Here is a 540,611-nt window from a genome sequence, read left to right as displayed (position 1 = left end):
GTCTGCAGTGTTGATTAATACGTTTAGCGGTGACTCTCCGTAATCAAATGTCTTCCAGCTGTTTGAGCTCTGATGACAAATTCAGGTTTTCCGAGTTTGCTGAGCTTCCTTGAGAGACAAAGAAGGGATTTCCTCTGAAACAGACAGGCAGTGGCAGCACCAACAAATGGCTTGGTACTGTTATCAAATAGAAAGTCAGACTAAATATAAACGTGTCTTCTGCAGCCTGAGCCGGCACCGCAAGAAAAGAGAAAGCAAGAGTTTAAATTAAGAATCCTGGGACAACGAGAGTAAAGTATCCTTTTGGTCACATTTTAGTCATATTTTCGTCAAAGGGAAATATATTTGTGACGTTATCTTGGTACTTTTGTTACAGCTGAGACACACACACACACACACACACACACACACACACACACACACACACACACACACACACACACACACACACACACACACACACACACACACACACACACACTCACACACTCACACACACACACCATCTCTTCAGCAGTTTTGAATAAAGCTGTTGCTGCTGAGGTATTTAAGCAGCCACCTGTTGTATGAGGGGGTTTTAATGTGCAGAGGTGTGTGGTAAGTGTCTGTAATTGTGTGTGTGAACGTAAGTGACTGGGACATGGGGGGGCTGTCCATCCTGCTGCACAATAAACAGTTTGTTTCCCAGGAGCACCCCTCGTGTTCCTGTTGTTGGCTCCATCGCTGCTCACTGGGAAACGTCCTGGCCTCTATTGTCCAGGGGGTCGGGGGTCACAGGATGCTCCTAAAGGCCCAAAAGGGGAGGTAAGAGGGTTGGATAGCGAGGCATGATAAAGAACCACCCCCCCTCTCTCTATGCACGCAACCCTTAAAAAACAAAACATTAAAATTGCTTCTTTTTTCTCCTCTCTTGTCACAAAGTCTTTCATTCGAACTCCCAGTCATTATTAAGAGTTTCAGGAAATGGAATCAGGACAATGCTCGGACTGACTATTTCATTTTAAACATCCTGAGGACGTTTTTCATAGAGCTCTGTCACTTGCGTTCTTTGCATATCTTTCATAGAGTCCACAAGCTTTCCCACACACAAATGGGAAATTCAATCTAAGTAGCTAACACATGTAAGAGTAAGGCATATCATTAAAGAAAGAAAAAACAGCCAAGAAAGGAGTGGTTGTATTGTACCGTTGTCACCACACACATGTTATTCTCTAACACAGACGGAGCTTAAACACTGACTCTGGAGCAGACATGCTTCTGACTGCTGTGACATTTTAAACAGATAAATGGACTGTACTTATATCGCGCTCTATCCAGTCTCAAAGCGCTTTACATACTACATGGCATTCACCCATTCACACCCAGAGAGCAGTGTATGTTACTCTAGGAACTAACACGCATACACATTCACACATCGTTGGCCATGCCATCGGGAGCAACTCAGGGTTAAGTATCTCGCCCAAGGATACATCGACATGTTGACTGCATGGGCTGGGATCGAACCCACAACCTTCTGGTTGAAAGACCGCACCGCCTCGCAGCCACAGTCGCCCTGTAAACAGCCACATAAATGCTGTTGTTGCAGCCTGATTAAATATGTCGCCTCATAACAGTGGCTAATTATGATAGTTAAGCAGTGTTGCCACAATGGAAACTTTGTGCGCCTCTCTTGAGAATACAAACAAACGGACAGCACACTTTGAGGTATGTATCTGTATGTGCTCTTTTGTGAAACTGCATCCAAGCAATGTTTCCCCATGAATGTAATTAATTAAAGCTTTTGAGCAATACTCTCATTTTTGTTATTGAACCTAAACCAAAAGCTTAGGGCCTGCGGGCTGTCCTGTGCCTCAGTGTACCGGAGGAAAGGGATGATAGACATTCAGGAGGACACGCTGAGTTAACTGGATCTTTGAACAATATTCCAGATGCTTGTTGCATTTTAAAAAATGCTGTGTTTCTTCCTGTCTGTATTTGTCTCTTATATGCACTATATCACATTTAATTTATAGGGCAATCAAAGGATATGATAAACATACTGACATTTCTACTGTTTTGACCATTCAAAGGTTATAACTGTTTCCAGAAACTATTGCAAACAACATTACTGCTTTGAGTTCACTGTCATCACTCTAATTTAGGGTTGGTTCTGGCCACAGCACTCAGTTCTTTTCAGAGAAAAAGCTCTTAAACCTCACTGTTCATTAACCTCTCTGCACCAACAGCCGAAACATACAGTTAGCGATGACCTGGTAAATGTATTAGAACATGTTGTAGCTAAAAGCATTTTCCTCAGGAGTTGGTAGAGACCAAACACAGAGCTTAAAGAGAGAAAACATTGATATCTATTGGAGTAGCATTCACTCTTTTGCTTTTCTGTAATGTAGTGTTGGGTAGGGACATACTTGAACTTGTGTTGTATATGTTAATTGCATCTAAGACAGTTTTTTCCCAATTGCTAAAACACGTTTCTTTTAAGCAATTTTAAAAAAAACGTAGAGAACCGTGTGCAGTGTTGTTGAATTGAAAACTGGGTGCAGAGCTGAAAATGTGTTTAGAGTTTTGGAGATGTGAGCTGAGGTTTTGCTCTTTGAGTGTGAGTTTAAATAATTATGCTTTATGTGAGGTGTTGTGTGTTAGCGACACTCATTGAGCAACATGCATCTCAGCACATGTTACTATGCTTCGGATCTCTTTAAGGGTGATGCATTGTTTGCCAAAACCCAGTTTGTAACTGCTGCTTCCTGTGCCTCATTGGACACCCTTAGCCTTCCACCTCTTTGTTTCTCAGTCCTTCAGATAAACAACAAATATATAGTGCTTGGTCAGTGTGTGTGTTGCATAAAAGTGAGTTTACCACAGTACATTGTGCAGGATTGTTGTACAGTTATAGTCTGCAACATGCCAACAATTCAATTACAGTAATGAAGTAAATACGTTTCACACAACAGATATAAGCACTGATATATCATGAGAGTATTCTTCTTTGTCCACGTCCTCTCCCTCCAGCTCTACCTCTACCTCTCATTCTTCCTCCTCTCACTCTCAACCCAGCTCTTCCTCTTCCTCTTCCTCTTGCTTCCATGTTGGCTTCCATTGTTGCTGTAAGAAAGTCCTCACCTGTGGTCTTTTTATAGTGCCAACATCCTGATTGATGCGCCAACAATTATGCTACCAGGTGTTTGGTCAGGTGGAACGTGTTTCTTGATCATTGGTCCATGTGTGAGGCATTTTCAATATCAGTGTTTTAAACCTGCTCACACGTGACTTTATGTCAGATTCCTGTGTCTTACGTGGAGAAACGTGTGCAGTGGTTTGCAGAAAGTGCCGTGTTGATTTGCAAATTGTGTGAAAAGCTGAAAACGTGTTTAGAGTTTTTGAGATTTGAGCCGATGTTTTGCTCTTTGAGTGTCAGTTAAAATAATTGTGCTTTATGTAGAATTTTAGTGTGTTAGCAATCGAGAAAAACTGTAAATAATCTTTACCAAGTAAACAAAAATACTCAGGCTGCTGCTTCCACCTATCTGGGTCTGGCCACAGCGCCTCATCTGTGTGTGTGTGTGTGTGTGTGTGTGTGTGTGTGTGTGCGTGCGTGCGTGCGTGCGTGCGTGCGTTCGTTCGTGGTCGTTGTTTAAGTATTGATATATTGATCCTCTGACTTACAGTTTTTCTCGATTGCTAACACACTAAAATTCTACATAAAGCGCAATTATTTTAACTGACATTCAAAGAGCAAAACATCGGCTCAAATCTCAAAAACTCTAAACATGTTTTCAGCTTTCCACACAATTTGCAAATCAACACGGCACTTTCTGCAAACCACTGCACACGTTTCTCTATGTAAGACACAGGAATCTGACATAAAGTCACGTGTGAGCAGGTTGAAAACACAGATATTCAAAATGCCTCACACTCAATCAATCAATCAATCAATCAATCAATCAATCAATGTTTATTTATATAGCCCAATATCACAAATGTTACATTTGTCTCAGTGGTCTTCACAGTGTGTACAGAATATCAGTATGACAATACGACACCCTCTGTCCTTAGACCCTCACATCGTACAAGGAAAAACTTCCGAAGAAAACCCAGTTTCAAGGGAAAAATGGGAGAAACCTCAGGGAGAGCAACAGAGGAGGGATCCCTCTCCCAGGATGGACAGACGTGCAATAGATGCCGTGTGTAAATTGAAAAGATAATACATTTGCAACATAGGTAGTCCAGATGTTTGGAAATGCATGTGTGTATAATAGGAAGATGAATCCACGAGGATATCCATCCAGGACCGATGATCCAGGACCACAGCCACGACTCAAGATCCAGCGCTCGCGATCCAGGACACAGGACCGCAGGATCATCCATGACTCCGCATCCCGGCGTATATATACACCAAAAAGAAAGAAATGTGGGGAAGCTGGGTTAATCGGAACATGAGAGTACACAGGTATAGACAGAGAGAAGGAAGAAGTAAGATGTCCCCCGACAAACTAAGCCTATATCAGCAAAACTAGGGGCTGAATCTAATCAGCCCTAACTATAAGCTTTATCAAAAAGGAAGGTCTTAAGCGCACTCTTAAAAACGGATAGGGTGTCTGCCGCCCGAACACAAACTGGAAGCTGATTCCACAAATGTGGAGCTTGATAAGAAAAGGCTCTGGCTCCCACTGTACTTTTAGAGATTCTAGGAACAACCAACAACCCTGCATTCTTGGAACGCAATGACCTAGTAGGACAATAGGGTATAATGAGTTCTTTAAGGTAAGATGGCGCCTGCCCATTAAGGGCTTTGTAGGCGAGAAGAAGAATTTTAAATTCTATCCTGTGTTCTATAGGGAGCCAGTGTAAGGCAGCCAGAACAGGAGTAATGTGGTCCCTTTTCCTAATTCTGGTTAGTACACAAGCCGCAGCATTTTGAATCAGCTGAAGCGACTTGACTGACTTCTTGGTACTCCCTGATAATAAAGAGTTACAATAATCCAGCCTAGAAGTAACAAATGCATGGACTAGTTTCTCTGCATCGTTTTGAGGCAAGATATGCCTGATTTTTGCAATGTTACGTAGATGGAAGTAGGCGGTCCTTGAAATTGATTTTATGTGGGCGTTAAAGGATAAATCCTGATCAAATATAACACCAAGATTCCTTACAGTCTCACTGGAGGCCAAATTAATGCCATCCATAGTTAGTATATCTTTAGATAATTTGTTTCGTAGATTCTTCGGGCCAAGTACAATAACTTCAGTTTTGGTCGTGTTTAACATCAAAAAGTTTAAGGTCATCCACGTTTTTAAGTCCTTAAGGCAGTCTTGAATTTTATTTAGATGATTAATTTCATCAGGCTTGATTGATAAATATAGTTGAGTATCATCCGCATAACAATGAAAGTTTACAGAATGATTCCTTATAATATTGCCTAACGGAAGCATATATAATGTGAACAAAATAGGTCCGAGCACTGAGCCCTGTGGCACTCCATGGCTAACTTTGGTTTGCGTGGAAGATTCATCGTTGACACGTACAAACTGAGAGCGTTCAGATAGATAGGACCTAAACCAGCCTAAAGCAGTTCCCTGTATGCCAACTAAGTGCTCTAGTCTTTGCAATAGGATATCATGGTCGATAGTATCAAATGCAGCACTGAGATCGAGCAAAACAAGAATAGAGACAAGTCCCTTGTCTGAGGCTATTAGAATATCATTTGTGACTTTAACCAGAGCTGTCTCTGTGCTATGATGTGTTCTAAAGCCAGACTGAAAATCTTCAAATAAATCATTGTTTTTTAAGTAATCACACAACTGTTTTGCGACCGCTTTCTCAAGAATTTTTGAGAGGAACGGAAGATTAGAAATAGGTCTATAGTTGGCTAAAATCTCTGGATCGAGGTTGTGCTTTTTAAGAAGCGGTTTTATCACTGCTACTTTGAATGATTGTGGAACATAGCCTGATAATAAAGACATATTCATAATATTTAATAAAGAAGTGCTAATTAATGGAAAAACTTCCTTCAACAGCTTAGTTGGAATTGGGTCTAACATGCACGTTGATGGTTTAGAAGAGAGAATCATTGAATGTAATTGTTCAAGGTTTATGGCTAAAAAGCATTCTAGTTTACTATCTAGTGTAATATTAGAACTTACGTTTCCGGGAGCTGTTGATAACACTATACTGGTCAAAGGCAAGAGGTCATTAATTTTGTTTCTAAGAGTAACAATTGTATCGTTAAAAAAAGCACATCAAATCATTACTACTGAGTGCTATGGGAATAGAAGGCTCAATCGAGCTGTGGCTCTCTGTCAGCCTGGCTACAGTGCTGAAGAGAAATCTTGCATTCTTCTTATTCTCATCTATTAATGAAGAGTAGTAGGCTGCTCTCGCTTTACGCAGTGCTTTCTTATATTCATTGAGAGTAATATGCCAAATTAAACGAGATTCTTCAAGTTTAGTGGAACGCCATATCCTTTCAAGTTGTCTAGATTTTTGCTTTATTTTGCGGGTTTCGGCATTATGCCATGGAGCTAATCTATGTTGTTTTATTTTCTTCTTTTTCAAAGGAGCAACCGAGTCTAATTTTATTCGCAGCGCATCTATAGCACTATCAACAATTTGGGGTGGTGTACATTTTGTATAAGTTTCCTCCCCTACATGCAGACATGCTATCGAGTTAAGTATTGGTGGAATCTCTTCCTTAAATGTGGCTATAGCACTAACAGATAGGTTTCTGCTGCAAGAGCTTTTGACTGATGCTTTGTAGTCTCGTAATAATACTTCAAAAGTTACTAAGAAATGGTCGGATAAAGCAGGATTATGCGGTTCGACTAATAGTTGCTCAATTTCAGTACCATAAGTCAGAACAAGGTCGAGAGTGTGATTATAGCAGTGGGTTGGTTTATTTACACTCTGACAGAAACCAACAGAATCTAATATAGAGTTAAATGCAACAGTAAGGCTATTTTTATCATCGTCAACATGAATATTAAAGTCACCTACGATATTACTATTACTTTGTCTGTTTTAAGAACCAAAGTTGATAAAAACTCAGAGAATTCTGATAAGAATTCTGAATAAGGACCTGGTCACACATGGACCAATGATCAAGAAACACGTTCCACCTGACCAAACACCTGGTAGCATAATTGTTGGCGCATCAATCAGGATGTTGACACTATAAAAAGACCACAGGTGAGGACTTTCTTACAGCAACAATGGAAGCCAACATGGAAGCAAGAGGAAGAGGAAGAGGAGGAGGAAGAGCTGGGTTGAGAGTGAGAGGAGGAAGAAGAGTACTCTAATGAAATGTTATCAACCATCGTTTGACGATGAGAGGCTGGATAGAGGGTTCAGCCTAATCTAAGCCGATATACTGTTGCCTCTGTAATCCGGACACTTAGACTTGAAAACAGGTTACCAGTTTGTAGCTCTGCATAGTTCATGATATATCAGTGTTTATATCTGTTGTGTGAGACGTATTTACTTCATTACTGTAATTGAATTGTTAGCATGTTGCAGACTATAACTGTACAACAATCCTGCACAATGTACTGTGGTAAACTCACTTTTATGCAACACACACACACTGACCAAGCACTATATCTTTGTTGTTTATCTGAAGGACTGAGAAAAGAAGAGGTGCAGGTGGAAGGATAAGGATGAGGCACAGGAAGCAGCAGCTACAAACTGGGTTTTGGAAAACAATGCCATCACACTTAGAGAGATCCGAAGCATAGTAACATGTGCTGAGATGCATGTTGCTCAATGTTATCTTTGAATAACATGTGATTTTAACTCATTTGTATTTCTTCCTTTACTGTATTTCTGTAAACTTAAGCAACTTTCTCTGCAGAAACCTCTATGGACAGAGCACAGCCCATAACAGATGGAAGTGCTTTAGATGATGCTCAGCAGTGTGTAGCTGGGTGGTCAAACAATCCAGTATTATGAATGAAGTATGTTATATTTGGTCCAAAAGTAAGTGTTTATGTAGTTTTGAGTGCAGTTCTTCATTTAGCAGGAGAAATGAGGTGTTTTGCACTTTGGGTGTGTGGTTTTGTGAATTGTGTTTAGCGTTCTGAGAAACTGAGCAATTAAAAAAAAAAAGTGTGTTAGCAATCGAGAGAAACTGTAAATAATCTTTACCAAGTAAAGAAAAATACTCAGGCTGCTGCTTCCACCTATCTGGGTCTGGCCACAGCGCCTCATCTGTGTGTGTGTGTGTGTGTGTGTGTGTGTGTGTGTGTGTGTGTGTGTGTGTGTGTGTGTGTGTGTGTGTGTGTGTGTGTGTGTGTGTTGTGTGTGTGTGTGTGTGTGTGTGTGTGTGGTGTGTGTGTGTGTGTGTGTGTGTGTGTGTGTGTGTGTGTGTGTGTGTGTGTGTGTGTGTGTGTGTGTGTGTGTGTGTGTGTGTGTGTGTGTGTGTGTGTGTGGGGCTAGCATTACTATACTTGTGGGGACCTACATCTGTTTACATAGTCACGTGTGGGGACTCGCCTCCCTTATGGGGACAAATTGGAGGTCCCCATGAGGGGGATCATTAATTTTAGGGTGAAGATTTGGTTAGGGTAAGGGTTAGGGTAAGGGTTAGGCATGTGTTGGTTATGGTTAAGGTTAGGATAAGTCTCTAGGAAATGCATGTAAGTTAATGTAATGTCCCCTGAAGTGATGTATACATGGTATGTGTGTGTGTGTGTGTGTGTGTGTGTGTGTGTGTGTGTGTGTGCGCGTGCGCGTGCGTGTGCGTGGTCGTTGTTTAAGTATTGATATATTGATCCTCTGACTTAAATGTATCAGTCAATTATAATCTATATAATCAGTTAATTAGATCACTCTTTTCTTAATTTTTTTCTCTGTTTGATTATTATTGTGTTATTGTATTCTTTCGTGTGCCCTGTCCCATACATTTTTTAACATAAAAAGGAAAGAAAGAAAAGTAAAATGTTATTCAGCAACATGTCAAAGGAATGAGTACAGTACTTAGTCAAAAAAAGTTGGTAAAGTTCCCACTATTGTAAAAGTATTTGAGTCAACACTCCCACACAGTCTGACTGTTGTTTCATTGTTCTTGTATGTATGAAGACATGTGCCTGACGTAAAATGAGAAGATAATAAAAGTAACATGAGCGGCAAAAGGTGCAGCACTTGGCCATCTTCATTTTTCAACCACAGCAATCATGAAGATAATGCTCGTAGCTTGGGTTACATGTTATGAGTCTTCCTCGAGGCCTGACCCTCACCTCGCCGTGCCCTGTCATATCAGGTTAAGAGTCGTACTGTAGAGGACGTGACAGCTGGAAATGATTTGAGGCTTTCCCCATAGTTTGTTTTCAGACCACGCTGCTGGGAATGGATGAGAGACATGTGTAGGTTAGCCTTTAGCTGCATGTGCCTCGTGGTGATTAAACAATGAATGATATCACGGCACCAATCTGCACTGCAGCATATGTAGTCTGTATGTAAGTATAACTGGCTAATCCAAGCTGTCCAGGTTTATCTCAGAAAATGTGTCGCTATCAGACTTAATTGGACTCCTCTGCGCTTTGAGCACTTTGACCTATTGGGGATTCATTTCCTGGCCTGTTGTGTTTCTAAGTCTGCAACTGGGGTTCTGGCATAATTTGCGTTCTCACTTCCCAATGCTTCTCAGATGGCGGGGTGCTTTCCTTTTCTTTATGACCAAATAAATCTAACTGGTGCCAAAGAGGGAAAAAAATGGGATTAAAATTCCCCTTTCGCAGTCTAGAGGAGCCCAGCTGCAGTACACTGTTTGTTTTCCACAGCTGCAGAGTCCAGCATTACTGAGAGGTGGGCCGAAGCAAAACAGAAATGACTTGTTTTCGTTAGCATGTATCTTTCCATTCCCTGAGCGATAATTGCATTGTTGAATTAGAAAGCAGGAGTGTCCGTCTGGTTAAGATTATCTTAATGTGGTCCAACATGCTTTCTGTTTACATGTAATATCTTCAAGGTGGTTTTATTCACTCGGGTGATTTTGTTTTACAGTAGCTCTTTTCCGGTATATTCTCTGTTCTCACCAAAGTCTATTTGAAAAGACACACTGTACTCACAACGCCTACTGTATGATGTCGTAGCGCTCAAGTGACAACACAAATAGAGGCTGTCGCCAGAGCACGGAGAATGATAATAAACTAGGGGGTTAAAAGACAATGTAAACTCTACAGTACAATATGTACAGTGGTTTAAAAAAAGGCTACAGTTTTTAAACAAACATCTATTTTAACAACCGCACATGAGCAGCAAGTTATTCCCACAAGAACGAATGCGATGCAGAGAAGAAAACTAGAGGTGTTGATGCACGTAGACTAGAGATAAGACTGGAAGAAATGTGGTGCAGCAGGTAAACATGTCTGTGCGTAATATTTCCTGGGCTTTGGCGCAGTTCATGTGTTTCTCTGTAATGTCTGCATGTAAATCAACACAACTGCTCTGCCCTAACCTTGGAGGGAAGAAGAGAATGAGCTGCACATAATCCGAGCCATCTGTCTGTTGCATTTATTTGCTACAGTTATCTACAATCATTTCCATTTTCAGTGCTTAGAGTCTGGATGTGTCTGATCAACAGATCCGTTCCCTGTCAAGAGTACACTCCCAGCAGATCATTTTACCAACAGCAAAACACGCCACCTATTTTACACTCTGAAATATCTCTACTTTTTAAAGAAAGCCTTTACTAAGAGCCCATCTGTGTCCCATATTTACACAAACATTACAAGTTATCTGATCTGATATTTGAACCCATATCACCCCAGATGTGTCACACGGCAGATTTCAGTGTCCTTATTAGTTCTTGTTTTAGAAAATGTTGTATACAGTTTGGTAGCTTTGAGAAATGTAATACACACAAGCTTTATTTTACTCCACAGCAACCCCGCCTTTTGTGATTGTGCACACCCTACACTGTACACTGTACACTTACACTGTAAGGCAACATCCAGCAGGGACTGTGCCGGAATACTATGGAAGAAAGATGTACGCACCAACACATAAGGTTGAGGGTTTCCAGACCCTGCATTATTCTGACTGTGTGCTGGACATGGTCATTCTGTAACTTGATAGAGTGTAAAAAAACAAAGAAGCCACAAAGACAAACACTAATAATAAGTATTCCATGTGAAAAACAAAAGTCCTCATGGACTGGAAATAACTTTATCTTCTCCTGTGGAGACAAACAGACAAAAACCATGCAAGGACGCTAAAAATATGCAGAAGACTTGTGGTGCAGTTCCCAAGGCCAGCGAAAGGAAATAGACTGACAGTTTCTCCCTGACCTCTTTACTACCCCCCTGTAACCTCCTAACAACCCCCACGGGGGATCCTGTCTCTATGTGTAAAACAGACAGTCAAAAAGCATCCTGGAAACTTTAGAGCCAAAAAAACAAGGGGACATGAGGAAGTCCAATAAGCTTGTATGTAGAGGGCTCAGTCGGGAGATAATCTGGAGGCCACACAGACCAGGCGCCAAGCCTATAGAGCCTAAAAGCTCCGTGGCGCAGCAGAGCAGCGTGGTCATTGTTGTCTTTGGAAAGTAAGCAGCTTCAGTGAGGCCAGTGGTGTGAAAGCCACCTCTCTTCTTGAGTGTCTGCTCCAGACCCTGTTGTTGACATACAGGGCAGGTGCAGCTGCTCTCTGCAACCGACACACACACTCACACACACACACATGAAGCTGGGATGTCACAAGACAGGGGTATATGGACAAAGACAAATCTACCATTTTCTTTAATATCTCTGCAACAATCAGCGAGGCACTGCTGAGTTAACACAGGGCCCACAGAGATGAAAACAATGGCTGGATTCTCTGGCCTGAAGATGTCTATGGGAAATGGCAGGGATGCCAGCGCTGATAAGTGACCGAGGGGCTCGAGTTACTTCCAGCTGTCTGCAGCCGTGCATGCCTCTCCGGAACGTATGGTTCACGCATAATGCAAACCATTTCATTTGCGTATTGCTCATAAAAAAAAAATCTGGCGAACATATTAAATAAAGTCAACAGCCTCTCATTTGTGCAGGGTTTTACATCACAGGAAAGAATGTCCAATCCTCCGAGGAGCGTTGCAATGCGTCCTCAGCTGAGAAAACACAGACAGTTGAACACCCTGACCCTACCAGAGATAACGTTAACAGGATCAATAAAACCAGGCGATAGTAGATAGCCTGAATGCAGCATCTGGATAGAGTGTGACTCAGGCTTTATGGATGATTATTGCAACCACAGAGCTGTGCATAGTAAATACGGTGGACCTGTTGGCTATGTTTGTTTTTCCCTTAAACCATAAAAGACAGATTTCCATATAGACAAATATATAAAACAAAAGTATTTTTGTCCCCTTGTATTCTGAAATGATGGTAAATTAAAGTGTGAACAAATTAGCGCTTGTAAAAGACTAATAGTACCTTAATACGGGCTGTATTTTTCGGCTGTAAACCGAATTACATTGAAAAACTAGCGCCACAATGAATTAGCATCACCTCAATACCAGTGAGGGCCTCTTCCTGTCCATTTGGGAAATATAAGTACATATTCAAGCTACTGCACACTCCAAAAGGAGAGTGCTTTTGGCAGGCTTTGAAGTTCTCAGAAATAATGCTCCTTAAAAGCATCCTCTGCAATACAGAAAAACATGAACATGTATTTCAGTCGAGGCATGAGTGAGCACTTCTTAGTAACCATGTAAATCCGTGCTGTAGGACTCGGAGCTGTTTGATGTCTGTTAGGTTCTATAATGTCGCACACTATGCACCAGTCACATTGATTCGTTTTGGTAAGGGAATATTAATGTATTCACTTATTAATTTTCTTTTCTTCAGTTCAGGTTTAGGACAGAAATGTGTTAATTCAGTCTGCAAGCCATCACTTTCAGGAGCCTTTTGGAAAAGATGCAACAAAATTCCAGAAAGAATGAGAAAGGCAAGGAATACAAGTTTGCGATAAAGTCTTTTATTTTCTCTTCTGGACACAGTTTAGTGTTTCAGTTTACACCCTCCAGGCAGTAAAACCTGTCATCTAATCATATCCTCACACAGTCTTAAATGCCATATACGCCCATACCAGCCTGGAAGGGAGACCTTACTGTGGATTCAAACGGATATGAGGTTATTTTTGTGAGATCCATGATTGCATGAGGCACTCCCATCCAGACTTAGTGTGATGACTGAGGAGGTGAGCTAATATGGCACAGTGGTGATGCAAAAGACATGTGCAAATACAGTTCTTGGTCTTTTAAATCTGTTGATCCTTTCTGAGATTTCTGAAAGAAAGTTTGGCCAAAGGTCAATGTTTGGAATTGTTTAAGGAGGCTCTATTCTGCTAATTTTCATGCTCGTATTTGTATTATGTGCCTCTACTGGGACATGTCTCCATGCTTTAATGTTCAAAAAGCTCTTTATTTTTCTCATACTGCACCTCTTTTCACCCTCTGTCTGAAACCAGAGCCCAGTCTGCTCTGATTGGTTAGCTGGCCGGCCAATTGTGTTGTGTTGTGACTGCCTAGAGATATCCCGCCCCTTAGCCATGTAAAATATGTTAGAGCGCTAGCCAATAGAATTCCGAGTGTTACAGTGATGTCACTATGTTACAGACCATTTAAATGCACACAAAAAATAGGGCCTGGTTTAAAACATATAGCTTTTAGGGGATGATACAACGTCAATGGCAATGGTTTGAAAACATTTAAAACCGTCATTAAAAAAAACACGTGGTAAATGAAGCATCTTATCAATAGACATGCAAAGACATGAGGCCACATCTCGTATTATTGTGACCATTTTTACTCCATCTCCTGAAATTCAAGCTGTACAAAAGCACACATGGAGAGGTTGTGGAGGGCTCTTTGGATTAATGAAAGAACATGACTTGGGTACGCTTCAAAGATAATCTAGTGAGACCTAAATCTCCTGAAGTGAGATGGATGGAAGCAGCAGCAGCACATTGTGTGATCTGACTTGTCCGCGGCACACTTTAACTGGTATTATTAGAGAGCTTGACAGGGCGGGTTTGGCCCTGGAAGACACGTTGGACACACTGCAGCAGATCAGAGGGGAGACAAGGGAAATACTTCGACGCCCCTGGAACAGTGAGGCAAAAAAACCGTGATGAGGAGATGGGAATTACTGCTGATTTAAGCACCACTTTGATTGGAAACTGATTGACCGATGGTTGGCAACACATGAAAGAATGACCTTGAATTCTCCAAAGCGAGTATGGATTGGCACACAGCATCTCTCTCTCCTCTCTCTTCCACTCTCACTGTCTCTCCAACACACACATTCATGCACATAACACCACACTAACGCACACACCGCACGTGGAAACACATACATGGGTATCGACACACACACGAGTGCTTTTTTTGCACTCTCTTTAGTGAGGAGGGGGTTGAACACACTGTCACGTACGACAAGCCAGAGTTGAGAGAGCAACTTCAAAGTAAGGCAGATGCAGGGACAGCACCCACTGAATATATTTTCTGGCCACCAGTCGATCTGCCCCCAGGCTAAGATTGTGGCTGTTCGCATCTCTCCTGACCCCTCATCAACTATCCGTTAAAACGAATCCCTCTTCAACAAGCCAGTCGTTGAGAGAAAGGAGCGATACTAGGAACATTTAAAGGAGATGAAAGAGGAGATGACATCCTGTGTTGCTGGTATGAAGAAATTCATTTTCATTAAATACTTAATTGTCAGAATTTCTTAAAATTGAAGCTGCTTTGATGAATAAATCAACACAAAAGACACCTGGAACGTATAATTCAATCAAATGTAATTATGTTTTCTAAGCACAACTACAAGCAAATAATTAATGGGCTTTATTTTCACGCCTGAATCCATTTTGTAACAATAGGCATCCTTTTGTTTTTGAAAATGGTGACTTTCTCACTTTGGAATTTCAGATACACTGGATTTTTTTTTTTTACGTTTATCACAGAAGTGTTATATCTCAGTGTGCTGTTACAGCTTACTGAGAACAACAGTCTACTTACTGCATGCCAATGGTGCTTAATAGCACACTGCTGAAACTTGTGCGTGTGTGAGAAGTGTCAGTTTTTAAGAGATATTTCTGTTCAGCGACTGCTGTTGCATGTCATTATTATTTTTTTTCTGTGTTGACTTGTTTTAATATTTGATTTATATATTAATCATTCATAAGGCTATGCTGCAGGAGAACTGCATAAATGTAATTATACCTGCTGGGACACGCACAGTCCATTACATCTCTGACATGTGATACGTTTCGGGGGGAAATAAAAAGTATTTTCTCTATTTTGTGCAGAGAAAATGCACAATATGTTGTGGCTCAGTACAAAAGGGTTGCATCATGAATTTGGATGAACATCTTGTCTGATCATCATTTGGAGAATGTATTCTCTCACATTCTCTGCATACTGTAGCCCGGAAAAACAAAGATATGTAGCCCTGAGGGCAAATATTCACCTGTGTGTGCTGGCAAGTGCAAACCTGTCTATCAGTGTGTACAATAAACCCACCATCCATAACCACCCCGCATGAAATACATAGAAGATGCAGTATGCAACTACAGTATGTTTCTTTTAGCTGAATACAAATACACACACTGACGTGCACGCACACACCATCACCCAGTAGGAGTGTGGATCTAATGAGGCCCGTGGAGACACTGCTGAATTGTCAGTCAACCCTCAGCTTGCTGACACGCAGTCGACAACATCAATGACTTCTTTTCTCAAATGGGGTAAGCCTGTCGGATTGCATCAGAAGTGAAGAGAAGTCTGAGGTCTGTTGGATTCGGACTGAGACAGGTGAGGTAAGGATGGGGTAAGAAAATGTTCTAGAAGAGCTTCAGGGACACAAAAGTTGCTGCTAATGTATGTCCAACACCCAACTTTAAAACTTTGCGAGAAAACAGTCGTGATTAACATTTATGTGTCTCCACTGAAACGAAGAAAAGTTGCAACCACTTCCCCTCCTCCTTCTTCCATGACGGCTGCCTGCACACCGGGCCTCCAATCCTCTTCCTTAAATCAACAATGGGGCCATGTATTCAGTGTAGAGAAAGAGAGAGAGAAGTGAGGCTGGTCTTGTACTCTTGTCACAGGAGGCCTGCATGTTGCCTCACTCTGTCATGCCTACAGTTGTGTACCATAATACGCCCAGCTTATCCCAGGTGTTACTGTGCTTTGTCATTCCCAGCCTATTGTTTCAGGACATGCAGACGTGCAATTTACATGGCAGTGTGTAATTATGACTTTCTCACTAAATCCAGGTCTGTCATTTTCACACAGATGGAGGCAGTGTGGTCTCTCGCCCGACAATACTGGAGGTATCAGCTGGTCAGCCCACATGATAGACTTCGCTCAAGATACTTTAACTATAGTGGCTTTTATTCTGGCAACAATGGCTGATTAAAAATAAAACACAACAACACACATCCCCTGCTGCTCTGTACTGTCTTGTTCTTCTCTGATAAAATGCGACAATTTAAAGGAGCATGTCATATTCTGTAAATCCTGCAGTAGAACAGGATATCTGAATGGATTTTAATCTAAATCTGTCCCCTCTTTTGTGTTATATTGAAAGAAAAATGTATAACATAAATAAATAATATGTTCTAACGAAAATCTCAATTGTATTACGTATACAATAATAAAGTATTTCAAATAAATATTATGTATAATATGTTTAATTAATGTATTATTATTATTCAAGTTATATCATTATTATTATTATTATTATTATTATTATTGCTGCCTAACAATTTATATTATTATGATTAAAAAAAATAACAACAAAAAACGTGCATACATTTATTTGATTGCGCTTCCTCTATATTTTTTCCCTCCATTATTTTGTTAAAATACCCTAATTTCTCTGCTGTGTGCGGCTGTGCGTTGGTGTGCAGGCTGAAGAATAGCGGATCCACACGGAGCTGAATGAAGTGTCGGTTTTCATAGCTAACTCCTCCCCTACGGACGGGCTGCGCTTTTTCTTCCACTTGAACAACCAAGTAGTTTTCAGGGCGCATTCCCCGGCAGCAATGTGGAGGGAAAGGGCGACTACGTCCAGCTGAACATTTTTCGTTACACACTTTTATCATCGGGTTTTATTCCTCTTTTTGCCAACTTTGTTAGACACACCAGCGAATCGTGGAGAGAAACAAGCGAGAGAGAAGTGAAGAAAACTGCAGCCTGACGGTCGTGTTTTTTCTGTTGTTTTTTTTGTTTTACTCCAGCCATTGTTTTCTCACACATGGATATTAGGAGATGAAATCGGACGTGTTTCTTGCTCTTGTGTAAGCCTTCTCGGTCGGACTGTAGTTTATGTTGTCCCCGGGCTCTGTAGGAGGAGAGAGTCCCATTCCTCTGCAGCACAACACGGAGACACTCAGGGGCCACAAGTTGTCCACAAGCTGCGAAGGAGACCAAACTTTGCCAAGTTGCTGCGCATCCGGCCGTTGACGCCAAACGCGCATCGATATTTGTTTCATCCCCGTCGTAACTTTTACTGTGGATTATTATCGCCAGGCTCGTCATGGACCACGGGAGCACGTTCAGTGGTTGAGAAGGGGCGTTTGAAACATGAACAGTTTCTTGTAGTTAGTTTACTACTCCAGTTTGGACTGATCCGATACACATAAACAGTCAATTGTTATTGTTTCCCCCCCTATCCTCGATACAATCTATTCTGCAAAAATGCCACAGCTAAACGGAGGTGGTGGGGATGATTTGGGGGCCAATGATGAGATGATTTCTTTTAAAGACGAAGGGGAGCAGGAGGAAAAGATATCCGAAAATGTGTCAGCGGAAAGGGATTTGGATGATCTGAAATCCTCCTTAGTGAACGAATCGGAAAACAACAGCAGCTCGTCAGACTCAGAGGTAAGGAAACTGCACATGTAATACTTCTCATCTGCTCAGCATGACGAGAAATAAGAGTTTATGCTGTTGAAAGTTTCAATACTTTCTTTCCCTCAGTGTGTTTTTGTTTCCCCTTGTCAGCAAGCAGAGAGGCGCCCCCAAACCAGACCCGACTTAGAAAGTTATGAGAAAGCAAGAGACTACTTCAGTGAAGGTAAAAAATGAAACACACTCATTGTTTTGCTATATCTTATCAGTTGTGTAGTCGTTTTATTTAATAACTAACACTTCTCTCCCCCTGCAGCACTGAGGAGGCAGCAAGATGGTGGCTTTTTTAAGAGTCCTCACTATCCTGGCTACCCGTTTCTCATGATCCCAGACCTCTCCAACCCATACCTATCCAACGGTGCACTGTCTCCGAGTGCAAGAACAGTAAGTGTCCCCGTGGATAATTCACTCTTTCCTCGCTCAAATAGCACTCTGCTAAAACTTCTGGCCGTGCGTAAAAGTTCCTTGTGCACTGCCAGACCGCCATATTCCCTCCGAGTGGCCTCTCAAGGAGTACTAACTACTTCTTTGTTCTTTTTTTGGGGATATACATTTCTCCCTGCCACCCAGCCCTCGCATTTGACAACTTCTCATTCGTCTCAAAGTTCAGACACATGACTCATTCTTTTTTATTTATATAAAATGTATGGCTACTCATTGTCGAAAATACCCTGAAACACCCATGCAGCATCTTGATTATATTCTCAAAAGTGACCTTGCTTTGCTTGAGCTATGTTTTGTGCTACCATCTCTTACATTTTGTAGTGAAAAGCCAAAATATTTTTTATATTTTAGAATAACAGGATATTATTGAGTTAGCCACTATATTGTTTTGCCTTTTTCCTGTTTTGTTCCTGGGTTGCTTAAGTTTGCAGGAAAGTGAGTGATAGTCCTTTTTAACCATACATTTTTGCACACCTTCTTGTGCAAGAATACAAAAAGTGGTTCCTGGAGACATATTGTACTGTCACAACAGTGTAATACTATGCTTTGACACACATGTCGGTGCAGTGTCTGTGACAGCAGTTCTCTGGAGACTTTTAAAAGTCTAGATAAGGTTGACAGTCTCTTAAGTACGTGTTGTTGATGCACTTGTTGCATCACATCAGTTGTACACAAATCTCTAAAGGGGCTTTTAACGACTACACGGATTATTCTCGCACCTTTTTTTGTATAGCCATAAAAATCACATATTAAACATTCCTTAACAACAGGTTAGTGAAGCATGACGACGTCACAATAAGCCTTCACCAGTTGGTAACACTACACATGTGATTAATGAAGTCACATTAGAAAGTTCATAATTAGAAATCCCGCATTAGATTAAAAAGCGTGTTATAGTATTCACAATGAATACTGATTACCAACAAACATGCATGATTTAAAGCATTTTAACCAACAATATTTGGATTGCTAACGCACTAAATACAATTTAACTATGCAAACTTCCTTGTAATAATCCCTGCTGGAGAGCTGTGTTCCTCCGAGCTTGTCCATCCCCCAATCCATGTCACATCCCCCCAAAAAACAAGTACTTTCGTTAAAGCCTGGCAGGCATCTGATTGAAAAGACGACCCCCACCCCACAACCCCCCTTTTTTCTGTCTCCTTTTCACTGTTTCTGGCCCTCTCCCCTCGCCTCCCTCTACCTTCCATTCAATTAGAAAGGCGTTAGTTGACCATTGTTATTCTGAGCAGTCTTGATGGCTTCATTGGAGGTCCCCATTGGGGCTCATTAACTAAATGGCTACTATGCTCACACTAGGTGATACATACCACTGTGGAGATTGCATATCTCGTTGCTTTTGGATGCCAGACTTTGTAAATGTAATCATATTTGGCACATTATAATATATAGTGCCTTTTCTTAGCAGGAAGCTTTGCTAGATGTCTTTATAGAATCAAGGAAAGAGCCTCACAGAATTTTTAGCAGCCTATTATCTAGCCTCTTCTTTGTTTTGTCACATGTGAGTCTCTCGTATGAAAGCATTTTCACCCCCTTGTGTTTTTGTCCAGCAAAGCAAAGTTGAAAATTAAAAACCGTTGTTCTTGTTACTTGAGGCAAAGTAGCGAATAATTGGAGACGATTTAAAATTCAGAGGTATAATCCCCCATATTAGGAAAAGAATAGAATGAGGTCAATGGGACAGGGTGAGCTGACTGTGTCAATCATCAGCGTGGCAGAAAACATGCTTGCAGACAATGGCTGGCATACTTAGCAGACGTCTTAAGGTCCTCCATGTTGCTCATGGCTTAGTGGGAACGCAGTGAGTTTGATGGATGAGGGGTTTGACACAGCACTTATTTAGGCTCGCATTCTGGGTTTCGGCTTATTTACACCTGTGGATGAGGTTCAATACAGTCAGAGGATATTTACCCGTGGATCGCAGCAATGTCTGGCAAACAACTTAGTTTAACTACTGAACTGGACATTTATCACGCATCATCGCCCTGTGGGAAAGGGCTGATTGGGCTGTGAGATTAAATTGTGTCTGCAGTGTAAGCACATTTTTGTTGTCACCTCTCAAAAATATTCCAAGTTTATTATAGCTTATGTGTCTTGGAAAGCCCGGTAGGCACTGATGGATTAGTTTTATAAGTGTAGTGTGCAATGTGGTCGTCCTGCACGAGACACCATAAAGTTATGGCTTTCAAACAGATCATGTGATTAATGCCATTCTGATGAAATCCACTGCTTTCATATCCGGGGTCAAGTTTCATAGCTTTGTAATTATTCTCTGGAATAACTGATCGAAGCCTTCTTTTTTTTTACATTTCCTGCATGTATCCATTTACAATTCCCCTTTCTGGTCTGGCATCTTAGTGATTTTGTGTAATAATAAAGCCATCTGAAGCAACTTATATATATACTCCACACATATCAGCACTTAGAAGACACACGGCTCAATTATAGTTACGAGGTGTTGCTCAAGAGTCCTCATGCTGGGATTTCAGCCTGAAATGTGCAACGTGATGAAGGATTTGAGGCCCAGGCTTTTACATTTGGATGTGGCAACCCTAGCATGAGCAATGAGAGACAGGCCTACATGGGATCAGCACAGAGTTCCCCTGAGGACCAACATAACTGATTTAAAGCCTGCTCGGAGCTGACATTCTGCTGTAATCCACTGAGAGCTGAGGAGGAGGTTTTATGTTTGCAGAGATGTTCCTCCAGACTTCTCCCTGCTGTGCTGTGCGGGGCTAGACCAAGTTTTATCTTCCCTGACAAATCAAGCGTATTGTTTGTCAATTAATTTACGTGATTATCGCCTCATTGTTCCCGTAGTGACAGACTAGTGCCAGATTTAATTGGTGAGCACACACTCGGCTTGACGCCACCTCTTGCCCGCTTCATCAGCACTTATAGATAACTCAGCGAGTACATCATCATCATCATCACTAAAAAGTGAAATGCCTCTTGTGTGTGAGAGGTTTGCACGTATGCGAGAGCGAGGTTAGCCACTCGAATATATCTTCATCAAATATACGCAGTGGGACTCCAGAGCATGATTGTGGAGTAGAAAATGTTTTGAGATTGACATATGAATGGAGAGCTTGTATAAGTCTGAACATGTCGCTGGCCGCGATTGCATGCCTCTCTGACTTCTTTTTTCCCATTCTTTCTGCTGCTTTTTGGTGCTTAAAAATGTGCAGACAAAGAAAAGTCAACACAGACATTGTCCCACTGAATAAAAGGGCCTCTCCCTGCATAAGCAAACGCTGTTGGTGTGGAGGTGTCTTTTCATCAGGTGGCTCACTTGGCATTTCGCTCACCATGTGTTTGTGTGTGTGAGAGTCTGCACACATGCAACCATGCGTGCTGCCCGTCTGTGTGTTTGAGTGTCGGGGGTGGAGGGGGGGTGCAGGTGAGGCTGTGTGGATACTTTGCAACAGAGGGAACAGTGTGCAGGGCTCACAGTCTGACAACCCTCAGAGTTGTATTCCTGAACGTTAGGGCGCAAATATTTTTTTAGCCAAGCACTGTGTCAACAGAGCTAAACATTTTGACTAGGTCTATAGTTTTTAGAAGAGTTTTCCTTCAAAGGCAAACACATCTACATCAATTTAGTGGCACTGTTCAATTAAAAACAGATCCCGAGCAACCGCAGAAATGCCATCGCTGGCTGGGAGCCCTCGTCTGGAGGATTCATTTCGATGATGAACTCAGTATTGGGGTTAAGGAAATTAAATTAGGGGGAAAAACGGTTTTGAAATATTATATTAATCACGATTTAGTTTGAGAGGAAGGGCGTTGTTTGGATTGATATTTGCACTTTAAAAAAAATAGAAGCGTTTTAATTGATAACAGTTGCGTATTTCAACAACTGTGTCTCAGCAAATTACTTGTTGTGTTACGTAAGGGTAATCAAGGTCAGGTGTAATTAGTGCGACACAAAGCGACGCTGTTTAAAGTGGGGATTAGAAAGGAGCCTCTTTACCTGCCGCTACGTGGACAAATCACCCAAAGACAATTCAAGTCAATGGATGTCACATCCTAATATGATGTTATTAGCTTCAGTAGCTTCACACACACTTTCTCATGCAGTCTTACAGGAACATGCCGTTCATTTTCAGAGCGTGCTCACGTTGACTTCCTAGCATCATTTGTGTCGAAGTGTATGAAATGGTGTCAGTCCTGGTCTGTATCCTTCCCTCTTTGGTCTCTGTGGAAAGCCTGGCGTCAATTCCTCCCTTTACCCCGTTCTCTGCTAGTTCACTACCTAAACCCACCCACCCGCCCGCCCGCCTGACATTAGAAATTCTGTTTATAGCGCTCTCTGGCTTCTCGCGCGCGTGGCCCATCAGGAGCATCTCAGCACCCTTTGAGGAAAGGATAACCAACATCTCCCCTCTCCAGCCGCAGACTCCCCCATGTTCAGTGACATCAATGAATCCCTTTGATGTGCCAAGACGAATATGTGTGCAAATGTGTTTTTATCAATTAATGTGTTTTTCTCATCCGCTGTGTTTGGCCAGAGTTTCCGCGCTGTTTGGTACATTGCTTTTGCCTGGGAAAATGTAAACTTGTGTTTGTTGAGATACATTTGGCCAAAGGTGAAGATCACTAATGCACCTGAGCTCACTCCAAAAACTCTGCTTTTCCCTCTGGCATTGAAGGAGTTTAAGAGATGTTGTACGAACAACAACAAAACTCTTCTTTCAATAAACCAAAGCATGTCCACATCAGGCGTGTAAATCTTTCGGTAGGACAAGCCTTGAATTTAGATTCTCGAGGTCACAAGACAAAACAGATCTTAAATTAAAAACGTATTTCTCGATTGAAAACATATTGCCTCTTCAGCATGGGATTCTAATGTCAGGATATTATCCAGTCCGCCCTTACTGTCACTGCGGGGTTGAACCGTTATGAGAGATGACAGATGAGTGGAAGCGATGGAAAGACAACGCTTGCTATCTCCAGTCCTCCACATCTGCTCATTATCAGAAAGGTATATTTTTTTGGCACGAATTGAAGCTCTGCGAGAGTGAGGTGTGGGCGGTGGAGACACGTATCATGTGTCATGTGAATACCAGCTTAGTCATGTCTGTTCTGAGGTCTTAACCTGGAGCAGGGGGGGGGGCTGGATTTACCAGGAGGTTAGTCAGACTCACTCCCAAAGACTGGCAGTCTGTTGGTCCTGAAACCATTTCTGATAATCAGTCATTTGTATCCATAAATGAGATCTTTGCAGCTTCTTCTTGCTTTATGGTTACTCTTACTCTTGTTTGACATTGTTAGTTGATTAATTATGTAATAGTTTGAGCTGCAAATTCCAGATAATATTGCACAACGGCCATTAGAAAAACAAATTCTCAAAATAAAGAGGATTAAAGTAGTGATTTGGGGACATTGCTGTCAAAAATAATGCTACAATTGATTAATAAGCAAATAGTTTTCGACCAAAAATCAACTTATGTGCATAATAAACCATTTAAGATGAAGTGATAACAGGCCATTTGGTTTTTATATGAAACTATCCTCTGTTGTTGGACTGTCCCAAATGTCTCATACCCATATATCCCCACGACTGTTTAGCTCACATAAAGAAATGTTTTCCCTCTTTAATTGTACCTTAAACGCTTCAATCCATTCTAATAAAACGTGATTGTACAGCAGGAAGAGAAAGAAAAAGCCCATAACAGGATTTCATCAGTCTGGTATTCCAAGCAGCTGTTTTGAGTTTAGGCTCTGCAGGCATCAGGAGAGAGGGAGCGAGAGATTGTTGATGAGATGTGGTGGTGGTGGTGGTGGGAGCGTAAACTGAGGCAGATACGGATCCTGCATTTCTTCTTGCCTGTTATCCCGAGGTGGGCCGGCTTCCAGACCCAGAGGCACTCACTTATCTGAGGGATTCTGTCTCCCACAGAGTTTCTTCACCATGGGCCACAATGCTCTACCTTTCACTTACAGTCACAGACCAATCAGCAAACAGCAGGAGAAGTATCACATCAGGCACATGTTGCATCAGTAATACTAAGATCTGTATCAGGCTTTGCTTCAGTTCACATTGAGCATGTTCTCCCTGGTAAAGGCCATGTCTTGCGTAGTATCTGGGAGGTTGCCGTGGTCATACTAAATTAAGAAGTGGATGGATATCCGTCCAGACTGAGGTTAGTTGACAGCGAGCTGAGCAGCTGTTCTCCTGGTTGAAGTTATAAATCAGTTTGGCTGCTTCCCTCTGAGGTTGTCCTGTAATGGTGGAGCGAGTTAGGATAACCGCTGCGGCTCACATCCCCTGACGAACGCATGTCAACCCATTGCACCTGCGTACGCATGCGACATACTTAACTATAACCAGTTTATGGTTATTCTGGGAAACCCCAAAGTTAGTCAGATGATAACTTCCCTGACACGTTCCTCCGTTATTTCTTTTATGGGGCAGTATCTATCTTATACTTGATACCCATGGAGAAATCAAAACGTACCTTATGCTATAAATTCACAGCTGTAACTGGTGATGTAACCGATGAGGCCTAAGTGCCATCTGTAATCTGAATTTAGCTCCGGCTCTAAAAACACAAGCAGAGTATGTAATGGATCGTATGTTTAACTACATAAATCTTAAACAGAGCCACGGGGATTTTTTTTCCATGTTTAATACATTTATATGCCCTGACACATGCTACTATGCAGTTACCTTAGCTTTCTTTGTCTTAAATGCAACGGGGAAATATTAACTTTTTAAATAGCTAAAAGATGTTTATAGTACATAACTAATTTTGTCTTTGTCTAGTGTGTAAATGTTTACTCTCCACGTGAAAGCATACGAGCATACATAAAGTATAGATTTTAACTACATTTTCTACTAAACAGCCATATTGGTGGCAACATTATGATTCAATTCAAAACCTTTATTTATCCAGGTGAAATCCCATTGAGATCAATGATCTCTTTTTCAAGGGCGACCTGCAGCAGTAGGTTCCACAAGAAGACATGAAAGCATAAACAACAGAACAACAAAAGGACAGCACAATGTACAGGGATTACAATTTACATATCTAACCACATGTACAGGTACCAACAGCATCTGATTGTGTAGCATCCAACCGAGCTTTAAAAACATGTAGTGGTACTAGCTTGGTACTTTTCCATTCTTTTTGCAGACTGTTCCAAGTTAGTGGAGCTGCACATCTAAACGCTTTCTTCCCTAAGACAGTCCTAGCACTTGGCACATTTAATAAAACCACATTTAATAAAACCACTGATGAGTTTGTTTATTCGTAAAATAACTGGCATTGCCATGACCTATTTGATTTAGTCACGAGTCTGTTTTTTTATCCGTTTAACTTAAGGTTACGGGTAATTGCCTGTAATTGTTTGTGAAATATCATAAGCACAATCTCCCCATTAGATCAGCCTGCTCCTCGTCCTAATATTGATAAGAACGTGACCTTCGGGTGCCCCTTGCTTCCCCCAGTTACCCTCATAAACCAATTGTACTTGTTAAGAAGTCACAATGTTCTGCGGAGCAATAAATTCAATTAAAGCCGAAGTCAAAGGCACTTTCATTTAAAATGTGTAGCCTCCTTATCTGAAACCAGACTTGTGGATCCTGTTAGAATAAGCAGCAGAAGCTTCTGATAAGTTTGACTTTGGCCACAGAATAGCACTTTCTCCTGACCGTATCTGCTCAATTTCAATTTATGAGGTAATGAAATGTTGATTAGTTATGAGTAATGGCTGTTGTCGAGGACCTTGTGCTTCTCAGACACAAGACCCTGTGTCGAGTTGAGGGATTCCCCCTGCTTCAGATCAGCATGATTAGATGTCTTTGTTCTGAGATTTTATCACTTGACATACTCAAGTTTTCCCATTAAAATGCGTATGAGCAGGAGGTGAATATAGATGGGATGATGGACGTAGAAGCGCTGGACGGCATCGGCTGACATAATCCCTCATCCATTAACATGGCTGTGCACCAAATCCCTACAAATGTGACGGACTTATTTGCTTCTAACGTAGAGTAGCTACATTAGGAAAAAAAGATCTAATCAGCCCTATATGACATGGAGTAGGCCAAGGAGCCCTTTTGTTTGATTTGTACATGGGTTGGAGGGGCTGGCTATTGGAAATCCCTGAAGCAGGCTTTAGGGGCAGGTCTGATTCTCGTGTGAAATGGGAAGGCTCTATAGCTCTCGGGCTGACTTGACTGGGGCTGTATGGGTGTGTTGGCAGGGGGAGCGCCGGCCATGAATAGGGTCTTTGACTACCTCAGACTTGCCCTGAAAGGCAGGACAAAGACCCTAGGGCAACGGCTTAGAGCCTCACAGCTGAGCTACAGAATGCTTGGCCCAGTCTTCCTCCCTCCTCGCCTGATTTAAATACTACAGTGGCTTTCAGCATTCTGGCGACGGAGGTTCGCGTTCACCTCTGCGCATTTTTACCATCAACTTTCCTCTCTTCTGTTTTTGTTTACAGTACACTAATGCCAGAGCTGTTTGCGTAATCCATTACATGGAATCCATCGGAGCTGCTGGTGAATATGCATCAGTGACTCTCTTAAACCCGCAGGAAGATTAGCCTCATGATGTTCGTATTAAGCAGAATTTATTTGGATACAGACTTAACTGCTGGCATATGTGTGTATCACCGCTAATCGCAACTCCACTCGTTCATTATGGAACTTTGTCTGCTTATCTTCGTGCAAGATGGTGACGTTGGCGAGTAAACAAGACGAGACTCGGTGCCCACTTCTAATTGCTTGATTATTTTTGACGGATCTGCACAACTCGTCGTAATTTCTTTGCAGGGGCAGAATAAAAAGTCATAAATCTTTTCTGCGGAGTTAATGGGGTTATTTGAGTCCTGTCCAGACACTCTCTCCCCACAGAGTGTCTAGTTTCAGATGTCACTCAGAGCTTTGTTTGCCCCCCAGGGTGAAGGGTTAGAGGTCAAGGTTCAGGGCCAGTTGGCTGAGTGGCCACAAAAGCCCAGGTTTCCCCTCCACACATCCGATCCCTTCTTCCACACCAGCCTACAGCCACAATGACGGGATCAGCTTGCAACATTTGTCTTTTCCTATTATAACCTAACATTAATTTTAACTTATGTTGAAAGTCTAATTACAGGGTTATAGTTCAGTTTCACAATGAAGTCTTAAAACTGTCCTAAATGTACGGCTTGACTTTAATTGTTTCTCGTGGAAACTTGTGTAATTATTCACTTTTGGAATACTTGTGTACCATTTAGTGTACAGCTACTGTGTAAGCACATTATAACCATCATTAAATTGTTGTTTTTTGCACAACTTGAGAATGGATTTTTCTGGGATTCCAGCTCCTATTCGCGCTTTCTCTGTCAAAAATGCACCTCAGCAAAATCTCACTTGGAAAAAAAAGTTTCTTTGTTCCAAACACCTTAGAAAGTTTGCAAGCCCACGTCTCCGCCTGCATCAGCCCCCACCCACAAACTCAACTTTCCTCCCGGCCCCACCACCCAAACATGTCCTCCAGCCAGGTTTATTATGCCGTTTCACGCAGACCAAAATTGCAGCTGCATGGAGAACAATCTGGAGCACATTAGCTCAGGCGCTGTGATTTATAAATTGTTTCTCAGGCCATAAATCCCTGCTGTAATTGTGCACAAGCACCCCTCTCTTTCTCCAGTCACTCCCCCTTCGTTCTCTTTCTCTTTTTCCCTTTCTGAGCAACGTACAGTTCTTGGGTTAACGCTAATTGTTTGCAGAAGTGTGCAGTTTGGATTGAGTGGAGGTTTGTTGCATTGTGGCATAGATGTGGGGGTCGCAGAAACAGCTCTTCGTGAAAGATAAACTTTACTACTTTTTTTTTAACACCGTTCGCAAACCTCTTCTGTCACGTGGTGTGAGCTAAACGTCCAAATCTGGATGTGAGCATTTTGTCTTCAGCTCCATGTTGCTGTGGTTCATGCGCTGCATTCCTGAATACTGTGTAATTGTAAGGGGCCTCTCCTAAAGTCTGTCCCAGGGAATTTGATATTTACAGCAGCCCCTGATCGTAATCACCTTGCCGTTTTCATTAGATTCTATAGAAACTGAAAGATAGCAGCAGCTGTATATATTGTTTTTAAATAGCATGTCCAGCCTTGAGTTCACAGTGGTCTGGTTAATGTTATGAAGACATTGTTCTGCAACTTATACAACTGGAACAGCTCATATTTAAATGTTAGCTTCTATAAAACATCTGTCTTCAAGGATGTAAGAAAGTTATTTATTCCATATAGACAATGCCAAAAGAAATTACATATCTTGGGTTTCCCTTGTTTCTACTCCATTGTTTTGCTTTCTAGAGACCTGATGAACCCTGAAGAGGTGGGGGACCTTGTGACCCAACCTCTTCCCGCCTTGTGACTCCTCTAAAGGCTTTTCTTAAACTCTGTAAACCTATACATACAGAAGATATATTATTGGCTACGTTTCAGACATGTAAGAACATTTCTAAAATTGAATGTGAATTAAATGGACAGACAAACAAATGGCTGGATCGTGATTTATCACTCAATATCACGACGCTCAGTGTGCCAGTAGATTGCAGACGAATGACTTTTACGAATGTTTTAAGGTATACAAATGTGTTGGCGACGTGCCAGACCTCCGTGCTGACTGCTGACAATACGCATAACTAATCCTGGGGAATGTCACGGTAGTATGTTCTGCGATTTGTGGCACACTGGAAGCTCAAAACTACTTTTGCGAATATTTTCTCATTCAATTAGATGCTGTGTTGCAGACCATGGCTCACATTCGATATGAGATTATTATTCCCCAAATAGAACATTTAAACTGTATTTAGTCTCTTAGAAATAGCAGAGTAGAGACATTTGTAGCTTATAACCCAGTTGAATCAATTTAAACGTATTCATTTCTCAAAATGCACAGGAATTTAGTTTTAACTCCCAACAGTAAGTCTCTGTTTCCCTGCGACAGGGCCGAGTGTCGAAACATACCTGAGGCATGTGAGTGTGTGTTTGAGTAAGACAGAGCGGGGGTTGGTGGTGGTGGTGGTGGGGGGGGGGGGGGGGGTTTGGTGTCGGGGCGGGTGGAGAGGAGACGGAGAGTGGAGTGAGTGGAGTTAGCGGTGGGGTGATAGGGATGTCAGATAGTAAAAAGTGAGATGAGGCAGGGCCCAGGAGTCTGGAGAATCGCGCCCGGCACTCGGAGAGCAAACACAGGAGGCATCTGCAGGCAGCTGTGTGTGGGGGGGAGGGGAGGCTGCTGCAGGGGGGGGGTGTTGGGTGGTGGTGAAGAGAGGGAGAGGGAGAGGAGGAGGTGGGGGGTGGACTAGCAGAGCGAACACAATCAGCCCTCTGTTTTCATAAGACTTGTGGTATGTGAGAGCAGAAACAAATGTGTTTAATTTAGGCCCTTTTCCCTCCCTCTTGCCTTCTCCACTACACCCACTTATGCCCACCTCAGTCTTACAAAACTGACTTTTCCCCTTCAAGATGCCTCTCCGCTGCTCTTAAGAGTAAAAAAAGAAACACTCACCCTCTGTACCCTTGTCATTAAAAGAAAAAAAAACTTCTCGACACACTTTTAGCAGACTTACACATATTTACTATTTCGACGGTGTCAATATTTATCCGCAGTTTCTGGAAAAAGAAGAGAAAAAGATTATTTCTATGCCTGAGCAGAGAGTTAGGAGTGATTACCGCGCTGTGGTATTTCCCCTGTTCAGTGTGAGGGGTACATGCTGCCTCCTAAATGCCTTGGCAGGAAACACTGTATTATATTGGTAACCCATGCTGTCTCCAGTCAATTTGTGTTCGGTCATAAACTAAAAATGCAGGTCTCACTTGTGTGTCATTGGCGTAGACTTCGATGCACACACACACACACACACACACACACACACACACACACACACACACACACACACACACACACACACACACACACACACACACACACACACACACACACACATTTGATTTCTAAGTCGAGCTTTACTGTAAACATCCAGCAAACCACTAGTAACCACCTCGTGTTCTGGAGTTAATTATATGGACGTTTACTGCTGTGAAATTCAATGAAACGAGGCTACTCCCCAAACAATAAAAGAAGTTGTGTTCCTGTGCGACTGGACGAACAATGCCACAGGAGACGGAAAAGGACGGCATCTATGACATTTGAGGTGTAGTCCGCCCTGACACCAGATCACACTGACATTATAAGCGGAGCAGTGTGTGACAATTGGAAGCAGATCTCCCAGGTATACGGAAACCACATAACTGACTGCACATAATTGACTTGAATATCCCCTCTCCCTGCTCTGTCTTTATGAGACGGCCTTGCTCTTACCAGATGCATAATTATTTTCTTGTGTGTCTAATTATACAGTGGGTTTTATGTGACCTGCAGTAGTGCTCTAACAGAATTACTCACTTATTCCTAAATGTAACCTGAGTCAGACTGAGCTGCATCCGTACCTGAGTGTCAATGGGACAGAATAAGAACAATAGCAGCTTTATTTGACGGACTCGTACTGTATGAGCTCTAAAGCTGTGGATATAGAGAAAGCAATAACTCAGGATCATGTCATGCAAAGGGAAGAACAAAATAAACCCTGACAGAAATAATTGCTTGAGTTGCAAAAATGCAAAGTCCTGCTGAAGTCGCAGCTCACTCACAGGGACAGAATGTTAAAGACACTCTTTAAGGGGGTTTGTCTTGGCCTTGTATTTTGTTAATGCCGGTTTATTACTGAAACAGCAGTAAAGTCACTCCCAGGACTTTTCAAATAAACCAAGTTTTCTGGCCAGCTTGGCCTTGTACGCACAGGGAAGTCACGTGACACCATTGGCTTTATCCATGCTGCATTTTGGGAATTATTTTCCGGATTTAAACAACTTTATTTAAAGCTTGTTTTTCTGATTACATTTCCCACATCGACATTTATTTCTCAGACGGTCCTCTAAACTTATTACATGCTGAAATTCAATTTGTGTTACAGACGTAAACGGAGCGGCAGTCAGAGTGTAACCATCTTGAAATCTTGGAAAAAGCTTGTGGCCGTGCTTTCAGGACCTCCCCTGAGCGGCCTCCCCTCTCCTCTCTCCCTCTTTGCACTAATAGTTCTTTTGTGTACAAGAGCATGTTAAGAGGCCAATGAGCCTGGCCTTAATAGGCCACGTTGCCATAGAAACCACGGCACTCTGGACGTCTGACCTTTGACCCAGTTTTTTTTGCTGGCTGTGAATAAGAGTGCAGGACGACCAACCGGGTCACAATGGAAGCCCGGCAAACTGAGGGAGTGCCCCTGTCATAGTCACTTAACTTCATTCCTCTAAGGGCTAATGGACACTTCAAATGTGGTAGCCATTAGCCGTGCTATCTCCACTGCAGCCTTCTCACGGTTAATATAACCTAAAGAGACTGGCTGTGTATGTAACTCAAGTGGTGAGCAGAAACATGGACAAAATGTGCTTCTTAGGTTTTATTTTTGTACAGCCTCTAGTTGCAGCACGAGGCAAGGATGTTTTTTTTAAAGAAAAATACACATTTCTTCACATATTCCACTATCTCCAAAATATATTTCTTGTTTCCGTCTCTTGCTATGTTCTTTTGAGATAGCTTTAATTAATAACTTCCTCCCTGACTAATCTGCTTACTTCATAGCGGACCAGATAATAGGACATGGTCCCCATTCAGAAACATTTGCAGTGGCCCAGTAGTGCATTGTGGGTCTGACCAGCTAAACTGCTTGTCGTTTCCCCATCAATTACACAGTAATTAGCACAAAGGCTGCCGAGGTTTGCTTAAGAATTGTCACTGTAATTGCCTCTAATGTTGGTAAACAAAGAGCCTTAATGCAAACTCTGAGACAAGGCGGGGGCTACTTATCACATTGTCTTTGTTGCAAAGGCTTTAATTGTGTTTCATGCATAGATCAAGTTGAGGTGTCAATGGCCCCGCATGAGCAGGTGATCTCAGCAGAGCAAACCAGGGAGGGCCTGGGTGTAGGGGGCCTGACAGGGCCATTGTCTGAAGTCGCTGTTCATATGGGCAGGGGACGGTAATTAACACCTCAGCCAAACAGCAAGCTGTGCGGCCCATTTGTTTTCTGTTGGGGGGTAAAAGAAAACAATGGGGAGGGGTTCTCCACACAGTAGGTGATTGACATTATCTGCTGGAGCGATCCACGGTGGCATTCCTGCTGCTCTGCTATTCAACACAAGGCTGAGCCATTTCACAAGCGTATGAGCTGCCACTTTATACATATTTACTCTTTTGTTTGTTGTTTGACTTGCTCTGATTGTTTGCTCTTGCATTGTTGAGTTAATGCGATTCAGCATAAGATATAATAACATATAATCTGTTTTAGATAGTAAATTATTACACATATAATCAGCTGTTTTTGCACTTAATAAATGTTGTATGTGTAATTGTTCACATTTTGTCCTCGTTTATATTATTTTGTACTTTACTTTTTGACTGTCACGGCGACTTCTCAATGCGGCCCTGAAGTCGCCAGACAGTAGCTAGAAAAGTTGGGATTTTTTTTCAGGGTTTTTGGCAAAGTGTGTGACTTAGTTTGACAGCAAATGTCCAGACATCTGTCTCTTCTCCATGCTCTGATATTGGCCTACAGAATGGCACCACACACTTCAGAGATGACAAAGACTCTTGGCTGTGTTTTCCTTCGCTCTGTGAGAGCGATGTAACAATTAGAACCCAGCTCTGGCAGGCCACATGCCCCTGAGCATATGTTGCGTTCTCTCTGTTCAGAAAACCAAAGGGCTCCACTGTAGCTTTTTGGAACATTTCAGTGGCATCACTGCCACCTTTGTCACATCTGGGTCCTGTAAAAGTAGCACATTCTACTGAAGTCTATTCTGAGTGTTGGAGGCAACGGGGAAGGCTGGAAGACAATTAGAGAGTTATGAAAATGGATCATCTAAACTTCTCTTTCGATACACATTTCCTTCAGTAGTCTGTCCGAGTCGATTTACCAGGCTTCCAGGTCCCATGCTGAAACAGGCATTGCTATGGGCCCCGACCATATGTCTGTATTTGTTTCTAGTAAAATAAGGGCATGTGTAAAGAGTCTCTAAATATCCTGCAGTAACATTGATATTAACTTTTTCAAACTTTTCAAACATTAAATACCACTTAAGACATACCATAACTATTTTAAATAATTGTTAGTGCTGTCTCTCATTCAGCTGTCCTAACTTTTTTCTTACACTTCCCTTTTTTTCTCTTCTCACTAAAACACTGAGAAAGTTTTTGCTGAGCAGCACGACCCACAATTCCTCGCCTTTTGTTTCCTGAAACAACTCAAACACCCTCCCTCCTCCTCCCTCTCTCCTCTTCCTCTCTGCCTCTCATGTGTTAGTGAGTGCTGCTGCAGTCTGGACTGGAGCTAATGTGACAGTGTGCGACTGGCATTACCTGACTGGATGTTTCAGGGACTGTGTGAACAGTTGCTCCATAGGGCCACGCTGGCAATTAAAAGAAAAGTAGGCGCTCGGAGAAAACGTGCCTGGGGGCATGTTCCTCAGTCCTGGCAGAAGCTGTCAAATAAGGGATGGATTGGGTGGGAGAGCCGGGGTGGGCACGGCTGGGCAAGACCAAACGCTCACAATAGCGCTCGTTTCATTTGTGGAAGGACTCATGATTGACATAGATTAGACAGAGAAAACTGCATTGTTTTGGATTTTCTCTCCAGAGAGCAGCATTCATTAGGCGCCATGCACACAGCAGAGTAAAGTTTCAATAGGGAGCTAGCAGCCTCTAAAAGCAACTGCCTCCTGACAGTTGTATGGGCTTGGGCCCATTAGTTGGAACCTACGATTCAGCCCTGAGCAGTATAGTGAAAATGAAGAGAGCTGATGTCAACTCCAAGAATTCCCCCCTTTTGGAAGGGAAAAAGGGTCCCCTCCCCCCTGCCTCGGTGCTCTGTTGGACCCCAGCTGTCAGGAAACAATACCCTCTGCCTGCTCCGACAAACTCATTCCTGAAACATTTTTTCTCCTCCTCTCCCTTTCCCCCTCCTGCTATAATGTCTTTTCCATTTTTAACCCACAGCCATCCAAGCTTCCTTCCTCCTTACAAACCCTGAGTGATGAATGAAGTTTTTAAATCAGAACCTGAATGCATGACTCCTCCAGTTTGCCTGTTTGTCATCATTCATCCCGCAGCACGGCGACAACGCTTTGCATATATTCTTCAACTGCTGTTGTCAGTCATTATTTGAAAGTGTCAGACACTATTTCTTGTCTTATCCATTTGTCACATGTTTGCTATGGGTGGACGTCAAACTGTTTGTGCATAGGAATTCACGAGCGCAACGCTTTGTCAATAAAAATAACAGCATACATTGTAAATGAATAACAGCTGCATGGGGCTATTGTGAAACCACCGCTTAATGATAGAGTTTATAACCCATTATATGCTACTAGCCATCCCGATTAATGAACTATGATTCATTTATGTCTCACACAACATGGCAAAACATAACCTGTCCTATAAAACCATTATAATTAATTTGAAATTGTACCGGAGAGAAAAATCCACATGCATGACAAGCCTCTGCGTCCGGTATTTAAACTGATCCATAAACCAGATGTTTGAGCCGTGCTTTTGGAGCTCTGGCTTCATGCTATCTCCATAGCTGGAGGAAAAAAAAAATGTACAGCTTGTTGCATGAAGCCGTAAATCACACAAACCTCTCTGAGTACACACAGCATTCTGTGGCAGAGCAGCGAGGGGACGGGCAGCGATTAAATAGTGCAGGAAATCTTTAAGACATGTGAGACCAAACGAGGGAGAGCAAAGACACACAGACCCTTTATGATAACTTTGATACATGTGTGAAAGATAATGAGGGCGGGACTATGTCTGGGGTCAAAAGGCCAAACCAATGGAGTTAGCTCCGAGTCCGCAGCTCAACCTCTTTGCTGCTCTGTAAACGGGGCTTCCTTCCAGCTGTCTGTTCCCACCCGCTCAGCGATGGGCGCCCACAGCTGGCCTCTTGTTTTTCCATGACAAACGGCAATTTCACAGTCCTCCACCAGTCTGTTGTGTTCACATCGCTCTCCCTGCTCTCCCCCGTGCCAGAACTCCCTGTCTGACTCCAGCCACCATGTGGGTCTGCTACAGGTGTCTGAGGGATATCTCACATCATTCATCCCACTTGTGCACGCTTCATTCCCTACAGTCTAGTAACAGTAAATATTAGAGTTGTTGTTTTTGTGCAAAACAGAGCCTTAGATTTTGCTCACTTGGTCTCTTTATCAAGTGTATTTTAATGCATTTGGTTTAATCTTCTGTATTTAATATTTTGGTGGCTGTTTTAACCTGCAGTGTGTCAAGTTTCTGTTGCCTAATTCTTCTTTATTTCTCTCGCCCACAGTACCTGCAGATGAAATGGCCTATTTTGGACGTCCCTGGCTCAGGACTAAAAGATTCCCGTTCTCCAACACCAGGGCATCTTGTAAGTAGTTACACTTCCATTAAAAACTAAACTAAACTAAACTATGACTTCATCAAGTCAAAAAATGATTGTTTTGAAATTGTGAAAACATGTATTTGACAAATGAGCAACATGGCTGGTTAAAAGAAGAATTTCAAATCACAAATGCACACACCGAACGACAGTGTGGACACCAGTTTCCCAACAAGTCCTCTGCCTTGTTTTGTGGCACTAACACGTTGTTTCCTCCGGGCTTTAGGACATTAATCTAATCATAAGAACTTGTGTGTGGAACTAGTTTGCTGCCAGCCATATAAATGCTTTAATCAATCTATAACCATAATGTGGTTATTCCCAATAATTAAGTTGTGTAAATCCACTGGTTCCCATCCATCCATGCACAGTGCCCCCCCCCCAAAAAGCCCCTACAGTACCCGCAGGCAAACTGCTGATCAGCCTGTCTGTCTTTACCACAATAACTCCGTCTCCGCCATAAATCTCTCAAGTTCGAACCTCCTTGCCATTCTTGATCTTTCCCACTCAGGTGTGAACTAGTCATCACGGTGTCTCACCCGGGTTAGACAATGCGGGGCCTCAGCAGACCTGTTTGCTTTGTGGCTTCGCTGAGGGATGTGTGTGTGGGATTGAAAACATTAGATAACATGGACATCTATCTGGCATCTCACCTGCTTGATTGTATCGGGGCGTTTTTCTGGTTCGGGGAGTCATGTTAATCCGAGCATGGAGCAAGAACACGCCGTCACACAGCTTCAGCAAATACAGCCGTTGTGACTCAGCCTCCTGGCCTGACATATCCCGGCTAGACGCGCTCGCTGACTTTGTGGTTGATTCGCTGGATCCCATAATCGCAGCGATGCACATGACAAAGTCCTCATTGAGCGCAGTCAATGGGAAATTGTTGTGAAAGGGACAAAGTTTGCTCATGGGAATCCAGGACTAACTTGAGTCTCAATAGAAACCAATTAAATGTATTTTATTAGAATAAATACTGACCTCTCTGTGACCCTTTGGCTTCTTCTGTGGGAAAATAAACCGTGTGCTTTGTTGCAGCACAAGTTGTTAAGACAATGTGTATCATAATGAAATCTTTGAATCTACAAAGTAGGAACACAAGAGAGAAAGTCATAACAATAAGTAGGATAAAAGCAGTTGGAAAAAAAGGAAATGAAAGCAGATCCACAGAGGTCGAGTTCCCTGCTTGGATGTTTCTGTTCTGTCCTTCGGTGGTTCCTGCTACTTTTCATGTGGCTCAGTGTTTGTGCTTTTCTTTCCTCTTTCTTATTCTGTTTGGCCTTCATCTCTTCAAACGTCATTACACCAGAAGAGCCTATACAGAGAGAAACATTGTAGAAGAAATCCAACTGTGTTCTGGCAGAAATCTTACTCACATTTTCAGAATAATAAGTAGCCTTAACTTTAGTGTGCTTAAATATGTACTTCCCTTAAGCTTGGTATGTTTGTTCATCTACCCTTTGTAATTAAACGTTATTTAAATGCTTTTATAGCTGCACAAAAAACGTCTACGTTGCATGCTTAGAGGTTGCTTTGTATTTTAGTTTTACGTCATTACTTTAATGCTGTTTATTTTGAGTATTGAGTGCAATTGAATAGCACAGTTCTCATAACTAGGCCGTTCGAGGGCAACCATCTTATATAAAACACTTACATTGGCAGAAAAAGATTATACAATAGTATTATTGACTTAACATGCAGAAGGCTTGAAATAAAAGGTTGGGAAATGTATTGAAAGTGTAACCAACTCCGATTAAACACTTAAATTGGCAGACAAATAATAATCAATAGCCTTATTGTATTAGAAATCATAAGATGTTTTGAAAGGGGTATAAATGGTGGGGAAGTTCACTGAAAGTGTAACGACTTTCAGTGTGTGAACTAAAAGAGGAAGTCGCTTGATCTGCTGACCTGAGACTCCAGGGTCACTTGATTAGTGGGAATCTGTAACACCGGGCGCGCTGTACTCCGGGCGCAGGGCACAGAGGAGAACCGCCCCGCTGTGGCCGTGCCCCCCACTCTGGGCCAGGAGCCCATTGCCCCTCTGCTGCGCTGCTGCTGACAGGGAGCCAGGCTGATTATGTGCTCATTACTCCAGCGGGGGAGAGAGGGAGGCAGAGTGGGAGGGGAGAAGCAGGCTGGCTCCCCAGGCCTGCAGGCTCCCCAGGCCCCAACACTGCACTAATGAGAGTAGGGGGAGCGGATGGGCACTCGCGGGGGGCCAGGGATTACTGCCCAGGGCCAAGAGGAGCCAGAGAGAGGAGACACCAGCAGGGACTCCTGAAGCAGACCTGTGCTCCTGCAGTCATTCTGCAAGCATGTGTTAAATCTCACATCGTTGTTTTGCTTTTTTGACGGACTGGCACGGTTTGGAGTATCTGTCCAAATCTGCTTGTAAGCACATCTTATATGCGTGTCAAATATGCATAATGTTGGTGTACTGATAAGGCTACAGTGTGTTAGTGTTCAGTCAAGAGCCTCTGCAGATTAATAAATAATCCACCGGCAAGCCTGCGCATGAACACAATATTGATATTTAGACTTTTGAATCACATCACTCCCACATGTCTTCACAGTGATCAAAGTCATTGTGTTCGGTGAATGGGGATCGCTTTCTTCTAATTCTGGTCAGTTGGAACGAGATAAGAAGATGATTAATAGAAATCGGTTGGATCCCAAAGTCCAGGGAAAGAGCATCCTGTCACTGCGCAGATTGGGTCCATGAGGCCTGTATGCTAATCAGAGCCTGCTCTGGCCTGAGATCCTCAATTATTCAACAGACAGGTTTGTTTAGCATTCAGTTGGTATTGCTTTTGGTAGTAATAGGGGTGGTGGTGGTGGGGTGGGAGGACTGCGAAGTGAACGCACCACACCCATCATACATACACACACGCATTCACACACACATGAGCACCCCAAAACCCCCAGATAGACCCCTGTGTTCAGAGGGCTGCCTCATCATGAATAATACATCAAAGGCGCTGCAGGGCCAGGTGATGCAGTATGGGGAACATGTCAGCCCATCAGTAGTGACCGAGTAGAGGAGAGGAAGAGGAAAGGGAAGAAGAGGAGAGGAAAGGAGATAATAGGAAAAGGAGGGGAAGCAGGAGGAGGGGCTGCTGTCTGAATCATGTGTGACTCATACTCCACAACGCACCAGTTCAGAGTCATTAACACTCTGCTAATAATGATGTCAAGGCTGCATACTGCTCTCATTGAGGTTATCCAGTCACTTGCAGTCATTTGTCCATAATACCTATTCTCTGTGTCATTACAGAGTACACTGACGTGTACTGTTATTCTGAGTTAGGAGGAGCTGTGACTCTGTAATGGGGTGGAACTGACCAGGGTTATCTGGCATCACATTTGGGCTAATCCTCACTTGACAGAGACACAAGAATCCCTCTCTTTGTCTCAATATGGTATTAGCATCCAGCATAATCAAGGTATCGAGGGACACGTCCTTTCAGCTAGTTAGTCCGCGAATAGTTTAAGTGAATTGAAGTGGTAAGGTCTCGAGCAACAGCATTCCTGAGATGCCTTTTGTCTTGCTGCATGTGTCTGCGGCAATCCAACACTCTCAGGGCGATGTGACACTTTAAGTAGAGATATTAACTGGGAATGTGCCGGGGTTTTCTCTCCCCCAAAGATATACATACACTTGCTTTTCGACCCTTATTCCTTCAGCAGACCTTTGACTGGGAGTCCGGTGAGAGTCTCTCGTTTTGCATTAGGCAGTGAACAACCGGGATCCATCATGAAATCAAAGGCTTTGGGAGGACTGCACTGAATACTGATCTGAGGTCTGCAGCCCTGCTGGGCCACTGCAGAGACGAGATCCTCATCAGAAAGGAAATAAGGAACCAGTGCTTTGATTTCTAGTCAAACTCTAAAGCGGAGAGATTTAGCATCGCAGAGTGAATTCATTACATTTCACAAGATGCCGTTTATTAGTGGCAGGTTTACCAGAGGATCAAATTGATGTACTGAATGTCGGTTAACAAATATTTATCCCGGTCCATGCTTGTGTCCATTATGTCTGTGCTGATTTTAAGAGCCTTCTGAATTTATTTAATTACCTCTGGGGATATTCCCTGCAGTAACATGACGCCGCCCCGCCCTCTATTATTTTAAGCAAGAATATAAATCCCATTGACCCTTTCAGAGGCGACGACCAGACGCAAAGCACACGTTGTCTGTGATGAATGGCATAGTTTTGGAGTGGTTGATTTTAAAGACATACGACACGGTCAGTCCCCTCTCACGTCCGCTTCCTGTTGGCGTTGACAAACAAGGCTTGGATTTCTCAGCATGCCAGGCATTCTTTTCACCCTGTCTTTCCTGGAGTTTTGAAAGGCCTCTGAGCCTCCCACCCAGAATCACCGAGCATAAAGACACACAAAGCTGCGGGGTTATTCAGTTTGTTCTAAGCTCTCTTCCCCATCGGCTGTTTGCCTAGTAATTCAATTCAGATGTGCAGGATCCAAAAACATGTTTGCTTGAATGAAATCCACCCCTCCACCCACATTGACCAAGGACTGTGCTTTTCTTAGCGCCGTTCCAAGTTGGACAACCAGGCGAGGTACTGCCACCTCGGTCTTTTTAGTCTCAAACCCTCTTAAGAGACAGACATCTTTTCTCTCAGCAACTTTACGCTGTTTTCTTTTCCTTTTAAACCGCCCTGTTACTATTTCCAATCTGCTCCTAGACCAGTCTGGGGTGTTTTTACTTGCTATCTGAGAGGTATGCTCCACTGCAGGCCTGTTTGTAACAAGCACGTCTATGTAAAGAGCATGATTTCTGTCTGTTGATGTAGATACCATCTGGTTCCAGGTTGCCCTTTATCTGTCCTATCACGTAGATGTTGTTTATATTTAAAACATGGCTCAGGTTCCTTGTGGTTTCCCTATTACACTTTGCTCATGGATCATGAAACCAGACATATGAAGCTCTTATGGTCTAGAGGAATATAACCTCTACACATAGAGCAAGTGAAAGAAGGCATTGATATTTAAGTGTTTAGTTTAATTTATGTTTGCACGACTAGTGTTGTTTTTACATTTAAAAAAAACGCATCTCAGGGCTCTGGAGAACGTGATAAACTAATACAGTTTAAAAACCGATGCTGATTTTGATTGATCACATTTACAAATGTTCCTATATAGAAAGAGGAATTTGCTTGATGAAGTAGCCACCTTTATTCCTTGGAGAGACAGTCTGGCAGGTAGTATACGGGTCGGAATAGTTTTGCATATGTGCAACCTGCATACTTCATTTTCCTCCACATTTCTGTCGGCCGTGCTTAACAGAAAGACAGCCTGGAGTTGAAACTAGTGCCTTCAAACTTAGAAATGATGTGTAGAGCACACGATTGGTGTATTCCAGGATATGAATAATTAATATGCATCATTTCAAATTCTCACTGAAGTGCTTCCCAAAATGTGTTGGCACCCAGGTCTAGAGGTCTCAAACAGCCCTCACAATATAGGGAAAATGCAGGCGTATTGTACATTAAGTAGAACAACAAAGCACAACTCAAATATACATGACATGTGGGACTTGGGATTTCAACCCAGCAGGTCAACGCTACTTCTGCCATGAAGCTTCATCAAAGCCTTTGACTTATGCAATTGTGTTCACTGCGCATCATCATATGCATTCACCTTGTGTGATCTTAAGTCTGGAAGAACCAACAAAAAAGAAGCAAATTGATCTTGATATAGACATGTTTAACACCGGTACATATTGTTTCACCCCGTCTGGCATTACCAGAATCAAAGCCCGCTTTACACATTGCAGAAACCAATTTGCTTAAGATTTAAAAGGAGGAAAAGGTTGGACCGTACATAGAAAAAAGTGGCTGTAAAAAAAGCAAAGATTTGGAACAATTCTGAGCAGCGTGAAGCAAGAGAGTGTACAGAAGTCTCAATGCAAACCTTGTTCCCCAGCAGACCACGTTGGAGAGGTTGAGAGGGGGGTGGGGAGGGATATTGAAGAAAGGTTAGCCAGGAGGAACAAGACTCCTTTCTCCCCCCTTTCCCCCCTCCACCCCTTGACCCTCCCATGTGACAAGTTGAGCCAACAAGTGCTCTATTCAGCCAGGCAGCCAGGGGAAATGACTGTGGTGCTGCGCGCTGCCTAATGAAAGTAGAGACGCTGGTTATTATTATTGTCTTCATCCGACTCGTCGTAGCTGTTTTCGCTCCCATCTCTGAGAGTGTTGCTGAAATCTCTCCGCACTGCATGTGAAAAGCCTTCTGTTCTTCGCTAGTTATCTTACAGAACTTCAAATGTTTTTCTTATACCCACCCATGGGCGTCTGCTTCTTCCCATCATCTGTCAGACAGAGAGTATGTCCCCACTTGTTTATGGGTATTCAGTTTGCCTCACACTGATTGTTTTTGTTTGTGGCTGTTTTGACTTTTGGAACCAGTAGCACCGTTGTTGTTCTTGTTGGACCGAACAAGCAGTTCTCTCCTCGGCTAAACAACCGTAATGGTCTTGGCATGCGCCTGCAGGGCTTTTTAGTGTTCCTTGGTGCTGGTCCAGATTGCATCACAGGGCCGCCGGTCACACGCTCAGACTGATGTGATGTTTACCGTAGACGGCATGAACACATGATGGCCTATTTTCACCGTGCATTTCCTTCCAACAATGGGCAACAGAAATAATGTGCGGTTCACACTTTAGGATAGTTGAATGCTTGTTACAGCCACAAGAAGAGAATCTTTTATTTGACTGTTTTGGGTTGGACACTTGAACATTGGCTACTTCTTGCTTATAACTTCTACGTGTCTGTTTTTTCTTTCTCCATCAACAGTCCAATAAAGTCCCAGTGGTGCAGCACGCCCACCATGTCCACCCCCTGACGCCCCTCATCACCTACAGCAATGAACACTTCTCCCCCGGCACGCCGCCCTCACACCTCTCCCCAGAGATCCTCGACCCAAAGACAGGTAAGGTCTCAATGATAGGCATTGATTTACTTCACTGTGTATCTAAAAGTGATATTACATTAAACAAAATGGTCAGCGATCTCGACAGCTGGGTGTAAAAAAAGATTTTTGTTGTCATATGCTTTAGTTGGTTTCAATCCGTGACAGTTATGATCAATATTATAAGTGACAGTTTTCACTAAATATTGCAACATCCACAGAAACCAGGAAGCAGACATGCTCATGTGTTTAAATGAACACAGCAGGGTCAAGAAGTTTCAAAACGGAAACATTTTGGGAAAGAAACATCTGGAAATGACTTTTTTTCCGATTTGGAAATGTTGCAACTATTAGACCATAGCTACTGTACTCTGAATATCTTGTGTGGAGTATCAACAGTTTAGTGGCAATCATAGGCAATGCACGTTTATTTAGATAGAAAATATGACAGAGATGTTAAATCTTGTTATACATACTTGCCTTATGTAAATGTCATGTCACCTCAGCAGGTATGGGCTACATTTTAAAAGTGTCTTTCTTCCGTTTTTGGCAGGTATTCCTCGGACACCTCACCCGTCAGAGCTCTCCCCGTACTACCCCCTTTCTCCTGGGGCGGTGGGGACCATCGCACACCCTCTGGGCTGGCTCATGCCACAGTAAGTCACTTTTATTATTGTCAGCCGTCCACTCTGCTAAATTATTTTTTTATTAATTAGAAATCACAGCAGATATTAGGTCTTAATAAGGTCTTTATTGTCATAAGCACAGTAGCTACAGTGTCGTCATGGCAATGCAACGTTTTAGTCCCAGGCTCCTCCAACAATGCCACAACATATACTTAAGACCATAAACAATTTAAAAAACAATAAAATAGTGCAAGAAGAAATGTGCAAGTAATGCAGATAAATACAACTATATATATGTCATTAAATAAATACAGTCTATTTGGGGGACAGTAAAAATAACAGTATAGCTTTTCAACAATAAAAACTCACGTTAGATACCGTTATTAATCAGCTGTAAGTTTTAGTTTGTTCGAACTTATTCATTATAATTATTATACACAATTGTATAAGAATGCAAACATTAAGATCTGTTCTGTTTAAATTGATTATAGTCTATTATCAATTCAGGTTAAGAAGCGAGTGTTGCTTGCATCCTATTTTAAAGGCATTTATTTTTATACTAAAATGCAACAAAAAAAGGGTTTGATTCTATTAATCTTGTCTTTTTTATTGCACTTTGGCAGCAGATTCCTGAGTAGCTTCAGATCTCAGTTGTCTTATTAAGCCTAATTTATACTTTTGTAGCAACACTATTTTTATATAATGGCAAAGAAAGGGTTCAGAGTCTTTTCTTTTTTCCCTGTGTCATATGTGGCAGCACTGTTCAATGTTTCTTGAAAACATTACCCACTGTAGTATGTGACGTGTGAATAAACTCCAACTCTGTATCAACATCACTGTTGTGTAGCTTCAGTTAAATACTTGTATGTGTGTAGATTAGAAAGAGGTAAAATAAAGGATCTGCAGTATTTTATGAAGTATTAATCGTACAAAGGTCAGTTTTATACAAGTAGAAGTGTGTATTTACCTGGCTGTCAGTAGGCTACGCCTCTCTATTTGGACTGGTAGATCTCGGCAGACTGGCAACTTTAAAAGTAGCTCTCGGTTAAAAAAAGGTTGGGCACCCCTGGCATAGAGTGTTGATGTTAGCTAATTCACTGTGTGGCTGACTGCTTGTGGGGAGTTAAGTAAAACAAGTTTTAAAACATTTCTTGAAATCTTTGTTTAAGTGGATGTCCAGTTGTTATGCCTGTGCAGGTGCATCACACCAGAACAATAATACTTTTCAACATGAGGAATCTATGAATATGTATGGGTTTTGTCACGGCTCTCGTAATCAATTGCAACGGCGCTGTTCCACAAGCAGGAGCTTTGAGTTGATGAGTAGAGGATTCGTGCTGCTTAGTTCGAACCACCTCACACACTCTCTATCTTTCTCTCCCTCTGTCTCCCTCTGTCTCTCAGGCAGGGCCAGCCCATGTACTCCATCCCTCCGGGGGGATTCCGTCACCCCTACCCAGCGCTAGCAATGAATGCATCCATGTCCAGGTGAGCAGATCATGTTCGGCAACACCCCCACCCTCCCTAAGGGGGACATCTAATATCTGCTGCTTCTGTGACATGTTGTAATCACATTTACCCTGGCAGCCATTTCAAAGGTTAGGTGAAAGAAATGGCTGGTGTGCACTTTTATACTTCCATTTTTAGACTTTTTGTAAGCAGGGGTATAGTTTTGAAAAAGGCTTTTTCGCACAGGCAATGGTGTCAACTGCAGCTTCTGAAACAGTGTGAAGGCACTATTGGCATTCAGCACTCCTCCTCCTGTCTTTTCTCTCCGAGGTAAACTTCTGTGGTCAGGCCAATGTTCTGAAAACACACACACACACACACACACACACACACACACACACACACACACACACACACACACACACACACACACACACACACACACACACACACACTCACACACACACACACACACACACACACACACTCTCACACACACACACACACACTCACACACACACTGCCGAGATAAAAGGGCTGAGAATCGATAACGACAAATCAAAGCTGATCTGAACCTACGTGTCCAATCAGACTACACTCTCTGACCCTTTTTTTAAATTGGGAAGATTTGTAGTGAGCCTTCCGGTGTGAGTATGAGATGAAATATTCAGCAGGGTCTCTGTGATCAATAGGATGTGTAGCTCGTCCTGAGACGGACTCACAACAATCACAACACACGTTATAAGAGTTTTTACTCCACTCTAGGCGTAATATTTCGTACCTGCAGAATATTGCACTAATCCATCAAATGTTAACATAAACATGATTTCAAAAAGGTTTTATTTTTGGCACTACGGTGGAAATACCTTATTCATGTCTGTCAGGGTAAAATTGATAACTGTTGATTTTACAAACACATTTTCTGAATAATTAGAAAAAAGCCTATTAACTGAATTTGACTGATAGATTTTTCTAACAACTCTTCAATTGTATCTACCGCGTTGTTTAATTACATTACATTACATTACATTGCATTTAATATTAGAAACACAATGATACAATACAGAACTGTATATATAATCTAGTTCACTGTAGATCAAATTATAATAAGCCTAAAACAGTATTGTGCTGTTTACAAAAGAATGGCTGTTTAGGCCTAATATTTAGAAATGCACTGAGAATGCCCTAAAAACAAAATGTAGAATGCATTTTCCATATATTTTAAGGTAACTGAACATTGAAGCATAGCACTTAAATACTATAAGCAAATGTTTTTTTAACATGATTTGTAATTAAAAGCTGTTTTATCTATACAGCAGTTTGTTGATACAGTAGATCCAAGCGGTTTATTGCCATAACTAGAAGGACTATAAGCTGTTTGTTCAAGAAGATATCACCTTTAAACTGTGAGTATGGAGTAAAAGAACAGCCAGTAAGAATAAAATATTGGCAACAACAAAGCGCAGTACATTAATGCTAATAGGAGCATTATGTTCAAATGTGGATCTTGACTGCATGCCATCACTGGGAGCCGTATGGAGAAGCTCATCGGGGACTAAGTGGATGTTTACAGATTTAGCCGGTATTGGTTTATTAACTGGGGAATGATTTGGCCCCTCCTTGTTTATACAACATCAATTATTAAACAGTTAAAAAAAGATGGAAAATAAAGCAAAATATAATTTCTTGATATATAAGTCGACTTCATATATGTACACACATTTTTTTTTTTACCTAAGGTGAGATTTTAGATTCAGTCAGATCAGATAAATATTAAATAAGCAGCCAAAACAAGCTTTGAACCCTGTTTCTGTGTGAGCAACCTCGCCTCAAATGTTGTTGTACGGTTGTTGACGGTTAGAAAAACCTCTGAGTAAAAGTTATCCCTGGGTTAGTCCATACTGAGAGTATCAGGAGGTAAAAATGTACGGACAAGGCAGTACAAGGCCACACTGTGCTTTGTTTCTCATGACAGCCTGTGTGCCACGTTAAAAGAATTACAACAGAGGAATTTTACAATCTTGCAGAACCTCGAATGTGTGATAGAAGGATATGGAGCTTAATTCCCCCCTGTTCATTACAATGCTCCATTGTATTAACAATTGGAAATAAAAGAGAGACACTTTTGTTAAGGTGTTCTGTGTGAATGGCTGTCAGAGGAAAGTGGTTTCAGGTGTCACAGCCATGCAGTCACCATGGTTACAACACACTCCACATTTCTCCAGCCATCGCTGAATAAATGGGGCTTTTGAAGAAGTCTTTATCTGAACAAAAAGGAAGCATGTAACTCATTGTGTGTATGGATTTAGTCTAGACGCACACAGAAGTTGAATTTCCCCCCAGAGGGTAAAGCAGGGTGGTTACGTGCCAAGTTAGGGTTACCCTTTGCCGTCAGGTTAACAGAGGTTAGCTGTTAAACTCGACTGTTAAAATGTCTCCTCCTGTCGCCCTCACAGCTTGGTGTCCAGCCGGTTCTCGCCTCACATGGTGTCTCCGCCTCCACACGGCCTCCATCAGACCGGCATCCCCCATCCGGCCATCGTCTCCTCGGGAATCAAACAGGAGCCCCATGACATGAGTCCCTCGATGCATGCGTAAGAACACTTAAAATAATCTTTTAACTGCATCAAAACTTGCTTTCATTACAGCCTCCCCTGTCTTCTCTAATTGACCAGCACATCTGCATCATTTACAGTTTATGAACGGCATGTTTTTTTTATGTTTCGTATTAGCAGGAAATCCCCCGTTCCTTCCAAGAAAGAAGAGGACAAGAGGCCTCATATCAAGAAACCTCTGAATGCTTTCATGCTGTATATGAAGGAGATGAGAGCCAAAGTGGTGGCCGAGTGCACTCTGAAAGAGAGCGCTGCCATCAACCAGATCCTCGGAAGACGGGTAAGTAGCGCGGACACAGATGTGCACGTGAGTTCATAACAGTGCGTGTGGATGTTTAGCAGTCCTTTGATGTCTTTTTTCTTTGTCCACAGTGGCATTCCCTGTCAAGAGAGGAGCAAGCCAAATACTACGAGCTGGCCAGGAAAGAGAGGCAGCTTCACTCCCAGCTCTACCCCGGGTGGTCAGCGCGAGACAATTACGTGAGTAGCTTATTTCCATGACAAGATATTCAATTAATGAGTAAAGGACGTTGTTCAATGTTGTACCATGTTCAATCTGAATTTTCTTTAAAATAAAAAACATCTATATTGAATCTGACTTTTCTACATCCAACTCACTTTGAGAAAAAAGATTATTAATGTAACCCTTTTAGAAGGGAAGGTATGGTCATTTGTTCTGGGAATGTCATTTCGAGCCTGAAACCTGACAAACAGGCTCAGGGTTTAACAGGTTAAACATGATTTTCCAAAGTCACATTTGTCTATATTAGTTAATTACACACTTGATGTTATAAATTAATGTTGTTTAGATGGTTTTACTTTCACTATGAAAAACAGCTTTTTCACGGCATTGTTTTATATGTGCAGGGAAAGCGGAAAAAGAGGAAGAGAGACAACAAACCCGACTCGAAACCAGAAGGTAAGAGGCCTTTCTTCCTGATTGCCTTTATTTGGTTTGTGTCGTCACCGACTGGAATGAGTATTAATAACTGTAGAAACAGCAAGGGCAACATGCGACTATACTACGATATTATATTATTTATGATCTTCCTTTTTCTGCATGGATTCCTTCTTCACTAACACTTACTAACTTCTCTCCCTGCCTCTATACTTCGACAAGCAGCTTATGAGGTTCAGTGCTAGTAGCGGCAGGTATGTCTGCTGTTGTGCAACCAAAACAAGAAAGCTTTATACTTTTGGGTGCACATTTTGTGTGTCACATTCCTTCTTTTTTTTTGCATAACTAATGCATACCATCTGAATATCTTTAACATCATGTTCCACTCTCCCTGTTGCAATGTGTTTTGGAGTTGATTCGCCATGTTTCACAACTTCCACTGCCATCGTCGTCACTGTTTGGATGATCAATTCTGTCACGGGCGGCATTGAGGGACATGAACCAGATTCTGAAGCCAGCAGCAGATCCATAATTCAGCTTCTTCCTCCTTTGTTTCCCCCCTCAGACTTCTCCATTAGAAGCAAGAAGCAGTGCGTGCAGTACCTGCCGTCGGAGAAGATGTGTGACAGCCCGGCCTCGTCCCACAGCAGCATGCTGGACTCCCCCGCCACGCCCTCCGCGTCCCTCGCCTCCCCCGCGGCCCCCGCTGCCACTCACTCCGAGCAGGCCCAGCCGCTATCGCTCACCACCAAACCAGAAGGACGCATGCACCACCACTACTCTCTCGCCGGGAAAGCTTCTGGATCTTCTTCCTCCTCCTCCTCCTCTTCCTCCTCCTCCTCTTCCTCCTCCTCCTCTTCCCATTCTCACCTCTCCATCCATGGTAGCCATTCGACACCCATCCTGAGTCGGCCAATCCCCTTCGCCTCCCTGCACCACTCCATGCTTTCCCCTCCTTCCCCTTACCATCAGGCGGCCCTTCACTCCCATCATGCCTTGTTCCAATCGCAGCCCCTCTCCCTGGTTACCAAACACAATAATTAAATCTGCACAAACGCCATTTTTACCCCATTTATTGTGCTGTATATTGCTTTTCTTTAAAAAATAGTTATTAGAACCGCTTTTTTTCTAAATAATGAAAAGGAAGAAATATTATTGGTCAATATTTGACCGGCTCCTTTTCTACATCTCTCAATGAAAAATGAAATGTATTTTTTGTAAAGTTTACTGCAGAACTGGTTTCTTTTTTGATGCATTTATCCAATGAACCTCTTGTATAAAAGAACCAATGTACATAATGTTTCTTTATAAAAAGAAAAAAAAGAAACAAAAACATGTTTGCTTTTTAGCCAAAACCTGATTAATGTTAGTATTGAGTTTAAGACATAGTACTGGCCAATAATTGCAGCCCCCCCTTTTTCAATTCACGAGTGTGTGCCCCTTCTTTGACATGTGTTAAATAAACATTTGAAATTGTTTCTTAAATGAAATGTCTCTTTTTGCCTTTTCACGTTCCATCAGCCCGTGTTTTTGTCATTTAATAAGGTTATGTGGTTTGGATTAATATTCCCACATGAGTGACCACAGTGCATAACAAGTCGATAACTGTGTTTTGTAGGTGTTACAAATGTACATTTAATGAGCAGTATAATTGTATTACAGCCACGCCTAATTGAATAGAAATCCATAACACACCTGCCATTTCGTAGTCTTCTGCGTTCTGCTTTAGTTGTACATCTTCATAAAATCCTTGCTGATGGTGGCAGTGAGTTTAATGTTTAATAAAGCAGAATTAGGCTAACCACACTGGAAAATAAGTGCCTGAACCAGGGTAACAAAATGTGATGCCGAAAATAAATACAAATAAAAAAATAATAGACATCTGCTCCTTCTTGGAATATAACGTCCCACAACAATGACAGAAAAGCAGGTCAGCCCCATCCCATCCCAGAGAACCCTCTTGCACTTTCACTGCATCTTTATTCACCGTTTGGCATACTGCTTAGGCTTTAATTAACTCAGAGGTAATGGCATGGAGCCCTGGGGACCTCATTAGGCGATTCAATTAGTGAAAAATACACAAGGTAGGTTACAGTTTTTGGTGGCTTTAGAGATGAGGAGGAGTGCCAGGGATGGACCAATTATGGCAGAGCCTGGAGGAGGGGAGGCAGGCATGGACAAGCCCAACTGATACAACCCCCCGCACCTTTCCTTTTCTACAAACTTAGAAACGTAACCAAGAACTTACGCACAGGGAGATCTACAGTACAGGGGAACTTTACTTTTTAACAATGCATTTCCAGATATTAGACAGCACTATGAGGCAAACTGTACCAAAAGAGCACTCTGGGTTCATTAATAAACTTAAATGCCACAGTTATTATCTTAGTATTGACAAATTAAATGAAGTATTTTACTGATATGCATTTATTAGATAGTATTTAAATTGTGTGTCAGAATGAATCGTGAGTGTCATTAGACAGAGTTATCTCTCTAATAAACACTGGAAGTACAGAAAGGTGAAATAAGGATGTGTTTTCGTTTCTGCCCCAACTCCACCACTCTTGGTAAAGTGGCACCAAACTGTCAAGTCTCCTCGGTTTTTAAGCAATCATTAGCCATAATAAATCTTTGCTTATTTGCCGTTGTATCTTACATCATTCCAGGCACAACCCACACAGCTTCTCTGGTGCCACGGATGCCTAGTCTGAGCCACTCCACCGATCCGTCACTGAAATTACAGGTAATGAGTTGTCAAAACAGTCAGCAAATCTGTCTCCTCAAGGCTATACTATCCCATGCTATTCCCCTAAGACAGTAGCCTTATTATGAAACTCAGCCCCCAAGTGAATGACTTCAAATGTGCTGGATATACGAGGAATCTTTTCTCTATGGAATACAATTCCCTCCTCTTAAAATCTTCTTTATTGAAATAAATATCATGACATTTGTTAAAACATGATGATCTTAGCACAATTTGATATATGAAATATGTAATATATGTTTTGTTGAAAGCATAGGCAGTTCCCGGGCTCCCCTCAAAATGTAACACGCCTATTAACGTATCTGGTTGCTGCTCCACTCAACATCTGCCATGTAAGCACGAGGTCAAATTTAATACATGTTAATTTTTGCTCATTAAATTCTTCCAATCTCCTGCCAAGGTTCTTTTTTTGGGCCTTCCTTTGATCTTGAATTTATTCCAGGTTAACCCTTTGATAGTTCACGTGCGTAGTAATAATGCACAGAGAACTTTCATTTGAGAAAAATCTACAAAATGTTTTGAACACTTTTGATAATGAAAACCTAGAAACACACACTCGATTGCCCCGTTTAGTCTGATTCACACAATAAAAACTAGCTGAGAGTGATAGACTTGATCAAACTAATTAGAGAAGACTGTTCCTATAGCTTCCATTGAATCATGACCTTATATTCCCATTAATGCCAGGATGCTTTGATTGCCTCACATGTGGTTTCCCAAAGTGGTATTAATTGATTGTTTCTGTAGCATTCACTGAGCTTAGCAACACTCAGCTGGTGCCTTTGTGGAGGTAGGTATAGCTGGCTGTGAGCTTAAGAACCTCCTTAATGTATTATTCATACCCATTTGACCTTAAAGATGGAATTGCAAATGTGTGTCAAGAATGAGAGGGATCATCGGACTTTTCAAATGTCAAGCAGCCTGCCACAATTAAGACATATTCATTACAAGAACCCACAGGTCCTCCACGCCCAGCTGAGATGTAAAACACCTCCAATTAACATGTTGATCATTATCTCGTCCCTAAAGCATACCATCAATTGTAATCCATATTATATTTTTATATTATTCTCATGGTGCCTGTCTGTACAGTTGAGTGACTTTATGTTAATAGGAAATGGGGTTTTTTCTTCCTCGAGAAGAAATGCAATTGTATATGCTTAAACGTGTTGTATAATTGTACAATAGGTTGATTATAGTTCTTGCAAACCCCTCACAATCACATGCACATAAAGTAGTCTGGTCTCATGATGTGCTTTTGTCAGGTTTTCTTCAATTGCACTGAATATCAATACTGCCATCTGCTGATCAGGTCAAACACTGACACCACCAGTAAAATAAAATCATATCAGCAACCAACCTGGAGGTGGCAATAATCACACAAATGTTATGTGGTGGAGCATTAGTGAATCATTTCTGTATTAGTGCTCGCTTTACCTGTATGACTTCAGGTCAACTCAGCACAATAGGTTGTAAATACAATAGGAAAATATCAGCCATCTTACAGCGATACATCTCGATTTGGATATTGTCACCGGGCATACACAACACAAAAACTACTACCATTATTAGATCAATATATATTTGGATAAGTAATTGCCATATCCAAACGGAGAATCATGAGTAATGTTGTGGGTTGCATCATTTCCCCTCTTTTATCAAAGATATATATTCCAGATTTCTAATGTATGTTTTTCTAAGCCATATATCCACTTCCAATTAAATGTACTATATCCTTACAGTTCAACTTCATTAAGTTAACATCTCTTAATAAAATCCTTGTAATCAGTTGAATTATTGCTGCTTTTATAACTAGGAATAGGTACTTGTTCTTTTGTGGTGTTTTGGTGCTATTAGAATAAACCTAAATAATGCAGCCATTAATGTCACATGTCAGCCATGTGTCAAACTCAAGTTAGTCCATGTGGACCGAAATCAGGCCCTTGGTGGATTTAATTTCGGCCCGCAGGATGATTTCTAATTACTATTAGATTTGGCCCGCCGGTATATTGCACGCACACCTTCACTCAACCCTGAGGGTTTCCTCAGCTCAGAGCCTGAGCCCAAACATTGATGACCTTGCCCCCAAGATGAGATGCCAAGTATCTGCTTGAGCTAGCATCACAGAGCAGCACACTGAGTTTAATGGATGTTTCCTTCTGCACTTTTTTTCTGGAGACAACAGGGAGTGTTTGGTTTTCTCTTTGAGGGAAATAGTTTTTTTGAAGCTGTTGTTGGCCTGTGGAGAAATGTAATCATAAGAAATGACTCTGGAAAAGCTGCAGATAGAGCCATAAGAAATTAATGCAACTGATTATTTAATGTTTAATGTTGTTTTTATAGGCAATCATTTAAGCTTTGTTAGTTCCAGGTTTAATATGTGCAATAAATTAATTTCAATAAGTTTTGCAATAAACATTGAACCAGTCTGTCCCTCGACTAGTACCCATTTTTTAATTTTGGCCCACTGTGTAATTGAGTTTGACACCCCTGCATTAAGTTAAGTCTAATTCACAAAAAGAAGATTCACAAACACAAATACAAGTCAATTGGCTTCAATCAGCAAACATACATTGTTGTGAAATATTAATACAGAGATACATGTTGGTATATAAAGTAAATATGAAATATACATGTACAAAAAGGATCATTTCACTTCCTACCAGTTGTCATAATAATAATAATCTTGAGGAGATGTGTTCAAATCAAATACAAAATTAGTCACAAGGCATGAAAAGATGTAGCTGTAACCAGATTACTTGTAGCCTGAATTTTTTTGACCCAGTGGAATAATCTGAAGGTTGTTCAAAAGGAATCAGGAGAGGAACTGGATCCAGAGTTTCAGGTTTCCTTGGCTCAACCAGATTATGATGTGAGCTCCCAGTGGTGGAAAGTAACTCAGTACATATACTCAAGTATTGTACTTAAAGGTGGGGTAGGTACGTTCAGAAACCGGCTCGAGTGTGCTAGAATTTGAAAATACACAACCGGAACAAATCTGCCACTTCCTTACAGAGCCCCTCCTCCAACACACACAAACGCCCACATGACCAATGAGGGCACGAGATAAATGTGTACACAGATGGAAGGCTGACAGGCAGGTAGGCCATCCAGTTATTTTAGCCGGGCCGGCTAAAATGATTGGTCTGCTTTTTACAGCTTTTTACAGTACTACGGCTTCCACAGATGACATTTTTTTAATGTATTTTTTTGTCAAAGCACTTAACCCTTGTGTGGTGTTCGGGTCAAATTGACCCGATTTCCATTTTCAATGAATACAAAAAAATTAGGGCCGGGACTTTAACGCGTTAATTAAGATTAATTAATTACACAACAATTAACGCGTTAAAAAAATTAACGCATTTTAATCGCACTTATTTTTGCACAGCGGAACGTTTCTCACTGGATGAGTTTCAGGCGTACCGATTATACTGGAGCACCAACTAACGTTCATGACTTCAGCATGGGACTTCAAACAACAACAAACCACGGTGAACAATAGTCAAACATGAACGAACAAGCTGATGAGACCGCTTTGGTCGGCCCCGTGGATGGGACATTTTGTTTTAAAAAACGGACGGATGGAAGCGTCGACAAGAGCACGGTTGTGTGCAAATTATGCAAAAAAGAATTTGCATATCACCGCAGCACATCAAGCCTAAAGTATCACCTAAATGCAAAGCATGTAGCAGCTAGCATGCATGTAGCAGTTAGCCCGACTCCGAGTGCAAGGAACCACACCCTAACCCAACCCACACTCAACCAGATGACTGGTTTCAGGGCCAGGATAAGTAAGTCCACGTCTGAGAAAATAACCAACTCCCTGGCTCACTGGATTGCACTCGACTGTAGACCACTTGGAGTAAGATCCATGTGAAAATTGCTTCTCACTGTTCTCAGGTCAAATATGTATATTTGATTAAAAATGCGATTAATTTCGATTAATTAATTACAAAGCCTCTAATTAATTAGATTAATTTTTTTAATCGAGTCCCGGCTCTAAAAAAAATATAAGGATATTTTCGTTCAACCTGAAACTTAATGGCCGGGGCTTATTTATTGTGAAGGACATGTGGAATTGTTTTTATTTTTTTCCACTTCTGAAAAAATGCCCACCCGCATTTATGTCATTCATAAAAGGTTCGGGTCAATCTGACCCGGATACAATACCAGGACAGACAGACAGAGAAAAACACACATAAACTGTTAGGGCTGTACAAGGGCGTGGAATCAAATGCACGATGCAGAGACAAACAAAGTATCAAAATAAAGTGTTTTAATGTAGACAGGTCATAACACACTGAATACATAAAGCAACAAAACAAAAACTACTAATACACTAATCTAACTCTATGGATGATAACTCTATGGACAATGACAAAAGGATCTTACGCTGGAAGGCTTGGAACACACAAGACAATCTGGCAACGAGACAGGGGAAGACGAGAACTATATATACTAGAGTCTCGACAGACAACACCAGGTGAAGACAATTAGACAATCACAACCGTGGGAAAACAGACAAGGCAGGAAACGTACTTTAGACACATGAGGGTAGACAAGACTATCAAAATAAAACAGGAACCTATCTAAACACATAACATGAAACCTAAACTAGGGAACAATCTTAGCAGAGCCGTCTACGCACAACAGTACCCTCCCCTCTAGGGACGACACCTGACGGCCCTGGGACCTCCGGATGACACCTGTAGTAGTCCTCGATTAAGTCTTTGCCCACGATAAAACTGGATGGGACCCAGGACCGTTCTTCAGGACCGTAGCCCTCCCAATCAACCAGAAATTGACAACCTCGGCCTCAATTTCTCACTGACAGGAGACGTTTGACAGAGTACACCGGACCGCCATCAACAACATGGGGGGGTATGGAGGGTGGAACCAGGGGACTGTCCAGAACCGGCTTGATTCGGCTGACGTGGAACGTTGGATGAACCCGTAGTGACCTGGGCAGACGGAGACGGACAGATACAGGATTGATTATTTTAGTGACAGGAAATGGACCCACAAACCTTGGAGCGAGCTTCTTTGACAAGACCCTGAGTGTCAGATCTTTTGTGGACAACCACACCCGCTGCCCCGGTCTGTATGTAGGTGCCGCCCGCCGCCGTTGATCTGCCACCGTCTTCATCCGAGCCGAATTCCTCAGGAGGACCAGACGAGCTGCAGCCCAGACACGGTGGCATCTTCTGACTAAGGCGTGAGCAGATGGCACCACCACCTCCTTCTCAGTTTCTGAGAATAGAGGAGGCTGATAGCCAAAGACACAGTGAAAGGGAGACAGACCGGTACCAGAGGTGGGCAAAGAGTTGTGTGCATACTCCACCCATATCAGATGCTCACTCCAGGTTGCAGGGTTCTGAGAAACCAGGCAGCGCAGGCACGTCTCCAGCTCCTGATTCAGCCGTTCCGTCTGTCCGTTGGACTGGGGATGATAACCTGAGGTGAGGCTGACGGACGCTCCCAGGAGGGTGCAAAACTCCTTCCAGAACCTGGAGGAAAACTGAGGACCTCGAGCCGACACAATGTCTCTGGGAATACCATGAATACGGACAACATGAGTCAATAACGCCTGAGCAGTGTCTTTAGCTGACGGCAACTTTGGCATGGCAATAAAATGGACCATCTTAGAGAACCTGTCCACTACAGTGAGGACAGTGGTGTTACCCTTGGATGGAGGAAGACCCGTGACAAAATCCAACAAAATGTCAGACCAGGGCCTGCTGGAAACGGGGAGAGGCTGCAGCAGTCCCATCTGTGATTTTGATGACGTCTTGTTCCTGGCACAAACTACACAGGCAGCCACATATTCTGAGACATCCTTAACCAAGGAAGGCCACCAAAACCTCTGTCGAACGACGAATACGGTCCGCTTGAACCCTGGATGACAAGTGAGCAGTAATGTGTGAGACCAATGAATAACCTGTGACCGCATGGATTCAGGCACGAATAGCCTGTCCAATGGACAGCCACTAGGTTTCGACCCCTCACCATTGACACGTTTCACCTGATCTACTATAGGCCATGTCACCACCCCAACCACATGGGAGAGTGGAAGGATTGGCTCTGGATCCTTGGCCATGGGCTCTGAGTCATGGAGGCGTGAGAGGACGTCAGGTTTGCCATTCTTGGACCCAGGTCTGAAAGACAATGTAAAGTTGAAACGGTTAAAAAAAAGTTGCAACCGGGCCTGGCGTGAGTTCAACCTCTTAGCTTTGCGGATGTATTGAAGGTTCTTGTGGTCAGTCCAAACCAAGAACGGCCGTGGCGCCCCCTCAAGCCAGTGCCTCCACTCCTCCAGAGCCATCTTGACTGCCAACAGCTCTCGGTTTCCGACGTCGTAGTTTCTCTCTGCGGGAGATAGTTTGCGAGACAAAAAGTCACAAGGATGCATCTTATGATCCCCAGCCGCTCTCTGTGAGAGAATGGCCCCCACCCCATCATCACCCCATCACCTCCACAACAAACTGTCGTTGAGGATCAGGAACAGTCAGTATGGGAGCTGTGGTAAACCTTCTTTTTAACTCATTAAAAGCCTCCTCGGCCCTGAGGCCCCACACAAAGTTAACCCCTGGTGAGGTCAGTGCATGAAGGGGAGCAGCAACAGAGCTAAAGTTCCTAATAAATTGTCTGTAGAAGTTAGCAAACCCCAAAAACTGCTGTACCTTCTTCCTATTGGTGGGGGTGGCCCAGTCTGCCACTGCACTGACCTTTGCAGGGTCCATCAGGATTTGTCCAGGAGAAATGATGAACCTCAGGAATGAGACAATTTAAAAAACATTTTTTTACAGGTGTGGTGCAATGAGTCACTGTGAATAGTAGGCGCCCATCTAACGCGTTCGCTTTTAACGGCGAAGGTAATGGCGTCAACGTCAGGTTAAGCCTAAGAGCTAGCTCTTTATCCAAAAAACTCTCATCGGCTCCAGAATCTACAAGTGCCCCCTGTTCAATAACCTGATTACCTTCACATAGCATAACTTAAGTTAATGTGCGTGGAGGGAAGTCAAAAAAGTCAGATTGGCTCACCAGTGTCTTCCCTTTCACCGGCGAGCCTGTTCTTTTACTGGACACATGGCTTGGTGATGACCCTGTTGACCGCAGTAGAAACATCTTGCCTCCACTAGGCGGCGAAGTCGTTCCTCCAGTGAGATTCTGGCCCTGCCGAGCTGCAATCGGCTCCTCCGAGTCAATGGGGGGCGCTGTGGCCTCTGAAGCAGGTGGTCTTCTTTCTTTCTCTATCTCTCTCACAGATGCGATTGTAAATCTTAATAGCAGCCGCTACCATACTTTCTAAGTCTGTGGGAGGATCCATAAGCAATAAATGATCCTTAATTTTCTATGATAGTCCGTTCCGAAATATGTCCATTAACGCTGAATCATTCCAATCGCAATCAATAGCCATATTGCGGAACTCAATTGCATAATCCGCCACTCGGCGTTGATTTTGCTGAATGTATGTCATATTCTGTGCGCTCTCTACAGCTGGTGTGTGATGTGCAAACACACTTTTAAACGAGTGGATGAACTGAGAGACAGAGTTGCAAATTGCAGAATTGTTCTCCCACTCCGCCGTAGCCCATGCAGCCGCACGGCCAGACAGATGAGAAATGATAAATGCAATCTGAGCATAATCAGAGCTATAGGGCATTAACTTAAAGTGTAGATGACACTGAGTCAGAAAGGATCTACAGTCATTGGAATCTCCGGAAAACTTATCTGGAGGGGCCAAGCGAGGCAACGGGACAGCATGAGATCCAGGAAGCGGCGCCGCTGTAGTAGGAGGGGCTGCCAGCTGTTGAGGATGAGCCGCAGCATCAGGTAATGCCGGAGCAGTGGCACCAGACCCGGCGTCATGGGCGGGCCCCGGGAAATGTACGTTTCGGGTGGGCCCGCCCTGGTAAATCAAATGCCCGCCCAGAGACGTGTGTCTGCCGCCGGGTCTGAGTGGCACCGGCGTCCAGGCTTGCCAGCACACGATGCACCGCCTCCGCCATGTCGCTGATTTGGGTGTTGACCGAGGCTTGGAGTCCATGTTGCTGCTCCGCCAGGTCCCTCACTGCCTGGTGTATGACAGAGAACTTCTCCTCATGATGGTGTAGTAGACGTTCGCCCTGAAGTCGTATCGTTGTTTTAACTGGTTCTGCATCTGCTAATTCCATGTTTTGGCCAGATTGTACTGTTAGGGCTGTACAAGGGCGTGGAATCAAATGCACGATGCAGAGACAAACAAAGTATCAAGATACGTTGTTTAGTTTCTAAAGACTTTAGTTATTTAGTTTAAGTTTAGTTACTTCGTTTTGTGTCTGGTTTTATTTATAGAAGCAGCCTTTCAGCTAGTTAATTCAGATCATCTGTTGTTTCTCAAGCTAACAAAAGCTAACAGGCTCAATCTTGTAGGATTTGTTGAGCTTGTTTTGGGAAAAGTTGAAAAGGTGACGTCTGTTTAAAACAGTCTTAAAAAGTTATAAAATTAAATTAAATATGGCAATATAAAATAGAAGTTGACATAGGCCTATACCATAATGAATAGAAAAACAGAACTTGGAAATATAGCATTTTGCAAAAAATTAAATAAAATGTTTTTTTAAATAAATCCAGTTATTATTGAAATTGAATTATAAAATAAAATGTTAATAATTTCTTTAACTTTTGGTTCATTTATATAATAAAAATGTATTAATGTGATTATTACATTTCATAATGTCTATTTACAGATAATTAACTCATTATTTCACTACATGAAGCTGACATTTTTAATTATCTTATGTATAAGTTAATACATTTTTTTTCAGATTGTTTCAGATTTTTAGAATTGCATTGTTGTTGTTTACATACATATAGGTATATGTATATATATCCATAAATAAGCTGCTTTTACCAGGAGTAGCCCAAAGACTGACAAAGCAGAGACATTTAACATGAATGGTTGTCAGTAAAGTATTTTGTTATTCCTAATGCTTCCCTAAGATGTAACTCTAACTGTAACATCTGCAAACACTTTAATCTTGGGCACACCTTTATTTTGAATGTTGCCTCAAAACTGTTTTACATTTCTTCTAGGAACAAGGAAGCGTAGCCTATTTTACGGTAAAACCCATTTCAAGTTCATTCAGAGTTTGTTTGTGGGGCCGTTCATTGGTCCAATCTTACTGCTCTATTAATAGTTGAAGGTACTTGTTTGTTGTAACTTGGTTTCTATATAAAGATTGTTCAACTCCTCCCTGTTGTTTTTGGACAAGTAAAGCACTCTCAGTGTTGTTGTTGTTGGATTATCTCACCGTGAAGGACTTCTTGTATTTGCCAAGTAAAGACAACAATAACCTGCTGACAGTCAAATCTTTGTCCAAGTCTTAGCATTGGGTGTCAATCAGGATGAGGTCCAAGCTATGCATGTCCCCCAAATAACTCATGCAGCAATAATGAAGCAACAGGTCTCCAAAATGTTGGAAATGGACCTCAGCTCCTATAATATTTCTATAGTAAATACAAATAAATGAAAACAGAGCCTTAATTTGCCCATTGAATCAACACACATACACACACTGATTTAATGTATTATAAACAGAGTTGGGTTTAATGTAATAATATTACTTTGTCGGTAACGGAGTAGTGTAACGCGCTACTTTTATAATACAGTAATCACACTACAGTTACTAACATTGCCCCGACACGCGTTACTTTGTTACTTTCTAAAATCAGTCATAATCAAACCTCAACAAACACCTGCAAAGAACACATGCTAAGGTGAAGCTAACGCACAGCGATTTGTTGTTTGTTTATATCACGTATTCTGTTCTTCTTCTCTGTTTTCCGGTTGTTGCCTGTTTTGAATGACGAATACACACTATCGCCGCCTGCTGGTAAGGAGAGTTATTGCCACTCACGCATGTGCAGTTCGTACGTGCTCGGCTGAAGTCTTTGCGGTGTCTGGTTCCAGTGCGACACATGGCCAACACGCAGGAGAACATGCCGACGCAACAGCGTGAGCAGAGATAGACTGCACAAAATATACAGATAGCAGGAGACAGAGGACAGCCACGGTCAGATAGCAGGAGATAGAGGACAGCCACGGTCAGATAGCAGGAGACAGAGGACAGCCACGGTCAGATAGCAGGAGACGGAGGACAGCCACTGTTACGTGCCGTAGTGTGTGTGGTGGTGTGTGTGTGTGTTTTCCTCTCTCCCTCTGATTGTCCCCAGGTGCAGCCTCTCCCCAGGTGATCCTAATCGACAATCAGGACTTCCATATAGGACCGGAGGAGGGCGGCAGTGAGGCCCCTTCTTCCTCTCCTTCTCGTCTGGCTGCATGTGTGCAGCGTGTCTCTGTGTGAGACCCAGCCTAGTGGTGTGCTGTCTATTGTAAACTTGTGTTGTAATTTGGCTGGTGAGCCGCCTTACTTATGTTATTATTAAAACCTCACTTAAACTCCTTCAGCATTGAGTTTCCTCTCCTTTTTCTCTTGTCCAGCTATCTTATGTGTCGCTACTTCCCTTGGTACCCCTATATCTACCAGGGAACGTAACATGGGGGCTCGTCCAATCTTTGAGACAAAGAGTGAGTATTTGGTTGTTGGTTAGTGTTGATATTGTGTGTGGTGGTGAGCAGTAGTGTATATAGGTGTAAGAGTGGCTGTGAAGTGTCTTCCTGTTGAACAGCTTCCTCAGTTTAGACAGGGGAGTGTCTAGCTGGACTGAATCAGTCCTTCCTTCAGGCACTCATTTTTTATTTTGCCTTTTTTATTTTCGGGGTAATCCTGGGTGGGGATTCATTCCCTGTTGGGGGCAGGCGATTCAGGGTTTTGGCCGCTGATGTTTGCCTTTAAAGTCGCCTCGAGCCCGGCACGCTCCAGAAGATAGTTAGGTAAAGGTTGGTGGGCAGGATCTGGGGAAGTTTGTAAATAAATAAATAATAATATTTGTAAGTAGCCGTTACTATGGGGTCTAAATTAGATGCCAGGGTAAAAGTGCGTATGGCTCGTCGAGTGTGAGCGAGAGTTTCAGCTCAGGCAGGAGCTGGAGATCAGGAAGTTGGAGGCAGACACTGCTGTCCGGATGCGTCGGCTAGAGCTCCAAGCAGCTGTGGTGGGTGATTCTGCCGTTACACCTTCAGGTTCTGCTGCTGCTTTTGATGCTGGTAGCAACATTCAGCTAGTCCCTGTCTTTCTGGAGTCGGAAGTGGAGATGTTCTTTAGTGCATTTGAGCGCATTGCTGCTGCTCTGCTCTGGCCAGAAGACGTGTGGGCCATACTCGTACAGTGCAAGCTAGTCGGCAAGGCTCAAGCGGCTTGCTCTTCTCTTTCTGTCGAGGATAGTTTGGAGTATGACAAGGTGAAAGGTGCTATTCTCAGGGCATATGAGCTTGTGCCTGAGGCCTACAGGCAGGGTTTTCGCGGCATGAAGAAAGCTGCTGGCCAAACATACGTGGACTTCGCGAGGGAGAAGAAAGTCCTCTTTGACAGGTGGTGTAGAGCATGTAAAGCGGATGACATCGCTTCAGTATGTGAGCTGATGCTGGTAGAGGAGTTCAAAAACTGTGTACCGGAGCGTACGGTAGTCTACCTCAATGAGCAGAGAGTGACTACCCTTCAGCAGGCTGCCACTCTGGCAGACGAGAGTGCGCTGATACACAGGAGCGTTTTGTTTCAGCGGGACCCTCCTCAGCGGGACACTTATCGGAGAGCTCCTAATAATGATGTTCCCTGTGCCAGTGTTCCATTGTTAGGTCCCAGGATAGACAGAGCTTGTTTTTTTTGTCTTGACAGAGTGGTGTGGTGCAGTTAAGTTCTGCATCCGTCTGTGACAGTGCTGTGGGTGTTTCCGTCTCTGAAGCGGTGGGTGTGGACCTAGCTCAGAGCGATGTGGATCTGTGTTCAGTGAGTGGTGTGTGTGTTCCATGTATTCCATGTGTTGCTCCGGTGTTGGCTGCTGGTGAGCAGTATAAGGTGTGTTTTATGGGGGGAAGTGTTACGTGCCGTAGTGTGTGTGGTGGTGTGTGTGTGTGTTTTCCTCTCTCCCTCTGATTGTCCCCAGGTGCAGCCTCTCCCCAGGTGATCCTAATCGACAATCAGGACTTCCATATAGGACCGGAGGAGGGCGGCAGTGAGGCCCCTTCTTCCTCTCCTTCTCGTCTGGCTGCATGTGTGCAGCGTGTCTCTGTGTGAGACCCAGCCTAGTGGTGTGCTGTCTATTGTAAACTTGTGTTGTAATTTGGCTGGTGAGCCGCCTTACTTATGTTATTATTAAAACCTCACTTAAACTCCTTCAGCATTGAGTTTCCTCTCCTTTTTCTCTTGTCCAGCTATCTTATGTGTCGCTACTTCCCTTGGTACCCCTATATCTACCAGGGAACGTAACAGCCACGGTCAGATAGCAGGAGACAGAGGACAGCCACGGTCAGATAGCAGGAGACAGAGGACAGCCACGGTCAGATAGCAGGAGACAGAGGACAGCCATGGTCAGATAGGAAAACATTCAGGATCTGGATCAGTCTTATGCGACAATGGAAACTGAACTAAAGAGAACATTTGAAACTTTAGCAGTCTGCGTGATCTGCCTGTAGGGAGGGGCGGGCCGGCCCTGCGAGTAAAGTAACGAGTTACTTTATGTAGAGAGTAACGAAGTAGTGCCTATGTTTGCCTATAGGTCAACTGTGAACCCAAAACACATATTTGAAAGGCTTTCAAATACTTGGATTGGGAGGGAAAGAGAAAAAGGCTTTTTTGCTGAAACTCTCTGAGGCTCTTAACACACATGGGGACACCTATGTATGTATTAAAGACGTTAAAAGTGCATTTTGCATAATAGGGAACCTTTAAATGATTGTGTTGTTCAAATAAGATCACATCACATATGTCGTTGTCTCTATTTTGAACTATGTTTCTGTTGATAAAATTAAATGTCCATCTTTTAAGCTCAATGTTTTGAGGAGTAGAGTCCAATAATATTTGACCAGCTTGTATGAAATAAACACATTTGATAAAAACAACAATAATGGGATTGAACGTGTACAATAAGACAAATATAAAAACACTGAGAAGTATAAATACATACATCTTCTATTTCATACCATGGGTTATTTTATTTAAGAAATGCAGTGTTGATTAAAACATCAAATGAACAGATACCAGTTATTTAATAACCAACATGTCATACAGTAATGAATATATACTGTATATGTTTACAGTGATCGAACCCAACACGATTTAATTCATATATACATTAAATAAACCCTGATAAACACATTTGAATACTTGAACAGCTCTTATGAAATCACCATATTTTTGAAAAACAACAAAACAATGTAATTGAACCCAAAAGTAGAAACACCCAGAACAATCTGCACAAACATCTTCTATTGTTGTTGTATTTATTAAATTCAAAGTTGTTTAAATCACAAATAGAACAGATACCGGTACTTTAGTAACCAACATGTCATACAGTAATGAATATATACTGTATGCGTTTACACAGTGAGGCACACACAGAATACATTTAATTAACATTTTATTATAAAATCAAGTCTAAACACAACTAAAAAACACTAAATATGAAAAGGGAAATGGGGGGGGGGGGGGGTGATGTAGGAAGAAAGAGGTGAGGGAAATGGAGGAGGGAGGTAAAGTAAACAAAGGATGGAGTAAGGGGAGAGAGGGTGAGGTAGCAGGAAGTACAGTAAAAGGGGGAGGGACTTAATCGTGAGTTTTTTTCCATCTATTATACAGATTGTGGGAAAACCTGAGCTCCAGGAGAAAACCCTGAGTATGAAAAGGGGAAGGCAGTAAGGGGTGAGGTAGGAGGAAGGAGGTGAGGGGAAAGGGAGGAGGGAAAGAGGAGAGGAAAAGACAGCCACTGACGTCCATCCTCCTCCCCCTTTGCTTCCTTTCTCATCTCCTTCTCTTGCATCTTGCGCAGCATCTTCTGCAAAATGGCGTACCTTTCCTCAGTCGCCCTCCTGCGAGCGAAGAATCCTCTGCTCTTACTCTTCATGTGAAGACACAGGTCCTCCAGAAGTGTCTTCTCGTCCTCCATCTTCTTCTCTTTAGCCTCCCAGCTCAGTCGCGTCTGAGCGAGGTCCTCCTTCACTTCAGCACTTCAGATATTCATTGCTATCGGGATGTTGAGAGCACTCCATGAAATATAACAAAAAGTGTATCTCGAGCCGGTTTCTCAAACTTACCGACCCCACCTTTAAGTGTTCATATATATATATCAAGACTGAATCTAACTAGATGTTGTTCTTCTCTAGAGGGCAATACTGCACAATCACTGTGAGTTTAAGTCTCTACTGGATTTATTTGTATGCGTAATGGATCAGGGTTTTTTTTTAACTGTAATGGCTTGAAATCGCCTACAGTATGTTCTGGGTGACCTTTTAAATTTAACCAGATCTTTATTTCGCTACCCTTTTCCTGTTTTTTAGGAGTGCTCGAAGCGAAGGAATTTTAAAATGAAGGTAATTGTTTTGCCCCTAGAGGCTAAAAAAAAAATACTACTACTACCACTACCACTACCACTACTACCACTACCACTACTACCACTACCACTACCACTACTACCACTACCACTACTACCACTACCACTACTACCACTACCACTACCACTACTACTACTACCACTACCACTACCACTACTACCACTACCACTACTACCACTACCACTACTACCACTACCACTACCACTACCACTACTACCACTACCACTACCACTACCACTACCGCTTAAGGAATTTTAAAATGGAGGTAATTGGCCTAAAAAAATGTCAAGGCTGCCTTCTCTGTAGTCGTCGGGGACATCTGGGACGATACGAGGAAAGGAAATTCATGAATTTTCTCCACCGTGATGTATTCAAGGTGGCTATCTCCTGAACACAACGCTCTTTCAGTTGTTGGAGTTCACGGATTCTCTCAAGCAAAGTGACTATCTCTGCATCCTTCTCCTCAACACAACTTTCCTTCTGTTGTTCCAGTTCGTGGTTTCTCTCATGCAAAACTACTATCTCTGCATCCTTCACCTCAACAAAACGTTCCTTCGGTTCTTCCAGTTGTTTGTTTGTTCTTGTTCACCTTCTCCTCGACAGAACGTTCCTTCTCTTGTTTCAGTGTCTGGTTTTCCTTCAGCAAGGCGGCCACCTCCTCAACACAATGCTCCTGTATAGACAGTAACACACCAAACAGTAACACACCAAACAATAGTGGAAACAATCTTACATGAATGAGTGGATGAACGTCTCAACTCGAGGCGGAGTGAATGAACAATGTTTGAACTAAAATGGCCGCTCGGCACTACCGGGTCAGAGCACGGCATATCCGGACAGCGACAGCAGTGACGCGCTGCACTCTAGTGGCCGGCGATAAACTCTTCACCCCCCCCCAGACCGGAAAACTATGGGCCGGAATAGCTTAACGGTCTAAATCCAGCTGCCGGACTCGGGCTCGTAACGTGCAGGCGGTCTCCTCACGCGGCCTGGCCGAGTAGGCTGGGGCAGCATCGGCGACTGCGGCACCCGTAGGAACGGTGAGGTCAGAGGACGCCTCACCAGCAGGCGCCGGTGGGGAAGCGCCCATAGCAGAGTCGCGGGGTCCAACAGCCGGCCACTGAGCAATCCCCTGGGGTGTCGCCCAGCCCGGGTGGATAGGTGGGGGCTGATGGCCCAGGGCAGCAGGCGGCAGCAGGCGGCAGCAGGCGGCAGCAACGGCGCAGCCGACTGCTCACGGGCGCAGGGTGTGGCCAGCGTGTAGGCACGGAGGAACCGCCGGTTGCGCAGTGTCAGACATCCCGAACCGTCAACCCTGACCCGATCGTGGCCCGGTGACTCCACCACGATCCCTGACCTGTCCCATTTGTGGGGGCTCGGTCCTTGCTGGTTCTGGAGGAATACCCTTTCGCCGAGTGCCAATGGGCAGAGCGGTCTTGAGTGAGTCCCCAGAGACTTGGTGGTACGGGACATACGGGTCCGAAGGGCGTCCTCCTTCGCTGCCCATGCCTCGCGCCATAGCAGTCGGATATGCGGGTTCGAGACCTTCTCGAGGCGGTTCACAAAGGAGAGCGAGCCACGAAGGGGGCGGCCGAAGATGATCTGCGCTGGCGAGAGGTTGCAGTCAGGGTGAGGCATGTTTCGCAACTGCAGCATAGCACGCAGGAAGCGGTCCTGATCAAGGCCGCCCGAGGGTCCGGTGTTGGACATCAGGAGGCGCTTAGCAGTCTTAACCGCAACTTCCGCCCTCCCGTGCCATAAGCGGAGGAAGTCCTCAGTGTGGCTCGCCTTGAATTCTGGACCACCGTCGCTCGAGAGCTCCTCAGGTACGCCGAAGGTGGCGAAGAACGAACGGAGGTGTTGGACCAGGCCAGCTGAGCCCGCCAGGGCAGTACCCGCCGTAGAGCCAGTCCCCGACAACTAGGTAGTGGCAGCCCCCATAGTCGAAGAAGTCAGCAAACACCGCCTCGAATGGCGTGGACGGGGGTGAGGACGGCCGGGGGGGTGTAGCCGCCTGTGACGGAGCATTGCGGTTGCAGTCTGCACACCCGTCCCTGGTGGCCTGAATGCCCCCGGACATCCGGGGCCAGTAAACTATGGCTCGGGCATGCTGCCCCATCGCTGAGGTCCCCTGGTGAGCGGCATGGAGATGCCGAAGGACTCTCCCACGGAGGGATGGGGGGACCACGACGCGGTCCCGATAGAGCAGGACGCCGTCCTGTGCGTAGACGGACTCACAGACCGATGACAGACTCGCCAGGGCAGGGTCATTTACGTCAATCCCACCTCCTGCTCGATGAGTTGGAGGAGGTGGCCGAGGCATCCGTCAGCCGCTGTCTCCCGTGCGAGGAGGGGCCAAGAGACGGCTCCGAGCTCCCGTGCGTCGTCGTGGATGGAGGCCATGAGTGCTGACTCCATGGCGTCAGGCCCGCTCGGCAGCCCCAATGAGAGGCCGTTCGCTGAGCCCGAGGGGGAAGGATGCCTCGACGTGGCATCAGCGGCATAGTTGCTCTTGCCAGGCAGATGCACAATGTCAAAGCGCCATGGGAGGGTGCGCTGCTTGAGTCTAAACAGACGCGAGTTTGTTATCTCATCCAGCATACGGTCGCCAAAGATCTTCACCAACGGCTTATGGTCGGTGACCACGACGAGGTTGTCGGACCCCTGCGTGAAGTACCGCGTCTGTTCCAGACCCCAGGCCACAGCTAGGGCCTCTCCCTCGACGGCCGCATAGCGCTGCTCAGCAGGGGACAGGAAACGCGAACCCGCGAGGGTGATCCTCCATCCACCGGTATGCCCGAGGCACAGTGACAATGTTGCTGGAGCAGGAAGTAGCCAATGCCACGCATAGACCAGTCAGGGCGGAGGCAGGTACACTTCTGCATGTCGTAGATCTCCACGTCCTTGCGGATGGCCTCCATTATGGCTTGCTTGGACGCCTGGAAGGCCTCCTCCAGAACGGGGGACCATAGGAACACACAGCGTGGGCTGAGGAACGGCTTAAATGGAGCCATCGTGTCACGCAACTGGGCGTAGTTAGCCACCTGGTTGACAAGGCCGAACCAACTCCTGATGTCCGTCGTGGAGCCTGGGGTGGGGAAGTCCCGGATGGCGTCCAAGTATTTCGGGAGCGGTTCGATGGTAGATTCCGACACCCTGAAGCCAGCGAAATCGACGCACCTCTCCGCGAACTGAAGCTTGTCCAGGTTCAACACGATGCCCGACCAGCCGACACGCGTCAGGAAGTCAATGGTCCTCCACCAGTGTTGCTCCAGGTCGGTGTCATAGTGGATGGTGTCATCCACACAACGTTCCCTGCGTTCCTTGCGTCCAAAAGGACGGCGTCAAACCGACGGTTGTGGCCATCCCCTGATGACAGGAAACCCTGTGGTGCCCTGGTGTAGCGCCAACGGCCGAAGGGTGTGATGAAGGTAGTGAGGTGGCGATCCGACTCACGCAGGGGGACACTGTGGTAGCCGTTCCAGGCCGTTCCAGGTGCCCTTCGGGACGCGGCGTGCAAGGTGGAACGGGGACTCAGTGGCGAAGGTCTCACATTGGCAGAACTTATTGAGGTGGGAGAGGTCCACGGTCCTGCGGGGGGAACCGTCGTGCTTCTGAGTGCCTACCATACGATGGCACCACGCCACTGGCTCACCGTATGGCACGCGTTCAATGACTCCAAGGGCTTCGTCCCACAGGAGGTCATCGTGGACCCTCCGCTGCCAGTGTAGAGGCACTGTAGCCGCGGTGTGACATGCTCTAGGCGTAGCTGCGGGGTCCACGTCAGGGTCCTGCACAGGTCTGATTTTCAAGACCCGCTTCCACCCCGCACCCGCGACGTGCAATACCCAACCCGCCCCGCTACCCGCAGATATTGCCAATTAGTTCCACAACCCGACCCGACCCGTCGGCACAATATCCGCAACCCGACCCGCACCCGCATATATATGAGCAGTGAAAACGTGCAATTATTAACACACGCAGTTCAGGGTTTCTGTTAGCCGGTAATTACCGGTTTTTAGCTGGTAAAATTTATAAAAAACCAGTGAATTCAAAACCTGACGGTCAAAATGTCTGGTAATAATTAGGGAGGCTCTGATCGATCGGCCGCGGTCATTATCGGCCGATATTCACTCTTAATAGTTTGATCGGTGCTCTCTATAAAGGCCGATCAGGAGAGCTGGATCTGATCCATATGGACATAAACGCAAGTGAAGTGTAACCGGAGCGAGAGAGAGATCAGATCAGCTGCTGAGTCTGACCGAAACACGCAGCTCTGCAGGATCACCTGAAGCCCCGCCCTCTGTTTAGCGAGCTGCAGGAGCTGCATGAGAAACTGACGGGCTGTCAGGAGAGAGAGGGGGAGGGAGAGGATCCGTTTCTCCCGTGTTATTATTCAAAGTTGATGTAAACTTCTGAATAATGTACGTTATCTACTACAAGTAGTTTGTTTGAATGTAATAATTATGTTGTTTGTTGTTTGTGGAATCATTTATTGAAAAATGAATCAGAATTTTTCGATCTGTTACGATTATAAACTGAAGCAATATAAAAATGAGCCCCGTGAACTGAGTTTTAAACTGAAGCATATCTGCTCATAGTCCGGTAATTACCTGCTAACGGAAACTCTGCTACACAACTATTATTATTATTATTGAAATATGACCGGTAAGTTTCAAATTAGTCCGGTAAAATGAATTCTGCCCGGACATTTGACCGGCGAGAAAAAATCCTAGCGGAAACCCTGACGCAGTTGCATATTTGTCTTAAAAAGCGTGGGATGTTGGTTATTTTCTCCATCTAGGATGACACCAAAAGCCTCCCAGACGTTGGATTTCGCTCTTGAGGAAGTGTTATTGAAATGCTGTATTCTCCGCTAGAGAGCTTCACCTCAGCCATTTCGAATGTGGCGCGCACAGCAGCAGATTGATGCGCTACAGAGGTTATGATTATGCGCGGTCCCGCGGGGGAGAGGTCTGAGGATTTAAACTGCGTCAGGCCGTTGTGTCCTTGGGCAAGACACTTCACCAGGATTTGCTCCTGTGGGTATTGTCCACAGTACATGTATAATACCAATGTGTACTTGTAAAAGCGCCTCGATGACTTTGAGGCGTGAAGATGGACGGTGTGGCGCAGTGCGCTGTGCAATGATCATCAGATCAAGGGGTGAAACCCGCCGCTGCTGCGTCTGTAAAGCCGGTGTGTCCTTGGGCAAGACACTTCACCTGAACTGGCTCCTGTGGGTATTGTCCACAGTATCTGACCATTGCATGTATGATATATGTGTGTATATGTAAAGCGCTTTGAGTAATTGAAAAAGCGCTATAATAAATGTAAGGAATTATTATTATTATGGACAAACTACAATACCTAAATGCATGTTTAAAAACAAGACGACAAAATAACCTAAACAATACAATACTGCTGTTCTTAGTATTATTCTTAGATGGGCCATTGTGAATAGGCTAATGAGTACTTTTTTTTGCCCTAGGTAAAGGATCTGGGTATAGCCTACTTCTTCCAACACTTGAATGGCTCATGATTGTGATACATAACATTGAATATTGCCATTTGAACATGAAGGTCTCTTGAAAAATATAACTTGCATTTGTTAGATGTAAATGCATGTCAATTGAAATCAGTTAAAAATAAGTACAAAAATACAATCCATTTCACAAATAAACCACATTTAAAATGTCCTTATACTGTGGGAGACGTTTCATTTTCACAGAGTTGTACGTACTCATCACTTTGTTCTCAATGACACGTCACACTTGTTTACAGAAAGAAGGGATTGGTGTAAAGAATAGACAGTCCTGCCTTAAGCAAGCAACTGTATATCCTGTATGAATGCATGCCAAGAAAACTGATAGTCCCCGTGTGTTGTGTAAAGCACCTGAAGTTCCAATATGGGAATAATTAAGAATAAAGTCTGATAGTAATACCGGACAAAGAAGCGTGTTTTGATTGCATTCCAGCTTTCCTTGCTGGAAAACACAGCCCTGTAGTGTCAGTACTCTACCTGTAGGTGGCGGTAGAGCAGTCTGCTGTATTTCCCCCTGCAGAAGAAGAACATGCTGGTTCTTACCATTACCATTACCAGCATCAAACTTTAGATGTATCAAGATTGTGATTGATAACATGGCATTTGAACATTAATGAGACAAAATGTAACTTGTTAATTTGAAATGCAGGTTGGCTTTAATAAAAAAGCAGTTAAAATAAGCAGAAAAGTACAATCTATTTCACAAACAAGAACACTTGTTTACAGAAAAAGGAAGAATATGAACTCGTGCCTTAAGAAAGCAACTGCATATCCTGTATGAATGGATGCCAAGAAAGCTTAAGAAATAACAGTCTGAAAATGATACAGGACAAAGAAGCTTCTTTTTATTGTATTCTAGCTTTCCTTACTGGAAAACACAGCCCTGTAGTGTCAGTACTCTACCTCTAGGTGGCGGTAGAGCAGTCTGCTGTGTTTCCCCTGCAGAAGAAGAACAGGCTTGTTACACGGAAGCAGAATTAGTCGAAAGCTCCAACCTGTCAATCTGTCTACGCGGATAGAGTCGAAAACTGAAAGGTGACAGAATAAACACACTTGTTTTCGGTTTTTAGTCCTTTTCAAGACACGATGCGGACTGATTTCCTGCTGCTCACAACATGTCTGTGTGTCTGCTTGGTCAGAGGTGAGTTTTGTGTCGTTTTGCTATGTATTCTTCTCCTTATAGGCTATTCAAATAGATTACAGATACCTGTTCCTCCATAATCCCTGATAGCTAATTAAGCTAAGTGTCCATGTTGCTGAATAATAAGTATCACTTGTTTTAAACTCAGAGAAAATGAGCCAATCAACGAACGAGTGTCTACTAAATAATATCTTACTTTTCAATTGTGTTAGCTGTAATTTGGCCATCATAGTGTTTTTTATTTTGAGATGTTTATACTTCATGTTTGTTTGTTTCCTACTCTTTTTATTTTCCCATTACGTGCAATGCCTTGTTTTAAAATGCTGCTGACGGAAACATGTCCAAATTCGGGATCAATAAGGTCAATCTTATCTTACATTGTTTGAAGAATTACCTCATCCATTTTATCCTATAAATAATAATGAGTGTTATTTACATTTATTTCAGTTCAGTCTGTACACCAAACTAGTTCTCATCTTTCGTCTTTTAGTGCGGGCGGTTTTTTCTTCCACCTCGAGCCCTTTTACTTTGTGCTATTAACATCATATCATCATATCATCTCATTAAATCTTCTTGGCCTATATAAAAACAAAGGACCTTACCAAAAAGGTGACACAGAACATACTAGTAGTGGAAATGGATACTGGTCTGGATCATTGAACCCTGCGTAAGATCCTCTAAATCAGGGGTCTCAAACTCAAGGCACGGGGGCCAAATCCGGCCCCGCAAGAGCTTGCTAAGAATATAATACGTTTATTATATGGTTACATGCCACTTTACAGAAGCAGGTTGCCCATAAACTACATGTCCCACAATGCATCTCGTTTTGTGACATGCGCACTGAAAAGACTTGCAATTATTTGCCCTGGACTTCTGCTTTCAGAGTAGTTAATTACTAAGTTATTATCCTATCCGATAATAATCAAATTCAGAGGCAATAATGTAATATAATACATTATTTATTTTATATATATATATTATATATTTATATATGTATATTTATATAGTTACAACTGGCCCTTTGAGTGCAACCTTTATGCGAATGTGTTATAGTACATTGTTTGACACCCCTGCTCCAAGTGGTGCCTCAGCAGCGGTTTTATTTGAGTTAGATTTCTGGTTTATTTCTTTATGATTTTGGCCGCTATAACCCCAAAGGGAAACAAAGCTCTAAGGTAATGGAGAAAAGAGCAGATGTATCGAGGTCTAATTGAGGGATAAACAATGGCAGCATTTCTAGCATTTATTAATAGATGGCAATTTCATTTCTGATATTTCTGTTATTGTCCCCATCCTGTGTGTTCTTCTGCTTGAATCTCTGATTGTGTTTTGTTTTGTGCTTATTTACAGGTGCACCAGAAACCAAGAACGATGCAGTAGCAGAACCCACTTCAGTAGAGACAACTCCAAACGTAGCTGCTTCTACTGTAGCTGAAGATAAAGATGGGGAAAAAGGTATTGGCGTCCCAGGAGCAAACAAAACAGAAGAACATAAAGCAGATGAAAAACCCACAGTAAAGCCAGAAGGGGGAAAAGCGTCAGATGTGGCCAAACCGTCTAACGAAACCAAACAGGCTGACGGGGACTCTGGCAAGAAAGGACAAGACAACAACGAGAAGAAACCAGTAGACACGAAGCAAACCACAAATACAACAAGTGAGGAAAGCCACAATGATATAAACGGCAAGAAAGGGACAGATGGGAATAACCAGGACCCTGGAGAAGGGAAGACAACACCCACTGTTAAGCCTGCAACCACAACGACATCCGTGAAAGGAGAACCTGTCCCTGAAGCTGAAGACCTGTTATTGACGGGAGAAGTAGATAACACCAAGCCAGAAGACAAAGGCAATGAGAATAAATCACAATTAGACGGCGCAAATAAGGAACAAATGGAAGAGGATGTGGCGGAGAGCAGTCATTTCTTTGCCTACCTTGTCTGTACAGCAGTGCTCGTGGCAGGGCTTTACATCACCTACCACAACAAACGGAAGGTACCTGGGTTTAAGCTCACACTCGCACATATTTGAAGCAAACTTCCTGTTTCCACTGGCCCAGATTTCAGATGAAAATGTTGTGTGTGTGGCAACCATTTCAGTCTGTGTAACGTAGACAGAAGGGGAATTCTTTGAAACACAGAAGCGGCTTAGCTATATCTTTTGCATTTGTTTCACTCTCAGGTCAGGTCTCCATTTTATGCAATGGATTAAGTGGGTCATCGTTTAACGCGGGGGAAATATTTGCTGGTGTATTTTAAAAGTACATTTGGATTAGACTAACAGTCTTGTATTATTTTGTGACTAAATATGTGGTACACGTGGTCAGCTTGTGACTTGCAGATTCATTTCTGGGCCCAAACAAGCACTACAGCTGAGAGCAGCAATCTTAAAGGGATAGTTTGATATTTTAGGAGAAATGCTTAATTTCTTTTGATACAGAGAGCGATTTCTCCTCTGCGATGCCTCGGTTAATCATATCAAGGTTTGTCTTGTATGTAAAGCTTCAACCATTCAGTGGAAAACTTGCCAATATCTCTTTTCTTTCCCGTAGATCTTTGCCTTTCTTTTGGAAGGAAAGAAATACAGATCTGCTCGTCGACCTAAATCCGGAGACTACCAGAAGCTGGACCAGAATGTAAGTTGTTGATATGAAGATACACTCCGTCTCTTTTTAAATGTGAAAATACCATATCAATGAATTCTCTCCATTTCCTTTCAGATGTAATCTTAAGTAATGATCTGGAAGCCATTGCCTTGAGCTGCTGTAAAAAAATGGGGGTGTGTAAGAAGAGGGTGAATGGATACTGGCGTTATATATTTTCCTGGTTCTCTCTGCGTCGACTCCACCTTTGGATAAATTGACATTATTTTATTCTATACCAATAGATGCTTATCACGTGACTATGCAGATGAAACTGTTGCCTTATCGAGGGAATTAGTGAGATGCAGTGAAGGTAAAATAAGCATGCTGTTATTGCACTTGTGTCATTATTCCACTTTAAAGGCGATGTTGTCATTTGAACTGACTAAGGTTCGGACTCAGGATATTTAGGTAGCAGAGGAAATTATCTGTTTGGATTCCAGATTTGTATGTACAGTACATTATTGCACTGTGCACTAAATAAGCCATTTGTAAATTACTGTCCGTGTACAATTTATTTGAGGTTAAATGTCTCTGAGAAAATATAACAAGAGTTTTAGTTGAATGTAACCTTTACTTTCCAAGCGAGATGTTTGGACAATAACAATGCTCTCCCACTTGAACTGCCTAACGTTTGATACTCATTCAGTCTGAGCTTGAAGCGGTCCATTTTGGAAAGGCTGTACTTTGCTTTCGTGCTAAGAGTTATGTAAGAAGATCAATACCACTCTAACACATTTCCAGTAAACATGGCAAAAGGTTAGATTAGCATAGCTACGTACTGGAAACAGAAAAGCAGACAGCATGGCTCTGTCAAAAGTAATACAATACCACTTTTTAGTAGCTTTTTAAAGCTCACTTTTACTCTTTTCATCCGACTTTTAGCTAGAAAGGGAATATCTCCCCAAAAGGTTGAACCAGCTCCTAAGATAAAGGAATATTGTGTTGACTGCTGTCAGGGTTGGGCTTGTTAACGCAGCTTAATTGATCCGCAATGATAACATGCATAACTTGCATTGCTGTAAACTGTCTGTCTGGTTCTGTAGTTTCCTCTTTTGATGAATATGTCTTACCCGTTACACTCGTTGCTTTGCATGAAACTAGCCTGATATGTTGTAACCTTTAAAACGGTTTTCAAAGAGGAACGTTGGACAGGTGATTTATTGCTTCGAGTGTGCTATTGGAATAAACGTGACTGAGGATAGTAGACCACTATTGCATTAGATACAATTGTTCTGTTAGGGTGTGTGTGTGTGTCTTGTGCCAAATTGTGAAGAAATGTACTGTGATTCAATGTGGGGTTCTTTTTCTGTGCCTGTTTCCTAATTTGTGACTTTATTTGTACCGGTTGAGGGTTATCATTTATTTAAGAAAAAGGAAGATAAATCTAATCTAATTGTTTCTTGGAAGAATCAAAGTCCATATGATGTCCCAAAATATATATTTTTTATTGTTACATTTTGCAAAGAAAAACGCAACATCTTTTAATTAATTTGCTCTTTTCGTGAGTAAAAATGTGTTAGAAAAAACAATCGAGTCATCCTAGTCTGGCAGTAAGCATGAAACGGCATGTTTTCAAGATGTTTAATGAACATATTAGCTACATGAATAGGTATTTATTTCAGTTTGTTAGGCCTTGCTGTCCATATGAAAACATCCTGTTGTCAATCAAGTGTTTATTGCAACATTTTGCGTCCAATTAATCGATTGAGATGTGTTTTGATTCGAAAATAAAAGCTTTTTGTACATTCTAGCCTCAATGAATTGGATTCCTTGACTGCTTTTACTGTCACCTGCTTTCGTGATTCAGTGCCTGTCGAATCACGTCCAGCCAGTGCTGAAAAACAATCAGATCCTTTAGTAAAATGTTAAAAAACATACAAAGCATTATTAAAAAATACAAACACAATAGCACTTATGTAGTAATGTCAACTGTAGCTGATCAACATAGGAAATACATATTTATATTACAATTAATACTATAATAGTTTATAATGACACAATTCTTAAGAAGCATTTCACTTTCGTTAAATAGTTTATTTCCGGAGTTCCCAACCTGGGGGTCAGAGGACACATCTGGGGTCACAATAAATATAACTGGTCATCAGACGTTTAACAGGAAAAAGGAAACAAACTATCAAATGTTTGATAGTTTTACCCCTGTGAAATTATCTGGAAAATGTAGTTGAAATCCCTATTTGGTGGAACTTTTAACTCAACAATGTGACAAGGGGCCCAAACTAAATACTGGCCAAACCTGAAAAGCATGGGATGCATGTATTTCATAATATATTAAACCTTTTATGTGGAGATACATCTTCATCTCAAATAAGTTACTATAGCTGCTGAATAACTAGTAAAGAGTACAATATTTACCCTTGGAATGTATTGTACTCCATAATAAAAGGAGTACATTGTAAGCCTTTATACAAACAGCAGTTCATTGTATATGCGAAACACGATACGGAATATTATTTCTCATGCATTCCTTCGTTGTTACAATAAAGAGGCTTCATCATCGCAGTGGCATCATGTTCCTGGCCTCCTCTTCATAAATGTCTGGTACCTCTCCCATGGAGGTGCAGATCATCCGGACAGAGGCGCACCCACGGAGCTCCATCTCATAGCGGATGAGCTGTTTCCAGAAGCCGTTGTTGGGCCTCACCACCGGGCGGCAGCTCCTCACCCAGCTGTGGGCCGCCCGCAGAGACTCCCCGCGGTGCTTCATCAGATAGGCCATGCACAGCGAGGCGGAGCGGCTCACCCCGGCGTTGCAGTGCACCAGAGTCCGGCCACCGAGCTCCGCAGTCAGCTGGATCTTATCCGACACATCGTCGAAGTGTTCCCCCAGAGCAGAGGCCGGGGAATCGGGCAGTGGGATGTGGATGTACTCCACCCCGCGGTGCAGAGGACAGCGGCTCTTCGTCTCCGTCACGTTCACGATGCAGGTGATGTTGCACCGAATCACCTGGGAGGAGTCGTTGGCGGCTCGGCCATTACTGAGGTACAGGTGGTCGGTGACTCGGCACAGGCCGGAGAGACCTGCGAGACCCGACTGATGCATAAAACGAGGGGAATTCAGCACTGTCAGAAAAATGGTTCCGGAAATTTTGTAAACAACGTAGCAAGCTGTAGTAACAAGTAACCCGGGGTACGGCAACTCAGCAAGGACAAAACTGTGAGAGCGCGTAACCTGTCGCCCTCTGCTGGAAGGGGTGTTCATCAGTCACAACGTGGACGGTCTCTTTCAGCTTCTCAACTTTAAAGCTGTCCATCCATCATCTATGTTTCTTAGGTCTGTTTTAGCCATGGTCACGGGTTTTTGCTTGTTTTATAGAAGCAAAACACACACACAGTAATCCACTCAGAACTCTTAAACCAAATCAATGAGGCTATTTATACCTGGATTTTTTTTACTAGCATTGGGAAGTTACACGACATCTATTGCACGTCTGTCTGTCTGTCCTGGGAGAAGGATCCCTCCTCGGTTTTTTTGCCAAGTGAATTTTCCCTTTATTATTTGCCCCGTTTGTTTGTTCACCTTGAAAGGCGCTATACAAATGTAATTTATAATTATTATTATTAAGGGTTTTCTCCATTTTGACCCATTAACTGTGAGGTTTCTCTGGGAGTTTTTCCGATGTGAGCGCCTAAGGACAGAGGGTGTTGTATTCATATTCATATTCTGTAATACCTAAAGCCCCGTGAGAAAAATGTAAAATGTGTGATATTGGGCTATATATATATATATATAAATGTTGATTGATCATAAAGTGAGCAATGCAACACACTGATAGATCTGTACTTGAAGTGCAATCTGAAACTGTGTGAAGTCGTAAACAGTGACTGCGCTTTCAATGTAACAATCAAAACAAAAGTTCAATATTTAATTTATACATACATTTATTTTTAATACAGATATTCAAAACATTTGAAAAGAAATACCAAAGTATTTGTTTCGTAGAGAAATGCTCTTAATTGCAAAGAAACCTTTTGGAAAGGGCATTTCACGGGAACTGACTTTGAAGTGCTTTCACTGCTTCTTTTCAAGCAATCGTCCATCAGTTCCTTCGTGAAGACCATACAAAACGTTCCCATTAAAGCCATCAGCACTGGGTTTCTCCGCTGCTCTCCAGGAAGAGAGAGAAAGTTCCTCCCTGTGATCACCTTTCACAAAACTACACACATACTATTTAACCTTTAAAAAGAGTACATCATATTTCCAGGCATAAAAAAATAAACTATAGCTCACCAATTTTTTTGCGCAAACTGATATTTTTTCAATCAAGTAATTTACAGTTTCAAATAAACACCTCTTATGATACTATATTATCTTGTAGCCCCAACAAGCTGTGCAAACAATGTTAGGATATTGATAAATTAAATGATGAGAAGATCATCGCTTCTCCCACCATGAAACATCCCCCGCAGCATCTTCTCGCTCACACACGCCCAGGATACCAAAAGGTTTTACAGATACAAACCGTTAACCGCTGTAAATGATTATCTCTGAAGGTTTTTTTGTATGAAGGGATTCTGAGGAGGACGTTCTCCCATAAGAGCGCTTAAGGACGACAGATATGCTTTGCAAAATCAAGCACACAAATGCACACGTACAAACCCAAACCCATAAAGCACAGCGTAAATTTAACATGATGTGCAAATGTACTGATTGTGCGAAACGAGGGTGGAAAAAGGCTTAAAAGGTCTGGTCATCGTTACAGGATTCGGTCCAGTGGCCAAAGACCTCGCAGATGTTGCAGTATGACCGATCCTCGCCCTTAGCGCCGTGGTAGGTGGTGTGTGGAGGAGAGTCGGGCATCTGCATCTGTGTGGGACAGTCCTCGGTGTCGTGGAGGTCAAAGCAGTCGCAGATGTCACAGAAGAGTCTTGGAGGAAGCTTCTTCTTTGTGGGTTGATTATCGTGGCTGCAACAAAACAAGTTGAAAATGAGTTACAGAATGAGTTGTATTGCCGCTACATATACGAGTCGGACACATCTTTGGCCATCCGGAGCAAGGTCGTTTTTATTTTGGGTTGACCACTCAACCTCACAGCTACACACTTACTCATCATAGTTATCCAGCTCACTTGGATTATTTCCATTCAGAGCAGCAGCAGCCATTGTCTCCAAGTCTGCCTTCTGTTCCTTATTTTTCTTCTGGAGGTCAACGATGACTGAATTCAGGAACTCGATCTGAAAAGGGGAAACGCAGCATTAGCATCAGTGCTGCTGCTGAAGGATCATCTATGATCTATTACAGTGTGTATAACACCCTGTGACATTTACACTTTGATTTATGTGCAAAATGTTGCCTTGATTCTATTAAAACACTATTTAGATTATACAACTGTAACTATGCCCTGCCATATTCCAAAACAATTAATCTTATCTAAGTTATAATAGTGAATTGTGACTGAGTCGTCAGCCGAAGAAGAAACTCAAGCTTGGAATGAGGAAAGTTAGTAAAACACCCGCTTATGAGAAGTGTATTACTAAGTAAGAGTCGACCTTTATTTAGTTAACCCTAAAAATAAAAAATAGCATTTGAAATGTCTCTTTTGAGAAAGCTTGACCCTTTAACGCAAAATCATCAACAGCTGATCCTGGCTCTCGTCCAGGAGTAGTGCTGTGATGCAGTGGGCAGCGTAGTTTAAGAGAAAGAAAATAGTCCCTCTGTAAAACTGCACAAGGACCCGTGGATTATCTTAAAGTAATGGGTCATGCTTTCTGTTGAGTTTTTCTTTAGGGCTTCGAGTGTTCCATTTCATCGAGATATCAGATGCTATTCGCTATCTCTCAAACACTCAGCGAAATGTCTAAATTGATGACTAGCTCTCAAGGGGTTTATCCTAATAAATTCATTTCTATATACAAGCACTACAGGTGAAAGGGGTGAGCTGTCCCTTTAACAGATCCTATCCGCTATGATGGCTGTCGTTGTCTATATAGGAATTTAAGCAGCGCATTTATTGAACGCTAAAGGTTTTAGTTCACCAAGCTTGAATTATCTTCGTACGACCGCTTGTAGTTTTAACACAGACTAAGGTGTGATCCACCGGACGCCACGGTGACAGAGACAGACATGCACAAGTGAAGCTGATGAAAACATGAACAAACCGCTGCCTGATGGTGTTGTAGCATTGCCAACATCAGAGACAGAGCAGAGGAGAGGAATCGGAGTTTAAGAAAGAAAAGGAGAATAAAAAAATGTTGAGATTCAAATTAGGACCAATCTTCTGCCAGACAACACACTCAAGTCATCACTGACACAGAAATACAGTATAACATTTAAGTAAACAGAGGCAGGAAATGAGAAGTGATCGAGGAGGCGAGAGACAGGCTGTCATCAGTATGCTTTGAATCTCCATTCACCTCTGTAAAACATTATACTGCAACGAGTAAACAACACACTGTAGAGTCTAGGGCTACATCAGACGTCCTTTTTGTTAGTACATGTCTGAGAAAGCAGCACAGAGACTGTGTCCGTACGACTGCCCCAAATGTGATGGGAAATGTAAACGAGGTTGAATATTTGCCACATTTTTTTTGGGGCCAGAAGCATCTTCACACTGAATGTATGAATGCAAAAAGCGTCACTCCATCCAGACCTCGGGTTAGTATTATCCAAGAGGAGATCAAAAGGACACACACCTCTGCGCTCTGCTTGTCGTCCCTTAGTTGCTCCAAAACTTCATCACCTGGAAGACAGAAGAAAAACATGAGTAGAATATTCTCTTTCATTGGGGTCCCTTCACACAGAACTGACCTCTAAGGCAGGGGTGTCCAAACTTTTTTCACCGAGGGCCACATACAGAAAAATATACGAAGGCCTGGGCCGCTCACTCGAGGTATATCGCCTCATTAGTTCAGTTATAAGTCAGCAAAATCAATCAAGTGTAGGTAAATGATGCTTGTGAGTGTTAGCAGCTCATCGCTTCAAACAGACGCTCAGATTGATGATAATAAGGAGAAATAGGAAGGGTGTATTTCAAGCTTGTTATGTAAATAAGTTATTAGGCTTTTTTCTTAACTAAGATATGTTAGAAAATGTTTCCAACTTGAGTTGACTGAATTTATTTGAAAGGTGGTTTTATTAACACATGAATACTACGGGGTACATGCAGGAGTCCTGAAGTCAGATGTAAGACCTTTTTTAAAGACCCTTTCCATACATTTTAAGACCTCATCGCCACTTTGAGTTTTAACCGGTTACATTGGCGCAACATTGACTATATACAGTATTGATGGTCCTTCCTCCTTATCTTCCAACCATTTGGACGCAGACTTGCATTTCCCCATAACGATGTTGCTTAACAACCGGCGTAAACGGACCTTCGCGTAGTTTGGACACCCCGGCTCTAAAGTATTAGAGTGGTGGATTAAATCCCTTCTTACCTGAGGACCTGTTGATGCTTTCAGGACCTGCCGCCCGGTCCTTCTCCAGTCTTTGAACTCGATCCTGTAACTTAGTCTTGTCCCGCTCCAAGGCCTCAATCGTCCCCTGGAGAGTCTTAACCGAGGCACTTTCCCCACGCAGTGCACCCAGCTGTGAAGAAAACAATCAACACTTTTATTCAATATTGAAATAATTAAATAAAGCTGCCATGTTTAACTAAACATGGCAGCTCTATTTAATTATTTCAATCAAGATAGTTGCCAATTATACTCCAGCTGTTTAACTAAACAGCTGGAGAATAATTGGCAACTATCTTGATAACGGATCATTCATTAAAGAAAATGTGATCAATTTAAGAACATAATCATTCAATTCATTGATAATGAAAAATGTTAATTGCAGGGCTTCTATTAAAACATAATTTGAAGATAAAAGTGATTTGAATCACAACACTAATACAAGCAAAAGTTCAATTTGAGCAATTCATCCGCTATTCGAGATCTTAGACACAAAACCCATAAGTTCAAGTGTTTTGAACCGGCAAGACGAAATGCGTCGGCTACTGTGCCTTTTTCTCACTAAGTCGCCGTTCTTTCAGCGCACTCTCACATCTGGACTTGCTTGAATACATTTTGTGCAAACTCAACAGTTACATCAATGTTCTGCTAAACCAAAAATGCATTAGATTCTCACCTCGCTCTTCAGGGTTTCCACCTGCTGGTCCTTTTCCGAAATTAAGGCACTGTTTTTATTGATGGACTTTTGGAGGGTAGCCTTCTCCTTTTCATGCTGCTCCTTCGAGGTGCTCTCACTATCAGCGACACAATACCAACATATATCTCAGAGGTGCGGTACACAATCCCTCAAGGTAGAGAAAAACTTGCCCCAACAGATTTTTAACAATAAAGCTCAGTTTTTTGCAACTTTCAGATATTTGAGAAGACATACAGGGAACTAAAACAACGACAATTGGCAGTTTGGTTAAAATATTTGGTAAACTTAGGTTGGAGTTTCAGAGGACAACGGCAAAAAATTATAATATGTTCCTGTTGTAGCGTGATTTCAAGCCCACTCCTCCTCCTTCGTCAACTTTTTTGTTTCACACAAAAAACAAGAATGTTGTCATAAGAACATCTGTGTGTGTGTGTGTGTGTGTGTGTGTGTGTGTGTGTGTGTGTGTGTGTGTGTGTGTGTGTGTGTGTGTGTGTGTGTGTGTGTGTGGGCTGCTCGATTATGGCAAAAATCATAATCACGATTATTTTGGTCAATAATTGATATCACGATTATTAAATACGATTATTCATTGACTTTGAAAATATCCATTTATTTAACTTTTTAACAAATACAAATAATAATTTGAACAGTATCTTTTTAACTGTCGATTACCCTGAACGTATAATTCAACTGAAAAACCAATACAAAAATAAATAAAAGAAATGATAAATTTAAATAAATAAGCTACTAAACATATATAAATAAAAATAAATTAGACCAAAAATAATTGTTTCTTTCAATGATGTTGTTTTTGTAATTGTGGCAGGCCAAAATCGTAATTGTGATTAAAATATGATTAATTGCACAGCCCTAGTGTGTGTGTGTGTGTGTGTGTGTGTGTGTGTGTGTGTGTGTGTGTGTGTATGTGTGTTCCCTCCATTCCAGCTTAAAGCAGATATCACATCATTTTTGGGGAAAAGCCATTGAACGGAAACGTAACCATGGCTTGCTTGTTGCTTATTTCTAATGATGTGGCTTCATATGTGGATGATATATACGGTATGTAATACACGAGGATGATCAACATTACAACATAATTAAGGCTTTAAATACCTGTAAGCATTATTCGGCAGGCTTTGAAGAAGAAAAAAACAGCATGATAGCTTTTGCTTAATAATTCATGTACATTCATACAAGTGTTTATTGGAACAACATGCTTATCAATTATTTGTGAATTTGCAAAGATCTGTGCAACTGCTGGAATAAGAAGAAATGACTTACCTTTGCTTCAACTGCTTTTTGAGTTTAGAGTTGTGATCCTTGAGCTAAGAGAAAGAACAAATGTGTTAAATCGAATCATGGTCAACAGATAATATCTAAAACATGATGTTTAATGCTTGAAGGTTTGTGAGAGTATTTTTTTAAATTGTTTCACCTTCTCAAGATCACTCTGGTGATTCTGATTGTTCTCGAGCTCCAGATTCAGCTTGTTCTTCTCATCTTGCAGCTTCTGCGTCTTTGCAGAATCTGCTTCTTTGAGCTCCTCTCTAAATGATAACAAATGTTAAGTTCATCTTACAACGTCAATAAAACACGTACAACATATTAAACATTAGTTTGTAGGAAGTTCTTCTCCATATCTATTTACTGTAGCCCACCAATGATATCATACAATTCATATTGAAATGGAAACTGAGCAATCTGGTGCCACTACATGTTTTTAAAGCTCGGTTGGATGCTACTCAATCGGAAGCTGTTGGTACCTGCTCATGTGGATAGTTATGTACATTGTAATCCCTGTAATGATGCTGTAAGATGTCCTTTTTGTTGTTCTGTTTATGTTTCATGTGGAACCTACTTGAGCAGGTCTCCCTTGAACAAGAGATCAATGATCTCAATGGGATACACCTGGGTAAATAAAGGTTTGAAATGAAATTAAATGAAGTCTAACAGATATCTGTTACAAGCAGCCAAGACTGGCAAACACCTGAACTAAGAACATCCATAACATTCACCTGTTAGCAACTTACAAATGATGTATCACTTGTATTTAGACTCTTATTGCACTACTTCTATTCCATTTGATTGTATTTACTTGCACTATTTTATCTGTGTTATTGTGTTGCTCTGTTGGAGGAGCCTGGGACCCAAGATGTTCATGTCCTAACTACACTGTCGCTACGTACGAATGACAATGACAGCCTTGAATTTAAATATACTCACATTTCCTTACACAGACTCTCAGTCCTCTGAGTTTCTATGCAAAGCTGCTCTTTGGATACATTCAGGTCATCTTGATACTTGGAATTGTTTTTCTTCAATGTTTTCAGCTGAAACAAAAATGAACAATCCACACATTTGTAGAAAACACAGAGGTCAACAGGATAAGACCTGAGAGTTTACGTTAGCATCCCTCACCTGTGTCTCCGTCTTCTGCGTGGAGCCTCGGAGCTCCTCCAGCAAAGATTGGGCTTCGTTCTTCTCCTGCATCAAAGTGGCTTTCTCTTTTGTCAGCTGTTCCAGAGCCTCGGCGGTCGAGCCAGAGACCTCTGTAGCCTAAGTAGTGCATGAGCAGGATATTTGCTTAGAAAGGTTTCAAATTAGAAGCAGCAAATGGCTGGCTGAGATCAACATCTGATTACCTCAACCAACCCAAATCAAATCATTTGATTAAGCTATCCATAATGCATTGCTAGACATCAACCAATCACTTTTATATTACTTCATAAATTAATCGCATGCCTAATGAGTTACTCATCTTAATGACATTTAGAATCAGTTCAAAATCTCAGTTCATTGCAATTTCGCAGTACATTCGAGAATTAACAACATAAATACTACACTAAGGAGTCAAATAATTAGTAGATACTCTAAAGCTCAACAGCCTGTGGGCTCAGAACAGATACTGACAATTATTTAAGAAGGCAAGCTGTCCTTCCGAAACCTGCTTTATATTCAGATATTTCATTATTTCTGTCCAAAAATATGTTGCAAGCCCAAATACTTAAACGTAGGGTAGGTAAGAATGGAGAAACCAGCTCGAGTGCGCTAGAATTTGAAAGTACGCAGCTGGAAAAAATCTGCCCCTTCCTTCAGACTTCCTCACAGAGCCCCTCCTCCAACACACACGAACGCGCACATGACCAATGAGGGCACGAGATAAGTTTGTGCCCAGATGGAAGGCTGACAGGCAGGTAGGCCATCCAGTTACTTTAGCCGGGCCGGCTCAGATGATTGGTCGTGCTTTTTACAGCGCCACGGCTTCCACAGATGAATTTTTTTAATGTATTTATTGTCAAAGCATTTAATGTATTCATTGCCATCGGGATGTTTAGAGCATTCCATGGAATTTAACAAAAAGTGTTTCTGAAGTGAATTACCTACCCCACCTTTAACTGAAGGGCATTGTAAATCAGATTATTGTGGCTATAATTATTAAAAAACTATGTTCGGAAAGTAGGTAAGTTAGTCTATTTACATCTGTTCCAAAATCAAATTGAATATGAAACACCACCATATGATGTGTGACAAAGATCAGCTTTATATGGTCAGTTGATTTTAACATTATAATTGCCTCACATCACGTTCTAAGCCCACAGGCAAAGGCTGGGAGCCGAGGGTAGTTCACAGCCGTTAGTGCATGGAAGGTGAAAGTTAGACATGAAGATAAAAGGGAAGTGGAAAGGCAGACAAACCAGCAAGCATGCAGTGAGAGGTGCCCCAGCCACTCTAATCTACACACGTCAGTGATTACTACTGGAGGAGGAATACCTCAAGCTGCTTAGAAATGGCATTTTTTAGTTGGGATTCCAGCTGCCTGACTTGCTGCTGGGCTTCATCTCTCTCCACCTGCAGGGCCTCCTTCTGAGAGGCTAGATTTGAGATGCTGGAGGAAATCTCTTCTTTAACAACAGCGGAAGCAGACACCTCTGCGACAGCACTCTGGTATTGTTTATCCAAAAGGTCTTTATTGATTTGTAGGTCCTTGACATCAATCTCTAGTTGTCTCTGGCTATTGTGCATCTTCTCCATCTCCCCGAGGAGTTTAGACCGTTCTGCATGCAAGGTTCCTTGACTTGTGTTGAGAGAAGAATTGTTCTGCTCCAATTGACACTTTGCAGCTAGAAGGTCTTCCTTCTCTGTGGTCAGCGAGGTCATCCGTTTGCCTATATCCTCAAGCTTAGATGATAGCTGTTCTTTATCTGTTGTCACCCGACTAATTTCTTGCTCTCGCTGCTTCAATTGCGTTTGTAATGCCTTCGTGTCCATGATAAAAGACTTGTTTTGCTCATCAGTGTTCCTAAGGTTAGAAGACATCTCTTTATTTTCATCTGTGACCTTAGACAACGTTTGCTTCAGCTCCTCAATTTGTTTGGAGAGACCCTCCTTGTCAGATTTAGTTGCATTGCGTTCACTAGACTCAGTCTGTAGCTGGGCCTCGAGAAGTAGCTTGGCCCCTGATATCGAATCAATCTTACTTTTTAACTCTTGGATCTCTTGAAGCAGAGCCCGATTCTCATTCTGCAAGGACTGCACTTTGTTGTCGGTGTCAGCCTGCAACGACTTCAGACCCCGACTATCTTTAGAAAGGTTATCAACCTGTTTAACAAGTTCACAATTAGCCTTCTCAAAATCTGTTTTTAGTTTACTGTGCTCTTGAATAAGTTCAGCTTTGCCGTTTTCAAGAGTTTCTATATCAGAGTTGTGTTTCTGAAGCTCATTTTGAAAGTCAGCCTTTTCTCGTTTCAATGAGTTCATCTCTGCTTCAATTTGGTCTTTTTGTCGTTTGCTTTCCTCTAGCATTGTTGTTAGATGAGACTTCTCTTGAACAACGGCATCATTAGTTTTGGAGTTGCTATCCAACTGGTCTCTATTTGTTCGGATTTCACTAGCTAGCTTATCACGCTCTAGAGAAAGAGCATTACTCTCAGATAGGGTTTTCGTGTGCATCTCTTCCAACTCTCCCTTCTCCCCCGCTAAACGCTCATAATCCATTTTCTGCTGCTCTAATGCTGAATCCAGGCTCATGTTTTCTTTTCGTACAACATGTAGAGACATCTCAATTTCAGAACTCTGAAGGCGAAACGTTTGCTTCTCTTGCTCAAACGATGATAATGCTTCTTTAAGTTTCTCGTTGGACTTTGACAGTCGTTCTGTAGCGACTTGAAGCGTCTCCTTTAATTCTTCTATCTCTTTGAGGAGCCCTTCCTTTTCATTACAGACTTTCCTTTGGTTTGCAACCAGTTCTTCTTTCTCCTGCAGAAGGTGAAGCCTCTCAGAATCCGTCACCTGACTGTTGGTCTTGAACTCTTCCAGCATCTGGGCCAGGCTGCTTTTGGAGGCTTTATGTTCATCACATTCACGGACAGAGCTCTCCAAGTCTTTCTTGGTAACATGGAGCTTACTCTGGAGTTCCTCCTTTAGCGTCGCAAGGCTCTGTTTTTCCAAAACGGCAGCACTGAATTCAGAAGACATCTCTACTTTGTCTTTTTCAAGTGTTTCTGTGAGGGCCTGCAGCTGAGTGTTCTTCATGGTAAGATCTTCTTTTTCTAAGTTCAAGGACTTGAGTTTTTCCTGCAACTTAGCATTCTTAGCATCAAGAGACTTTTTGGCATTTCTAGCAGAATCTCTTTCTAAAATGAGATTGTCCTTTTCACTTGTGAGCTTTGACCTGCTTTCATTGAGGTCATCTTCGAGTCGGTTCTTCTCTTTGCAGACTTTTTCGTAATCTTCATTTAGTTGCTTATTTTTAGCCTCAATTTGCTGGAAGTCCAGCTGATACTTTAGGAGCAAGTCATTCTTCTCTTCCCGTTGTCTTTGAAGCTCCTCGACTTGGGCCTGGTGTTCACCTTTAGCATGCTCCAGTTTTTTGTTTTCAACCTGAAGAAGATCTTTGAGCTTCTTCAATTCCGTGTTCAATGAATTCCTTTCTTCAGCTGAGGATTTGTTGTTGGCAAGTAGTTCCTCTTGATGTTTTGAGAGCTTTTTCTCGGTTAATAGCAGTTCTTCAGTCTGGACTGAAAGCTCCTGGTGACTAATCTCAAGGGCAGAGAGTTTGGTCTGAACATCTGAAAGCTGTTTCTCCAGTTTGCTTTTCTCCGCCTTAACATCTTCACTTTCCTTACATCTATTTTCCAGATCTAGATTTTGCTTTTCCATATTTTTGGACAACTGTTCAACATCATGCTTGTGGGAGTCAAGCTCAGCAGAAAGACACTGGGGGAAAAAAGTTGAAAGAAAAAAAGGAGGGGAATATATATATAGGGGAAAGTAAGATGAATCCAAAATAAACCAAGCTGAAATGGACATAAGTGAATTGGAAAGGTTAAGCTGCACAAGCATCAAAATGGAGATAACACCACAGCTTACACCACAATGACTTTCATCCATATGAAGGTGGAACATTTTCACTTCAGCCCTTACTTTTAAGAATGTATTAATGAAATGGATGTAATCAAATAAACTGGCATGTAAACATTGTGCCTGCTGTGTATACTACCATCACCTGCAGCATCTTTCATAGAGAGGCGAAGTCCCTCCCTTTCCGGGGAGCTCCATGGGACCTTACTTCGAAAAAGTTATGTATTGAAGTCAATGGAGAGAGAAAGATTATCTTTCGATCCCGTTTGAATTGTGCCACAAATTACACATATGATGTTTGTCAGGTAACACTTTTTTTTGTGTGAAACCGCTCAATGAACTACATCTCCCGTCTCGCACCTCACACCAAGACGGCCGTCACGTTGCACATTTCACTTCTTTCTTTCAGAATGAGGCGAAAAGTATTAAACGAGGTGAAAATCACTCCAAGTCCGGGCACGTTGAGGGCTGTGCATACACACAAGGGGAGTTAGTCGGTTCGTAAGAGCCAGCATGCGGGACCGGGATTCTGGGATTTGTAGTCTTTCCAGTTGCGTATTTTTCATAGTATTATATTTCAACAGTTTTACGACAAACTGACTTTTTTGACACGGAAATTATTTTTTAAGATTGACAAACATCATATGTGTAATTCGTGGCACAATTCAAACGGGATCGAAAGATAATCTTTCTCTCCCCATTGACTTCAATACATACTTTTTCCGAAATAAGGTCCCATGGGGCGGAAGTAGATGGGCAATACACATTGCCACAAGTATTTATGTTTTTTATAAATGAAATAAGGGTAAAACAGTTAAATAGTGTAAGCCAAAAAAGTAGAAGGCATAAAAAAACTAACTTCTTGTAAGGCAGTGAAAATGTTCAACCCAAATGAAATATCAGGTAATAAAAAATGCTAGCAGGGGTACAAAGCTAAATCGGTAATCACTTATTGTAATTTGAAAGAGAAAATGTAAATCAATAGCTTAAGTATGTAAATAGTAAGTAGTGATTAAACGTGAACATTTAGCACACAATCCGTGTAACACTTTCTTTGGCTTTTCCAATCACTTTAAAATGACTTAAACTTCACGTAATCTTAATCCGCGTACCCCTGCAAGCATAAAGCACAAGACACCATCAAATATAAAGCTGGGATGAGTATGCAACAATATGTTATTAGCCTTCATGTTGGGGAGATAAGCAACTCATCACAAATTAACTGTATGACGTTACTTAAGAGTGAAAATGCTGGGGATAATATACATTCATGATTGATGTTAAAGCAAGGACAAATAATCTGACAGTTAAATGTTGTCTCCCATAAATGAACACTTAGTTTAATTAGTTTTAGTGTTTAAACTGAATTTTAGGGCATCAACTTTTCATTCACAAAGAGGATAGGTTTTATGTCATGATCTTTAAATATCATCATGGGTAGAATCAATAATGCATCAAATACATTTTAACATGTTACTGATAGAACATTGAAAACATCTTGTTTCAAGTATCTGTAGCTTCGAAGGTTTCTGCTTACCTTAGCCTGTTCTTTGTAAGTCTGCAACTCAGAAACCAAATTCTCCAGCTCTTTGGTTTTGTCCTTGGATGAGGAGAGCTCCTGCTTCAACGTGTCTACCTGACTCTGAAGAACCCCAAGGTCCTTCGCATGAAGCTCTGAAGCCTGAGAGGAGGATTTCTCTTGCGCCTCCTTTAGCTCCTCAACTAAGGTCTCACTCTGTTTTACAGTCTTCTCCTAGAAATCAAGACACCAGAAAGACAATAACTTGTATATACTTGGTTTGTATCAGCCAGTGACTAAAATATATACTTTTGGAGTAAACTAAATATACACTCTTATATTAGGGCTGTAGTCAATCATCTACTTTACTCTAACAATCTGAATTTCATCGATACATACTAAATCTCCAGTGCACTCCATATGATGGACTAAATGAACTATAAATAAACAAAAAAAGCTATTTGTAGTATATTAAAGTATATTTACCCACTTTTTGATTTACAACGTGACATTTAATTCTCCAAATCAAAACACATTTTGTGTGACTGTCCCGCAATACTAACCAGGTTAGTGATGTTGTCCTGAAGGCTACTCCTTTGAGCCTGATGTGCGTCTCTGGTCTCTTTCAGCTCCTGCTCTTTGCCGGTCTGTTCTTGCTGCAGTTGTTCATTTGAGTGTGCCGCCTTCTCCTTCTCCTCCGTCAGTTGACTCTGTAACTCCTCCAGCCTCCTGAGTGATGGCAGAAACAGAGGACATTAGACGAAGCATGGAATGACACAAAAGCAAGACATGTTATTTATGTTTTTACATACGATTGGTTTATGTTTTTGTAGTAATCACGTAATACAGGAGAAGGTAATAATGAAGTGTCGTACCTTTCTTTGAGCATCAGATCTTCATTCATTTTTGTCAGCTGTACTGAACTATCGCCAGATGTCTTCATCATGTCTGAAATATCATTTTCCAGCTTGCATTTGTCCTTTGAAAGCTGCTCAAGCTTTTCATCTGCAGTCTTCAGCTTTCTCTCCAGGCCTGAATAGGACAACATTTTTCATAGATTATAAAGTTACTTTCAACCAGAAAGGAGAAAAAACATACTACATAGTTGTTGGGGAATATTTTCCCATAACTTTGACCCAGTGTATCAGTTCAAACTGTCCTGACTGAGCACACGCACCTCGTAACCTAGGCTGCTATGCTCTCAGTGTTATGATTCTATGTTCCTGCCTGTTGGCGTCAGCTGATAGAGGTGTTATGATTCTATCTTGTTATGCAGCATGTTGATGATTCTCTCTGAACTAGCTAAATACACGGGTCTGAGGTAGAGTTCTTCAGAATTGACGTGGCAACTCTACCGTGCAGTCAGATCGTGGCTGCTGTGACTTGTGATGTGAATTCTCCGGCCGAAGCTCCAAATAAACCATCAGTGTTTGACATCAAAGCTCCTGCTCTTCCCGTGTCTCTTCCCTGAGTCGGTGACTCCCACTGCATTGCTGCTACACAGAAGTTTCCCTTACAATAGTAACCGTTTAACGTGCATGCAGTTTAAACGTTCTCACCGGAAAGCTGACTTCTTAAAGACTCTGACTCGGTGGTCAGAGAAGTGCACTGCTCTTCCTTCTGACTGAGCTTCTCGAGTGTTTCTGCAAGAGGAAAATGGTTGCATGTTAGATCCTAGAATCCTTAAGGAATAGGAAGAGGCAAGTTACCAACAGAAAAGGTAGGAGGAAAAACAGTTTACTATCTGAAATATAGCAATTGCTTATTTCATTTTACCTTGCATAGTATTTGATGATTTAGTCTGATCCTCTGTGCTGTCAGCCATCTTTTGTTTCTATGGGGGTGAAATACATTCTGCATCACATTTGTGTGTTTGATGTTTCAGGAATATCCTCATTTATACATTTTCAGGAATGTTAAAGGTTTTGTGGTTTGTCCAGCATTATAATTATTATATTATTAGTTTAATGATGAGAACAGGTGATGTATTGAACCAGATGATATGATAGCTCATTGCATAATGTATAATAATGTAATGTATATGTAGTAATGTATAATGTATATTTGTTGGGTGACTAACAAGGATTTGCACTAGTGGATTTAGACAAATTAAACAAATGTACATAGTTTGTTCATCAAAAGGACACTAAACACGAACAGGCCCGGTATCCACAATAGCTGCGACCATGCATTCACACACAACACTCGACCTCCAATCTCAATTTCACCCTTCTAGAGTGGGGTAGTATTTTATGGACTGGCCAACCAAGCTATACAGCTGCTGGTTTAGCTAATAAGACAAGTGAGACAAGACAAGGTACTCTACCATAACTAAGCTACAAGACTCACCATGCCTCCAAGCTCCTGTGCCAGGGCGTCCTTCTCCTGCTGTACAGTGGTCAGAGTCTGCTTTAAAGAGAGGACTTCCTGCTGTCGGCACTCCACCTGTGAGCTCAATTCACTAACCTATAGCACATGTCAAGTAAATATTACAGTTGGTAATGGAGAAAAAGCAAACCGCAACGAAATATGCACACCAAACACAAATGAGTGACAAAGGACATGCAGAGATTGCTTCGCTCACATAACACACACTGAACATGGAGTATTAAAATGGAGATGAATTAGAACCCACCTTTGAATCCTGGCTGTTCCCTTGGTTCTGAACCAGCTCCATTCGACTCTTCAGGGTGACAAGTTCCCGGTTACCTTGTGCTACTTGGCTGCGCAGAGCCACTATTTCTGACATCTGCTCTTTGGTTTCTCTATCCTTGTCTTGGGCCTGTTGTGCCAACATGGTTTCTTTATCCTCAAGCTCCTTCACCCTAAGTTCGCCAGCATGAAGTTTTCCAAGAACATCCTCCATCTCCACCAGGTGCTGCTCCTCTACTCTTTCAACGCTGGACCGTAGAGAATCCTCCAGTCGCTCCTTATCATCGATCAAAGACGACAGCTTTGTCTTCAGCGCATGCTTCTCCCGAGTCCAAGCTGCAGCATCGGCCTCATGTTTGGCACCAGCCTCCTCTAGAGCCAACGGGTGCTCTACCTTCAGCCTTTCAAGTGCACTTTTAGTTTCAATAAGTTCTTCTGCCTGGGCCCCTGCACCTTTGCTAAAAGATACCTTTAGCTCGTCCATGGCTTGCTGATGAGAGGCGATGGAAGACTCCAACTTGGAACGCCACAGATCAATTTTGTCAGCGTTCTCTTTCTCAGCCCGGCTTAAGCGCATCTGGAGCTGCTCGTGTTCACCAGACAGCCGGACAGACGCAGCCTGAAGCTGGGCGGCTGCCTCACTGTGGCTCTTTTCTTGGGCTTCTAACTTCTCCTTGTACTTTGCTAGTTCTTCTTTCTGCTTTGTTTCTTGGGAAGTCAGCTGATCCCTCAGAGAGTTTATCTCTTCCAGAAGGGGAGACAGGGTAGAGTTTGAGTCTTCAGAGCCCTGTTGGGACCCGAGACGCAGCCGCAGGTCCGCTACCTCTCGGCTTCGTAGTGAAAGGTCCCTCTCAAGGTCCATAATACGGGATCTTTCTGACACAGTAGCAACCTTAAAGAACAAAACAATCTTACTTTCAAAGATGTATCTTACATAGTTTAGTACGGTATTCAAACACAAATCGGTCTTAGACTTTATCAGACTTAACTATTACTAAACAAATGAAAACTGACTGGTTAACTGCAATTATAGCCACACTTAGTAATAATAAAATGTGTCTGACAGAGAATTTAATTTGCTTGCTAAATGAGGAGGGCATGAAAAACATAGATCCTGTAAACAAGGTGTTACACTGACCTCTTGTGGCCATAAAGGGCATGGTCCAAATAATGAAAGTGAACACTGAAAGCATGTATGGCGCTATAACTGTGTGTAAGACTATTCCCCCCCATCCATTACACTAACACTATATCACTGATTAATGCTAATGTTAACCTCGTGATTTACATGAATTAAGAATAACATTTTGGGAACATTGACATGTTCCACTTTATTCCAGCTATGTTCCAAATCTGCATTTCATTATGTTCCCGAATATGCATCAATTCTGCTGCTTAAGCTTAATATGTAATAGCTTGGTTAATAATTGGCCCTGAAACTAGAAAGATATTGTTCTCGACATCCCTTATGACTATAAGACAAGGATGCAAAGTCTGGGAGTAGGAACAGGTTTCTGACTATCAAAACGCAGAGACACCAATAAGCAGGACAGATGGATGCTGGGAAGGACTGGGGAACTATTTTATAGGATAACTTAGACAAGGACAAGGGACAAGTTTGTCTGTCTGGTTGAGCAGTGATAGCAGTAGCGAGAGTGAGTTCAGGTTGGGTTGGGTTACGTATCGGAACAAGGTTCAAGTAGAAGTGGGCTGAAAGTTACATCTGGTAATTTCTTGACAGTTGTCATTTTATACCTTAAAAACGTAAAATAATTTTGCGGGGATCAATTTAAATGCGAGGTATAATACTTAAAAAAGGGTAAATAATCCTGTAGCTAATGCCACACTGTAATGCCAGACTGGATAGACCAATTTGAGCATTTATATAAACTTTTAAACTTATTTTTCTGATTATTTGGGTATCATTTTGCTTATATATAAAGCCTGAAAAATGCATTTGTGGGGTTCACCACAAGCTTATACAAAGCAAAGCTCCAGTTGCTGCCCAGCACCTCTCGGTATCCCTTGAAAATGTTTTGGCCACTATCCCCGGCACTTTGTTCCAACGCAGCACACTGCAGAGCGGCTTTCATTACCCTATTGTCTTCTAACTCTCTTTGGAGTTTCTCAGCTTTGGTCTTTTCAAAGAGTAGGCTCTGTTCAAGCTCCTTAATGTGGGCATGCTCCAGTCTGGTCTGCGTCTGTTAGTAAACAAGGGGGAGAGGAAGAGAACACACCAGTGCCACCATCACATGCCAGCCCAACGCAGACAGAGAGGGAGGGAGACAGGAAAGAGGATGGAGGGGTTTGGACAATGATAATGGTGGGGGGGGTTGTGTGTGTGTGTGTGTGTGTGTGTATTTTGTGTATGAGTATGTGGGGGATTGGGGAAAGGGTATTGGGAGGGAAGTGATGGATGAGTGAAAATGAGACACCCCATGCAGAGCTTTCAGGCTGTGCGATAAACAGCTGCACACAGGGAGTGTTGAGCAAAAAAATGTGTGAGATACAAAACAAGCGACAAAAGAGGGAGCCATGTGTTATGGATGCGCAGGATGAGTATGTTTATGGAGGCAGTTTATAAGTAACCATGCAAAATTGACACCTGGTGAACAAAGCACATTGATTGTTACGATACACAGAAAACTGGATAATTTGTGTCAAGCCACCGTAAAAATGACTTCACCACATCATGGGGAGAAAGCAGGGCAGGTTGTTTCCTGTACAGACATGATCTAATGTTGTAGAATTATCATATTGATTTATTAATACAAAATCAATATAAAGATGTGTTTCTGCATATAAAGCTAACCCCATAGCATCTGTATCTTCTACTCGTCATCTTGTGACGCATGAAGCCTTTTCAATAACCACACTGCTTTCTCTCTTTGGTGATAAGGCCATTGTTCACAATGCATATTGTAAGTAGTGTATAAGAAACCACCAGTTATCAGACCCCCATGTGCTGGATTTGAGACCAAAATAAATAAATAAATCAGTATTGAAGAGCTCAGGCTGTTGGACTCAAGAAACAGAAATGATTCGCATTTGACCTTTGTTTCCTATGAATAACAGTTTTTAAGGAACTTAAGGAAGCATTTCTTGATGAAGGCTTATTGTATTACATCAGGGGTCGGCAACCTTTTTGATATGAAGTGCCATAAAAAAAGAAAACATGTATCAGCGTGCCGAACGATCGTGAATTATCAACGGGAGGGCGGGGGGAGCCTCGATGCGGGGAAGCAGTGCGTGGATCTGTCAGCGCTTGGTTTAAACGGCATAATAATAAGGACGGTCGTCCGATCTGTGATTCTCCAGAACACACAGATGGCTAGTGCACTCGTCTATTCTTTCGATGAGAGATGAGCAGGTCACCACTGGGCTTTCAACTAAAGACACAGCCAGGCAAAAACTGCGGCATTTGTACTGCTTCTTATGGGTACTGCAATTTGTGCTTTCCTCCGTGGTGAAACGATCAGCACCACGGAGGAAAGTGGCAGAAAGTCGCCTGGAGTTAAAGAGAGCGGGGCTGCGCTGCGTCCATGGCTTCCTTCTGCAGGTAACGGTCTCGTTCAGGATCCGAAAATACAATTTGAATATTTTGCACACTTATTCCCGCGTGCCACTGGTTACGGTGCCGCGTGCCACTGGTTACGGTGCCGCGTGCCACTGGTTGCCGACCCCTGTATTATATGTTCCCCAATGCACTTAAACTTAAAAGTTTCATTTAAAAAAAGGGAATAGACTCAATTTTAAATGTTGTGTCAACAGCATATCCCAGGTCACACATTAGGTTTTCAATGGACACAATCTGGCAAAAGACGCCTGCCTGGCTAAATTACCGATATACCTAACTCAGAGGTAATGAATAAAGCAACAAGGATTCGATTTGGAAACAAGAAAATACATTTGAGGGCTCACTGTACGTCTTTTGAGTAATTTGAATGTAAATTGTCGTTAGCATAGGTAAGACCTTCAATGTAGCCTGACACATCTAAGTTTATATGCAAATTACATTTAAATTCTTAAGCTGAGTGCATTTCCCATCAAATTGCAGTGGGCAAACAGAGTTCAGGTCTGTGACTGGGGAGTGGAATGACAAGGGAGCATCTCCAGTGGTTCCATGCTGAGCACTGGACCAACATGAAAGACGGGGAAGAGAAGGAAGAAGAAGCAATAACATCAAATCACTGAACAGGGAGGCACCGAGGGTTATAGCACAACATTAGTACACCTTTAACAGCTTGAAGTCAACAAAGCATTTGGGAGTTTTTGTTTACGTCTGTCAAGCTTCATGCACATTTGTAATGTTTCCACAGCTGTGAGTAAGTAATAAACTGTTAGTATACACGTTTAAAAAGAAGATATTCTAACCCTGTAGCCCTCAATTTAAAAACATCTATTTTGAGCTTGATGCCGTCAGGGTAAATGAGATGGTCCCCTGTGTAGCTCTGTGGAATAAATAACAAATCCTTTGATCAGATATGAACACGGGTAGCACTGAGCCCCAATACCTGCCGGACATAACTTGGGATGAAAACATGACTCGAATATTAGGATAATGGTTTACCAGAGCCTTATGTTTTAAATAATACTACTAACATCACAGGCTCTTTTGGAACAATCACACTAGATTTGATAATTACCTGGAACAATATAATAATAATGTCATTTATTACATTTCCACGCAAACACGCCTACCGAGACTGCAGAGTAGGAGTATGACTGCTAACATAAAGAAATGCAAATGCTCCGTCAGGACTCAACTGGAGTTCTGTGATCAGAGGTACCGTAGGGTGCTTTCACACAGTCATTAGGGCTGCTCGATTATTGCAAAAATCCTAATCTCGATTATTTGGGTCAATAATTGATATCACGATTATTAAAAACAATTATCCATTTACTTTGAAAACATACATTCATTGAAAAAAAAAATGTGAACAGTGTGTTTTTAACAGTTGATTACCCTGAACGTTAAGTATAACTCAACTGAAAAAACAATAGAAAAAACAATTTAAAAAATAAAATAGTTTTATTTCGTTTATGTTGTTTTCGTAATCGTTGAAAGCCAAAATCGTAATTGCGATTAAAATACGATTAATTGAGCAGCCATAACAGTCATTAGGTCTGAATCCTTACACTCTTTAAATGTGATATATTTATAAAATGTTGCCGATTTGCACTTTAATTATATGCTCCAAAAATCCCTTTAGTCAGTTATTTTTTCTGGAGATCTTTAATCTATACAACAGAAGCAATAAAGTTCTGATTTCCCCATGTTGGTGCGGATACTGCAGGACGACGATTGCCAAACCTGTCTAATCAAGGATTCTGTATAACTCCCTGTTTACCCCTATTGGCTGACCTGTGAAAGGGTGTGTGAACGGGACAGGAGCTAAAATGCAGCAAGGTATCTGTTTCTTTTGTCCTTGGTTCGAACCAAATGAAACTACAGATGTGAAAGCACCCTTTAGTCGCATCCATGGAGACACACTGATATACACAATGATCACTTTATTGTAATGGCTATAGAGCAAGTTTTATGTGAACTGATATCCTGAGTTTGAACCAGGATGCAGGGTGATAAGAGCACCTGCTCAATTGTTCTCAATATAACATTTAAAATCAGTAGGAAAATGTTGAGTTCGTATTTAATTAACATACCAATAATTTCATTACAGTCCTGTTTTAATATTATTACATTGAATTCGATAAAAAGTGTTAGTTGCCATGGTGTCGTGCAATTACCTCCAGGTCTCCTTTGGTGATGCACGCTTCCTCCACGCGGAACTGAAGGTCCTCCACTTTTCTATTGGACAGAAAAATAAAGACAAGCAATGATTACGAAAAGGGTGAATCAAACTCGGCACATATCTTTCCTCAGGACATGATCAGACTAATAATATAACTGCATTATGATGCCATTTTATCTCTCAACAAACTACATTTATAAAATGAATGATTGAGTGATAGTAAGACTTCTGGCAACCCTTACCTTCGCTCCTCTTCCAGCTGATTCAGCAGATCCACTTTCTCTTTATCTGCAGCTTCTACCAAGACTCTCAACTGATCCATCTTGGTCTCCATCTTGAACAGACAAACCAAAATGAATACAGGTGATGAGGCAACTCTTTTTCTCAGTCATTAGGGGTCAACAGTAGGGCCCAATCCCAAACCACGCCCTACACCCTACCCCTCCGTTCGCATGGAGGGTCCGCCACATTAAGTGCTGTTCCAAACCAACGAGTGTGGAGCGGTGTGGAGGGGGAGTGGGCTATCAAGCCATCAAAAAGCGAGTCTGCAGCGGTGCTGACTGGAGACCGGTCTCTACCTGACCGGTCTCAACGCTGTGTGTGTCCGTCAGGAAACACGCTGTTCACGCTGTAGTTCCAGCAAACATCCACTGATAAACTGCGATGTTAACAACCTCATATGTTTTTAACTTAGGATCATACCTGTGTTTAGTCTAGAAAAAGGTAAATGTGTGCATGTTAATATAAAGTTGTGTATATTTACAGACTGTTGCAAAAACTAAGAAGCTTATAAAAATCAGGTTTAATACTTTGGAGTTTTATTTTAGTTATTCATTTTTATTTTTTGTCTAAGAGATGCTGATTTGAAACCGTTGTTACATACAGTTACGGCACTTCCTGTTTCTGCGGAGAGAGGGGAGGCCGTCCCAAAGCTTGCCGCTGTATTTACTCCCTCCATCTGACAGGAGGGAGCCTCGTTGAGCTGCGAGTGTGGCTACAGACGGAGTTTACTCCGTCACAGAGGGGTAGGGTGTAGGGCGTGGTTTGGGATTGGGCCAAAGTTAATGCAGGTAGTTATTACTGAGCCACTGGGGTAACTGACCTGCTCCTGATCGTCTCTGAGCAGGCCAATTTCTTGAGCCATCTCTCCAACGTGGCCTGTTGCCTTGGCGACTTCAGCTCTCTCCGTGTCCCTTTCATTCATAAGCTGCTCAATGTGCTGCTGCTTCTCCTTCAGCGCCTCCTGCAGGGCGGTGGTGCCGGAAATCTTACGATTATACCGTGATGAAGTCTCAGTTAGCTATGGAGGGACATAACACAAGCAACGTCAGACTGGGAAAACACAGCATTATAAAAACTGATGAAACGATGATGAGTATGTCCGTGTCTCACCAGGCCTGTGCGGCTGGGCTTGGCGCTGACAGAGGACGCCACAGAGCTCATGCTACTGATAGAGGAGGCACTCGGGCTGCGCTTCAGCCCAGTTGGTGTGGCCACTACTTTCCGAACCGTTGTTTTTGCTTTGGCTGGCGTGGTGGAAGGGAAGCCGATGCGTGTGACTTTGTGCACTGGAGCAAATAAGCCATACTTCGGTTGGCACTGAAAATATCTAGGGACACACATTGGAATACAATCATGCTGATGGAAGTCTTAGTAAACATGTGGTTAACTAGTACAACAACTTTTCTTTAAGTTAGTTAAAGATCCAGTGGTTTTTGTACCTTGTGCCTGCCACGGCCCCGTCGTTCTTTCCTAAGGGCTCATCCAATTCCACACCGCACCACTCGCCTTTGGCAAAATCGGTTTCTCCAAGGAAACGTACCACCCCTGCCTTTGTACCACCGACCTGAGAAGAAAAACACTAAACATTAGCCTACATTTAATCTCACACATGAGAGAAGCCTAAAGAGCAAGCAGCTTCGCTGGGTAACACATCCTGAGTGAGATCAACCTATCAAAGCGACAGAAACAAGCATTTACCAGCTTTGAACTGCATGAGGCCAACATGTCAACATGTGAATGGTAATGTACATCATTACAATCAGTGTTAGTACCAGTACTTCTTTTGACTCAGGAGGTGGAATAGACCACTGATTTGAAGTGGAATAGACGATGTGTTGTGAAGTGGAAGGGACCATGTGTTTTTTTACTACATTGTAGAAAATGAAAGATCAGGAAAACAGGAAATAGTTAAAACTTTACCAATACTCTGTCGCCCATCTTCAGTTCCCTTTCCCCTTTCTTGACGGATCCAGTCTCAGAGAGGTTGGAGACAGATTCACTGTTTGTGCGCGTGAGGTTAGATGGTGTCACCGGTGTCGCTGGTGTCGCTGGCGTAGTGGAGGAGGTCTTCTTGGTTGATGTGGTAGTTGAGGGTAATGTTGATTTTGTGACGGGTGTATGTGAGGCGACGCTACTAACTGAAGGAGTGGGTGAAGAGGCGCGGGAGGGGGGTTCTGTCAGAGTTCCATTAGCCTCCCCCTCTGTGCGAGACAACTTGGATGGGCGGGTAAATATCCCTCGCAGGGCATCACACTGGAAGTAGCGCACCCCTGCCACTGAGCCATCATTCTTCCCAATTGCCTCATCCAGAACGATCCCGGCCCACTGCCCTGGTGCAAACTGAGCCTCTCCCAAAAATTGTATGTGGCCTGACTTATTGCCATTAACCCAGACTCGCTCTCCAACCTGGAAGCTCTCCCCGGCACCATCTTCTGCACTGGCGTCTGGAGCCGGTTTGTTGGTTGCAGAAACTTTAGATCCTGCTAAAGAATAATGAGAGAGAAAGAGAACAAATGACTTGTGAGACTAATGTAAAAAATGGAGTGCAAAACATGCAATATCATTGCAAAAGGTATTTTGCGTAAATGACAACAGGTGTATACAAACGCAGCGAAGGTACGTTATGGTTGTTATGCTCTCACATTTGTTTTGATTGAATGTAACCTGGAAACATTTGATCAAAAACACTAAATTGGATTCCCTGCTGTATGTCTGTTAGGATACAGGTGAAAATAAACTGAGTGTGTCTAATGGCGCGTTTCCACTGCAGGCCTCGCTCGGTTTGGTTAGGCCTTATTAGGCCCAGCTCACTTTAATGCTGCGCTTCCATTACAGTTTAGGAGCTGGGGTAGTTACTATAGTAACGCAGTGTAGGCGGAGCCGTGACGTCATCTTCAATGAGCGCCCCAGAGAAACAACACAGCCGTTAGCTCTTAGCACTCAGAGCTCACAGCTCCTCATATCTGTTCAGAAACTAGACAAAAGTTAAACAAGTACAAACCACAGACTGCCTGTGTCATGGCGAATACAGTCGCTGCTTTATTTATGTCTGTATGCCGTTGTTGTGAGTGTGGACGGTCGGAGCATATATAACGTTAGCTTAGCCAAGCTCCATTTAGAAAACACGCATTTTAAAAGGGTTTTTCGCCTGCCGTCTGTCTGCAGACTTGTCAAAGCATTAATTCATGGTTTTTACTAACCGGTATCAGTATGTTGTTACTTCGGCATCATTTTGAAACGTGTATTACAATTAAATCACGGTCAAATATGTTCATCTTGTTGTAGTTGTAGCCCCCTTGCCAGCGATTCTCTCTCTAGTTTAGCATACTCAGCCCGACTCAGCCTGGTTGTTCCTGGCCAGAGAACCACGATTTAGTCGGGTCAGAAAAAAGGTGAAAAAGTAGCCCCGGGCCAAAACTAAGCCAAGTGGAAACGCAACCAAAAACGGGCCCCGCACGGCTCGGCACGCTTAAAGCGAGCTACCCGCTGCAGTGGAAACGCGCCATAATATGCAGTTCCATTCATTCAATCAAATTGACCACCTTCTTTGCCGGTTTCTAGCAAAAATACTGCATGAACCCATAAAAAAAAATCTGTAGCTACAAGATAATACAATCAGTGTATCATGAGCTAAAACAGGTCTGCCAACAATGGCCCAGGTGAAGACTCTTACCTGAGCTGGGGTTGGTCTTAGGGGCCGCTGTCCCAGGCGGTCTCCCTATCTTGCTGGGCCCTTTTATCCCACTGGCCTTACTCATGTTTCTTCCTGTGATCTGCTCAACCTACAAGGCTTGTGTCCGACGGTGGGTACAGACTGACCACAGACCATGAAAAAACTGGTTGCCGCTTCGGGATGGCAACTTTTGAACGCTTCACCAAAATTATATATATAAAAAAAAAAAAAACGGTTAAACTAAAAGCAAAACCAGGAAAAGGGAGTTGGGAGGAAAAGTGATGATCACAAGATGGACCCTGTTTGGAAGAAAAAAAAGAAACATTACTTGACATCAAGTTAAATAATCATTAAGACAGATGTATTATTTGCTGACTGTTCCTGCTTCTACGATGGGTGGCACTGTGAGCAATCTTTTCCTTTGGAGATATGCATGTTAATACAACAGATACACCTTCAAGTCATGATCCTTGACTTTGTTTTTCGTGCAGTGTTAATGGTGGCATTTTGTTTCTGCTATGACAACAAGCTGCTCAGCACACACTGTCACAGGCAAGACCTAAAAATACCCTGTCAAAGGCCGGCCAGTCGATGTTATGCAATCATGAACTTCTGAATAGCTATTCATCTGTGACCTTAACCTTAATATACAGGCAGAGCCCCAAGCAGGCTCTCACTCAATCCATCATTCTGGCATCTAAACTCATGTAAGTCTGGTTAGCAGCTTTTCATAAAAACAGGATTACTGTAGTAACAAGACCACCATCAGCTGCAGATTATCCTGTTTGTCAGATTACCTCACCACGAAAACTGTCTGAATGTGGGATTAAAGCATGGTGCCCCTGTCGCCGGCAGATTGGCAATATGCTTTATTGTAACATTGTGATGAAATGGCCTTAATGAAATCAAACAACTGCTGATTATATTATTGACAGGTTTTGAGTTTCAGGCAAATTTAATTGACTGTCAGATCTGTAGCATCTCAAGCTCTCTCAGTGGAGGTGATTGAACATAATCTCTGCAGGACCAGGTGCACAGAAGGTCTAGCACACCGAGTGTCATGCTTGACTGTGTGTGTGACCACAGTCAATAAAAGCAAACTACACACAAGCAATCTAAAGCGAGGATGAGCCTGTTTGTCAACAACATGACCTGACAATTACTGGAATGTGTATGTGTTTTAACTTGCCTCGATAATGATGGCATCATAATTAAACCTTACAATTGGTAGAAAACATGAAAACAAATGTTGATATGTTAGGAAAATATGTATAAGTAAAGGTACCAAAGAGTTTTCCGAATGACTGTATTTAGTAATTAGATTCAATGTGCTGTGCACCTGCCTGTTATCCAAAAGCATCCCTTTAGATAGATTGAGAGATCAGTGTTTGTGGAACAAACGAAGCTTTTTCAGACCAATTTGTGCCAGTTACTTTATTTTTAACCGAGCCATTTTCTGTTACACATTGAATGCCATTCAAGCTTTAACAGTCATTTCACTTATCTTCCTGAATTGTGCTTCAGCCATGCAAGTAAAGTGTATAAACAGCTTGGATAATATCAGGCTAAATGGTTTCACTATTCTCTATCAGTAGCATAATCATTGATTTCAAACCCTTGAAGGATCCCGGGGCAGAGTAACAAACATGTCTTGATATGGGTGCCTGTTCGGAAGTCCCTTTCATAAATAAAAAGGTCAGCTAAGACATTTGATCTCACAAAGGGTAAAAATCTAATGAAGAGCTTGTTCCATGGTGTCACACAAACATACCTGTCATTCCTGTAAGGGCCTAAGAGCTCAAGTATGTAGGTTTACCGAAGACACGATTTCACACAGCCTAATCATTATTTCTCAATAGCTGTGGCTATCAGAAGGCAGTGAAGGCAGTGACCTAGTTCAAATGCAGCGTTCCAGTTTTCTCCCACAGTGCCTTTGAGTGATACTGATTAAGCCCTCAGGTCAATGGGAGGCCAAATAGAGAGAGCCTTTCTATTGCTGGAGACTACGTGGTTCATTCTAAAGTGTATGCATAATAATTATACAGCACAAATGATAAAAAGGGAAACTCCTACAAGCCTTTGGAATATTGCAAGAACGATTTTTCTGAAGCCAATAAAAGCATAATGATGTCTTATTAGAACATCACCAGGCCTGCTTACAACTTGTGAGCAGCAACAGAAGATGGGACAGCTCTGTCTGAACGAAAGCAGCCCACTTAGTCTGGAGAATTTCCCAGTGCAGTAATGTTAATCTTGTGGCACTGACTCACGTAAATCTGGTGGACAAAGCCAAATACTAATGTTTGAGAAAAAGTTCATTATTATAATGAACCTTTTTAACTTTCTTAGCTATACCCAATTCAATGTAGTCTGGTAGAAAATCAGTTATCAATACACAAATAGAAATGGGTATATATGGTAGTCAGTCAAACAGAACTGAGATCATCTCCACTTCTCAAAATGACTGAATAGACATAAACAACTTCCATGCTGGTAATAACAGAAGTGTATGTGCTCACAGGATATGAACAGTAGACCGTTTGTGAGGATTTCACTATTAATCATTTTCAAAAGCATGTTTGGAAAAGCAGAACAAAAATAAATCTGCAGATCAATATCTACATAACTTTGCTACCTAGTTAATAAACTGGCTTTATAGGATACAGTACTCTCACCCACATTCTTCAGTCAAGCATATCTTGCCGACTGCAGGAGTGCAAAACCATTTATGATACAGATGTGAACTGAATCTGTTTGCATGTGTTGTTATAACAACTCTCTATCCAGTTCAGCCTCCCAAGTATTTGTTAACAGGCGGGAGGGTGTACTTGTTACACAAGACAGCAGGCTTTCATTCCATCATGTTTTTCAGCAGGCTAATAATAACCATTGACATCAAGAATATTAAAGTACAAAGAATGTTTTTGCAGCAGGTCCAGCTTTTCCTGACTGGACTAAGTCTACAAACACGGCTACCTATTACACCTTTATACAACCGCAGATGTTTGTATTCACCGGTATAAGTCTCACTGCTACACTCCTGCTGTTGTCATCACAAGCCAAAGAGAGCTCTGGTTCTTCCTTTTTGAGGAAACATCTGCTGGGATGATTGTGTAGTCCCCTGCTAGCACTGACAGAGGAAGGTGTGGAAAAACACCAACAGGACATGAGCACAGAATGAGAGCTTGAAGCATCCTACGTCTTCTGTGTCTGTGAAACAGATTCACCTGTTTTCAAGGAGCCTCATTGCCAACAGGCGGACATTAAACCTACATTACAGCTACTATATGTCAACTATAGCCAGTCTCAACACAAATCCTGGCACTTACAATTGTGGTTAGACATAAAGGAGACTGAAATATATGGTTGGGTATCCAAAGTTTCCACTACGACACCAATGTTATATTCAGACTTTCCAGAACGTATAAAGCCTCTTCCATTAGAACAGCTAGAGATATTTGTATAACATTAAGTTTACGTAAAATCGTACATAATGTTTTTTTAGGTGTACCAATTATTACACTTTTTTGAATCACACTTCCTCACCAATGTTAGCCGTTCTATCATATAGCCTGAGATTAAATTTAACATGGAGAAGATTAAGACTAGTAGAAATACCGGAATTTCAAAGTGTTATTGACTCAAATTCCCCAGCCTGTAACCCGACATAAAAAAAACGTAATTCTTATTAATCAGTTAAACTGTTTTTTGTCCGAAACAGAAAGGCTTAAAATAAATAGTATCACCTTTCAACTGCAAAACTGTCAAATGCATTTACTCTACTTATGCGCGGTTGCTTCACTGATAGTGTACCTGTGCAGTCAAATCAATTATCCTGAGGCAGAGGTAGAAGAAGTACTCAGATCTTGTACTTAAGTCAAAGTAGAAGTACGAGAGTGTGGGAATACTCAGTTACAACTTACAATTAAACGTCCAGCAATCAAAATGTTACATATGTAAGAATAGAAAGGTGTTGGCATCAAAATATACTTAAAGTGCCAAAAGTAAAAGTACTCATTATGCCGATTGGTCCATTTCAGAATAATACATACCATATGTATTGATCATAATTATTGATGCATTAGTGTGATCAAAGCTGGAAAAGGTGCAGCTCATTTTATTTACTTTGTATACTGTAAGGTAGCTTGTGAATTTACTCCAGGTGTAACTCAATTCTTATTTGATTTTATTTCACATTATTAATCCAAATTTGCAAAGTAACTAAAGGTATTAAATAAATGCAGGGGAGTAAAAGTACATGATTGACCTCTGAATTGTACAAATAAGCATAAAATGGATATACTCAAGTAAAGTACAAGTACCCCACAATTGTACAGTGCTTAACTAAAAGTCCTAAGGTCTTGGCAGTGGTATAGCAGCCTGTGAAAGTGCCTCGCCTTGTACCCTCTCAGTAGCTAGCGGATTGAGAGCTGTCGATGAGGTGGCACATCTGGTAAGAGAAATCTGAGAATATACAACAACCACTATAACCGCTAGCTTACTTACCTTACTAGCTTAGTTGACAAACCTGGTGAGGCATATATCCTGTTTTCTGATGAGTTATAGAGGTAACATTCAAAACACCGGAATAGCCCGACCAGTGTGGCAAGCAAAACGACTAAAGCAAATTCCTTGAGTCCAAAAGTGTCCGCAATGTCACCAGAGCTCCAGTAGGGCACACTGCTGCTACAAGTTGAGAGTCAGCGTAACAATTTCTAACAGATTAACGTGAAGTCACCTGTTAAGACACCTTTCCTTATAATGTTGTTAATATTAGTTGTTTTCACTGTACACTCACATATTCGGCTAAAATGAATCCCAGTCTGTTATTAAGATTGGAATACTGATAATTAGTTGCTAAGTAACGTTAGCTGCGAGGCCCGACCCAGAGAAACAGGGTTTGTTAAGCTAGGTTAGCTAGCTAAAACTACCACCTTAAGTATCACTAACCTGGACACGTTTCATTTAGCGTGGAGTTTCATGGTTTATCGGTAGGGGAAAGTCAAACAAGTTTATGTGAACACATGACCTCGTCGGAGTTAGCTAATACTGACCTGATATGTTGCTGTGCAGCCTACGTCTTCTCAGGAAATACACCGCTAAGCTAAGTAGAGAAGCACGTCGACGGATCAGAGCCCAGTGCTGTCTGACCAACGGGAGGAACGTCAACGGTAGGACGGGGCCGCCCAAAGATGTTATGTTCAGTAAGATGAAACACTGCCTCTTTCTGAGACAGCAGAATACATTTCCAGAAGTTCAACTTTACTGTTAATACTTGTAAAGCACATTTCCACTTGTAGAAGGAAAATAGATGAAAACTTTGCCTTGTGGTGAAAAAAACCCCCAACATTTTAGTCATTATTACAAACTTTCTGAAAAATAATGACTGAGACTCCAAAAATTGCCACTTAGTTTCTCAAAGAATAATACTTCCAGACAAACTTTACTGTTGATACTATATAAGCAGATGCCCACCAGTAGAAGAACAATTTAAGAAAAACGTTGCCTTGTGATAAAATAAAACAATATTTCAGTCAGTATTATTACAAACTTTCTGAAAATAACTTCTCAAAAAAGCCAGGAACGTATTTTAAGATTTTATATTATTAGTTATTTTGAGATTGTTATTATTTATTTAAAGTTATAACTTGTTTGTATCTACAGTTACAACTTTAAACTAATAACTTGCTTAAGTATGCTTTCCCCGAACGCATTGGCAGAAAATGGATTTCAATCTAAGACCTAATTCATTAGTTTGATCTTCTTGAAAATAATCAAGTGAAAACAAATATATTCATTAATGACATTTTAAGTGACCATTAAGGAAATTACCACTGGAAATAAAACAAACATTGAGAAGTAAAATAAGTGTACTGTAGATAAACAGTTTCAGATTACTTTGGAAGGGTTTAGAAACGACATATCATATAGACACACACAAGCTTGTGTATGAGTGTGTATTTGCACAAGTATGTACTGTATGTAGGTGTATGTGGGTATTTAGTATGCATATATGTTCAACTCATTTCATATGCATGTATGTGCAAGTCTCCATCTACACAGTTTAGAATATTGACTTAACACTCAGAAAGAAACAATTGACATAACATTTACTTGTAAAAATCTATAAACATCCTCAACTATATGAAATAATATGTGGCGGACAGTAACAGTAGCTATATTGAATCAAGTACTTGTCTTGAGAGGCAACGTTTAAGCTTCTTTTCATCCCTACCACATTTGAGTTACTTTGAATATTCAGATTAATATTACAAAATATAATCAACAAATAATGTATCATGTATTATTCTTGGTTAAAAGCTTATCCACCTGATGAATCCCTTTCTGAAAGCTGTAAAAAAACTGGAGAAAATGCTAATTGTTGGTATGCAGTTCCAAATAAAGCAATGACGCAATTGAAAGCATGTTTACTGAATGTTTCAGAGCAATTTCAGTGGGACAAAAATAGAAAACCCCATTAAACAGCATAATATTAAAATGAATACAGTTCAGGAAAGGACCATTTTATAATTATACAATAAAATTAACAGCATGAGTAACACAACTGCTAGAAAAAAATGAGACCAATTGGTCAAAACCTACAAACGTTTTCCGTTGCAGCATCCCTTAATGCCCCCCCCCCTCGTATCTTAACAGAGCGCAAATGTGTATACACAGCATAGACATTCAACTTGGTAAAAAACAATTAACAGCTAAACACATGCTTTATAAGATGGTCAAGTTTGTGTTAAAAAAATATTGATCCCTGCTATGATCCAAATGAAGGTGGTCCATCATTATTTTTTCTTCTTCGCGATACTTCGAGGGGAGCTTTTGAGCAAGTCTCTGATCTTAAGGTATGTCCCTGTGGCTTCAGCGACTTCAGTGTACTCTGGTGTATCTTCAAACTGAACGATGCCAGCTGCAAACCTGCTTCTATGAGGAACAGCGGATATCTTGTCGTCATGCTGAGGAGAAGCACAATCTCCAGCATTAGAGGGATCTAGATCTGGAATCTGCCGGCTGTCATCCTGGCATTTGATTGGAGCAGGGCTCTGCCGGCTGTCATCCTGGCATTTGATTGGTTCTGGGCTCTGCCGGCTGTCATCCTGGCATTTGATTGGTTCGGGGCTCTGCCGGCTGTCATCCTGGCATTTGATTGGTTCGGGGCTCTGCCGGCTGTCATCCTGGCATTTGATTGGTTCGGGGCTCTGCGGGCTGTCATCCTGGGATTTGATTGGAACTGGACTCTGCAGGATTTCTTCTTGTGCTTTGACTGGTTCGGGGCTCTGAGCTTTAATCTCTTGAACCACGGGCTTCTTTTGAATTTCACTGCTAGGGCAAGTTTCTGCGGGTGTCGTTGTGTCCATCGTTTCTTCCACCTCCTCCGTTTCTGTGTCAACATGCGGTATGGACACACTTGGTGAACTAGGTACAGGTGTTCCCACTACAGGTGTCTCAGAGTCACTGTTAGTGGCAGTGTCAGCATTTTCTAGGGCGGCCCAAATCAGCCTCTGCTGCTCCTCCAGTTCCTCCAATGACAACTCATCCTCTGTTGCCGGTACAGTCTCATCCACTACTACCCAGCTACGCCTCCGCAGAGCTGGGGATCCGTTGGTTGGTGTGGGAGGAGGTGTACCTTTAGGGAGAGGTGGGGGAGTGGGTGTTGAAGGAGGAGTGCCTAGAGGTAAAGGAGGAGGAGAATCGTAGCAAGGGGAGCCAGGGGGGAGTGGTGTTTGGAACTGGAAGTCACCTGGGCCTTGATAATAAGGAGTTCCTGGATCTGAGGGGAGACGGGGGAAGATTAGAAGAATAAGCTGATTCAAGTGTTAGGGTACATTGTTCTGAATTTTCGCTTTGAAATGAAAACACAAGACTTGCTTTTTACAACGTGGCAACATTGTTAAAAGCACAATATTGCTTGTGCAGTTTTTGACTTATATCTAGCTTTTAAAACATAAAGCACTACAACCCAAAAAACTATGATCAACAGTTTCTAAAATACTCAAACCAGTAAGTCTGACAGCAACACCATGCCATCTTTAAAGTCAATATACCCCCTTTTTTCCCACTTTCTGAGGCTTGGTTTTACCTCCAGAAGATCTATTTCTGTCATGTGATTAGATATGTGCTTTAAAAGAGCCATGTAATCCTAATAAAGCCAGACAGACACATCTTCCATTTTAGTTTGATAACTTTGTGTTCATGTAATTTGTGAAGCCCATTTTTAGGTGAGAGAGATGAACATTTACCAGACTCGATATCCATGTCGGAGCTCCTGTCAGAGTTCTGATCAGGACTGGGCCTCGTCCTCTTCTTTTGGTGCGGAGATGACTCTGATTCATGGTGCCTCTTGTTGCTGGTGGCTCCAGGCTGTTCGTAAGCAAGAAAGACAAGTGGAATTAAAATATTTAAGGACTCTTCCCAAATACCCAGTGGTCATCATCCTCTCTTTATCAGTGCCAGTTCATTCACAAAAAGTTAATACAGAGGCAGGCATGACTGACTGGTGTATAGAGCAGGTTGGTTTCTGTTGGAAGTAGGCAGGCACCTATTTTGTGTTATTTATCTTTGATGGTTCTTTTATAATTGTTTTTATTTATAATATTTCCTGTTGGTATTTATATATGATATCTTCTCATTTGCATTGAATGATTTGGAAGCAAACAGTGACATTGATTGATTTTATAAATAAACCCCGTGAGGATAGTGGAAAGAAAAGTGGTGTCACTTCATAGGATGTTGTTCAATATTAGCTTACCTTACAAAAATGTAATGCATCTACCTAAACCCTACCCTCAACATCAAGAACCAAGGTTGAGAGAAGATGAAGTAATGGTTTAAAAAAACAAAAAGGGACAAAAATCTGTCCATGTTTTGAGAGTAAGAAAAACAAGTTTGAGGGACTTTAGGATATTTACCATAGGGAAGTTGCTGGACAGGTAAGCTGCATAGTTTTGCTTCATGTGGTTGGTCTGCATTGGAATTGAACCATACTGCATGAACTCCTGGAGGTAAAAAGACATTTAAAAAAGTGTTAGATTAGCACATTTTGACTTGATCAATAGAAAGAGCATTGTACACACGCATAAATCTCAAAGTGACTTCATAATAAAGAATTCACGTAGATAATATATCAATTTAGTGAAAATGATAATACGAATTATATGGATCAAATGTAGGTCCTTAAGTAGATACTGATGCTGAAAACACTATTCCATTATTTTCCTTTTTTCTGATTTAAGATACAACTGGAGAGAATAACGTAAAAATCTATAGAATCAAGATATCAATATCATTTAGATACCTGAACTTGAATGTAACTAGTGATACATCAAAAATAAAAAGTTATATGGTAGGACTTACATCTTTCATTGCGTGTGGTGCAGAAACATTGAAACCGGGGAAGTCCACCAGTTTGGAAACATCATAAGAGATGTTTTGGGAATTGTCTTTTGTGTTACCTTCATTTGAAACTAGAAAACAGAAGAAAATAGTCACAGATTCAGTCAAACCTTTCTACATCTCAATTAAATTATTATGTTTTGATATCTGAAAGAAAAATCTGTTTCAATGTAATTGTAAACATACCATTCCCATCATACATCGTCAAGCCAGAATCTTCCATCTCTGCCTCTTTGAGCCAGCCTGGGGGATATCCCATCTGCCTCATTCGATAAATGAGAGGAGGCAGGGTGTTTCCTTCAATTCCCAGAGCTGTCAACAGCTCCTCACTGTTCAAAAGCACAACAGTGGAAAACATTTAGGTTCAAGACTTACTTTAACATGAACAATATACTCAACATGTGTACAAATAATGTTTGTAGATCTGCAACGATAAATGTATCAGCAGAAAAATAACTATTTTGATAATCCATCAATCATTAAAGGATTTTTTTTTATTGCAAAATGGCAGAACATGCTGTTTTGAGGATCTAACATATAGGTTTTTTTCTAAATCATTAATTGAATACTATTTGGTAGGAAGACATTATCTTAGATTTTAAGAATGGATGGACACTTTAACTAGGTCCTGACACTTAATATACCAAATATTAACCTAGAAAGCAATATGCAGATTCACCAAAAAAGAATAAATAATACAAATAGAAATCACTGGTTGCAGCCCTAGTTGTGTCTATTGGGCATGAACTAAAAAGCCTACCTCATGACTCCAGGCTTGTATTTCGCAAAGCGTTCCTCCACTTCATCAGCGTGGTACCGCTGGTTGCTCTGCATGGACTGGTTGCTGTTCTGATTGAACTCCTTTCTTCGCTCATTAATTGCAGCCATGTCTTTGGGCTATGGAGGTTAACATGTATAAATAGAGTTAATCAAGTTCTGACTCATGTTTACATTCAAATCGTAATAATGCTAACTTGTTCTTACCTTGGGACAGTCTCTCAGCTGATGACCACTCGAAGCACAGTTGAAACACATTGACTTGGGTCTACGATGAACAGATGAGTGATGGACTCGTTATACAGGTATATGCCACACAAAAACAAAAGAAGAATCAAAGGACAGAAACTAAATACATTTTTATTACATACCTTTTTTCTTTCATTTCAATATCTGTGCCAACGACTTGGTTGAAAACCTGTTGATAGCTTTACAAAAATTCAGGAAATGTTATCGTGTTTGTTTAAAAGTATAAGCTACAAGTTTCCTTTTTCGGAAAACTAAAGAGAATTGTCACTTTGATATTTATTCTACCAGTGGTAGAAATCAGGACATCTTCACTTCAAAGAGAATATTCTGATCCCTTGTTGAAGACAAGTGAACGGACTACACTGTTAATTTATCATTCTTAAAGATACGTTGGAACATCCCATCCATCTGTCAGCTGGGGGTTTTCATTTAACAGAGGCTGTCCAAGTCTGTCAACACTAAAGGTAGTGAAATATAACACACTTCCCACCACCTAGAAAAGAAACATAATGTATGTTAACTTAGCAGGAAATCTATTTCAAACATCCAATTCTCTTTCCCGTGTTGCAAGGGTTATACATTATGCAATATTCAAACTGCTGTAAATTACAGTAAATACTCACTTTAAAGGCTTCGGTTGTTTTTTTTACAGCGCTGGAAGAAGACTTCTGCAGATCTTCATCCATAGCAAAGGCTGAATTCTTCATATAGGACAGAACATGTTTTAACATAGGTTCATAACGCTATTGATATTAATGACAATAAAACACATTCTTGTTTAATACCTGAGGTTTCATTTGAATGATGGATGTTCTCTTTTCATTGCTCGGGTTCTGGTGCTTCAAAATCAAATTGCAGATGCAATCTTCAATTTCTTGACGACATTGCCTAAAAAAGGGAAGATGTGTATAGTTTAAGTTTTTTAACGATGAGGTACACACACACAGCAAAGTAATAGAAATTCTGTACTTTTATCTTATAACCCAATGTGTGAAAACCAAACAAAAGAAACGTAAAACAAATGTGTTTTAGCAATAGTGTTAACATGGTTAAACAGAATTGTTGTACCATCACACCAACTTGACAGCAGTGTTGAACAGTACCTAAGTAAATACATGCAAGCACTACACTAAAGTACAATTTTGAGTTACTTGAGTAATTACATTTGATGTAACTTTATAATTCTACTCAGAGGGATAAATTCTTCTTATTGTTCTTATTTTATCAATTGAGTGACTAGTTATGGAAAATATGATCAACGATGAAGTATTTATAAAACAATCAAACAACACACTATTATAAAGCAATTGAAATTACCCCCAACTTTAATATTAAAATTATAGATGCATCAACACATAAAAAGACAGACATTGTTCTGAAATGTTATATTCTTTAACCATTGATGGACATACTAGGACAGACGTGATAAAACATACCATGCAAACCAGAAGTGAAACAATGAACACATTTGACTGCTTACTTTGAAATAATGTTGTTTGCATAAAGGACTTGAAGAGCTGGCCCGTCCATGTTGGCATCTTCAATATGCATGCCGCTGTAAAGAGAAAGAACAATTATTGTTATTATTATATATATGTTTATTGCACAAGGACCATGCATAAAAATGGATGAATCTCAAAAAGAGAAGAGATGCTATATGCCAGATTATAGTTTAAATCTCATTTCCATCTGCAGTCGCTGGGCAGTGACACACATAACAATCATCAAACATCTCATAATGCCTATCACACTTACAGATGTATAACATATAAATACTATTGGTCAATATAAATATAATTCTACAATTAATTTATAATTCAATCTGAAATTAAATTCCAATCAATGTTCCATTTAATGTTGGCAAGACAAAGAATTGTGTGCACTATGGGAAACACCATGACATGATTGTTATGTTGAGTTTCGTTTCATTTGTTTGTTTGGCGCATTAACTATTCAGCTCACAATTACCTTGGTCGCGCCATGATGTTCAGTTTCCTTCTCAAACCTTTATGTGATCAATGAGTTAAGGAATTAGACAGACATTCTAAAAAAAAATAGCCATCAGCGTACATGTATGGGTTGTGCGTTTTCTGTTTTGGTTATTGACAGTAGGCTAGCGACGTTAGCCGACGTTAGCCGCCGTTAGCTTGTGCTACATCCACAGAGCTAACACACACACTGGTACAAGGATATTCTCCTCGGTGAGTCTCTGGATGTGGTCATCACACTCCTCAAGCCGACTCGAGAGCTGGCTCGTCTCCTCCTGTTCTTCCTCATCGTTACATGTGAAGCGAATATGCGTGGGGACGGTCGGCGGTGCAGATTCATCGAGCTGCTCAAAGAGCTCACTGTCGCCGAAATCAACTTCAGCCATTTTTTACAACACTGTGGTGCAGGCAGGACGGATCCAGGTTCAGAGGTGAAAGCAGTTATTAATCGTTTTTCATTGGTTATCTTCATGTCACGTGATACGCAGACGACAAATGGTGTTGTTCTAAGCCCAGAATACTATATCAGGCTACATCACTCCAACACAAGGAGAATAAACTCTGGTTGCTTCTAAGGTCTCTTCACATTACAGATCATTAATGTGTAATTATATTTGAAAGTACAAGTCCACACTTCGTACTTTTCAGAACATTTCAGTGCACAGTGTGTGCAATCGCCGCTGCTTTCGCCTTTAAGACAAAGTTATGGGCGTGAAATAACCCTTTAATTCCTGTTCCGGCAGTCATCTCGGTTTGTTGCTGCCTGTTGCCTGTTAACGCCGCTTGAATGTCGTTACTTTACTGTAGTGTGCAGTATAATGGTGAAACAATCAGTCTTTCTACGGGACAAGAGACATTTGTGAGTGATTGAGAAGCTTCCCTTGCTTCCAGCAATGTCGAGCCCCTCTACTACCCACTTAGCTTTACCGCATTGGGACGGGGGCTCTCGAAAAATTCGCTTTATTCAGCTGGTGAATCTGACATCGTTCAGACTGACAGACTGCTCCAACAAGGTGAGTGTTACTGCAGTGCAGGCTTCTGTCTGTCAGTGGTGTAAGTAACTAAGTAGATTTACTGTAAGTACTGTACTTAAGTACATGTTTGAGGAGTTTGTTCTTTACTCTAGTATTTCAATTTTGGCTACGTTGAGGTAAATTGTGTACTTTTACTCCACTACATTTATATAATACCTTTAGTCAATTAATGTTTTATTAATGGTTTGAATTATATTCAACACTTAAATAAGACTTTACTTACACCTCGAGTAAAACAAGCTACCCTGCAACATACAAGTAATTCAAATTAGCTGCACCTTTTCCAGCTTTGATAACAGATGAATGCATCAATATTGATAATCAAAATATACAATATATAGTATTCTGAAATGGCCTCATTTGCATAATGAGGACTTTTACTTTTGGTACTTGAAGTTTATTTTGATGCTAGTACTTTTGTAATTTTAAATGAGTAATGTTTGCAATGCAGGACTTTTACTTGTCACAGAGTATGTTTACACTGTGGTATTTCTACTTTTACTACAGTAAAAAAGTTACATCTTCCACCCCTGGTTTTTGTAAAGCAACTTGACAGTTATCTGTAATCTTGTCTGTTTTTGAAATGCATTTTATTAGTAGGATTACTTCTCAATTGATGTTAATATCACACCAAACGACATCATTTGTATCATCTCTGTATCTGTTTCAGAGTCCAGTGGTTCCTCTCTTTTTAGGCGCTGATCTGTTTTCCAACACAGACATTCGCACAGAGAACCATCCCAGATACCATGCCAAGTTTGCCAAGAAAGGCTTTGCAACGAAAATACATTTTTCCTCAGGTAAACAAAGGAGAAATTAGCAGCACAAATGTGTTGCAATGACTTCCCCTACACCAATACACAACACTGTTGTCTTCCTGTTGCAGCGTTCAGGTTCCATGGGCTGAAGGTATCGACTGCAAACAACAGCCTCTGGTTCTACAGCGTTCAGGGACTTTTCCGAGTAGCATTCGAGATGTACAGTAAGCAGGAGCAGCTTCATGTGCTTGAGAACTTCCAGGTGCAGTACAGTAAGCATTTTGAATGTCTTTACATAATATTTTTGCTTTTTTCAATGCATCTTTTTATTTCTTACTGTTTAACATTGCAGGATGTTTGGAAATCCCAGATAAATGACAGCCCTCTGAAAACGAGTTACAGCCTCAGTGTGCAGCTGGACAACGCTCCGCCCAGCAGCCTGCAGGATACAGAATCCAGGAGGGAAATGTCACAACCTCAGCATCGCCAGGTTGGTAGGGAATCGATGGATGCATATAGCAGTGAAACAGTCGATGCATCAGCAGATCACGACTACTGTTCTTCTCCTAAACAGACATTGCAAACAGAGCACAGCCAACTTGTTGTTTCGACAGTGAGAGAGAAATTACAGAGCTTGGATGACAAACTCTCCTCTGTGACTCACAGCTACACAGAGCAGCTGGAGACTATCTTGCTGCTTTTGGAGAACATTGAGCGGTACATGAATGGGAATCTAGAAGAAAAGGATGTAACAGACACGGTCATAGCCCTACTAAAGGCCAAAGACTGGGGCAGTGTGTATTCAAGTTCCCTGCTCTGTGGTGTAGGACGGTGGCTAGGCCAGCAGTTTCACGCAGCCAACGGCAGCATCAGCCAGAGAGTGGAGGACTTTAAAGTTCAGCACATTGAGCGGATTAGTGACTTGCCACCTGCTGAGGAACTAGTGACAGAGCTTTTCCCAGAAGCCATGCAGACTCTGCTGCTACATTGGATGGGTTTAAGTGAGGAGTCCACTGTGGAGAAGAGACACAGCGAGTTCCCCATCCTGCTCCTCATCCTCGAGTTCGCCAACCACAACCTCATCACCGGTGTTGCTCATGTGCTGTACTCCAGTCTTATATGTAAATAGGAGATTTTCATTTAGGCGTAAACACCAAGAATTTAACTGGACCTTTTTTACCAGTATTTTAATGAATATCTATGTTTGTATATACAACTGTCCTTTATTTGCTTTGGCAAAAACGAGACTGTACAAACGGGCCTTCTATCAGGTTGCGTAACAACTAGGGCTGCAGGAAAACTCTAGTGTCGACCTTCAGGGGAGTCCTTTTGCTAGGGTCTAATCATTTGTTTATTTTAAATTATGATTGCACACAAATTGTGTTTTACAAAACATGTAACATTTTGTGAAGATAATGCATGGTTCTAAAACATAATTAATGAATAAAACACAATTCATTGAACTTAACAATAGCTTTTCTCCATATGATTTTGCCTTTTCATTGTTTACAAATTGGTTTGGAAAAATGTCATCAGTGTTGAAATGAATAAAAATAACCACATTCAACACAAAACTAATTTATTTCAGGAGCATATGAAATGTGATTTCTGCTGTCAAGCCCATCTTTACCCATGGCAATACCGAGTACAATATGTAATCAAATCCAATGCTGTGTTTTTCACTATCAGGAAAATTAAATCTGAGATTTTGATAATGCTGCACTGACTTCAGGCGCCTTTTTGCTAAATGGGGGTAAACTGTTAACTTGAGCCATATCATATTCTGTTTATGTTCAAACAATCACAAATATGAGTTAAAAAAAAACTACCACATTTTCAAACAAATAACATATCTAATCTTAACCAGTATCAACCAGTCAAGCTGATGCATCCTTTTGCAAAGATTACAATACAGATTAATACACAGTGAGACATACTCAGCATCTGCCTATTTACATTATAATGTTCCAATATGCGAGATGTTTGTCTATAAATAAATTACAGATTCATAGCGACATCCATGCAAGCTTGAGGGCTAGCGATGAATTGGTGGTCCTGTGTGATCAGATGCGGGGCAAATGTCTGGCACTAGATGGAGTCCATCCCACGGGAGAATGAGGAGCCGAAGCCGAGGCCCATCCCCCTCTGAGTGTGCGTCTGAGAGCGAGCCATCTCGTACTGAACGTCCAGGTTCCTGAACATCTCCTCCTGCTTCTGAAGAGTCTTCAAGCCTTCTTCGTTGAGCGGTTGGGCGACTTCGGGTTCCACTTCATCCTCTCCCTGTAAACACACCAAATGGATTTTAGCGTGAAAAGAAAACCATTCAGAAAGCATCAAGTGGCGTATTGAACATTTTACGGCAACTTTTTTATATTGCTGTGTTCATATGTCTTTTCTGAAATGTCAATCTCTATCAAATGTAGTGACCAGATATCTGATCTTAAGCATGCATCCATGAGTAAGCTACGAAAAGCATTCACAGGGCTGAAAAACGTATAAAATCCAGACGAAATGCAAGCAGGCAATCACTGTAACCCTCATTGAGCCGGAGAGGGGGGGCAACTTTGAATGCTGTTAACAACTTATTTTGTCTTCAAGTAAAATGACAATTACTTACTTTTATTCCCATTAGTTTGCGGAATTTAACGTTTTGGTTCTTGTTTCCAAAGTTGAGCTTTTCCCACAACTCCGCTGTCTGGGATTTGTCCTTAAAAGAAAACAGAAATGATAAGACTCATGTAATGTTATTCAAATATGGAATTGGTGGATAAATTAGAAGTAACAGCAAAATCTTATCTTACCCCCTCCTTCTTTCCCTGCCATAGCATCTTCCTCTTTTTCTCCTGCTCTGCAAACTTCATGGGGTTTACAGCGGATGGGTTATAGAAGCTGGGCACCGCGATGCCCGTCTCTGCCAGTGTTTTCGCTTGAAGGGCTGCCATCTGTGCCGCCATGGCTATCTGTGGCGTGACCTGGGTCCCAGAGGCTAGCAGGGCGGCCACATTGAGCGCAGGGTTCGATGTGACCACTGCAGCAGCAGCAGCCGTCGCCGCGATAGGGCCGGTCACTGGAAATAGAACAGACAGCATGAGTAAGTTACTGAATCTTGACTCAAAGGATTTGAAAACTTGGCACATTAAGCTCTTCTCACCTGCAGTTATCTCCTGCTGTTGCTGCTCCAGCATGTCCTTCTCCTTCTGCTCCTGCAGTTTCTTTGCTCTCTCCAGCCTGGAAGGAAAACAAGAGATCATCACGTTACTTTTTTCATCTAAAAGCCTATTCCGTCACCTTCTGTGTATCTAGAAGTGATCATAGATTTTGTACGCAAAAATAATCATTGCAACATGTTGGAGACATAAGCCACATTTTACACTTGCATTTTTGTAGCATTATTGCATTCATTAAAGGCAGGGTAGGTAAGAATGGAGAAACCAGCTCGAGTGCGCTAGAATTTGAAAGTGCACAACCGAAATAAATCTGCCTCTTCCTTCAGACTTCCTTCCAGAGCCCCTCCTCCAACACACAGGAACGCGCACATGACCAATGAGGGCACGAGATAAGTTTGTGCCCAGATGGAAGGCTGACAGGCAGGTAGGCCATCCAGTTACTTTAGCCGGGCCGGCTCAGATGATTGGTCGTGCTTTTTACAGCGCCACGGCTTCCACAGATGAATTTTTTTAATGTATTTATTGTCAAAGCATTTAATGTATTCATTGCTATCGGGATGTTGAGAGCATTCCATGGAATATAACAAAAAGTGTTTCTGAAGTGAATTACATACCCCACCTTTAAACAGGGGACAGTAGAGATTTGAAAGGAAGGCAGATAAAGAAGGTGCAACATGCAACAAAGGTCCCCGGCCAGACTAAATGTGGATATTTAAAATCACATGTTCACCAAGACAACCAGTGTACCCCATCTATCTGAATTCAATGTGTCCTTGATTTCTTACCAATATGCTCTCTGGCAAGTACAACACGGTGGAGAAGTCAGATTAAACTAAACCCAGTGATCAACAACTTTAAAATCTGAATAACTTCAGGAGTGAGCCAGGAGTGATGGAGGGGTTTAGATGTCTGTATGGTCTAAAGCTTCATACTCTGTCATTTCACTGCTACCCATTTCATCTTCATAACATGTCAGGCATTAGTAGAGCAGTAGAGGTTGACAAGGTTAGGGTAATAACTGAAAAAGAGCGCTTTGTAGCCGCTTTTACACAGATGCAGAAAGCACCCCTAGCATTGCTTGGATTTGGCGAGAACAGGACGCCCGACCATCTACATTGTAAAAGCCCTGGAAGCTGTTGTCTTGCCTTCTGGCCAGGGCCTCTTGTGCATCCATAGCTGGGTTTCGGCCCCGGAAGGCAGGTGGATTAACAGACCTGCTTCGACTCTTTCTTAGCACTTTCTCACTCCTTTTCTTTCGCTCCCTGGGGGAACAACAACAGAAAAAGAAACTTAGCAAGTAGAACAAAAGATCAAAAACACTTGATCTAAACAGTAGGACCACTCTCACCTGCTTTTACTGCGACTTTTGCTGTGATGGCGGTGTTTGGTCCTTGAACCCGAGCGAGACTTCGCCTTCTTCTTCTTCCTGTCGCGGCTACGTGATCGTGATCGCCGTTTGTCCTTACTTTTACTGTGAGGCCGCCTGAAAGTAACAAAATCCATCAACGTGAATCAAGGAAATGACTGTCGTGAAGCATCGGTTTACCATTGATCCTAGATTCCCTTTAAGGATATCCAATCTACTGGATATGGAAAAGTGCCACCTATTCATTAGGACCAGAGCTTCTACAATAAAAATGATCTGTTGCAGGGTATATGCAGGAATCCTGAAGTCAAATGTAATACCTTTTTAAGACCCTTTTCATACATTCAAGACCTCATCATTAATCCAGAAAACATACCAGACCCTAAATAACAATGAATGTAGGAAGACCAGCTGAACATATTGATTGTATTGATCAGACTCACCTCTCTCGTGAGTGTGACCTGGAGGCGCTGCTGCGGCCCTTGGAGGGTTTCCTGTCTTTGCGTCTGGATCGCTCGTCTCCATCCTCTGCTGAAAGCCTCTCTGCCTCTTGCTGCTCGTCTGTTTTTCTGTGCGATTTTGATGGTTTCTCCGAGTCCCTCTTTCGAGCCTGTTTTAAGAAGAAGTTGTCTCTTTCAGGAAAATAGTGCAACAAAAAGAGTTAGTACCATGGCTTAAGGCAGACGGTATGTAATCAATTTGGTTTGTAAAAACAAAAGTCCTTCTCATTTCAAATCTACTTTCGTAACATACACAGAATGTCATGTTGTGAACAGGATTGCAAGAATGGAATTTATTTCTAATATAGACTCATTTGACTACACTACATTCAGTGACTCGAAATACATCAGCGCTTATATACATGCCAAATTATTGCACTGTATACTTTCTGAATTAAAGTGTCAGCTAATTAAATGTAATAATGTACTGTAATCAATAAAAATAAAACACAGTTGGAAGCTCTCAGACGATGTCATCCATTGCATGCAAACACTAGGATCTAATTCTTATAAACATATATTTGAGTCGTCAGTTCTGCAAAAAACCCAATTCAATGTCTCCAGAATGCTTTGGCCTTGAAACCACTGAAAGGTGAAAGTAGGGATGGGCATCGACTTACTTCTTACAGCTTCTTTACTTACTCCATCCAAATCAAACAACACTGGTGGTATAATTAACATAAAAGCACAGATTACCCTTTTGAAATTAAACGAATGATGCATTTCTACACGATTTAATATCCTATGACCATCGTATGTGTGATTCTTATAACAACATATGTATGAGACGGTAACGCTGTTTGGAACGAGTCTTCATTAGTATGATGTGGCAAATCACTTAAGAGGGCTCAAACGTTTTTACTCTTTATACAAACAAATTAGTCGTACAATTCCAGATTTATTGAAAAGAGAACATTTGGATTAAATGAGATTAATTTAATGAATTATGCCCATCCCTAGCTGAAAAAGATTCTTCTTCTAATAGTGTGAGATAAGTAGGAGTTTGAATGGCAGATAGTTACCTGTCCCAGTAGTAGACATATTATTTTGCTATGTCAGCAGGGTCTTCTGTTCAGTCTCTTCGTGCATTAGCACGCTGAGTATGATTTGTTATAGAAATGTTATCATGTGATCTACACACAGGATTTAACAAAAAAAGCTACTCTTCACCTTTTATTATGGACACAAACAATGACAGATATCGAAGGATGAAAGCTTCCTTTGACACATGTCAACCATTCCACCAGCGAGCCCAATGTCATCTATTTCTTTTGTTCTTAACTTTAGGTATTGTAACAAATGTAACCTTATAAAAACATACTCACCTTTACCTAAAACTAACAAGAAAAACTACTTAAGGACTTCAAAATCACATCAAATGTGTTTTTAGTCATAGAAAGAAATTTATTAATCACCTCTTTACTCCTGGTACGACTCCGTTTGTTTTTTCTGTCTCCTGAAAATAGCAGAAAGCAAAGATATGACAACATTTATTTCTGATCGTTTCGATTTGATTTTAAAATCAAAACAAGGTTGAGTAGTTATATGTTATCATACAGGCACATGCTCATGTAACTACATCTTGGCAAATAGACCTCAGTCACCTCACAAATATATAACGATGAATTGATATATGTCGCTAAATGAGATGGTGGATTTTTTCTTTCCACAAACTGATGGAGTGTATCTGCTGAGAACAAAACTCATACCATGGCCATCATTTTTTCAGCTACTTCAGCAGTGGATTTGTATATTATATATATATATATATATATATATATATATATATTGAATACTCACGTTTTCGTTCCCTGGAGCGTGACCTTGAATGGTGATGCTTGGAGCTCCGGGGAGACCTGGATGACTCCATGTTGTGTTTTTTTCTGTGATGAACTGGGGAGCCTGGTCTGGTCATGTCAACCGAATCATTGTCACTTCCCTGGAAAATATGGATATGAGATCAAAACATGTCAGCAGCAAATCAGTGTGGTTCGATAAGCTAAAGCACTGATGTACTTTTCTATTACAATTATTTAGAGTGGCAGGGTATGAGACAGTTTTTAACATAACATATTGTGTTACATAAGGATATATAGGACATATGTTTTGATGACACAAAATTATTTACTTTAATACTACTATCCTTGTTTCACTTTGCTCAATCTTCACAACACACACACACAATCAAAAATATGCATATAAACATCAATCTCACTGTATCCTGAATGGATACATACAAATATAAATAATTACTAGTTCTGAAATAGCACTCCCGTAAAGTAAAAGACTAATTTATTATTGATAATACCATCTGTTTCCTAAATGGATTATGGTTACAGACAGGAAACGTATTCACAAGTCTCCTAATACGTGTGTAATACATTTTTTCCTTTCTTAAAGGTCCCATGTCATGGCCATTTCCACTGATCATAATTCCATTGTTGAGGTCTACTAGAATAGATTTATATTGTGCAATTTTCCAAACTCACATTGGTTTCTCAAACAGCATCTCTGTAAACTACGTGTATTCACTGAATTTCACTCTCTGCCTTTAACGGCTCGTTGTAGCTCCAATAGCTCCAGCCCCCACCCTCCCTGTGAGCACAGTGTGCTCTGATTGGTCGGGACGTTGTGAATCGTGCTAAGCTCCGTGGAGGTGTTGTTTCCTTGTTTAGCGATACACAGCCAAACTCATCCTGAGCACACACAAAGTCACAGCCGAAGTAAAAACAATAAGTGTGGCTTGATATTGAGTAAGAAAAAGGTTGATAAACGCTGTGAGAATGGGTCTGCAGAGAGAATTTCGCCGCGATCCCAACTGTCTGTTATCAGCCTGCAGCCAGGGAGGAGAGATCAGCAGAGCTGCCTGCACTGAGTGTGTGAGGAAGTCCGTGGATTGGTCAATTTGGACCAATCAGCGGGGGCTTAACGTAACGGCTCCGCAGACGTAACGTAACGGCTCCACAGATTGGTCCATTTCGTTCCGGACTACCCGGAAGAATCAAATGGACAATGACATATCTCCAACGAGGCGTTTTGGGGAGGTATTTTCTGTTTTAGAGTTTTACTCGCTACAGGGTGTACTTTGAGGGTTTTGACTCTGCACACCGTTTACATGCATACAAACCTTCATAACACACAAGGGGACGGGTACTAACCAGAAAAGCATGACATGGGACCTTTAACATCTCCTTTTGCACATAATTTAAGTCACATAGTCACCAGACAGGATTTAAATGAAAAATACTTTTAAATTAACAGTGTTATAGAAGATGGCCTGTAGCGCTATAAATAGGCTGTCTTCTTTAACGGTGTAAAGCCCTATTTCATGCATTTTCTCAGTTTGTACTGTGCATGAGATGTTTACTTGACTATGAACGATTCCACTCAGCCCTTTTTATGATTCACTGATCATCCAGCAGTTTAAATGTGATAGTACTTTATACTAGTTTAACTTAATTCAGTCAGATGGTAAGAAATCACTTTAAAAGTAACATTAATCTAGTATAGTTAAGTTAGTGGGCCTGTGGTTATCAGCCATACAGACCAAAACAGAACTTTATCATTAGCACTACCATAGTGCCCTAAATACAAATTCATCTCGCAAGTCTTCACACTTTTAAATAGCAGCTGCTGTTGTTAAATTCGGCAAATGTACGACGTCCGGTGGTTTTTATATGGTCATGACGATGATTATGTTTTAACCAAATGCATATCACGATTGTTACGGGGCATTACATCAAAAACAAACCAGTTAGCCAACATGCTATCTGAATAAGCTAAACTCTATTACGGTCGCCATTCATTCTTCCATTAGAAGGATTTTTTTTGTTACATTAGCTTGGTCGCTAAGCTAACAAACGGTAGCCGCCATCTTTACCAATAACATATTTGCTAAATAGAATCGTTAACCTACACTTACGTTATTTATATGTCCCTGCATCTATTTGTGTACTGATCATCGTTGTGTATTGGTACTTACCGACATATTCCAACAGCACAATGTTTATGTAACACGTCTGTTTTGTTGACTGCAAACACGGAGGACCTTAAACTGCTCCAGTCGAGCTAAGCTAATTTGATCTGGGTTGCCAGGTTTTACCTCTTGTATCCTTTGCATTCCTGCCAATGCAAACAGAGTTAACCAAGCGGACAAAACACAGGGATGGTTTTTCTATTTATGGAGACGTATAATGGAAAAAGGCCTTGATAATATGAGGCAAATATTGTAAATAATGACATGAAAGAGATTTAGTGTCAAATTTTACAAATAATATATAAAGTGAAGCAGGTTTAAACCGAACATGATTTGTGTTAGTACATTATGTGGTCAGGTCTGGTTCTTACAAAATGTTAAATACTTTATTGATAAGGTTAAAACAACTGAAGAAAATCTGATTTGTGAACACTAAAAACTGTGTTATTACTGGTAAAGGATTTCATCTTATAACGTATAAAGTAGCAGTAGAACCATCAGTAGAACATGAAATCAACGGAAACGTATCCAAACTGGCAACGCAACAAGGCTCTCCGGATGTTCCTCTATTGCCCCGCCCTCATGTGTGAGAGATCGTGGTCTGAACCCCCTGAATTCAGTCTGTCAGGCAGCACTCAATCTTAGACTGTGTGCAAACGAAATCATCTTTGTCTATTAAAACATTATATTTGGATTCACGGTTTATTTTATTAACATATTGGGTGTGGCTTTTGGTTTACCTATACCAATCATAAAAAATGTGGCATGCTGTATGCGTAGCCTGAATAAACTCAGATGGAATTAGTATCTGGTAGACAAAACCCAGGGAAAGTTACCCATGAAATACCGTCAGCAACCCGCCAATTTATAAAGTTACGGTGAAGTGATGTTATGGTTGCTGTCTGATTATTTTTCGTGAGTTGGTAATTAATTATCAACTGTATCAGCGGTGTCTGTAATCTACTAACTAATAGGTAACCTTACATGTTGTTTGTCTTGTATCTCTTGGCTGAATGAACAGCGTTATCATAACATTGCGGTGTAATGTGTTACAGAGTTGTCAGAAATTGCTAGCTAGCCTGGCTAAAATCAAGTTAACGTCTTATGTTGACTCATGTTGAGATGAAAATCATGTCATATCTTTCCCATGTAGTTAACTTAGCTGCATGACATGGCGATGTGGAGCGACGTTGAGCTTCTGACCAACGAGGACACAAACACGGTCCGCCTCGGCAGTGAGGAGAATGGTAGTGGCTTGTATCAGGTGGACACATTGGTCAAAATCTCCACTGCCAATGAGGTAATTAATATATTATAATGTTTCAATCTCGAATATGCTCTTGTACCCTTGCTACTCCAATTTGTAACGACACACACACACACACACACACACACACACACACACACACACACACACACACACACACACACACACACACACACACACACACACACACACACACACACACACACACACAGTGTAAATAAAAGTCCTGAATTCAAAATGTTACTCAAGTAAAATAATAAAGTATTCGCACAATATCCTCAAAGTACCAAAAGTACCACAAGTAAAAGTACTTTAGTACATTAGTTTCAAGGCTTTCATTGTCATGCGTTCATAGCTACAGTGTAGTTATGACAATGAACATCTTAGGTCACAGGCTCCTCCAACAGAGCAACACAATAAAACAGATAATAGTGCAATAAAATAGAATATAATTGAAACGGAATATGATAAAAAAAAACTGTGCAGAATAGTCTATATACTGTAATTGGAATATTGATATATGTGAGTTGCAAACAGATGAATGTTATGTATGTTCTTTCAAAAGTTCAGGTGTTAAACATTCTTATGGCCTGTGGGATGAAACTGTCTCTGAGTGGTGGTTTTTTCAGCAGACTTTAGAGTGATTTGATGGTAATGCTGGGTGTTGCAGGTGCAGAGAGATCCCCCTCTCTCCTCCTCCAGTGGGTCCAACTGGAGCATTGTTGTGGCGGACAAGACGGTTATCCTGTTTGACCAGAGCTATCAAACCATCCTGCTGCTTCTGCATTTTGGTATGTTTCTACCATCATCTTTATTCAAGTATTTAAATCGTATGAAATTGGGGGTGGTGGTGGCTCAGTGGTGTAGTGCGTTGATCAGGGGAGCACTCGTTTCATTCCAATCCAATCCACTTTATTTGTATAGCACATAATAAAAACAGAGGGTCTACCAAAGTGCTTCACACCAAACATAACATTATAATAAAATATAATAATACATTAATAGATAAAAGGCACACATACTAATTAATACATGGTACATAAAGGCTATGGACAGACAATAAAAGCATAAAAATCAATAAAACAGCTCAGACTGACTCGAAAGCGAGGGAAAAGAGGTGGGTCTTTAGGCGAGACTTAAAAGTTTGGAGGGTGGGTGACAATTTGACATGGGGGGGCAGGTCGTTCCAGAGCCTGGGGGCTACCGCTGAGAAGGCTCGATCTCCCCATGTCTTTTTCTTGGTTTTAGGGACTACCAGGTGCAGCTGATCAGCTGACCTCAAAGCCCTTGAGGGGGTGCACCTGTAGGAGGTCGGAGATGTACTGAGGGGCCAGCCCATTAAGCGATTTAAAAACAATAAAATCTTAAAATTAACTCTAAAATGGACAGGAAGCCAGTGGAGGGAAGCCAGAATTGGTGTAATATACTCATGCTTGCGTGTTCCTGTAAGCAGCCGAGCCGCAGCATTTTGTACCAGCTGCAGTCAGCATGTCGTTGTGTCCCTGAGTCCCTGAGACACTTCACCCCAGATTGCTCCTGTGGGGATTGCACACAGTATTGAGTATGTAAGTCGCTTTGGATAAAAGCGTCTAACAAGTGACATGTAATGTAATGTAATAAGTAGTTGTAGTCACTGTGACTTCACCCAATAGTTTTTGGACTATAAGTGAATATCTGATTTCTGTAAATGGGCAAGTCAAGAGTTAGATGTACATGTATACATTACATACACAAGTCTGGTATATTGCCACCTTAAACATTGATATAAGTTATATTTTCTGAAGAAGGATAGATTAGTTTTCTCAAAGCAAAGCCAGTCACTCATAAATGTCTTTTAGATTAGGACAATGTTTTTGAGATAAGTTAGACGTGCAGTATTACAACCCATGAAATAAGGTTAAATTCAGCAGAGCCATGATTTATCAATGAACACATTCTTCTCAAGATACCAATTGAGTTCTGTGTTTCCACTCTTTACTTCCTGTAATGTCCTTTGTAATCCTCTGAGATGGCCTGCATGGCTGCACCTAAATCAGAAGTGTCAATGTGTTAAGATGAGTGATGAGCTTTGCCTACATTATCATCCAAACTATCATTTAGAAAATACTGGAAAGGTTCAGTCACATGCCAGACTTCATCATGCCCTTTTGTACCAATGCAGTTTGACTTCCTGAGTAACAACTGTATGTTAATACTGCAACTTGTTTTTTCAGAAACTGGTGTGGATGCCACTGATGTCTGCCTGGAAGGACAGTTTTTGGTTGTCTGTGAAAGAAATGGAAACCTTCATTTGATCTATGTTCCACACAAGAGAATCCTTCTCACCCAGGTTTGTTCCTGCATGATTTCTATAGAGCCTACTAGTCTAGGATTTATGGAAGCATGATATAATTTGTTCTGCAGTGGATACTGAGTGAGAACCGTACATAACCTACTTCTCGTGGCAGATACCAATACTTTTTTGATTAGATTAGATTTATTTTGAATGTGTAAAACAATAATACAAAATGTTTACATGAGAATTATTATACAATACAAAATTAATCGGTGTCAAATTGATATACAAAAATATAACTGATTCTAAATTATATATAAACAAATAATCTACTTAATTACACATCCGAAAAGGGGTGGGAAGAAGAAGATAATCTAATTTCAATTTTGTAAAGATGATAACCTGTAGTTTATGCCCACCTGCAGGTAAGATTTGTTAGTAAATATTTATTTTTTATTCAACAACACTGACATAACATGATCTAACCTCGATTGTTTACTACAAAAACTACGAACAGTTTTGTTTATTCAAATTATCTTTTTCAAGTAGAGCACATAAAACAAAACTTAGTGCATAATGGTGCATCCCTAGTAGGATTACATGAGATATGATCCCTCTATGTCTAGCCTCAAACTGTCACCCGTCTGATTTCACCTACAGCAAAGAAAAGTACTCAACTATAGATGAAGGCCCCGCCAAAATAATCCACATACCTTTGTGTCTTTGTCTTAAATGAGCTGCTGCACAGTGTGTATTTCACTAATGTACATTAACATGTTGGGTATGTTGTAGGCGCTGGTAGAGAAACCATCCAGTGAAGATAAGAAAACGTTCCGCTATCTCACCATAGAGGAGGACAAAGCATCCTTGGGTACGTTTTCTATTTGAATATGATAAATGAGGGTTTGATATGCAATGGAAATCTGAAAGAATTCCTAACTTGATGTTTTGTATGTGTTTTGTCTTCACAGGGATATACCATGTGTTCCTCCTTATAGAGGATGGGTTCTTCCACATTTCAAACCTTGCATTGGCAAAGATCGAGACAGGTATCAAAACATCAAGTGCAGAAGGGTTACATTTATGATGGAGACGGATGTTAACTAAATTAAACTTCTTTTGTTTACACAGCTATTGAAAAAATGGATATGGGACCTTTGAAAGAGGTAATCAGAATACAGAGCTCAATGTTATGAAGAAGCAGAAAAAAGTATTAAAGTAAAAAAAAGTTATAATAGTGATAAATAGAATAAAATTAAAAGTTACACAATTTACAAAATATACATTGTGTGTGTGTGTGTGTGTGTGTGTGTGTGTGTGTGTGTGTGTGTGTGTGTGTGTGTGTGTGTGTGTGTGTGTGTGTGTGTGTGTGTGTGTGTGTGTGTGTGTGTGTGTGTGTGTGTGTGTGTGTGTGTGTGTGTGTGTGTGTGTGTGTGTGTGTGTGTGTGTGTGTGTGTGTGTGTGTGTGTGTGTGTGTGTGTGTGTGTGTGTGTGTGTGTGTGTGTGTGTGTGTGTGTGTGTGTGTGTGTGTGTGTGTGTGTGTGTGTGTGTGTGTGTGTGTGTGTGTGTGTGTGTGTGTGTGTGTTTTACAGCAGAACTTTAAATAATCTTGTGTTCCACTCAGCTCCAGTCGCTCATGAAGATAGACTTCTGCGCCACCAGCGAACACCACGAGGAGGGCTGCAGCACAGCAGTCGTGTTCAACCTGGGCCTCGAAATCCACTTAATGATCGGGGTCAGTGAGAAAAGAAGTGTATTTACCAAAGGCAGTTTTGATACATTGGTTGCGTGTGAATAAAAGCATATTATAGAACAACATCAAATACAATCTTTACTTTTGGACAATTTACTTAACTTTTAGTTCAATCCTTTTCATACTTTGCTGTTGCAGGTCTCCTTTCTCTGCAAATGAAATGTGTTTTCAAGATAACATTTAAACTAAGCTTTACCAGGATATTTACACAAACTCTAAATTAAGTTTTATGATATATACATAAAAGAACCTTACCAGAAATGATAGTTCTACCTTATATAAAGCAGTAAAACCACATGTTTTTCTCTATGTAAATTGTCACATTATTTCCCTAACAGGGGGATAACGAAAATGTTTTGACTCACTGGACGATGGACCCTCGTCAGGCCAAGATGTGTCTTACTCACTCTGTGGACAACAGCTTAATTCCAGGTAAGGTCTTTCTTTGTCAATGTGCCTTTTTTAAGACACTTAACATTTTAGTGATGAATCAAAAATGCAGGCTCTTGGACACATTGTATATGTATTATTATTATTATTATTATTATTATTATAAGTATTGGGTAAAAGAGAAAAGATACAAAGTAAAAACACAACATGGTGATGGTTTTATCACATTTGGTCTCCTCATGTTTACTCCAAAGGTGTGAGGAAGATGGTGGTGGCAGACAACCTCTTGTATGTTCTTGACACCGAGGTGAGTTTTGTTGGCATCACGTGTATCTATTGTGTATTCCATTGTATGAGTTTCCATTTGCACAGTGGCAAAGCCCCGGGGGTGGATGAGATCCGCCCAGAAATGCAGAAGGCTCTGGGTGTTGAGGGACTGTCATGGTTGACACGTCTCATCAACGTTGCGTGGAAGTCTGAAACAGTACCGAAGGAGTGGCAGACCGGGGTGGTGGTTCCCCTTTTTAAAAAGGGGGATCAGAGGGTGGTCGATGTCGCCAGGGAAAGGAAAGTTTGGGGCTCTCTGCTGGAACTGCTACCCCCGCGACCCGACCACAGATAAGCGGGAGAAGATGGATGGAGTTTCCATTAAAAGTGTGTGAATTTTACAAATAGATGACTTTGTGTTTTTGCAGGATTCCCTGAGTCTTTGGGACCTACACTTTCTGGTCATGGTTCACTGCTGGCAGGATCTTGCTATTCATGACTTTGAACTCACTACAGAATGCGGCTCTGCCTCCATGGTGGCGTGAGTATCAATGTTTCTTCACATACTGTAGCTATAGAATATACAAAGGAATTTGCCTTAATTCATCTATTTGTAATTAATTAAATATGTGTATTTCAGCCAAGACACGGGCAGCATGAAGATGATCACACTGACTAAGCAAGACAACAGTCAGGTAGCAGTACTACTCCTTTTGAAGACATTTCAATAGATGATTATTATTATTGTAAATCCCAGACTTCTGATCTTAATACACTGTTTTTTTGTTTTTCAGATCAACTCAATGCAAATAAGATGTCTGCCCTCCATGACGGTCTGCTACACTCTGGATGTCTCCTCAGTCTCTTGTCTTGTCCAGACAAAAATAAACATGGTAAACAATCAACACTTACTAAATAAAGTTGTATGTATGCATCTCTTGACATGTGCTCGTTCTAGATGGTAATATTCCTGCACATTTAAATGACCTGTGTTATCCTTTGATTTCAGGATACGATCTATTTAGCGGAGGGGATTTTTGAGGACCAAGAAAGGTGGGATATGTTCTTTAAGACGTTGAGACGGTACTTTAGAGATATGGTAAATGTTTTGAAATAATAAGTGGAGATTTTTTCTTGTTCCTTAAGTAGTCGTGGAGAGCCGATATCTTCTGTTGTTGTCAGATGCTTCACGGAGGCTTTGCCGGAGAACAGGTATTTCATTTTGATTATATGCTGTATGTTCTCTCTGATTATTGCAGATTATTCAGCCCTGGTCCACAGGATGTCAGTATAACTCTTATGATCACTCCTCTATTTTTCAGACTAAGCAGACTTCTTCACAAACACATGTTTGAGGACGCTGAAAAGTTTGCCATCACATTTGATCTAGATTTAGAGGTAAGTGTGGAGCAGAAAAGTAACATCTATTGGACTTTTGAGGGCTAGATATTTTTTATTTATGTAAATGTAGACAATTGAATTAAAGACAAGAGATTTGTGTTCTCAGAGTAGAAAACAACATTAGTTGTGTTACTATACTGATGGTGTAGCTGGTGTATTTTTACTACTAGTACCGGGGCGATTCACATTTATCCATCCTGTGTTTGTTCAGCTCGTGTACAAGGTGAAGCTGGACTTTGTGCTGGAGCAGCTGGCCTCGGCCTCTGTGGGCGGATATGGAGAGGGAGTGTGGTCTGAACTTGTGGAGGAGGCCAAGACCAACCTGATGAAGATCACAGTCAGTGTTTACGCCTCATCTCAATCTACAATCCTAAAAATGACGATAAATGATGGAGTTAGTCGTAGCATATTACACTTGTTATGAAGTATTAACTCCTCACGTTTGTTTTGTTGCCCAGGATGAGCAGTATGTGGTGGAGTACTGCCTGAAGGCTCCGTGGCCGACCTTTGAGACGGCAGAGAAGATGCTGAACCACGCGGCCACGCGATACTCCTCTCTACAGATCCAGGAGGCTCTGGCCAGGCTGGCTACGTTCTGCAGCCTGCACGGCCTGGACAACTTCAAGTAAATTCAAATTCTTGGTGGTCTCCTGTGTTCTACAGTACATTTAGCAATATATGGTCTGTTGTAGACCTCCAACTACTGCCAATTACTTAAACCAATATTTATTTCATTGATAAAATGTCAGAAAATAGTTAATGTGCATCCCAGATTCTCAAAGTCTGAGCTGATGTCCTTAAATGTCTTGTTTTATGAGTAAATATGATTTTAAAAAAGCAGCACAACTCTATATTTGAGAGGCTGAAATTGCCCGTTTTGCATAGTTTATTCATTTTGAACAATAATCGATTATTTTTGTATCTATTGTCTATGCGTTGCAGCTTGTTTTTGAATTACACATATGTACAATTTGTTCATTTATGTTATCCTGTCATCCATAGTGGCATCGCATGGATTGAGTTTCTGAACAGCATGGACAACTTGGGAGATATTCTCTCCCACCTGAGAGAGGGAGACTTGAAGGGTGCACAACTCATTTGGCTCAGATATGAGGTAAAGAACAGCTCTGTGCACTCCGTTGTTAAAACAAATCTGTAATAAATATCCCGGTGTTCCCCAGGTCTGTTGTGTATTGTGTTATTTCTGTGTTTTGTGACAGGGACACATTGCAGCGGAGTTCGATGAGAGGAATCTTAAAGCGGTGCTCGATGTTATCCCAGAGGACCTGCCATCCCAAGACCTCTGTCCTTGGTTCAGGACCGTTTTTGTACCTTTTGTGAGGAGAGTGCTTCCATCAGGACAGGTGGGATACCTTCTCTCAATGGTTAAGTACTCAATTTCCCCATATGGTGCTGTGTTTCAGTAGTAAAAGTTATTTCTTGATGTGTCCATAGAAAATCCTGGCGAGATGGCTGGAGCAGAGGGCAAGGAATCTGGAGTTGACAGAAAAGGTATAAACAAAAACTAATTTGAAGCTAAAAGTTTAGTAAAACTGGGCTTTATAATTATGCACCTTCGATGATCAATGATTTTAATGACTTAAGGAAAGTATTGCAAGCTGAAATGACATCAATGGATTGTCCATCACTTCCTCAGTACTTTTTATATACATCTTTTTTAATTGTTGTTTTTCAATTGGTTGTGTTAAAAACTAAAAGGATCACTCACAATGATTACAATTGAAATATGTTGTTCCAGGGTGCTTGGCCCCAGAACGGGTTGGACTTGGCCGTGCTTGGACTGCCTTCGCTACAGATGAAGTCTGTAAGTACAACAAAATGGTGCCTCCACAATTATGATCTATTTGTTCTTTTTAAATACTCTTTATTGAGTTTCACACATTTAACACAAAACAATGCACAACACCCCCCACAGACAGCCACACAGCACATCTACAATTTGACAACAATTGAATAATAATAATCCTCATTTACATAATCACAATAATATAGATAGACCACAAAGGATAAATAAAATATGTGTATACACATCATGCTGATATCAACCAAACATACAAAACTATGAGGAATATTATTTTCATTACGCAATATGTGAGTTCAGGGTAATCAGTCAGCAGAGCCTTGTCACCCATAGTTGATGCTACTTAGCTTTCCATTCAGAAAAACGCCCCCCCCCAAGAAGTAAGGCTTTCAGGTCAGTAGGCAAATAATCCAGAAAAAGTGATACGAGGACATTTTAACCTGTTGTTTAATTAATGATTTATTCCCATCCTTTCTTTCCCAGGATGATGATTGTGGTGCAGAAGAGGTGGAGAGCCTGAAGTCCCTGGTGTCGAACCTCCGGCAGCTCCTGGACCTCCACAGGAAATACAGCTGCAGACTTTCACTTTCAGTCTTTGAGAAGGTTTGTTTTCTTTTGTGACTGATTACATTTTAAAACAAGCTTCCGATATCCTACATGAAACAAATGTTTTATGTAAGGGATAATGTGCAGTGACGCTTCGCGTCGGGCTCCTGATCAGCCTGTCGGCGTTCTTTTCCCCATAATGACCAAGTCGCTGCACATTATCCCGCTTATTACATGGCCACATTCTCAACAAAGTAACGACATGACTCCTCATATTAATTGAAATGCTTTTATGGAATTAGAAAATGATTTTATTGATTTAAAAAATAGTTGTATTGATTTAAATTGACATGCATCCGCTAAGAAAAATAGTCCGTTGTTACCGTTTGAACTAACGTAGCAACGGCAGGAACTGCTTCGATAGCGTTTTTGAGGAGCTTTTTGAGTACAGATTTGAAAACATCGCTGCTTGCTTTAACAGTAGCACAATTCATGATGCCAAACCTTGGGAAGTATCTAGATATCCCTGCCCTAATGCCAAAGTAACTGGCAACTCAATATGTGTCGCCGTTTGATGTCTATGTCTGGACCGCTGCGTAAAAAGGAGGGTTTCTGCCCGTTACTTCTCCGCTGTTTTCTTGTCCCTCTTGTCTTTTTCTTTTCTTCACTGGGGACTCATCAGCCACTAACCATTCCTCCAAATTACTGTGCTCTCCAAATATATTAAAATGAATGTTAAAATCCTCCATGTTGCTATCACACGACAGCGGAAAACTAAAGACAATCAGACAGTTTGCTTGCTTTTCAAACTGTTACATTTGAAAAACAGTTGGAGTGTCTCTTGTCTTGTCAGTTTGAAAAGCCAACGGTAGGAACTGCTTGCGTTTTTGAGGCGCTTTTTGATTACAGATTTGAAAACATCGCTCCTTGCTTTAAAAGTAGCACAATTCATTATGCCAGACCTTGGAATGTATCTAGATATCCCTGCCCTAATGCCAAAGTAACTGCACACTGAATATGTGTCGCCGTTTGATGTAAAAAGGAGGGTTTCTGCCCCGTTACTTCTGCGCTGTTTTTCTTGTCCCAGTTGGAAAAGCAAACTGTATACGGTTTGCTTTTCGGCCCAACTGTATACAGTTAAATCGACCGGACTTCTTTCTGAAGATGTGAGCGTCCTTAACAACGGTCAATAAGTCCTTGACAGCGGTCTGTCTGTTCGGTATTAACAACGTGTCACGTGTTCTGAATTGACCAATCAGAATCGAGTATTCAACTAAGCCATGTAATAATATCTTATAAATACTGATAAAAGTTTGCTTTCACAATGCATAACGTACTTAACATATTCCATTTCCTAATTGTATATATTTAGATTTGAATCCAATACTGTCACTTGAAGTAAGTTTACTCTAAGGTACTCGAAAGGAGGGTCAGGCCGATTGTCGAACCTCAGATTGAGGAGTAACAATGCGGATTCCGTCCTGGTCGTGGAACGACGGATCAGCTTTTTACTCTCGCAAGGATCCTGGAGGGGGCTTGAGAGTACGCTTATCCGGTCTACATGTGTTTTGTAGACTTGGAGAAGGCGTATGACCGAGTTCCCAGGGAGTTACTGTGGGAGGTGCTGCGGGAGTATGGGGTGAGGGGGTCTCTACTCAGGGCCATCCAATCTCTGTACTCCCAAAGCGAGAGCTGTGTCCGGGTCCTCGGCAGTAAGTCGGACCCATTTCCGGTGAGGGTTGGCCTCCGCCAGGGCTGCGCTTTGTCACCAATCCTGTTTGTAATATACATGGATCGGATTTCGAGGCGTAGTCGAGGGGGTCTGCAGTTCGGTGGACTAAGGATTGCACCACTGCTTTTTGCAGATGATGTGGTTCTGATGGCTTCATCGGTCTGCGACCTTCAGCACTCACTGGATCGGTTCGCAACCGAGTGTGAAGCGGCTGGGATGAGGATCAGCACCTCCAAATCTGAGGCCATGGTTCTCAGCAGGAAACCGATGGACTGTCCACTCCAAGTAGAGAATGAGTCCTTACCCCAAGTGAAGGAGTTCAAGTATCTCTGGGTCTTGTTCTCGAGTGAGGGAACAATGGAGCGTGAGATGGGCCGGAGCAGCGGGAGCGGTACTGCAGTCGCTTTACCGCACCGTTGGGACAAAGGGAGCTGAGCCAGAAGGCAAAGCTCTCTGTCTACCGGGCCATTTTCGTTCCTACCCTCACCTATGGTCATGAAGGATGGGTCATGACCGAAAGAACGAGATCGCGGCCGAGATGGGTTTTCTCCGCAGGGTAGCTGGTGTCTCCCTTAGGGATAAGGTGAGAAGTTCGGTCATCAGGGAGGGACTCGGAGTTGAGCCGCTCCTCCTTCGCGTCGAAAGGAGCCAGTTGAGGTGGTTCGGGCACCTAGTTAGGATGCCACCTGGGCGCCTCCCTAGGGAGGTGTTCCAGGCACGTCCAGCTGGGAAGAGACCAAGGGGTAGACCTAGGACCAGGTGGAGGGATTATATCTCTTCGCTGGCCTGGGAGCACCTTGGGACCCCCCAGTCAGAGCTGGTTGATGTCGCCAGGGAGAGGAACGTTTGGGGCTCTCTGCTGGAACTGCTACCCCCGCGACCCGACCACGGATAAGCGGGAGAAGATGGATGGATGTATTCTAACTCTCTAGTATCCTGTGTTTTTATCTTGTTACTGTTGCTGCTAAAACACCTAAATTTGATACTTGAAAATGCTGGAAGAAAAAAAACAGCCTACACAGCTTTCCATAAGGTTTCATTTACTTTGTGAGCAGCTCATTCCTTAAAACAGAAGCTTCAGATTGCTCATAATATGAGGAAATATGAAGGGTGTATTTCCAGATTGTTATGTAAATGTGTTATTGGGCTTTTTTCTTATCAACTTAGATTTGTTAGAACATGTTTTCAACTTTAATTTTATTAGAAAATTGGGCGTATTAACACATGAATACTGTGTAATTTATTTGAACATATATATTTAAGAAGTACAATATAAGACAAGCAGAAGTTTATTGTACTTTTTGAATTTGCTGAGGGCCGATTCAAAATGGTCCACGAGCCATATTTGGGCCCCGGGCCGTAGTTTGAACACCCCTGTTCTAAGTACTCTATGGAGTTGTGTTTGTGAGACATTCTGAGTAGGTCTTGTGTTGATGTTCCTATATTTATATTTTAAAGGGAAGTGTAAGGAGCATGGCGTTCTACATGCTGGACAAAGTGCCGGCTCCTGAGCTGATCGCCGCCACGGTGGAGAGCAGAATCCTGCCGTACGCCCAAGAGCACAAGACTCCTTTTGATGAGCTGCTCCTACAGTACATCAAGGTAACACTTCACCACCGCCATGCCTACTGGCGGAAAAACACATTTCATATTCCAAATGGGTCAACGATTCTCCTCTTGTTCACTAGGATCTGCTGGAGCGCTGCAGCTCTCAGACCACAACACTCTTCACAGAATGGGAAGCCAAAGTGGTGGCGGTGCTCGATTGCATAAATGATACTGATGTAAGTTTCTGTAATAACCCACTTCATTAAAAATCTGGAAAGAAACAAAACCAAATTCCTGCAATAACTGACTCATTTATAGAGTTATGAAAATATGCTGATTCGACATGAAAGCTAATGATTGGCGTGAGGAGCTGTGGACAAAAAGCGTCACACACACACACACACACACACACACACACACACACTGCCTTACACAATATCTCCCTGGCAGAGATAATGATACGCTAGTAAAAACATTACGTTTGTTCTAAGGTTTATTAAATCTCACGGTATTGTATTTTCTTCCAGATGAAGGTGGATGCTGTGCTGGAGATCATGCAGAAAGCTGTGGTGCCCTGGAGTAAAGTGGTAGAACAGCTGGTTCAGCAGTACCTCGAGATGGATGGACCAAAGTATGTTTACATAACCCTCACTATCATTGGTTCACACAAGTAGTCACGTCGCCAGCACTGTGAACACGGAAATGTTGAGTGGCCCAAAGTTTTATGTTAGAAATGTATAGTACGGGTCTATAACAAACTGCCTGATGCTAACTCGCATATGTTGGGCAATTTGCATCATTAGAATAAGTTGTGTTAATTAGCATTATAGCCTATATATGCAGACAAAAAATGGCTTGGCCAATTTGAACAATTTTGAAGTGGTTTTGGAGGTTATTGAGGATGTTGAATCCATTTCACAATATGACTATGAGCTGGCAAACAAACTAAATTAAAGCTAAATTAATTTTCTTCTGGTATCTTTCCCAGACAAGAGCTTTTAAAGGAGAGCTACCGTCTGATGGAGATCAGGAAACTTGTCCGGGGCTACGGGATCCGCAACGTCAACCTCTCCAACAGCACTAAAATTATGGTAAGTTTGATTGAATATGTGAAATGATGATCTGCCTATGAACCCTCTGTAATGTTGTGCATATCTTCCCCAGACGCTGATTAGATACATCCTAAAGCAAGACTTGCCAATGTCCTTAGATGACTCCCTGACCTTAGCTGAAGCGTACAAACTTCCCACCTCGCAGATTAATTACTTGTTTCTCACTCAGCTGATCGGCCAAGGCAGGGTAAGCTCATCCACGTGAAGATATGAAATCCCCTAGATGAACTGTTACCTTGATGTATTGATAGGAAGTCTTGTATGCTGCTTTCAGACTGAGGAGTGCATGACTGTCCTGAAGAAGCTGTCCTGTGCCGAGGCACAGTGTGTGATCGAGCGCCTCACCGCCTGGGCCAGGCTGCAGCTGGAGGACAAAGACCACATTTCTGATGAGGTGAGGAGAGGAAAAGAAGTCTGAAATGAAATGAAATTTGCATTTTACAATCTTTTATTTACGGCTTAATTTTCTGAAAGTAATTTCCAGACTACTGAGTTCATGTTGTCCCATTTCAAGACGGTTTTAAGCAGCTTTTTATTGCTGAGCAGTAAATGTAATTACAACATTGCATCTGTGCAATGCATAGATGCAATATGTGCACTCATAGATAATATTTGATATACCAAGGTTTCTCCCTGGGAGCATTTCCGCTTGCAGACTTTTCATTATTCACTGATCTTCTACTCTTACTTGTTTCAGATGTGCAATGTTTACTAAATGTCTTTGTCTTTAATAGCACAAGAAGAACCAGATGGTCGTGGCTCAGGGGATGGTGGAGGCTCTAAAATACATGCATATAATCCAAAAGCGTGAGTACTAACTTTACACCATTTTGAAGCATTTTCCTTGAGGAAGTCAAAGTATTCCTCTCTGTTCCAACTCTTAAGATAACTCAAGGCTCTGACCTCCATGTGTTGGAGCACTGAAGGATGCTTTAGATCAGTGGTTCTCAAACTGTTTTCAATAATGTACCCCCTTTGAAAAAATAATTCAGCCAAGTACCCCCTGATCAGCGCAAAAAAAATTGTTAGGGAAAAAATGCCTATATAAAGAGGTGCAGCGCTGCACCATGTCTGATTTATTAAAACAACAACATTGTTAAACAGCATTAACATATGCATAATGCTATACTTTGCGGCCACACGCCGTTGCCAAGCAACGCTTATTGTTTAGGTCCTTTGATAAGCAGGCAGTCATATCATTAACTAGAACTAGCTAGATCTGATAGATTTGGACATACACGCGAGTCAAGTATAACCGGACACGAGAGAGAGATCAGATCAGCCGCTGCTGACGGAGAACATGCAGCTCTGCATGATCACAGCTCCGTCCGCTGTGACGGACCGTTGAGTGGAGCAAAATACACTAAGAGTTAGACCTAACACACTTAGCTAGTTCATCTACTCTGGAACTAGCTAAACTAGTTATAAATATATTTATTATTTACTGTCGGGTCACTTATTACAGGTTCAGCGAGCTGCACGAGACTGACGGGGAGAGGGAGAGGAAAAGAGAGCACACCGTTTATTGTTATCATTTTATTATCCAGAATTACTGTAAACCTTTGAATAAAGTAGTTAAACTACTATTAGTAGTTTGTTTAAATGCATGATTTTTTTTTTTCATTAACAGAAAATAAATCTCACGTACCCCCTGCAGTACTCCAACGTACCCCTAGGGGTCCGCGTACCCCCATTTGAGAACCACTGCTTTAGATCACATGTGTCAAACTCAAGGCCCGGGGGCCAAATCAGGCCCGTGGTGGATTTAATTTTGGCCCGCAGGATAATCTCTAAATACTATATACCGCCGGTATATTGCATGCACACCTTCACTCCCTCCTGAGGGTTTCCTCCGCTCAGAGCCTGAGCCCAAACATTGATGAACTTGCACCCGAGATGAGATGCCAAGTATCTGCTTGAGCTAGCATCACAGAGCAGCACGCTGAGTTCAATGGATGTTTCCTTCTGCACTTTGTTTCTTGAGACAACAGGGAGTGTTTGTTTTTTTCTTTGAGGGAAATTTGTTTTTTTGAAGCTGTTGTTGGCCTGTGGGGGGGGGAGCCATAAGAAATTAAAGGTGGGGTAGGTAAGTTTGAGAAACCGGCTCGAGATCGCTAGAATTTGAAAATACACAACCGGAGAAAATCTGCCACTTCCTTACAGAGCCCCTCCTCCAACACACACGAACGCGCACATGACCAATGAGGGCACGAGATAAGTTTGTACCCCGATGGAAGGCTGACAGGCAGGTAGGCCATCCAGTTATTTTAGCCGGGCCGGCTCAGATGATTGGTCATGCTTTTTACAGCGCTACGGCTTCCACAGATGACATTTTTTTTATGGATTTTTTGTCAAAGCACTTAAGATATTCATTACTATCGGGATGTTAAGAGCATTCCATGGAATATAACACAAAGTGTATCTCGAGCCGTTTTCTGAAACTTACCTACCCCACCTTTAATGCAACTGATTATTTAATGTTGTTTTATAGGCAATCATTTAAGCTTTGTTAGTTCCAGGTTTAATATGTGCAATAAGTTCATTTCAATAAGTTCTGCAATAAACATTGAACCAGTCCGGCCCTCGACAGTACCCATTTTTTTTATTTTGGCCCACTGTGTATTTCAGTTTGACACCCCTGCTTTAGAAGCATGAATACTTCACATTTTCCAATCACCTTCAAATATATAAAGACACTAGACATCGATTGTCTTAACGCAGCTTACAATTTAAGGTTAGGGTAAACACTGTCCAAGAGTGTCACAGTGTTTCTTGTCCTCTGCAGATGATGCTCTTAAAAGCATGGAGTGTGAAAACAACCTCATCATGTTCAAGGCCATCGCCCACCTGCAGGTGAGTCTCATTTAAGGTATTGATGTCATGTTATTTATACAAATATAATGATATTGCATATATCCGTCAGTGGCTCAGTCAGTTGGGGATTGGACTGGGAGCCGTAGGGATGACGGTTCAAGTCCCCGACCAGACCTACAAATAAGGAGTGTGGACTGCTACTTGGCGAGGTCCCAGTTCACCTCCTGCCCTGCCATGGTACCCTTGAGCAAGGCACCGGACACACCCCCCTTCCCCCCCACTCCCATTGCTCCCCGGGCGCTGTACAATAGCTGCCCTCTGCTCCTAGTACTAGACTCCTGGTACTAGGATGGGTTAAATGCAGAGGCCTGCATGTGTGACCATTAAAGAGGGTTTCATCTCCCTCCCATTCTATTCTATCTTAAGACAATAAACAATATGTACATATTTATTTGTATTCGTAATCGTGCTGCATGACTTTATCTGAAAAAAAAAAGCACATCTCGTCAATCTCGTTTTACATAATTAATTCTCACCAATGATCGTGTGGTGAGTGATATAAGAATCTGAAAGCTTAAGTATATTTGAAATGTTATTCCATCTGTTCTTTTATTTTTTAAACATGTATTTTTGATTTTTTTACATTTATCACATTACACAAACACAATTCCCCAACATCAGATATATAGCAGATTACAAAATGATGCTAACAAATAAAATAAAAAGTGTGCAGTTACTAGAAATCAGTTTAAAGTACAGACCAAGAATATAATTACATTTGCTAATTAACAAATTCAACAAAAATACAATAAAAGCACATCCAGAGTTCTATCTGTTCTTTAATCTTCTCTGGTGCTGAAACCTCTCTTTTTTCTCAGGAGGACTTTGATATTTTCTTCACCCCTTCCGACTATGAGGATCCAAGCATCAGAAAGCAGATCCAGGAGCATCACATCACGGCCTATGAGAACACGCGTGGCCGCCCTTCATCCAAAGCCAAGGCTACGACCCCTCCGGTTGTGGCGAATGATCCCGATGGAAAGACCAAGACCATTTCCACAGAGGCCGGTCTGCGTCGCCTGGGCCGGCAGCTGCAGCGCACCGAGCAGGAGCTGTGGTCCGACCTCGCCCTGCGCGCGCTGGGGGTCGGGAAGGTGCACAAGGCCCTCAAGATCCTCAGGTGTGTGTGTGTGTGTGTGTGTGTGTGTGTGTGTGTGTGTGTGTGTGTGTGTGTGTGTGTGTGTGTGTGTGTGTGTGTGTGTGTGTGTGTGTGTGTGTGTGTGTGTGTGTGTGTGTGTGTGTGTGTGTGTGTGTGTGTGTGTGTGTGTGTGTGTGTGTGTGTGTGTGTGTGTGTGTGTGTGTGTGTGTGTGTGTGTGTGTGTGTGTGTGTGTGTGTGTGTGTGTGTGTGTGTGTGTGTGTGTGTGTGTGTGTGTGTGTGTGTGTGTGTGTGTGTGTGTGTGTGTGTGTCCTTCCCTGTAACATTTAGCTTATTGTATTTATTTATTTTTGACATGTACATAGTTTACGTCATCTGCATTACTTGCACATTGGCAGGTTAATCTTGCACTATTTTATTGTTTTAAAGTTGTATGTCTTATATACATTATGTTGCATTGTTGGAGGATTCAGAATTCCTTTATTAGTCCCGCAGTGGGGATAAGTGACCTAGCAGATAAAAGGCAAGCAATAAAAAAGTTGCTAACAACAGAAAAATATATAATAATAATAATAATAAAGATAAATAACTACTAATTCCCGGCTAAGCAATATGTCGCAGCATTAAATAGGTTACAGGGTGTCCGCGGGGTCTTAAAAAGTATTACAAGTTGATAAATCAATTAAGCGAAATGAAGGCTATTAAAAAGTATTAAACGGCATTTTTCAAGGTATTACATTTGGTAGCTTGTTTTCAATAAGTGTATAAATAGTCCAAAGAGGTTGTGTTCTACAGTGTGCCTGAATGTAATCATGGCGTAGGTGTGTAGTGTGATTCTGTGGAGTTTAGTTATGGCATCCCGTTGGGTTTGACGTCATCTGAACAGGACTTCGCACGCTCACTGCTTGATAGCTCGTGAAGGTCCATTTACGCCGGTCGTTAAGCAACATCGTTATGGGGAAATGCAAGTCTGCGTCCAAATGGTTGGAAGATAAGGAGGAAGGACAATCAACACTGTATATAGTCAATGTGAGGTAAAGTGTGTCGCCAAGGTAACCGGTTAAAACTCCAAGTGGCGATGAGGTCTTAAAATGTAGGAAAGGGTCTTAAAAGGTCTTCCATCTGACTTCAGGATTCCTGGGTAAACATAGGTGAACATATTAAGGTTTGAGATACTATCAAAATTATGTTTTGCACATACAAATTATTGTGGTTATTTCACAGTAGAATTACAAAATAAATATATATATATTACAGGTGTGTTGCACAAGATCTCAAAGGTCTGTATTGTGTTAGGAGCGTGGGACTAAAGATTGTTGTTGCCATATCTACACTGTAGCTGCATATAACAGAATTATTTAATTGAATCATGAATTTAGACAAAACCCTCTTCTGTCATGTGTTCAGTGAGCTGTATGAGCACCACTATAACACCAACACAGGGAAGGTTCTGTTCACCGCTGCCAGGACGTTATGCCAGATGCTGGAGGCGGACGTGCCCATGGTGCTCCCTGACGACTCGGACCTGCCAGCGGTCATCCATGATCTGGCCTGTCAGGCGATCACTCTGTGCCACTCAGGTGAATCACGTGGAAAACACCAATGATGCTTGTAACAGCCAAAATGCTTTTTTAGCTGTTGTTTATTATTTTCATTATTTGTTTATAATCGGTGTCTTCCGGCCGTCATCCCATGGGTGTGACACGTGCACTTCTGCTAAACCTTACTTTTTAAAACACTCGTCTGTATGAGAATCTGTTTATGCAGAATAGTTTTACTTAGTAAGCTTGTTCTGAACATGTTTTTGAGCCCCTTGTGAATGTCACGGTTTGTGGACATACGTAGAGGGGGAGCTACGTTCAGACATTTTCTTTTTACCTTGTGGTCCTGCTTTTGGTTATTGTTTGTTTTACTTTGTTCATTTAACACCTTAAAGGTCCCATGTCATGGCCATTTCTACTCATCATAATTCCATTGTTGAGGTCTACTAAAATAAATCTATATTGTGCAATTTTCCAAACTCACATTGGTTTCTCATACAGCATCTCTGTATAGTATCTGTATTCACTCTCTGTCCTGAACGGCTTGTTGGAGCTCCTGCCCCCCCCCTGTGAGCCCAATGGCCGTCTGCGAGACAGCGAAACCCAGCCTGAAACACACCCGCAGCCTGGCTGTGAGTTCGTGTGTGTGCCCAGGCTGAGTTCCGCGGTGTCTCGCCGACCCCACACCAGTGAGCCAGCTCACAGTGTCCCGAAATACGTCACTATACCCAAGAAGTAAACAATGGAAAAAGATAAATCTCCAACGAGGCGTTCTGGGGCAGCACAGACAGGTATTTTCTGTGTTAGAGTTTTACTCGCTACAGGGTGTACTTTGAGGGTTTGTGACTCTGCAGACCGTTTACATGCAGACAAACCTTCATAACACACTAGGGGACAGGTAATAACCGGAAAAGCATGACATGGGCCCTTTAAACTTAACTTTAAAACAGACTGTTATCCTTTAAACGTGTCAAAGCAAAGTATTAGCCTTTCTAGCGACTTCATTTATTGAAAAATGAGCCGCAACAATCTTCATTGACATTTCATGTTTCATACAATCTGCAAAACTTGTCACTGGACCGATTACCTCAGTAGATATTTAACTAGACCTTATAATATAATGACCGTTTCAGATCTGCTGCTGGACTGTCTGGAGCTCTGCAAGTGCACACACATCGCGATGGATGTCTATCATCAGTGTCAGTTATCAGACGACTATGGCTTTATAGCCAAGGTCAGTATCTCATGTTTCACCAAACAATGACACTGTGTTTATGTTATTTTGTGCTTAATATGTACATTTTTATTTTTTCCTGCTAACATTTGAATCAGCTTATATTACAAATGGGGAGATCTACCAGGTGCTTTCTCTTGGATAGAGGAGTATCTATTATCTAACAACATGTTGAGGCAGAATTTTGTACAACTACAGTGAAAGACTTTCCTTTTAATATGAATAGTTATAAATGTTCCCAGACATGAGCAGGAAAAGCGCCTTAATGCCTTACCTTTACATTTTTTTTGAAATGATCTAAATGTATGAATTGTCTGTCCCAGGATCCAACCTTGGAGACAGAAAAAGACCCACACTCTCAGTGGAGTTTTCAGGATGTTTTTAATGAAGATTGCATTGTTCTGGACCCGCTGTCTGTGCTTCCAGTCCAATATGAAATAACCAACTGCTTGCTGCCTATTTCTCTGGGTAAGATGCTCAAAATAATCTTCTACTTAATGTCTCTTTAGTATTTCATGCCCACCATAAGGTAGCAGCGCACTGGTCCTAATCATCTGTTCCTATCCTGCAGATACCAAGCTGTACCCACTGGACTGCTCCTGTCTGTCACACTGCTCTTTTGAAAAGGGTACTGTATAAAACGCTTGTATTTTAGAAGTCCTTAAAGTATTTTAACTGTGGATCTTAGAAAAGCAAACTCCCTTTGAATTGTTAAAAGTACATTTGAAAGACTCTTGACTTGTTTTTAATTATGTTCCTCACTCTTTATTCTCCCTCGTTATCTTCTCTTGCTCTGTAAAGCACGTCGGGCTGCATATTGCATGAAGGGTGCTTTAGAAATAAAGTTTATTATCAATATTTTATTGTTTTCTTCTTGAATTTGTTATTTTGGATATTTACCTCGTGTGTTGTGTGGCCCACCTGCAGGCTCGAACTACCTGAAGCCCCTCCTCGGGCCCCTGGCCAACATCCTGCAGAGTTTACAGGAGTGCAGTCAGCTGGAGCTGGCCCTCAGAGTGCTGGTCAACTCGTACGGCAGCTGCCTACAGCACGTCACCTCTAACGTTATGGACATCAAGATCAGTTTGCAGGTATGGAGGCAACATATACATTATATTTGAATGTGTATTCCTATAGGGACAGGTATCTATCATAAAATAAATGCCACACACCACAGCATTTATAGTGCAATCTAGTGTGCAATGTGGGGTTAGCACAACACATGCATAAGAAACGGCACAAAACTCAACAAAAGGTACATACATTATAACACAAAGAACTCAGCAAGAAAATACAGATAAATAAGGACACAAACTAATACATAACATAATGCACTGTATCATTAATGACTATTTTACTGGTCCTACTTTAAAGGTCACCTATTGTGCAAAATCCTCTTCTTCATGTCTCTTCTACATCAACATGTGTCTCCTCTTCTTCATGTCTCTTCTACATCAACATGTGTCCTCTCTTCTTCATGTCTCTTCTACATCAGCATGTGTCCCCTCTGTGTAAAGAGACTCTGAAAGTTTCAGGAACAAAGATTCTCTCTCTTTTTGTCCTGATCCAGTTATATAAAAACCTCTCTGAAAATGAGCTGATCAGATTTTGGCCACTTTATGATGTCATAACAATTTTTTGTCTTGGTAACCATTAGCCAATCACCAACCAAGGTAACCCCCCCCCCTTATCACCTGAATCTCCTCTAGAGCACCATTGTGTTCTTTCTAACCAAATATCTCTCAGAGGGGCGTGGGGAGGGGCTCCTTGTTTTCATCTAAAGGGATGGGCAACTTTGATGGTGGTGGGGGCCACATAATTGATGTACTGGCCATCAGGGGGCTGCAGATTCACTTTGAACACACACACACAAATGTCATGTGTTGTATGTAATTATTAACAAATATACTAAGTCTGACATCTTCATTGACATTTTACAATCAAAGGGAACATCCTCTAATAAGCTCACTAAACAAATATCAGTTCACAGAGATGTTATTTAATTTGTACAAGTGGCATGTTTGTATTGAACAGGTTATTTAACAGTGGAATAAAACTATTTTAAACTATTGGAAAGCACGGAAAATGTGTGTGCACTGTGATTAACCAGTAAGAGGACATGAAGTCATGAACACTACCCCAGACATTAGTTGTCTAACTTGAACCTAAGACACTTGTAGCCTGTCTCTGCTGACGCACAACAAGGGGAATGTCCACACAGACACCTGTCAGCCCCCACTCTGCTGTTCCTCAGCGCCGCTCCCCCTCCCTCTCGCTGAAATTATGAATGAAAAGCGTATAGTAATCATAGATAACACGGCAGGGTCCGTGACAGTTTGTTTTCATCTGATTTCAAATAAACAAAGTCTTGGTTTTTAGAATATTAAACTTGTTTCGCCAAATTCAGATGATAAAAACAACGTTTAAGCTTGTTTGGAGCCAAACACTTCAGAGACATGTTTTGTATATATCTGAGACCTCTAATATATTGATGAAAAACAGTATAATAGGGCACCTTTAAAATGTCAGGATCCAGATATCTGTATGCAGGAGATTTCACACGTGGCCCTTGCTGAATGAAAATGGACGCAAGGGCACCTGACAATTTAAATGTTATTCTCCACGTGTTACTGAAGCTTTGAGTGCAACCACAAGCATCGGTGAGCCTGGTTCTGTTGGCATTTCTAGAGGATTAATAAATCATCAAAATGTATATTTCATTCTAATACCCACTGGTGCTATCAGTTTCACTGCCATATGTTTCTAGGACCATTTGTACCATTATTGTATCTTAAACAATGTTTGATCTTTATTTTAACTCTTATTTCAGCTGTTCGATACCCAGGAGCTTAAGAATTACAATGTATGCTTGAATAATCTTCGAAAGACAACTATTTCAACTCTGGATGCCGTTGCTGTGGCTCTCTTGCACAAGGTGGGTCTGATGACATAACAGGTTGTAGCCGATTGACTGGCTTTCTGTATACTTTTAAATAACTCTCTCTATTTTCTTTGGGCTGCAGGTTTTCAACTGGAGGGTGGTCGATTGTGATTTGGCTATCGGACTCTGTACGCTCCTCCCCAAAGCAGAAGTCTTAAAAATACTCTGGAAGTTTATTGACAACACCTGGCAGAACTATGACAAAATTCTGGTAGGCAATGATCCCTTGATCGTCAAACCTTTATATATAATGAAAGTTAAAAGTCGCGTTCACACCGGAGTACGTTTCCCGTTTAGTTCCGATAGTTCCTGGGATTTTGCGTTCACACCAAAAAGATTACTTAGTTCATGAGAACTTTTACCCCATGTTTAGTGCCTGCTAGAGAGGTGGTACTTTCATGGGGAGAAAAAAGTTCCAATTTCGATTGGCTGGGCGAATTGCAAACCACGTCCCGTAAAACTCGGAAAAGTATTTTGAAGCCGCCATTGTATTTGCCGGCATTAGCATTATTAGCATTAGCCCAGCGCACCAACGGAGAGAGACTAACTTATGGAAACACAAAAAAAAACATGGTGGAGTGATGAGGAGGTGTCAGCGTTCTGGCGATTTACTCGGAAGTCCCCAACTCCGGGGACTTCCGGCCGGGGATTTCGGGTGGCAGTATACGCCGTGAAGTTGTTTGCGGCCTGCCAGTAAACCCAAAGCAGAAGAAGAAGTGACGTCAGCGGCTTCATTTGCGTAATCTTTCCTCGGGGACTTATTCCGGTGTGAACGCGATCTGCTATATATATATATAGATAGAGATATACATATACATGCCTTTCACACTCCACTCCATTGCATTGAAAAAAATGTACATCACATGACAACATGTCAGAGCCTGTGACAGCCTCCCAACAACTGTTGTGCAATGAAATATTGGGCTACTAGTCATCTCGAACCGTCAGTTTAAAAAAAAAGGTGCAAAGCAAGTTTATTTATATATATATATATAGATATATATATATATATATATATAGCAATTCAAAGTGCTTTAAAAAAATGAAAGACATTAAGAAAATGGCGTTTAAAATCAGTCATTAAAAAGAAAAGCTAATAAAATAAACGTTAAAAGAAAAAATACATGGATAAAAGTTACAGTGCAGTCTAAGATATGAATAGTTCAATTAAAAGCAGCGGCAAAAAGAAAAGTCTTCAGTCTGGATTTAAAAGTAGTCAGAGTTGCAGCGGACCTGCAGGTTTCTGGGAGTTTGTTCCAGATATTTGGAGCATAATAACTGAACGCTGCTTCTCCATGATTAGTTCTGACTCTGGGGACAGAAAGCTGACCAGTCCCTGAAGACCTGAGAGATCTGGATGGTTCATAGTTTAGCAGGAGGTCAGAAATGTAATTTGGGCCTAAACCATTCAGTGCTTTATAAACCAGCAGCGGCGTTCTGAATCAGCTGCAGCTTCCTAATAGATGTTTTAGTGAGACCTGTGAAGACACCATTGCAGTAGTCGAGTCTACTGAAGATAAAAGCATGGACAAGTTTTTCCAAATCCTGCTGTGACATTAGTCTTTTAATCCTAGATATGTTCTTTAGGTGATAGTAGGCTGATTTAGTAACTGTTTTAATGTGACTGTTGAAACTCAGGTCAGAGTCCATGACTACACCTAGATTTCTGGCTTTATCTGTTGGTCAGTGCGATACCGTTCCGATAAATATCAATAATTTCGAACATCGCGGGGAAATTCCTTCGACTCATTTTGAAGTTTTGGGGGAAGCCGGAAGTGACGTCAATGCGGGAACGCTTCATTGTGCGGCGAGAGAGCCAAACACGGACACAGTGTGTTGTCATGCGTAGAAATGGTGAATTACTGAGATTAGGCACGTTAATAACGTTTTAATGAAGTTGACTACAGTATATTCATATGTGTCAGTGCTTTCATGTCAATTCGGCGAACATAAACATAAATGATGGTGGTGAAGATGATGATTACATTAGGATTAAAAATCGGTAGTGAGAGCTGCTGAATTTCCTCCCGTCGGATGTGATATAAAAACAAATCGATTATTTTTGTGGTTGTAAACTCAAGTGGATGAAACTACATTTATTAGTGCTTTCATGTCAATTCGGCGAACATATGATACATTAAATGATCGTGAGAATGATGATTTAAAAATCGTTTGTTTGAGCCGGTCTGCATTTACTGATGAGAAAACAAACCGATGCTTTTTGTAGTTGTAGTACACCAACGTGGATTAAACGTGTGGTTTTTTTACCACAATGTTGGGGAAATTAATGGATAAAATGCACGGATTATTATTATTATTCCCACTCCGATCGGGACACTAGGTCCACCGTTTCCCCGCAGCGAGGCTCCCCCCGTTGACAGTTTACGTGGGCTGGGCTGGGTGCAGTGGCGGACTGGCCATCAGGACGAATCCCGATGGGCCGGTACTGAAGTGGGCCGGTCGGATAAGTCACTAGCACATCCCCCGCTCCCCCCGTTGACAATTTACTAGCGGTACCGAAGTGGGCCGGTTGAGAGTCCCGGGATGATTTTTAGTCCCAGTCCACCACTGGCTACATGACCGTATGATCGCCCATATTGACGCACCTAATTCCTAAACTTCTAACAACATAAACCGATCCTTCAGCCTCATATGAGCTCTCAGACACGTTCAACATTAACCTGTCATCGCTGTCTGAGCGTGCTGCTGTGTGCGCCGTCGTGCGTTTACATCTGACTGTATATATATAAAGGTTTACATGCAGATGCTGGGATCCTGGACGGTGCAGCTGGAGCGCTGTGCCCGCAATGACGTCACCCATCATTTGGAGGGACTTGAAGAATCCGCGAGAAGATCCAGAAAATGGTCAACATTGAAGGCAGATTAATGGTTATCAAAGTACAAATATCCAAAATCAGTTCAGTAACGGTTTTCAAGGGGACAATATGTACTCAAATTGATGGGTTTGGATGATGGGGGAACTCGTGTCACAGGCTCTTTAATCAAACACTGATCGATTAAGTCTAGGGAGGTAAGCATGTTGACGAAAGCTAAAATTGAAATCTCCACTTATTGTACGAGTTCACAACTGAACCTCTTTAAAGTGTTTTCTAATTAAAGCAAAGACAATTAATCATTCAGTAACGAAGATGCTGATGTTCTTGAGCAAATCTAACCAGCGACTGTCTGTATTATTTCAGGCTGTGGCCAGGATCGGGGCCAATCTCTGCTGCTTGTACGACGAGGCCGAGGAACGAGAGAAGTTCCTCTCCGTCATCACTGATGCTGAATGGGGCATCAAGCTTGCCCAATTGGAGGTGTGAGGATGAAAAGCACTCATGTTTATTTTTCATCTTATACTCCACTAGTTGCTGGCTTTGTTGACTTGACATGTTAACGTGACTTGCCTCTGCTCTGCTGAAGATATCCATGCAGCCTGTGTTCCGTCAGCGTCCGGAGATGAAGAGGAGTCTGATCCCTGATCTGGTGAAAAACAGGAGGATCACCCCAGAAATCATCTTGCAGTACTGCAGGTCAGCTGCTCACTCCTTTACTGTCTGTAATATAGTTCAGCGGGCCATATTTTCAGAAAGCTAAGGGCTCTGAGCCGGCTATTATTCGTGGAGGTTCAGCCCACTCTACCTCTCGCTTTGAAGCAACGCCTTTTTTATTTTTGATAATATTTGATTATTAGCATTACAGGTCTTATATTCGCGACATACTGTTCAATTACCTTTTTGGACATACCTTTCTGCGTCTGATCATTTTGACACACTACACGAAGACTTTTGTTCGACATGGAATGGGAGGGATGAACCCCTCTGTAATGATCACACATGCAGAGGGGTTCTGCTTTTAACCCATCCTAGTACCAGGAGTCTAGTACTAGCAGTGGGAGTGAGGGAGGAAGGGGGATGTCCGGTGCCTTGCTCAAGGGCACCACGGCAGGGCAGGAGGTGAACTGGGACCTCTCCAAGTACCAGTCCACACTCCATATTTTAGGTCTGGTCGGGGACTTGAACCGGCGACCCTACAGCTCCCAGTCCAAGCCCCTATTGACTGAGCCACTGCCGGACAAGGTCTCTGCATTTGAGTGTTAGGAGCAGTGGGCTGCCATTATGTACGGCGCCCGGGGAGCAGTGTAGGGAATGGTGCCTTGCTCAGGGACACCTCGGTAGCACTTGGTCTTTCCGGGACTTGAACTGGTGACCTTCCAGTTGCCAAGCCAACTCCTATGGACTTTGCCACCACCGCCCCTGTACTATACTATGTTGTTCATTAATATGATGAGCTGATGGAGTGTTGGTTGACTTGAGTAAGGGGTAAAATATACTTTCTTCATGGGCTACAAAAACACTGTCCGTGGTTTGTTTTATAATAATTGCCATGAGTGGACTAAGACTATTATTGGGTATTATTTTGTATATACACTCCAGAATCAAAACATGGGACAGATTTATGGTGCCAAAATGTAATGTAATATTTGATTATTAGCTTTTACAGTTCTAATATTTGCGACATACTATACAATATGCACTTTCTTTTTTACATATTATACTATACTACGTTTTTGGGGACATTTTCCACTTTTCTTTTTGGAAAAGCATTAATAGTATTTGCTGATAGAAGATTGTTTGTTGACTTTATATTGTGTCTTTGGTTTCATGTTACTGTATTTGAAAGCAGCTTTGATTGAAAGACCATCTATTTTTGAGTAAGGGGACAAATAAGACTTTCTTCTCCATCATGGGCTACAAAAAAACTGCGTAAAGTCTCCATGTTTTGTTTTATAATAATTGCCATGAGTGGAATAATAATATAATAACAATAACTATGATTGGGTATTCTTTTTTACTCTCCAGATATTACCTCAAAACAAGGGACAGATTTATTGTGCAAAAAAGTCCATTATCATTTACATTATATTTTATTTCTCAACAGAACTGTAAACAGGAAAATACCACCGTAGTATTCAGTAATATGCTCCTCCCTCTTCTTCTGCCTGCAGCACTTTTGGCCTGGACCGTGACAGCGTGATCAACCAGTACATCACCACCTTGCTGCTGCTCCAACCGGACGAGGAAGGTGCCGGGGACCCAGGGGCCAATCAGGAAGAGACGCAGCCTCTGTGTCATACCGATGAGCTGGAGCGAGTCCTGCAGATCATCCCGATGTTGCACAACACCAGCCAGCTCACCGACAGCCTCTGTGCTGTATTATTCAAGGTTTGTGCAAAGGGGGACAAACGAGAAGAAAGATCCGTTTTGAGTGTTTTCTATCAGGAGTTACATTACTGATAACTTCTGAGCCAATGAGGCCATTTCAATTTCACCTGGAGGTTGATCCAGTGCAAACAGTTCAAGGAAAACGTACAACACGAGTTTACTTAGATATTTAGATATTTTCCTCCGTAGTGTAGCTTTAAAATGACAACAGCCCTATTATTTTTATTTCAGTTGCCAAACCAATTACTTGAATTCTAATTGACATGCAAAACTTGAAATGGCAACACGTTTTTTCTTTAGTTTAAAAAATATAAAAAACTCTTCTGTACGTAGCACTTACAAAGGATTTGGCTTTAAGTGAAGCTAATAACACGTAATAATCTGGTTTATAGATAGGAAATGTACCTACAGGACTTTTGAGTTGGTTACTTCATGGTTGAATGGTCGCTTTGGGTAAAAGTGTCAGCTAAATGTAATAATGTTCACCTAACTTTCTAAATGCTTTTCTCATACAGCTCAGCCCTTATAACTACGAGAGGATCGAAGTAGTGCTGAAGATCATTCAGGCCGCAGATGACACTGTGACAACCTTTTCTGTTAGTCAGGTAAGAAACACACGGGTACATTTCAGATTAAAGAGTTTCTTCCCTTTTTAAAATATATTATATAGACTCTTAACACCGTCTTTTTTCCCCACAGGCAATGGGCCTCCTTCAGCACCTGAAGTCCTACAAGCGAGTCTCTCCTCCGTCAGACGTGGAAACCGAGTATCTTCTGGAAAACAGCTTGATGCCAAACCTCCTGTTCAACAGAAGACTGCCCTTCCACCCACTCATGCAGAACAAACACTACTGGAAGATCATCTGTGAGTTAGACACTCTAGTTTCAGATGTATTGCTGTGAGGGGGTGATACTTTAACAGTTTATCTTTCCTGTGTTTAGCTCCTGAGCTCAGTGAGGAGACCTTCCCGACTCTGCTGCTGATTAGCAAACTGATGAAGGTAAAGCACACTACTCTGAAAAGTAGCAATAAGGTCTTTACACAACGGGGATGTCAATACATTTGTCTTTATATACGGAGCAATATTTTGAGTGAGGATTAGAAGTCAAAAACACATAGGCTCCATAGTCTGAAAACATGAAGCCTCTTTCCTTTCAACCTTTACCAGCTCATACCTGATATACTCTGTGTTTGTTTCTGTCACAATAAAAGCATTAGACACAGTGGAACTGAGAGTGACCAGAGGAAACTTAAATTCACTTGATGAAAGCCCTTAAAATAGCTTTACAGCAATTTACCTCAGACAGACTTTCAGACGCTGCTTTCTAGAGAATCCTGGTAGTTTCTATATTTGAACCTTTCATTGAACAACTGTTGCGTCTGTCTTGAAATTGCTGGCATGTTTGAAATACGAAGTCTATGGGTGTGAAGGCCTTTACTCTGTATAATCCCCAAAATGATACATTTATCCTCCTGAAGTTTAATAGTGATTTAAGTCGTATCATCTCTTTCCAGGTGAGCCTTGACAAGTTATACATGGCAGCAGTGAACTATGTGTTTGAGAAGAAGATGAAGCCTTTGGTGTTAGAGCAGAGGAAGAAGGCTCAGGACCATCGCTACAATAAGGAGACCTTCAAGGTGGCCAAGACCATGATGAAGTACATCCAGTGCATCCAGAACCAGGAGTTGGCCACGGCCACAGCTCACCAGATCGCCCAGGAGCTGCCTGCAGGTCTGAAACATCACACACACACACACACACACACACATCTCACACACTTCCACTACACGGCCTGGAAGTTTGTATGTTCAGTGACCGTGATATCCATTTGTTTGATCCTTTGTGATTCACTCGTGGGCTGACTGATGTCACAGTATAGCATGTGATAATATATACTTTGCCTTTAAAAAATGACGCGTTTTCTTTCCTTTATATTACTTACAGTTGAAGAGGAAACTTTGAAGGCCTTTTTCTCAAAATGATGACTCGGTGACAGTCATTATATAATGTGACATATTTTGCTTAATATTTGGAGTATAACAACAAGCTAGGAATCTCTTCTTTCCAACAGTGTATACAACTCAAAATGTGTCTTCAGGTCAATGCGACTGATGTCGATAGAGCAGGTCACAAATGAGCCATTAACATAAACTAAGGACATGGCTCCTACAGAATGTGCTGAAGGTCTCCTGTTCTCCGCAGGCTACGAAAAGACGCAGTCCCTCCGGTTCTGTTTGGCTCTTGGAGATGCCTGGCTAAAGGATCCAAATCTTGACGTCAGTATTTATCATTTTTCATCACGGTACTGTTTCCACAGGTCCTTGAATGTGTAGTGTCACAAAAGAAGGAAATACAAATAGACATTAGCCATATAAAATGCCTATATTATAAATATTATATACTTAGTACAGGAATATAAATTGAAGTTTTTTGCTTAGCTATTCAATTTGTAATCGAAGTATCTTACATTGTATATTGTTTTGCTTTGCTGTTTTGGAGCAGGCAAAAGAGCACATAGTCTGAGAAGTGTTCAGACATTCAAGCCTCTCTATTTCAAATTGTCTGTAAGCTTCTATAAAGCCCACTAGTTCTGAGTATAAGATTCTCAGTGTTGTAACAGAAGCTAATCTTGATCCCTGTTTAAAAAGAATACTCTGTATTGGGACCTTGAATTAGAGGTAACTGGGCCTGAAAAGCTTTTGAGAAGCCATTTAATTACATATTCAAGAACAGGTACTCTGTACAAACTTAAAATCTGTCTCATCCTTATCTGGTTAGCTGTTCGTGAAGTGGTTGGTCTGGCGACAAAACTCCCAATGAACAGTTATTTAGAGCGTGAGGTAGGCTCATCACTTTGATGCATTTCAATTAAAAGAGTCCTGTAGTGAAGTTATTGTTTAACGACGATTAATGACTCAAATAAACAAACGATAGCTTAAAGAGGACCGAACGCGTCAAAGTGACTGTTCATTGGGAGTTTTGTTGATGCATCAAAGTCAACAGAAAATGTCCGAGCCAGTTCACCGTCTGTCATACACATTTCGGGCAAGCAACAGATGGATTAATACAAATAAACTACAACCATTTGACAAATGTCGGAAGTGCTAATTAAATACAAATAAAATAAAAAGAATGGAAATATTTAACTTGGGTTAAATAAGCATCTGGGCTCCTACAGTTGTTTTTAATCTGTAAAGTACTTCTTATCTTAACTGGGCCTGAAAATCTCTTGAAAAGCCATTTAATTACATATTTAAGAAGAGGAGGAAACCTTGTATAAACTTCAAATCTGTCACATCCTTATCTGGTTAGATGTTCCTGTAGTGGTTGTTTTTAATCTGCTCCCCTCTCATCCTGAGCAGGGGGCGGCGCGGGCCAAAGGGGAAATCTTCCTGTCGAAGCTGAAGCTGCAGTTCCAGCGCTCGGCCACGGAAAACACGCTGATCGTGAATCGTCTGAACGGCCCCGAGCATCTGAAGCTGACCAGGCAGCCGTCCTGGCTCCTCGTCGCTCTGTACGAGCACAGCAGCGTGGAGCAGCGCTACAGAGACTGTGGCATTCAAGTTCATCCTGGTGAGCATGTGCTAAAACCAGTGGTGAAAAGTAACAAATTACGTTTTGTATTTATTTAAAGGTCACCTATTATGCAAAATCCACTTCTTCATGTCTCTTCTACATCAACATGTGTCTCTGTGGAACAAAGATTCTCTCTCTTTTTGATCCATTTCTATAAAAACCTGTCTGAAAATGAGCTGATCAGATTTTGGCCACTTTATGATGTCATAACGATGTGTTGTCTTGTGTAGCCATTAGCCAATCACCAATCAAGGTAACCCCCCCCCCCCCCCCCCCCCCTTATCACCTGAGTCTCCTCCTAGAGCACCATTGAGTTCTTTGTAAACAAATGTCTCTCAGAGGGGCGTGGGGAGGGGCTCCTTATTTTCATCTAAAGTAACAGACAGAGAATCAGCACTTTGGAAACAGGGCTGAAACAGAGGGGATTATGGGTAATGCTGCAATGATCTGTTTGGTGTTTGGAGCCAAACACTTCAGACATGTTTTTATATATCTGAGACCTATAATATATTGATGAAAAACAGTATGATAGGGGACCTTTAAGAAGGGAATATGCACATTAATTAACATGAGCACTTAAATCCTTCATGTTAATGTGCCACATTTACATGAAGCCATAGAGTTTTATTTTCATCTGCAGTTTGATGGCATTAAAATAAAACATGCAAGAGCAGAGAAAAAAGCACATTACTCAAGTACTGGCCTTAAGTACACATTTGAGGTACTTAATTTTATACTACTACTATTACTTTTTTTTTTTTTTTACATTCATCCGACAGATTTATTTACTGACAACTTTAGTAACTTTACAGATTAAGTACTTAAATACTTTTACTTAAGTATGCAGTGCTTTTGCTCAAGTAAAGAATCTGAATACTTTCCCCACCACTGGCTCAAACAGCTGCTGAAGTAAAGCTACAGTTAGCTATAGGACTATATGGATTTATTTCCTTAAGCACATGTTGGCTACTGGATTAAAGTCTTATCACTTATTTTACTTTGCACACCTTTTTATGACATTCAATTGTTTTACATCAGCTAGAAATGATGTTAAACGCATTAATGCTACACTCATTATGTTTGCTACATTGTTTGATATGTTTTAACTGGGAGAAACTGATCATTTGTGCAGATATACATGCAGTGGTTAAAGAAATAGCCACCATTAACAACGTGGATCTTCTGAAAATCCGTAACATGATGCTGGAGAAATGGATCTGCAAAACGGGCCCAGCTGTCACCAAGGTTTGTCTCTGAGCCTCGTTTTTAGTAGCTAATCAGTTTCTGTTGCTCTGCCTTCATTGGAGCCATTGTGTTAAATGTGGACCTTTTTTTCTTTTTTTTGACAAAGGATATTGGTAATCGTGAATGTGTGAGCAACATGGAGGAGGACCCGGACTTAATGAGGTAAGATCCCTTCTCAAAAGGTTCTTTAATAATGAAAATTCAATAAAAAAAAAAAACACTCTTTACTTTAAATCTTTGTTTAAAGGTGGGGTAGGTAATTCACTTCAGAAACACTTTTTGTTATATTCCATGGAATACTCTCAACATCCCGATAGCAATGAATACATTAAATGCTTTGACAATAAATCCATAAAAAAAAGTCATCTGTGGAAGCCGTGGCGCTGTAAAAAGCACGACCAATCATCTGACCCGGCTAAAGTAACTGGATGGCCTACCTGCCTGTCAGCCTTCCATCTGTGCACAAACTTATCTCGTGCCCTCATTGGTCATGTGCGTGTGCGTTCGTGTGTGTTGGAGGAGGGGCTCTGGAAGGAAGTCTGAAGGAAGAGGCAGATTTCTTACGGCTGTGTATTTTCAAATTCTAGCGCACTCGAGCTGGTTTCTCCATTCTTACCTTTCTACCTTTAATGTAACATTAATAATACACTTTATTTGGAAAATATAACAACAATATTAAAATAAATACAGAACAAGTTAAAACATCTACAGTCAGTGATCCTAATGAAATTCCTGTAAATTAAAGCTGACAAGAAATTTAAATATGTTAAAATAAAAGCAAAACACAGTCAAACATGGACAATGATACCAGTGAGAATTTAAAGTTAAGCCAAATTAAAAGCCATATTAAAAAGATAGGTTTTTGATTGAGTGATCACTGAGGTCAGAACATTTCTGTCCAATAACTTCAATGAAGTAAGGTAGTATCATCTATTTGTTCCTTTAACGTAAAGTATAAAACTGTTAGAAATACAAATCTTTCCCTGCATTATTTCATATCCACTGTGGTAAGACAAAGAGTAAACGTATCTGTTCATTATGATGCTGTCAGGGTGGTGTACATGCTGCAGGCGTTCCCCATCAATGACGCTGTCCGTGTCCTGAACCCCATCCTATCTGCTGAAAACTGGGTGAGTGATCTTTGCACAAACAGTCCAGAGAAAGGACATCCATAACATTCATCTGTCTGCAGCTTATAAATGATTTATCTAATATATCATATTCCAATTACTTGTATAAAGACTCTCCTTGCACTATTTCTATCCTATTTTATTTGTAATCACTTGCACTATTTTAACTATTTTGTCTGTTATTGTGCTGCACTGTTGGAGGAGTTTGTGACCTAAGATTGTCATTGACATATCTACACTGTAGCTATGTGCAAATGGCAATAAAAACCTTGAACCTTGAGGAGAGTTGCTGACGTCTGTGTTTTTGGATTTCCTCCTTTTAGCCTCTCAGCACTTCTGGACCTCGTCTGACATTCTGCCATCGAGCTCGAGCGCTGCTGTGTCTCGTCCGCCTCGCGGACTCTGACACTCTGGAAGCTCACCTGCAGATCCCCAGGAACGAAATGAAGTAACGGGAAATTTCAAAAGTCAACTTTAATGTCAATCTTTCAGTTTGTGTGTACAGACGGAGAGATCGAAATGACGTTTCCAACAATCCCGAATACAAAAATACAATTATACAATATACAGATATGTATATCCTATATACACAATCAACAATCTGTTTAATGCTGTTGTTACAAAGTTTATTTAAAGGGAGGTTTGAAAGTGGAGTTGTCTAAGATAGTTATTCATAGTCAGTTAGACAAACAGACAGTTGTACCAGGGAACGAAGCAATGTACAGCTGTGGGCGTTATGTCGGGAAAAACCAAAGAAAAAACCCCTGATAATAGTTTAAGTTTACTCGATATTTAGAATACTTTCACTGCTTTACCTTGCCGTCAGACAGCCTTTACAGAAAGGGAACTGAAGCTGCTCTCTCCCACGCCAGAGCCACCAGACTATATTGTGAAGTTTTACCTAGCAAACCGGGGATTAACCGCCTACCACTGTCTCTAAAAGTGGTTCTGTCTGTCACACAATAACACAAACTTACTGTACCAGTCAAGGTAAAATTACTGTTTTTTTTTCAATTTGGGCGAGTGGATCAAATCAAGTTTTATTTATATAGCACATTTATAAACGATGTTTGGTCGAGCCAAAGTGCTGTACATACAATAAAAATAGCCTACAGTAGAGACACTTTACAGCAAATACAACAGCACAGTTTGTTCAGACACCCTCTATCCTTAGACCCTCTGTCCTTAGACCCTCTGTCCTTAGACCCTCACATCGTACAAGGAAAAACTTCCAGAGAAAACCCACAGTTTAAGGGGAACATGGGAGAAACCTCAGGGAGAGAAACAGAGGAGGGATCCCTCTCCCAGGACGGACAGACGTGCAATAGATGCCGTGTGTAAATCCAAGAGATAATACATTTTACAGCATATAGACCGAATGTTAGGAAATGCATGTGTCTGTAATAAGAAGATGAATCCACGAGGATGTCAGCTACAATCCTGTGGAAGCCATCAGGGAAGCAGCATGACGAGACCCAAGGCAGGACCGCAGAGACAGGTTCAGCCACGACCCGAAGTCCACGACTTAATCCAGAACTCGGGATAGAGGATCCAAGACACAGGACTACAGCAAGAGGATCAGCCTCGACTCCGGATCCCGGTGTAGATATAGACACAAAACAAGAAAAAAGATGTGGCTGGGTTAATCGGAACAAGAGAATACACAGACACAGACAGAGAGGGAGAAGGTCATTGGATAAAAGTTATTCTTGATAACCATCTAGAAAGATCTCATGAACTTCCCCACTCAATCTATCAAGACCCAAGCAGTTCTATTAGAAGTCCAAGGTAAAGGCACAGGCCGGCGCATATCGCTCATGGAATCCCTCACCATATGAACTCTGACCCCTCAAGTGTACAAGTGAAGAGACACCATGTGTCACCATGAAACGGAGGATATAACGCCTTTAGTCCCGGAAAGTGTGGTATGACGGCATGGTAAAGCTGTGAAAATATTTTAAATGTAGCACACACTTTCATTTAGAGTTGCCTGATTTTAAAGTGGGAAAAACACATTTGTCCACTGCTCCCTTTCACAGCAGTACATTGTTTACAGCTGTACTGGCATGGAGACCACTGTTATTGTAAGGCAAGTTTATTTATAGCACCTTTCAACTCAAGGCAATTCAAAGCGCTTTACAAAAAAGAAAAACATTAAGAAATAGTGAAGCGGAAACATATTATAAAATGGCATTTTAAAGCAAAGAGACAACAAGCTTATATAGAATAACACAGGTTTGAAATACATTAATAAAAGTTGCAGTGTAAGACATGAACAGTTTCCTTGGTGCTTGAATGCTGCTCCTGTTGAAAGGGTTGTGTAAATGTGTGTGTCGTCTGCATTGCTATGTAGAGAAAACATAAGTATTGATGAATGCCTCGTACAAACATACTTGAAAACGTTCAAACTTATGGAATGCCGTTAAAGCCAAAATTAAATGAATATGCCAGGCAATAAATATATATACATTTTAAATACACATTTATTTATTTCAAGAGACTTTTACTTCATAATGCCACATTTCCATTTCTTATATTCAAATGAACGGGGTGTGGTTAGCTCACAGATCCAGACCAAAGCAACAGCACCACAACACTGACTACTCAAGAAGAGGAAGAAAGAGAAGGACTACTGAATAAAAATAAGGCAAACTACTAAATGAAAATAAGGCTGGGCAGACAACATGGAAGACGTCGGTGGGCTCTAAGATGCCATGCTATCCTTAGCAGATCAAATTGATCAACACGCTTTACCAACGGATACTATTTTGGCCCATATTGAAGACTTTTTCCCGAGAAGTACTCGGGCAGATAAGTGCTGTTCGAGATATAGACACGGATGACGACGTTTTAAATATTTTTGTATACGTTTGTAAAATGTGTTAATACTGTATATTCCCATGCAGATACTACCTGAAGTGCTACATCTTCGTCTCTCAACTGGAGGCGTTGAACATCCCCTACACGGTGCAGTCGTTCCTCAGTAGTCCCAAGGAGGGCTTGGTTAAAGGGCTGTGGAAGAACCACAGTCATGAGCCGCAGGTACGTTTCTAACAGAAAACATTGAGACTTTTCACACAAACTGCAGGCAGGAGAAATAAAGCAGCGTTTGTCCTCAGGCGGTGCGTCTGGTGGCCGACCTGTGCCTGGAGTACCAGGTGTACGACCCTCAGCTGTGGAACAGTCTGCTCCAGAAGCTGCTTGGATTCAACCTGGTGAGCAAATTTGCACCAGAAACACGTTATTCCTTACACACTTAAAGGTCACCTATTGTGCAAAATCCACTTCTTCATGTCTTTTCTACATCAACATGTGTCCCCTCTTCTTCATGTCTTTTCTACATCAACATGTGTCCCCTCTTCTCCATGTCTCTTCTACATCAACATGTGTCCCCTCTTCTTCATGTCTCTTCTACATCAACATGTGTCCCCTCTTCTTCATGTCTCTTCTACATCAACATGTGTCCCCTCTTCTTCATGTCTCTTCTACATCAACATGTGTCCCCTCTGTGTAAAGAGACTCTGAAAGTTTCAGGAACAAAGATTCTCTCTTTTTGTCCTGATCCATTTCTATAAAAACCTGTCTGAAAATGAGCTGATCAGATTTTGGAGACTTTATGATGTGATAACGATTTTTTGGCTTGGTAACCATTAACCAATCAGCAACCAAGGTAACCCCCCCCCCCCTTATCACCTGAATCTCCTCCTAGAGCACCATTGAGTTCTTTTTAACCAAATCTCTCTCAGAGGGGCGTGGGGAGGGGCTCCTTATTTTAATCTAAAGTAACAGACAGAGAATCAGCACTTTGGAAACAGGGCTGAAACAGAGGGGATTATGGGTAATGCTGCAATGATCCGTTTGGTATTTGGAGCCAAACACTTCAGAGACATGTTTTGTATATATCTGAGACCTGTAATATATTGATGAAAAACAGTATAATAGGGGACCTTTTAAAGTAAATAATATCCTACTATAACATTTGTTAGCTGTAATTTGACCCTTCATAGTTTTTATTTGACAGATAGTCTACAGAGTTTTATCTTTCACGGTCAACTTGCTTATATTTCACTTTTTAGTTCGGTTTCATTTTCTATTTTGAGATGTTTTCTTCTCTTTTTATTTCACATTATGTCCAATGCCTTGTTTTAACGGCTGAGATGAAAACATGTCCAAATTTGGGATCAATAAAGTAAATCTTATCTTGTGTTTTTATCAGTTCTTGTTTGAAATTAAAATTGTAGTGAATGCAGTGTCCCACACATACATGATTTCTGTCTTTCAGTTTTCCTTCTGTCTTTGTCAAATAGTTGAGTTTGACATTACATAAAGAAAGCTAGGTGTAAATAAAACCTTTGTGTTTGTTTCCCCCCTCAGATCTGCCACCTCCAGAAGGTGCTCGAGGCGTTAGTGGCTGTGCCGGCTCTATGGGAGGTAACTGCAAACTTCAGCACTTATTTTAAGAAATGCAAATAACGTTGGCATTTCCATTTTTCTTCAGACAGTTACATTTTCAGTGAAGTTAAATGTGGTTGCAATGTGTTACAAAAAAAGCAGAACTAAAATATTTTTGAAATTCACTATGCAACCAGAGCCTCAGAGAGTTGGATAGTTGCAGTTATTTAATAAATATAATAATAATAAAGCTTTATTTTTTATTTTCTATTTTAATTTATTTATTTTATTATTATTTATTTTTTCCTACAACACGTGCAGCTCAAAGTGCTTTACAAAATGGCACATCACAAGCAACAAGAAATTCCCCTCAGATCATTTGTTAAGAACTTTAAAAGGTATATGTAGCAAAATATAACATGTTAAAAGACACAAGGAGGTAAAATGCATAATACAAATAAAATAAATAATGGTTTCTGTCAGACAGATGAGACATAAGACAACTGAATCAATGCAGCAATATAAAACCCCATAAAACAAAGTGAACATATAGGTATATAGAAAGATAATGGTAATAAAAATGCCATAGTTCTAATAAAGGTTCGTGGTTATAGTGGAGAAATAGATGGGCAATATGGGCATAGAGACGACTAGCTGTGAAAAGCAGGAAAGGTTTTGTGGCTAGAATCAAACAATAAACGTTGCATTTAAATTGTGATTTAACTTAGTGGTTACCAGAATAAAAAATGTCTTGAACCATTACTGCTATAATAATACAAGTGATGACTGAGAAATGTTTGCAAAGCTAAAAAATTTTACTCTTTGTCCCCAGATTTCCAGTTTCTCCAGGACCTGGAGGAGTATGATACTGGCACCATTTGTCTCGGGTACGACGTTTATAACAGTGAATTCAATTTCATTAATTCAGGGTATGGCGACTTTGGAGAAACCAGGACCAGTAAGTTATCCAACAAAAAAATCCCAGCCCTTTTTTCGCGGGAGAGAATCGGGGGAAATGAGAGGTAGACGGGCACGTAGGCCATCCAATCATTTCATGCAGACTAAGGAAGATTAAACCAGGGGTGTCCAAACTACGGTCCGGGGGCCAAATGCGGCCCGTTGTCCATTTCTAATTGGCCCTCAGCAAGTTCTTAAAATAAAATGTATATATGGCCCCCACCTGAAACTCGTGCTTGTCTTATATTGTACTTCTTAAATATATATGTGAGACTATATTACACAGCAGTTTTCATGTGTTAATAATAAGCCCACTATTCAAAGACATTTAGTCAATTAGAGCTGAGAACATGTTCTAACAAATCTTTGTTTTATTTCCATTACAAGCTTTAAACAGACCCTTCATATTTCCCATTATTATAACCAATCTGAGGCTCCTGTTTTAAGGGATGAGCTGCAACAGGATAACTGAAACCCTCTGGAGAGCTGTGATGTTTCTTAAATCATATTCAAGTAGAAAGCATAATTGACCTACATTTGATTGATTTTGCAGAATTATAATTTAACCTATGAGGCAGTATACCTCACCTCTAGTGAGTGGCCCAGCCCTTTGTATGTTCTTCTGTATGTGGCCCTCAGGGGAATAAGTTTGGACATCCCTGGATCAAACGGTCTTTTTACCGGCCTGCAACATCCACAGACGCCAGATTGTTCTCCTAACCCTTGCTCTGGTCAGAAAGCCTCTTCAATGTTCCTCACAGTCTGATCTGTTTTCTTGCTGACAGCTTCTCTTCCTCTGACTCCGGATCAACAGGCCATGCTCTACAGGACGTTCGTTCTCCTCCTCAAGTACGCTTCACTCAAATCAACATTGGATAGGACATTATAATACAGTCCTGGACTACTAGTCACAGAAAAATAGGAGAATTCAGTACATGCACCGATAGATTTATCTCTTGTGATAACAATCTGGGTAGACTGCATTTTAAAGCAGGTTTGTGGGCCAAAAGTGTTAAGAACTTCATGTCTTAAGTCTTTTTTGTTCATTTAATAAATGCAAAATAATACCTGACACATATAACAGACACCACAATCTAATGACAGACGATATAACCTCACAAAAAGTAGCGCGATCCATTTAAAAAGTGAAATATACCAGTTACAGCTGAAGCGTATTAAGTGTTTTATTTAGTGCCACTATACATTAGAGCAATTGTTTTCCAATTTCATGTTGGCTTGTTCTATTTTGAATTGGTTTTTATAGGTTTTTTTCAAAACATATGTTGTTTTTAGAAAGCTTAGATTCAGCTTAGTTCTTGATTGAATATGTTACCAAAGATTACCCTTATATTTACTATCTGTGGCAAACACTCATTTAGTTTTCACTAGGGCTGTCAAACGATTAAAATTTTTAATCAGATTAATCACAGTTTAAAAATTAATTAATCATGATTAATCACCATTCGAACTATGTCCAAAATATACCATTTATTTATGTATATTGTTGTGGGAATGGAAAGATAAATGAAAGAAGGCGGATATATCCATTTAACAGAGTATCTATGTTTATTATAACATTTGTCTGCATGTCAAAATGAAAGACAGCCCACACACTATCAATCATCAAACCGTGGGGTCTTAATTCATTACGTGTTGATTTCTATCAACGGGGGAGTACTTCAGGAAAGTCGACAGAGGGGGGGGGGGGGGGGGAGAGAGAGGCGGCGGCGGCGGCTAGTGGAGTACTTCTTGACCACAGAGTGTGAACGTTGTGATCAGCTGTTTTAGCGCAGTTCTCCAGTGATGGGGGGAGTCTCCCTCCGCAGCCGGTTGGCGTAGTTTTGGCACAGTTCCGTTGTACAGACCGACGTTAACAGCAGCCCTGTCTGTGCACACGGAGACCGACTCTGTCGTCCGGTGATCTAACCCCCTTCTGGAAAAGCTTCACAAGTACGTCGGTACGCCAATGCGCTTTGTGACACAAGTGACGGTACGCATTTCAGATTACGCCATAACCTGCATACCAGTTATGTGCACCCCTGTACTACAGCAAGAGTATTCTCCGTCGGGACTTCCTGCAACAACACCACGCCGTTATCAAAGATGTTCTATTGAGAAGACGATCACTACGTGACAAAAGTTTTCAAAACCGTGGCTACTGAAATCAATCTTACTAACTGCTGTCTGTGCAATTTCCTCCGCAAGTTGGCAGACTTTATTTTTCTTACTTTAACATCATTTGTCATGGTGGGGCTAAGCCATTTCTTGGTATGGGTGTAGCCTACCCCAGCCATACCCTGGCACTGCCACTGGTGGCACGTATGGGGCGGGCCATTCTGCACATGCGTTAAATGCGTTAAATATTTTAACGCAATTAATTCAAAAAATTAATTACCGCCGTTAACGCGATAATTTTGACAGCACTAGTTTTCACACCTCACTCACAAAAAGGGGATGTGTGTTTTCATATCTCTGAAAACATTCACACGTTTGAGTTAACGAATTACTCTGATTTAATTTGAAAGGAAAAAAGGACCTGTTGACCTGAATAATGTGTCAATTTCTCTTCATGTTTATTTCACGGTCTCTTCTTCCAAGGTGCCCTTTCCTGCTGAATCTGGATCTGATAGGAATTGCCAATCGCTTCGCACAGTTCAATCTGCCGGCCTTTGCTCTCGGAGCTCTCCTTCTCGTCCCCTCTGCCAACAAAAAGGCTCAGCAGATCCAAGTGAGTGCATCCCTGTCAATGCATGTGAGAAGATCGGTTTCATTTTAGGCCCTAATTACATTGACCTGACTGTGTTTCTGCTGTTTCCAGGGCTTTCTGTCAGGGTGTAACCCGGTGGCTGTCCTGGATCAGGTGGACGAGCTCATGAATACCGGGGAGTTAGCTGGACTTCCCTCACAGGTTAGATGTCAATTAAAGGGGACCAATTCAAAGCACTTTGAATTGTCGCGTACAGAAAAGTGCTATATACATTTTTCATTTCAAACCTTTATTTATACAGATAAATCCCATTGAGATCATTGATCTCTTTTCCAAGGGAGACCTGCTCAAGTAGTTCCACATGAAACATAAATAGAACAACAAAAGGACATCATCCAGCATCATTTACATAATTATCCACATAAACAGGTACCAATAGCTTCCGATTGAGTAGCATCCAACCGAGCTTTAAAAACATTTAGTGGCACCAGATTGTTCAGTTTCCATTTAATTTGCAAACTATTCCAAGACAGAGGAGCTGCACATCTAAAAGCTGTCTTCCCTAAGACAGTTCTAGCGGTTGGCACATTTAATAAAACCACAGCATTCAATCTCAGGCAGTAGCCACTTACAATTCTCCGTGTGATCAGGGAGCAGATGTAAGATGGAAGTTTCCCTAACATGGCTTTGTATATAAAATTGTACCAGTGACTGAGCCTCCGTATAGTTAGTGAAAGCAAACCAGCCCTTGCATACAGGGTACAGTGATGGGTTAATGCTTTACAGTTTGTCACAAATCTTAGTGCACTGTGATACGCAGCATCTAACTTGACCAGGCAATTGGCAGGTGCATTCATATAGACCAGATCCCCATAGTCCAGCACAGGTAAAAAGGTCACAGTGACTAACCTTTTCCTGGCCTCAAGCGAGAAACAGGACTTGTTCCTGTAGAAGAACCCTAGCCTAACCCTCAGTTTTTAAGCAGGTTATTGACGTGAAGTTTAAAAGTGGGACAATCATCAAGCCAGATACCCAGGTATTTGTAACAGGTAACCACTTCAATTTTTATTCCTTGCGTAGTTACAATATCTAAAACAGGCTCTGGTGTCTTTTTAGCTTTTGAAAAGAGCATTACCTTGGTTTTATCAACATTCAAAAGAAGCTTTAATTCAGAGAGCTGAGTCTGAATAATGTTAAAAACAGCCTGTAATTTAACAACAGCCTCCTTAATGGAGGGACCTGCACAATACATCACAGTATCATCCGCATAAAAATGTAAAGTAGCTTCATCCACATTATCACCTAAACTGTTGATATATATGGAGAATAAAAGTGGTCCTAAAACAGAACCTTGAGGAACACCATTAGAAATGTTCAACCACTCAGAAGACAGTCCATCAAAATGAACACATTGGGACCTTTCAGAGAGGTAGTTCACAAACCACCCTACTGCATGGCTGGATATGCCAATACTGAGTAGCCTCTGCTTTAAGATGCGATGATCAACGGTGTCAAACGCTTTGGAAAGGTCAATAAATAGAGCTGCACAACTCTGCTTATTATCTAAAATACTCGCCACATCATTCACCACTTTCATTGTGGCAGTGATGGTGCTGTGTTGCTTTCTGAAGCCTGACTGATGTTTAGACAGGATGTCATTTGTACATAAAAACACTTTTACCTGTTCACTCACTAAGCGTTCAAGAACCTTAGCCAGAACTGACAACTTAGAGATGGGTCTATAGTTATTTAATAAAGTGGCCTCCCCTCCTTTTAGCAAAAGCAGGACATACGCTGACTTCCACAATTTTGGAATTGTGTTTGAGCTGAGGGAGAGGTTAAAAAGAGTAGTGAGAGGTGGAGCAATCAAATCTACAGCTATCTTTAAAAAGAAAGGTTCTACGTTGTCCGGGCCAGCCGGTTTCCTAGGATCTAACTTGGATAAAGCTTCACGAACATCATCAACAGTAAAAGGAGTAAAACTAAAAGGGTTTTCCAACACACGTTTTTCAGAGTCACATACTGTAGTGTTCACAGAAGCAGAGTTAGTCACAGAATCAAATAGAGAACCACAGGACACAAAATGCTCATTAAAACAATTGAGCATAGTGGCCCTGTCCGATATAGAGCCAGATGCTGTGGTAAGGCACGGAGGTAGCTCATTACGGATATCGCCGGTGGATAACGATTTAATGGCTTTCCAAAATTGTGCAGGATTATTCAGATTCTTTGTGGTAACTGACAGATAGTACTTTGATTTAGCACTTTTGATATGAGAATTTAAGCTATTTCTTAGCTGCCTAAAATGCAGCCATTCTACCTCTGAGCCTGATTTCCTAGCCTTTGCCCAGGCCTTGTTTCTCTCATGAAGGAGACTAGACAGATCAGCAGAAAACCAAGGATTGTCTCAATCCTTTACTCTAAATTTACGCAGGGGTGCATGTCTATCAATGATCTCCATAAAACCAAGATAAAAATAAGACCATGCTGTTTCCACATCAGCACACAGATCGATTTTACCCCAATCAAAATCAAACAGATCATGCACAAAACCCTGCTCCACAAAATGTTTTTTGTCTCTCTTGATGATAATGTGAGGTTTAACCTTTTGGACCTTAGTGTCCCTAATTGTGGCTACAACACAGTGATCGCTCAGATCATTTGCAAATACTCCCACAGATGAATATTTATGGGGAACATTAGTTAAGATGAGATCAATTAGGGAGGATTTATTAGGGGACTTAATATTTGGGCGAGTAGGACTGTCAACAATCTGAGTAACATTTAAAGAGATACAAAGGTTTTTAAAATCCTCTGACACTGCAGTTAACCAGTCCCAGTTAAAATCTCCAAGTAGCACTATTTCCCTGTAGTCTAGTTGTGATAAAAGATTTGCTAGTGAAGACAAGGAGTCTTTGACAGCTGAGGGGGGTCTGTAACAACTCACCACCATGACCTGTTGACCCTTTGCCACTTCTATATTTATGGCTAAAAATTAAAATTGCTTACTGATCGATTTGGAAACTAATGTGGTTACACTGAACTTATTCTTAACATAAATGGCAACGCCACCACCTTTATTAGGCCGGTCGGTACGATACACATTAAAACCATTTAAGGCAATGTCAGAGGCCAAAATAGACTTGTTTAGCCATGTTTCAGATAAAACACTGACGTCAGCGTCAGTCGAGCTCGCCCAGATACGGACACAATCTAGTTTACCTAACAGACTGCGCACATTCAAGTGGATGAAACCCAACCCAGACCTAGCTTTAAAATCAGCAGGAGTAGCGATCTGACTATTACTACTGGGCGGACCAGGGTTAGGTTGTACATTTCCTGACAGTAATAACAACAACAAAACCAGGCATCTTTTCCTCTTAAACGACACACATACATTGTCATCTACTTTAGAAACACCGGAAAAGTCTGCGAGAGTGTGATTTGAGCTTAAGAACCAGTCCTGAAGAACCATCATCGCAGGAAAACAAAAAAGACAAACATATTTTGTCGAGCAGATTGACTGTGACAAGGCAACCGGTAATTGTTTGAGCAACACATCCGAACCTTTGCAGGGGATGCCCACGGCGGGTGGCAGAACAGACCTGAATCCAGTAGACTTCTCAGAATGACTAGAGATCTTCTCATAGTCAAAAACAGTTACCAGGCACAGCAGAATCCCGATATGGGCCATTTTCCCAGATCAGCACACAGTATCCGCGATGTTCCTGGAGCAAAATCAGCACAGCAGCAAAGGACAGGCGAAAACAGCAGCGTGGAAGCGCTCCGGTCCCTCCGTGGTATCCCCGGAGTGAAAGCAGGCCTCTGCAACAGCTGACGGCTAACAGATGCCCCTAAACTTGCCTTGCCTATCATGCAAAATGCACTTTTTGATGTCTTTTATACATAACTATGTGTCCCCGGTGTGTCAGGGAACTCACAAAGTGTCAGAAAACAAAACCCCCTCTATTTTCCTCAGTACCCAAATCTCTAAATCCAGATTTGCGTCTGATATGACGTAATATCGGAAATGTGGACCCACGGCACTATCAGAAACGTTGCTCTCAGAAACAATGCCAGACATGTTTTGGACGTAATATGGTCTTTGTTTACGTTAGCAAGCATCGCTAACACTCATAGCTAACCCGTACTGGAGAGAGTATGCGTCAAAAAGCAGGAAATAAAATGAGGAACTCACCTCGTGATAAACCCGCAAGAGAAAAAGCATTTGAGCTCCATACTGTTTCAGAAATAATCCTTGATGTGGTTTGGAACATGATATGGCATTTCATCACGGCAGCATTTAGCTGAATCTGCGGGATGTCTAAAATCCGTTTGGTATTTTGAGCAAAACACATCATAGACATGTTTTTTATATTTTTTTTTTAGGGCTGTCAAACGATTAAAATTTTTAATCCGATTAATCACAGCTTAAAAATTAATTAATCATGATTAATCACCATTCGAACTATGTCCAAAATATACCATTTATTTATGTATATTGTTGTGGGAATGGAAAGATAAATGAAAGAAGGTGGATATATCCATTTAACAGAGTATCTATGTTTATTATAACATTTGTCTGCATGTCAAAATGAAAGACAGCCCACACACCTATCAATCATCAAACCGTGGGGTCTTAATTCATTACGTGTTGATTTCTATCAACGGGGGAGTACTTCAGGAAAGTCGACAGAGGGGGGGGGCGCTAGTGGAGTACTTCGTGACCACAGAGTGTGAACGTTGTGATCAGCTGTTTTAGCGCAGTTCTCCAGTGATGGGGGGAGTCTCCCTCCGCAGCCGGTTGGCGTAGTTTTGGCACAGTTCCGTTGTACAGACCGACGTTAACAGCAGCCCTGTCTGTGCACACGGAGACCGACTCTGTCGTCCGGTGATCTAACCCCCTTCTGGAAAAGCTTCACAAGTACGTCGGTACGCAAATGCGCTTTGTGACACAAGTGACGGTACGCATTTCAGATTACGCCATAACCTGCGTACCAGTTATGTGCACCCCTGTACTACAGCAAGAGTATTCTCCGTCGGGACTTCCTGCAACAACACCACGCCGTTATCAAAGATGTTCTATTGAGAAGACGATCACTACGTGACAAAAGTTTTCAAAACCGTGGCTACTGAAATCAATCTTACTAACTGCTGTCTGTGCAATTTCCTCCGCAAGTTGGCGGACTTTATTTTTCTTACTTTAACATCATTTTTCATGGTGGGGCTAAGCCATTTCTTGGTATGGGTGTAGCCTACCCCAGCCATACCCTGGCGCTGCCACTGGTGGCACGTATGGGGCGGGCCATTCTGCACATGCGTTAAATGCGTTAAATATTTTAACGCAATTAATTCAAAAAATTAATTACCGCCGTTAACGCGATAATTTTGACAGCACTAATTTTTTTTATATATGTGAGACCCATAATATATCCCTGAAAATAGCATAATAGGAGACCTTTAAGTTTATATTGATAACGCTTTATTTGTATAGCCCTTATCAAACCCCAGGCGCAGCTCAACGTGCTTTCACAACATGGCACACATCACAAGAAATTAACTCATGGTGGAGAGGTTGGAATCTGATGTATTTATTCAGTTGACACGTGTCTTTTATATAGGTAACAAAGTTGATATTATGAGTACCTTCCTAAAGGAAATGGACTAATGTAACCGGTCTCTGGGAGCCAGGATTCTTGTTGGTTGCAAGGGGATCAAATACTTATTTCCCACAGTTAAATGCAAATCAATTATTATCTTTTTTATAATGTCAATTTCTGAATTTTCTTTTTGATATTCTTACTCTCACTGTTAAAATAAACCTACCATTACAATTATAGACCGTTCATTTCTTTGTAAGTGGGTGAACTTACAAAATCTGCAAGGGATGAAATACGTATTTCCTCCGCTGTATATTGCACTGTTGTTGTAACCGATGCAAAACTTAGTATATATGATTTTAAATACGTTGTTATATCATCTCCTCTTCTGTAACTTGCTGTTTTTTTAATAGTTGATTTCAGGGTTTTTAATATAGAAAATGTTATGTATTGATGGTTACTAGGTGGCAGTTTCAGTAAAGGTGTTGAACAGGAAGCTACCGAGATATGTGTGAACGCTGTTGTCTTGGTTTGAAAACATAAATCTAAACCGTCATGTGCATTGAGACGTTGGCATCTCGATGACTGTTTCTGCCATTCCTTTTGTTTTTTATGACATTATTGCCTTTGTGATTCCTCAGATCAGGGAGACTGTTCTAACGTTCATCAGCGAAAAGGGTCAGTACCAGAAACTGTTGAAGACCAAACACTTGAAGCATCTGAAGCAGCTGATGGTGTCGAGCGGACAGCCGCGCCAGGTGAAGGACCTGCTGGACTGCCTGATCAGCCAGAACTGGTACGTTTAAAGTCTGTTTGTCCTCATTTCTGATCCAAATGAGTCCAACAACCAGTAGCGTGGCGTGGGAAAAAAATTAGGAGAAGCCAATAATACGTCCTTTCTTTTGGGTCGGGGGTGTGGCGGTCAATGTAACGCTGTAACCAGATGAGTGATTACAGCACCCGGTATCATTTTACACACATTTGTATCATACAGATGCAGGACTTGCGCACGCCTGTTATCTAACCGACAGGTCCGCACACACTCTCCTGCCCAAACTCTAATAAGCATTCATTCACAAACTAAATCAGGAGACCTTTAACGTGTTACGTCCGATTCGCTCCTTTGTTCCTCGCTGTGCACAGCTCCAGTTTGGGCATCGTCCTGTCATCAGATTGTATTTGTTGCTGCTGCTGTAGCGGAAGTTTAGTACAATTATTTTTGATTAAATACTCCAAATCTCCACTTGCACTTGCTTCAGTTGCTTGCTACTTTCTAACGGCGGTGACGCTATCTATCTTCTATCGATTAGATTTATGATTCAAAAATGATAAAAGTAGGGTAGACATGTGGATATTATCCGACTGAACAAAACGTGCATTTATCTAACAGGTTCGTTTTCCACAGACCTTATTTCGAGCTATTTTCCAAAATCCTATGGAGAAATCTCATTGCTTTTTTGTCGAGGGAAACCGAGCGCAGCTTACTTCCGGGTTTTAGGACGCGTCACTGCACCACTAAGTTGATGCGATGTGATTGGATTGTGAGGCAAGGGAAGCCAGCCGCCTCTGGCTTCCCTTGGCATGGCCCTGACTAATCACAGGTTGGCAGGGGCATCACGTGGACCTCATCTGATTGGTCAATCCCTCCATTTTTTTTTAACCAAGGGAAGCCAATTTCGACTAGCCTCCTCTCGCAACAGAGAGTGCAATCTACGGTTTCACCATAACATCTAGAGGGCGCTGTTTCACTCTTCGTAAAATACTCAATGAGAATGGGGGAGACGGCCGGCAGCAACACACAACAAAGAATTTCCGAAACTAAACGAAGTGTTTTTATTTATTTATTAAAATGATAACTACAATCCGAAAAAACAGGGGAAGCCTGGCTTCCCTTGGCCTCCAGGAGAAAACGCCACTGCCAACAACAACCAAATGCTGATAGATTATCTACAGATATGGGTGTGTTTGTTGTGGGGGTCTGGAAAATGGTCACTCACAAAAAAAGAATCCTGACAATTGAGAAGCTCTAAGATGTTTTTACATCGGGGCGAGTAGACAAATTCTTCTTCTGTTTTTTACATCTGAGATTCTGAATGTTCTACAGGATTGCAATACTACATGGTACAAGTGTTTGTCTACCGCCGTTAAAGTCAAAACTGCCACCTTTAACAAATCTGCTCAAAGGTTGTAGGTCAACCTTTTGATAGACAAGTCACCTGCTCCAAAGGTCAAAGGGGGCCGTGCCTAAACTGTGGCCGTTTCTCAATGTCGAGTAAACCTGCTGCAGAGCCACTATTTCAAGTATACTACGTCATCGAGTGGCGTCGAAGGACTGTTTAAATGCATTTTAAATGCATGTTAAATGCTCAGCATTCGGCGCCACTCGATGACGTAGTATACTTGAAATAGTGGCTCTGCAGCAGATTTACTCGACATTGAGAAACGGCCTGTGGATCGCTCTGCCTCTCCGCATTAAAAGTCAACTTTATTGTCAATCTTTCAGTTTGTGTTTACAGACAGAGAAATTGAAATGCGGTTTCCCACAATCCCAAATCCCAAAATACAAATGTATACAAAAATATCTATATTAGACAGGCTTCTACACTGTTTGTTTTTTAAATCACGTCATAAAACGATCCTCGCACATATACTGCTGTATATATTGTATTTACGCTCAGTGTATTTATTCTTATTTATACATTTTACATCTATTTACCTTTACTTGCATCATTTATTTTGTACAGACAGATGTGTATCTAACTGACTGTTTGCACTCTGGAAAGACCCTCTTCATTTCGTTACACTCTGCTTGCATTATGTAATGACAATAAAGTAATCTAATCTAAAACCCACTTCTTCTCCTTCTGCACTTTGTAGATTGTTGCTTATTGGTATATTGTTCTTACTATATGGCTGTTTCTTATTCTTGTTTATTTTGTGTTTTTACCTTTTTTTGTTTCTTGAGCTGCGCTGTGTGATTTTAGATTTCTCTGTACAGCACTCTGGTCTGGAGGTTTTAAAGTGCTTTATAAATAAAGTTTGATGGCAGAGTGAGTTCTTATTGTGCTCCTCAGTCAGGACGATGCTGACTCGCTCGCTCGGGAGTTCATGAAACACCGAGAGAATCAACGGGGGAAAACCCTGACCAACGGCTCACCTTCACCGAGCTGCATAAACGTAAGCTTGTATACCATTAAGTCTGGAATACAGCATTCATACTAGTTCATATCGTGAATTCATTTGAGTATCTGTTATAGAAACATGACTTTCATTTCAACTTTTACTTTTCAGGAGTTTCTCAACATGCAGAATGGAGTTTCAGGATGAGCTGACGCTGTTTCTGCAGATGTATTTATGTATTCTTCCACTTAGTTTCTCTTGGGCTAAGATGCAATATTTGCACTTATTAACCATCTTTCAACTGTTCATGAATTTGAATAAATGGTTTTCATTATTGATTGTGGAGAGGAGTTCATCAGTATGAAAATCAAAGGCTCTTAATCTTTCTTTATTGTGTGTATATTGTTATAACTGCTTACAGTAGTAGAAGAAACACTTTTGTGGCCACAAGTTGCCTTTCAAGAAAACTCACTAACATGAAGAATTAGAATACAATTGATGTGTTTTTATAAAATAACAAATGTCAATATATACTTAAAAAAAGCAGCCGGGTTGTTGTTGCCTATTTAGACTGTATTTTAAAGTTTTTAGACAATTTTCTCTGTTTTGCCGAAAACAAACAAAGTAAATAAAATATTCTGTAAATTGGTCAACTTTGTATTTATAAACTCCCAATTTTCGAATCTTCTGGAAAAAAAGTCCTACTTTCACCTTTTTAATGAAAAAAAGATTATTAAATGTCATCTCATGTTTGAGGAGCAGTTTTTTTTCTTCATTTCTAACGGAAGAGTTCCCTTCCCTCAGTCATACCGCTACCTGCTTGATGTTTCTGAGAGGAAGCCACTCTAAGGCTGCGGCCCCACGAGGACGAATTCGGTCGTTTGCGTTACTGTTTAGTGTCATATAGACCGTTCAGCCACACGAGGACGACCGAATATGGCACTAAACGACTGAGGAAACGACAACGGGTCCCAAGGTGGATAGAAATGCATACGCCACTCTCTGGGGGGTCAAACAGCTCCGTGTGTGCGCCCTATACGGACATTTTCAGATCACTGATAGTGATTGCGCAATAGCCCCGCCTCTCCCCACCTCTTCTGCTCACCTCCGCTTACCCCGCGCCAGTGCTGAAGTGTTTCGCCACCAACAACAACAACAATGGCGGATCGCAGAGTTGCTATCGTGCTCCGGACGCTATTGACCATGCTACAGTTGTTTGTGCAACATCTACAGCAATAATGATGAGGCAATCGCCCCGCCTCTCCCCACCTCTGCTGCTCACCCCCACGTCAAAGTAAACTGCACCCTGAATTCAGATTATTTATCTTTCTCTCGCGAGTGAAGTCTAATCTGACAGGACGGAGACACGCAGCTCTGCTCACCTGAAGCTCCTCCCGCTGCAGCAAAACACACACTTCAAGTCAGATCATCGCCCTTAGCTATTTTAATTACCTCTCAAACTCCCTAAACTAGTTATAAATATGTTTATGTTTACAGTCGGCCGGGTCACTGATTACTGGATGAGCTGCTGCATGAGACAGACACTGGCGCTGTCCGAAGAGAGGGAGGAAAAAGAGAGGCTCCGTGTATTTTATCATTATATTATATAGAGTCGTTATTCATTTGTTTTAAAGCTCAATAAATAACAAAGAAGACCTTTGACCGGCACTTTTATAATTTTGTCCGGAAGATTTCAACTTTAATACCAGTGTTGGGCAAGTTACTTCCAAAATGTAATATATTACATATTACTTATTACTCTCTTTTGAAAGTAATAAGTTACATTACAAAATTACTGTCTCTGAAATGTAATGAGTTACACTACTTTAGTTACTTTTCTAGTTACTTTCACCAAAATAACCGCAAAAGAATGGCTAGGTATTTTAAATGCTAAAATGTAGTTTAGTGCAGCTCATTATACATCCAATGAAGGGCAATGTGGTATAGCATAACAACTGTGTAGGCCCTTAAGGCTACTAACAACTTGTATTACACGGCTTAGTTGAATACTCGATTCTGATAGTAACTTCTTAACATGTGACACGTTGTTAATACAGTACAGACCACTGTCAAGGACTATGAAGGTTGCTAAGGAGGATCCAGAAAGAGAAAGGAAAAGAGGTTAAAAGACGGAGCGCTGGACGTCAGATAAATCACCAGAAGAAGGCAGACAGGAAGTAAACACTAACAGGACACGGAGTGGGCTCTGCAGTGTGTTTAGTATGTGGCCGTGTGCAGGCCCGGCTCCAGAACAAAATGACTCAGGGTGCCTCTGAGGTTACAGGGGGGCAGCAGTAGTAGGTTTACATGAGCAATAGTGGCCGGCAACAGCAATGAAAAATAGCATTGATGGTCCCAATGAACAGATTATGGCATTTGTTATGTTTTGAAACCAAGCAAGTGAGAACATTTTAAGTGAGTTAAAAGTGCAATCCTGAAATATCTCATATACTCCAAAGTGGACTGTGGCAAAGAAAAGCACAACAGCTTCAAAGCTACTGATAAAACAAATGAGAACATATTGTAAATCAAGGCAAATATGATTTGAACCAGCTCATGGTTTGAAATGGCAAACATTGAAAAGCAAAAGTATTATTAAAACCATGTAGCCTACTAAATCATCACCTTGGTCCCATCATACTCTGGGAAGAGAATATTTACTGCTTGAAAACTGGTATCACATCATCATCATGTGAGGTTGACTTTGTGACCTGGAGAACATTTCAGCTGCAACATCAGCTCATTGATAAGCTTGGGATATGAGATCTTTTTGTAGCCATTCGTGGTGAAGGCATCTGTGCTATTGTATGCATTATTTGTGACCCAACATTTCTACAGGCATGGCAGAGTATGGATCTATTTTCACATATTCTAGCCCTTGTCTATTTGTATACCACGAGCTGCAAAATGACCACCTAACCCCACTGTGCAGGCGGTACTTGTTTAGATATACCTGGGCAGGCTCTGTTTTGCCGTGGTATCCTGGCACCTGCGGGCCGCAGAGGGGCGGCGTAGTTTCGGGCAACGAAGAGTGCTGCTCCGGGGTTGAGGGCGGCGAGTCAGGCGGGAGTAAGCTAGTGTCTACAGCGGAGGGTAACGTGATGTTCCCATCTGACCCGTTGCTACGGTCTGCAGTAGATGCAGTGTTGCTGGCGTTTAGTGGTGGTTGCTTTAACCATGTTCGTATAAATGATTATCCACAGATGTGTGTCACTGCTGTGGAAGCACTTTGGAAATGATGCACGCGCAGCGGAGCAGGTCACGCGCACCTGACACAATTTGTTGTTAGTATTTTTCGCTCCGTTCTCTTCTTTGAATAGAGGGTGCGTAACATTCAACTACCCGAAGATCCCGGCGCGAAGCCTGAAGGGTAAACACCAGGTTTACTAATCTACCCGCACAATTTGTCTGGTGTCGGAATGTCTCGCTATGTTAGTACATTGTTAAAAAACAAAACACCATTTAATTTCGGGTTAAAATGTGTTGTAACTGCGTTACTGAGCATTGTAACGGGTAATATATTACCCACATTTCATTAGTAATGCGTTACATTACTTCGTTACAGCAAAAAGTAATATATTACTGTAACTCCGTTACTTTTGTAACGCGTTACACCCAACACTGTTTAATACACGCTGACTGGCGAAAAACTGCCCGGTTCCCTCGGCCCCCACCGCGGAGAATAAACAGAAGGGCAACCATGACAACCATGCTTCTTCGCTGCTTTTGTGGAGGAAGTTACAGCGCCACGTAGAGGCTCCTGCATATGTACTGCAGCTTCTCCAGCGGTTGGAGCTAAACGGAGCGGTCTCGTGTGGGCAGACACTATCCGGATAATTATTGCATGTGGACGGAAGCCGTTTGCGATTGCGTTTGCGTTAATCCTATGCGTTTAGCCGTTTTCGTCCTCGTGGGGCCGCAGCCTAAGGCGCCTGAACCCGACAGATCGTGACTGCCGACTATCGTTTCACACTTCTGTGTTTCACACTTCTGTGCCACACATCCTGTTAAACACCGCTAACACTCCTGCAAGCTTAGATCTCTTCCCCTTTGCTCTTACATCAGCTCAACTAAACAATGAAACGCAGCTTTTCGTTACATTAGTTTCTAATTGTACTGCATGCCTTCCTGTACCAATTATGTTACATTGAGAGACCTTTGAGGAGGAATCCTCATTAACAATGGAGAAGCGTTAAGAGGTTTACATACTGCAAAAATAAACGTATTTTCGAGTTGATGGTAAAATAGTAGAGATACATTGAATTTAATAAACCATCTTAAAGTAAAGTTGCAAATCACTCTGTACCATCACACTTTATGTCTTTACGCGAGTTTCATCAAGTCCTACCACTGCACTCGTACAGTTTTAGTTCACCAATACCACATTTTTGTGTGACACTTCATGCCCATGAGTGGGTCCCAGGTGAAGCTAAAACACTTTGGATAACTGTTCAGTGAGGGCATACAGACATTAAAGGGTTTTTGGAGTTGTGTCTGAACCAGTGACTAAGTGGAGAAGATGCTTCCTCTTTGTTCATAGAGGAAGAAAGAAAAGCCTTTGAATTGTAGACTGATAGAGATACAGTGATGTCTAACCACTGCTCAGGTTCTTCATTTGAATTTTAAGTAATGTATTTTCATTTTGTGTTGGTTTTAAATGACACCATTTTATATTAAAGCCCGATAAAGTCCATGTTTGGTTGAAATTGGTATGGACCGTGAGAAAAATGTGCAAACCAAAAAAAAAAATGTCTTTGGTTTGCATTGTGAGGCCTGGGATATATAGTATTGACATAATAAATAAAGAATACAGTGATCAGAAGTAACTAAGTACCTTTATTGAAGTACTGTACTTAAGTACAATGTTGAGATACTTGTACTTTACTTGAGTATGTCCAGTTTATCCTACTTTTTACTTTTACTCCACTACAATTAGTTTGAACCTTCAGTTACTTTGCATATTTGGATTAATGTTGTGAAATATAATCAACTCTTAAATAACACTTTGAGTCAATTCACAAGCTACCCTGCAGTGTAAACAGTCATTAAAACTAGCTGCAGCTTTAATAAACATTAATACATCAATAATTATAATACAAACATAATATATATTATTCTGAGCGGGGCCGATCTGCATAATGAGTACTTTTACTTTTGGTACTTTATATTTTGATGCTAACACTTCTGTTCTTTTAGTTGAGTAACATTTTGAATGCAGGACTTACTTGTAACAGAGTATTTCTACACTCTGGTACTTTTACTGAAGTACAAGACCTCAGTACTTCTCCCACCTCTGAGGATACATCATATAAAAATACTATTATTGCATCACAGGTTTTGTGTTTTTTGAAGTCATATCAACTTCCCTTTATTATATTTATCATAAAGGAGAAACTGTAATTCAGATTATGTCTTCATGCGGTTTGTAGGCTGAGTGGAACCGAATTGACAAATTGCATTTAAAGGATGCGAAATGTATTATGATTCAAGATTCACTGTCATATCAAATACACAAATACGGTATGTAATGAAAGACTTGGGTCACAACTTTCTTTTTCTGAGACACCTTTTAAGAGTGTTGGTGGTAGATGTTCTCTAGTAGTTGTTTCTTACATTACATGTTACTTGATAGACGCTTTTATCCAAAGCGACTTACATACTCAATACTGTGGACAATCCCCACGGGAGCAACTTGGGGTGAAGTGTCTCAGGGACACAAGGACATGCTGACTGCAGTGGGGTTTGAACCTGTGCTCCCCTGATCTGAACACCAACGCTCTATCCACTGCACCACACGCCTCCTCTTACTGTCCACAGAAATATATAATTTAAATGTTTTGTTCATCCTTTATTGGTTTGAGGTTAATGCATGTAAGGAAATATATTGTTTACTTTGCATGGGGGTGGGGAAAAAAACCTTGATGATCACACGCTTTGTGGAGGAGGTGTTTGTGGTTAAAAGTGTCTACTAAGTTGTTGTGGCACAATATCTATCAGCAATTCTGAGAACTTTAAAGCGTGAAACGGGTTCTCAGGTGCGAGATGTAAGCTGCAGAAGTTGCAGTCATACAGGAAACAGTTTCTCATCTGTGTAAATAAAGTTACAAACAATGACTTTTCCCGAAGGATTTCTCTTTCTATAAGCAACCAAGTGAACTTCTTCCATAAACTGTTTTAATTAACCACAAAGCACTTCTCAGTATTACTAGATTGTATTTTATTCATATAAGTCATGATAACATCTGAATAATGCACAGGACTTATATAACAACAGCAAAACGTTTGATTTTTGACTTTAGCATAGTTTGGTATTTGTATAAGTTGGATAATATATATCAATGATTTCACAGCATGTGTTTAGCAAAAGTACGACAAATGTGCCATCAATATATCAACAAGCAAACCACAACACAACTTTACAAAATGACAATAGCATATGTGTGCAAGACAATAACGTTTTTTTAAGCGCAGTCACTTGCTGTGTAAGAAAGGTAAGTTAAAGATCTCATCACTTTTGGTCAAACTTTAAGCTGCATCCATCTCAATGCTTCCTGGATGTTGTGATCACAGCTGGCTGATCGACTTGGAGCCTGTCTCTCGGGTTTTCTTCTCTGAACTCTCAGGGTTGTCTACTTGGGACAGATGCAGAGCTTTCCTGCAGATGTTCTTGAAGATAGGGCTGGAGAAGTAGTAAACCACAGGGTCCAACGCGCTGTTGAGATACGTCAGGCTGATGCTGAGGTAAAACACGGTGGTCAGGTTATCCATCGCCTGGCAGACTTCAGGTCCCGAGAGGTTTCCGGCTAACTGCTGGGACTTGATCCAAATGATCAGCCGCGTGATGTTGCTAGGGAGGAAGCAAACGATGAAGATCACCGCCACAACTGTGATGAAGCAAAGAGCCTTTTTAATCTTTCGTTGCTGGGACAACTGTCTCCGTCTCAGGTGTCTGATGATCTGGATCGTGCAGTAGAGAATCACAAGCAGAGGCATGTAGAAGGAGAAGATAAACACAAACGTGTGCCAGTTCAGATTGAGCGAGGCTTCAGTCTTGATCATGAAGCTCTCGCAGTAGGTCGTGTTGATGTGTTGCAGACTAAAAATATTAACTGTCATTGAGAAAGTTACCAGCCACAGTACAAGTGCTCCACACATGGCTTTAGGGATGCTCAGAGAGTTGATGGCGTGATGGGGGTGCACCACTCGCATGTACCTGTCCACAGCGATGGCCATGAGGAAGATGCTGCCTCCACTGCGGTTCAGGGCCAACATGAAGAGGCAGATGTTGCACAGAGGGATTCCAAACATCCACTTGATCCCAGAGAAGTAGTAGCTTGCACGGAAAGGCAACACCACGATCAGCATGAAGTCAGCCATTGCCAGGTTGAAGAGTAACACTGTGCTGCTCTTCCAGGGCTTCATGTGGAAGCAGAAGATCCAGAGAGCCAAACCATTGCCAACGACTCCCAAAACAAACTCTGTCATCAGCAGTGGCGGCAGCACGCTGGTGAGCAGAGTGCCGTTGAATTCGCATCTCATGTTGAGTTATGTGCTGCCTCGCTGCCTGCAGATGAGATAAATAACCCCTTCAAGGTATTGCTGCATCATAAAGCGAAACGTCTATATGGAAATAAGTGGTTGTGGTTTGCTCATTTACAGGAAACCCTGTGGTTCTGCTTTTTTTAATTAAATGTTGACACACTCAGCTATATGGAAGCCCATTTCCGCCACTTGAAAAAAATAAAATCCCTATGAAAAGTCATAATTATGAGATAAAAAAGTCGAAATAATGAGATAAAGTCATAATGAGATAAAAAGTCATAATTATGAGATAAAAAGTCATAATAATGAGATAAAAAGTCATAATTATGAGATAAGAAAGTCATAATAAGATAAAAAGTCATAATAATGAGATAAGAAAGTCGAAATTATGAGATAAAAAGTCATGAGATAAAAAGTCATTATGAGATAAAAAAGTCGAAATAATGAGATAAAAATTCATAATTATCAGATAAAAAGTCAGAATTATGGGATAAGAAGTGCGCATGCGCTGCAGTGGCGCTGTCTTCAAAGGTCCCTTCATCACCTTGCTGCTCTCCACCATGCAAACAGCATCTAGTCCTAAATAAGGTAACTATTACAGGTGACTTTTGTAAATGTTAGATGTTACATATAGCCTATATTGCAGCTAAACTACAACAATGCAGTTCATAGCTTTGACATTACCTGTTATGAATATAATATATATGCCTATAGTTTTATGGTAACGTTCACAGGTTAGAGTTAGAGCAACTCACAGCAGCAGTATGCCTACACTATTGTCATTAGTGGCGTGAACGTTACCACAAAACTATAGGCATATATATTATAGTTCATAACAGGTAATGTCAAAGCTATGAACTGCATTGTTGTAGTTTAGCTGCAATATAGGCTATATGTAACATCTAACATTTACAAAAGTCACCTGTAATAGTTACCTTATTTAGGACTAGATAGATGCTGTTTGCATGGTGGAGAGCAGCAAGGTGATGAAGGGACCTTTAAAGACAGCGCCACTGCAGCGCATGCGCACTTCTTATCTCATTATTATGACTTTTTATCTCATAATTATGACTTTCTATCTCATTATGACTTATCTCATAATTATGACTTTATCTCATTATTATGACTTTTTATCTCATTATGACTTTTTATCTCATTATTTCGACTTTCTTATCTCATAATTATGACTTTCTATCTCATTATTATGACTTTTTATCTCATTATTATGACTTTTTATCTCATTATGACTTTCTATCTCATTATGACTTATCTCATAATTATGACTTTATCTCATTATTATGACTTTTTATCTCATTATGACTTTTTATCTCATTATTTCGACTTTCTTATCTCATAATTATGACTTTCTATCTCATTATTATGACTTTTTATCTCATTATGACTTTTTATCTCATTATGACTTTCTATCTCATAATTATGACTTTTTATCTCATTATTATGACTTTTTATCTCATTATTATGACTTTTTATCTCATTATTATGACTTTTTATCTCATAATTATGACTTTTTATCTCATAATTATGACTTTTTATCTCATTATTATGACTTTTTATCTCATAATGACTTTTCATGGGGATTTTATTTTTTTCAAGTGGCGGAAATGGGCTTCCATATAATTATACAAGAAATTACTAATACTTTTCTTTTACTCAAAATCACTCCTTTTATTTAATGTTTTACTTGAATTTTGTATCTTTTTGTATCTTCATTTTGATAAGTACATTGAAATCATAGCACCAAGTAAATGTTAAATAAAGTAATGTGTTGACCTACAACCTGTGAAAAGCTAGTAAAATGTACCTGGGCAATGTGAGTAAAGGTGGGCGACGCCCTCGATGACGTCAGAGGAGTTTGCGCACAGTACAGACATTTGTACAGACTGTTCCAGTTGAAGAGAAGAGAGCATGGACCCTCATCTAAAATGAATACTCGTGGATTTTGAATCATGTAAGTATATTTTTGTGCTTTATTAATTCTGTACATCCCCGTTAGCTTGTCAGCTTAATGTGGATATCAAACGAACGTTAGCTAACTAGCAAGTTAGCTAGTTATGAAGGTTGTTATGCATGTAAATGGTGTGCAGAGTCAAAACCCTCAAAGTATACCCTGTAGGGAGTAAAACTCTAAACTAGAAAATACCTCCCCGGAACGAAATGGACCAATCCGTGGAGCCGTTACGTTAAGCCCCCGCTGATTGGTCCAAATTGACCAATCCACGGACTTCCTCACACACTCAGTGCAGGCAGCTCTGCTGATTTCTCCTCCTGGCTGCAGGCTGATAACAGACCGTTGGGATCGCGGCGAAATTCTCTCTGCAGACCCATTCTCACAGCGTCTATCAACCTTTTTCTTACTCAATATCAAGCCACACTTATTGTTTTTACTTCGGCTGTGACTTTGTGTGTGCTCAGGATGTGTTTCGCTGTGTATCGCTAAACAAGGAAATCACACCTCCACGGAGCTCAGTGCGATTCACAACGTCCAGACTGGTCCCGACCAATCGGAGCACACTGGGCTCACAGGGAGGGGGGGGGGGCAACGAGCCGTTTAGTGGAGAGAGTGAATACACATACTTTACAGAGATGCTGTATGCGAAACCAATGTGAGTTTGGAAAATTGCACAGTATAAATCTATTCTAGTAGACCTCAACAACGGAATTATGATCAGTGGAAATGGCCATGACATGGGACTTTTGTTTTGACAAAAAATCCATTAAAAAATGTCATCTGTGGAAGCTGTAGTACTGAAAATAGCACGACCAATCATTTTAGCAGGCCCGGCTAAAATAACTGGATGGCCTACCTGCCTTCCATCTGTGCACAAACTTATCTCGTGCCCTCATTGGTCATGTGCGCGTTCGTGTGTGTTGGAGGAGGGGCTCTGTAAGGAAGTGGCATATTTTTTCCGGCTGTGTATTTTCAAATTCTTGCGCACTCGAGCTGGTTTGTCCAAAATTACCCACGCCACCTTTAAGTAACATTTTCATTACCAGACTTTCACTTGTAATAGGCTACATGCACAGTCACTTCCGCATTCTACTCAAAGCGGCCGATTCATTTCCTGTTTGAAAATGACGACCTTCTACACCCGCTGCCTACAAGAGCTTCCAAAATGAAAAATGTCAGATGTTCATCGGATTTGCCGGACGACTAAAGCCCCAGCCAGCAAACTCGATAAAGGCTTCAAATTATATGCTGCGTCGGGGCATTCTACCGAATTTGTGCAAAGTGCAGTCCCAAAACAAGAAAAACTATTTAACAAAACAATTAAGTATTCAGACATAGATATTTACTAAGAATATGTTATGTTCTATTAAACACAAGGCATTAAATTAGATAGTGATAAGCTTAATATATACAAAAACATCATGTAGGCCTATAGGGTACTTTCTATTGGGAAGTAGCTGTCCCCAAACCTGACATATACATTTCATGTTCTGTAAATAACACTTACATTTTTTTTGTTTTTTTTGTTCCATGGTGTATTTAGAAGATCTTTATGATTACATTCAAACAGAAGTCGGAATATTTAGATTTATTGTGGGTTTAATTTTTTAATAAAAAAACTATACTCAAAAAATCATGTCCCCAGTTTTCATGTCACTACCGAAACACAAGGGGTTTTAGTCCAATGGCTGAGCCTGGTTTTTAGCCACACCCCTGCATTTTTGACAAGGCAGTGACACTGCATCCCTGTCCCTCATGGCTGAATGGTAAGTAGCTCGATCCCATACTTTTGATATAAATCTGTTCCAAAATCTGAAAATCGGTGTGTAACCTTAAGAATTGTCACTACCGAACACATATTCTCTTCTATTAAGCAAACTTTTTTGGGGTTTTATGCAAATTATTAGGTTTTTATGTGTGTAAACCTCTTCAAAAATGTGTATGCTAGCCATGTAGTTGCTAGCATTCTTTAGTTATGCTCAAATGTAGCTAGAATCGTCACTACCGAAACAGTCACTACCGAAACATATTGTTACGTTTCAAAAATGAATGGTAAGCAGGTTATTTTGAAATAAATGTTTTAAAGTTCTCCTATTATAGTATTTTTAAGCATATATTATAGGTCTTGGATATATAAAAAACAAGTCTATGAAGTGTTTTGCTCAAAATACTAAACAGATTACCCATTCTAGCCTCATCCCCCTCTATTTCAGCCCTGTTACTAAAGTGCTAGCTAGGGCTACATACCTAAGTAGTGTGACCACATGTTAGTCTATGTCTTCTGATGTAAGTAACTATGTAGGCTCACATTAGCTAGGCTATGTTTTGTGGACTAAAGTTTAAACATGTAGATAATGCTAATTTCTGTCTGAAATTGTTCAGGGAGAGAGAATCATAAGACACCAACATGCCAAAAGGAATTAGAAAAAGTGGATCAGAGAGGCTGAGAGAATACAGACAAAGAGTGAGGGATGACCCACTGAAACACGAAGAATATGTAAGAAAGGAAAGAGAAAGAAATAAAAAACGAAAGGAAGAAGGAAAATTGAAATGTATTAGCGATTTATCGAACAGGGAACAAAGGAAGGTCAGAAAATCATGGAGGAAAAGACAGCAAAAGCACAGGGTGTGAAACGACAGAGAGAGATGGAGACAATTTGCAGAGCTTCCACACCACCTAGCACTTCTAGTGAGGCTGATCCAACCCAGTCTCACTGTTACGTCCCCACTAAGGTCTAGGGGACCTGGAGACAATAACGTACAACCAATAAGTATGAGAGAGTCAGAGTAAAGGTTGACAAAAGGTTTATTCCTTGTAACCTATCAGATAATACAATTAAACAGAAACTCTGTTTGTGAGGAGGAGGAGGAGTCAAAGGATTGTGCCAAACAAAAGAAACAAGCATAACAAAACCAGGCCTATCTCTACAACTATCCTTTGAAACCAAACTCAAACAAAAACCCTCACTAACTAACTACAAAGAATTTGACAAAACAATATACAGGGGTGGCAACAATCCGCTTACCTAGTGTGTCTAAACAATAGTTAGCTCGGTGGTGAGAAATGTACAGGGTACCCCAGACTTACCTAACTCCTCCACCTCTCAACACACACATTAACAAAGTTCAGATTTATCCAAAGAGCTTTAGTTTCTAAGCACAGCCGTGTTCCTTCCTCAGCAACAGGCCCAGAGTGAGAGAGAGAAGACTTCCTGGGTGCCTCCTTTATGGTCGGCCCTGGTTGCTGATAGGCCAGCTGAGGGTGAGAGGATCCAATCAGCCATCAGACTCAGGTGCACAGGCAGATACCGATCAGCTGCTGATTAGCTGTGCAGAAGACAGGGAGAAGAGAAAAACACAGGAGGGAAGGAAAACCACACATGTACAGCCTGCCTGGCACGTAACACCCCCACACATATAAATCCAAACAGTATGTTTGGCCCTTACAATGAACATTCTATTTACATAGCACGAGATAGTGCATCGGCAAGAACATTATCGGACCCCTTTTTATGGCTTATGTCAAGGTTGTAGTTCTGGACAATCAACGACCAACGCATAAGGCGTTGATTGTGGTTGTACATCCTTGAAAGAAAAACCAGCGGATTGTGATCAGTGTATACCTTAATAGGTTTTACACTGGAGCCAAGATACACCTCAAAGTGCTGCAAGGCAAACAATAGAGCTAAAGCTTCTTTCTCAATAGTAGAGTACTTCAACTGATGTTTGTTGAACTTTCGGGAGAAGTAGCTCACGGGGTGATCGATAGCCTGTGCATCTTCTTGTAGAAGAACAGCCCCTGTCCCAACTCCACTGGCATCGACCTCGAGCTTGAATGGCTTCGAAAAGTCTGGTGCAGAAAGAACAGGAGTACAACACAGAATACCTTTTAGGCTCTCAAATGACTGCTGACACTCACCGGACCAAACGAAAGACTTTGAGGGACTGGTCAACGTAGTGAGTGGGGCCGCCACCGATGAGAAGTTTCTGCAGAAACGGCGATAGTACCCTGCCATTCCTAGGAAGCGGCGAAGTTCCCTCCTGGTGGATGGCACTGGGAGGGAGGCAATTGCCCTGATCTTTGCATCAGCAGGGCACACCTTCCCCCGACCAACCTGCTGACCAAGGTAGAGAACGGTACCTTTTCCAAACTGGTTCCCAGTTTTAGTTTTAGGTAAGGGTCCCACACAATCCACAATCACCCTTTCAAATGGCTCTCCCATTACCGGAATAGGAATGAGAGGAGCAGGGTGAATCACCTGATTCGGTTTACCAACAACTTGGCACACATGACATGTTCGACAATAAAGAACTACATCAGACTTAAGTCCTGGCCAAAAGAAGTGTTTTAAAACTCTTTGATATGTTTTTGTTACCCCCCATGTGACCTGACCATGGATGATCATGAGCCAAGGATATCACCTGAGAACGATAGGTTGTTGGCACGACAACTTGATAAATTGCTAAGGAGTCTGACTCCTCACAGGCATCACTAATCCAGCGACGCATTAATAGGTGATCTTCCATAATGTAGGCCATCTTCTTTGACTTGGCCTCTTCCTGACTGATAACAGAAGAGAGACATTTAGAAAGTGTTTCATCACTTAACTGGGCTGCCATGAATTCTTCCCGAGTGGCAGGCAGTTGTACAAGCTCTGAGCTGTTACTGGGTGATCCAGCACCAGCAGACCGGGCCTCCTCTGGCAGTCGGTCCGACACTGTCATGTCTTCAAGAAACTGCCCTGTAGCAAGAAAAGAATCAGACAAGTCCTCTCCGTATTTCTTTGACTGTGCCCTTGTAACAACACAAGCAGGAAAGATTTCGGGAGGTACTTCAGCTGATTTCTCTGCGTCTAAACTTAGATCAGGAGAATCAATGACCTCAGGTACTGGCTTAACTTTGCCCCCAGCCAAGTCATTACTGAGGATGAAATCAACACCTTTGATGGGCAAGGCAGGGAGGACAGCTACTTTAAAGAATCCTTTGACAAGAGATGAGTGAATATAAACATTGTGCAAAGGAGCCGCAACTAGTGTCATGCCTACCCCTTGAACAACAGCACTTGATCCACATGATGATCTGGAGGTTAAAGGTAAGATGCCTTCCCTAATAATGGACTGAGAACCTCCTGTGTCCCCAAGTACCTGTACTGGCAGCTGGTCTTTAGGATCCCCTGTTAAAGAAACAAAGCCCTTGGAAATAAAGGGTTTGAAACAGGGATCAGGTACATCATCTTCCTGGGACATTTCTATGTCTGATAGGGAAACTCCTTTAATGAGTCCCATGCCTTTTGGCGTTTGAAAGCGTTGCGAAAATTGTTGTTTACGCTTTAAGAAATGACACCCTGAAATAAGGTGTCCTGTTTTATGGCAGTAGTTACACTCACGGGTCCCCCGTGGAGGTGATGGTGGTCCTCTAGACCTTTCAAAAGTTGTTGGGCCAAGATCAGGTCTTCCGGTTTGTGATATTGAAACTCTATCTGGGCGCAAGGGTGAAGAAAACACAGTCTTATGAGTGAGCATAAATTCATCTGCTAAAACAGCTGCCTTAGCCAGTGAAGTAACCTTCTGTTCATTTAAGAATATCACCATCCTTTCAGGCAAAGAATTCTTAAAATCTTCCAAGAGAAGTAACTGACGAAGACTCTCAAAATGATCCTTCACTTCATTAGCCGCACACCATTTATCAAAGAGAATGCCCTTCTCTCGCGCAAACTCAACAAATGTCTGCGTAGCAGACTTTTTATGGTTTCTGAACTTTTGTCTGTAGGCCTCCGGCACAAGCTCATAAGCACGCAATATCGACTCTTTAAGCACTTCGTACTGCAAGCTTTCTTCCAAAGAAAGTGAAGATACCACTTCCTGAGCCTTACCTACTAATTTGCACTGAAGTAGGATTGGCCACATGTCTTTAGGCCAGACCAGTGCGGTAGCAATTCTCTCAAAAGCACAAAAATATGAGTCAACCTCTGACTCTCTAAAAGTTGGCACTAAAGCAATATTTTTACTAACATCAAAACTCTTTGTATGAGAGACTGTATGTGAAGGTCTTGACCTCTCAAATGTCTGCTCTGAAGAGATTCTCAGGGCATCAACTTCAAGCCGCTTTAACGTGATTTCTTTCTCAGCTTCTATCTCTAACTTGCGAATCTGCAGCCTGTGTTCATAGTCCGCTCTACGCTCCTTTTCCTGGCCCTCCATCTGAAGACGGACAAGACGAACTTTTAGTTTGGCATTACTACTTGCACCTAAGCTACCCGGAGAGAAAGCCTCAAACCTAGGAAGCGTTGCAGGAGGAGCTTGAGGACTAAACTTGTCAACTCTAGGTGTAGCTAATACTCTTTCCCTATAATCTTCAATAGACACCTCAGCCCTAGGCTGAGTTGACATGCTTGGGATTTCAAGAATCTTTAACTCCTCTAGTTTTTGCAGGATTTTCTCTCTTATCTCTTTTTTTACTTTATACTTGTCTACTGTAATGTTAAAGTGAGCTGCAATACATAACATGTCATCTTTGCGACAGGAATACAACGTATCAACACTTGGACTTTCAATAAAGTCCTGTAAGTCAAAACCCATTTTTCAGCCAATGTACAACACCTACAATGCCTTCTCAATTATTGGTTGTTTTTATTTCAGGAAAATAGATATCCCGGACGAGCCCCCATTTGTTACGTCCCCACTAAGGTCTAGGGGACCTGGAGACAATAACGTACAACCAATAAGTATGAGAGAGTCAGAGTAAAGGTTGACAAAAGGTTTATTCCTTGTAACCTATCAGATAATACAATTAAACAGAAACTCTGTTTGTGAGGAGGAGGAGGAGTCAAAGGATTGTGCCAAACAAAAGAAACAAGCATAACAAAACCAGGCCTATCTCTACAACTATCCTTTGAAACCAAACTCAAACAAAAACCCTCACTAACTAACTACAAAGAATTTGACAAAACAATATACAGGGGTGGCAACAATCCGCTTACCTAGTGTGTCTAAACAATAGTTAGCTCGGTGGTGAGAAATGTACAGGGTACCCCAGACTTACCTAACTCCTCCACCTCTCAACACACACATTAACAAAGTTCAGATTTATCCAAAGAGCTTTAGTTTCTAAGCACAGCCGTGTTCCTTCCTCAGCAACAGGCCCAGAGTGAGAGAGAGAAGACTTCCTGGGTGCCTCCTTTATGGTCGGCCCTGGTTGCTGATAGGCCAGCTGAGGGTGAGAGGATCCAATCAGCCATCAGACTCAGGTGCACAGGCAGATACCGATCAGCTGCTGATTAGCTGTGCAGAAGACAGGGAGAAGAGAAAAACACAGGAGGGAAGGAAAACCACACATGTACAGCCTGCCTGGCACGTAACACTCACAAAAAAACGTGTAATAACTACGTTGGTCCACAACGTAGGACGTAGTATTTTTACGAAAACGCCTCTGAAATTGTAAGATCCCTACGTTTTCTTTCACCATTCATTCCAATGGCTGGCGTCTATGTCACGTGATCTTCACATTTCTCCCTGCAGAAAAAAAAAAACATGGCCGAACTTCGTTCTCGGTGTAAAATGCCTATTTTAAGTTACTTTGGCCATTAAAATGCGTTTTGATGTCATTTGATGCGAGAAATATGAGTTGTTATTTCAGATTATGTGTGCAGTGGATGTACATGATCTTTAGTTTGCTAGTTATTACAAAGATTAGAAGGAAATGGTGTATACAACGTTTTCATTGTTACCAAGGTGGTTGCTAGGGACGCTGCTATCGATACTATTTCTGTTATGTTGTGTAACTGTTTAATGGTGTTATCTTTATTGCTACCCCCTTCCCCGTCAAAGTATAGTGTTGGTCCACAGCGCAAACGTATTAGTTTAACAAAATCCACATCTAAAATGGTGCAGAAACGTTATTTTCCCCTGTACAATTCCAGTGTCACATCTCACAGCACATCGTCATTAACAAATACCGGAAACAGACCGAAAACACTTTATTCCGAGTGTACTTGCTTTTCTCTTTGAAAGTCATCACATAACGGCATTGTAATACACGGTTCGGCTGCATTAAATATTACATATCTGCCGTAGTTCGGTATTTATAGAGCCCTGATGAGAAGACCTCTAGACAAACATGAGGAACTGCCACCAACACTGGAAACGTGACGGTTATATCAACAATTAAACAACATCTTACATTTCTTTTCACACAATACGTCTCCTTGCAGTATCAACACTAATTCGGCGGACTTTTATATTTGATCCAATTGGTAGATAGGCTGTATTTACACCATAAAGGTACAGAGCTGATATAAAGGGACACCTAGTGGTTAAAGCATGTTATTGAATTTCATTATTTTTATTATTAGATATTAATAGAATCCCTATAAAGTATATTCATTACTCATTATTCTCTACTAATAGTTAAGCAAAGACTGTATATAATGACTATTTTGCACATCCCTTTCAAGATTTCAAGATTTTCTAAGGTTTATTGACATATCATATAGGCCTACACAACTATGGTGTAGTTCTGCACTGAATGAAAAACTTGGGTCGCAGGTTCCTCAACAGTGCATTACAAGACATCTATCAATATGTGTGCATGCCTCCAGCAATGTTAACTATGTTGAAGCACTTATTTTAACTGATATTATACATATGTATTATACTCTTATAAGATGTATGTAGATAGTATAAGAAATGTGCAGAATATGACAGTTTCATGGTGGAGGTATACACACATATTGATAGATGTCTTGTAATGCACTGTTGAGGAACCTGCGACCAAAGTTTTTCATCTCCGGCCTTGTCAGGTATTGAACAATCAATAAATAAAGAACACAGAATTATTAAATATAAAACACAGAATTTGTGTGATTATACTAAATGATTTACAAATAAACACCACTGCATATTTACAACTATACACATGCTGATGTAACGCAAATGTTTCCAACTTGGGATCAATAAAGTATATCTTATCTTAAGATGATTGATGGCTACTGCCATATTTGCACAATGTGCCTCTGAACCTTGACAAGTGCATGTTTCAGGCTCATCAATGGACAACAGGAGGGGTCACAGACATAAGACCAGCTGTTAAATAAAGCTCTTCTGACCTTAGCTGGCATGTGGGTATATATATTAATACTGCCCATTATGGGCACAAGCAATTTTCACCCATTTATTAATTATATGTTTTAAATTTGAGTGTTTCCTTTCCCCTAAACCTCCAGGGATGTACACAGTTTAATACTGGCATCATTGACGGGAAGGGGGTAGCAATAAAGACAACACCATTTTACCCAACATAACAGAAATAATATCGATAGCAGCGTCCCTAGCAACCACCTTGGTAACAATGAAAACGTTGTATAGACACAATTTCTTGAAGTAATCTTCGTAATAACTAGCAAACTAAAGATCATGTACATCCACTGCACACATAATCTGAAATAACAACTCATATTTCTCGCATCAAATGACATCAAAGGGCATTTTAATGGCCAAACTAACCTTAAAATAGGCATTTTACACCGAGAATAAAACGAATGTCGGCCATGTTTTTTTTTTCTGCAGGGAGAAATGTGAAGATCACGTGACATAGACGCCAACCATTGGAATTAATGGTGAAAAAAACGTAGGCATTTTACAATTTCAGAGGCGTTTTCGTAGAAATACTACGTCCTACGTTGTGGACCAACGTAGTTATTACACGTTTTTTTATGAGACTGGGTTGGCTGATCAGACACCAGAGCATAGGCCTGCAGACCAGAAAAGGACGAGAAGTGCAACTAGCACTTCTAGCGAGGCTGATCAGACACCAGAAGATAGACCTGCAGACAAGAAAAGGAGAAAGGAAAAAATGTGTAGCTCCAGAAAATTACAGAAGCTAGAGCGGAAGATCCAAGACATGCAGCGGAGGGAAGCAAAATATAAAAAAAAGGTGCCAGAGGTTAAGGTTGAAGATGACATCAGATGGGTCAAATTGTTCCCCAAGAACAAAAACATGGCACAATGTACAGAAGCACAGAGTTCCTTGATCTCATATTCTCAAGGCACTGCGCTACTTTTACCTCTCTGTAAACCCGCTCCACACCTCCGATCACTTCTTCATTTCATTCTCTTTACCCCTTTCCAAACGTAACAAACTAATCTCTTCGCATCCTGCACTTGTCCGCCGTAACCTCCGTTCCCTCTCCCCCTCTACCTTTGCCTCCTCGGTGCTCTCAGCCCTCCCTTCCTCCGACTCGTTCCAACTCCTGCCTCCAAACTCTGCTGCAGAAACTCTCCTCTCTACTCTCTCATCCTCTCTGGACTCTCTCTGTCCTCTCACATCTCGGCAGGCTCGTCAGTCCCCTCCTGCTCCCTGGCTAAATGACGCACTGCATGCTAATAGAACCGTCCTTCGGGCAGCAGAGCGGAAACGGTGGAAATCCAAACACCGTGACGACCTCCTAATCTATCAGACTCTCCTCTCCTCTTTCTCTGCTTCGATCTCTCAGACAAAAAGCACTTTCTTTCAAGATAAGATCCAATCTTCCTATTCCAATCCTAAAAAACTATTTTCCATCTTCTCCACCCTCTTGGACCCTCCCAAAGCCCCTTCCCCCTCCTCCCTTCTGTCAAGCGACTTTGTTAACCACTTTGAAAAAAAGGTTGACGATATTCGCTCTTCTTTTTCTGGCTCACCTTTACTCACCACTGGGTCACCAGACCCTCATTTCACCCACACACTGACCTCCTTTTCCCCTCTCTCTCCAAGTGAGGTTCTTACCCTCATTACCTCTGCCCACCCTACCACCTGTCCTCTGGACCCTATCCCTTCAAACCTCCTTCAGACTATCGCTCCTGATATTCTACCGTTTCTCACCCATTTCATCAACACTTCTCTAACTTCTGGTCACTTTCCAAACAGTCTCAAGGAGGCAAGAGTAAACCCTCTCCTAAAGAAACCCACTCTCAACCCGTCTGACGTTATAAACTACAGGCCTGTCTCTCTCCACCCATTCCTGTCTAAAACACTTGAACGCGCTGTCTTTAAACAACTCTCCTGTTATCTCCATCAGAACAACCTTCTGGATCCGCACCAGTCTGGTTTCAAGGCAGGTCACTCCACAGAAACTGCCCTCGTTGCTGTCACTGAGGAACTGCACACTGCTAAAGCAGCCTCCCTCTCCTCTGTCCTCATCCTGTTGGACCTGTCTGCTGCATTCGACACGGTGAACCATCAGATCCTCCTTCACACTCTCCAAGAACTTGGAGTTTCAGGCTCTGCACTTTCCCTCCTCACCTCATCCCTCAAAGACCGCACCTACAGGGTTACTTGGAGAGGGTCTGAGTCCGACCCTTGTCAATTAACTACAGGGGTCCCTCAGGGCTCTGTTCTTGGTCCTCTCCTCTTCTCCCTGTACACAAACTCGCTCGGATCTGTCATTAGCCCGCATGGTTTTTCATACCACTGCTACTCTGACGACACCCAATTAATTCTGTCCTTTCCCCGCTCAGAGACCCAGGTCGTCGCACGCATCTCTGCTTGTCTAGCTGACATCTCTCAGTGGATGTCCGCTCATCATCTCAAGCTCAACCTTGACAAAACTGAAGTGCTTTTCCTTCCGGGAAAAGATTGTCCCTCTCTTGACCTAACTATCAACATCGGTCCCTCTGTTGTTTCCCCGACTCAGACTGCAAGGAATCTGGGTGTGATCCTAGATAACAATCTGTCGTTTACTGCAAACATCGCTGCTACAACCCGCTGCTGCAGATACACGCTTTTCAACATCAGGAAGATACGCCCCCAGCTGACCCAGAAATCGACGCAGGTTCTGGTCCAGGCTCTCGTCAGCTCACGCCTAGACTACTGCAACTCCCTCCTGGCTGGTCTACCTGCATGTGCCATCCGACCTCTGCAGCTCATTCAGAATGCAGCGGCTCGTCTGGTCTTCAACCTTCCAAAATTTTCCCACACCACGCCGCTCCTCCGCTCCCTTCACTGGCTTCCGGTAACTGCTAGAATCCACTTCAAGACACTGGTACTTGCATACCATGCTGCGAATGGATCTGGCCCTTCCTACATCCAGGACATGGTTAAACCGTACACCCCAGCACGTGCTCTACGCTCTGCATCAGCCAAACGGCTCGCTGCACCCGCACTGCGAGGGGGACCCAAGTTCCCATCAGCAAAAACACGTGGGTTTGCTATCCTGGCTCCAAAATGGTGGAATGAGCTCCCCATTGAAATCAGGACCGCAGAAAGCTTACACACCTTCCGGCGCAGACTGAAAACTCATCTCTTTCGACTCCACTTCGAGCGATAGAATGACTAACAAAGAACTGCTAACAGAGCACTTATATACTAATAAAGGACTGGCTTATCTAAAGCCAGTTGAGTAGCACTTGAAACGATTGGCTCTTTGAAACCTGATGTTCTTATATGATTCTGTTTTCTTCAAGGTTGTGTCTTCCTGGTCGAATGTACTTATTGTAAGTCGCTTTGGATAAAAGCGTCAGCTAAATGCAATGTAATGTAATATCAGAAAGACCCTTCTTTTTCACAATACACTTCTACACCAAATTAAGAAAAAATACAAGTCTGTCAGCTTCAAAGAGAAAAATGCATTAAGAAGAGCTGTCTCAGACAGATTGCTCAGAAAATACAAACTGGTTAATTTGCTAAAAAAAACTGTAGGTATCGCCCACAGAGAGTTAAACAAGACTTTAGACAAGCCACAATCGAAGTTCACCTATCAGAGAAGTAGTAATAAAAAGACCATGGAGATAGTCAAAATGTTCTTAAGTCGAGATGACAATAGTCGGGCATCAGCAGGGAAAAATTAAACGATCACAAGATTCAAAAAGAAGAAACAAAAGAGGTTCCTCTCTGACACAATGCTGAATCTGCATCAGAAGTTGATGCTGGAGATGCCTCATCTGAAGCTGTCCTATTCGCTTTTCTGCAGGAAAAGACCTTTTTGGATTGTTGCCCCAAACATCAACAACAGGGAGACGTGTGTCTGTAAACTGCATGACAATGCCCAAATGAAGGCAGACAGGCTCAAGCACTTTGGTATTATTAAGTCACCGGGCTTGAGCAAAGTCGCAGAGGAGTTGTGCTGTGACACTCAGGCTAAAGCTTGCATGTACAGGGAATGTATTTCATGTAAGAACAAGTCTCTCTTAAACACAACAAGTACTGGTACATCAGAAGACACATGGTGGTACCAGTGGCTCACGAAAAAGGAAGATTATGAAAAAGAAAAGGACGGAGAAAGACGAAAGATCACTGTGACAAAAACGGTTAAACAGAGATGCGAGGGCAGCCCAGAGCACCTTTTGGAAGATTTTGAGAGAGAAATGAAAGCCAAAGTGTGCAAGCACCTCTTCAACATCCATCACCAGTACACACAGCTCCAATTCCTGCACAAATCTCTGAAAGAAGACGAAGCTATTATTCACATTGACTATGCAGAAAACTGGCAGTGCAAATATGCAAAGGAGGTGCAGCAAGTCCATTTTGGAGCATCCCACAGGCAGACTACACTGCACAATGCTGTTGTGTACACCACAGATGGTACACTGACATTCTGTGCATTGTCCCCATCCATGAAACATGATCCTCCCGCCATTTGGGCTCAACTTGAACCAGTTCTTCAGTTCCTGAAAGAGAACCATGCAAGGATCGAAAAGCTCTTCTTCATCAGCGATGGGCCGACCATGTAATATAGAAGAAAGAAGAACTTCTTTCTCTTGAGCACCATTCCTTTCCGGATGGGATTTACCGCAGTAAACTGGAGTTTCCTGGAAGCTGGTCACGGGAAAGGGCCTGCCGATGGCATTGGAGCCACCATGAAGAGAACTGCGGATTCACAGGTAGCCAGGGGTACTGACATACCCACAGCAAAAGCCCTCTATTGGCGCATTTCCACTGCAGCGGGGGTAGCCCCGTTTAAGCGTCCCTAAGCGTCCTCGCTCAGGCCTCGGGCTGCCTCGCTGGCCGTCCGAGGCCGTGGCGCATTTCCATTACAGTTTAGGACCTGGGGTAGCAACGCAGTGTAGGCGGGGCGGCGGCTTTTTGGGCGGAGCGACGCTGGGTAAAACTGCAGTGGCGTCATTTTCAATGCGACACAACTCATAAAACACACACAACAATGGAGGATGTGGAAGCGATCGTTTTCTTGTTTATTGTGAAATCCATGGTGCTGACATGCTGTGCTCTGCATAACGTCTGCGAGAGTCATGGAGAGGACTATGATGATGGGTGGAATGCACCAGCAGCAGAGCCTGGGGTAGCAGTGTCTCAAGGTGCAGAGGAGGAGGGCACTGACATCAGAGAGAGTTTGATGCGCTACCTGAATACCTACATATGCATTGTATTGCATTGTATTGAACATAAATACATCTTTTTTTTTTCATATACATGTGTTTGTCAAATGTTTTAAACAAATGTTATCTGAATTGAATATTTAGTACATATTTGAATTTCAAGCACCAGTAAGTACTGCCCCATAATAAGAACATTTGAGGAAATATCAGATCATGAAAAGAAAATCTTTCTAATAAATTAAGCGAATATCAAAGCTAACTATAAACATAAATACTAAAGTGTAAAACACAGAAAACTATATTCATAAATGCAAGTGTAAAATAGTGTGGACAATTGTAAACATGGATGGAGACTAAAGAATCCACAACATAAAATAATATATTAAATATAACCTCAATCTTTCTTCTAGACATGTTAAAAGCTTGCTTGAATGGGTTATAGGTTTATTTTGTTCTCTCGTCTTTGAAATATATAAGGAATGTGTTGTTTGAGTCTAGTAGAACGAGGGTATTACAATTGAGCAATTTCTACATGTATTATGTATTCTTAATACTATTACAAAATAAACATGTAATAATGTTTTAGAGGAGGACCTCAAGCTAGCAAACTCAATTTCTTGCTTTAAATCTCTTAAAAGTAAGGGGCTTTTTCCTAACTGATGGTGTTTGTTAGTGCTTAATAAATTCATGTCAATCAATCAATCAATCAATCAATCAATCAATCAATCAATCAATCAATCAATCAATCAATCAATCAATGTTTATTTATATAGCCCAATATCACAAATGTTACATTTGTCTCAGTGGTCTTCACAGTGTGTACAGAATATCAGTATGACAATACGACACCCTCTGTCCTTAGACCCTCACATCGTACAAGGAAAAACTTCCAAAGAAAACCCAGTTTGAAGGGGAAAATGGGAGAAACCTCAGGGAGAGCAACAGAGGAGGGATCCCTCTCCCAGGACGGACAGACGTGCAATAGATGCCGTGTGTAAATTGAAAAGATAATACATTTGCAACATAGGTAGTCCAAATGTTTGGAAATGCATGTGTGTATAATAGGAAGATGAATCCACGAGGATATCCATCCAGGACCACAGCCACGACTCAAGATCCAGCGCTCGCGATCCAGGACACAGGACCGCAGGATCATCCATGACTCCGGATCCCAGCGTATATAGACACCAAAAAGAAAGACATTTGGGGAAGCTGGGTTAATCGGAACATGAGAGTACACAGGTACAGACAGAGAGAAGGAAGAAGTAAGATGTCCCCGACAAACTAAGCCTATATCAGCAAAACTAGGGGCTGAATCTAATCAGCCCTAACTATAAGCTTTATCAAAAAGGAAGGTCTTAAGCGCACTCTTAAAAACGGATAGGGTGTCTGCCGCCCGAACACAAACTGGAAGCTGATTCCACAAATGTGGAGCTTGATAAGAAAAGGCTCTGGCTCCCATTGTACTTTTAGAGATTCTAGGAACATCCAACAACCCTGCATTCTTGGAACGCAATGCCCTAGTAGGACAGTAGGGTATAATGAGTTATTTAAGGTAAGATGGCGCCTGCCCATGAAGGGCTTTGTAGGCGAGAAGAAGAATTTTAAATTCTATCCTGTGTTCTATAGGGAGCCAGTGTAAGGCAGCCAGAACAGGAGTAATGTGGTCCCTTTTCCTAACTCTGGTTAGTACACGAGCCGCAGCATTTTGAATCAGCTGAAGCGACTTGACTGACTTCTTGGTACTCCCTGATAATAAAGAGTTACAATAATCCAGCCTAGAAGTAACAAATGCATGGACTAGTTTCTCTGCATCGTTTTGAGGCAAGATATGCCTGATTTTTGCAATGTTACGTAGATGGAAGTAGGCGGTCCTTGAAATTGATTTTATGTGGGCGTTAAAGGATAAATCCTGATCAAATATAACACCAAGATTCCTTATAGTCTCACTGGAGGCCAAATTAATGCCATCCATAGTTAGTATATCTTTAGATAATTTGTTTCGTAGATTCTTCGGGCCAAGTACAATAACTTCAGTTTTGGTCGTGTTTAACATCAAAAAGTTTAAGGTCATCCACGTTTTTAAGTCCTTAAGGCAGTCTTGAATTTTATTTAGATGATTAATTTCATCAGGCTTGATTGATAAATATAGTTGAGTATCATCCGCATAACAATGAAAGTTTACAGAATGATTCCTTATAATATTGCCTAACGGAAGCATATATAATGTGAACAAAATAGGTCCGAGCACTGAGCCCTGTGGCACTCCATGGCTAACTTTGGTTTGCGTGGAAGATTCATCGTTAACACGTACAAACTGAGAGCGTTCAGATAGATAGGACCTAAACCAGCCTAAAGCAGTTCCCTGTATGCCAACTAAGTGCTCTAGTCTTTGCAATAGGATATCATGGTCGATAGTATCAAATGCAGCACTGAGATCGAGCAAAACAAGAATAGAGACAAGTCCCTTGTCTGAGGCTATTAGAATATCATTTGTGACTTTAACCAGAGCTGTCTCTGTGCTATGATGTGTTCTAAAGCCAGACTGAAAATCTTCAAATAAATCATTGTTTTTTAAGTAATCACACAGCTGTTTTGCGACCGCTTTCTCAAGAATTTTTGAGAGGAACGGAAGATTAGAAATAGGTCTATAGTTGGCTAAAACCTCTGGATCGAGGTTGTGCTTTTTAAGAAGCGGTTTTATCACTGCTACTTTGAATGATTGTGGAACATAGCCTGATAATAAAGACATATTCATAATATTTAATAAAGAAGTGCTAATTAATGGAAAAACTTCCTTCAACAGCTTAGTTGGAATTGGGTCTAACATGCACGTTGATGGTTTAGAAGAGAGAATCATTGAATGTAATTGTTCAAGGTTTATGGCTGAAAAGCATTCTAGTTTACTATTTAGTGTAATATTAGAACTTACGTTTCCGGGAGCTGTTGATAACACTATACTGGTCAAAGGCAAGAGGTCATTAATTTTGTTTCTAAGAGTAACAATTTTATCGTTAAAAAAGCACATAAAATCATTACTACTGAGTGCTATGGGAATAGAAGGCTCAATGGAGCTGTGGCTCTCTGTCAGCCTGGCTACAGTGCTGAAAAGAAATCTTGCATTATTCTTATTCTCATCTATTAATGAAGAGCAGTAGGCTGCTCTCGCTTTACGCAGTGCTTTCTTATATTCATTGAGAGTAATATGCCAAATTAAACGAGATTCTTCAAGTTTAGTGGAACGCCATATCCTTTCAAGTTGTCTAGACTTTTGCTTTATTTTGCGGGTTTCGGCATTATGCCATGGAGCTAATCTATGTTGTTTTATTTTCTTCTTTTTCAAAGGAGCAACAGAGTCTAATTTTATTCGCAGCGCATCTATAGCACTATCAACAGCATGATCAATTTGGGGTGGTGTACATTTTGTATAAGTTTCCTCCCCTACATGCAGACATGCTATCGTGTTAAGTATTGGTGGGATCTCTTCCTTAAATGTGGCTCATGTATGTTTATATCTTCTCTAAATCAAGATTATGTGAATCTGATTTTTTTCTGTTGGGTGCCATTCATTATCAACAAGAGATAAGATAAGTCAAAGAAGTACTTTATTGATGGCAGTATAAAAATACAAAAAAAATGTTGTATCAAAAAGGCATGCCATTAAACAATACAAATAAAAAAATGTAAAACTGTATTACAGCCAGCATAAATATACATGGAATTGTAAATATAAAATGAACATTTTAAAGAAAATAAATAAACAAGGAAGTACAAATGTTGCATTTAAAAATTAACTAGATAAAAAATATATAATATGTACAATAACTATTAAGGTTTTTTGAAGTATCACGGAGGAGACGGGCCACGTCGGCTGCCCAGTCATGGTGCCGTTCCTGCTGGGCCCGATCCTCTCCTCCTCGTTTCCTCTTCCCTGGGTGACAATAAGATAATAATTAGCAATAAGGAAAAAATACAGGACAGGTACACAAGGATATAAGAATAACATGTTTAAACAGAACAACAGTAAGGTGAACTAAAGAAAGTTCTGGCCCTAGATGTTTACAATGATTGTGAAAGTGAATTACATTATGTCCAGCCTGTTGATAATGAATATAAATATATGTATATGATAGGATGTCACACACAACTGTACTAGCTGCTTACTAGCTAAGACTTTACTTGTAACAGCATTTCCACACAGTGGTATAGCTTATTTTAATTACTGACGATGGATGATCCAAGGTTTAAAAAAACAAAACACAATTCCAGTCGTTTTGCCATTTCTATTTCTTACCTAGAACCACACGCTGTGGTGTCGTGATGGCACTCGGTGTTGGTGGTTGAGTTGGTGTCGATTCTTCGGCTGGGGTCCGTTCTGGATTCGATGACGATGTGGACGGAACACTGCCATCAACCGTTGTTCGGGAATGTTCCTCCTCACGAGTCCCAATGTAATCATCTAGAACAGCAAAATGACTTGTTAATTCCACAAACTACTGCAGCACAATACTAAACAGCAACAACAACTATAGAAAAGAAAAAAACTGAACGTAAACAATGGCACATATGGTGTTAGCAAACAATAGCTCTAGCTAAGGCTATCTGCCTAGGCTATCTGCCTTAGCTAGCTATGTAGCTCTTCGGGGCTCCATAAAAGCATGGGTTGTCGAACATTAATGTAAGGATAAAAATAGACTTCTTTGTTAGAAGTGAGCGTACCTTGCAGGGACTCCAGTAAAGCCGTTGCCGTTTTCCCTACATCACAGGAAATCCTCGAAAATCCGCGTTCGGACATCTGTGCAGAGACATCCTGGAACACTTTCACATTTCGCGTTGTTCCGTCGAGCTCCTGCTGGATTTTATCATCCCCAATGAGATTAAGGAACGTCGTCACCTCCTCGGTCGACCACGGTGTGCTTTTCTTCGACGTTGCCATTTTTGTAGCTCCTCCGTTTACAAAATGCTGCAAGCTTGCTTCTAGATCTATATGCGACGCTAGGGATGATCTCGCGCGCGATCTTGTGACGATTCTCTCTGACCAATCAGCAGTCGAGTGTTGACGTCACAGCCCTGGCCTGGTCTGATAGAACCACGATTGTATAGGGCCGGAAAAAGAGGGAAAAAGTACCCGCTAGCCGGTACTAGGCTATATGGAAATGCCACCAAAAACTGGCCTGGCCGCTTGAGGCCGCTTGAGGACGGTTAAGGACGCTTAAACGGGGCTACCCGCTGCAGTGGAAATGCGCCATATGACACACTCTTTCCTCTCACAAAAGTCAAGCTCTTCTACGTGGAGGAAGACGAGATAAACAGAGTGAGCACACTCCTTCCAAAAGAGCTGACCACCATCAAAGGTACACTGAGCATTCATCAGGTTATCTGCACTACGCCTGGCACGATCCACTATAGAGTGCTGAGCTGCTTCTGCAACAGAGAGGCCATCTGTCCCTGTTTCCACCCATCGTCCACCAACATTGCACCTCAAGTACAACCTGGAAGAGATGTGAGAACATCTGAACCAACAGCCCCAGAAAATGGAAGCCATTCCACCCCAAGCTCTGCGTATTGAAGGAGTTGGTACTACTTTTCTCCGCGCCGTTCCTATGAGCTTGCTTTAAAAGAAGGAACACTCAAAACAACCAGGACGAGGGTTAAACAAAAATCTGTTTTAATCATGAAAGGTAATAATGCAATACAATATAATACATTACCATACAAAGCCATATCATATGCTTAATGTCAGGAGTATGCCTACTCCTGGCCCTTGTTCACGGGCTGCCACGACCTTCCGGTCCGGGCGGCGCGAGCAGAGAGGACGGACAACAAGTTGCATGTCCCAAAACCAACAGAAAGGGGTGGAGTTTCATTTGGGAGATACCAAAACGCTGTCTCACAGGGAATCAGCGCGGGCAGCTATGAAAGCCACAGGTGTTGGGAAGGCCTGCAGGATGCACATCATTAAAATCAGGGAAAATGTCCCTCCCAATTTGCAAAGCCTATCGATGGTTTAACCCAGAAAAACACTCTAAGGGATAATCTTTACACTCAAAACAGAAATCACCATTAATTCTGCATCTTCCTTCTTCACAAATAGCTTAAAACACTCTTTTGATAAACAGGTAAAAAGTCAAAGAAAAAGACTATTGCGCTAATCTACTTTTAAGAAAAAGGGAACATTGTTTCAGGAATCTATAAAAAAAACCTCTATATTTGAGAGGAAAAATGTACTTTTTGTTCCTTCAACTATTAACACACAGGAATGTATAAACCCACACATATACTATTCAAGATATGTAGACTTCCCTGAAACATGACATGCTAGAGATCTTAAGCAGAATATACTCTTCCCCCACCAAGCACCCTGTCCTGCATATCTCCACCTCCCCCACAGGGCAATAAAACCCAGTTTACTCTAAACAGCCCTTTGTTTATAGCCATTTTAGTCCTCACATTTATGAAAGGATAAAACAGAGAAATCAATATAAAACACAAACACAGGTATTGTTTGAACAGTATTCACTTAACTGCTACTATTGATAATTACCAGAGAAACTCAAAGGGACCTCTTTTCATATCTGGAAATTGCAACAAGACTTTCTGCCATTTCAAATGTAACACACTTCTTCGGTACAATATCTCACATCAATTTCCACAGTATGAAGGGACTCTCTGTCCAGTTGATGACATCACTAAAGACCTTCTTGGAAAGTGGTGTGTCATCACATATGACAATAACCCATATCCGGGAATCATTGCAGACATAGCAGAAGGTGATTTGTACATCTTTTATTTTTTGTCTCACATTTCAACATTTAGCTACATTGCATGCTATTTCTCTCTTTTAATTTATTCTCACTTGGCCATCTTCTATTCTCATATTCCCATTCCCTTTTAATCAAACTTAATTTCATTAAATGTTTCACCAAAGCTACGTCTTCAAGGGGAAATATAGCCACAGGTGTACTTGTGGGCAAGTGTTACTGGATTAGAGGGTATTCAAGTGAACAAAGGAAAGAACAGGTAAGAGGATAATTAAAGTGCATCGAGAATTAACTTGAGGTCGGACTTCAACCACAAATGCGGCTCTCTCTTTAAGGTCAATGACAGATTAACTGTGATACGGCAATATCACAGGTATTCAGATATGGTGTTTAAAGGGTATCATGAGTCAGCTTTGTGTTGGGAAATGTGAGTATTTACTGTAGAAAGGGTATTACTGCGTATTCACTGCACTTGTACTAAAACCAACTGATCTGTTACAATTGTGCAAGTGGTGAAATGTGTGTTCATGATCAGTTCAGATTCTAGTGCATTTTTCTTTTAGATGTTGAATCTATTTGTTACAAACCGTTCAGGGATACGTTGGTTAGCGTTCAGAAGCCTGACAGCAACAGCATAATATCAATTGTGTCAATGTTTTCTTCTGAACCCACCTGGGTAATTATTTTCTGTGTACTTTAAGTGATTATGGATGAACAATTGTTATGTTTTCAAAAATAAAATGATTCTATTGACCCCAAAACATTTGTGTTTGTAATATTTCTAACATAAGGCAGTAATGATTTAAGATTAAGCAATAAGGTTGAGGGAATATGATACAACCTTGAGAACAAAATACTGTGGTCACTACCGAAACAGTGCAGTCACTACCGAGACAGTGCAGTCACTACCGAAACACTGGATGTTTTGTAAAAAATAAAGTATATTGAGTTATCAACTAAAATGATATGATACTGATTGGTTTAATGTATGTTCAATTTCAACAATCATCAACTCTGGAATCAATATGATCAGTATTATGAATTTTACAAAGAAAGATTGCATTAAGAGTTCTATGAATTGTATAAATTGAACTTTGAAATTTGATTAAAAATTCACTTGATTTAATTATGAAAACCTTCAAGAAATATTTGTTAAAATACTATTTAGAGAAGGGAAGGTAAAACAATCTTAACAGGTTCATATAATACCTTTTTACTACAGTGTATGTACTATGTTTCGGTCGTGACCATTTTTGGGAGAGGAAGAACATTCCAATACAGTCTGAAAATACGATATAAACATGTACGGTTCTTTTACTAGATATGTGTAATTTAGATATGGGACAAAATATATATGGAAAAAGTTTTGGGAAAAAAACATACAAAATGTCAAAAATATTTCCAACCTTACTTTGGTCCAATTCGGTAGAATGGCCCATATACACAACTATGAAGGTAAGAAGGTAACAGGTACTAACCAGCTAGCTTATGCTCCAGGTTACGCTAACGTTAGCTGTCAAAAGCTAGGTAACGCCAGAGCCCTATAGTATAACTACTATTAGTAGTTATACTACTATAGTAGACTACTATAGGGCTCTGGGTAACGCTATGTACTGTTTCTGGTGTTAATTCTTTAAAACATTATCCATTTTGCTAAAGAATACTATCGTTTAATAGCCTTATAGCCTAGCCAACTAGAGGTTGTCTTGTTGTTAGCCACACTGCATAATGGTATCAGCTTTTGTAAAGCAATGTTGCCATAGATGTTTTGACGTGAGTATACTGTAGATCTAACGCTGTTGCTCTGTTTTTCTTCATTCAGTGTCCAATAAAGACAGGCTGACAGGTCAGCTTGAGAGCCTTGTGCTACAGGTCGATGAGGAAGAGCGAGACAGCACACAGTTTGAGTGTAGGCAGGCAGCTTTGACACTGTGTTCCCCCCTGTTTATTGAGTTTCAGTTAAACATTAGTTTACCTTAAGGGAATCTCAACAGTGTCCTACTTCTCCCTGCTTTATCACAGCTGATTGGTCAGATATTATTACATTAATTATGGATGTGTAAGTTTGGGGGTTAAAATATATAGTCAAAACTGCTTTAATACAATTTTCAAGGCATCTTAGTTTCCAAAGAAAGTTCATTGTGGTATTGTAGGGCAGTGGTTCTCAAAAACGTTCTGTCATTCCCCACTTTGAACAGGTGGGCCTTTTCAAGCCCCACCTGTTCCTCATCGCTCCAATAAAATGGTAGGCCAAGCTTAAAATTGTCAAATGTATCGTTCTATAACGGGGTCTCCAATCTTTTTTAGGATGAGAGCTACTTTCCAAAAAATAAAACAAGTCGTGCGCTACTTTTACTCCTCTTTTTTGTTTTTTTGCAGTGTATATATTTAGCACATTTTAACATTATTATATGCTACCTTTAACCTTTGTGTGCTGTCTGGGTCTGTGGGACCCGTTTTCAGTGTTTACTCAAATAAAATGTATGCAATTTAATTATTTTAACCTGCTTTATTTGGTAGTGGACGTCACATCCTCTGGGTCCGGGGGCATGCACCCCCAGGAAGATTTTTTTTAAATGTTGAAGTTAAATGCATCAATCTGGTGCACTCTGAGCTAGGGCTGCTCAATTCACAGTATTTTAATCGCAATTACGATTTTGGATTGCAACGATTATGAAAACAACATAATTGAAATAAAACGATTTTTTTTTTTTTAAATAGGTTTTTCAGTTGAATTATACTTAAAGTTCAGAGTAATCAACTGTTAAAAACATACTTTTCAAATTATTTTCTTCAATAAATTGATGTTTTCAAAGTAAATGGTTAATCGTTTTTAATAATCGTGATATCAATTATTGACCAAAATAATCGAGATTATGATTTTTGCCATAATCGGGCAGCCCTACTTTGAGCCCAACATGAATTTATGGATACAGCTCTCAACACTCAGATGAAAGGGAGCTGTATACTTTTCAATAATCCAAACATCTTTTGTTTATTCTTATCTTATGTTACCTAGTTAGCATTGTTTCTTTTTATTCATGCATATTTGACTAATCCCTCCCCTTTTAAACTTTTTACTGTCCTATAGTACACATTGGAATAATTTCTTACTTTATTTTTTACAACTTTATTAAATAGATAAAGGTGAGCTCTCTCTCTTGCTCTCTTGCTCTCTCGCTCTCTCTCTCTCTCGCTCCACATTGCTTTTCTTCCCGACTGCAACGCTGTTGTGTGTGTCTGTGAGAGCGTTTCACATGTGTGTATGAGAGATTTTTACCAGTGGCGAGCCTGTCTCTGAGGGCCTAAGATATTCTACAAAATAATATTTAAAAACATTAAAACAAATTATATTTTTCTTCTTTATATATTTTTTTTAAATATGTTTTTAGTAATATTTGTCATTAGTTTTACCAAAAATAACTTGATTAAATTGTATTTAAAATAACATTTCCAAAGAAATAAATCCTTTGAATTTGCCTATTCAGTTTCTGTTTGAATGTGAAGGGTTAAATGAAAGAAGCTCGTCTCTGCGAGGTGAAGACAGGAGCTGATTGGACGTTCAGCTATGAATTCACAGAGGGCCAGCTATAGTAACTGAAGGAGAGAGAAATGTCAAATGACAGTACAATTGACCAATCATATCTTCCCTCTAAATGGGTGGGCTTTATTATCGCGGACTTTATGACAAGTTCCGCCCGCTGTGAAACGTTTCTTGTTTCCATAGCAACAACAACTGTCAACAGCGTAAACTCGCCTTCAAAAAATAAAAGCATGCCAAATTACACTTAAGACATACAACTGCAACGAAATTAACAAACACAATGCAATATCCTTTTCAATTTCAAAGAACACAAATTGGGTTATTGTTGTTTTGTGTGGTAGAGGGTCGCTTTCATTGATGCGTGTTGCACCCCGGGCGGGCCGTGGTTTTGATATTCCACCAGTGTGAAAATAAAAATATATATTTTTCGCGACCCACCTATCACATCTCTGCGCCCCACCAGTGGGGCGCGCCCCACACTTTGAGAAACGCTGTTGTTGGGTAGGAGGGTAACACTAAGCATTCAGGAATACATGCTTCTTCTAGGATAATGGGTCAGTGAAAATAACCAATAATTCTACTCATAATAACCTCCTGGCTCATTTACCACAAGTGAGGTTACTAATCACTAGTATTTCTTCTCTCTTTTTTAGATAACGCTTCGTGATTCATCACCAGTGGTGCTCACGCACAACCAGTGCTCCTGTGTTGCAGGAACTGTTTTGTGCAATCACACAGTAGCATTGCTGTTCCAAACAGCACACTACACTGAACTGAACATGCCAGTTGTGCCACCTGTGCATAGCTGTACTGAATCGGAACAGCAATGGCACAAGCCGCGAACAATGGTAATTTCAATGAGGTTCAAATACTTGTAATCTTTCACAGAGTTTTTGTTTTAAAGTGACTCAACGAACAGTAATTGTCTTTTCCTTAAGGGTGTGAAGCCAGGGCCCATCAACTCCATGGTCTTCACCAAGCCTGTACCAAATAGGATGGTGTGTTTCCTGTGTTTTTAAAATTCATAATTCTGGTGCTGTATTCCTAACCTTTATTGTCACATTAATGTGCTATATTGTCTGGAGTGGATTCTACAGAGGCATGGTGGGGCCATTACCAGATCCCTGCCTGTTCAGAGTTACGGAGGCATACTCAGCATTCAGCATTGAAGACAGACCGCTTGTGACCACAATGAACATGAGACCTGACAAGCCCCTTGTGGAAAGTGCCTTCGGGATTGTGCAGGAGGGCAGTGTTCTGTCCTTTCAGATGCCTGCTTTGACGTCTCGGTACACCTCACTTCACACTGACACACCACCAACACCCCACTTGCCCATAGAGAGGTATGTGATCTTGCCATGTGATTTACCGCTGGTGTGCTCAGAAGAGGAGCAACTACATATGAACAGCTTATCTGTTGATTTGGAAATGTCTCACAAAATTGAGGAGGCTACCCGTGAGCAAAGCTCTAGCTCAGAGTGGCATCTGCTCCGCAAACCCTATTTTGATATATATTGTTTGTCACATTTCATATATGTAAATATACAATTGTATTTAAAAAGACAATAAAGTGAAGTGATTTTTTTGTAATGAATAGTAAATCATTGCACTTGTAAGAAATCATCAACGCATTGTAATTTGCTATTTACCATTTATTCAAACAAAACACTAGCGTGTGTCAGGCAACACAGGATTACGGTGTGCTCACTCAGCTTAATCACAGCTACCCGCACAGGTAGCTGTTTCACCCATTTCTTGACCAGTGCTTTGTTCTGATAGTTTGACAGCATACATGCTACTGCAAACAGTTGGTTGATGTTGTATGCATGGGACAGGAGGATGACACCATCAAAAAGTTTGTTCTCTTTTATCCTCCTGATGACACGCTCCACATGAACCCTCAGTCTGGCAATGGCCTGTGTCTCCCTCACCTGATAGGCTGGCATTTGCTTCTGCTTTGACAGAAAAGGTGGGCAGTACACCTTGCATTTGCAGCATAGCATAGCAGGCTAGGCTTCTCTGTGCTCTCATTTATCTCCTGTGTGACCCTGCTAGCCCTAGGCTGCCTGACACTGTCTTTGTCATCATTTGGGTCTGAACCAAATGTCTGTGTCTGTTTCTCCACAGTTACCTTGTTTACAAACTTGACTAGCCTGTGCTTTTGTACTTTCTCAGTATCTGGGTGATAGACCAAATACGCGGGGCTGTTCTTGTCATAACCCACAAAACGCCCCTGATCACACCTGGAATCAAGTTTTCCCTTGTCCAGTTTGTATGTGTAACATACAGACCCAAACTTCTGCATTGTAGAGACGTTAGGCTTTTTATCTGTCAGCATCTGGTAAGGGGTTTGTCCTGTACGCCTGTTAAAACATCTGTTACGTACTATGGCTGCCGTTTGGACTGCGTAGTTCCATAACTGTTTTGGTAGCTGACTTTCAGTTAGCATACACCTACCCATCTCAAAAAGAGTACGCCAGCTTCTCTCAGCTGTACCGTTCTGGTGGGGTGAGTACGGGGCTGACGTCTCATGTCTTATCCTATTTTTCCTTAACAACGTTTGGAAATCCCTGCATGTGAACTCTGTGCCGTTGTCTGACCTTATACACTTCACTTTCCCGTATGGGGCTGTATCTGCTAGGAATTTTTCCGTTGCCTGTACCGTGTCATTTTTAGTTTTTAGAAAATATACAAATATTGCACCCGAGTAGTCATCAGTGAATGACTGTACATATTTGTAACCATCTCTTGACTCTGTAGCTACTGGACCGGCTAGGTCCGTGTGTACCATTTGTAATGGAGCCTTTGCTCTACTATCAGGGTTTCTATTTCTGGTTTGTGCAAATTTCCCCTGAATACACACCTCACATTCTTGGTCGGGTCTATTTGGTTTGCCCTTGATCTGCATACCTTCAACCACATTTTGCATTTGTAGCACATCGTCATTACAGTGGCCTAGTATTTCATGCCACGTCTGGACATCATGGCAAGCATTGCATTTGTCACTATTCTCACCTTCAGTGTGCAAATAATACAACCTGTTGTACACATGAATGTCAAACCTGGTACCGTCTTTGTGTATCAAAGCGTCTTTTTCCCTGCTTGAAAACGACCGTGGCTCTGATGGCGGTCGCTGTCTTCACTGAGAAGATGTCCTGGGGATATGACAGTATAAACAATGCCTTTCTCAGCGTAGTGGTATGTCGCTGTCCTCCGCTGTCGACCAGGCAAACCTCTGCTTCTCCCTTGCGTTGAGCGACGCCGTTGCACCGGGTACCGTCTGCCAGCTCCACGCAGTGTGTCTCTGGCTTGAACGTGTCATCGAAGTTTTTGAACTTGGTGATGTCCGTGATGATGTGCGAGGTGGCTCCTGTGTCGACCATCAGGCCCTTCTCCTGGATGCTGCATGCTGGCTGCGGCTGGACCCTGTTCGTAATCTGCGTCGCCGCCATTTTCTTCTGAGACTTTTCTCGTGCCATCTTGTCTGTCTTTACGCCTGCACGCCTTTGTGTGTGTCACTTTTGCATTGACTACACCATGTCTTCTGCCGACACACTCTCGCTCTGTGGCCTTTTGTGCCGCACTTAAAACACATAATATCGGCATTGTCACTGTTCCTGTCATATGCACCTTGCTTGGCGGGCCGCCGTCCGGGTCTCGCTTGAGTCTTCATCACGTTATCACTCGACTCTGTCGTGCTTAATTTCTCTGCGTCTTCAAAACTCCTTAGCTTTGTCCTGAACTCTGGAAACGTTATATTGTCATCATTATGTGCCACGTGTATTGCAAATGGCCTAAACATCTCAGTCAGTCCTTTTAAGACCATGGCTATCAGTAGGCCGTCGCCTAACGTTTCACCTGCGTTCCGTAGCGCAGTGATGGTGGTTTCTGCCCGTATGATATAGTCTGTGACACTTTCACTGTTCGTCTTCTGAAGCGATGTCAACATGGTATACAAGTTTATTATCCGGGGTTATCCCCTCCCAGCATAATATCCCCTTAATATCTTTAAGGCTTCTCTTGCATTGTCGGGCGCATCCCTCATAATTAGCGAGAGGCTTTTGTCGTCTAAAAGTTGTATTCGCTCAGCATACGCGTCTGCATTTTTATTGCCGTCTGCCGCTATCTCGGCTTCACTATTTGGTTCTCTTAGAATCGTGTTCTTTAACCCTAATAGGTGAAGGTGTCCTAACACTTTTGTCTCCCACAGTTCATACTTAGTTTCATCTCCGTCGAACATCAGTCGACACCTGCTTGTCCCTCGATGATCCATGTTAGCTTGTCTTTCTATCCCGTTAGCACGCTGTTCGCCGTGACTTTCTGACGGTGATAAATCTTCAAACTTCTCCCCGAATGACTCCTGGGCCCATAACCTGTTGAGGTTTAGGATGGCAGCTTCTTCTTACGCTGCACTCGGAGAGAAATATTGGAGACGGAGACGATGAACTGTTTAGCCCTTGAGCATGATTTATTCCTCTTCTTCACAGGTGATTCCTTCGCTCAGCCGAGCTAACTTAGAAGAGAACAAACATTGTACAGACAGTGTACACGTGCATCAGGTGAACACACCCTCATGTACATGACGCAAGACTGGTCATTACGTAGCACGTAATACTACAGTGCCTCACAGTGGTACAATAACAGTATTACATCCCTATAGTACAGAATAGACACAATCTCTAGTCTATACATACAATAACTGAGGACATATGTAAACATTTCCCGTGGCTGGGGAACTCAGGGGGCCGGGCACAAGGACGGGCAAGAAGGTGGCGACGGGACAGCTCCGGAGGACGGGCAGGAAGGCAGCGCCGGGACAACTCCGGAGGACGGGCAGGAAGGCAGCGCCGGGACAACTCCGGAGGACGGGCAGGAAGGCAGTGCCGGCCCGGGACAGCTCCGGAGGACTTGCAGGAAGATAGTGCTGGGACAGCTCCGGAGGACGGGCAGGAAGGCAACGCCGGGACAGCTCCGGAGGACGGGCTGGAAGACGCCGTAGGCCGCGATGGGGCCTCTCCGGGGTCAGCTGGATCGCCGGAGCACAGGAATCGGGAGTACATTAAGTAAGTACATTAATTAAATGTCTCATCGATGTTTGTCTGTATGAATATGATACTATTAACAATCATATTATTCCTATCAGCTCAGCTGTCAATCACTGTTATGATTCACATATTCATTTATTATTGAATAAATTATATTTTTTGGAGGAGTTAATGATGAATGTTCCGCAAGATGCTTGCTCACCCTCCTTCAAATTTGAAAGACAAGTAATTACTATCATGTATCAAAATTCAAAAGATTCAAAGGAACAGTTCAGCGCCCCACAACTTTACTGCAAACAGTTACAACTTTGACTTTACATCAGAAAGAACAAACATTAAGGAAGTGAATAACTGCATCAGTTAGGGTTATAAAACATGTATTCAGCTAAAACATATACATCACTGCAGGGTTATTATCCAGCGGAAAGTCCTTACCTACTGGCCTAGATGAATCAAAGTGGTTACTTTCTTTTGGCTGGGCAGTGAAGTTTTACACACCATCTTATTTGACTTTCTCAGGACTTAAAACTGTTTTTTGGGGGCAGACCCCCACAAAGAAAAACAAATATACACACATACAAGATCATCATCGTAACAGTTTTTTATGCTCATCGAGTCATCCGTGAGCAGAGCATCAACTTGGCATGCCTATTACAGCTGAATGGTAGTTCCGCGATTACCATTTTGTTCAGCAAAATGCCTCACAAACTGAGATCAACAGCTTTAGTGCGTTTTGATTCAATGCTGAGTACAGCCAAACTTGACAGTCTCTTCTCTGTCATTGTAGACCGCAAATACAAAACAAAACAAAACAAAGATGCCAACTGGGGTGGCAGATGGGGTGGCAAGGCTATTTTTTTGGGTGGCAGTTGCCACCCCATGCCACCCCGGTAGATCCGCCCCTGCGTTTAAATGCATAAAAACCTTCATAACACACAAGGGGACGTGTAATCAGGGTGCGAACTGGAGGGGAGCAGGGGGAGCTATAGCTCCCCTAGTGGTGACATGAGCTCCCCTGGGAACATGGTTTGTGAAATTTGGGGGGAGCTCTCTAAAATACTGATATGATGACCAAATAAATTCCATTTTGGGCATGTTTTTTTTTTCAAAGGTGTAAAATAAGTGAAATAAAATTATATTTAGAGTTTATGATTCATGAAAAAAGTGTCGCCTGCTTGCACCGTGCACGCTGCCCGCAGCTCCACCCACTACCCACTCATGCCCCTTTCACACCAGCGCCTTTTCAGCTCCGGCTCGGAGCTAGAGCCTGAAAAGCGCCGGGTTTTCCAGTTCACACCGGAGCTGCGCCGGCTCTTAGCTCCGGAATCCGCTTCATTTCCAGCTCCAAAAAATTGTCGGTCCAGAGGCAAGAGCTTTGGAGCTAAGAGGTGACGTCGCTTACGTCTCTCTTACGTCGAGGCGTGCAGGAAACTAAACCCACCTCCCATGGGTCGACTGTTATGCCTGCCTACAAGCAGTAGTGCCTATAAACACACTTTATAAAGTCAGGCAACACTAACCAGGCTTCGTGTGGTTCTGTTTATTTGTGCCTTACTTTGACCATCCGTTCACTGTTATCGATCATTGTGGAGAGAGGCAGACGTGTTGTTTTGTATTATTGCAGCTATCGGATGCAAGTAGTCAGTTTAGCTTCGGTTGCTATGCTAACATCACCCGTTTTATACCAGAGAAACTTTCATAACAGCGTTGTGATACCAAACAGTGTCAATTCAGACTGACACACATTCACTTAGGCTAAGGGGAACTGGGGATATGCATCAGCTGCTTGTGTGAGTCGGACAGTGAATACTTTAGAGCGGCCGCTGCAGTGTGAGCTAACCGGGAGCTAACGGGAGAATACACTCCCGTGGAAGAGCAGCACTGCAGCGGTCGGTAAATGCTGCAGAAACACATTAATAAACAATGAACCACGGCACTGGAGAAAAGTATAAGTTTGGAGAAGTCGTTATTCAATTTATTCTGGCTTCGCGTGATTAAAAGCAACACGATCATCGACCCGACGCAGTTGTTGTTGTTGTTGTGAGCTGCCGTAATGGCTGCCGTTGGGGGGCAAATCAGCGATGTAAACGGTGACGTCATGACGCAGCAGGGGCAGCTCTGGGGCGCCAGTGGGCGGTGTGCACAGAGCGGGAGCTGAAAAGGGAAACCGGAGCTGAACCAGAAAAGCTCCCGCTCGGAGCTAGAAACTGAAAAGCGCTGGTGTGAAAGCCGCATCTGTCACAAGCTCGTTTAGTTAGCACTGCATGTTTACCAGGCATTGTTGCTGCTGCTGACATGTCGAAAAGAAAAAAACAACATAGCAATTTCTTTAAAAAGACGACCAACCGAATGTAGCATATCGTACGTTGTGACTGCTGCTACAACAGAACCGAGAGAGGAGGGAGCTAAGGTCAGTGCTAGTGCTAACTTGACAGCTAACGTTAACTTGGGGGCTGAAGAGACACAAGAAGACGAGCCGTTGTGTAGTGTGTGTGGCGTCGCGTCTCTCCAGGCAGTGAGAGGGTTGTGTTGTGCTATAGCTGTATTATTAATATTAATATTGTTCATGGTTGGTGCCGCTGGCTGCTCTTATCGCGTGTGTTCGGCTCTGTGTAGGCTACAGCCATAATAGGCTATAGCCCATGTGAAACAATGTAGCCTGTTTTTGAGTCATTTTAAGTTGATTTAATTAAACAGTTAAACGTTACATTGGTGGTCCGTGGATTATTTATTATCAAGTTGATTGAAGTTTGCGTAGCCCATACATGCTCGGGAAATCTGTTGACATGAACATGATCCATCGGGACGTTTCATGTAAATGTAGACCTGTGGCACCACCCCGTGTGCAACAGGTTTTCTCTTTATAATAGGCCTATGTCTGTGCTGTTGCTATTAATGCACGGATCAGCATTTACCCCCCCCCCCGCAAAAAAAAAATCCCGGCTCCCCTGGAAACCGTATAGTTCGCACACTGCGTGTAATAACCACAAAAACATGACATGGGACCTTTAAGTACAAGATCTGAGTACTTCTCCAGTGTTTCACCTATATAGAAATAGCGGCGACCCTTTTTGATTTTTGATTGTTTGTTATGTGGATTTAGGTTGTGAACACTTTATAAATCCTTAATAAGACATGAGATAAACAGGGCAACTGTGACCGGTTGCTTGCCAAATAGTGAGCCCACATTTGCTAAGCCTTATTAGAAATGGTAACTCATTAATACATGGGAATGTGTTTTACACTTTACAACAAGGCTCCCTTTTGGAAGTTTTAAATGTTAGTAACTCGTAAATAAATGGTCATAAAGAGATGCCAAGAAACATCAAGATGGAAAGGGGGAAATTCAACTCGGTGAACAACAGATACCAAAGGAAGTTGGCTGATGAAGAAGACAAAGTAAGCAAGGTAGTCAATATAAGGCTGTCATCTTGCCAAATAGTGAGCCTGTGTTGTCTATGTTAGAACTGGTTTATAAATGGTTCTTAATGATTAATAAACCTAATTATAAACCCTTTATGAATCCTTTATAAGGGTAGTCTTATTGTAAAGTGGTACCCTTTATTCTTTATGCCTACGTATGTATGTATGCTGCATGTATTTGTGTCGTATTTTGTGATGTTTTTTGTTTTGATGGCACCTTTTAAAAGGGAGAAGCTTTTCTTTCTTTCATTGTACATGTATGACATTAAATGATTATATTCTATTCTTGTATGTGAAAACCCATTATTGTTGTACCCTTACATTATTCTTCTTCTTAATGCATTATTCTTCAATTCAATCAATAAATCAATATTTATTTATATAGCCCAATATCACAAATGTTACATTTGTCTCAGTGGACTTCACAGTTTGTACAGAATATCAGTATGACAATACAACACCCTCTGTCCTTAGACCCTCACGTCGTATAAGGAAACACTTCCAGAGAAAACCCACAGGTTAAAGGGGAAAATGGGAGAAACCTCAGGGAGGGCAACAGAGGAGGGATCCCTCTCCCAGGACGGACAGACGTGCAATAGATGCCGTGTGTAAATCAAAAAGATAATACATTTTACAACATAGGTAGACCAAATGTTTGGAAATGCATGTGTCTATAATAAGAAGATGAATCCACGAGGATGTCAACAATCCTGTGGGAGCATCAGGGAAGTATGAAAACAACTCACTTGAATATGGTCTTCCTGGTAGTTAAAACACATTTTTGCAGAAAGAAAGCACCTTCATTTCAAAGGCTGTAGCGCCTATTTTGCAGAACTAAAACCCTTGTTACTGCATTTTCTTTCTAACGTGTTTTAGTTTATTTCAGCATTCAAATCATGCTGAAATAAACTAAAATAATGCTTTTTGATTAATTTTACTTTCCATTATTGTCTTAAGTAAATGTCCAGAGGTCATGTCAGGTCAGTGCAATAAAACATATAAAGATATCATGAACAACATATTGACATACCTTTACAAATATGTGTATGTTTGGCAGTTTTTTATTTAAGACCTGAGAGGTATGTAGATGATCTGTTCAGACTTTCAGCCCCTACACTGTTTGCAACATATTATACATTCAAACGCATTGTACAATAATGAACAAGTGCAACCAGTTAATAAAAAAGGGTCTTGGTCAGCTAACCCAACAGCTTTACAGTGTGTGTTTCTCACCACTTTTAGGACCACGAGACAAGATCAATTGTGGCCCGGATAAGATGAAATGAAAGAAATTCATGTTTGCATGCAAAGAGCTTCACTTAATAATAACCAGGCACCACTTCCTCGGTCTGGCTGTGCCGATGCATCCGTGCAAAAATTAACCACTCTAATAAATGATGGACAAAACCAGAAGCCACACCTTAAACACAAAGGCTGGAGCGTTTTGGGGACACATCTCTGAATCTCACTTTCCACTGAGTGAAGTTTCCAAATATATAAGTTAAATGTGTATTCTGTTTTGTTTTTTTAACACATTTGTATCTTTGTAATGTGATTATTGCTCTGATGCTGTTGGAGTTGTTGTATGTCCTTAAGTCTAAGGTGAAAGCAGATACAAAAAAAGTGAAGGAATTTGAAGAGTCTGACGTCGTTTAGGTTCAGCGTTTTCGATAAATAGAAATGTGTCCAACAATCAGGCAAATTCATCACTTCAGCAGCTGATTGAGAGTCCTGCGTTGGTCTTGTCTAATGTTTGGTTCTTGTTCCCTGGTGAGGGCCCTTGAAACAATTACTATACTAAGACTAATTTACAGACTCATTATTCAAATATTTGTTGTTGTTTTGTTTCTTTCCGTTAACCGTCAAGTGGGATTAAGTATTTTTTTGTGTTTCTCTTAGTATCCTAAGATACTGTTATGTTTGGCTGTGAATTTTTTTTATGTATTCTGAAGGGCAGACCATCTATTTCTATTTATTTATTTTTAGAAAGGGGCAGGTCATATAAGATTTTTTTCCTTTTCGCTCAATGGTGTGTTTGTAGAGACATGTTTTGTTGGCAATTATTGTACATTGGGTTTTGCGTATGAGCGGAACAAATACAAATGAAATGAAATATTGATTTAAAAGACATATTTTTTAATACAATAATGATTGCAACACAAGGATAAACGGTATCTATCTGTACTGTGTTTCCTTGTGAAACTGAAAATTAGCCCGATTTTCATTTGAAACTGTTTCAGAGACGGTATGAATTGTCTATTCTGAAAGATTCTACCATTGAAGCATTTTGTCGCAGCCTTAATATAGATAGACATTTTGTGACGATTCAAAGACTCTGAAGTGACCCAGTCTTATAATCAGTGACTACAATGGGTTGAATTTGGTTATGAATGACCTCACTCACTCAGTTTGTAAACCTCTACTGCTATCTAGTGGATAACATTTGTAAATGCAGATTTGGCCATGTATAGATATATATAACCTGCATATACAGTACCACAAAAAGAGCTCCTTAAATCAAATATGTCATGTCTTTCCCTGATGATTCCTCTAAAAGTAACTGTAATGTAGGGTTAATGTCAACAACAAATTAGTTTAGAAAAAAACAAGTGTAATTAAGCGTTGTGTACAAAAAAGGAGTCTTTATTTCTTTACATTTTCGCTGTGTGACAAATATAGACAAACTGAAACACGCTTACAAGTTTAATAAGTAGTGAGAGTGGTCTTAGGTATAGGCCCATTGAAGCATTTGATTCATTTGTGGTGAGGTAAAGAAATTCATAGGGCTTTACAGAACAATGAGAATAACACATACAGACAGAAACACATAAAGAAAGCGAGGGGAAAAGTATTTTCAGCTCAACCATTCACTCACTGGCTAATTTACCAATGGATGAGAGTTGGGCCTTGCCTGTTCAGAGACTGGTTTATGTAGAAATGTGTGTGCAGTTTAAACCATGCAGAAACAATGTGAACAAGCCAGTTCAGCCTGCGGGGCGAACATGTCCTTTTGTTCCCCCTTCTCCTGTTGTCCCATCAGCCCTTGTGTTTCCTTCACCTGCATATTTGGGAACAAAACATCATGGTCACCGCTCCACCCGCTGCAACGGACATGAAATTCCAGTCCTACAACCTTGAAATGCAGACAGAGCCTAAAATAAACAAACAACAGAAGTGTTAGTTTTCTTATTCAGGTGTCACATCTGCTCTTGGTGAGTGGGTGAGGAACAAACTACATTTCCCGCCTGTCAAATGTAGGCCTATTGACTTTGTATCTTGATTGTTGATTAGATTTTTATGTAAACAAAATTGTATTGAAAGTGGCTGAAGCTGTGACAGGATAAAAGATAAAGGAAACAACAATAGATACAAACAAAACTGGTTATTCCAGGTTCTTCAAGTCTTGTGGTTAGTCAGCCAAGTCGAGTAGAGGCACAACGTTTAAAAAAAACCATATATTATAAATAACACATTCAGGTTTACGTTCACTTGAGAAAAAATAGATCTATTAAACTTTTAGTGATGTGTTTGATCTGCCTTCATTCACTTTCCTTCCCTGAGTCAACCTAAAAAATACATTTTGACTGTTGTTTACTTTATTTCAGAAGATTTACCAATATTGTTTGCCCACTAAATGCATTAAAAAGTATTATTGAGTTTGCTTAATGCCATCACATTGTTGATTAAAACACATTTCTGCTCATGGGTTTCTACCTCTGCTTATAGTTTACCTTGTGTTAATGAATGTGCATGGTCCCTTCTTAAGTAAATAAATACAAAATATGGTGGAAGAAACGATGCTTTATATGCAGGGCCGTCCCTCCCTACAGGCCGATCATGCACATCCCCTGATTACAATCTGATTTGATATCCTGCTTTATTTGCCTTCACTACTTGATGTCATTGAGGTGACGTCACTGCCTGCAGCTGAGCCAGGAATAAAAACACACATATTAAACAACAGCACGATTTATTAAGATAATTGCTGTTTTAAAAACACTTATCTGCGATGTAATGGAAACATTTTGACGTGTGTGTGTGTGTGTGTGTGTGTGCGTGTGTGTGTGTGTGTGTGTGTGTAGGTCGGAGGATGTCGGCGGCAGGAGACAGGATGATGCATCATGTCCTCCACCTTGGGGGCGTATCCCTCCGCCGCCGTAAAGCATGAGGAAAACAAACATTCACTTTGCTCTTCCTCATCAGCCGTGGTGCATCACCAGCGATGAACACACAGGACATGTCCCTTTCTAGATAGTGCGAAAGTGCTCTAATATTTCCTCTCGCCTGGACGTGTTTTCCTGTCTTTATCTCTTTTTCTCTCCCTGAGACTGTCCTTGTCCGAGCTCCAGGATGAACAGCATTAGACAGGTGCCCACACGGGTGAAGAGCCGGCGGACTGAAGCCAACCTTGGAGCGGAGAGGGAGCATTTTGACAAGCAGCAGGTAAGAAATATCAGACATTTAATGCTCTCTTTGGGGTGAAAACCTTTATTTTTACTCCGGCCTGCTGCTGTGGCTTTACCGGGGGACTATATGTGTGTGTGCGCGGTGCTCACAGTCAGTGTATCCTACCGCATAGGCCACGTTTCCAATTAACACCTGGACCTGGGAGTTTAATGTTTGAAATGTGAATTAAATGTGTCGAAGGCGTCTGTCTACTTGACAACAAATGCCCAGTTGCTGCTAGGTATGCCGTGAAGCTGAATATTCCGTCTGTGTGTGTGATTGTGCTTGTACAACTATCAGTAAAGTAACTAAGTACATTTACTCAAGTGCTGTAGGCCTACTATAATATACGGTATGTATTGTGAGGTACTTTACTTGAGTATTTAAATGTGTTGCTGCTTTGTACTTCGACCCCACAACAATTCAGAGGTAAATAGTGGGATTTTACCCCACTACATTTATCTAATATCTTTATTACTTTAGTTACACCTAAGTTACATTCACAAGCTCCCCTGCAGCATACAAAGTCACTCACACCTTTAACATCTTTGATAGACACTTTCATACATCAATCATTATAATCAAAACATAATATATATCATTTTGAAATGGACCATCTGCATAATGAGTACTTTTACTTGTACTTTAAGTATATTTTAGCTAATACTTTAGATATTATACTTGAGTAACGTTTTGAATGCAGGACTTTTACTTCTAACAGAGTATTTCTACACTCTGGTACTTCTACTTTTACTCAAGTACAAGATCTGAGTACTTCTTCCACCTCTCCAACTGTGAGAACCAACATGAGTTTGAGACCTTCAAAGCGAAGACATCTTTCGAAAGTGAGGATCTTTGGCCTGTCCTTACTTTAGACACATCTTAAAAGGCCTGTTTTGGGGTTCAGACTTGGTTTCAAGTTACTATGAAGGTAAGGGTTAGACATTTAGTTATGATAGTTACAGTAATGAGTGTCAACACAAGTAAAATGCAGGTGCATGTGTTTTTCTTTTAATACGTCTTAGACGGGGTAGGAAAGACATGTATTATCAGTTATGGGCAATTTTTGCCCTCAATGTTGGAAATATGGAGGCCTTTCGCCTACATACAATCACAAACTTGTTTTTGACCCTTCCAGTGTTTTTAATAGGGCAACTCATTTCAATAAGGGGTGGATTTGTGCAACACACGGATAGACGGTATCTATCTGTACTGTATTTCCTTGTGAAACTGAACATTAGCCCCATTTTCATTTGAAACTGTTTCAGAGACGGTATGAATTGTCCATTCTGAAAGATTCTACCATTGAAGCATTTTGTCGCAGCCTTAATATAGATACATCTTTGACATTAAGATTGAAATCCAACCATGTTGTGCGGTGCTTTTCTATAGTCACACATTCATTCCTTTCTTAAGCTTGTCCATTGATATCATGCTGATCTTGTCCTTCCTGTTTGTCCACCTTTCCTCCCTTACAGTCATCAGTTTCCCTGCCTTTAACAGCCTCATTGTTGAGCCAGGAATCACATTCACTTTGAGATAGTGTTACCCTGGTGGAGTACGTACTCAGAAATATTATTCAGTTTCCTTTGTGTATTACCTTTGTGTATTCTTCATGCAACGACAGGTGCTTTGTGTTTTCTGGCTGTAGCCTCGCTGCAGTCATCCGCCATGTAAAAACGTTATACTCCTCTTTACCAGAATCAAGATACATCATTTGTGACTAACTCTGTTAAAGATGAACCCCCTTGTTAGGGAGCTGCTGCTTCAAGTGAAGCACACACCCCGTCTGACGTGGAAGCATAAGATTGAAACCTGGTTGAGTAACTAAACAAACTGTTGAACAACTGTCCGGGAGTTACAACACTTTCAGTATTATGCTATCTAAAATGGGCTGAGCTTTTCCTTCGCTGGGTGTGTACTCCTCCGTCAGGGCTTTATTTGCTTTTGCAGTACGTGTAGAGCTGATTGTCTTTCCTACTCCTTTCTTGCCCCTAGTCTGCTAGACTGCATTTTTCTTTTGCATAGTTGACTTGTTTAATGTGGCAGCGTAATATTTGTTGATTAGCAAAAACAAAAGTAGGCACAGTTATGATTTTAAAAGTGTTGCCTTCCTAGTTTGATGCAGTTCAACAATGGTACAACAAGGAATCTTGTGTGTTAAGAACATGCTTCAAAGCTTAGTTTAATACTCATATCGTATTCAGAATAGTGTGGTCAGAGTATAATTAACCGCTTTCAGCACTTGATCTTGTTTATGTGAATGACTCGGGTGCCACTGCTCAGCTGAATGAATCCACTGGGAAATATGCAAATGAGGAGGCAGTATGAGGAAGAATATGACAACTGATTATTGTACGTCTCTTTACTGCCAACTTGTTTACATTTCACTACAAGTAGTTTAGTGGATGTGGAGTCTCAACTGCTGAACTAGTTGCATTAAGTAAAAAGCAGTTTTAAAATGAAAAAATGCAACCATTGGTTTAAGTGTTCTCTTAATTGTAACCTGGCCAGCTGTAAGAACTACAGCTATAAGTCAACTAATCGATAATTCGATTGACTGAATTGTACATTTTCAAGTGAAAATGTCAGTAAATGCTACATTCCGCCTCTCAGATATCAAGATGTGGGCTTCATATATGAAACTGAATATATTTTGAGATTTAGACTGAAAATACCAGACATTCGAAGACTCAATGCATGTAGAAAGACAATCGGCCACTGAATGTATATTGAATATAGTACGTAGTTGCAGCCCTAGCTATTCTGTGTGTCTAAGGAGCCTCTATATTCCTGTATTAGAAATTGTATTATTATCATATATTGTATTCCTCTCGTCATAGAGTTTCTGAGTACTGCTGATTCATGCAGGACTGAAACTCCTCACTGTCGCTCCACTCTCTCCTCTTTATGTCGACCTCGGTTCCAAGGTGAAACGTCTCACACAGCGTCCTGTGTGTGTGTATAGTGTTTGCTTTCCCTCGCTGTTGCCCCAGTGAGCGCCCATGAGAGAGTGGAGGGGGATGGGAGTACCAGTGGGTAAACACATAGTGGAAGTTGAGAGAATTAAAAGCATGCTGGTCATGATGGTTTCACACTGAAAACAGGAGAGGCTGATGTGTTAAAGGTGGGGTAGGTAATTCACTTCAGAAACACTTTTTGTTATATTCCATGGAATGCTCTCAACCTGTTAAGCGCTGAGCCTGTTTTTCAGGTCTCAGCCTCGAAAATGACATTCCCAGAACAAATGACTATATCTTCCCTTCTAAAAGGGGTAAATTCATAATCTTTTTTCTCAAAGTAATGATAAACCTGTGAGTTGGATGTAGTAAAGTCAGAATCAGTATAGATTTGTTTTATTTTAAAGTAAATTCAGATTGAACATAGTAAAAAACATTAAATTATAGTGTCCGTCCAAAAGAAACATTACTTATAGTGAAAACCACCCTTGAGTTCTGTGCCAAAGTCCGTTAGCATTTTTTGCTCAGGGGTCATTTAGATGCTTCTTATGAGATCAGATCGGCATCGGCCGATACGGATTCCGGCGATCGGAGCATCCCTAGTTATAAGGGTATTTTTACCATGAGTTCTGTGCTAAGTGAGACTTGTATTTTGTTTTGGTAAAAATGGTTCATTCATATTGTCTGTTGGCTGAGTTTCTTCCCGTTAAATGGGTGACACATTAATAGTTTTTTAAATATTAAGAAACCCTGAGACACAGTTTCGTGAAAAAACTACCCGCAGGACCCAGATTAGGGTCCTCTCGGGCTAAACAGGTTAACATCCCGATGAAGCAATGAATACATTAAATGCTTTGACAATAGAGTGGCGAAGTCACACCCATCTACTTCCGGTCCATGGGACCTTATTTCGGAAAAATAATGTATTGAAGTCAATGGAGAGAGAACACTTATCTTTTGATCCCGTTTGAATTGTGCCACATATGATTGTCAATCTTAAAAAATCATTTCCATGTCAAAAAAGTCAGTTTGTCGTAAAACTGTTGAAATCTAAGACTATGAAAAATACTCAACTCGAAAGACTACACATCCCAGAGTCGCGTAAGTGATGTCACAACTGTTTTCCTCCACTAAGAGATAGATAAGATAACTTTAACAAAATGCCTGTGTGCTTAGTACCAGGTTGTTATCATGCCAGCAATGGGTCTTGCTCGTTCTTTCGCTTCCCGTCTGATGAAAGGACCAGGAGTGGCTGGATCAAGTTAGCTACCTAGCTAGCACGTTAGTTAGCATTACAGCCTTGTCATTTTTATTATCCTTACAGTTTGTCTCGATTGCTAACACACTAAAATTCTACATAAAGCACAATTATTTTAACTGACACTCAAAGATCAAAACATCGGCTCAAATCTCAAAAACTCTAAACATGTTTTCAGCTTTTCACACAATTTGCAAATCAACACGGCACTTTATGCAAACCACTGCACACGTTTCTCCACGTAAGACGCAGGAATCTGACATAAAGTCACGTGTGAGCAGGTTTAAAACACTGATATTGAAAATGCCTCACACATGGACCAATGATCAAGAAACACGTTCCACCTGACCAAACACCTGGTAGCATAATTGTTGGCGCATCAATCAGGATGTTGGCACTATAAAAAGACCACAGGTGAGGACTTTCTTACAGCAACAATGGAAGCCAACATGGAAGTAAGAGCAAGAGCAAGAGCAAGAGGAGGAGGAAGAGCTGGGTTGAGAGTGAGAGGAGGAGGAAGAGTACTCTAATGAAATTAAATGTTATCAAACATGGTTTGACGATGAGAGAGGCTGGACAGAGGGTTCAGCCTAATCTAAGCCGATATACTGTTGCCTCTGTAATCCGGACACTTAGACTTGAAAACAGGTTACCAGTTTGTAGCTCTGCATAGTTCATGATATATCAGTGTTTATATCTGTTGTGTGAACCGTATTTACTTCATTACTGTAATTGAATTGTTGGCATGTTGCAGACTATAACTGTACAACAATCCTGCACAATGTACTGTGGTAAACTTACTTTTATGCAACACACACACTGACCAAGCACTATATCTTTGTTGTTTATCTGAAGGACTGAGAAACAAAGAGGTGGAAGGATAAGGATGAGGCACAGGAAGCAGCAGTTACAAACTGGGTTTTGGCAAACAATGCCATCACACTTAGAGATCCGAAGCATAGTAGCTATGTGCTGAGATGCATGTCGCACAATGTTATCTTTGAATAAAATGTGATTTTTTTTTTTTTTTTTTTTTTTTCAACAACTCATTTGTATTTCTTCATTTTCTGTATTTCTGTAAACTCAAGCAATCTTTCTCTGCAGAAACCTCTATGTACAGAGCACAGCCCATGTGATGAAAGTGCTTTAGAGTATGCTCAGCAGTGTGTAGTTGGTTGGTCAAACAATCCAGTATTATGAATGAAGTGTGTTTATGTAGTTTTGAGTGCAGTTCTTCATTTAGCAGGAGAAATGAGGTGTTTTGCACTTTGGGTGTGTGTTTTTGTGAATTGTGTTTAGTGTTCTGAGAAACTGAGCAATTAAAAAAAAAAAAAAAAAAAAGTGTTGGCAATCGAGAAACTGTAATATTAAGTAACCCAAAATGTTAAACGGTAAGAGTAGTAGTCATATTTCGTGAACCCTCTGAAGGGTACTGTCACCGGTGTGATCATTCTATAATACACAATTTAAGCCCGGGGGAGAAATGCTAACGCTAACGCTAGCATCGGCGATCGCCGATCTTTTCTACTTCATGCTATCTGCACAAATGGTTGACATTAAACATTAAAAAGACCAGGCAGTTCAGAGAGAATCAAAGGCAGGCAGCTTTGCATGACATTCTTCTGGATGTGTTTCCTTGTGGTGATAGTGAGGGTAGTCAATCGTTTTGTTGACAAGACGGTAGTGACGGCCATCTTGGTGACGTGTGTTGTTCTGTGAGACCAGAGATGTAGTTCATTCAGCGTTTCACACAAACAAATGTTACTTCACAGTTTTACGACACGTTTTATTTGTTTTGACTTTCAAAATTATCTTTTAAATTGACAAACATCATATGTGTAATTTGTGGCACAACTCTAACGGGATCGAAAGATAATCTTTCTCTCTCCATTGACTTCAATACATACTTTTTATGAAATAAGGTTCCCCTGGAAGGGGAGGGACTTCGCCACTCTATAAATACATAAAAACATTTCATCTGTGGAAGCCGTGGCGCTGTGAAAAGCACGACCAATCATCTGAGCCGGTGTTGGTACCATATGTGTTCGGGGTCCGTCTCTTACCAATGACGTCACGCATTGTGATTGGCTGGACGGTAATTTACCCAGGGGTGCTCGGGGGCAAATCACATCTACAGATCAAGACGAAGCGAATGGAAGTACTCCCATACTCCTAGCGTGTGAAAATGTTTGTGAAAAACGTGTGCAAAGTCTCCGGCTGTACGGCAACTCAAGAGGACTATCATACATGGTCAAATTCCGAACATTTAAACATAGCCTACACTTCATTCTTTACTTTGTCCGTTATTATATGTAGAAGATTTTGCTTTTTTCTCAGTCATGTTGTTTCCATAGCAACAACTTCAAACGGGAAGTTAACCTAAATTACATTTAAGACACGGCAACGAAAGTAACAAAAACAATGTAAAATCCTTTTCCGTTTCACAGAACACAAATTGGGTTATTTACATAATTATGTTTACACTGTCGATTGTTGTTTTTGGGGGACACATGACGCATCAAATCACATCTACAGACGAAGCGAATGGAAGTACTCCCATACTCCTAGCGTGTGAAAATGTTTGTGAAAAACGTGTGCAAAGTCTCCGAAAACGGAGCAGTGGCTGCGATGCTAGCTTTGCGGCTAGCGGTTAGCATTTTCAATGGAAACATCACGTTTCAGTAAAAACAAGGCCCCACTGATCATCTACTCTAAGTCGCTTTGGATAAAAGCGTCAGCTAAATGTAATGTAATGATCAAAAAAGCCCGCTATACTAGACAGCGCCCCCAAGCACCCCTGGGTAAACTACCGTACAGCCAATCACAATGCGTGACATCATTGGTAAGAGACGGACCCCGAACACATATGGTACCGACACCGGCCCGGCTAAAGTAACTGGATGGCCTATCTGCCTGTCAGCCTTCCATCTCGTGCACAAACTTATCTCGTTCCTTCATTGGTCATGTTCGTGTGTTGGAGGAGGAAGCCTGAAGGAAGGGGAAGATTTTTTTTTTATTGTGTACTTTCAAATTCTAGCGCACTCAAGCTGGTTTCTCCAAGACTTTGTTTAAGCAGCAAGTTTGTAACATTTGTCAACAACCAAAAAGGAGATTCAAGCTTTACAAATTCTATTTTCATGATCGATATAAATGTTTGTTTTGGATTCAAATATTTATAGCGCAAATATACGTAATGCTCATGCATTATTTACAAAACAGTCGCTCATCATGCCCATGTCCTTTACTTTCCTTGTAAATAGACCAATGCTGAACACAATGTGGTCATCAATACTGTCATTCATCACATGGTCTGTGTTTTGTGCCTTGGCCCGCTTTGGGTTTTCAGCTTTGTAATCAAACATCATGTGAAGCATGAGCTAAATAACCAGCGCTGCCAACTGGCCCTAAAACTGTCTGGTTGCTAAAGAACAGTTTATCTTTTCATGAATATTTAAGTGGATGCAGAATTAATAATTAACTTAGAGATAACCCAATTAATAAGTCTTGACCTCTGTCTGGTCTGCCAACAGTTGATTCATTACTTTTTCTAATGCATCCATTCAGCCCTGCGGACATATTTCAAAAACTTGACTGGAGTACACAGATTTGACAGGACAAGAGCTATGATAATTATTTGTGTTTCTATTGTAGCTGTTGCAAGGGTTTTCAAAGCAGGCAAATATCCAGGTGTGTCTTTTCTAAGCCAAGTTCTTACTACTTAATTAAGAGTAGGGCTGAACATTGAAAACAAATGAATTTACGAAATTATTCTCTATTTTGACAGGGAATGATAATGTCAGCACCATTATTCACATTTTCAATTGAAAATGTATAAAAAATCTATTTATTTATTTCACTTTTCACATAAAATCCAGTTATTACAAACTGTACACCCGGTTAATTAGCAAAGTAGCAGTATAAGAGGAGCAACACAATAAGAGGACGTTTATACAATTGTGTATTAAAACCATTTGTTTTGTTTTTAAGCGACACATTAAAAATGAAGAAAGTTACAAACTCAATAATGTACAATTCAAGTAAGGATTCTTGTACAAAACAAAAGCACACTTCCTTAGAAGAAAATCGTTTCTTTCAATGTTGCTGCTGCTGCAAGGAATTGTGGGATGGCATAATCTCCTTTCCTTTTAATGAAGGGTCTTCCAGTAGTACCCTACAATAAATAAGATAATAAAGTAAGCATTGAAGCACCTTTCGGTAGCATTAAGAGAGAGACCATCCTTTATCATGGCTGCTACTTGGATACTTCCTGGACATTTCACTTAGTTAGTCTCAACAACAAAGACTATTGGACAGCAGCAACTCTGTTTCTTTAGTCATGGATTCAAAACACTGGTGAGGTGAATTGTTAGCACAGGTAGCTATAAGGGGTTAGCTGTGTAAAGTCTGTTTGTGACCTTGTCAGCCCGAGTAGAGCAGCAGTCTGTTGAATTAAGCTGATAAGGACTTGCAATAAGTGTTCCTGCCTTGAAGCATTATGTGCAGTGAGATCAGCTCAGGTGTGGCGTTGGTGCTTTGACTTCATTAACTCCACACACTGTGCCACACCAGGATGTCCAAGCACATGGACACGCTGCTGAAAGGCAAAGGTGACGAGGTAAGGCAGAGAGGCCTCAAGGTTGGAGGTATTGAGTGTGTAAGAAAGGATAAGATGGACCTTTATTGATCCCCTTAGGGAAATGCAGGTGTTAAAGCAGCAACAGAATAAGACAGAAACAGATAGTACACATAGACCGTAGGATGGGTGTCGACTGAGTGTCGAGGCTTGAGTACAGCAATGCTAGCTGGCAGTGGAGCTTATGGTCGGATTAGTCCAGGCTCTCCCTCCCTCTCACTTCTCCTCTCTGCTGGTCAGAGGATTTACTGACGCTTTAACCAGATGCAGCATAAACTCATTGGCCAGTCGACAGTATCAGTATGTCTGCAGCGTTTGGACCGAATTGCTCCATTAGTAAATAAATGTTGGATTTCATATGACTTTTCTTTGACCGTGGCACTGAGAAAAGGTGTTTGTGTGTGTGAGCTGCGTGTACACTGATGTGAGTCTTGATGGTGAGCCTTTGTTAGTGGTAGTAGTGCTTTTGTGAGTTATTGTGAAAAGATGAGTAAAACGGTAGTTATTTAAATCCTCAGGCAATTAAAGAATTGATTGGGCTTTTCTGATATTGGCAAATATGCGATAATATTGTGATTCCAAAGTTACCTTGTAAATGTTAAAGTGTACAGCGCAACTAGAACAACAATTTAATCGTTCAGTGAAAATTGTGAAAAACTGTTTAACCCAGTTTCTCGAAGACCAAGTCTTTAAATACCTTGTTTTGTCAGTCGAATACCCAGAGATATTCAGTTTAATTGTATGAGAAATAATTGTAACGATTACTCGATTATCAAACTGATTTTTTTGTCGTTAGATTAAAAGATTATTCGACTAATCGTTGAAGCTCTCCATGCAAACGTTGCCCATTACTTCCCCACTACGAGGAGCAAGGGCAAGTTGCGTTTTGTATACTGAAGTCCTCCAACAAATCAAATCAAAATGTACTTATTTATATACCTCAAGATCACAAAATACGTTTGTCTCAGTGGGCTATACAGATTAACAAACATAGTGGACAGTGTAAATAGATAAATACAATTACAAGAAAAAAATAGAACGTGAAATACAAATAAAACAAGATAAAATACAACAAAAAGACAGTAAAAATACAATAGAAAAAATCCCATAAAATGTAGGACTCAGGAGGACAAACATAGGGTATTCTTAAAACAGCTCTAACTATAGGATTTATTAAAAAGCAAGGTATTCAACAAACTCTTAAAAGTTTGGACAATGTCTGCCTCCCTGATTTAAAAACATGAGTTGTTCCAGATAAAGGGAGATTGGTAGCTGAATGCTCTGACTCTTGATCTAGTGGACTCAGGGAACAGACCTGCACTCTGGGAGCGTAATGCCCAAGAGGGGCAATGGGGGATTAAAATATATTTGAGGTATTAATGTGCCTTTCCATTTAGTGCTTTAAGTCAAAACAAGTTTCAAATTCGATTGGGATCCTGGTGCAGAGCGGCTTAAATTAGAGTGATCTGGTCCTTTTTCCATGTTTTTGTTAATGTGACGGGCTGCAGCATTTTGTACCAGTGGAACATTTTGAATGGATGTGATGGGACCGCCTGATAAAAAGGGAGTCTTAAAGCAGAGTAATAAAAGCATGAATGAGTTTTTCTGCTTCCTTTTGAGTCAGGATTAGGGCTGCTCGATTATGGCAACATTCATAATCTCGATTATTTGGGTCAATAATTGATATCACGATAACGATTATCCATTTACTTTGAAAACATCAATTTATTGGAGAAAAAACATTTGAACAGTATGTTTTTAACAGTTGATTACCCTGAACGTTAAGTATAACTCAACTGAAAAACCAATAATACATTTGAAAAAATAATTGCGATTTAAAATACGATTTTAATTGAGCAGCCCTAGTCAGGATGTATCTGATTTTTGTGATATTGCCGAGATGAAATAAGGCAGTCCGTGAAGCGTGTGTGGCATTGTCTTTGACGTCCTTGTGACAACACGGCACACTCGCTGGTGGTGGTTATGCATACTGTGACACATTAACAGTGTAGTGTTTGATCACCCTCGACCTCTTGTCCTGTGGCACTCTCCCCTGTCCTCGCTCCTCGCTCTCTGACTGATGGCCGCTCTGAATGTATGAGCGTCTCCCTGCAGCCTCCCTGCTCAGCGGCCATCTGTCCAGGCCTCAGTGCCAGGCTCTGTGTGCCAGAGCACGGCCCCCATCCAACCAATCTTCTCCCCCAGCTGTCGGGCCTTCCTCCCCAACAAACGCCTCATTGTCACCCGGGCCTCCATGCTAGCGTGTTGCTCTTGCCCTGTGTAAACGAGCAGCTAGCAGTTCATTCGCGTCAGAGGGGGAGTCTCCTATTAACCAGGACACCCCTCTCTCACTCTGAACGACACAGACGCTCTTTTGTTGTGATCACCATGTATGTTCTGGTGGTTCTGAGTGTGTGGATCTGGGTTTAGGGGCGACTCCCACAGTTGGTTATAGGTTTCTGTTGGATTAGGAGCCTCACTGATATGTGATTATGTTTCAAAGATGTGACATGGATGTACAGTGTAAGCCTGTGTTTCAGGGTAGGACTCAAGGTCCAGAGTGTAATGCTGTCATGTATTGGTATGTGCAAATTTAAGCACATATTATAGTTACCCACTCAAGGAGAGTTTAGATACAGGAAAGTTATTTTTGAAGATGTGGTTGTTTTATTGCATCTTGGATTGGTCTCTTCAGTAATGCTGTGATGTTGAAGCTGGATTGCTGGTATTATAGAGACTAGGGGTGTAATGGTATATTCGTCCCGTACCGTCACGGTTCGGACGTCACGGTTCGGCAGTCACGGTTCGGCACATGCAGTCACACGGCGAATACGCCTTTTTTTTTACGAGTGGGGAAAAAAGTCTGTCACTCAGGGCAGTATTACATTATATATAGTTCAGGGGGCGGTATTGCGCCTAAAAGCCAGCCGCCCGTAAATAACAAATGAAGAACAAGAACAAAACGAACACAATATATGAAGAAGAAAAGTTAGTAGCTATGGCGAGTTCACACAACACACAGGAGCTAGAAGACCCACCTGCTACTTTTAAATCAGGTGTGTGGGAACATTTCGGGTTCCCTGTGGACTACAACAATGATGGGGTGCGAGTTGTGGATCGGACGAGGGCGATGTGTCGGCGATGTGTCGGCAGCGGTGCGGTATGCTAGTGGTAACACGTCAAACATGCTCAATCACATCCGAGTCTGTCTCAGTCCCCAGCGAGAGGGCTTTCTCGACGGCAGGTGACAGTTACCGCCAACAGATCTGCCCTCACTACTGACAACGTAGACAAACTCATCTTTTTGAAGAAAAACTTGAAAATAGAGTAAAGCTTGAGTACCTTTTATTTAGGCGTAATGGCCTCACACACTCACAAGTTAATTACACATGTTAGACATTGCTCCTAAAGGTACAGATTTTATTTTGTTTTATATTTATCATTGTATTTATTTTATATTTTGACATCTGGAGATGTTATACAGTTCTGTATTGCCTTTTGTTGATTGTGATTGAAACACTTTCTTATTATTTATTTTACTTTTTAGCTGTACAGCTTACTTAACCTTTTAGTTTGCATTTGGGACTTTTTTTTGCTATTCCTTGTTGTACCGAACCCGTACCGAACCGTGACCCCCAAACCGAGGTATGAACCAAACCGTGACTTCTGTGAACCGTTACACCTCTAATAGAGACACTGTTCCTCAATAGATGTGTTCAGGACAGTGTAGATATCACCATATCAGATGTTCACTTTTCTTCAGCTAAATTAATTTGCAATAAATATATTACCGCTATCTCTATGGGTATATTAAAGTAATTAATCTTCAAGTTTGTATATCTGCGTTCTGTCTATTTTTGTGTGATGTCGTGTCTCGTGACTTGAATTTTGTATTAAGCCGTCCCTTATAGATACCATCTCTTTACGTATTAGTGATGGGAATTCCGGCCCTTTCGGCTCCCAAACGGCTCCTCATGTTACCACAGTTTACCACGGAGCCTCAGTTTTGCCACCGAGAGGCTCCGGCGCTCGCAGTTCATGCGCATGCTCCACTAGCACCCCCCGGCAGTACACTTTCCGTCACAGGAACACGCTTTGTTGGCGGCGAAAATAATCCCACCAGACTCCTTTGGCCCTCCAACAGAGGGATGTCCATGTCCTTTTTCCTTTTCGTCATTTTAAGCGATAAAAACTCAATCTTTTTTATTTGGACGCCCTCTGCTCGAGGTCAGGGCGTTCCGAGCTGAATAAGGGCATCAAATGACGGCAAGACGCCCCGTTGGCGGAAACGCTGGTTTGAATATTATGGTTAGTTGTAAACAAAATTGTTCAAGTATAAACTTGAGTACCTCAGTTCAAAATGATCACAGTTTAGCATTTTGGGACTATTGTGGAAACTTAGGTCGGTTTGATTGCAACACCACTATCCTCAGACAACACAGAGCATTGCATTGTGACTCGAGGCGGGGCCAGCCAATCAGTTTTTAAGGCAAGGCAAGTTTATTTATATAGCACCTTTCAGCACCAGGCAATTCAAGGTGCTTTACAAAAATGAAAGACATTCAGACAAAGGCATTTAAAAACAGTCATTAAAAAGAAAAGCTACAGTGCAGTAAGGATGCGTTCACACCTGCCTTGTATAGTCCGGTTGAATCGAACCCTGGTGCGTTTAGCCGCTTGGTGCGGTTCATTTGGGTCGGTGTGAACGCAGTCCGAGACCTCTTAAGTGAACTAAACAACCGGACTCTGGTCCGCTAAAATAGGTGGTCTCGGAGCGCTTGCTTGCGAACTCTGGAGCGGTTCATTGCTGGTGTGAACGCAGTCTGCACCAAAACATAGGAAGCGCAGTATTTACGTGTCACAAGAACGCTGATATCTTCAAAAATCTTTAGCGAAAGAGTCTTTCAAGACATCCGCGGTTGTTTAGTTAAAGAGTAAAGCAGAATGAAGTGTTGAACAGTGTCGTGTAAAGTAAAAATTCTCCGTCAGCTACATAAAAGTAAGAACACCTGTCGTCGGTGAAACGCCCCTCCTCTGCAGAACGTCTCTCGTGGATAAGCAGGAAAAGAACACCGACAGGCTGATCAGGAGCCCGACGCGAAGCGGAGGGATCTAGATCGGCATGAAGGTGTTCTTTTCCCCATAATGACCGCGCTGCTGCACATTATCCCGCTTATTACATGGCCACATTCTCAACAAAGTAACGACATGATGACTCCCAATATTAATTGAAATGCTTTTGTGGATTTAGAAAATTATTTTATTGATTTAAAAAATAGTACATGTATTTAAATTTACATGCATCCGCTAAGAAAATAGTCCGTTGTTACTGTTTGAACTAACGTAGCAACGGCAGGAACTGCTTCGATAGCATTTTTGAGGAGCTTTTTGATTACAGATTTGAAAAAATCGTTGCTTGCTTTAAAAGTAGCACAATTCATTATGTCAAAGCTTGGGAAGTATCTAGATATCCCTGCCCTAATGCCAAAGTAACTGGCAACTGAATATGTGTCGCCGTCTGACCTATGTCTGGACCGCTGCGTAAAAAGGAGGGTTTCTGCCCGTTACTTCTCCGCTGTTTTCTTGTCGCTCTTGTCTTGTCAGTTAGTTTCAGCCAAACTGTATACAGTTAAATGGAACGGACTTCTTTGTGCAGATGTGTGCGTCTTTAACAACGGTCAATAAATCCTTGACAGCGATCTGTCTGTTCTGTATTTAAAAACGTGTAACGTGTTTTGAATTGACCAATCAGAATCGAGTATTCAACAAAGCCATGGAATAATGTTTTTTAACGGACGTTGTCTGATTATATAATCATGTCTGTTGATCTCCAGACTAACAGCAGCATGAGAATAACCTGCCGAAAGTGCCGATGCTCCATGGTGGAGGCTCCGCTAGAAATTGCCGGGATTTGCGTTTGTACCCACTTAATGTCTGACCAATGGTTGAACAGCATTTCCGAGCACATGACTTGTGTTTAAAGTTTATAGTCCGTTTGAGTTTTGCCTGTGTGAACGCAAACCGAACCTTCTGAAAAATGAAACAATGTAACAAACTGTCGTCTGGTGCGCACCAGAGAGCGGACTATTAGGTGTGAACGCACCCTAAGATATGAATAGTTCAATTCTTTCGGTTCTTGATTTTTAATTTATTCACAGAACCTCCTTTTGGAAATCCGAACATTTCCGTCCCGATTGTTAATTTAGATTGTTTTCACCATGTTTTGCTCGCATGACATCCACAATCGGACCCTCAGGAGGGTGTACTAGCCCCCTACTCTGCTTTGCGTTCCATAACAAAGTCTTTAGGTGTTACCTGAACACCCCGTGTTACCAAAACACTATTTTTCACCCGTCGGTGCTGTGATACTTGTTCCTCAGTACAAATCACCCAAAAACTGATCGTAAACCCCTGGCTACGACGGATATCCCAAATATCCTACTTTCGAGCAGTCCCTCTCATAAATGTCATGGAGTTTAATTACGTTTAAATTTAAAACATTAAAAGAAAAAATACATGGATAAAAGTTACAGTGCAGTCTAAGATATGAATAGTTCAATTAAAAGCAGCGACAAAAAGAAAAGTCTTCAGCCTGGATTTAAAAGTAGTCAGAGTTGCAGCGGACCTGCAGGTTTCTGGGAGTTTGTTCCAGATATTTGGAGCATAATAACTGAACGCTGCTTTACCATGTTTAGTTCTGACTCTGGGGACAGAAAGCTGATCCGTCCCTGAAGACCTGAGAGATCTGGATGGTTCATAATTTAGCAGGAGATCAGTAATGTATTTTGGGCCTAAACCATTCAGTGCTTTATAAACCAGCAGCAGTATTTTGAAATCTATTCTTTGACACACAGGAAGCCAGTGTAAAGACTTCAGAACTGGAGTGATGTGATCCACTTTCTTAGTGTCAGTGAGGACTCGAGCAGCGGCGTTCTGAATCAGCTGCAGCTTTCTAATAGATTTTTTAGTGAGACTAAAAAGGCCGATTTAGATGTGGGCGGGCGGTGTTATTAGTCCGGGGTAAATGTGCGGTCTGCAGCTTTGATCATCATGTAATTGTTTTGCATTGGGGAGTCTTACAGGATCCCAAAAGGCAACATCCTGATAAAGAATGTTTTGTCGGTGTAATGTTGTTCTACATTCCTCTGCAGTGTAGTCAGGCACAGATTGAAATCGGCTTAATGGAGGAGGAAGCTAAATGCTATCAACCTGAGTTACATTACCCCCAAATACTTTTGAATAATATATACTTATATATATATATCTACTAATGATATATTTTTTTCATATGCCTATGCTGGTGCGACAATCCCACAACCACCTGTCAACAATACATACATTATCACCAGGTATCCAAACTACCATAAATCAAAATAAAAGCATAAAGACTAAATAAATGTTTAACTTAAATAATATAAATCAATGTATAGCTCCAACAACCATGATGGTGTAACCTGAACACCAGGCAGTGATCATATTGCCCCGTGGGCTGTGTTGCACTTTATCGGAGGTTCATTGAAATAAGTGAATCTCCTCGGGGACACGCATTACAAGGGAAGAGACGGTGTGTGTGTTTCTCTTTCCTTCCTGCTCCGTTTCAGAGCCACTTGTTCTACCTGCTGGACGGGTTGTGGCCTGATGACGCTCTCATTACCAGAAGGATTGTTTATGTGATATATTTTAGACGCAGGGCTTGTCTTTTGAGCTCATGTAGCTAACGAGACACCTGCTGCTTTTAAATCGCTTCTTAAAACCCACCTCTTCTCCTGAGCGTTTTAACATTTGAGTGTTGCTTTTTTGCATTTAAATTGTTTTTTGTTTTACTTGTACTTGTTGTATGGTGTGTGAGCTGAGCTGTTACTTGTTTGTATGCTTTGTTTTATCTATTTGCCTGTACAGCACTTAGGTCTGGAGGTTTAAAGTGCTTTATAAATAAAGTTGTATTGTACCAAGGTTAACAGCACAAACATTAATTTTCTTTTTATGAAAGTAAGGTTAGAAGCATGGTAAGCAGTATTGGAAAAACAAGGTTTGATTAATCTTAATTGAGAAGAGGCAAAGAAACAAAGGGATACAACATGATTTTCTTCTCTTAGATCATGTACGTAAAAAGAAAGTTGATTTACTCATGAAAACAAAAGGTATGATGATATTTCATCTGTTTGCATGTTTGTTTGTTCCTCTCTATTGTTGTACTGCTGTTCCTATTTATTGTTGTACTGCTGTTCCTATTTATTGTTGTACTGATGTTGTCTGCTGTACTCTATTTAATTCTAGTCTTGTTGTGGTCATTTAACATCTTGCCAAGGACAACAGTTGAAAATTAGCCTGCTGCCTAATACTGGCTCATTTACAGCAATGTGGATTAATGTCCTTTAAATAAATAAACAAGCATCTGTTATAACTTCATTGTAGTAAACATCCCTAATATTATCTCTCCATTCTGTTAAAGTACTGCATTTGTTTGTCATTTAAATACGGCTAACCATAATATGGGAGCAGGTGCTGGCTGTGCACAGCGCTGTGTGTACAGAGTGCCGACTCATTGCTTCTCTGATTCATTCCCGACATTGCTGTGCCGCCCGTTATCAATTGTTTGCCTCGTGATCTTTATCTAACTTCTCATGCCCTTTGAATTTGTTGTGTGGTTCATTGTCAGCCCTACGAACGAGGGCTGTGTGGGTGGAGAATGCAAACTGTACAAGATCTAATATTAACTCCTCTTCGTCTCCTTTCAGCTGAGCAGCATCAGCAAGGCCATCACCTCCGCTGAGACGCCTGTGAAGGAGAAACATGTTCGACGTATCCTCTTTTTGGAGTTGTTCTGTTTAGATCAGTATTGTGTGCTACTGCCGTTACATCACAACCTGTGTTTATTTTTTAAGTCAGTCATATATATGACATTCCTAGCCTATAAGTGTCTTTTCAGATTTATTGGTAATTGATTACCTTTAATAGAGTGAAATGTCAGCACAGTAAAGGCGTTATCATTTGGGGAATGTTTTTTCTAAAATGTGATGATTTTACTTATTGAACATACTATTGGGGTAGCCTACAACAACAGGTAGCATAATTAAAAAGCCTTAACTAAGTGGACACTACAGGGAGAAAAAGGCCATTGTATTGGATGTTGAGGTCAAAGGGATGGGAACGCTTACATTAGGAATGGTACATAAAGTGGTTACCATTAAGAATAATGTGTCCAACGAGGACAAAGTAATGGAACAAAAGCTTACCTGCCATTTCTCATAAGTTGTATGATGGAAACCTAGCCTGGCCTTTGTTTTCAATTAATTGAGACATGGCTGCAGTCAAAGTCAACTTTATTGTCAATCTTTCAGTTTGTGTCTACAGACAGAGATCGAAATACCGTTTCCCACAATCCCGAATATATAAAATATGTATATCCTATATATACACAATCAACAGACACATTTATACATGTGCTCACATTAAGATACAAAAACACAACAATCAACAAATACAAAATAACAGTCACTTCAATATCTTTGGGAATGTACATTAGTGCAAGATTGTCCATAGCAAAAAAGTGTCTGGTGCTCGATTTGAGTGTGTGTGTGGGGGTGTTAAAGTCCAGTGGGACATTGTGTGGGGGTGTTAAAGACATGGCCCGTGTTGTGTGTTAAATCAGCAGCCGTCCTGTGATAGTTTGTACTTCCTTAACCCCACGCCAACAGGAATCATCCTGGGGACTTACAGGGAGAAGGGAGCCTACACCTTCTGGTCCTACGCTCTGGGCTTCCCCCTGGCCAGCAGCTCCATCCTCAGCTGGAAGTTCTGCAGCGTTCTGCACAAAGTCTTGCGAGACGGACACCGAAACGTACGACACCAAGTTCTCTTTTCTTACTGTATATTACCGTCTATTGCACCAAGGAGTTGTGGAGTGATCAAAGACTGTTACAACAGCATCAGTTCAACATAGAGCTGAGAAAAAATAATTATGCAATTTGTGGGTGTGATCTAATCAACAAACAGTGAAACCCTGCATGATGTCACTATTGAATCAATATTTTTTTCACAATTTGTCATTGGTTTACTATTATCTCTAGATTCAGGCTTTGTTCTAAAAGCCTCACATTTTTGCGGTCATCCTACAGGTTCTACAAGACTGCATGAGGCATCACAGTTCTTTAGTTGAAATCGGGAAACTATGGGTGAGTATTTACAGGTTTTAAAAATAACTTTAATACATTTGATATCCTGTGAAGCGAGAATCGATAGATTTTCTTTCCCATTTGTATTAATTGTGCTTAATACTTGATTTCCAGAGCAACCTCCATGACAAATACGGACAGCTGGTGGCTCTGTATACCAAACTGCTCTGCACAAAAATGGAGTTTCATGCAAAGGTAAGAGTGTCCTCTGTCGCATGTCACACACCACAAGGTATGCTAGGTGCACATGATGAAGGATTTTGCGTATTGTTAGGAATTTACACCTTGATTTAAACAATGTACAATTTAAAAAATGTACCTCTGCAGCATTCAGAAATCCTACCGAACCTGGAGGCATCAGATGAGCTCCTGGAGCGCACCGCAGGGACCGACGTTAATAATGTGTGAGTTACCGAATACTGCTAGAAGTATGTTTGGCATTTACTGCTCAATTCTACTCATTTTGTACAGCAGCTACATCTTAATACTTTTCACAACAATAATGCACATATTTAATTTAATTGTATTATTCTGAGTATTTTGTCTACTATATACTGTATGTAGGTTTTTGGTATATCTATAAATAATTATTAAACGAAGGCAATTTCCTCATTACCTGTTTCTGATCAGTCATAAGCACAGCCAGTGGCATCCAAAGCTCGTACAAAAACTAACGGACATGCCCTGCTGCTCTTTTCCCCACACAGGGTCTCATGGTCATTGTTTCCTAGTGGGCTTTCTCTGTGTTAACGAAGGTATCAACTTCTCTCCTGCAGGTTCCAGCTCACAGTGGAGGTGTTTGATTACTTGGACACTGAGCTGAGGCTGGCCGAGACAGGTGAAAAAAACAAAACCCTCCTCCCTCCTCTCCCCCCTCCTCTCCCCCCACCTCTCCCCCATCCTACTCTTCCAAGGATAAGAAACTTGAGCTAAAGTAGAAAGCGGCAACCCGCTGACATTATCTATTAATGTACAAGAGCCCTTTGAAGAACGGCTTATTGTGAGCGCCTCTTGTCCTCCTAGTTTTCACAGTCTTTTTTATTTGAAAGTGATACAAATCAGGTGGTTCCACTTCCAACTCATGTGCTCCTGACTAAATTAGGTTTAACTGGTAAGGAAATGCCTTCAATTATGGGACATTACATTTGTTTCCTGCAGTGCTCTGCTCCTCCCAAGCCTGCAGGGTCACGTCTGAAAGAAAAAGGGTTTTCAGCTGCACCGTGAAAGAAGTGTACTCTTATATGGTTTCTCAGTCTCAGCACTATGTGTTGGAGTAAGGCACCACATCTCTTTAGTAATGTTCCCATGTTGCTGAAAGTGTGTGTTGCTTCCTCAGCAGTCAGCAAGCCACTCAAGTAACAAGAGAACACACAAGTGAAAACTCACTCTTCAACAGTTTCTGACTTAATGGAAGAGTTGCCCTTTCAGCAGAATTTACATAATTAACTAAATAACATCAGGAGAGGCTTTTTTTTAAATGTGTTATTTTATATAACTTTTATTTTTACTGAATCAGTAGGGGTTTAATTTCATTCAACATTACACCAACAATCAAACATTAAATAATACCAAAACATGAACATACATAATATGATCTATCAGGAATGTATACAAAAAGAAAAAAAAACAGTGGTTGTCATTTAAATATGTTTGTATCCCCATGTATCCTTGCTGAACATAAACCCTCCCACCTAGTCGCAGGAGAGGCTTTTTAATCATCAAAAAAGGACTAGACAGTCATTATTTCTAGGCATATGTGTGCTGCAGCTCAAAAAACAAAAAACCGTTCACAACGGATTGTTTTGTCTGACGGTCAGAAGGGATACTTGTATGTACTGAATGCTTCTGTCCCTGATCTCCCTCCCAGTGATCCGACAGCTCAACACATCCATCGCCATCTCCACCCTCACATCAGGCCAGTGTCGCCTGGCTCCTCTCATACAGGTCGTCCAGGACTGCAGTCACCTCTACCACTTCACCGTCAAGCTGCTCTTCAAGCTGCACGCCTGTAAGAACGGCTCCCTTAAACATTACGGGATAAATGGTCAAAATAAAGTCTAATATAAGGCTACATTTTAAGATGATTGTTTTGTCATCTCGAAGCGTAACATCTTTGTTCTTTGTTGTTGGTTTCAGGTCTCCCTGCAGACACCTTACAAGGACACCGTGAACGTTTCCATGACCAGTTCCACAGGTAGGTTAAACACTGCTTCAGGCTACAAGCGAAGAGATTGACTGTGAAAAGAATGACTTTTAAGTGGATGCAAAGAAAGTGAGAAACATAATACTGCCTCGCCCAGCAATGACCCATGCAAATGTGCCCATCACTGCTTCCCCTCCCGCCCTACGTGGTGTATCAGTTGGAGTTCCCAGGGTTTGAGGAGATGGTGAAATTAGAGTCTGATATTTATCACAAATGATATAGTTAGATTTGTTTTCATTGATGCTCATTTGTCTCTTATTGAAATGAAACGGTATGCCATACTTACCTGTGGATTTTCCAGGGGTGCCAGTGACACACAATTGGAAATTAGACACTTTCATATTTTTAAAGCCACCTTCTTAGCAAATCTATATTCAATGTTTTTTGTGTGCCACAATAGTGTACAGTTATGGAGTTAACATATTATCATTTTGGGGCTTTAACAAGCAAATATTAATATATAATGATATATGTGACCCGCTCTATCGAAATCAGTCGGAAGTCGCAACGGCTCATTTAAAAAATAAACGTGGATTTGCGTAAAAAAATAGTTTTTCAGGGTTCGGGTGTTTTGTTTGATTTTAAACAAACAAAGTCTTGGCTTTTAGGATATTAAACTTTTATTTCCAAAATCACACGCTAAATACATACATTTTTACGCTTGTAAAGGGAAGATGACAGCTCTCACTCGCCACTCTGCTCTTCCGCAGCGCCGCCCCTACCCCCTCTGCTGAAATTATGAATGTAAGGCGTATAGTAATCATAGATAACACGGCAGGGTCCGTTACAGTTTTTTTTCATCTGATTTCAAATAAACAAAGTCTTGGCTTTCAGAATATTAAACTTGTTTCGGCAAATTCAGATGATAAATACAGCTTTGCAGCTTCGGTATAATTACAAGCGGAGAACGGAGTAACTTAACGTCACAGCAGGCACAACAACAGCCGGTGTTTCTCGTGAGTGTTTTCCCCGGGAAACAAACGATACACACAAACGCAAAAATACACAAACATATACACACACACACACACACACACACACACACACACACACACACACACACACACACACACACACACACACACACACACGAGCTTCCCCCAGACCAGTAATCCAAACCAAAATATCTACTTTGATAATTTGCTCCGCTAAAAATCAATCAGATCGATGGATTCCAGAGAAGAGGAAACTTTGAAGGCCTTTTTCTCAAAATGATGACTCGGTGACAGTCATTATATAATGTGACATATTTTGCTTAACATTTGGAGAACAACAACAAGCTAGGAATCTCCTCTTTCCAGCAGTGTATACAACTCAAAATGTGTCTTCGGGTCAATGCGACTGATTTCGATAGAGCAGGTCACATATATTCGGTTGTTTTAAAGATATGGCCATAGCCTCGGCCATATACTTCAATACTTCACATGAATATTTCACTAGATCAACCACATTACCTGCCAATTATAATCAAAACACATGAGCCATCTATTGTAAGTCCTAAGCTTATATTAACTTGTTGTCTTTTGCCCCACAGCCTTAAGACTTTCTTCAATAGAGCCAGAGACATGATTTACTTCAAGAGACTGATCCAGATCCCCAAGCTGCCTGATGTAAGAGTCTGAGACCTAAAACTGTTACAGTCTGCTACAAACTGGAGAAATTAAATCATTGACATAGACAGCTAAGCTATGATGAACCTTTCCATTACGTTTTTATCATAGTTGACCAAATATATCAATCAAAATGTACAGTTTTACCCACCTTTTATCTGTCTCCTTTTCAGTCCCCTCCTAACTTCCTGCATGCGGCTTCCCTTGCCAAGCACGTGAAGCCAGTGGTGGTTATCCCTGATGAAGACTATCCAGAGCAACCTGACGACGATGATGACGAGCCCGAGCCGCTCATCGAGGTCAGTGACGTCTCAACACCCAGCATCCAGGCACAGCCACAGGTATGTATTTTCATACACAGATGCTCATACGCTAGTAAAATGACCATGTGAGAGCTTTCTTTCACTTATTATTTCACTTTTTCTCAGCAACTGGACATATTTGATCAGACGTTTGGACCCCCGAGTGGAGGCTTCGATGACAGGTGAGCCTATGGTTGTTTTTCATGTCATGTGATTGTAAATCTGACTTTTTGGTTTCAGTGTGCAATCTGTGCAGCACATCATAACTCTGTGTTTTCTCTCTGGCAGGGATCTCCAGATTGAGAACATGAAGCGAGACCTGGAGCTGTTGAGAGCTGAACTAGAGAGAGTGAAATCGGAAGTAAGGACTGTTTGGACTGAATCGCCTATTGCTTAGCTGTCAGTGTCTTGTATGTGCACAGAGGAGGCGTGACAGCAGAGGGCGTTATTATCTGTGTGCGAAGGAATCTGGGTCATGTGCTGGGTGGAGGCAAATGCTGCTCCTGCCATGTGGAATGTGGCAAGTAGCCTCTGAACGAGAAAAGGGAGTCCAGTCGAGTCTTTGACATCACAAAAATGATCCCAGCCTGCAACATTTTTTGCTTCCGATACTCATACTTCCTCTTTCTGCTGTGCCCCATGTTTTGGCACAAAAGGTAGACGTAAAGTAAAAACATCAACATATAGCATTTTTCTTGTATCGTGAGATGTTAGTGTTTGTAAAATGTGTAATGAAATCAATAGATTATCCTCCTTTATCTCCTGTAGGCTCAGCGTTACATCACACAGCTGAAGTCCCAAATCAACAGTTTGGAGGCAGAACTGGAAGAACAGCGTGCTCAGAAACAACATGCTTTTGTGGAAAATGAGCAACTGCGCATGGAGCTGGAGGCTACGCGCCGCCGAAACGCAGAACACGAGAGCACGCAGGTCGTCTTCATCGAAGCAGAACGTAAGTCTACACTATCTCTAACGTACATGGAGGAAAAGTGCATGAGATAATCCCGTCATCTCCTTTTTGCTGTGCAGAAAGAGCCCAGGCCACTGAGCAGCGGTACAATAAGTTGAAGGAGAAGCACACAGAGCTGGTGTCCAGCCACGCTGAACTGCTGCGGAGGGTAGAGACACATTGCAGACAAGTTAAATTAAACGTTGGCTGTTGGTTGTGACACTAAATGCGTTAATGTGTTGACAGAGTGCAGACACTGTGAAGATGCTGTCAGCAACACAGCAGACGCAGGACGAGGTGGAGAGGACCAAGCAGCAGCTGGCCTTTGAGGTTGATCGGATAAAACAGGAGGCCGACATGAAGGTTTGTGGGGGTTTTTTCTTGAAAGATTAAGATACCAGTAAGATGGCAGTGCTGTTCAAATGTATGCAAACAATGTTGTCATTGTAGCTGGAAGAGCAGAAGTTTGAAATGGAGAAGCTGAAGAGAGAGCTGGACGAGAAGATGGCAGAAATGATGCGCATCAAGGGGACTCTGCAGAGCAGCGAGATGGTGAGCTGTCGGCTAATTCACCACCTTGTAGTATTTAGAGATGTTCCATATTCAGAGGCTCAAGGCATGTTACACATATCAGGATTTTCCTTCTGACGCTCACGGCCATCTGCCTCTTCTGGCTTTCCTCATCGTTCTCTCTCTTTCTTTGCCAGACGTCGGAGCAAATGAGCAGCTCAATGACGGCTCTGCAGGCGGAGAAAGAGCGCCTGATGCGATCTGTGAGCGAGAGGGAGGCGGAGCTGTCGTCTCTGAAGCAGACGGCCACGCTGCAGCAGTCCTCCCTCCAGCAGGAGCGAGAGAGGAGCAGCAGGGAGATGGTCGAGCTGCAGGGCAAACTGCAGGAGAAGGTCAGTCGGCATCAGTGGTTGCGTTAGACTTTTTCGTTGTCCGTCATTTTGACGGACAGGATCGTAACATTTCCGTCATGATCCATTATTATCCGTCATTTTATTTTTCATGTTTTAATGATGAGATGAGACGTATTTAATATTTATGTTTGGGTACTGAGCAGCAAATGTTCATTCATTCATATTTTAATGATTCATACAGAACTTTTAAGGGCATGGAGAAACAAAAAGATGAACAGAGACACCGACCGTGTGGTCACTTTTCATGTCAACACGAACATGAATGATTTATGTGTTCCTGCACTGACAGAGAGCAGAGGGGGGCTGAGGCCTAAACAGGCAAATATGAACCATGCCATTGTTTTAAATGAGACAATTACAATCAAAATATGAACAAAACATTTACAAGAGCAACTCAATTGACCTGCTGTAACCTGAACGCTGAATTCTGCATCGTCGTGCACCCTCGGGCAAATCCGTTACTCATCTTAGCTTCTCTACAGATGTCGCAGAACACTTTGCCATCTTCCCTCCTCCGCCACTTAAACTCTTGCTCCCACTGAACCCGGTACTCCCGCTTGAACTCCTTGCCACTTGCTTGCCCCTCTGCCGCTGGCTGAACGTTGTCAGTTTTAGTCTTACTGACTTGTCCTTCATCCTCCACCGCATCAATCCCTCTTTTTTCACCTCGTTTATCCACACCATCACAATCACTGGGCTTATTAAAAAAGCTTCGGACGATCAGCTGCCGTGACATTTTGCTATTGCTAAAGCCGGTTAAACAACAAGGTCAAAAACAAGACTAGACAATAGCTAATTAATATACACACACTCGCCACCAACTGGACAGGGGTGTGAATGACTAAATAATAGTTACAGACTACAGTGGAGTACAGAAGGTCGACCTGGCCACTAAGGATGTAATATAATGTGGGCCGCTGGTGGACATTTTGGTGCTGTTCCGAGTTGTGTTCTAATCTGTCAAAATGACGGACTGCTTTCAGATTTTTCCGTCATGGTTAGAAAAAATCCGTTTGACGGAAAATATTCGGTTAACGCGACCTCTGGTCAGCATCCAGGCATTCAGTTTTATTCACTGTTTTAGGTGTCTTAGCTTGCAGGTTCAGTGATTTCTTAATCCCAGGTGTCACATTGCAATCATAAGCAAATAAACTGGGCATATTTGTTCAATTGCTATGTTAACATGAATTGCAATAATTAAACTTTAATCAAATCATTATTTACGAATTATAATGACGTTCCGCTAAATAAGGATGTGGGGTTTTTTCCATGTCTATTTATAGGCATGCAGTTTAGAGTTGTACAAAACAGGAAAGAAAAAATTAAATAATGCCTCACAATCAATGTTTAAAAGCTTTTAAGAAACCATGCTGTGACAAATAATGGCGTCCAATATGGTCCATGTCACACACACATTTACCAAATATTCAAACCATAATAATCATAGAGTAAAATGGCTCTAAATCGTATTGTTAATAAAACTGCATTGTTGTTTCATGGGATCTATGTGTGTGTTTGTGCATGCAGTCGAGTCAGGAGGAGCAGCTGAAGCAGAGGCTGCTGGAGGAGCAGTTTGCTCTGCTGCAGGGCACCGCCAGCGAGGCGGAGAACATCATCCAAGATGCTGTCGCTAAGCTGGATGATCCCCTTCATATACGCTGCACCAGCTCTCCAGGTCAGACCCCTGCTGTCATTACAGCAAACATCGTGTGTGTGTGTGTGTGTGTGTGTGTGTGTGTGTGTGTGTGTGTGTGTGTGTGTGTGTGTGTGTGTGTGTGTGTGTGTGTGTGTGTGTGTGGTGTGTGTGTGTGTGTGTGTGTGTGTGTGTGTGTGTGTGTGTTGTGTGTGTGTGTGTGTGTGTGTGTGTGTGTGTGTGTGTGTGTGTGTGTGTGTGTGTGTGTGTGTGTGTGTGTGTGTGTGTGTGTGTGTGTGTGTGTGTGTGTGTGTGTGTGTGTGTGTGTGTGTGTGTGTGTGTGTGTGTGTGTGTGTGTGTGTGTGTGTGTGTGTGTGTGTGTGTGTGTGTGTGTGTGAAAAAAAAGCGAAGATCTCACAGACATCATCGTTGTTCTCCAGGAAATTTGATCAGAGTTCAGTCGACTCAACCTTAAGAGAGAAATTATGCTTTAAAAAGAGAGGGGGGGGGGGGGGGGTATATTGTGTAATGTCGTCCCGTCAGGAGAACCATCGGTCGCTGAGCGCCTGTGTGTGTGCTGGTTGACCATAAGTAATTTTTCTAATCTGGAGACTCTATCTAAGCTTTTGTTCAATTCCCCTGTTTGTCCTCTAAACACAGATTATCTGGTGAGTCGGGCGGAGGCCACGCTGGGCTCCGTGGACAAAGTGAAAAAGGGCCATGCAGATTATCTGAGTAACATGGGGGGTGAGTTGGCTCTCTCTGATTCGTCATCATGCTGCTGACCTCATGACAGATGTGTAAATGTGGCCTGCTGCCCCCTTACTGTATGCTCCTGTCTCCAGATGCTGGGGGGCTGCTGAGGGCGCTGACTCAGTTCTCCCACTTGGCTGCGGATACAATCATCAACGGCAGCGCCACTGCACACATGGCCCCCACCGACCATGCAGACCGTAGGGAATATCTGAAATGCACTGTGGCGGCTTCCTAGAGGCCTTAACCAGACCCTCCTAACGCGTTATCCTTTAATTCATTTGTTTAACTCATAGTTCTGATGACTTGTTTGGCTCCAAAGATGTGTTGATGTTGTGTGACTCGTGTTTAATCTAAATAAAATCATTTTCACATGCACTCAACAGAGGAAATCAAAAACAAGAGGCAAAACTCAAATTTTAAATAACGAACAATTTAGATCGTCTTTCTTACTCGACGTTATGGAGGATAATATTACTTAACATTTAAAAACTGCATCTCTACGGCATCTTTCAGACAGGGTGCCCATCTCTGTGTTCCTTAAGAGGCTGGTGGGAAATGTAGTCTTTCATAGTCTCCACTACATAGGTCACGATTAGGTGGCAATATTTGGCCTTTTCCACAAAACAAATCACTGGCTCTTACACTAACCTTTGGCATCACACCAGTTGTGATTGTAGTAATCAAAACCTTAACTTTAAATTCCTCATGCTGCCATAAAGAAGTGAGTTTTAAGTCACTGTGAAAAAAGGAAGGTATTTTTATGTTTGATAGTTGCTCACTTTTGCTCTTTTATTCCCTACAGGACTGACGGAGAACTGCAGAGGCTGTGCCACGGAGAGTCTGCAGTTCTTCAAGGATCTGAAGACAAAGACCACCCTCCAGAGGGCAGACCCTGCCGCTATTCGCGTCATCGTTCAGAAGATCCTGAACCTTGGCCAGGTGAGAGCAGAGCTGCGACAATCAGTCTGCTAATCATCTAAAAATTAAATAGACAACTATTCGTTTTTTAATAATACTAATGAATTGGAGGACATTTTTCATGCAAAAGATGTAAAAATTAAATCAGCTTCCAGCCTTTCATATTTTCCTTTCTTCCTGTATTTTATTTAATTAAGATGAATGTCTTGTTTCTTTTTAAAACTTAGACTTTAAGACACTGGGATGAAACTTTTTTGCTGTTTTATGATATATATATTTTTATTTACTTTTAATCCGCAGGTTTAGAAATATTGAAAATTATTTTTAGTTGCAGCCGATAAAATCTTTATTCCTTCATCGAGACCTTTTTAACAATTGCTTTCCATTTTCCCCATTGATCTTTTTAGTCCTTCACAATACAGTTAACTTCTTTATCACTGCTAATGACTTCCCCTCTTGTTGTACTTAGGAGCTGCGACCAAAAGGCATGGATGTTCGTCAGGATGAGCTCGGAGATCTGGTCGATAAGGAAATGGCTGCAACCTCTGCTGCTATTGAGGAGGCCGTCCGCAGGATTGATGTGAGTGTTATGAACTTTAAGATATGCTGAAAAGATCTGCGATAAATCAAGCTGTAATATTGTGCAGTGCCGGCTGTAACTCAATGTCAATTCATGGTTCTGTATTTAGGAAATGATGAACCAGGCTCGAAAGGACACATCAGGAGTTAAACTGGAAGTCAACGAAAGGTTTGTTCATTTCCAAATAATGAATAAAGACATCCAATGCCTCGTGTTATTTGGACTTACTTCATTGAAGGGTATATTTAATAACCTTATTTCTCTTGCATTTGTATCCAATTCCCAGTTGGGTATATTTTGTTATGTTATTCTTCTTCTTCCAGTTTAACAGATTAAAGCAGCGCACCAGAAGTGTTTTGAATGCTATCACATTATGCATATTAGATACAAAATTAGAATAGACATCATTAAGGCAGTAATGGGACACAGTAGCGACACAATATACCTCACATACGTACATTTGTTCTAACTTTACTATTTCACTCTTTTACAGAATCCTCAACAGCTGCACCGACCTGATGAAGGTACTGTAGTTTGATGTTTCCACTAATATACTGCCATGTTTTGACCCTGCATGTGTCCTGTTTGTAATAAACATTGTTTAATCCTCTGTAGGCCATCCGCTTGCTGGTCATAGCATCTACAGACCTGCAGAAGGAGATTGCCGAGGGTGGGAGGGTGAGTCACACTCATTTTAAACACAAAATTGGCAGCTTGCTTTTGTTTGAGTTTAACCGCTTTTGTTTTCGAGATCTTCATTATTATTCAGATCAAACTTACAGTAGTTTTGTTTTGCTTGTTCAGGGCGCAGCCAGCCTGAAGGAGTTCTACGCCAGAAACTCTCGCTGGACGGAGGGACTGATCTCAGCTGCCAAGGCGGTGGGATGGGGAGCCACAGAGATGGTGTAAGTCATACAGGATATATTCTTTCATTTTAATCTCTGAACATGTACGTCTAATATACATTTGTTTTGCAAAGTTCATGTGTCTTTATGACAAAAAGAGTATTGCAATTGCCAATTTTAGGTTGCATCTAGGATTTTCACAATACCAGTTTTTTAGTACATAACCTTAGTGGTCAAAAGAGTTCCCAACAGTAATTTACTTGTATTAGCTATAAAATATTTGGAAAAAAGCTATATACTGTATCTTTGAGTGTCATACTTGTGTGAGAGAGTTTGTAACAATAACTTGGAGTACAAAAAAAACAGTTTAATAAAGAATATTAAAAGTCATGCAGATGAATTAACAAAAAATCAACAAGGCAATGATTGAAGGGTAGCTCGACTTGACTATCATGTGTGTTCATAAAATGATAGTTATTTATTCATTAAAATATCATCTTCGTCTTCTATGCCAGTGTATTACGACATAAACACCTTAATAACGTTGTCCCCTGCCTCCTCACAGGGTGTCTGCTGATAAGGTGGTGTTGCACACGGGCAAATATGAAGAGTTGATAGTCTGCTCGCACGAGATCGCTGCCAGCACTGCACAGCTGGTCGCTGCCTCGAAGGTAATGGGCTCATTTCCAAGTGAAATTGTGATATTTTACATTGTGTAATGAGGCTGTTGGTTTAGTGTCTGACCTTTGACCCTGCTCTCTGTACACTCAGGTTAAGGCAGGCCGCGGCAGTACGAGGCTGTCGGCCCTGCAGCAGGCCTCCCGCCATGTGAACGAGATGGCAGCTAACGTGGTGGGCTCAACAAGGACCGGCCAGGAGCACCTGGAGGAGAAAGGCGAGGACAATTAGATCTGTGAACTAGACAGATGTAGTATTACATTCAACATGTTACCAAAGTAAAAGAACAAAAGCATTAACATCAAAATATACTTTAATACAAATACTTATTCTGCTTGACAGCCCATTTCAGAATAATATACAGGACATATTGGGTTATGACTGTTGATGTCTATACATTCATTATTTGTTCACCACTTGCAGCTGGTAAAGGTGGAGTTCATTTTTACTGCCACGTCGCTTGTGAATTTCACCCAGGGATCTATACAATGAACTTAACCTACAAAAATACATGATTGATTTTTGTTTTATTCATCTTAATCTGAATCTGTTAACTCCTAAATGTAGGTGAGTAGACCACTGTAGTCTCTGAAAGGCATCTGTCTAATAAAATCTCTTTTCCTGTGCAGAAACCATGGACTTCTCTGGGATGTCTCTCATCAAGTTGAGGAAAGAAGAAATGGAGTCACAGGTAAGTCGTTGGACTTGAGGGGTTTATGAGTAGCTGCAAAAAGCTGCAAGTGTATCTGAGCTTTGATTTTGAAACTATATATGTTTAGATACTGAAAATGTTCAGTCTGCATATATGCTAATAATAAACTTTAATTAAACACACGTCGTGTCATATTCCTGTTACCTTTTTTTAATATTGAGCTCAGAAGGATACATTTTAGAAGTGTGAGTTTCATTATCAGTTGCAAAGCTTATCTTAACCTGAGGACTACCAATTGATATTGATTTATCAAGCCATAAATAAAATAAAATAAAAACAGTCAAACACTGAAATAATCCTTTAATACCTTGCTATGAACAAGTCGTTAGATCTCAGATAAGAGTAACTCATTTGACATGGTGGGGTCTGTTTATTTCCCGCCCCTCAGGTCAAAGTGCTGGAGCTGGAAAGTCAGTTGGGGAACGAGCGTCTGCGTCTGGGCGAGCTGAGGAAGAAGCATTACGACGTGGTCGGAGTTCCTTCAGAGCCGGTTTCTGAGCGGAACGGAGAGACCTCCTCGATGGCCTATCCTGCCAACATGTCACCAAAACCCAGCAAGCCGGTGCTTTTCAAGAAGCCGGCTTTGGCCCAGAAACCCAACCTCCTACCCAAATCCATGGTGAGGGCTGTGGAGGAGATGCAGTGGTAGATGAGGAAATGGGATACAGTTTGATAAACAGGAGTGATCTAGGCACTCCAAAAATAAGTAGTAATAATAATACATTTTATTTAAGCGCTTTATCAGGTAAAAAAACAAGATAAGATAAAAAGTCTAATTTAAAATTGAGCTATAAAACCACATTTATCACAAGAACACAACTTCAATCACACATTAAAAGCTAGTTTCTTTGAAAGTGGAGAGCAAACATGATGATTATTAAAAAACCTTTAGTTGTAGTGTCTTAATCATAAAAAAGTCAATAAGCCAAGTCCTGACAAAGACCCACAGAACATGTTGGCTTTTTTAGGATTTACCCACAAAATGAAAGGTTGTGTAATATTTCCTTCCACCTGACGGATCATCTGCGATTGAGTTTACATAGCTATCTTTCATTAGAAACAGTGGGTGTTTCTCAATGTCGAGGAAGGCTGCTCCAGAGCCACTATTTCAAGCATACTACGTCATCGAGTGCCGCCGAAGGACTGTTCCAATGTCCAGCATACTTGGAATTCTACCGAGGCCGGCGTACTTCGTAGCGAGAAATTTCGAGGCTGCACATGTGTAGACTCCGGTCTTAAAATCCCCACAATGCTTTGCGCACGGACCAATTTCCAAATCTTTGGCGGAAATAGCGCTCCATTTAAGGCGGGGCCTCTCATATTTTCAAACCACGATTTTCATATGACGCACACCTGTTCCACAATTCTTTGTTTTCCGAGGCTAGGAAGGATTCTTGCCTTGCTTCTGAAGCAAGTGACTCGGAAGACATGTGCTACCAAGCAAGCGTCCTCGACATTGAGAAACACCCCCTGTGTCGGTATACATGTTTTTAATCCGTCTCTTTTCTTCTATATGTTGCAGTTCAAGTAATGCCGGAGCCGAAAAGGAACATTCTCCACTACTGGATGGTTGGATTGCCCAGATGAAGGTCCTCTTGTTGTGAACATACTGTTACTTTTAAGTTGCATGCTGACGACAATCCTCTGCATCTCACGGTTTTCTCCTTTCTTTATTCATTTGTTTTCCACCAAATGGCACAATGGTGTTTGACCCATGATGCCTGTTAGGAATATGCTGTGGTTCCCCCTGCCCCCTTTACTCTTTTCCTCTTTTAGAGAATTGATACATGCCATGCAGGCGAAACCCTTTTTTATTGAAGTATTTGGCATTAATAACAAAACTGTTTAATATTAAAATGTTAGGCTGTGGCAAAGTATTTCTTTTAGCTGATGATGGTACTGCTGCTGCTTTTAGAATGAATACCTTTATTTAAAATAAATCACAAATTGACAGAATAAGTTAGATTTCCTCTTTATGTACACTGCATGTTATTTATGTTGTGGTGGGCGGTAAAGGAAACTTGGGAAGCACATTGTGTGCGTCTATGTTGCTGCAAAAGTTATAAATACCTCTGGGTTGGCCTTCACAGTGGACACTTACCTTTATGTGCAAAGCAGCTTTTTATCAACAGGCCTTGGAATGTTCTGTAAAAATGAATGATTGAATCAAAGCTGTCTGACATACAGTCTGTACAGCACTCTGCCACATGCACCATGTTTCATTTAACTTTAATAATCTACACTCACCTCTTGAATGTCCCTTTATTACAGCAGAACCTGGATACTTTGCTAAAGCATTAAGAAAGACTTCATGCTTGCACACACATATTGGATGTAGGCGTCCTTGATAATCAAACGCTTGTTTTAGGCTAAATGAAGATGTAGGGTTAGTTTATGTACAATATAAAGTTCTCTTTGCCTCCGGGAGCTTTTCATACAGGGTCTTAAATGCATCTTTTATGTTCTTTCCTTTCCTCTGTACGAAATGTCTTTATACACTCAGATCTATTAATATATTTTAGTAAAGATAATAGTGATTTCTCCTTGTAAGAAGTGTAAATGTCAAACAAATAAACAATAAATGTTTGATTTTAATGTCCCCTTGTTTCGATCCAATTAACCTTTTTTTCCAAGTTGCATGTGTGCAAAGATTTGAGCAACATGTAATCATGTATAAAGAAAGAAATATTAATGTTTTTCTCCTGTTCTTTTTAAACAATATTAAACGGGCTTTATACTATTATACCTATGTTGCAAATGTATTATCTTTTCAATTTACACACGGCATCTATTGCACGTCTGTCCGTCCTGGGAGAGGGATCCCTCCTCTGTTGCTCTCCCTGAGGTTTCTCCCATTTTCCCTTTAAACTGTGGGTTTTCTCCGGAAGTTTTTCCTTGTACGATGTGAGGGTCTAAGGACAGACGGTGTCGTATTGTCATACTGATATTCTGTACACACTGTGAAGACCACTGAGACAAATGTAACATTTGTGATATTGGGCTATATAAATAAACATTGATTGATTGATCTCTCAAATTTAAATAAAGCTCATTTGTTAGGTTGCTACAATTAACCAAAGTTCACTGTTTGCTCGGTCTATAACTAAAACTGATGAACTATACAAATAAAGATATTGGTAAGGTTTGTAGCTTAAAATAGATGTATACATTATTTTATTTTCATAGTTTTATCACTAATTCAGTTATGTTAATACATACATTATATATAACGTTATTGTATCTAAATGTGTTGTATCTATTGCTTTATTATAGGCTGCTGGCTTGTAGGCCCAGGTTGTGTTGGGTATTTTAAAATTGTAATGGTGTGCATAAAAGGTAATGCCCTATTATTATGCACCATTATTACTGACATGCGCACAACGACTCAACGTGGAGGCACAGGTGTTGCATTCAAGAGCCATTGTAAATAGGATAACTATACTATAACGCAATTTCTCAAACTCCTGCCGATATGACATTTGCGGATTAGTCCTTATGACCTGTCTATTATGACCTGTCTGTCATCTACTTTAGCCACATCTGCAAACTAAGGAAGATATAAAATACATTTAGTGGAGTAAAAGTACACTATTTACCTCTGAATTGTAGTGGGGTAGAAGTACAAAGAAACAGAAAATGGAATTACTCAAGTAAAGTATAAATTCCTCAACATTGTAGTTAAGTACAGTACTTGAGTAAATCTACTTAGTTACTTTATACCGCTGACTTTAGTACATCTAGCATTTTTGCCGTTTCGCTTCTGACATGTACGAGTTGTCGTGGGGACATTGAATGCAGCGTCAAAAGTTCTGCATCTGCGGACGTTGGCAGAGTTTAAACTGTCAACAAACTGACACAAGTTGAACCGAGTTCAAACAGGCCTCGGCTAACTTGAGTAGTTCTACACAAAATGTGAGCTTTCTGTGAAGGTCGTAAGAAGAATACCGATATGTTTAATGTCGGTTCTTAAAACAGAGGACACTCATGGAGACCTGCGGGATAATGTCAGCGCTGGACCGACCCGCGGCGGAGCTGACGGTCATGGATGTGTACGACATAGCGGCGGTGCTGGGACAGGAGTTTGAGCGGATCATCGACAGGTTCGGCTGCGAGTCTCTGGTCGGGCTGGTGCCCAAAGTGGTCCGGGTCCTGGAGCTGCTGGAGGCCCAGGTGAGCAGCGGGGCGGCCGGGCAGGAGGCCGACGAGCTGCGGGGGGAGCTGGACCGACTGAGGAGGGCGAGGAGTGACAGGTCCGAGCAGGAGAGGAAGCAGCAGAAGGTCCATGCGTGTTTACCTGTGTGTTTACCTGTGTGTTTACCTGTGTGTTTACCTGTTTACCTGTGTGTTTACCTGTGTGTTTACCTGTCTGTTTACCTGTGTGTTTACCTGTGTGTTTACCTGTGTGTTTACCTGTCTGTTTATCTGACTGTTTACCTCGGGTGACCTGTGTTTTAACCTTTCTTTGCACAATAATATCCTATTATTATATGTGTTACTGGAAATGTGTATGTATATATATTTTTTATCTTTTTAACTTGTTTATGCTATTTTATTTCTATTTTTATTTCTGAAATATATTAGACTGTTTATTGCTGTGACCTATCCATCTATCTATCTATCTATCTATCTATCTATCTATCTATCTATGTATCCATCTATCTATCTATCTATCTATCTATCTATCTATCTATCTGTATGTCTACCTGTCGGTCTACCTATCTGTGTGCCCCTGTGAGCTTTTGGGTTGGGACCTTTCTCGGTAGCATACATAACTTAAGCACATCTGCGATCATACAGGGTTTGACATTTCAAAAGCTTTTTGTCTGACCAGCAGTCCAAAAATATTAGGCTAGCACTTCAGCTCACTAACTAAATATACTCTCGCAATAGCATTTGATTTAAGTGGGTCAAATTTGAGTTCAAAATGAACAGTGTGATTTACATTTTTTCTATCATGGGCATTATCTAAGAATATTATAAGGAACATGGAAAAGCCATTTTCCTTAAAAGACCAACTCAAATAGTGTGGAAATTAAAATGTATCATGTAAACTGTGACGGTTTGTAAAAATGTATTTACAATATTGTGCATTTCCAATTGTGCATATTGTGACATAATGCACATGCTAAGAAAAGTAATATTGCATTATGGAATGTTCTCTTTGAATAATGCAAACTATCTCAATGGGAATTGAACATGCTATTGTGAGATTACACTTTCACTTTACATTTTCTTTACTTCTTCTGCCCAGGAGTTGGAGCAGGTGGAGGACGTTTGGAGAGGAGAGGTCCAGGACCTGCTCTCTCAGATCAGACAGCTGCAGGCGGAGAACAAGACGCTGTTAGTGAGCCTCTCTCTCAAAGACTGCCCCCCCGCAGAGGAAGACCTGCAGAAACAGGACGGTGGGTCGTCTGTGGCAACAGCTCTCATCCTTAGGTTCAACTCATGGGTGCTGGAAGGTTTCAAGAGGATTTATGGGATTATACATGTTTTCCACTTTCTGGTGGAATAATTTAATTGAATGTTTTATTTCCAAATTATACAAATACCCAGATTGGTATCAATACCAATATTTTAACTCTTTACCTGACCAATCCAAAGCAAATACCTTTAAAAAAAAATGTGTTGTGCTATCAGCAACCTCTCAAATATGGAGATTTTCTTCCTTGTTTTTTATATTAAATTAAACTAAATACATTTAAAGATATCATCTTGGACTTTGAGTAGGTATAAAATACATTTGTCTTTATTTGATCAGCATTATATAAAAAGAAAACAAATGTTTGATTAGTCAATACATTTATAAATGAGTGTTGGTTGGAGCCCTACGATAGACACGCTGAGTGGACAAATCAGAATCAGTAACAGGATTTTCCCTGTATGGTAATTATACTACATACTAATACTTGTTTCTAAGGGCATCTTGAAACAGTTATTAACACATCGATCTGAGAAATGTACCCATGCCAGTGAACTGGTGTGTTTGAGGTCTTGCTGTGCACATTGAGCTGTACAGTATCTTGTGATGATACAAAATGAATTCGGTCTTGGCTGAGAGTTCCAGCTCTGATCTGATTTATATAACATATGACCTCACTGCAGATTTGTGTTCAGCTGATTAACCATCTGCTGTACGTTGCACATATTTAGTGTAGTCACATGGGGTTGTACAGTACATGTTGCGTGTGAAAAGGAGGCTTTGAAGCGAGGCAGTCTGCAGCTTGTAAAGGAGACTATTTTTGTTTGAGACTTTCATGGTGGCTGCAGCTTTACTTACTGTCAGGGCCACAGAGTACACACACACACACACACACACACACACACACACACACACACACACACACACACACACACACACACACACACTGCTTATAAACACGCAATGAACGGGTGATGCATGATATTATTACTCTGCTCACTCACACATTATTAGAATGGAAATGCAGTCATGGAGTGACAGATGCTTTAATATAATAATCTCCTGCTAGATCTGCCTCATTTTGGTGCAGACAATTATCTTGCAGAGACTTGAAAGTTAAAGACTTTTGAAGAATTTGTAATGTCCTGGAAGGTAATGCAATTCCAATCAGCTTCCCTTCTGAAACTCTTATTGATGTAATGTCTAGATGCAGATTTTAGGGTTGCCTGCCAAATGCATTGCACTTCAAAATCATTCTCATTGAATATGAACTGAATTATTGAATGTATTCAAAGGGTTGTAAGAAATGATTAGTAAATGAATAAACATGAAGGAATCAACCTGTGAGATTGCATTGATATTGCATGTGTGAACTTCTGTTGTGATATCCACAGGAATGTCAGAGAAGGAGAGGCAGGTGATGAATAAGCTGAAGGACTCGGTGGATAAGCAGAGGGATGAACTCCGGGCTAAAGACCACGAGCTGACACTAAAAAACGAGGATGTGGAGGCGGTGGGGATATAAAACACATGCAGTATATAAACCGGCACAAACATTTGACATTAGTTTACCCTCTTGAAACGCAGTATTTGATGTCAGAAAATATGCTTTTTGAATCTACAGCTCCAGACGCAGCAGCACCGGCTCATAAGAACCAACCAGGACCTCCGTCACAGGATCGGAGTGAGGGAGGCTCAAGGTAAGGCTCTGATCCAGCAGAGGGCCGAGCTGGAGGGTGAAGCCCAGGCACGGCAGCAGGAGCTGGGGGCGCTGCAGCTGGAGGTCAGCCGGCTGAGGAAGGAGCTCCAGGGATGGGAACTGGAGAGAGAGATACCGGATATTAAAGAAAGCTCTCTGACAATATCTGAGTCGTCGCCACCTAAACCTCCAGCGATTACGGTGAGACTCATCTTCAGCAGGCTGTAAACCAGGGGTGTCTAACTCATTTTTAGTTCAGGGGCCACATACAGTGATCTCAAGTGGGCTGGACCATTACAATCATAGCATAATAACCCTTTAAATAAAGACAACTCCAAATTGTTCCCTTTGTTTTACTGCAAAAAACACATTTAATGAACTATCTTTTTACAAATGTAATTACTTTACATTCATTTCCACATCTGCGTATTAATCCTGACCTCCTGCACTGACACACCGCCATATAACTAACGTGGGAACTATTAAGGAAGAAGGTGAAGTTTTCCCCTGCCTTGTAAATATATACATACAAAATACAAAAAGGTTGTGAAAATTGCAGTTAATGTCTCGCTGTAATTTGTACACTTTGCTGAGCCGTATGTTTGACACACCTGCTGTAAACGATTGCACTTGAATGGCACTCGCAGACCTCTGCCAAGGCCAAAGGTGCATTCAAGCGCTCCTTGGATGTTCCCATTTCCCGATTTTGAGAAGTTTTTAAGTAGATTTTTTTTGAGTTATATTATTCATAGGCAACATTCACTTTGATTGCCATATTTCTGAGTAATAAGAAAGCAACTTTACAGGTCACCAACTTATTTTTCCAATTATTCCTACACCACATAAGCATTACAAATGCCATATCTCGCCATGTTAACATAATACACATTACATTGCATTTAGCTGACGCTTTTATCCAAAGCGACTTACATTAAGTGCATTCGACCAAGAAGATACAAACTTGAAGAAAACAGAATCATAAGTACATCAGGTTTCATAGAGCCAAACATTTCAAGTGCTACTCAACTGGCTTTAGATAAGCCTGTCCTTTATTAGTATATAAGTGCTTTGTTAATAGTTCTATCGCTCGAAGTGGAGTCGAAAGAGATGAGTTTTCAGTCTGCGCCGGAAGGTGTGTAAGCTTTCTGCTGTCCTGATGTCAATGGGGAGCTCATTCCACCATTTTGCAGCCAGGATAGCAAACCCACGTGTTTTTGCTGATGGGAACTTGGGTCCCCCTCGCAGCGAGGGTGCAGCGAGCTGTTTGGCTGATGCAGAGCGGAGTGCACGTGCTGGGGTGTACGGTTTAACCATGTCCTGGATGTAGGAAGGGCCAGATCCATTCGCAGCATGGTACGCAAGTACCATTGTCTTGAAGTGGATTCTAGCAGTTACTGGAAGCCAGTGGAGGGAGCGGAGGAGCGGTTTGAGGGAGTTTGACGTCGATCCCCTCAAAAATGTAATAGGCCCCTCCTTGGCCCATGCTGTCCTCTTTTACTAATCTTCATGAAATCGTGGTCAGCAGTTTTTCCGTAACCCTGCTGACAACCAGAAAGCACGGCCTCCTTGGTGGAGTCAATTGCGTTCAAATTAGGTTCATCCGTAGTTCATTGGGCCGGTGTTCTTGTGCCTAAGTGGATGTTTGTGTTCCCAATCCAGCCTTCGACAGCAGACTCCCTCAAACCAAAGTCAGTGTGGGTGGAGTGTGGAGGGGACCCTGGCTTCCTGGCAAACTGCTTCGAGCGTGAGAAGAGTCCTTCGGTTCGCCGGAGGTCATCGAAGAGAGAAAATAATGAGGAAGAGGATGACGAAGAGGAGGAAACCACAGCACTGTCACTGGTAACACTTGTTTTACTCTCTCCTGTACACAGACCGGTTATAGCAGAGACCCACGATAAGACTGTTTACAATAAACACAAAGCATGACCACTCTAGATCTAGTGTTCTTTAGGCTTTACAAACATTTTGGAAACAAATGTTATTATTATCTCATTGCTTTCTTTTGTGGTTCGTCGTCTGATATGTCCCCACAAACACCACGCAGATGGCAGACATGTATCAGTCTTAACCCTCATGCTTGAGAGAAATGGTGGATGTTTGTTCTGCAGAAGGTGTCAGCTGATACAAAGCCAAAGGAGGAGTCAGACAGCCTGGAGACGGACACACCTCGCTTCACCCTGCAGGAGCTGCGGGACGTCCTGCAGGAGAAGAATCAACTCAAGGCCCAAGTGTTCATACTGCAGGAAGAGCTGGCTTATTATAAAAGGTATGTATCTTTAATTAAGATGATCTGTACTGTGCATTAAACTAAGGTTAACAGTTACCTCTTCCACATCCTCCAGTGAGGAGTTCGAGGACGACATCAGCTCCATTGAGTGTCCTCCATCTCCTCCACCGTGGTCCACTTCCACTGATCAGGTGGAATCAGGAATTAGACGCTTGTGAGTAATGAATCCGACTTGACTATTGTACTGTTTTTTATAATTCACCCAAGTGTATGAGTGTGTCAAGATGAACGTCACCCGCCTGTTTTAGTTCCTTCTGAAGGACTTTCCCTGTGTATATTTTCAGCATAGAATCCTCCAGATGTTATCAGAGAGACATACTTTAAGTGAAAGGAAGTGTAATTTGCAAAAACAACATTCAAATTTGGCCTCTCCTCCACCGCTTGACATCACCAGCGTTCCCAAGCCACAGGTAAAGTTAAGGTGCTTGACAACCGATGGAAGCCCCAGATTCCATTTCTGTGGCTTTCTCTTGTATGTCTTGTCTGCCCAGAAATGTCCCAAATAGAGCAAAATAAAAAAATTAAAATGCAGGAAAAGAGCAGACAGTGAAACAACCGCACACTTCTCGAGGGGCTTAATTGAAATGGATTATTTTTGTAATAACCTATACACTGCTTTGAAGAGAGATTATACTGATTCTGCCTTCTTTCTGATTTTGGACTGATCGAGCGGGCCACAAATGTATAATGTGAAATAATAGTCAATATAAGATATAATAATGTCCACAATACTCTTAGAGATAAAATACTTACAGATGATGCTTCATCAAAAGAAGTGGACGGATGATCCAAAGAGTTGCATTCCCCAGTGTGTTTTTGTCTTGACTAGGAAACTCAAACAGCTAGGAATAATAGAGGAACTGCACCAACCGCCAAATACCAAATACAACACAATCTTGCAATTATGGTTTAATTACATAATCACGGGGTATATTGCACTTTAGATGATGGTTACAACATGTGTTAGACGTGACGTGAAAAGCATATTTTCATAAAATAAAAAAAAATTATATAAAAAAAAGCATATTTTTTTTTATATAAATCCATTGTTCTGGATCTCAAAAGCACAATGGATGGCGTTGCTGGATGAAGCACCGTTTTGCTGGCTTGGCATAAAAGGGTTAATATTCATTCATTTGGAACACATGACCTCCTTTATGAATACGCATTGGAGAAAGCTCATTTGGTGCATTTAATTTGAGAATTTAGCATGAAATCATCAACAATCATTAGGAGGATTTTGTACTGAATTCCCTGGGGGATGGGGAGCCGGTGGAGCTTGATGAGGACGGGGGTGGTGTGTTCACGGATTCGGGTGTGGGTGAGTCGACGGGCGGCGGAGTTCTGGATGTATTGAAGTTTGTTGAGGATTGTATTAATCTAAATCTAGACTAAATGTCCCTCCTGCCAGGATCTTCACTGCCATAATGCCGATGGTGGCAGCCGGTTTGATTGCAGAGGACCCAACATCGCTGCCAATCAGAAGACTTTACTTTGTATGACCTCAGATTAAATCGTATGGTTCTCATACTTTTTCTCACATCGCGGTGTTTCTCCCAACAAAGTGTGTCAGTAGACTTAAAACTGCATGAATGACCGAGGTCAACAATAACATTGTGTAGCATTTAAGCTAACTTGGTAAGAGCTTTAAATCAACCTATGTACTACTTAATATGTAAGATAACTGGCAATACCTGGACATTATTATGTTTATTTATGACCTCTCAGGATTTTATAGCTTCATAAAAAGTCTCTAACTGTCAATGTGTCACTTTATATTTTACAAGAAACAAATCATGTGCCTAATTTGGTGTAACTTTGCACATGCTGCTGTAATGTCAACACGTTTTCATTACAATGCTTTATCCAAATAGAGAAAAAAGGGTCAATGCGTTCTTCAAAAACTTTAAACTGACAAGGAACACTTCTGTTATTTATGTTTTAAGTGATGTTAAGATGAATCTGATCATATAACAAATGATTGTTAAAGTATGATCATCATGTGCCTCTGGCTTCCACCAAGAGACTTTAGGATAATGTACTTCGGCCCATAATTGATGAAAAAGGTACTGCAGAGAGGCACCTCGCCCTGCGTTCCTTTCCCAACTATAATTGTGAGTAATATCAAATATGCTTTAACAACCAATGTGATCTGGGTTGCACCTGAGAAATAATGCTTGTTCAGAATAAAGTCATATTTTTATTTTTCATCTTTTGAATGTTGTTATTGGGATACGATATACTTCAGGCTGTAAACAATGTCTCAGACTACTGGTTTATATAAATAACTGTAGCGAATATACAAAGAATAGAGACGGAAAATGCATTCCAAAATTAACAGTTGTTGGTGAGTACTATCTTATGGATGAACATATGTAGGGTTACCCATTCATTTCCTATAGGGGTTATTTTTGAAAGGGAACATCATAGGTGTTGCAAAGTGGACTTAACCACTCAAAATGTTATAAAAGTGGTCAGCACTTGTATATGTGGAGATGCCTACTGTAGAGGACATCATAAGGCCTTGAGGCAAATGTAAAACGTTATATTTATGATTGATGAAAGTAGTAAACCAAACACGACAGGAGGGTTAAGTAAAAGTCACTTAAAATTGTACTTGAGTGTTTGATTAAATATAATTTTCCATTTAATAATACTAAATATAGTATACTATACGGCACAATATATAAATAGGATGGAAATACAATGGAAATGATAAGCAGTGTAAGTGGGTAATTGAGAGAAAGAAGAAGGCTGCAACAACATTTTAAAATCACGTGCTTTCTCACCTGATAGAGAGACACGTCAAAAACAAAGAGCTCTCACTCACACCGTCTACACGTGACCTACATTTCATTAACTTGGAAAAGACGAACATAGTTTACGAAACACCAGTGTTGATGAGGGAGTCCTCTTGAGTTTACCTGTCGCTAGGATACTTTGCCCTCCTCTGCCGCCACGCCATTGGTGGAAGAGTGATGGGGGAAGTGCTGCTGTAAATTAGTTACCTTCTGCCATTAAAACTGTACAGCCGAAGACAAACAGAAAAAATAAAACTCAATGTTTAGAGCATTGTAGGGAAACAGTGGAGGGGGAAAAATCACTTTATTCTGACATTCAAACATTATTCCGTCATGGAGTTTGGTGAAGAGTCGTCGCCTGCTCTGGCTTTCGATAAGGACGCGTTTGAGCTGACGGTGGAGGATGTGTATGATATTTCATATGTAATCGGTCGAGATTTGTTAAAAATCAGCTGCAAAGGCGAGGAAGTTTCGGACTTACAGTTCAGGATAGTCCGCGTGTTGGAAATGTTTGAAACATTAGTGAATAAGTACAACTTGTCTCTGGAAGAGCTGAAAATGGAGCGAGACAACCTGAAGAGTGAACTGGACCGGATCCTGCAGGAGAGATCCTCTGGGCAGGGGACGGTGAGTAACTATAATAATAATAAGGTATTTCCTTTTAGTTTATTCCACTCATGGCAATCATTATAAAACATGGACACTTTACGCCATTTTTGCAGCACATGATGGAAAGTAGCAGGGAGGAGAACATCTTATTTTACTTATTATTAAAGAATAAATACAAATAATAATCGATAGTCTGTCAATCACAGCAGTTTACAAACACTTACAGTACGATTTAAAACAATCATAAGTTAACACAACAATCTACCATCAGCAAAACAGGTTACCTAACATCTTCATACTGTCTCATTATTCTTTCTTTATACATTTAATCAAACCTAAAGATGTGCATACAGCCCTTTACATAATTTGGTAAATAATTCCACAGTTTAACACGAACTACAGATTTACAGATCTGCTTTAAAGTAGTCATAATTCATATATACTTATAATTTACTAGTTGTAACTGATGAACATGCTTTATTTGTATAGCATGTTGCATACACCAGGTGCAGCTCAAAGGGCTTTAACAACATGGCACACATGACAAGTTAAAACAAGAAATTCACTTCAGGTCAAAACCCATTTTTGCACACATGCAGCACAACAACAACAACAACAACAACAACAACAACAACAACATATAAGTTCAAGGGACACAACGAGGTTAAAGGTGTGATAGGTAAAATAAAATAGGTCAAATATAATAAAATAAACAATGATCCATCTCGGTAAAATAAAGGCAGACATAAGACAACAAATAATAAAATATAATAAAATATTAAAGCCTATGAAATAAATAAAGCAAAGATAAGATGAAAGACCAATTTTAAAGGGGATTTTGCAATATAATTGTAAAATAAATAAAAACCTATAACATGAATAACTTATAAGAATAAAAAAGATTAGAAGACCAATACAAATAAAGGGGGGTATCGCTATAACAAGCGAATCTAAAAACATGTGTCTTCAGAGTGTTACTCTCCTACTTGTCAGACATAAAGTAAACATGTTAAGACATATGCTTTTCTCCTCTCTGCCATTACAGCAGACAGCGGGTCCGAACCAGCTGCTGGTGGACCTCACGGACCCCAACAGACCGCGCTTCACCATGCAGGAGCTGAAGGAGGTTCTGCAGGAGAGGAACCAGCTCAAAGCTCAGCTGATGGTGGCTCAGGAGGAGCTGCAGCTCTACAGGAGGTCAGGGGCTTTTCACTATAAAAAGTCAAGGTGTAGTGAGAAATATGCATCCCCGTTTTTAATTAAATGTTTTAAAATGTGTTGGCTGAACTCCACATGTTGCACTTTCCCATTATTTAATGAAAAAATATTTAAAAATATTTATATCTGAATTGATTATCAAAGTAATTGGGGATTATTATTCTGTTGATCGATAGCTCCAAACCAAAGCTAACTCTAAAGCACTGGTTTATGAAATTCATGTAAACTCTTATGCAATATAACTGCATTATAATGTAAATATAATGTTTAATTATTCATTAAAGGAATTGTTTTAGTGCGTTTTTATGTTATTCTTTCATAGGTGTATGTTTTAATGTTGTGAGCCAGACACATACTAAGATAAGATAAGAGAAGATGAGACTTTATTTATCCCGAAGGAAATTTTTGTGCCAGAATAACACAATACAATAAACACAATAAACACAGCAGCACAACAGCAAAACTGTACACTAAAAGTGCAGCAAAAAGAGCAATGAAACATCTACACAACATGAAACATGGAAACATAGATGGTCACACAATCAATGCAATTATTAGCAATAGTTAGTAGTGCAAAAAACGTAGTGGCAGTTACGTAATTGCACGTTATCATAGCATTATTAATAACACTAATAATAATAGTATTGCACATAGTTATATATAGCAGCGAGTGTATTGTAATGATGGTAATTATATTGATATGTATATTGCACATAGTGTTGGTGTGGAAGTTCTCAGTTCCCTTTACTTAAGGGTGAAGAGCTCAAAAGTTGGATTGCCACTGGGAGGAAAGACCTCCTGTGGCGCTGAGTGGTGGTCTTCGGTGATCTCAGTCTACCATCATGTGATAGACAATGAAGTTACTGTTAATTACATGCACGTCAAACCAGAGCCTCAGAAAGGACTAAACAGCCGTATCAACAGCTCTCTGACACAATGACATCAACACTGAACACTATAACCTTTCAGACAGGATTTATGGCGGAGCTGATGTGAATTGTTAAGATGTTGGTAATAAAGTTGCGGTTACTCAGTGGGAACATAAACAAATATAAAATCTGAATTGAGCTGCTTGTTCTTGTTTTAAGATGATCATTTCCATGACAATGAGAGAATGCCCTTTAGAGATCATCTGTGGTTGGATACAAAATCATCATTAGTACTCATTTTACGCTAATGACGCACACCGACACACAGTTTAATCCCACTGATACCTTCATTACTTTCTCAGAATTAAACATTCTGTTTCTCACTTGCCAATTGTAATGCTGAAGTAAACCACAACAATATCAGCGGCCCGTGTAGGCTCACATCACCAGTAGAAATGACCTGGTTACCCTTAATCTAATCATACCTGATAACAATGTTGATTCAAGTTCTGAAGGGTGAATTAAGAAGTACATCTTTTGAATATATCTTCAACTTAAAAGGGTGGACACCTTTGTATAAAACAATTCTCAGTGACCTTAAAGCTCTACTTTCTCCTGCAGTGGGATTCTGCCCCAGGCTGAACCTGCCATGGTGGAAGTGGATCTGGACACACCAGCGCACACAGAGCACAGTAGAGCCACGATAAGTGATGCAAAAGAGGAGAAAACCACCATAGGCAAACTGTGAGTAGACCAAACGAGGTTCACTCATTGTTGTCGCCTCTAGTAAGTCATTTGAAAGAAGTACCACCAAGTAAGTGGTGGGGGGGTGGGGGGTTACCCTGGTTGGTGATTGGATAATGGTTACCAAGCCAACAAATCGTTATGACATCATAAAGTGGCCAAAATCTGATCAGCTCATTTTCAGACAGGTTTTTATAGAAATGGATCAGGACAAAAAGAGAGAATCTTTTTAACTGAAACTTTCAGAGTCTCTTTCCACAGAGGGGACACATGTTGATGTAGAAGAGACCCAAAGAAGAGGGGACACATGTTGATGTAGAAGAGACATGGAGACGAGGGGACACATGTTGATGTAGAAGAGACCTGAAGAAGAGGGGACACATGTTGATGTAGAAGAGACATGGAGAAGAGGGGACACATGTTGATGTAGAATTGACCCAAAGAAGAGGGGACACATGTTGATGTAGAAGAGACCTGGAGAAGAGGATTTAGCATAATAAGTGACCTTTAAGCAGTTTACTACACATGGCAAGGTTTCAGGAGAAACGTCTTCAGCTCTCTGCAAGTTGAAGCTCGCAGAGAGACCGTTCTCACAGCCCGTCTCCTGTCTCTTAATGATATACTTGTGACCGAATGAGTTCATGCTGATGCGGAGGAAGCGTCTGAGGGCTGAAAGAGAAAAGGTTGGAAATAGCAGAATGTCTGCCAAACTACTGCAGCTGTCAGTAATTACAGTCTGCCATGACTCAGTGTAGCCTCTCGCTCTGGGTAGCTTTATTATTTATGTTGCTTTCGTCCCCTCCACCAAGCCCGGGAACAAACGTCCTAAACTAACCATTTTCTGTCTTTAGGTTTTCATTCAGGCGGAAATAAGGAAAACCTTCCATAAGAGCTGACGATGTAGAAGACAAACGGGATTTGTCTGCAGTTTTCTCATTAGTTGACCACTTTTATATCGATCATTTTGTACTATTTTTAACAAGCACTGTTTTATGTACTGGTCATTTCTACCCAAGACGGGTTATAGTCAAATAGAGAGTAGAAATCTATATTATGTGGAAAGTTTTCCTGATATGAAGTAAAACTGGAAAGTATTATCCAATTCATGTTGGAAATTATGCTAAATAATGAACTCAAAACAAAGTTATTTATAGGATTGAGAATGTAATGTTTTATAAATCTAAATTAATTCTACAACGGGACACATGTTGGTCTTGTAATGTAACAATATTTGTTCTCAACTGTCAAATAAACGAAAGTGGGCTTCAACCCTGACAATCATAAGAATAGTTTGGTTCAATTTGTTATGTTTTTTCTCTGGTATTAAATAAGTGTTGTTCTCATCGATACAGGTTCTGATCGTCTAAATAGACACATCTTAGACCAATGTAAACTAAAAAGTCACATTCAAGAATGAAGACTTCCCTAAGATGTTACTTCGTTGGATTAACAGCACAGTGGAGAGCAAAGATGAACACAACTTTTATTCAATCAAGTCTTCAAAACCCAGATATTATAAAAAGCTGTCGTACTTTTCCTCTTTAAATCTGTGCGCATCTCATTGTAAAGTAAAACGAAATAGATTGTTAAGTTAGTAAAGTGTGCAGCACTGGCAAACAAAAGAAACATTGTTGAAATTCATCGCGTGCACTCACAACATATCGACCAACTTCTTCATCCTCACTGACTGAATATTGGGCAGCCTGATAGGCTACACAAACAGTCTATGGTGCAGACTACCCAACGACTGCCCCCACATTTCCACGCAGACAAGTTCCAGATACGGGTCAAAAATAAGTGGAAAAGGGTGTCTTTTAAAGAGCACAGTATTTCATGAGTATGCCTTCTTCACCAGCAGCAGCAGCAGGAATGAAAACAACAGGGTTTATTCCTTCGTTTACAGCACAGGTAACAATCTACAAAAGTGAAACTGAATTGTCAGATATATTCATTTCTAAAAGAAAACCTCTGATAGTGTAACACACTACGTATCCGGGAGAAATACACTTCAAGCTTGCATCAGTTTGCTACAAATACATTACAAAAATAAAAGCATTATAAAACACTGACAAATCCACTTGTTGATTCGTTGGCACTCATTTAAAACAAAAACGTTTTGTATATTTATAAAAGCATTTTGAGGCCTGCTGATCCAAAGCGTCTGTCGCAGAAAGCCCAACGGGACCGCAGAGAGCACCAAGTCATCTGAAATATGAACACGCGTGTTGAAGGGCTCAGTATTTGAGCCATGGGTGAGCCAACACCGAGGCTTTGCTGCGGTCCCCGTAGTCGTACAGCAGCTCCTCGTCTGCCTGGATCTCTCTGGACGCCACCAGGATCAGGTGAGGGCTTCCATCGATGGCATGAAGCCTCGTCTGGCAGTTTCCATTCTTACTGTGGTTGATGAGTCTTCCCAGGCGGCCCGTTTCCTCTGTAGCGTCCACACTGTGGAGCGTCAACAGATACAGATCAAGAAGTTAAGAAATGTGCCTTTGTGACCTTACTGCAATCTGTTTGTCATCAAAGGTCTCAGACACCAAACATGTCTCTGAAGTGTTTGGCTCCAAACACCAATCAGATCATTGCAGCATTACCCACAATCCCCTCTGTTTCAGCCCCGTTTCCAAAGTGCTGATTCTCTGTCTGTTACTTTAGATGAAAATAAGGAGCCCCTCCCCACGCCCCTCTGAGAGACATTTGGTTACAAAGAACACAATGGTGCTCGAGGAGGAGACTCAGGCGATAAGGGGGGGGGGGGGGGGTTACCTTGGTTGGTGATTGGCTAATGGTTACACAAGCCAAACATTTTTTATGACATCGTTAAGTGGCCAAAATCTGATCAGCTCATTTTCAGACAGGTTTTTATAGAAATGGATCAGGACAAAAAGAGAGAGAATCTTTGTTCCTGAAACTTTCAGAGTCTCTTTACACAGAGGGGACACATGTTGATGTAGAAGAGACATGGAGAAGAGGGGACACATGTTGATGTAGAAGAGACATGAAGAAGAGGGGACACATGTTGATGTAGAAGAGACATGAAGAAGAGGGGACACATGTTGATGTAGAAGAGACATGAAGAAGAGGGGACACATGTTGATGTAGAAGAGACATGAAGAAGAGGGGACACATGTTGATGTAGAAGAGAAATGGAGAAGAGGGGACACATGTTGATGTAGAAGAGACATGAATAAGAGGGGACACATGTTGATGTAGAAGAGACATGGAGAAGAGGGGACACATGTTGATGTAGAAGAGACATGGAGAAGAGGGGACACGTGTTGATGTAGAAGAGACATGAAGAAGAGGGGACACATGTTGATGTAGAAGAGACATGAAGGAGAGGGGACACATGTTGATGTAGAAGAGACATGAAGGAGAGGGGACACATGTTGATGTAGAAGAGACATGAAGAAGTGGATTTTGTATAATCGGTGACCTAATGTACGGAGACAACCAAACACCCGCCCCTCCGTATCCAAGTCATTGGGGGTAAACTCTTCTCAAATAATACAGTAGCCCACTTGTGTCCATCTAAAGCCAAAGCATGTAAATGAAAACAAGTTCTAATAAAGTAATGTCCACAGACTCAATTTACCAACCCCAGAGCGTAGGCCTATAATTATTTTAAGATTATTATTGTGTGGTTGATCACCTTAAATGTGATGGCCAGCTAATACAGAGACCCAGGGAACATGGGCATAATATAGTTATGTAATGCCATTTTAACTAGATAAAATAAAAAAGATAATAAATGAACTAAGTGTAAAGCCACGTGTCAATTATATTTCAAGTGTTGATTTGGACTCACCAGTAGGTTTTGGTATGATACTGGAAGTAGTACATGTAACAGCCTTTTTGGGGATCCAGAGCGTACTTGGCCTCTCGTTCTTTAGCCTGGGATAGCTCCAGTAGGTCTCCGTGGTACTCCACGATAAACTCCGCCTTGTTGAAGCCCGTGGCAGCAAATATGCCTCTTCCTTTTCCTTCCATGTGTTTGATCTGTCAACATTCACAAGCAACACTTTGTCAAACTCTCAATCACATTGCAGTCAAGGATTTGTCAAAACTAGCAACTAAAAAGTACTATTTACTGACTGCTTAGAATACAAAGAATATGTTCAGGAGAAATTAAATATGTCACAAATATAACAAAAATACTGGGGGGAAAAAATACTTGAATGCACAGGTACTACCACTACGTTACAGACATCAATACATACAATGTAGGTCAAGGACCGTCTTCAAAATGACATAAAAGACATTCAAACTATTGAATGTTACCTGCAATCCTTCTTCAATGTCATTCTTTATCAGGTAATCAAGGTGTTTGTGTTCTTCACTCTGTTTGAGGAATGGAGTCAAAGTCAGACTTTCTGCTAGGGAAAGCGATAAAGTGATGCATAATTCTTAGAGACACTTTCACAAAAAACGAATTGATATCTTTACTGTAGTAACAAAATATAAATGTATTATCTTGGTGGAAAAGTATTTATTCTATTCACTAACAAATATACAACACTTTACAAACAGACCTTTATCTCTGCCTTGGTTTTTCTGTTACTCCGTCTGATCGGATAATAGTCTGTGACCTTCCTGTTTTGAGGAGCTTGATTTTCAGACCTGAAAAGAGAGGAATTAAATACAAATTTGATTGTGCACTATTTTTTTAATGATGCCCAAAATGTTGTCTTTCTGCACTCACTTTTTTGCTGCTGGTTTGCGGCGGGTTTTACTCTGAGGTTTGGCGGCCAGAACCTTGATCCCGGCTGCAGATCTGCCATTCGTGTGTGCCGTTTTGTTCTCAAGTTGTTCAGTGGCTTGCTCTTTGATCCCGTGACTCTTACAACCCATTTCAGCCTTCTGTTCTTTGGACTCACAACTCTCCGATTTTATTTCATTAGGCACTTCTAAAATGAGGACAGAGAAGAATATAATTGACAGCGGTCCTCAACATTTGGCCTCAATCAAGAGAGTGAAGTTCAGGGTTCATACACTTTTTCACCAATGATTTTTAATGGCTTTTCCATGACCTTTACCTAATTTTCCATGACCATAAAAATTACTCTCTCAGCGTACCACTGAAAATAGTTTATTTTAACATGGAACAGGAAAATAAGGTCTGCATATGAAACATGTTGTGCCTCTAAAACAAATCAAATAGTAGGCTTACTAGCTCCTACACGCTAAAGCCACTAAAATCTCTCACCAGCAAAATACCTCGTCAGTTAAATGCCATTTTACGTTTCATCACTAAACGATACAGTATTTATTATCATTATAGTATTACTATTTAGGCGATTAGATCAAATATAAATTATATCCATGACTTTTCCAAAACTTTGGGGAAAATATTGTTTTCCATAACTTTTCCAGGGCCTGGAATTAGCATTTTGAATTTCCATGACTTTTCCAGGTTTGCAATAAGAAGTAAGAACCCTGAAAGTTCCTTTAAAAACAAAATGGCTACGTTAAGTCATAAGACAGTGGGCCAGTGAACACCGCTGCCTTTCACATGCACAGGAAGTATTTCTGTTGGACACGTGGAGCTGCTGACCATCCAAGGTAACACAGGGGTTAAATGGGAGATTGCATGTATTAGAAAAGAACAAACAACAGCATTATATATTATTTGATTCAATCCTTTTCTTGAAGTTGATTTGTTGCTCACCTTTTTTTGACTTGGGCACGTCGGGGTGGTGGCTGGCTCCACTGTCATTTCCCTCCTGGATCAGCATGCTCGAGCTGTCGCTCAGAGGGGATCTGGGTTTGCTTGGACTCCGTACACTCAGGAAATTGGTTTGTACTTCACCTACGCTAGTCTGCATAAAGAAATGTTGTTTACCGTTATTATAAAAAAAAAAAAAAAGGGGGACAGACCATGTATCAGTTACAGGAGTAAACATGTGAGGTGATGTGAATGTTCAGCTAAATCTGACGAGGTGCAAAAACCGACATTTTGTGAAGCTGTGTTTATAACTCTTCATATCTGAACATAGCATGCATGTGAATTCAAGAGGGTTGTAACAGCATCAGATTTTCCCTGTACAAAAAATGACCCGTTCTACACTCTTTATCATTATAGCTCATGTTTTGAGAAGCATGTTGATGTATAACTACTACATAATATTAGTTTAAATGTAAGCAGCACTAGCGTGTTAAATTAACTACATCAGCTGAGCTTCAAAATAATGTCATGATTATTATGAATAACAATTAAAGTAGGTTGTGCATCTCACACGTACAATGTGTTTTGTTATACTGTAGATAAGCAAATGTACAGGATATGAGACGTTGAAGACTTCACCGCTCTGCCTGCCAACTCAATAGTAACAACTTTGTACTGTTAGTGTATGTGCTGCTTATAAGCAAATGACAAACAGCTGTGGAGAATCGCAATATTACAGTGTAAAAAACTGTTACAAGTCCTGGATTTGAACATCTCAGCCCTTAGTATGCATAGTGGACAATTTCAGAATCATTTACATTCTATTATTGGATCATGATTGATGCCTCTGTATGTACAACACTTTTAAGTTGCCGCGTGTAAAGACTGGGCTTGATTGAATTACTATAGACCCAACACAATTCGCAAAGTAAATACTAGAAACTAAATATTTAACATGCATGTAGTGGGAGGTAAAACAGTGCAATCTTTGCCTCTGAGATGTAGTGGAAAAGAAGAAGAAAGCAGCATAAAATGGAGAAACAGTTGTTCTTAAGTACAGTTATCTAGGCACCCTACGACATTAGCAATAGAGTACAACGGTTTCTTACTACATCTGAACCGGACCCTATGATAAGGGGCGGTGAACGGTTTGGTGTAGATTTCGGCGGAAATGCTCAAGTCTGAGTCTCCAACAACGATAAAGTGAAGCAGGCCAGGGCCCTCTGTGACCGTAACTTGATGGGTTAGCACAACAAGTGAGAAACAGCCATTCTAGTTTTGGTTGGTGAACACAAAACATACCTTGTTTGTTGCCGGTTTGTTTTCCTTTGTCTCCCCCCGAGAAGGGACTTTATTTTCGACAGTGTTCTCGGTCTTTTTGTCGGTCCTCAGCACACCTTGCTTCCCTTTAAAAACATGGAAACGAATACACGTAAACACAGCGGTCTATTTTATCCTACATTTTACGAAAGCCGACAATTAATTAACCAGTTGCATGTATTTGAAAAGTTGCCCGTAATGTACGCTTGGTAGCATTGGCTACACATTAACTACTGAAGCTTGTGTGACATGCAACAATTAATGAAACAAAAAAACACGTAAAAAGTTTACCTTTTGCCATGTCCGTGTCAGGATAAAAGAAAAAAAATGAGGAGTCTATTTAATGTTGCCCTCGGTGTCCACGGGCTATTCACTGTGCTTAGCTCAACAATGCTTCTGCAATACACATTTCATACAACTACTGAGCAAAGTAGAGCATGAGCGCGTGGGGGATTTAAAAAAAACTGTACTGCCTCTCTCATTGGCCAATTGGTCCGGGGGGAGTAAACAAGTAATAAAGTAGTTCTCTCATTGGCTGCAGCTCTGCTCGTCACATCGTCAACGTCCCAAGTGTATTCTTTTAAATAATGAACCTGCCCCTTAACTGTATTTTACTATTGTATACGCTTGACTATATGGACGTGTTCAAATTTTGAGTAAAAAACGTTGTAATTCTAACATGATAAATATAACACTGAATTATTTGTAAACCTAATGATTTTATATGATCAATATTACATAGTCTAGGAAAAGGGTAGGTTCATTTAAAATGAATAACGACTGTATGGTGAACTCATCAAATAATAATATGTATTATATTTTGGATTGTTAAGTGTATCTATCCCAATTATATATTTTGTTTATAATTATTTTTAATTAATATCCTTGTTTTTCTGCACCAATGTGTGTACATGCTTTTTCATTATTAAAATCAGAAGAATGTAAACTTCAAAAGATGTTACTTAAGCACAGAGAATGATTAGAGTATAAACAAAATACAAATATGAACCCTTTGATCTTTTATGTTGTTTAATGTCCCAATTCATGTTTTTATTTTCAAGCATTGACAGAAGCACAACACAGAGCCAACATGTTTCACTATATTTGGTTTCTTTATTATTTGTCTCCACTTGCTTTACACCAAAAGGCCAACGTGATTTAGAACAGCTAACAGTGACTTTCCAGGTTTTGTTATTCAGTCTTTGTAAGCATAGCAAAGAACCTTACAAGTATTGATTTTATATTCCACACAAACATTTTTAAACTGTGTCCTCTCCAGGTTTGGAGTCTGCAGCAAGCCCTTCTTTAAAGAGTCTTTTTCTCTCCAGGTTCTCATTTGCCTTCTTTCTCTTCTCTTTTTTCCTCAGCTCAGACTCTTTCTTCTTTACAACAACTTCACTGAGGTCTCCTTTAAAAACAACATCCAGCTTCAGTCGCATTATTTCCCGAGCACGCTTTCGATTTGTATCCACAGATCTGGTTTGATGGCACTGCAGGGGAAATGGTACAATAATTAAATTAACATTATTAATTAAAACACCAACTCAGTAGCTATTCTGGGGCTTTCATGCATCATGATTTTATTTTATGTTTCAGGAAAGGCACAACTTCACAGAGTGTCTGCGAGGTCTTAAAAAGTATTGAAAGTTGATAAATCAATTTAGCGAAAACTAAGGCTATTAAAAAGTATTAAACAGCATTTTCCAAGGTATTACATTTGGTAGCTTGTTTTCAATAAATATACAAATTGTCCAAAGAGGTTGTGTTCTACAGTCTGCCTGAGTGTAGTCATTGCGTAGGTGTGCAGTGTGATTCTGTGTAGTTTAGTTATGGCATCCTGTTGGGTTTGACGTCATCTGAACAGGACATCGCACGCTCACTGCTTGATAGCGCAATGGTCCGTTTACGCCGTTTGTTAAACAACATCGTTATGGGGAAATCCAAGTCTGCGTCCAAATGGTTGGAAGATAAGGAGGCAGGACAATCAATACTGTATGTAGTCAATGTGAGGTAAAGTGTGTCGCCAATGTAACCGGTTGAAACTCCAAGTGGCGATGAGGTCTTAAAATGTATGAAAAAGGTCTTAAAAAGTATTACATTTGACTTCAGGATTCCTGCATATACCCTGAACATGGACAGAAAGTTCTTATAATTTAACATTATCTTCAACTTCCATTACAATCAACATCTGTAGAAGAGCATACTATGATAAAAGAGCACCAGAAAATTTACTACGTGGGCCTCTTTGTTAGACTTGGAAAGATAAATAGATAGATACTTTATTGACCCCATAGGGAAATTATTTTGTTACAGCAGCATTGTGTTCATTAACATATTTAAAAAGGTGTTATAAAGTATTAACATTAAAAAAAAAAAAAGCAAATAACTTATAAACAGTAGAAAATACATATATACACAAATAATACACAATATAAATTATTCTGGATAAACTAAAATGTTTGGCATCAAAAACATGAATGACTATTACAATAGATGTATTAGTCAACTCAGATTCTCATCGTTTAGATAACTCTTAATAGGGTAAACAATTTTCTTTTTTTGACTAGTGATAAACTAGTGATGACAGGATTAATAAAAACAAGATTTACCTTCACAACAGTGCCACTGGGGATGTGTTTGAGCACCACACAGTTGCTGGTTTTGCTTGTAGCCTGTCCTCCGGGTCCAGATCCTCTCACAAACTGCTCTTCAAACTCATCCTCATTCAGGACAGGCAGGTCTATCAGGTTCTTTTTACCTGCTGCCAAAACACATGGCAGCCCGGCAGGGTTTGGCCTGAGAAGTAGAGAGACACTGGGAGAAACTATTCCTGTTATGACCCGACTGGACACGTTGTGCACACAGCTGATGAAGGGAAGAAGCCGAGACATTTCTTTAAATAAACAAACACAGTAACAAACAGCATTACACTACGTTGTGTGTCACCAAACAGGATACACGTATATCAATGTTTAACGGTAGGCTACAGCATTTTCTTATTTGTTTCACGGTCACGGTGAGACTCTGCTTATGTTTATGTTTAGTCCTCTCTTCTTCTACGTTTCCGCCTGTCGCCCAGCAGTCGATTTCTTCTTCGTGGCTAGAATAGCAGGGTTGTCTTTACCTGCTGCCGCCATCTTGTGTCGATTGGCTGCAAAACCGAAAACCCCACAGCCGGTAGGAAACTGCAAACATGTTTTTTAATACGTTAGTTGGCTTTTTGAGTTTGAGTTTCCTTAAATAATCTTTTATTTGTATTTTTTAAATGCATTATTGTTTGTGAATGTCATGTTGGTCAAGGTTGTAAATTACCTAGACAATTTAGCAGGGCCGTGTTTACAATGGCGAACTGTTGCCTCTCATAACTTAATTGAACGATACACGGTTACACTTGTATCACTCACAACAACTCTTCAATACTACAGACATCTAACAGACACAGCTATATAGGTGAATACATTAACTGAGTACATTTACTAAAGTACTGTACAATGTTGAGGTACTTGTACAGTACTTTACTTCAGTATTTCTATTGCATGCTACTTTATACTTCTACTCCACCACATTTAAAAGGGAAATAATGTTATTTTACTCCACTGCATTTATGTAACAGCGTTAGCTACATTTAACAAAAATGCATCTCTAAAAATTAAACTAGTGGTCTTACTCTTTAGGTCACAGAAGAGTGAGATTATTTAAATAACTTACAAAAAGTTAATCAGAACTTTGTTTGTCTACAACAGTAAAATGCTACTTAATGCCACAATATTATCTAGAATGTCACATTATAAATGTTATTACACACACATACACACACACACCACGCGCACGCACACACACACGCACACACACACACACACAGGCCATTTTTCTGCACAATAATCGCTTTTACTGTTTTACTTTTTACATTTTAATTACTTTGTGATGATAATACTTTTTTACTTAAGTCAGATTTTGAATGCAGGACTTTTGAGTATTTTGAGAATAATGTATTGGTATTTTTAATCAAGTAAATATCTGAATACTTCTTCAAGCACTGCAGGTATAGGCCAACTAAACTTGTCATAAATAAACAAGTAACTTTTAGGTAAGAAAATGTAATGTAATTTAATTGGGAGCACAGTCTAACGATTTAAATTGCTTTTTTTTCTTTGGTCCCAAATATATCCGAATCTCTTTTTTGGACCATGAACATTTAAATGTTCGAATGGCATAGCTTAAATTAATAACATTTGTGTATTTAACTAAACAAGAACGTACCCAGTTAACATCGATCGATTGGACTTAATGAAACTTCTTAAACCTTATTGATGAAGCCCCCTTGTTCACCATTTTAATCATTAACAAACGATCAGATGTGACAAAAAAACGAATCCCTTCCCAGTACTTTACTGTGTATGACATGGATATTCACATGAATTAAGCTATATATTCACATGTAAAGATAAGTAGATGTAAACAGAGGAGACAATGATGATCATTCACACTTATTACAAAATATTTGTTTTACATCTCATTGCATTGCTTTACATTTGAAAAAATATAGTTGTCAAATGTTATAACCAGTAAAAGCCTACATTTTAGTCCATTATTGCTAGTAGTGCCAAACACTTGTGGAAGGTGAACATACTGTTGTAGTTTCTAAAGGTTTCCTTAAAAGTTCTAATTAATGTTAAACCTTAAGTCCGTCTAATGTTTAGGCTATATACATTTACTGCAAGAATGGTCTCATATGAACAAATGGACCATGCTGTAACACTTCCTGCTCACTCCCTTGACAATGACTATTATAAGTAAATCAGGAAACTATGTAGGTCACCAGGAAAAGACAATCGCTCTGATGACCTGTGACGACATCTCTCTCATATTGGGGGGATGGGGAGGTGCATTTCTAATGACTTACTTTGTCTTTAGTGATCACATTAAAACTGACCTTCATTTTGGTACAACATAACCATTATATGTCATTTGTATGGTGATCTTGCAAAGGACGTAAACATGTTCAACCTGTTGAACTTGAGTATTTACATTATGCTACTTTATACTCCACTACATTTTGTAAGTTTGTATGTTTTTTTTAGATATTTAGCTACTAGCTACTTTGCAAATTTAGGTAATTAATACAAAAATATTTGAGTATTTTTGAATGCTAATACTTTTACACTTTTACTTAAGTACAACTTTGAATGCAGTATGTTTACTTGTAACTGAGTATTTTTACATCGTAGTATTGCTACTTTTACTTAAGTAAATAATGTGAGCACTTCTTTCATCTCTAGATGTAGTAGTATTGGTGTAAATATTGTGAAGAGATGTGCACAACAAATAATTTACTGACAACAATTGTTATATAAAAGTATATATTAGTATTATTAGTATAGTATAAATTGGAATATAAAGTGCTTCCGGTTCGAGTCCCGATTGACCAAAAAAACCATGGAGTAGCTAGAGAGGTGCCAGTTCACCTCCTGGGCCCTGCCGAGGTGCCCTTGAGCAAGGCACCGAACCCCCAACTGCTCCCCGGCTAGACTGGCAGCCTCTTCGCTCTGGCCCTCTCCAGCATGTGCATTCTGTAATGTGTGTATAACTGTGTGTGTTGCATGTGCATGTGTGCACCTATGTATACAAGTAACATGTAATATACTGTGTGTGTATTAAATACAAGCCAGAGTGAAACACTGAATTTCCCCCTAGGCCCTAGGGGCATTAATAAAGCTGCTTCTTCTTCTTCTTCTTCTTCTTCTTCTTCTTCTTCTTCTTCTTCTTCTTCTTCTTCTTCTTCTTCTTCTTCTTCTTCTTCTTCTTCTTCTTCTTTCTTCTTCTTCTTCTTCTTCTTCTTCTTCTTCTTCTTCTTCTTCTGTCTCTTCTTCTTCTTCTTCTTCTTCTTCTTCTTCTTATGCTTTTAAGCTCTGCCTGCAGACATCTGTATAACCACCTGTAATACCAGTTAACATTTAGTTTGACAGGCCTACCATATACTGAGTTGCCAGGAAGGGGTGTCCTAATATCGAAACTGTTTATCTGAGTGGCCGCAAGAGTCTCAGCTTTGTCAAGCCAGCAGAAGAAAGAACAACACCGGCAAACAAGTGACTAATCCTTCAAAATAAACACTAGTGTCCAAATGTTGTTATTTCAATATGTCACTGTACACTTTCAGTCTGGATAGCAAGCACAGCAATCTAAAGCTGGCCACACCTCTAACCCTTAGATAAATACAAATAATACTTTTATTGTTTATTATTTGTACTCCATTATAGTGTTAATGAGTGTAAGGAAAACTTCTGTGTAGCAGCAATGCAGGAGGAGTCACCGACTCAGGAAAGAGACACGGGAAGAGCAGGAGCTTTGATGTCAAACACTGATGGTTTATTTAGGAGCTTCGGCCGGAGAATTCACATCACAAGTCCAAGAGCCAGAGGTTCTGACTTCACGGTAGAGTTGCCACGTCAATTCTGAAGAACTCTACCCCAGACCCATGTATTTAGCTAGTTCAGAGAGAATCGTCAGCATGCTGCATAACAAGATAGAATCATAACACCTCTATCAGCTGACGCCAGCAGGCAGGAACAGGGAGACAGAACACTGAGAGCACAGCAGCCAAGGTTACGAGGTGCGTGTGCTCAGTCAGGACGGTTTGAACTGATACACTGGGTCAAAGTTATGGGCCTTGGAAAATATTTCCCCAACAATGAGCTTTCTGCCTCAATGTATTAACGGGTTATCATTCTGTGTTCGGTGGACGCCCTTGCCCCTTTATACACTTGACATTGGTGTAAAAGTGACTAAGTAGATTTACTCAAGTACTACTTAATTACGATTGTGAGGTACTTGTACTTCACTTGAATATTTAAATGTTTTGCTCTTTTGTACTTAAGGTTTTGCTACTTTTAAGTTATTGTGTACTCCACTACATTTATTTAATATCTTTAGTTACTCTGCAGATTTGGATTAATGATGTGAAATATAATCACCAAATAATACTTTAGTGACCCCTGGAGTGAAATTCACAAGCTTTCCTGCAGAATACAAAGTCATTACAATTATTAGCTGCACCTTTACCAGCTTTGATAAATATATTAATGCAACAAAAGCAAAACATATAATCATAATAATGAAATGGGCCAAATGCATAATGAATACTTTCTGTTGGTACTTTAAGTAGGTATACGGTATATTTTGATGCCAGTACTTTTGTACTTTTACTTGACTAACATTTGTAATGCAGGACTTTAACTTGTGACAGAGTATTCCTACACTCTAGTACTTGTAATTTTACTCAAGCACATCTGATACTTTTCCGATCTCTGCACTTGGAGCGCGAGTTCAAGTGTGTGAAATGAGCAACTGCACACGCTCAGTAAGGCAGGCTTTTATTTTGGAAGTTTATACCGGAAACCTCGTTAGACTCGTGTTTCCTTGACACTATTTGGTGTCGTGTTGAAAGGACTGTGAAGTCTCGCAGAGGCTCTGACTTGAGGAGTGACAACTTCCCATGGCGGGTGCTTTTCATCTGTTTGCCCCTCTCTCTCCCCGGTTCTGTGGACGGTAGATGGATCTCCGCTGCACGGAGCTCACAACCGGTTACCGTTTTACCGCCAGGACGAACCCGACGGACCGCCAACTCCCGCGACGTTTGGCAGGATATTCAAGGACATTTTAAACGTTACCATAGCTACTTCGGCCTTTTATCTGTCGGTTCAGGAAATCGAGCGTGTGGTTCTCCGGTGCAACGATGGGGCCATATTTTGTAAACACTGGCAGAAAGGGCGGCTGATAGCATGTTAACACACTCCGGATGATGATGTGTGTGTCATCTCTACATGTCGTACCCACACCCCTTCCTCTGCTGAAGGGCCATCACATGCACACGGCGACGTAAAGGAAATTAGCTGCTGACTTTCGATGCTTTCATCTCAATCATGGCATCGTTTCCAGACCTCATCGAGTGGAGCTGAAAGAACACCGTGTTACAGGTGAAAGTAGTGACCCCCTTACAAACGCGGAGAAAAGGCTGGGGAACTTTTGCTTTTCCGGGTGTGTGTTTAATCCGGAGGTGCATCAGCTGCAGGTATGTCAGAATGATCGGCATTGCAAAGCCATGAATTTATCATTACATTTGCTTCCATGTTGCTAGGTAACTAACTGCCGGTGAGTTTACTCCGGTTCAAATGTGCTCCTCCAACGTGTAACGTCACGTTTGGTAAATGTTATTTTACAATGTTCTTAACACCGGGTGCTGTCAAAGCTCGCCATTACATGTGTTTACACTCACGCTGTCTTCCTCCCGTTACCTGAAGAAGTGCAGGATGTGTTTCTGCTCTCTGTTGCTGTCACACAGGCATGCGTGTTAAAGCTTGTAAAAATGCTCCCTCTCTATTCGGACTGTAACTTGTTATTATTATAGACTTCATTAAATAATATGTCAAAATGGAAATGACTGGTGGATTTTCAGGCTCATGTTTTAGTTTTGTTGGTGCATTTTCCAAAGATAACTTATAAACCACTCTGTTTAAATTACAGCATGTCTTGGCTTTGACCTCAGTGAGAGGATTTACCTGTAAAGTAAGGAAGAAGAGCACATATTTGAACTTAACACAGCTTGCCGTTTCCTAGAAACCTGCATACCACAAGATTTGTTTGCATTCCCGAGGCCTATTTCTAATTTAATACGACTTTATGAGTTTCAGCATCAAGAGTCACTCAGCTTGACTCAGCTGGGCCAGGGTGAGTCATGGAGGCAGAGCTGACTGAGGCTAGGGCTTCTGTTGTCCAGATGATTACACTTCTTCCACTGTGGTTTCTGCTTTATTTCAAACATAGCAACATGTCTTTAAATTAGCAATGCAATCTGAGAGTAGTTTTGAGATTTATCTTTGGTACAGATCAGAGCCTCAGCCACATAAGAGCAAGATCTAGCGTGCACTTGGAATACAGAGTATTACAAGTAATTGCAGGAGAGGCAAAACCGAGATTTATTATTCCCGGGCCTGCATTTATGCACTCAGGGTGTGTTATCTCTCTTTGACATGTCAAAACTTGTGCCAGTTATAACGGTTGTAGTGGTTGAATAACTGCATCAGCTGCCAAGTGATCTTTAAGATGACATTGGTTGAGTCATTTTTGAATTCTTGTAAGCAGAAGTTTGAATAGTAAAGTTCACTGCAAGGGTTGGTAGTCATTCTGATTTGTTCTAAATTATAGGGAATTTGAGCTTTGTTTGTTTTTCTCTTCCGAGTCAATTTGGTTTTTGACTTCTGTTCATCCTTTTTGATCGGAAACATAGCTGCATCTGTTGCTGACTGTACACACACAAGCTGTCGGTGACTATCAGTATATCCCCGTGCCTTTCATTTGTGTCACAAAGGACTACGCAATAAACACTTTGCTGCTGCCTGTCTTCAGTCAATAAAGCGGTCTGATATCTAAGGGTAGACTGCTTGAGATGGAGGCCAGCAACATCAGGATCGCAAACCCAATTCAAATAATTCTCACTTGACTGTGCACCAGCACCACCCTCTTAACCAGTCATACCTGTTGTGACCTTTACACAGTCAGTGGACCTTTCTCTACTGCAGTCAAGGCAGCTCTGCAAGATATTTGCCTAACCATGTACACCCTTCGTATAAATACACTCATCTGGTGCACGGGCAGGGCTATGAGGACAATGCAAATGGCAAAAACCTCTATAGTGACTTTGATGTTTTAGAGAAATCTCTCCCTTTTTGTGTGAATTAATGAAAATTGATTGATGAGTACAAATTAAAGAAGTACTTATTTAAAATGCAGTTTGTCCGAGTATCCCAGAGATGGTTCTGATTCGGTCTCAGTCCCAATGTCCAGCCTAACTAACTGAGACTTTAATCGACGTCTCTTGAGTGTGCTAAGTGTAATGTGAGCGGTTTTAATGAGGAAGAGGCCGTGCTTTTGTCAAATCACATGTGGACAAAATGACAAATTTGCATAGAACTAGACCAACTTCTTCCCTTTCCATTGTCGTTCTTAACCCCTACTACACTTACATGATGGGTCATGATGTTTTGATGATGTTTTTGTGAGCGCTGACGAGCATTCACTGATTTTACTGTTTGGGTAAAATTCATTTAGGCTATCCTTGCAGGTTTTCGAATGCAGCCATTGGGACTACACCATGCTGTTGGATAGTTTTAACTCCATGGTTCCTATATTATTGTCATTTTGACTAAATATAAGCCTAATTGATAGAAATTCAGCTGATCTTGAATATATTTAGGATCTGTCATATGCCTTCCTCTGGCAGAATATGTTTCTAAGTCATTTCAGCAGCTTTCATTAATTTAGTATAAATACTGTATGAGTTATTATTTCCTGGAAAATGACTTTAATAGATTCAGGAAGGCACATTTACTGGCAGTAATGTCTGGATTTGAGTTTGACAAAGTCAAGAAGTTGTCTTGAGTTTTTTGTAGGATAACCATACATGGACTTGTACATATTTGTCTGGTTTTAGTCACTGGTTCTAAAGTTGAGACATCTCTTTTCTCTCCTTTAAAACACATTTTAATGCACCATCTGTATCAAGGAATCTTACAGGAAGACGGTAGTTAAGAGGCTGAAACTTGATCGCACTTAAACTCTCAGGTTTCTTACACCAATCAAAATAAGGAGAAACGGTGCTGGTGATTCTAAGTGAGTGCCTTGTCTGTACAAATGTGAATTTTAGTTTCCTCTTCCATGCTCACCTTTTTTATTTGTTGAATTAAAGCAGTTCTGATGCAGTTAAAAAAAGAATTGGAGACACGGGATAATAATTTATGGGGCGACGCCTGCGTGCTAGTTCAGGCAGTCAACTCGAGCACTTATGCTGCATTCATACATAACGCCCCTTGCCACTCTGCAACCAACCAAACAGAGTCTCCTTAATATGCTGCTCTACAGATCCCCTACGTCGCTGCTGCTTGCTGCCCCACCACCACCCCAGCTTCCACCCCAGCTTCCACCTCTAGGCTCGGGGGTTAGTTATTTAATCATCACTCATCCTGCTATGTATATCTGTGGAGTGATGAGGCCCGAGCCTAGACGCCAAACTAATAAACATGTAAAGAAACACGTGAGTTGTCTGACTGAAATGAGATGCTGTGCTAATGTTTGCTCATTCATGTCACACAGCTCTCTAAGGCTAAAGTTACCCACCACTCTACTTATGTTATACAGTTACAGGAGGCCTGGACAACCTCCTCATGGTCCGGATGAAAACGCTGTGAGAATATGTAAATTTCCTGTGAGTGACTGTGGAGTGGAACATTCCGGACAGAGGAGCCTATAGTATGTGAACATGTGTTTGAGTATTCATAGCACTGCGTGGAATCTCTAGTGAGGGTTTTTTTCATTATCACACGTGCCAGGTCTTCTGTTCTTCTACTACAACTCTCACCTTTTCTTTTTTTAGGATTGTCTACAGACAGAATAAGTCAACAAATCCTGTCGCTATTAATACAGGGGACAAGTGAGTGTCCCGCCATTTTAGATGAGGAAGCAAGAAAACTGACTTCCTTTCAGTTGCTGTGACGTGTGAGGTGCTTACCACATATGTTGGTTCCATCATGTCTGTACTATTTGAGCTGCTTATCAGATGATATGCTGACACAGGAAGAGCAAAGGAACATCACGTACAAATACAGTAGCTTTTTGAGGAGAGTTAACGCAGTGGTAAATAAAGTTCTGTACGGCGTGGCGTCACCTGCTGTCACATAGTGTCCATGCTGTTGCTCTCAGATATAATCGTAACCTCACTGTTTGTGTGGTATTTTGACATTTTTCTTCATGTTGCTCCATCTCCAAAGATTTTGTAAAAACCTGTTGAACTTGGTCTGTGTATTTCATTTGGTAACTTCTTTTTTAATAGTCTTTGGAATGTCAGCTTGCGTAGTAAACACATTAAAAAATGAAGGCAATTTTAGGGATATGTTTTGTAAGTTTGAAGATGGTATTAGTAGAAAACGTGTGGTTTATTGAACCCTTCTGTGTTCGGTTTAATAAGTTAAATGGAACTAATACATTACTACATTTCTGTAATTGTGACATCCTTTCAAACAAAACATATCGTAATTAAGTATATCAATATTTTCCTACACCTATCACTATTGTTATTGCCATGTGTAATTTTGACATGACATTTGCGTTTGGTTTTTCGGCAGACGAGTGATAGTCTTGGTTCTTTACTTGGACCAGACTATGGACTTCTGTGTCTTGCATTCCTACACGTCATATACACACTAGGGATGCCAGCGATTATTCGATTATTCGAATATTCGTTACAGTCTCCATAATCGAATATTATTTTTAAAAATCGATTTTATTTATATATTTTTTTTTTATTATTTAAATTTTTTCTATTATTATTTATGTTTTTTTTTTTTTTTCTGGCTTAGTTTCAACCAAAATATATATATAAATATATATATGCTAATAATAGCAATAGTATTAATACTTGTAAATGGCCATTGGTCACACCACCAGTTTGTTTTACTGTAAACTTGGAGGAAGCCTGCGTGCAGAGCAGACTGCTGCTGCAGCAGCTACACACCGACCCCACCCCCCCTCTCCCTCACACGTGCGACTAAAGATGAACAAAGCGGCAGGTAAAAAGAGTTCCTCCTCGTGGAACTACTTCGAACTTACAAGTCCAAAGGAAGTTAAATGCAAGCTCTGCGAAAAGACGTTGGTCTATCACAGCTCAACCTCAACAATGGTCGAATAATCGATTATTATTCGCCAGGGCTGCCGAATAATCGATTTTGAGCATGGTCAGTTTCTGGCAACCCTAATACACACAATCACTCCCATGGCTAGGAGGCAGTGATAAGATGGGGAGGATAGAGATTGAGCAGTTTATCGTACAATAGAATATTGACTTCTTAACTGATTTTCTTCGATTCTCTATTAAATAGACAATTTGTATGAATGCAGTTTGTTACGTAAGCTAGCAGAAAGATAACGAAGGCATTAAACTGGATTCATGACATGCCTTTCATGTTGTCCCCGACTGTATATAGTCTAGGTTATTTTCCCCTCTGCTGATACCTCCCAGCTAATAAAAGTCATGTCATGTTTGCGTCATTCCTCTGACAGTCAATAGGGAATGATTGTTATGGACACTGACATCACTGGAGGGGTCTTTGAGTGCATTTTATGTTGAGTACTTTTCACACCACGCTGAAATGAAGTGATAATCATCAAGAAAGCTGTATTATAACATCTGTTTTAGTCTGTACTGTATTTATTTTGTACCAAAGGACATGAAGTTCTTTTGTTAGCAGTGCTACCACAGGACATCTCCTGTTATTAACATAATGGCTTTGGTTAAGAATATGATTAGAATAATCAGAAACTGTGATAATACATTTGCCCGTGTTATAGGCTGGACGATTCCATTCAAAGGGACTACGCTGAAACATTGTCATAGTAGTTGGAGGTCTGCTTTGGAATTGGATAATGGTGATGGGTAGATGACTTCCTGCACTGCACACACACAAAAGCGTAGAATAATGGAAACAAATGATGTAAAACGACGATTTGTATCGGTGCCTTTTTAAACGTTAGTGTACTTTATAGGTTTAAATGTCTTCATATGTGAGTATAGGCATACATCTCCAGCTGGCTGGTTATCTGACGGTCTCATTTTTCTTTTAATTCATCTTCAGCGGACAATCATGCATCATGACAGTATTATGGATGAGCCCCCATCATGCACCTGGGTGCCAGCCAGAAAAATTGTGTTTTTTTGTTGCACATCCAGCTCCACAGACAGTGTCTTTCATCTCCTACTTCAGCGCCCTTAAACAAAGCAGGTGATGCTAATATTGCTGTTGACAGGGACAGCAGTTGTACACCCTGTCCCCACCTATTCAGGATGAGCCAGCCGACGGATGTCAAAACACTGCTAATGCTCCTGAAGTGCCGTTGTCTTGGAAATAAGACAAAGACAAAACACTTAGTGCAGGTTGTGCTGTGTCCCTGTGCTTTTTGACACTAGTTTCTCTGGCAGTGTGGGTGGACTTGAAGAGGAGAGCGGAGGTCTTTTTTATAGCAGTCCACCTTCCTGTGTCCTTTCTTGAGTCTCATTTTATGGAAGACGAATGAAGTCTGTTATGTGTATCCTGTCAGGGAAGATGGGTGTTTTTATTCATCAGGCTTGTTAGATGAAATCGAGGCACTCACACACACCTTCTGTACCAGGAAACCTTTGCTCTTAAGCAGAAAGATGCAACGCTATCTGCTTCTGTGAGCCAAAGTCCAAAAGATGAATAAAGTATTCTAATCTGCAAAGACCATAGTCTGCTTTGAATTAGAAATGTTGCGTGCGCTGAGTCATTGAACTGCTGATTATTGGATTACTTCCTGCCGGCTTTTTACGTGTCCACATTATTGATAAGTTGTTACTTGCAAATATACATATTACTTCAAAACAATGTTTATATGTATGCTTTACATTGCATACATTTTCTTTTTGTTTGTGTCAGTAGGGATTTTATATTTGTTTGTGTGTTGTTGTGCCCCACCCCCCAGCCCTTGTGGCTCTCTGACTCACATGGGTCATGTAAACTGAAAGCGACAGCGCTGCTTCATGTCTCTTTACCCACGAGCTCCTTTCTTTTCCATTGGCCACAGACACCTGATTTCTCTGATGCTAAAAATAGACTCCTTCAGACCCTAACTCCCCCTCTTGCTGCCCCCTCACCTCTTCTCAGTGTATCGGGAAGTCTCCCTGCGTTATGCCTATTCTTTGCTTCCATACGGCAGGCAAAGCTCCATTGAGAGAAGTGTGTCTTTGTGTGAAGGAGATGTCAGACTCCTTCAGTGCAACACTGAAAGAGAGTGTCTGTTTTTTTTTTTTATAGCTCTGATAAGAAAATCCCAAGATGATAAAGACAGGTTTTCCACCGAGCTGAAACCTGACTCTGAACACTTCTGAAGCCAAAGTCATAGGACCATGAGCATCTTTGAAAATGGCCTTTTATGGTCAGTGTGTGAGACGGCCTCTGTCCAAGGTCAATGGCTAGAGCACTTTTGTGAAGCCTGCATTATTCGTGCTGCACAAGAATGTTTGAGGTATTTCACCAAAGGGCAGCTGACAGCCACAGCTTTTCCAGAGCAGCTTCTTCTCATGGACAGTTAATTTGCTTTGTGCTAGATGTCCTCAGACCAATGATGAACTGGTGACCCTCAGCTATTACAGCATGGGAAATGAGGGAGTTTCTTCCCAAGGATTCAGTTAATTCAATATTGGTATTCTCCTGTGTTCCTCCATATTTCTCACACTCGGTTCTCGATTGTATAAAAGTGAGTAATAAGTGGTCTTCTAAGTTCATTTTGACCCATGAGAAGAAATTGCACCTAATGTCATTGGGCATTTTGAACCAGGTAGTTGTAGGCCTGCCTGTCTTAACGTTTAAACATGAGCACAGTACAAGCATTAAACGCTACATATTTTGTTTTCACATTCTGCATTTTATTAAGAGATGTTTCTGCTACATGACATATCGGTATCAGTTTGTTTAGCCAGAAGACAGACTGCAGAGACAATGATCCGACTTGGGGAAGCACAGACCGAAAGAAGTGAAAGTGGAGACAGGAGAAACAGGAGAAAGAAATATCAGCCCTGCAGCGTCTGGTCTCTACTTTCCTCGTCACTCTGACTTCATCTTGACAGCCAATAAGGAAAGAGTCCTGTGTCTCCATGGTTACCCCCGTTCAAGCCATGATGGAGAGGATGAAGGGGCAGGAAAGGAAAACATTTTGGCCTATTTATTGGGTTTAATCCATTTAATTTCTCTTCTTGACAGTCAAAAACAAAATGCACTGCCAGTTCTTTGAGTGCTAATGACATTTAGATTTGTAATGCTTGATAAACACTGATAGATATACACTCCATAGGGAGGGCAAAAGGGTTTACTTTTAACGGTTTGATTTGATATGATTCAACTATTTTCATCCAATGGCCAAAAAACTGCCACTATTTTATAAAATGTAGGATTCCACAAGCTTTTAATTACAGACATTTATTTGACACCTAACAAGTCTGCCTTTTTCTCTTTGTTTAAGGCGTTTGCTTTCAGAGCTTATACATGCATGTTATCCATAGGTTCAGCCTTCATGCTAATAACACAGGTTTGATTGATTTTTTTTAACATAACATGTGTCTTGCGTGCCTTCGCAAAACTCCTTTATGAGTTATTACAAGCTGGCTGGTTCATTCAGTTTGAATATCTGACGCATGTGAGGGTGGTTGCATTCTGCCATAGATGGTCTGATAATGTAGGTGTCGTCCCACTGAAGTAACAAGTCAAGTTTCTGTTGTATTTCATATAGCCCAAGCCACTTACAATATTGTGAAAGATCGCTTCTAGCAATGTTAAAGTGAGCCCATCAGTTGTGTCAGTGGTGCGCAAGTATCAGCAACAGGTTGCTACCTGTTGCTACCTGTTGCTACCTGTTGCTACCTGTTGCTACCAAACAACACTCATGGAGCTGCTGATAGAGATGTTTGAGATTGATCATTTGAAGCTACAAAAGCATTGCTTGTCCTTTGGTCTGTAGGCTCGATGAATGGGATGGAAACATATCGAGTTTAACGATGCTTTACTTTTCTGTATCCGTCAGAGTTACACAAGACTTCTCTTTGTCCAGTTGATTTAGGCCGTTTGAGGAGAGCGACAGCAGGAGCAGATCCTCATGTAACCTTGGCGCGTAACTGATTCATCAAAGTATAATTAATTTGCATATAAGGTCATCTCATTTTGTATTTCAGAGTACAGCGTGGCGTTGATTAAAGATAGAGCTATGTGACAGCAGGCCTGTTTTGGAAAACGCTAGGCTGATGAGCATCACTGAGGCATAAGAAAACAATGGCTCCACTTATTAGCAGCTTACAGTTCCCAGCAGTCACTGGGCACCAGATTAATTTATGGAGTATTTTAATTAGATGCTGTGAGGGTGTCTAATCCAAACTTATTTTCCACTGGTGCAAAGCTTCACATGTCGCCAGGTTCACTGATCTGCCTTCATGTTTCCAATTATGAGATTTAGTGCAGCTGTTTTCATGGAACTCAATTTACAACCACATAATTGAGGTTATTTAGAAAAAACTAAAAGAGCAAATCATGGCTGCAGCTATTATTCAGGTGGTACTTCATTTTTCAATATCCTAGTTCTCTATCTGTATCTTTCAAGCAGCAAATGATTAGTTGTAAAATGTTACATTTATTACATAAAGGTGAGGAATGGCTTGCTTAATCCACATGCGGACTAAACCCCCCAGTGTATGGTTGTTTTTAAAACTCTTGCTCTGCTATAATAGTGTACGGAATGTTTTGCACATTCTCTCCTGAGTCTGTTCTTGCTGGTTCTTGTTTGTTCTCTCTCTGTGTAAACGATGATCATATCTAGAAGCAGTTCTTCCTCGCAGGGAAACTGTAGGAGGACGCGGAGAATGAACACAAGTATTTTTAGCTTTCCTCTGTACTGCGATGATGAGTAAAAAATAAGGGCAGGTTGTGAATGTGCATCCCACTTCCTTAGCCTGCGGAGGAGCGAGGGCCCGAGGGACAGGAGGAGTGATGGACTCTTTCTAGGGCACATGGTGGGGTCTTACTGTATTTACAGGATGAAACGCCACGTTTGATCGTGAACTTGTTATCCTCTTTATTAGCATAATCATATCGCTGAGCTGGATTATGGCACTGCTAGAGAATCTGGTTGTTGTTGAATTGTTTTTTGGTGGTGCCCAAGAAAGGCTTTGTTCTGAGGAGATCACATCCATTTGTCTTTTCTGTTAGCACAGTTCATTTTGAGTCTTTATTAATGCAGTGTAAATCAAAGATAACTCTCAATGTTGTCCCTACTTTTATCTTTCATTCTTTGAACATGCAAACCATCCTGGGCTCTTTTTCAATATAAAGAAAAGATAAATGTTTGCCGACCCTTTCTATGCTTTATTGAAGTCGACAATGAACAAAACGTGGTCTTTGTCCGATAGCCTCCTCCGCCCAACCTGCACCTGTATAATGAATAGAAATGTTCCACATGCTCTATAATGGAGTATTTCAAAGGGTAATAGTTGAAGTATTACATTACATGTCACTTGTTAGACGCTTTTATCCAAAGTGACTTACATACTCAATACTGTGGCCAATCCCCACAGGAGCAATTTGGGGTGAAGTGTCCCAGGGACACAACGACATGCTGACTGCAGTGGGGTTGGAACCTGTGCTCCCCTGATCCGAACACCAACGCACTATCCACTGCGCCACACGCCCATGAATATGGTATAGATAGAAGTTCCCCAAGTTACCATTCATCACCTTAATACAGAGATTCCTTAACGTTTTCAGGAAGACACACAAAAGAGAAATTCAGTTTCTCACCTGGATCAAAACTTGCCATAAAATGTACAAACTATTGATAATGTTTACCAATTAGCATCATTATTATTGTTTCACGTCCTCTGTTTCCTATTAATATGATAATTATTATTACAAAAATGTCAATTAAATATAACAACTGTTACAAACGGCACCGCACATCTGATCGGATCTGAACCGTGAAGTGCAGCGTAGCAAAAAAACACTTTATTGAACTTGATTAGGTAAATGTATTCAGAGCAATGTTCTGATCCTGGGTCCTGAGCTTACATTTGAGAAAGACTGGCGGTGAGGTTTTCAGTACGGCCTAAGCCGGAAGGTTTTGTATTCTGTATTCTGTGTCACACACTTTATATAAATATCACTGAAAAAATATACTTCATATGTTGCCCTTCATAGATTGAAAAGAGCAGTCTGATCTTTTTACATTATGCTTTTTAAAAAAAAGCATAATTGCCTCTTTGGGTAGGTGGTGAACTCCCTCACTCTGGCAGATCAGCGCTCAGTCCAGCATTAACAGCATCGTCTTAAGACTTTTGACATTTTAACTGGATCGGTGGATAAGCCCATCAACTCAATCGAGGGCTTCTTGCCGCGGGCAGAGGCTGTGTTTGTGGCGGTTGTCATAGCTGAATAATGTCAAGGCGACGCTGAGTGAAAGTGATCTATGATATTTGAGGCACCCCAGGGGCTAACATTTTCCACTTGACTTTAAATGGGGACTTGCCTTGGGTCAGTCATGAGGGAACTCCCCCCCCCCCCCGCTCCTCTGGGATTCACCAACACCTCGTTTGCTCTGCCTCTAAGCGTTGCTCTGGAACACGGGGCTACATTTAAAGGAGCACACCATTGTGGCCTTTGGGTTAAAAAGCCTATGGGGTAACTTCTCCTATCCAGTGTTCTACTTTGTGTCGGGAGCCATGCTCAACTGTTGCTCTCTGTCCCGTGATCAACCTGTCTGCTAAATAGTGCACCGACAGATACAGTTGCAAGAAAAAGTATGTGAACCCTTACCTAGATTTCTGCATAAGTTGGTCATAAAATGTGTTCTGATCTTCATCTAAGTCACAACAATAGACAAACACAGTCTGCTTAAACTAATACCACACAAACAATTATATGTTTGTATTGAACACACCATGTAAACATTCACAGTGCAGGGTGGAACAAGTATGTGAACCCCGAGGCTAAAGACTTCTTCAAGAGCTAATTGGAGTCAGGAGTCAGCCAACCTGGAGTCCAATCAATGAGACGAGATTGGAGGTGTTGGGTAAAGCTGCCCTGCCCTGTAAAAAATACACACCACTTTTGAATTTGCTATTCTTAAGAAGCATTGCCAGATGTGAACCATGCCTCGCACAAAAGAGCTCTCAGAAGACCTACGATTAAGAATTGTTGACTTGCATAAAGCTGGACAGGGTTACACAAGTATCTCTGAAAGCCTTGATGTTCATCAGTCCACGGTAAGACACATTGTCTATACATGGAGAAAGTTCAGCGCTGTTGCTACTCTCCCTAGGAGTGGCCGTCCTGTAAAGATGACTGCAAGAGCACAGCGCAGAGTGCTCAATGAGGTGAAGAAGAGTCCTAGAGTGCCAGCTAGAGACTTAAAGAAATCTCTGGCACATGCTAACATCTCTGTTGACGAATCTACGATACGTAAAACACTACACAAGAATGGAGTTCATAGGAGGACACCACGGAGGAAGCCACTGCTGTCCAGGAAAAACATTGCTGCACGTTTGAAGTTTGCAAAAGAGCAGCTGGATGTTCCACAGCACTACTGGCAAAATATTCTGTGGACAGATGAAACCAAAGTTGAGTTGTTTGGAAGGAACTAGGGATGCTCCGATCGATCGGTCACCGATCGATATCGGCCGATACTCACTCTCTACCGATCGATCGGTGCTCTCTAAACATGCCGATCGCGAGAGCCAATCACATGAAGTAAAATACATGACACTTTTCTCTGTGTGCGGCACAACAAGCTCGCCAAAATGGCTTCACCGGTCTGGCATTATTTTAAGGTGTCCGAAAAAGACAGTAAAATAGCGGTATGCAACGAGTGTGAAGCAGAAATCCTGCAGCTCCGCCCGCCGGACCGGTAAGCGGGACGAAACACACAAGAGTTAGACCGAACACACTTAGCTATTTTATCTACCTCTGGAACTAGCAAAACTAGTTATTATAAATATATTTATTCTTCACTGTCGGGTCACTCATTACTGGATCAGTGAGCTGCATGAGATACTGACAGACTGTCAGGAGAGAGAGAGGGAGAGAGGAAAAGAGAGCGCTTCCGCTCATTTCTCCCGTGTTATTATCCAAAGTGAATGTAAACTTGAATAATGTACATCATTTCAATGTAATAATTAAGTTAATTGTTATTTGTGGAGGCTCCAGTGAATGAGCCCCATTAACTGAGTTTTAAACATCACCTTAAATGGAAGATTTAAAGTGATGTTTAAATCTTCCATTTAGGCCCCGCCCACTCGATCGGATCGGCGAAATTGGCGATCGGAGCATCCGGAACACACAACGCTATGTGTGGAGAATCCAAAGGGTTCACATTTTCTTGCAACTGTAGATGGACTACACTATACATTATAACATATACAGAATAAATATACTCTCTCATATACCGAACTACAAATTATATAAACATAGTGTATCATATACATAAAACATTTGTCATTTTTAATGTGTTTATGTTTAGACGTTAGCATGAGCCTCTGGTTTATGACGCATAATCCATCCTTTAATTTAGAGTAAGCACGTTTCATCCCTGCGAGAGGTGAGCGGATGTGCACATATTGGAGTGCTTGTTTGTTTATGCCGGCTCCAGAAGTCACACAGATGTAACTGTGCTTTCAGGCTTCGTACTTCTAGCTGTTTAATACGAGGGAATGATGTGGTTTCCTGGAGCATTATGTACCTCTGATGGTTGGTCACACCTTCTGAAAGGGTCGCGGATGAGGTATTTGCAACATTATTCCGCTCAGGGTGCACATCCTTCCTCAGGTTTAACAGGCTGAAAAACCAGTGGTGGGTATAGGTACAAACAGTCTTACTAAAAGTGTTTTGTAGCTTTGTTGTCTTCAGTTTTGTGAAGCGGGAACATTGGAGGCTGTTGCTTTGTGCCGAGTGCTGTGGAGGGTGCTCCTGTTGCGTCACTGCCAATAGGGGGGGCAGAGACTATATTTTTAGAAGGGAATGAGCATATTCTCTGAACAAGCCACGTCAAGCACTCTGCTTGCGTATGCTAGGATTATTGTGACCTGGCTATTTTTAAGCAGTGTGTGTGAGTGCCTTTTTTCTGGGTCAAGCACGGTGCCAGTACTCTCTCTCTCTCTCTCGGGGCTGCTGGTGGATCCTGCATTACAGGTCCTCTGCTGTGCTCAGCATCTGCATCAGTCACAAAGGAAAGAGTCAGAGAGACAGAGGGCGTAATAGCCGCTTTAGGATAGGCCTGTGTCTGCAACCAACAATTAATCAACTGAAAAATTATCTCAACCACTCAAATTATTCATTCAGAAAGGCCTCATTAAACTGAAGTGTATCGTTAAAGGAGAAAATAATACCTTCTGAATCGAAAGCCACATTGCATACAGATGTTTGTGCTATATTAGTATCCGGCACACACTGATACACACCGAACACAGACATGTGTGACAAACACATTTGCGTTTGGGTGTGTCTGTCTTTATTTGTTACTTCCAGAATAGAGAGATACACTACAACTATAGACTCAGCTGAAACAAAACTTGTGTATTTATATACTTAGTTTGTGTATATATTGAATATGTTTCTTTATCTTTCTCTTCATTTCTAGATGAATTGATTAATCGTGTGGTCGATAACATGTCAGACAATACTGGGGGAGTTTCTCGATGACCAATGTCTTACATGTTTTGTTCTGTAGTTTCAAAACCCAAATATAAACGGTTTAATGAAAATGAAACGGGTGAAAGCAGCACATTTTCATCAGATGCGAAAACCATATTTTGTCATTTTGAATAAAAAAATTACTTGGACGACGAATAAGTTATCGAAATAGTTTTTGTGTGTGTTTGCGTGTGTCGTCCATGCATGTGTGAAACAACAAATTGAAACATAATTTTGCTTATAACTAAATCAGTATTGGGAATAAATCTAAATAATTCTATACACACATGCAGATTGTATTGCTGTGACACTTACGGTACGTCCACACGGCAGCGTGCGTTGAAGCTTGCCGGTGGGCGTGTCTGGAGCGTGACCAACAACCAATCACATGAATCTCCCGCCCCGGACACACAAGCACACAGTTTGATTGGCTAGAGCTTGTACTGGCATATGATTTGATTGGCTGGCGCTTCCGTCGAAGCTTGAAAAGTTGAACTTTTCACAACTTTCGAAGCGAGCAACGGAGGCAAAGCGACGCGACGGAACCACAATGCAGTTCGGCAAAGCCATTCAAAATGAATGGGAAGCTGCATTGAAGCTTCAACGCACGTTGCTGTGTGGACGGGCCGTTAGTCGATCGACTTTGATCCATGGATTGACCAGTCATTATGAGACATTTCTCTGACTTTAGAATGAATAAATTAATTAATACAAAAGAAAATACGTTTACAATAAAGATGATAGTTAGTTTCAGCTCCAACACATTTTCAAACATTCATGATGCTTGGCAATTGGACACCTCATTCCCAGCCATCAGCATTACCACACATGTTGTGACTGCGGGGTTTCCCCCTGTTCTGCTGCCTGTCCCTCTCTCTGTTTGCCTTTCTGTACATACCTGGTGTCACTTCCTTGAATGTCTGTTACCAGTTGACGGCAGCTGGCTGGACTTTCATTCTCTCAGTAATCATTCTCCATCAGATAATCGGACATTAAAATAATCAGTTTTACTGTGTCCAAATCTGTACAGCTGTCACATCCAGGATTGTTGGCCAAGAGTACAATTGTCAGAAGTTTGTTGCAGCATCAGTTGCAACGCACATTCAAACTGTCGCCACGCTGTTGAGCCATGCTTCAAGTAGATTATAAAGCTGTTTGTCACCGACACTATCAACCAGAATGAGCAAAGTGACCTTCCCCTCTAAAGCCTGGCACTGACTTCTCGAGGCTTTACTCTGGGCCTCTCGAGGATAACCTAGTTCTATCCCAGTCCATCCCAAGAGTATAGTTATATTCAGCAGAACGCTTCTTTTGTGCTCTGATTTTACATACACTGAGCAAAGATATTACATATATTATAAAAATGCAAAGAAGACAATGTTACTCATTTAACCAGAACACCTCCCATGCTGTTAGCAAGCCCCTGCTCCAGGTTGAGAAGTTCTTCAGGCTACAGCGGGGTGTTGGAGAGGCGAGCATTGAATAGCTGGTGGACCAGAGCCCTTTGCCGACACCAGGAACCTCCCCAAAGCTGGCCTTGGTCTGCTGGATGAATGACGCAGAAGGAATATAAGTGTGTTTAGACAGAATGGCTCAGTTCCAAACCAGAGGAAAGTCCACTTGCTGCCATAGGTCAGAAAAAAGTGAACATCGGGGTTATGCAATGCTGTCGAGTCACATTTGAATGGCCAAATGCAGGCACAGAATAATACAGTCTCATTAGCATGGTGACTAAGATCTTGTCCACAGGGCAGCGCAAAATACAACTTTTTGAATCGTCCCAATGTAATCGTATCTGATCACAGACAGAACAATCCCTTCCTCAGCTAGATTCTCACCGTCTTTGACATATTATCAGGTGTGGGGGGGAAAATCACAACCTGTTGTCAAAAAGTTCTTGGACGGGAAATGTTTGTATCTCCTCTTACAAAAAGTCACAAGTCATCACTCAATTTGACAGATATGCTGTCTCCCTTTCCTTGTTGACTCCTCTTTAGTTAACGGCGTGTCACCTTAGCTGACATTGCCTTGTGTTGTACTCACTTGGCTCTGAACCAGTTCTTCTCTTAGCGGTCCCAAGCAAACTTCTGCAACTCACGCCACCCACACGCTGGTTATGTATAGCCCACACCTACCCCTATCTGCCCACTGGTTTGAAAACAACGCTTTGTATAATTCTAAGGCTGCTATTTCTGAAACCTCATGCACAGGGAGCTCTTTCAATGTTATGTAATGCTCCCAACTCAACTGTAATCCCTCTGATGCTGAGTGAGCCCCCCCATGTGATGGTGCTGAAGGGTCGGCACTGGCTCTACGGGTGCTCTCCGTAGACTCTGGCCACCTGCACACACACGCACACACACACACACACACACACACACACACACACACACACACACACACACACACTGAGCTTTGGCCTGTGTATAAGAACAGAAGTTTATCCTGGAAAATCTCTTTCTTGGATCTGAGACGCTGGATGGAAGCACATTGCCGATGCTCGCCCTTTGTGCCCGCGCTCGGACTAGACGTACAGTCACTACACTGAGCATCAAACTGTACGTCCTGAACGACTCTCCGGATCTCCTCTCTTCTTCGTCTCAGTGTGAGACACGAGGATTTATCTTTGTCCTCGGTTATGTGTTGAGGAATTTCTCAGCTTCTGGAATTTCGTCTGCGTGTTGTTATCTTTTGCTTGTGAGGAATGTTTTATGTTGCTGGTTTAGAGTGAGGTTGATGAAGACTTGTTTCAAGAACTGTTAACTTGTTTACTGATTTAACACTGCTACCTGGATGCTTGAAGGTATTTCATTCACAGCTTACTGACCTCGTGCTTTTATTTGTGTCTTCCTTCACAGGAACCGTCAATGTGGTCTTCAGCTGGTGATTTGACAAGTCACCTATAGGATCCCCTCCGAGTCTCTCCTGTCTCCTCTCCCCCTCCCTTCCCGCTGCCCCTCCCTCCCCCTTCCCTTGTTAACCTTCTCCCCGATCCCTCTATCCCCCTCCTCCAAAATTCACCATGCTTATCAAGGAGTACCGCATCCCCATGCCCATGAGTGTGGAGGAGTACCGCATCGCTCAGCTCTACATGATCCAGGTGAGGTCACAACCCTAAATATATCCCTTCTTTACCCACACACCTGGCAAGTAAACCAGTTCACAAAAACAAAGCAGTCGGAGGGGGGAGAAATTAACGGGGAGTGAGATGGCAGCATGCACAATTTGAAATGAGTGGTCACACGGTCTTGCGTCAGTGTAATGGAACAAAGAGGGCTTGTGTGCTGATAGATTAACCAATTTGAACTCTCTGACCCTCGCTGTTTCCATATGCGTTTCTCAGGAGACGGGGTCGATGCACTTTGCTTTCCCTGCCATCTCGTTGCACACACATCCGCCAGTGATGGAGATGGATATACTGCCTTGTCCATGACAGTCAGTTTCATTTGTCTTACCAGAGCCCTTAGCTGGAAACTGAGAGTCTGTGTAAGCGCTTTAAGGTTTACAGCTCCAAGCAGGAACGGGTGATAGATACAGCTTTAGTTATCCTGTGTGGCGACATGTTTTCTCTTCATATGACATGTTTAAGTGGAGGAGGATTTATTTAATCCAGTGGTACAGCCAGGTGCACTGTGAGCACAGCAGAGGCATGGAGAGCAGTCACGGGGTCACACATGCCTGTGACAAACCAGATTAGGTACGTCACAAATCCTAAAACCGCTAATGATTGTTTGAAACCCAAATGTTTTCAAGTATCGACACCAGGCAAAGAAACCTGAAGCCTCCAGCACAGAGCGGAGTTCTCAGAGTGAGAGAGGTGCATTAGCATAGTCCCTATGCTAATGCGCCTCTCTCAATAGATTGTGCCGTTTTGGACGCAAACCGGACCCTCGAGCTTATATCAAATTCTTCTAGATATTATTGTAGCATTACTTTCCACAACCACTAATGCTCTGTCAGCCAGTGCAAGTTACAGGTCATTATAACAAAAGGAGAATAGACCTGATGTCGAAACTCATTGCTCGGGAGCTCCGGGACCAGTTGCAAATGGCTCAACGTAGCGTGAGCAGCACTCGGCGTGGTGAAGCCAGATCCAGAATCTGTTGGAGAAAGAGAAAGAGTAGACGTTCTTGTATCCTCCTTACTGTGTTTTCTTTCTCATTTTTTATGTTGAAAAAACATGTTATACATTATTGAAGAATATTTTTAATATACTAAAACATGTCTGGAGGGGCACTTTACATATGTACCGCTTTGAGGCATATGCTTATCTTGGCACTAAGCAGTTGTGCTGGGATTTGAGTTGCATGGTTATGTAATCTGTATCACAAGGGGTGTAATGTTGTTTGAAGAGCAGGTTGAAGGTAAAGGCCTCTTTAATCCGGCGTTTTACATGGTTCGGTGTGTGTGTCTTGCTTCTTCAGTGATCTTGTGTCAAAGGAGGCGTGCTGTCATGAGGAAATAACATCCTAAATCTGGAAATGTATGGTGGGTTAGGGCAGGGGTTCCCAACCCCTACCTTTTCTTTTTAATGACTGATTTTAAATGCCATTTTCTTAATGTCTTTCATTTTGTCTTTCTGATGCACTTTGAATTGCCTTGTGTTGAAAAGTGCTATATAAATAAACTTGCCTTTGTTTAAGCACCGGATTGGCAAAACAGGAGAGTACACCAGTCTGCCTTGATCTATGAATTCATGTCCGGGACTCTCACGGTATCTGCTGACCATGAACAGTAATGTACACACATCTGGCTAACTCCATAGGTAGCCTATATGCGGGTGTTCCCAAAATAAATTAGTTTAATCTTAATCTCGATGTAGTGCTAAATGCTGTCGGACGTGCACCGGAACGAACGTCACTATCATAATATCTTCTGAAAACAAACGCCAGTGTCACACACACACACACACACACACACACACACACACACACACACACACACACACACACACACACACACACACACACACACACACACACACACACACCTCCTCCTTCATAATGCGCCTTCTCCTCATTTTCCCCATCACTGGATTATCCGTAAATCATACAAACAAAACCAACACGTTGATTTATCTGTTTTCCCGTTTTGGTTTAAAAACTGAATAACGTCGGTTTTTTGTTTTTCCGAAAAACCAAAAAACGACACCAGTTCTTTTTGAAACGTTGTTAATATGTTTTGGATGCATATTGTTCTAGTATTTGTTCAGGCTGTTACATACAATTAGCCTCTGTTGCTACCTGCTGGTGAGTAAATATTAAAATCAGTTCAAATTGACAACCGGTCCGCGATTTTTTTTAAAGTATCTGCCGGTCCTTGGCACAATAAAGGTTGGGAACCCCCGGGTTAGGGAACGTCTCTTTACGGGCCATACAAAGCAGCATATGCACTATGTTGTATCCAAGTTAAACCTTTAGGCCTTGCATAAGGAAGCCCCAGCATGCCTTCAAGCTGTTAAAGAGATGCCCCTCCTACAACTGTTTATCTTACACCCAAATTAATTATTGTTTATGTTGACAAAGAAGTCTAAAATAAATATCCACCCACTATTGTAACAATACTACAGCGCAGGCCGCAGACAGCCTCTCCCTTTTCTCTCTATGAAAACCGGTTATGTTAGTGTCTGAATATTAACCTACAGCCGTAGTAACAGTTTATCCTTATGTAGACATTTCTCTGTCCTGTTTGCTCAAATGAAAATAATATTATATAATTAGAACATATTGTTCTCTCAAGGAATTTCAGACTTTTCAGTGAACAGGTTTTCCTGATGTTCTGTTTCGGGTAGAGAACATGACTCGGCAATCATTCCCTGGAGCAAGCAGGCGTTTCAAGACGGCACAATCTGCACCAGACTTCCACACACTAAGAACTTATTTGGCACATAAACTCAGGGTATTGAGGAGAGCTACTGATCACGTGAAACTGTAACTTTAACATTTTAGTTTTGCATGCCTTGTGCAAAGTCACTGCAGATGCCCAGGTGTCTTTAGTCTATACAAATAATTTGTGCATTCTCAAGCTTGTAATCAAATGATAGGGAGATAAATTGTTTCATTAGTGACCCGTAGTTACCTTTCCCCCGGACCTCACCCTCTCCACACAGCCCTGTTGCTGCAAGGCTTCCGTCACCATGGCAACCGTGACATCATCAGCGTGCCGGTGGTCAGGTTTTGTTCGAGAGAGGGAGTGAATGAAAAGAGGAAATGGAGGATAAAAAGAGAGGTTGCGAAGGAGGGAGGGGGTGGAAGTAAGAGAGAGAGAGAGCTGTATTTTGAGCAGAGAGAATTTTGCTGGCGTCTGTGGGTACCCTTCGCTTCACTGCTGTATGTTACCAGGGCAACTGCACCATGAAGGCCCGCCTGCCTGCGATCCGTCCCCTGTGTAGAGATGTCACAGATGAAGTCCAGGCCTCAGGACAACCTGGACATATCTGCACCTCGGCCTCAGAGCCCCTTCTCTCCTCTCACTGACTCTCCTCTGCCCTTACAGCGCCGCCTTCTTATCTGAGAGCTAATTGCAAATTCATTATCACCACATAGAGATTTGCGGAAAATGCATGAAGCAAACGCGGAATGTGTGAGAAATGAAATGAGAAGATCTCACTGTGTCTCAATCATCCCTCCATCATGCTCTGACTAAGCATCTGTGGAGTGAAGTGCAAAGAAGCATCTCAAGCAGGGAACACTCCTCACTTACTTGACGCAAGAAGGGAACAAAATAACCAGGATGTGATTCCATCCTGTTAACGCTGTGGGATCTACGCACATACAGTATGCTTTAATGGTGATGGATTTTATTTGGTCTGTTTAAAGAAAGGTGGGTGAGATGTGGCAAAGATTTAAGGGCATGACTTCACATCACAACGCAGCGGCACTTTGTCTTTGTGAACTGAGCCAAAAATGATTTTACAGTCGAGTGGTGAGGATGAGAGACAGTCGACACTACCAGAGACTCTTGAAAACCATTACATCATTCCTTTCCCAACAGGTATAACACACACACTGTTTTCATCAAGAATCTCACATACATTTCAGTGTTAATTCACTTTAAATCATATTATCTACTCCCGCTCTTCTCTTATTATTTACTACGGGAACGTCCGAGCCCTGCTCAATGTTTTGTCATCGCTGAACTGGAGAGAAGCATGCATCGCTCCAGGGGGGAGAAGAATAGACACTGCGTTTGGCAGGCTGCGGTTACCTGTCAGCCGCAACCTAATTATAGAGACAGACAACAACAAAACACAATGATTTCCATTCTCCCCTTTACCTAGACTGCTGACTTAACATCCGGACATACTTTGAAACATTTGAACTGTCTGTATGCAATGAAAATAATTACATTTGGAAAACTCAACAGCAATACATCTTGCCAAATATAATAATACTGGTACTCACAATATAGCACTGACCTTATTGTGAGTCTAATTGAAAGGCCAACTGTTAGTTATCTGTGCGAGTGGATAGACGTGATTTATTGTGTTAGTGGTATACTATTTGGTTATCCGAATTCCTTTATTCGCCCCGCAGCGGGGACGTTTACAGTGGTACGGTGACTGGCATAGCAGGTCAAAAGATCCAATAATAAAGAGAAAGCTAGCTTATGAAATATAGAGAACAAAAGCACACATTAGTAGCAATAGAATACACATAAGTACACATCCATGGCTTAAAATGAGGAACGGCAATTAAAAAAAAAAACTAAATGGCACAAGTAACAAGTAAGTCTACACAGCTTTGTGCATTTTTTAAGCATTTCACTCCATACAGTCAACTCAATTTGACATTTTATACATATTGTGTTTGGACGTTTGGTTCCTGTCTGGTGTTCTGATGTTGCCGTGGCGCCTGTGCTGTGTCTTCGGAGCAGTGTCTGGGCTGTTGAGAGCAGAGCGGGTGGCTAATGAATGACCTGTCAGAGGTAATGAGGTCCGGAGCGTTGGATGCTTCATGGCTTCCTCCTCCCCACTCCACTGACTCACTGCCTCCATCACCTCTCCCCTGTGGACAGACTGGAGGAATCTGTCTCCCTATGTCCCCAGCGCTGCACTGCACTGTGTTCATACTTTCTGTATGTCGAAAGACTGAACAGTTTCAACTGATGATTGAAGTACGGAAGATGACACCTTTGCAATCTCTGACATCTATGGTCCTCGCTCTTTGCTCCCTGTGATTTCCATACCGTCAGCACTTGGACTATGCCCAGCTGTCCACGTTTCCTTTTCTTCTGATTTCATAACTACCACAAATCTTGCTCTTGCATGACACACATTCCTGTCTTTAAGGCTTTGAGTCACCTAGCTGTAGGTCTACTAAACTGCACGTGCAGGCTCCACCCAGCCTCTCTTCCTGCGTGCACCTGGAATGTAAATATGGGAAAGGTGTGGCTCCGCGAGCTGGTTTTGGGCTTCCTGATTTGCAATTCATAGCTTGTAGATCTTTCAGGAAGTCGCATCTTGCGTCATGTTTTTATTTGCAAAAAGACACCATGTCCATTCATTTGTTTATTTCAGTTCCTTTTTACACTTTGAATATAAGGGTAGAATATCTATTCACAAATTCAAAGAAACAATAATATGTCTAAAATATCTACAAACATCTATACCGATGTTATTTATTTAGCTGAATTGTATACTTATTATCCCAAATCCTCAATTATCCAAAAGTCTGATGTTTTACTTGATGTCATTATGCTTGTTACAGAAAAAGAGCCGAGAAGAGAGCTGCGGTGAGGGCAGCGGGGTGGAGATCCTGGAGAATAAACCCTACACAGATGGGCCGGGTGGGACGGGCCAGTACACCCACAAAGTTTACCACATTGGCATGCACATTCCCAGCTGGTTCCGCTCCATATTGCCCAAAGCAGCACTGAGGGTGGAAGAGGAGTCCTGGAACGCCTACCCTTACACCCGCACCAGGTGAGCTTTCAGGAACCTCCACACACCTCTTCAAAGCCGGAGTGAGAGAGCATTACAACTCTGCCAACGCCAAGAAAATCTCTGTGCATGGGTGTCTGAATGCTGCAGCTGGTAGATTTACACACACATGTTAAGACATACTTTCACACTAAATGACCATATGTACATCAATTACTCATCCCATAATAATAATGCACTTTAATCCTCCCCTTGGGGAAATTACATTTTTCATTCTGTTGTTATTTCTGTAACCCACGCCAAGTCCTGGTGTCCTTTTTGTTTTTCTCGCATGCTTCCACCTTGAACGAAGAATGAATAAATGGATAAGTAAATGACGGCCACGTTTAACCACAGCAAAGCTATATCAAAACATCTGTTATCTCTCTATAACTCGTGCAGTATAGTCAGCGTTTTGTCTTGGCGTCATTAGACGAGGGCGTCCAAAAACATAAATAATTTGAGAGAAGATCGAGAGTTTTTATCGCTTGAAATGACGAAAAGGAAAAAGGACAAGTACATCCCTCTGTTGGAGGGGCAAAGGAGTCTGGTGGGATTATTTTCGCCGCCAGCAAAGCGCGTTCCTGTGACGAAAAAAACCAAAACACCGCCGCATCTTCCAAGGACCATGCCAGGAGGGGTGTCCCTGTCGGCAGGGAGACGTAAAGAGATAGTATAAGGGACGGCGCATTTCAAAATGGTGTGTGTGTGTGTGTGTGTGCATACGTAAAGCGATAGTATCGATAAGGGTTGGCTCAATTCAAAATTCAAGTCACGTCACACGTCACGTCCCCCGGGGTGGAAGCCCTCTCAGCCTGTCTGGCGGAAACACGGAGTATAGTTTAGTTTGTATGCTCACTATTTCCGCAATACATGCATTTTCAGAACAAGCTTACTATGTATCACTATTCCGCATAAACAGCTTCTCATACGGACGAGTATTTTAAAAAGTAAGTTTGAGCAGAAATGCATGTGTTTTGAAAGTAGCAAGTTGTATGAGTGCTTAAATGCTAAAATATAGTTTTTGGGTGTTAAAAGTTTCCCCCATTTAGTTCAATTAATCTAGGCTTTTCTTTATTTTGGATAATTCATTCAATGTGAAGGCATGCAAAAAAGGGGATACAATTAAAGCACGCTTACATTCATCATGTAAAATCCCCTGAGTGGTAAGAGGCTATGTGACGCGAGTTCTACTATAGCTGCTGTCGCTCAGTGAAATACAGATGGAGTAAAGACCTCAAGTTGTCTGAAGATTTCTAAGAAAGACCTTCAGATTGCTGTGTGTGTCCAGCCTTGCTTACAGGCTGTTAGAAGTGGATGTCCCCTCACTCTCAGGGTGTCAGTGTTTGTCTGTGAGGGTTCAGACAAACACACCGACAGGAAGGTGCTGAACAGAGATGCGCCCTTGACTATCGTGTCAGGATATTGATAGACTGCAAGTGCCTGTTGACACATATTCAGTGACAGCTTTGCCTCAGATACAACAGATGGGCATGGCTCACACATTTCCTACCCTCAGCAGTGAGAGGGTGTTGGCACTCGTAAAAAAAATAGTCCTGATCTTGAGCCATTGAGTTGAGAAGCAAGTGTCATAATCAAGGCAGCGATCGACCTCTAATGTAATCGAGCCTTGTTGGGACTTTGTTCTGTTGTTTAATTGATTTTGTTGCCTCTGCTCTTTCAGATACACTTGCCCCTTTGTTGAGAAGTTCTCCATTGACATTGAGACCTACTACAAACCTGACACAGGCAACCAAGCCGACGTCTTCAACATGTCTGCAGTAGAAAGGAGGCAGAGGAGTATTGGTGAGACAGTTTGGCATTGATCCTGAACCTTAACAATGACATAAACTCATATTTAAAAAATATGAATTGATGTGTATCATGCTGCTTCAACTATCCACAAATAGCTATCTCAATATGTGTGCAGTATATCTATACTATAGAACCAGCACAGCAAGTAATGAACTTTTCTTGCAATAGTTATCTAAGGTGACAGGTTAGTAATGGTAGATTTAGTTTGATGATGTGTCTTTTATATTGGTATTCCCTTCATGAGCAGGTGAAGCCCACTTGTGGCAATGTACTGGTACTACAAATGTTTTTCTGAAAATACTCAAAGGACAGTCAGATTCTATTTAGATTGGAATTTTTTTATTCAGAACATTTCTTTAAGTTGTACTACCCTATCTACCAGAATGTGTAGCATAATTGAGGCAATATAACTAAAATACCAGTCTCCATTAATCATTTAGTTTTGTATCTTTGCCAGACCCAATTGACATAGTGACAGATCCCATCCCCCCCCATGAGTACAAAGCAGAGGAGGACACACGGCTCTACAAGTCAGCCAAGACCCAGAGGGGTCCTCTGCTGGACGACTGGATAGAAGAGTACAACAACAACCCAGGGATGAGCCCCATCATGTGCGCCTACAAACTCTGCAAGGTGGAGTTTCGCTACTGGGGCATGCAGTCAAAGATCGAGCGCTTCATCCATGATGTTGGTGAGTATGCACGAGGGCTGCACCGTTACTCAAATGTTAGGTGAACATAAACTGCAGTACTACCGTTTAATTTCCGTGCTCCACCTACAGAACATCTGTCGTGAAAATAATCTTTCCTGAATGTTGTGGCTGTAGTCCAGAGTAGAAGAATTGGGTAAAATGTTCTGGTACATTTTCTTTTATATTTGGCTTCTATGAGATGCTCACTGAATAGGGACTAATCTTATTTTTAAATACATTATATGATATTATTATACTCCTTGGGAATGTTTCTGGACACACATAGGTGATACAGAGAGACAGAAAGAAGAATACATAACCAAACAATTATAAAAGCTAAGACTTTGGAAAATAATGACTATTTACACAACATATAGTTATGTAGGAAACTGAGTGCAGTGTAACGCCAGTATTTCACCGTTTGAATCTAAACGTTTGTATTACAAAAGAAAGGTGTCTAATCTTTTCCGTCTCGTCTCCGTAGGACTGAGGAAGGTGATGGCGCGCGCCCACCGGCAGGCCTGGTGCTGGCAGGACGAGTGGTACGGTCTGACGATGGAGGACATCCGGCAGCTGGAGCTGGAGACACAGCTGGCCCTCGCCACCAAGATGGCCCAGTTCAGTCAGGCTGAGGAGGCTGCCGAGGCCAACGGGGGGGCTCCGTCTCCAGACAAAGAGCAGGAGGCTAAAGAGGCCATCAGCTCCATCGAAGCGGAGGAGGTGGTGGTGAGCTCAGGAGGAGAGACTCTGCAGCCCCGAGGCGTTCTCACCAAGCAGTGGTCCACTTCCTCCAGATCCTCCCGCTCATCCAAGAGAGGAGGTGAGGCCATCTTCTTGTCTCACTTCTGTGTGTGAGACTACACAGTCCTGAGACATTATCACATTTAAAATTACACCTCGTCACACCTTTTATATGTTCAGTCTGCCACCCGACTCCTTTCCAACTTAAAGGTTGAGGTATGCTCACAACAAAGTCAAACGGCTCCTTCAGAAAACACAGAAAGTTGTGATGTTTGAGTCCACGCTGGCAGCTGTGAAGAATTCAACAGGGTCAAGCGTCTAGTGTGTGAAAAGTAGCACTTTGATTTTTTTGTTAGTATGATTAGTTTTTCATGTGTCATTGTTCTTTGTAGTAAATTGCTAATCCTCACAAAATTAGAACGTTTTTAGTTTCAAACACTCACTCTCCTATAAGCTTGAATTAATGTGTGTTACAATGGATACCTATGGCAACATATTTTGCTAGACCATATACAGTCTATTGCCTAAACTCTTAGCACCATACAAAAAGTGAATTGACATTAGTTGGGTTGATTGGTTCATCTTTTCCAAAAGACAGCAGATATGTTTCAAAGATATAAACAGTCTAGTAAGAAATGCCATGGCAACCTGAACATTTCTCATTATTTTTCAAACGCTTAACTTTTACGATGGACAACCACATCTATGTTGTCTTCAGCTTGTATACACACTGAAGCTGCTCCCAAGCCCAATGAAGAGCTCTGATTCGTTGTTCAAACACCTCAGGACTCGGGATCAGCTTCGTAGGTTGTAGTCTCTGCTCGTATGTTTTTACTGTTTTGAATGATGCCTCCACATTTGCCGCACTCTCCGACTTGCCTCCCCTCAACCCAGAACTCAGCGGATCCCACCTGGGTTATTTTTAGCAGCAACTTTGACATCACAAACCACATGTCCGAATCGCAGCCATCTCTAGTGTCACCCCTACCTCCCTGACTCTCATCCTCGTTTCACCCCAGTGCAAATACTCCAGTACTGTACTTTCGTGCACATTGTAGGTGCTTTTTGTTACCGTCTTTTGCTACCCAATACTTTATACTCCACTACATGTATTGCATAACTCGGGTCAATTTAAAGATGCAGATAAATGATACAAAATATAATTCATAAATAATTGATTATTACAGAATTTACTTTATTCCCTGGTGGAATTGACAAGCTACTCTCAACGATATACTAACAAATAAAATAATGACGACATTTGAAATTCTATTTGAATACAAGATCCTTATTGACCAGCTGAAACATTAGTGATGGATAATTATTCATAACAATTATTATAATTTGTAGTATTGTTATATAGGCCGTTGCAGAAAAATGAGTGCTACTTTTTGTACTTTAAGTAAATGGTGATGCTAATGTACTTGTTTTTAATAAAAGACTATTTACTTTTAATAGCTTTCTCCCTGCACCCTGACTCTCATCATCGCGCCTCGTTTCACCCCTGTGGTTCTCTCGGGCTATTTTTAGCAGCAGTGCTGACGTCACACACCAGAGGAGGCTGAGGCTCTTCGCAGTGACCCTCCTCTCCAACACTGCCGTTTCCTCCTGTGCGCTGACAGCCACAGCTGTGCCCCCCTCCCACCAGCCTACCCCTTACAGCGATACCCCCCCTACTTCCTCCACACCCATAATATATTAGGCATAGACTGAAGACATGTGATGGACACGGCCTTCTTTTAGGATTGCCATTTTCCTCGACTGGTGGTTTTCGGGGTGTTTGTAGCTTGTCTGTGTTACAATGGGTCTCTTGTTTCACCCCCCCCCCTGACCACCAGAAAGTCCATCTGTGATGAGCTAATGTACCACTGAGACTGTTGCATGTTTATATAACACTGTGGGTGTGTGGGCTGGAGGAGATTGTGCAATGTTTCTTTGTGTGTGTTTGAGTGAATGTGTTAAAAAGGAAAAGAGAGACTCTGAAACACATGTCCGAGAGTAACAGTGATTTTTTTTTTTCCATGTGGCCTTTCAGTGAGCCCCTCACGTCACAGCATCTCAGAGTGGAGGATGCAGAGCATAGCGCGAGACTCCGAAGACAGCTCGGACGAGGAGTTCTTCGACGCTCATGGTAACAACAGTTTTGATTTAGTTTTGGGGTCGATGGTTAGATCAGCAGCATCGTGCTTAATGTGTTCAGTTTTCAAAGAAGCTGCTTGTTTTCCCGCCTCTGACTCTGCATGCATCTCTTTAACCACAGATCAGTTCTTAAGCTTCCCAGATACCCAGCATGCTTTGGGGCTGCAGTTGAAATAGGTGGGCGTGGTGCGACACCCCTGCTCTCTGCCGGATGACACGGGTCGGGTGTCTCATCAATGTCCAGTTCAGAATCACAATCGTCCTTGCCCTGTGTCTCCCTCTCACCAACACACTCCCGTTTCTTCATCATCGTTCACACACAGGCACACACACAGTTCATGATACATTCAAACAATAAAAGCCCCTCCCCCTACCAGCGTTTGTACAAACATTTAGTCATGATGATACAAGAATAAAATCTGTGCTGTCGGTGATTATATTGCTTCTGATTATGCTGCACATGTTTCGTTGAATACATTTCTGCTCATGTCTTTGTGAGTAACTGCAATTCAATCATTTGACTGAGTGGTGTTGACATCTGATCTGATTTATGTTGCCTTCCAGTATTTGTGTTTCATTATCGTGTGTTGGGGGCCTGAAGTAAAAGCACCTTACATTTGATCAAACGAGCATATATATATATATAAAAGTCTGGACTAAAGTCATGACTGTGATAAATGAGTACATGTTTCCTATTTAAAGTTGATGTATGGTCCTCTTCCTCCTGCAGTAATGCTATATTACACAACTTGTAAAGTAGGTTTATTTATTTGTTTTTAGTGCAAATGAATAAATGAAAGCTTCAGGAGTAGATGCCATATTCAGTGTGTCTGGTCTTCTGAAGCTTAGTACTTATACCCCAACAAATAAAGTATCTGTTACAGTTACACTTGTCATAATCAAACGGCTGCACAACTTTCAAGTCAAGCTGGCCTATATTGTTATTTATTGATTATTGAAAGTGAATCCATTTAATGAAATAGAAATACCTCAATGCCTTCACACTTTATATCTTATCCAGTTTATAACCAGGTTGATATTCATGTTTTATAAATAAACTAAATGAAGCAAGTAATAAAATAAAATAGAAAGTCTTGTTGATCTGTGTACAGGACAATCTGTGTCATAGAAAGTCAAACATTTTAAAACAGAAGTCGTCTGGCTGCAACCTGCTGCTCACAAAGCAAGTCTCTATGCAATAAAATGATTTATATTTCTTTTGTGTTATTTCTTTGTAGTATTTCTACAGTGGGAGTAAATAGCATTACATGACATTCATACATTGGGTTTCAGATTAGATGTTCTATCTATTAACACAGATGTAAGTTAACAAGAGGCTGGCTGCCTGTTTCTTTTGAAATGAAGCGACTGGCATTTAATTCAATACAATATAAAACGATACGCTAAGATCCTAAGCCTCTTTAATGAACACATGAATGGATAAAACAGTCCAGTCATATATTTGTGTACATCTGAACTATAAACACGAGAGTAAACTTCTGCTCGGTAGGTAATTGCTTAGAAGATATACGTTTGTTTTTTAAACTTGCATTATGATTATAAAACCACTTCTGGGCCACTGACACCAAAATAACATGGGCTTACTTGCCATGGATAACCATCAGTGTTCATTAAAATACCCAGCGTAACTTTCATTTGCATTACGTCGAATATTTATAAATGTCTATTGATTTAATTAATAAAACACTCTGTGAAAGCTTAGCAAATGTCCTGTACGTTGGTCCACTGTTTAAAAGTAAAACTAAAAAGTCAATCGACCATGTTAACCCTGATAAATAAATGATACTGTTGGTGTACTGACAACGATTTGATGACGGTTTATGTTGTGTCGCCCCTGCAGAGGATCTGTCAGACAACGAAGACGCCCTGCCGAAGGAAATCACCAAGTGGAACTCCAACGACCTCATGGACAAGATTGAAGCTGCAGACTCAGAGGAAACCCCTGGTACGATGAAGACCTCGTGCACTTCGTCATGGGAAGTCACTCTGCCTCTGTACTAGATGTTAAGAATGTGTGTTTTTCAGGTGAGCTGGAAATGACAGTGGATTATGAAAGAGCAACCAGTGAGGAAAGACTAGACGAGGTACGTGTGTCTGAAAAAACACCAAGCCACTAACCACAACCAGCAGAATCATCTCTGAAATAGATTTGCTGTTGACAAATCCACAGAAAATGCCTTTCATCACCTGAAAGCTTCTGCTACACTTTTACTAAACAGTAGTGGAAACTAACAAATACTAATACTCCAGTATTGTAATTTAGTACAATTTGAGGTACCTTTTTCTGCTACCTAATACTAAATATTTTACTTTGAACTCCACTACATGTTTTTCATAAGGTTAATTTAAAGATTCAGATAAATGATGCAAAATATTATTAACAAATACTTTATCACGTACTTTAAAGGTTAATCTCGCTTTCAGATTTACAGATTTATCTCGATTTCTTGGTGAAATTCACATGCTCTCCGAAGGATATATATTTAAAAAACAATAAATGGACATAAAGACATAATTAATTAATACTTAAAGGTCCCATGTCATGCTTTTCTGGTTATTACCCGTCCCCTTGTGTGTTATGAAGGTTTTTATGCATGTAAACGTAAAAACTCTAACACAGAAAAGATCTGTCTGTGCTGCCCCAGAACGCCTCGTTGGGGATTTCTCTTTTTACTTCTTGGGTATAGTGACGTATTGACGTTACGTTACGTCCGCGGAGCTGTTACGTTTGGACCAATCCACACACACACACACACACACACTCGGCGGGACGTTGCGAGGCTCGCTGCTGCGAGGAGCGGGACACTGTGAGCTGGCTCACTGGTGTGGGGTCGGCGAGACACCGCGGAACTCAGCCTGGGCACACACTGACTCACAGCCAGGCTGCGGGAGTGTGTGTGTTTCGAGCTAGGTTTCGCTGTCTCGCAAACGGCCACTGGGCTCATAGGGAGGAGGGGGGGGGGGGGCTCCAACAAGCCGTTTAGGACAGAGAGTGAATACACATACTATACAGAGATGCTGTATGAGAAAACAATGTGAGTTTGGAAAATTGCACAATATACATTTATTTTAGTAGACCTCAACAATGGAATTGTGATCAATAGAAATGGCCATGACATGGGACCTTTAAGGGGAAAGGCAATTTTAAATAAGCACCCTTTTTGTTAACTGCAAAATGGAAGTGATAAAGAACTATTCATACAAATAAAAATTAGTTATTATAATTTATAGTATTATAAAATAACATTTTGAAGCTAATGATTTGCACTTAAAAATATTTTTAATAAAGGATATTTACTCGTAATATATTTCTATACTGTGGTATTGCTACTTTTACTAAAGTGAAGATCTGAGATGGTCCACCTCTGATCCCTGGAGTGTCAGGTCAGGCTGTTTGTCCCTGAGCCTCGCTGTCCTCTTGTGTTCAGATGCGTGGCTCTGTTAGCGGCCAAGCCAGTAGCTCTCCCATTCCCACCATCACGGTAACAAGGCACCAGTCAGTAAGTAAACCTTATGCAAACCAGTGCATTGTGGGCTACAGTAGCCCACATAGCCCCCCCTGATCAAACCCAATACTTACTACCCCTGCCCTTTCCAAGCCCAAATCCGTGTTTCCTCCTCAACCTCACACCACGTCTGTTCAACCTCTGTTCTCGCAGCTGTGGCGTTGTGTGCATAAAGTGCTTCTTGGAGAAACGTTTTGTATCAGACTTAGAAGACAAAACTGCACCTTATGTTGTTGTGTTTAATGTGACTTCCTCAGGAAACATTGTCGTTGTTGTTTGCCATTAGTTGAACAGTGGAGGTTGGATCTGTTCTGTTTCCCTTCATGGCTCTCGTGAAAAGACATTTGGTTTGCACTTTCTAAGATGCCCATGTCTATAAGGCATTATAAACAAAGTTATAATGTGTTATTATCTGCTTATAAAACCATCCTTTTAGTTTTAAGCACTAATTCATGTTCATAATGCTTTATAAGAAATGAAAAAACATGATACACTTATCATTAAGCAATAACACCTCTTAAGTATTATAATACATCATAATTGCTGGGCGTTTTAGATGAAATGATTATTTACCACTGTACTTAAATCCACTAAAAGTGAGTTATAATCACATTATGATGCATTATATCTGCCCTTATAGCTCAAGAGTTGTATTACTCAACCCAGAGCACTATTGATCATTCAGGGTCAAATGAATCACATTATAATGCATAACAAAATTCATTAAATGTATTACAATTATCTTTACAAATAACTAATATACTAAAGAAATAGGTCAATAAGTGACACTTAGAAATTAATATGATACTTGACCTTATAAGTCACTATTAAGTGCTTATAATGTGTTATGATTATCGGTAAATATCATTTTTAAACTATAGTTTTAAAGTGCTATATGCAGATTATAACACATACTAAGCATTAAAGACATGGGCAACATAGAAAGTGTTACTAAAGTGGTTGACTCACAAATCTGACAAAAATAATAATTGTATGTACAATAGCTAAGGTATTAATGTTTATCTGTGACTGTTCCCTCTCAGTAAGCATGTTGTCTTTGGTTATGCCGATAAAAAGACGTGTTATAAGTAAATATATTATTTATTAAAGATTCTCCTCGAGCTCTACCTCCTGATCCCATCCATCACCCTTTATTATTCTTCTGTTCCCAGGAGAGCTCGTCAGCACAGTGTCTGCAGCCCTCTAAGATCCACGTGCTGATCCTGGTTCTGCACGGAGGAAACATCCTGGATACGGGCGGAGGCGACCAGAACAGCAAGCAGGCCGACGTCAACACCATCAGCACGGCGTTCGAGGCGGTGATGCGCGTTCACTACCCCGCTGCGCTGGGACGCATCGCCATCCGCCTGGTGCCCTGCCCGGCCATCTGCGCCGAGGCTTTCTCCCTGGTGTCCAAGTAAGAGGAGGCACACGCACGTATTTCTGCAAGCTACAGGCATGCCGGATAACCATTGTTGTTATTGACTGTGAGTGCTGTTTGCTTTTGATGGAAAAGATCCAGGTGCAGCTAAAACCATAGCTCCGTCCTCCTGTGTTTTTGCTCTTCACACTTATGTGCACTGCATGGATCTTAAAATTAATAATAATGAAGCTTTATTTGTATAGCGCTTTTCATACGCCTGGTGCAGCTTAAAGTGATTTAACAAGAGACTAAAACCTTTGTGCACATATGCAGCATAACAACATGATATGACAGTTTAACCGTTTAAGAGACACGGGAAGTAAAAGGTAGGATAGTAAAAAATGAAACACAAAAAAAAATTAAAGGAAGACAAAATCCATCCATCCATCCATCTTCTCCCGCTTATCCGTGGTCGGGTCGCGGGGGTAGCAGTTCCAGCAGAGAGCCCCAAACTTTCTTTTCCCTGGCGACATCAACCAGCTCTGACTGGGGGATCCCAAGGCGCTCCCAGGCCAACGAAGAGATATAATCCCTCCACCTGGTCCTAGGTCTACCCCTTGGTCTCTTCCCAGCTGGACGTGCCTGGAACACCTCCCTAGGGAGGCGCCCAGGTGGCATCCTAACTAGGTGCCCGAACCACCTCAACTGGCTTCTTTCGACGCGAAGGAGGAGCGGCTCAACTCCGAGTCCCTCCCTGATGACCGAACTTCTCACCTTATCTCTAAGGGAGACGCCAGCCACCCGGCGGAGGAAACCCATCTCGGCCGCTTGTATCCGCGATCTCGTTCTTTCGGTCATGACCCATCCTTCATGACCATAGGTGAGGGTAGGAACGAAAATGGCCCGGTAGATAGAGAGCTTTGCCTTCTGGCTCAGCTCCCTTTGTCACAACGGTGCGGTAAAGCGACTGCAGTACCGCTCCCGCTGCTCCGACTCTCCGGCCCATCTCACGCTCCATTGTTCCCTCACTCGAGAACAAGACCCCGAGATACTTGAACTCCTCCACTTGGGGTAAGGACTCATTCCCTACTTGGAGTGAACAGTCCATCGGTTTCCTGCTGAGAACCATGGCCTCAGATTTGGAGGTGCTGATCCTGAAGACAAAATCAATAAATGAAATAAAATATAAAAACCTATAAAATAAATAAATAAACCAATAAATAAATAAATAATGAAAATGATAAAGGCTAAAATATTAAAATACTTTAAACTTAAAAAAGGATTGTCGCTTATTAAACTGTAAAATAAACAATACAAGTAAATCGTATAAAATGAATAAACCGATGTCAAAATAAATGAATAATAAAGATTAACAAGGCAAGTTTATTTATATAGCACTTTTCAACACAAGGCAATTCAAAGTGCTTTACAAAAAATGAAAGACATTAAGAGCATGGCATTTAAAATCAGTCATTAAAAAGAAAAGCTAATAAAATAAACATTAAAAGAAAAAATACATGGATAAAAGTTACAGTGCAGTTTAAGATGTGAATAGTTCAATTAAAAGCAGCGACAAAAAGAAACATCCCGTTAAAAAAGGGGGTGTCATCTAAAAAGATGTGTCTTTTGAGATGAACTCTGATATTTCCTGGTAGGCTGTTCCACAGTTGATCCACAAATGTGTTCATGACTTCTTGTAACGGGTAGAAAAGTGTCAAAAGAACTATAATTTCACGGGAAAACTAGGGGTAGAGGAATGTGAGAATTTGGTTAGAGATATTGCCAAATATCTGGAACAAACTCCCAGAAACCTGCCGGTCCGCTGCAACTCTTTCTACTTTTAAATCCAGGCTGAAGACTTTTCTTTTTGCCGCTGCTTTTTATTGAACTATTCACATCTTAGACTGCACTGTAACCTTTATTCATGTACCTGTGTTATTCTTGTTTTATTATCTTTGCTTTTTAAAGATCACCTATTATGCAAGATCCACTTGTTCATGTCTCTTCTACATCAACATGTGTCCCCTCTTGTTCATGTCTCTTCTACATCAACATGTGTCCCCTCTTCTTCATGTCTCTTCTACATCAACATGTGTCCCCTCTTCTTCATGTTTCTTCTACATCAACATGTGTCCCCTCTGTGGAAAGAGACTCTGAAAGTTTCAGGAACAAAGATTCTCTCTCTTTTTGTCCTGAGCCATTTATATAAAAATCTGTCTGAAAATGAGCTGATCAGATTTTGGCCACTTGATGATGTCATAACGATGTGTTGTCTTGTGTAGCCATTAGCCAATCACCAACCAAGGTAACCCCCCCCCCCCCCCCTTTTATCACCTGCATCTCCTCCTCGAGCACCATTGTGTTCTTTGTAACCAAATCTCTCTCAGAGGGGCGTGGGGAGGGGCTCCTTATTTTCATCTAAAGTAACAGACAGAGAATCAGCACTTTTGAAACAGGGCTGAAACAGAGGGGATTATGGGTAATGCTGCAATGACCTGTTTGGTGTTTGGAGCCAAACACGTCAGAGACATGTTTTGTATATATCTGAGACCTGTAATATATTGATGAAAAACAGTATAATAAGGGACCTTTAAAGTTTCTAATGGGTTTTATGCTCTTAATGTCTTTCATTTTTGTAAAGCACTTTGAATTGCCTTGTGTTGAAAAGTGCTATAAGTAAATATGTCCTTGCCTTGCGTGTTCTCCTGCAGCCTGAGCCCATACAGCTACGATGAGGGCTGTCTGTCCAGCAGCCAGGACCACATCCCACTGGCAGCGCTCCCCCTCCTCGCCACCTCCGCCCCGCAGTACCAGGACGCCATGGCCACCGTCATCGTCAGGGCCAACCAGGTGTACTCAGACTTCTTAAAGTCTCTGGAAGGGGCAGCCTTCTCCGGCCAGGTCAGTCACCGAAGATACCCAGGTCACATTTCAACTTCAGTGTACATATACATATGTAGTTAAATCGTGTTACAGAGTGGTCCGTCTTTTTTCTTTTTCTTAACAAAACAACAACAATAAGCACATAAGAACATGGGGTGTTTTCTTTTAAATATAAAACATTGACAGTAGATCATTAAATAAAAGATTCAAACCGTTAAACAAAAGAAGGGCGTATCGGTGTAATATACACTTTCCATTTCTCCCAAATGTCCTTAAATGTAAGTTCCTGGAGCCTCATAGAGAAGGTTATTCTTTCCATTACAAAGATTTCATAAATGATATCGTACCAAGTAAGGGATAATGGGAAGTGACGCGGTCATTATGGGGAAAAGAACACCCGACAGGCTGATCAGGAGCCCGGCGCATGCAGTTTGCTTTTCGGCCAAACTGTATACATTTAAATCGACCAAACTTCTTTCTGCGTCCTTAACAACGGTCAATAAGTCCTTGACAGCGGTCTGTCTGTTCTGGATTAACAACGTGTCGCGTGTTCTGAATTGACCAATCAGAATCGAGTATTCAACTAAGCCATGTAATAATCATCTATAGATGGGCTGTTTGGTTTGAGCCATTTCTTTGTGATTGCTTTCCTGGCAGCTACACTCAACATCCCAAATAAGTATTTAGTTTTAATATTTGTGGATGTTGAGTGCAGAAACCTGGATCATATTTATTCAGTTATTGATTGATTGTATTCACAGGTTACCAGATATAGACACACAAATCCAAAAGAAAACAGGTTAAATTGAAAACATTCATTTCAAACATGGTCACAAGATGTTAGAAGAAACAAGAAGCACAGGATTTTCAACCAAAAACTAAACAAAGACACCTTCAATAAAAATGTAATTACCAATCTCCCAAATGTATCCATAAAATAGTCCTAAGACAACCTGAACCAAACTAATCATCGATGCTCTTCCACAGAGCGGTGTGGTAACCTCTGAAAACATTATCCACTCGCAAGACACTTTTCATGAACTCACACAGGCCTTGATATTATAGTTCTGCCATTGTTATCTGTCAACACAAATATTGAGGATAATACTGGTTAATAATATTAATAATAATATGCCACGTTATCATAACTTCTGAGTTTGTAATCGTTTTGAAATAAATGTATACGTATCACAGCTGAGCCTGCTCTTTAATTTTGTACCAGTTATATCTAAATATTAAAACACCTTGTTAATTGATTCTCCACGTACATTACACCAAATGCCAACATAAGAAAGATTCTTCCTAAGTTTACATTGTATTATTTTACAATTGTTTGAGTATATGTGTAGGTATTTTAGGCAAACCTAAACCCTTTGGCTGTGTATATAAAAAAAACTATTGTTTTATGAATTCTTTGTTTGACCTTTGGCCCCTCTAGGTTTGCCTGATTGGAGACTGTGTGGGAGGAATCTTGGGTTTTGATGCACTTTGCAGCAGCAACCAGACGGTGAACGAGAGCCAGAACAGCAGCCGCAGGGGCAGCCTCGTCAGTGTGCAGGTAGCAGACCCCTGACATTAATAACTGAATATCATGATCACAGAAATTCTATTTCTAATTCCCTCTGAAAATATGCCCTGCCTTTTATTTTAGTTTCCTGCAACAACAAAAACAATTAGGGTGACCACACTACCAGCAACAGGACATTCAATTTCCACAGAAATATCTTATATACAGTGTTTTGTCTAAGTTTTCATGTAATCTTGCTCAGACAAAAATCAACTCAGATTGTAACCTTCACACAACAAAAACTACTTTTTTTTTTTTCAAACAAATCACTTCTTAAGTCACTGTACATAGAGCGATGGATCATCAAAACCAAGACCACAAAAAGCCTGTACAACTATTTTCTTCAAATCTTGTTTTGCCAAGATGTAAAATACATTTCAGACTTTCTTTTTAAGTGTGATAAACTTATATAACTAATGTCCCTGAATCCCCCTCCAGGACCAGGACCTCCTCTCTCCCGGCATCATTGTGAACAGCGTGCACGGCTCGGCCTCTCCCACCCTGGAGGGCAGCCGCCACCTGAGCCGAAGCAACATCGACATCCCTCGGTCCGGCTCAGGAGACGACGCCAAGAGACAACTGCCCCGCAAGAGGAGCGACTCCTCCACCTACGAGCTGGACACCATAAAACAGCACCAGGCCTTCCTCACCAGGTGTGTTGAGTGTGGGGAGACCAGAATCCAGGACAATTCAAAAGTTTGACGTTATGATTACCCTGGCCACAATCGTATTTTTAAGTGAACATTGTTTATGTGATAGTCATGCAATCTAGTTATTTATCATAAGGGGGTTCTGCATTAAATTAACATTCATATAATAAAATAGCTACTGTGTTATTCTCATCTTTCTTACATAATAATTCTTGTTTTTTTTGTATTCACCTCACCATGATAGCAAGCTCAAAGTATTCCAGATCATTCTGATAATGGAAATTCCCCATGATCGACTTATTGTGGTCTCAATCAAATCCTCTATCCCTAACCCTGGGAGATAACCGTGACCTTGTTTTACACGCTCTCTGAGTCTGGTTTGTTTTGATTTCAACACGAGGAAGTGACTTTGTGCCGTCCTTCCAGCTTACACTCCAGTGTTCTGCGGAGCGATGCGGTGTCGCGCAGGTCGAGCAGCAGCACGATGCTGGATGGAAGCTCTCTGGGGAGGTTCGACTTCGAGGTGTCCGACTTTTTCCTGTTCGGCTCTCCACTGGGCTTGGTCCTCGCCCTGAGGAAGACCGTCATTCCTATGCTGGATGGTAAGCTGATTTAAGCAAATCAATGATGGCAACATTGTTTATTTTGACACATTATTGCAATAATACAAAATGACTTCGCTTTTTAAAGAACTTACCTTAGTGCTAATTGTATGTTTGGTTTCCATTACCATTATTTAAAAGCTAGATATCCCGTATTATGTTCTCAGAGACGATATTTATTATTTATTTGTTTATTCCACACATGGCAGTTATTTTAAATCAAAACATGTACACTTTACAAAACATGTACACTCATACTGGTTGTTTTTTTTATAGCGCATGGCCCCTTCTTACAAAAATAAATAAATGAAATAACCATTCAAAAGTCAAATAAAAGCAATATTCTTTCAGTCACAGTTGCTTACAAATACTGAAACATGAAACCAGAACACACTCAAAAGTCAACTTCATACTGTCTAATTAACTCCACTGGCTCCCCGTTTCACACCGCAGCCATTACAAACTCCTGGTCCTCACTTACAAAGCCCTCCACCATCTGGCCCCCCCCTACCTCACTGACCTCCTCACCCTCTACCAACCACCCCGGTCCCTCAGATCCTCCTCAGCCGGTTTGCTTTCAATCCCCAAGGCCAAACTCCGGAGCTTCGGGGACAGAGCCTTCTCTGTGGCAGCCCCGAAGCTCTGGAACTCCCTCCCCCAAGACCTCCGTGAGTCTGAGTCCCTTACCCTGTTCCAGTCCCGCCTCAAAACCCACCTCTTCAACTCTCTATCCATAAGCCCCCCCCCCTCTCAATCAACTTCCTCCTGACTGCTTTTCTGTTGTGTTTTGTTTCTTTTTGGCTTTGTCTTTGTTTTTGTTTTGTTTGTCTACCCTCCCTCCCAAATGTAAAGCGTCTTTGGGTTCAGAAAAGCGCTATAGAAAATTAATAAATTATTATTATTATTAATTTTAAACATAAAAATGTGGGTGGGATGGGTCCATGTTCCCCTCTCCTCGCTCATATTTCCGGCTCTGTGTCTCCCCCTAGTGGCCCAGCTGCGTCCCGCCTGTCAGCAGGTCTACAACCTGTTCCACCCGGCGGATCCTTCGGCCTCCCGCCTGGAGCCTCTGCTGGAGAGGAAGTTCCACCTGCTGCCTCCCTTCAACGTGCCCCGCTACCAGCGCTTCCCCCTGGGAGACGGAAACTCTGCCCTCCTGGGTGAGCCTCTGCACCCACGGCGTCTAAAAGCCTCAGTCAAATCTATTCAGTAGATATCCAGTCTCTGATCTACAGTCGATTCATTTAGTGCTCAATTTTTTTCTCCCATGCACAGACATGAATGCAAATGACACTGTATTGAAATAACTTTTCCTTTTAACTTAAAAGATCATATCCGCTGACACATGGAAATGATCGTAACACACTGTTCCGTTTCCCAGGGGTTCTTGCTACTGAAAACAAATGCATTAAAGACATCGTAGCTGCCCACTCTCCCTTCAGACACATTGTCTCAAAGAAATGAAGCATTGTTCTATTGTTTGTGCTTCAACATGTTTTACAAAGCAGTGTAATGTGGTCAAAGTCCTGCTAGGGGCTTCTGTTTGGACACTGTGGAGTAACGCCTTGCAGCCTCACCCTTTTATACAAATATCTGTCTATTTGTCCAGCAGAAAGTGTACACAGAAATGTATGAAGTAAATATTTAGATGAGGATTTTTCTTCCTAGGTCTAAACACATACAAACTAGGCTTGGTAAGGAACCACATTAGGGTTTATAAGCTGTATAAAAAGACTATTTATTTTCTTCTATCCTAACGGTAACCACTCTTGTATAATTTATTAACAATGTTTTCAGAACAGATCTACAGCCTATGGTACCGATAAAGTTTTATAGACAATAATATTTTGTGCCAAAGGTATGACGACGACGTTAGAGTGTTTTATCATGACGTTATGTGTCTGACTAGCAGTGCCAAAAGAAATGGGCTCGACTCTGCTTTCTTGTCTCACCTTTAGTTGTTCTTGCTTCATATGTTTTTGTGTCTTCCTTGTCTCTCTTTTCCCTCCTTCTCTCTCTCGGCCTTTGGTCCCCCATATCTGTACGTCACTCTCTACCTCCACCCCCCCCTCCTTCTGCCCCTCCACCCCCCCTCTGTAGTGGAGACAGTCCAGAGCAACGCTCAGCTGCTGCTTGACAGCGGGCCTCCCTTGTTGTCCCTTCGCTGTCAGGAGACCATCAGTGAGACCTGCATCCCTGTGCCGATTCTAAACTGGCAGGAGGGCTGCCTCAAAGCCACACCCGCCACTATGGAGTGTGTGTAGCCTCTCCCATTCACCTGCATCTGTCCCCCCCCCCCCCCGTTCACTGCGTCTCTCTGTCTGTCTGTCTGTCTGTACCCACCGTCCTGCTGTCTCTTCCAGCTGAAATGCTCAGATTTAAACCTCAGTATCAGAATCTGAATATCTTTATTGTCACCATACATAGGTATAACGGAATTGGCATCTCTCACTGCAGGAATAGAAGTAGACACAAATAAAGGCAGTGATATAAGCAGAGGTAGCAGTAATGACAATGCACCTCAATGAGAAGGCAATAAGATGAAATGACATGTACATATTTCAGTCAGACAACTCACGTGTTTCTTAATTCAATTCAATTCAAGTTTATTTATATAGCCCAAAATCACAAATCCTATTTGTCTCAGAGGGTTTCACAAGTCAACAAACACAATTGGCAATGTTAATATGTTTATTAGAAGCAGCATATAGTTTGAGTTTGGCGTCGAGGCTCGGGCATCATCACTCCACAGATTTACCAAGAACATTGAGTGATGATTAGATAACTACCGAGCCTACAGGTGGAGCTGGGGTGGTGGGGGGGGCAGGCGAGCAGCAGCACCATGAGACACAGCAGCAGGAACATGAACGCAGCAATAGCAAGTGAACGCAGCATTGCAGCAGCAGCTAGCGAGGAGGCAGAGGCAGGAAGACCTGGCAGCTTAAATAGAGCGGCAGGTTTAGGAGAATGTGATTGGTTGGTTGTAAGAGGGACGAGGTGCGTCACGTGTTAATGTATCATTGGTGCTCGAGTTGACTGCCTGAACTAGCTCGCAGGCTTCGCCCCATTTACACATTTGACAGCCCTTGTCCCTCCTGGGTGTTCCCACTGCTGTTGAGTCAAGAGCTGCAGTCGAGTTTCAGATTAATCACTGATAGACATTTGTATTAACTGTACACTACCTTTCCCACGTCTACCTGGTTCAAATTAAGTACAATGAATGCATTATTTTATTTGCAATGTTAGAAATACTTTTAAAAGTATTGCACAAATGAAATTACTGTACTGTGCAGCCTATAATCCAAATACTCTATAATATATTAAAGTACTGTGAAATAAAACAGGCTGTATACAATATAGTTTACTGTATATAAAGCAGTGAAGTGCAGGTTATAAATACAGTAATGCGAGTATTACAAATCATACCGTGGTGCTGGTGTAAGTGCATTTCTAAGATTTGAACAGACCTTCCAATGCCCAGTATCACACGTTGGCCCAATCCCAAACCACTCCCTCGACCCTACCCCTCCGTGATGGAGTGAACTCCGTCTGGAGCCACACTCGCAGCTCAACGAGGCTCCCTCCTGTCAGATGGAGGGAGTAAATACAGCAGCAAGCTTTGGGACGGCCTCCCCTCTCTCCGGCAGAAACAGGAAGTGCCGTAACTGTATGTAACAACGGTTTCAAATCAGCATCTCTTAGGCACAAAGTTTAAATGAATAACTCAAATAAAACTCCAAACATATTTCATTGTGTTTCAAAGCTCTTTTAGTTTTAAACCTGATGTTTATAAGCTTCTTAGTTTTTGCAAAGGTCTGTAAATATACACAACTTTATAATAAAATGCACACATTTAACTTTTTCTAGACTAAACACAGGTACGATCCTAAGTTAAAAACATATGAGGTTATGATGAGGTTGTTAACATCGCAATTTATCAGTGGATGTTTGCTGGAACTACTTGTACACAGCGTGTTTCCTGACGGACACACACAGCGTGACTCCGGTCAGGTAGAGACCGGTCTCAAGTCAGCACCGCTGCAGACTTGCTGTTTGAGGGCTTGATAGACCACTCCCCCTCCACACCGCTCCACACTCGTTGCTTTGGAACGCGCAAACGGAGGGGTAGGGTGTAGGGGGCGGTTTGGGAATGGGCCTTAGTTGTACTGTTTAAATGCCTTTGGGTAAGAGGATTTATTTCATGGGTCATGGTTCAGTACAAGATTGTTATAACATGCCATGGAAATACTTTGGAAAATCTGATAAGCATCTCATGTGGTGTGGCAGTTTGTTGTATCCGTCACATGTTCATGTCTTGTCATGTCAGTGTTTTTGGGAAGCAAGCGTTTGTGTTTTAGAAGCCGGTTTCAGTGTGTCTTCATCACTTCCATACACATCAGATTATTGATGTCGGCAGAGGTTTCCTCCCCTCTGAATCACAGAGAGATGTTGATGTGCTGCTTGTGATGTGTGTTCAGTCTAGTGTACATGTAGCTCTATCTATACATCCTGAATGACTGTTCCCTATGTTTCATCTTGTGATAATGTTGAGAGGCCGTCTGATTTTATAAAACCTCCAGCACTTTCACATTATATCTGAGACGTTCTAACACTGTGCTGCTTCGCCATTAGAAAGAAATCATCCTTATAAGAGACACTAACACAGTGTGGCTCCAACACATGTGGACATTCGTGTTGCTTTATGTGCTCATGTGCCTATGTTTCCACGGGTCGACAACTGAAATCTGACTTTGGCAGAGGTGGGAGAAGTACTCAGATCTAGTACTTAAGTAGAAGTAGCAGAGTGAAGGAATACTCTGTTACAAGTAAAAGTCCTGTAAACAAAATGTGACTCAAGTACAAGTACAGGCATCAAAATATACTTAAAGAACCAAAAGTATGGGTTCTCACTATGCAGATTAGCTAGTATATTATATATATTTTGATAATGATTATTGATGCATTAATTAAATACTCAAGTAAAGTACAAGGACCTCCAAGAGGTACTCAAGTAAAGTACAAGGACCTCCAAGAGGTACTTAAGTACAGTACTAGCAGTGAATCCTTAGTTACTTTATACCTCAGGACCTTGGCCACCATGCGGCTCCTCCGTCCTCTGAAACCATGCTGCCTGCCACACTCACATTTCTCTGACGACCCCCCCAATCTCCATCATCACTGTGAGTTCCTGTTACCTGTGTCTCTGTCTAATGGGATCTCCCTGTTTCGGCTCAATAGCGGATGTTGTTCAGTCTCATGGTGGTGTCTTCATGGACAGTTCGTACCCCTCATCCCCCGTAACGGGCCCCCTCTCCCGGGGCCAGCGGAGGGCCAGTGAGGTCAGCATGGCCAGCCAAGTCTCAGGAATGGCAGACAGTTACACTGCCACCAACATAGCCAACAGTAAGTGTTCTTACCTCCAACAAGCCTCTCTTCCATACACTCACACACACACACTGGTCTACTTATTCCCACTCTTAGCTTTTATTTACAGTTATTTCTGTTTCTTTATTCGACTTTCAACTCTACTCACTTCTCTGACTCTACACACACCCTGCACTCAGTCAGATAGCTCCCTTTTTCTGCCTGGCCAGACCTTTTCTGTCTTTTTGAAATTCAAAGTCCCAAATATGAGCAAGCGAGTCCTGAAGAAGAGCAAGTTTTAGCGCCACTTTTCACTGTCTGTCTTACTCTTATCCACTGTCTAAATGTAAATGCAATGAACCAGGACTGCATTTCTCTGATGTGGCAATGCATGTGGACACCTGCCTCCTTCAGCCATCCCTGCATCGTCCACTCCCTGCTGCCGTGTCTGCAGAGACGGCCGGTATTCTGTCGTGTTTTATGTGAGATTGTCCTCCAAAGTCTCTCCGTCCCTCACTATTTCACTTTTGTTATCAGAGCATTTATTTGTACCTCACATTGTTTTGCACACTGCTTTTTTAACACATACAGTGCAGCCCTTGAGTTTCACGCAGACTAATCATAACAGATCTTTATTTATGTGATACAGGAGCATCAGGAGACCAGCAGGCTGCCTTAACCGTACTAACTATTGCTTTTCAGCTTTTAATATTCAACCCAGCTTGCTGACACCGGGCACATCCCCACATTCACTGTTTTTGTTTTTCACATTGTTTCCTTTATTTTGGTTTACATTACAGCAGCAGTTCACACAATCGTCTTTGTTAATTCACTTTTTTACATTATACATATATAACGAGTAATCTTTTCAGTTGTTTACACCGTAATAATACTGTAGAACACAAAAATAGTTGTGTTTTCCATTTGAGATCAAAAAACATTTCGAACCAAATAAGGGATTTTTGGGGAAACACAAGTGTTCTTCCCCAAATTTCAAAATTGTATAGCCAATAATATTCTAGCAGATACTCTCAATGTGTATTTTTGTTTTATATTTTTAGTATTTATATATATATTCTGGATGTTGAACGTTTAAGCCCAAGTCATTTTATCACTAATTCTGTATACATCTAAAGTATTTACTGTAATGCCTCAGTATTTCATGTGATTTCTTTTTCTGTTTTCTCCCCATAGCCAAATCATGCCAAATTAACCAATCCAAAAAAATCGGCCTTTTGTCCCAACTCGCCCTTTCATCACAAAACAAATTCTTCCTGAGAAGTCCTCCAAATTCCCGTAAGAAAGTGGAGTCTGGCGATGCCGCAGGATCTCCTGACGCAGATCTAGCGGCAGAGCAGGACAGTGAGGCCGACAGTAGTGAAAATATAAATCCCACCGGCAAGTACGAGAACTGCTTCTCTCCCGGACTGGACTTTGCTATATCTGACCTGGTCTCACTGGACTCCCAGGCTGAAGTGGACCAAGGTATTTTTATAAGGGAGGGGATTCATTCTGAAATCAATGTGAAGCTACAGCTGTTTTCTTTACGCTGTGTCAAAATCCCAAAGCTGGACACTGCTCTTCCAGAAAGCCTCTTTTTCTTCCCATTTACTTGCTGACGTTGAAGGGTTCTTACTTCCATTGATTAGGAATAATGTATGAATCTATCAAATCTTTCTTCATCTCAATACTAACATGAATAACCATCTTCAGTTGCTCATATGACCAGCGTCGGTTCTAACTATCTCATTCTTCTTTTTGCTCTGGGATTTCATGTCAATAACAACAAACTACCAATTTCCTTCTTTTAGCTGAAGAACAGCTGGGATCGGTGATTTAAATGGTCTTTTTGCTTTAGCTTCAGGGGTGTTGCACCTCTGGGTGGCATGTTTCACCTTATGTATGTGCACCCTACTCACTTGATTCCCATGGCAGTGGCGGCACGTTGGTGGGGCACGAAGCGGCTGGACTTCGCCCTGTACTGCCCCGACGCCCTGACTGCTTTCCCCACCGTGGCTTTACCGCATCTCTTCCACGCATCGTACTGGGAGTCCACTGATGTTGTGTCTTTCCTCCTGAGACAGGTGAGTCAACATCAGATGCCCTGCCACTCTTCATGTTAACAAGCGAGTCGTCTTCAGAGATGCTGAGGATGAGTCATTGAAATGTCTCCCGTAGGTCATGAGGCATGAACACTCCAGCATCCTGGAGCTCGACGGGAAAGAAGTGACAGAATTCACCCCCTCTAAACCCCGGGAGAAGTGGCTCCGCAAGAGGACTCTCGTGAAGATCAGGGTAAGATAAGATAAGATAAGAGCTTTGTTAATCCCTAAGGGGGAATTCAGTAGTTCCAATAACAACAGGGTAAGAATGAAAAACAGGGCAGAGATTCGAGATTAATACAATTAAAGATAAAATCAAAGATAAAAATACAAATCAAATTATATACAGTTAAGTAACTTTAAAATTAGAAATTAATTAAAATGAACATATATACATATTTTGGTCATATATACACATTAGATATATTTACATGTATGTGTGAAAACAGTGTGTTTTTTCAGTCAAGGCAAGGCAAGTTTATTTATATAGCACCTTTCAGCACCAGGCAATTCAAGGTGCTTTACAAAAATGAAAGACATTCAGACAAAGGCATTTAAAAACAGTAAAAGATAATAAAAGAAACTTTAAAAGAAAAACAAAAATGAAAGACATTAAGAAAATGGCATTTAAAATCAGTCATTAAAAAGAAAAGCTAATAAAATAAACATTACAAGTTACAGTGCAGTCTGAGATATGAATAGTTCAATTATTTTGGTTCTTGATTTTTTATTTATTCACAGAACCTCCCTTTGGAAATCCGAACATTTCCGTCCCGATTGTTAATTTAGATTTTAGATTGTTTTCACCATGTTATGCTCGCATGACATCCACAATCGGACCCTCAGGAGGATGTACTAGCCCCCTACTCTGCTTTGCGTTCCATAACAAAGTCTTTAAGTGTTACCTGAACACCCCGTGTTAGGGCATCACATCTACAAAAACGTCAATGTCAGTGGAAACATAATCCTGAATCCCTTTCTTGCCTAGTCATATCTCATATAAAAAGAGTAATTACCATATGAGAATGAGTCTAAGAGTATGGCAGGAGATAAGTTACCAGAGTGGATGCGCTAGATAAAACTGCATTTAGAGAAAGGATTAAAGTGAAAATGCACGGGAAGACTTGGAAGACGGGAGATTCGGCTTCCTCCCCTGCAGTCATACATGCGATAGTGTGGGAAAGTTACCATTTACATTTCTCTCTCCCTCCTTTGACAGAACGTGACTGCCAACCACCGTGTGAACGACGCTGTGTTCACAGAAGACTTGCAGCAGGTCCTCACAGGTCGCTTCATGTACGGCCCTCTGGACATGGTCACCTTGGCCGGGGAGAAGGTGATCTTCATGTTCTTCTTTTACACCACAGCAGCTCACAGAGACTGATGTCTGCATGTGTACTTTTTGCTCATGTTTGTTTGATGCTGTACAGGTTGACCTCCACATCATGACCCAGCCTCCCTCAGGAGAGTGGATTTACTTCGACACAGAGGTCACCAACAGTAGTGGCCGCGTGTCTTTTGTCGTCCCGGATGACAAACGTCTGGGCATCGGAGTCTACCCGATCAAAATGGTTGTCAGGTGAGATGAGACCATTTCACAGCAGACATTTTATTAATGCCTGGCCTGCCTAATCAATAAAGGGTTGCCTGGAGTCTTATGTAATATATCAAAATGAAAACTTGTAGAGTTGCCAGTTTAAGGTTTTGCATTACATATTTTATGAACATAGTCGCGACAGATTCTGCTCTTAGACAATCTTTGATCTATTACTGGTTATCTGATTTGGTTAATCTTTTCTTTACACCTCAAAGTGGAGAGGCTCCACAAACCTTGCTTGGTTTTCAAAAATATTTCAAATCCATAACAAAATGACTTTAACAACATCATTTTAAATGTGAGCGAATTGATGATCTTATGATACATGTGTAACCCCCGGTACACTGGTCTTAAGTGTATGTTGGTTCCCTGTGTGTCTGTGTTTAAAGGTGTGGTTGCTTGTGCTCAAAAGCTGGTGTTGTCATGCTGTATAAATGTTGTGTGCCCCTGAATTGAAACTGATCTACGTATGTTGAACTTTTGTTAGAGAAAAACAAAGTTGCTGGAATTTTGAATAGTCTTATTTCCCTGTTAACAGCCAAACAGGGCCTAGAACAAAATCCTTAGAGCATGTCTAAGAGTACTGAATTATTCTGTTATCGCTTGAGCTCGGATTGTTGTGTTTCAGTGTCCTCAAGGTTCCGTAAACAAAACCATTTGTCACTTGGTCTGTCTCTTTTGTCTTAATCTCTGTTGTTCTTGTTATCCCTCAGGGGCGACCACACGTTTGCAGACAGCTACCTGACAGTCATTCCCCGGGGAACGGAGTTCGTGGTGTTCAGCATCGACGGGTCCTTCGCTGCCAGCGTGTCGATCATGGGCAGCGACCCCAAAGTGCGGGCCGGAGCCGTGGATGTTGTCAGGTGCTTAGAGGCCTTTTACTTCTCTGGTTTTAAACAGGGCTGTACCAAATAGTGAAACACTTTGAAGCTTTATTCATAATGTTGACATTTAGAAACACATTTTTTTAATTATGTTAAAACCTGGTTTTCTGCAAGGTTGCAAAAAAGAAAGAATTACACTTAGATTATCAGAATTATTTTAGAAATAGATTCGAGTGGTGGCTGCCGAGGATTGTTCCAGACTTGTGGCATCAAAACATTTCTAATACCCCGTTGGTAAATCATGAAGTCAAAATGTACTGGAGGAAAAAAGTAATGTTTTTCAAAATTCACAACAAAGACAAATTCTGCTTTAGTCCGATCCGGTTGGTGTTTAGCCTTTTGAAAAACCCATTCTCACTCCAGTTAAAGAGAGGCCCGCAGCGGAAGACAGCAACCAATTTAACAAACAAACAATACTCATTTAATCCAATGAATCATTTAAGGATTTTTTTTTAAGGGTGATGATGTTCGATGATATGACGACAATCATTCAGAAACCTCAACAGAAGCTTTGAATGTACAGAAAGACGTTCGGCACAGCCCTGTCTTTAGCCTCCTTCAGATGACATTAGTGTGTAGCGTTGTAACTGATGTCCTGTTCCTCCTCGCTGCAGACACTGGCAGGATCTGGGTTATTTGATCATCTACGTGACGGGTCGCCCGGACATGCAGAAGCAGCGGGTCGTGGCCTGGTTATCTCAGCACAACTTCCCCCACGGCATCGTCTCGTTCTGCGACGGCCTCGTCCACGATCCGCTCAGACACAAGGCCAACTTCCTCAAGACCCTGACCGAGGTAAGCTCTATGTTTGATAAGCACCCGTTTGTAGTTTGGACTTATGTGCAATGAATGAAGAATATATATGAAAACAGTGCTCATATTGATTTGACTGACTCCAGGTTAACATGAGGATTTTCGCTGGCTACGGATCAACCAAAGACATCTCAGTCTACACCGCCATCGGCATCCCCTCCTCCCAAATATACATCGTCGGTAGACCTTCCAAGAAACTGCAAAGCCAGTGCCAGGTACCGATTCTCTTTTGCATAGCTCGGGAAATTGGTCTTGCTTTTCAGATTAAAAATCACTTATTTCAAGTTAGATTGTTTTTTCTTTTTTGCTCAAGGTGTTTTTATTTGTATTTCGAGTGACATAACATCTAATAAATGTACACAAATACCCCCCCCTCCCCCCCATGTGTTATATTATAGCATTATTGTACCCTAATAATGAAGAATCAACCCCATACGTCTACAAATGCAAAATACAATAGCACACAAAATACAATGAACCAAAAACAACAACATCAACAACAACTAGTCGGAAAAACCAACAAATAACTATATTCAATTTAAATATGCTAAATATAAAATATCAGGTGTGTCCTTTTTCTCAATACAGCTTAAAATGGTTGCCATAAAGCCTTTTGACCACAGCCTCTTGTAGAATAGCACGATTCCTAAAATGCTAATGATGTATAGGGTCTTAATGCACAGCCTTAAGGTTTTGGAGGAACCTTTTTCTTTGACTCATTTAACCGAATAAATAAATAAATATCGCGATGTTGTGTTTTTATCTTTCATTCTTAAATAGTTCAGTTGCAGCAGCCAAAACTCAGAGGTCTTTGCCTGCCACAGTATTGCATTTGTATTATTTTATCCTGCAGATCACGAGGACAGAATCAACAGAACTGCTATCTTGTGCCATATATTGTATGTTTATTATACTTTTGGGATATTTGGAATATGGCTTTTCTCTGGTTATCCCTAAGCTGTAAATGAGGCGTTGAATGTGCTCATAGATAATCCTCCTTAGGTTAAGTTCTGCTGCGCCGTTAGAGGGAGAAGAATCAGCTAATTGTAAATTCTGTCCAATACGCTGTCATGAGTGGGCTAATCAAAGTCAGTCAAAGTCAACTTTATGGTCAATCTTCCAGTTTGTGTGTACAGACAGAGAGATCAAAATACTGTTTCCCGCAATCCCGAATATAAAAACAAATGTATATAAAAATAAAAATATGAAAATAAAAATATGTGTGCAAATATGTATGTATATACACAGTCAAAGACACATTTTTACACGTGCACACATTAAGACCTAAAAACACAACAGTCAATATATACAAAATAACAGTCACTTGAATATTTTGAGAATGTACATTAGTGCAATATTTAACTGAACAAAAAAAAAACATGGATGTATAACGCGTGACTCTGGTCCTCTCCACAGTTCATCACAGAGGGGTATGCGGCTCATCTGTCCCAGCTGGAGTACAGCCACCGCTCTCGACCCGCTAAGTCCAGCACGGCGCGCATGGTGCTGCGCAAGGGAAGCTTCGGCCTGGGCGCTAACAGCGACTTCCTGCGAAAGAGGAAGCACCTGCTGCGCACCATCTCCTCGCAGCCGGCCCCCAGCTCCCCGACGGGCAGCGTCCACAGCCGGCCCGAACGCACTCAGAGCCAATCGGACGGCGAGCGGCTGGAGAGCGCTCACAGCTACGGGCCGGGGGGGGCGCAGCGCAGCATGAGCATCACCGCCAACTGCTGGGGGCGCAGCAGCAGCACCAAGATGGAGCCCGCCATCCTCAGCCCCAAGTGACACTGAGAGGGGGTTGTAATGCAGGAGGAAGACTAATGCAAAGACTGAGAAACACTGGGGTTGGAGATGGGTCAATGCCACAATGAACAATATGTACTACAAACCACTGTTGATGAACTAATGCCAGTCACACTCGACACAGATATTTATGAACAGAGGCTTTATTTATTACACAACACACACACAACTCAACAGGCATTTCAAGGAGCAACTTCCGGAAACAGGGACACACACGATAGACTTACCGCTTATATTGTTGAGATCCAGACTGTTTCTACTGTCTATTTATCAGTCTATTAAAGTCTGTACAACAGGCTTTTAGGCTGAAGGTGGTTACAAGCACCCCAATGCTGTATTCTAGCAAACAAGACAAAGTGGTTACAGACAGCCAGTATCAGGTGCAAGTGCTGATACTGTAACCACCGACTGCCACAGCAAGCACAGCAATTCATATAGAGATCAACTTTGTGCTTAATAGTTTTAAAGATATGTTGTTTTTATGTGATAATCAGATATGTTCACGTCTGGGAGCAGAGCTGAGAATCAGGCAAAACTGGATTGAATGTCTGACCAAACACATCCAATCATTAAGCCAACAGTTTTAGGAAGACCATTTTTTTTAAATCCCTTTTGCTGTGTAAGCCAACATGAAATCATTGAATCAACTTGTTGCGTTTATAAGCGGTCCAGTTTTGCTTGTTTTCTGGCTGCCCCTCAGACCAAAGACCCATCCAAATATCTCATGAAGCAAAACTGCGAAATGACCCTTTAACTACGGCTGCAGCTGAAACCTTTGCTGGGATTTTATAACATTTCACCGCATCTCGCCACGCCGCTGCTGAACCTTCGGAAACGTGCGACTCAGCACCTGTACGGTTAACGTGCCAAAGCCAACCGTGGAGAACGATATGTTGCACATGAACAGAGAGGAGACGATTAAGGTGTACAAATGGATTGTGTAAGTATGTATTTGAATGGCTTGTACATATTGCTTTACTACAGTGCAGATCTGGTATCTGGTCCACTGAAGACCAGCTTCAAGTGTCTTCTTCACTCCGGGGGGGAACACCGCCTCATTCAGGATACACTTCAATGATAGTTGTTGTTATTTATGATTATGGATATTTTAAACATGTATTGATTTTGTGAACCAAGTGTGTTTTTAGATTACTTTAGCGATGTTGTGTTTTTACCTTTCATTCTTAAATAGTTCAGTTGCAGCAGCCGAAACTCAGAGGTCTTTGCCTGCCACGGTATTGCATTTTTATTATTTTATCCTGCAGATCACGAGAACTGAATCAACAGAACTGCTATCTTGTGTCTGTTTATTATACGTTTTGGATATTTGGAATATGGATTTTCTCTGGTTATCCCTAAGCTGTAAATGAGGTGTTGAATGTGCTCATAGATAATCCTCCTTAGGTTACGTTCTGCTGCGCCGTTAGAGGGAGAAGCTCATTGTAAATGCTGTACAATACGCTGTCAGGAGGAGGAACACAGAGCTCAGACTGTCTCTCGCTGTTCATTTTTTATTTCCGAAACACATTTGTGATTTATTCAAATGATGGTTATTTCCCCCTCAAATAGGCCTGACTGCGATGGACCAATATGGACTCAAACGTAAGGGAAACGTGCAATATTTCTCAACCACAAGACCAAACAGACTGTGTTGAGGAAGTGTCGCAACGCATTGACAATCAGATCAACAGGCACATATTCTATAGCGACTACATTGCAGAGGGAATCTGAACACATACGAGCAGCACTCAACAAATTCATAGGCACATTTACAGTGTGTCAAAATAAGTAAAAAAGTGCCACTGATCTGATAAAAGTATGAAATATTACAGTAGGTTTTCAGGTGGACTGACATCCTCAATCTCAACGTTGACTTTCAAGTCACCTACATTTAAAAGTGACCCAGAAATCAATGTTTTACCCTCTGAAAAGAATTAGCCCTTAACAAATCCTTTTAATGTTTTAGCTGTTATTGAAAGGATCGAGTTAATGGTGGGTTTGGGGGGCTGCTGGATTGTATAGTGTTATACTGGGAGGTGTTTCTAGTATTTTGTCTACCCCTTTATATCAATGAGGAGAGACGATGTTAGATAACTCAGAGTAGATCTCAACGCATAAGAAGGAAGGACGTTATTACAAACTGTCGGCTGCCGATTGATCATTGGGGGAAAACATGCTGTAAAACATGCACTTGTCTAAAGTTGGAAACTACTGAACCATACGTCCTTCCTCTGAGCAGAAGTTAGCTGAGTTTCTACTAACTCACACACGATCAGAGGCCTTACACTTCCCTCTTATGCCTTACATTGAACATGTGTTGCGAGGCCTCGACTGAACGCTGCTCACTCCCAAATTGACTCGATGGAAAAGAATAGACTGTTAGTCGAACGGACATTTTTTCCTCAAAATGCTTTGGTTTTTTTTTCACTTTAAAGGAAATATTTCACCAACTTTAGGCAATCTGTCTCAAGCTCTGTTCCCCGGGTTAATGCAACGCCACCGCTGTTACATCCGTTAGCATTCATAGGCTGTACATACATATGCAACATACCTTGGTAAATGTCATTGTACAGGGTGTGTATCTTGTAGATTTTTGGATAACTTCATTGTATCCATTCCCTTGTGTTTTTATGTACAGAACATAAAAAGATCAACTCAGTCATTCTTTGCCTTTTTTCACAACACTGTCTGTGGAGTCACTTGGTTCAGCATCAATGACCTGGATCATTCAAATAAAGGAGCATTGATATAGTTAAGAAAATAACTTTTATTTCTCTGGAAAAAGTTACACAAATACAGATTTGTTCAGAGAACCACAATATGTAAAATAGTCAGGAAGGATGCTTGACATTAAAAAAAAAAAAATTGCAACATTAATCAGTTTAATTAAACAAATATTTGATTGGTCAGACTGTTTGAAGTCACAAATCATCTGAGTAACGGACTTACTCGACAAAATGCTTTAAAACAAGGAGATGAATAAATAAGCAATAATCAGCGAATTATCAAACTATTTAGGACAGTTTCTTTTGGAGATTTCAGTAGACTTAAAATAAAACTCCAGCACAGATTAAAACAGGCAAATCAATACGAGAAGCTGGATTTCCCTGGAGGTCGTAATGTAGGCAATGTTCACTCTTTAGTGTTCATTACGTGCCGGCACATGTACACTACAGTAAACTGGCAGAGGCGAATTATATCAGATTCAGCTTATTGAGGCTTTACTCCCGAGGAACATCAGGGCTTCTTCTACCTGTTGATTCCCAGTTTCTTCTGGAAGGCGTTCCCATCTCCCTTGGTGGATTGCTATGGGACACATGGAAGTTCACTGTTAGACATGAGGGAACACTTATTGCACACAGTTTCAAATTGGACATTTCTCTCGTACCTTGTGGATTTCTTTGTGTCTATCTTTTGTGACCATCTCCTCTATGATCTCCCCTTCTCCTCTCACCAATCTGAAAGAACATAATAACTTTTAAAGGGTGGTGACTTGGCTTTAAGACTGAGATGGAGGTGTTTGATCGCCCCAGGTGAACTGCTCCCTTACACTTCATTGTTGTCGATTGTGAATGATTCTAATAGTACTCTTCAGCTCGGGCTCACCTGGTGCGTCCTGTTTCTGGATCGACCACTTTGCGGATCACGCTCTGCCGGGCGTCGTACTCTTCTTTAGTGAGGGGCCTCTTGGTGGCCAGCCGGGCTTTCTGCTCATCCGTCATCACTGCGGAGGAAAATGGAGAAAAATACGATATTTTTGTCTTAAATCTGATCATTCCATATAACTTCATCAACCAGAGGGTCTATTTAAAGGGGACCTATTGCACACATACATGAGTGACTCTTGTATGTCTTTTATACATGAATATGTGTCCCCGGTGTGTCAGGGAACTCACAAAGTGTCAAAAATACAACCCTCTCTCTTTTCCTCTATACCCAAATCTCAAAAAAAGAAAAAGGGCTGTAACGGATCTGATCCAGACTTGAATTATTTTCTACGTCACAAAAGGGGTGCTCCGCTTAGTGGTCAATTCTCCACCTATCAGGAGAATGAGAGGTTGGGCCATGGCCGGCCATTGCCGCTCGAAAGCGCTGGAGACGCTGTAGTACATATGCCAGGCCTGTAAGTGGCGCTGTAGTCTGCCACAAAAGCAGCGAAGAAGACTTCCCGCGCATGGTTGCCCTTCTGTTTATTCTCCCTCCCCGAGGCAAGCGTTTGCGCCTCCTGCTTTAAAACAAATGAATAATAACTATATATAATCATATGTATGTGCAGCGACGCGTCATTATGGGGAAAAGAACACCGACAAGCTGATCAGGAGCCCGACGTGAAGCGGAGGAATCTAGATCGGCATGAAGGTGTTATTTTCCCCATAATGACCAAATCGCTGCACATTATCCCGCTTATTACATGGCCACATTCTCAACAAAGTAACGACATGACTCCCAATATTAATTTAAATGCTTTTATGGATTTAGAAAATGATTTTATTGATTTAAAAAATAGTTGTATTGATTTAAATTGACATGCATCCGCTAAGAAAAATAGTCCGTTGTTACGGCCCGTCTACACTACAGGCATCAACAAATCTTGAAACTGGGCGTGTCTGAGGCTTGGCGATTTCACGCGCCCAAGGCGACCAACAACCAATCAGGAATCTCCCGCCCCCGGCATACAAAGCAATAGCAATGTTAAAACGAAGTAAACTGGATATAAAATCCCCAAACAGGCGAAAACCTACCAGTTTCATCCACTGTCTCTGCCACCTCCCTCCATGCCTCGCTCCTCCGGTTTGTATCCCGGTAGATGAACAGAGACTGATCATACAGCACCGGGTGATTCACTACCGCTCCATTTTTTTGGGGATAATGTGGGATAATGTGCAGCGATGTTCAAAGTTGAACATTGCTCAACTTTTGATGCTCACGATGCTTGCAAAGCCACGCTCCCCACAATGCAGTTCGGCGAAGATTCAAAATCAACTACGTCACCCCATTCAAGTGAATGGGCGAAGCGTTGAAAGCATTTTTCGACGCCTGTAGTGTAGACGGGCCGTAACTGTTTGAACTAGCGTAGCAACGGCAGGAACTGTTTTGATAGTTTTTGATTACAGATTTGAAAACATCGTTGCTTGCTTTAAAAGTAGCACAATTCATGATGTCAAACCTTGGGAAGTATCTAGATATCCCTGCCCTAATGCCAAAGTAACTGCCAACTGAATATGTGTTGCCTTTGATGTCTATGTCTGGACCGCTGCGTAAAAAGGAGGGTTTCTGCCCCATTACTTCTCTTCTTACTTCTATAAGAATAAAACACAGAGGACGGAGATCTCTTTTTCTCCCCCTCTTCTGACAGCCCAGCAGCTGATCTCAAAGCACGCTCCCCTCTCCTGCAGGGGGGCGTGGTCAGCTGCAGCTCACAGAATCAGCCCCCTGCAAAAACAGCGCTGGAAAGAGCAAATAGAGCGAAATGAGGCATGGCTAAAATGCAGGATCTGTTTGGTATTTTGAAAAAAAAACTATTTATATACTTTATATAGGTATGGCCCTACAATATATTGTTCAAATATAGCATGATATGTCCCCTTTAAGCAATAGCTCACGACAGGCCGTGGTATAATGTCATTATATCACAGCTAAGGGGCGTGGTTCGGCCCGACATTAGTTTCGTAATGGACGTAATGTAACAGTTGTAACGGTTGTAGCCGTTTCTCAGACGCGGAGGGATACATGACTTGTGAAAAGTAACTACAATTCTACCCGTGATATATACGCTCATTATATCACGGCTAAGAACCAATCAGATTGCTTGATTTGACTTATCCGTTTTATAATAAAATATATATTAGAAACACTGAAGTGATGTCCCACCTGGTCCCAGCTCCAACGCCCCCTCGTCACTCTGCCAAACCTCCAGGAAAGATGGAAGCTTCTCCGCTGGAGGACTGGGCAACACCACCTCCGCTTTCTTCTTCTCCTCCTCCGCTTTCTTCCTCTTCTCCCCCTTCTTCTTCTCCTTCTCCTCCTTCTTCTTCAGCTTCTTCTCCTTCTTCTTCAACTTCTTCTTCTGCTTCTTCAGCTTGGCCTTCTTCTTCTTCTCCTTCTTTCTCTTTGCTTTACTTTTCTTCTTCTTTGTCTTTTCCTCACTCGACGAGGTTGAAGATGACGAGGAAGAAGAGGAAGACGTTGAAGAGGAAGAGGAACTTCTTTTCTGCTTCTTTTTTTCTGTTTTCACATCTACGGGAAACAAGAAGTATAACAGAGTTACTTGATAAACACACTTTCTTTCGAGTTGAAAGGTAGGGTAGGTAAGAATGGAGAAACCAGCTCGAGTGCGCTAGAATTTGAAAGTACACAACTGAATAAAATCTGCCCCTTCCTTCAGACTTCCTTACAGAGCCCCTCCTCCAACACACACGAACGCGCACATGACCAATGAGGGCACGAGATAAGTTTGTGCACAGATGGAAGGCTGACAGGCAGGTAGGTCATCCAGTTACTTTAGCCGGGCCGGCTCAGATGATTGGTCGTGCTTTTTACAGCGCCACGGTTTCCAGAGATGAAATATTTTATGTATTTATTTTATGTGAATTACCTATCCCACCTTTAACGCCTCCAAATGTATTGTAATTTATTTGTTCATTTAAAAAAAAAAAACATATACATGACAAACGAAATAACAAATGGATAAAAATGAGATAATAGGATCCTTATAGTGATTCAAATAATAAGCAGGTAACATAACGGTGATACATTTACAATAAATTATAAATATAATCAGTGGCGTGGGGAAAAAATGAGGGGAAGCCAATAATACGTAGGGCTGCTCAATTAATCGTATTTTAATCGCAATTACGAATATGGCTTGCAACGATTACGAAAACAACGTAATCGAAATAAAACGATTTTTTTTATTTATTGGTTTTTCAGTTTAATCATACTTAAAGTTCAGGGTAATCAACTGTTAAAAACATACTGTTCTCCAATAAATTGATGTTTTCAAAGTAAATGGTTAATCGTTTTTAATAATCGTGATATCAATTATTGACCAAAATAATCGAGATTGATTTTTGCCATAATCGAATTTTGGATATCGGTCCAAAAAACGTACAACATTATGGACCATTCCTCTGAAGCACATGAGTCAAACTCAAGGCCCGGGGGCCAAATCAGGCCCTTGGTGGATTTAATTTCGGCCCGCAGGATAATCTCTAATCACTATTAGATCTGGCCCGCCGGTATATTGCACGCACACCTTCACTCCATCCTGAGGGTTTCCTCAGCTCAGAGCCTGAGCCCAAACATTGATGAACTTGCACCCAAGATGAGATGCCAAGTATCTGCTTGAGCTAGCATCACAGAGCAGCACACTGAGTTTAATGGATGTTTCCTTCTGCACTTTTTTTCTTGAGACAACAGGGCATGTTTGTTTTTTCTTTGAGGGAAATAGTTTTTTTGAAGCTGTTGTTGGCCTGTGGAAAAATGTAATCATAAGAAATGACTCCAGAAAAGCTGCAGATAGAGCCATAAGAAATGAATGCAACTGATTAATTAATGTTGTTTTTATAGACAATAATTTAAGCTTAGTTAGTTCCAGGTTTAAAATGTGCAATAAGTTCATTTCAATAAGTTTTGCAATAAACATTGAACCAGTCCGGCCCTCGACTAGTACCGAATTTTCTATTTTGGCCCACTGTGTATTTGAGTTTGACACCCCTGATAGACTATAGATCATAAGGATTATAAACATGTTGAGTTGAGCTTTATTTAGCAAAGATCTTGTAGAATATCTTGATTTTAAAGGATTGTACAGGATGATTTTTTTGGGGTGGGGAAATTATATTAACACGTGTTTTTACCGGCATCGACATAAACAATTAATTTCCCAGCAGGATTAGACTTGTATACATGTTTTCAGTCCTCACCTTGGGTTTTGAGAGAGGGTTTCTTTGATGACCTGCTGCTGGAGGAAGAAGACGACGAGGAATCAGACGAAGAAGAGTGAGAGCGTTTCCGCTTCTTCTTCTTCTCTTGTTTCTTCTGTCGGCCTTCTCGTTCAGGGGATTTGCTGCAATCCATCACGGAGGAAACAAAACCGAGATCAATCCGAACAGAGAAGCTGAATGAAGATCCTCAAATGTGAAACTGTCTAACAGCAGCAAGGCTGGGTAAGTTTACGGAAGTGTGTGCGTCTTTGATTTCCGTCCGTACGAACACGGACGCGCAATATTAAGGTTCCTAGTTCCTACCTTCCTGTTGTCCTCGATGTCGGGTTAAAGATTTGTTCTATGAAAGTGCCAGAAAAATTATATGCGTGCCTGTATACTACGATAAAAACAATTATGATCACCTTCATTAGGTTTTGGGTTTTATTCAAGTGTATGGCATCTGCAGTCTAGTAAAATCAGTCAATATGTTTGCCTTTCTTGAATCAGAAATTATATTTTAATTTGTCTAAAGGAGGTCTTTTAACCATAGATTTAAAAAATAAGAGTAAAACTTGTAATAAGTCAGAATAAGGTTTGCTTAAAATGTATAACACAGGTTTGATTATTTACACTGTACTGTATACTATGTTGCACAGTTGATAGGAAGATAGCACAAGGGTTAACCCAGCATATGGACACTATATTTTACATATTTACTTTAGTATTTCCATGTTTTGCTTCTTTCTACTTCACTATGTTTCAGAAGTGAATATCCTATTTTTTCCTCCTACATTTATGTAATCACTCGCAGTTACTAGTTACTTTGTAAACATAGTAACACATATATGCTGATATGATATAATTTAGCACTTTACTACTAATCTACACAGTATCTAAATTTGGTCCAAATTGATGTACAACTACAATAATGTATGTATGCATGTATAAAAACAGGATAATGTAATAACCATGACAATAAAATACTGTAAAAGTATCCATTCTGCATAACAAGTGCGTTCACTGTGGATACTTCATGGGATTTGTACTTTTACTTTTCTGATCGGAGTAATTCTTCCAACACTGCATATGGACATGGTTTAAATATGCTTATTTATTGGTAACTAACCTAACCACTACTTAGAAGTATTTTAAAATGAGGGGAGATGACTCAGAAAGTATACATAATACTTTAAATCCAAATGTAACATGGATATGTTACTCATATTCTACATACCAAAGCAGATTAATTCAACAAATTCTTGCATCTTTGCACTTAAAAAATTAAAATTACTTTGAATTTCGCCTGCCTGGAAGTACTTTTTTTCTCTTTTATAAATAGAAAACAAAAAACACATAACAGCAATGTTCCTGCTATGTTAAGTATACAGAGAAAGTATGATATTAATTCTGCTTTTAATGTCTCCATTTCGGCAACAAAAAGGGTCAAAAAGTAAATAAACAGATATAGAAAGGTCTGTCCTATCTTAAGCAGAGGTCCAAAGATAAAGCTATGAACTCAGTGAACCCACCGACGCCACCTGTTGCTCTCAGTTCCCACTGTGACCTGTAACCTCTGCACCGAGAGGAACATGGGCATTTGAGAAAGTCAAAACAGACTAAGAGGGCTTTTTTAGGAATAGAGTGGTGTTGTGGGAAATCTTTGTTTCAAGTTAGTTCATAAATCAGGATATGGATTAAAAAGGGGGTAATAATGTAGAAAAAACATCTGGTGTGAAGTAAGGTTACAATCTAGTGGTGGTAAATTGTACTAAAGGTGAAGATGGGAACATGTAGTTATTCAATACTGGTACTGAGAAGCATGAACTGAGGAGTAGGTTATATTTGGTTTGAGTGCATAATAATAATACACACGGCGCAACGCGACCAACAACCAATCACATGAATCTCCCGCCCCCGACATACAAAGCAATAGCAATGTTAAAACGAAGTAAACTGGATATAAAATCCCCAAACAGGCGAAAACCTACCAGTTTCACCCACTGTCTCTGCCACCTCCCTCCATGCCTGGTTCCTCCGGTTTGTATCCCGGTAAGTTATTAGCTACTGGTCATAAAGAACCGGCTGATTTGCTACCGCAATAACTAATGTCTCCTCCATTTTCAGGAATATAATAATGAACTGCAGTCTGGCTCTCCCAGCTTGCACGCGGTTTGATTGGCTAGCGCTTAAACTGTCAGATTTGCATAAACGGGATTTGATTGGCTGATGCTTCCACCTCAGCTTCAAAAGTTGAACATTGCTCAACTTTTGAATCCTGAAAATCCAGTTCGGCGAAAGGTGAGGCAAAGTGACGTCACCCCATTCAAAGTCAATGGGCAGAAGCGATGGAAGATTTTTTTAACGCTGCTGTGTGGACGGGCCGTCATGCTCACTGCTCTACAGCGTAAATGAAGAGACGATCTTAAATAAAAAAAAACATCAACGTGAGAACATATTTGCAAGATTTATTTCAAAGTTTTTACAAAGGCAATTGTGAATCTTTAAAGCTTGAAAAACACACTTGTTCCTGATGATGTTAGCCCTTATCGCTAAAGTAGCACAACAGACAGGCCTCAAACACTGTAACTGGCCTCCAAACATTTTTAAATATTATGTCAATGTAGTAATAAATACAATAGTTGTCCTTATAACCTCAGAGAAATACATTGCAAATGATAAATACTTAAAATGCTGTTACAAGGAACCCGCAGCTGCATGAGTGAATGTAACAGTCTAAACATGGCTGGATTTGAAGTCGGAGAGGTTAAAGATGTCAGCAGCAAGGAGCCTTAGAGCTATCATCTTTCCAGTCCGTGTGCAACTCGGAGCTCGGTGGATTGCTCCAGGTAAAAAAAATAACGGAGGGGCTGTAGTTTTAGGAGTGGGTGGAATGTGTTGCTGTTGCAGGGATGTTCTTTCACCCATTAGGACGCAGCCGCCATGCGGATCCTCTCCGGGGGAAAGAGCAGCACGTTCTTAGCTGCCTTGATAGTGTTCTTCATGAGCATGGCTACGGTCATAGGGCCCACTCCTCCGGGAACTGGGGTGATGAATCCCGCCTTCTTCCTCACGCCTGAATATAGACAGAGGTAGGTATGAGGTTACAGACACCAGAGATGGCCAACACGCTGAAATAAGATCATGCTTGCTTTCCATTTTTACCTTCGAAATCCACATCTCCAACCAGCCTGCTCTTCCCGGTGACCGGGTCATGCACTCTGTTGATTCCAACGTCAATCACTGCCGCTCCCTCTTTGATCATGTCCGGGGTAATGAGGTTTGGAATTCCTGATGATCGGGTAAACAAACAGAGCAATATTAGACAACAGAGAAAACTCAGTATACTTGAAAAAAAAAAAAAAAAAAAAAGCTTTAAAGTTGCACTTCGCCCACAAAATGACCGTTTGTATGTCAAATAATCACCCTGCGTTGCCTTGAACTCTTGGGAGTGTTTCTCTTTCATGCCTCTATGGGGAAACTATTTAACAACAGCAAACATAATAAAAGCTAGGTTTACAAACTCTCACCCAACTCATACAGTATGTAGTGGCTATTTGTCAACAACAATAAAGTTTAAAAAAGCCACTGAGGCACCAGGGGCCAGTACTACAAACCTGGTTCAACCTAACCTGGATATGTTTGAGTTAGCCGGTTGGCCTAATCCAAAACATACGCGCTCTCGCTAAACGGTACTACGACGCGGGTTATCAAGTGGATCGCTCAAGCCAGCCGTGTCCTATCTAGTTAAGTGCGTGTTCACATGAAAGGGGTGACAGCGCAGCGTCATACTTCCTGAATGAAAAGTGAACTATAATATTAGACATATGAAGAAGTTAAACTTTAAACATCCATGACTTAAACACTTTATCCAGGATCAAAGCCACACAGCTGCACCTGCAAGGTGAATACAGCTGGAAAAAGAAAACGTGTTTGAATGCGTACATTAACAGGTTTATGATATCACTGCCCCGTCTAAAACACGATCTGACTTTAATTACATGTGACTCGAGTGTTTCGTCAACTGAATGTGTTGCTTAAAATAATACTTCTGCATACAGTATGTGACACTGTGAGTGTTGCACGGCCAGATACGGCTCAGCTGACTCAGATCAGGAGATATATGATACATTATGAAGTGATATGCCGCGTACTTAATGTTACTCTGATCCGGTTACTTATGTCGTGGCAGATATTTAAGTAAGCTTTCTTAACGCTAATGTTATAATAGTCAGATTGCTCTGAAGATGGAGGTGATATTCTATTAATTTTCACGTTCACACAGTCGGTGATTTTTGCCGGCCGTCTTTCCTGCAACGGCAGCTTTTCTGTATTTCCTTTCTCCTGTAATATGACTTGATCGCTTTAAACTCCGCACACTGAGCTCTGATTGGTCAGCAGGTGGTGCTTTCACTGAGTTGAGCTCTTAGCCTGCAACCTAACCTGGTCCCGACCAGTTTAGCCGCTAAGCATAAGTTACCATGGCGATCTAGCCTGCTAAAAAGAGAACCAGCTTCGTAGGACCGGAAACCCCGAGTTTTCCCTGAATTTAGCCGGCTAAGCGAAAATCCTGCTTCGTAGTATACCCCCCAGGTATAGTGGATCTTACGCAGATCAGGAGTTGGTTATTAATCCATTGTCCAGACAAGGCATCAACGTTTTTGTGGTATTTATTAGCTTCACCTTGCGGGAACAATACAGCAAAAGGTGTTTAAATGTTTGCTGAACTCAGCCCTGACACTGGTAAAGAACCATATACCTTCCCGGTGCCCACTGACTGCTGCTGTGCCCTGATTGCCTTAAATAAACCCAGCTGTGTGCCCAAATTGACCCATCACCTTCAAAATAAAAGCATTTTAGCTGGAACACAACTTAACTTAAATAATATGGCTGTAAATCAATTAATTCTACAACACAAAAAATAAATGTGAAAAATACTGAATAGCTTCCACACAGTATAATCAACACTTTGCATTGATCCAGTTGTATTTGGAAAGCAGTGAGCATTGGGATAAATCATCAGACTTTATTAGGTTATACTCGGGAGTTTGTAAACAAACGTCTTTGTATAGTTTTACTGTCATTTGACCAATTATTCTTCGTTTACCGAGAAGGCATGCGGGAAAAGTTTTTCTTCAAGAATTCAAGGTAACGGGGTGAATAATTAATATAACATTTCAATTTTATGTGGGAAGTATTGCACTAATCATTTCAGTTTATTTTGGATGCAGACAAACAAGCGGTGAGACGAACCTGCAGCAGCCACAATGATATCAGCGATTTTAGTGTGCTGGCTGAGTTGCTCCTTTGGAGTATGTCGGTGGGAAATGGTTACCGTGGCATCGCCTGCAACAGAAATAACGTATAACTTAGTATTCATACTGCATATTAAAACCCTCGATCTTTAAATGCACAGTAACCTACCCCCGGGTCTCTCGTGGCGGCTGTCTGTGTGCAGCAACATGGCGATCGGCATGCCCACATTCTTGGAGCGTCCAGCAACAACAACATTCTTCCCAATAGTAGGAATACCTAAAAGAGGAGAATTCAGATCGTTGGTTTAGAAAGTTGCTCAGCTGCATTTAACACTAAGGATTAGAGTTATTAAGTTAGCAAGTGGTTACCTGTGCGTTTGATAATTTCCCACACTCCCCAGGGAGTGGCGGGAAGCATGGTGGACTGATCCAAACACAAGCGACCCACGTTCACTACGTGAAAGCCGTCCACGTCCTTGGTTGGGGAAACTGCATTACAGATGGCCCGTTCATCAATGTGATCTGTCAGAAAACAAAGGAACGTTAAAGTCAGGGACGCTAGATCTCAAAGGTCTTGTTCAAGAAAACAGATGGTTTCGTTTTAAAATGCATCTTATTGAGGCTTATATAGGCGTTTTACCGTTAACAATAAAAACAATGATTGAGGTCTAACATTATCTGCTAACTGCCAAATTACTCCATTTGACATCCTTCTCTTCCAGTATCTGTGTACCTGGCAGAGGCAGCTGGACCAGCAGCCCGTCCACACGGTGGTCTGTGTTTAGTTTGTAGATCAGGTCCAATAACTCCTCCTCGCTGATGTCTGACTGCTTAAGAATTGTCTCACTTGAGATTCCTGTGGGAGGTTACAGTGAGAAAACAACTTAAAACACAGAAACTTGTTCTATTGTTATTATATTTATCTTTTAAAAAAAAAAATGCTGTTTACTCATACGTATGAGGGCTGTGGGTGTTTTTCTTACCGACATCAGCGGCAGCTCGTGTCTTATTCAGGACGTAGGAGTGACTGGCTGGATTTTCTCCCACCAGAACCACACTCAGGTGAGGTCTCCTGTGGCCGGCTAAAACCATTTTGTCCACGTCGACACGGGCTTCTTCTCGAATCTGCCGTGCTAGTTTCCTTCCTGAGATGACCACCGCCTCCTGTCTGAGAGTTGGAATACAGAAAGATTGGAGTCAGATGAGAAACAGTCACTAACTTACTTTACAAACAAGCTGTGATTCTGCTGGTATTCAGGCGCAGAAATAATGGGGAATGTAATGCTGCGTTCACACCGGAGTCCGACCGGACGCGATGCCATGTTTTGGGGGCGGCGGGATTACATGTAAAGCCAAGGATCGCATTGCGTACGGTGTGAACGCAGACTGCAAGTGCTTACTTGTTTATTAAACTGGCCCCACACGTTTCATAAACCATATAAATAAACAGGGACAACTAAGCTAATATTTTCACAGTCTTGCCTACTATTAATCTTCACAGGGCTGATCTAAGGTCACTCATCAACTGGATTTGGCCTCTTTGCCAATGAACAGACATTTGAAACCAGAGAGCTGTAATTTCAACCATCCAGTCTTAGTGAGCATAAATTCAAGCCTCTAAATTTAGACGCAGCCCGTCTGCACCTGATAGAAGAGTATGTGCTTCAGAGGCACTTGTACTGTAGAGTTCAAGTATGAGCAGTCAGTATGAGTATACGAACCAGGTTGACTTGCTTTGTCGAAATGTCAGAGGAACTAGGGTGGTTTTGTGTTATATAACAACAAACAGAGCCGTAGTTAATAACTGAAGAGTAATGAACCATCAACAGTGACGCAACCACCCTTTTATTCTGCCATAACTAATTAAACCTCACAGAAATGTATCACATCTTTGGGCCAAATGGTGTTATGACTACGGGGCCAGTGTACCAGGGTCAAGGAAATGTGTTGAGACTACAGAGCAGCAAACGACCCTCATACGAAGTTAAACAAAAAGCCAGATTACTGAGGGGAACATTTCTATTTTCAAATGTATTGCCCCATAGTAGTGCTAAATAGCCCATGTTCTTTGAGACCCACCAGAGGAGAGTTGTCCTTTTGTATGTTTTTCTTCTATTGCTGTTGATAAATGTTTGTATTGTATCCATCTGAACATGCAACTTCTTGCTGTGAGTATTTTTAAAAAAGGAAAAGCTTTTAGAGTTCATGTCTAATCATGTGTTTAAAATATTTAAAAGTTACTTTAAGTAACTTTGTTGAGATACATGGTAATAATGCATGGCATGTTAAATGCACTAGATTATCTATCATGTGCATCTGCAGATCATGTGCAGAGGCCAAACGAGATTTTAAGGCGGGTGTGCGACATTAGATCATTAGATTTACATCAGTCATGCTGAACTCTGCACGTTTCCAATAAGTACTCGCACGAAAAGTTGCTTTGAGAGCTCGCCTTCTCATAATACCACATTATTTGTATATAAATCACATGTCAGGGTGACAAAACGGATATGCATAACTTTTCTATCTGGTTCCGACCATTGACTGTGTTAAGAGCAACACCTTGGTCTCCAGCTGGATCCTGGGTCCCCAAACCTCTGGCTGCAAGCACTGAGAGCTATTTCATCAGCCAGTCGGCGGCTGCAATGTTACCGGCAAACCGCCAGAGGCGCAGCACAAATGTGAGTAGGAACATTTAGTCCGACAAAATCTATCAAATCCACCACACAAAAACATACAATGTGATATCCACGCACACGCAGCACTGCAGACGACCGGTCATTAAAGAAATAAACGTAATAAACATATCTACATGTATATTTAATATTTCGCCTCATGTTTGAAGAAAAAAAAAAAAGGCGCCGAACATTATGCTCTCAAATGAAAAGAGATTGAGAGTCGCACTCACCTCGGGGCGGACGTGTGCAGCTTACAGAGTTGGTGCTGGGAGTGTTGGCACAGTTTCCTGAGGGTCCTGATCGCTGCCATTCTGACGGGAGAAGAGATGCCGCGGCCGGTCACGTAACACACAACCCGGGCTGACAGAGCTGAGTCTGTGGAGGAAGAGGCGAGGGGAAGCGAGGCTTTAAAGCCCTTCCCCCTGCCCTGCGTCACTGTTGAGTCTGCTGCCACACCTCCACTGCATCATCGATGACGCTCGACATTTCCACTGAACTGAACTCGCACCTTCAGCCCATAGACTGTATATATAAAGCTTCAGCCACAGGGAGGAAAAAGAAGGCGTGTAATATTCAAATTATACATGTAGTGAAGGAAATAAACTGAAAATAGGCAGGGAAAGTACACAAGTAGCTTCCCTCAGAATGGTACTGTATTGTACAGTAGCCGAGTGAATGTACGATGTAGCTACTACTAAAAAACAATTATTCATTACTTTTCCTAAGGCACTACGTAAATGTAGTAAAAGTACACTATTTAATTGTGGTTGCTTGGAAGTCAAAAGTAGCATACCAAGGAAATACTCAAGTAAAGTACAGGTCCCTCAACATTGTACTTAGATACAGTGTATGAGTATGTTTTTGTAAAATATTTAAATAGTTTGACACATTTGTGACCTAAAGAATTAGTCCAATAGGTATATGTCTTGTCTTGTCTTGTGTGTCATGTTTTGCTTTTTGTCTTTTTGTTTATTTAACTGAGGGTTAGGCTAGGTTTCTTCTACAGAAACAAGTCCTGCTTCTCGCTTGAGACCAGGAAAAGGCTAGTCACTGTGAACTTTTTACCTGTGCTGGACTATGGTGATGTGTTGTATATGAATGCACCTGCCAATTACCTAAGCAAATTGGATGCTGCATATCACAGTGCTCTGAGATTTGTCACAAATTGTAAAGCGCTTGCACATCACTGTACCCTGTATACCAAGGCAGGTTTACCATCACTCTCTGTACGGAGGCTCAGTCATTGGTACACGTTTATCTATAAAGCTTTGTTGGGTAAACTCCCGTATTATATCTGCTCTCTGATAACACAGAGAGTTGCAAGCAGCTATTGTCTGAGGTCACATGATGTAGTCTTGTTAGATGTGCCAAGAGCAAGGACTGTCTTCGGTAAGACAGCTTTTATGTGCGCAGCTCCACTTGCTTGGAACAATCTTCAGCAAGAATTGAAACTGAGCAATCTCATTCCTCTGCATGTTTTTAAAGCTAGGCTAAATGAAATGCTTGCTGATACAATGGGCACTTGTAAATGTCTATAACTATGTATCCTGTAAATATAATGTATAATGTCCTTTATTGTTTTATGTTTCATGTGGAACCTATATGCTGCAGGTCTCCCTTGAAAAAGAGATCTATGATCTCAATGGGACCAATCTGGTTAAATAAAGGTTTGAAATTAAATGAAAACTAAATGTAGTGGAGTAATAGATGAATAATGAAGCATAACATGGACATACTCAAGTAAAGGACAAGTCTCTTAAAATTGTACTTAAGTGCAGTAGGAGTAAAAGCACTTAGTTACTTTACACCACAGTTAATGTGTCTACTACTTTATATTTTATGTATTTTACTCTGTAAAGACTGCGTAATTCTTAATTGTGTCTGATGTTTGCCAATCCATCCCCAGTTATTTAGTTTTAGTTTAGTCTTTTCCTCCTTTTGATATATTTTGTTTGTGTTGGTAGTGGGTAACCCTTGGCCTTTTTGTTTATGTCTACGATGCGATCGACTGGCAGCTTCAGACTATTCTCAGGAATTGTCAATGTAATACCCAGCTTGTTCCCCCTTTTCTTTCTCTGGTACGCCATGTAAAGGTTTCTGGTACCGACTTACTGTCGATTGTGTATGTCTTTTCTTTATTGTAACTAAAAGACAAATTCAAAATAAAGCAAGGGTCTACAACTTAATTTCTCTACAGTTACAGTATGGGGGGGGGGGGTGGTATTACCAGATGCATTATGTTCAGAGTGGTAGTACCAGATACATTATGTGTGCAGAGTGTATACCAGATGCAGAGTGTTAGTATTATGGATGTATGTTGTTAGTACTTAGTACCAGATGCAATATGTGCAGAGTGTCAGTACCGGATGCAGCCGCCAGGGGGCGACAGTCTGCCGGCGGGCCGCTACAGAGATAGAGGAAGAGCCTCAGAGGGTGCAGTTCATGTTAGCCTCACTGTTAGCAGGCATCGTTGACAAGTGGTTCCTTCTTGGTGATTGTAAAACTAATACCTGTTTACTAAACTACAGTTGTTATCGAGGCTCTTCGACGACCGCTTCGCCAAGATGAGCTTCTTGTTGTAAGTACAATGAGCAGATATTGTGCTTAGTTACGTTGTGGTTAATGTTAGCTACGAAGTTCCATCAGGGGAAGTAACTGGCGTCAAAGTGAGACACTGTTACAGACAACAACCGTTAACCGCTGTGTATTCATAACACGTTCAGGTTTAACTTAAAGCGCATTTGTATTTAACTTACAATACGTCGCCTTTACTTAATCTGTCATCTGTGTTTATGTGTGTGTTTCCAGCACTCACTAACTTTTTATCAAACTTGGCTAGCATGACGGTTGACGCTAGGTTAGCCCACTTAGCTGATATTATCATTTTTCCATTAAATTAGGCTAGGACAATACGTGTTAAGTTATTACGTTTCAATGTGCAGATCTGACCTCGTTGGGAGGTTGCTAAACGTCGAACAATGTGATTAAGTGTCTCGTTGTTTACCAGTGGTGTAAAGTAATTAAGTACAGTTACTCAAGTACTGTATTTAAGTACAATTTGTAGGTAGGTACTTGTACTTTCCATGCGTATTTCATTTGTATTGCTACTTTGTAATTTTACTCCACTACAATTCAGAGGTAACTAATGTACTTTTACTCCACTACATGTATTTAATATCTTTATTTAGTTTGCTTATTTGGATTAATAATGTGAAATACAATCACACTTAAGTTACAACTGGAGTAATATGTAAAAGCTACCCTGAAGGTGAAATGGAGAACATGAGTGTTCCTATTATCTTATAATTGAATTGAATCGAATCAAAAAGGATACAAACGGACAGCTGCTTGTTATAGGATATATTAAAAAGAGTCAGCATGGATAGTATTTAAAGGCAAAGTCCTCCACCTTCTTTGGCACTGTGGCAAAACAAGTAGCATCTCCAAACGTGTTTGTGGCATCCTTGCCAACAGTTTAAAAGGGAGGCTGTGTATGATCATGAAGGATCAAAACCATGGATGATATATGATACAAAAGGGGTTGTATTTCAAGTGTCTCTTGAAACTAAGATAAACACTTTAAAATACATTCTTAAATATACAGGGAGCCATTGTAGGATGCACAAAACATAAGTCTGATAGTTTACAGATGTTTTTACAGTCAACTTTTATATTTTCAGTTCTGTTTTAATTGCTATTTTGAGACGTGTATATTGTATAGTTTAAAATGTCTTACTACTTACTAAAATGTCTTACTTATTCTTAGTTATGTGCAATACTTTGTTTTACATGCTGCTGCAACAAAAACATTTCCCAATTATGGATCAATAAAGTACATCTTATCTTTTATATAACCTCTCATTATATTTATGATTAAAACCCCAGAAACAGCATTCTGCACGGTCTGAAGTTTTCACATGTCATGTCTGTATTTGGTTGGCCAATTTATAGTGTTACATTAGTCAAGACAACTAAAAACACTTAACCTAGCATCTTAAGGCCATTTTGAGTCATTTCACTATGACGTTTGCTATAATGTCAGCTGCTGATTGCTCAAAGCTCACAGGAAGGATCCTCACATGTGGAGGCCCAAGAGGAGCAGCTACTCCTCCACAAGCCTTTCAAACGTGTCACATGACAACTGCTCAGCTCCGCTTTTGTTTCTCTGCAGTGGCAATCGCTCATCCAAGACTTTCAAGCCGAAGAAGAACATCCCAGAGGGCTCCCACCAGTACGAGCTGCTGAAACATGCCGAGGCCACGCTGGGCAGTGGGAACCTGAGGCAGGCCGTCATGCTGCCTGAGGGAGAGGATCTCAATGAGTGGATCGCTGTCAACAGTGAGTTGTTAAATGCAAAAAATTAAATAAAGCTATTTATAAGATAACATAAGTCAGTCCAGAAACCACAATTTAAAATATCTAAACATAATGTTCCGAAAAGAAGATGGCGCCGGTGATGAGGGCTGTCGTGTCTTTGGCTCCTCTCCAACTCTGCCTTTTCTTCGTATTATTTCAGTGTTTTATTTAATTTACCTGTACTATTTTATCTGTTTTATTGTTGTTGCACTGTTGGAGCAGCCTGTGACCTAATATTTTCATTGTCATAGCTACACTGTCTACACTGTCTAGGAATAAAAGCCTTGCGAAAATAGAGCATACACACATGCGTAAATGTTTTTATGTTTTGTTGTATTCACATGATTAGTTTTACACTAGACCATACTTGTACCTTGTGTTAAATAGAGAAACAACAACTAGATACAAGTTGTAGTTCTTTATCTATCATATGCAAAACAGGATTGGAGTCTTTATGGAGGCTGTGGCTCAGTGGGATAGTGCGCTGAACTTTGAATCAGGGGATAGCAAGTTTGTGTCCCTCTGCAGTCAGCATGTCGTTGTGTCCCTGAGACACTTCACCCCAAATTGCTCCTGTGGGGATTGCCCACTGTACTGAGTATGTAAGTCGCTTTGGATGAAAGCGTCTAACAAGTGACATGTAATGTAATGTCTTTGGAAACATACATCTTAGGTTTCAGGTTCCCTCCAACTGCAACTCCAACTCCAACAATGCTCATTAAATATGTATTCAAAAGTAAAAGAAGATCCTATTCATTCAACAGGAAGGTAAACCTATGTGCTTAATGATAATTATATGTACTTAGTGTATACAAACATAACCAAGTTGTAAACTGTTGTAAAAGTATAGTTACAGATGGTGTATTTTGAATTGCTGGTCACATACTGTCTACATTGTATAAAAAGACTAGAGAAAACCACCAAATGTAAATAAGGTGACGCTATTTAGTTGTTTATTGTTATGAGCATGAACTTTTCTAGACAACATTAATACTTTTAGCACTTTCTTTCAGCGGTGGATTTCTTCAACCAGATCAACATGCTGTACGGCACCATCACTGAGTTCTGCACAGAGACCAGCTGCTCCGTGATGTCTGCTGGACCGAGGTAACAGCCAACACTGTCCTTTTCCTGCATGCATCTATTAAGTAACGGTTTTAATAATGCCACATTAAGGTCAAAATCACCTTCATCTTAAAGGTCACCTATTATGCAAAATCCACTCTTTCATGTCTTTTATACATAAACATGTGCAGGGGTGCACATAACTGGTACGCATGCGCGGCACAAATCTGAATTGTGTAACGTCCCTTGTGTCACTATGCGCCTTTGCGTACCTCAAAACAAAACACATATTTCGTCTACACGTGTTTCTTGTCAACACTCAATGGAGTAAACTACTAGACATGGGAGGCTGTGGCTCAGTGGATAGTGTGCTGGACTTTGAATCAGCAAGTTCGAGTCCCACTGCAGTCAGCATGTCGTTCTGTCCCTGGGCAAGACACTTCACCCAACATTGCTCCTGTGGGGATTGTCCACAGTATTGAATGTATGTCAGTCGCTTTGGATAAAAGTGTCTAACAAGGGACATGTAATGACATGTAAAAAAAACAAAGACATTAAGCAGCTACGTTGCCGTTTCGCTCCCTGCAAAAAATCTTCAGACTTTCTATGACTGTGCTGGGCGAGCCGCGCAGGACATACCTGACGGACCTGTGAAGCTTTACAGGAGGCAGAGGCTTAGATCACTGGACCACAGAGTTGGTCGCCGTGTGCACAGGCAGGGTTAACGTCGGCATGAACAACAGAATCGTGCCAAAACTCCGCCAACTGGCTGCAGTGGGAGAGTGTGCACACTCTGTGCCCCGCGCACACTCTGTGCCCCGCGCACACACTGGAGAACTGCGCAAAATCAGCTGATCACAACGTTCACGCTCTGTGGTCAAGCTGCTGCAGTTTTATCTACAACAAAGTGGAGTAAAACACACAGTTGCAAACTTACTCAGGGTTTAATGGAAGAGTTACTCAGAGCTTGTACTTGAGTCAAAGTAGAAGTACCAGAGTGTAGGAATATTCTGTTACAGTAAAAGTATTACTTGAGTAACATTCAAAATGTTCCTCAAGTAAAAGTAGAAAAGTATTCTCATCAAAATATAGTGAAAGTAGCGACAGTAAAAGTAGTCGTTGTGCAGATTGGTCCATTTCAGAATAATATATGATATGTTTTATAATGATTGATCATGAAAGTGTTCTCAAAGCTGGTAAAGGTGCAGCTAGTTTGAATGACTTTGTAGACTGCAGGGTAGCTTGTGGATTTACTCCAGGTAGAACTAAAGTCTGATTTAACACTTGATTAGATTTCACATCATTCATCCACATCTGTAAAGTAACTAAAGGGATTAAATACATGTAATGGAGGAAAGGTACACCATGTACCTCTGTAGTGGAGTAGAAGTACAAAGTAGCATTCAAGTCAAGTACAAATATCTCAAAATTGTTCTTAACTACAGTACTTGAATAAGTGTACTTCGTAACTTCCCTCATCTGAAATCAGATAAGACTTCAAGTCATGTGGTAATTTCTTAGTATTTGATCCTTCCACTTGGCCTCAGGAAATGCAAGGACTACTTCACAGTTTTGGCAACAAGTTTTGGAGATAGCAAAACGGAGGCTTAAAAAGAGACAGGGAGGTGCATCTTCATCATCTTCATCATCTAGCATGCAAGAAGTGTAAATAGAGGACAGTGAAGGAAACATGACTGAGGAGGACCACGCTTCGTGTGGGGTGAGTACCAAACGCTGTCTCCTGGTACTCATCTGAGTAATATGTGCACGCTGAACATGTGTCCCCTCTGTGTAAAGAGACTCTGGAAGCTTTAGAAAAAAAGATTCCCTCTCTTTTTGTCCTGATCCATTTCTATAAAAACCTGTCTGAAATCGAGCTGATCAGATTTTGGCCACTTTATGATGTCATAACGATTTTTTAGCTTTTTAGCCAATCACCAACCAAGGTACCCCCCCCCCCCCCCTTATCACCTTATCACCTGAATCTCCTCCTAGAGCACCATTGTGTTCTTTGTAACCAAATCTCTCTCAGAGGGGCGTGGGGAGGGGCTCCTTATTTTCATCTAAAGTAACAGACAGAGAATCAGCACTTTGGAAACAGGGCTGAAACAGAGGGGATTATGGGTAATGCTACAATGATCTGTTTTGTGCTTGGAGCACTTCAGAGACATGTTTGTATATATCTGGTATATTGGTAAAACCTTATCTCAGCCAGAATTGGGAAAGGACCTTTAATTCACACCATGAAGAACCAAACTATAGATTCAGATTGTCAGTGGCTAAGACAGCTAAAGTGTATGATATTAAAATGCATTCGAATGAGGAAACAGGATTTAAACGTGGCGTGTGGTCCCTGTTGAGGCTGTTTGGTTAGAGTCTAGATGTGGAACTTCCTCTTTCCCCTCTCCTGCCAAGACTGTCTGTGTTCAGTCTGTAATCGGGAGGAAGAGACGGCGGTTCACTTCCTGTTGACATAGTCAAGAATCAAGAATAGGATTGTTGCTACATTTGCATTTCCCCTGTCCTGCTCTTTTGTGATCTCACCTCTAGATGATGTTATGTTTTGACAGAAAGGCAGAATAAGTGCATGTTGAACAAAGAGCTTTAATTTACACGTCCTTTATGGAAGTTTGCTGTCGTGAAATAAGTCAGTATAACAAGAGGTGGCGATCTGTTTCTCTGCAGGTATGAGTATCACTGGGCTGATGGCACCAATATTAAGAAGCCCATCAAATGCTCCGCCCCCAAATACATCGACTACCTGATGACCTGGGTGCAGGATCAACTGGATGATGAGACACTTTTCCCTTCCAAGATCGGTGAGTTATGATTAACAAGGCATCTTCATTTTCAGCAGTTAGGGAACAAACGACAGTGTTTAGCAGCAGCAAGTTATTGCATACATCCCTGTCCCATAAACCTGTATGTTGTGAATATTTGAAATAGTTACATGTATCTTCCTTCAATATATTTGTATGTTTGGACTCAACAATGCTTGAATGTCAACATTATGAATGTTATGAAGCTACAAACTATTCGGTTGAGCCCAAGCAGCAGAACGATGATCTAGGACTGTGCAATTAATCGTATTTTAATCTCGATTACGAAAACAACGTAATCGAATTAAAACGATTATTAATTTTTATTGAAAAAATAAAGAAATGTAATTGTTTTGTTTTTTTAATAGTTTTTTCAGTTCAATTATACTTAAAGTTCAGGGTAATCAACTGTTAAAAACATACTGTTCACATTTTCTTTTTCAATAAATGGATGTTTTCAAAGTAAATGGATAATCCTTTAATAATCGTGATATCAATTATTGACCAAAAATAATCGTGATTATGATTTGTGCCATAATCGAGCAGCCCTACAATGGTCCTAAACATAAAGATAATCAATCAATCAATCAATCAATCAATCAATCAATCAATCAATCAATCAATCAATCAATCAATCAATCAATCAATCAATGTTTATTTATATAGCCCAATATCACAAATGTTACATTTGTCTCAGTGGTCTTCACAGTGTGTATAGAATATCAGTATGACAATACGACACCCTCTGTCCTTAGACCCTCACATCGTACAAGGAAAAACTTCCAAAGAAAACCCAGTTTAAAGGGAAAAATGGGAGAAACCTCAGGGAGAGCAACAGAGGAGGGATCCCTCTCCCAGGACGGACAGACGTGCAATAGATGCCGTGTGTAAATTGAAAAGATAATACATTTGCAACATAGGTAGTCCAAATGTTTGGAAATGCATGTGTATAATAGAAAGATGAATCCACGAGGATATCCATCCATCCACGGCTCAAGATCCAGCGCTCGCGATCCAGGACACAGGACCGCAGGATCATCCATGACTCCGGATCCCAGCGTATATAGACACCAAAAAGAAAGAACTTTGGGGAAGCTGGGTTAATCGGAACATGAGAGTACACAGGTACAGACAGAGAGAAGGAAGAAGTAAAGTGTCCCCCGAGAAACTAAGCCTATTTCAGCAAAACTAGGGGCTGAATCTAATCAGCCCTAACTATAAGCTTTATCAAAAAGGAAGGTCTTAAGCGCACTCTTAAAAACGGATAGGGTGTCTGCCGCCCGAACACAAACTGGAAGCTGATTCCATAAATGTGGAGCTTGATAAGAAAAGGCTCTGGCTCCCACTGTACTTTTAGAGATTCTAGGAACATCCAACAACCCTGCATTCTTGGAACGCAATGCCCTAGTAGAACAGTAGGGTATAATGAGTTCTTTAAGGTAAGATGGCGCCTGCCCATTAAGGGCTTTGTAGGCGAGAAGAAGAATTTTAAATTCTATCCTGTGTTCTATAGGGAGCCAGTGTAAGGCAGCCAGAACAGGAGTAATGTGGTCCCTTTTCCTAACTCTGGTTAGTACACGAGCCTGCAGCATTTTGAATCAAGCTGAAGCGACTTGACTGACTTCTTGGTACTCCCTGATAATAAAGAGTTACAATAATCCAGCCTAGAAGTAACAAATGCATGGACTAGTTTCTCTGCATCGTTTTGAGGCAAGATAAGGCAACCAAGGGAACACAAAGTTAATGTTGTTGACTGTCAAAGCCAGTGACCTGACTTCACTCCAAATGATCATGTGCCTCACATGCTGCAGATCAGACTGAGGCAGAAAGCCCCAAAACAAACCAGAAGTGAAGATGACATCAGATAATGTGTCAAAGAGTTCAACATGTTGCAACATAATGCTAAATGTTGGGGTATAATAAGACTGCAATTAAATAAAATGGACAGTGTCGTAATGTGAATGTTCAATATTAAAACTGAACGTTGTTGCATTTAATCTCCTATTGAGTGTTTAATAACAAGTTGAAGTGGAGCAGTGCAGAGGAAATGTAACCGAATGGGGACAATACGGTCTGGCTGCTCTGCATCTCCTCTCTGCAGCCTTTTCTAATACTGTCTATCCACATGCTCGCTTTTTGATTACAACACACAAGCTCTTTTCTTGACATCATTGTTTTCCACTGTGCTTTGTCCCACAGGAGTTCCCTTCCCCAAGAACTTCATGTCCGTGGCCAAAACCATCCTGAAGCGTCTGTTCAGGGTTTACGCTCACATCTACCACCAACATTTTGACTCCGTGATGCAGCTGCAGGAGGAGGCCCACCTCAACACCTCTTTCAAGCACTTCATTTTTTTCGTTCAGGTGAGATTATTCTGCTATAAAAAAGGATCAAATCACTGCTTTTCTTTCTCAAGCCCTGCAATCCATATATGCTCTTCCCATTTGACATGTTACAGGTTTGAATTGCAGTCCTGAGTCATATTACCATAAAACATGTTCTGACTTCTCAGGAACTAGTAACATTTCTGTAATATTGCTCATATGTTAAAACGAGTCAAGTCATATGTTTGTTTAATCAGGCACAACTAACAGCATTTGCAAGCAGTGGCTCAGTCAGTGGGGGCTTGGACTGGGAGCCGTAGGGTCGCCGGTTCAAGTCCCCGACCAGACCTAAAGTATGGAGTGTGGACTGCTACTTGGAGAGGTCCCAGTTCACCTCCTGCCCTGCCGTGGTGCCCTTGAGCAAGGCACCGGACAACCCCCTAACCCCCCCACTCCCATTGCTCCCTGGGCGCTGTACAATAGCTGCCTACTGCTCCTAGTACTAGACTCCTGGTACTGGGATGGGTTAAAAGCAGAGAACAACTTTCACTGTGTGCTCTCTGCATGTGTGACCATTACAGAGGGGTTCATCCCTCCCATTCTATTCTATTCTATTCTATCAAACAACACTACATGTATTAAAGGGTCAATGTTTAAGATAAGATGGACCTTTATCAATCCCAGTGGGGGAATGCAGTAGTTTAACAGCAACAGGGTAAGATTGAAAAAAAACAGGACAGCACAGATTAAAACGATTAAGGATAAAATCAAAGTGATAAATAACTATAAAATGAACATATAATATACATATTTGTTATCACTTAATGAAATAACTGTTCTCCTTCTTTGCTCAGAACAAAATAACAAGACATCTTTTCATGGGATGTGGCTGTGAATAATATCGTGCATTTGTATCTGCAACAGTCCTGTCATGTTGGAACAGAGTCAGCGTGGATTCTTCTGCCAAATACTGACTTATGCTTTAGAGTTACTTGGTTACTTCAACAAATGGATACATTTGACTATTTCCCAGATTGAAGGTCTAACATGGCGAACGAGGACGCTTGCATGTGTGATGGGTTAAAGCAGGGGTGTCCAAACTTTGAGTGCCACTTACAGAAAAATATTGGAAGGGCTGGGCCGCTCCCTCGAGGTATATTGCCTCATACGTTCAGTTATAAGTTGGAAAAATCAATCCAATGTAAGTCAATTATTCTTGATACTTGAACATTTTCTAAGAAAGAAACGACATCTCAGCTGTCAATAGGGTTTCATGTGTTGTGGTGGCAGCTCATTCCTTAAAACAGAAGCGTCAGATTGATTATAATAAGAGGAAATATGAAGGGTGTATTTCAAGCTTGTTCTGACATGTGTTATTGGGTTTTTTCTCATCAACTTAGATTTGTTAGAACATGTTTTCAACTTTAATCGACTGAATTTATTTGACATTGGGCTTATTAACACATGAATACTACTGTGTAATATATTTGAACATATATGTTTAAGAAGTAAAATATAAGACAAGCAGAAGTTTCATTTGCTGGCCATATTTCCTTATACTTTTTTAATTTGCGGAGGGCCGATTCATAAAGGTCCGCAGGCCGCATTTGGCCCCCGGGCCGTAGTTTGGACACCCCTGGGTTAAATGATTTGAGTTGTGCCTAGTTGAACTAAAATATTGTAAGTTAACACTAATTAAGTTTTAGGCATTGGCCTCCAAACATGTCAATGCTTCTGCTTCTTTTGCACTTAACTTTGGGACAATTACAACACTAGTTGTGTATGTGCAGCTTAAACATATAATGTGAATTTATCAGATATTGAATGTTTTTTTCTTGTAGGAGTTCAACCTCATCGACAGGCGAGAGCTCGCTCCACTGCAGGACTTGATTGAGAAGCTTGGATCCAAGGACAGATAGACATTTCATCCATTTTTAAAACCTTTTATTTTTCCTCCTTTGTCCCTTTCTGTGACTTCTGCTACTTTTATGACTTCTAGTCTCAACTCTTAAAATCTGTGCCTTCTTCCTTCATGAACATTTGTACTGTACTTCTCCTTTTATTCCCTCTGTTGTCTATAACGCTGTCTTTGAGCCCTTTTCTCCTATTTGGCCACTCTTGATAGTGTAGTGCAGAAAGATTTTTTTTTTTTTTTTAAAGGACTGGTTAACGAGCAACCTAATGAATTCTTTATTGGACATTTGGAAGATAAAGTGAAAACCAGCTTCTTCAGAAGAGGGTTAACAGTGTTTTAATTGTCTAAACACTTTCTAGTTATTGATAGGCCATTTTCTTTTTTTGGTAACTTGTAGCTATAGTTATTACAGAGACTGAACAAATATCCCAGTATGTTTTAGATGTCTATCATTAGAGTGACTGTGGAGAGTAAACGGGTCTCTGATGAACACAGCCTGACAATTATGTATCGGGTGTTCTCAGTCTACTATGAAGACGGGCACAAAAAGCACCAGAATATGATGTAGCTCAAGGCGGTTGTCTATTTCATATCCCAAAAATGCTAATATTATTTCCTTTTGACAAAGTTACATGTGAAGAGATGCGCAGATAGCGCTTGAAAAAAACACCATCAAATTGCACTAGCTATTTCAATTTGGAATCACAATGTTGGGTTTTTGCACATTTTTTTGGCAGTTTTCTTAATGAAAGGACCTAATGCTAGATATGGTGTTAAAGCCATGTATGGCTTTTGCAAACATGACCCCATAAAGTGAGTGAAAATCATCCTGTGGAGCAAAGATAGTCTAATATGTTTAGTTTGTTTTAAGTGGTGCCGAAAATGTGTAGAACTCTGCATATTTGATTGTTCAATGGTGGTACTATTGGTTTCACTAAATAATTCCCCCCTAGATTGTAAAATAAAGCAATAATCATGTGACCTGTGCATGATCATGAAGTGACTTAAGTTATATGTAGTTTTTCCACATATGTCGTTCTGAGTCTTTGTGCATGTGTCATTGTCTTTTAACTGTGGCTACAACAGCAGGGCTGTTTGATATGCCATCATTTCACAAACAAATGCAGAGAGTATTCCTATAAATTGTTTGGCAAACTTTGAGCAAGGAAATGTATCCATAACATCCTTCCTGTTTGGACATCAATTCATTTCAGACAATCATTTAACCAATTAAATGCTGTTTTATAACTTGATGCATCAGCAGGAACCATTCATTTGTTTATTTTATACTGGTTTACTTTTCAAGATGTTGAAAGCCTTTCAACAATGTGAAAATATGTTTAGGTCCTCTAGCTGCTTGGTAAAAAAGATCCAGCCAGCAACCATTTAATTCATCATGTATAAGCATATCAATATATTTTTACCAGGCCAAGTTATTTCTGAGATAATATTTGGATATATAACTAGTGTTAATGTTTTGCTTTTTCTCACTATTTAGTTTTTAAACCGATGGCGTGGAGTTACATTTCATATTAAACTGTAAAATAAATAGTTGATTTTACATTTTTGAATAAAGAACAAGGGCTTGAAAGTTTTATATATTTACAAAATGGTCCAATTATTGGGGGTCCTTTTGACTGGCAGGAGTTGTAGGATGTGTGCGTCCGAACATTGGCTGTAAATAAAATCAGTGTTTTTTTTCTGAACAAAACTGTGCCTTTATAAAAATGTAAATGTCTGATTTGACACAGTATTGGAAGATGAAAAGCTTAATAAACACTGTAAGGACAATAGTGTTTTTAATTCTGTGTACTGAAGGTGTGGAAGTCAGACATTGATATGAAACGGCGTGTAACATTGATTACAATCCTTCTGTAACAAATCAAATGAGTCCACTGTGCAATGGATGAAGAAATATCACGTCAGACAACTTCTGTGAGGCTAGAATATATAATGAACTTTGACACAAATACCAAAACAGAGACACCAAGTCACCCACTTCCGCAGCAGACAGGAAGTCAAACCCAACATACGAAATCGTTTTTTTCTTCCTTTATTTATTCAAAAACATATATGAACATAATATATATATTGTATACAGACAAGTTGACATAAGGGGTAGACATATAAAGAATTACATAAATGAATGCAACAAATACGGATTAAAAAAGAAAAATAAGCAAACATACAGAATCGGACTACTTCTTTTATGAAACGATTGCTTAAAGGTAATCAATGTATATATCACTAACACTTTTATCATAATGTATTTTTTAAAGTATGTTTTTCTAGATAGAAAATAAAGAGACATTTTCCCAACACACGGTATTTACTCACCAATCAAAATCGAGCCTGTTCCGACAATGAATACTTTTCCCCCTGAGTTTTGACTGACAGTGAGCTATAACCATTAACCTCTGTAATATGTCTGATCCTCACATATTTAGATGTCCATTTTATAGGGCTTAGACTACGTGAAAACACAAAACAGTGTACATTATTGTTTTAGGATGTGGTTTGGTTGTGCCCAAGTTAAAGCTGGCGGTATTCATGTATACGTATGCAGCCTTAGAGACTCGACGCGGGGTACATCTTACTCTTTGTCAACAGAGCAAGGAGGAAATAACGAACTGTTTCCAAGATATCATCAAATAGTTAGCTTAGCTGTCGGGTTTATTTGTGGATTCATGATCTCCAGTGGTAAAATAATTGACACACGATAACAACAGAACGACTGTGCTCGCTTTTCTTGGACCGGGCGGCACATTAGCTTCTTAGCTTGGTCGCTGTAAAGTTAGTTAGCTGAAATAACGCTACGTGGTGGTTGCTAACGAGATATTTAGTTGGAAGCTACGCAGCTAGCTTAAAGAAACAAACACGGTTAACATCGTCCAACTTGTTGATGTGGATCGGAATGCTTGTTGACCAACCTTGACGGGGCATCTCCTTGTTAATCCAGGTTATCGTTGTCAGCTAACGTTAGCTTCCTGCCGGGAAACACTGGGTAAGCAAACCGAGAGAGAGCTGTCAAGCAGCCTCTTTACATCAGAGTATTCATTGGGCCAGAGGTGGGAGAAGTACCAGTACCAGAGTGTAGGAATACTCTGATACAAGTAAAAGTAAAAGTACAACAATATTCGCATCACACTATTTTTTAAGTACTTAAAGTACTCATTATGGAGATTGGTCCATTTCAGAATAATATTAAATGTTTTGATTATAATTATTGATGCATTAAAGTGATATCAACGCTTATACATGTGCAGCTAGTTTGAATGACTTTGTATACTGCAGGTTATCTTGTGAATGCTACTTCAGGTGTAACTAAAGTCTTATTTAAGTGTTTATTATAAGGTTATAAGGTTTTAAATAAAAGTAGTGGAGTAGAAGTACATTTTTTACCTCTGAATTGTAATTGAGTAGAAGTACAACGTAGCAAAAATATTGAAATACTCAAGTCAATTATTATTATTATTATCATTATTAAATAATAAAGATCACCAAAACACTATCTTCTTATATCTCAATCAAGCGGTTTTTGTCATAAATAAATAACATTACTGTTTTTCTATAGGCTGCAGTAAAGCCATGGCAGATGAAAATACACACTTCTGTGGCAATTGGTAAGTATGAGAAAGGTTCATTGTACACACAACTCATCGATGAATTTGATACTGTCAGGACTGTTTTTTTTCCATTTCATTTCAAACCTTTATTTACCCAGGTGTATCCCATTGAGATCATTGATCTCTTTTTCAAGGGAGACCTGCTCAAGTAGGTTCCACATGAAATATAAAAACATAAACAGAACAACAAAAAGGACATCTTACAGCATCATTACAGGGATTACAATTTACAATAACTATCCACATGAACAGGTACAAACAGCTTCCGATTGAGTAGCATCCAACCAAGCTTTAAAAACATTTAGTGGCACCAGATTGCTTAGTTTCCATTTAAATGGCAGACTATTCCAAGACAGAGGAGCTGCGCATCTAAAAGCCATCTTCCCTAAGACAGTCCTAGCAGTTGGCACATTTAATAAAACTACAGCATGCGATCTCAGGCAGTAGCCACTTACAATTCGCCGTGAGATCAGGGAGCAGATGTAGGATGGAAGTTTCCCTAACATGGCTTTGTATATAAAAATGTACCAGTGACTGAGCCTCTGTACAGTTAGCGAAGGAAAACCAGCCCTTGCATACAGGGTACAGTGATGAGTTAATGCTTTACAGTTTGTCACAAATCTCAGTGCACTGTGATACGCAGCATCTAACTTGCTCAGGTAATTGGCAGGTGCATTCATATAAATCAAATCCCCATAGTCCAGCACAGGTAAAAAGGTCACAGTGACTAGCCTTTTCCTGGCCTCAAGCGAGAAACAGGACTTGTTTCTGAAAAAGAACCCTAGCCTAACCCTCAGCTTTTTAAGCAGGTTATTGACATGACGTTTAAAAGTGAGACAATCATCAAGCCAGATACCAAGGTATTTGTAACAGGTAACCACTTCAATTTTTATTCCTTGCGTAGTTACAATATCTAAAACAGGCTCTGGTGTCTTTTTAGCTTTTGAAAAGAGCATTACCTTGGTTTTATCAACATTTAAAAGAAGCTTTAATTCAGAGAGCTGAGTCTGAATAATGTTAAAAACAGCCTGTAATTTAACAACAGCCTCGTTAATGGAGGGACCTGCACAATACATCATGGTATCATCCGCATAAAAATGTAAGGTTGCTCCATCGACATTTTCACCTAAACTATTGATATATATGGAGAATAAAAGTGGTCCTAAAACAGAACCTTGTGGTACACCATTAGAAATGTTCAACCACTCAGAAGACAGCCCATCAAAATGAACACATTGGGACCTTTCAGAGAGGTAGTTCACAAACCACCCCACTGCATGGCTGGACATGCCTATACTGGCTAGCCTCTGCTTTAAGATGCGATGATCGACGGTATCAAACGCTTTGGACAGGTCAATAAATAGAGCTGCACAACTCTGCTTATTATCTAAAATACTAGTAATGTCATTCACCACTTTCATTGTGGCAGTGATGGTGCTGTGTTTCTTTCTGAATCCTGACTGATGTTTAGACAGGATATCATTTATACATAAAAACTCCTTTACTTGTTCACTCACTAAGCGTTCAAGAACCTTGGCCAGAACTGACAACTTAGAGATTGGCCTATAGTTATTTAATAAGGTGGCCTCCCCACCTTTTAGTAGAGGCAGGACATACGCTGACTTCCATACTTTTGGAATTGTGTTTGAGCTGAGGGAGAGGTTAAAAAGAGTAGTGAGAGGTGGAGCAATACAATCTGCAGCTATCTTTAAAAAGAAAGGCTCTACGTTGTCCGGGCCAGCCGGTTTTATATTTGTCTTTACCTTTTTTAGCAAACATGACATTCCAGAGGCTAACTTCACGACTCATGAGATCCACTGCAGAAGAAACATCGCACTGTGCGACATTTGCCAGGAGCCGGTGCCCAGGTCCGACCTGCAGGAGCACAAACAGCAGGAGCACGCTCAGGTAAAATATGAACATCAATACTGGATATATTTTTTACCTAACTCCAGCAGTAGATGTGTGCTGCTTCTCAGATGCACTGTATTGCTGGAAAGATGCTGCATCCTGTGTTTTAGTAGAATCAGGTTTCATGCCAAGTGGGTTAGCACATACGATTTAAATTGCCTTGGTGCATACATGAACACAGTTAAAGAAAAAAAAAGATTTAAATCAAATCAAGTTTTATTTATATAGCACATTTATAAATGAACTTTGGTCGAGCCAAAGTGCTGTACATATAATAAAAATAGCCTACAGTAGAGACACTTTACAGCAAATACAACAGCACAGATTGTTCAGAATATCAGTATGAGAAAAACGACACCCTCTGTCCTTAGACCCTCACATCGTACACGGAAAAACTTCCGGAGAAAACCCAGTTTAATTTGAAAAAATGGGAGAAACCTCAGGGAGAGCAACAGAGGAGGGATCCCTCTCCCAGGACGGACAGACGTGCAATAGATGCCGTGTGTAAATTGAAGAGATAATACATCTTACAGCATATAGACCGAATGTTAGGAAATGCATGTGTCTGTAATAAGAAGATGAATCCACGAGGATGTCAGCTACAATAAACGATTAAAGCATTATGGCCCGTCCACACAGTGGCGTGCGCTGACGCTTGCCGGCGGGCGTGTCTGACACTCGACCAACAACCAATCACATGAATCTCCCGCCCCTGACACACAAGCAGCGGTTTGATTGGCTAGAGCTTGTACTGACATATGATTCGATTGGCTGACGCCTCGCCGAGGCGTCAAAAGTTGAACATTGCTCAACTTTTGCAGCGAGCCACGCCAGCTACGCTCCGCGTCGCTTCCCACGATGCATTTCGGCTAAAAGTGACGTCACCCCATTCAAAGTGAATGGGGAAGCGTCAACGCACGCCGCTGTGTGGACGGGCCGTTAAAGGGGACCTATCATGCAAAATGTACTTTTTGATGTCTTTTATACATAAATGTGTGTCGGAGAACTCACGCAGCGTCAGAAAATAAAACCCTATCTCTTTTCCTCCATACCCAAATCTCTAAAAAGGGGGCTACAACAGAGCTGATCCAGATTTGCGTCCGATATGACGTAATATCGAAAATGTAGGCTGGCTTTACACCCACGGCCCTATCAGAAACAATGCCCGACTGTTTTGGACGTAATATGGTCGGTGCATGTTTACATTAGCATCGCTAACACTAACCTGTACTGGAGAGCATGTGTGTGAAGAAGCAGGAAATAAAAAGGAACTCACCTTGTGGTATAACCGGCAAGAGAGAAAGCCTTTGAGCTCCAGACTGTTTCAGAAATAATCCTTGATAATCCTTGATAATCCATGATATGGCGTTTCATCATGGCAGCATTTAGTTTAGACAGTAGCTGCCGGGTCCCGCATGAGCTCAGCCCCCTCCTTTTTTATTTTTTTATTTAAAGCTTTATACCCAAAATCAGCACTTTAGAAACAGGAAGTGAAATAGAGGGATATGAGGCATGGCTAGAATGGGTGATCTGTTTGGTATTTTGAGCAAAACACTTCATAGACATGTTTTTTATATATTTGTATATATCAGAGACCTATGCTATTGTCTAAAAATAGCATGATAGGTGCACTTTTAGAAAATTATTTACATGAAATATACCAAAACACTAGGTACAGTTTACTATGACAAAGCACTGACATCTGTGCAGATATCAAGAGAGGTAGCTCTGCGGAAAAATGAAAGCTCCCGATGTCTTTGCTACGAAGGTACATCAATAATTATACCTCTCAGAAACACAAAGGGCGGACAATGGGAGGGTTAAAAAGTGATTTGTTTCCACTTCAATCTGTTGAAGCCAGAAAATGGTAAAGATAACCTTTGACCCCTGTTTATTGTCATGTCTCATGAGTTAAAAGGTTGCCTGTTTTGATCAGACGTCCATGCGATAATGGCCAGGACAGGAAAACACTAGATTCTGTGGAAGGAACTCTTGTATGTTGTGGACACTTATTCTCATGTGCTTTATTGCCAATTGAGCAAGTCATCCGTTATCATATAAAGAACATGTATTATCAAAATCTGTTTCTGCTGCTGTTTGTAACATGTTCTCTTTAAACTGGTTAACGCAACCTCCGTGGAGAATCTCGTCAGTGACCAAATTCTTCAATCATGATTTACCTGGAACCCTCATTCCAAAGAAAACGGCTAAGAAGAAAGCCACGTCAGCACGTTACTGGATGATTGTATCTTTCAAATCATTTTCACTTTCCTTTCAGATTACATGCAAGTGTGGTCTAAAGATTGAGAAGAAACACTTCGATGTTCACCAGGTATTTCTGCAGAAGCTTTTACCCACTCATAATGCATCCATCTTAAGTCATTCCTGAAGTGATGTTTCTTTACGATGCTCGTTTCTTTCAGAGCTTCGAGTGTTCTCAGCGGCTGGTCCCGTGCCAATTCTGTCAACTGGAGATAATTTTCAGTCAGTCCAAAGAACATGAAGATTACTGCGGCGCGCGCACTGAGCCTTGCCCAGTCTGCAAGTGCAACGTAATGTTGAAGGAACAAGCCGTGCACCCCGTGTTGTGTGGAAGCCTCACTCCGCCCCAAGAGAGGAACAACAGCCGGACGAGTCGCAGTCCGGTGGATTCTCAGCCTCCAGGGGCTTGGTTTGAAGCCCACTCCATCCGAAACCTCCTAAGAACCCAAGAGAGAGGCACAAAGAATAATAACATCAGTGCCGCGGATCAGCAGGCCTTCCCCCGGCCGTTTGACCCCAGACTCTACAACACCTCGAGTGGACCTCAAGCCCCAGCTGACTGGAAGAACTCTGTCCCGGGAAATACATTTAGCCACTGTGAGTTTATCACTGACCTATTGATTGTTACATATGAGTAGGGGGTAGAGCACCCACCATGCTTTTATCAAATATATATATAATAATTGACCAATAATTGACCTACTTCTTAAATGTTAAACAACCTTTAAAAGCTATTTTAGGAGCCCTGGGGAGTTTTATGTAAACAAACAAAAGTGATATTTACAACATTTTTCATTTGGGGTAAAAGACATAATTATGGTAAAAATAACATCTTTATTGATTAAATTCAAATGTAATGTTTGTCTGATCAGCAATAATGAACTTTTTATCACCCACATGGAAACAAATGTGGGTTTTAAGATAAGAGTTTATCAAAAAATAACTGTTACTGTTACCTGAAGCTGCACCTTAAATAGTTATTTGTTATAACGACATGTTGTGTGTTGTAGTGCTGGGTCCGTCAGACTTCCTGAACAGCAGCAGCAGCAGCTCCAGCAGCAGTGCGTGGCCTCAGAGTGAGCTCAGGCTGGCCGAGGATTCCTCCGGCCTGGACTACATGCTGGCTCTCAGCCTGCAGACTGACGGAGAGCCGGGGGCCGGGGGCGTGGAGGGGAATCTGTGGAGCGGAATCTGGGACCACAAGATCGAGAAGCCCTCTGTTAACTCTTCACTTTGTCCGCCCAACAGCAATTACTCAAATGTCACTACAGTCACAAGCCCAGTCCAGGAACAGGATCAAGCCGGTAAATATTAGTGTTGATAAGAATACTTGGATTTATCCTGATGTCAGTTTGTTTACAATTTTCAATTGATTTCATAGATACCATGCTGCCTTGTGAGTTCTGTGAAGAGCTGTTTCCTGAAGAGGACCTCATTCTGCATCAGGTAAGAGATGGGGTCATGGGTTGGTGGGCTAGATAAGGGACAACAAACATTTTTTACAAGGATCCCCTGAATGAAAATGAAAGCATGAATAAGACGTACTCGCCGAATGGTCACTGTGCTCACAGAATCCTTGATATATCCGAAATCACTACATTCTCAATACATTCTGGCCTTGAGACTGCCATGTGTGACATCTATATATCAAATGTTGGCCTTGAGGTTATAATGTTGTTTTTTGCAGATTTGTTTTGGTCATCTGGGCGTCATGTCCTCATGAGTCATGACTCTAAGGTTGTTATTGCATACGCTTGCAGCTGTCAGAACTTCAGCCGTAAGCAGAAAGTTAAAAAAAAGAATAACCCACAATTGCTGCTGATCCTTTTTTAGAGTAACTAAAGTCATTTGATATGAACATTAAAAGTGGCAATGGACCACATTTTCATGTCGATGTGTGTATCAGTCGTGTTGGGGAAGACGTTTTTAATTCCAGTTCAGTGCATCATATGTGCATGAATGATGACATGACAACAATCGGAACCTGACTGACAGATAGTACCAGACTAACAGACTCACTCTGCATACCGAACACAGGACAACCTGCTGATGTTTTTGAATATTTTAACCTGATTCACGCACAACTTTCAGTTTCATTTAATCTTACGGCTCTGTCAATCAGTTGAGGAATACATCTGTGTATGCGCAAATCTAATCAGTGAAACATGCTCAAATCCCGTCAGATATCACATGACATGTGTATACCTTTCTTTATCTGTTGTTCCAGAAGGTTCACAGTCCAGTTACAGCCTTTACCTATTTTGTTTTTTTCCAATGTTTTTTTTTAATTGAGGAACAGGCACAATCATACAGGGTCCCAATTGAGTCAATGATTTCATCCATTACATTGCATTTAGCTGACACTTTTATCCAAAGCGACTTACAATAAGTGCATTCGACCAACAAAATACAAACTTGAAGAAAACAGAATCATAAAGTACATCAGGTTTCATAGAGCAAAAACATTTCAAGTGCTACTCAACTGGCTTTAGATAAGCCAGCCCTTTATTAGTATATAAGTGCTTTGTTAATAGTTCTATCGCTCGAAGTGGAGTCATCCATTTCCAATTCTTTCGAACAAACCATCCCCCCCCCCCCCCCACCCATCGCCTCCCCTCCCACCCCACCTTGAAAAGTCTAATACAAAAATAAAACACATTGATTCCACGTTCAGGTGTATAGCCTTTACCTGTTTTAACAAGCCGCCTTGTAATCCTTCTAGTTAGGGACATGATGATTCAAACGATTTCATTTACCTTTTTTTTAAATGTTTGTTTGCAAGTGCAGGACGAATAAAGGCATTCTGATTCTGATCCACTTCTCCTCTCCTCCATGTTTCAGACTGGGTGCAGCCCCGCCTCTGCCTTTGCGTCCTACAGCAAGCAGCCCCTGTCCCCCCCTAAGGAGGACAGGATGAGCAGGAATGCTCCAGGTTTGATGCACGACATCCCCGACACCCTGGCCTCCAACATCCCCACCTTCCACCGCTCCGCCTCCCCGGCCTCCTACAGTCCTCCAGCCAGTCCACTAGAGGGCGACGTGGTCATCCCCTGTGAGTTCTGTGGCGTCGCTCTGGAGGAGGCCGTCGTCTTTCACCACCAGGTATGTTAGAAATTATGTCTCTCATTCTTTAGAAATAAGTTCACCATCACAACGTTTTGACCTGTTGCTGTATTTAATGCAATTACACACAAGTCAGTAATGTGCAATATACCCTCATTCACGCTTGATTGTTTCTTTCAATTTATTTACAATCTGCAAACAGTACCAGCTACCTCTTCAAAGACATACTGCTACTTATTTTAATATGTTGATATCATCTGCTATTTGTTCTTTTTACTTATTGTGTTTGTTATAATTCATAAGGTGTGCATACTTAGTTATTTTGTAATATGTAAGTCTCTTCTCTTTACTTTATCTGCACTACACTTCATGCTGTTGTAATCATGTCACCGTTGAGGGACAAATAAAGGAATTCTGATTATGTCAAATATGACCTGAACAACCCAGACTTCAAAGATCCTTTCTGAATATGTGACCCGCTCTATCGAAATCAGCCGATTTCGATAGAGCGGGTCACATATGTGTTCATAGATTTTGAACGTTGCAATTGCTAATGATCATTTTAATGTGGGTTTTTGTATCCAGGACAAATGTGACATGCGTCCTCAGAACGCCCATCCGCTGAACAATCTCACTAAATCGTCTGTCAAGAAGACACAGAGCCCTGCTAATGACGCCTTTAGCCAGATGTCTCCAGATTTTCAAATGAGAATGAATCCCCAAGGTAATGTATACAATGTTTTTGTCATGAGAAAAAAAAGCATTCAAACAATGATGTAAAGGTTATTATCTCTCTGACAGTGTTAACAGACGTTACTAATCACCACCTGTAATCCAGTTTGTGAGGCCATTTTTTGTTGAATATTTGATTGATGTTTACAGGCTTTTTTCTTTTGACTCAAATATGTATATTGTGTATCCTGTGTTTCTCATATAGCTGACTTCTCGCAAGAGCACTTTGGGTTCGACAGAGACGCAGCACCGCTAAGGGAATGGCCGAGAGGCTACATTGGACTCCCGAGTCAAAGGAAGACATCCAACTGTGATCCGAACCGAGCTCAGGCGGGCCGGGAGGCAGAAGGATCTCAGTCCTCTCTCAGTGGCGCTGAGCAGGCCGCTGCTGCGTCTCTAAAGGGGTAAACGAAAGCTCAATGGATGACTTTTATTTTGTTATTACTTTTCTTTCAGTTGCAAGTCTTACACAGATCTTTATTGTTCTTTAAATACATACAGTTCGTAGCAAAGCGAGTTGCCCTTTTCTCTTCCTCTCATCTTAACCCTTAGATGCATAAGTGGGTCTCTTTTGACCCGGTGAGGTGGTTTTCTTGAAGTATCTTTGTAATTACATTTTTGTATGGAAAAAACATTTTCTATGAAATTTCTTATTGTTTTTCAAAATGTAAAACAATTTCTAAAATTATAAATAGTGAAAAATTAAATATAAAATATTTCTAGTGTGAACCAAAATATAATACTAAATATTATACAAGTGATTTTTCTTAACCGAAATGACAAAAATGGCATAAAAACACATATTATTCTAATACGGGTCCTTTTTGACCCACTTATGGAAGAGTGTAGGGTTCAGTCACTCGGGCATCTAAGGGTTAAGCACACACCCAAACATCTTCTCTTTTCTCTTCCTTCCCCTACGTACTTTTCCAACTTCATCCTTAACCACCTTTTATCCTTCTGAGCAAGATATCACATCAACTTCAACAGGAAGTAGTTTAATATCTTGCACTGACCGTCTATTTCAGCCTTCAACAACATTCTCTTATTTCCATCTCTAACCAGTCTTTGACTTATTGTTTAGTCCGACTTGACCCAGTTAAAAATCCTCCGTCAAATAACGATTTGTTCTTTGTGTTGGAGAATGTTATTTATATTCTAATTTGAATGTGTTTGTCCATCAGAGTTCATCTACCAGAAAATAAAGAAGGCAGAGGGAGTTCATTGACAAAGGTACACCTAGATTCTTTAAAAAAAGAGTTGATGATAATGCTTTGTTTGTCTTTTGACTGTGACAGTACTTTACCTACAGTGAATAATGACGTACAAGCATAAAGGTTTATCATACAGGAACAAAGTGTATGTTTTAACACGTGCTTATTCATCAAAAACGATCTATTGTGATTTATAAATCTTAGCAAAATCACAGCAGTGTGTAAATGATGTTGATATCTTTACATAAGGATCATAACTCTCTCTTACTGTCATGACAATATTTAAGTCGACAGACGTGCTACTGCCAGGATATTAAGCTATAAGCGTTTTGTAACATGATTGCTTTAAAGAATAATTTGAGTAAAGTGGAAGCTCTGCCTTAAAGGGCCCATGTCATGCTTTTCTGGTTATTACCCGTCCCCTTGTGTGTTATGAAGGTTGTTATGCATGCAGGGGCGGTTCTAGGGGGGGGGGGGGGTCAGGGAGGGCTGACCCCACTGTGGCCCCCCTAACAATGAATTTTTTTTTTTTTTTTTAAATGTATATTTTCTGGTACTCAGTTTGCCAAAAACCGCAGGATGTTGTTGCTGTAATGTGAGATTGTGCAGACACCCTTATGTAAAGTAGAGATGTAACTGTTCATTGCCTTTATTTTTATATAAATATGGTGTTAGTGCAAACATTGCACTATAACTTAAGCTGAAGCAAACAGTAATAACTATAAGATCTATCTGAAATAAATACGTGTACTGAAACAAATACCAATATTGTGCCCCCCTCAGAAAATAACTGGCCCCCAGTGGCCACCCAGTCAAATTGGTCTAGAACCGCCACTGTATGCATGTAAACGGTCTGCAGAGTCACAAACCCTTTTATTCCACTCAACACATGTTTGTCTCCATTTCTTCCATTTGCAGTTACCCAAGAAGCAAAACGAAGAGCAGCAGGAGGAGTGAGAGCGGGATGAACATGTGGAGAAAAACAAAAACCAAATCTCCCTCTGTGCTTTCCATATATCTTTCTGCACAATTCTGAAAACAAATAATATACCAATCTGATAAGTGCCTGTGCAACAATCTAGCCGTTTATATTCTGATGAGTTTTACTATAAAAGCCTCGGTAATTAATTTGGTTAATTAATACATGTCAAGGTTTGTTTCAAATGTTTGTACGTCTAACATTTAGCCCTAAAATATAAATGATAAAAGCAGTTGTATTTGTGCTGAATTAGATTTTGTTTGTTTAGTAACATTGAGAACATCGAACCAAGAGTCGCTGTGCGTTTGTCTAACCTGATCTTTACCGTGTTCGTTCAGACGAGGACATCAGTGTTCCTGTTGGGTTCTGTACCTCTATGTCACCTGAAGCACCTTGATAGATTATTTTGTTAAAAAAAGGGCTTGAGGAACAGATTTGATGCATATTTGACCACACAAAACAACAACTGTGTAATTGAACATTTGTCTTTTTATACTGTTAAACATTTGTCTTTAATACTCTTCATTCATATTTAGATTTTTTTTAATCATACCTATAGAACTATATATGTGTTGTTATGATACGATGGCTTTTGAAGCAGTGTCACCTGTCCAATCCTCTTTTTAGGTAGTATGAATTAGGATTTAAGATTGCTGAGATGTATTTTGTGTGCAACATAGGTTCCACTTTAGCAATATATAAGATACGCGACCGTGTGCCTCAGACGGCTGAGCCTTCATATCTAAAGACAACGCCTGAGTGTTTTCCTGATCATCATCCAATCATCAACCTCGGCTAGTGAGGAGAAAAGAATCAGTGAAATCTCCTCGCGGTGTTTCTTTGGACTGAAGGCACTCAGGGCACACGGCTGACTATCCTGTTTAAGAACAACTGTCTTCATGCTCTTTGTCTTGTGAGGCTATTAAATGTTTAATGAGGATGTTCATGGCTCCAGTTTGTAATCTGTTGTTTTACCTTTTTATACGTCAAGATACCTTCAGGTAATCAAAACTGCATAGAAGGACGGCTGAAATATATCTTTAGAACAATTTCCATCCTTATCTAGTGCCAACAGTGATGCCAATTCCAGTGTATTTTATGTGCCACTTTTCAATCATCAATCAATCAATGTTTATTTATATAGCCCAATATCACAAATGTTACATTAGTCTCAGTGGACTTCACAGTTTGTACAGAATATCAGTATGACAATACGACACCCTCTGTCCTCAGACCCTCACATCGTACAAGGAAACACTTGTACGATGACCCACAGTTTAAAGGGAACATGGGAGAAACCTCAGGGGGAGCAACAGAGGAGGGATCCCTCTCCCAGGACGGACAGACGTGCAATAGATGCCGTGTGTAAATCGAAGAGATAATACATTTTACAGCGTAGGTAGACCTGATGTTTGGAAATGCATGTGTCTGTAATAAGAAGATGAATCCACGAGGATGTCAACAATCCTGTGGGAGCATCAGGGAAGTAGTACGATGAGAGTCAGGCAGGACCACAGTGACCGGTTCAGCCACGACTCGAAGTCCAGGACTCAGGATAGAGGATCCAGGACACAGGACCGCAGCAAGAGGATCAGCCACGACTCAGGATCCCAGCGTAGATAGACACCACAAAGAAACTTTTCCACTTACCCAAGGATCACACAGTTTTGGTGCGTTATTACAATTTAAATGGCTTTTAAAGTTTTAAAAACTGAATCTTAATGAACTATTTATCATACAGTGAAGCTCCATTGAATATTTCGAACAACAGAATTGACTTTGTGTTGCTGCCAATGTAATACAATGAGGGAATGAGTCATTAGTTTGCATACTACGGTTAGTCAACTTGAGACAGTGTTTAGTATACTTCGAAAACAGTCTGCAGTAAAGGACACACTCGTAAACCCATAAGGAGATTATGGGAAGAAAGGCGAGACTGTTGCAATGAGTAAATACTGTATTAGCAACACAATAAGTATGATATAAGACTGGGGAAACTAGTAGTAGATAATGGTGGTAAATACACTTATCATTAATGGCACTTCAAAATACATGATTAATGGATATGTATTGACTGAATCAGCTGACAGTCATTATAAGGGATTTTTTTAATTTGTATTTGGTGTTGTCTGAGAAAGGGATATGGGGAAATAAAAATAACATTGCATCCATCCAAGTGCATGGTGTTAATCTGAAGTCAGATTTATTTGAGGAGATAAAATGCTATTGCTTTATTTCCCAAGTTCATAATTTTCTTATACCTCTATGATGTTTCCTGGGAAGAATCTGATACCAATACAAAACATGTTTTAGTTAGTTGCTCATAAGAAGGGGTTCATTTCCAGTTAACTTTATCCGAAAAATAATGCTTGTATTAATGTAATGTATTTACTTTTTATGTTTCTTTATACTTCTACTCCACTACATTTAAAAGGGAAATCATGTAATTTTACTCCAATACATTTATACAAAAATATTTAGCTACTTTTAATAAAATGCATCTTTGTAATTAAACTACATGTGTGCTGGACCAATAACTCTTTAAGTCACAAGAGAGACAAATTATTTAAATATTTTTACAAAAATCATTCAGAACCTTGTTTGTCTCCAACAGTAAAATGCTACTTGATTGAACAATATTATCTAGAAATACCACACAAATAAACATATACATTCTTTCCACAATAATTACTTTTACTTTACTTTTTGCAGAGAACACTTTTGTACTTTTAAGTAAGATTTTGAAAGTTGGACTTGTAATGAAGTATTTTGACAATAATGAATTGGTACTTTTACTCAAGTAAAGCATCTGAATACCAGTCCCACCTCTGGTCATAAGAAAAATGTTCAGGATCATATTTGCTTTATGTAATTGTTCATTCTCGTATGTCCACACAAACTGGGGGGCACTAATCCCCTATATACTAATTTATATAAATAGTTATCAACGCAATACACCATATTTACTTTTGTCTTAATTTACATTATTTAATATCATATTCTGTTCTTGTACATATCACATGTCCCAGATTCTATTGACATAGTCTTTTTGCACTACTTTTTATTTTGTATTTATGTATTTTATTATATATAATGCATTGTTGGAGGAGCTCAGGTCAGAAGAATTGCATTGCCATTTCTACACTGTAGCTTTGTTGTGCATATGACAATAAAACCGTTGAATCTTTTTTGTATTCATCTATTCAATTGTCATACATTATACATCATACATTTGACATACAACAGACAAAGTCCAGTGGCAGACATACAAAGCAACAAGACTTACAATTACATACAGTAAATAAAGAAAAAAGGAAAGAAAAATACATTTTGATACTTCAGATTAAATCTTTTTTAAATATCAAATTAGTTTTGATTGCCTTCTTATTCCTAATGTTTTTAATAGTGCTAATATATTGTTTGAATTCTTGATAGAAATGTACAAAAAGTAGTTTGGAGTCAGCTACCTATGAATCTCATCATCTCATCACGTCCTCCCACGGAGCGGCGCGCTTTGAATGCTCGCCGTGAGAAGCCGGCCGGGCGAAAGAGAGGGGCGGGGTTACAGAGGGGCGGGGTTACACCTTTCAGTGGGAATCCTCAGTTCAAAAAGCTGCCAACGTCCCCTGGTTCGAAGTGTTGAGAGCCGCTTTCACTACCACCCAAGAGACGACTACAGAGGACCGGAATATGCTGTATGTAAGCGGGAAACAGGTTTATATTCACTGAGGGAAGTTTCTGAAATTATCTGCGGTGAAGATTTAGAAAAAAAGAAAGAAAACCGCATTAAGTCGTACAGGTGGAGGAGCACACGCTGACCGGTGAACCCGTTTTTATCATCCAGACCTTCTCTCACCTGAGCCCGACCTCACAGACCAACATGTCCGTGGAGAGCTACTCCGCGCTGGACGAGTCCTCTCTCCGAGCCTTGGTGAGTTACTTCAATAAATGTGCTTTACCTAAAGTCACATGCTGCTCATGAAGGTGCACTGCTGTGGTGATACTGCATTAATATAGCATTCAGCAGGCATGGATGTGTTCATGATATGGGGATGAGATCTTAAATGTATTTCTCATCATGCTGGTATTTGTTTGTTACTTTTACATTATTTAGTGCAACATAACCGCTTCTTTCAACAGTAGCCAACATAGCTATTGTCCAAACAACAATGTTTTTTGCCCCTGCCTTTCATATGGTATATACAGTATAGTTATGGTAATCCTGACAGGTGGTTTACAGGTTTAGTACCTTTTGTACTCATATATAGTCACTTTAATATAACGTGTTATTGTTTATATTCAGAGAAGAGGTCACCTTGGGTTTTTAGGAATTTAAATATTATTATAAATAATAAATTACCATTAATTTTTGACTTTTCAATAAATACACAATCAAAACATTTAGAAAGTTATAGGCACATTAAAGGATAATGACAATATATATACATACATACTATTTGCTTTTCTAATTAGTCGTCAATGTAAAAAGTGAGGTAGTTATTAATATTAGTTATTAATGCAGTTGTTAGTTAAACAGAGAGTTGTTTGATTGTTTTGTCAGCGTAAACTAGATTTAAAACCCTAAATTGATACATCTAGTACTCTAATCGCCAACAATTTGAACTGTTATGGTCATTTATCAATGTCTTGTGTTCTGGACTTGTGATTGGGAAAAAACAAGCACTTTGAAGAATAGATTCAGACACTTCATGCACTAATCAATGAGTCAATGATTAAAATAAATAACTGACAGATTGATCCATGAAAAAGATAAAAGTCAGTATAGTAAGCGTTGACGTGACACATGTTATCAGACATTTAAAAAAACACTGTAAGAAAGTTCATTTCACTTGTAGGTGATTCACACTGATCTAGTCTAGCCAATGAATGAGGCAGACATGATTACATCATAAGTGAGAGCAGAACATCAGTTCTTTTAAAGTAAACCTGAGAAAAGAGCACTTCCTGTTTCGCGTTAGTCATGCCTGGATTATTTCCTGAGGCAGAGGAAGGTGAGACATCTGTCTGTCTGTCATGACACATAACACACACATTTACAAGGATGCATGACTCCAGGGCTCTCGACTAACTTTTTCCCCCATCCTCCCGGAACCGTCCCGAAATACAATCTAAGCCGTCCCGAAATTAATGTGGACCGTCCCGAATTTAAAATGTTAGTTTTTCTATATTCTCATTAGTTAAAATCATTCAAAGTGACCTTTAACATAAATAAAACATAATACAAATCATTGGATGATAATTCATCAACCTTTTTATTTGAGTAAATCATTCAATCACATAAACAAAGGCCACATATTTAAACAAACACACAAACGAGAAAATTACTCTAATATTGAATCCAATCAAGTCCCATATAATTAACAAAAAAATCCAACACTGTCCTGAAGACAGAACCCAGAGTAACCACTAACCAGGATGACAGTCTGTAACACAGTCAGGAGACCTTTACAAACGGCCCGTCCCCTCGCACACACAGACGGGAGAGAGAGATCTCGTCTGGATTGGAAAGCTCGAAAATGCATCATAGACGCATGTTGTAGTCTTATTGCATATTAAAAACGGAGTTGGTGAAACTAAAACTGCGATATAATGTGTATGTAGCAATAATACATATGACATATATTTTTTAAATGTCTCCAGTACCGATCAAAAGTCCGATAACGTCGGGGCTTAACGTTGTCACTGTCTTTAATAATTCCGGCCCGTTTAATACCGGGGCTCGGTACCCATCCCTACATGGGGAGAGGCAGCATATCGCTAAGGACTAAATACGATGGAGAGTTCTCTTCTCAGCCTTATTAGGGGATGAAGAGGAGTAAGTAAATAAAGAGGCCGGCGCTCCGGGGTCTGGTTCTGCTGTGTGTTTTTGTGATGTAACGGTAAAACATTTCAGAATTCCTCCACGGGATGCCATTGTACATCACTCAACCCGCGAAATACACACACTCGGTACATAGCTAGACCCGCGAATTTGCGGGCCAGGAATTCGCGGGCACAGCTGTAGCTACATGTGTGTGTATTTCGCGGGTTTCTAAATGTTTTGTGCGTGTGTGTTTATGTTGACAAGGAGGTTTAATGTGCTACACAAAAGTGCAGTCGGTTTCATTTTCATCGCCGTTTGTTGTAGAGTTAGCAGGGTATTTTTAATTTAACTCTCGTCCCAAAATTATTTTTTATCCTCCCCGACACTATTTTTTTCGACGATGGGACGTCCTTAAGCTCGAGCCCTGGACTCAGCGTGTCACTGTTTAGACGCCGTCACACTGCTCAGTCAGAGAAACACAGCTGGTACATAAGACACCTGTGCAGTACCATCCTTTGTATGGTTTTCCGTTCAGGAGTAATGGCTACTGCGAATATGCAATGACGTAGAAGTCCGAGTCCTTTTTAAAAAGTGGTGTACTGTTGTTGACATTTCAGATTAAGCTACTGTATCTGATTTAAACGTCCTTTCCTCACCAGTTGCTTTCCCTAAACTGTGCCCTTTAAGAAGAGGTTATCTCTAAAATATACATGTATATCTTCTGTTCTCATAGATCAGTAAACCAGACAAGAAAAAGCTGTTAACTTTGGAACAAGGCGGCGTATTAAATGTTTTCTTGACCTTCATGCAACTCCATTATTACCCCGAAGTCTGTTTTTGTTTGGCCAAGATCTTTTCCCCCTCATGAATCACTTGAATGCAAAACTGTTATTATAGTAATAGTGCGAGCACCAGAGTATATTGAGGTAATAATATTTTATTTCACTGTAATGATTTACTATTTTTTTTGCTTTGATCACTACATTTATGTGTGTGTGTAGAGGAGGAAAGAGGGAGTTGAAATGAATAGAAAGAAAAAACGAATGAAATCGATTCATATTTTGAATAGTGAAGGAATGAGGACAATTCAAAGTTTTTCTAATACTGTGTTTGATGTATTTTGATTAAGAAAAGGGTATTTGTCCAATAATGAAGATAGAAAAAAACCTACGATAGGAGAACAAAACTGTAATTGCGGTTCAGGAGAGAAAGGAAGTCTGAAAGGACGTAATTACTCGTCAAATAAGACAAAACGCAAGTCGTCTTTATACACAGAACGTACAAGTAGGCACTCGTTCAAGAACAGAAAACAAAGCTATGATTAGACAATTTAGCAGGACTTTACATTTACAATGCGTGTGTGCTGTTGAAACAAAACCCCTAATATTTGATCCTACAATGCAAGTCCCTTCTATTGTTCAAATCCTCCCCTGCTCCCTGTGTCCCGAGAGCTTGCTGTGAAATACCAGCATTGTCTCAGACTAAAACGAGTATCACGCAGACGGAGGAATTCGTGGGATTCATCCTAATGTGGTTCCTCACTAAGCTACATCTCTGGATTCATGGAGCTGAGAGTCCCCCCCCCCCTCTCACATGGGACCACCAGCTCTAAGGTCACAGCGATCCCACATTTGACGATGTTTGCAGGGACTCGGGTGTCAGGGTTTTCCACAGTGAACTCGGTGGAAACAAACTGTGATTAAACTCAGACGAGAAGTTCATATGGGAATGAGATGAAACTTAATTTCAGAGACATGAATGGAGCCTTTTGTGTTTGTTCAATCCAACACCCCATTATGTGGGGTTTTTATATTCAGTAATTGTTGGGGGGGATTGTAAATTAGGAATCGTTTTTCAGGACTCTAGTTAAAGATGATGGACGCGGCTTAATTAAAGTGGCAGTCGAGCGGGTGGAGGAGCTTCTGTGAAACAAAAGTTGGATAACAAACACAAACTCCAGGCTGTGTGGCACTTAATGAACTAAACAGTCAGAAGGTCATGTGGCGGCCTCTCTAACGCCACTAATCCCTTCCTACACTTCTATTCAAAGCCATGGGTGCCTTTTTTATATTGCTCACTTAATCCCCTTCCATGGCAACCAGCAAAAGCATTTTCCCTTTTCTCTCGACCACCACAATTATTTAAATATCCTCGAATCAGTTGGTGTCCCAGTTTCTTGTGGATAGGATGTTTGCTGCGGGTCATCTGTCTGAATGGTGCTTAGAAAACACAAAGCCTGTTGAGGCCAGGGAGAAAGAAAAAAAAAAAGCTCTTTCCAACCAAACCGCTTTTGTCCACTGTCACTGAGAGGAAGATCTGATCAGCTGATTGCCACCCTTGCAGAGTGATAATTATCGGTGGCTGTTGTTTGCTCGTGACAAACCTGCAGGACGAGTCGTGTCTACAGGTGTGTGTTGTCGTGTCACCTGTGCTCCACTAACAATAAGGTTTGTCTGAGGCGTCTGTCGCCATGATCCCCCTTCTAATTATCTCCGAAACCCCTCAATCCAAATTTGACCTTTTTTAAACATTGTCTTTAGTGATTTCTTTCCAGCATAAGTAGATCATATATAGAAAGGTAATCTGAATGATGCCCGGCCCCTCCCCCCAGCCATCCACTACACCCTATAACACACAAATGTGTACCTATGCCAAGAAAAATAAGTAATAAAAATACCACAAAAGCAATTCCCAAAAAAAGGAACAGGATAGTGCAAATGAACCGAAACAAAAGGACAAATAAAGGAAACAATGTAGTTGAACGAAGGGAACAGATAACCCGCTCTTATCTTATAGTTGGTAGTGGGAGAAAAAGGAAATTATAAATCAACAGTAACAATGATAAGATATAGACTCGTATATGGATCCCAAATTGAACATTAAAGTAGGGCTACCCTGTGGAGTCTGTCTCCAGATATGCAAGAAGTATTTTTAAAGTCTCCCAAATGTGTGTACCAGTTCTCCAATGTCTGCATGATATATCATTGTGGTCTGCACACGTCTGTCTTCTAATGTTTTAAATTGACATGCCTGCCTGGAGACATTTCTGCCAGTGGCGCCTGCTGGGCTGATTTCACATGCTGGATGTCTCGCTTAATGATTTGTAACTCGTCCTGCCAGCCATGTGACTGTCCTTTCTCCCTGGTGAGCAAGAAGCATTCACACGTGTTTAAAATGGTTTTCACTCTGTGGTCCAGTCCTGGTGATATATGGGACCCCTGGGCCTCCGCTTTATGGCTCTCTGGACCCTTTGTGTGTTGACAGGGGGCTCAACGGTTACAGTCGCACAGGAAGAATGGGTTTGTTTTGTGGGGGTCTCGGTAAAGTCCCATGTCCCCCCATCACCCCCTGGAGACACGGTCCAAAATGTCAGACCCATCATCAGGAAGACATAAATCGGACAAATTGTGCCGCCTGTCGTCTGGGACATTTTTGTCATAAGTGATCGCAAACTTTAATATGGTTGGCTTTCAGTCAGTTTGGCGGACACAGCAGGATATTTATATATGCTTTTGAGCTGCTAACTTTGATACTGCAATACTTAACTTGTCAACAATCATGAAATCCATGTTTCTGTCTTCAAAGAGGCTGCAGTGTATCGGATACAAGCTGCTGCATGCACCAGATGAATACAGCTCCCACACTTTTCTACTCACAGAAAGAAAAAAGTCTGAAGAGTTTTATTCTCCAGACCATTGACAACACCTGCTGCGTGTATGCCGGTGTATGTGAAGCAGACTGCCTTTGACCTCGGAGGATGTTGAAAGTGTTTCTCTCCCCTAAAAAAGTCACCGAGGCTTTTAACTACAAGCACAGCGTTCACAGTGCACACCTGATTTATCCCTGCTCAGCCTGTCATCATCCTCACAGGTATTTACCTCTTTCACATCTCCACAAAGCGCTTCCCGTATGATCAAGTTTCAAAGGTGACAGTGCAGAAGAAATGGGCTGTACATATTTCACCATTCAGGGGAAGTGTTTCCTCTCGTTATCGACACTGTCGCAGTGACAGCAATGAGTTTATCGCATGAAAACGAGCGCTTGAGTTCCAGCCTGCAGACTTCAGCCTCTGACAGTGGATATTCCTAAACACGGCCAGGCAGCACAGAGATAAGAAGTCACTCGTTGATTAAACGGGAACGTTTTGTTGCTTGTTACTGCTATAAATAGCCAGCTATGTTTGGCTCTGAACGGATGAGAAAATGAAAGCAGTGGACTTTGTGATGATGTGCATATAAAAGTCTATTTTGGGCGAGTGGCCTTTTAAGCAATGTGTTGCTCTGGAACAACAATGAGTAACTCGTACAGATGGTGTCTCATAGTTCCTTATAAAAGTGCATACGATGCCTATTGTTTTGTCATTTGGAAATGAATGATACTTCCGAAGTATATGCTTAGGGGCATTTCGTTGTCAGACTGCTTTGTCACTTTAAAGAGTCATGAACAAATGATGTGGCAGTTTAACACTTGATAACAAAACGCCTCACACAGGTTGATTCGTTTTGTTTCGGCGCGGGACTCTGATTGATGCTTGAAGTGTAAAAGATGTAGGTGATGGAGTACAATACAAATATAATATCCTTAAGACCATCAAGCTTTTCTTTAGGGAAGAAACCTCAGAAGCACTGAGGGAGGAACATATTTGTACTTGACACTTGGTAATCTCTATAAACGGACACCTTGCATATAAACGCAGAATCTAAACAACGGGACCAGATGTTGATGTGGGGAACGCATTTTGGTTTCTGTTTGTAATCCAAGTAGTCGGATCACGTTATAGCAGGCTTTGTTTGAAGCGCGTCGGTGTGGAGCGCAAGAGAGGCAGAACTCGTTGACCGAAATGCAATCTGACGATGATTCAGCTTTTTATAAACTTAAAAGGAGCTTGTAAACTGGCTACGTGTGAAACAATCCGGTCGTAAGCGCCGTCACTCGACTACAATGACATTCTTGCCTCTCAAGTTGCCGATTGGACTTTTAAACAATATCTGGAACATGGGAAATAAAGTCTGGCGACATTTCCCCAAAAGGGTCAATTGGACAGATGGAGGCGACACCAGCCGCTACTGCTGTAGAAAAGTCACCACGGTGAGTTGTTGGGGTGTCAACAGAGGGACGATCCAATATAAGCATCAGCAATGAGACACTGCTGTCAGAACTGCTCTGGTGTGTATGTCTGTGTAAAGTGATCCAACAGAGACGGTTTCTATCACTGAGCTCCATCTGCCTGGATCATCATTAGGCCAAATGGAAAAGGTCTGGGTAGGGGATTGGAGGTGGTCTCCTTTACAGCCACCAGGCGTCTCTGGATATTGAAAACCCGGCTAGACTTTAAGTGCTTCAGGCGCTCAGAGGTTGCATTTTTGTGCCCAACTCTCTCAGCTACTGTTTCAACAGTTTTCCAGGTGGTTTAGACTCGGAACAGAAGACCCTGTACACTCAGTAAATCTAAGTGGATCAAGTTAAAGATTTATATGTTTAATTTGTGCGAAAAAATGACATTTTATCCGTAAACTTGGACAGTGTCCACTTTAGATGAAATGTGGAGGCTGTTCCTTTGAGGGGAACAGCACTTTGTGACTCATTTAATTACAGACAGGCTTAAAATGCCTTTGACTTTCAGACCTTATATGCTTTGCCCATAAAGCAAAAGGTGTCAAAGCACAGCTTCAGTGGAGTGCAGGCGGTCTTTGGCTTTACATTGGAACAAAGGTGTGGCTCTGTTTTTGTAATAAAAAAGTAGCTTACAAACGGCCCTCTGCAGGATCAGAACTGTTTCATGTTTTTTCCCCAAGTCATATACTGGATTAAACCAATTGACAATAGTTACATTTTACAGGTTTAAGAAAGGATAGAACTTTTACATGGAAAATAAAACCGATAAAAGGGAAAGAGATCAAGAGACAGACGGGGAACTATAGAAACATTGTGGTTTCCCCCCGGAAAGAGCCATTTCCTGAGATCTACGAGGAACCGTCCAGCGGATGTTGATGTTTTGCTTTCCAGGCCTCTGTTGTTAATTTTGTGGCATTCTTGAGATAATAACAGCTGATCTGTTAAACCTTGTTTAGTTTTGTGTGTCTGTCGGTGAGCAACTCTCACTCCCGTTGTTGAAGGTTCTGCAGAGTCAGCTTGACTTGATCTATCGGAACAAACTGTTTTGCCCACAGCCTCCCAAAGTGCTTTAAACCCCCCCCCCCCCCCCCTCTCTGTTTTCTCCTGTGGGAAATCCCTTCAACCTCCTGGCTTTTCCATCATCAAAAGAGAAGGGCACGTAGGGCTGTGGTCTGACCGGTGATGTCCCATATTTGGAGAAGATTCATCAAGCTCTGTCTCCTGCTGTGACCCGGATCTGCTCACAGGTTCAGCCGAAGTGCAGGATCCATGGCACTCTTCTCTTTATTTACGAAGACTCCTTCCTACTGAAATATGTCCTTCTGTATCACATCATCTCCTTGTGACCACCGAGGTATACAAACTGTGGACAGCTCCCTTCCTCTGTGGGTTTCCTATGATTTAGTAAGATGAGACACAATGGTAAACAAAGAAGCTGTACACAAAATAGATCCTGCTTTTGGGGGAAAAGTAGCTTTGAAGGGTTTGAAGGTCGGTCGATTTGAAAGAACTACAACAATTGCAGAAAAAACAATTGCAGAAAAAACGACATTGTTAAACAATTTGAGATCACAGAGAGAAATGACCGTTAATAAGACTGTCTTCAAAGTAAATGGATGCTCAAATAATGTTCACACTGTGTTTGCATGTGTGCTATGCAGGTTTTAAATCTGTATTGTACAGCTCCGGCAGTTTTTAGTCAAATAATGAGATCTTCTCCCATTAAACCGTTTTGATGAGGCTCCCAACTGTGGGCCGCAGTTATCTCGACCCGGATCCCTCTCTGTGACCTGACCTGCGACTCTGTAGTGAGACACACTCAGAGGGACGAAGTGTGTGTGTGGAGCCAGACAGCTCGAATGGGCCAAAACCTCTCTCAGACGGGGTTTATCAAGCCCAAGAGAAATATGTTCTACTGTGGACCCTTACAAGATAAGAGGAGTTAACTACGCCAAGGTGTTTATGTTGGCGGCGGGGGTTTAACGCTTGTCTGTCTTTCAGCAGGATTAGGGAAAAACTGGCCCTAGTTTTCATGAAACTTTGTGAAAGGTTGTAGCATGGGCCAAGCAAGTCCACAATATGGAAGTAGTTTTCCAAAATAGGGCATTTGTGCTTTTATTTATGTGGTGGCGATTTATGTGGTGCCCTCTCAAGTCGGAACAACACCTTGAAAACTGCTATCGACATCAAATCAAGTTTTATTTATATAGCACATTTATAAAGGATTTGTGGTCGAGCCAAAGTGCTGTACATAAAATAAAAATAGCCTACGGTAGAGACATGTTGCTCTGAGCAATAACACATTGTCTTCGTAGCGTCCGTGTTGTTTCCACTTTACCACTTAAAGCTCATGATCACCCATAGTTGGAAAAACAAGCTCCCAACCCAACCTTCACACGATCATGTGATGCACCAACTTTTTGAAGTTCAATGATCTTGAATTGCATTTCCCTTCAAAGCGCTGACCCTGTGTGCACAATCAAGTGTGTACTTATTAATCCAGCCGTGTGTGTAGTCACAGCACTAATGTAAGACTCTACTATGAGCATGAGCCCGTAACATGCAACATGTGAGGTCAGATCTGTCTTCGGGGCATCATTACCCCCCCCCCCCCCCTGATCGACGTACATTCCTCCATGCTGCCGTTCTTTATGCCTGCTACCTCAACTGTGAAGGGGACAGTGTTTCCCCGCGTCTGCTCTGGGCCTCTGTGCTACCATCCAGTTTTTTAATAAAGGTTATGCCTCCCCACTAGTGTAGCCACACTCACAAACCTTATGTGCTGTAGTCTTTCTTTCATCCTGGCATGCATGTTTTACAGCTACTCCCCCTTTTCGTGGCACAATGAAGGCTCGATCTGCTCTGTTGCGCAATGAGTTTTAACCTTGAATCTGGTTTGTTTCTTTGTTAATGTTTCAGGCGATAGGTACCTGTTGAAACTCACTCTTCAGTAACCAGGAGTCCCATGCCTTGCAGCGCACTTATGCATCCTGATTATATTCCCATGTATGTGTGGTGAGCCGGCCGGCCGGCTGCACGCATGCTTTGTTTCTTGATGCAGTGAGAAATGATTTACAGGCTTCAACCTGATTCCTTTCCCAAAAGCAAGGCAATAAAGCGAGTCCGGGCTGATAAAATACTTTTGAACTTTCTCATCCTTTCCGTCTTGCTCACTTGTTTTTATTTGTTTCCTTTTCAATTTGTGTATGCGTCTGGCGTTCTCAGTAGCAGCTGGCAATCCACTTCAGCTCCGCTGCGAGGAGTGTTCCATGTGCCCATATAAGGGCAAACCCACTTGTGTGCTTGACAGAAGTGAGTTTAAGGCGCGGATCCGATCTGCTGCCTGGCTGCACTCTAACCTGCAGCCTGCTCTGGAAATTATTACTGTAGCCCTCATTTCATGCACAAACACAGTAACGCCCCGACCTCTCACTTATACTCGTGCACGTGGACTCACACTTGTTCAAAAAGTATACAAGCGCCTTTGTTTGTGTCAGGAAATTAGCGCTACGCGTCATAGTTCACAATGTGTTAAGCAGAGAAACGGCACGAGGCGCAGGAACAACCATCAATAGTCAAAAGGTCAGGGCACGGCCTGTTGTGCGGCCAGACCGGACTGGCTGTCGCTGTGTGGGTGTGTCGAGGTAGAAGTTGTCCACACACTGCTGTTTGACCTGACCTTTGTAAAGCAAACACAACTGGAGAAACATGCATAGTCTGTTGGTTTTGGAATTGGAAATTGTGCCTTTTTTTCTTTCTACAAAATCCGAAGTCCTTTTTTAAATAAGTGTATTCAAATACAAAAATATCTTCAGTAAGTAAATATGAGCCCGGATTTTCCCTGCCAACCTTCAGTATTTGACAGTTTTAGATGATCTGTTTGGTGGTACCAAAAAGTATGTGTTACAGCATCCAGCTCAATAAGCCTGTTCTCCAGAGACATATCTAAACTGAAACAGAGCTTGGATATCATAAGTGATTAATAGATACTGTTTTATTTGCAGGGATAAACATTCCAAGTAAAAGAGAGGGGTGTGTAATTAAGACAAATCTGAACTTGTACATTTTCTTTTTATTTGCACAGTAATTTAGTGGTCTGCCTCTCTTCACTTCCACAGGGTTATCATAATCCTGGTGCAGTGCTGCACCCGCAGGTGGTTGTTCCAGCATGTGTGTTTAGCTCGGCTATAGATGGCAGACCCACTAAATGGTAGTTAAGTGAATTCAAACCACCTGCATAACCTTGAGTTCTGCCATATTTGACCACTTCTCTCTCGGTTTCCATGTGTGTCCCAATAAACTTAAATGATAATATTTCAATCTGTTTCATGTGTAGCAGATGAGTTCAGAGGGTGTTGCTGTGCTTAGTGTCCCACCAGCTGGTTGGGATTACTGCTAAACCATGAACTCTCTAATTGGCTGTGATGGATTGAGCTGCTTCTGTCGAAAGTCTTGGATATAGGCTTGAGGTTTTGACTCCATACAGGGCTGCTGCTCGGCAGGAAGTGACTCAAGGCGACCAGCAGTGCATTACAAGCCTTAGCAAGCCCACATATGAAACATTAAAAAAATGTTGGTGTCCTCACCACTCCACAATTTCTGTTAAAAACGTAATAATTGTCGATGAGTAAAAGGATTTGGGAAGACTCATTCGTAAGCATCGCCTGGTAGAAGTTTCTACAGGATTGCATTTCCTCTCCTCCCCCGTTCACACCACCTTCATCCTGCTCCTATCTTTTGTATATCAGAGTTCGAGGCAGACGGGTGTGGCAGCAGCTTCCTCATAGTTGATGACGAGTCTTCAGTTGGCAGAGCAGACAGGTCCTCCCCCCCGACGTCGTAAAAGGTGCTGATAGCTCGGTGACGTCTAAATGACTGCATTGCTTTCACGAAATAGGTGTGACCTATTTTTGAAAAGTGTTATTTCTGACTCGTACGTTGGCAGTAGGAACATGAAAAGCTTCCCGGCTCTAACGGCTGCTCTCCTCTGGGTCACAGTGCGGTTTTTGTTTTGAGCCACAGTGACCGTTGGGCTGTGGTCAGGTTTGAAACATGCCTTTGGGAACTGTCAATGTTGTAAGGTGCTGTCACTGTGTCCCCCCTCCCTTCTCTACTCCCACTGACACAGTAGAGTCCACTGTCATGTGGAGGACTCTGTGTGTTTGCGTGTCTGCTTCTTTAACGGTCATTCTGTTTTCTTTGGCAGGCGCCCAAGTTTAAGGTGTGTTGTATTTGCGTGAGAAAACGCCCACTCGTGCAGGACAGTTATCGGTCAACTTTTTTTCCTCTTTTCAATTAAAGGAAAAGTCAGTTACAGTTGCTGGTGGATTTGTGCCAGTTAAATGTACACATATTTCAACCAATCCAAACACAGGCCATGTGCAGCCGTCTGTGCACTGATTGGTCCGTTTGAAATGTCATGTGTTAGAGCAGGTCAAAGCGTAGGGGTAAAGGTCAATGTGCTGCCCTGCCATGTTTTTCATCTGTATTTTTCATCCATTTTTTTTTATTTTGTCCTCTTTACTTTGCTTTGACATTTGAACTCTAAGCAGAAGTTATTATTTTTTAGTAGAGACCTGAGCCCAAGGCCTTTCTGTATCTTAAAGATGAATAAATAAATGTGTGTGGGTGAGTGTGTGTGTTTGTGTGTTATCACACTGCTGGGTTGGAGCGGACTGCAGTTCCTGATCGTCAGATTTCACTCGCATCTCTTTCCGTGTGAGTCAGCAGGAATGTGAGGAATGACCCATTCGAGGCCATTTCCCACCCAGCTCTCATCTGCCCATTTTTAGGCATGCTTGAGTCCAGCTTCTTTCACTTTTCACTTTTTCTCTCTTTGTCATCCTTTCTCCCTCTCGGCTTTACTTTCCCATCTCTCCCGTTCTCTTCTTTCCTCATATTCTTTCTTCCTGCCTTTTCTGAGCAAGTTCTCCTCTTACCCGTTATGTTCAGCCGGCTCAGCGGTTTGGATTTCCACAAATTATAGCATACAGGCGAGCCCCTCTGAGCGAGTGCATCTCGGCTGCATATTTTGTCAAACCACAGCGAGACCTCAAAACCATGGGCCCTCTTCATCTCTCGTTAGACCCCCACCCCTCCTCTCAATCCCAGCAGGGGTGAGGGGCACATCAACCCCCTTTTTAAACCCACAGCTCCCTGTAGTAAAACACTCGTTGGCATACAAAGGCTAGTGTCTCCACTGTGCAGGTTTTAACTGGTACAGCAGGAAGCCTTATGAAGCCTGCCAGAGGAGCAGGAGCCGCTCATCTCTGCATGTGTTGACAGGCTCCCGTTGTCGACCAAAAGAGAGGTCTGTCTCTCATCTGACAGGAGAGGGCTCCCTCCACCCTCCCATGCTAGCGGCTGTCGCTCACATGAAAGCATTGAGCCAGCTGACTGCTGTGTCTGTCGGCAGGCATGCTCAACACACTCACACACACCTTCATTACTCCTCTTTTGCTTGAAAAAAGAAACCCCTTAACTAATAGCCACTCGGAGTGATGACATGGCTCTGAGTGTCACTATTTAGGGCCTCCTGCTGCCTGGCTACTGTCCAACCAAGATGAGTTACAGCCAGAGAAGAAGAAACCTGGGCGATACGTCGAGCTGAACACTTGTAACACTTCTGGTTGAGCCTGTTTCTCTTCCCCAGTGTTGTTCTGTCTTTTCACATTAGAGCAGTCGGATCACTTGTCATCACCAATCAATAAGCCCTGCTTCAGTGCTGCTGACCCCGTTAGTCTGATACTGTCTGGACATCACACACCTGAGAATACTAAGTAAGAGATAATGTGTAGCTAGCCGTTCATTATTGTAAAATGAGCCTGTGTGAGGAATCGGCTTCAAGAGGTTTCTTTTTCATTAACCAATCTTTAAACACTGCACAATGTTTATTGCATCCAATAGTTTCATTCAGTCAACAGACCAGCACTGCTATTCCTAAAGCCAAACTACTTCTTTGGCTAGATCACAACACTTTGCAGGCTACTCTAGACATCTGTGTGTGAGGGCAGTTTGGCTTTCGGACGGCCCCTTCGACTGCTGCATTCGACACGGTGAATCATCAGATCCTCCTTCGCACTCTCCATGAACTTGGAGTTTCAGGCTCTGCACTTTCCCTCCTCACCTCATACCTCAAAGACCGCACCTACAGGGTTACTTGGAGAGGGTCTGAGTCCGACCCTTGTCAATTAACTACAGGGGTCCCTCAGGGCTCTGTTCTTGGTCCTCTCCTCTTCTCCCTGTACACAAACTCGCTCGGATCTGTCATTAGCCCGCATGGTTTTTCATACCACTGCTACGCTGACGACACCCAATTAATTCTGTCCTTTCCCCGCTCAGAGACCCAGGTCGTCGCACGCATCTCTGCTTGTCTAGCTGACATCTCTCAGTGGATGTCCGCTCATCATCTCAAGCTCAACCTTGACAAAACTGAAGTGCTTTTCCTTCCGGGAAAAGATTGTCCCTCTCTTGACCTAACTATCAACATCGGCCCCTCTGTTGTTTCCCCGACTCAGACTGCAAGGAATCTGGGTGTTATCCTAGATAACAACCTGTCGTTTACTGCAAACATCGCTGCTACAACCCGCTGCTGCAGATACACGCTTTACAACATCAGGAAGATACGCCCACAGCTGACCCAGAAATCGACGCAGGTTCTGGTCCAGGCTCTCGTCACCTCACGCCTAGACTACTGCAACTCCCTCCTGGCTGGTCTACCTGCATGTGCCATCCGACCTCTGCAGCTCATCCAGAATGCAGCGGCTCGTCTGGTCTTCAACCTTCCAAAATTTTCCCACACCACGCCGCTCCTCCGCTCCCTCCACTGGCTTCCGGTAACTGCTAGAATCCACTTCAAGACACTGGTACTTGCGTACCATGCTGCGAATGGATCTGGCCCTTCCTACATCCAGGACATGGTTAAACCGTACACCCCAGCACGTGCACTACGCTCTGCATCAACCAAACGACTCGCTGCACCCTCGCTGCGAGGGGGACCCAAGTTCCCATCAGCAAAAACACGTGGGTTTGCTATCCTGGCTCCAAAATGGTGGAATGAGCTCCCCATTGAAATCAGGACCGCAGAAAGCTTACACACCTTCCGGCGCAGACTGAAAACTCATCTCTTTCGACTCCACTTCGAGCGATAGAATGACTAACAAAGAACTGCTAACAGAGCACTTATATACTAATATAGGACTGGCTTAGCCAGTTGAGCAGCACTTGAAACGATTGGCTCTTTGAAACCTGATGTTCTTATATGATTCTGTTTTCCTCAAGGTTGTGTCTTCCTGGTCGAATGTACTTATTGTAAGTCGCTTTGGATAAAAGCGTCAGCTAAATGCAATGTAATGTAATGTAAACAAACACGTTATTGTCCTTGTTTGACAAAGATAATTAAAGAGGGCAAGAAAAGGCGACTGTAAGAAGTTGGAGCTTTGACTTTGAGCCCTACAGTTCTGTGTATTCACCGCCCTACTTACACTGGGAACAGGCCTGTGACCCTTCACTGTAGCAGTGGATTCTTGGATCCTGATTACTCACTTATATATGCAAATATAAGAGCGGCGAGTAGCTAATCTTATCAAGCCACAGGTTTGGCATGCTCCTGTGTATATAAGCACACTTTTCAAAACATTTGCATTTGTCTTCATGGCTTTCTTTTGTTTATCTTTCTTATGTTGCAGCTGGATGAAACCGTGGATCTGGACGAGAGGCGCGTCATCCGTTCAGCCATCCGGGAGTTGAGGAGGAGGGAGATCGAGGACATGGAGGCCGCTCTGGCCAGCAAGAGGTTTCGACCCACACGCATCATCCAGCAGGAGGACAAGGAGAACCAGCATAGGTAAGAACACACACACACACACACACACACACACACACACACACACACACACACACACACACACACACACACACACACACACACACACACACACACACACACACACACACACACACACACACACACACACACACACACACACACACACACACACACACACACACACATACATCACTTCAGGGGACATTACATTGACTTGCATGCAATTCCTGGAGACTTATCCTAACCTTAACCAGCACATGCCTAAACCTTAACCTAACCCTAATCCTACACCTAACCAAGTCTTCACCCTAAAACTAATGATTCCCCTTATGGGGACCTCCAATTTGTCCCCATAAGGGAGGCGAGTCCCCACACGTGACTGTGTAAACAGATTTAGGTCCCCACAAGTATAGTAATGCTAGTCCACACACACACACACACACACACACACACACACACACTCCTGCAACACACACACTTCCAGAGACCTGTCCTAATGACAAACTGCACCAGGCCAGGTGAACTGGGGATGCTGAGAAAACACTCGAAAAACCCAGATGCAGCATTCCTCAATTTCCAGTCAGCAAATCATACGGGACAGCAAACTGCAACCAGAGTACATTTTCCATTTTCCAGTTTGAACGCACATTTCACGGTAAATACTTTCCCTTTTAAGTACGTGTCCTTAAGTTACATGAACTCTTATGAGAGTCAGATTGAAGGAGTTTTCTGAGCTCATCCATTTGTCTTTAATGATTTACTTTAATCCAGTTACACACAAGTCTCAGCTCCTGTCATTCAGCTGAGCAACGTGAATCATGGATTACTCGGATAGAGACACCTTGGCCAGAAAACGTTTTTTATTGACAAACTAGCAAACGGAATGAGAAACAACAAGATACACATGATTAGTTATTATAGAAAAACGTCTTGATTGTACTGTAAATTGGGATTGTCTGTATTTTAAAGAGGTTCAGACAAATGTATATATTCAACAAACCTTTTCTACTTTCTTTTTGAAAGACCTTTCTTTGTCGTTTTCTTCAGCCAAATTGAAACCTAGGCCACTGTATTAGGCCGAGGGAGCTTCCTGGGTTCACTCCATCTTTTTTCCTCGTTAAAACAGGGATAAAGTAATTATTCAAATAATTTGGGGAGATTAATTTAATTTGGGATGATAAATACCATCTGGGCAAAAGTTCAACAACTGATTGGCTTCAATTTCCAATGTTTAAAATGTGAATCTCTTTATGAGAAGGATTGAAATTGTAATACCATTAGCTATTGGCAAAGCACTATCATACCAAATCTCAACAAAATGACATTAAATTATGAAAATGAAAAAACACTTTTTATATCCTTAAAGGTGGGGTAGGTAAGTTTCAGAAACCGGCTCGAGATACACTTTTTGTTATATTCCATGGAGTGCTCTTAACATCCCGATAGCAATGAATATCTGAAATGCTTTGACAATAAATCCATAAAAAAATGTCATCAGTGGAAGCCGTAGTGCTGTAAAAAGCACGACCAATCATCTGAGCCGGCTGAAGTAACTGGATGGTCTACCTGCCTGTCAGCCTTCCATCGGGGCACAAACTTATCCCGTGCCCTCATTGGTCATGTGAGCGTTCGTGTGTGTTGGAGGAGGGGCTCTGTGAGGAAGTGGCAGATTTTTTTCCGGTTGTGTATTTTCAAATTCTAGCGCACTCGAGCTGGTTTCTCCAAAATGACCTACCCCACCTTTAAACCATTGTGTAATCTTTGATGCTTTTTGTTCCGTGTCTGAGATGAGCTCTACAGGTCAGGATTAACTAAGGTCTGGTAGTGCTAGATTGTGAAGTAATGCTATTGGATGTAAAGAGGATTCTCGGCCTGCTGTTGTCTCTTTCACTGATTTCTATTAAGACCAGCTGCCGGTCCTAATCAATTCCATTCCCTCTCAGAAGACTTGAATTGCAAGAATAAAGCCTTATATAGAAAGCATACCTACTGTACCACATTCTTGCATGTGTTAAGACACACACACAATCACATGCACACACACAAACCTGTCTGAAAGTTGCATTATCCCGTGCCTCTCGGTTGGAGGAATGTGAAAAATTCCTCTCTGTTGTCCCACAAATCCTTTATTACCAACAACTGGAGGAAAAGGAGGATGAGGAGCGTATGAGTAATAGAAAGCAACATAAAAATGAGCAATATGAGGCTGACTGTGTGTGTGTGTGTGTGTGTGTGTGTGTGTGTGTGTGTGTGTGTGTGTGTGTGTGTGTGTGTGTGTGTGTGTGTGTGTGGTGTGTGTGTGTGTGTGTGTGTGTGTGTGTGTGTGTGTGTGTGTGTGTGTGTTGTGTGTGTGTGTGTGTGTGTGTGTGTGTGTGTGTGTGTGTGTGTGTGTGTGTGTGTGTGTGTGTGTGTGTGTGTGTGTGTGTGTGTGTGTGTGTGTGTGTGTGTGTGTGTGTGTGATTTGCTGCATGAGCTTCAGTTGATGGTCAGTCACATATCTGTCTTCTCCTCTAACCTGATTTCAGCGACAACTTGAACGTCCTGTCAAAAAAACTACAATCAATCCAGGACATTGATGAGCTCACCAAAATGGTGAGTGTAAACCGGCCACAAATCTTAAAAGATCGGACATTGCATGCTTGTTCTGTGCTCATTGAAATGTGTGTGTTTTGCCTGAAGCTCCGAACCGCCAGCGAGTACGAGGAGAGGAAGTTGATCAGAGCAACCATCCGACAAATCAGAGATGAACAGCAGCAAGGTGAGTCCAGCTGTTGGATGACATGGAGTCAAGCTGTTTAAATATTTAGGATTATATTTTTACTGATTTAGAATAAACTCAATAGTTTAGTGGTTGAATCAAAAACATAAAATGATGATGGATTTTGTCACTGTCTGGTAGTTCACACAATTAACTGATGAGTCTCAAGAAGGTGCTTTTAAAGATCCAGTTAAAATATGTCACGCTAAAACATACATAATTCGACTATGTTCTGGGGGATGGAAATCGTGCAAGTATATCAGACCTAAAGGCATTCATTGGTTCATTTAGCACACTTTGTGTTGGAAACCACTGCTTCAATCTTTAAAAGTTAACATGTTTGCACCTAATAAAAAATCCCCCAAATGGCCTGATGAGGGCGCTGACATTACAGGTAACGGATCAGCTGTGAACTCCTTCACTGCTAGTTTCATTTTATAGTAATACTTTTTTAACACTGGTGGGATAATGCGAGCATAAAACAAGTGGGAGAGATAGCGGGCTGTCTGTGGTCGTCATGGTTTCTGTGGCAGATCTACCTGGATCAGATAGTGGATTCCTGTCATTCCTTAGCGCTGTCTGGGTTATGTGAGGCTCTGTCTCTGTCACCTCCCCTGTGTCCCATCTGGGTTTTCTCTTCTCCCACAATTAGCAAATTACTATAGTTTATCTTTCAGTTTCCAAGTTTGTTTTTAAACAAACATACACAATTGCCATATTTACGTACTTTTTTGTCTTCAAATAATGAAACACCTCGAGTATCCCAGCGTACACATACAGGTCGTTGTACACAAATAACACAAAGAATTGACAAGATCAAAACAATATCTACAGCAGATAAAACTAATTAATGAAACACATTGTAAAGGAGGAAAAACAAACCCTGCATAGTCATAAATAATAACTATTAATGGGAGAGACAAATAAATGAAGATAACTATGTACGATGGTTTAGGGGACTTGGCCTTGATACTATTAAATTAAGTATATACTAAACACTACATTATTGTAGTTGCAGAGGCATAACAGGCATCCACCCCTTTTTAAAAATGTTGATTTCTGAAGCCTTAAGGCATATGAGATAGCTTTTCTTTCCATTTGGTACAGCTTTCAGGGTCCAGTCGTTATATGTGCAGTGTTCAGGTTTTTACCATCTAAACGTAGTGCACTTGATGGCTGCCACTAATAGGATTTGTAGTAAATATGCTTTATCTCTGCCAGCAACCCCTTCCAGGAGAACTAGCAAAGGACCAGAGTTTTGACATGGGATAATATACTTCACTCAGTCATTGTACTCCTGCTGTTTGTGTGTTTTTAGGGTCTGCAGAGCGGGTCAAAGCTCCGGGTCGCTGCCAGGAGTCTGAGAGTGTGGAGCCCCAGAGCACCATGGGAACTGTGGTGAGTACAGCAGAGTCATTGATGTGAGGAGAAATGATTAAATATCCTGAATATTAGTCTAAAAGTCACGTTGGTAGTGATGGCTACACTGTCTCTAGTCGCACACTCACTCGTGTCGGCTTCCATTCGCAAAAATGAACCCACTACAGACCAATTTGCGGGTGTAAGAGTTTGTTTGCATGGCAACAGAGACCGCTGAGGTTTCTGTGCTGCCACAACGAAGAATGCAACAACAGGCATTGTGAATTGAGGCGCACACACGGTCATGAATGTGGCTACACACACACACACACACACACACACACACACACACACACACACACTACTACTACACACACTACACACATATATATATATATATATATATATACACAATGCTTCGGCTGCCAAGGAGCAAAGAATGTGCTTTTGTTTCTTAACGTCCTAATTCAGATTTGGCCAAGAATGAGGAGAAAGACGAAAACGTACTTCGAGCCTGTCAAAAACGATTTACTGCCTTCACTTAACACCCGGCTTAGTCGACCAGAACCTGTCATTCTGCACAGGCTTTAGCCCGCAGACAGCTGCTTACTGAAATGTAGAGTTTTGAGGGAGAATTCAAAGGATTTAAAGACTTTTAATTTAATTTGATCTGATTTGATAACCCACTTTTGATCATGTGTTTCTGAATCTCTCTGCAGCCTTCTAGTGGATGATAATGAACTGTGTTTTCAGAGCGGAGCTAAAGCTTTATCTCTTCCAGCGTAACAGATTGAATTATAAAGTTGTTGCCGCAAACATGATGAGAAGACGTGAGGGTTAGCAGTTTGACAGAGTTTGCCAGGAGCCAGATGTTATCTTATCTGCTGTGTTTGATCACAGTTTTCTGATGAATGCTCCTTTTCCAGTGTTTGAGATTTCTGTGAAGAACAACAAAGTTCATTCTTACTGTATGTGGTCACTGTTGTTGCAACTCAAGCCTTTTGAGCTAAGCGGGCTGGAGGAACACATATCATCCCTTGGAAGGGAAACGCAAATCATCTCTTGGAAGGGAAACACAATCAGTTGCATTATCTGAGTTGCAGTGGTTCGTGTGAAGGCACCCTGACGTAAAGGGTAGGAATGAAAGGCTGTTGGTATCCGTCCCATTGTCTGAGTGTGTGTTCGAGTGTGTATTCTATGCAGATTGGACACAATGACCGTATTCTGACGTCACAGGATGCTGTGACGTTCAAGCCCTGTTACCTCACTTCCTGTGAGATAGCAGCGCTGTGTGGCAGAGGAATTGAGAGCTCCAGGTGGTGTGATGCATCACTTTGGAGGGCTACGACTATACGATAATATTAAGACATGATGTAAGGGAACACACATTTAACCAAACATCGCAATCACTGAAGAGAGAAACATGCTCAAGACCCTCTCACGTACATTAGATTGACTGGTGCACAAAGGAATGCTTCAGTCTGACCTTATTAAATCGTGGGAACCTGTATCTCCGATTTTAAGGTAACAATCCATATTCGCTGTTCAGGTCATGGTTGGGGTCAAAGATGATGTCGGTCAGCCTCAATGTATTGTTATACACTGAACAAAAATATAAACGCAACACTTTTGTTTTTGCTCCCATTTTTCATGAGATGAACTCAAAGATCTAAAACATTTTCTATAAACACTAAATAACCATTTCTCTCAAATATTGTTCACAAATCTGAAAAGATCTGTGATAGTGAGCACTTCTCCTTTGCCGAGATAATCCATCCCACCTCACAGGTGTGGCATATCAAGATGCTGATTAGACAGCATGATTATTGCACAGGTGTGCCTTAGGCTGGCCACAATAAAAGGCCACTCTGAAACGTGCATTTTTGCTTTATTGGGGGGGTCTGGGGGGGGTCCGGGGTAGGGTAATGTTGTGAATCGAGTGGCCTGTGTTCGTCGTCCATAACATACGCCTGCCCATACCATAACCCCACCACCACCATGGGCCACTCGATTCACAACATTATCCTAACCCTACCCCTACCCCTAACCCTAACCCTACCCCTACCCCTCACACCAGATGCTGACTGGTTTTCGGACCCCCCCAGACCCCTCCAATAAAGCAAAACTGCACGTTTCAGAGTGGCCTTTTATTGTGGCCAGCCTAAGGCACACCTGTGCAATAATCATGCTGTCTAATCAGCATCTTGATATGCCACACCTGTGAGGTGGGATGGATTATCTCGGCAAAGGAGAAGTGCTCACTATCACAGATTTTTTCAGATTTGTGAACAATATTTGAGAGAAATGGTTATTTTGTGTATATAGAAAATGTTTTAGATCTTTGAGTTCATCTCATGAAAAATGGGAGCAAAAACAAAAGTGTTGCGTTTATATTTTTGTTCAGTGTCGTAGGTTGATTCATGGAGTCTCTGAAAAGGTTGACCTACAATCTTTGAGCGGATTTTCAACTTGTAGTATTGCAATACTGAAGAACACTCAGAATCACAATACGACATGTATCAACACGGCTGAGTTCAGAAGGACGGACAGACAGACCACCAGCTGTGCCTCAGCAGCCTATAGTCTGGCTGGAATGGGGACGTGTCCAAAAACAACACGAAGCAGCAGCAGCAGGACTCCTTCCCTCACATCACAGCAACGGATCTCTTTGAGCTGCGTGCGATTGTCCCGTGGCAGATGGAGCTCCTAGATAGGCCTCCGCTGCAGCCATCTCACACACGCAATATGTGCACACCGGCGGCAGCTTGAAACATACACCAGCTCAACAACTCGAGACACAAAACCTTAAGGTGGAAAATCTTAGGAGTTCATGTCTGTTTATTTAGTGGGTTTTCTTTTCTTTTGGTTTTTAGATTGAGAAAAAGGGTCGTAAATTTGACTTTAATGTATATGCAAATTGACCAGAATCCAACACCTTTTAGAAGCTAATGACTCTATTTAATAGCCATGTTTTAATGGCAGGCAAGGAGAGCTGACGTACAGTAAAAAGTTTCCTTCGGCTCATTGTAGGATATGAGAGAACGTATACTGTAAGAGCTTGTAAAAAAAATGTTAATTATATGTATGTAGTACAAAAAAGTGCCAGTAGGAAAAAGGATAAAGAAGTGCAACATATTCAATGATTTACAGGAGGTACTGTTGCAGTACATATCTCATCTGGTCTCAAGTATATTGGCAGTTAGAGAAATGAAAATATAGGACAAAAATGTGTGTTAGTGTGTCACAGAAGTTAATGTGTCAACCAGGCACCCTTTAACCTGTAAGAAAAGTGTGTGTGTGGTGGGGGTCAGATCACTTTGGAGACAGACTGGGAGAGAGGGGAAGTCAAGGGAGTGGCTTGTTGGTACTATGTGTGTGAGTGGTGGTGTTTGTGTGTGTGTGTATGATGTGGCTGAGGGAGTAGAGCGTCAGAGTAGCGGACGTCCTGACTCCAAGAGGGTTTCTGCTGAGAGAGAGGGAGAGAGAGGGAGGCAGTCGGGTCAGAGAGGAAAAGGTAAATGTCATTCAGATTTTCTCTGCTGTCGCTTGTCACAGACCAACCAGACTTTCTTTATCTTTTGTCTTCACTGAAAGGCCATTTAATCATCTTTCTTCTTCAACCTGCCTTTGTTTCTTTCTGGCTGGAGAATGGGACGTACCTGCCTCTATGTTTACCTTTCAGGTTTGTGGACATAACGTTTTATTGCAGAGTTAGATAATTTCTAATCACTTAAGTTGACAGTTTATCTCTTAGGCTGTAAATGACACCTTAATAATGCATGAAACTGGGTCATGGACATATTGGGATTCAAGTTGAGGACAAATCTTACATTTTAATAATTATGTTGTCAGTTAACGCTGTATGCAGTTGCGTCTCTGAGGCTACAGGTTTCCATCTTATCTAGGTGTGTTGGGAGAGCACAGGTAGGCGGGTGATGCAGCTCCAGACAGTTCTGTGTGCGCTCTGATCTAATCATAAACGTGCTGCAAGAAGAGACCTGAGGAAAGAGTTGTTTAACGGTCTTAAACTGGACTAGTGTCTGCATTCGAGAGGTTTTATCTGACTGTTGAGATGAGTTGGGCTCAGAGAAATAAAGTACAGTTGATCCATTTAGAAAGAAAACACCAGAGAGCAGGCTTAGAGGTGTGTGTGTGTGTGTGTGTGTGTGTGTGTGTGTGTGTGTGTGTGTGTGTGTGTGTGTGTGTGTGTGTGTGTGTGGGTGTGTGTGTGTGTGTGTGTGTGTGTGTGTGTGTGTGTGTGTGTGTGTGTGTGTGTGTGTGTGTGTGTGTGTGTGTGTGTGTGTGTGTGTGTGTGTGTGTGTGTGTGTGTGTGTGTGTGTGTGTGTGTGTGTGTGTGTGTGTGTGTGTGTGTGGTGTGTGTGTGTGTGTGTGTGTGTGTGTGTGTGTGTGTGTGTGTGTGTGTGTGTGTGTGTGTGTGTGTGTGTGTGTGTGTGTGTGTGTGTGGTTCCTCAGGCTGCAGTAATGGAAAAAGAGCCGCCAGGTTTCTTCCGCTCTCCCACGTGGGCACCCAGGAGACCCTCAAACGGTGTGACCAATGTAGCCAAGGATCTGACTTTCATTGAAAACCGTTAATCTGCAGATGATCTCAGCTGTGTGACTTGATGGTTGGAGGAGGTACACACCTCCTCAGCCTCATTGTTGTTATTTCCTGGTGGAGTTGAGGCTTCAGAGGAATCCAGATGGCCGACGCCTCGCTGTGGTCACGAGAGAGGACAGTTGTTTTTGTGTTTACGTGTTTGAGTTCTCGCAGTTACAGTCCAAAGCCTGCAGGCTCCTGAGGCCACATGGGATGAGTGGTTCGGGGTCAGAGTCGGTTCCCCTCCGTCGGGTCTTCACGGTCGGGGCCAGAGGGAAGCCGCTAATGACAGCCTGGTGACTGGCAGCATCTCCAGTTCCACTTTATCTTCACGTTGTTCCCCTCTGCCTCGCTGTCTGTGAGAAAGACGTTCCCTGTGGTTTAGTGGGAGCTGTGGGAGGACGGCCGTCTGTCTGACTCCTGGTAGAAGCAGGATTGCTAGAGGAGGGGCGGGTGAGGTGTGACTTGTCCTCTCTAATTGTGTTTATGGCTCAAACACAATTCCCTTTGAGTGACTCCACTCAGAAGGAGAGTGAGTGACCTCTCGTATTATTACACTGCAATGCCTTCAAGTCCTTTGTGTCGATGCAGCAGACTGTGTGTGTCCTACACACTCATCAGACACTGTAATCACTCATTAACTGAGCATTACCCTAAATTCCTGCAGAAGCAACATTCAGCGTCAAGTTTAAAAGCTGAGAAGACTCTTTTTTTTACGACCCACAATTTGTGCGGCCTCTCTTTAAGCACCATATGGAACATGTGAAAGCATGGGAACAAATCACATTGGAGCACCTTTTTAAGTGGATTCAAACTGCTATGATGCCACATGTATTATTTCCACTTGCTGGCTTCTTATGAACACAGAGTTCCTTTCACAAATACAGATGAATTTCACGGTTTCAGCAACAACAAAAAAGTAATCTTATTCAGCTTCACTATAATCCATTGAGTGGTGTGGTGGATTTGTTTATAACCAGAGCAGTGCTATTCCAGGTTTCCTGTTTGTGCTGCGGAGTCCTGCTTCAGCGTCCGGTTACACTTCTCTGCAGCGATAGAGCCGCTCTGCCCTGTAATCTGCTCAAGGTGGGGAAGGTCACAGTCAACCGAGCAGAACGTCTTGAATCCTTTCTCACCTGTGTGTGTGTGTGTGTGTGTGTGTGTGTGTGTGTGTGTGTGTGTGTGTGTGTGTGTGTGTGTGTGTGTGTGTGTGTGTGTGTGTGTGTGTGTGTGTGTGTGTGTGTGTGTGTGTGTGTGTGTGTGTGTGTGTGTGTGTGTGTGTGTGTGTGTGTGTGTGTGTGTGTGTGTGTGTGTGTGTGTGTGTGTGTGTGTGTGTGTGTGTGTGTGTGTGTGTGTGTGTGTGTGTGTGTGTGTGTGTGTGTGTGTGTGTGTGTGTGTGTGTGTGTGTGTGTGTGTGTGTGTGTGTGTGTGTGTGTGTGTGTGTGTGTGAAAAAAAAAGCCTTTTACAAACACAAAGGTGTGACTTATAAGATACTCTCTTCTGAAGCTGCTTCTGAAAACGGTACCAGTCTTTCAGAATTACACATGGACAACACATTGTGTGTTTTTGTTGCTTGCTTGTGAGATTTTGAAAGTGTTTTCAGAAGTTGTTTGAAGTAAAAGTAGCCTGTAAATCTGGTAATATATTTTAAGTATGTAAGGTCATGTCCTATATGCCTTTTCAGGACCCTCCCACGTTTTTGTAGGACAATTCTTAACCCAGAGTCCATCACCTTTTTCTGCTGGGATGTAGTCCTTATTTCAAACGAGTTACAAAATGAAGCATACCACCTGAAGCTCCACGCCCTGAGTGAGCTGCCCTTTAATAGAAACGTTTTTGCAAGTCCTTGGTGAGTTGTGGATTACAAATATGTGTGGGACAGATTTAGAGTCTGTCTGTGTGCGCACATGTGCTCAGAGGAGCCTTATTTGTGCAGCTGATTTTCCTGTGGAGTAGTTCAAGGTCAGGCGAAAGAGGCCCAACAGTAGTGCCGGCATCTTCATCTCTCCCCCTCCTTCCTCCCCTACACACCTCTCCATATGCCACAATGCTCTTACCTCTCCTCTGAGATCTCAACCCTGATGGACCCTTCCTCTATCTGTGCAGGTTAGGGATAGAGTTTAAAGTTGTATTTCATGTCGCCGTCAGACTGCAGGTATTCTTGAAGGAAGCTACTCGAGTCAAATCAGGCTGTGAAGCTGAGATATGCATTGAATGTATCTGTCGGCTCCTTTCTGGCATCTCTCTCTCCTTCAGACCCATACAATAGAAAATAAAACGGATCATTACTTTTCCAGCTGTCCATACATGTCGCTCATCGTAGCTGAAAGATTTGACCTCAACCTCCAACAAAAGACTGTTATGATCTCCAGCTGACCTGAAACAGATGATCAAAGGACTGTTTACTGGCAGTTTGTTCCGATTAGAAACCTGAAGACATCGTGACCTGAGCAATTATTATTTATTATTATTATTCATTTTTTAATTCTCATTATAATACAAGTACCGTTTTTCAAATCATATATTTTTAGAGACCCGAAAGTGGCAAATGAAATGGCAAACAAAATTAGTTAAAATAAAAACGAAAAAGTACACGGGGGTTGTTTGAAATGGCAAATGTCTACACATGTACATATGCATACATATCAATATACATTCAATACACATACACACATACATACACATTTATACATATACATTCAATCGGTTCAAACAAGATGTTTGACTGTGACCTGAGCAATGTAAAGAGCATGATACGTCTGGAGTCTTTATAGAAATGCACTGAGCTTGTGTTCCTCTTTTCTTCTCCAGGAGACGGAGCGGGAGGTCCACAGTGAGCAGGAGCGTGTCCGATCTCAGATCCTGGATTTACGGGGACCGCAGACGCAACAAAGCAAAGAGCTGCAGAGGAAAGGTGAGAACACTGCCAAACTACTCACTCGCTGACTAACACAATGTTTCTAAAACCTACACACACTTAGATCTTGTTTAGCCATGCCACACTTTTGGGATTGCTTTAAACATTCACCTAAAGCTCAAGTGTGGGTAAGAATTCGAACACTGACCACCTCTGTTGCGTCTATGACTGCACACATCCGACTCGATGCAATTTCCTCTCCACTGCCTGTTATAATAGTCAGCTGAAGGAGCCTTTCTCCTGAGGTGGCGGTCAGGAGGTCATATTAATTCATCTAACCTTATTAACTGTTTGGAGAACCTCACAGCCATAGGCTTAATTACTTCTTAGGTGTGAAGTCCTTTCATTAACCACTTTGTTAGCCACACCATTAATAAGCTATCATGAATGCAAACCTTCAGGAGAGGATGAATGGGCTTCTTTCACTTCAATGTGACACTTTGCAGGCACACAGCTGACTATGAATAGCTTGTGAAATGACAAGTGCATTATTGAGACACAAATGTGGTTACACACCTATCTACAGTACAGTATAGCTTGTCCAAATCAAACCGTCTATGGTAAACTATATATTGGAAAAAGCCCCTGATATAGGACACCAAACTTAACTTTGATTGTCCTTGGCTGAAGATGAAAGAGTTGATGTTCTTTAATCCCGGGGCCTGGCTGACCTAAACCTGGCCCTGAGGCAGACGGCCATAGTGGTGTCATTCTGTGTGGCCTGGTTTGCCCTGTACTTGGCTCTCCCTGTCCTTCTCATGGGTCTGGGGTTGGTGGTGGGGTTATGGGAAGCAACAGAGGAAAACCCAACAGCCACACCTCTGCTAAATAAAGCTGATACCAGAACAGAACTAAGGTCTAGCGAACTTGGCCGAGAAACTCCCCACTGTTCCTGATTTATCCACTCCCTACCTAACAATTTAAAGCAGGGTGAAACCAGGGCGAACAAACAAGGGACCACCGTAGAAAAGCCGGTTAGGAATGTGCCTTTTTTAAAAGACAGCAAAGACACTGACGTTTGTGGTTGGGAAAGGACAGCGTAGACAGGGTGGGCCGGTGGTTCTTCAGTGGGCGGCTGTGTCTCAGCAGAGAGAAAGTAGCAGAAAATAAGAGATTGTCGTGGACCATGCGTGGCATTTTTTGGGGGGTTTTTGAATGCAGCAAAAAACGCATACCTCTACCTCTCAAACAAAAAGCTTATATTTATTTACCTCAATGACCATGTGTTAAGCAGTACCTCAAAATGTAATGTTTGGAGAGACGATCAGTGGAATGTGCCTTGAGTTCCCAAAAGAGAGAAACTCACACAACATCATGGTCTGTGATACCGTGCAAAAAGTGTATCCCAAAATTAGACCAGAAATGAATCCCCCAAAGGGGTGATAGGAAACATCCGAGAGGTTTAACTGGAACTGTCAACAAATCTGGGGGATTTTGCATCTTCGAGACGAGGCAGGATATCTGATCATTATACCGTGCTTTCTCCGAGACATCTGCAACCTGTGCAAGAGTTGAGCGTAGGCATTGCTTCACTAAGAAGGCTTACAAGCCAATACGGTTGGAAACCCTGGAATATGACCGTAAAAGGATTTTCTAAAGCAGACTCACCTTTTTTTTTTTATTGCAATAATTGGTTGCTGCAATGTCATGTTTTTTTTTTTACAGCTTGGTGTATAGCACTTTTCTTTATATGGTTGCATTATTAAGAGTAAATGCTTTTAATGAGACAGCATTTTTTAGTAACAATAAAAGCCACGGAGTGATGAGCCCACGTTGAGCCCGGGTCATTGCATCAGCAGGCGAAGTGGAGTCAGAAAAGCTTGTTGACCAGTTCACAGCAACGGAAAATGCAAGCTTTCCTCGGGTCATTGCTCCGGTGTGAAGGGCTAAATAAAACCCTTATCAGCCTTTGTTTGTGCCCTAGATATTGACTGGCAGCAGAGTGCACAAGCGCAGGCTGCTTTTGTAGCTTATTTCAGTGCTAAGAGCGAGCCATTATCCAGCAGCAATGGGATTTTCCAAGAAATCGCTACACAATAGACATGACCGTTTCCCAATGGCACAACATGAACAATAATGTATACGTTTATTAAAAGAAGTGCTTTGTTCAGGCTTTCACTTCTTTTGAGCGGTAATTGCATTTGGGTTGAGTGCCTCATTAGATTCAGACACTGCTGTCTCGCAGACCATTGTGTCACATGTGAGATTGGCAGCCATTTGTTGTCCTAATTGTGTATCATTACTACGTTATCTATCCAGCTTGTATTACATAATCATCTGATCTGTTCATCAACATCCTGCTTCCATTTATAAATTGATTGTAAACAAATTAGCAAACTTCTTTTTTCTGGGATTTGTTAAGATTTAATAAATACTTTAGATCAATTTGCTGCAAATGTTATCGTATACTGACAGTCATGCACGAGACGGAAGAGAAACAAGGCTCCTTATGGCAATTTCAAGATTTTGACATGCAGAATTAAAACGATCAATAAGTAACTCAGTGTCGGGGTCAATCACTGGTCGAACTACGATTAGCAAATATAATTCAAGATTCTGCAACTGAATTGCCTATTTCACGCCTTGGATCATTTCAGAAATATATTTGAGTGTACTGTTTAGCCCTACAATTCAAAAGTGTACGACCCAGGTTGCCATTTTCTAAATTCATGGCGAGATCAAGAATATCTAAAGTATTTCTTTACAAAGTTACCAACTGTAGATTTAACAAAGCTGTGAACTTGCTGGAAATTAAAGGGCATTTCCGCGGCTGCTGGTCACGTTAATTGATTGTTTTTTAAATGACAGCCTTGCCTACTTCCCGAACCCCATTTGTTTGCAGTGTTAACACAGACACACACATGGGTCACACAGAACTGTGTTCATGCTTTGGTGTGTTCATGGGATGTGGGAATCTGATGCATGTTTTCCATATCTGTGGTACTTATACAACCTCAGATATTCCATCACTTGAAGCACCACAGGGTGTTGGAGGTAGAGACTGTAACAGAGGGAGGATGTGGGCTGCGCTGTGTTTGTAGTGTGGTTTCCTGAGGAGAGAAGGAGCAGTGAAGGAGCCTGGACAGAGGGGAGGGGGAAGTACTTGTCCTAGTCTCTATTTCACCCCCACTTCCTCCATACCGCCGATGGTTTAGCCACATACTCGCTCTCTTTAGTCTTGACCCCTCCTTCTATTCTACGCACATCCACCGACACAATCTCACAAATCTTGCTCAGGAACTGAGGCCAGTCTGGAGGAAATGCCTTCATCCCCTCATGTCTCCACATGCCTCCTCTGTGATCCTGAGTGGTATATTCTAGCCTGGCCTGTGCCCACAGAAGTATTTCATTTCCATCATACTTCACCACCTACTGCTTTCCTTTACTCACTGACAATACCACCCTTTTTACTGAAGTTCACTGCTGGTGTGAGAGAAAAAGTAATATGAGAATCCGTTTTTTGTAACAGGAAAGCTACAAGGTACAGAAAGGCTTTCATTACTTTTTGATTTAATTTGTTTCCTGCTGCAGGCTCCAGCTCAGGCATGGTGCTGGATCTGGATCACCTGGGGAAGGAGGACGATGGCCCTGCAGCGCCGCTGATCCAGCCTCAGAGAGAGGCTGAGAGCAGCGAGCCGGACCTCGTCCTGTCTCATCGTCAGAGGTCCGACTCCTCAGCGTCAGACCGCAGTGCGACCTCTGGGCTCTCCAGGTCCAATCTGGATTCTGCGGCTTCAGAGAAGAGCGGGGGCTCAGCCTTCAGAGGCCGGCTGGACTCTGGAGCCTCGGACAGGAGCCAGAGTCCCTCCCAGAGAGGTCGGCTGGACTCTGGGGCTTCAGAGCAGAGCGTCGGCTCCCTGACCCACATCAGGCAGAGACTGGGTTCAGATGTCTCAGACTCCGGCGTCAGACCCCGTCTGGGCTCCGAGGCTTCAGACAGCGCTGGGCTTTTGTCACGGAAAAGGACGGACTCGGGGACATCTGTAAGTGCGAGTGTGTCCTCTGAGGAGAGGGGTCCAGCAGAGGATGTGGAGGTAGCCACGAGCGGTTCCACTTGCAGCACAGATTCAGAAGTTGAGAGCGTAAGTCAAGGTCCAGCCAGCCTTCAGGCTCCGTCCAAACAGGACGGCATCATCGACCAGGAGCAGCCGGATGGAGCCGTCTCATCCCGGAAAGATCCTGGAAATGGCCTGCTCAACGGCGGCATCAAGGGAACATTTGACTTCCAGAAAAAAAAGGTAGAGTGCACAGTTCTTGTATGAATTGTTGTCTTTGAGGAGACGAACTTAAAAGAAAAACATTATAAATACAGCATCCATACAGGGCAGCAGGGCCACTGACTAGTTTAATGAGCATGGCGATAATCAAAGCATGTTTACCAAATAAAACAATAAGAATTTCTGATACTTCCCCAAGTTTTAAATAATTTTCCTCTTTTAATACTAACAATATATACAAAACATATTTGAATACTAAGAAAGGAAAATGGGGCAATGTAGATGTTTTCCAAGACTTACCTTGACTGAAATAGACACAGATGGGAAATGAAAACCAGCCAGCTTAACATCGGCTGTACACATTATAATTGTGCCACTAGAGTGGGGTGTTGAACCAGTAACATGCACCAGCAGTCCAAGCTCTTTCCTTCTTTCTTTTCCATCATCCCACCCCAGACACTCGTTCTTCAGTGACACCCAGGTCACATCGGCATCCATAAACAGAACCCTGTTAGGTGCTGTTTAACTTTTGTTACTTAGCTACACAAACAAACTTTGCACCTGAGTGTCTCTGCTTCACCTCAGCGGCGTGTCGGCCTCACCTGCTTTCAGAGAGGGATAGAAAGCGCTGCGGCCAGAGGTTCTGTCTCTCTTCAGCCCAGAGCGTGCACACACACACACACACACACACACACACACACACACACACACACACACACACACACACACGTACGTAGCGGCTGTTTCTGCACTGACTGTTGAGCAACATTTCCCATTTAGGGGCCTCGGGTCACCGTGACGCCATCGCGTTGCTCCTCTAAATGTGTTTACTCAAGGCTGGCCCCGGACTTCTTTTATTGTTCCCTGCGAGATACGCTGATGCTCATTCTCCAGAGAGCAATGTAAACACTCTGGGGCCCGTCATGGCTCCGCTGCCAGAAAAAGAACAGAGGCCCACCACTTCACTCCAAACACAAATGTTACATAAAGAAAACACCACCGGTTGATTCTGTTTTTAGGATGGTGTGTGAGTGTGTGGCTCTGTGGTTGTTAAAAATAGTGCATGCTAACTAGGGATGGGAATTTGAAAGCAAATGTATATTCGAATATTCGACCCCCCAAAAAACGGTTAACCAATTAACCGAAATGTATATATCCTATTTATAAAAAAAAAAAAAAATGCTCAAAATATAACTTGTTTTTTAAATGAAAGAGGGATCAGACACGGACATCATAACGGGTCAGGGTAACGTAACCCTATTACAACAGAGATCAACAACCTGTAACAGGGCCTATGCACAGAATGCAGCTATTCAATACTCATTCTTGTTTAAGAATATGAGCATGTCTACTCGGGGGAGAGGCGGGTGCGGAGGCCATTCACCAGCAGGCCAGCTGTAGAGACGACCCTCTCAGCTGGGATATGGGCATAAGATGAGGTTTGATCTGCGTGTAGGGAGGGGCAGCAGCCATATCATTGGCTAGAAGTAGCTAGATCTGATGGATTTGGACATAAATGTGAGTGAAGTATAACCGGACGCGAGAGAGAGAGAGATCAGCACCTGCAGCTCTGCCCGCTGCGAGGGACCGGTGAGCGAAGGAGCAAAACACACCTTTAGACCGAACACATTTAGCTACGGCACTGTCATATACATTGAATTATTCCATTTGATCATATGTAATCAACTTAGGCACCCCTCCCAACAAAAATTACAATTAATATATTCATAACTCTTATCATATTCGAATACCTGAATATATTCGATTAATCGTTCCCATCCCTAATGCTAACCCCTTATCTCTTACACTTCCTCTACTGATTGTTCCATAATGTTTCTTTGTTTTGTTTCTGTTTTTTAGATGACAATAAACGGTGATCTGCCCCTCAATAATGGCAACGCAAAGGATTCTGGTAAGAAACTAGGCATTTCCAGCTTCTCAAATATAAATATTTGCTACATCTCTTTCTTTTGAATTGTTGTCAATTTATCAGGTTTGGTGTCAGTAGTGTTGATTGGAAAGAACATTTTATTTTATTTTCAGATATTTATTATAAATATTATCTTTAAAGGCAGGCTAGGTAAGAATGGAGAAACCAGCTCGAGTGCGCTAGAATTTGAAAGTACGCAGCCGAAAAAAATCTGCCCCTTCCTTCAGACGTCCTCACAGAGCCCCTCCTCCAACACACACGAACGCGCACATGACCAATGAGGGAACGAGATAAGTTTGTGCACAGATGGAAGGCTGACAGGCAGGTAGGCCATCCAGTTACTTTAGCCGGGCCGGCTCAGATGATTGGTCGAGCTTTTTACAGCGCCACGGCTTCCACAGATGACTTTTTTTTTATGTATTTATTGTCAAAGCATTTAATGTATTCATTGCTATCGGGATGTTAAGAGCATTCCATGGAATATAACAAGTTTCTGAAGTGAATTACCTACCCCACTTTTAATGCTCCTAAACCTATATGCACAGATTAATTTGGTTTAGTTTAATGATATTGCACTCGTCGTCTTCATCAGGGAAACTGAAGTGGGTAAAACAATCGCACCATAGTTCATCCCCAGTAGGACTCCACGTTATGAAGACAATGGAGCCATTAGTGGGACCGTACAGAGCCACTCGCAGTGGAGTGCAGGGATGAGGGCATGTCATACAATGTACACTTTCTTTTTACTGGAGAGCGCTGTTAGCGGTGTCTATTTTATTATAAACAGTTTTCCTTGCGAGCAGCACATCTTTTTTTATTTGGGAGGATGACCTCAGTGGATATCTTCTCCTCTAATCACGAAGGATTTTTCCACTGGAGAGTCTGTGCGAAATCATGAGCTCTGTACACATTATTTGAAAGTATTAAGGATTAGAGAATGGAAAATAAAGAGAGTGGAAGAAACATGTCCTGAAAAGTCCAAAGAATACAACCTGAAAGATGGTTAAACAGGGGGAGTTAAGTGAAGCAAAATAAAGCGTCTGGAACAAAACCTAGAGCGGATGAAAGGAGGAATGGGATTTGTCGAGGGCTTTTTAGGCGGAGGAGGATATAAGGAAAGCAGGATAAAACATAAATCTGCTAAATTCAGACTGAATAGTGGAAGAGATCCAGACTGTGCTGTATGTGTCTGTGATTGTAACACCCCCCATGCATTATGTCGTTACAGCACCTGAGAAGAAAGTGGTGTTGGAACAATTCAACCGAACCAACTCTGTACGCGATCGAATGCGTAAATTCACTGAAGCAACCCAGAGCGCAAGCGTCCCAGCTTTGAGGAAAGCTCCTCTGAGGAACGGCACCTCCTCCTCCGGCGGCAGCAGCCAGGCGAACCTGTCCAGAGCCACCGAGATGTTTACACACACAGGAGCATCCCTCGGCACATCTGGAGACAGGCCAGAGAGGCCACGTGTGGACTCCGCATCTCACACCTCCGCAGCATCCCAGAGTCAGGCTGTGCCTCAGCCAAGAGGTGTGGCCAGCAAACCTCTGTCTTCAGCCGGCCAATGGCAGAGCTCCGTAGGCGGGACGAGGCATCCAGCAGAAAAAGATGCGCATGCCTCCAGTAACTCAAAGGAAGACGGGACCCCAGGGAGAGCAGCTGAGCAGCAGGTCACCCAGGGAGAGGCAGACCCCGACATGAAGACTTTCCTCACTATCGAGATCAAGGATGGGCGCACCACCTCCACCTCTACGTCCTCCCCCAGGGGCAACATGGTGCCCATCACCAACATGACCCCACGCATCACCGCTAATCCTCTGGGGCAGAGAGGAGGTAAGAGCACCCACCTTACAGTGCTACAATAACTCTCAAATAACTCTTTTCCAAAATGTTAATTCAGGATTAGAAGGACGTCTGAACACATATGTTTGTTCAACCACTTAATGCACTGTTATTTCTAGGTGACACTTTTTTTTTAAAAGCTCAATTAAAACATGCAGATTTTCAGCACCGTGTTTTAGGTCATTTGAGTCTCAATTTAGCGACTTTATGTCTTTACTTGCTAGTGTCAATCCTTAGATCATAAAGCAATCCCAGTCGCTGTGGGAGGCGACCGGCACCAAGGCAACGGTCACATGTGGGCCGATGACAAGCAGAGCGCGTGGATGAGTGGGGATAGATGTTGGGGCTGAATATGAAGCTGCGTGATTGAACTGAAGGGTATTTGTTATGGAGTTGGTGCAGTGTGGAGGGGTGAGGTCAGTCGGCAACAAGCGAGTATATTTGGGACAAAGGAGACACTAATTGTCTCTCAGGCCAGACTGAATGGTGATACTGTGACCGTGCAAGTGAATGAGCCTGCTCGCCCACACAAGGCTTTGTTTGTTCCATGCTGTATATATTGTCTCGCCCCTACACTTATCTAAGACACTTTCTTTAACCATTCTCCTTGGTGTGCATTGAAATTAGAGACGTTTTTATGGATGATTTGATTCGTCTCAAATCCATGAGTTAACCGTTGGAGTCCCAGCTGTTTAAGACACTGAGATTCTCAATTTGAGTGTAGTCACCTTTTTCTAGTCTACTTCCAGAAAAGGTGTCCATGCATTCCACGCCTCATTTCTTTTTACTGTTGTTAAATCAGCATAACAGTAAAAGACAGAAAATAGGTTCTGAAACATGAGCAAATAAAACAAAACATACACCCGTGGCTGGGCGTAAACCATAACAACGACTCCTAATGGAACGAAATATAAGGAAGTTTGCTCTGTTTTCTAATTAGTCAAATAAAAAAAGATGGAACAAGAAAGTGTATGAATGTCGCTGTGCAGCAGATCAAAACATTGTCACTCCACAGGTGGGTACTCTCCACTGTGGTGACCATTGCATGTATGATATGTGTAATGTGTATTTGTAAAGCGCTTTGAGCATCTGGAAAAGCGCTATAATAAATGTAAGGAGTTATTATTATTATTACTCCTCTGAAACAGTTCAGAAATACTGCATGGCCCTATCAGTGGTATTCAGCTCTGCTTTTTCTAAATTATGTCTTCTTAAATTCATACTTACAAGTATACTTTAAATACTAAAGTAGGTCAAATGTTGTAGTTCTTAGAGAAATACAAGTATTCAAAAAGGCATATTTGTAGTGTGTGAGTTTCTGTATTGTTAACTAACTTAAGGCACATTAAGTAGCAGGAAAGTCTCCTAAAAACACATGTACGTACTCAGCAGCACAGTACATACTTACAGTACAAGCAGTACAAGCAGGGGTTTATTAATTGCATGACAGAAAAACATGAATAGCTGAGATGTCGGTGTGTTTCAGAAGCAGAGCTGCTATAACTGTACAGTCCAAACCAAACTGTTTATGTAAGACTAAAGCTGAACCTGTGTGATTACACCTCTTACAACGCCCCCCCCCCACTGACACATCCTGGCAGCCTCACTGGGCTCCTCCACGAGGGTCACAATGTTTTTTTCCAGCTCAGTTTGCTTTAATGGTTTTGGGCTCCTTTTTTGGGAACCTGCCTGTCTCCCACTGACCAAAGACAGGCTGGGATTGTGTCTCCGGTTTCTCTTAAAAGCACCGTCTTAAATATAAACCATGCTGAGCTGGTGTGTATCAGTCTTGTATTGTATGATATAGCTTTTGTGCATGTTTAAAGTTAAGGGGTGGGAGTGGGGGGTTTGAAAGCAGGTCGCAGGGAAATCCATGTGCAGGTAAATAAAGAGATGTTTATGTTAAAGGTGACGTCATCCACATTGTCTCTCATTAGCCAAGGGAACGTGTTGTTTATGACACCATGACAGCTTCTGTAACTGACTGAACACAGTGCAGGACCATGTGCACTTGCATATGAATCTTTTTTGATGTTGCTATATTCAACCCATAGCTTTGCAATGTTCTTCCTCTTGAATCCCATGTTCATTTTGGCCTTCACTTGTATCTGTTTCAGAGTTGACCCTCGGCCTCAGAGCTACACCGTTCAAGATCTCCTCATCCAGCCTCTCCTCCGGGTCCTCCATCAAGGTACAGTCGGCCGTTGCAAAGTATTTTCTGGGAAATGATCGTAACATTGAGGCTTTGCAGAATCTGGAGACGGAACCTGTCAAACATGGATCAAAACCACATTCCCAGTTGGATCCAATGTTGTAGATGAACACACCTTTTGTATCCTCTCTTTCATTTCCAATGGAGTCAACTGAAGTCCACCGTGTGTGTGTCCCTGTCACAGCCATCACCTATAAAGGCCTGAAACGCCAGTGAGCCGGGACAGTGAGAGACAGACAGAGGGTGTACACAGGAGGGAGACGAGGGAGGAACAGTGTTTATCAAACACAGAGTGGGTAGCCAGTCACATCTGTCCTTGTAGGGTATGTGAAGGAGAGAGAGCAGAGGGAGGTGCTCCGGGCATTCCTTGTTTCCCTCGGCAGGCCGTGCCCGCTGAGATTTATCTGGGAAATGTTTCCCCAATGACACCTGTCTGTCTCCATGCACACCGACTGTTGGCCATCTGCATCAAGACACATGTTGACAAAAGTTCTTCTTCGCGTCTTTTCTTAGGGGCCACTGCAAAAGATTCATCTCATGTCAGAGTCTCACCGACCCCCTCCCCTCTTACAGTGACCTTGGGGGTTAGAAAGAACAGCTAAACTCCCATTTGCCTCGTTCCTCAACCTCCGCGCTCCTCCATGAAAGGAAGTGTCTTGGGAATGGGGAGTGGGGGACTGAGGGGGTGAGGAGAAATGGTGAACTATTTAATCTTTAATGGCTGTGTATCCCCCCTGGGTGGAGCGCAGCTGTTATCTGGTAATGGGATCAGGCAGCTGGTTGATTGCGGCTGGGAGGAGGCTCTACAAGGCTTCGTGGTGAATTTAAGGTGGTGGAATGAGACTGTCTCCATCAGTTAGGGCCTTGCTGAGACACACAGGGGCCGGTACATGGTAAGATAACACGGCAGTCTTTCTTGAAAAGGGATCTAGCGGCAAAAGATTGGAGGCGTGTGGCTGAGTGGATAGAGCCTTGGTGTTGGGATCAGGGGGTCACAGGTTCAAACCCCACTGCAGTCAGCATGTCGTTGTGTCCCTGGGAAAGACACTTCACCCCAAATTGCTCCTGTGGGGATTGTCCACAGTCCGCAGACAGTGTCCAAGTCACTTTGGATAAAAGCGTCTAACAAGTAACGTGTCATGTAAAAAGATTCTGCAGGAGATTGCGGTTATACTCGTCTGAGTGATATTACGACCATATCATACGGCATGCAGGTAATGCCTTGTGCTAACATGTGAATGATTTCCTTTTTTTAGTATTATGTATTTTAGATGGTGCTAAAATAAATACATGTGGTTGAAGAATCCAGATCCTTTTTCATTTAAACTAATTTACCTCTGTGGACCTCTCACTGGTCCTGCTGACTGCATGCTAGCACCAATAGGCTGGCTTTCACATACATGGTTATATCATCATCGTATCGGCTCAACATGAATGCCTCCATTGATGAAACCACAAGACTATGACAAGTAGGTCTTTATCTCTTTTCGTCACTGATATTTCACCAGCTTCCACCAGATCTGCTCAAGTTTCCCCTCAAGTACACTGAGCCTGAGTGAGATTTTAAAAACGGCAGCAGACACTGTTAGTTAGCATCAACTAAAGGGGAGCTTGGTTACCTCCAGACTGACCCAGAGACCGCCTGCTCTCTGACTTCACCTGGTTTAGTGGAAGTTCTAGGTTGTGTGAGATGTCAGGGATTTATTGTGAATCCTCTTAGATAGGAGGGACAATGTAGGGCTGCTCGATTATGGCAAGAATCATAATCTCAATTATTTGGGTCAATAATTGTAATTATTAAATGCGATTATTCATTGACTTTGAAAACATCCATTTATTGGAGAGAAAATAATGTGAACGGTACGTTTTTAACAGTTGATTACCGTGAACTTTAAGTATAATTTAAAATTTTAAAAATAATCGTTTTATTTCGATTATGTTGTTTTCGTAATCGCGATTAAAATACGATTAATTTAGCAGCCCTAGCATAATGTATACAGTTGTGTTCATTATAAGAAAAAGAGTGAGTAGATATTTAGTGTTGGAACGAGAGTTTTAATCTGTTTTTCCCGTTGATCATTGTTGTTTATTTACCGCAGTGGTTCCCGCCGAGGCTCTGATCTGTGTGGGTGGTCTGGGCTTCTTCTCGGTGGTCCAAATTCAGCACTCATACCCTCCCCTATTTCTTAAGTGGTATTCTTTTAAGATTCTAATAAAACACGCTGTTATCGCAATCTATTTAAGGGTCAACAGCGATAAATGTTCGAAGCAGCAATGAACAGACTTCAAAACAAATGATGGTGTGGAGGCCTAGCTGCTCTTTCTTGATTATAAAAGATGAAGAGGAAGTTCATGGTCACGATGCTTGTAGGTTTCCAGCTCCGTGATGAGAGCCGCTTTCAGACAGGTAAGGCCTGCAGCCGGGTATCTCCGTGTTGCAGCTGCCCCTGCTCATCTCAGCTGTCCACTGTGCGCGGCCTTGAACACAAGTATAAACAATGCCCACAGTGCTGCTGCGTGAACACACGGGCCCACTCACTGTCTCACTGTCACAGGGGGATTGTTCACAAACTGCTGAACACATGCTGATCACCCAACCGGTGTACATGTGTAGACTTGAGCCTGCCTGCAAACTGCGGAGATAGACACTTTTTCAGTCATTGCTATGTTGACTTTTCTTCGGACTAAAATTACTGCATTGCTTTATTTTTACCTCCGTTGGAAGCTAGACTACATTATTTCTGGTACTGGAAACTACCAGTATAGCAGCAGGGTTCACAATAGCCACAGACGCTGTCACATAATAGTGTATGCACTTTTTGATTGGTCAGGCTCCTTGTTTTTTAACCTCACTGTTTGCCGTGGGTAAAGTGGGTTAGTGCTTTGATGCGTGATGAGACGAGAGACATGGTCCTCCTGGCTTTTGACCCACTTCCCTGCTGCCAGTCACATTTCTCTTCACTTTCTCTGAGGGCCAGATTCTTCCCGGGAACTGTTTTGCTCACCTGTAATTACCACGAGAGACCATTGTTGCCCTCTGTCACATTGTTATCCCTTATATGTTTTAGTATCCGTTTAATGCGTGTGATGTGTTGGCTTGTTATCAAGAGCTACAGATTGATCACATTTGCCTTCCCCTAGTCACAGATGCAGTATGCCCAGTACTCTTGCTTTTAAAGCGTCAGGAGGCATTTAAAAAAAACGTCTTGGGCCTCTTACACAATAACCAACGTGCACACAGACTTCTGTCAGCACTCTTGGAAAGCTCTTCATTTATCACAGAAGCACTTGAAGCATTCACATGAGCAGCAGCTGGGCAGCTTTGTCAGTGAGCCCAAAACTAAATCTTGAAGTGCTGCGATGTCTTTCCCTACATCCTTGCCCCGAGCCGAGGAGAGCTGGGTCTCGTCTGACGTTCGCTTCTCACCCAGCCTGCTGTGTCATAGCCCCGAAACACTTCGTCCTTCACGGACTGATCCTCCCTTTGGACGTCTGCTCTAAGTCAAAGTCATGCAACGCAGCTGACCTAATTAGTCACAACACCATCACGTTTAGTCAGAAAGCATTTTTATGAGGAGTCAAAGACTAACGTATAACTCCGCTTAGCCCGGGCTTAAGGCCACATCTTCGCTGCATGCTAATCGGGGTGTGAAGGACAACGGCTCGAGATAAAAGGAAAGTCGAAAGAGGGAGGGGTGAGTGTTCTGAATTGTTGCCCTAACCATTCCCCCCGGGCCCCCACCAGGACACACTGGCTCTGTGAAATAATGGCAGGGCAGGAGATAGACATGTCCACGGCACCTGGAAAACGGGGGTGGGACTTCTGCTGTCTGGGAAACGGGATTTGTTTCATGCTCATTGGCTGTGAGGGTGTTGGCCCGTGAAGAGGGCAGATTTGTTGGGAGTATAAAGGACGTGCATTGTTTTGAAAAGGTCTCTGTGGCCACAACATTTAGATTTGTCTGATCTTACGCCACAACTTTTTGGACACACGTAGATTTAGGCGACTTTGAGCAGTGCAACATTGAGTGCAGCCGGTCTGGCCATGCCTGGAGTGAACCTGGACTTGCTACCAGCCTCAGAGGCTCCCGAGGCTTTGGGCAGTCCAGATGGCGCGTGTGCAGAGTCTGGCCTGGAGGAGGCGATCGGTGATCTGCTAGCTCAAGAGGAAGAAGAGCATGAAGAAGAGCTGTTTTGCAAGAGGGAATTTGAAGTAACACTACAGTGTGCAGTGGGGGAGATCCACAGTGACCTGCAGGCCTTTGGGAAGCGAGTGGATGTTTGCCTTGAGGAGGCAGCTTCTCAGGTGGCTCCTCTGGCTGAGGCCCTCGCCCGGCTGCAGGAGGAGAACCTGAGGATGAGCATTCAGCAGGAGAAGCTGCTGAGGCAGGTGGAGGCCCTGTGCAAGGTTATGGGGCTACCTGATAGCGTACTGCATGAACTGGCCAGCAAAGAAAGCTCACCTACAATTCAATGTGAAAGCGAAATACCGTCCAGTGATTCTCTGTCGTCATCCAACGATGCTCCAGCCGGCACATCCCAGGACGAAGCACTTGAAGCGCCTCACGAAACTTCCTCCCACACGTTGGAAGATTCTCTATCCAGTGCTCCCCAGGACTCTCAGGCTGGCACTCTTCTGCATAGTCCATCAAGCATTTCCCAGGAAGCTTCACCCTGCCCCAAGGAGTCAGACTCTGTATCCGCTGAGACAAGCACACCTCCGACTCCAGAAACGTTGTCTCTCCAACACCCGCCCACCTTTGCAACCTGCCGGTCGCTCTCTGCTCCCTCTGGGTTGGAAAGCATTTCTTGCAGCAAAAGCGCGGTACTGCTCTCTGATACAGGTTTAGAAAAAAACCCAAACGCCCTTTTTTGTATTCAGATAAGCTGCGTGAAGAATGGGAATGTATTTTTGTTCCTGTGTTCGCGATACATGTGGATCAGCTGGCCTCGAGTACTTCCGAGTGCCATGCTTGTTCTTTGTACTTTCTGACCTTTTCATTGGTTTTAATTCCCTTACAATATGTCCTTAATTCATTGTTTAGAAATAGCCTGACCATCCTCACTACAGTCTGTCCTGGAGGTATTCCAATCCTTCAACACCATGTGTTTCTGATCCTGGCTAGTGCTCATGTTTCTCTGCAGCTCTGCATGAAAGGGCTCATGTGTAGCGTCATGTTTTAACAGCAACAGTCGCCCTGGTCCATAGTTTGTCGCATCATAGATCATCCATCGTGCTCACTTTGGCAGGAATCAAATTGATTTAGCATACAACATTTTTCAAAGAAGGAGTCATAAATGGAGCGGTTTTACTTGTCCGGTTTAATAACAAAGATTGGATTAAGGTCTTACATCCCATTGTAAAAATCATTGCACAGTCCTCTTGACTGACATGATAATCTCTCGGCTCTCAAGCTTTGTTTGCTCAATGTACCCTTGAGATCCCATAACAAACTGTTTGTTTGTATGCACTGGTGACATTTCAAGGGGTATTGAGTATTTGCGTATATAATCCTCAGTTATATAACCGGCCGCAGCTGCATCTGCCAATCAGCTGTTCCTATAAAGGTGGTGGTCTTCTCTTAAGTCTTACTTGTGATACCTCCCAATGCCTTTATGCAATGTCAACTATGAAATATGTCAGTTTGTCATCATTCTGCTGCCAGGGACTGTATTGCAGATTTAAGTCATGAAGCAATACGTGTTCAGAGAGATTGTAGCCCTTCTCGTATAACAGCAGAATTAAGCATCCGAGTATCTGAATTAAACACGTGAGCGCAGGTTATCTGGGATTTTCTCGCCCCACTCACATTCCCACATTGCCTGAATCAGGGCCCTTGTTTGGCTTTGTTGTGTCCCAAAGCGTTCCTTGTCGGTCAAGTGCCTCTCACTCCAGTCTGTCCCATGTCCAGAAAAGTGTTAAAAGCAGTGGCCACCCCTAATCCCACAGCACTGAGGCTGCTCCGGGCATTGTCCCTCCCTGGTGAAACCTGGGGCCCACAGTGAGGCTGTGGATAGGGACGGGGCCAGCTGTCTGAGCTATATCTGGACGCAGCTACAACAAAGGCATTTCAGCCACATCTAGAGCTCCTAGTCTGCCACAGGCATTCAGCACGATGTATAATAGAAGAGTTGTTTTCTATAGGATTTGTGGTCACTTTAAAAGAGCTGGTTGAAAGCCAGGTTTACATTACAGACCTATAATGTTGATTCTCTTGGTGCTCTACTTCCTCTTCAGCATGCTGCCTCACTCTTACCTTTTGCTCTTACGCTCAGCACTCCTTCTGTGGTGCACATACCATTTCCTCAGAGTTTATATCTGCTAATGCATTGTTCCCATCCTCCAGTCATAATGGTGTACCGTACCTGTCACATAAACTCTTGCTTCACTGCAGCTCAGTATCATCTGGACACGCACTGTGTCAGTCACACTCCATGGACTATGTTAACAGTAACTTGGCAGAGTCGCTCGTGTGCTTACGGTCACCCTCTCTGGCATGGCTGGAAGGCAGAGGGATGGAAGAAATGATGAGATGTGGTGCGCTGGCAGTCTTAATGCAAAAAGAGATTATCAGAGGGAGCCTGCTTCTAACACTCAAGCCTAGTATGGCTGCAGTGTGTTTGACCTGTGCTTATTACGTTCCAAATGTCAGCAAGCTTAAGTTATGTTTTTTAACCCTTAGATATTCTTTCTGCAGGTGCTATGGCAATGCACGTATCCAACTAGAGCAGTGTTTCTCAAACTTTTTCATACCAAAGACCACTTAACCAATAAAAAAACACTCGCGGACCACCTAACTCCACAAATATCCAAAATCACATCGTTTTTCTAGAACTGATTACAAATCGCCTGAAAATGGTACAAACAAGTGGCAACATGTGTGATGAAGGTGTTGCGCTGGGCTATATCATACAATTGAAAGTGAAGTTAAGATCGCTCCATTGCGGAGATATTCCCGCGAGAGTGCGGAAAACTTAAATGTATTTATTTCAAATATTACATTTTACCAATATACTCACGGACCACTAGGGGGTGCTAGTGGTCCGCGGACCACACTTTGAGAAGCACTGAACTAAGGTCACCCTTTTTTTTAGAGGGGCCCAAGTATGCAAAGTGTCAGGTTCATATTGTACTTGTGCCTCTACTGGGACATGTTTACAGGCTTTAATGTTCCTATTATTATTATTATTATTATTATTATTATTATTATTATTTTTCTCAAACTGCACCTCTTTCACCCTCTGTCTCTCTGCTCTGATTGGTTAGTTGGCTGGCTCTATAGTGATGTCACTACGTTACAGAAGTAAACAAAGGAGTACATCCGAGACATTTCAGGTTAGGGGGGTGTGAGAGAGAAACTCCTTTTGGAGGGTACTGTGGGATTTCAGCCTTTGCACACAATTGTCACACACTACAGGAAAAGGAAGACTCCAAAAAGCACAATAGGGCCTCTTTAACTGAATATATAGACATGAAACATTGTTTTGCATGTCTTGGTGTGTGTGCTGTAGCTCATGCTGTGTGTGTGTGTTTGTGTTGTGTGTGCAGATGAAGACCGAGCCCGTGGCCTCGGAGCCGGTGTCTGCAGCTGCATCGTCTGCCAAGGTGGGGAGTCACGTCCCCACCATCCCAAACGGCTCCAGCACTCAGAGCAAACCACACGAGCGCTCCGGAAAACTGACAGCCGACCAGCTGGCTGCTATCGAGGACGAAGAGCTCCTTGACAAAATGGTACTTCACACTCAAGTTATAATTCTGGAGGATTTTGGTTTGAGCACCACTTTGGAACTAATGAATGATGTAGCGTTAATCATGCAGATAGTTTGTGTCGTAAATCTCCCCAGATATGTGAGGGTATATTTGGAAATGTAAAAACGTATTGTTGTCTGTATGCAAACTGCTATGTTAGAAGTGCATGAACGAATAGAGCCATGCCACTACGACTTTTTGTGAAGAATGACTTCATTGGTTCTTTTCTCTCACAGCTCGATGAGTCAAAAGACTTTGAGGAGAGGAAGATGATCCGTGCAGCCATGAGAGACCTTCGCAAGAGAAAGAGAGGTCAGAGAACAAAATGAATCTCCCGTCTGTTACTCTCATCAACTGAAAACGTGCTTAATTCTTTTATCCCGACCACTGCTTTGTTTCAAATGACGGTACTAAAAGGGAGTCACACTGCCTCATTGAAATCAAGCCTCTTCATGCCTCCTTTTTTATTGAAATGTTCCACATCATTTCTACCCATTCTGCCCTCAGAGGCCATGCTGGGCTGCACTCAGGAGGAAATAGGTATGGCAGGTTGCTGTGCAGTGTGATTTTACAATTAATAATGCCTGCGTTTGTTTTTTTGTGTGCACCATCCTGTCATTATAAGAGCCCAGAGCTCTGTGGTGGATGATGAAGACAAGACAGTTTTGTTAACATGCATGAAACCTGTTGTCATACTCACACCACTTTGTAACTGAAACATCTACCACATGTAGTGTGTATCTGTGTTGTGGAGAGCATACAGTTTCACAAGCCGCCTGGTTTCGTTGCCGTTGAACCCTCATTGGATTCCATGGAGCGTCCAAAGGGCAGAAACAGACCTATCTGTACATCGTGTAGAAAAGGCACCAAAGTCATAATTATTGATATATATTATTTTATTATACAGAGTTATGCCTTCATAGTGGGGGAGGGGCTAACCCACGTGTTTGTGGGTGACGTCACACATCGGAGGGTAATGTGCGTCAGTAGTTGCAGGAAAGTTATGCCGTCTTAAGTTTCGTATTGTGTGCGTAAATGACCGAAAAACCACACGCTGGGATGTACTCAAGTGTACACACACAAATATCTGTGTCTGCCTAATTCAGTAAAGAAGTCAAGCCTCATCTTAGCTCCTCATTTCCTCTATTCTGGACCTTTGGCCTTAAGTGGTGTTCTGGCCGACACACCTGGGTGAACCTAGTGATAGACACACAACTAGTGCCAACATCTCTAACCCTCCACTACACATAGTTAGAATAAATGCATAATGCCACATAATACGTTTAAATGCAGGTACCCTCTCAGGTAAAAGCTTTAGTTTGCACTGCAGGGGTTAAGGTATCACTTTGCCAGTCATCGAGGTCGATCGCAGTGCGCTTTTTCTTTTTGATGTGTGATGTTTTTGCTGTACGTATAACTTGACAGCTTTGGCTGGGCTCGAACCTCCCACCTGTGCGTGTGTGCGTGCGTGTGTTTGTGTTTAAGGGAATTTCACAGTACTGTGGAAAGAATCTGCAAACCTCACATTTAGAAGAGGTCTTGTTTGAATCCACCTCTGCAGCAGTGAGATGAGGTGCTGTCAGTTTGTTCAGGACCTTTTTGTCCTCCTCCTCTTTTTCCACTGACATCATCCCTCCACCTCTATATCCCCTTTCTCCTCTTCTCTCCCCTTCCCCTTCTCCACCCCAGACCAGAGAGAAAAGGAGCGCGACAACCGTCTGCAGGAGATCCGGCAGCAGAGGGAAGAGCGAGGGCAGAAAGGCCGTCCAGGCGCGGGAGCAGGAGAGGTGGGGATGAGGAAGGTGGAGAAGTCCGCCGACGGCTCCAGCCTCAGCCAAGTCACCAAGACGGACCGCTTCGCTTCGTCTGGTAGGTCTCGCTTTTATTTTGTGAAATAGATGGACAACAAATGATAAGGATCATCTTTGTCCGATGTGTTTATAAAAAAAAAATGGTCCTTTTTTAGATGATGGAAGCAGATCATCACGCAGCACTGTTGTTGAGTCCAGTTATCTGCAGAAAACAGACAGTAAGTCATTTCTTTATTATCATATTTATAGTCATTACAGTCATATTGTCAATATTATTCACATGCCCGTGTTCATTTATCTCAGGAGGGACACTCCAGTCAAAGACATACAGCTTCAGCTCTTCCACATCATCTTCCTCCTCCAACACAAGCAAAAAAGTGGGCAGGTAAGTTAAGAGACATCCCCACAGTATCTAATCCACGCCTCCAGTCTCACCAGTTGACTCACTGTACGTGTCCCTGCCTCAGTGTGTTTGACCGCGAGGACGACGCATCGTCTCGCAGCGGCAGCAGTGGATTGGCCGCGGTTGAGCGACTGCAGGCGGAGCGGCGCAAGGAGCTGATGAGGGCTCAGTCTCTGCCCAAGACCTCGGCCATGACGGCCCGCAAAGCCATGATCGAGAAGCTGGAGAAGGAGGGAGGCGGGTAAGAACAAACGGAGAGGAATTACTACCCGAGAAAGGTAGCATGTAAATATCAACACAAACCTGACTTTTCTTTTAGCCCTGGAAATCAGGCGGTCGCCAAGGTAAACAAGGTCCAGCGCTCCACCAGCTTTGGTGTTCCCAACGCAAACTCCATCAAGCAGATGCTGCTCGACTGGTGCCGTGCCAAGACCCGCTCGTATGAGGTGAGCTCCAGCCCGACAACACGGTGTGTAGGGCTCATCTTTGACGTCAGCCAGTGGAGCTAAACCTGAACATTAAGACAAGATGGGCTGAGATAATTTTTTCACTTACCTGGGACTGCCTCCAAATCTAATCAGAATACCTTTATTCGTCCAACAGAGAGGACATTTACATTTGTGACAGCGAAAAAGAGCCAAAGAAAGCCTCATGTTAACTAAGAAGCATGCATAAAAAAGATTAAAAAAAAGTTACACAATTTACAAAATGCACATCCTAATCTGTCTGTCTCCTCCCTCAGCATGTGGATATTCAGAACTTTTCATCCAGCTGGAGTAACGGCATGGCCTTTTGTGCCCTGGTGCACAATTTTTTCCCTGAATCCTTTGAATACGAGTCCTTGAGCCCGAGCAACCGCAGGCAAAACTTTGAGGTGGCCTTCAACACAGCAGAGTGAGTACACACACACACACACACACACACACACACACACGACTGTTTCCCATAGGCTGTATATAAAGATACACATACGGTCTATGATTTGTCCGCTAACCACATCAGTTCTGTTGTTGTAGTTAAGCTCTGACTGAAAGTGTGACGGTCCACCGACTATGTTGGAGAAACCACGACACGGCAGCTTTTTGTTAATCACGGTGGAGAAAATGTGAAGAAAATGAGGAGAAACCAGAAGAAGAATCTTTGCTCTAAACTTCAGAGTCTAAAGCATAACGACATACACTTTAATCTTCAATCCAAGGTTGTGAATGCACAACGACACATTTCCCTTTCTTTGCATCATACACACATCCTTCTCTCATTCCTCTGTAACATCCACTTTGATTCAGTATTGCTATATTCCAACTTCTACTTGACCCTGAAGTTCAGAGACGGACCCAACACGCGTGAAACTCCTCGCCTGATGTCCCGCTGTTAACTCCCCTGTCTCTCCCAGGTGTATCACACTACCTCAAGGCTCTAATAACTCCACCTTTACACCACCACTCCCCACCTGTCCTCTACTATGATAACTGCTGCGACCCCTCCATCTGCTCTAACCCAGAGACCCATGAGCAAACCATCCCAAACCACCACCAGGTTAACAAATACGGACGAGCTCCCGCCTATTACCTCCACATCTCCCCTCCTTTGTATTCCTAATACCTCTCTTATCCTCTCTCTTTCAAAGCCCCTCACCCACCTGTGTGTGTGTGTGTGTGTGTGTGTGTGTGTGTGTGTATGCTCACATGCTCTCAGCAGTTTAATGTCCATGCTGATGTTGATGTTATTCACGATCTCGACACCGGACTGTCACCCAACCACAGCCCCCGTCTTTCCACCTTTGTGTTGCACCCCCACCCACTTCCCCAGGCACTGCTGCTGACCCTCCAGTAGTTTGCTGTTATCTGAAATCCCAACACACACACACACACTCACTCACTCACACACTCCTGTGCACCAGTATGTTGTTTTTTTTAGAGTCACCATATGGTTTTGTGTTTTTCATCTGCAGAACCCTTGTTGTTTTTTTGTGTCTTGTGTTCTCCGAGAGATCGCAGCCATATTAAAATGGTCAAAAGTTGCACAGAAAAAAACAACAAGAAGCAAAAAGGCCAAATGAGCATCACCTGGCGCTCATTTGACGTTTTGTTTGCAAGTGTGTGTGTGTGTGCCACATACTGTACGTATCGAGACGTTCATGAAGCATGTCGACTCATGGATATATTTGTGAACACAGAGAATGTAATGGTATTGTTTCTTTTTGTGTCGTTTCTCTCTCCCTCTGTCTCCTCACCCTGGATCTTCTTCGTTTGGCTGCTCACCGCTTAATCTGTTGTCCTCCTCCTTCCTCTCTTTCCCACACTTTGTCCGTTTCTTCTTCTTATCTGTATCTCCTCCCTTTGGTTCTTCCTTTCCTTCCTGTCCTCCCCTGTCTCCCCCCCCCCTCCCCCTGCTGGGTGTGGGCACAGGAAAATGGTGGACTGCGCTCAGCTGTTGGATGTGGACGACATGGTGAAGATGCGCGAGCCGGATTGGAAGTGTGTGTATACGTACCTGCAGGAGTTCTACAGGGGGCTGGTGACCAAGGGCCTGGTTAAAACCAAAAACTCCTCCTAGAGTCGCACCGCAACTAAAACTGAACCCATGGTGAGAGAGGGGGCGAACCTACAGAGGAACCACACTCTGGTTCTGAGGTGTGTGTGTGTGTGTGTGTGTGTGTGTGTGTGTGTGTGTGTGTGTGTGTGTGTGTGTGTGTGTGTGTGTGTGTGTGTGTGTGTGTGTGTGTGTGTGTGTGTGTGTGTGTGTGTGTGTGTGTGTGTGTGTGTGTGTGTGTGTGTGTGTGTGTGTGTGTGTGTGTGTGTGTGTGTGTGTGTGTGTGTGTGTGTGTGTGTGTGTGTGTGTGTGTGTGTGTGTGTGTGTGTGTGTGTGTGTGTGTGTGTGTGTGTGTGTGTGTCAAAGTGCTTCAGAAAATTCCTTTATTGGCCGCTTTTGGAAATATGATCCCTCATGTTAATCTGAAGCTACTGAAGTACGAAGTACCAAACATGGTGTGTGTGTGTGTGTGTGTCCATGTGTGCATTTCTGAATAGTCAGACTATGGCCCAGGCGGAGAGCCAGGACCATCTGCAACACTTTAAAAGGAACTGAGCTTCAAACAAAGAGCTTGAGAAACAAAGCAGGCTGTGTTGTCTGCTGACTTTTGATCATGTGTGAATTTACAGGTGTTTATGCTCGTGAAGCCTTTTTAAAAGCGTAGAGTGCAGAACGACCCCATGTCTGCAGTTCCTTAAATAACAAAACCAATTTTATGTTGTTGACATTTATTTTCTCATGCGTGCCGCTCCTGTTACTCAGGACGTCTGGAGGGTTTACAGAGCATGGAGATGTAACGTGACGTGTAGTCACTCACACGAGGAGCCTTCGTTTCTAAAACTGTTTATCGAAACTTTTTTTTCTTTTTAGAGAGCTTTTAAAGGGTTTCCACACATTGCTTTAGAGAAACAGACAAAAAGGATGTAAAACATAACCGCGGCGAGGAAAGGCCAAGGAGTTCATCAGCGATTTCTTTTCAAATGTAGCTGTTAACATATTTGGTTTATGATCAATTTAAAGCACCTGATTACATATGAATAATAATGAGCGATCATCCGATCCTCCACCATCCTGTCTGTCCCCTCCTCTTTCTCACTGTCTCTTGTATGCTGTTCCTCAGGACGTATGCCAACTGCATGCCTCTGCTGGAGGTGGAGGACATGATGATCATGGGTCATAAACCCGACTCCAAGTGTGTCTTCACCTACGTCCAGTCTCTGGTCAACCACCTGCGCAGATACGAGATGTCCATGGGTCGGCCCTGTCCCCTCTGACCTCTGACCTGAGGGTGAAGCCTGGACGTGGCATCATGGACAAGTTGGGGATTGTGTGTGTGTGCGTGTGTGTGTGTGTGTTTGTGTTCGTTTGCGTATTATCTTTGTTGGCAGTGGTGATGTGTTTTCATTATTTCATTTACACAAAGTCCGTCTTTTTACAGCAAGAGGGCGCCAAAGTTTTGATAAGACGACCTTTTCAAAGCTTTAAAAATGTAATATTTTTTTACTCTGCTTTGTACCGGGAACATTTTAATATGCAGAAGCCGTGTTACCACGCAAGTGTACTACAAAAGAGAAATCTTTGTATAGTATTTCCCCTTTAAGTTATTTTTTACTATATGTCTGCCATACTTTTGTAATTATAAACCTTGTTGGCATAGCTGTAGGTCATTCCACAAGAAGAAAAATATACTGTTCCGTTATTTGGTTTTTATCTCGGTACTTTTGAATTGTTAAGACACTCTGGCTGCTTGAAGTATTTGAATTAAGTTATTACGATTCTGATGTTGATGTAACAGTTAGCATATTACTATTGAATACAGAGGCACAGGGAAGTCCTTCATTGTTCAAATGGATGCAGCGAGTAAATCTAAAGTGCTACTGAGAACATGTTTAACACTATTTGAACTTTTTAAAAGCCACCTGTATAATATTATTCTAACGGCGAGTATATTTGCGGTCAAACAAGTTTTTTTTATTCAGCTATATAGAAAAAAGAGGAGTGGGCTGAGGTCATTCGGCTGACTTGTATAAAGACTTGATTTTTTTTTTATTGATGGCATATTTAGAAAAACAAAATGTGTACAGCAGTGCTGCCTCACCCCAGCATCACTGACGTACTGCCACACACTGCTCTTTTAGAGGGCTTCTTATTTATGCTTGAGTAGATTTTGTTGAAATATATTATTTGTATTTTGTTAGTGTGTAAATCACGCTTTGTTCAAAGCGTCAATAAGCTCAAGCTATTAGGATGTTTTGTTGAACTAATTGGGGTCACTTTTTGGACGAGTTAAAGGGCCTGATGAAAGCCGGCTTTCTGTTTCAACGTGAGTCATCATGACTGAACATAACTGCCAACTGTATATTTTACAACATAAAAATGAATTTTTGAAGGGTGAAAGATTTGTATTACGCTTGTAAAAATTAAGATTCCTTTAATAAGAAATGTTGATTGTCTCAGAGCTTAACGAGCTCGATGAAACATATTTCTTAAAGGTTATTTTGTTGTTTGGAGAAATTATTTGAGATGATTCCACCGCTGCCGAATGAAAACAGAATACCTTCCACGGAGCAGTGAGTGCTGTAAATAAGAGCTTAACACATTATAATTTCATGTTTCTTTGCACCACAGTCAAATGTGAATTGAAATTAAACCAATTTGAAATGAATGTATTTGTTTGCTATTATTGCTCGTTAGCCTTTTCCACACCACAATCTACCTATTGGCAATTAACAGCCTGCCCTCCGTCAAATCTAATCTTTGAAGCAGACAAGAAAACCTAATACTACAACATAGCAAAAACATGAGATTATTTTTTCAAATATTTTATTATTTTCTTTTACAGTGCTTTCACTTGATCCTCTTGTGTGCTTCAGTCCGACCACCAGAACATGCAGCATCAGCCTCAGGCCAGACGACAGGTTTCAGCCTGAGGCTTCATTCAGTTTCACAGTAGGTAGGAAGCTGTCAGACACACAAGGGGAACTCAAGAGAGGCAAGGATCCTGAAGAAAGCTCGCATATAATGGACCAAAAAACAAAAGTAAAACATACACATTTCCAGTCTTGGTGTGGAGAGTAGAAAAGCATTCACAAAGCAGCCTGGTTGGATGTTATCGCTGTAAAAATAACAAACGTCAATGTGCAAAATTCAGACTTTTTAAAGGCCTGTTGCTGATGCTAAGATTGTTTCCAAGCCCAAAAGCTGTTCCATGGTCTTCTGGTCTTATTTTGATGTGCATTTCTGTCATCAACTGCATCAACCAGCTGGTCGTGGAGCAGCTTTGGGGCTTGGTGGAAATGTGAGATTACTACTTCAGTTATAGGTCAGTATGCTTGTCTTCTACGTTGGGCTCTGAGGAGGTGTTCTCTGTGGTGGGGGAGGAGGGGGAGGATTCGTACGGCGGCTCATCTTTAAACGGGCTGTCCTTGGCGGGGGAGAAGCGGAACTCCTCTGGCACCTCGTCCTCAGCTGCAGTTTTCTTGTAGAAACCCAGCTCCTCCAGCAGCTGGTTGATCTCCGAGCGGCTCATGTCAGACAGGGCGATCCGCTGTGCAGGACACACAGGGTTATATTCAAGTTTAAATGTACTTTTCCATTTTCCGTTAGATCTGAAAAACTGTTATTGGACAAAACACAACTTCACTTTCATGCTAATGTTGCTCTGTGTCTGAGAGAAGTGTTGATGGAACTGTTTGCTAGGAAGTGTACCACCTCTGTGATCAGATCTGGCCAAATGTTTTAATGCAGCTATATATTTCAACAGTCTTTATTTCACTTAGAAAATGGAATTAGGCAATTTATATTTTAAAATGCAGTTTCATAATTATGCTTGAAGTCCTTGTGTGTAGGATAGGGCCGTCACAATATCAGATGTATCAGGCCCATAAATCCCAAAAGCAAAATAATGATATCTATAACAATTCTAAAGACTACAATAATAATAATAAATAGTTGAATTCATCTTTAACTTTGTGTACTGTTTGTCTTGTCAAATGTTTTGTTAATTACACTCAAAATCCAAGTGTAGGGAGGGGGACATGAGTGAGTCTGTAACCATGAGTATACAAAAGCTTACAAAAAGAACAACGACAGAAAGTGAGATTTAAGAGGTTTTTGCACATTATTATATATGTATATATTATTGACATAAAATACTTAAATATATATATATGACGTGCTTATTGTTCATTCTGGTTAATATTGCAACACATTGGATGGGATTTTCAAATTGATAGTAGTCACAGGTTTAGAAAGACGCCATTCCCCTCACTTTTACTGATCTAACCTCTGGACTCTGAGAATGAATGGATTGAAATCAACTCAAATATTCTCCCAAAATGGGCACATTATTTTGTATAACAGATGTAAGCATTCTCAAGGTCTAGATATACTGTAGGGGTTTTGATCTATTTTAAAACGAGCACAATGTAAATGGCTTCAAAACAAACACTTACATCCAGCTCTTCGAAGTAGTGGTTCAGGAGGACGAGCTCAGGGTCGGCCCCAGGAATGTGCTTCATCACCAGATTATGGCTGAGGTATTGACGGTCAAGGATTGGCACAAAGAGAAAAAACGGTACTTTTTACAACCTGTAAAAGGACATGTTTAAAAAAACAGCAGTGTGCTTGAGTGAAAGGATACTAAAGAGGAATGTCCTGGACCACGAAGGCTTTGACCTGCGGACAGAGGAGGGGATTAATGTTTTTCACGCGGGGATGGTTTCAGTAGCAGATCTGTGGAGGATTATGGGAAACTCTAAACGTGAAATGTTTCTCAGTGAGCCAACACTTTGAGGCAGGGATTAGGCTTCAGTCTGCGTCTGACTGTGTGTGTTGTCCACTTTGTTTCTGTGGATTAGAGGGAAAAGGGCAACCTTACCTCTCTGAGCCTGTTCAGCTGTCATCCACCACACGACTGCCAAGAGACACAACAAAAGATCACTATGGTTATTAGCAGCTCTCAGACTCAGGAATCACCTGGGTTAGAGGTCTATTGCCATTTTGTAGGTTCAGTTTTAAAAGTAGTAGTATTCTTGTTTTCTTCTTTGACTTCTTATTTTTATTATTACTATAACTTTGTCTTTATTAAATAGGAAAGTATTATCATTATTGAATTCAAGAATGTGATCAATCAAGTACATATATCTATTTAACTGAATTTAATTAAAGAGTTTTTTTAAGAAAAAGAAGCAGGGCAACACCATATTCTTTAAAATGATGCTTCAAAACTAAACACATCTGAAACAGGAAATGGGACATCAGAATAAGGAATTGGATAACTATTATATGTATGAAGCATACTTTTAATAACATCTGTCCAAAACAACTTCAGTTAAGTCTCTCTGATGTTCTGGTACCACTGTAGCGTTGCACCCATATATACAGTCCATGGTTGCGCCTTAAGAGAGAGAGAGGCTTCTTGGAAAGGATCCTTCCTAACCCATTTGAGCAGAAATCCGAGCCACAGAGGTTAAGAACCGAGTGTGACTAACACAACAATAGCAAGATAACTCACTTTTGTTCTGTGGTGCTGGCAGGCTGGTGATTTGGTGACACCCTGAGGGAGAAATGCCTGGTTTCTCAAGGTTGAGTTACAGACACTTTTGTTCAGAACCAGACTTTTAGTAACACACCCAGTCCCTTTGCAGCTAAATTACAACTAAGTCACCTTTACCAACAGTACCGTTATTACACAATTGTCTGAGAAGCTGTTGTACTTAAATCGGTACCATACTGTAAACCAGTGGAGGAAGTACTCAGATGTTAAGTACTTGAGTAGAAGTACAAGTACCAGCGTGTAGGAATACTCTGTTGGCCAGATACTGCAGATTGGCCCATTTCAGAATCATATAACATGATTTGATTATAATTATTGATGCATTAATGTGTTTATCAAGGCTGGTAAAGGTGCAGCTAGTTTGAATTCCTTTGTATGCTGCAGGGTAGCTTGTGAATTTACTCCAGGTGCGACTAAAGTCTGATTAGTGTTGATTATATTTCACAACATTAAACCAAATCTGTATAGTAACTAAAGGTAATAGTTAAAGTTAAAGTACACGATCTACCTCTGAATTGTAGTGGTACAAGTACAAAGTAGCATCAACTGAGAATACCCAGGTAGAGTACAAATAGGCTAACTCAAAATTATAAATAAGTAGGCTACTGTATTTGAGTAAATGTACTTAGTTAGGTGGGGTAGGTAAGTTTGAGAAACCGGCTCGAGATCGCTAGAATTTGAAAATACACAACCGGAGTTGCGGACTGCCACTTCCTTATAGAGCCCCTCCTCCAACACACACGAACGCGCACATGACCAATGAGGGCACGAGATAAATGTGTGCCCCGATGGTAGGCTGACAGGCAGGTAGGCCATTGTACTTTTTACAGTATTACGGCTTAGCATTCCATGAAATATAACAAAAAGTGTATCTCGACCCGGTTTCTGAAACTTACCTACCTCACCTTTAACACCACTGCTATAAACGCCTGGAGAAGATCCATCCAGTTTACTAAAGCTCATCTCATCTCCTGGAAGGACCTCTCACGCATGCGCACCGAAATTCAAGGAATAAATTCATACATTTCACCAAACTGGACTCTTTAGAAAAAGACCACCGTACACCTACAAGGAAAGTACACCGTCATCGTAAACACAACCAGCCTGCAGTCACGTATGCAACATAAACGCTTCCGTTACTATACCTCCACCCTCGCTTTCGCCAGCCCTTCCAGTTTCTTCAGGTCCACATCATGGGCCGAGGCGCAGTGGAGCAGCCCGGCCAGCACCACCAGCCACATAGTTCCGGTTCTGACCACCGAGCACCGGGACCAGCACCTGCAGAGAACCGAAGGTGAGCAACCTGAACCCCGCTGAGAGGAGAGATGTGCAGCTATTGTCACGTCCTCCTGCCACGTCAAATAACTCCCCCCCCCCTCCCAGGAAGAGAGAGGAGGGAGGAGGTGTGCGCATCTGTTTTCTACGAGATCTCCATCCGAATCAGAAACAGGTTTATTACCAAGTAGGTTGACACGGTTGACACGTACGAGGAATTTGACTTGATGTCATGGTGCATGCATACATAAGTAAAACTCAAATAAAAAAAACACAGATAGAAAACTATTTTAAGAAAACTATAATAACATAACAAAATATTAAAAATAATAAAAAATATAGTGAAATATAACAGTATTTACATAGAAATGGAATGGAATAAAAATATGGAATAAAATTCGGCACTAGTCAAAAAGAAAACAGATATTTTGTGCATTGTGTCATCAAGATAAAGTGAATCCCATAAAGTTGAGTAAAGTATGGTTAATCCTCCACATGTTAATGGAAAACAAAACACTGTAAAACCAGTGGTGAAAAGTAACTAAGAAGATTTAATCAAGTCCTGTACAGTACTTATGTACAATTTCGAGATACTTTAGCCTACTTTACTTGAGTATTTCAATTTTTTGTTACTTTGTACTTCTACTCCATTACAATTCAGAGGTGACTCGTATACTTTTACTCCACTACATTTATTTTACAGTTTAAGTTACTTTGCAAATTTGGATTATCGATATAATCAACACCTAAATAAGACTTTAGTCACACCTGGAGTAAATTCACAAGCTACCCTAGTATACAAAGTGATTAAAACTAGATGCACCGCAGCTAATCTTTTTTTTTTAATATACTTTTTTGAAGTAGGCCACAGGGTGGGTCAAACTCAGTGTTGCCCCCCGTAGAACCGCCTATGTATATGTTAGGCAGAAGATGGCAGGTGGTCTATTTTATTGCATATGATTGTACGATATTAGCCTTTACAAATATCACTGCATAATTACACTCCTACAGGTGACCATGAACATGGTAAATAATCTGGAGGGGATTGAGGATTGAGAAACTCATGAGAAACTCTATAGGCCAGGCCTACAAAGTGGATGAGTTCCTACATTTAGTAATATTTAATTATTCAAATACATGTCAAGAAATGTGATATTTGCCATTTTAGTTATTTACCACTTGTATGTGGAAGCAGATCTATTTCACACATTTGAGTCCTGAACAGTACATTTGTGAAATAATTATATGTTTCTAGACATGAGGCAATTCTTGTCCAGGTTGCTAAGTTAAGGTTTATGATCATATTCAGCATTATTGAGATTGTCCAAATGTTAATCAGTGCTGCATTTTAGCCGTCTTGACGTGGAATATTCTTTTTTTTTAAACTATTAGATGCGAACGGATGTGATTAGTTGCAAACGTATAAGGTAAAGTATTTTACTTACTTTTAAAGTAATTTGACAACATGACTACAGCATGTTATGTATTATGTTATTAATTTATGAACATTTCCAACAACTTCCTGGGTGCACATAAATTACTTTTTGTTAAAGTATTGTTGAGTTCAGTAGAAATGGCATATATAGCAGTATTATAAAAAAACTAAAACGTAAACAGGTTACAGCTAATGTTACTTTTAGTATCTTTACAAGAAAATGAAATACGAATATGAGACATAATGGAGATGTGAAATGAGAAAGCCTGATAAGTTATACATCTTTATTATATGGTCCCAAGCACAAATACAATACAGTATTTATGTTAACTAACATGTTGTCTTGAAGAAGTGCATGTCATCTTTACCACATTTTCTAATGCTTAGCTTTTCCCAACACACTTTGGCTTATAGGAGCAGAAACTTTGTTTCAGTTGTAGGAGGATAAAGGTAAAACTTGCTATAGCTCAAACAAGATGCCTAAATAGACCGGACAACTGAGGCAGGAAGTAGACAAATAAAACAAATAAGTGGTTTAAATCCAGTTTAGTCCTAATTTAATGCTTAGGGGGCTTAGTAAAGATCCAACATCAGTTTGCTTAGTTCTCCCCTGACAAGTAAGTAATTTCTGCGTATATCAGGTTAAACCTTGGCCCTTGACCCAACATGGTGCTCTTGCTCTTTTTTCAAACTGATCAAATCTAATGGCGTCTTAATCAAATATTATACCCACCAAACAAACATACTCAGTTGTTTTTTCTTCTTACCACAAATGCCAATTAAGAGATAGGAGCTTTTATCTAATTAAAGCTACAGAACGCTTCTTGATACCCATCACTAGAGGGCAGTCTCGCTTTATCATAGAATTAACTACATAGAACGGCAATTCAAATCCACACTTAAATACTTAAAGGCAATTTGTACAATAACATGGACTAATAGTCGGTTGTTGTTTTCGAAACTAGTGTTAAATTGGTGCACGAGTGTGTTGCAAAAGGTTTTTGTCCACCAAGCTCATAAACGGAAGCCATGTTTGTGTAATTGCTTGATATGTCTATCCGCTTGATATGTCTATCCGCTGTAGTTCTGTGAGCTTCTGAGCGGATCTCCTGTAATCATCAGCCGAACCTCGCTACGGAAGCGCGCGCTCCTTCTCTCGTGCCGCCTCGGACGTCTTGTTTGATTTGAAGGGCACGGGGAAGGTACAGGACACACACGCGTGCTAGTGTTCCTGCAGCTGTCTCTTTAAAACGCAGGAGGAGACATTTGTGTGTCTGAGATGTAGCCTGCCTGGCAGATCTGTCGCCAGCATTGCTTCTGCCCCCCCCCCCCCCGCTGAGGAAGGAAGGAAGGAAGGAAGGAAGGGCTGCTGGGATGCCGATGGTTTCATCTGGCAGCAGGCAACTGGAAAGGGAAGTCCAGTGTGATTTTTAGGTTAACGGTTCACTTCTTCCTCTTGTGGTTTCTTCAACATCCTTCACCGAGGCTATACCGAGACTAACCGACCGCTACACCTGCAGACACGGTTTACTCCAGATCCACCCGCTGTTCCTCAACCCAGAAGAAGCAAACAGGTAAAGGTGATTATTAATCAGCTGGAAGCATGCTTTGTGTTTAGTCTTGAAACCTATACCTGAAGCACCTAGAATATAACATTAATCACCAGTGGTGGGGACAGCAGAACAATATCAACACCAATCAACAATATAGGGAATATTATTTTTTACGTTTTTCCCCCAATGCTGACATCACCTGTTAAAAATAAAGAATTAATCCATGAAAGATAATTTTCATACTGTGAAAGTGTCAACACGAGAAACTGTGTTCATTAATACACGTTACAGCATATTTGTGTAACCTCAATCTATGATAATCAATAAAAAGATATAATAATGATCACCAATGCTATATATAATGCTGGTGAATCACTTCAGGCAGTCAAATGTAAGTGTACACTCTGGCACTGTTTATTTGTTTTCCTTTCTCCTCTTACATATATATGTAAGAACGCATGCACGTGCACACATGAGTTTGATATGTGATAACCCTATTACACAACACAATGAAATGACCTTCATCCTCTTGTTTTAGTCAAAAATGGTCCTTGCAGCAGGAATGTAATTAGGCCAGTTACTGTATCTGCTGTCCTCTTTCAGCCATTCATCAGTTATTTCTGTTTGAGTTTCTACATATTTCCATCAACCACAGATTATAGTGTCCACTGTCATATGTGTGTGCAATGTAGAACCTGTGTTCTCTTGTTTACATAATTGAGTGTACTCGAATGACATCCACGTCTTCAATTTCAAGTTTATTGACATATTTACGTTAGGTCAGATAACTAACTCATGTTACCATTACAGTACTGCACATGTCAGTGCTGCTATTCAGAATGCAGACATGCAATAATGTAATGTAATGTGATAGATGCACTGAGGGAGGATCCAAGCATAATACTTTGTAGCTACATTGGATTCCAAAACACTGCATTATATTTTATTCCAAATGCTACGATGAAGGTATTCTACCTGGAAAGCGGGCGCCCATGTCCTAAGACTTACTACAGCGACCTGGGTACACATCTGACCTGTCCCCCTATGCTGCATGTTGACCCTTATCTTTTCCCATTTCCTGTCTATCTAACTGTACCAGCATCCAACAAAGGCAAAAAGCCAAAAAAGACATGCTTAAATGCACTGATTATCACACACCTAACAGGTTTTCTCAGTAGTTCCTGGTGCAGCAGCTAATGTACTATGAAGCTGCTGCTGCAACTTATTGCACGTGTTTCTTAATTGGACTTTAAAAAATTGGGTAGGAATGAACATCTGGGCGATGACTTCTACTTCTCTTAAAGGTCCCATGTCATGCTTTTCTGTTTATTACCCGTCCCCTTGTGTGTTATGAAGGTTGTTATGCATGGAGACGGTCTGCAGAGTCACAAACCCTCAAAGTACACCCTGTAGCGAGTAAAACTCTAACACAGAAAAGACCTGTCTATGTCCCAGAACGCCTCGTTGGAGATTTCTCTTTTTCCATTTGTTTCTTCCGGGAACCGCATGACGAATGGACCAATTCGCGGAGCTCCTCACACTAGGAGGGGTGGGGACCTTTAGCGTACATTTTCAACTAACTGGCTGGTAATAGACGAGTTGGGATCGCGGAGAAATGCTCTCCGCAGACCCTTTCTCACAGCGTTTATCAACCTTTTTCTTACTCAATATCAAGCCACACTTATTGTTTTTACTTCGGCTGTGAGTGTTTGTGTGTGCTCAGGATGAGTTTCGCGCTGTCTCTCTGTATCGCCGACCCGGAAACCACACCAGTAAGCCAGCTCACTGAGCAGCGAGCCTCTCAACGTCCCGACCAATCAGAGCACACTGGGCTCACAGGCAGGGGCGCCGCCAGGGATTTTGGGCTCCATGAAAATACATCAGCTCCAACAAGCCGTTTAGGACGGGGAGTGAATACACATACTATACAGAGATGCTGTTTGAGAAACCAATGAGATTTTGTAAAATTGCACAATATAAATGTATTTTAGTAGACCTCAACAATGGAATTATGATCAGTAGAAATGGCCATGACATGGTACCTTTTAAGATTGTATATTTTTTTTACACATGCAATGGAATTTTGTCCCTTATGATTTGTTGGCGTTGCATTATGTTACATGGCCAGATTCGTTCACAGGCGGATTATGTTGTACTGAATGAAAATCTTTATTCCAATTACTTGACAATGCAATGCATGTTCATTATTTGGTGAACCAGATTCTGCTTTTGCCTCTGATAATACAAGTGACTGCTTTTTTCTGCAGAGAGCATTTAAGCAGAATGAAACCTTAAATGTTTCTATTTGGCTGCTTTCTATAATTGCTAATAGACTGAATCTGAATTTATAACCCCATCATGATTTTGCAGTGCAGACATTATATTCTATGTTGTCAGGACATTTCTTCAGTGTTAGACTGTATGCAGAATCATTTTGACATCCTACAGCCTTGGCTGTGACCTGATCAGAAAGATGAGGCCCCCTGGAAACAGGGGAGTGATACTCAGTGGCACTAGGACCTGGAGCAGCCATTTACAGCTGTGGCAGCAGCTGCCCGTGTCATCTTTGTCGGGTCACCATTAGTATCCCTGTCACAGGGGCATATGGCCCTGGAGGCCCTGCACACAAACACGCCGTTTGGCTGTCATTTTAACATTAAACATCCAAGAAAAAAATCATATTGATGAAAAAATCATTATGGAGTCACTGGGTCAACATAATGCAGCCATACAGAGTGAAGCAGTTAAGATAAAAGATGTCACTGTGAGAATATAGAAGACTTGGCCTCTGACCATGACACAGACTCGGTCATCGAGAGATGTCTGTGTTGTCTAATGATCCCGTCAGAGGAGCCAACACAGCTGGCTGCTGCATGGTGTTTGGGTTACACTGCATCCTTCCTGTCTCTCTCAGCTCTCACGCCCTCAGGAGGCTGCATGTAAACACCATGACACATTTGTTGTTATGAAATCCTTCCAGTCTCTCCTCAGTGAACGTGAATGGAATAGGAAGTGGTGGTCTGTCGTCACTGCTCCCAAAAGGGCAGTATTTGGCTCTGGTTTGAAATAAATTATCTTTTTTTTGTGAAAGAAATACTGCACTGTGCCAAGAGAAGAAGTGTCTCTGCATGTGCTTCAATTTTAGTTTTTGTATTTCTTTTTTAAATTATCACCACCTCTAAGTCCTACATAGTGTATCATCCGTTCCCAGCTTTCTATTCTCAAGCATGGTTTAAATATGTCCTCATTCTGCAGTTTCTTCCGCTTTCTTCATATGTTCCCAAACACATTACCACAGATTATGATCAATGTCCGGTTGTTATGGCAGTGGCCGCTGGGACTGTGGCATGTTGATGTCATTGATAGTGACTGTGAGGTGGTTGGCTGAAGGACACAATACAGATGAGGGGAGAGAAAGGATTAAAGAAATGGGACGATAAGAGAAGGAGAGAGAATGGGATTAAAGCTTGGAAAAATAGACAGTGCCAGAGGGAAGTGTGAGAGGATCAATTTAGAGACATTCTGCAAAGAGACAGTGTTGTCACCGAATGGGCTGTCTCGCTCCGTCCCTCTCTCTCTCCAGTCCCTCTGCTCGTTTTGCACCCACCCACTCCCACATGTGCCCTGAAACCCTGCTCCACACTCCCAGCACTAAATGCCATACATGGACCATAGCAATACATTATGCCCAGCCAGGCTCCAGGTTATTGGTGGACTGAGAGACGGGCGTGTTTCTGGGCACATGTGGAGTACAGAGGCAGCTCAGTGAAAGTCATGGCCTCCGTCTCGTCAAGGTCATGTGCATAATTGTGAGAATGCTCTATTGTTTTTCCGTCCCCAAGCGGATAAACCCTCTCTCCCTGCTGACGAAAAATATGTCCCCAACGTACAGGACGTCATTTAAACCACACGGCGAATCAAAATGGGTTAAAACATGCCATGTTTTGACCGTGCACCTGCAGGATTAGGTGACCTCTCATTAAAGATTAAGACATTTTGTGGTACTTTCTCACGTGTTTCACTTCTACCATCGCGGACTGATGGATCTGGGGCGAGCTGCTGCGTTTTTGTGCTCTTCTCCGGGTCAGACATGTCTGCGAGCAAACAGCAATGTTCCCAATCTACTGTATGGGGCTGTTTTTTTGTTTAGGGATTTGGCATCAGTGCAAACCTCGCTGGTTTTTCATTTTTGGGTCATCTTTGGTGATGAACTAGTGTCGCTGCTGATTCCTCAGATAATCCATAAATGGTATGGCCATGTTTTTCCATTGAATAACTATACGTGGCAATCTTTGCTTCACGTATTTTTTTTCATTTAAACCAATATATTTTATAAAACTGTGTGCAGTAGCCTAAATCGCTATTGTGTCCTATCAATCCGCATGAGAGAAAAGACGAGCATTCATTTTTTCACACAATAATTGAATGGATTGTTATTTAAATGAAAGGGTTTAAATTCCTCCTTTATTCCTGTCCTCCCCTGCTCACTGTGTCAGTCTGATCTCCCTCTCTCTGTTGTTGTTTATTCCATGCTGTTGACTTTGTTCTGGTCCTCATGTTAGTGTGTGGCAGGTGCTCTGAGCTGATATGAACTGACTGAGCATCTCCCTGGTTACTGGAGCACTGGCATGCAGCTTAGGCACAAGTAGAGAGGAGGATAAACTGTGACCACGCTTTCCCCCCCGCTGAATCTCAAAACCAAAAGCTCTAAGCGGTTAGGACAGCAGGAAAATACGTCTCACCTTGTCTTTCTAGTTGTGGTGTATTTTGGTCTTCCAAATGTCTTCCTGTATCAATATGTGCAGCTTCATCTGCCCACGACGAGGCAGGTAATTGGTCACTGTCACGACGGTTGGAGCCTCAATGATTCACTCAGTTGTTCTGCTGGGTCGATAGGATCTCATGACAGCTCTGCACTCATCAGCTGAATCGACTTGTTATTTGTAAAAGATGCTGCATGTTGTGCTTTCTGCTGTTCCAGAAGGAAAAGCTTCTCTGTACCTCGTCTCATTTTTAAATCAATTTTCTTTTCAGAGATTCAGAGAATATGGTCCCTAAATGATTCCCTCAATATAGTTTTGATGCTAAACAAGAATGTTGTATTAAGGCTGAGATGTGTAACAATGATGGATTGGACGGATTACATTACATTACATTTAGCTGATGCTTTTATCCAAAGCAACTTATATTAAGTGTAATGCACCATGTAGATACAAACTCAGAACAGTGAGATTGTCCTGCAAATTAATTTAAATAGGCTAAACCTTCTTAAGAGCTATATACAGAAAGAAGAATGTTTTTTTGAATGAATTAAAATTCCTAAAGTGCAATCATAATGCGCATCTTGCGAGTATAAACATTCCTGTTTGTTTTCTTTGTCACAGAAATCTTAAGAAATGGACCAAGATAATCCAAGCCAAAGATCCCAGAAGCAAGAAGACGACCCAAATGAAGCAGAAGAAGCTTTAACAAAATCTCAAACTTCGGCTCCAGCCACAGCATCCCCCGCCGGCAGGCCTCGGCGGCCCCAGAGAAGCACCAGAGTCGAGGGCTCTGTGGACATCTCAGAGCCCAGAGCTGAGCCCCAAACTGAGCCCAGAGCTGAGCCCCAAACTGAGCCCAGAGCTGAGCCCCAAGCTGAGCCCAGAGCTGAGCCCCAAACTGAGCCCAGAGCTGATCCCCAAGCTGTGCCCCAAGCTGAGCCCAGAGCTGAGCCCCAAACTGAGCCCAAAGCTAAGCCCAGAGCTGAGCCCCAAACTGAGCCCAAAGCTAAGCCCAGAGCTGAGCCCCAAACTGAGCCCAAAGCTAAGCCCAGAGCTGAGCCCCAAGCTGAGCCCAAAGCTGAGCCCCGAGCTGAACCCCGAGCTGAGCCCCGAGCTGAGCCCAGAGCTGAACCCCAAGCTGAGCCCAGAGCTGAGCCCAGAGCTGAGCCCAGAGCTGAGCCCAGAGCTGAGCCCAGAGCTGAGCCCCAAGCTGAGCCCCAAGCTGAACCCACTCCAGTGGCTGACCAGGACGAGTCCACTCCTGATGGCCCTGTGGCAAGTCGCCCTAAACCCTCTCGCCCTGGAGCGGTCAAACCCTCAGGAGAGCACATCGGGCCTAAAGGGGGTCCTAAAGGGGGTCCTAAAGGGCCCGGCCACCACCCAGTGAGGGCCGCCTCCGTCCCCCACCAAGTGGCCTCTCACCAGAACCTCCATGCTCAGAGGGCCCTCTCTGTGGCCGGTACCGCTGACACTCCACAGGCCCAGACTGTGGAAGACTTCAGGCAAGTTTCTTCATTCGTATGTGTCCCAACATTCATGTCTCAGCATGTCTTAACATCGCCTTCAATTCTGTCACAGCAGAGAAAAGTAAGACTGGCACGCATAGTATTTATTTGTATACCCTGACAACACTGCAAGGATACATGATTTGTATGGTCATAATTATTAAGCACTGGTATTTGTTTCTGTGTCAGGAAACACTGGGAAAACTTCCTCCCAATTCAACAACTAAATGGGTCTAAATCTAGTAAATATTCATTATATCAATATCCCAAATATTGTTAAGATATATGCAATAGCTTTAAATTACAGAAATTGCTCAATTATAATTTCCATGTTAAGTCTCAACATGATCTCTTTAATGAAATGGCCTCTGTTAGGTTCATATCTTTTTTTCATAACGGATCTCACTTTGTTTTAAGGGTGTTATGACTCCTTGTGTTATGCTTCCCTTGTTTAGTAAGTAATGAATCACTGTTTAGTAAACTGGATTCCTGGAACAGATTGCGTTGCTAAATTAATGGTAACCTTTCTTGTCACACAGATAAGAAAGCTGCAGCTCATACAAGGTCTGGATTAATGTCATGTAGTATTAATAGTCACAAACCTGAATAACTTTTATTGGGTGGTTAATGGGTATTTATATCGGCTCACCATGCTGCTGCTGCTGCTGCTGAGACAATTGTCTGCTGGAAGGGAATGTCTAATGATAACACGGCACACATAGTGTGCCGTGTTATCATTATCTGCTTTTAATAGAACCTAATGGAATTTGCTTGGGAACTGGGCCTCAAGTGCCCTGAACAACTGATATAGGCACTTAATGGCCCTTTAGTATCGTGCATCTCAATTAGGGCTGAACGCTTAATCGATTTTAAATCGAAATCGCGATTTGAAATGATGCGATTATCAAATCGCAAAGCCTGCGATATTTTTAATTCTTTTTTTTTTTTTTTTCTTGTGTCAGTCATCCACACCAATCAGAAGTGCTGTGCTCCACATGTACCAGCCATTGTTAATCAATCAGAAGTAGCCCATGATAGAAGGTGATAGACAGATTGATCCAATCACCTGCCTAGTGCTTCTGAAAGTGCCGGCCCTTTCCAAATGGCTTCCAATGGAGCTTTAGATGGTTTGGTGAAACCAACCATCTGGGTCAGGTTAGTAATGCTCCATCACATGTTTCTATCACAGGATGAATCTTAAACTGAAGCTTGACTTTAAAGCAACCCAACGGAAGTTTCATGAGAGTTTCGTTTTTTCACTCGTAGCTCGGGCTGCGGGGGTGCTAGAGAGGGGAGCACGTTGATGCGACCTTCCTAGCCGGAGTTATGGCCGCATTTTACAATAAACTTCCGTTGGGTCGCTTAAAAACAAATATCGCAATTCGAATCGCAATCGCAATATTTGTCAGAAAAATCGCAATTAGATTTTTTTCCCCCAAAATCGTGCAGCCCTAATCTCAATGTGTTTGTTTGTTACATTTTGTTAGGATAACAATGTTAAAGTCAAGCCTTGTTTTACTCATACAAGGGTATACCCAGATGTATGGGATGATAGCCAAAGCCCAGGGTTGTGTATTGTGGACGGGACTGAAGGAGCAGGATAAATGACATTACAATAGTTGTTATTGATACAGGGGTTCTGCTGGCTGTGGGTTATGGGGTTTGAAGGAGATGAGAGTTATTAAGATGTGTTATTATTACTACAGGCTGCACATCATCACTTGGAACGTGGGTTCGGCCACGCCCCCTGATGACATCTCTTCCCTGCTGGGGCTGAACGTGGGAGATGGAAACACAGACATGTACATCATCGGGTGAGTTTTCTGTGTTGCAACAAGTTCCTTAACATAAAAGCTGAAGTGTTTCAATATGCAAGTCCCACATCGACACTTTAAAGAAAGTCACTAATGAACAGCCGGCAGGGCCACCGAGAAATAACGACTAGAGAAGTAATTTATCGGTTCCTGTACTATTTTGCACACTGATGTTCCCTGAAAGTATCTTGTACAGGCTTCTGCTATGATATATAAAGTTCAGCAACTCCAAATATCAGCAGGATAAACTGGTGTATACGTTTTCTATAGTCAACAAATACATCTAATTATCCAAAAACCATTAAGAACTTATCACCATCGGAGCGCTTTGTTTTAAATTCTGTAAGAATGAGCAGAGGGCGACCGGTAGAGGCAGCTTGTTGTGTGAAGTGTTACTCACTAAAGGCCCTGACACACCAACCCGATTTTGGGAGTCAGAGGCCGTCAGAGGCTGTCGGGCATTCGCGGCGCCGTAGTCAGGTTGGTGTGTCCCGCACCGTCGACCGTGACACGCCTTATTTGGACTGCCAGACCCGATGCATGGCCGATTCAACATGTTGAATCGGCCATGCATCGGGTCTGGCAGTCGGACCAAATAATCACTCTGATTGGCTGTTCAGCTAGCAAATCAGTGCATGAGAAGTGAAGCAGAAGTGAGGGACGTAAACAAACGATTTAAGAAGGCACACACAGACTGCTATTCATTTTCATCTCATCATGGCGATCTGGAATGATGCAAACGAAGACCTGCTCATCACCTTGATCCAGGAGAGGCCAGCTCTGTATGATATTACGGAGAAAAGATACTCTTCTTCTTCTCTGTCTTCCGGTTGTTGCCTCTTTTGAATGACGAATACACACTACCGCCGCCTGCTGGTAAGGAGAGTTATTGCCACTCACGCACTGAAGTCGGTGCGGTGTGTTCCCGTGCGACACATGGCCAAAACGCAGGAGAACACGGCCAGGCAACAGCCGACTTCAGCGTCGGCTAGTCCTCTGGTGACTGCTTGGTGTGTCAGGGCCTTAATGTTACTCACAACAAACAGCGCTGCTTTAGAAACTTGTCTTTGTCTCAGAGCGGCATCTATTCTGTCGGTTTCTGCCGCATGCTCAACATGTATTTCTGAAGTTCCTTCACTCGTGTGCCTCGGGCTGCAGCTAGCAGGATTTATATGGTCCTTGGTCCTGGACTGCCTCAAACTGACGGCACTTGTCGCATTAGCATGTTTTAAATTGAAGTTGTCTGAAGTCCTTACCACCCGCTGCTCTTGCAGTAATGCGTAGTGCACCTTTCTTACTGTCTTAATGTGCACAATGTAGTGACTGCTTTTCCTCTTTTGTTTTCTTAGTTATGTTCTCTGTATTTTATATGTTTGTGTTATGTGTAACGTTGCTGCCTTCTTGGCCAGGTCAGCATTGAAAATTTGATTTGATCTCAATGCTTTTATCTGGTTAAATAAAGGTTAAATACAAAAATAATATATGTACATAGACAGTATATGTGTTTGCTATGTTTATACATTAGCTGTTGATGTCCCTGCATTACCATTGTTAAAGCTCACAGCAATTAGTCAAATGCATTTCATAAACGGTAGAGGTAGCATATTAGCCATTGGCGAATCTCTGTAGCCTATTGGGCTGATTATGATCACTAGGAGTAGTAGTAGCAGTAGTAGTAGCAGTAGTAGTAGTTGTATTAATAGTAGTATTAATATAAACATGAAAACCTCTGCTGGCTCTTGACCCTTGTGTGTTGTTGTGCTTCTTTTTTCTACAAGGCTGCAGGAAGTGAACTCCATGATTAACAAAAGGCTGAAAGATGTCCTCTTCACAGACCAGTGGAGCGAGGTCTGCATGGAGAGACTCAGCCCCTTTGGTTATGTGCTGGTCAGTAATGGCTTTTATTATCAACACATATGCACACTCTCATAGCAAACAGATCGGATTCATACGAATTACACGGGTTGATGAGATCTCTGCTCGCCTGCTGTGGATTCGGCTCCTTCTGTCCCCTGAGCATCGATGGGGTGATTATGTATAACAGGCGTGTAATATCAACGTGTCTGCCATCTTCCTCTCTCTTCATAGCTCATAATGCAAAGTCAAGCTGTCTCTTGGTTTTCTCTCCGTGTGCTTTTATACCGGCTTACTTTCCCCTTCTTTATTTTACTATCTTAAACTGCTTACATATACCCACTATGGGACGATAGAATACAAAACAATGCAATGGGTTTAATGTAATGCTCATATTGAATTTTGACTGATGTTGCACATACTTTCTAATATATATTCCATACGTGATATAACACACAACATTTCAGTTATGGCCATATTTCTTATAACAACAGGGCCGTTAACAAGCTATATGTAAACCCTCACAAACGTTTATTTTGATCGATTACTGTTTGTTGTCTAGTTATGTTCCAGGTTTCATGTTTCTGAGTGTGCATACCGCAGCTGTGGTTGGTGTTTGTCTGAAGCGCTGGTTGGCTCGCGGTGAGCAGGAGAGCGTGAATCAGCTGTGGAGCCGAGAGAGCTAAACCAATGTCTCCCAGGATGCAGTTTTATTTTTGGATCACGTTGTTGTCAGTGTTGATGGGCCTTTGACAGTGAGACTGATGCCTTCCCCGAGCTATATCACGGTCGACTACATTAGCTCAGCTCTCTATGATCATGTCGGTGTGACCTTCTCATGTTCTTCATGTGGACATTAACGCTGGGAGATGTGTTAGTTGGAGTTTGTCTTGAGTAGAGGAGATCTTTGGTGTAAAAATGTGTCTAGTCGTCTTATTTTCTGCTCTTAGATACTCAGCTTTTCAGGACTCGTCGTCAGGTTCAAACTGTAACCGCTGAGAGAAAGCTTTTTGCCCTCCACTGCTGAAACACAGCGGCGCCATCATAGGGCTGCTCAATTAATCATATTTTAATCGCAATTACGATTTTGGCTTGCAGCGATTACAAAAACAACGTAATCGAAATAAAACGATAGCCCTCGAGGTAATTTATAAACACACGCAAAAAATAAAAAAATGAAAGAAATCTAGACCGCAAAAAAATTAAACAAGCGAGTGCCTGTTTTTCCTGGCCAAGGTCAGGGTCCTTGAACACAACACGAGCCTAACGTGTCATCACGTGGTATATGTCTCGACTGACAGGGGTGCAGTTCTGACGGAGAGCACCAGAACGCCACTCCAGCACTTCAGAAATTGCAGTACCGATAAGTCCATACACATGCCGCAGTTTCTGCGTGTCTGTGTCTTTAGTTGAAAGCCTAGTGTCGATCTGTTCATCTGTCATACTGATCAGACAGTCAATAACTGTGTTGTTATCATTAGCATCTGGTTAGCTAGTTATGCTAACGAATATAAGAAGCTTTTTCTACAACCAGTGAGGTAAAGGCACATCTTTATATGATCATTATAGTTATAAAAAAAATAAGAGAATAAAGTAAACAGGTATAAAATACTATATGACAGTTATTAATAAAGAAGAATACAGTTTGAAAGGGGAGTGATTTGTCAAATATCCATAAATTAAAAGAAAATCTGCTTACAGTTGTGTTTGGGTGTTGAGAGATGTGTCCATAGATCTCCTAATGTTGCTCTCAAAGTGCACCAGATTGATGCTTTTAACTTCAACATTTAAAAAAAAATCTTCCCAGGGGAGCACGCCACACCCTGCACGTGCATGCATACGCGAGTCATGGTGAGATATCTGGATTAAGAGGTTACTTTTTCTTTGCACAGAATGAAATGAATGTGCTGTGATTTTAGTTTTTTTAAGCAGAGGTCAATAACTTGTACGGCCCTCTGAGGATATTGTAAAAATTGAAATGGCCCTTGAGAGGAAAAAGGTTCCCCACCCCTGCCCTAAAGGGACATGAAGAAAAAAAAAAAAAAACAGAGGGAGAAAAAAAAAGTCAGGATAACGAGTTAGTATCTCCTGCGCACGAGATACTAACTCGTGCGCACGAGATACTAACTCGTGCGCACGAGAAAGTTTCGGGTGAGCACGAGAAAGTTTCTCATGGTCACCAGAAATCTCGCACTTTTTATTTTTGAGAAAGTTACCGGTGCGCCAAGGAGGAAGTGAAGCGCACAGGAGACAACCATTTAATTGCAGACTGTTATGTTTACGTGGGGAAATGACAGTGCATACATTATTTGAGATATATATCGTACTTAGACTTCACTTTAAGGACATTTCGGCCAGGGGTGTGTGGTCACTCCAGGAGGCAGCGGGACGTGTAACTCAGAGAAGAGCAGCACCAGCGCTCAAAGAGCTTTTACGCACCGCCTACACTGTGTTTACCTTCATTGAACAGCTATAAATCATGGGCGGACTGGGACTAAAAATCAGCCCGGGACTCGCACCCAGCCCAGCCCACGTAAACTGTCAACAGGCGGCCCACTTCGGTACCGGCCCAATGGGATTCGTCCCGATGGTGTGTGTGTGTGTGTGTGTGTGTGTGTGTGTGTGTGTGTGTGTGTGTGTGTGTGTGTGTGTGTGTGTGTGTGTGTGTGTGTGTGTGTGTGTGTGTGTGTGTGTGTGTGTGTGTGTGTGTGTGTGTGTGTGTGTGTGTGTGTGTGTGTGTGTGTGTGTGTGTGTGTGTGTGTGTGTGTGTGTGTGTGTGTGTGACACTCTGAGAGTCACGGACATTAATTCATAGATCAAAGCAGACTGGTTTACAGACTCTCCTGTTTTTTGCCAATCCGGTGCTTAAACCAATAGCTGTCCATACAATTAAGTCTGACTTCAAAATATATCTCAAATAATGTATGCACTGTCATTTCCCCACGTAAACATAAAAGTCTGCAATGAAATGGTTGTCTCGTGTTCCACTTCCTCCTTGGTGCATCGGTAACTTTCTCAAAAAAATAAAGTCAGGATAACGGATTCGTTTCTCGTGCGCACGAGAAACGAATCCGTTATCCTGACTTTATTTTTTTTTGTCTCTCTTTTTTTTTTTTTTTCCATGTCCCTTTAGGGGCTCCGTAGAATTATACTTAAAGTTCAGGGTAATCAACTGTTGAAAACATACTGTTCAAATTTGTTTTCAATAAATGGATAATCGTGTTTAATAATCGTGATATCAATTATTGACCCAAATAACCGAGATTATGATTTTTGCCATAATCGAGCAGCCCTACGCCATCAAGAAATGTTTTCAGGCCGTTCCCCAAATAGATGCTGATCGTGACGACAATGTATGTTTGTATAAGCTAAAATGTAAATACTAGGGCTGTCAAGTACGCGTTAACGCAATTTTTTTTTAACGCCACTAATTATTTTAACGCGATTAACGCATGTGTATTTTTTTTCCTCGGCCGCCCCGTAGTTTCAGAGCACATCGAGTTTAAAATACCATCTGCTGACAGCCCCGCTCCTGCCGCCCGCTTGTGGCAGACCACACTTCCACGCTCACCGGCAGGCACCGACTGGCCATCGGGAGGACCGGGAGGGTGTGTGTAATGTGGCCCGAGCGAGCGAGAGAGAGACCTTAAGTGCATTGTTGTTGTTGTTGTTGTTGTTAGCATCTGGTGCTAGCTAGCTGCGCTAACGGATATACGGAGCTGTTTAAATGAAAACAGAGGAGCGACATTTCGCCACAACTGCACCGAGCACTTGACTTTATGCAGGAAGCCAGACAGCGGGACATTGTAGGAGAAGTGAGCACACTCATGATTGCAGCAACATGATTGCAGCAACATGATTGCAGCGTCCAGGCAGCTCCCGTTCGAGCATATATGCCTTGAGTTGCACATAGCTCCAACGATCCAACACACACACACACACACACACACACACACACACACACACACACACACACACACACACACACACACACACACACACACACACATATATATATATATATATATATATATATATATATATATATATATATATATATATATATATATATACACACACACACCCCATTTGTATTGTATGAGAGAGGTTCCAGGTTGAATTGAGGCGAATATTTGTAATGTTCAGAGGTTGTTGTTTAATATTCATGAGAATATTTTTCATTGTTCAAATGATAATAAACATTAGCATAAAGCATATTTGTCCACTCATATGTTGATAGGAGTATTACAAACTTGAAAAATATTCCTCTAAGGTACATTTAGAACAGATAAAAAATGTGCGATTAATTTGCGATTAATCGCGATTAACTATGGACAATCATGCGATTAATCGCGATTACATATTTTAATCGACTGACAGCCCTAGTAAATACACCAATGAGCAAAGACAGTCTATTTCTAGCCCTAATCTCTAATTGCAACATGGCACGCTCTATTGTTGCAGCAAAACTCTCTGTATGCCTTGTGATTAATTGGCCTGACTTTTTCTCACTATGTGTTCACTAAACGTGCTATTAATTACACAACTAATAAGCTGTATATGCATTTTGATAACGGGTAAGAATGTTTAGGTTGGATCATATTTGAAAGATTTGTAGACATTAACAAATAACAGAGAACTTTCTTTTCGATAAATGCAAAGTCAGGAATTCCTATTTCATTTCAAAGACTTCCATCTTAAGCACATACTCAATGCATCAATCTAACAGAAGGGGTCTTTTTAATAATCCAGCAAATGATGTCTAATGTATTGTGTAAAGAACAGCTGAGGATGATGTTGATGTTTCCGGGTTGTCATGCTATTAGTATAGACCGGAGTGAGTAAGCCGTTGTTCAGCAATGAACTTCTTTCAAAGTCGCAGGTCTCACACTTGTTACTCAGTTCTTTAGTCATGTACAAGAGCACACATGCACCTTTTCTCTTCCTCTCGCTCCTTCACTCACACACACAAACACACGCACACAAAACTTGTCTTTAGGCTTAAATATATTTCCTGTTTACAGCCTAAATGTAGCATGGCAGCCTTCAGAAGCGCTCCCAATGTTCACTTAATGTTAAAAATAAATGCTTTTCAACCACAATCCCTGCTGACAAAGGTGTATTCTGACGCACACACACACTCACTCACTCACGCACACACACACACACTCATTGTCTGTGTCCACACACATACCACAAATAAGGTCAGTCCACTTTACGGTTCAGTGGAACCCTGTTACGCAACAAAGTTGTTGAGATATCCGGTTAGTATACAAGCGAGTGGGTCTTGTGTCACGTGCAAAGATGCGTGCCTCCATCACGGCCACAGGGCGTTTCAGGCGGGGTGTGATCATGCCTCTGTGGCCTGCAGTGGGGGGTTGGGATGTTGGTACCACTGGAGGAAGGGGCTGGGAGACATGATCATGAATGTCTGGTGAGTGGCTCGACATACAGTAGCGTGCAAATACCTCTTCTCACAAAGCACAGTCATATTCCAGCCCCTCTAATACAGTACTACAACTATACCCTTTTTATAAGGTGAACTTTGCACATTGTACACAAAGCTATATCTTATATCTGCATGGCTTTCTACTTGTCATACCAATAGTCATATATTTTATTTGTATTCTATTACATTTTTACTGGTATATCTATATTTCATCTAATGTATGAAATCTATCTAATTTCTTTTGGAATGTTTATTTCTAGTCTTTTAATTTCTCTAATGTCTTTTTATGCTGCTGCAGCGAAAACATTTCCCAAATTGGGATCAATAAAGTACTTATCTTAATGTTATAATAGTTTTATAAAATAGTTTTATTTTTTTGGTCCTTTTCTTACCATGTATCTTTTTTAACTGCTTATGTATGCACCATAAACACCAAGGGCAATTCCTCCTATGTGTTAACCTGCTTTGCAACTAAGCCGTGTCTGATTCGGAAATGTCAAAAATCTGCACATCATAACCAGAAGCAAGTGCTTTTGAGATGATGGTTAAGACTTGGAGAAAGGAGCAGTCTGACCATTGAGTGCTTGTAGCCTGTTCATCACATTTCCTCTACAAAGTGGTCTGTTGCCACAGTGAGGGCAGACCACCAGCTACGGCTCTCTGAATGTGCAGCGCTTCATGTGAAGTAGTGGCTCCTGCAGGGCGAAATGAAAAGGAGGGAGGAGAGAAAGTGAAGCAGAGCAGAATAAATGGACAGCGAGAAAAGCCGGACTCAGCTCAGATAATTTGTTTATTCAAATTCTAGTGTTGAAGATACATACTGTACAGTATATCCACAGTTATGTTAAACTTGACAGCTGCTCTCTTATCAGAATTATGCAAAGTGCCGGCTTATAACCGTGTACCTTTTCACGTTATCTTATTTTGTTCTTCATTTCTCTTTCTCACTTGTCTGCAGTGGTGGAAGTATTCAGATGTGTTACTTGAGTAGTAGTACCAATACATTATTGTCAAAATACTGTATTACAAGTAAAAGTCCTGCATTCAAAATCATGCTTAAGTACAAAATAACTCTCAGCTAAATGTACTTAAAGTATAAAAAGTAAAGTAATCATTGTGTAGAAAAATGGCCTTTTTTAAATTTATTTTTATTTTTCAGTTATAAAATAAACAGACATTGCTCCAGATAACAGAACATACAACAACACATGTAACAACAAACAACTAAACAAAACGTAACGGGGGGGGGGGGGGGGGGGGGGATGCAAGGATGACTTCCTAAGACAGCTGATTGTGACATACATAGGACATTTCATACACAATACATTATACATTACATTATACATTATACATTACACAGGAGATGCTATATTGATAGGAGGGCTGCGGACAGTGAATCGCAATCCTCCTGTCTCCCCTCAAAATCCCCCAGCAGAGAAGCTGCACGCTCCATGTTCAGTAGGTCCAGATACTCCCTCAGCCATGAGTCCCTAGTAAAGCAGGCTGGTTTGCGTTCCTTCCAGTTTAGTAAGATGAGTCTTTTTCTGGCTAAACAGCCCAATGTCCAGAGCCGATCGGCAGTCCTTGCAACATTGCCTTCTGGCTTGAGACCCAGTAGACATGCAATGGGACATGTAGGGAAATTAACTTTTAAAGATTCAGACATTAAGGATATTACTTCTGACCAAAGTTTTTTTTACCGCTGGGCATTCCCAAAGTAGGTGCAACAGTGTACCTCACTTGCCACATTCATGCCAGCATAAGTCTCTGTGTTTATTGTCCATCTTGGATTTTGTAACAGGGGTGATGTAAGCTCTATTGAGAATGTTGAACTGTATGATCCTGAATCTTACACATTTAGAAGAGAACATAGCTGACCTCCAAATGGAGTTCCATTGCAAAGCAGACAGAGAGATATTCAAGGCATGCTCCCAGGACAGTTGGACAGGAGAATAGGTATTCGGGGCAGCCCTAGATAATCATTTATAAATGTATGACCGGATGATATCTTCGACGCACGGAGTTCTTCGACACACAAGTTATTTTGCGCCTCTTCTTCTCCCACATTGAACATCGCAGAAACTCCGTTCAAACATCAAAACGTTCAGCTCGGTCGGGAATCGATCGCTATTACTTTTCTTATTCATAACTTTCATAATTCCAGAGATACATCCCATAATTCATCACATTTTTAACATGAAAGTCAATGGACAAACTCTTCAGACTTGAACAATCTTCATGCAACTTCAACTGTTAACTGCTCCTTCATACTTTCACTCATTCCAACTTTAAAATGTTACACATTTTTCTGACATTATTCTTGTTAAACCACTTTCAAATCTGATTCGTACTTTTAGAGATATTAAACATTGTTCAGACCTTGGTAAAGAGGCCTTCTTCAGATTTTAGAGTGCGTGATGTCACAGCTAGAGTGGAGGACAGATTTAATTTTGCCTTCATATTTTCTTTTAAACCTGCCATTCCCAAAACCCTACATTCCTGAGACATCATTTTTCATGAGAAACGTAGGAAAACATCTCGTAGCTTGAAAATAAAAAATAAATTAAGCAAAAAAGTTAAACAAAATGCCTCTTGAGGGCATGAAGTGACAACAACTTTCAACATGTCTCCATTAAACCCCATTGTAAGTTTAGCCTCATCTTGCCCCACCACAGCAGCCGCACACCTTTAGTTAATCTGCCAAAAAGGCCACATTATTAACCCGAAAGTACACAAAAAGTACATTTCAGATGCTCAAGTTCCTTGACATGCTTCACGCTTTGAAATTTCACTGATATCTATTATGGTTCTTCAACAAAACGTTCACATGTAAGAGGTTTATCTCTCATTCAGAACAATGAAAATGCTCTCCTCTCACTGATTACTGCACATCACCATGGAAACCTTTGATCTCTGGACACGTTTTTAGCTCAAATATAAACACCTGTGTCATGGAACACGATGATGTCATAACTCCAACTGACATGCTCAGAGCAGCAGACTTCAGATAATGGTTAACACAGCTCTACATCAAATCTGATGTTACGTAATGTGGTGTTACTATGGCAATGCATCCCTCGCCATAAAACAGCAGCATACTTCAGATAATGGTTAATGGTCCAGCCCTCAACAGCTCTACGTCAATTATGGGGTGTCATCATATGCCGTTTCCATGGAAACGCATCCCTCGCCATAAAACACGATGTTGCTATAACTCCTATGAAAATGTTCAAAAAGTGCTCTAACTTCACGGGGAACAGTTTTGAGATTTCTTCAAACGCTGTTGCCATGGCAACACAAGGCTCGCCATGAAACACGGTTTTCTCATAACTTCAGTTAAAATGCTCCAAACGGCCCAAAACTTCACAGGTTTGGTAACGATGCAGCCATCAATGCATCTAAGTGTATTATGGGGTGTCATCAAATGCCGTTGGCATGGCGACAGATCCTTCGCCATCAAGTTAGTTCAGAAGTTTGCAGTTCAAATATTCTGCTGCTTTTCCTAACCTTTTTACTTTCTTTTCTTCTCTTATCACACATTCAAGCCCCCAGTGTTCATGTATAATTTCAATCTAAATTCTTCACTTTCTTCTTACATAATACATTTCAGCATAGCAGTTTAGCGTCAGCTTTTCAGCATAAGGCATTCCCACTAGCAATTTCTTCAGGAATTGCATTCTCTAGTTGTACTTAGTTACCTCCCATCTCTGCTTGTCTGTCCCTCAGGTCACCTCTCAGCGGATGCAGGGGTGTTTGCTGTTGGTCTTTGCCAAGTACTTCCATCTGCCTTTCCTGCGCGGAGTCCAGACTGAGACCACCCGCACCGGCCTGGGGGGATACTGGGTGAGACGGCTGCTGACACCACGCTGTGATCACTGTGTGGTGGAAATGTTACACATGAGAGCCTAGCTGTAGATAACTGTGACTTTGTGTAAACTTGCATCACTGCCCTGATAGAGATCAGAGACAATACGTTTCCACTACAGCATTACATACTTCTACGACGGCTGCTCCCTCTTATTAAATCAGTCGGCTAATCGGTTGTTTTGGTCTTGGATGACTTTGACCGATTATTCAATTTCTTTATGCCTTTCTCATGCTTTAATGTTAAATAAACACATAAGCATATCTCAGATAAATACAGGATTTAAAGTGGTGCGTTGTATGATTCTCTTTGGAAAGAGAACATTTTAAGGATGTGTTGATTCAATCCATAATAACTATATATCATATTTTGTATTATATATCTTTCATTGAGGCCATATTGTTACCTCATATTCAAACGCTGTTCTGTCAGGTTTAATAAGAATAAAGAACTGTTCTTTTAAACCGTTAAAAAAAGATGCTTTCTGCAATATGTTACTAAAGGACAATGGCATGCTCCGAGAGAGAATTAAGATCCTGTTCCCTGAAATGTTTTGTAGCTCAGGGTAAAAGTATCTCTGTATTAACTCAGGGATCAGCACATTCTGCAGCCTTTACACTGAAACATGTTTTTAGTGGGTCAGCGCAGTTGGTAGAACAGCGGGAATAGATCTTCAGACTCATCCTGTCCCCCCACTGCGCACTTATCTGTTACCATTAAATATTGATCCCACTCTTGGTGGTCCCTAATGAGTAAACTTCCTGTTTGTCTTTGCCACAGACACGTATTGCTCAATAAAGTGAGAGACTTTCACTGTCTTGCATCACTGACCGTAGTCATTTAAGTCATTCATTAATTTAATTTTGCTTCCAGATGAATAAGTTGTCTGTGTACCTTTCTCTATTAAAAATGAACAACTTTTTTTCTTGCTGGTGTTTCAGGGGAATAAAGGTGGTGTGAGCGCCCGCATGTCAGTATTCGGCCACACCATCTGCTTCCTCAACTGCCACCTGCCGGCTCACATGGAGAACTCAGAGCAGCGCATGGAGGACTTTGAGAGCATCCTGCAGCAGCAGCAGTTCGAGGGCCAGGCTGCCACCGGGGTCCTCGACCATGAGTACGTCAGCACAACCGTTACCTGCTCATTTATATGTGACAAATAATCGCATTCTTGATTTCTCCAAAGTCATGTTTTATGTTGAAAATCGTGTACCAGTCAGCATTGCAAAAGTTCTTATGTAGTTTCCATGGTTTGAATTCATGAAATTACTTCTTTTTTTTCACAGTGTGGTGTTCTGGTTCGGAGATCTCAATTTCCGCATTGATGAGTTGGATATGCAGGTTGTGAAATCGGCCATCGATAACAACAAGTATCAAATGTTGTTGGAAAAGGATCAGGTAAGAAGGGCTGTCTGATGTTCTGTATAATCATAGAATACTTTTAAATCTAACTCCTACGTGGGGTCTTCTTGAAATGCAACTTCCCCCTCACATCTGTATTCATAGCAGTTTACCCTCAGAACATTTATCATTTAAGTCTGATCTTTGGATCACAATTCTTGTAAAGACTTTTCCCAAGCTGCAGAGGCATACATAAAACAGGAAGTCCATGATAAAATACATGTTCTCTTCTCTGCTGGACTATGCACTGTGTTGGTGATGCCACCGGAGGGCAGTATAAAAACAACTATCTCCATAAAGGAGCTGTCAGTTAAACACAAATCCTCAGTGAGGGCCATTCTTTAATGTTACAGCTCAATATGGCCAAAGACAGTGAGACGGTGTTGGAGGGTTTCCAAGAGGGGGCGCTGAAATTTCCTCCCACCTACAAGTTTGACGTTGGAACCGATACATACGACACAAGGTTGGTGACGCCTCTGTGCTTTTTCTTAATTCCAGGCAACTGATCAATTATCACAGCTCTTCCAAAGGGGAGCATATTAGCACCTCAGGTTTCTCCAGGTTATGTTATTAAACACGTTTATTTTAGTTCCATATCTCTTTCTGTTTTCCACCCAGCGGGAAGAAGCGTAAACCAGCTTGGACCGACCGGATTCTGTGGCGCCTGAGAGCTACGGCCGGGTCTGCTCTCAACGTAGGGAAGCGTGGGTCCATGTTGGGTCTGACCAGCGGGACCAAAGTGACCCAGCACTACTACCGAAGCTACATGGAGTACACAGTCAGTGACCACAAACCTGTGTCCTCCATCTTCACCCTGCAGGTGAGACTTATAAGGGTACTTTGTGAGGATAATATACCCTTGCAATCTTTTAAATCTCAATACTAGTGGTAAGGTGCAGAAACAATGACAACATACACATTTCCAGAACTACTTTTAGCCCTTTCTTTTGAAAATAATCATGTTTAATGTTGTTTAAACTCAAGAATATTGCACAGTTTAAACTTGTGATTTAAAATGGTCCAATAATACCTTCTCAAGGCTTAGCATTTGACCATGCAGTGGGTCCCAACTTTTGAGACAGTTTATATGGACACATTAGGTTAAATTGTTCAGCCTTTTATTTATTTAAATATAAACCCATAGTTTGCAATGTATACATGTTCATTGGAAATGTTCTTTGTAGTTCCCGTACAAGGTGGATATTCCCCTGGTCACTATCATGGTGGAAGACGAGTGGAACTGTATTGCTGATGCCGTAGCGAGGTTCAAACTGGTGCCAAACTTCCCCCGCAGCTCCTGGGACTGGATGGGACTCTACAAGGTAAAGTACTCTCACTTCTTCCAACAGAAAATCATGCTCAAGCTCTTTCAAAACCCTGCATCATTTGTACATTTCAAACTCACACTCTACACATGGGCGACTGTGGCTGCGAGGGAGTGCGGTCGTCTTTCCACCAGAAGGTTGTGGGTTCGATCCAGCCCATGCAGTCAACATGTCGATGTATCCTTGGGCAAGATACTTAACCCTGAGTTGCTCCCGATGGCATGGCCAACGGTGTGTGAGTGTGTGTGCGTGTTAGTTCCTAGAGTAATATACACTGCTCTGTATGAATGGGTGTGAATGGGTGAATGACATGTAGTATGTAAAGCGCTATATAAGTACAGTCCATTTACCATTTACACATCATTGCAATCAACCAATTTGCACAATTGAAATGTATATAACCTTATGTTTATATTTTACTAGTAGTACCTTGATCTATTATAGCGTACAAAGTACATTTGCTCAAGTACTGTACTTAGGTAAAAAATGTAGGTACTTGTCTTTACTTAAGCATTTTCACGTAATAGTACTTTTACTTCGCTACATTTAGTAGACAAATGTTGTTGTTTTTTACCCCACTACATTTATTTTATTGATTTAGTTACTAGTTTGAGGATTTAGATTATTTATACAACATCTTAATCAACTTATATATTATCATGTATTATTATAGTTTAAGCTACCCAGTAGTATATAAAGTCATTCAAATAAACCAAACTTTTACCAAGGGCAACAATGAAGTCATGAACACATTAATGGAATAATAATGATAATAAAACAATTATAACATATGGTGCTTTAATGGGCCATTCTGCATAACAAGTACTTTTGGTACTTAAAGTACATTGTGATGCCAATACTTTTTTACCCTTACTTTGAATGCAGGACTTGACTTGTAACTGAGTATTTTAACACTGTAGTATTGCTGCTTTTGCTTAAGTAACATATCTGAGTACTTCTTCCACCTCTGGTATCTAACTGATAAAACATTGTATACTATTGTTGTATTTATTTACTGCTTTGTAATAATGTCTTAAATAAGGTGCAAGGCCGCTAAGTGACTTTTATTCTAACACTAGGTGGGTTTCAAGCACCATAAGGACTATGTGGGATATGTGTGGGCGAAACAAGAGGAAGCTGATTTCACTCGACCAGAACATCAGGTAACCTTGTTTCGTCCTGATTTAGCTTCAGAAATAATTCTCTTTCACATTTAATAAATGTCTGGCTGACTGTTTTTCCAGGTAACCTTTACTGAGGAGGAATTGCCCAAAGGCTCAGGCGACTTTATCTTGGGTTACTATAGCAACAATATGAGCACCATTGTGGGTGTCACAGAGCCATTTCAGGTAATCATGGTACTGCTTTCTTGAGATTAAAACAATCAAATGCATTAGAAGAGGACATTACATCATGTGTGCTGCTCTTTCTCTGTATTATATCTCACTCAAACCCTCATTTCCATCTTCCTTTAGATCCAGCTTCCCACTTCAGGTCTTGACGCCAGTTCTTCTGACAGCTCGGACTTCAGCTCAGAGGACGAAAGCACCGTCATCATGAAGACGAGGTCCCGCAGTCCCAGTCCACGCAAGGCCAAGCACCGCCACCACCATCACCACCACCGCAGCCACAGCCGAGGCAGCCCTGAAATGGCCAAAATGAAAATGCTCAATGTCACTGATGCCTCTCCATCCAACACTACAGCGGAGAATGAGTGAGTCCACTAGACCTCCAGCAGAGGGCAGCAGCAGCATCCAGGTGTCTGCTTCTGGGGAGAAAGAGAAAGACAGTGAGGGTTCAGGAGTGTGAGGCAGGTGACATATCCAACTACAGTGTCTTTTATTAAATACCTTCACGACATTGTATGTTTTCTGTAATGAACATTTTTCTGATGCCATCCTTTTCAGGAACAGCCATCTGGTTGGTCCAGAAGGCTAACTTTGCCTTGAGTTGTTCTATTTAGCCGTGCACATTGTAGATTTTTAATTTGTAAACCTTTAATTCTGTCCCGTGTTCCTTCAACCTTTGTCCTTTTCTCAGGTGTGGACAGTACAGGGAGCTGACACCTTGCATTAGGAAATAATTCCCCATATTCCAACAATGATTTGAAACTCTGCCCATACCTAAATAGCAGTCATGCTTTTAAGACAAGGAGTAGGACACACTTGACAGAGACATTTCTCCCATATCAACTCGTCTGCTTAGTTGTGGAATATGTAGCATATGGAACAAATCAGCTCTGACAAAACGGACCATACTTGAGGGGGTTGAGGCTCTGAAGATAGGGAGGCTAATATTTGAACAACTGTCATACATGTTTTAAGCACCACAACATATTTGTTTATGAATATAACAGTGATAATAGCTTACTAGGCTACGGAAAAACGAGATGTGACCATTTCAGGCTAATATGCTACCGCTACGATTAGGAAATGCATGTTACTAATTACTGTGACCTTTAACAAAGATAATGCTGAGACACCAACCGTTGCTGTGCAAACATTGCCAACATACATACAGTCAATTTACAAGACAGTATAGAACAGGGGTCTGCAACCTTTTTGACCAAAAGAGCCATTTGCCCCCTTTTCCACCAATTTATTTTGTCTGGAGCCGCAGAACATATTTGATAGCTTATAAAGTTGTATATATTGTTACATCATAGGGAAAAACTACAGTTTTTTTGCATTTATTATTTATTACATTATAGAAAACTGTTTACCTCTAATAATAAACAAAGAACTCTTCTTTCTTACACAGGCCTACTTTAAAATAAATCCACACAGCACTCGGGGGAGTCCTTTGCACATTTGAAGAAAAATTGATATAATTAAAATGGGCCCACTTTGAAATAAATAAAACATGTAGCTGCACCCTAAAGAGAGTTAACTGATTGAATTATGACTGAAGATCGCCAGCTGTCTTTCTCTTCCGTGTTTCTCCTCGATACGTAAAGGCTGCAGCACCTTTCACAACTTCTCTCCACATATCAAACATACCGGTAAGCCGGCATCGTTTGCTTTGAAAACATTTAACTCAGTCCACGCAGAATTAAATCCTGTGTTCCTCCGATACTTTTCTTTTCTTTGATTTATCCATAGTTCGCTCATCGAGCCGGGGGTCAGGTTATTCGCCTGCAAGAAAAGGCGCTGGTGATATGACGCATATTTTATATAGGATCTTAATTCTCTCTCAGAGCATATTTTATCTTGTTTTTTTAATGTGTCACAGTATCACCTCAAAATACAAGATACGAAACATTTTCAAACCGTGCAACAAAATAGAAATAGTCCTACAAATATTGTATTTTATTATTTTTGTCTAAGCTCAAGGGAGCCAGAGTCGAGGGCTTAAAGAGCCGCGGGTTGCCGATCCCTGGAAAGACGAGATTTAACAAGAGATTTAACAATGCCAGGCTTATGCTATAATAACTTATTGTGGTGCCCAAAACCAGTTTGAAACTATGCTATTGTTAAAACCTCTAAGTAATTACAATTCAATATATTTTAGAACTACACAGATTATAATTAATTTCAATACATACATTTAAAAAATATGAGTATTTATAAAATCAAATAGATTTAAATGCATAAAAATAAACTCTACCATGATTCATTTCTGTGAGTGTAGTCTTCCCTTCAGAGCCTCACCCACCGCCTAGGCTCTTGTGGGATGTTCTTTGCTTTGTAAACTCAGCATGCACATCTTACGTAACACGGGGAATCTTTCCAAGATCCACCCTGGGAATAAAGTCCCTTCAGTGAGCATGAGAAAAGAGAGCATGGTCACTGGAGTTCAGGGGGCTCGGCCCCCGGCCCTGGCAGCAGCAGACCACATGTCAGCTTAGAAAGTGAATATGAGCGTGAAGGCCTTTAAATAGACCACTACCCCATAGCAGTGGGATGTGATGGCTGTGGGAGGCTAGCTGTAAGAACTAGTTGTTGGCTACTTAATCTGCTTTCCTAACTTCAGTGTTTACTTCAGCAATATCTGACCCAGGAAACATTTACAGTATATTGCTTAGACACATACCTTTATGTGAGTGAATGAGTCCTATTTATTTAAAGTAAAATAAAAAAGCTATACAACTGATAATCAATCCTGACATCTCTGACAACTGTGAGCAGGATCTCTACTATTTAGAGCTACGACAGGCCTTTGCATGTAGCGTTAGCAGTATGATGCAAAGCTAACGTGTTCCGCTCATGACTTTACTTTCATTCAGTTCACTGAGTATGTTCTTGTGTTTTCATCTGGCTTAGATACTCCCTTACTGATCCTGGTGGTTAGCTGACAGTGACAATAGTCACAGTAGTCGTGTTGCATTGTTACCGTGCGACCTATGATGCATCATATTAGACACTTTGTACTTTTGGGCTGTTAGCGTAGGACAGTGTATGCTGTAGTAGCTGTAACCTCAGTGTGGACATCTGTAATTGGTTGTTGTGTGTATGTGTTTTTATCGACGTGAGTATGCTTTGGATGGGGGGGGGGATGTGTGTGTGTGCTAGAGTTAGCAGTGAATGGTGTGTGAGTGCGTTTGCATGGTTTGCAGCTGGACATACTGTACATTCCGGTACTGTGATTTGTGTGCCGTAAAGTGCTGTTTTGGACTCCTCTTTGTTATAATTGTGGCTGTGAACACTTGTTAGCAAAACTATGTAAGGACAGTATACAAATGATACTTCAGTGTACGTCTTAGATGAAGAAAACGCAGGATAGCAATGCCTGCATAAATCTAAAAAAGTTCAGATCATTTCATAGTGCATTCATGTATTTTCTTGTTTTTAAAATGAAAAATATAATGGACCTTTGTTTAGAGTAAGATGTTTGAAAAGATTGAGATTGTATGACTTTGTCCTACTTTAGGTGATTTAGATAAATATGGTCAGCTATGCAGTAATGACCAGTGTCATTAGTATTTATTGTGAAATGTTAATGAAATAATGCTCTGTCTACAGAATGCTATTGTTTTGTAATGATGTGGCTAAAACAGAAGAAGTATGTATCTAAACTACAAATGAAAAATGATATACTACATAAGATAGATGACAATCTATGCCACAAAGATTATTTTACTTAAATTATGTATTTATTTTCTTATTTAACTGTAAATGAGCCTGAATTCTGCTGGCCAGTGAGGGAGCATTATTTCAATGGATATTATAGAATATTGATTATTGCTCTGTCAGGAACTACGAAGAGACTCTGATTCTCCCATTTACATTTTAGAAAATCCAGTTTAAATGTTGCTTTTATTGTAAATGTAGATTGTTTAGTCTACAGGACTTTGTATACTTGTGAAATTGACAAAAAATGAGCAAGTCTTTGAGATAATATTTGTTATGAGAATTGTTTATCTCTGTGAAATTACCTGATCAGCGAGGCAAAATGTTTTTAGGGGTTGGTTCCTTAGTTATCAAACTGTCCAAAGAAATAATACAACCCTCTTCAAATTGTGATGTCTGTGTCTTCCTTGATTCAAAATGGCTAACTACAGTGTAATGTGTGTAATGAGGAATGTACATATCCGAACAAGTGAACAACATGATACAATAAAGAGCATAATATTCCTGGAGACTGAAAGATAGCGATAAAGAAACAGTGTTTACGATGTTGGGTTACAAAGTAAATAAGGGCAATACTCAATGCAGTCTGTGCTGCAAAAACATTTGCACAAATAACAGCAGTCATATTTACATAATAACAATGAAGGTCATTAATGCAGCAAAAGTAGTATCTTTAATTTGATGTCAAATAATTTTACTTCAGTCAATGAATATCAGTATTCGAGTGGACCTCCAGTCTTTTTTTATTCAGTTTTCATCCATTCAATCCTCTTGATTTATCATGAATCCTTGTGATTGTTACAGGCTATTGACTCTCTGAATAAATGTCTGTAACCGACACATTACATCCTGTAAAAGGCAACAGCGGGTGCATCTTGCATCATGCGTTTGCCCTCTGAAAAGAAAGCGTCCACCCTGCAAATTCATGGTGACAAATGACTACCGCTCTGATGCAACACTGCTCAGGGATTGAATTCCTCTGTTTAGTGACGATTAACACAATAATGACATTATTAAATAAACGGATCAAAAAGGGCACTTGCAGACCATACTAATGACTCTGTAGTGTTATAAGCATGGATAGTTTATTATGGGTTGGATTTTCCATCAAAATTGCACAATTAAAATGTCAAATTCTGACTTATGACAGTATGTGTGAATGTGCTGAAGGAAACCCCTTGATTTATAACTTTATTTAGTCCACACCTTCATGAATGCTTTGTCATCATGACCAGCAATACGTTATATGTTATTACAAGAGATTAGTATTTTGTGCAGCATTTTAGATACTCACAATAACAAGCGGAAAATGTGCACATCAGAGTCAAAAACGTTGAAACCATATTATCCTAATGTCAACATTGAATTCTGGATGAGTCTATCTTTTCAAGCTAAAGCACAGGGACCGGAACTGCTTTGGAGCACAAACCATAGCAAACTAATCCTTGTACCAACATTAATTAAACCCATCTGTTTCATACAAGGGTACAACATGTTCACAATCAGAGGTTTTGATTATATTACACAACAGGCTTGAAGGGTCGATGGGAGCTTTTTGAGTAAAGCATAATCAAGTTAAATTAGGATTGTATTCGCTGCTCTTCTCTCCACTTACCAGTTTTAACTTTGTTGCAAATGTATTTATTTACAGGTTAATATGGTTATGGTTATACCAGGAAAGTGCATGTTCTGATTTTCCTGTGATAGCTCAAATGAATGCAGTTTATTAGATTTGCCATACCAGTGTCGGTTTATACCACCGCTTACTCAGGTTTCTGGGACATATTTATATTTGTTGACTCCTGCTTCACACAAAGACAGTTTTAAATGACACATCCGGAATAAGTCCTTAACTTTGGATGTCCATTTAACATTGAACCCCTAAGCTTTAAAGAAGCCTTCTAATTAATATATGTTTGTCTCCGTTGTTTATTAAATGAGAGCTTTTAAGCAGAATTGTCCTGTTTGCAGAATGACAGCCAGTCCTCTCTTCTTCCACCTGCTCCAAACAGAACATGAGATGAAATGGAAGAGTGGTCAGCCTGAGAAACATCAAGTGTCAGCATTTGAACAATATAGGTTTGTTTTGCAAATAAATGACATCTTTGCCAGTATTTTGTTTTTATGAATGAACACATTGATTTATTGTTAGGATTAAGATTAGGTTTATGTTTTGGTTTCGTGAAAGTATGCCATTGTATTTATACATTGATGGTATTATGGCTGGGACAAAACACACACAAAGGATTGTTTGGGTGTTGGTGGCATCGTGGTGGAGAAGTTTAACATGCAAGTCCTGCTGTTTTAGTTTTAGTCAGATCCAAACATATTATCATTGAAGATTGGTAGGGTGTCTAGCTTGTGAATCTAATGTAAAATGACAACACAACTTGTGACTATTACATCATCTACTTTTCCTATCAACACATTTCAGTCTAACAATGACATACACACTTAAGGTGCAATATTGTTTCCCCTCAAAGACGTTGATAAAGCACGGCGCTCTACGAGTTTGAGGGACCTGTATTTGAGTATTAAATGTGTTGCTTCTTTGTACTTATACCCCACTACAATTCAGAGGTAAACAAATATTGTTTTAATCCACAACATTTATTTCATAAGTTTTGTAAATTTGGATCAATGATATTAAATGTAATCAACAATTGATAAAACCTAAAAGTCACACCTGGAGTAAATCCACAAGCTACCTTGCAGCATACAAAAGTATTACAATTAGCAGCTTTACCAGCTTTGATAAACCATTATTGCATCAATAATTATAATCAAAACACATAATATATATAATTCTGAAATGGGCCAATCTGCATAATGAGTATTTTTACTTTTGGTACTTTAAGTATGTTGATGCTATTACTAAGTAGGATTTAGAATGCAGGACTTTTGGTTGTAACAGAGTATTCTTGCTCTCTTGTACTTTTACTTCACTACACTCTACTTCTGATATTTTGATAGCACATGGTCGCTGTATGACTGCCATTCTGCAATGCATCTCACTATTACAGTATGCAACCGTACACTGCAAGCCCTGTGATTGGCTCGATGGTATGGCCCGCCTCCTGATGACGTCAAGGCGTCAGACTTTATCCTTAAATAGTGGAGCTCTGCGCCATGAGGCTCACGCTGAGGATCAATACACCGAGAAACGAGGACAGTCCTATCGAAGAGGCTCTGCTAGCTGAAGAGATATCTTCATATTCAAGTTTTACCTTAAGTGCATTGTTGGTTGTTGTTGTTGTTGTTAGCATCTGGTGCTAGCTAGCTGCGCTAACGGATATACGGAGCTGTTTAAATGAAAACAGAGGAGCGACATTTCGCCACAACTGCACCGAGCACTTGACTTTATGCAGGAAGCCAGACAGCGGGACATTGTAGGAGAAGTGAGCACACTCATGATTGCAGCAACATGATTGCAGCAACATGATTGCAGCGTCCAGGCAGCTCCCGTTCGAGCATATATGCCTTGAGTTGCACATAGCTCCAAACGATCCAACACACACACACACACACACACACACACACACACACACACACACACCACACACACACACACACCCACACACACACACATATATATATATATATATATATATATATATATATATATATATATATATATATAATATATATACACACCCCACCCCTTTGTATTGTATGAGAGAGGTTCCAGGTTGAATTGAGGCGAATATTTGTAATGTTCAGAGGTTGTTGTTTAATATTCATGAGAATATTTTTCATTGTTCAAATGATAATAAACATTAGCATAAAGCATATTTGTCCACTCATATGTTGATAGGAGTATTACAAACTTGAAAAATATTCCTCTAAGGTACATTTAGAACAGATAAAAAATGTGCGATTAATTTGCGATTAATCGCGATTAACTATGGACAATCATGCGATTAATCGCGATTACATATTTTAATCGACTGACAGCCCTAGTAAATACACCAATGAGCAAAGACAGTCTATTTCTAGCCCTAATCTCTAATTGCAACATGGCACGCTCTATTGTTGCAGCAAAACTCTCTGTATGCCTTGTGATTAATTGGCCTGACTTTTTCTCACTATGTGTTCACTAAACGTGCTATTAATTACACAACTAATAAGCTGTATATGCATTTTGATAACGGGTAAGAATGTTTAGGTTGGATCATATTTGAAAGATTTGTAGACATTAACAAATAACAGAGAACTTTCTTTTCGATAAATGCAAAGTCAGGAATTCCTATTTCATTTCAAAGACTTCCATCTTAAGCATATACTCAATGCATCAATCTAACAGAAGGGGTCTTTTTAATAATCCAGCAAATGATGTCTAATGTATTGTGTAAAGAACAGCTGAGGATGATGTTGATGTTTCCGGGTTGTCATGCTATTAGTATAGACCGGAGTGAGTAAGCCGTTGTTCAGCAATGAACTTCTTTCAAAGTCGCAGGTCTCACACTTGTTACTCAGTTCTTTAGTCATGTACAAGAGCACACATGCACCTTTTCTCTTCCTCTCGCTCCTTCACTCACACACACACACACGCACACAAAACTTGTCTTTAGGCTTAAATATATTTCCTGTTTACAGCCTAAATGTAGCATGGCAGCCTTCAGAAGCGCTCCCAATGTTCACTTAATGTTAAAAATAAATGCTTTTCAACCACAATCCCTGCTGACAAAGGTGTATTCTGACGCACACACACACTCACTCACTCACGCACACACACACACACTCATTGTCTGTGTCCACACACATACCACAAATAAGGTCAGTCCACTTTACGGTTCAGTGGAACCCTGTTACGCAACAAAGTTGTTGAGATATCCGGTTAGTATACAAGCGAGTGGGTCTTGTGTCACGTGCAAAGATGCGTGCCTCCATCACGGCCACAGGGCGTTTCAGGCGGGGTGTGATCATGCCTCTGTGGCCTGCAGTGGGGGGTTGGGATGTTGGTACCACTGGAGGAAGGGGCTGGGAGACATGATCATGAATGTCTGGTGAGTGGCTCGACATACAGTAGCGTGCAAATACCTCTTCTCACAAAGCACAGTCATATTCCAGCCCCTCTAATACAGTACTACAACTATACCCTTTTTATAAGGTGAACTTTGCACATTGTACACAAAGCTATATCTTATATCTGCATGGCTTTCTACTTGTCATACCAATAGTCATATATTTTATTTGTATTCTATTACATTTTTACTGGTATATCTATATTTCATCTAATGTATGAAATCTATCTAATTTCTTTTGGAATGTTTATTTCTAGTCTTTTAATTTCTCTAATGTCTTTTTATGCTGCTGCAGCGAAAACATTTCCCAAATTGGGATCAATAAAGTACTTATCTTAATGTTATAATAGTTTTATAAAATAGTTTTATTTTTTTGGTCCTTTTCTTACCATGTATCTTTTTTAACTGCTTATGTATGCACCATAAACACCAAGGGCAATTCCTCCTATGTGTTAACCTGCTTTGCAACTAAGCCGTGTCTGATTCGGAAATGTCAAAAATCTGCACATCATAACCAGAAGCAAGTGCTTTTGAGATGATGGTTAAGACTTGGAGAAAGGAGCAGTCTGACCATTGAGTGCTTGTAGCCTGTTCATCACATTTCCTCTACAAAGTGGTCTGTTGCCACAGTGAGGGCAGACCACCAGCTACGGCTCTCTGAATGTGCAGCGCTTCATGTGAAGTAGTGGCTCCTGCAGGGCGAAATGAAAAGGAGGGAGGAGAGAAAGTGAAGCAGAGCAGAATAAATGGACAGCGAGAAAAGCCGGACTCAGCTCAGATAATTTGTTTATTCAAATTCTAGTGTTGAAGATACATACTGTACAGTATATCCACAGTTATGTTAAACTTGACAGCTGCTCTCTTATCAGAATTATGCAAAGTGCCGGCTTATAACCGTGTACCTTTTCACGTTATCTTATTTTGTTCTTCATTTCTCTTTCTCACTTGTCTGCAGTGGTGGAAGTATTCAGATGTGTTACTTGAGTAGTAGTACCAATACATTATTGTCAAAATACTGTATTACAAGTAAAAGTCCTGCATTCAAAATCATGCTTAAGTACAAAATAACTCTCAGCTAAATGTACTTAAAGTATAAAAAGTAAAGTAATCATTGTGTAGAAAAATGGCCTTTTTTAAATTTATTTTTATTTTTCAGTTATAAATAAACAGACATTGCTCCAGATAACAGAACATACAACAACACATGTAACAACAAACAACTAAACAAAACGTAACGGGGGGGGGGGGGGGGGGATGCAAGGATGACTTCCTAAGACAGCTGATTGTGACATACATAGGACATTTCATACACAATACATTATACATTACATTATACATTATACATTACACAGGAGATGCTATATTGATAGGAGGGCTGCGGACAGTGAATCGCAATCCTCCTGTCTCCCCTCAAAATCCCCCAGCAGAGAAGCTGCACGCTCCATGTTCAGTAGGTCCAGATACTCCCTCAGCCATGAGTCCCTAGTAAAGCAGGCTGGTTTGCGTTCCTTCCAGTTTAGTAAGATGAGTCTTTTTCTGGCTAAACGCCCAATGTCCAGAGCCGATCGGCAGTCCTTGCAACATTGCCTTCTGGCTTGAGACCCAGTAGACATGCAATGGGACATGTAGGGAAATTAACTTTTAAAGATTCAGACATTAAGGATATTACTTCTGACCAAAGTTTTTTTTACCGCTGGGCATTCCCAAAGTAGGTGCAACAGTGTACCTCACTTGCCACATTCATGCCAGCATAAGTCTCTGTGTTTATTGTCCATCTTGGATTTTGTAACAGGGGTGATGTAAGCTCTATTGAGAATGTTGAACTGTATGATCCTGAATCTTACACATTTAGAAGAGAACATAGCTGACCTCCAAATGGAGTTCCATTGCAAAGCAGACAGAGAGATATTCAAGGCATGCTCCCAGGACAGTTGGACAGGAGAATAGGTATTCGGGGCAGCCCTAGATAATCATTTATAAATGTATGACCGGATGATATCTTCGACGCACGGAGTTCTTCGACACACAAGTTATTTTGCGCCTCTTCTTCTCCCCACATTGAACATCGCAGAAACTCCGTTCAAACATCAAAACGTTCAGCTCGGTCGGGAATCGATGCTATTACTTTTCTTATTCATAACTTTCATAATTCCAGAGATACATCCCATAATTCATCACATTTTTAACATGGAAGTCAATGGAGAAACTCTTCAGACTTGAACAATCTTCATGCAACTTCAACTGTAACTGCTCCTTCATACTTTCACTCATTCCAACTTTAAAATGTTACACATCTTTCTGACATTATTCTGTTACCACTTTCAAATCTGATTCGTACTTTTAGAGATATTAAACATTGTTCAGACCTTGGTAAAGAGGCCTTCTTCAGATTTTAGAGTGCGTGATGTCACAGCTAGAGTGGAGGACAGATTTAATTTTGCCTTCATATTTTCTTTTAAACCTGCCATTTCCAAACCCTACATTCCTGAGACATAATTTTTCATGAGAAACGTAGGAAAACATCTCGTAGCTTGAAAAATGAAAAAAGATTAAGCAAAATAATTCAACAAAATAACTCTTGAGGGCATGAAGTGACAACTTTCAACATGCCTCCATTGAAGCCCATTGTAAGTTCAGCCTCATCTTTCCCCACCACAGCAGCCGCACACCTTTAGTTAAACTGCCAAAAAGACCACATTATTGACCCGAAAGTACACAAAAATTACACTTCAGATACTCAACTTCCTTGACATGCTTCACGCTTTCAAATCTCACAGATATCTGTTACGGTTCTTCCACAAAACGTTCACATGTAAGAGGTTTATCTCTCATTCAGAACAATGAAAATGCTCTCCTCTCACTGATTACTGCACATCACCATGGAAACCTTTGATCTCTGGACACGTTTTAGCTCAAATATAAACACCTGTGTCATGGAACACGATGATGTCATAACTCCAACTGACATGCTCAGAGCAGCAGACTTCAGATAATGGTTAACACAGCTCTACATCAAATCTGATGTTACGTAATGTGGTGTTACTATGGCAATGCATCCCTCGCCATAAAACAGCAGCATACTTCAGATAATGGTTAATGGTCCAGCCCTCAACAGCTCTACGTCAATTATGGGGTGTCATCATATGCCGTTTCCATGGAAACGCATCCCTCGCCATAAAACACGATGTTGCTATAACTCCTATGAAAATGTTCAAAAAGTGCTCTAACTTCACGGGGAACAGTTTTGAGATTTCTTCAAACGCTGTTGCCATGGCAACACAAGGCTCGCCATGAAACACGGTTTTCTCATAACTTCAGTTAAAATGCTCCAAACGGCCCAAAACTTCACAGGTTTGGTAACGATGCAGCCATCAATGCATCTAAGTGTATTATGGGGTGTCATCAAATGCCGTTGGCATGGCGACAGATCCTTCGCCATCAAGTTAGTTCAGAAGTTTGCAGTTCAAATATTCTGCTGCTTTTCCTAACCTTTTTACTTTCTTTTCTTCTCTTATCACACATTCAAGCCCCCAGTGTTCATGTATAATTTCAATCTAAATTCTTCACTTTCTTCTTACATAATACATTTCAGCATAGCAGTTTAGCGTCAGCTTTTCAGCATAAGGCATTCCCACTAGCAATTTCTTCAGGAATTGCATTCTCTAGTTGTACTTAGTTACCTCCCATCTCTGCTTGTCTGTCCCTCAGGTCACCTCTCAGCGGATGCAGGGGTGTTTGCTGTTGGTCTTTGCCAAGTACTTCCATCTGCCTTTCCTGCGCGGAGTCCAGACTGAGACCACCCGCACCGGCCTGGGGGGATACTGGGTGAGACGGCTGCTGACACCACGCTGTGATCACTGTGTGGTGGAAATGTTACACATGAGAGCCTAGCTGTAGATAACTGTGACTTTGTGTAAACTTGCATCACTGCCCTGATAGAGATCAGAGACAATACGTTTCCACTACAGCATTACATACTTCTACGACGGCTGCTCCCTCTTATTAAATCAGTCGGCTAATCGGTTGTTTTGGTCTTGGATGACTTTGACCGATTATTCAATTTCTTTATGCCTTTCTCATGCTTTAATGTTAAATAAACATAAGCATATCTCAGATAAATACAGGATTTAAAGTGGTGCGTTGTATGATTCTCTTTGGAAAGAGAACATTTTAAGGATGTGTTGATTCAATCCATAATAACTATATATCATATTTTGTATTATATATCTTTCATTGAGGCCATATTGTTACCTCATATTCAAACGCTGTTCTGTCAGGTTTAATAAGAATAAAGAACTGTTCTTTTAAACCGTTAAAAAAGATGCTTTCTGCAATATGTTACTAAAGGACAATGGCATGCTCCGAGAGAGAATTAAGATCCTGTTCCCTGAAATGTTTTGTAGCTCAGGGTAAAAGTATCTCTGTATTAACTCAGGGATCAGCACATTCTGCAGCCTTTACACTGAAACATGTTTTTAGTGGGTCAGCGCAGTTGGTAGAACAGCGGGAATAGATCTTCAGACTCATCCTGTCCCCCCACTGCGCACTTATCTGTTACCATTAAATATTGATCCCACTCTTGGTGGTCCCTAATGAGTAAACTTCCTGTTTGTCTTTGCCACAGACACGTATTGCTCAATAAAGTGAGAGACTTTCACTGTCTTGCATCACTGACCGTAGTCATTTAAGTCATTCATTAATTTAATTTTGCTTCCAGATGAATAAGTTGTCTGTGTACCTTTCTCTATTAAAAATGAACAACTTTTTTTCTTGCTGGTGTTTCAGGGGAATAAAGGTGGTGTGAGCGCCCGCATGTCAGTATTCGGCCACACCATCTGCTTCCTCAACTGCCACCTGCCGGCTCACATGGAGAACTCAGAGCAGCGCATGGAGGACTTTGAGAGCATCCTGCAGCAGCAGCAGTTCGAGGGCCAGGCTGCCACCGGGGTCCTCGACCATGAGTACGTCAGCACAACCGTTACCTGCTCATTTATATGTGACAAATATCGCATTCTTGATTTCTCCAAAGTCATGTTTTATGTTGAAAATCGTGTACCAGTCAGCATTGCAAAAGTTCTTATGTAGTTTCCATGGTTTGAATTCATGAAATTACTTCTTTTTTTTCACAGTGTGGTGTTCTGGTTCGGAGATCTCAATTTCCGCATTGATGAGTTGGATATGCAGGTTGTGAAATCGGCCATCGATAACAACAAGTATCAAATGTTGTTGGAAAAGGATCAGGTAAGAAGGGCTGTCTGATGTTCTGTATAATCATAGAATACTTTTAAATCTAACTCCTACGTGGGGTCTTCTTGAAATGCAACTTCCCCCTCACATCTGTATTCATAGCAGTTTACCCTCAGAACATTTATCATTTAAGTCTGATCTTTGGATCACAATTCTTGTAAAGACTTTTCCCAAGCTGCAGAGGCATACATAAAACAGGAAGTCCATGATAAAATACATGTTCTCTTCTCTGCTGGACTATGCACTGTGTTGGTGATGCCACCGGAGGGCAGTATAAAAACAACTATCTCCATAAAGGAGCTGTCAGTTAAACACAAATCCTCAGTGAGGGCCATTCTTTAATGTTACAGCTCAATATGGCCAAAGACAGTGAGACGGTGTTGGAGGGTTTCCAAGAGGGGGCGCTGAAATTTCCTCCCACCTACAAGTTTGACGTTGGAACCGATACATACGACACAAGGTTGGTGACGCCTCTGTGCTTTTTCTTAATTCCAGGCAACTGATCAATTATCACAGCTCTTCCAAAGGGGAGCATATTAGCACCTCAGGTTTCTCCAGGTTATGTTATTAAACACGTTTATTTTAGTTCCATATCTCTTTCTGTTTTCCACCCAGCGGGGAAGAAGCGTAAACCAGCTTGGACCGACCGGATTCTGTGGCGCCTGAGAGCTACGGCCGGGTCTGCTCTCAACGTAGGGAAGCGTGGGTCCATGTTGGGTCTGACCAGCGGGACCAAAGTGACCCAGCCACTACTACCGAAGCTACATGGAGTACACAGTCAGTGGACCACAAACCTGTGTCCTCCATCTTCACCTGCAGGGTGAGACTTATAAGGGTACTTTGTGAGGATAATATACCCTTGCAATCTTTTTAAATCTCAATACTAGTGGTAAGGTTGCAGAAACAATGACAACATACACATTTCCAGAACTACTTTTAGCCCTTTCTTTTGAAAATAATCATGTTTAATGTTGTTTAAACTCAAGAATATTGCACAGTTTAAACTTGTGATTTAAAATGGTCCAATAATACCTTCTCAAGGCTTAGCATTTGACCATGCAGTGGGTCCCAACTTTTGAGACAGTTTATATGGACACATTAGGTTAAATTGTTCAGCCTTTTATTTATTTAAATATAAACCCATAGTTTGCAATGTATACATGTTCATTGGAAATGTTCTTTGTAGTTCCCGTACAAGGTGGATATTCCCCTGGTCACTATCATGGTGGAAGACGAGTGGAACTGTATTGCTGATGCCGTAGCGAGGTTCAAACTGGTGCCAAACTTCCCCCGCAGCTCCTGGGACTGGATGGGACTCTACAAGGTAAAGTACTCTCACTTCTTCCAACAGAAAATCATGCTCAAGCTCTTTCAAAACCCTGCATCATTTGTACATTTCAAACTCACACTCTACACATGGGCGACTGTGGCTGCGAGGGAGTGCGGTCGTCTTTCCACCAGAAGGTTGTGGGTTCGATCCCAGCCCATGCAGTCAACATGTCGATGTATCCTTGGGCAAGATACTTAACCCTGAGTTGCTCCCGATGGCATGGCCAACGGTGTGTGAGTGTGTGTGCGTGTTAGTTCCTAGAGTAATATACACTGCTCTGTATGAATGGGTGTGAATGGGTGAATGACATGTAGTATGTAAAGCGCTATATAAGTACAGTCCATTTACCATTTACACATCATTGCAATCAACCAATTTGCACAATTGAAATGTATATAACCTTATGTTTATATTTTACTAGTAGTACCTTGATCTATTATAGCGTACAAAGTACATTTGCTCAAGTACTGTACTTAGGTAAAAAATGTAGGTACTTGTCTTTACTTAAGCATTTTCACGTAATAGTACTTTTACTTCGCTACATTTAGTAGGCAAATGTTGTTGTTTTTACCCCACTACATTTATTTATTGATTTAGTTACTAGTTTGAGGATTTAGATTATTTATACAACATCTTAATCAACTTATATATTATCATGTATTATTATAGTTTAAGCTACCCAGTAGTATATAAAGTCATTCAAATAAACCAAACTTTTACCAAGGGCAACAATGAAGTCATGAACACATTAATGGAATAATAATGATAATAAAACAATTATAACATATGGTGCTTTAATGGGCCATTCTGCATAACAAGTACTTTTGGTACTTAAAGTACATTGTGATGCCAATACTTTTTTACCCTTACTTTGAATGCAGGACTTGACTTGTAACTGAGTATTTTAACACTGTAGTATTGCTGCTTTTGCTTAAGTAACATATCTGAGTACTTCTTCCACCTCTGGTATCTAACTGATAAAACATTGTATACTATTGTTGTATTTATTTACTGCTTTGTAATAATGTCTTAAATAAGGTGCAAGGCCGCTAAGTGACTTTTATTCTAACACTAGGTGGGTTTCAAGCACCATAAGGACTATGTGGGATATGTGTGGGCGAAACAAGAGGAAGCTGATTTCACTCGACCAGAACATCAGGTAACCTTGTTTCGTCCTGATTTAGCTTCAGAAATAATTCTCTTTCACATTTAATAAATGTCTGGCTGACTGTTTTTCAGGTAACCTTTACTGAGGAGGAATTGCCCAAAGGCTCAGGCGACTTTATCTTGGGTTACTATAGCAACAATATGAGCACCATTGTGGGTGTCACAGAGCCATTTCAGGTAATCATGGTACTGCTTTCTTGAGATTAAAACAATCAAATGCATTAGAAGAGGACATTACATCATGTGTGCTGCTCTTTCTCTGTATTATATCTCACTCAAACCCTCATTTCCATCTTCCTTTAGATCCAGCTTCCCACTTCAGGTCTTGACGCCAGTTCTTCTGACAGCTCGGACTTCAGCTCAGAGGACGAAAGCACCGTCATCATGAAGACGAGGTCCCGCAGTCCCAGTCCACGCAAGGCCAAGCACCGCCACCACCATCACCACCACCGCAGCCACAGCCGAGGCAGCCCTGAAATGGCCAAAATGAAAATGCTCAATGTCACTGATGCCTCTCCATCCACACTACAGCGGAGAATGAGTGAGTCCACTAGACCTCCAGCAGAGGGCAGCAGCAGCATCCAGGTGTCTGCTTCTGGGGAGAAAGAGAAAGACAGTGAGGGTTCAGGAGTGTGAGGCAGGTGACATATCCAACTACAGTGTCTTTTATTAAATACCTTCACGACATTGTATGTTTTCTGTAATGAACATTTTTCTGATGCCATCCTTTTCAGGAACAGCCATCTGGTTGGTCCAGAAGGCTAACTTTGCCTTGAGTTGTTCTATTTAGCCGTGCACATTGTAGATTTTTAATTTGTAAACCTTTAATTCTGTCCCGTGTTCCTTCAACCTTTGTCCTTTTCTCAGGTGTGGACAGTACAGGGAGCTGACACCTTGCATTAGGAAATAATTCCCCATATTCCAACAATGATTTGAAACTCTGCCCTGACCTAAATAGCAGTCATGCTTTTAAGACAAGGAGTAGGACACACTTGACAGAGACATTTCTCCCATATCAACTCGTCTGCTTAGTTGTGGAATATGTAGCATATGGAACAAATCAGCTCTGACAAAACGGACCATACTTGAGGGGTTGAGGCTCTGAAGATAGGGAAGGCTAATATTTGAACAACTGTCATACATGTTTTAAGCACCACAACATATTTGTTTATGAATATAACAGTGATAATAGCTTACTAGGCTACGGAAAAACGAGATGTGACCATTTCAGGCTAATATGCTACCGCTACGATTAGGAAATGCATGTTACTAATTACTGTGACCTTTAACAAAGATAATGCTGAGACACCAACCGTTGCTGTGCAAACATTGCCAACATACATACAGTCAATTTACAAGACAGTATAGAACAGGGGTCTGCAACCTTTTGACCAAAAGAGCCATTTGCCCCCTTTTCCACCAATTTATTTTGTCTGGAGCCGCAGAACATATTTGATAGCTTATAAAGTTGTATATATTGTTACATCATAGGGAAAAACTACAGTTTTTTTGCATTTATTATTTATTACATTATAGAAAACTGTTTACCTCTAATAATAAACAAAGAACTCTTCTTTCTTACACAGGCCTACTTTAAAATAAATCCACACAGCACTCGGGGAGTCCTTTGCACATTTGACGAAAATGAATATAATTAAAATGGGCCCACTTTGAAATAAATAAAACATATAGCTGCACCCTAAAAAGAGTTAACTGATTGAATTATGACTGAAGATCGTCAGCTGTCTTCCTCTTCCGTGTTTCTCCTCGATACGTAAAGGCTGCAGCACCTTTCACAACTTCTCTCCACATATCAAACATACCGGTAAGCCGGCATCGTTTGCTTTGAAAACATTTAACTCAGTCCACGCAGAATTAAATCCTGTGTTCCTCCGATACTTTTCTTTTCTTTGATTTATCCATAGTTCGCTCATCGAGCCGGGGGTCAGGTTATTCGCCTGCAAGAAAAGGCGCTGGTGATATGACGCATATTTTATATAGGATCTTAATTCTCTCTCAGAGCATATTTTATCTTGTTTTTTTATGTGTCACAGTATCACCTCAAAATACAAGATACGAAACATTTTCAACCGTGCAACAAAATAGAAATAGTCCTACAAATATTTGTATTTTATTATTTTTGTCTAAGCTCAAGGGAGCCAGAGTCGAGGGCTTAAAGAGCCGCGGGTTGCCGATCCCTGGAAGAACGAGATTTAACAAGAGATTTAACAATGCCAGGCTTATGCTATAATAACTTATTGTGGTGCCCAAAACCAGTTTGAAACTATGCTATTGTTTAACCTCTAAGTAATTACATTCAATATATTTTAGAACTACACAGATTATAATTAATTTCAATACATACATTTAAAAAATATGAGTATTTATAAAATCAAATAGATTTAAATGCATAAAAATAAACTCTACCATGATTCATTTCTGTGAGTGTAGTCTTCCCTTCAGAGCCTCACCCACCGCCTAGGCTCTTGTGGATGTTCTTTGCTTTGTAAACTCAGCATGCACATCTTACGTAACACGGGGAATCTTTCCCAAGATCCACCCCTGGGAATAAAGTCCCTTCAGTGAGCATGAGAAAAGAGAGCATGGTCACTGGAGTTCAGGGGGCTCGGCCCCCGGCCCTGGCAGCAGCAGACCACATGTCAGCTTAGAAAGTGAATATGAGCGTGAAGGCCTTTAAATAGACCACTACCCCATAGCAGTGGGATGTGATGGCTGTGGGAGGCTAGCTGTAAGAACTAGTTGTTGGCTACTTAATCTGCTTTCCTAACTTCAGTGTTTACTTCAGCAATATCTGACCCAGGAAACATTTACAGTATATTGCTTAGACACATACCTTTTATGTGAGTGAATGAGTCCTATTTATTTAAAGTAAAATAAAAAAGCTATACAACTGATAATCAATCCTGACATCTCTGACAACTGTGAGCAGGATCTCTACTATTTAGAGCTACGACAGGCCTTTGCATGTAGCGTTAGCAGTATGATGCAAAGCTAACGTGTTCCGCTCATGACTTTACTTTCATTCAGTTCACTGAGTATGTTTCTTGTGTTTTCATCTGGCTTAGATACTCCCTTACTGATCCTGGTGGTTAGCTGACAGTGACAATAGTCACAGTAGTCGTGTTGCATTGTTACCGTGCGACCTATGATGCATCATATTAGACACTTTGTACTTTTGGGCTGTTAGCGTAGGACAGTGTATGCTGTAGTAGCTGTAACCTCAGTGTGGACATCTGTAATTGGTTGTTGTGTGTATGTGTTTTTATCGACGTGAGTATGCTTTGGATGGGGGGGGGGATGTGTGTGTGTGCTAGAGTTAGCAGTGAATGGTGTGTGAGTGCGTTTGCATGGTTTGCAGCTGGACATACTGTACATTCCGGTACTGTGATTTGTGTGCCGTAAAGTGCTGTTTTGGACTCCTCTTTGTTATAATTGTGGCTGTGAACACTTGTTAGCAAAACTATGTAAGGACAGTATACAAATGATACTTCAGTGTACGTCTTAGATGAAGAAAACGCAGGATAGCAATGCCTGCATAAATCTAAAAAAGTTCAGATCATTTCATAGTGCATTCATGTATTTTCTTGTTTTTAAAATGAAAAATATAATGGACCTTTGTTTAGAGTAAGATGTTTGAAAAGATTGAGATTGTATGACTTTGTCCTACTTTAGGTGATTTAGATAAATATGGTCAGCTATGCAGTAATGACCAGTGTCATTAGTATTTATTGTGAAATGTTAATGAAATAATGCTCTGTCTACAGAATGCTATTGTTTTGTAATGATGTGGCTAAAACAGAAGAAGTATGTATCTAAACTACAAATATGAAAAATGATATACTACATAAGATAGATGACAATCTATGCCACAAAGATTATTTTACTTAAATTATGTATTTATTTTCTTATTTAACTGTAAATGAGCCTGAATTCTGCTGGCCAGTGAGGGAGCATTATTTCAATGGATATTATAGAATATTGATTATTGCTCTGTCAGGAACTACGAAGAGACTCTGATTCTCCCATTTACATTTTAGAAAATCCAGTTTAAATGTTGCTTTTATTGTAAATGTAGATTGTTTAGTCTACAGGACTTTGTATACTTGTGAAATTGACAAAAAATGAGCAAGTCTTTGAGATAATATTTGTTATGAGAATTGTTTATCTCTGTGAAATTACCTGATCAGCGAGGCAAACATGTTTTTAGGGGTTGGTTCCTTAGTTATCAAACTGTCCAAAGAAATAATACAACCCTCTTCAAATTGTGATGTCTGTGTCTTCCTTGATTCAAAATGGCTAACTACAGTGTAATGTGTGTAATGAGGAATGTACATATCCGAACAAGTGAACAACATGATACAATAAAGAGCATAATATTCCTGGAGACTGAAAGATAGCGATAAAGAAACAGTGTTTACGATGTTGGGTTACAAAGTAAATAAGGGCAATACTCAATGCAGTCTGTGCTGCAAAAACATTTGCACAAATAACAGCAAGTCATATTTACATAATAACAATGAAGGTCATTAATGCAGCAAAAGTAGTATCTTTAATTTGATGTCAAATAATTTTACTTCAGTCAATGAATATCAGTATTCGAGTGGACCTCCAGTCTTTTTTTATTCAGTTTTCATCCATTCAATCCTCTTGATTTATCATGAATCCTTGTGATTGTTACAGGCTATTGACTCTCTGAATAAATGTCTGTAACCGACACATTACATCCTGTAAAAGGCAACAGCGGGTGCATCTTGCATCATGCGTTTGCCCTCTGAAAAGAAAGCGTCCACCCTGCAAATTCATGGTGACAAATGACTACCGCTCTGATGCAACACTGCTCAGGGATTGAATTCCTCTGTTTAGTGACGATTAACACAATAATGACATTATTAAATAAACGGATCAAAAAGGGCACTTGCAGACCATACTAATGACTCTGTAGTGTTATAAGCATGGATAGTTTATTATGGGTTGGATTTTCCATCAAAATTGCACAATTAAAATGTCAAATTCTGACTTATGACAGTATGTGTGAATGTGCTGAAGGAAACCCCTTGATTTATAACTTTATTTAGTCCACACCTTCATGAATGCTTTGTCATCATGACCAGCAATACGTTATATGTTATTACAAGAGATTAGTATTTTGTGCAGCATTTTAGATACTCACAATAACAAGCGGAAAATGTGCACATCAGAGTCAAAAACGTTGAAACCATATTATCCTAATGTCAACATTGAATTCTGGATGAGTCTATCTTTTCAAGCTAAAGCACAGGGACCGGAACTGCTTTGGAGCACAAACCATAGCAAACTAATCCTTGTACCAACATTAATTAAACCCATCTGTTTCATACAAGGGTACAACATGTTCACAATCAGAGGTTTTGATTATATTACACAACAGGGCTTGAAGGGTCGATGGGAGCTTTTTGAGTAAAGCATAATCAAGTTAAATTAGGATTGTATTCGCTGCTCTTCTCTCCACTTACCAGTTTTAACTTTGTTGCAAATGTATTTATTTACAGGTTAATATGGTTATGGTTATACCAGGAAAGTGCATGTTCTGATTTTCCTGTGATAGCTCAAATGAATGCAGTTTATTAGATTTGCCATACCAGTGTCGGTTTATACCACCGCTTACTCAGGTTTCTGGGACATATTTATATTTGTTGACTCCTGCTTCACACAAAGACAGTTTTAAATGACACATCCGGAATAAGTCCTTAACTTTGGATGTCCATTTAACATTGAACCCCTAAGCTTTAAAGAAGCCTTCTAATTAATATATGTTTGTCTCCGTTGTTTATTAAATGAGAGCTTTTAAGCAGAATTGTCCTGTTTGCAGAATGACAGCCAGTCCTCTCTTCTTCCACCTGCTCCAAACAGAACATGAGATGAAATGGAAGAGTGGTCAGCCTGAGAAACATCAAGTGTCAGGCATTTGAACAATATAGGTTTGTTTTGCAAATAAATGACATCTTTGCCAGTATTTTGTTTTTATGAATGAACACATTGATTTATTGTTAGGATTAAGATTAGGTTTATGTTTTGGTTATCGTGAAAGTATGCCATTGTATTTATACATTGATGGTATTATGGCTGGGACAAAACACACAAAGGATTGTTTGGGTGTTGGTGGCATCGTGGTGGAGAAGTTTAACATGCAAGTCCTGCTGTTTTAGTTTTAGTCAGATCCAAACATATTATCATTGAAGATTGGTAGGGTGTCTAGCTTGTGAATCTAATGTAAAATGACAACACAACTTGTGACTATTACATCATCTACTTTTCCTATCAACACATTTCAGTCTAACAATGACATACACACTTAAGGTGCAATATTGTTTCCCCTCAAAGACGTTGATAAAGCACGGCGCTCTACGAGTTTGAGGGACCTGTATTTGAGTATTAAATGTGTTGCTTCTTTGTACTTATACCCCACTACAATTCAGAGGTAAACAAATATTGTTTTAATCCACAACATTTATTTCATAAGTTTTGTAAATTTGGATCAATGATATTAAATGTAATCAACAATTGATAAAACCTAAAAGTCACACCTGGAGTAAATCCACAAGCTACCTTGCAGCATACAAAAGTATTACAATTAGCAGCTTTACCAGCTTTGATAAACACATTATTGCATCAATAATTATAATCAAAACACATAATATATATAATTCTGAAATGGGCCAATCTGCATAATGAGTATTTTTACTTTTGGTACTTTAAGTATGTTGATGCTATTACTAAGTAGGATTTAGAATGCAGGACTTTTGGTTGTAACAGAGTATTCTTGCTCTCTTGTACTTTTACTTCACTACACTCTACTTCTGATATTTTGATAGCACATGGTCGCTGTATGACTGCCATTCTGCAATGCATCTCACTATTACAGTATGCAACCGTACACTGCAAGCCCTGTGATTGGCTCGATGGTATGGCCCGCCTCCTGATGACGTCAAGGCGTCAGACTTTATCCTTAAATAGTGGAGCTCTGCGCCATGAGGCTCACGCTTGAGGATCAATACACCGAGAAACGAGGACAGTCCTATCGAAGAGGCTCTGCTAGCTGAAGAGATATCTTCATATTCAAGTTTTACATAGCAGCAGCAGCCGTTATCGACAATGAACGGACAGTTGAATGGTTTTCATAACGCCCTCATTGATGAGGACTGTTTCTTGTTCACCTCAGAGTCTGTCGGGGAAGGACATCCCGGTAAGCGCACACACATACACAGGTTTATCTGGTAATATTAGCCACATTAATAACTGTATTTTAACGACGCTTTCTCCCTAACATATAGTACATGTTAACAGTTAACTGCAACATGACGTACTGGAGTATACATTAATATATTTGGACGTTACGGCCTTTTCCGTTAGCTGGGCCGGTGTCAAGAGAGCATGCGCTACTTGTAGCTAGCTTTAATGTTAGCACGCTAATCTTGACTGATCCCGTCTGTGCGCCGACTGGAAACACACATCTGTTTGTATCCGTCAATCACTGATTGGCCGATTGGCCGATACCATTACAATATCATTTTTGTTTAACGTTTTCCTGAACGTGCCACATCTTCCAGGGCTATTCCTGAAGCACGCGAGGCACAATGGTTGGCCCAAACAACAGGGAACCATGGTGTATGTTTATTAACTGGCATTTAGTGTCGGCAGATAAAAGTACTTCATTGTTTAGAAGTGTGTATCACGCTTGCCTTTTGGTCCCCAGGTAGTTGCGCGCCCTCCTTTCCCCATCACATGTGTTCTCATGCCGAAATGGCGACTCTCGAATGGCTCCGAGCCACTCCCCCTGCGCGAAACTGGCGCTAACGTGCCTCAGGTTACATGCACATGGGTTTGCTGCAGTCTTTTGTTGTTTCCGGTGTTAAGTTGCATTGTTGTTGTTTTTCAGACAAGATCTGTGATCAGATCAGTGATGCAGTTCTTGATGCTCATCTCAAGCAGGACCCTGATGCCAAAGTTGCATGTGGTAAGTACGATGTTAAATGTACTTGTATAATGCTTTATCCAGTCTTTACGAACCCTAAAAGTGCTTTGTCATACTAAAAGTCATCATTCACACTTCTTTCATACAGAGCAATGTGCCTATTGCTCAAGTAAGCTTGCATTCATATATATACGAGCAACGTATCTTGCCAAAGGATACATCAACATGTTGGGCGCTTTCACACCGTAGTACTTTTCCCAGGAATAGTTCCGATAGTTCTTGGGATTTTGATTTCACACCAAAAAGATCTGGAACTAGAACCTAGTTCATGCGAACCTTTTCACCCCTTGTCAGTCCCCTGCATTATTAACGTTAGCCCAGCGCACCATCGGAGAGAGAGAGAGAGAGAGACACTAACTTATGGCAACACAAAATAAAGCGGTGGAGTGATGAGGAGGTGTCGGCGCTTCTGGCGATTTACCCAGGACTCCGGGAGGCAGTATACACCGTGAAATTGTTTGCGGCCTGCCAATAAACCCAAAGCAGAAAAAGTGACGTCAGCGGCTTCATTTGTCTAATCCTCCCTCAGGGACTTATTCCGGTGTGAACGCGATCTACTAGGACAGTTCTAAAGAGTTTGGCGGGGGCTAAGTACGGCAAAGTACTTGGTGTGAAAGCGACTGTTGGCGGCATAGGGCTTGGATCGAACCCGCAACCTTCCGATTGTAATTTTGTCCCCCTTTCTGTTTGCGCAGTACACTTGTTGACATTACCTTGTTTTTGCATCCTTCTTGCCTGTTACAGAGACTGTTGCCAAAACTGGAATGATCCTATTGGCCGGTGAGGTGACATCACGTGCCAACGTGGACTACCAGAAAGTTGTTCGTGACACAATCCGCCAAATTGGATATGACGACAGCTCTAAAGGTGTGGCACATTGTTGTTTATTTGATTGCCTAATATATTAGCTGGTGTTTAATCTGCTGCTCTCCGTCTCCTGCACAGGTTTTGACTACAAGACCTGCAATGTTCTTGTGGCCTTGGAGCAGCAGTCTCCTGACATCGCTCAGGGTGTTCACATTGACCGCAATGAGGAGGACATAGGAGCAGGGGACCAGGTCAGTAGGGGCACACATTATTTTTGTCAGACATATCTCTACTAAAGTTAGTTTACTGGTCTTTTTAAGAAAATAGATGTATTCTTTTGTTAACAGACTAAATGTCTCTTGCTCTGCAGGGCTTGATGTTTGGATATGCCACGGATGAGACTGAGGAGTGTATGCCTCTCACAATTGTCCTTGCCCACAAACTGAATAGTAAATTGGCCGAGCTGCGTCGCAATGGCACCCTTCCATGGCTCCGGCCAGACTCAAAGACACAGGTAAAGCTGATGTACTTGCTCTTATAAGCTACTATACATGTACTTTAGTTAGTGTGATTTAGCTAATTCTTTATCCCTGCACAGGTTACCGTCCAGTACCGCCAGGACCATGGCGCCATGCTTCCGATGCGTGTGCACACCGTTGTGGTCTCTGTTCAGCATGATGAAGATATTTGCCTAGAGGAGATGAGAGACACCCTGAAGGAAAAGGTGGTCAAAGCTGTGGTTCCATGTATCTATTTGGATGATGACACAATCTACCATCTGCAGCCCAGCGGACGATTTGTTATTGGAGGCCCGCAGGTGAGGTGTCGGTAGGGTGTGGCTTTGAAATCATAGTTAGCCTGGGGGGGTACATACCTGTGTAACAACTATTTCTTTATTCCAGGGGGATGCCGGCCTGACGGGGCGTAAAATCATTGTTGACACTTATGGAGGCTGGGGAGCCCATGGCGGTGGGGCCTTCTCTGGGAAGGATTACACCAAGGTGGACCGCTCGGCTGCTTATGCCGCACGCTGGGTGGCCAAGTCTCTGGTGAAGGCTGGGCTCTGCAGGAGAGTGTTGGTCCAGGTAAGCGGTAAACTCAACGCACTTCGTTTTAAAGAGGGGCGACAAAGAGGTTCCTCTGAAGTGTTTCTGCTTGATATAATACATGTGCGTGTGTTGTATTAGGTTGCCTATGCCATTGGAGTTGCCCATCCCCTTTCCATTTCTATCTTCCACTACGGGACCTCCAAAAAGAGTGAGAGGGAGCTGCTTGATATTGTGAAGAGGAACTTTGACCTTCGTCCTGGAGTTATTGTCAGGTAATGTATATCCATCCCCTGAAGCCGCCTGTTACTTAGTGGAACAGCAGATCCTTCCGGTTTGCTGTGCCTTGTGTTTTATTGAATTGCCCTGCCCAGGATTTCGTTTATTTTATGTAAAGTATTTAGAAACTCTGCAGAGCCATTATAATTCTTCTTTTGCTAACGTTAGCAATTATTATAATTTTTTTGATCAACTACTTGACCCCATCTAATTCTACTGAAGTTATATGGCTTAGTGTTGAAGGTCACACATGTGGGCATTGGTGGCAAGAGGTCTCATTAATCCGTTATGCATGGCATATTTTGTATAGAAGCCCTGTAGCTTATAGTTTGATAAGCATCCTTTTTGTAAGCCGTAGAGTGGTTTGCCGCTGCAGTCACCACACTGCTCAGGGCTGAGTGTGGTCTTCATGGTAAGTGTCGACGCTTCACGTCTTTCCCTCTATTCCAGCTGGTCCAACGAACATGATTTTTAATTGATTTTTTATGCTTTTTGGTGGCTCGACATTCTTATTAGCTATTGTGAGAATGCTTATGTGCATTTGAAGTCACTAGGTGCGACAGCTGCTAAATGTGTTGATTATGTATTCCAGGGAGCTGGATCTGAAGAAGCCCTTGTATCAGAGGACCGCAGCCTATGGCCACTTTGGCCGAGACTCCTTCCCATGGGAGGTGCCCAAAAAGCTCAAATACTAAACATGTTAAGCTTTTCCCCCCAGGCCTGTTGGTGTATACTACAGAGAAGCCTCCTAGGTTCCGGGGGTGGAATGCCCTTGTCTCACTAATAGTAATGGCATCTTTAACTCATGAATCCTTCCTCACTCCTACTCCCTCCTTTTGTCTTCTTACTGTTTCATACTTTGTCATAGGAGGCATGCCTCAGAAACTTGATGTTTAAACAATTGGATGAGTTCCATGAACTCATGCACCATCGTGCTCAATGTTTTCCATGTCCTGAGGTTCCCTGCTTTATGTAGTAAGCGCTGAGTAGCTGTGCTCAGTTGTTCTCCTTTTGGCATTCCACACTCAAAAAGCGTCTGTCTTCTATTTAATGTCAGTGATCTTAGACGGTATGCAATGCATCTTAGGCTTTAAGCGACACCCCCACTGAATTCAATGGTGCTACTAATGTAAGGTGTCTGTGCGACGTTTACATTTTGTAGGTTAATGTAAAGGCCTAATTTGATAGTTGGAGGTCCTTCTCATCTGGCACCATCTAAATAAGTTTAGTGTCTCTCTAAACATTCCTCCTTTTTGTTTAGTCCTGTACAATTATTCCCCCGACCCAGTGTTCTCTTCCTCTTTTGTTTTTATTCCCCCGTCTATGTGGAGGATGCTAGAATGGCACAATTAAAATTGTAAGGGTTGTTGCTGTTTTCACAAAAAATGCTATGCATTGCAGGCTAATAGGTGAGCAATCCTAAATAATCAAGCTCTGGAACGAGCATAACGCCTCAGATGCCCCTCCAGACCTTTGCTGATTTCTGACGTAATACAGAAAAGTCGGAAGCTGCTATGTCACTGCTCTGGTCTGCAGAGGCATTTGTTATACTTGATAGTAATAGTAAAGATTGGATTGATTGTGCATTGACATTCAATTTTTAAATGAGTCCTTTTTTTTAAATGTAGTTTCACTTGAATTGTTATGGTTTGAAGTGACGAAAGGTCCTCTTGCTCCTCGAGTATATTGATGGCAGGTGTAGCTACAGAGAAACCTGGTCCCATCTTTGTTCTTCGAGGAGTGTGTTCTTTGCCACAGTCTTATTGGCTTAAAGTCAACCCTTAACACTATTTATTTGTTCTCTGAAACTCAGCGTGGATACAGAGAAGCCGATGTTTCAGAAGGCAGCTTTAAAAACACATGGCTATTGAATCTTGAATTCCTTTTGACTTGACCATTTTTCAGTGTTTTTGCTTGATGCTCCAGAGTGTTGTACAGAAAAGCTCTGGTCCGCCTCAAGATGAAAGTGCCACTGGCTGTTGTCAATGACTATCTTTTTTATTTTTGGACTGTAGATTATATTTTTCAGTGAATTGGTTTTGAAATCTCATTTAAAATGTCTGGTGCAATCCTTTAGCTTTTACTTATCCGCAAGGAATGGCAACATTTGGTTGGTGTAGTACAGAGAAACCAGCCTTGTTTACAGTCGTCCCATGTGAAGGATAGGTTCAACTTTAGGTTATCCCCTTTTTACCACTCAGAAGCCATCCCGTTGGCTACAGTAAGTGTAAGAGTGCCTTTTCTATTTCCTCTACTCCTCTTCTTTGCTTTTTCTCTCCTCCTACCAACATGCGCTCAACTTCCAGAGGAACAAGTAGCTCATACTGTATTGTGCTTCATGTCTAGACTGAGTAGTTTCCTTATGCTCTGTAATAAACTACTCCTTTCAAACATCTGTGTCATCATGGTTTCTTTTATATTTTGATTTTACAGTGCACAAAAATGTTAAGACTTTATCCATACACGATCAATAATTATAAACATTTTTGCACATAACGTAAGCATTTGATAAAGTTGCCCTTTATCAGTAATAGGGCTTTTACTGAGGTATGTGAAAAATCAAGGCTGTAATACTAGCCAACTATTTATTGTGATTTATATTCCAAAATGTTGTTATTTAGAAATCCCCCATCCTTGTTGGGTACACAAGGATAGTCATACCAATACATATATTACTGCTGATGCTTTTTTATTTAGTTTTCAATAATTGGAATTAAAGTCAATAATTTCATTAGCAAAGTTGTCCAGTATAGCAAACCAGGGTTAGGCCAGATATCCCTAATTTGACAGTGTATGTTACCATATATTTTTGATGCATTTTATGTATGTAAAGTTCAGTAAGCTATTTATCAGAATGGATTTTATTTATTGCTAATCTTTAAAATATTAAATTCTTTAAAATTGGTGGTGTACTTTCGTAGTCTTTAAAATGTGACCAAGATCTAAATCAAGGGTGTCGAGCCCATTTTAGTTGTAGGGGCTACATTTGATTTCAACTGTGCTGGACTGGAAAAATCATTGCACAATTGAATAAAGACAACTCTGAATAGTTCCCTTTGTTAAAGTGCAAAAAAGTACATTTCTGAATATGTTCCTATTTAATAAACTACTTTTTACACAAGATTATGAACAACCTGCAACAATATGCCTCGGTTTATCATTTACACATGTGCGTTACAACTTCCAGATCAGTGTACAAAGGCAGACCCATTTATTCACAGGTATCTGGAACTGATTAACCCTCCTGTTTTCTCCTGTGTACTACTTTCATCAATCATAACTTTTTTGTTTTACATTCGATTACATTAAGTCTTTATGATATCCTTCACCGTAGACATTTGAACAAAATTGTTGATCACCACTTTCATTGAATTTTGGATGATTTAGTCAACTTTGTAACACCCATGGTGTTCCCGTCAAAAATGACCATAAAGAAAAGGAATTGGCAACCATCCGGATCAGATAAAACACATACTCTGGATGTGTTCCCCCCCTCCCTCCTTATGTGCCCAATCCCCTCATGTGAATCGCACCTGGCACACACACACAATGAACAATTTGACACATGTCCCGCTCTTATGTGCCCATCCCCCCACATGGATCACACTACGCACACGCAATACATGTTCAGTGTCTGTTCTTTGTATATTTACTGCAGTTTTTCATGTATACCAGTAGTCTGATACAATATTTACAGTTCGAAAGGGTGTCAAATGACATTTGGTGATGATTAATGTTTTTTGTGTTAATGTAATGGCAGTGAAAACAGGACCGGTCAGATTTTACCGGACAATAGGAGGTATAGTATTTTTTTGATCAAAAAGAAATAATTTCACATCCATTTCCACAGCTGTGTAGTAATCTTCACCTGAACTGAGGCACCACCATACAAACTAAAGTGGGAACTATTAAAGGTGGGGTAGGTAAGTTTGAGAAACCGGCTCGAGATACACTTTTTGTTATATTCCTTGGAATGCTCTCAACATCCAGATAGCAATGAATATCTTAAGTGCTTTGACAAAAAATCCATAAAAAAAGTCATCTGTGGAAGCTGTAATACTGTAAAAAGCACGACCGCCCTGTCTGTCAGCCTTCCATCTCGTGCACGCACAAATTTATCTCGTGCCCTCATTGGGCGTGCCGTAATTGGGCGTGCATTGCGCGTTCATGTGTGTTGGAGGAGGTGCTCTGTAAGGAAGTCTGAAGGAAGGGGCGGATTCTTTTCGGCTGTGTACTTTCAAATTTTAATACACTCGAGCCGGTTTCTGAAACTTAAGGAAAAATGTCAGGCCTTCCTCCTCCCTTGTAAATGTATAGAATGTATAAAAACTAAAAGCATAGAAGTTGTGAAAATTGCACTTGATGTCTTCTCTGTAATCTTTACACTTTGCAAATTCATCCCTGGGGGATTGGGCCCTCTGTCGGTCGGTTTTGGCACACAGGCCATATGTTTGACACCCCTTATAATCTTTATACTCCCAGCAGATACGGTTATATCTGAGATTAAAGACACCGCTTCTCAATGCTGGCCGTCACAGAACTGTTTGATGTCGATGATCAAAGTCAACTTTATTGTAAATCTCAAAATATGTTTCTACACCCAGAAAGATTGAAATACTGTTTCCCACAGTCCTGAGGTATAAAAAAACACATTAAAATGCAAGAACACTAAATTACAACTAAACAAAAATAACCGTTTACTTCATGTAAGCAGGATAAGAAAAGATAATGTATATAGTAGAGGACAAACCCCCCAAAAAGGCTTTAGTTATCCAGGTAGAACAAAGCACAACTTTGTGCTTTGTTCTACCTCGGGTAGGGGTATCTCAACTTTTAGGGGCCTTAGTTCCTCTACTAATAGTGCAAATGGGTGTGCAAAACGGCTAAACGCATAGGATTAACGCAAACGCAATCACAAACAAGCTTCCGTCCACACGCAATAGTTATCCGGATAGTGTCTGTCCACACGAGACCGCTCCGTTTAGCTCCAACCGCTGGAGAAGCTGCAGTACATATGCCGAGCCTGTACGTGGCGCTGTAACTTCCTCCACAAAAGCAGCGAAGAAGCATGGTTGTCATGGTTGCCCTTCTGTTTATTCTCCGCGGTGGGGGCCGAGGGAACCGGGCAGAGTTTTTCGCCAGTCAACGTGTATTAAAGTTTAAATCTTCCGGACAAAATTATAAAAGTGCCGGTCAAAGGTCTTCTTTGTTATTTATTGAGCTTTAAAACAAATGAATAACGACTCTATATAATATAATAATAAAATACACAGAGCCTCTCTTTTTCCTCCCTCTCTTCGGACAGCGTCAGTGTCTGTCTCATGCAGCAGCTGATCCAGTAATAAGTGACCGGCCGACAGTAAAAAATAAACATATTTAAAACTAGTTTAGGGAGTTTGAGAGGTAAAATAGCTAAGGGTGATGATCTGACTTGAAGTGTGTGTTTTGCTGCAGCGTGAGGAGCTGCAGGTGAGCAGAGCTGCGTGTCTCCGTCCTGTCAGATTAGACTTCACTCGCGTGAAGTGAAACGCGTTCACTGAATTCAGGGTGCAGTTTACTTTGACGTGGGGGTGAGCAGCAGAGGTGGGGAGAGGCGGGGCTATTGCCTCATCATTATTGCTGTAGATGTTGCACAAACAACTATAGCATGGTCAATAGCGTCCGGAGCACGATAGCAACTCTGCGATCCGCCATTGTTGTTGTTGTTGGTGGCGAAACACTTCAGCAATGGCGCGGGGTAAGCGGAGGTGAGCAGAAGAGGTGGGGAGAGGCGGGGCTATTGCGCAATCACTATCAGTGATCTGAAAATGTTCAGATAGGGCGTACACACGGAGCCGTTTGACCCCCCAGAGAGTTGCGTATGCCTTTCTATCCACCTTGGGACCCGTTATCGTTTCCTCAGTCGTTTAGTGCCGTATTCGGTCGTCCTCGTGTGGCCGAACGGTCTATATGACACTAAACAGTAACGCAAACGACCGAATTCGTCCTCGTGTGGCCGCAGCCTCAGGTGAAGTGTCTTCAACATTTGTGTGTGACAGCTATTTTTGCATTCCTCAGCTTGATCACTGTGGAAGACTTAGTGTGTCTTGCCAGAGGGAAATAGTTGAAAGCAGGTGTTATGGTTGTAGGGAAGGCAAAGCTCTTGTATCTCTTTAACATGTTACATCCCGTCCAAATGTTGACCCCACCCCCCATGGCTCCATGGCTCCAAGGTATTTTATTCCGCCTACGTTAAGAACCAGTTCATCTCCATTTTCATTTTGTATTTTTTTTTTCATTTTAGAGTATTTATTCTTCATTTTGGGTTTGGGTTTGGATTCAATATCATCCCCACTACCATTTTAATTAAATGTCCACCTTCTGAGACAAGGCCAGACCTTGCTTACACCAAGATGTTCAGCCTTTGTGTAACACCAAATGGACGCCTTTCCAATCGATTACCTGATTAAACTTATTTGTATATATTTTTTTCTCCCTTTTACTTACTTTAAATAACAAGGTTGACCCATGGTTTTGTTTATTATTAATGATTGTATTTTTCTGAACACATTTTGACTTTGAAAAAAGGAGCTTTATCTCACAGTCCAAAAGATACCCATTTTACAGAATGACTTGCTGTCTATAAAGAATCATAATATCCTTGTTCATACCAAGCTAACCTTGAGATGTAGCAGACAATGTTGATTGTTGCTTTGTCTATTTAACTTAAGGATTTCCAACAAGCTGTGTTAGGAAGGGTAGCAAAGTATTACTGAGTGACCGTTGACTAGATTAACAAAGGAATTCACATTACACTTGTTAGACGCTTTTATCCAAAGTGATTTACATACATTCAATACTGTGGACAATCCCCACAGGAGCAATGTTGGGTGACGTGTCTTGCCCAGGGACACAACGGCATGCTGACTGCAGTGGGACTCAAACTTGCTACCCCCAGATTCGAAGTTAGAGCCACAGCCACCCCACATTAAACCTTGAATTGATAACAGAGATTAGACACAACAGGACATATATGCATACTTTGTGACTCTGTGGCCAATAATAATTACATTGTGGCCCTTAGCCACTTTGATATTGTAGGACAAAGAGCTCTTGAAGGCCTTGTTTTGGTGTAAGCAAACATTCACACAAATAAAATTACAGTTGTAAATGTTGATGCAAGAAATGGATCAAATGGTTAAGTGTGTTAAAGTAGTTGCTCAATCAAAGTAGCTTCATAAAAGAGGACATTAGATATCCAGGGATCTGCTGTCGCGTAAAGCTTTTTACAAACTGTAAGACATCCCTAGATTTCCTAAGGCTCAAAGATTACACCATGTCAGCATGGCATGTACTGTAATACCTGACATAAGAAGTACTAACATGTTAATCCAGAAAACTTTTGTATCAAGTTGGCACTTGTTTGTAGCTGGTACAACTAACAGATGCAGATAACATTATTGAACAACAAGGTATTCAGATGCCAGACTATTAGGCAAAACTAAAATCCACAAAACGGTATTTCCACACAGATCAATAGAAAAATGGGTGATACTGCTTTTACCCCCAACAGCTAAGATACTGCTGCTCAGCTTTAACAAAGACAATGTTGCAGCCTTTCATAAGAAACATTTCTCAGATTCTTGTGGAGTCTAAAGTCTTAGATAAATCTTCCTTTTGAACCGGTTTGTTTAAACAGGTTATCAAGCTACAGTGTGTTTAACCAGCCTACCCCCATCTTTCTCTTTTACATAGTCAAATTACAGATATAAGAAATGTTAACATGAAGAAATACGAGATGAGACGTGAGAAGAATCGAATGATATGAATTCAACATGCTTATTTCAGTTACATCTGGTTAAATCAGGTGACAACACTATATTGAAATACTGTATCGACCAGTTTGGGCAGTCCTCTCAAGTCAGCGCCTTAACGTAGCAAGGATCATTGCTGTGTTGAATGTATGTCAAAATGTGACAAGCTGTAATGCCAATGGAGAACAAATGATATGTTTTCCTCTTGTTATCAACAAATTAATTGTAACAAACACCTTTTACTGTATTGGCCCAAGATGTTAAACCTTTTACATTTCTACAATTCCACCATCAAATCCTGTTGTAAGAACTGTGGAGATTTTCAGCTGAACCGGTAATCCAACAAGCTTTTTTACTTTAATTAGCTTGTTTACTGTCTGGGCAACCTAAATCCTGCCTGCTTTGTAAATTAATGAGTGGATTGTTTGTTTGATTGTTTGTTGTTTGATGTGATTTCTGCACTTTAGGAAGTTATCATAGGAGTTTATTGTCATGGAGACCTACATACTTTGGTACTTTCATGGCAACACCAAGACTCGGATCAAATGCATGCCTATTTTGATCGTAATACTTATGAAAGGAAGTTGCTGGAAGGCTTTTTTTTTTCAATATATGTTTATTTTCACACATAAGGATACATGTGGAAATGATATTCAGAGGTTACATACAAACTTAAGATATATATCTATGCAAACTGGCATTATGAAAAGTGTCCGGATTTGTCTCTGAGAGCTGGAGCATTGGTTCAATTACAAAATATAAACCCATGAGTAGTGTTCATGGTCAAGTAACATTATCAAATTCAGACTGGCAGTTCGACTACAGCAGCTGTGCATTTCCACGACCACACTGACCCAGTCAAAGGTCTATCTTTAGCTCTGAATGGTGGAGGGTTACACATCCACAGCCTTGAATGGGCAGGAGCACTGCACCACTGTCACACTGTGGAGGCAGCTGATAGCGCATGTCTGTTCCTCAAGAGCACCGCATGCTGATAAAGCATAACTTCAATTACTTTAAAGGTAACAGGTTTTGATGCAAGTCCATGGGTTATCTGTGTTTCTCCTCAACCACAAAGGCTGCAGATACTTCCCACAACAAAGAACTTAGAGGACAGCACCTGTGCTCGGCTTGCATCCGAGACCAAACACAGAGCATGACAGTGAGACCAAACATTGTGGCAGACTGAGAGATAAATAAAGTCACAAGCCCTACAGTGTTGATAGATAAGGTACAAGCAGGTCAGCATTTAGCTTAGGTCAGTGGACCTTCTTGTAAGGATTGAGTGAAAGCAGATTGTATATCTGTGGGAGATTTTTGTTGATTAATTGTATGTTTGTAGGAATTTGAAATGAAAGCTACACATTACTGTTTATAGTTTCAGTCTGTTTTGCAGGTGATCTACTTCATGACACTCCAAATTGTTAACATTGGTGCACTTTAAGAAATGATGTTGATTTAGCACCTTTTTTTCCACAGCTTCTTTCTCAATTTGTATTTTTTTTAAAGGGTTAGACTATTTATTTATTTTATTTTCAAGTCCATAGTGGAATGTCAATTTGTTATGTATAGTCCGGTTTTATTCAAGTTTAAAAATAAATCCTCAAAAAGGGCCTTACTTTGGCAATACTTTGTTAAACATCAATAAAGCCTTGAATCACAGCCTAAATGTTTAACTTGTGTGACGTGACCTTAACCCTAACCAGTGTGTTCAAACAAGTTTTTATTTGCTCAACACTGGAAATGACATGTCATTTGAGTGTGTTAAACAACAACACTTTATCATCATAACAATCTTCTATTTTGATTAATGTTATAAAAGTGCATCCGATTACACAAGCCTAATCTTGGACTCAGCCTGTGTCACCATCAACTTCTGTTACACAACTGTTAAACCCCGAGCCTCTTTTTCAGGTTTCAGGCTCGAAAATGACATTCCCAGAACAAATGACCATATCTTCCCTTCTAAAAGGGTTAAATTAATAATCTTTTTTCTCAAAGTAATGATAAACCTGTGAGTTTGATGTAGAAAAGTCAGATTCAATATAGATGTTTTTTATTTTAAAGAAAATTCAGATTGAACATGGTAAAAAAATGTAAATTATAGTGTCCGTCCAAAACATATTTTGTACTTATAGTGAAAACTAACCTTGGATGATGGGTTAGTAGACTAAAGCTTTAGGAATCCAAAGTACAACAGATAATAAGTACCCTGTATCAAGATTGATGCAAAACAAGTGATATTTGACCTTTTTAGACAGATTTAGCAAAAAAGACCCTCTTCTGGGGCCATTTGGGTAGATTTTCCATATCTCTGGCCCCCCCTTGCTGGATTTTGACATGTGACATCTCTTTCTGACCGTCAGAGCCAGCGCCATATAGACTGAGAGTTACGACATCTCCCTTCACTCCAATGGACCCACTTTTTTTACAGCAATGGCGGATCGTGGAGCCTCTCAATCGTTCCCCGGAAGTTAGTGCCAAGGCTAGCAGAGCTGTAGAGTTGCAGCATAATAGACCGTTCGTGACGGACTTTTAAAGGTAAGAAGGTCAAGGTGCCGAATAAAGGTCAGAAACAAAGTTTCCAGTTTGAAACAGACCATTTATTTCCATTTTACTGGTTTCCATTTACTTGCTTCTTTCCATATTCACCACACGATATTACCGTTTACACAATACCTTTGCTTTGCCTGTGTGTGTGTGTTCTCCGTGTGTGTTCTCCGTGTGTGCTCAAAAACTGTATGGGCCTTCCGGCGGAACCTCTCCCCAACACACATAGGTTCCTACCTTTATACCCACAGTTAATTGGCTCCTACAGCTGTGATCATGAGCTATGGGCTTTGTAGATACAGGTCCCGGGGTGAATTGTGGTGCAGGGCCCTTCTCTTTTTGACCACAGGGCGATGCACGAAGATGGTGGGTAGGCTATAGCCTCTGCTCTCAGCCTAGTCTTGCCCTTTTTTGTCTTGACAAACGAGTGACTTGAGGTTACTTCACACACAGAACAACTCAGTTTTGTCTGCCCACATACATATTCCATAGTGGTTGAATACACAGTATTAGGAAACACTTCATACTTACTGGACATGTTATACTCATTACATACTGTATATAAAATATGACCAAGAATGTGAGACAACTTTATAGAAATTCATATCACATCTGTTACTGATGCCATTTGTCATACTTTGTTAAACTCACAAATAATAAAGTTCCATAACTTCAGTTGGGAACAGAGACCACACCTTATCTCCCCAAGGCATTTCCCATCCAATAGGTGTGCTGTGTGGGTGTGTATAACCCTTTCTCTGTCTGTTACTCCCTCTTTCAGCACAAGAACCAGAGGGGGATTCAATGGAGCCTGAATACCTGCACTGAGACCCTCACCCTGCACCCTGAGTCTCAACTCTGTGTTTTTCAAGCCTTTCCGTGTTTTTTTGTATTAAACAAAACATCAAGCTTCCCAATGGTGTGGTTTTCGTTTTGTGAAAAGTGCAAATGCAGTGTTTGTATATAATTACCTCACATATTTGTTTGCTGTTGGTCGTGAAATTGCTCCTGCTGACTTGAGCCAGCCATTTTTTCCTCCGCTCTGTGTCAGTGGGGAAGCCGTACATTCGTACTCCTTTCTCGGAGCGATTTCAGCATCCCCAGGCAGCACAGCAAACCATGGTGGCTACTAGGAGGCAGCACAGCAAACCATGGTGGCGACTAGGAGGCAGCACAGCAAACCAGGACAACACGGAGGAAAAGGCACAGACAAACAGAAACTGCATGATATGCTCTTCTATGTTTATTGAATTCCATGTATTTGCAATGGATATTCCTAAAACAACACATTTAACATCATCATCGTCATCATCATCATGCTGCTGTTGCTGCTGCTGCTAGTCCTTTGATAGTCACCTGTCAGTCTCCTGTCCTTTCTGAAAGCCATAAAGATGACATTAGTCATTTAGATAACTTGTGTCCTCAATTACCAGGGGATTACTGAAACTACCATGAATTTAAGAAAATGGTAGAAATGAATCTAATCTGAATTTAAAGCATTACTTTAGATCCCCTCCCTCTAAATGTATCAATAAACATTAGAAAGTGATGCTCCTGACTACCATACAAGTTTAAGAAGATAATATTGGTTGAAAGAATTCAAAGCTATAAATAACAGCAACAGGCTCTTTAACCAAGGCACTGTGAGCCTAACGTGTAAACTAGTTGTTCACACTAATCCTAATATTATTACTTAATATTAGCAAATTCTATTTTATTTTTTAAAACATATTGATGTAAATACATACACATCGATTTGTTGTATAAATATTACCAAAAATATCTCCTGTTATCAATGCATTCACATTGCCCGCCATGAACTTCCGGGGAACGATCCTCGTCTACATGAACACGTGACGATAACCGTTTTTGGACTTCCGTTGTCGTAACTCTTCTATCTATATGGCGCTGGTCAGAGCCAATGGAATCGAGGGGAACTCCCACATAATCCTTATTTGGTAATGTGTGTGTGAGACTGACGCATAGCCTAGACCGGAAGCAGCAGCCACTCTGGTGGCTACCATCAGCAGCTAACATTGCTCTCCGATTTTTACATAAAAATGGAATTATGGATTATAAATTAAATCATTTTTTTATACAGAGACGTTAAAAACCTATGGATGAACCGATTCAGCCATGTTTTTTCTCGTTTTAATGCCATTGAACACGTCTTTTGATCAGATTGGACAGCTACGAGTGAGACGATCTCCCTAGAAGGTACGTGTTGTGATGTCTGTATTTGCTTCCCCTGTTGCGAGTCCGGATCACTCAGTGATGATACTATATACCTAAATAATCTGTGGAACCTCAGCTTTAATCGGATATCTTGTATGTGCAGCTACGATAAGTAATAAGGGTATCTTTTATCTTGAGTTCTGTGCCAATGTCCGTTAGCATTTTTCGCTAAGGGGTCATTTAGATGCTTCTTATGAGACTTGTGTTTTGTTTTGGTAAAGATGGTTTGTATCGTCAGTTAGCTGAGATTATTACCGTTAATCTGTATAACACATTAATAGTTAAATATTAAGATCCCTTGAGGCCACAGTGTAGTGGGGAAAAAAAACAGGGTCCCCGCCGACGGGGACCTTGGGGTTTAACAGGTTGGTCCTGGAGACGTTCCAAAATCAAACAAATTGGATCTAAACTGATATAAAAATAATATTAAACAAAGGAAATGTAATGTGAACTTCGGTGCTTTATCAATAGGGTTTGTTTATAATATTTACATTACTATTCAAGTTCAATAACTCAGTCATAACTTACAATGTGAAAAAAAAAAAGTAAGGAACTGGAGGGTAAAACCTTGTAATTCCAGGGAAACTGGGTACTATATTCCACGGCTGATTGTATGATAAAAAGAGCCTGTTTTCTTTCATACAATGTTTTGTTCATCCAACCTTTTTAGTTTGTTGTGTTTGGCCCGTTTCTCGCTGGGACAACCCAAGCAAGAACAACTGACAGAAAGGCCCAGAGACAAAGTGAGAAGATCACAAAGAAAGTAAGCACTCCCTATTCTAACTTTGATAATAGCATTAGTGCACATGTTGAACCTGTCCTTTACAGGCTGTTAAAGGACAGGTTCAACATGAGTAGTAGTACAAATGCCATATCAATCTCATTAGTATGCAGAAAAAGTGGACAGGTCGCCCCGCCCCCTTTTGACCGGAAGTCCCCGCCTTATTTGACCGGAAGTCCCGCCTTTTTATTTTTATTTTGAAAACCGGAAGTCCCGCCTCGTTCGACCGGAAGTCCCGCCTCGTTCGACCGGATGTCCCGCTTCCGGTTTACAAAATAAAATAAAAAATAAATTTAAATAAAAAAAATGAGAAAAATAAAATGCCGTTGTTTTCAATCAATTAATATGTCTAGGATATATATATCCCGCCTCCTAACCACTTCCTGTGTGGTTAATCCTGTATACAGTATCGAATGTAACTTACAAATACTAGCAAATAACATGAAATTAATCAAAAGTAAAGCATCTTAAAAAAAAACATATATTTAAACCTCTCTGTTTTTGCATACAGGACATGACAGGACATGAGGGGAGAAAACATATGGTGAAGGAGGGGGAACACACACACACACACACACACACACACACACACACACACACACACACACCACACACACACACACACACACACACACACACACACCACACACACACACACACACACACACACACACACACACACACACACACCACACACACTTTCCCCGCCCCTCACCCTCTCCCTCTGTCTAAATAAAAAGCCAGCGTCACTCTTAATATTTTTCAAGTCGAGAGAAAATGGCCAAGAGACGTCTTGATATGAATTTAATCAGCGAGACACCGGTGACAACTTACAGCCATCCGTTGGGTGCTCCAATCAAGAAACGAATGCAGTTTGTATGCCGGGTTCAGACGCCTACAGCCGAAGAACTTCACGAAGAATATTAAAATGGGAAAATGTGTTGTTTGGGGTTATATATTCAACTATATGGCTATTACAAATAACATGAAATTAATCAAAAGTAAAGCATCTAAAAAACACATATTTAAACCTCTCTGTTTTTGCAAACAGGACATGACAGGACATGAGGGGAGAAAACATATGGTGAAGGAGGGGGAACACACACACACACACCACACACACACACACACACACACACACACACACACACACACACACACACACACACACACACACACACACACACAACACACCCACACACACACACACCACACACACACACACACACACACACACACACTTTCCCCGCCCCTCACCCCTCTCGCTTTAGGGCTGTCTAAATAAAAAGCCAGCGTCACTCTTAAATATTTTTCAAGTCGAGAGAAAATGGCCAAGAGACGTCTTGATATGAATTTAATCAGCGAGACACCGGTGACAACTTACAGCCATCCGTTGGGTGCTCCAAATCAAAGTAAAACATATAAAAAACAGATATTTTAAAAAGTCAGCCTTTTTTGCTAAAGGATAAGGGAGGGGGAAAACCCCAAACCCCCTATGGAGAAGTCATAAACCCCCTATGGAGACAAGCATGTTGTAAACAGAGGGGAGGTAGGTAATATACTTAAATATATATAGAAAGTCAGAGAATATTTATCAGAGGATAACACATATACATTTGTATAAGTCGACACAGGTGCATTTTGTTAAGAAAACAGAGTTTTCGTACTCAGACCGCTGCAACAATTTCAAGCAGATCTCTGCGATATGCAGTCGCTGTCCGAATATAATGATGGCTTTAATTATTTGTTAACAGTCATAAATGTATTTAGAAAAACCTGTGCTCAAACATTAAAAAGAAAAAGAAGGGTAAGGTTACCAAAGCTTTTTGATACAGTTTTAACACACAGCGAGATCCCTAAAAAGTTACAAACAGCTGAGGGGAAAGAATTCTTTATATAAAGTTTAATAAAGTTTTTTCAAAACTTGTTGAAGACAAAACGGTATACACATTATATATAACCGCCATTGACATCAAAGGCATGTATGGTAGAAAGATTCACCGTACGCTGAAAAAACTAAAATGTGGAGGTATTTTACAGCTAAACAACACTCCTAGACCATGATAGTGTTTTTTATGTATGACAACTAGCCACTGGTAGAAGTTAAGTACTTTTCTGAGCAGATTTTCGCTTAAGACTGTGATCTTAACAAACCAACCCCCCCCGAGAGACAGACATACTCATCCACTTTTCTTTTTGTCTTTCTCGCTTTTTTTTTTCCATTATATTTTGGGAAAAACTACATGTGATTGCTAGCAAAAAACAACATGCAACTAATACATATAACAATATTACGACTTTTGGCGATATTTTCAACACAATATACTTGTACCTTTTTTTTTTTTTGTAGGACTTCAAGATATGTTGCATGTCATGCATAAAACACGGTGTCATCTTTCTTGAAACTGATGTGCTGTCCGTTTTACAAACAAGTTATGTTTATGCTTCTTCATCCTATGAATGCTTCCTCCCCCCGTCCCTCTTCACAATAACAATCAAGGTGGATCTATGAAATGAAACACCTCTTCCCAAAGCGTGACTACCCTATTGAGGGCATGCGTCTAAGGCATAGGGTCTAAATCGATGGGCCAGATATACTAACCATGCAGAACGTACGGTAGTGTTGAAAAAGACTAACCATTTATCCAGTTCAAGCTGTCTTTAAGATTTGACATCGCGCTCTGACTATTTCCCCATAAATCGGTGACAAACTATTACTTGTTCTTACATTTGAGACCTCTTGCTGCTTAGTTGAAAAATGAATAGATGAAAAAGAACTTTTTTAAAAAGAGTCAAACCACAAAATGTTTTAAGATTGTTACAAAATGTAAAAAAATAAAACAAGGTCTGGAGACAAAATTAATTCAGGTGACTCTGGCTTTATTAGGACAAACACAACATATAATACAAATGGGTTAGGGGTTAAATATAACCATCGTGGACTTAATAGTCTAACAAAATACTTTTATCTGAATACATTTGTTCTTTTTAAGAGCACCTTTTGAAATTATTTATTTATTATTTCAGTGGAACAATCCAATTGTTTGTTAACATTAACGCTTTCTTCTCTTTTTTCTGTGTTACTAAGATTTTAAACACACTTTGGTGTATGCAACACTTGTTCAGATTAAAACAAGGTTTTTTCTCTTTTCTGATAAACTTACATATTTTAGTTATTTTATGTACCAAGATACTTTGAGATACACCCTGATGTACACAACACTTAACAAAGGGTATAATATGAAGTAGTTGGTAAGGAAGGGGTTTTCTTTAAGGGTGCAAAACTTTTAGAACAGGGTAAAATATTCATTAATTTGTATTGAATTGAGTTTTCTTTTTTTTTGATTTTCAACATACTATATGACTTTTACATATTTCTGACGTACTATACTTTTTTTTTTGACTTTTTTCTGTAGATCTTGACAAAACTATTACTTGTTCTTAAATGATGACCTATTGCTGGAGATGAGATGAAAAAGCTACAACGCTTAAAGAACTTTTTCTAAAAAACTCTCAATTCTACACTGACTCCCCCCACTCAACGCAATAAGTCCCACCCCACTCAGCAAATCATCTAAAACGAAGGACCCCATCAAGACGACCGTTGAAAACTAGCCATGGATCTGAGAAAACCAAGTCTGATGTAGCCTACCCTTATTATCACCAGGATAATGGATATGGGCTTAATGACTGGATGGTACAAAGTAGGGGAGAGGATGTTCCCGAAGAAGAGCTCTCCTCTATATGTAATAGTATTGTAAACGAAACATTTTAAAGGGTCCCGGAATCTTCATTTTTCAGAAAACATTCTGTAACATTCCGAAGAAATTACACTTACTCTTTTTCTTGTGTTACCAAGATACGTTTAGATACAGTTTGGGTCTGAAAACTGAAACTGGTTGAATATAAAGTACTTTTATAAGGAATTCGGATTCTTTTAAAGGCAGATTTTGGCTTTTTTTTTTCTCTTGCCAAGATACTTTTAGACACACTTTGAGGGATGCAAAACCTTAAAACTAGAAAATGAAGTACAGTCTGATTAGATTTTTTCTTAAAGACTGTTTCTCTAAAAGGTAAGTTTGTGATTTTAACATTTTTCCCTGACACTTGGCAGATTTGTGTGTAATTCTCTCACAAGGAACTGTAAGATACACTTTTTATGTATGCAAAACCTTAAACTTTTTTTTTTTTTTTTGAAAATAAAATACTTTGTCTGAATACATTTTCTTTAAAGGCACTTTTTTTTATTTTAACGCTATTTCAGTGGAAAAAATACAGTTTTGTTGACATCAAGGCTTTTTTCTCTTTTCTTGTGTTACTAAGATACTTTTAGACACACTTTGATGTATGCAACACTTGTTCAGTTAAACAATGGGTTTTTTTTTTTTTCTGATAAACTTACATATTTTAGTTATTTTATGTTACCAAGATACTTTGAGATACACCCTGATGTACGCAACACTTAACAAAAGGGTATAATATGAAGTACTTGGTAAGGAAGGGGTTTTTCTTTAAGGGTGCAAAACTTTAGAACAGGGTAAAATATTCATTAAATTGTATTGAATTGAGTTTTCTCTCTCCAAAGATGCTTTACTTTTTGATTAATTTCATGTTATTTGCTAGTATTTGTAAGTTAGGAAGTGGTTAGGGAGGCGGGGATATATAATCCTAGACATATTAATTGATTGAAAACAACGGCATTTTATTTTTTCTCATTTTTTTAATTTAAATTAATTTTATTATTTTGTAAACCGGAAGCGGGGGGCGGGACATCCGCCGGAAGCTGGGGGCGGGACATCCGGTTCGAACGAGGCGGGACTTCCCGGTTTTCAAAATAAAAATAAAAAGGCGGGGACTTCCGGTCAAATAAGGCGGGACTTCCGGTCAAAAGGGGGCGGGGCGACCTGTCACTTTTTCTGCATACTAATGAGATTGATATGGCATTTGTACTACTACTAACATGTGCACTAATGCTATTTATTGGAATAATTGGTTTGCTATTTATCCGTTGGCTGTAAATAGCAAACCAATTATTCCCATCCCCACAGTGAAAAGAGTAAACACAAAGTTTAACTACCATCCCTTTGCTGTGGAAAAAAACAAAGTTAAAGTTGACATTTGGACGGACTAGCTGACTAGTCAGGGATTAATTCATTGTTTTCACTAATGCATGAAAATATGCAAACTTCATCCTCTGACCATGGCGGGCCAAGTCTCCACAGCATTACACAAGCCTTTTCATGAAAAGCTGTCTCTGCCGTGCTATTGGTGCAACAGAGACACTCCTCTGAAGTTGTCGACGCCCTTCTCCTGCTCACGTTCTTTATCATGGGCCTACAGGCCATGATCAAACTGAAGATTTCCAAGTATCCACTGGTGAAGCAGAGAGTTGCTTGCAATCCTTAAAGATAGGTGGGGTTAATTAGTCAATGTTATTTTATTTTCAAATAATAGTTCATGCTAACCTAGAGATTTTAATTTAAAAAATGATGGCTCATGGTGGCTACATAGTTGTTTTTCTCAGGAAATAGTGCATTGGGTTAGAAATGAGAACACACCAGTGCAGTATAGCAGCGTATGGTACGTCATGGTCCCATGTTGCAGAATACATAAGCGCTGCCTGCCTGTCACAACAGGTACCTCAGTGATCTGCAGTCATATAAGTGTTACCTGACCGCAGGTGTTTTATAATATTTTGGAAGTGAAGCTGCTCTAAGAGGGTAAGGTGTGCAGGTATGAGTTGTGATTGGATAATGTTCATCCAATGAGTGAAACTAGAGATAATCTGGCAATCAGACGAGTGGGTGACATAGGAATGTGTCTATCCTCTCATAACCTCAGTCACATGCTGACTGGAAAATGAGAAGTGAGCAGGAGAAGGGCGTCGACAAACTTCAGAGGAGTGTCTCTGTTGCACCAATAGCACGGCAGAGACAGCTTTTCATGAAAAGGCTTTGTGTAATGCTGTGGAGACTTGGCCCCGCCATGGTCAGAGGATGAAGTTTGCATATTTTCATGCATTAGTGAAAACAATGAATTAATCCCTGACTAGTCAGCTAGTCTGTCCAAATGTCAACTTAACTTTGTTTTTTTCCACAGCAAAGGGATGGTTAGTTAAACTTTGTGTTTACTCTTTCACTGTGGGGATGGGAATAATTGGTTTGCTATTTACAGCCAACGGATAAATAGCAAACCAACTATTCCAATAAATAGCATTAGTGCACATGTTGAACTTGTCCTTTAACAGCCTGTTAAAGGACAGGTTCAACATGTGCACTAATGCTATTATCAAAGTTAGAATAGGGAGTGCTTACTTTCTTTTTGATCTTCTCACTTTGTCCCTGGGCCTTTCTGTCAGTTGTTCTTGCCTTGGGGGTTGTCCCAGCGAGGAAAACGGGCCAAACACAACAAAACTAAAAAAGGTTGGATGACAAAACATTGTATGAAAGAAACAGGCTCTTTTATCATACAATCAGCCGTGGAATATAGTACCAGTTTCCCTGGAATTACAGGTTTTTACCCTCCAGTTCCTTACTTTTTTTTGTATATAAAAAGAGATGAAGTAGTGCCATAGAAGAATGTTGTTGTAGCATTTTAGGTTGATTAACACATACTGTAGACATATTGTGTATGGAAAATGACAATATGTCTATACAATTATAACACACTGCTATGCACTACTAATTGACAAACATTTAAATTAACTTATTATAAAAACAAAAGTTAAGAAGATAGGCCTGCAGAGTGGAAACGCTGATTCCTACTGCCACCTGCTGAGGAGTTTCAGTAAACTGAAAATATATTTTGCTGTAAGTATTCCAACCAATGTATGTTTCAGGATAGAACAGAAGTGATGATTATCTGGTATTTTTCTACATCCATTTGAGTGTTTAACAAAATATCAAGACACTAAGAAAATGTGTTCACACGTTATGGCCGTTTAATTCCACACGTCTAAATCCAGACACATTTGGACAGTATAAATGGCTTTTATATACAGTACGTCATTCTATACGTAAAGAGGTATGTCCTCAAAAATATTACAGTATCAAAAATAAAAGTATTTCAACAATCCAAAATAAATAAGAATACTGAAAACAACAAAAGACAGAAGACACACAAACACATTGTCATGGCCACCTCCACTATTCTCTCCAAAAGAAGATATTCTCAAATGTTTTAAACACAAAATCGCTGATTTCACTGACTTTCCATTCACAGCATTTTACCAAAAAGTAAACATTTTGTTTATAAAAACTAGAAATTTGTAAACACAAGAAATTCAGGACATGTGTAACTGCGGAGGAAGGTGGCGATGCTCTCTGTCAAATAATACTCACTCCTCTCTGACTTTAAAGGTAAGGTATGTAAGTTTGAGAAACCAGCTCGAGTGCGCTAGAATTTGAAAATACACGACCGGAGTAAATCTGCCACTTCCTTACAGAGCCCCTCCTCCAACACCCACGAACGCGCACATGACCAATGAGGGTACGAGATAAGTTTGTGCACAGATGGAAAGCTGACAGGCAGGTCGGCCATCCAGTTACTTTAGCCGGGCCGGCTCAGATGATTGGTCGTGCTTTTTACAGCGCTACGGCTTCCACAGATGACATCTTTTTATGGATTTTTTGTCAAAGCACTTAAGATATTTATTGCTATCTGGATGTTAAGAGCATTCCATGGAATATAACAAAAAGTGTATCTCGAGCTGGTTTCTCAAACTTACCTACCCTACCTTTAACTTTCTGAAATCATCAACGTTGTTTTTAAGTGAACTTGAAGGTGTATGAACCATCCTTAACGTTATGAATGAGGGCATGAGGTAACAATCCAAAGTGAGTGAAATGTAGTAAACCCGAACCTGACAGTCGACTGCACCAACCTGCCTAGTGTTGCGGACTGAATCTGTGCGGTTCCTACTCGAAAACAGAAGCTGGATTGACATCTGGATGCTCATCTAGCTGGATCTCTGTGGACAGTACGTCATCCCAGAGCTCTCATTATGCACTGTCAACAGCGTTCATGCTTTGTAGGAGTGCAGAACTGCAAATTAAGTATTGCTCGTCTTTGCCCGAAGACCCGCTATGTCATCACAATTTTCTGTTCAGTCAGCGTTTCCCTCGTCTTTTTTCAATTTCCTTTCGAAGTCGAGTCTCCAGAGCTGCCCTCATGGCTGAATCCAATATGTTTTTCTCTGCTACACGCTGCACTAACCTCTCAGGCTTGTCCTCCTTTAGAAATAGAAAGGGAATTAGGACCAAAGCAAAAATAAATCACAATGCCAGAATAATAAACAGTGATCTGCATGTACCTTGTGCACAAGGAATGAGGTAATGGTACCAGAGTCCGCCTGGTAGTCGAGCCAAAAGAGTTCAGTACCATGGGTCTCTGTTTCTGTGCTGGACCCGCTCTCATTGGACTCCTCTGCCTCAGCACCGGCCCCTGGATCTGAATCATCTGGGAAATGAGCAGACAAGTATATTATTGACTGGATTCAGTGTTGGAAATAAACACAGCAAAGTGCCTTAACTTACGTCTGCGTCGAGGATCGTACACCTGGATATCAGGTCGACGGGGTCGTCTAGGGGTCGTGGTATTCCTCCGTCGCTGGAGCTCTTTTGCCTCCTGCACCTCTTTGGCTTGCTTCACCGATTTATCATAGTCATCTCTTGAAGAGCCAAGAAATCAACATTATTTCATTTGAATGGAAGTTGTGGTTTTTACACTCTTAAGATAATTGATTAGATAACTTTAAAAATGGGACATACTCACTAACCAATAGAGAAAACAAGTATAGAAGGAAATCTCAGGAAAGGGTTAAACAACAGATATGAGGTACAGGTACAATGAACGTGTATGAGGATGGTTGATACTTAATGTTACCAGTGATAACAGTGTTGTTGTTGTTGTTGTTGTTGTCGTCGTTACAACAGCTAGCTATATGTTGTTTTGTCTCCAGTGTCCTAAACTATTATTCTACTCTGCTTCTTCTTGTACTATTAGTATTGTATGTTTTATGTATTATGTTGCATTGTTGGAGGAGCTTGGGACTTCATTTTGTCATTGCCATGTCTACACTGTAGGTACTGTGCATATAACATAAAGCCTTTGAATCTTTGAAATATATACCTAGGATGACTCTAGCCATGCGCCTGAAGGACTTATTTGTATATGTTCAGGTTGAGTGTAGAGGAACCTCCCCTTACAATCACAGTAACTTCTATAACATCCTCTAACTTCTATTTAACGTGTGCGGTTGTGGCTCCAGATATTGTGGCTAAATAGTGAAAGCTTGTTTGTTAGCTTCTAGCATTAGCTTTTGGGAAATCACCTAGCAATCTGGTTCCTCCGGATATGGTGCAGGAAGCCGTGGCTCATATCCAAGCGCCCAGACCGTTTGTATTTCAGCTCGTCCAATTCATCTTCTCCTAAAATATCCATTTCAACAAAATGTTCCAAAGCGGTGATAATATTTGTGAGATAATAAACGCTAAGGATTGCAACAAGTCTCAGGCAGATCCACAGACATGACAAAAAGCTACATGCTAGCTAACGGTAAATCGTTGTCCAACTAAAACATTCCCCGAGTTTACAACTTAATAATAGCTCGAAAATAAACATTGTTTTAAAGAGACATTTTCTGAAGCACAATAAATCAGAAATTGAATGTAAATATACATATATAAAAAAAATCAAGTTATGCTTTCAGAAAATTAATATATTTGTATTGCAGTGATGTAAAGTAAAGTAGATTTACTCAAGTACTGTGTAGGTACAGTACTTTACTTGACTATCTACATTTTCTGCTACTTTGTACTTCTACTCCACTACAATTCAGAGATAATTATTGTACTTTTACTCCACTACATTTATTTAATACCTCCAGTTACTTTACACATTATGAAAAATGTTATCAAACATGATCAACACTTAAATAAGAATTTAGTAAGTTACACCTAGTAAATCCATAAATTAGACCGCAGTAAATAAAATAATACAAATGAGTTCCACCTTTACCAGCTATGATAAACATATTAATAATTATAATCAAAACATATATTATATTATTCTGAAAATGGCCAATCTGCATAATGAGTACTTTACAACTTTTACTTTTGGTACTTTAAGTATATTCTGATGTCAGCTATGTTGTAGTTTTACTTGAGTAACATTTTGAATGCAGGACTTTAACTAGAGTATTCCTACACTCTGGTACTTCTACTTTTTACTACTAAATACAATCTCAAAGTACTTTTGGCAACTGTGTGGTATTGGTATTGAGCAACTAAGGGGCAATAATGCTGGCCTCTCCGTGTTAGTTCTTGGTTGGCCATTTGCGACGTACAACCACCGCGAGTTTCGACCATCGCGCACGGTGCTGCTCATTCATCTTCTCCAAATAAAGTTGTACCTTCTCTGTTGTTTTGACATTAAGCTCCGAAGGAAACTGCCATGATGGTTTCTATGAAGCGAGAAAGAGAGGCTGAAGTGGACGATGATGATGAGGACGACGAAGACATAGGTACGTTTATTTACTTCTACGTATGGTTAGCATGAAGCTAACTAGTGCTACTAGAAAGTGCGTTTGATTGTATTCACTAGTTTCAGTCACACACAGGCAGGTCAACAAGAACCACTGCAGTATAGTTTTCACTGGTTAAAGAAAGATACCACCCTTCGGATTTATTCATCATTACTCGTGTGCATCAAGTTGATCATGTCATAACAACCAAAAGGCTAGGTCAGTTAGCATGTTTGGCTAACGTGAGATTACATTAAACTTGTTTGAACATTGTTTTGTTTTACTTCCGGTTGCAGTGGCAGCCAAAGTAGGCCGAGGACGTGCGGCAGAAGACCGGAGAAGCCGCCACTGTCCTTACCTCGACACTATAAACAGGTAAGATATAGTTGAATGTGCATAGCTAATGTTAGTGCTACATGCTAGTTAGCCCCGTCCTCTTCTATTGCTCTACAGCTGATTCCCAGTCTTGTCTATGTATCCATCAGGAGTGTGCTGGACTTTGACTTTGAGAAACTGTGCTCCATATCACTCTCCCACATCAATGTCTACGCCTGCCTTATATGTGGGAAATACTTTCAAGGTAAGTGAGGGATCCAACATTAAACAAGGAATGAAACACCTTGTTGTGCTGACTGATTCACTCATGTTTTGCTTGTATCCCTGCAGGTAGAGGTTTGAAGTCTCATGCTTACACGCACAGTGTGCAGTTTACCCATCATGTGTTCCTGAATCTGCACACTCTCAAGTTTTACTGTCTGCCAGACAACTACGAGATCATTGACTCCTCACTAGAAGACATCACGGTAAGTTAAGTGTAACAGGCTGATGGCATGTCAATATTTTACTCGTGTTAAGCACCATCTTAACACGAGTAAAATATGACTTTGCATATTATAAATACATCCAGGATTGAGAGTTCATGTAGTATTCAGAAACATTACATGCCAAAAACATACCCGATGGCTATACTTATTATTATTATTATTATAGTTATACAACTGTATATTAGTTAATAAGAGTGTTTCATATGGATATATTTCAAATGTGATCTGATGGTGTTTTACTATAGTCACTATTCATATTGATTTTGAATGAGTTGGCATAATACTATGACAGGATAATATAAGTTGGATACTGTTTTAACCACCAAAAGTCATTCTCAAAGTGTCACAGTGTCAATAAGTAACACCAATTCCATACTGTACAAACTGCACTTTGTTGTTAGTAATCTGTTGACACTTTCTTTACAGTATGTGCTGAAACCAACTTTCGCCAAGCAGCACATTGGAGGGCTGGACAAGCAGGGTAAACTGTACCGAGCCTACGATGGTACGACCTACCTGCCTGGCATCGTAGGGCTCAACAACATTAAAGCCAACGACTACGCCAATGTGGTTTTACAGGTACGATTAACTGTCTCCCTGGACCATCAATGGACATGGTCATTCACTTCTCTAAATAATCACAACCATGTCACGTTTGCCTTTCCCCCCCCAGGCTTTTTCCAATGTTCCACCGTTGCGAAACTACTTCCTTGAGGAGGAAAACTACATGGGGATCCGGAGACCACCGGGGGACATCATGTTCCTCTTGGTGCAGAGGTTCGGTGAGCTGATGCGCAAACTTTGGAATCCGAGAAACTTCAAGGCTCATGTCTCTCCACATGAGATGCTGCAAGCTGTTGTGCTGTGCAGCAAGAAGAACTTTCAAATCACCAAACAAGGTAAGGCTTGCGTTTCCAGAAGAAGTACTGCACATCTTAATAAGACTTTTAGCACGTGTTGCTCTATAGAGATTACATTGTGATTCTGATTGATTGTCTTCTGTTCTGCAGGAGATGCTGTGGACTTCATGACGTGGTTCTTGAATGCTCTGCATGGTGCTCTGGGAGGCACAAAGAAAAAAACATGTGAGTCAGAAGAGGATAATCAAAGGGGTTAATAAATGCAAAATGTGTCTTTAATGCAATCATCAGAAAGAGGTTTGGCAAAAAAAATAATAAGTTTTACATCAAGTGTGAATGTTACTTTTCTCTCTTTCTCTAAGGTTGAATTTACCTTTAGAGTTAGCTTTAGCATGAAACATTTTACTTAAGTTATTGACTGTTGGATATATGAAAATAAACCGGTGTCCTCATTTATCTTTCTGCCCTCTCAGCAAGCATCACAAAAGCGTTTCAAGGCTCCATGCGGATCTTTTCAAAGAAACTTCCACACCCAGATTGTGTGAGTTTCATTATCAAAACATGAATTGACATCTTGAATGTGAATGGTTTTTATAAAGAATAGTCCATGCTTATTCAAAAATTATCCGAGCAGTTTTTGCAAATAGTATTATGTTTAGAAAGCCATGGTTTTCTTCTCATTGTTTTACTTTGATTTGCCAGACACCAGAAGAGAAAGAGGCGTTGCTTGTGACGGAGGAGTACCAGGAGCAGATGTCAGAGTCCACCTTCCTGTTTCTGACCCTTGACCTTCCAACAGCTCCACTGTACAAGGATGAGAAGGAGCAGCTCATTATCCCACAGGTTCCCCTCTTCAACATCCTGGGGAAGTTCAATGGCATCACGGAGAAGGTACAGTTAAATAATAATAATAATAGACTTTAAATAATAAATGCAAAATGAAACGAGTGAGGAAAAAATGATTAAGAGAAATGTTGCGATGCAGTAATCTTACCTGAAATGCTTTGGTGTTGATTAGGTTTTTTTAGCCAAAAACTGAATTATTAAATGTTGACATGTTACAACTAGGGTTAAAGGTGCGGAAAAAACAATTGGGCAACTACTAATTTAGATGAATACAAAACCATATCATTGCACAGTTTGGCATAATGCACTATTTAAAATTGCACACACAGTTTAACTATTGCGATAAATCAAATTGGCACATACCTGTTCTCCTCAACTTGATGCTGTTTGTTTGCTTTGGCTCTGCCAAGCATCCAACTATGTGTTCGTGTTGTTTTGATGTTTGGTAACCCTGTCAGAAAAAGGCTTGAGCTTCTGAAAGCATGTACTTGACCATGTACCTCCAAATAACACAGAATAAAAAAGAGCATCTTCTCTGATAAGATAGAAGAAGAAAAAAGTCCTGAGGCCGGTCGGGACCACGGTGTTTAATGTTGAAGTTTTGTTTTAAAATGCAGATTTTCAGATGTGTACTGTAGAAAATAATTCCTAGTGACCAGCTTTACTGTAAAACAAACCTAACCACTAGAAAATTATGACGACTGTTTGTTGAAACCGGCAACATTTGGGCACCAGAGGCCTGTACTACGAAGCCGGTTCAACATAACCTGGATATGTTTGAGTTAGCCGGTTGGCCTAATCCAAAACATACGCGCTCTCGCTAAACGGTCCTACGACGCGGGTTATCAAGTGGATCGCTCAGCCCAGCCGTGTCCTATCTAGTTAGGTGCGCGTTCACATGAAAGGGGTGGTATTTGGAGCATTCGACCAATCACAAACATGGAGAAGCGTACTGACAGCGCAGCGTCATACTTCCTGAATGAAAAGTCAACTATAATATTAGACATATGAAGAAGTTAAACTTTAAACATCCATGACTGAAACACTTTATCCAGGATCAAAGCCACACAGCTGCACCTGCAAGGTGAATACAGCTGGTAACAGAAAAAGTGTTTGAATGCGTACATTAACAGGTTTATGATATCACTGCCCCGTCTAAAACACGATCTGACTTCAATTACATTTATCTCGAGTGTTTCCTCAACTTAATGTGTTGCTTAAAATAATACTTCTGCATACAGTATGTGACACTGAGTGTTGCACGGCCAGTGATGAAGCCATATCTAGGAGCTTATATTATTTAATAGTTATCCATTTATTTTATTGTTCTGTTTTGTTTATAGTAAATCTTCCTTTTAATTATTAGTTAAGTCAATCAATCAATCAATCAATGTTTATTTATATAGCCCAATATCACAAATGTTACATTTGTCTCAGTGGTCTTCACAGTGTGTACAGAATATCAGTATGACAATACGACACCCTCTGTCCTTAGACCCTCACATCGTACAAGGAAAAACTTCCAAAGAAAACCCAGTTTAAAGGGAAAAATGGGAGAAACCTCAGGGAGAGCAACAGAGGAGGGATCCCTCTCCCAGGACAGACAGACGTGCAATAGATGCCGTGTGTAAATTGAAAAGATAATACATTTGCAACATAGGTAGTCCAAATGTTTGGAAATGCATGTGTGTATAATAGGAAGATGAATCCACGAGGATATCCATCCAGGACCTATGACCTATGAAGTTGATCAAATAAGTTGTACAATGCCTCTGTTTTTGTAAAGGCAGCCTTTGGGCGCCGGGGGAGGGGAGGCCTGCTCATTATAAATATGGGATACAGGTGGTAGTGAGCGGCGCACCCGGTAGGCTTATGGGTTTTTACCATCGGGTAAGAAGGAAGAGAAAATGCTTGATGTGTTGATAATAAATTGCACTGAAACGACTTTTGCTCGGACCTTGTTTGTTTGTTTGTAGCCTTTATTTAACCAGGTGAAGCCCCTTGAGATCAAAAGATCTCTTATTCAAGGGTGACCTGCAGAGATTTTTACCCATGCGTAAGATTCGCCGACGGGTGCCACAGCGGCACTTTACTTTGCGTTATATTTCTTTCTTATATTTTTAGGCCGCTATACAGTAAAAAACCCTCCTCATGAATGGATACTATTTTTTGGAAACCCTTTTTCTGTGGAGGGCCCGCTGCAAGGAGGGATACAAGGATGTCCTTATTGAAACTTCCGTGAGTCGCGTGGAAAAACAAGAGGAGGACAGACGCCGGCCTCGTTTTGGAAATGTTTGTACGCGAGGCAGTGCGCGTGGGACTCGTGAGTAAACAAGAGGAATAAATGAATGATGCGTCATGCTTGTTGTGATTTAATCAATGGATGCATACGCAAATGAACATATGAGCCAAACGTGTCAAATGTTATGGATGGAATGATTAAACGCTTCATCAAAGAAATAAGGACGTCTGTGCAAGCCAGTTTTACGCACGCTGCGGAGAACAGCGTTATGGATTAACGCAGACGCAATCTGATCAAAGGGATTGAATACAATTAAAAAGCAACTCAAGTAAAAATGACTGAACCTAAAACTGCGATGGAGGCAGAGGATCTTTTAAAATCCCTCACAGCCACACGCAGAGGGTGTGCACAAGAAAACTAAATGAAACTAAAGCCCTGCTCATTGACGGTGGAAATGTTGATGATGTTGATGATTGCATGGATATGTTTAAAACCGCTATGGATGAATTCAATAAAGTGCATAATGCTCTCCAACAACTCTTATCTGAAGAGGAAAAGGACATTGATGTAACAGACTGGTATGAACCCAGAATTATGAACTTTAATTACTTTGCAAAGGAAGTTAAAGCATGGAGAAGAGAACGTATTGCACAACTACAAGTTGATCCACTTGACAGTATCTCCAATGCCTCCAAAAGGACTACAACATCAAGGGCCTCATCTGCTGCTAAGTTAGCATCAGCAGAAAGGGCAGCTCTGAAGGCTAAGGCTGCTGCTTTAAAGGACATGCATGCATGCACTGCGACTGGAGGAAACAATTCTCAAATCAAAAATGGAAAAGGTGGAGATGGAATCACAGATTGCAGCAGCAGATGCCAAAATGAGGATGATCATCTTGGGGATGCTATGAACGCTTATTTAGATGAAGAAGGTCAATTGGACAAGGTGGAGCAAACGTATACAGACACTTCTGTCTTGGAATTTATTGAAGTAGCTGCTGTACCTAAAACTCCACTACATGGAACAATTGTGGATTTCCATAAAAGATCTCGGCAAGCAAATGGTGCATCAAGCCCACAACTGGAAAATCCTGCAATCAACATTTTTACTCAGGAAAACCTCAACACACTGGCACATAGACAAAAGGACATAGCTGATCTCATGATAATGCAACACAATCTATCCCTGCTACCTAAGAGAGAGGTGCCCGTGTTTAATGGTGACCCACTCTCTTATCAACCTGTCATGCATGCATTCAGATACCTAATTGAAGAGAAAACTAGTAACTGCCAGGACAGGCTCTACTTTCTTGAACAGTTTACATCAGGTCAAGCCAGAGATCTGGTCCGTAGCTGTCTTCACATGGATGCACAAAGAGGATATTCAGAGGCCATGCAACTTTTAAAGAGACATTATGGAAATAAAATTAAAATTGCAAATGCTTATCTGGATAAGGCACTCAACTGGACAGCTATCAAGCCAGACGATGGACAATCTCTTCATGCCGACACACTATACCTAAGAGAATGCCTTAACGCCATGCAGGACTTGGAGTACATGGATGAGATAGACGTCACATCAACGTTAAGACTAATTGTATCCAAGCTACCATATAAGCTCAGGGAAAGATGGCGCACTACAGCGTACGAAGAATTTCAAAAGAAAAACATCAGAGCTAGATTCAAACATCTGGTCGAATTCACCGAAAAGCATTCTGACATATTATTACACCCAGTGTTTGGAGAAATTAAAGACTCAAATCCCACTAAAAGGATAATCACCACCAATAGGACAACTGACCTCAGAACACCTAAAAGGTGCCACGGATGTAGCCGCAACTGAACATTATGACATCAGGCTACAGGCATTTAAGGTGCAGCAACCCACCTACATCAAAGCTGCCCCTGCAACCCTATGTAGTTTCTGTCAAGGCAGGCATGCAGTAGTGGACTGCTTAAAACTAAAATCAGAGCCTCACGACCAAAAGGTTAATTATCTAAAGACAAATGGTTACTGTTTTGGTTGCCTTAAGAAGGGTCACATGAGCAAAGACTGTACATTGAAGCTAAACTGTCTTACATGCCAAAGGAAACATCCAACACTGCTGCATATTGATGAATTAAATTCAAAACATGTCACCCTGCAAAACAGTAGAACAGAACCAAAGCGAGCGTCCATCAACAGTGCGAATGTATCAGCTGATCAGTCAACAGGGGCATGTGAGGATTGTGCCCGTGGTATTGTTCCGGTGCAAGTTAAAGCAGCAAAAGGAAGCAAGTATATTCAAACCTACGCCTTTCTTGACCCTGGGAGCACGGCCACATTCTGTACTGAAAACCTAATGAACCAACTGAATACTAAAGGACGAAAGACTGGAATTCTACTCCGCACATTGGGACAAAAAAGGAATACAAAAAGCTATGAAATCACAGGTCTGGAAATAGGAAACATAGATGGAGGACAATTTATCAACTTGCCCAAAGTGTATACACAAACTAAGATTCCTATCTCAAAGGAAAACCTTCTCACACACTCCGATCTTGAAAAATGGCCTCATCTCAGTCAGATCCAAATCAAGGAAATTGATGCAGACATTGAAATGATGATGGGGATGAATGTTCCCAAAGCCTTGGAACCCTGGGAAATAATCCACAGTCAGGGAAATGGACCATATGCAGTGAAGACAATGTTTGGATGGGTGGTCAATGGGCCCCTCAAATCTCACACTGCTATGGATACTTCGGAAACAATGTCAGCAACTGTCAATAGAATTTCACTGGATAATCTGAGGGACCAGCTAGTCTCACAGTACAACCAGGATTTCCCTGAAAAGGAATATGAGGAAAAAAGAGAGATGTCATGTGAGGACAGGAAATTCATGGACTTGGCTGAAAGTTCAATAATCATCAAAAACGGACATTACAACTAGAGATGATCCGATCACGTGATCGGGGATCGGATCCGATCACGTGATCGGGGATCGGAGCCGATCACGTGATTTTCCAAAAATCGGGGATCGGGATTTTTTTTTTTTTTTTTTTAAATAATTTTTTTAATTTAATGTTACAAAACAAAAATGACCATGTTCACATCTTAAAGTCATCCTGAGGAGCCAAGATAGCTGAATTCATCGCGTTGGATGACCAGCCGTTATCTGTTGACTTTTTTTTCTCTTAATGCATTGCATAAAGATCGGATCGGGAAAAATCGGTATCGGCAGATTGTCAAAATCAAATGATCGGAATCGGATCGGGAGCAAAAAAAGGTGATCGGGACATCCCTAATTACAACTTACCTCTACCCTTCCGTGATAAGGACTTGGCCCTGCCTAACAATTACAACATGGCACTACATCGCACAGCCAACCTTGCTAGGAAATTCAAGAAAGATTCAGTTTACGCTGAAGAATATAAAGCCTTCATGGAAAAGGTACTGGACAAGGGCTATGCCGAAAAGGTTCCACAAGATCAACTTCAGAGATCAGACGGCAGGCTCTGGTACATACCGCATCATGGGGTTTACCATAAAAGAAAGAAGAAACTCAGGGTTGTATTTGACTGTTCATCTTCATTTAAAGGAAAGTCCCTTAATGCTGAACTCCTCCAAGGTCCGGACTTGACTAATCCCCTTCTAGGCGTCTTGCTTCGTTTCCGTCAGGAGAAAATTGCATTGATGGCTGACATTGAAGGATTCGCTGACGGGTGCCACAGCGGCACTTTACTTTGCGTTATATTTCTTTCTTATATTTTTATGATTTTGTCCGCTATAGCCAGATACGGCTCAGCTGACTCAGATCAGGAGATATGTGATACATTATGAAGTGATATGCCGCTGACTGTACTTAATGTTACTCTGATCCGGTTACTTATGTTGTGCCAGATATTTAAGTAAGCTTTCTTAACGGTAATGTTATAATAGTCAGATTGCTCTGAAGATGGAGGTGATATTCTATTAATGTTCACGTTCACACAGTGGGTGATTTTTGCCGGCCGTCTTTCCTGCAACGGCAGCTTTTCTGTATTTCCTTTCTCCTGTAATATGACTTGATCGCTTTAAACTCCGCACACTGAGCTCTGATTGGTCAGCAGGTGGTGCTTTCACTGAGTTGATCTCTTAGCCTGCAACCTAACCTGGTCCGGAGCAGGCTAGCCGCTCGGCATAAGTTACCATGGAGATCTAGCCTGCTAAAAAGAGAACCAGCGTCGTAGGACCGGAAACCCAGAGTTTTCCCTGAAGTTAGCCGCTAAGCGAAAATCCGGCTTCATGGTACAGGCCTCTGGCAATCAGCCCCACATCACATCTGTACCTTCCGCTTTCTTATATTTTATTTACATAACACTCTAAACGTTTGTGCATGCTCTCCTGTCTCATCTACATTCAGGAGTACAAAACCTACAAAGAGAATTTCCTCAAAAGGTTCCAGTTGACCAAACTGCCTCCGTACCTCGTCTTTTGCATCAAAAGATTCACCAAGAACAACTTCTTCGTGGAGAAGAACCCCACAATCGTCAACTTCCCCATCACGTAAGTGCTGTGGATATATATCTGCAGGATCTAAAATGTGTGTCGATAATAGTTTTAATAATATGTTGTCCCCATTATGACTTTGCACCTGTTCATGTTGTCCTTTTTTGTATTCTTTTCAACAGGAATGTAGACCTTCGTGAGTACTTGACAGAAGAAGCTCAAGTGACAGAGAAAAACACAACATATGACCTCGTCGCCAACGTGGTGCATGATGGGAAACCAACCGAGGGAGCATACAGAATACATGTTCTGCATCATGTGGGTTACAGCCAGATATTTCAGAAATGACTTGTACAAACAACATAAAGACATGTTGTGTTGTTGTACAGCTATGTGTAAATAATATCTTTTTGTTTTATCAGGGAACTGGGAAGTGGTATGAGATGCAGGACCTGCAGGTGACCGACATTCTCCCCCAGATGATCACACTGTCCGAGGCCTACATCCAGGCAAGTCACTTTTCTATGAATTCTCGGAAATGGAGAAAATCACCATGTTTTTCCCCAAGTGCCCATGGCGATGTTGGAAAGATATTGTGGACTTCACGTGTTGTTGAGTGCTTTAACAAAACATTTACACTGACATTTTTTATAAATATTCATCAGTATTTTTAAGGATATAACTAAATCGGTAAAGGCAAAAAATAGAAAAGTTGTGCAAATTACATTACTGTAGTGCAGCCTATTAAACACTGTTTAAAAAAACAATTTTTTTTTAGATCACAATCTTGCTAGAATATGAATCTATTGCCTGATGTAAATGCTGCTGGGCCTTGGCTCCATATGTTTCAGAGTGACATGAAATATTCTCTCGCAGCACAATAAATGAATAATTTTGTGTGTGTATGTTTTAAAGGGAGCGCTACTGTAAAACGGACAGTTGCCGCTTCTGATCATTTTAAAGACTATAGCAGTTTTTTCAGTATTGATTTTGCTAATAAACTTAATGGAGGACTGAATACGTGTAATTTGTGGTTAACGGTTCAGATAATGAGGACAAAATGATATAAGCTTTTTCTTTAGATCGTTATCATTTTATCCTCATTATCTGAACCGTTAAACAGAAAAAGCTTTTTCTGTTTTAACTGAAATGTCCTTTTTTTCTCCTTTCAGATCTGGAAGAGACAGGAGAGTGACACGGACACAAACAACCACACGGCGGTGTAAGTGAGGCCACATTCTCAACATGGCCAGACGTAAACTGGGTATTTAACGGATAAAACAACAACATGACAGAAATGCGAGTGGCTAAAGAGACTTTTTCTTGCTAGCAAAAAAATAAATGTATACGTTCCCGTGGTTTTTTTCACAGTTTTATGTTTTTACTATGTGGAAGTTTCCAAATAAACAAACTTCAGGACACATTTGTGTGTTGAATTTTAATGACAAACCGTTGGATTTTGAATTAATTTGAGGACTTTGTCATTGATATGCAGTTATTAGCCCCAATCACCAGAGAACAGCAAAAGCAGTTTCGTTCTAAAATCATATAATACATAATGAGAGCTTATTCTATGTAAGGAACTTTATATTTGCAGTTAACACATTCATAATGACATATTTAAAATGCAGAATAGTACTGTTCACCAAACCGTTCACCACTGCAGAAACTGATGTTCAGACGGAATCCCAGCCTTGTGACGGTTCCATTGGATGTTGAATATATGGCTCAAAGACTGAAGCAATGGATGATTTCTCAGCAAAAGTAAAAAAATAAATTTAGCGCATTACATTAATAAATGTTTAAGAGATGATCAATGCAATATATTTGTAAACAGAAAGCAGATCTGTGTGCTGGCAGTTTGGTTCACTCCTTCCACATGAACTTCTCACAGTACGCCTGGTTCTGCAAATAAAAACAGACATGGGAAGTGAAACCATTTTTACCATTCCAATAACTCCCTTCGTACTTCCCTTGAACTGTGTTTAGAGTTGTCAATCGTCACCCAGCATAGCCAAAAACCCATGTGTGCTTAAATGGTGTCTTTCAAAGAAAATATTTGTAATAGCATCTTCAGCCAATTTCTAATTCCTCCACATTTCTGAAAGACAAATGAATACTTTGACTGATTTTCAGTTTTGACTAAACGTCAACCGACCTCATGCGTCCTGTGTCTTCACCCTGCATTAAGACAGTGGTTGTACTGTATCACGGGACTACTATAAATATGGTATTACTTATTCACCATTGTCCTCAACCGTGAAAACAATCTCAAAACAAAATGCTTAAATCTCTACAAAAGAGAGGCTGGGTACAGCGGACTCACAATAAAAGTAAGATCTGCAGGAAGTTAAGATCAGGTTTGATGGTTGTAAAATATCCTTCTCAGTTTTATGTGACTGTTTTTAGTGGCAGTTGCTGCAAGCATTGTTACATAGAAAAACAATGTGATTTGTTCAAATGTGCCTTACCCCACACTTCTGAGCAGTCTGAATGTCCTTGCACCAGTACGTCGGTCCCCAGGTACAACGATTCTTTCCCAGCGGCTCCAACTTCTTTGAAGCAACACACAGATCGGCTCTCTGCAGACGGGACAAAAAATCCAACGGAAATCAACCAGACTGAAGAATATGTCTTCGGAAGTATTCAAGTTGCTACCACGTGTTCATGGTGGGTGTTGCGTGGACCAGGGCTCCTCATACTGTTGTAAATGATATTAGTAAAACCACTTATATGTCTACCGGTGATCGTAATAGATGTCAGTAAATGTGCTTATTTCAACCCGAGTGAAGGTCTGACGGCACAACTCCTTCACCATTTATTGATAACAAATCCTTTTGGATCTGTAACACCGTGTGAAGACATTTAAATATGAAATGTTAGACAGGTCTTTGAAAAAGAGCTTCTTACTTCACAGGCATGTGGAACGTCCATCTGGTTTCCCAAAACCTTCTGCAGTTGAGAGCTGTAGGTTTTGGTGAAGGATTCACACTGAAAAGAGACAGTTGAGAAATTACAAATATTCCGTTTTTTTTAACATCCTGAGTGATATCTGCTTAACAAACCCATTTAATGAAACTCAAATGTAAGTAATAAACAACGTGAGGCCCAACACTCTTAGTTATCGTGATCCATGACATCGTTTAAGTTGTGAGCAGTGTTAGTGGGAGCTGAGGGTCAGACCTTCGGGATGGCATTAGGGTGACGGACACACACAGACTGGAGGAAAGAGGAAGCCAGATGTTCGGTGGAGTTGAGTCCCAGGTGAAGTCGGCTGAGCACCGCCAGCGTGCGGCACGACTCACAATCAGAGGGGGGGGGCAACTCTGGGGAATCAGTGGAGCGTTAAACTCGGAAGTAGAGGTGTTGGTTTCAGCCCAAACCAAAAAGAAGGCTAAATGTATTCATCATGTGACTGACCTGAAACAGGCTGCTCCTCGAACAAGCACACATGCAAAAGAGTACATATGGTGTGAGGGGCAGCGGACGATAGGAGGAATTCCACTATCAGCACTCCATATTTCTCGACAAAATCGTCACATTGGTCCTTGTAGCTGTGTGGTATGAGATCACAGACCTCAGCCATGAGCTTTTTCAAAGCATCCTGCAGGGCGACACAGATATGTAACATGATGCCATTTGTTGTTGTGTCTGCAGGACAGTGATATTAAAAAAAACAACATTCACCTCAGTCATATTTGTAGGCAACAGGGTCTCCAGTTTCTTCATGAGAAAGATACACAGGGTGCAAGCTGGGTTGAACAGCTTCGAGAGAGAGGATTAACTGATTAGAGGGACATTTATAGTATGGAAATATCAAGCACAAGTTTAATTTCCACTTGTATTTTAATATCCGCTTCTGCTTTCTCACACTCACAGAGATGTCGGAGGCTGTGCCGATAGCAGAACTGGATGTGTCTTTGTTGGTGTCATGGTTGGGGAGTTTGAGCACTTCCTCCTCCTTGTGGGCAGCACACAGTCCAAAAACCAGACAGGTCTTTGCTGGTTTCTACATAAACACATTAGAAGTTGATCATTGATTGTTCATTATAACCCTTTAAAGAAGCCTATCTAGAGGGGGAACCCACCAGGTGGCCAGGTGTTTGCTGCAGGACTTTGGGCAAATACATCTTCACCTGTGACTCACACTCTGATGCCTGCTCTCTTGGCAGGCGTTGGCACAGAGCATGTAAGGTTTCATAGAGATTCTCCTGCAAAAGAAAAGTAGTTAATGCAGCGTCTATGTTGTGGCGGCATTTCTAGGTTACTACTCTGCAAAGTACACAAGCAATCATGTGCAAGATAGCTTGACAAATGTATACTTTTGTGATCTTGACGTTCAAATATTGGAATTTGTCTCATTAAATGTGTGCTTACAACATGCAATGACCACCTTTAGAGATGTTCATTTAAAGGTTGACATTTAGAGGCATTACAAGGATCCCAGTTATCTGCAAGTTTCCAGAATTCCTCAAACACTGGTCAGTCAAGTAAAGTGATTTGAAAGTTAGGTGAAACTGTGGTGTGTGATTCACAAACAACCTCACCTTGGTAGTTCTGCTGGAAATCATGTTGGCGGACAGATGGATGACCTGGCTGCACTCTGAACACATATCTAACGTCTAATAGGGAGAAGCCACAGTGACACACGTTAGTTACTAAGGACATTCATAACAGCCACATTTCAAAGTTAATGTAAAAAAAATATCTAAATCATCACCTCTAATGAATAAAAAGCATCTCATTTTAAAATGTATGTGCAGGAGCTCCAACAAATAAATAAATATGTTTAAGTACAGTAGGTCGATGTGTAATCCATTTTAAATTAACAATTGGTATGTTGGCCTTTTTAAACATTTGACAAAACGGTGATAATACAGGAAATGAATGTCAGGCTCACCAGAGATTTCTGTTTAATGAATGACAAAGGATCTGTGATGAACCGGGAGTCTCCTTTAAAACAGAAACATAAAATATTCATACAGGGAAGGGAAGAGAAATAGAAGGAACGACCATGTTTTAAAAAGGTACCAAAAAGAGAAATAGTAAATCAAAATACAAATCCATGTTCTTTTGCATGCAAGTGCTCGAAGCTCAAGTGTCATAGCAAAAGCACCAGCATAACAAACCTGATATTTCACAACAGATTTAATGGCGACCGACAGCCAGGTGACAGACAGTGATGCAGACATGAATAAAGTCATTGCCGGTAAATGCTCTTCTTACCGGTCCACAGAGACACGGAGAGGACCAGCAGGGTGAAGACAGACGCTGACATGATGTAGAGAAGTCTCAGCGATGTGAGGCAATCAGGTGATTTTATAATGACATCAGTGCGCATTTATTTGCCGGATTTGACAGCGGATGGATATCACTGTTGTGTGCTTTACCGCCACCGTTGGTTTCGGAGTGTCATGATTCCTGTTTATAGAAATATATGGGTGCGGACTGCGGAGGGTTACTTACAAAAATATAATCCGGTGCAATTACTAGTCAGGGCCCAGTAGTTCAACATTTTTAATCCCTATCTGATCGGATCAGATTTGGATTTTTGGTAGTTCAAAACAAAAAAACAGGATTATGATCACTTTGATATCCGATCAGATCAGGAAATCAAATCCAAGCTTTAATCTGGATCAAATCTTCAAAACGGGTAGTTCAAAGTAACCAACAACACAGGATTGGGATCAGTTTGATCCCAAAAAACTGGATTATCTTGATCCCACTAGAGGGGTGGATTTCCAGTGGATTAAGATTAAGATTAAAATGGATTTTTATTAATCCCTCGTGGGGAAATTGTTTCTCTGCATTAGACCCATCCTAGTGTTAGGAGCAGTGTGCTGCCATTTTGAACGGCGCCCGGGGAGCAGTGTAGGGAACGGTGCCTTGTTCAGGGACACCTCAGTTGCACTTGGTCTTGCCGGGACTTGAACTGGTGACCTTCCAGTTGCCAAGCCAAGTCTCTATCGATTTCGCCACCACCAAAATGTACTGTACAATTTATTTAAAAATATGTTTCAATATAAATAAAATGGCAACGTTTGTTAACTGAATTAATACACCATTTTTAGTCTTCATGGCAAATCTATTTTATTTTTCATTTTTTTGGTCACGTTTGTGGTGGCCTATTTTGTTTTCAACCAAATGTTGATGACATAAATGTTTATGCTCATAAAATTATCACAACAAAGATTGTCAATCACAAATGTAATTTAGATTAAAGAAAAAATATCTTCAACAGAAAAAAATCTGTCATCACCTTTCAAAAGTAATTGCGGACAATAGATGTGGTCTCTTGTCTTCTTTTTCATATCCACTAGATGGAGATCGGTAGGATTAAAGCACTGATATTCAGGGCCCAGGGCCCAAGAGTTCAAAACTTTTAATCCCTATCTGATCAGATCAGATTTATCTTTTGGGGAGTTCAAAACCAAAAAACAGGATTAGGATCACTTTGATATCCGATCAGATCAGGAAATCCAATCCAAGCTTTAATCTGGATCAAATCTTCAAAACCGGTAGTTGAAACCGACAACACAGGATTGGGATCAATTTGATCCCAAAAAACTGGATTATCCTGATCCCACCAGAGGGGTGGATTTCCAGAGCAAAATGTACTGTACAATTTATTTAAAAATATGTTTCAATTTAAATTAGATGGCAAAGTTTGTTAACTGAAATAATACACAATTTTTAGCCTTCATGGGAAATACATTTTATTTTTCCATTTTTTGCTCACGTTTGTGGTGGCCTATTTTGTTTTCAACCAAATGTTGATGACATAAATGTTTATGCTCATGAAAGTATCACAACAAAGATTCTCAATCACAAATGTAATTTAGATTAAATTAAAAATATCTTCAACAAAAAAAAGTCCATCTGTCATCACCTTTCAAAAGTAATTGCAGACAATAGCATCTCACCTTGCACCACCACTCAGTCTCTCATTTAGAGGGAAATCCATAGGTGGGCCTAGATCATCAGCAGGTGCGAGGGGCTCTGGGGGTCATCGATGTCAGAGAGGGGGACTCTGCGATGGACAGCGATATTGTGTAGCACAATACAAGCCAGTGTTATTTGGCATGCTCCTTGGGGTTCCACTCTCAGATAGCTGAGGCATGCAAAACGCCTCTTCAGTAATCCATTCAAGCGCTCAATGGCACACCGTGTTCTTCCATGGGCGTTGTTGTAGCGCATCTGTGAAGGAGTGTTGGCCGTGGGAAAAGGTGTCATCACCCATGGTCATCACCTTTGGGTGTCATCACCCAAAAAAAGGGCAGGGCAATGAGGACCTGTTCCTCTACAGTCAGAGCATGACTCCGCAAGGTTCTGCACTGCAGTTGTGGCCTGACCAGATCAGCAATGTAGTTGATGTCATCAAGTCCAAATCGAAAACGATTGTCCAGTTCTTCTGTTGTGTACTGTTGGAGAGGTTTGGGGCTCTCGGTGTGGACCCTTTGGCGGTAACCTCTCCTTCCAGCATTGAAGATGTGAACAATCCCTGCCATGACTGTGTTCTGACTGTTGTTTCAGTCAGTAGGCCTACATCAGTCTCTGAATAACAACTAATTGCAAATACACACCTGGAATGAATGTCCAGATTGGTTAGGGCCTGTGGTTAATTATGTAATTAATAGCAAGGCCAGACCTATACAACTAATTGCTGACCTGACCAAACCATTGAGTTGGAAAGATGGACAAAAAGGGGCCTAATTTTTACATCTGCTGAGACCCATGCACTGCTGCTGGGTGTAAGGAACAATTATGACTCCATAGTTGGTAGCTTTAACAGAGAGGGTGGAGCGACTAAAGTGAAGAGCGGAATATGGATGGAAGTTACAGACAATGTGAATGCCACAGGATCTGGACACAAGAGGACGGTGGACCAAGTGAGGTTGAGGTGGAAGAATTTGAAGCTGCAAGCTACCAAAGACCACATCCAGGCTAAAAACCCACAGACGGGTAACAAACCACATAAAAGGGGACAATACACAGATGTGGTACTTGATATCATTGGTGGTCAGCAGTCACAATCTTTACATGGAATACCAAACGTTGTACTGGATGGTGAGTCGCAGGTATGTGTGATTTTATCCTTGTGCCTATAGAACTACAATTATTATATTGTATAATTGTTATTTTCATAGTACTACAATGGCTATATGTCTTACATAGCATCCTAGTACTACAATTGTCCAGGTTGCATGCTTGGGATCATCTTATAAAGGGGTATAAAGTATATTGATAAACTTTCATTTCAGGTCGTCAATGCCCCTGATGTGACACACACCATTGAAGATGAGGTCCTCCTGACCCATCTGGATCCAGAAGCTGGACCTTCAGCCAGGCCTGATGACACACTGCAAGAGCCACCTCTAAAGAGAAAATGCAAGCGCACCAGAAAACCAGAGCAGAGGGATGATGCCTACGAGACTCTGCTGAGCCGTGAAACGGAGAGGGCAGAGATGCAGATCCGTCTGGCCGAAGAACAAATACAGCAGTGCCGGCTTCAGCAAACTGAAACCTCACTGAGAATTCAGCTCCTCAAAGCACGTCTGGATGATCCAGCTGCCTTTGAATGAATGCTTTATTGTTGTTACCCTAGTGGGAGTATTTTTTTTAATTACAATTTCATTATGATTTGATGTCCTTTATGTATTTAAAAATATAATTAAACATTATACATGTCTCTGCAATGTGGTCTCTTGTCTTCCTTGTATTATTTTTCATATCCACTAGATGGCGATCGGTAGGATTAAAGCACTGATATTCAGGATCTAGTCATCTTGAAAAATCGTAATCTGGATCAGACTGATCCTATCCTGAATTGTTTTGAACTCCAGGGACAACATTTGGCCGACTTGTCTGATCCTGGATCACAAAAAATGGGATTTCAAAATCTGATCGGATCTGATAGGGATTTAAAGTTTTGAACTCTTGGGCCCAGGGCCCAGGGCCCAGGAGTTCAAAACTTTGAATCCCTATCAGATCCGATCAGATTTGGATTTTGGGGAGTTCAAAACCAAACAACAGGATTAGGATCACTTTGATATCCGATCAGATCAGGAAATCCAATCCAAGCTTTAATCTGGATCAAATCTTCAAAACGGGTAGTTCAAACCGACAACACAGGATTGGGATATATTTGATCCCAAAAAACTGGATTATCTTGATCCCACCAGAGGGGTGGATTTCCAGTGGATTACCAGAGCAAAATGTACTGTACAATTTATTTTAAAATATGTTTCAATTTAAATTAGATGCAAAGTTTGTTAACTGAAATAATACACCATTTTTAGCCTTCATGGGAAATACATTTTATTTTTCCATTTTTGCTCACGTTTGTGGTGGCCTATTTTGTTTTCAACCAAATGTTGATGACATACATGTTTATGCTCATAAAAGTATCACAACAAAGATTGTCAATCACAAATGTAATTTAGATTGAATTAAAAATATCTTCAACAAAAAAAAAGTCCATCATCTGTCATCACCTTTCAAAAGTAAGTTTGGACAATAGATGTCTCTGCAATGTGGTCTCTTGTCTTCCTTGTAGTATTTTTCATATCCACTAGATGGCGCTCGGTAGGATTAAAGCACTGATATTCAGGATCTAGTCATCTTGAAAAGTCTGAATCTGGATCAGGGTGATCCTATCCTGAATTGCTTAGAAATACTGGGACAAAATCTGTCCGAGTTGTCTGATCCTGGATCACAACAAATGGGATTTCAAAATATGATCGGATCTGATTGAGATTAAAAGTTTTGAACTACTGGGCCCTGTTGACTCATTTATTCAGCAACCTAATCTGAGTATCAAAATATATAAATAGGGCCTATTGTCATATCATTACTTGTCGTATACTTTTGGATTGCCTCAATATCAAATGCAATGAAAATAAATAAAAGAGGAACAATTTATCAATAAGATGTTTTGTACTGAAGTGTATTACAGTATGTAAGATGACAGAACAATGTGAATTTAAGAAAACAATTAAAAAAAAAAAATATGTTCATTGGAAAACCTGCCTTTCATTATGCAGATTCAGGCGTATAGATTCACACTTAAAGTATTATCCTAGAACAGTGCAGCCTCAAGGAAGAAGTTACTTCTCCCTTTAATTACTTAAAGTTAGTTATTGCTGCCAAGTTTTCCTCAAAACAAAAAGTTCTTCATAATGTGCAATGGTTACTTGGGTGTCTAAATAAAGAGGAGTATGTCTGAATACATTTGGAGTTCTTTCATTGAAACACAATTCATAAGGCTCGTGAAGGCTTCTGAATTCTGAAGAGACCAATAGATGGAAGCAGAGTGGAGGAAATACTATAGCTAGATTGCCCCTGCAGGAAGTTATTTCTTAAAAAAAGTAGGTACATCTCTGTGTGGCAGGGATTTACGTATCAAGTACACAAAGATTGTATTTTTTATAACAAGAAAAACTATAATTTCACTGAGCACTGAGGAAAAAAAGTCACTTCCACCAGAGAAGTGTTATCGGCATCCAAGTGTCCCTGTGGGGAATAGACTGGTGCAACAACCTATAACAACCCTGAGGTATGCCAGATCTGATGTGTTTCACATCTTTATAGCTTTTCTTTATATTTTCTTCTGTTTTATGTTATGTTTTATTTGTGGAGAATCATTTTTGGACCTTCAATGGTGACCTGAATTTCCTATGTACAATTGCAGGAAAAGGCACATATGGGGTCTGTTTGAATTTTCCTTTTTTGCCATGCTGAATATTATCGAGTGACTGAAATATTGGTTTTATTTAAGAATACTTGCACTGGATGTTAGTTTAGAAAAAACAGTCTATTCTCCATATTGCGTGTGTCTTTTAAAATAATATTCCTGGATCTATTTATGTTGCTTATTATGGTAGCAGGTAGCAGTGACAAGGAAGGTATAGTCATCACTCTCCCAGCAACGTTTCCCAGCTCCTACAGGGGGTCCCGAGCAGAAGCTCTACTCCAACTCCCTCCCGATGTCTGAACTCGTTAACCTGCCTCTAGGAGTGAGTCGTTCCACCTTACCCTCATTCCTTGAACATATGATGCATTTAACATTCTGCATACTTGGCTTGGCACAGTTAAATGAGGCCAAAACATACACATAACAAAATGCCAAAGTAATCAATTTGTAACTCCTGCACGAGCCCAAGGAGGATTATAAATGGTTGAAGCATTCTGACTCACATGGCTTAAGTACTCCCTTTTTTGTGAATCATGATGCAAAATGACTCAACTTTGCCAACATTGGCAGCAAAGTTTTTAATAAAACCCGACCCGACCACCGATAAGCGGGAGAAGATGGATGGATGGATGTACTTTCATCCTCAGACACCCGAGAGAAGTATTCTTAAACTATTCAAACATATCCACACACATGGATTAGTCCTCTTACAACTCAGAGAGAGCAATCGTTTGGGCTAACACAATAAGATCACAAAACACTGTAAAGGTACGACCGATGCATGAATTAATGAAGGATGCATCGTGAAGCCCTCTTGCTCACTATAAACACATGGTCTTTGAATCATCAGTTAGGCTAGTGAATGTTAACACAGTTATTTCATACATTCATTTATATACCACATTAGCTGGATTCAAATTAAATAGAAACCTAACTTTCCTTCAGACCAATGACAAAGAAAAACAGTAGTTGTTTTCATAGAGTTAGAAATGAAACAAAAATAAACCTTTGTGTTAGTGATGGCCGACGCCCATCTCTACTGGGCGTTTTCATAACTCAACACATTTCTATCATACTCACAGGGATACAAAAAAAAGAAAGTCTGCCAAGAAATGTTTTGTCTAAAATAGCCAGCCTTGAAAGTTTGCGCTGCTAAAAGGTCTTAATATCAAGATAATTGATAATAAATTGATAGAATGTTTAAAGGTGAGGGTGTGGTCATGAAGGATGGGTCATGACCGAAAGAACGAGATCGCGGATACAAGCGGCCGAGATGGGTTTTCTCCGCAGGGTGGCTGGTGTCTCCCTTAGGGATAAGGTGAGAAGTTCGGTCATCAGGGAGGGACTCGGAGTTGAGCCGCTCCTCCTTCGCGTCGAAAGGAGCCAGTTGAGGTGGTTCGGGCACCTAGTTAGGATGCCACCTGGGCGCCTCCCTAGGGAGGTGTTCCAGGCACGTCCAGCTGGGAAGAGACCAAGGGGTAGAGCTAGGACCAGGTGGAGGGATTATATCTCTTCGCTGGCCTGGGAGCGCCTTGGGACCCCCCAGTCAGAGCTGGTTGATGTCGCCAGGGAAAAGAAAGTTTGGGGCTCTCTGCTGGAACTGCTACCCCCGCGACCCGACCACGGATAAGCGGGAGAAGATGGATGGATGGATGGATGCTTAAAGGTCCCATGTCATGCTTTTCTGGTTATTACCCGTCCCCTTGTGTGTTATGAAGGTTGTTCTGCAGGTAAACGGTCTGCAGAGTCACAACCCCTCAAAGTACACCCTGTAGCGAGTAAAACTCTAACACAAAAAAGACCTGTCTATGCTGCCCCAGAACGCCTCGTTGGGGATGTTCTTTTTCAATTTTTTTCTTCCGGGAACCAAGTGACGTAACGACGACCCCTCCGCACGGCTCAGAAGCGTCCCAGAAGCGTCTCGGCGCTGGGCTCCGCTCAAAATAGGATTCAAGTCTATTTTTCGACGTGAGGACAGATTTAGGTCCCCACAA

At 41.3% G+C, this 540,611-nt stretch overlaps 26 protein-coding genes, 1 long non-coding RNA gene and 1 pseudogene across 38 annotated transcripts; 16 read left to right on the top strand and 12 right to left on the bottom strand.

Moving 5' to 3' along the window:
* Positions 1-16,977: 16,977 nt before the first annotated feature.
* tcf7l1b (transcription factor 7 like 1b) lies at positions 16,978-50,138 on the top strand. 2 transcript variants are annotated; one of them, XM_034091795.2, is made up of 12 exons: positions 16,978-17,858; positions 17,979-18,051; positions 18,142-18,269; positions 35,720-35,800; positions 42,633-42,768; positions 43,301-43,403; positions 44,778-44,861; positions 47,279-47,416; positions 47,558-47,717; positions 47,810-47,917; positions 48,305-48,356; positions 48,901-50,138. In XM_034091795.2, the coding sequence occupies exons 1-12, from the start codon at positions 17,673-17,675 to the stop codon at positions 49,377-49,379; spliced, it is 1,728 nt and encodes a 575-aa protein (XP_033947686.1). In that variant the 5' UTR covers positions 16,978-17,672; the 3' UTR covers positions 49,380-50,138. The 2 variants fall into 2 exon arrangements, with proteins under 2 accessions (XP_033947686.1, XP_033947684.1); XM_034091793.2 differs by having other exon boundaries at positions 47,555-47,717.
* Positions 50,139-72,071: 21,933 nt separating this feature from the next.
* tgoln2 (trans-golgi network protein 2) lies at positions 72,072-76,666 on the top strand. Its single transcript, XM_034090697.2, has 4 exons — positions 72,072-72,273; positions 73,624-74,267; positions 74,824-74,907; positions 74,992-76,666. The coding sequence occupies exons 1-4, from the start codon at positions 72,219-72,221 to the stop codon at positions 74,995-74,997; spliced, it is 789 nt and encodes a 262-aa protein (XP_033946588.1). The 5' UTR covers positions 72,072-72,218; the 3' UTR covers positions 74,998-76,666.
* On the bottom strand, positions 76,032-78,116 carry LOC117452207 (dual specificity protein phosphatase 18-like). The gene has a single exon (XM_034090698.2). It carries the CDS (start codon positions 77,975-77,977, stop codon positions 77,429-77,431), a length of 549 nt encoding a protein of 182 aa, XP_033946589.1. The 5' UTR covers positions 77,978-78,116; the 3' UTR covers positions 76,032-77,428.
* Positions 78,117-78,798: 682 nt separating this feature from the next.
* Positions 78,799-108,413, bottom strand: clip1a (CAP-GLY domain containing linker protein 1a). Of its 5 annotated transcripts, none has more exons than XM_034090307.2 (27): positions 108,321-108,413; positions 103,267-103,565; positions 101,514-102,076; positions 101,033-101,157; positions 100,704-100,920; positions 100,414-100,611; positions 99,554-99,645; positions 99,307-99,367; positions 95,655-95,759; positions 93,542-94,450; positions 93,256-93,372; positions 92,683-92,740; positions 92,466-92,549; positions 91,782-91,938; positions 91,470-91,635; positions 90,925-91,140; positions 86,799-89,243; positions 85,446-85,583; positions 85,251-85,357; positions 84,463-84,574; positions 84,309-84,352; positions 84,141-84,161; positions 83,007-83,124; positions 82,313-82,463; positions 81,569-81,615; positions 79,983-80,110; positions 78,799-79,841 (listed from the first exon to the last, which is right to left on the bottom strand). In XM_034090307.2, the coding sequence occupies exons 2-27, from the start codon at positions 103,349-103,351 to the stop codon at positions 79,613-79,615; spliced, it is 6,693 nt and encodes a 2,230-aa protein (XP_033946198.1). In that variant the 5' UTR covers positions 103,352-103,565; positions 108,321-108,413; the 3' UTR covers positions 78,799-79,612. The 5 variants fall into 5 exon arrangements, with proteins under 5 accessions (XP_033946198.1, XP_071060521.1, XP_071060522.1 ...); XM_071204420.1 differs by having other exon boundaries at positions 101,514-102,073; positions 108,321-108,406; XM_071204421.1 differs by lacking the exon at positions 84,141-84,161.
* On the top strand, positions 108,347-114,437 carry LOC117451938 (uncharacterized). The gene is made up of 4 exons (XR_004552742.2): positions 108,347-108,437; positions 113,666-113,753; positions 114,083-114,161; positions 114,350-114,437. It is a non-coding gene; the product is annotated as an uncharacterized lncRNA (long non-coding RNA).
* zcchc8 (zinc finger, CCHC domain containing 8) lies at positions 109,680-116,106 on the bottom strand. The gene is made up of 14 exons (XM_034090311.2): positions 115,891-116,106; positions 115,666-115,708; positions 115,178-115,252; positions 114,483-114,585; positions 114,321-114,398; positions 114,087-114,190; positions 113,820-113,876; positions 113,656-113,716; positions 113,432-113,568; positions 112,858-113,000; positions 112,633-112,742; positions 112,188-112,274; positions 111,519-111,639; positions 109,680-111,049 (listed from the first exon to the last, which is right to left on the bottom strand). Exons 1-14 carry the CDS (start codon positions 116,069-116,071, stop codon positions 110,064-110,066), a joined length of 2,286 nt encoding a protein of 761 aa, XP_033946202.1. The 5' UTR covers positions 116,072-116,106; the 3' UTR covers positions 109,680-110,063.
* Positions 116,107-116,291: 185 nt separating this feature from the next.
* Positions 116,292-118,935, top strand: LOC117451937 (uncharacterized). The gene is made up of 4 exons (XM_034090314.1): positions 116,292-116,698; positions 117,390-117,519; positions 117,606-117,739; positions 117,830-118,935. The coding sequence occupies exons 1-4, from the start codon at positions 116,579-116,581 to the stop codon at positions 118,604-118,606; spliced, it is 1,161 nt and encodes a 386-aa protein (XP_033946205.1). The 5' UTR covers positions 116,292-116,578; the 3' UTR covers positions 118,607-118,935.
* Positions 118,936-119,039: 104 nt separating this feature from the next.
* rsrc2 (arginine/serine-rich coiled-coil 2) lies at positions 119,040-126,598 on the bottom strand. 2 transcript variants are annotated; one of them, XM_034090312.2, is made up of 10 exons: positions 126,493-126,598; positions 124,311-124,449; positions 123,926-123,966; positions 122,454-122,620; positions 121,993-122,127; positions 121,790-121,906; positions 120,629-120,705; positions 120,279-120,544; positions 120,095-120,184; positions 119,040-119,757 (listed from the first exon to the last, which is right to left on the bottom strand). In XM_034090312.2, exons 1-10 carry the CDS (start codon positions 126,496-126,498, stop codon positions 119,566-119,568), a joined length of 1,230 nt encoding a protein of 409 aa, XP_033946203.1. In that variant the 5' UTR covers positions 126,499-126,598; the 3' UTR covers positions 119,040-119,565. The 2 variants fall into 2 exon arrangements, with proteins under 2 accessions (XP_033946203.1, XP_033946204.1); XM_034090313.2 differs by having other exon boundaries at positions 121,859-121,906.
* A 771-nt stretch (positions 126,599-127,369) lies between these two features.
* Positions 127,370-178,888, top strand: kntc1 (kinetochore associated 1). The gene is made up of 62 exons (XM_034092057.2): positions 127,370-127,460; positions 127,640-127,786; positions 128,424-128,544; positions 129,967-130,082; positions 130,821-130,899; positions 131,000-131,077; positions 131,160-131,194; positions 131,653-131,763; positions 132,120-132,213; positions 132,426-132,478; positions 132,867-132,979; positions 133,079-133,133; positions 133,233-133,331; positions 133,448-133,491; positions 133,588-133,650; positions 133,761-133,836; positions 134,051-134,176; positions 134,298-134,464; positions 134,842-134,953; positions 135,060-135,203; positions 135,295-135,351; positions 135,599-135,664; positions 136,145-136,264; positions 139,398-139,541; positions 139,628-139,723; positions 140,015-140,118; positions 140,476-140,578; positions 140,652-140,786; positions 140,874-140,993; positions 141,334-141,406; positions 143,385-143,452; positions 144,292-144,593; positions 145,978-146,150; positions 147,245-147,345; positions 147,669-147,813; positions 147,917-147,973; positions 148,273-148,436; positions 150,176-150,280; positions 150,369-150,497; positions 153,487-153,603; positions 153,710-153,819; positions 155,295-155,511; positions 156,027-156,116; positions 156,211-156,376; positions 156,454-156,512; positions 157,028-157,244; positions 157,716-157,789; positions 158,876-159,086; positions 160,222-160,334; positions 160,441-160,496; positions 161,386-161,464; positions 161,788-161,912; positions 164,371-164,506; positions 164,584-164,679; positions 165,839-165,895; positions 166,689-166,743; positions 167,599-167,662; positions 169,412-169,541; positions 169,632-169,721; positions 175,762-175,916; positions 178,195-178,297; positions 178,412-178,888. The coding sequence occupies exons 2-62, from the start codon at positions 127,658-127,660 to the stop codon at positions 178,445-178,447; spliced, it is 6,633 nt and encodes a 2,210-aa protein (XP_033947948.1). The 5' UTR covers positions 127,370-127,460; positions 127,640-127,657; the 3' UTR covers positions 178,448-178,888.
* Positions 178,889-184,458: 5,570 nt separating this feature from the next.
* LOC117452833 (hydroxycarboxylic acid receptor 2-like) lies at positions 184,459-185,797 on the bottom strand. The gene has a single exon (XM_034091618.2). The coding sequence runs from the start codon at positions 185,777-185,779 to the stop codon at positions 184,805-184,807; it is 975 nt and encodes a 324-aa protein (XP_033947509.1). The 5' UTR covers positions 185,780-185,797; the 3' UTR covers positions 184,459-184,804.
* Positions 185,798-224,975: 39,178 nt separating this feature from the next.
* On the top strand, positions 224,976-259,017 carry hip1rb (huntingtin interacting protein 1 related b). The gene is made up of 32 exons (XM_034091184.1): positions 224,976-225,274; positions 242,867-242,930; positions 243,827-243,969; positions 244,247-244,303; positions 244,418-244,498; positions 244,631-244,707; positions 245,080-245,141; positions 246,171-246,311; positions 246,440-246,497; positions 248,041-248,116; positions 248,290-248,457; positions 248,545-248,600; positions 248,707-248,779; positions 249,187-249,370; positions 249,448-249,536; positions 249,614-249,730; positions 249,818-249,919; positions 250,075-250,269; positions 251,818-251,965; positions 252,584-252,670; positions 252,769-252,876; positions 253,482-253,618; positions 254,067-254,177; positions 254,287-254,345; positions 254,671-254,701; positions 254,793-254,855; positions 254,982-255,082; positions 255,588-255,693; positions 255,794-255,917; positions 256,330-256,391; positions 256,801-257,031; positions 257,935-259,017. Exons 1-32 carry the CDS (start codon positions 225,182-225,184, stop codon positions 257,941-257,943), a joined length of 3,213 nt encoding a protein of 1,070 aa, XP_033947075.1. The 5' UTR covers positions 224,976-225,181; the 3' UTR covers positions 257,944-259,017.
* A 1,191-nt stretch (positions 259,018-260,208) lies between these two features.
* LOC117452992 (RILP-like protein 1) lies at positions 260,209-268,025 on the top strand. Of its 2 annotated transcripts, none has more exons than XM_034091818.2 (8): positions 260,209-260,690; positions 261,664-261,814; positions 263,226-263,344; positions 263,456-263,731; positions 265,190-265,369; positions 265,639-265,796; positions 265,873-265,971; positions 267,229-268,025. In XM_034091818.2, the coding sequence occupies exons 1-8, from the start codon at positions 260,397-260,399 to the stop codon at positions 267,317-267,319; spliced, it is 1,368 nt and encodes a 455-aa protein (XP_033947709.1). In that variant the 5' UTR covers positions 260,209-260,396; the 3' UTR covers positions 267,320-268,025. The 2 variants fall into 2 exon arrangements, with proteins under 2 accessions (XP_033947709.1, XP_033947708.1); XM_034091817.2 differs by having other exon boundaries at positions 267,208-268,025.
* A 779-nt stretch (positions 268,026-268,804) lies between these two features.
* On the top strand, positions 268,805-273,352 carry rilpl2 (Rab interacting lysosomal protein-like 2). Its single transcript, XM_034092077.2, has 4 exons — positions 268,805-269,245; positions 270,273-270,424; positions 271,936-272,058; positions 272,910-273,352. Exons 1-4 carry the CDS (start codon positions 268,952-268,954, stop codon positions 272,929-272,931), a joined length of 591 nt encoding a protein of 196 aa, XP_033947968.1. The 5' UTR covers positions 268,805-268,951; the 3' UTR covers positions 272,932-273,352.
* Positions 273,353-273,928: 576 nt separating this feature from the next.
* kmt5ab (lysine methyltransferase 5Ab) lies at positions 273,929-279,473 on the bottom strand. Its single transcript, XM_034092076.2, has 8 exons — positions 279,335-279,473; positions 279,026-279,129; positions 277,727-277,877; positions 276,761-276,965; positions 276,591-276,678; positions 276,340-276,399; positions 275,867-276,057; positions 273,929-274,503 (listed from the first exon to the last, which is right to left on the bottom strand). The coding sequence occupies exons 1-8, from the start codon at positions 279,342-279,344 to the stop codon at positions 274,293-274,295; spliced, it is 1,020 nt and encodes a 339-aa protein (XP_033947967.1). The 5' UTR covers positions 279,345-279,473; the 3' UTR covers positions 273,929-274,292.
* Positions 279,474-280,136: 663 nt separating this feature from the next.
* mtrfr (mitochondrial translation release factor in rescue) lies at positions 280,137-282,122 on the bottom strand. The gene is made up of 2 exons (XM_034091512.1): positions 281,653-282,122; positions 280,137-280,533 (listed from the first exon to the last, which is right to left on the bottom strand). Exons 1-2 carry the CDS (start codon positions 281,932-281,934, stop codon positions 280,303-280,305), a joined length of 513 nt encoding a protein of 170 aa, XP_033947403.1. The 5' UTR covers positions 281,935-282,122; the 3' UTR covers positions 280,137-280,302.
* A 4,365-nt stretch (positions 282,123-286,487) lies between these two features.
* LOC117452355 (membrane-associated phosphatidylinositol transfer protein 2-like) lies at positions 286,488-341,446 on the top strand. 5 transcript variants are annotated; one of them, XM_034090928.2, is made up of 26 exons: positions 286,488-287,111; positions 304,185-304,426; positions 310,035-310,249; positions 311,931-312,052; positions 312,519-312,752; positions 313,237-313,572; positions 315,529-315,624; positions 317,494-317,598; positions 317,679-317,737; positions 320,332-320,576; positions 323,234-323,423; positions 324,844-324,963; positions 325,411-325,625; positions 326,049-326,224; positions 327,214-327,384; positions 328,325-328,480; positions 331,463-331,627; positions 332,783-333,073; positions 333,524-333,672; positions 333,767-333,883; positions 334,910-335,026; positions 335,121-335,269; positions 336,001-336,150; positions 336,786-336,966; positions 337,071-337,199; positions 338,401-341,446. In XM_034090928.2, exons 2-26 carry the CDS (start codon positions 304,349-304,351, stop codon positions 338,767-338,769), a joined length of 4,335 nt encoding a protein of 1,444 aa, XP_033946819.1. In that variant the 5' UTR covers positions 286,488-287,111; positions 304,185-304,348; the 3' UTR covers positions 338,770-341,446. The 5 variants fall into 5 exon arrangements, with proteins under 5 accessions (XP_033946819.1, XP_033946820.1, XP_033946821.1 ...); XM_034090929.2 differs by lacking the exon at positions 328,325-328,480; XM_034090930.2 differs by lacking the exon at positions 332,783-333,073.
* An 88-nt stretch (positions 341,447-341,534) lies between these two features.
* Positions 341,535-347,009, bottom strand: arl6ip4 (ADP-ribosylation factor-like 6 interacting protein 4). The gene is made up of 5 exons (XM_034090935.2): positions 346,713-347,009; positions 344,659-345,024; positions 342,394-342,511; positions 342,176-342,245; positions 341,535-342,093 (listed from the first exon to the last, which is right to left on the bottom strand). Exons 1-5 carry the CDS (start codon positions 346,864-346,866, stop codon positions 342,037-342,039), a joined length of 765 nt encoding a protein of 254 aa, XP_033946826.1. The 5' UTR covers positions 346,867-347,009; the 3' UTR covers positions 341,535-342,036.
* A 2,147-nt stretch (positions 347,010-349,156) lies between these two features.
* On the bottom strand, positions 349,157-355,055 carry mthfd2 (methylenetetrahydrofolate dehydrogenase (NADP+ dependent) 2, methenyltetrahydrofolate cyclohydrolase). Its single transcript, XM_034090934.1, has 8 exons — positions 354,876-355,055; positions 352,951-353,135; positions 352,701-352,823; positions 352,337-352,489; positions 352,137-352,244; positions 351,966-352,058; positions 349,878-350,003; positions 349,157-349,788 (listed from the first exon to the last, which is right to left on the bottom strand). The coding sequence occupies exons 1-8, from the start codon at positions 354,953-354,955 to the stop codon at positions 349,640-349,642; spliced, it is 1,017 nt and encodes a 338-aa protein (XP_033946825.1). The 5' UTR covers positions 354,956-355,055; the 3' UTR covers positions 349,157-349,639.
* Positions 355,056-357,068: 2,013 nt separating this feature from the next.
* Positions 357,069-368,915, top strand: mob1a (MOB kinase activator 1A). The gene is made up of 6 exons (XM_034091526.1): positions 357,069-357,223; positions 358,817-358,983; positions 360,015-360,108; positions 362,752-362,885; positions 365,085-365,248; positions 367,051-368,915. Exons 1-6 carry the CDS (start codon positions 357,210-357,212, stop codon positions 367,126-367,128), a joined length of 651 nt encoding a protein of 216 aa, XP_033947417.1. The 5' UTR covers positions 357,069-357,209; the 3' UTR covers positions 367,129-368,915.
* A 537-nt stretch (positions 368,916-369,452) lies between these two features.
* On the top strand, positions 369,453-381,855 carry trafd1 (TRAF-type zinc finger domain containing 1). Its single transcript, XM_034091523.2, has 12 exons — positions 369,453-370,128; positions 370,699-370,747; positions 372,523-372,658; positions 374,940-374,993; positions 375,085-375,520; positions 375,934-376,227; positions 376,305-376,369; positions 377,765-378,025; positions 378,572-378,710; positions 378,924-379,122; positions 379,903-379,951; positions 380,851-381,855. Exons 2-12 carry the CDS (start codon positions 370,713-370,715, stop codon positions 380,887-380,889), a joined length of 1,707 nt encoding a protein of 568 aa, XP_033947414.1. The 5' UTR covers positions 369,453-370,128; positions 370,699-370,712; the 3' UTR covers positions 380,890-381,855.
* Positions 381,856-384,549: 2,694 nt separating this feature from the next.
* On the top strand, positions 384,550-437,672 carry smtnb (smoothelin b). Its single transcript, XM_071204419.1, is given in 23 exon segments — positions 384,550-384,606; positions 384,756-384,842; positions 400,538-400,695; positions 403,203-403,269; positions 403,357-403,435; positions 404,754-404,833; positions 412,204-412,306; positions 415,841-416,547; positions 418,387-418,438; positions 419,685-420,290; positions 422,417-422,490; positions 430,061-430,243; positions 430,498-430,573; positions 430,769-430,801; positions 431,951-432,130; positions 432,228-432,290; positions 432,376-432,457; positions 432,540-432,716; positions 432,795-432,921; positions 433,218-433,369; positions 434,884-435,016; positions 435,018-435,061; positions 436,128-437,672. Coding segments are annotated over 22 exon segments (3,381 nt in total). The 5' UTR covers positions 384,550-384,606; positions 384,756-384,791; the 3' UTR covers positions 436,282-437,672.
* Positions 437,673-437,813: 141 nt separating this feature from the next.
* selenom (selenoprotein M) lies at positions 437,814-441,956 on the bottom strand. The gene is made up of 5 exons (XM_034091977.2): positions 441,710-441,956; positions 439,887-439,922; positions 439,650-439,684; positions 439,462-439,540; positions 437,814-438,554 (listed from the first exon to the last, which is right to left on the bottom strand). Exons 1-5 carry the CDS (start codon positions 441,803-441,805, stop codon positions 438,324-438,326), a joined length of 477 nt encoding a protein of 158 aa, XP_033947868.1. The 5' UTR covers positions 441,806-441,956; the 3' UTR covers positions 437,814-438,323.
* A 1,401-nt stretch (positions 441,957-443,357) lies between these two features.
* LOC117452630 (inositol polyphosphate 5-phosphatase K-like) lies at positions 443,358-468,612 on the top strand (annotated as a pseudogene).
* An 8,136-nt stretch (positions 468,613-476,748) lies between these two features.
* Positions 476,749-485,327, top strand: LOC117452628 (phosphatidylinositol 4,5-bisphosphate 5-phosphatase A-like). The gene is given in 12 exon segments (XM_034091337.1): positions 476,749-476,829; positions 480,605-480,721; positions 481,682-481,857; positions 482,026-482,137; positions 482,494-482,603; positions 482,730-482,889; positions 482,891-482,926; positions 482,928-482,963; positions 483,330-483,467; positions 484,549-484,632; positions 484,713-484,817; positions 484,944-485,327. Coding segments are annotated over 12 exon segments (1,488 nt in total). The 3' UTR covers positions 485,277-485,327.
* A 6,336-nt stretch (positions 485,328-491,663) lies between these two features.
* Positions 491,664-497,195, top strand: mat2ab (methionine adenosyltransferase 2Ab). Its single transcript, XM_034091736.2, has 9 exons — positions 491,664-491,883; positions 492,577-492,654; positions 493,417-493,539; positions 493,618-493,730; positions 493,850-493,993; positions 494,078-494,296; positions 494,382-494,564; positions 494,667-494,800; positions 495,397-497,195. The coding sequence occupies exons 1-9, from the start codon at positions 491,793-491,795 to the stop codon at positions 495,497-495,499; spliced, it is 1,188 nt and encodes a 395-aa protein (XP_033947627.1). The 5' UTR covers positions 491,664-491,792; the 3' UTR covers positions 495,500-497,195.
* Positions 497,196-515,081: 17,886 nt separating this feature from the next.
* c9h2orf68 (chromosome 9 C2orf68 homolog) lies at positions 515,082-517,741 on the bottom strand. The gene is made up of 4 exons (XM_034090620.2): positions 517,495-517,741; positions 516,698-516,831; positions 516,475-516,620; positions 515,082-516,394 (listed from the first exon to the last, which is right to left on the bottom strand). Exons 1-4 carry the CDS (start codon positions 517,602-517,604, stop codon positions 516,272-516,274), a joined length of 513 nt encoding a protein of 170 aa, XP_033946511.1. The 5' UTR covers positions 517,605-517,741; the 3' UTR covers positions 515,082-516,271.
* A 732-nt stretch (positions 517,742-518,473) lies between these two features.
* On the top strand, positions 518,474-529,345 carry usp39 (ubiquitin specific peptidase 39). The gene is made up of 13 exons (XM_034090618.2): positions 518,474-518,685; positions 518,982-519,060; positions 519,171-519,265; positions 519,352-519,488; positions 519,936-520,088; positions 520,183-520,408; positions 520,520-520,594; positions 520,843-520,910; positions 521,072-521,260; positions 527,839-527,981; positions 528,107-528,242; positions 528,347-528,433; positions 529,097-529,345. Exons 1-13 carry the CDS (start codon positions 518,616-518,618, stop codon positions 529,148-529,150), a joined length of 1,512 nt encoding a protein of 503 aa, XP_033946509.1. The 5' UTR covers positions 518,474-518,615; the 3' UTR covers positions 529,151-529,345.
* A 2-nt stretch (positions 529,346-529,347) lies between these two features.
* sftpbb (surfactant protein Bb) lies at positions 529,348-533,295 on the bottom strand. Its single transcript, XM_034090619.2, has 11 exons — positions 533,151-533,295; positions 532,825-532,877; positions 532,472-532,546; positions 532,013-532,135; positions 531,802-531,933; positions 531,612-531,689; positions 531,345-531,528; positions 531,108-531,250; positions 530,835-530,915; positions 530,396-530,506; positions 529,348-529,829 (listed from the first exon to the last, which is right to left on the bottom strand). The coding sequence occupies exons 1-11, from the start codon at positions 533,263-533,265 to the stop codon at positions 529,791-529,793; spliced, it is 1,134 nt and encodes a 377-aa protein (XP_033946510.1). The 5' UTR covers positions 533,266-533,295; the 3' UTR covers positions 529,348-529,790.
* Between the last annotated feature and the right edge of the window lie 7,316 nt (positions 533,296-540,611).

The sequence above is a fragment of the Pseudochaenichthys georgianus genome, chromosome 9 (assembly GCF_902827115.2).
Source record: "Pseudochaenichthys georgianus chromosome 9, fPseGeo1.2, whole genome shotgun sequence".
Taxonomy (NCBI): domain Eukaryota; kingdom Metazoa; phylum Chordata; class Actinopteri; order Perciformes; family Channichthyidae; genus Pseudochaenichthys; species Pseudochaenichthys georgianus.
Note: the sequence above shows the minus strand (reverse complement) of the source record. Positions and strands in the feature narration are given on the sequence as shown.

Bases quoted from the DNA above. Each gene is read 5' to 3' on its own strand.
- tcf7l1b (XM_034091793.2), top strand. From the start codon at position 17,673: ATGCCACAGCTAAACGGAGGTGGTGGGGATGATTTGGGGGCCAATGAT. The intron at 18,052-18,141 runs GTAAAAAATGAA...CTCCCCCTGCAG, and splicing joins AAGAGACTACTTCAGTGAAG to CACTGAGGAGGCAGCAAGAT. The intron at 48,357-48,900 runs GTAAGAGGCCTT...TTCCCCCCTCAG, and splicing joins ACCCGACTCGAAACCAGAAG to ACTTCTCCATTAGAAGCAAG.
- tgoln2 (XM_034090697.2), top strand. From the start codon at position 72,219: ATGCGGACTGATTTCCTGCTGCTCACAACATGTCTGTGTGTCTGCTTG. The intron at 72,274-73,623 runs GTGAGTTTTGTG...GCTTATTTACAG, and splicing joins GTGTGTCTGCTTGGTCAGAG to GTGCACCAGAAACCAAGAAC. The intron at 74,268-74,823 runs GTACCTGGGTTT...TCTTTCCCGTAG, and splicing joins CCTACCACAACAAACGGAAG to ATCTTTGCCTTTCTTTTGGA.
- LOC117452207 (XM_034090698.2), bottom strand. From the start codon at position 77,977: ATGCATCAGTCGGGTCTCGCAGGTCTCTCCGGCCTGTGCCGAGTCACC.
- clip1a (XM_034090307.2), bottom strand. From the start codon at position 103,351: ATGAGTAAGGCCAGTGGGATAAAAGGGCCCAGCAAGATAGGGAGACCG. The intron at 85,584-86,798 runs GTATTCCTCCTC...TGCACTACTTAG, and splicing joins CCATTTCTAAGCAGCTTGAG to GCTACAGAGGTCTCTGGCTC. The intron at 84,353-84,462 runs GTGAAACAATTT...TCTTTCTCTTAG, and splicing joins ACCAGAGTGATCTTGAGAAG to CTCAAGGATCACAACTCTAA.
- zcchc8 (XM_034090311.2), bottom strand. From the start codon at position 116,071: ATGGCTGAAGTTGATTTCGGCGACAGTGAGCTCTTTGAGCAGCTCGAT. The intron at 113,569-113,655 runs GTAAGAACAAGT...TAACCTCCATAG, and splicing joins AGCTGAGAGACTGTCCCAAG to CCCAAAGACATGGCTGCAAT. The intron at 112,275-112,632 runs GTAAGTCCTACC...TTTTACCTCCAG, and splicing joins CACCACACGCAATGAAAGAT to GAGTTCATGCAGTATGGTTC.
- LOC117451937 (XM_034090314.1), top strand. From the start codon at position 116,579: ATGTCGAGCCCCTCTACTACCCACTTAGCTTTACCGCATTGGGACGGG. The intron at 116,699-117,389 runs GTGAGTGTTACT...TATCTGTTTCAG, and splicing joins TGACAGACTGCTCCAACAAG to AGTCCAGTGGTTCCTCTCTT. The intron at 117,520-117,605 runs GTAAACAAAGGA...TTCCTGTTGCAG, and splicing joins GAAAATACATTTTTCCTCAG to CGTTCAGGTTCCATGGGCTG.
- rsrc2 (XM_034090312.2), bottom strand. The intron at 123,967-124,310 runs GTGAGTATTCAA...TGCTATTTTCAG, and splicing joins ACGCTCCAGGGAACGAAAAC to GAGACAGAAAAAACAAACGG. The intron at 120,185-120,278 runs GTAAGATAAGAT...TTTTCTTTTAAG, and splicing joins GGCAGGGAAAGAAGGAGGGG to GACAAATCCCAGACAGCGGA.
- kntc1 (XM_034092057.2), top strand. From the start codon at position 127,658: ATGGCGATGTGGAGCGACGTTGAGCTTCTGACCAACGAGGACACAAAC. The intron at 140,994-141,333 runs GTGAGGAGAGGA...TGTCTTTAATAG, and splicing joins AAGACCACATTTCTGATGAG to CACAAGAAGAACCAGATGGT. The intron at 175,917-178,194 runs GTACGTTTAAAG...TGTGCTCCTCAG, and splicing joins TGCCTGATCAGCCAGAACTG to TCAGGACGATGCTGACTCGC.
- LOC117452833 (XM_034091618.2), bottom strand. From the start codon at position 185,779: ATGAGATGCGAATTCAACGGCACTCTGCTCACCAGCGTGCTGCCGCCA.
- hip1rb (XM_034091184.1), top strand. From the start codon at position 225,182: ATGAACAGCATTAGACAGGTGCCCACACGGGTGAAGAGCCGGCGGACT. The intron at 243,970-244,246 runs GTACGACACCAA...GTCATCCTACAG, and splicing joins TGCGAGACGGACACCGAAAC to GTTCTACAAGACTGCATGAG. The intron at 254,346-254,670 runs GTTTGTTCATTT...ACTCTTTTACAG, and splicing joins AAACTGGAAGTCAACGAAAG to AATCCTCAACAGCTGCACCG.
- LOC117452992 (XM_034091817.2), top strand. From the start codon at position 260,397: ATGGAGACCTGCGGGATAATGTCAGCGCTGGACCGACCCGCGGCGGAG. The intron at 260,691-261,663 runs GTCCATGCGTGT...TCTTCTGCCCAG, and splicing joins AGGAGAGGAAGCAGCAGAAG to GAGTTGGAGCAGGTGGAGGA. The intron at 265,797-265,872 runs GTATGTATCTTT...CACATCCTCCAG, and splicing joins GAGCTGGCTTATTATAAAAG to TGAGGAGTTCGAGGACGACA.
- rilpl2 (XM_034092077.2), top strand. From the start codon at position 268,952: ATGGAGTTTGGTGAAGAGTCGTCGCCTGCTCTGGCTTTCGATAAGGAC. The intron at 269,246-270,272 runs GTGAGTAACTAT...CTGCCATTACAG, and splicing joins GATCCTCTGGGCAGGGGACG to CAGACAGCGGGTCCGAACCA. The intron at 272,059-272,909 runs GTGAGTAGACCA...TTCTGTCTTTAG, and splicing joins AAAACCACCATAGGCAAACT to GTTTTCATTCAGGCGGAAAT.
- kmt5ab (XM_034092076.2), bottom strand. The intron at 276,058-276,339 runs GTAACATTCAAT...GAATGTTGACAG, and splicing joins ACATTGAAGAAGGATTGCAG to ATCAAACACATGGAAGGAAA. The intron at 274,504-275,866 runs GTGAGTCCAAAT...GACGCTCCACAG, and splicing joins TATCATACCAAAACCTACTG to TGTGGACGCTACAGAGGAAA.
- mtrfr (XM_034091512.1), bottom strand. From the start codon at position 281,934: ATGTCTCGGCTTCTTCCCTTCATCAGCTGTGTGCACAACGTGTCCAGT. The intron at 280,534-281,652 runs GTAAATCTTGTT...TTTCCCCTGCAG, and splicing joins CCAGTGGCACTGTTGTGAAG to TGCCATCAAACCAGATCTGT.
- LOC117452355 (XM_034090928.2), top strand. From the start codon at position 304,349: ATGCTTATCAAGGAGTACCGCATCCCCATGCCCATGAGTGTGGAGGAG. The intron at 327,385-328,324 runs GTGAGCCTCTGC...CCCCCTCTGTAG, and splicing joins CGGAAACTCTGCCCTCCTGG to TGGAGACAGTCCAGAGCAAC. The intron at 333,884-334,909 runs GTAAGATAAGAT...CTCCTTTGACAG, and splicing joins GGACTCTCGTGAAGATCAGG to AACGTGACTGCCAACCACCG.
- arl6ip4 (XM_034090935.2), bottom strand. From the start codon at position 346,866: ATGGATTGCAGCAAATCCCCTGAACGAGAAGGCCGACAGAAGAAACAA. The intron at 345,025-346,712 runs GTGAGGACTGAA...TGTTTCCCGTAG, and splicing joins ACCCTCTCTCAAAACCCAAG to ATGTGAAAACAGAAAAAAAG. The intron at 342,512-344,658 runs GTGGGACATCAC...TTTCCTCCGCAG, and splicing joins GGCGTTGGAGCTGGGACCAG to TGATGACGGATGAGCAGAAA.
- mthfd2 (XM_034090934.1), bottom strand. From the start codon at position 354,955: ATGGCAGCGATCAGGACCCTCAGGAAACTGTGCCAACACTCCCAGCAC. The intron at 352,059-352,136 runs GTAGGTTACTGT...TTTCTGTTGCAG, and splicing joins CCGCCACGAGAGACCCGGGG to GCGATGCCACGGTAACCATT. The intron at 350,004-351,965 runs GTTCGTCTCACC...CCCGATCATCAG, and splicing joins TATCATTGTGGCTGCTGCAG to GAATTCCAAACCTCATTACC.
- mob1a (XM_034091526.1), top strand. The intron at 360,109-362,751 runs GTAACAGCCAAC...GTTTCTCTGCAG, and splicing joins GTGATGTCTGCTGGACCGAG to GTATGAGTATCACTGGGCTG. The intron at 365,249-367,050 runs GTGAGATTATTC...TTTTTCTTGTAG, and splicing joins ACTTCATTTTTTTCGTTCAG to GAGTTCAACCTCATCGACAG.
- trafd1 (XM_034091523.2), top strand. From the start codon at position 370,713: ATGGCAGATGAAAATACACACTTCTGTGGCAATTG. The intron at 378,026-378,571 runs GTATGTTAGAAA...TTTTGTATCCAG, and splicing joins CCGTCGTCTTTCACCACCAG to GACAAATGTGACATGCGTCC. The intron at 379,123-379,902 runs GTAAACGAAAGC...TTTGTCCATCAG, and splicing joins GCTGCTGCGTCTCTAAAGGG to AGTTCATCTACCAGAAAATA.
- mat2ab (XM_034091736.2), top strand. From the start codon at position 491,793: ATGAACGGACAGTTGAATGGTTTTCATAACGCCCTCATTGATGAGGAC. The intron at 493,731-493,849 runs GTCAGTAGGGGC...CTTGCTCTGCAG, and splicing joins ACATAGGAGCAGGGGACCAG to GGCTTGATGTTTGGATATGC. The intron at 494,297-494,381 runs GTGAGGTGTCGG...TCTTTATTCCAG, and splicing joins TTGTTATTGGAGGCCCGCAG to GGGGATGCCGGCCTGACGGG.
- c9h2orf68 (XM_034090620.2), bottom strand. From the start codon at position 517,604: ATGGATATTTTAGGAGAAGATGAATTGGACGAGCTGAAATACAAACGG. The intron at 516,832-517,494 runs GTGATTTCCCAA...TGGCTCTTCAAG, and splicing joins CGGAGGAACCAGATTGCTAG to AGATGACTATGATAAATCGG. The intron at 516,621-516,697 runs GTAAGTTAAGGC...CTCATTTCCCAG, and splicing joins GTACGATCCTCGACGCAGAC to ATGATTCAGATCCAGGGGCC.
- usp39 (XM_034090618.2), top strand. From the start codon at position 518,616: ATGATGGTTTCTATGAAGCGAGAAAGAGAGGCTGAAGTGGACGATGAT. The intron at 520,911-521,071 runs GTGAGTTTCATT...TTGATTTGCCAG, and splicing joins AACTTCCACACCCAGATTGT to ACACCAGAAGAGAAAGAGGC. The intron at 528,434-529,096 runs GCAAGTCACTTT...TTCTCCTTTCAG, and splicing joins TGTCCGAGGCCTACATCCAG to ATCTGGAAGAGACAGGAGAG.
- sftpbb (XM_034090619.2), bottom strand. From the start codon at position 533,265: ATGCGCACTGATGTCATTATAAAATCACCTGATTGCCTCACATCGCTG. The intron at 532,136-532,471 runs GTGAGGTTGTTT...TTTCTTTTGCAG, and splicing joins TTTCCAGCAGAACTACCAAG to GAGAATCTCTATGAAACCTT. The intron at 529,830-530,395 runs GTAAGGCACATT...TTTTATTTGCAG, and splicing joins AGACTGCTCAGAAGTGTGGG to AACCAGGCGTACTGTGAGAA.